The sequence below is a fragment of the Oryza glaberrima genome, chromosome 12 (genome assembly GCF_000147395.1).
Source record: "Oryza glaberrima chromosome 12, OglaRS2, whole genome shotgun sequence".
NCBI classification, from domain to species: domain Eukaryota; kingdom Viridiplantae; phylum Streptophyta; class Magnoliopsida; order Poales; family Poaceae; genus Oryza; species Oryza glaberrima.
The window spans coordinates 1,523,891-2,079,240 of NC_068337.1; the positions used below are offsets into that span (position 1 = coordinate 1,523,891).

Consider the following 555,350-nt stretch of genomic DNA (forward strand, 5'->3'; position numbering starts at 1 on the left):
GATATTGAAGAACACCAAAAGAAATGGCATGAGGTGCTTTCGGAAGCATTATGGGCTCATAGAATATCTAAACATGGTGCTGCTAAAGTCACTCCTTTTGAGTTGGTTTATGCAGTTGAGGTAAATCTTGGCTCTCTTCGGTATATCAAGCAAGACGACTTGTCGGTTGAAGATTACAAGACCTTGGTGGGAGGTAATTTTGAAAACGTCATCAATAAGTGTTTGAAAGATTGGGTAATAGTTTGGAAAAGATGGAGACACTTCAAGAACAACATTTTTAGAGAGCAATCAATGAGAAATACTTGAAGAAATACTTCCCTAGCGTTTGGCAAGATGCTTAGGAAGTACTGTGGCCGGTAATTGGATTATCGCCCTAAGACAACATGTTCTATGCTTTTAGATTCACGATGTTCATAAAAAAGGCAGGGGGCATGTGTTTACACCCAAATTTGGCACCTAGGATCAAAATAGGAAAAATTGTCAAAGTTTGGGGCTCTGCCGGTTTCCTCTAGAGAGGGCCTGGTCAGACCGCCACCAGAGGGCCGTTCAGACCGGCGGCATGTGGCCGGACTGGCAGAGTCTGAATCAGACTTCGTTTTCGTCGGGTCTCAGGTTTCCTTGCTCGGGAAGGCATGTTTCGGGTTTCCATTGGTTTCTAGCCTTAGTTGGACGTGGAGGAGGGCCTGTAGAGGGCAAGACCAACCTCTATTTAAGGGACAAGGCCGGTTCACTTGTAACCCCCGAACACACAATATACTTGAATCACGTTTTCTTTTATCTCTACTTTTAGCCATGTTTTTTACTTTACCCTAGTTTCAGTCTATCTTTGTCGATTTGCGTCGTAAATCGTCCGCCGCCACTGCGAGAGTGCGACACCTCTTTGTAGCCAAGGAGGAAGTGGTGTGACAACAGGCATGTCACTGGCAAGATCCACCACTGTTTATTCGCCGAGATCCTTATTGTCTCACTCTCTCGTTTTCTCTATCGGTCTCTCTCGAGTCACTCTCCAAGCCAGCACTGTTGCTCGCGCGGATCCGGTGCCGGTGCCCCTATTGCGCGGATTCGCCGTCGGGGGCGACAGGAGGGGCGGATCCGGTTGAAGGTGCACTTAAACCCCCTAGTGGGTTTTGGTGATTAATGACAAGGTGGTTAAAGGGGACTAACGTGTTTATCAAGTTTATTCACAGGAGTTTAGTTCCAAAGCAAGTTGTGATGGCTAAGAATGCAAGGAGACCCCCCAATTTGAATGTTCCTAAGTGCGAAAAACATCGAAGGTGATTAGACTAGGTTTTTCTCTTTCGAAATTTAGTTTAGGAAAAACCGTACTATTAAGAGGGGTTTCAAGTGTGGTTCCAGGGTATACAAAGTGCTCTTAGTCATATCCATGAGTCTAAAGGATTTTGGAATCATTTTTGGAAATGATTTTCCCCGGGATAGAGAGGCCTACCCGGAGGTTCTGGCCAGAACCTCCGGACACCAAAGTTTATTTTCTCCCCGGGACAGAGAGGCCTACCCAGAGGTTCTGGCCGGAACCTCCGGACACCAAAGTTTATTTTCTCCCCGGGACAGAGAGGCCTACCCGGAGGTTCTGGCCAGAACCTCCGGACACCAAAGTTTATTTTCTCCCCGGGACAGAGAGAGCTACCCGGAGGTTCTGGCCAGAACTTCCAGGCACCGAAGTTTAGCTAGATTTTTCCTAAGTGCTGCCAGGAAGTTCCTAGCACTTTTGCCCGGAACCTCCTGGCAGGTTTCAGTTCAAACTTGTGAGTAACGGCTAGATGACGTCACCTAGCCGTTATATATATGGATTTCGTCCCCAGGTCACCCTTTGGCCATTCCACTTCAGTTCTTTCATGTTCTAGGGTTTTCTAGCCACTCCCAAGCTTCCTTTGCTTCCTCCACTCAAATCTAGAGCCTATCTTGTGAGATTGAGAGATTAGATTAGAGTGTAGGAGTGTTTTTGGAGATGGCTTGAAGATTAGGTTTGATTGAGCACTTTGGATACCTTGTGGGCTGTCACTTGGACTTATTACTCTTGGAGATCTTCTCCTAGACGGTTAAGTGTCGCCCATGAGCTTCCAAAGGTATTGTGGATGTCCCGGGAAAGTTTGTGAAGGTTTTCCTCACCTCCGCAAGGAAACGAGTTAAGTGAGTAAAGATTCTTGTGCTGAGTATTCAGAGGTTGTCCTAGGTAGAGCAACTTGCACTTGTGGTCTTTTCTAGAAGGAATTGTGAGTTGGATCTTGGTGGTCACTCAATTCTAGAAAACGACCTAGAAGTGTTGAGTTGAAGGCTGTGGACTTCTTCTGGGATCTTTGCATAAGTGAGGCAAGGGGTTAATCGAGACCTGGCTCTTTGGAGCACCTCAACGGAGAGTAGGATCCATGTGATCCGAACTTCGGGAAAAAATCGCCTTTGTCTCTCTTGTGCATGATCTGAGTATGAATCTGCTAGTATCTTGTGATTTACATCTTGTGCAACTCTATGCCTGATTGTCTCTAGCTAGGACCTGTTTTGCTTCCCCAAATTTCGATTTTCTCTGTTGCTCGGAAGTTCCTGGTTCAAGAACTCCGGAAGTTCCGGGCTGCTCATAACTGCCAGGAAGTTCCGGTGTTCTTCACGAGGAGGTTTCAGGCCCTGTTAATTTAACCACTGCGATTGTTGAGAAAATTCCAGGAAAGCCTATTCACCCCCCCTCTAAGCTACATCTCTGCGCGTTCAATTGGTATCAGAGCGAGGTGCTCTTGATTCAAGCTTCACCTCTTTGAGCGATCCACGATGTCGGACTTAGGGGGAAAGGACGGGGAAATTGGAAATGAAGATGGAGCGAGCAGCAAGGGAACTCCATCACCCAAGGGAGCCACTATACCTTTTGGTTACAGCAAACTTACCATTCCCTCTCACAACTTCGTCTCCGTACCTTCCGGGCGTGCTCCTCAATTTGATGGGACACATTACGCCGCTTGGAAGCACAAGATGAAGTTGCATCTAATCTCTTTGCATCCAAGTATTTGGAAAGTGGTGTGTACAAGTATTGACGTACCTCATGAGGACATGGAGCTCACTTCGGAGCAAGAACAACTCATCCACCGCAATGCTCAAGCTTCCAATGCAATTCTCTCCGCCTTGAGTCCGGAGGAGTTCAACAAGGTTGATGGACTAGAGGAGGCCAAGGAGATATGTGATACTTTGCAATTGGCTCATGAGGGATCTCCCGCCGTTCGTGAGGCCAAGATTGAATTATTGGAAGGAAGGCTAGGAAGATTTGTGATGGATGACAAGGAAACACCACAAGAGATGTATGATAGGATGATGATCCTTGTCAACAAGATTAAAGGACTTGGGAGTGAGGACATGACAAATTACTTTGTTGTCAAGAGACTTCTCCGTGCTTTTGGTCCAAGAAATCCCACTCTTGTATCAATGACACGGGAAAGGAAAGACTTCAAGAGGCTCACCCCAAGTGACATTCTTGGAAGAATTGTGTCTCATGAGATGCAAGAAGAGGAAGCTCGTGAAGTGAGACAAATGGTGAAGAATGCCACTATGATCAAAAATCAAGAAGTTGCTTTGAAGGCAAAACAAGAAGAAGAGTCAAGTGGTGAAGAAAGTGAAGATGAAGAAATGGCTTTTCTTGTCAAGAGATTCAAGCACTTTCTTCGCAAGAGTGGCTATGGCAAAGGGAGGAAGGATGATGACAAGGGAAAGAGGCAATCAAAGAGAGCGTGCTTCAATTGTGGCGAATTTGGCCATTTCATTGCCGATTGTCCCAAGTCAAATGAAGCTAAGGCTAAGGGAGGCAAGAAGAAGCCGGAGCGTGCTCATGTGGTGGAGGCACACATGGCGGAAGTGTGGTACTCCGGAGATGAAGAAGATCCCGAAGTCAAGCCCAAGCCCAAGTCAAAAGACAAGGTTGAAGGAGAAGGTGGTGTTGCTACCGTCGCCTTCAAGTCATCTTCTTCAAGCAAGGAGCGTCTCTTCAACAACTTGAGTGATGACGACGATGACTCCTACCACTACTCTTGCTTCATGGCCCAAGGCCGTAAGGTGATGACTCAAAAGCCCTCTCACACTTCTCTTGATAGTGACTCTAGTGATGAAGAAAGTGATAATGAATTAGATGATGTGCTTAAGAGCTTTAGCAAACCCGCTATGCAACACTTGGCTAAGTTGATGAGAGCTTTGGATAGTAAAGAACAATCTCTCGAAAGGCAAGAAGAATTGCTTATTCTTGAGAAGAAAAGAAACCTTGCCTTAGAGGAGAGCTTAGCTAAAGAATGTGCTAAAAATGAACAACTAGCTAATGAGCTTAATTTGGCTAATGGTTCTTTAGCTAGCCTTAGAGATGTCAATGAAACTCTTCAAGAGAAATTTGCTAGTTTAGACAAAAGTCATAAAGATCTTGAAGTTCAATTTGACACTCCTTGGAATAGCACCTCTCAACCAAATGTGGTTTCTAATTCTTCTAACCCTTCTACTAGCAATGGTTGTGTTAGGTGTTACAATATTGATTTGAACTCTTATGCTACTAATATTGATGCTATGCAAGCTCTTAAGAAAGAGAATGAAAGGTTGGGCACACTAGTGAAATATGGGTGCATGAAGACATACCATTCAAAAGATGCCCTTTACAAGACCATCACCGCTCATCCTAACAAGGATGGACACGGGCTCGGGTTTTCGGGTGGAAGTCCTGTGTCTAAGCGTGTGATGGTAAATGGGAAAGAATGCTTGATGTTTGTGAGAGAAGGTAAAGCTCCACAAGCAAGTGAGGTGACTAGTCTTGTGAGCAACCAGGGACCTGGAACATCTGGACAAACCGGCCAAAACCTCCGGGTGGGAGTCTCTGTCTCTCAAAAATTCCCACCAGGAAGTTCCGGCCGGTTTGCCAGGAAGTTCCGGGCCAATGGCCGTGCACAAGACATGGCCGGAAGTTCCGGGCATAATGCCAGGAGGTTCCGGCTAGATGGTCTTTACTATGATTCATATGTAATTTCCAAAAATTCAGAGGGCAAAGTGGTTGCTTATTTTAATGGGAATTACAATGATGAGTATCGCACTTGTGTGTGGGTGCCAAAGGCTTTGGTAACTAACATCAAGGGACCCAAACTTAGACAAGTTTGGGTTCCTAAATCCCAAGCATGATTTCTTTTGTAGGCATACTCCTCCGGTGCTTCAAGTTGGGTTGTGGACAGTGGTTGCACCAATCATATGACTGGAGAGAGGAGTATGTTTACAAGTCTTGATGAGGAGAACGGAACTCGTGAGAATATTGTGTTTGGAGATGATGGTAAAGGAAAAGTAATGGGTCTAGGTAAAATTGCCATCTCCAATAATCAATCTCTCTCTAATGTTCTTCTTATCAATTCATTAAGCTACAATTTATTATCCGTTTCTCAATTATGTAAGTTGGGTTACAATTGCTTGTTTACCGATGAGGATGTGACCGTCTTTAGAAGGGATGACTCCTCCGTAGCATTCAAAGGCAAGTTAAAGGGTGATCTCTATCTTGTCGATTTCGATGTGGATAGAGTGAATCCGGAAGCTTGTTTGATTGCTAAATCCTCCATGGGTTGGCTATGGCACCGTAGACTAGCCCATGTTGGAATGCGGAATTTGGCAACTCTTCTAAAGGTGGAACACATCCTCGGGCTCACTAATGTCACATTTGAGACAGATCATGTGTGTAGTGCTTGCCAAGCCGGGAAACAAGTTGGGAATCCACATCCTATCAAGAACATCATGACTACAACACGCCCTCTTGAGCTTCTACACATGGATTTATTTGGGCCCGTGGCTTACATAAGTATTAGAGGTAACAAGTATGATTTTGTTATTGTTGATGATTTTTTCCGCTTCACTTGGGTGTATTTTCTCCATGACAAGAGTGAGGCTCAAGATGTCTTCAAGCGCTTCGCCAAGCAAGCCCAAAACCTCTATGATCTCACCATCAAGAGGGTGCGAAGCGACAATGGAGGAGAATTCAAGAATACTCAAGTGGAGGAATTCCTTGATGAAGTGGGAATCAAGCACGAGTTCTCCGCTCCCTATGATCCCCCTCAAAATGGCATTGTTGAGAGGAAGAACAGAACTCTTATTGAAACCGCAAGATCAATGCTTGATGAGTACAAGACTTCGGATATCTTTTGGGTGGAGGCCGTGAGTACCGCATGTCATGCCATCAACCGCTTGTACCTCCACAAGATCTTAAAAAAAACTTCATATGAGCTCTTGAGTGGTAAGAAACCTAATGTTTCATATTTTCGTGTCTTTGGGAGCAAATGCTTTATTTTAAGTAAGAGGCCTCGCTCATCTAAGTTCTCACCTAAGGTGGATGAGGGATTCTTACTTGGCTATGAATCAAATGCACATGCCTATCGTGTCTTCAACAAAACCTCCGGTATTGTTGAAGTCACTAGGGATGTGACATTTGATGAGTCTAATGGCTCCCAAGGAGAGCAAGTTGTTGTACATGTTGTAGGTGATGTAGATCCAAGTCAAGCTATAGGTACTAAGGCTATTGGAGACATACGACCAGTCGAGACACAGGATGACCAAGAAGATAGGGATCAACCTACGTCATCGACATCCAATAGCCCTACATCGAGTCAAGTTACAGTTGACCCGGAAGTTCCGGGACCAGATGGTCGGAACCTCCGGACCTCTCCAGGCCAGGAAGTTCCGGGTCCATCTGCTAGGAAGTTCCGGGCAGAGGACAGTCAAGGCGTGCCTACGGCACAAGTGGATGGGATTGATGCCAAGGGCACTGTAGAGCATCCTGATCAGGCTCAGGTCCCCTCGGTGCACCACCCAAGAATATATCACACTGTCCAAAGAGATCATCCCGTCGACAACATACTTGGTGACATAAGAAAGGGGGTAACTACTCGTTCTCGTGTCGCTAGCTTTTGTCAACACTATTCGTTTGTCTCTTCTTTGGAACCAACTAGGGTTGAAGATGCATTTGGTGATCCGGATTGGGTGATGGCTATGCAAGAGGAATTAAATAACTTTACTCGCAATCAAGTATGGACGTTGGTGGAGAGACCCAACCAAAATGTCATCGGCACCAAGTGGATCTTCCGCAACAAGCAAGATGAACATGGAGTGGTTATAAGGAACAAAGCTCGGTTAGTTGCGCAAGGGTTCACCCAAGTCGAGGGTCTCGATTTTGGTGAAACCTTCGCACCCGTTGCTCGCCTTGAGTCAATTCGAATCCTTTTAGCCTATGCCGCTCACCATAATTTCAGGTTATTCCAAATGGATGTCAAGAGTGCCTTTCTCAATGGACCTATCTCGGAGTTGGTCTTTGTCGAGCAACCACCGGGGTTCGAGGATCCAAAGTTGCCAAACCATGTGTACAAGCTCCACAAGGCGCTCTACAGGCTCAAACAAGCCCCTAGGGCTTGGTATGAATGTCTCCGAGATTTTCTTTTGAAAAATGGTTTTGAAATTGGAAAGGCGGATACTACTCTCTTCACTAAAAAATTTAAGAGTGATTTATTCATATGCCAAATTTATGTCGATGACATAATATTTGGTTCTACTAATGCCTCTTTTTGTAAAGAATTTAGTAGTATCATAACTAAAAGGTTCGAGATGTCTATGATGGGTGAGTTGACCTTCTTCCTTGGGCTACAAGTGAAGCAAGCACAAGAGGGCACTTTCATCTCTCAAATCAAGTATGTGAAGGACATTCTCAAGAAGTTTGGGATGGAAGACGCCAAACCCATCAAGACGCCCATGCCTACTAATGGCCACCTAGACCTCGACGATAATGGTAAATGTGTGGACCAAAAGGTATATCGCTCCATGATAGCATCCTTGCTTTACTTATGTGCATCTCGTCCCGATATCATGCTTAGTGTATGCATGTGTGCTCGCTTTCAAGTGGAGCCTAAAGAGTGCCATTTGATTGCCGTCAAGAGAATTCTAAGATATTTAGTCCATACTCCTAATCTTGGCTCGTGGTATCCTAAGGGTTGTGACTTTGAGCTTTTGAGCTATTCCGATTCGGATTACGCCGGGTGTAAGGTTGATAGAAAAAGCACAACCGGGACTTGCCAATTTCTTGGGCGGTCCCTTGTTTCTTGGTCCTCCAAGAAGCAAAATTCCATTGCTTTATCCACTGCCGAAGCCGAATATGTCGCCGCCGGTTCTTGTTGTGCCCAACTCCTTTGGATGAAACAAACCCTAAAAGACTTTGGCTACAACTTCACCAAGATCCTACTCCTATGTGACAATGAGAGTGCCATTAAAATAGCCAATAATCCCGTTCAACATTCTCGAACCAAACACATAGATATTCGCCACCACTTTTTGAGAGATCATGAGACCAAAGGAGACATATGCCTTACCCATGTGAGAACCGAGACCCAATTAGCCGACATTTTCACCAAGCCTTTAGATGAGAAAAGATTTTGCAAGCTTAGGAGTGAGCTCAATATCTTAGATTCTCGCAACATTAGGTGATGGGTGATTGGCTAATTTATAGTCAAACATATGTCACTAAAATGTAAATTAAAAAAAATGAGCTTTTGTGTCTTGAGATCACTTCTTGTGTAGAAGATGGTCTTGATACCAGGAATAAAGCTCAAACATTCCCCTTTTATCCAAAAACCCTTTTGTGAAAATTTTTGCAAAATCCTTTGTGTGCCTTTTATTGCGAAAATTTGGTTTTTGTTTCCTTCTTGTGATGTATTGTGACCATAGTTATGTAATGTTATTTGTTGGCTGGTCATATACATCATAAGTCTCTTCATGTCCATAGTTCCTAATTTCCCTTCGTTGAATTCTCATCACCTCCTTGTTTTTGGGCCTGACTGCCCTTTATCTGTCAGGCCGGAAGTTCCGGGCCTCCCTGTCCGGAACCTCCAGGTGTTGGGGAGTATTTTCTCTCAGGGGGAGTTAGAAACCCTAGTCTCTCTCCTCATTTCTACTCCCACCTTGACGCCAGCCCTAGCCGCCGCTACAGTGCCCCTAGTGGCGATTTCCTTTTCCACCCGTGAAAATTTGATTCTTCTTCGTGGAATCAACCACATTGGTGGCTAGGAAGATCTTCCCGCGATAGTTCTGCAATTTCCTCTCTCAAGGTAGCACTTTTTGATTCCCTCTCTCGGTTCATTGTGTTTTTATCCCGATCTCTAAATCTGTGAACCTAGGGAGAAAACCACTTGGATAGTCTTGTTTCTGCTACCTTGTAGATCACCGATCTATAGGATTTGTTCACATGCACTGGCTATTTTTGAGACCACTGTTCTTCATTTTTGCCGGCCGGAAGTTCTGGTGTTCTTGCACCTGGAACCTCCGGGCGCTGTCCAGCCAGCCTGCCATTCTTGATTCTGTCAAATTTTGCCTAACTACTGCACTCCAATTTGTTGATTCCTGTTGCAGTAAGCACTATGCCTCGTGAGAAAAGGCAGAAAGCCTCTCAGGATGTGTCCGGTGATAAGAGTCCTCCTATTCGTTTTCCTCGTGGTCGTTTGGGAAAAGAGAAAGTGGTTGAAGGTGGCAGTGGCAGTGGCACTCGTACCTCTCCCAGGTTTACCAGGCAATCCAGCAATCGCCCAGTTCAGATTCGTGATGTTGACAGTGGTCAAGGTAGTGATGCTCCTTCTTCAAGAGGTTGTGGAAGAGGTGGTGGTCGCACTTCTGGGGCTGGAAGGGCCTCTCATGATTTCCCTGTTGGATCTCGTGAGAATCCCGTTCGGCTCTACAAGACTATTGGTTTTGACACCACTCCTATGCATCACATTGGAAGACCCAAGTCCAACTACCTTCATCAGCTTGCCAAGTGCAGAAGGGACCGTTTGATTGATCCAGAGACACAGCCTGAGGAGTCACAAGATTCACGTTTCAGAACTTTAACTCAGTTGGATTGGTACAACTCAGTGATTATGGCTAGAGACAATCCAGTGGTTGAGATGAAGTGGATTGATTGGACTTACATGAGGAAGAAGAACAATGAAGTGTTCAACCAAGCAATGCAAGTTTGCCACAACAAGAATCTTGGAGATATTCTTGCCTTGGAGTATGATTGGAATGAGGAGGTCATTGCACAGTTCTATGCGACAGCATTCTTTGGTACTACTAGGAAGGGAACTCCTTATGTAAATTGGATGACTGCGGGTGTTAGGCACAAGATTTCCATAGCACAGTTTACTGAGATATTGGGCTTAGAGGATGAGGATCTCAATAGGCCTAATATTCATAGTGAAGCATCCCTCCCCATGATCAAGACTAAGTTCATGTATACTAGGGATGCTCCTAGGACTTGTATGGGAACTACTCATGGTTTGCATCCAAACTACAAGGTGTTGTACTCCGTTTTTCATTGGTCTTTGCTTCCAAAGGGTGGAGATGCCACTGCTTTGCCTTCCAAACATGCTCATCTTCTCAGTCGCATGCACTACAATCAGCCACCTTTCAGTGTGATGAAGTTGATTTGGTATGAGATTGCCAACAGCATTCTTGAGCCTAAGCGAGGTTGCATCTATGCTCCATTCATTATGAAGATGATTGAGACAGTCACCGGGGTGTTCTACATCAAAGAAGGGCACCACAATCCTTTTTGTCCTCGTGTTCCACCTTCCTCTTCTCCAGTGGCACCTAGATCCATCCCTTCTACCTCAGCTGGTCCTTCTAGTGCTCCACCGCCATCATCGAGTTCTTCTCCCATCAAGAAGGCTCTTCAGGCAATCTTCTGTATGTGTGCTAAGACTGCAAAGAAAGTGAAGAAGATAGAAAGGCATCAGAAGGAAGATAAAAGAGAGGCTGGGAAAGAAGTGTCAGATGATTTTGAAGATGAGGTCTATGTGGATCCTTTTGAGGCTTATGAGGCAGCCCGCAATGTTGCCGGTGAAGGTCCATCCACCTACTTCAATGAAGAGTCTTCCCAATCTGATGATGATGAGGATGAGGATGACGCCGAGGCTACTGATGAGGATGCTCCCACTGATGTTGACACCGCTACTCAGTCCGATGAGTCTCATCTCTCCGGCGATACCGAGATTGTTCCCTCCGATGGAGATGGAGATGTGTGATCCTCTTTTTCTCTTCATGGTTTCTTCCTTTTTGGTGCCTTGATGCCAAAGGGGGAGAAATTGTGAATTGAAGGGGGTCATTTAAATCATTTTGCTGCCTTGACTGTTGTCTGGTCATTTGGCCGGAAGTTCCGGGTCCTGTGATCCAGAGGTTCCGGCCAGGCAGATTCCCTCCCTATTATCTCTCTCTCTATGGACATGTAATCGTATTTTATATTGGTTGGATGTAATGACTGTTAGATGCTTTATTATCCTTTTGGTCAGTAAGTTAAACCATATGGATGTTGCATTTTGATGTGATGATGTGTTCTTTTCATCTTTTTGAGTGATTGCCATGTCATCTAGTCTTTCTATTTGCATCACTCTTTATTTAAGCTCTCACATCTGCATCTTATTTGATTGAGGATAGTGTGAAGTTAGTTACCTTTAAGCTTTCCTTCGCTTTTATGCATATTGTATTCATCTCATTTCCTTATATGCATATCTTTAGGGGGAGCTTCACACTTCTCTCATTATTCCAATTTTAAATTCTATTATCTTTTTGTGAGCTTTAACCATGTTGTCATCAATCACCAAAAAGAGAGAGATTGAAGGTGCACTTAAACCCCCTAGTGGGTTTTGGTGATTAATGACAAGGTGGTTAAAGGGGACTAACGTGTTTATCAAGTTTATTCACAGGAGTTTAGTCCCAAAGCAAGTTGTGATGGCTAAGAATGCAAGGAAACCCCCCAATTTGAATGTTCCTAAGTGCGAAAAATATCGAAGGTGATTAGACTAGGTTTTTCTCTTTCGAAATTGAGTTTAGGAAAAACCGTACTATTAAGAGGGGTTTCAAGTGTGGTTCCAGGGTATACAAAGTGCTCTTAGTCATATCCATGAGTCTAAAGGTTTTTGGAATCATTTTTGGAAATGATTTTCCCCGGGACAGAGAGGCCTACCCGGAGGTTCTGGCCGGAACCTCCGGACACCAAAGTTTATTTTCTCCCCGGGACAGAGAGGCCTACCCGGAGGTTCTGGCCGGAACTTCCGGGCACCGAACTTTAGCTAGATTTTTCCTAAGTGCTGCCCGGAAGTTCCTGGCACTTTTGCCCGGAAGTTCCTGGCACTTTTGCCCGGAACCTCCTGGCAGGTTTCCAGTTCAAACTTGTGAGTAACGGCTAGATGACGTCACCTAGCCGTTATATATATGGATTTCGTCCCCAGGTCACCCTTTGGCCATTCCACTTCAGTTCTTTCATGTTCTAGGGTTTTCTAGCCACTCCCAAGCTTCCTTTGCTTCCTCCACTCAAATCTAGAGCCTATCTTGTGAGATTGAGAGATTAGATTAGAGTGTAGGAGTGTTTTTGGAGATGGCTTGAAGATTAGGTTTGATTGAGCACTTTGGATACCTTGTGGGCTGTCACTTGGACTTATTACTCTTGGAGATCTTCTCCTAGACAGTTAGGTGTCGCCCGTGAGCTTCCAAATGTATTGTGGATGTTCCGGGAAAGTTTGTGAAGGTTTTCCTCATCTCCGCAAGGAAACGAGGTAAGTGAGTAAAGATTCTTGTGCTGAGTATTCAGAGGTTGTCCTAGGTAGAGCAACTTGCACTTGTGGTCTTTTCTAGAAGGAATTGTGAGTTGGATCTTGGTGGTCACTCAATTCTAGAAAACGACCTAGAAGTGTTGAGTTGAAGGCTGTGGACTTCTTCTGGGATCTTTGCATAAGTGAGGCAAGGGGTTAATCGAGACCTGGCTCTTTGGAGCACCTCAACGGAGAGTAGGATCCATGTGATCCGAACTTCGGGAAAAAATCGCCTTTGTCTCTCTTGTGCATGATCTGAGTATGAATCTGCTGGTATCTTGTGATTTACATCTTGTGCAACTCTGTGCCTGATCGTCTCTAGCTAGGACCTGTTTTGCTTCCCCAAATTTCGATTTTCTCTGTTGCTCGGAAGTTCTTGGCTCAAGAACTCCGGAAGTTCCGGGCTGCTCATCACTGCCAGGAAGTTCTGGTGTTCTTCACCAGGAGGTTCCGGGCCCTGTTAATTTAACCACTGCGATTGTTGAGAAAATTCCAGGAAAGCCTATTCACCCCCCCCTCTAGGCTACATCTCTGCGCGTTCACCGGTGACCTCTTCCCCTCCCGCACGGATCCCGTCGTCTCTCCGCTCCCCTCGCGCACGGATCTGCCGCCGGCGCCTGATCCCGTTGTCCGCCCCCCTCTCGCGCGGATCCGCCGTCGGCGGCGACAGGAGTGGAGGATCCAGCGGCGGGCGACCTTTTCCCCTCCCGCACGGATCCCTCGTCTCTCTGCCCCCCGCTTGCGCGGATCCGCCGCCGGCAACGACAAGATGGGTGGACCTGGCAGCCTCCCCTATGGCGACGACGGCGATGGTTGCACGTGGGCTGACCTAGGTTCCCACATCTATGGCGGTGGCGGCGAAGTTGTTGACGACGGCATCACGTGTGACTTTCTGCTCAAGCTGCTCCGGGCGGGGAGCATGGTGGGCGCCGACGCGGCTCTGCTACACGAGCTGGAGTCCAGGGCTGCCGTGGTATCCTAACTCAAAGTTTCCTTCTTTTTTAGAAAACAATCTGGGTATTTGATGCAAGTACAGTATGATCTAATTTGGTCAGCATTGTTATATAATGAGCTATTCTTTGTAATGAGTTACAAAGTTATAGATATAATTTCTTTGTTAAAACCATAGTATATTTTCATCACATCAGATAAATCAGTGGGCTTTTCCATTGCATGCAGGAACTAATGCCGGCTTCTTTTTCATCACATCTGGTACCGTACATAAACATTTGAATCCTTTTTTTCGTTTATAGGCTTCACGATGCTTTTTAAGTATTTCTTGTTTCTTTTTGTCAGGTATCTCTTTGTCGTCTTCATGCACTAGGATCCAAGAACAGGGATGATGATCCAGATGGCGTAGCATCAACATCTAGCTTGGAAGATGAAGCTGTACATAATCATTATCAAACAACAAAAGCAGGATGTATCTTCTTGAAAACAACGGTGAGAAGCAAAACAAAAATTGAATAATATTTTTTATTTTTGATCCCTCATAGAGATGATTTTTGCCATGTTTACCCCACTTTATTTGCTGACACTATTAATATCCTTCTGGTAATGGTTAGATTTCCTGTTATTCATTCAATGTTATAAAATTGGTGACACAAGTACAAATGCTAGACCCATCACCTAAAAGTCTTTAGGTGAAATTAAATTGCAAAATTTAGTACCATAGCTTTTCAGGTGATATACCAATATGACCTGTTCAATTGCAGATTAGAGAGGATGTTAGAACTGCTTGTGTCTATGTTGAATCATTGACAAATGAGTTAGTTTTCACTACAAAGGATGTAACGCAACTGTTGGTGAAGGTACATGCACCTCAATATTGTCGTCTGAAGATTCACTGATATGTTTCTCATATGTTTGTGCTGTTAACCCATGCATTTGGTGATCGCCTAAAAGAAGCAGGAGGAAATATAAACCACTTACTTTCACAACTTGGGTATGGTTCTGTTTATACATAACACTAAAGATAAATGTTTATTTAACACATAATATGACCATCTTTGTCCTGATATAGTCTTTATTAATTATCTCATAGACTGTTATGCTTAAGATCAGTATTTAAGTAATGGGTTGTAGTTTGTCATGCATGCATTGCCTATATGGCTGATTTCTTTTCGTGCTCTGTTTTCCAACGTGGTACAAATCGTGCTGGAGCCATTCAAGTGAATGATCTAGTTATCCAGTCAAGTACTATTAAGCATCTATCTCTATCCAGTACGTATATTCACTTATCATGTCTGGAACCGTTCCACTGCGATATGGTATTCACAATCCTTTATACTCTTAAAGATATCCCTTCATCATCCAGATCTGATGTGTGTGTTGCCAGGTTTTCAAGGAGACAAGAGATGAGATTTGTTGACTTTGATGGGTTGGACTTATGGAATCGAGATGGTTGCCAAAAAATATTCAGGTAAATTTTTTTTGTTCAAAATAAGTTTGGTTGCATGGCTAAATTGGAACCTACCGTATTTGCTATGCCCCATTTAATGCTTTGGAATTTTTAAGAGCTCTATACTCTTGTCTGCTGGTTCTGCATGGACCATAGGTGTTTATTTTTTCTATTGTTGCATTAAGCAGTACTTTTGCGCACTGAGTTCAGAGAAAGATAGGGGAAATAGAAATAATAAACTCTGAAATTGGTTTCCTTTAAAGTAGAATATTTAGTCAATATTAATGTTTTGATTTTTCAAACCATGTTGGCATATGAATGTGATGAATAACCACCTACAGTAGTATATGCAGAACAAGCTACTGTAACTCAAGACATTAAGGGTATTAAGTATTGCCAATGGTTGATTAAGACCATTAGATTGGTTGATTAAGACCATTAGATTGAATATATTTATGTATCTACCAGGGATATTGTGTGTAGTTTATGCATGCTTTCAGTTTTTAAATCAGTGGTTGATTAAGACTGTTAGATTGGATATATTCCTGTCCCTATCATATTATTATGTTATGATTTTTTAAAAAAAATATTCAGGGAATTACTGCCAATATCATCTTGTTAATATAATGATTTAATAATTATGCAAAATAAATAAGTTGTATTTCTTCTCCTGGTACATGCATTTAATACCACAGAGTTTATACTATTTATTGCATATCCTGATTATAATTGCTCCTAAAGTTACGAAAAAAACAAATCTAATTATTAAGGGTTAAAGAATCACCTTCCGTCGTCATAAATGCAACAAACACAGATGTATCACGTCCAACAGGAAATTGCTTGTTTTTTAAAAAAAAGAAGTTTGGGCGCATATGAGTAGCATTGAGAAGATTGCTCAATATCCACACCAAATATTGGGTGTATATATGAGCTCTTCTTGTGTGTTTTCAGTTTCTTTATATAGGTTGAGAAAATGTTTGTATCCTACTTGGCCATGTAATTCTTATTGTTAGATTCTGTATGTATGTAATTCTTGTGTTGTAATTGTTTAGCCATGTAATTGTATAAGAATCTATTTGGAATTCAATCATTAAAAAAAAAAACAGTGGTGGGAAAAAACCGGGCCCACCAAAAAAAATTGAGACCCAAAACCGTGCCAAAAACGCACGCGAAAAAAACCAGTTGGACGGAAAAACCGGACAAAAACCACGTGTAAAAAAAGAATCGGACGAAAAAAACCGATCAGAAAAACCGCGCGTTGAGGAAAAAAACCACGTGCGGTAAAAAAAAACGACGGACGAAAAAAAAGCTACCGGAAGCTTGATGTATATAGATATAGATTTTTAAAATACCAACTTGATGGTGTTCTTTTGGGATACGGCATCCTCGTCGGTCATCTCTATCCCGTTACACGGTTCCACCATAGGATGGATAGGGATGGCTTCATCGTAGAAAAACAATTGATTCCCCGCACACCCCGACCACAAGTCCACGCCTCAACGAAGAAAATCTCAGATCCCTGTTCTCCCCTCCCCCTCGATTAGCCGAAGAAAATCCTCGCACAAGGAAGTCTCATGGATTCAGATCCAGCCATGGTGCTGCTTAATCGCTCCGTGCTCTTGGTCAACGAGGTAACAGATGTAATGAAGGAAAAAGGCTGGTCTCTTGAGCTCGACGAGAAGGCAATTTCAGACGCATGCGACGGTATCACGGATTGGCAGGAGAAAGAGAAGGCAAGGCAAAAGGCCATACGAGCAGAGATCAAGAGGTTTCGAGCCAACCAAGATGCGGCGGAGGCCATTTTGCGCAAGCGCAAGGCCTCCATGCCCCCCAGCACGGTGACCAAGTTTTGTACTGACACCGACCTCCGTAAGGTTTTGGATGGCATCGAACTAGATCCTCAAGTCCATGATATACCAGGTTTGTCCTTCTTTCGCCTCCGGCTGTCGTCTGCACGACATCCTCCTGATTTGCAGGGCACCTCCGTCGCCGGTGCGGACCACAACATCCTCGTCTTCTATGTCGGCCCCTACCGGCCCGGTTTCCCTGCACCGGGATTTTACCTGGTTTACGACGCATGGGCCAACTCACTGTCCGCCATCCACCAGTTGCCATATTTAGGCGGCGGCAGTATTGGCTCTGAGGTTGCCGTGCTGCGCCATGCTCCGCCCAGCGACTATATCCTCGCCGAGCTCCTCCTCACTGGCGAACTCCCCAAGGCAAGTCTCTGGACGTGGTGTTCGTCTGGTCCGTCCGCTCGCCAATGGATCCACAAGCCAGTCATCCTCCCTCCTGAAGTGTGCACGCCCACCTACATCTTTCATGCCGATACCACTTTCTCTCTTGGGAAGTTTGCGCTCTGTTGGGTAGACCTCCTCGTTGGCATCTTGATGACCTGCGATACCCTTGCCCCAGAACCTGTTTTCCAGTTCATCCCGTTGCCGGAGGGGTGCTATATGGAGCCGCCCGACCCTCAAGATGGACGCCAGGTACCACAGGAATACCGGTCTATGTGTTGCGGCAATGACGGTATCATCAGATTCATCTCCATCGACGGCTATCATCAAGACCTCTCTATCAACGATATGAAGAATATGTTCCTCAGGACATGGTCTCTTACTCTTAGCCCCAAGGAGTGGAAGCAAGAAGCGGCACTATGCATTGGAGACCTCTGGTGTGACACAACCCACCAGAAGCTGCCAGCACTAATGCCGACCTGGCCTGTCCATAGCATTCTTCATGCTGATGTTGTCTTCTTGTACTTGTCCGGCCCTAATACTGGGAATAATACTGGGGAGACAGAGCGGTACATGGTCAGCATCAACGTGCAGCACAGGGAGGCTATTTCAATCTCCAAGTTATCTCCTGATGATAGTTCCCCTCCTCCACGCTACTTTCCCAGCAGCTTCAATTCGTACATAAACAAGGTAACTAGCTCATTTTGCAAGCAAGCAGCAGGAAATATAGGTAGAAATAGTTCAAAAAGTAAGCATAAAAATGTAGAGGCTAACAGAGGGTGTTACGTACAAGGAAATCCCATATACCGAGTACTTTATTTTATTAGGGCATGAGGTCATTCACTACTACACGAGCACATCAGCGCCCCCATCATCAATGCCGGTTTGACAAAATGTTAAACTGGCACTGATGATGATTTTCCCGCCCTAACCCTCGACCAAATTATCACAAAAAAGTACATGGAATTAGGAGTGTGTGGTTCATGGATTGCAATTTCGGAATACTTCGACCAAATTATCACAAGAAAGTACAGATTTACGGTGTATCACAAAACTACAGATTTAGTACCAAATCTATCTATCTATCTATCTATCTATCTATCTATCTATTATATTATTAAAACAACCTTGAAAGAAGGCACCACGTTCGCCGTGGAGGCTAGAAATTCTCACATTAATCGGAGGAAACGAAAAATATCTACATCGTTAGATCACAGTAAGACTATTATAACGACGGAGATCGATCATATATAAATAGATATTAGAGTTGTGAAGATAATACATCTGGTCCAAACATAAATATTTGATTCAGATATGCAACGGGATCAAATTTCTATTTGAAAGGGATTAGGAGTGTTGTGTAAAGGTCTCGGGCAGCTTGATGTATCGGAATAGAAAAAGGAAAAAGAGAGCGCCATCTAGCGTTTCATACAGGACAATAATTTAGAAAAAAAATAGCCTTATACAACTGCACACATTGGTGCATGCACTTCGGCAGCGATGCGCACATACGAGATGGCAGGTTATTGCAAAGTTAACAGTCCAAAAGTACGAGTTATCTGACAAATCAATTTCTTAGGACTACATATTTCTAGCATATTATATTATAGAGATAGCTCAAAAGTCAACTATTACCTTCACGATCAATCAAGGATTAGAAAATCTTATAGTAATTATAAAAAATAATTTTAACCGTTAGATCATAGCGAGTTTAAATTATAACAGATCGATGGGAGTTATATAGAAAATATAAATTGTATCAGTAGAGAAAAACAAAAGTTAAATATAATAAGATATTTCACATAGAACAAAACCGAGTATGACTAAGGACATGGACATGACAGTAGGTAGCGAAATCCTATATGGACACGGATCGAATTGGTGAGCATGCAGAACATGTTTTGCAGTCCTTTACAGTTTCAGGGTAGCATGTAGCTTTAAAACAGAAAAGCGTAGAATCCTACATGGATTAAAATATATAGCAGCGAAGCCCCTCAGACGGCTAAGCGAGCGAAAAAATTACATCAACGCAGCCTCACACAACCAAACCCATGCACAAATCAATATGACACAACTTACTCGAGCATTAAGGCTATTAAGCAGCTGTGAAACCTTGGCTTGATGCGTAGGTCTGGGATGCCGTTGATCTGAGATTAAATACGGGAGCGATTAGGCTAAGCACGTACTTGCACATGCATTGCTCTCTGTGTTTAATCATGGTAACAAGCAGGAAAAGAAAAGGCTACCATAAAAGAGGAAGAAATGAATGTCCATATACATCTATGGTTCACTCTTTTATTTTTTTTAAAAAAAAAGAATCTCAACATAAGCATAATTTGTCCCCTGCTTCTGGAAGGGTTGTCCCTTCGTACTAATTAATCTTTGTGAACGCAAATACAACTGTAGATCAACTAAGGTCTACACGATGAAGTAATATGCGTAGATATGTGTACTATATTTGCATTTAAATGCGACACACTACTCATCAGTGTTCATGGTATTATTATACGCAGATTTAAATTTTTAATAAAAATAAAATCAATTTTAAAATTAAAAAAAGAAAATTAAAAATTCAAGTAGAAATACAATTAGAAATAATTGAAAATAGAAATAAAAACAAGAAATATTGAAAGAAAACTACAATCTATGAAAGATAAAATGAATTTTATTGTATTATTAAGAGGACAATTCGAGGGTCAGCAAAGGAGATGGGCAATGGCGGCTAGCGAGACTTTTACAAACTTTTTAAAAAATAACGAATGATCAGGTTAAAATTTTAAAATCCTAATAATAACAAAGAAGATGGGCAAAGGGCTAGCCGTAAAAGTGGCGGTTGACGGGATATCTAACAACTATAAAACAACTCCAACGATAACTAGGTTTGATTTTTAAAATCCAAAAATAATAAAGAAGATAGGTGGCAGGTATGACATAAAGGAGTAGGGTAGTAGTGGTTGACAGGATTGTAGAAACTAAAAAAAAAAGAGATAATCCATTATATGCCACTGACTTTATCACATGTCTACGATTTGCCACTGACTTTATCACGTTCTACAATATGCCATCGACTTTTGCTTAACTTCTACGATTTACCATCGCCGCCCGGTTAGTCTCCGTTAGTACTGTACAAATTTGTCAAAATGACCAAAATACCCCTGGGACAAAAACTTTCAAAATTTGGATAAAAATTCTGAAATGTCAGATTTTAAGTTTTTGGCCAAATTTTGGATGTTTACAAGCTTATGTTCATAATATGATATTTTGATAATTTTATCCAAATTTTGGAAATCTTTGTTCTAGGGGTATTTTGGTCATTTGGACAAAAATGTACCGTGCTAACGGAGGCTAACTGGACGGCGATGGTAAATCGTAGAAGTTAAGCAAAGGTCGATGGCATATTGTAGAATGTGACAAAGTCAGTGGTAAATCGTAGACGTGTGACAAATTCAGTGGCATATAATGGATTCTGTCAAAAAAAAAAATCTCAACGATGATCGGGCTTGATGCTTACAATCCCAATGATAATAAAATTAGGTGGGATAACAGGTGGACCGTAAAAGAGTTGGGTGACGTTGTTTGACGGGACTCCAACAAACTATAAAATGAAAATTTGTCGAGACAACAAACTCTAAAAACTATAAGATTTGATTTTTAACAGTCCAAAGGAGGACGAATAGAAACCGTAGTGGGTGGGCAAGAAAATAAGAGGATGAAAAGGAGTAAGGGCTGATAGATGATGTGACTTTTACAGAAACTGTAAAAATTAGAAACCTTATAATAATAAGGTTTATTTTTTAAAAATTACTAAGATAATAAGATAACTATTTAATAAATTTTAAAAAAAACCATGTGTAAAGAATTTTAGATAATTTTAAACGGGTGCTAACCGTGCAATTACGCGGGCCACCCTGCTAGTTTATCACAAAACTACAGATTTAAGGCTAAGTATCATAAAAATGCACATTTAAATTGAAGTTATCCGCAAGGGAGAAAGGCGGCGACAATGTCACCGTTAGGACGAACGAGAAAGCGGAGTACATCTCAGGGCTCTCAGAGGATTGCCTTGCTCTTGCAATCTCCTTGACGACTCCCATGGACGCGTGCCGCTGCTGTGCCGTCTCCAGGGCCTTCCAAAAAGCGGCTAATTCCGACTCTGTGTGGAGGCACTTCTTGCCGAAGGACTACCTCTCCATCCTGGCTCGTGCCGACGATCGTGTGCATTTCACTTCCGAGAAGAAGCTCCTCGTCAGCCTTGTCAAAGACCACGTCCTCCTCGACCAACACAGCAAGGTACGTAATAGGGAAAATATTTTTATCCCTTAAAAGGACATTCTTTGTTTTTTCCGTTTTACCTAAATAGCTATCAATTTTTCTTTAAAAAAAATTATATGATAGGTCAATATAAAATATGTCATTACACGGGCATGTAATTTCAAATTTAATATATATAATACAAACAAAAATAACAAATTTGATTGTGAATAATGTGTATTATTCGTAGTGAAATTTATTATTTCTCTTTCTATCTATATATGTTAAATTTGAATTGCATGTTTTTTTTATAACTTTTATGGTGATATGCACAAAAGAGGATATCCCTTAAGTTCTTGTTCGATTAACTCCTCCCGCAAAAGGATTAAGGAGGATTTGGAGAATAATTCCACGCCTATTGAGGTATGGGATTAATTCTCTCTAATCCCTCTCTCTTGAGATTAACCGAACAAAGTCTTAAGGGATGAAAACCCACTTCCCACGTACTCTCTCCGTCCCGAAAAAAATAAATCTAAGACTGGATATGATATATTATAGTACAATGAATCTGGACAGAGGTATGTCAAGATTCAAAGTACTACGATGTGTCACATCTAGTACTAGATTGGTTTTCTATGGGACGAAAGTAGCAGTAACATAAAGCTTTAGTATGAATTTCTTCAATATAGTATTACCAACTTTTGTTATCGTAATGTTAACTGAATGAAGGCGATTCATTATACATTGCACGCAGAGTCTTTGGTTGGAAAGAACAAGCCTAGCCAAGTGCTACTTGCTATCATCGAGATCATTAGCGATAGCATGGGAAGACCATCCCCTGAAATGGAGATGGATCTCCTTACCCGATTCCAGGTACGCGTTCCAACCTACTGTAGCAATGTACAAGATAAATTTAAGGTTAGCTCATTTGTTTGTTTCCCTTTTGCAAAGATAGGTATATATATAGGTAACATATCCCATGCACACAAACCTTCACGTGTACATATCGTGCATACCAACTAACAAATATTACTAAAAATTCTAGAAAAAATTGTACATATTGAAATACTTTCAATAGTATTATACATATATGTAAAGTATCATCTTGAAATTCATTTTACATATAGAGAAAAAAAAGACAATAATGATATAAACTCATAGTTTTAAAACTGTCAGAGTTTTTATTTTCTAGGCTAAAGTAATACTATTGAAAGTATATAGACATTTTTTTCTAGATTTTTAGGCTGCGTTCGAGCGTAGGAGAAAGAGAGAAAGATTGTTTCGTTTTCCACGCGCACGCTTCCCAAACTACTAAACGGTGTGTTTTTTGCAAAAAAATTTCTATAGGAAAGTTGTTTTAAAAAATCATATTAATCCATTTTTAAAGTTTAAAATAGTTAATACTTAATTAATCATGTACTAATGGCTCACCTCGTTTTGCGTATCCTCCCAATCTCCCCAATCTCCTTATCCTCAAACACACCCTTAGTGACGTTTGTTAGATGGTATGCACAGAGTGTGCAGATGAAACTTGTGTGCATGTGCATGGGATATATTCCCTCATACGCAATGCACATCTTTTAGAAATGTTTGTTGAAGAAGTACGTAGTCTGGACGAATATACAAAAGCATTAAGAAATAAACTACAAAGAAATTATCCATCAGATAATCTTTAAATTCAATATAAAAATAACTAGTATTCGGTTTGATTTGATTTTCTTTTTATCAATTTAAGCAGAAACCAAAGTTTTCTCCCTGTTTCAGGTTTGAAGAAGTAGCTGAGCTTCTAAAGGTCTGCTGGCTCGATTTATGTGGCAGAGTCAACTGCAGAGAGCTCTCACCCAACACAGAATATGCAGCCTACCTCGTCTTCAAATTGACAGATGATTCGTACGGCCTTGATTGCCAGACACAAGAGGCAGACATCACCATGGACGATCAAGTAGTGTCTGCCAAGCGGACCATCTCTTTCTACCCACGCCCACGCCCATCCACACGAGAGACACTTTCTAACATGTGTAGAATCGAAGAAGCAGGACAAGCAGAGGAGCCGAGCTACCCAAGAGAACGGGGTGATGGCTGGCTGGAGGTACAACTAGGGCACTTCTACAACGACCTAGAAGACACTGGAGTGGTTGTTATCCGCCTCAAGGAGCATATCCAGCTCAACTGGAAGAGAGGACTTATCTTGGAAGGTATGGAAATTAGACGCAACATATAAGTCCTTAAGGAAGATACAGAAAAATGGAGCAAGTATGTTAGAAGACAAAATTAAATAATGCAGCGTTGAATATGCACAAAGAGCAGTCATGATTCAACCAGTGTTCAAAAATCCTGGCTGTAAGCAATTGGTTACCGCTCCAAAGCCGATGAACCAGTATTGGTATACTGAACAGAACAATTTAAATTCAACTTTGGAAGTATGCCAACTTCTTATCTTTCGTGGTTATTTATTGTTATATTTCTAAAGGAAAATGAAATACTCGCATTCAGTTCTATAATTATATCAATCTCCTTTCAAAAATATGTATAATTATATCCATTGCCACACTTGTGGTGAAACTATTGATATGTTGTATGTATACTTCTGTGATGCATGTCCTTATGGACTATTGCATTATAATCATTATGATCTATTTGTGATGAATTCAATAATGATCTTGAAATTATTTTCCCTTCTCATGCCAAATTTCTGGCAGGTTACTGTGATTTCGAAATTCAAAATTTTGGACCGACATTTTGTCTGATGAAAACCAGTTATCTGTTTTCAGGGGTACCAGTATTTAAAAGAGAGTTCTTTTTCACTAAGTTTTCACTTAATCCCTTCTATATCCCTGACTTATGTTTCGTCCCTTGTGTGCCTTTAAGTGTTCATTTCAATACCCTATGTTTATGGGTATGTCTTGGTAATTGCACTTCATTTAGTGAAATTATCATATCAGTGAAAACATGCCTATAATTGGTTAAAGCAAGTATGCATTTTGTATATCTACAAGGTATAAAATCATTTCGTACCACTTCCATCAGAAGAGCCATGATGAATGTCCACAACCACAAGCATCCATTGACCAAGAGGTGACACTAGATTTCACAGATGCAACATTGCCAGGAGCCCAGGATGACGCTGACCACCCCTCAAAAGTAAAAGATTAACCCAGTGTAACAGCAGATTATGCCACCAGATATTATTATTACATGAAAAGAACACGCAGACATCTTAAGTTGGCAGTAGTACTTGCAGCCAACTACAATTATTATTACATGAAAAGAACACGCAGACATCTTAAGTTGGCAGTAGTACTTGCAGCCAACTACAATCATCTTTTCACTATTTGGCCTCCATTCAACAGCTTTAACATCATTTTGTTGGTCACTTGTTAGAAGGTAGAATTCTTTAATATTTGTTCAGAGCATAGACATGATTATTTGTTGGCTTCAGCTGAGTTGAAAAACATAGTTCACTTCAGTTCATTAAATAAAAGGAGAAATGTTTATATAGCCATGTTCTTCAAAAACCAGGCATCATATCTATCTTATTAATATAACAATAAAAACATTCACCAGATCTCACCTGGCTCCTCAAAGTCATGAACTGTAACTTGGTTCTTTCCCGATACAAACAACAAGCAATGCTTGTGTGTATTCCAACTTACTTACTTAGGTATCAATTTCTTGTAGGCTTGTAGCAGATTTGGCTGCTAAAACAGAAGAGTATGATGAGGCAAAGATCAGTTAGATGATTATTCGCTGCATGCTGATGTTAGTTGCCTTGCATTTCAAATATGTGTACCTCTCTGCTCTACCAAGGTGGCACCTTGTTGTGTTGAACTTTGTATCTCTCTCCTTCTATAAATGAAATGGCCACCGGCGGATGTAGAGGGTGGTCCGGGTGGTCCCCGGACCACCAAAAAAAGGGCGATGGATCCCTATTAAAAAAAAAGAAAATAGCGATAATTAAAAAAAAGGAAAAGAGCGATGAAGATTATCTCCTGATCCTAGCGCTCGAAGCCCACAGAAGGACCCACACGCGTTGATACTCGATATATCATCCTCGCCCTAGCGCCGTGCCCCCATCACGCCGCCGCCGACCCACGCCCACGCCCACGCCACGCCATGCCACCCCCCCCCCCCCCCCCCCCCCGACTTGGCCTCCACCACGCCGCTGTGCAGCCTGTGCTGTGTGCCAGTGCCGCCACCGCGAGAGCCAACAAGGAGAAGCCATCGTCGAGCCGATCAACAGAGTAAAACTAAAAAACGGAGTCATGGACTCACAAGACCTGCCTCCTTGCTGCAGTGTGGCACCGCCGACACCCAGCTGCCCGCGCCAACTATGTTAGGTTTTCTACTTGTGTATCTTTTTAAATTTTTAGTTTTAAAATTTTGAACTCTTGTATGTTGTGATATTAAATTGTAGTACTATATTATAGATTGTTGATTGCTGAAGCATGAAGAAAGAGATATTGTATCTCTTTTTCGAAAACACGCAACAAAGAATACTGGTAATCTTCTTTAAACTTTCATTTCCGTACAAGCTTCTTTAAATCAAAATTTTACTTAATTACTAGTTTTATATGCTTTTAGATGCTTTATTAATATATCATGGTAAACTTTTGGTGATTTGACCTAATCTATGACCTATACTTGCATTATATATATTACTCCATCCGTCCCAAAATATAGCAACCTAGGAGGGGATGTGACCCCTCCTAGGTTGCTATATTTTGGGACAGAGGGAGTAGTTTCGTTAGATTTACTGCATTTAGAAAAAAAATTTAGGTCGGACCACCCATATTATGAATCCTAGATCCGCCACCGGAAATGGCAGAGCTCCTGCCCGTTCCCTCGAAAAAAAAACAGAAGAGTATGGTTGTTACAAAATCTATCCAGAGTGCCTTACACACAAAATAAACTTGCGGGTACATTTTGGGTGAACTACGAGAATGGAGCAATATATGACAGAAAACCAGTAAAATCATAAATGCAAGCAAATTGATTCACTAAGATATGATGATGAACCAACTCACATCGCTGGAAGGGAAGAGCATTTGTTTGAAGGACTGGGCTAAACTTGTCCTGGGACAATCTCAGCTTCATTGACGGCAGGAGGCTCGTGATTGGCAACAAGAGCATCCAGCTGGAAAGGAATCGGGCTGAAGACCATTCCCTAGAGTGAAAATCCCAAATTAAAGCTTAAGCGTGGACAACGGGTCAGAAGCCTAAAAATTAGTTTTCTAAAAAAAAATAAAGATGAAATTATGCGAGGAGGGGGAGGATGGGGAAGATGGGACTGACGAGGACATCGCCGTAGGCCTCCTTGGCTCGATCATCCGACAGCGCATCCGCCACAACTGCAACTCACAGATTTGGAGCGGCGGAATAAGCAACCCACCACAAACAGCCCATTCGGAGAATCAGAGGAAAGCAGAAAGGGGAGCGGAGGGTGGTTACCATACCGAGATCGCGGTTGATCTCGCAGACGGTGACGCCGCCGAGCGGAGGGAAGCTCGGCATGGTCGCGCCGCGCGCGGGCGGAGACCGTACCGGCGATTTTGTTCGCTCGCCTGCTTGCTGGTTTGGGGCCTCGTGGGGGAGCTTGGCGTCCCAACTCCCAATCCAGATTGGGACTACAGCTCTCGAGTGCAAGGCCACGGGGGCGGCGGCGGCGGCGGCGGCGGCGGGGGGCGGCGGCTAGAGGGGAGGAGAGGAAGAAGACGAGGCAGCCAGCCTTGTGTTGATTTTCCTTGAACCCTAGCCGTCCTCACCGCACGGGGACGAGAAGGAACGGACGGTGTAGATGATCCTATCCCTAATCCAACGGCGACAGATAGAGGCAGCAGGTGCTCCGAGCCCCCAAATCCCTGGAAATTTCATTATTTGCCATCCAATTCGTAACCTTTTTAATTTCGTGCCACTCCGTCTCCAATCCGTCCGTCCGCCCCAACACCAGCGACCCCATCACCTTGTCGCGCTCGGCGCCGGCGACGGCGACGCCGCCTCCGCGTCTTCCCGGGCGACCTCCTTGACAGCGCCGCCCTCCACACTGTCGCCTGTGTCCATCCAAGTCCAAGAGGCTTCCTCTTCCTCTTCTTCCTTCGCCGGCTCGCCGTCGACCTTCATCGCCCTCGCACTCGTCCGCATCCACCCATCATCCGACCCACACCGTCCCATCTCCTCGGTGACATCTCCGTTTGAACGTCCCTGGCGTCCATCCGCCATTCCAGCCTGTGCCTGGATCCTGGAGCACTCACTTTGTCCAGCTGAGCATATCCTGTTCGATGAAATGCCTAGCAAGCAAGGTTTATCTCCTCCTGTATTGGTTGTACGCCTGTATTTCGCTGCCTGTTACCACTCTTTTGTGCGCAAGTGCATCTGATGACCTTGTTGGATCAGCTGTAGCAAAATTGCATGCTGAAGAACTTCAAGCTTGTTTTGGACGTGCATGACAAGTTTCTTTTCTTTCTTTTTAATTTCAGCAGGGGAAAGGCTGCACGTCTCTCCGTTTTGTCTCAAGGAAGTGTCATGAAGTCAGGTTGAACAATGAGGTTGGCACTTTACCCCCAAGTTTACATGCACCCTTTTGAAAGGAACGAATGTTTCAAGGTCTAAAAGATGGCTGGTTTGATGGTAGAAAAAGACCCTGTCACCGGGGATAGTGAACCCGCTGTTTGTTCAGAGTTGAAGAAGCTTCTCATGATGTCAACAGATGAAACTCTGAGTATGCATGCATTTTGGCTCGCAAGGGAATTGCTGCTCGACAACTACAGTTGCTCTTTAGTACCAAACCGTTGGTCACCAGGGATGGAAATCTAGCAGCAGACCATGTCGAAGAATGGAAGGGAAGGAGTATACACATTAAGTGGCTGGCTGCATCTGAAACAAAATGTAATTTTCCAATGAACTTACCTACTGGCTTTAAGGTTTTGGAAAGGTTTTAGGAGAAAAGTTTAAGAGCTGGCAGAGCTTCCCTTTACCAGATCTATGAGTAGGATGATTTACATCCAATGCGCAATGTTGAGCAGCTTGAGAAATGTGCTGGTATTCTTCATGAAAATTTGTGCTTGATAACGGAAAATATGAAACCATTTGAAAGGTTGTCACACTTCGGAATACCTTCTGCTTTGGAAGTAAACCTGCAAGAATTTGTTCTTAAGCACCCCACATTTTCTACATCTCAACAGGAGGCAGACATACAGTCCTGCTTAGGGGGAGTCACAGTATGATGTCTGCTTGAGCCCCCTGTCTACAACCTAAGAAGGAAAATGCCAGGTCTTATTTTGTCAGGATGCCATTGAAGAAATGCAAGTGCTAGCTTGCTGTGGAGCACAACGAGGGAAGAGTGAAAATTTAGGAATCGCAGACGCCATGCTCGCACAATGAATTCAGTGTTGGAAGTTGTAGGTGGCTTTTACCAAAAGAATCTGCCTAATGATGAGGAGAACTGTTTACCGATCTCTGCTTTGACTGAAAATTAAAAATCAAATAATGCACTGACACGGGAGGCGCACACACAATAACAGAAACACATATATGGCATTGATGCCCTTTCAGATGTGGCAAGGGGATCATATATATGAAAATCGAAATCAAGTTCCAACTTTTGTTTGTTTGTCTATACCTTCTTTAGTTACATAGGCATGCTTATATACATATCATTTCTACGAGGATATACTCAACCTGCTCAAGGAAACATATGGCTCAGGTAAAAGAATTCATTGACTGGATTACTGAATACCAAAAGCCATTCTCTTCTATTTTTGTATCGGAGATTTTTCAGGAGTTCATATATACAGTACAAAAGTCTATAAGTTTTGGACCGTGGTTCCGTTAACTCGGATGTATGGAACATGAGCAACATATGGCCAATCGGCACCATCTTTAGATACCCGAGTACTCAAACACGAAGTACAGTTGTTTATATTGAACTCTTGGAAAGTCAGGGGCAGAGCATTGTCTGGTATGGACTGCAAGCCATGCAAGCCATGAAGCTCTAGTATCTTAATGGAGAGCATGGTAACCAAGAATGAAGGGAGACGTTGCAATGCATGAAAACCTTGAATGCAGAGGTGCTCTAGCGAGTTTTGTTGCTGAAACCACAGTTCTTGCTTGACCGAGAAATTAGTGCCATTCGATTCATTGCAGATTGTCAGATTGCGCAGTGATGGGAGCTTTCCCACGGTCCTGAAGTAATCACCATACATCAAGCTATCATCGGCTCTGAGGTGGGTTAAAAGGCTAGCTTCCTGCTGCTGCTTCTCATCATGTGCCACACAACAATCTTGACCAAAGCCCACTGAGACAGAGGTGGTGATGGCACTTAGGAGTTGAGGACGACCCTCCACCCGTGCGCTTCTCAGTTTGCCAAAGTATTGGAATCCATCAGCCAAACGTAGCCCTTCACTTTTGATAAGCTTAATATTTTCTAGGGACTTGAACTGTTGCGCGGACATTACAACGTTGTGGTTGCAGTACTCGACTGCCAAGGTTATTAGGGATGACAAGACTTGAGAACATGCTGGTAATGCCAGGATCCAGCTTCCAGGCTTGGAGATCTTCAGCTCTTTCAATGCAGATAAGCATGGAAGATGCGGGAAACGTCTCAGTGATGGACAGTATGCAAGATGGAGCTTCCTGAGGTGTCCAAGGAAAAGCGACGACCCATAAGCATGAGCTGCTGCATCTGGTTCTGTCCACTCCTCCCATTTCTCCATTGAATGAAGCTTGAACTCCTCAAGAGATGGGAAACCACCGAATGATGTGCCGTTGACATGCTTCACTGAGGGAAGCTTTCTTAGGGTGAGGAGCTTTAGCAAAGGCAGATGGCCCAATGGTGGAATGGTAGACAAGAAGTGGTAGCTTTCAAGATTTACCTGTAAGAGATTAACCAAGTTATCTGGACACACCCAATCAGGAAAATCTTGTTCCTGGAAGAATTTGATGGTGAGTTCCTGTATGTTTGTGTGTGGTTGCAGTCCTTCAAGTGCAAACTTGGGCACTCTTTTCCCTTCGATCACCAAGGCACCCACATGTTTCTTGTCCATCAATCTAGCTTCCATCGCTTCATCCTTACTTCTGATATTCTCGATACCACGGATGCACAGCCTCCCCGTGAACTCCCTCATGTTCTTTAACTCTCTTATCATGAATCCTTGTCCCCTTCGTGCAATGAAGCTCTCCAACTCTTGAAGTTCAGTTTGCTGTCCAATACTTTGAATCTTGGACAATGCTGAACCATCTACATACAGATGCCGTAGGTTGGTCAGCTTGGTGATACTTTGTGGCACACGATCAGCATCATATCCACGAAGATGCAGGACTTGGAGGTTGGTGGGGAGATCCTTCAACTTTGTGATCTTTGTAAATGAAAGATCAAGGAATCGCAGTTTTCTCAGGGGCCTAGCATCTTTGGGCCATACCTTCCCTGGTGCTTTAACGTATGATAAGTGATGCAGATCTACCTATCAAAAGTACATTGTTCTTTACTTGCAGATCAGAACATAAGGTGAACTCGTTTCTCTCTAAGTCTATGCGTGAAATATATGAGAATTTGATGCTTGCGAATTCGTGGTGAAAGGTGTGTTGCACGGGCAGCGTGTTGTTCATCCAGTTCGTGAGGTTTCACGGGTGTATCCGGATCCTACGTCGAGAAGGTCGGGCTTTCCCCGTATCAATAAGTCTAGCACACGGATACTTGGTGACTTCTCCAACATCCCATCAAGAAGGTTAAAAAATGCATCACTCTCACAACGGCCAAATATTAGGAGAGTACGCAGATTTCTGTACTTGTGCAGCTCCTGGCATTGTTCCAGGCTATTAACCTGCAGGGCCAGGTGGCGAATATTTCCTGGTGCTAAGGACGATACTCCTGTTGATCTTTCACCATGGAAGAAGCACTGGTGTAGAGAAACTGAATTGCTAAACCACGGACCAAATCAGGCATGACATACTTGTTACTAACAAATGTGGGTTGGAAGAAGGACCTTTCCACGAGCTCATCAAATAACTGCCTCCCAACATCATCTGGCCTCATAACGTCAGCAATCTCATTCCACTGGATAAAATCGTGCGCAAGCCACATCTGGACCACCCTGTCCTTGTCAAACAGGTAATTCCTGGGAAATATTGAACAATAGGCTAAGCACTGTCTTTGTTTTGGTGACAGATGCTGATAACTGACCCTGAGGTATGGCAGAATACCCTGGAGAGCTTCTTCCAAGTTCCACCAATCACTCTCGGCAACCCTTCTCCAATTATCCCAGGAGAACCTACATCTCAGCAGGTTTCCTATTACTTTTGCTGCTAATGGTAATCCATCTAGCTTCTTTGCAATCCCTTGGGCGATCAATAGCATGTTTCGGTTGTCATCTTGTTGGGGAACCTCCACACCACCAAATGTGTGGTACTGAAAGAGAGGCCAGAAGCTCTCCCACGGCAATGCTTTTAAATTTATGGGATAAATCGTGGCGGCAAATTGTGCAACCCTTTAGCTCTGAGTTGTGACAAGGAGGACACTCCCATGCTGACGTGCCTCATCGGATAATGCTGTGAGCAGCACGCTCCATTCCTGGCACATCTCTTCCCACATGTTGTCTAGCACCAAAAAGAATTTACATCCTCCACTGATCTTGATACGGAGCTTGGTGATGGTAGCTTCCATGCTTTCATCGCCATTGAAAATAGCGCCACCGTGTCCTTGGAACGAATGCAGGATTTCTTGCAAAGTTCTTTTGATGGTGAAATCCTCAGAAACATAGACCCAAGCTCTATGCTCAAAGTGTTGCTTCACTCTGGCATGATTGTAGATGACCTGGGCAAGTGTTGTCTTCCCCACGCCACTCATACCGACTATTGGGAGAACAAGAATGTTGTGCCTGGCTGCTCTTACTTTACCAGTTCCAATGCTGGATTCTGGATGATCATGCTACGGTGATCCAATAATCACATTCAGGATGAACTCCTTGACCTCATCCCGGCCAAACACAGGGACATCTACCGGGAGATGAGAGCTGGCCTCTGCTGCCTTGTGCAGCTGGTTTGTTTTGGAATCATCCATCTTGATGAGCTCAATGAAAGTGGCTGAGGTTGCGCAGAGCTGTGTAAGGGTCTTGACGACATGTTCCAACCTTGTCAGGCTTTCATCAGGAATGACCAAATTCTTGAGAGATCTAAGGGATGACATCATGACAGTATGAGGTCGCTGGCCTTGCGCTTGCGGGTGATGTTTGAGCCGTCAACCTTGCGCTTCCTGAGCTGCCTCATGCAGGCGCATCAGCCAGTGGAGAAGGTTGGTGTTGGTGATGAGCGGCGGGTCCAGGATTTTCAACTTGGGTATTCGAAATTAGAAGAGATAGAAAAAATTGTTCAACCCAGAGTCTAATAATTGTATAATATATAACGGTATAAACATGATTTTATAAAGTCATAGATGGATGGATAAAATTGATCATAAATTGAATGTGTTAAGCATATTAGAGTATAATACTAAACTATTAATTGCGAAAACATATCAAATTTATAGAGTATACAAAATGGCAAAATGATAAGAAATCTTACAATTTAGAGAAGAACTTTCCATTTCTTGATATTTTGAAAATGATTGATGGTATCTTTATCCTGAACTTGCAAGAAGAAATCCCTTTTAATGAATGTAACCAATCCTTTTTCTCATGTTTCAAACCTACAAAACAACAGTATACTCTATTCAACCATAAATCATTCGTAGATTCAAATTTTAAATAAAAAATGTTCAACCATGAACAATATCCAACAGGCTAGATTCAACTATGAATTAAATCCTAATCTCCTGTATGGTTGTTTTCCTAATCCAAATTGTTCCTACTTCCTAAACTCTAGCCATCTAGGCGAGGATTGAAGGGAAGAGTTAGTGAGTTACCTTAGTGAGTGGAGTACTTGAGTGGAGGGAGGCAGGGGGCGGTCAGCTGCTCAGCGCACTGTGCACAGCCACAGCGCCCTGTGGCAATGCGGCCAGTGGCCTGCCACCTGCGGTGGAGCCTGCCAGGCGGCACGCGGCGGCGTCCCGGCGGGCCGGCGAGTGGCGGCTGGAGCTTGGAGAGGGCGAGACGCAGGGGATGCCGGATGCACCGTGCGCGGCGGCTCCGTGGCTGGAGCCTGGAGGGTGGAGACGCGGCGGTGGCGACGTGGGGGATGTGCCAGGCGGGTAGCTAGCGATGGGGCGCAGCGCACAGGGCGACCGGCGCCGTGTGGAGATTATGGATACCCCATATCTGCATGACAGTTATACTTTAGTCGGATATATGGTACCAAATATAGATAGAATATCTTTATGAGGACTCGGGTTGGTTTTTAACTTGTATGTCAAGGAAATACCCGGGATCCTAGTCGGTTACGATTGTATTTTATCTATAATCCCATATTCCGTTAGGATATGGACTGTATTTTGTAAAGCGGATTCCTTCCCCTATATAAGGAGGGTCCGTGTGCCTCTTGGGGAGCGATTTTTTTTTCCAGTTTATACAATCAATAACACACTCGGCGGAATCATCCCCGGACAGGAGTAGGGTATTACTTCTTGAATAAGAAGGCCTGAACTTGTATAAAATTTCTTGTCTCCAAACCCATCCACTTTCCTAACTTGATAGCCACCCCCTTTATTATTGCCGAAATCTTGTTTCGACAGTTGGCGCGCCAGGTAGGGGTAGCGTCAAGTTCTCGCCGACTAAGTGCGATGGGTTTCGTTTCTGGCATCGACGACTTCGCTTTCCCTCCCGGGCAGGCGTTCCGGTTCGGCAGCCTCAACTTCATCACCAACGACTTCGGCAAGATCTCTCTCCTTGACTCGGATTCGAACCAGTCGGGGAGAGGCTAGGTCCTCGTGCCGTTCGGTATTCCGAACTCGGCCGAGGCCTACCCCAAGATCATCTCTCCCGAGTCGGCTTCAAACCACTCGGACGAGATCCAATCTGCTCCTCCGCGACCAGATCAAGACGATGGGTCCTATCCCTCAATCCTGATGAAACTTCCTGATGATTTGGCCGCTGTCTTCACAGTCAAGACATCTCCCACTCGAAGATCTAGGCGAACTCCGGCTTCGGCCCCGATCCGATCTAGATCCAGGGAGGTTGGCGTTATACTCCAACCTCTCAGGACAGTCTCGACGGAAGAGTTGGATGGCTACCTCAGCTCCCCCGGTGTCAGTTCTCGACCAACCGAGATTCTCGACTACGACGATTTCGGCTACCATTACGACCACGGCGACCTCGACAACTTTGACGACAGCTATAAGGATAACTACACGCCCCTCTTCTTCGGCGTATTCATGGCTGACAACGAAACAGAGGAACAGCATTAAGCCTGAGAAGCGGACCAAGATCGCGCACGGCAAGAAGCTGAACGTCGCCGACTGGAGGAAGAGCGACAGCGACAGGAGCGAGAACGACTACAGCGTGAGCAATAAGATCGCGAACGGATTGCAAAGGAGGCTGAAGATCGACGACAACGCGCCTTGGAATCTGGGCGCTGAGCGAGAGAGCTCATTGGGCAACAAGACGTCGATGGGACAGCGGTCTTTCGCACCCCCCAGCAGAACGCGGTTGTAGCAATCACTCTCCTCGACACCCTCCTCAAGGAAGATGCGCTCAACCAAGCTGATCATGTAGTCAACATCTTGAACCAGACGAAGACTATGATCGCTGCCTCGGTTCCAGCCAACTCCGCAAGCACCCGCACCCCGACTGGTAGCCGAGTCCCTCATCTTCGATCTCAAGGCTATCACCAGCCAAGCCTCAGCATTGGCGGCGCTGAATCTAGTCGCAGGAGTAGGGGACATGACGAACGGTCTGTTCGTTCGCCTCCCGAGCGATATAGGGAGCGCCGAGTTGAACGACCACACTCCCCACATCGAAGGCGCCCCATCGATCTTCGCGACACCATCAACCAGCGCCGCGCAGCAAGAGGCCATCATTCACCGGATCGCTACGACGACGACGTGGACGGAGTTGCTGTCTTCACAAGCGATCTGCGTCGAGTGGATTGGCCAGCCGGCTTTAAGCCGATTGGAATCGAGAAGTATGACGGCACCACCAACCCTGAGTCTTGGCTCACCGTCTATGGTCTCGCAATCCGCACAGCAGGAGGAGACAGCAAAGCCATGGCGAACTATCTACCTGTGGCCCTAGCGGATTCTGCCCGGTCATGGCTTCACGGGCTACCCCGCGGCACGATCGGATCATGGGCAGAGCTACGCGACCACTTCATCGCCAACTTCCAGGGCACCTTTGAATGCCCCAGCACACAGCTTGATCTCTACAACGTTGTTCAAAAGCCTGGAGAGTCCCTTCGAGATTACATCCGACGCTTCTCCGAGCAACGCAACAAGATCTCTGACATCACCGACGACGTCATCATCGCTGCCTTTACTAAAGGCATCCGCCACGACGACCTGGTCGGCAAGTTCGGACGTAAACCTCCCAGGACGGTTAAGCAGATGTTCGAAAAAGCCAACGAGTATGCCAAAGCCGAAGATGCTATTACCGCGTCCAAGCAGTTGGGCACCACTTGGAAGCCAAAGGACACGCCGACTGCAGGAGGGAGTGGAAGTAACAACCACAAAGATCGCAAGCGTAAGCCCGAAGAACTTGTGGCAACAACCTCTCCATCTTCCCGACAACGTTCCCGCGTCAACACCTTCGACAAGATAATGAACTCCCAATGTCCGCATCATCCCAACTCCAACCACGTGGCCAAAGATTGCTTCGTCTACAAACAGTTCGCGGAGCAATACGTTAAGAACGCACGTAAACCCTCAGATGGAGATCAAGGCACATCAAAGAAGAAAGATGATGAAGACGATGCCCCGACTGGTTTTCAAGATCATCGCAAAGAACTTAATCACATCTTCGGCGGACCCCTGGCTTATGAATCTAAGAGAAAACAGAAGCTAACAGAGCGGGAGATCAATGCGGTTCAGCCTAACACGCCCCAATATCTTCGGTGGTCAGAGATAGCGATTAAGTTCGACCGCTCGGACCATCCCGACCGAGTGGTCCACCCGGGGCGGTACCCCCTGGTACTAGACCCAGTGGTTCGCAATGTCAAGCTCCGACGGACTCTTATTGATGGTGGCAGCGCACTCAACATCCTTTTCGCTAAGACCCTGGATGATATGTAGATTCCTCGCACGGAATTAAAGCCGAGCAATGCACCCTTCCACGGCGTTATCCCAGGATTGTCAGCTACACCACTCGGCCAAATCACTCTTCCAGTTACCTTCGGCACTCGGGAGAATTTTCGCACAGAAAATGTTTGTTTCGAAGTCGCTGATTTCGAGACAGCATATCATGCTATACTCGGACGATCGGCTTTAGCTAAATTTATGGCCGTCCCACACTACACCTACATGATGATGAAGATGCCTGGTCCTCAAGGGGTCATATCACTACGGAGCGACATCAAGCAAGCCGTCACATGTGACAAAGAAAGTTGCGAGATGGCCCAAACCCATGAGAACACTCTCGCTCGCGAAGAGATCTGACTGGCTGCGATCACAGCAAGCGAGGGAGAAGTGCTTGCAACCAAGCTGACGAAGACCGAAGAAAGTGATGCCAAGACGAAAAAGATTCCCTTAGATTTCTCCGATCCTGATAAGACTGCTGTAATAGGCGCTGAGTTAGATTGTAAATAGGAAAGCGCGCTCATCACCTTTCTTCAGAACAATAAAGATATTTTTGCGTGGAAACCATCCGATATGCCTGGTATCCCCAGAGAGGTGATTGAGCACTTTTTACATGTTAAGGAAGACGCCAAACCCATCAAGCAACGACACCGCCGTTTTGCACAGGACAGGAAGGATGCGATCAAAGAGGAATTAACCAAGCTGTTAGCAGCAGGCTTCATTAAGGAAGTCCTTCATCCCGACTGGCTGGCTAACCCAGTCCTGGTTCAGAAAAAGACGGGGTAATGACGCATGTGTGTCGATTATACCGACCTCAACAAATCTTGTCCCAAAGACCCTTTTGGGTTACCTCGCATTGACCAGGTGGTTGACTCAACGGCCGGTTGCGAGTTACTCAGCTTCTTGGACTGCTACTCGGGATATCATCAGATTCGACTAAAAGAATCCGACTGCTTGAAGACCTCGTTTATTACGCCCTTTGGGGCCTACTGCTACATCACCATGCCCTTTGGATTGAAGAACGCAGGAGCAACCTATCAACGCATGATTCAAAGATGTTTTTCAACTCAGATCGGTCGCAATGTTGAAGCTTATGTCGATGATGTAGTCGTCAAGACCAAGCAGAAGGATGACCTGATCGCGGATTTGGAAGAAACTTTTGCAAGCATTCGTGCTTTTAGGATGAAACTAAACCCTGAAAAGTGCATCTTCGGAGTACCGTCAGGGAAGTTGCTCGGATTTATGGTATCTCAAAGAGGCATACAGGCCAACCCGGAGAAAATCAACGCCATCCTCAACATGAAACCGCCAAGCTCCCAAAAAGACGTCCAAAAGTTGACTGGTTGCATGGCGGCGCTTAGCCGGTTCGTCTCACGACTCGGTGAGCGGGGGATGCCCTTCTTCAAGCTGCTGAAGAAGACTGACAATTTCCAGTGGGGACCCGAAGCACAAAAAGCCTTTGAAGACTTCAAGAAACTTCTCCCTATTCCACCAGTTTTGGTCTCGCCACATCCACAAGAGCCGCTATTGTTATATGTGTCGGCGACCTCCCAGGTTGTGAGCACGGTCCTGGTTGTCGAGCGTGAAGAGGAAGGCCATATTCAAAAAGTCCAACGACCAATTTATTTCGTTAGCGAGGTTTTGGCCGAATCCAAGACAAGATATCCTCAGGTTCAAAAGTTTTTATATGGTGTTTTAATTACCGTCAGGAAATTATCTCACTACTTTCAAAGTCACTCGGTCACGGTGGTCACATCGTTTCCACTCGGGGATATACTTCATAACCGCGAAGCAAACGGACGGATCACGAAGTGGGCCTTAGAATTGATGTCTTTGGATATATCGTTCAAGCCACGAACTTCGATCAAGTCACAAGCTTTAGCCGATTTCCTTGCCGAGTGGACCGAGTGCCAAGAAGATATGCCAGAGGAAAAGATGGAATATTGGATTATGCATTTTGATGGGTCGAAGAGGCTTACGGGCACTGGAGCTGGGGTTGTTTTAATTTCCCCAACTGGAGAAAGATTGAGCTACGTATTGTGGATACATTTTTCTGCGTCCCATAACGTGGCGGAATATGAGGCGCTGCTCCATGGATTAAGGATTGCCATCTCTCTAGGCATTCGCCGATTAACCGTCCGTGGAGACTCTCAGTTGGTTGTTAATCAAGTCATGAAAGAGTGGTCATGTCTAGATGATAATATGACTGCTTATCGACAAGAGGTACGCAAGTTGGAAGATAAATTCGACGGACTCAAGCTCACCCATGTCCTCGGACATAACAATGAGGCAGCCGACAGACTGGCCAATTTTGGTTCAAAACGGGAAGTAGCTCCTTCTGATGTGTTCGTCGAACATCTTTACGAACCAACCGTACCCAGAAAAGAGACAATTGAAGCCATGGATACTCAAGGCGTAAGCGTGATCGAAGCCGACTGGAGAGAACCGTTCATAAAATTTTTGAGCAAACAAGAACTCCATCAAGACAAAAATGAAGCCGAGCGGATTTCCAGGCGTAGCAGACTCTACATTATTCATGAAACTGAGCTGTACAAGAAAAGTCCATTAGGAATATTGCAGCGCTGCGTGTCTTTGGAAGAAGGGAAACAATTGTTAAGGGATATACATTCTGGTATTTGTGGTAATCATGCCGCTGCACGGACCATTGTCGGCAAAGCTTACCGGCAAGGTTTTTTCTGGCCTACAGCTGTGTCTGATGCTGACAAGATTGTGCGGACATGCGAAGGTTGTCAATTTTTTGCCAGACAAAATCATCTGCCAGCACAAGAGTTGCAAACCATCCCGTTGTCCTAGCCGTTTGCGGTCTGGGGGCTTGACATGGTCGGCCCGTTTAAAAGGGCAATCGGCGGTTACACGCATCTCTTTGTGGCTATCGACAAATTCTCCAAGTGGATTGAGGCTAAGCCGGTCATCACGATCACAGCAGACAAAGCCAGAGATTTTTTCATCAACATTGTACGTCGGTTTGGGGTACCTAATCGGATCATCACTGATAATGGCACTCAATTCACTGGTGGAGCATTTAAAGACTTTTGTGAAGACTTCGGTATAAAAATTTGCTATGCCTCCGTGGCGCACCCCATGAGTAACGGACAAGTCGAGCGCGCCAATGGCATGGTACTTCAAGGGATAAAAGCACGAGTTTTCGACCGACTACGTCCCTATGCTGGCAAGTGGGTCGATCAGCTGCCGTCCGTACTTTGGTCTTTACGCACTACTCCCAGTCGGGCTACCGGCCAGTCGCCGTTCTTTTTGGTTTATGGTGCAGAAGCAATGTTGCCCAGTGAAGTGGAATTTGCATCACTACGATTTCGGAACTTCAACGAGGAGCGTTATGAAGAGGGCCGAGTAGACGACATCAATCGACTAGAAGAAGCCCGTGAAGCAGCTGTAATTCAGTCGACTCGATATTTGCAAGGGTTGCGCCGTTATCATAATCGGAATGTTCGATCGCGGGCCTTTTTAGTTAGCGACCTGGTTCTGAGGAAAATTCAAACAACATAGGATCGGTATAAATTATCTCCCTTATGGGAAGGACCGTTCATAATTGCTGAAGTCACTTGGCCAGGTTCTTATCGGCTCAAGCGCGAAGACGGTACTCTCATCAACAATTCTTGGAATATTGAACACCTTCGTCGATTTTACGCTTAGGCATTTCGTTTGTATCTTTCCTCTTTGACTGCTAACTTCAAGTTTTTCCTTGAAGTTTTCAGTCAGGGGGCTACTATGATAATAATGGAGTGTGATTTTTATCAATTCAATTTGCTTACTTGATTTATCATTGCCCTGTTTGGTCTTTCGACTTAGCCAATGAGGACTGAAGGTTTGTAATAGCTTTTGCGGGTTTTAGGCTCAATAAGGCTTGACAAAGGCTTTTAAGAAATCAGAAGCTAAGTATGGAACACTAAGCATAGCATAAATTTTCATCAGTATTGTACAAATTGAGCCTCCACCGTCATTGATCATCAAAATCATTGTTATATCAATCAGTATCAGTTTTTTCATCATCAGACTTATCAGACCGAGTCGGCCGAAGGTCGACATCTTGGAATCTCTCAACTACATCAGCAGCAATCTTGTCAGCGGCTTTCTGCGCATCACTGATGAGGTCAAGAGCAGCTTCTTCGCTCGTCCCGTCTACAAAGCCATCAATGGCATCCATATCAACCCTTGGATAAAGGGATTTGGTCATCGCCAACGCAAGACTTGCTCCCATACTTCCAGCTTCTTTGATGTTCTTGAAATAAGTATCTGGAGCGACTCTCAGCTTGTCGAAGATTTCGGCAGCATTAAGAGTACTCGAACCGGCGTTATTGAAGAACATGGCCTGGATGAGTAGAGTAGCTGCATTAGCGACTTTATCCCTGGCTCCTTCAAGCTTGTTGATCTTGTCAACCAAGACATCAAACTGTGCTTGAGACTTGATTTTGCGGTCTGCGTCAACAGATTCACATTAATGAATCAACATGTAGAAGATAATGGCTTTTGAGGTATTGATTATTGGTACCTTCAACCTTCTTTAAAGCCGAATCCCTCTGTCTTGCCAGCTTTGCCTTGTCATTTTCCAGAGTTTGGATCTGCTTCTCTAGTTGAGATATCTTGGCAGCTTGCACTACATTAACTTCGGTTAATCAAGATTACATAGATAACGACACAAATCAGTTGGGCAGAGTTTGCGCGAACCTTTTAATGAGCCACTCAGTTCGAAATTGGACTCTTGGAGCTCAGCAATCCGATCCCTCAGATCGTGTTCATTCTTCTTGGCAAGTTCTCTAGCCTCGTGCAGTTGACTTCTGGTGGCTTCGAGGGTTCCAAGATGAGGAACTAGTTTCTCTAGGGTTGCGGTTTTCGCCTCGTTCCTAAGATGAATCCTCTACAGAGCAGTTTAATCAGCTCTCGAGCCAGACGGCAAACAAGATGGCTGAGGTCAGGCGTCAAGGAACTTACATTTACAATACGAGTCGCTTGGTTGAGTGCCTTTTTCAGTAGGCATACCTCTTCGTCTTCTTTTTGCCGGTTTATTACAATTCCTTGAGGTTGCAAGTTGTCATCCCACCACTTGACCAGAATGGGAGGGCACGAATCTTTGGCTGCTTGTATACGGGGAATTTCTTCTTCATCACTGATCATTGGTCCTAATGTATTCACTGACAAAGGTTAGACAATTGATCAGAGTCATTTGGGTCAACATGGTTTCAGACAAAGTGCTTACCCGTGATGATTTCTGGATGAGGACGAGTGGATTCAGATGCTTTTGAAGGAGATCCAAACCTTCGGTCGTGACTAGCATCTTGACCGCGAGGGCTGTCTGCTTGAGCTCCAATTTCTGGAATCTCTTGGCTTGGCCCTGCGGCCGACTGGTTTCCAGTCGGGAGTTGATCACTGGATTCTACATTATCGGTTGCCGGCTGATTGTCACTCGGATGATCCTCAGCAGTTGGCCCGGTTTCTTTGGAAGAACTTGTGTCCATGTTAGTCGGGTCAGAGCTTTTCCCAGACGGGTCTATATCAGATGGTTTCCTGCAAATTTGATTATCAGTATTATTGCCGCAATGGGTGTGCATCAATACAAGAGAGATTGTTATATGAGTTGCACCTAGAAGACTTCCTGATCTTTGGCATAGGGCGACTGGATGTTTTCTTCCTTGGAGTAGCCTGTCTTAGTAGCTTCTTAGTTGTCTCTCGGTCTTCAGGCCTCCTGGTGGTATCATCGGCTTCGTCGTCACTTAGAACCAGCTTCCTCTTTCGAGAATCTGACTGGCCGACTGGATCAGAAGCACTTGGTTGAGTTTCAGACTGAATCCTTGGTCCTCCGCTCCCTTGCCTAGTCTGGTGACGGGGAGATCGGCGTTGAGCGATTGGGGGATCCGACTTCATCAAAGCAAATTCCTGGGTGTAAAATCCTTCATTGTTAACTGATTCAACAAGAAAGTAAGATCATACTTTGAGAAAGGTTGAAGTGTATGAATACGTACCGGTGGAGGAGGGTTGAATGCATTGAATGGTACGACTAGCAGCAAGTGAGAGTAGCTGACAACGATGGCGTTTGAGAAGATCTTATACATCCTTTCCTTCATGACCTTGAAGTCAAGAGAATCTGGATCTTCACGGTTTGGGTCATGCTTGCCGTCAAATTCGAAGGCTGTGCGAATCTCTCTTTGATTGGGGCTAACCGACACTTGATAACGTGCCGGGTGATCTGTTCTCCTTGAAGGCCCTGTTCTTTCAGCTTTATCATCCTCTCCATCAGTTCTACTGCTTGTGCAGCTTCGTCTCCCATTGGCAGTGAGTTCCAAGTATCCCGATAAACTGGAGGAAGACAGGAGTACTCGGGAAGAACAGGCTCGGGGTTTTGAACATAAAACCAATTTGCGTGCCAGCCTTTATTTGACGTCTTGAAGGGCATGGAGAAGTATTTTTGGCCTAGTGTTCCCCTGAGTTGGAAACCAGCACCCCCAACGACGCATGGTTTGCTCTTATTTGGCTGGGGCTTGAGGAAGAAGATGCGGCGGAACAAGGCGAAATGAGGCCTAATGCCCAGAAAAGCTTCGCAGGCATGAATAAAATTGGCGATATGCACTATGGAGTTTGGATTCAGATGATGCAAGCTAATCCCGTAGAAGTTCAGAATTCCCCTGAAAAATCTTGAGGTTGGAAGAGAAAATCCGCCGTAGAAGAAATGAGCAAATACCACGATTTCGTGTGTATCGGGGGTCGGGAATGCCTCACCAAATGCCGGTCGCCACCCAATGATCTCTTTCGCCGGAAGGACGCCGTGCGCCACCATCTCTTTCAGATTGTCTTCCGTCACATCGGAGGGTGCCCACTGACTCTCGAAGCTTTCTCTTTCTTCCGCCATGAATGTGAACTAGATGGTTTGTTTTGGTTCGAGATATGGCTGGAAAGGGATGGGGAATCGGAGCGGTGGATGCAGGGAGAAATTTCGTGAAGTTTTTGAGGATGGATTGGAGCGGATTGGTGAACCCTAGTTTGGCCGGCGCAGTTTTGCACTGTAGCAGGAAATGGGGAAAATGGCGAGAGTCTCGGCGGGGAAGACGAAGAGACGTTTTTCACTTCGGTATTATTAGGGTATCGGGAGTACTAATGGGCCTGGGCCTGTACAGTACTTCAGCCCAATACTATAATTAGCGTGGCCTGTTGTGACCCTTGGGGACTTAGGCACCTTTTGCTTTGGCAATTTGTGTTCACAATGGTGTGGCCCAATGCTGTTTAAATCCTTTTTAACGCGATTCAATAATTCTTTGGAATTATTATGATGCACATAAAAAGGTACCCGACAGAAAGGTGTTATACCGTTTTTGTAAGCTTTATTAGGCTGCAAAAGCTGTTTGGGTTGATTTGAGATGACTGGTTTATTAATAGTCATTCTTTTAGCATGTTATATGATTATTTTGGTTATGGTAAGGGTCACAGCCTAGGCTATTTGACTCATTGATTACCATGATTTTCTATCATGTTTGGTGGATCATTTTATGAGATTTTTACTCGAATTCCTATCAAACATGCCTATTTTTGGACCTTTGAGTGTTTATCACTCGGCCCTTTTCATATTTTTTATCCTTAATATATTCAAGTGAGAAGCAGTCGGCTGGGTATTTTATTGAGTACCATGCATGCTTCGATATAAAATCACTCGGTTCTTGACTATATGTTTAGTTTTTCAACTAATCACATAGTCGGGGGCTATACCATGAACAATATCCAACAGGCTAGATTCAACTATGAATTAAATCCTAATCTCCTGTATGGTTGTTTTCCTAATCCAAATTGTTCCTACTTCCTAACCATCTAGCCATCTAGGCGAGGATTGAAGGGAAGAGTTAGTGAGTTACCTTAGTGAGTGGAGTACTTGAGTGGAGGGAGGCAGGGGGCGGTCAGCTGCTCAGCGCACTGTGCACAGCCACAGCGCCTGTGGCAATGCGGCCAGCGGCCTGCCACCTGCGGTGGAGCCTGCCAGGCGGCACGCGGCGGCGTCCCGGCGGGCCGGCGAGTGGCGGCTGGAGCTTGGAGAGGGCGAGACGCGGGGGATGCCGGATGCACCGTGCGCGGCGGCTCCGTGGCTGGAGCCTGGAGGGTGGAGACGTGGCGATGGCGACGTGGGGGATGCGCCAGGCGGGTAGCTGGCAATGGGGCGCAGCGCACAGGGCGACCGGCGCCGGCGCCGGCGCGTCGCCGCGTCGGTCTCGGCTGTCCTGGTGGCTGGATCGGGAGTCCGGAGACGGGGAGAGTTGGGATGAGTGGTGAGGAGACAGGGTTAGAAAGTGTTTGGGCTTTTTTTTTTTTTTTGGTTATTGGGCCAATGGGCGTGAAATAGTGGAAGAGATGATGGGAGGGATATGAATCGTTTTTAGCTTAGGCTTCTTTTGAATGGTAGGTCTTTTTTTTCTTTTTCATATATACATATGGAATATATACTTCATATATATATTTTTTTTCAAAATTCTTGGGTATTCATTTGAATACCCATGAATCATTGTAGGTCCGCCCCTTCATGAGCCGGCTGTCTGCCGCCTCGGATAGCCTTCACCATGGTGAGCTTGGCCTCTAGTTCGGCAAGCAACTCCTTGGCACACTCCGGCAAATTGTAGTTGCTCTCAAGGCATCATTGCCACTGCCATCTTTCTCTCTCGAGGCAAATTGTGTTTAGTTTTAAAGTTTTTTTCCAAACTTCCAACTTTCTATCACATCAAACCTTTCATACACACACAACTTTCCAATCACATCGTCTCTAATTTCAACCAAATTCCAAACTTTGGGTCAATCTAAACACAACCCTAATTAAAAGATACGAAAGATTTTCATAGCTTTTTTTCGTCTGTCATTGACTCTCAGTCAGCCCCGCTTTCTTTTTCTCTCCCTTCCAGCCTTCCGGACCTCCATTTATCTCTCACATGTTTCACCTTTTTCTTTTAGGAGGATTTTGTATCTATCTATCAATCAATCAATTATATTATTAAAACAGCTTTGAAAGAAGATACCACGTTCACTGTGGAGCCTATAAATTACCACATTAATCGAAGAAAAAGAAAAAATATTGACCGTTAGATCATAGTAGATCCATATTTTATTGGTCTTAGATTGATACAAAATAACTTTGTATTTATGGAAACAGGAGAAACAATAGATATAGGCTCCTGCATATAGAGTCATACAAGGATAGAGTCTGACCATATCGATTAGATCGAACCCGCACATATAGATGTCCGAGTAGAAGTCATACACGGAAAAAAAAAAAGGCATATGCATCTCCTGCACATGCAAATATATTCTGAGCTTTTTTCTTCCTTAGCACTTTATGTTCTTCAGTTCTTCCTTGAAACATGTCTCTACTGGTTCAGCGGATCTAGAAGATTAATTCGTTGATGTTATAATGTATCTACTGGTGTCATAGTATGCTAATTATGCTTAAACCATGGTGTTATAATAAATGGATAAATAGTTTAACTATATGTTTTATCGAAAGTTGTTGGTGTCGCCTAACACCGGCCGTTACACTGTAGATCCGCCCCTGGATGAGCTCAATGAAAGTGGCTGAGGTTGCGCAGAGCTATGTGAGGGTCTTGACGACATGTTCCAACCTTTTCAGGCTTTCATCAGCAATGACCAGATTCTTGAGAGATCGGGATGACAGTATGAGGTCACTGGCCTTGCGCTTGCGGGCGATGTTTGAGCCGTCGACCTCGAATTCGTCGAGGACATCTTTGGCTTCCTGAGCCGCCGCATGTAGGCGCATCAGCCAGTGGAGAAGGTTGGTGTTGGTGATGAGCCGGCTGTCTGCTGCCTCGGATATGGCCTTCACCATGGTGGGCTTGGCCTTTAGTTCAGGAAGCAACTCCTTGGCATTGCTCTGGCAAATTGTAGTTGCTCTCGAGGCATCATTGCCACCGCCATCTTTCTCTCTCTACAAATCTATACCTAACTAAAAGATACGAAAGATTTTCATAGCTTTTTTCGCACTCTGAGTCAGCCCTGCTTCCTTTTTCTCTCCCTTCCAGTCTTCCAGACCTCCATTTCTCTCCCACCTGTTTCACCTTTTTCTTTTAGGAGGATTTTGTATTTTCTTTAATAAGTCCGATCCACTGCAAGCTACGTGCGCCTCCAGCTGCCGGTCAAATCCTAGCACCGTTGCCACGTCGATTTGCCTCATGCGTTTCCTCCTCCAATTGATTGCAAAAATCGATTCCCCACTCCCCCCTCATTATTTCCCCACGATTTTCCCTATTAATTCAGCTTTAATTCATCAGATTTAATCTGCGTTTAACGGTCACCAATGATGTAGCCGACAAGCTTCCCCGGGTCATTTTTATCCCCAATTTTGCAGATTCGCTTCAATTATTGAGAAACAGAAAGAACTCCCTCATTATTTCCCCAATGATTTTCCTTATAAATCTGGCTTTAATTCACCAGATTTAATCTTCGTTTAACGGTCACCAATAATGCGGCCGACAAGCTTCCCCGGGTCATTTTTATCCCCCAGTTTTATGGATTCGCTTCGATTACGGGGAAACAGAAACAGAAGATTGAGTGGATTAAAAATCCACAACCAAATTTGGGAGATCGAGAAAGATTCGGCCAGATTTGATGCAAAGGATAGGCTACAGCATCATAGTAGCACATGACTGTCGTCCGGAGGTTGAAGACGCTAATGAAACGTGTGGGTCTAGCTTGGTAGCAAGAGGAGACATCGGCTATGCTAGCTGGGTCTGCAGCTCCACTTGTGTATAGTGATCTTAATGTTTCAATATATTGCTTAGCTCCTAATAGTTGTTGTATATTAAAAAACGCTTACCTGTTGCCAGGGGCGGACTGGTGTCAGACGACACCAACGACTTTCGGCAAAACCTATAGCATAACTGCTTATCTATGTTATAACAATATGATCTAAACATAATTAGCATACTATGACACCGATAGAAACGTTATGACACCAATAAATCGATTTTATGTATCCACCACTGCCTGTTGCAACGCACAGTATTTTTCTAGTATATGAAATATAGCACAGGCGAGTGGCCTTGACGATGGCGGCCGGGGCTTGTGTCGATCTGTTGGAGGAATTGTCTGGTTGGGGAAGAACCACCTGTATCACTGGCCTAAATTCTGTATTCTACTACTTACCTATTGTCTGATGAAACTGTTGGCTGAATGGCTCCGGACCCACGAGTCCATCCACCTGCCACGAGAGGGCTAGATGGTTGCAGCTCTTTTCCTCCTCGTCAACGCGTCGAGCACAAGCGCGTGGCAGCCGTGGCCTGATGGCGCGCCGTGGAATTTGGGTAGGAGTGGATATACAATTGTATATGTTGATGATGTAACGTACGGTTGATTAATAATAAATTAGGTGCGAAAAGATCAGTTGTTACTCATAACAACGAAATTTCCTTACTGATAAGACATGCGTTCACATACTAGATTGTACAAGTTCTATCGTGTACAGACATGCCTGATGCCTACCTATAGTCCAATATACAGTATACTAGATTGTGATATCTCCAACGACAGTTGTTGAAGCCGCTGGCCATGAAGCAATCACGAAGGGAGGAAGGGGACGACGATGTGAGCGTTGGTAAGGAGGAGGAAGAAGCAGGATACTGCAGCAGCAGCAGCATCTCACGCCTCCCAGAGGCATGCCTGGCTCATGCAATCTCCTTCACCACTCCCACGGACGCCTGCCGCTGCTCCGCCGTCTCCGCCGACTTCCAAGCAGCGGCGAGCTCCAACGCCGTGTGGGAGCGCTTCCTGCCGCCGGACTACCACTCCATCCTCGCTCGAGCCGACGATCCTGTGGATTTCACCACTTCCAACAAGGAGCTCTTCCTCAGCCTCGCCCAGGACCACGTCCTTCTCGACCAACGCAGCAAGGTACGTATAATACCTAGGATTTGAGATTAGGGGGTGTGGGGGTGGGGATAAGCCATAAGACTGAATTACCAATATCGATAGCAAAGGAGGTCAAGTAGTTACCGTCAATAACAATCAATGCGTATAAACTAATCCTTTAAAAAAACTTGAATCTTAATTAGCTCTTTAATAATATCATTGAAAGTTTGGAACTAGTTTTTATTGTTAAATCCTTTTAATGTAAACTATTGAATAATCTCACAAATAAGTATATTCTATTTTACTTTGAAAAAGATGAGAAATCACAAACTAATTTTGTAGATCATGTTTCTTGCTAATGTTTTTTTAGACTTGCTAACTAAACTGATAATAATTTCAAGCTACACAAATAAACTAGATAAATATATATCTTAGTTAACCTCAATATAGAGTAAAAATGGGTGGGGGTGGCGGTGGTGGTGTTTGGATAGGAGGTGTTGGCCCCCTCCGGCACCCCCCACAGCTGCACCACTGTTAATACTTCCCATTGTTTTGGACATGATTTAGTCAAACTTTTAAACCTTATAATTCTAGCTACTCTTTGAGGCAAATAAGTACATACCGTAATTATTTGTTTTTAAACTAACCATTTCAGAAATCATTTGATGGTCAAGTTCCAAAAATATGACCGAATCTTGGCCTTAAGTGTGCATTTGGTTCATGATCATGCATGGATAAGATATGGTCATCCATATTTTATTGGATATGACGATCTAATTTTTTTTGTTTAGTTTGTATGTATAGGATGATCAAATTTCTTGTTTAGTTGGAGGGATAGAGCATGGATGGGATAAGCCAAATTTAGTGGGACCCATTTGTCATATATATTTTTTTAATCAAAATATAATAATTCGAGATCTTGTTTTAAATATTTAATTGTAAGTAATATAATGGTGTAATCAAATTATAAATTAGATAAACGGTTTAGGAGAAAAAAAATCAAACCAAGCACAACTAATCAGAATATGACACGTCACCCATACGAAAGCATGGATGGCTTCATCCGGCCAAATAAGCCGTATACACTCATCTAGCATATTGAGGAAATATTCCCTTTTCTGGACCGCTCCATCCACATGCACCATAAAAAATCAAGTGGCTATCTCCCATCCAGTCTAATCCACCCAACCAAACACACCCTAAATGTCAAACGTTTGTAACCTAATGAAGTAGTATACAGTTAAGATGGTTAAAAAAGAACCATCACACCTCGCATTAGTCGGAGAGAAAAACAAAACACAATTGTATACAAAATATAAGTTATAGCCTTATAAGCATAGATTGATTGATAAATTTGTATACAAAATATGAGTACCTGAAACAAAAGCTAAGATTTATATATTAAATCTATTTTTACTTTTAAAATAGTTTATACAAATTACAACTATATGCACGGAAACATAAGATAAAGGTGTATATGAAATCTAATACTATTTTTAGTATCATATATAAATCATATATTTATAGAAACATAAGATATGAATTGTTTATCAAATTCTAATCCTACTTTTATCTAGCTCCGCACAAAAGTTTGCGACAAAAAAACATTCATTGGTTATATTATTAAGATAGCTTGAAAAAGAAAATCATTAGTTTCACTCGGAAGGCATAGAAACCATACCATATTAATTGAAAAAAGAAAATTATTTAAACCATTAGATTTTGATCTATTCAAATTATGATGGTGCAGAATTATCAATTGTGACATCCCAACCTAGGGCTTAATAGGATTAATAGAATACTCATATAAATAAGTTGCAACTTCTTTTCTGGAAGCCGATCTCCAAAGAACTCCAGGGTTAAACGTGCTTGGCCCGGAGCAATTTTGCCTAGGGCTTAATAGGATTAATAGAATACTCATATCAACAAGTTACAACTTCTTTTCCACACAGAGCAGTCTATGACCTATGAAAGCTGCCAGAACATCCTAGCCTAGGGCTTAATAGGATTAATAGAATACTCATATCAACAAGTTGCTTAATAGAATACTCATATCAACAAGTTGCAACTTCTTTTCCGGAAGCCGATCTCCAAAGAACTCTAGGGTTAAGCGTGCTTGGCCTGGAGCAATTTGGGATGGGTGACCTCCCGGGTGCGCACAAGTGAGGACATGTGAGGACATGAAAGCTGTCATATGTAGTGTGCATAAAAGACTTGTGTGTCTCTGTCCATATGTAGTGTGCATAAAAGACTTGTGTGTCTCTGTGAGGACAGTATATGACCTATGAAAGCTGCCATATGTAGCCTCCCGGGTGTGCACAAGTGAGGACATGTGACCTATGAAAGCTGCCATATGTAGTGTGCATAAAAGACTATGAAAGCTGCCATATGTAGTGTGCATAAAAGACTATGAAAGCTGTCATATGTAGTGTGCATAAAAGACTTGACCTATGAAAGCTGTCATACGTAGTGTGCGTTATGTAGTGTGCATAAAAGACTTGACCTATGAAAGCTGTCATATATAGTGTGCATAAAAGACTTGTGTCTCTCTGGGAATGTAGTCACTTAAAATAGGTCATAAGCCATATGTAGTCACTTAAAATAGGTCATAAAACGTTTCATAGTATATGACCTATGAAAGCTGCCATAGTGTGCATAAAAGACTTGTGTCTCTCTGGGAGGACATGAAAGCTGCCATATGTAGTCACTTAAAATAGGTCATAAAACGTTTCATAGTATATGACTTATGAAAGCTGCCATATGTAAGCGGTTGTATATGACCTATGAAAGCTGCCATATGTAAGCGGTCCTGGCCTGGGAAAGACTTGACCTATGAAAGCTGCCATATGTAGTGTGCATAAAAGACTTGTGTCTCTCTGGGAGGACATGAAAGCTACCATATGTAGTCACTTAAAATAGGTCATAAGCCATATGTAGTCACTTAAATAGGTCATAAAACGTTTCATAGTATATGACCTATGAAAGCTGCCATAGTGTGCATAAAAGACTTGTGTCTCTCTGGGAGGACATGAAAGCTGCCATATGTAGTCACTTAAAATAGGTCATAAAACGTTTCATAGTATATGACCTATGAAAGCTGCCATATGTAAGCGGTCCTGGCCTGGGAAAGACTTGACCTATGAAAGCTGCCATATGTAGTGTGCATAAAAGACTATGAAAGCTGTCATATGTAGTGTGCATAAAAGACTTGTGAAAGACTTGACCTATGAAAGCTGCCATATGTAGTGTGCATAAAAGACTATGAAAGCTGTCATATGTAGTGTGCATAAAAGACTTGTGTCTCTCTGTGTCTCTCTGGGAGGACATGAAAAGCTGCCATATGTAGTCACTTAAAATAGGTCATAAAACGTTTCATAGTATATGACCTATGAAAGCTGCCATATGTAAACGGTCCTGGCCTGGGAGAGGCGGGTCGTTACATCAATATAGTTGTTTTTAAAGAAAAAATAATTGTATTCACATAAATAAATGTCAGTAGTTGTATATTAGTTCCAATCCCACTTTTGTTGTATTGTATACAAATAATTGTACCTACGAAAGTAGAAACTAAGAGTTGTAAATCAAATTCAATTCTATATTCTTAAATCTACTATATACAAAATACAATTGTATTGAGGAGCTACGAGTTGTATATTAAATCAAAGTCTAATATTACAATCTAGCTCCACGCAATGTTGCCAGGGAAAATCCATTATTTTGTTCAATATTAGTGCTAACTTCTTGTTATCTTGATGCTAAGTAAATGAATGCGCGCGACTAATTTGCACATTTGCATCCAGAGTTTTTGGTTGGAAAGAACAAGCGGAGCTAAATGCTACTTGCTATCATCCAGATCATTAGAGATAGCATGGGGGGATGATGCCCGGTACTGGAGATGGATCTACTTACCCGATTCCAGGTTTGCATCCCAAACGTGGAGGATAAATCTGAAGCACTTATTTTGCAAACATAATCACATATACATGACACTTCTTTTAGAAATACAAAATCATTAAGAAATAAACTATAATAAACATTCTCAATCAGATAGTGTTTAAATTCAATATACATACTATTCTTTGATTTGCTTTGATTTTTTTTCTCGATAATTAAACAAAAACCAAAGTTTCTCCTTGTTTCAGGTTTGAAAGAGTAGCTGCGCTTGTATTTGTCTGCTGGTTCCATTTGCGTGGCCGCATCAACTGCAGAGAGCTCTCACCCAACACACGATACATAGTCTATCTCATCTTCAAATTGGCAGATAAATCATACGGGCTTGACTGCCGGACACAAGAGGCATATATCACCATGGACGATCAAGTAGTGTCTGCCAAGCGCACCGTCTCTCTGCACCCACGCACGCAAGAGACACCTCTTGACATGGGTAGAAGCGAAGAAGTAGGACGAGCAGAGGAGACAGTGAGCTATCCGAGAGAACGGGGTGACGGCTGGATGGAGGTACAACTGGGGCACTTCTACAACCACCAAGGAGATGGAATGGTTGTTATCAACCTGCAAGAGATCGTCCAGCTCAACTCGAAGAAAGGACTTATCCTCGAGGGTATGGAAATTAGACACAGCATTGGTCCTTAAGGAAGAACTGAAAAATGGAGCAAGTATGTTAATTAGAAGACAAAATTAAATAATGCAGTGTTGAATATGCACAAAGAGGAGTCATGATACAGCCAGCATTCAAAAATCCCGGCGGTAAGTGATCAGTTGCCGCTCCTAAGCCAATGAACCAGTACCAATAAATTGATTGGAACAATTTAAATTCAACTTTGGAAGTATGCCAACTTCATCTTCTCTTTCAAGTTTATTTGTTGTTACATTTCTGAAGGAAAAAGAAATACTCACATCCAGTTCTAGAATTAAATCAATTGCCACATTTGTGATGGAACTATTGTATGTTATATACTTTTTTTGTGAAGCATGTCCCTATGGATTATATCCCTACAATCAGTATGATCTATTTGTGATGTATTAATGTATTTTATATGTCAGATCTTTTTTTTTTCTTTTCTCATGTTAAAAATTTCTGACCGATTACTGGTAACTAATTTTGGAATGCAAAATTCTGGGGTCTACATTTTATCTGGTGAAAATACCACTTATCTGTTTCCAGGGACACCGATATTTAAAAGAGAATGTTCTTTATGTTTCACTAAGTTTTCACTTAATCCCTTCTATGCCATAAGTTAATGTTTGGTCACTTATATGCCTTTGAGTGTTCATTTCGATACCGTGCATGCACTCAGTATGACATAAATTATGTTTCATCCATTATATGACTTTGAGTGTTCATTTCAATACCCTGCACGCCTTCAGTAATTTTACCTCCTTTAGTGAAATCATATGGATGAAAAATATATCTGTACTTTTTTCGACGATGATATCTATAATTTGTTGAAGCGAGTATACAATATTTTGTAAGCCATAGGATCCTTTCCTACTAGGCTACTACCTTCAGCAGAAGAACAATAGAGAATGTCCACAAGCATCCCTTGGCCACTAGAACCTCTAGGAAAGGTACCAGATTTCACAAATGCAACATTGTCATGATATGACGCTGACCAGAGGCATATTCCTCCCTTATATTAAAAATAAATAAATAAACTCAATCTAACAGTATACTATGCCACCTGATATTATGACATAAACAGAATATGGAGATATATTAATTATTCGCAATTGAGTCACTAAGATATGATAAAGAACCAACTCACATCGCAAGAAGGGAATAGCATTTGTTTGAAGGACTCAGCTACGGTGGAAGCTAAACTTGTTCTGGGGACAATCTCAGCAGCTTCAGTGACAGCAGGAGGCTCGTGGGTGGCAACAATCGCATCCGGCTGGAAAGGAATCGGGCTGAAGACCATTCCCTGGAGAAGAAATCCCAAATTAAAGTTTCAATTAGAGGCCTAATAAAATTAGTGTTGTGAAAAAGAAGAAAGACGAAACTATGCGAGGCGGAGGAGGAAGGGGGGAAGATGGGAGTGTACTGACGAGGACATCCCCGTAGGCATCCTTGGCTCCATCGTCGGACAGCGCATCCGCCGCAACTGCAACGCACAGACTTGGAATGAGCAGCCCAGCTAGCAAGCGAAGCGGATTGGAGACAGCAGAGAGAGGGGGAGCAGGGAGTGGATAGCACACCTAGGTCGCGGTTGATCTCGCAGATGGTGACGGTGCCGGGCGGAGGGAAGCTCGGCATCGTCGTTGTCTTGCGTCGGCGAGCGGCGGCCGGTGCTCCGCGTCGCAGGACGGGTTAAACCCTTGACTCCCCCAGAGACCTGAGTACCCGTAGGCTACAGCCCAAGGCGATTTGGGCCGGAAGCCCACAAACATACTGGGCCGATATTGTATGTGATGGAATTGGAGTTCCGGGCCAAAATTATATGGGAAGCGTCGATGGCCTCAGGACGGGAGTGCTGGCACCTGGTTGAGGCCCACGATATCACAAACGCATCATCAGGCGTGCTGCAAAAAGTAGGAAAAAGTTCGTTTTTACTCGCTCAATTATTGGGCAAATCTGATTTGATTTGTATCACATAACCGTAAAACCCGATATATTGGCGATCCCTTCCACTATTAAGGTCCTCTTTATTTAAACTTATAAGCCAACTTATAAGCCAAAAAGTCTAAGCCTAAACAAACAAGCAGCTTTTTCGTTTGGCTTTTTTAAAGCTATAAGCCACTCTTACACTATTAAGCCAAAAAAGTTAGGTTGGAGAAGCTTTTTTTGGCTTATATAAAATAGATGTATGACTCCACCACTAAACTTAGGACATTAAATTCACTGGCTTATAAATCATATAAGCCAATAAGCTGACTTAAAAGTCTAAGCTAATAAGCCTAAGCCTAAACAAAGATGACCAATATTCGAATCAGGGAGCTTAGATTAGCTAGGAATTCAAGATTAGTACTGCAAATTTCGAAATTTTTAGGCAAAAAAGTTTTTCGATATTTGAATTTTTTTTTTACCAAAATTGAATAGATTTTGTTAAACTTCACAAGAAAAATGATTTTATTTGGGAGTGATAGTTTCCTTGGGGGATGGTGTTGCAGAATTCCTAAATTTTTTAGAATCAAAAATGCAGACCATGATATAGGGGTACCTATTGATACTGTAATATTGTATGAGACATGTCGGGTTTTTCCCGTATGTTGAGCCGCTTCTATTTTTCATTCCTGGATCCGCCCCTGGAAAAACTTAAAGCTTTATAATAGATATAATAAAGTATTGATAAGCCATCTTCAAATAAAGAAAAAAGTTATTTTATGCTGAAATGTTCGAGCGAGAAGCATTTTTGGTTATATGCAAACTCGTAGCAGTCCAATCCAAACCAAACCGTGGTCTGATTTGCAAATGTTTTGGGCGTTAGATCGAAGATGGACGGTCAGCTTGAGGCTCAGGATGAAGATGGATATTTGCAGAATAGCCCTTTTCATTCTTGCAATTATTTTTACTTCAGTCCCTTTACTCTGTCCTTTACTCCTTCCTGAAGAAGGCGGAGAAGCTCCGGCGAACTCCGGCAACTGCAGAGGAGAATCTCCGGCAAGGGGACGCCTACCTATTCCTCCTCCTCCTCCTCCTCCTCTACAGTTCCAGTTTGATCGACACGGCCAAGAAGGCGAGGCCGGCGACCCGCAGTCTCCGCGTCCGATTGCCTCCTCTCGCGGCGGATCCGTGGACAGATCGATGGTGGCCACGTCGGCGGCCGTCTACCGGCGGGTGCTCAAGGCGGTGCAGAAGCACGTCGGCGGGGGCGACTCCAAGAAGCACTTCCGCGAGTTCGTCGCCTCCGAGTTCCGCCGCCCCACTGGCACGGACGCCGACGCCAGAGCGCGGCTGCGGCTCGCCGGGGATTACGCCTACCTCCTCGCCAGCGTCCACCACCACAAGGTTGGAGCCTTTTCTAGATGCGTATAATCTTCTCCTGTTTTGCGCATTGTTTTAGCAGATAATGTGTTCGATGAAATGGCTAGAAGGCTTCTTTCCCCTTTCTATTTTTTTTTGACTGAAACTCCCCTTTCTATTGGGTTCCTTGCTATTTTTTTCCCCAAATCATGCTCTGATTAACGTGATGAATTGAACTTCCTTCGGTGTGTTTTAGTATACAAACTCGCAGTTGCTTCATTGCTAATTCCCACTTCCCAGTACATCACACCTAGTTTAGATTGGTTGTTCATGCACTGTATACCATGTTAACTCTGTAAATCATGTTTGATTGCCCAGGACCTGCTATTCTCGTATAATATAGCTGTGGACCGATCAGAGGAGATGAAGAAGATATTGAACAAATCTGCTGCCAGTGTAGGCCTTCAGCTTCCAGATGTCTATCAGGCGTGAGGAATTTCATTTTTGCAGAAATGTGCAATCTTTGGTACTGCCTTTTAGCGACCAGTAATTTGCTTTCAAATTCCAGATTTCAGTTAGTCTGGAAAGTTTAGCTTGTAAGCTGTAAGAAGCTGTATTTTTTTTTACCAAATAATGAGCAATGGAATCATTACTTAACAATTTACATTATCTTGGTCCTGCTTTATGGATTATTTTGTGAATGTCAAGCCCCTTCTGTGACTTGCTCCACATCTGCATCGTTAGCTTCACCTTTGTAGTACCATAAAGGCAGTAGAGCAATCTGAACTGTTGCATCATTAAGGTAGTAATCAATCAACAGAACTCTTTTCTTTTTATGTCCACATTACGGCCCACATGCTACAGAAATTAGAAACATATAGTGCAGGAAAGCGTGAACAGTGCAACATGGGCTTCTAGACGTAAACTAATACATTCTAAAAATTTTGGCTGAGGCATACAGTCATTCATTTTCTGTTTTTATTTATCATGTGTAATGCTAAGAATAATGTCAACTCATAATGGCCATGTATATGAACAGATTATCAATTTAGATGAGTAATACAGAGCTATAGTTCACATCCCCCAAATTTTGGGTAGAACTTCTATCTGAACTGTTACTTTTTCCAGCATTGTCCTCATTGCTTTCATCCTCAGATGCTGCTGCATTAGCTTCTATTGATGTTTGTTCTGAACTTGTGTTTGAACTAATAATTTCCTTACCACCATCTTCACTTATTTCGTCCTTATATTCTACAGTAGCTATTTCAGATGTTCGAGCACCTTCATTTGCTTGTTGTGCCCAAGTTGAAGCAAAAGGCACTAGTCTATCATCTTCATTCCTGTTCTTGTCATCTGGATTATCTTCAAAGGAACCATAGTCTATGTTCTGAAGCACTGTTGGGATCTGAATACCCCCAACAAGTATATCCTTGTTTCCCATCTCTAAATCAATCTTTTCCCTTGGATCAGTCAAATCCAGCGCAATATATGGAGTATAAAATCCAGCTTCCAGTGCGCCCTCACCTACCCATGAACGGAAATTGTTCTGGGGTGGAGGGATCTTGGTGAAGAACACATCTACAAAGTTTGCTGCAATGCTCTTTTGGTAGGGGTTGTCCTTCTTGTTGTAGTGGTATCTGAAGTTTTCATATGTTGTCTGCAGAATTTGCAGTTGGATCTAGTTAGACATTCAGTACACAACTAAACACCGTGTATGGAGCTGCTAGTTGAAGTTATCAGAACTATCTCAAACTCTTAATACTGTCTACTCATTAAAATGCATTTACTGAATTACAGTATAAGAGAACCAGTAACTATAGCAAAGTCTCTAGAATAGCTAAAGAAGAAAGTAGGTTTACCTGATTAGTACTGATCAGATAAAGATGAAATACTGTGAGACCACCAACAAACCATACAACGATAAAAGTATATATGATTAGCACAAATGAGTATACTTCCTTTCGCAAAGCCTTCCAGATGGATCCGCCATTGTATCCCCTTTCATAGTAGACATTCACCCATGAAAAGATGAAAACAAATATGCACAGGAAAGTCGATGTCGCTACAAACAGAAAGAAGTAGCGGTAGTTCCTCTGCAAGAAAAAATAGAAAATGGCATGATTTTGATAAGCAAGTGGAAACCATCCGAGAGTGCAATGATTGATCACGCACTTAAGAATACTTTAACATCATTTCTGTATAAGAGATTTGTGAGTTGCTGAAATATAGAGTTCAGATGATCATTAGTGCTTGGTTAACCTGCTCTTTCACATAAGTTATTCCTTGACCTTAGGTTCACTGCATTAATTGCGAGAAATTCTTTTCGAAATATGTGCTTTAGTCCTAAAAAATGTATGTTAGGTACAGTTTAGGTCTTGCTCTGAAAATTTCGTTGTTCTGTTCCCATAGGTGCCTAACCTTATCTGCACGTCTAGTCAAACAGTGGAACTAGTTAAAACTCATTCTTGATGATTTTGTAATTAAAAAATAGCTTACATTGAGCCTGGTGTAATTCAACTTAGATGATTGAGGAGTCCTTTTAGCTAAAAAGTAAAGTTATAACTCACAAATTCAAGTCTAAATGTCTTGTTAAGCTCTGTAGCTTTATGAATAACTTATAAATAGTCAAATGCTGAAGATGACTGGAAGGAATTTGGCTGGACATTAACCATTGGAGAGGGAAGAACTCTTTTGGCATATTTACCAGCATCTTATGGAAACTTGAAAGTAAGTTCATTCATTCCATAGAGCTTTTTTTAAGAGAAATTCATTGCATAGTGGTTATACTCTACCATATTTCTAAAAACACTATGGAAACAAATAGTACTGGAACTGCACATTGAATTAGGCTGATGACTATACTGATTACTGCATCATTGATTGTTTACTTACAAGTCCAATGCATTGGCCGACCCATGGACAGTGGTGATCAAACTTTTCAACACAGTTGTTGCAGATGGAGCAATGTGAGGATCGTGGTGGGCGGTACCTTAGGCAGGTCTCGCAAAACTTCACCTTCACCGTGAAGCCATTGACTGTAACATCCTTTGACCTACGGAACCTCATCCGCGGAGTTCTCCCTGAGCTCCACTCCATCGATGGTGTGGTTGAGCCAAGAAATTCATCGACTTCAGGTGGTGCTCTTGTGTTCCTTGGCACTATCCCTGGGTCCCTGGCTGATGTCATGAAGAGGAAGAAAAGGTCCTGCAATTTGAAGGTGAAATTCACATGACTGTACAGTGCTAGACATGTTGTATAGTGGAAATTAGACTTGTGGAATCTTGAACCCCTGATTGACTGATTTCAGTTTCAGATATTGAAGCTGAAATCACTGTGACTACCATGCGGATTAATTGTTTGGTATATGTCACTAGAGAACGGATTGGCAATCAAAATTATATGTGAAGAAGCAACTTATAAATGATTTGGGGATTCACTAACCGCTGCTGTTGTGATGATGACTATCAGCTGTGCAGCTCGATGCATCCGTTGTTGAGAGCGGTGGATTGTGGACTCCATCTGATAGCTGAAGACGATGGCCGGGCCAAGGATGAGAAACATGGAAAGCAGCAGGGAGGCTGCATCCGGGCCAATAATAAGGCGTCCACCACACAGGAATATCTGCAAAATGAAGGAAAATCAGTCTACCTCGCTGCTATGAAGTTGAAGAAGCTGAAGCCAGATCGCTGGAGCAAGAAAGAAAGAAAGAAAGAGCAGGTACGTTGTTTCCCTTCCAGACTTGGTAGAGCCTCTTGGGCTTGGCGTGCAGCTGCTGTGGGTCATTAGCCTCGAACTCCTGTGATGACGCCATGATCATGATTCATGGCAGCATGGCCTCCTCGCTGCTGCTGGTTGCATTGAGGGTGTTATGTGCCTGTGCTTAGCTTTGATCGACGAGGTCCCAGCTTTCGTTTTGATGTCATGCATAGTTGTTGCCGTTGTAGTACTTGTCTTGTACTCTTGTGTTGTTGGAGATGGAGGACATTAGGCCAAGTTAGGAGCAACTAACATAGAAAAATGTTGAGAAACAGGTGTGGACAAAGCTGAGGACTGGCCGGCGCCCCCAATATATCTGCTGTACTTTATGTATATCCATCCGTGATCCCCGCTGGAAATACTCCATCCGTTCCATTTTAAGAGCAACCATAAGTTTCCATGCTTAATTTTAATCGTCCGTCTTATTTAATTTGTTTTTTTATAATTAGTATTTTTGTTGTTATGAGATTATAAAACATGAATAGTACTTTATGCGTGACTTGTGTTTTTTTTATTTTTTTCATTGTTTTTAAATAAGACAGATGATCAAAGTTGGACACAGAAAATCATGGTTGCATTTAAATTGGGACGAAGAGGAGTATATGCTTCCCTGTATTATTCTTGACTGTACTATGCTCTGCTCTGTGATCCCCTGCAGGGCAGAACTCCATGTAAGTGTATGATAAAAGATGCAGTGCTGTCAAGGAGCTGAAAGATCAATGAATTTATTTACAAAGATATGTTACAAGCAGAAGCTATGGTATTGGAGCTCTTAATTGGCGATTTGCTTTGTACAAGTCAGATTATATCAGAAACCGAATCTAAGCAACTAACTGTTCCAAGCTCTTAAGGATGACAAATTTATGAGATGACGGTTCAAATGCTGTTGTTATCCGTGAAGCTAGGGACTTTGTTTCCGTTTTGATGTAGTAAAGAGATGTACGTTCTGTCCTAGAGCTTGTAACAATATTGCCCATGAAATGGTGACGTTTGGCCCTGCGTTGGGTCCCTCTGGACTGGTGGTATGGTTCCCTCTGTTTATCTGTACTCTAGTGAACAGTTCTTTGGAGTAATGGAAGCTTCTTTTCGGGAGGCTGGAAACTGAAGCAACATCAATCCAGTGATAATTATCGTATTATTCATTTGGGTGTGTGTTTTTAAAACTCGGGTAGTGCCCATTAGAGAAAGAAATAGTAGACCAGTTATACACTTGATTAATCACGTGGTATCGCATGAGAACGTAGTTTAGTCATTACTATATACTTGACATAAGCAAAATAGACAAGTATCAAATTTCAGAAACATGGGGGTTACTTGTTTGTTTCTTGGAAACTGGTAGGCAGATGGTTGGAGATTTTTAGGGAGAATGAGTCAAGCAAGAAAAGAAAGAGGAGCTACGTCCACGCTGCCCTTTGCTGACCAGTCCCAGACCTTGCTACTCTGACTTGGGTTACTCCATGCATCCATTCCATCTAATCTACAACTTTAATCACTCCAACTAGCAATAAACACAATCTCTCAGTGTCAAATTAACACGACTGAAAATCCTAACACGTATGCATATTTCTCTTCAAAAAATATCTGATCCATACTATGGCTTAAAACACGCACTCAGTTGTCATCTACTGCAACTACGAGTAAAAATCGACGTCCAAATTAATCAGAAACGCGACGCGTGGCACAAGCATGACAAATCTACACATGTATTAGCATTTTTTTTAACACGTACTACACATGTATTAACATTGACGTGATGACAAGTGACAGCCGCCCGTAATGAGTACTCACTCACTCCCTTCCATTTTAAGGAGGTCCGTGTCTAACTTTAACTGTTTGTCTTATTTAAAATATTTTTTTAAAACAGTTAAAAACATAAGTTTCGCATAAAGTACTATTTATGTGTTATCATCTTATAATAATAAAAATACTAATTATAAATAAAATCAAATAAGATATATGATCAAAGTTAGGCATGGAAATTTATTGTATTTAAAATGGAACTCGAGGGAATAAGGAGCACCTAGATTTCCATTTTTCCTTTCGAAGAGCTGTGCGCTACAGTAGCCGTCCGATCCAAATCGTGCGGTTACTGGGTCACAGGCTACACGTCAGCCTGTCTTGCTGTACTCGATCAGTATAAAATTTGGGCTTTGACTCCGCCTACCCAAATACGCGGCCTTCTCCTATCAAAAAAAAAAAAAAAAAACGCGGCCTTTTTCTCCTCTTCTTCCTCCGCCTCGGCCGGCGACTCCTCGCCGCCGTCGTAACCGCGTCCTCCCTCTCTCTCTCTCTCCCGAACCCGGAAACTTCTGGAAGCTTCTAGAAGCCCAGCCCAGCGCGGCGCGGCGCACGATGTGCGGGATCTTCGCGTACCTCAACTACAATGTGTCGCGGGAGCGCCGCTACATCCTCGAGGTCCTCTTCAATGGCCTCCGCCGCCTCGAGTACCGCGGCTACGACTCCTCCGGCATCGCCGTCGACGCCGACGTTCCCTCCTGCGCTTCTTCTTCTTCTACGGCGGTGCCGGCCTATGCCGGGGCGTCCCCGCTGGTGTTCCGCCAGGAGGGCAAGATCGAGAACCTCGTACGATCCGTCTACTCCGGTCAGTGCCTTTTCCCTCCTGATTATGCTGAAAAATGGGTTGAATTTTGGGTTCTTGGGATGGATTTTTGCACGATTTTCATGTGCTATGTGGTCTGACTTGGCTGTATCACTTGGTAAAAGCTTTGGATTTTGATTGGGATCCATATCACATTTTGGGGAATATCATTATGTCGTTTAGCGATTTTGGGTTTAGTTATCCTTGCGAGGGAAATTCTTCTGTTCGCACTTTGCATTTTTGGGATTGGCATAGCATAGCTCCCAAAATTCTGGATCTCCTCAGAAAAGGTAGAATTTGACCCATTCGGATCAACTCTAAATCTTCTTGGGTTTATGGCATTTTCGGTGATTTATTCAATTTACCACTTGGAGAGCTGATTTCCTTTCTCTCCGGATTTCCTGACGATTTATACCGTATACAATTAGTCTCGGCTACAATTTTGGTGCTCTCTTGTACTCTATCTTTTGTCATGTTGGATGTTTGTGTATTTTTCAGAGGTTGATGAGAAGGATGTGAACCTGGACGCCGCCTTCAATGTGCATGCTGGAATTGCCCACACCAGGTGGGCCACGCATGGTGTGCCTGCCCCAAGGAACAGCCACCCCCAATCTTCTGGTGCCGGCGATGAGTTCTTGGTCGTCCACAATGGCATCATCACAAACTACGAGGTTCTTGTTTACCTTGCTCTTCTGAAGTTCTGATATTGTACTAGAATTCTTGTATAGTATTTCTCTCATCATCTTTACAGCTGGGGAATCCACATGCATTATTGCAACCATGGTGGATTTATGCTATTGGCCAACATGTTATCTTCCAAGCCCTGCACATGGGCTGTCTCCAATCTCCATAGACGCCTCACTATTGTTGTTAAATAATCTGCCGTTTAGTTGAAAGCTCATATGCTTTTACTGGAATAAAATAACTGCTGTAGATTAACTAGCAACTAGAATATCAGTGAGTTCTATCTCATTTTGCTAGATTATTGTCGTTGTAATGCAGAGTATTATCTTATAGAAGTGGCAAATGACAATATACGGAATTCACAATAAGTTTATTAGACATTTATGAATCAGCCAACCATCTCAAACTTGGTTTCATGATCATGTGTAACCTCATGATACCATCTCAAATTAATGTAGCAAGAGATGATAATGATGTAAACAGATAAATTTCCATCATAACTTGGTATTTCTGATGTATCTGCTCAGGTTCTGAAAGAGACACTAATCCGGCACGGGTTCACCTTTGAGTCTGATACTGACACAGAAGTCATCCCTAAGTTGGCAAAGTTTGTTTTTGATAAGGCGCATGATGAAGAAGGTATTTATATTCTTGACAACAGACAAGATGTACTCCCTGATCTTTAGCTAAACCTTTCATTCTCAAGTTATAATTATATTATCATTTCTTTGGAGCAAGAATTATACTACTATGATCTATGTTGGAAACTAGATTTGCCACCTAAGAACTAGATGAGGCAATAAATATACCTTATTATGCTTTTCGCGCTCAGAAATTTTTATTTAGGCAATACATTACTCTTAACAAGGCAGGAGAATTCTTACAAAATTCAAAAGGAAAAGAAATCGGTAACTAGATTCTATATGTTGGTCTTACTGTACTAGTTCTAGTTAAGGCAACTTTTTATTATTTTCTCAGGTGATGTGACATTTAGCCAAGTTGTTATGGAAGTCATGAGGCAGCTTGAAGGAGCCTACGCACTTATCTTTAAAAGCCCACACTACCCCAATGAATTGATTGCATGCAAACGGGGCAGCACACTGATACTCGGTGTCAATGTAAGTGCATCCTGGTTTGTCTTAAACTATCAGCTAGGTTCTAATCAAGCATAGTAAAACAGTGATTTTTATTTTGTGTAAGAATTATGTGTTATGCTCTTGAGCTACATCTTTTGCTGTTCAAGTTGACTTTATTATGTAGTACTAGACCTAACATCAAAAGTTAACTTTAACTCTGTTGTCTCTTCACCGTTCTTATCTCCATTTGCTTCAAACATGTATTAGGTAAAAGTGTCAAACTAGAAAACATGAAGTGCATTTTCTCACAAATGTTGGCTTGTCAAAAGGTGCTAAGAACTACCATTTTTTTCTTCCCATAGAGTGGAACCTGCGATAAAATCCACACTTAATAGAGTAACTACGAACTACTTGCTCTGGTTAACTGCCACATGTTTTGTTCTATAAAAATGCAAACGTGAGAAACTGTGCAGTAGATTGCTTGCAGATTAAATAATTTTCTTGTATGGTGATGTTGGTTTGGTTAGAAGTTATCTTTTGTGTAATCATTTTTTTACACATATTTATAGATACTATAAATATTCTGCTTCCTTTTGACTTGGAAACATTTTTTTTATATTTGTAACTGTTGTCTCTATTTTCAGGAATTAAGTGGCCAAAATAGTGGGAAACCATTTCATGATGTCAAAGCTCTGACAACAAACGGGAAGCCCAAAGAATTATTCTTCTCTAGTGATTTATTTGCTATTGTGGAGCATACCAAGAATTATTTGGCTATCGAAGATGATGAAATTGTTCATATTAAGGTACTCTTCAGCTTTCTCTGTTGATTCACCTGCCTTATCTGTTCTATTTTGCCTTTACTTTCTTTTTTAGAAAGAAAGATCATTTTTAATGGGGGGCAATCTATCTTTTCTAGACCTAAAGTTATCTATTTCCTATATACCATTTTTTCTGCCAATTTGACAATTGTACTTTTATTGTGTCACTGGTTTTTTATTGACTGAAATAATATGTGAACACGCTAGTGCAACAGTTCTTTTGTTTCTTTGACATCATTAGCCTTACATTTGATGCCTTGTCCAAGCTTTAACAATTTGGCCATTGCAGGATGGCAGTGTGTCTATCCTTAAGTTTGACCATGAGAAAGAGAAGCCAGCTTCTGTGCAACGAGCATTGTCTGTCCTTGAGATGGAAGTTGAGCAGATAAAGAAAGGAAGTTATGACCACTTCATGCAAAAGGAAATCCATGAACAGCCACATTCATTAACAACAACCATGAGGGGTAGAGTGAAGGATAGTGGTGTTCTTTTAGGAGGATTAAAGGAAAAGGAGTACCTCAAAACTATTAGGCGCAGTAGAAGGTTAGTTTTCATTGGCTGTGGTACAAGTTACAATGCTGCCTTGGCTGCAAGACCTTTTGTGGAGGAATTAACTGGTATGCCAACTTATTGTCCTGACTCCTTATGTAGAAATTTTAGATGTCAACATCAGTGACAATATGTATTAGCTACCTGTTTCTTGACCCAGATACTTCTTCCTTGCATTATTTGGACAATAGGTATTCCTGTGACTATGGAGGTTGCAAGTGACTTGCTGGACAGACAAGGTCCCATCTACAGGGAAGACACTGCAGTTTTCGTTAGCCAGTCAGGGGAGACAGCAGATACCCTCCTTGCTCTTGATTATGCACTAGAAAATGGAGCACTTTGTGTTGGCATAACAAATACCGTAGGAAGCACACTATCAAGAAGAACACATTGTGGAGTTCATATCAATGCTGGTTGTGAGATAGGTGTTGCTAGTACCAAGGTTAATTTCTGTCTATTCTCATGCTTCAACCTTTTTTTGGTCGTCTTGATTCCTAACAATATCTCATATCTTGCAGGCATATACAAGTCAAATAGTAGTCATGGTGATGGTGGCCTTGGCTGTTGGATCTGATCAAATATCCACCCAAGTTAGACGTCAAGCTATCATCGGTGGTCTTTCCAATCTTCCAAGTATGTCGTGTTAGATCAACAAATGCATTATTTAGTCTAGGAAATTGTTTCTTTTGAACAACGTTTTCCAAATTTGTCTATTTTACTACACAGGCAATGTCAGCGAGGTTTTAAAACTTGATACCGAGATGAAGGAACTTGCCTCTTCCTTGATCGATTCAGAGTCTCTCCTTGTGTTTGGCAGAGGTTATAACTATGCCACTGCCTTAGAGGGTGCTCTTAAAGTTAAGGAGGTTGCTCTGATGCACAGCGAAGGCATGCTTGCTGGTGAAATGAAGCATGGACCACTTGCACTAGTGGATGAAAACCTTCCGATCATCGTCATTGCTACACGTGATGCGTGCTTCAGGTAAGCGCTTTGGACAGACTGCAGAGCACGTTCATTTTCTTTTCATTTTTCAAGGAGTTCCTCTAAACATCTTCACCTCTTGCAGCAAGCAACAGTCAGTGATTCAGCAGCTCCTTTCTCGCAAGGGGCGTCTGATAGTGATGTGCTCAAAGGGAGACGCATCTGCAGTTTGCCCTAGTGGATCTTGCAGGGTTATTGAAGTTCCAGAGGTCGCTGACTGTCTCCAGCCAGTGATTAACATAATTCCGTTACAGGTTTGCACATTGTTTGAATTGTTTAATTTCATCAAATTCCAGAACTTCTACTTATGCTTTATCATTTGTGAAACAATTTCATTTACTGAGTGTATTGTTATTTGTTCCTTCAGCTGCTCGCATACCATCTGACAGTTCTTCGAGGATTTGATGTTGATCAACCAAGGAATCTGGCAAAGAGTGTGACTACCCAATGAGTAGGGGGTTCTATCAGAAGTTGTATCAGATCCAATAGAGATCAGACGTTGTATCAAATCCATCCTATAGAGAATAGGTTGTGTAGCTATTGTTTGAATGTTATTACTCATAGCCATTTCGCAGTTATGTAATTATTTTTAGATAACTGAGATTCTTGAGGTGGCTAGCATTACAATATTGTTGATGAACTCCATCAATTTTTCATGTGTGTTTGTCCTGACTGATGATGCATTGACTCGCTGAAAATCTGTGAGGTGTCCCAATCCTGAAACTACATGGAACTTCTCCATTGGCTGATTGATGGCTGATTAATGCTTGTCTGCAAAGCACCTCAGCCTTATCATACATGAGAATATAGATATTTTGTTTACAAAGTCAACGGTACAGATCATCAAACCAAGTGTTGATTAAGAAATCATCCAGCATCAACTGACAATCAAAATCTTTCCTGTCTGCTCAGCTCATCCTGCATTTGACACTGCACAGCTGCTGGTGCTGGTATGTTACAAACATTGCTTCTATTAGGTGGTGTTTGGATACAAAGATTTTAACTTTAGTCTCTGTATTTAGACACTAATTTAGAATATTAAATATAGACTACTTATAAAACTAATTATATAAATAAAAGCTAATTTACGAGACAAATTTTTTAAACCTAATTAATCCATAATTAGATAATATTTATTTTAGCATTACATAGACTAATCATGGATTAATTAGGCTCAATAGATTCGTCTCGCGAATTAGTCCAAGATCATGGATGGGTTTTATTAATAGTCTACGTTTAATATTTATAATTAGTGTCCAAACATCCGATGTGATAGAGACTTAAAAGTTTTAGTCCCATCTAAACAGGGTCTTAACCAATCGTAGTCCGGGGGTAGTCCCAATTAGTGATGTGAACAGAATTAAAAAGCTACTACTATCTTCTCACCCAGCTTTCTTTAAGCTGAAGCTTAGAGTTTCAGAGTTAGCATATTGGATAGATCATAGGAATCGGGAAAACCGTATCCCAGATGCACACACAATCCATGGGCCGCAACGTGCATGTACTGATGTACACCTCGTTATGTTTATGCATATTCATATTAATTAACAACCAACTTTTGGAACAGAGTTAGTGCGAGCTTCATCCCCTGCTTCACCAAAAAGAAGGGGATACAGTAGAACATCTGTCGCAAACTCAGAAGGAAAACAATGATCATGCCATTGCCATATAAAATGCATCCAACCAGGCGCAACTGCTGTTAAAGTGCAGGCATCTCATAATACACCACTTCTTTTAAAAATGCAATTCGGGTTCTTATAAAGTCACCACACCAACGGGTTGTGGCACGGTAGCAACATGATGCATACTAAAACACACACACACAAACCTAAAGGCGAGGGATACAGTTTAAGCATGCAAGGCGAAAGCTAAACTGGAACACAGCTGCTCAAGGCCAGGGCAAAGTAGATGACTGGATCAAATAATTCATTGCCTGACTCGCGATTTCGCCCTGCTGGCCTCCTCTGGGGTTGATGGGAACAGCTCCACGTACCTTGTCCCAATGGTCATCTTGTCCTTGCACATGGCTGTCTTCGCAACCTCTGCTGTCGGGAACTCCACATAGGCTTCTCCAGTGGCCTTACCATCTGGACGGTACACGATGTGCACATTTTCGTCCGTCAGCTCGTACTCCACAAAGAACTTGATGATTTCTTCAGTGGTAGCAGAGTAGGGCAGGCCACGGAGCTTGAGCACCTCAGTATACTCCATGCTGCTCTTGTCTTCAGCTGGTTTCTTGGGCCGTGGAGGAGGTGGGGAGTGACGGTACTCCGAGTCGAAGAAGCCGCCCTGGTTCACTTCAGCAGCTATTGCACTGTAGTACTCTTGCTTCTTGCATCTGAACACCTCAACATACCTCCTGCCCATGTTCTGCCGGTTGCGGTGCAGTGCAAACTCTGCTTGCATGGCTGATGGGAATACGACAAAAGCCTCGCCGGTGAAGCGGCCATTCTTGTGAACCAAGAGGCAGTCCACTATGTCCAGCCCAACAAAGAACTTGCAGATGTCAAGATCGTCGCAGTCAAAGGGGAGCCCTCGTAGACGGACCCCTGGAAAGTTCTGGATGGCACTGTTAGCCCCTGCACCAGGTAAGTTGGTGCCGTAGGGCTGGTAGAAGGCACTGGTGCCACCAGCAGCGCTGCTGCCCATGGCTCCGAAATAGGGAGGGGCTGGTTCCATCATCCTGGCCCTCTTTGAGACATCCAAGGGACTGCCTGCGGTCACTGCGAAGTATGGATTGGATTCGATCATTCGTGGCCTCTTTGATCCCTCGTACCCATCCGAAACCCCCCCGCCTCCCATCATTGCCCTTCAGATAATCCAGAGTCCCAAAAAGAGAAAAGAAAAAAAAAGGAGACGATCCCCCCATCTCTCAATCCCCATTTCATATAAAATAACCCAAACATAAAGATAACTGCACAGATAAGAAATACTAGTAATCTAAACATGACTTAAGGCTTAAAAAGGTGAATGGAGTCAAAATGCGAACGCATTAGTGGACATAAACAAAAACTAATTAAATGTTGACAGCATATGAATAGAAGAAATACTCAAACTACTGGATGACACATATCAGTAGAAAAGAATCTTACAAACCACAGTTGGGATGCTGGTGCAGTTGATGAAACATCAATTTGGATGTATTACTGCCTCCGATTTATTTATTTATTTATTGGGGGGAGAGAGGTTTGGTCTTGTAAGGGGGAAGCTGTACATGTATCCTAAATCCTAGGCAGATGATATCATATCATATCATGGTAGCAAAGCAAAGTGACCTACTTAGAAATTATCCCTAAAAGAATCGAGAAATTGATGAGATCGCGTAAGCAAGCAAGTATTGTAGGAAAAAAAGAAAGCAATGGATGAATCGGCGGGATGGAATTGCGGAGATTAATCAGGAATAAGAGAGAAGAGGAGGGGCTTGGCTTACCCGCGGTGACCGTACATGGCGAAGCCCGGCGGGGGAGGGGGTGGGGTGGCGGCTGATGACGGGGAGGGGAGGAAACCCTAGAGCGAGAGGGCGGGGAGGGGGGGAGTCAAGTCGCCGCCTCTGCGCCTGAGGTTGCGTTGCGATGCGCGGAGGCGGAGGCGGGGAAGGCGGCGCGGGGCGGTGGCGGTCGGCAAAGGAGGCGGCGAACGGCGGGAGAGGGAGGCGGAGGCGTCGGGGACGGCGACGCGACGGCGGCGGCGGCGTGATGGGGAGAGGGAGAGCGCGGGGGAGGAGGGGACTGGCGGCGGTGGCTAGGGTTGCCGACTTGCGGGGTGGGTTGTTAGGGCGCGTCGTTTTGCGAAAAAACCCCTTGATTTTTAAATTTTATAGCGCGGTCCTAATCCAGGCGCGACACGACTATTCCTATACGGCTATACGCATAGGAGGAGGAAGAGCCCATGACCGAACTGCATTGCTTACTGTTGGGCCTGGAATTAGGCCCATTACCTGAGACCGATGCCGATACGATTGAGCCTGGAATTGGGTCTGGACTTCGCACAACAATAAGTAGAACAAGTACAGGTACAGGTGCAGGTGCAGATCTAGGTGGAGAAATTTAGTGCCGGTTCACTTTGATGCGAAAAAAAAACCTTACCAAATTTTGGTAATGCCAAAATTTTGGTATAGTTGACTTGCCAAAATTTTGGTAGGATTTCTTATATAGTTACCAAAATTTGACAGCAAACTAAATGTAGCCACTTTTTTGATAACTTTACCAAAATTTGGTAAGGTTGAAAATGGCTTCAAAGTGAACAAGCCCTTAACAATATGCTACTTAGTAGATGTGGCTTTAACAGAAGACCGCTTTCTAGGATGTTCTTATAAAAATGCCACTCAATAGAGACTGTTTCTTAATAAAATGCTACTTTGGGCTATTTTGAGACATTTTTTATTTGCTTATATTTTTAATTTTTTCTCACACTACGCTCGCGAAATGACCGAAATACCCTTAGGATCGTTTAGATCTGGAGAATGCGTCTCTTCTCTTTCTCACGACTTCTTCTTGGCACGCTAGGGGCCGACGCCGCCACCGCCGCCCTGTCGGCGCGCGCTCGCCCAGCTGCCGCTGCCGTCGCTGTCGCTCGACCGCGCGCAGTTGAGAGGAGCTAGGGGCCGACGCCGCCCCGTCTGCGCGCCCCCGGCCGGCCGCGCTACCGTCGCGGCGTCGCCCGTCCACGCGCGGCCGATTTCCTCTCGGTCGCGCTAGGGGCCGACGCCGCCACCGCCGCCCCGCCGCCCCACCGCAGCGCCAACGCTGAGAAGGAGTCGTTATCGCCGCAGGGAAGGACACATGGGTATTTTTGTCATTCCGCACATCTTTTGCGATTAAAAGCCTCAAAATAGCCTAAAGTGGCATTTTATTAAGAACGAGTCTTTATTGAGTGGCATTTTTATAAGAACATCCTAAATAGTGACATTCGGTTAGAGTACCTCTATTGAGTGACATATTGTAAATTTCTCCAGACGCAGCTGAGTTCAGCTCTGCTCACTATTTTATCTCCTTAAAATATGTTCTTATAGTCTGTTATTGTAGCTGCTGTGATGATGCATTTACTCGCTGAAAATCTGTGAGGTGTCCCAATCCTGAAACTACATGGAACTTCTCCATTGGCTTGATTGATGGCTGATTAATGCTTGTCCGCAAAGCACCTCAGCCTTATCATACAGTAGAATATAGATCATTTGTTTACAAAGTCAACGGTACAGATCATCAAACCAAGTGTTGACTAAAAAATCATCCAACATTAACTGACAGTCAAAACCTTTCCTGTCTGCTCAGCTCATCCTGCATTTGATACTGCACAGCTGCTGGTATGATACAAACATTGCTTCTATAATTCTAATTCTAGGGACAATTTCGTTTTTGCCCCCACTTTCATCTCCAATATTGATTTTGCCTCTACTTTTTAGGGTTTTTGTTTTTTCTCCTAACTTTTTTTTTTTGAACCGGAAGAGACCTTTACTGCTTTGGATGGAAGTTAGTGGGACCGGCTATATGGCAGTAAAATAATTTTTTTTCGAATTTGTGTTCTACTTTTTTACCCCTGGCACTAGTCTAACAGAGAACCGATTCTTTCCCCCAATCTCGCTACTTCTCTCTCGAGTCTACAGGCGGCGGCGGCGTCGGCTAGAGCACAGCTCCTCCCACCGGCGAGCAGGAGAGGGGTCGGCGGCGGCGAGAGGGCTAGGCTGGGGGGAGAGGGCTAGGCGGCGGCGGCGGTGGCTGATAGGGTGGTTGGAGGAGCGAGGCGATCCCGTCCACCTCGCCGCGCCATCCCTCGCTGCCGCCAAGCAGATCCATGCGCGGGCGCTCCGGGCCGGTGTGCCCACCTCCCACCCGCTCCTCGCCAAGCACCTCCTCTTCCACCTCGCCGTCCTCCGCGCGCCGCCGCTCCGCTACGCCGTGGCGGTACTCTCCCGCCTCCTCCCGCACGGGCCACTAGACCCGTTCCCCCTCAACACCGTGCACCGCATCGCTGCGGGCTCGTTCCGCCCGTGCGTCGCGCTCGAGCTCCACCGCCGCCGCCTCGCGCCGCCCGACACGCACACCTACCCGTCGCTGCTCCAGGCTTGCGCGCGCCTCCTCGCGCTCCGCGAAGGGGAGTGCCTCCATACCGAGGCCGCCAAGAACGGGTTCGTCCAAAACTCGCCCGTTCATCACTACGGCGCGTGTGGCCTGTTCGAGAGCGTGCACAAGGTGTTCGATGAAATGCCGGTGCATGGGCAGAACCTCGTCTCGTGGAATTCGATGCTCAACAGCTTTGCGGCCAACGGGCGCCCTAACGAGGTTCTCACTGTCTTCCGGGAGATGCTGGGCGTCAACTTTGCGCCAGATGGATTCACCATAGTCAGTGTTCTAACCGCTTGTGCAGAGATTGGGGCGCTTGCTCTTGGGAGGAGGGTTCATGTGTATGCGGAAAAGGTTGTGTTGGTGGACAATTCGCATGTGAGCAATGCCCTGATTAATCTGTATGCCAAGTGTGGTATTGTCAACGATGCAAGGCTGATATGACTTCATATGATTGTGTAAAATGTTGTTGAAATTTTGTCAAAATTTTTGCTCAATTTCTGTCAAAATGCTGCCGAAATTTTGTCAAAATTCCATCAAATTCAAATTATGTCCCAATTGTAATGTCAAAATCTGTCCAAATCAATCATTTAATTTTAAACATATTCACAAAAATAATTTTCCAAAGCCATGCATAATAGGGGCAAAAACACAATTAATGAATAGATATGGGAGAGGGTATAAATGTCATATTTAACACCGTTAACTCCTCCATCCAAAGCAGGGGCAAAAGTATTTTTCGGTTCAAAAAGTGGGGGCAAAAACAAAAACCCTAAAAAGTAGGGGCAAATTAATATTAGAGATGAAAGTGGGGGAAAAATGAAATTGCCCCATAATTCTATTAATCAATCGTAGTCCCAATTACTGCTGTGAACAGAACTACTATCTTCTCACCCAGCTTTCTTTAAGCAGAAGTTTAGAATTTCAGAGTTCAGATGCACACAAACTCCATTGGACGCAACGTGCATGTACACCTCGTTATGCATATACAATACTCAGATCTAAGTCAAATCGCTTTCACTAACACTAGTCTATTACCATATTACTATCTTAATTAGTGGTAGTCACTGGTGCCCAGGCGATGGAACGCACAAAACTCTTGACTTGTGTGACAAAAAAATTAACCGTAATCACTATACAGTCCAAATCAACATCCTAATCTCAGTCCTGTCAGAATCAACATCCTGATTGATGTGCCATGATGAACTCTCGCCTTGCAACCTTCGCGTTGCTTGTGATCATCACGCTAAGCTCTTCGCCGCGTCCATGTCCACGGCGCGTCGACGCGGCGCGTGAATGGCTCGCCCGGGGCGCCTCGATCGCCGTCGAGGACCACGCCACCGACGTCCTGCGCTCGCCGGACGGCACGTTCGCCGCCGGCTTCTACGACGCGTCTCCCACCATCTTCACCTTCTCCGTCTGGTTCGCGCGCGCCGCCGACCGCGCCGTCGTCTGGACCGCGGCTCGGGCGCGCCCCGTGCACAGCAAGGGCGCGCGCGTCACGCTCGACGCGCGCCGCGGCGCGCTCGTCCTCACCGACTACGGCGGCGAGGTGGTCTGGAACTCCTCCACCCCCGCCGCCGGTGGCAGCGGCGGCGCCCGCGTCCGGCTCCACGACACCGGCAACCTGGTGGTCGAGGACGCCGGCGGCAAGACGCTGTGGCAGAGCTTCGACTTCCCCACCGACACGCTGCTCCCGGCGACGCGGCTGGTGTCGCGCGACCGGCTGCTCTCCGCCGGCTACTACAGCCTCGGGTTCAGCGACTACGCCATGCTCTCCCTCTTCTACGACAACGGCAACTTCTCCAGCATCTACTGGCCCAACCCTTACTTCAGCTACTGGCAGAACAACCGCAAGATCTACAACTTCTCCCGCGAGGCCGCCATGGACGCGCTCGGGCAGTTCCTCTCCAGCGACGGCACCACCTTCGAGGCCGCCGACCTCGGCGCCGCCGGCGTCAGGAGGCGGCTGACGCTGGACACGGACGGCAACCTCAGGGCGTACAGCCTGGACGACGCGACGGGAACGTGGTCGGTGTCGTGGATGGCGTTCGGCAACCCGTGCAACATCCACGGCGTGTGCGGCGCCAACGCCGTGTGCCTCTACTCGCCGGCGCCGGTGTGCGTCTGCGCGCCGGGGCACGAGCGCGTCGACGCGAGCGACTGGAGCAGGGGGTGCAGGCCGACGTTCCGGCTCGAGTGCGGCCGGCCGGCGAAGCTGGTGGCGCTGCCGCACAGCGACTTCTGGGGCTACGACCTCAACGACGGCGAGGTCATGCCGCTCGGCGACTGCGCCAACAAGTGCCTCGACAACTGCGCGTGCGTGGTGTTCCAGTACAAGGAGCACATGGAGTGCTACCTCAAGAGCGTCCTCTTCAACGGCAAGACGTTCCCCGGCTTGCCGGGAACGGTGTACATCAAGGTCCCCGCCGACTTCGACGTGCCGGAGTTTCATGTCCACCAATGGCAGCGCGGCGGCGACGGCGGCGGCGGTGGCCTCGCCATCCAAGAAGACATCGCCGGCTGCGCCGCCGCCGCCACCGGCGACAGCAACAGAAAGGTTCTCCTCAACGTCTCCTCTTCACTGTCATCTCACGACGCCGGTAAGCCGGTGTGGCCATACCTGTACGGATTCTTGTCAGCGTTGCTCGTCGTCGAGGCCATCGTCATCGGGTTCGGCTGCTGGCTCTTCTCAAGCAAAGGATTGTTCCGGCATTCACGGGTGTACGCTATTGATCAAGAAGGCTACAAGCTGATCACGAGCCATTTCCAGAGGTACACCTACGCTGACATCAAGAAAGCCACGGCGAACTTCACCGGCGTGATCGGCCGCGGCGGCTCCGGCGTGGTGTACAAGGGCGTGCCTGACGACGAGAGAGTGGTGGCCGTGAAGGTGCTCAAGAACGTGAGCCGGCAGAGTGAGGAGGAGTTCCAAGCAGAGCTGAGTGTGATTGGAAGGATCTATCACATGAACCTTGTCAGAATGTGGGGTTGCTGCTCTCAAGCCAAGCACAGGATTCTTGTCTCTGAATACATAGAGAATGGATCACTTGCACAAAGATTGTTTGATCATGGATTTGATGATGATGTGCTTGATTGGAATCAAAGGTTCAGGATTGCTCTGGGTGTGGCTAAAGGGTTGGCTTACCTTCACAGTGAGTGCTCAGAATGGATTGTTCATTGTGACATGAAGCCTGAGAACATTTTGTTGGATAAGGATTTGGAGCCCAAGATTACAGATTTTGGGTTGTCTAAGTTGTTAAACAGAGATGGTTCAGATGCAATTTTGACAAGGATTAGAGGGACAAGAGGGTACATGGCTCCAGAGTGGGTTACTAATTTACCATTTACAAAGAAGGTTGATGTGTATAGTTACGGAGTGATACTCCTTGAGCTAGTGAAGGGGATTAGGATTTCGGAATGGGTGATCCATGGGATCAAGGTATGTGAGATGGATATTAGGATGGTTGTTAGGGCGACACGTCAGAAGATGGAGTCCAATGAAAAGAGATCTATTGAGGATCTTGTGGACTATCGATTGAATGGTGATTTCAACCATGTACAAGTGAAGCTGATGCTTGAGATTGCCATTTCATGCTTGGAGGAAGATAGGAGCAAGCGGCCAAACATGAACTCAGTTGTGCAATCACTCATCTCGGTTGAAGGTTAAAGCTATGTCAGTATGTGTCATCTAGTGCATTGTTAATATGTATTTGTTGATTAATTGTTATGTGATAAGTAGTTTTAACCTTAGATCCTTGCAAGAGTACGTATTAGAGATTGATATTGGCTATTTGTATTCTATGACAAGTTTAGTTTCCGTAAACTAATTCTTATTTTTAGATGAAGATATTTCATTAACTTTGATTTATTTAATTTAAGGGATTTGCTAAGTATTTGATTAAAAAATTGCAAAAAAATCATTTTCACCTTACTATTTATCCTAGCTTGTCGAGGAGCATGTGGTAGGGTAGGGTAAGGGTGGAGATGGGGGTGTGTTGTGGTGGGATTTTCTTTGGGCTTAAGAGATGTCTATTACCTAGCTACACAACATAGTGAGGAAGGGATGGCATGACGCCACCAAAGATATGGGCAAGGCAAGTGGTAGGGCGATAAACTTGATGTTTGGGCAGTGTCAAATTCGACAGTAGTGTGATTAGAGAATGAGATGAAAGATCAGAGAGAAAGGGGGGGGGGGGGGAGAAGAGCTTGACAAAGGGAGAGAACGGATGTGGCGCGGAGACTAGATGAGATCGATTAGACAATAGCTGCTAAATAAGAAAAACAATGATGAGTGGTGTAGAGAGATAAAGAGTGATAATGGTCAATGATAGTTCCGAACGGGAGGGTGTAGAGTTTTGAGGATTCGAACTAATGAAATATATTTATGTAATCACATAACCTTTTCTTTTCTAAATGATTCATGAAATCCAACAATCTCTTTGTCTGGGATGCATCTATTATTTAATTCAGACATGAGTGTGATCCAATCCACGTAGCCAAACATTTGAGTGTATAGATCCACTAGCAATTATTTATTATTACTATATTTTCTTTATTTCCTCTATCCCATAATATAAGGCGCGGTCAAAATTGACACGGTGTTCAAAACTAATCTTTAATTTATAATTTCTCATATACTATAAAGTTTCTAGCAACAAAATTATAACCATATGAAAGTATATTTAAATGCCAATCCAACGATATAATTTTTAACAAATAAAATTCGTTTCATATTATATTAAATGTTGGTCAAATGTATATTTTAAAGGTTGAATCTTGGAATACGTGTGCGCCTTATATTATGGAGGGAGTATTATGTTTTTAGTGGCCTAACATTAAGGCTTAGTTTGAAACAAATTATCGAGAGTATTGTACTACGGATTATCTACTTGATTGGAGGAAAATATTAAATATATTGATAAATAAGCTTTTTTTAGAAAGAACTTAAAAACAAATTGATCTGAGCAATACAAGAAAATATATTTTTTAAAATGTGAAGCAAATAATCTGAAAAGCATACGTACGCGTGTTGGATCGATCGGCCGCGGAGACGCATCCGATCGAGCGCGAACGTGAATAGCAGTGCCTAGCTACTCCGATTCGTATAATTAATGCCTAGTCCGTTTCCAAGCCGGCCGGTGCGCGCTCGTGATCAGAATATATACTCAACTACAACTTGCCCCGCGCGCGCATATATACGTGCAGGGTGCATGAGATAAAAGTTCGTCAGCTGCAGGACATCGATCGATCGGCCGATCTATTTATGTTCAATGAATCATCATCAATCATCAGGAGATAAAAGGTAACGATGATGATCTTTCAAAATTTTACTTCTTCATTCATTTAATTTAACTACTTCCTCCGTTTCATGATCTAAGTCATTTTAGCATTTCCCACATTCATATTGATGTTAATGAATCTAGATAGATATGTATATCTAGATTCATTACCATCAATATGAATATGAAAAATGCTAGAATGACTTACATTGTGAAATGGAGGGAGTAGCAAAATGCCCGTGCGTTGCACCGGGTAATGATACGGTGACTGAAATTTGATTTGAACTATTAATATGAAGAAAATGAATTATAATTTAATGAAATATAAAATTTTCTACAATATTAATTACACTCTTTTAAATTATAGCAAAAGTGGTCTTGCGTTGCCAGAAAAGAAAAAAAACAGATAAAATTGAATTAAAACATATTAAATTCTAATTAAATTCTAATATTTGGGTATTTTTTAAGTAGGTAGGTATATAATTAAATTAATTTATAAGTAAAGTAAGTGTAAGAAATAAAATGTTATGGTTGGATTTAACTTTTATTAAATTTTCTATATTAATTACACTCATTGAAATTTTCTTGGAATTTACATAGCTTAATTGCTAATTTTGATAATACAAATATCATTTTAGCATTTATTGAAATAAAAATCATTTTTTCTCTATGGGCCTTTTTCAGCCCGCAAGAGAGCAAAGTCTACTTGATACCCCATACCCCCATACTCCTCCTCTCTCGCTTAGTGGACCGCCGGCCCACGTGCGGCCCAAGTGGTGTGGCCCAAACCCTCGATCGATCTCAGCTGTTCGTTTTGATGGACGCCTCAGATCAGTTTAAAATTGATGAAAACCTAACCCTAACCCTAACCCTCCCCCTCACCCTCCCGCCCCAGCCGAGCCGAGCCGGCCGCCTCCTCCTTCCCCGCCCCCAACGCCGCCTCCTCCTCCCCCTCTCCCTCTCCCCACCGGCGCCTCTCCCCCTCCCCCCAGCCGGCTGACTCCCCCGCCACCGGCGCCGTCCCTCCCTTCTCGCTGGCACGGTGCGGCGACGGCGGGGTGCGGCGGGGTGTGGCGGCGGCGCCGCCTTCCCCCACAGCGAGCGGCGGCGGCAGCGGCGGCGGCGCGCACTCCCCCCAGCGAGCAGCGCCGCCCTCCCCACAGCGCGACGCCCCACCCCCACTCTCTCCACTTCTCCCCCTTTCTCTCTGTGTGGCGGCGGCGGGAGGGCTAGCGATGCCCTTCCCTCCGCTAGATCGAGGGGAGGGGAGGTGCGGCGGCCCGGACAGCGTGGAGGCGGGTGTCGGCGACTGCCGTTTTTTTTTGCAATTTTTTTCCATGGCTATTGCTAACCGAATCGGATTGTGTATGGAAGATAAACGGACGAAAATTAGATGTGACCACCGGAAAAATACGAATATTTATATTAGTTATAGATTTAACCTAGCCGTGTGTATGCATGCTTGCTCCATTAGAAAATTTGTCGATCTATTGTGGCTTTTGTAATTATGAGTTTACACGTGGCATTAACGTGGAGAGGCCGAGAGGGAGGAGGAAGAGGGGTGCTAATGGGTGGGTGACCGCTCGGGCGATCACCCCCCCCACCCAACCCCTACATGCTACTCTTTCCCAGTAGCAAAACCGGGAGGGGGGGGGGTTGAGAACCTATGGGGTCCACATGAACCCACCATTTTTTAATTCATTATTTTGGTGTAACTAATATGTGGGGTCACAGTTTTTAATATTTTTCAAATTAAATTGTCACGTCAATGCCATGTTAGCTAAAATCGCCGTTCAAACCGCCATGTGACCTATATTGCATCGGTTTTAACAGTTGAGGAACCCGTTGTATCGTTTTCTGGATAAAGGACGAAAATCAGATTCGCTGACAACTTAAGGACCTCAGATGAACTTATTGGCCCAAAACAGTGGAAACTGGGCCGAATCCCAAAGGCCCATGCGCCATGATAACACTACATAGCTAGGAGAAAATTGGCATAATACCATCGTCAAAATAGGGTTTCACCCAAATATCACTTATAGTTGGGATTCGCCGAAATACCATTCTCAATTGAGGGGTTTTGCCGAAACACCATTTTCTTCCAATTCTCTTTTTACTCTTATATTTACTGACCAAAATACCCCTAGTTGAATTAATTCAAGTAAAGCAAATATGTAGATTACAGAGTACATATCGCACAAATATATTGACATGCAATATATATGTTTTTTTTTCTTTAAACCAAATTACAGAGTATAAGACACTATCTTCACAGCATAAATAAAAAATAATTACGTATTTTTTATGAGAGTTTCAGTTGAGAGTGTTTTTTTTTATGTTGTGGAGATAATACGCCGCATACTATGTAATATGGTGTAGAGAAAAAAAATAACATGTAAAACTATTTTGGTATATTTACTTTATAATCTACGTATTTTTTTATATACTTAAATTGATTCAACTAGGAGTATTTTAGTCAATAATAATAAGACGAAAGAGAGAATTAGAAGAAAATGGCATATGAGTGAAGCCTCTCATCAATTGATAATGATATTTTCGGCGAATCCAGCTGCCTAACGATGGTAAAATATCAAATTTCGCAATGTGCCTTCCCTTCCCCTTCGTCTTCCTCGAACGAAAAGGGACCTACTTCACCTAGCTAGGGCTCGCTCCTTCCTCCTCCTACCTAGCTCTAGCTGCGGCCTGCGGCTTCGCCTCCACCCATCCATCCACAGATCCACTCCGCCATGGATCCCGCCGACGATGACGAGGAGACGCCGACGAGCCGGAGCAGCTCTTCTCTGCCAGACGACCCACGGCTGCGGGAGGCAATTGGGGAAGAAACCAGGCACTTACGTCTGCGCTTGCCGTTGTTTGCTTGCTTGCTCAGTTGCTCTCGTGCAATAGGATGCATTCTTGATGACTTATATATATATGTTCATCTTGTGTTCTTCAGGCTAGCGGAGCAAATGCCTACGGCTGATGCTGAAACAGTGACCTCCGAATCAACTGCAGTAATCCAGCAGGATTCCACCATGTATGTTCATCTTATCTCTTCCTTCAGTTTTCTTCTGCTAAGTAGATGTTCCCATGCTGTTTATGGTTTACTTATCCTGTTTGTTAATCTGCAAATCATGATTCTTTATGCTTTGGGTATTGCCAATTCATAAGCTTATCCTTGATATTATATTGCTGTTTTGTTACTATATGCTTAACGCATTTCACTTCTATCAATTGGTCTATTTATATCAGGGCACTGTTTTTTGCTTTTGGCAAAAATTGCATGCTTGACATGAGATGAAAAATGGTTTCTATTCTTTATGTGTGTGAAAATATGATCACCTGCTGAAAACCTTATAAGGGTTATCTTCTAACCATGCCATATTAAAACTATGCGTTCCTTTTGATTTATTTAGATCCATGCATTGTAGTTTCTCAAAGCAAGATTAATTAGCAACATGCTAACGTTAATGCAATGCTATATTTATTTAGGGTCAACGTGGATGCTGCTGGCTTGCATGAACAAGACGAATTACCGCATTGGATGTCACAATTGTGAGTATTTGTTTTTGCGTTCATGTATTTCTTCATATTTTGACTCGTGCACCATGCATTAATCTTCATATGAAGATAATTGGCATTAATTTAATGCATGCCATGTTTAGTCTAAGAAAATAGTGCATGTTGTTAATAAAATGTCATATAACCGCAAGATTTTGTTGTCATTACAATCATCTCTAAATTAATAGGGACAATTTTTTTTAATATGATTACTAATTGGATTGTAATGTGTTGTTTAGGTTTGAGAAATTGGATTTGGAGGTGGATGAGGATGTGGTGGATGAGGACATTTGTTCTATTGGGAATATGACTCATGAAGAGGAAGAAGCAGATCTGGAGAGGGGTATTCATTCTATTTTGAAGAATCATCCTATCATGAAGAAATTAAATAAAGGAATACATCCAGTTGTTCTTGCCCTTCATGTACTACTGGAGGAGGAGGAGGAGGAGGAGGAGGAGGTTGTCCAGGAAGAGGACATGGCTAAGGGTTTAGCTGAGCTAGATGAATATTTATCACGTCACACATACCATACCATAGAGGAAGGTATGGCTGGAATTGCAAGTGGGTTCCAAAACCCACCACCATGTCCTCATTTTCACAATCATACATGTGAGAAAGTTCTGCAGCAAGCTTCTATATGCCAGAGAGAAGACCCTCGGTAACAGCGGCGGAGCCAGCGCCCGGCTAGCATGGGCAGCTGCCTGGGCTCCGCCGCCGCCCGGCTAGCATGGGCAGCTGCCCGAGCTCCGCCGCATGAATCAACAGTGAAGGAGCACTTGTTACTTGTTACCATCACTTCGTCTCATTCAGTGCACCATACTGCAGTGACTAGTACTTAGTTACAGGGTTCAGGCGTACATGCAGTTGAGTAGTAGTAGCTAATTACTTTCTTAATTAATTTACTAGTTGATCATCTGTTTTTTCAATTTTAAGATAATACAAGACTATATAATATATATTAAATGGTTTATGTACTTATATAGATTTAAGTACACCTTCTACCCATCGCTAGGCTTGCCCGGGCTTAGAAAAATTCGTAGATCCGCCACTGCTCGGTAACATTCTAACCTTTTCTTGATGTGACCCCTCGGTGACATCAAGAAAGCCACGGCGAGCTTCACCGGCGTGATCGGCCGCGGCGGCTCTGGCGTGGTGTACAAGGGCGTGCTCGACGACGAGAGGGCGGTGGCCGTGAAGGTGCTCAAGAACGTGAGCCGGTAGAGTGAGGAGGAGTTCCAAGCGGAGCTGAGTGTGATTGGAAGGATCTATCACATGAACCTTGTCAGAATGTGGGGTTGCTGCTCTCAAGGCAAGCACAGGATTCTTGTCTCTGAATACATAGAGAATGGATCACTTGCACATAAGTTGTTTGGTAGGGATGGATTTGATGATGATGTGCTTGATTGGAATCAACGGTTCAGGATTGCTCTGTGTGTGGCTTAAGGGCTGGCTTACCTTCACAGTGAGTGTTCAGAATGGATTGTTCCTTGTGACTTGAAGCCTGAGAACATTTTGTTGGATAAGGATTTGGAGCCTAAGATTACGGATTTTGGTTTGTCTAAGTTGTTAAAGAGAGATGGTTCAGATACAATTTTGACACGGATCAGAGGGACAAGAGGGTACATGGCTCCAGAGTGCGTTACTAACCTACCGGTTATAGAGAAGGTTGATGTGTATAGTTATGGAGTAATACTCCTTGAGCTAGTGAAGGAGATTTGGATTTCGGAATGGGTGATCCATGGGATCAAGGTATGTGAGATGGATATTAGGATAGTTGTTAGGGTGACACGTGAGAAGATGGAGTCCAATGAAGAAAAATCTATCGAGGATCTTGTGGACTACCGATTGAACGGTGATTTCAACCATGTACAAGTGAAGCTGATGCTTGAGATTGCTCTTTCATGCTTGGAGGAAGATAGGAGCAAGCGGCCAAACATGAACTCAGTTGTGCAAGCACTCATTTCATTTGAAGGTTAAAGCTATGTCAGTCATGTATTTGTTGATTAATTGTTATGTGATATGTAGTTTTAACCTTAGATCTCTTGCAAGGAATATCAGGGGTTGATATTAGCTATTTGTATTCTATGGCAACTTTAGTTTCCATAAAATAATTTGTAATTTTGGATAAAGATATTGTTGTCAAAAGACAATTGCGTCATATCGAAAGACGTGGTTCACTCAGTGAGTTGATGGAATAGTAAGAGCAATATTATAGTCTTAGTACATGCTCATACCTTTTAGGGTTTAGTTAGTATATGAGAATTTACATGGATACCTTTATGATATGGACATTAGTGTGGGTACACAGTCTCTTTTGTATTCATGGGCCCTCAAGCGATCTCCTTGGGCCGGCCCATTAATGACGAAAGGCCCCCATGGGCCGCAAGGTCTCCCAAACCCTTGGTCGAAGGCCCCTTCTATTCAGACGAAGGCTTCTTGCTTCGCCCAAAAAGCTTATAACGTAGAATGGAGGGGTAGTAAACTACTCCCTCCGTTTCACAATGTAAGACTTTCTAACATTGTCCACATACATATAAATGTTAATGAACCTAAACACATACATATGTCTAGATTCTTTAACATATAAATGAATATGGGTAATGTTTACACCCAAATTTGGCACCTATAGACGAAATAGAGGAAAATTGCCAAAGTTTGAAAAGTGCCGAGTTTCCTTCACAGGGCCGGTCAGACCGCAGGTATGTGGGCGGTCAGACCGGCAGGGTCCGAGTCCGAGTCTGTTTTCGTCGGGTCTCGGGTTTCCTTGCTCGGGAAGGCATGTTTCGTGTTAACCCATCTTGATTTGGCCCTTTGGCTAGATCGAGGTGGTTGGTGACTCCATATCACCGCAAGGCGTTTAGGTGTTGCGATCGTGCTTGTCGACTTGTCAAAAAAGTTGCTAACACGATTTTTGGCGACTCCACTGGGGAATGATCTAATCAGCCATATCACGGCCGAATTTCATTTAATCTAGTAATTTCTGTTTCGTCAAATCTAGAGTTTCGGCTAAACAGCCGAAATCAATCTATCCATGTACTATCACTGCACATATCTATCGATCATTGTGTTGATTGATTCAGATCGGCGGCATTGTTCTTGTGCTGTCGATCTGGCTGCCTATCTTGCCGGTCTAACCGATATTATCAATTCGGTCAGACCGGAGAAGAGGAGCAGCAGCTGCCGACGCAAATGCGGGAACCAGGAAGACAATAGGAGCAGTATCAGTCTCGCTTTCTTATTGTGCATATTAACCGAGTAAAAAAAAAGGCAAAACAAAACGAGATCAGGCTATTGATCAAAGCCAATCTATTACTGTGTACGTACATAAAAAAAAAATACAAAACCGATTCATACTGTATCGGTTGTTCTGCGAGACATCGAAATTTCCAGATTTTTGCTCACTGCACACACATGAAAAATATCAATATTTCGGCTACGAGCTATATGGCTGAAATTAATCAAGGAATTTCTTCATCAACTATGACGAGTGGGAACGGGTTCAACAATATTACTACACAATACATTAGGACCGATCAAGGCGTCATGAGAGAAGACGTCCCGCTACCTCAAGTTGTAATTTCACCAAAGGTAACCTTCGATTCGCCCAACCCGTCCTTTGCTGTTCAAAACGTTAATAATCATTGTGTAGATGCATATGCTACTTTTAGTTTTGCACCTATACAATATGCTTATAATGCTAGGGGGGTCAATGGGTGATTATACAGCCGATTACATAGGAATCAGCTATATGCAAAACCGAGCTGACGGTATGACCAGTCGTGACACCGGTCTAACCGCATCCTTTGCCGGTCAGACCGTGCCCACCATGGCCGGTCAGACCGTGTACTACACCGGTCAGACCGTGCCTACTATAGCCGGTCAGACCATACCCTATCCTGGCCAGATCGCGCCTCCTGTGGCCGGTCTGACCGCACCACTGACCACCGGTCAGACCGGGCCATGGGCCGGTCGGACCGGTTCCCTGGGAGTTTCTCCAGGTTTTCATACCACGACTAGCAGTACTGATTTTAATTATTATTCATCACCTGTTAATACTGTTAGTCATGCTTTTCCACATATCTCTAATGCCTACAATGATATTAATAGGGGATATCCTCCCGATACTAGGTATGGCCAATATAACAATATTGTGCCGCAACAACCACCTTTTAGGCCACCAAGTCCACCACCAGATCCACCAAAGCCTGAAACTGTGGAGGATTGGTTTAGAAATACTATCAGGGAGAATTTCGCAAAGCTAAGGAATCATGCTAGGGAGTACCAAAAGCCGTATCTTGATTTTTATGATATTATCCCATATCCTCGTGGTTATAAAATTCCTGAATTTACTAAGTTTAGTGGTGACGAAAGTAGGACCACATGGGAGCATGTAGATCAATTTTTAGCGCAATGTGGTGAAGCTAATTGGGATACATGTAAATTGCGCTTGTTTTCTTTATCTTTGTCCGGTATTGCTTTTGCATGGTTTACTTCTTTATCGGCAAATTCTATTTCTTCCTGGGCTCAATTAGAACAAAAATTTCATGATTATTTCCACACTAGAGACACTGAGCTTAGGTTGTCTGATTTAACATCGGTTAGGCACAAATACAATGAATCTGTTGCTGATTATATTGAAAGGTTTAGAGATGTTAAAAACCGATGTTTCAATTTGAAAATAACTGATAAAGATTTGGCTGACATCGCATATGATAGATTGCTTGATTCTATTAAATAGAAATTGAATGGCCATATATTTCTTGATATTGATCATGTGTTGCATGAAGCTCTGGCTCAGGAAAGCCGAGTGGATGACAATAGCTTACAAGCTAGTTTAGATGAAAATGCAATATCATGTATAGCCGAACCAAGCGATGGTTCGGATTGTGTTAATAATTTGTGCAATGATGCCATAGCGATTATAGCCGAACCAAGTGTTGGTTCGGATTGTGTTACTAGTTTAGACAACGATGGAATAGCCAAACAAGTAATGGTTCGGATTGTGTTGCTAGCTTAGAGAATAGCATCATTGAAAATATAGCCGAACTAAGTGACGGTTCAGGTTATATCACAAGTGAAAGTGAAATAGCATTATCACCTAAGACCGAATCACAAATCGGTCATGTGGATGTTGGAAAAGATAATGATAATGTCTTGCGGGATAGTGGTGAAATAGAATCCAAAGTAGCTATGCATACATATCAAAGGCTGTATCCTGAACATGTAGATTCGGTCCCGAACCCGCAAGGATTTGAAGTGCCCAACTTCACGAAATTCACAGGTGAGGATGCTAGAACAACAATGGAGCATATCGGTCAATTTATTGAACAATGTGGTAAGGCCGGTAGTGATGATTTGCTTAAGTTAAAGTTGTTTCCTCTTTCTTTGTCAAACTTTGCATGTACATGATATAGTTTACTTGCTCCCAATTCAATTTCTACATGGTCACAAATGGAGCATGAGTTTCATGATTATTTTAAAGATGCAAGCTTGATGGAGCAAAGACCGATTGATACTTCATCGGTCACGTGTGAAACTATTTTGGTTACACCTATGCCTAAGACCGGAATTGTTAGTAATTCTCTCCCTATTAGTCCTATTGATGTTGACAAAAAGAAAGGGAAAAGTGTTATTATTGGGGATCCTTCGCCCAAGAATAGGATCAATAATGCAAAGGCCGGAGATCATAAAGTTGCAAAGGATGAGTTATCTAGTATCCAAAGGACCAAAAAGCCGAAGCTCACTTTTGAGATGCTTATGGCTAAATACAAGAAAGGATTAGCCGGTCAACGATTTGATAACCAAACTAGTGATTCGAAAAGACCAAGATCATCTCGTAGGAAGAGATTTGGTCAAACATCAAAGCAATCGGAGCCATCAACCATACCAACTCCATATAAACCTCCGGTTGTGATGCCATGGTATCCATATCCAATGTCACTATATGGTTATCCTTTTATGTATTACATGCCTTGGATGCATCAACCACCTATGCCGTATTACCAAGAGTGGAAGGAATCACCTAGGTCAGTGCCAAATCATTCATCCAACTCAAGACAAGACCGTTTCCCCAAAAGAATCGGTCCGGTGGATCAAAGGTGAAAAAGGTGAAGAAGGTGTGGGTGAGGAAAGAAGCCAAAGCTCCGAAGGTCGTTGCTATCAATGAGGAATCTCAAGATGTTCATGTACCTACTGGAGATGCAGTGAAAACTATACAAACGGAGAAGACTAAAGCCAATCCCGTTGTTGTCGACATCAGCGGTCTGACCGAGCCAGCTGGCCGGTCTAACCGCCAGTCTACGGCCAGTCTGACCGACCTTACTGGCCGGTCTGACCGACGGCTTGTGACCGGTCGGACCGGGCCCAGAGGCCGGTCTGACCGGGGGGGGGGGGGGTATTGGAGAAGAGTGTGAAAATTGAGAGCAACATAGGAGCTTCCACTTCGACTAAAAATATGAAGAATCATTGCTTAGCTCCTGGAAAACAACCACAGCCGAAGTGGATACCTTCTGGCTTATCTCGCTCTCAAAAGAGGAGGCTACAGCGTCTTCGAGCCATAGGTCAAAAAGAAAAAGAGGCCGAAGATGTGGAGAACAAGACATGCAATAATTTGGAGCCTCGAAAAGCACCTAGGCAAATGTGGAGATCCAAAGAGGTAAAAGTTAAGAGACCGGTGATTTCCCGTAGTAGAGATGAATCCAATTTGATAAGAGAAGAATCATCGGTCATTAGAGATAAGTCTCCTTCACATGATGCTATCGATGCTGGTGCGGTGTTCATCTTGCCTTTGAAATCGTGCAATCAAGAAAGCCGATTTTGCTCGGGGGACAAGACATCAATATGCTTATGAGGGAACCAAGAGAAGATGAACAGCGATGGATACGGCATCACATCTTTTAGCCGCTATTTGTTGGATGCTAAGGCAAGGTATGGGTTTATTGTGTTCATCATCATATTATATGCCTATGCCATGTTAGAACATTGCTTGCTATCTAGCACATGTGTGTTTTTACTTATCAAATTCATATTATACATACATGTTGCAAATGCCAGTTCTAGGTAGTAGAATTGGTAGGTTGGCATATAATTTGTTTGAAATATGATTTGGCTAATGACTCTGATATTTATTTAAAGCCAAATTATATGTGTTTTTATGGATCACCAGATAATATATAGATTTCATATTTATTGCACCATGAAAGTTTTGCTTACTAGTAATTCGACTAATGTCAATGGTCAATGTGATGATTTGCTCTAGAGTGGTTTTCTTTAGGAACATTGGCATTGTTAATATTTTACATACATGCTCAAGCCGATTACTTACATTTGTAGTTTATTAGAATCTATGCATGTGACACATATGACTTTGGTGATTCATTATTGATCATACTTCAATTGGCTAAGTGTTTTGATGCCATGATGATTATTGTTTCAAAAGCCATTTGAATTAGTATTCATCTAGACATATTAGTTGGATATTATAATTTTTCATATGTCTAGAGAGGAGGGATTTTGGTCCAATAGTTCGATACACCAAGCATCTGGTTATAATATGAAGAAAGGAGTATTTTTGATATTAGAAAAGCCGGTGCTTGATTTTTAAGTCTTTGGATGAAATTGGCAAAATCACAGACTAGGGGCGGTCTGACTGGCATTGCACGGCCAGTCTGACCGGCGGTACCGGCGGTCTAACCGGTGGTACCGGCGGTCTGACCGGCTCTGCATGGCCGGTCTGATCAGGCAGACAGGGCGGTCTGACCGGCATTGCGTGGCCGGTCTGACCGATCCCAGACAGGAGGCTGGGGGGCACGTTACAGTTGATTAAAAGGCCGAATTAATTGTGAATTCGGACATTTGTGCCCATGAGTTAGAAATAGCTTGGAGAATTCCTTTGATAGAATATTTGAAAGATCCTAGTCTTGGGATTGATCGGAAGATTCGGCGGCAAACGTTCAAATATTATATCGCCGAGATATAGATGGAGTGCTATTGATGTGTTTAGACAATGATCAATCTAAAGTTGCTAGGGGAGATGTGCATGAAGGGATTTGTGGAATTCATCAATCGGCCCATAAGATGAATTGGTTGCTTAGAAGAGTGGAATTCTATTGGCCGAAAGTAATTGATGATTATTTCAAGTGCTACAGAGGGAGTGAAGCTTGTCAACGGATCGGCAATGTTCATTTAGCGCATGTCGCTATATTGAATCCTATTATCAAACCATGGCCGTTCCGAGGTAGGGCTTTGGATTTCATTGGTCAGATTTATCCTTCGTTATCAAAAGGGCATTGGTTCGTGCTAGTTGCAATGGATTTCACTAAGTGGGCTGAAGCCGTACCGCTCGAGAATATTACTTATACGAAGTTGAGGTAAATCTTGGCTCTCTTCGGTATTTCAAGCAAGATGACTTGTCGGTCGAAGATTACAAGACCTTGATGGAAAGCAATTTTGAAGACGTCATCGACAAGCGTTTGAAGACTTTGAAGGAGATGAAGACACTTCAAGACGGTGTTTTCAGAGAGCAATTAATGGGAAATACTTGAAGAAATACTTCCCGAGCATTTGGCAAGATGCTTAGGAAGTACTATGGCCGGTAATTGGATTATCGCCCTAAGACAACATGTTCTATGCTTTTAGATTCACGATGTTCATCAAAAATGCAGGGGGGCATGTGTTTACACCCAAATTTGGCCCCTATAGATGAAATAGAGGAAAATTTAAAGTTTGGAAAGTGCCGGGTTTCCTTCACAGGGCCGGTCAGACCGCAAGTATATGGGCAGTCTGACCAGCTAGTAGGGCCAGTCTGACCGCAGGTATGTGGGCGGTCAGACCGATAGGGTCCGAGTCCGAGTCTGTTTTCGTCGGGTCTCGGGTTTCCTTGCTCGGGAAGGCATGTTTCGTGTTTCCTTTATTTTCTATCCCTAGTTGGACGTGGAGAAGGGCCTGTAGAGGGCAAGACCAATCCCTATTTAAGGGACAAGACCGGTTCATCGTAAAACACCCGAATACAATCTACTTGAATCGTTCTTTTACTATGTTTTTTATTTTACCCTAATTTTAGTCCATCTTTGTCGGTTTGCGCCGTAAACCGTCCGCCGCCGCTGCGAGAGTGCGACACCTCTTTGTAGGTTTGTCCTGAAAACCTTCCGTTTTGCCCACGAGACGGGTAGTTATCCTCATATCGATCTAAATCGGCATAAAGGCTGATTTTGATCTCTAAATCGACTCCGCTAGCCGGTTTAGCTTTTCTTTTTGTAAAACCCATAGCTCCGCTAGTCGGTTTAGCTTTTCTTTTTGCAAAACCCATCTTGATTTGGCCATTTGGTTAGATCGAGGTGGTTGGCGACTCCATATCACCGCAAGGCGTTTAGGTGTTGCGATCGTGCTTGTCGACTTGTTAGAAAAGTTGCCAACAGGTAATGCTAGAAAGTCTTACATTGTAAAACGGAAGAATTACAAAATTCCAATACCAGTCGCGATTGCCTCCTAATACCATTTGCAGGATCTGGTCCCCATTGTCTCAGGAAAAACATGTTGTCGTCGTCTGTCAGGGCGAGTCAAACTTATTAGGCGCCTTGGTCACGGTTCCTGCAATTTGCCTGTCGGATAAAACATTTGTTAATTACTAGTATACTTGTCTAATTACCTCAACACATCAACAGTGAGTAGATTAGATCAAAGCTAATCACTTCCTCGCCACCTACCAATTACCATTACCGGCACGACTTGACAGCCATGAGCACTAGTTGTAGCAGTAGCGGTGCCCTTCGCGCCGCCGCCACCAAAGCGCTGCTACTCGTCGTCTTCGTCTCGCTGTCGCGTCCATTTCCGTGCACGGCGCGCGACAGTCTCCTCCGGGGCGCCTCCATCGCCGTCGAGGACCACGCCACCGACGTCCTGCTCTCCCCGGACGGCACCTTCGCCTGCGGCTTCTACGGCGTCTCGCCCACCGTCTTCACCTTCTCCGTCTGGTTCGCGCGCGCCGCCGACCGCGCCGTCGTCTGGTCCGCCAACCGCGCCCGCCCCGTCCACAGCAAGCGCTCCCGTCTCAAACTCAGCGGCCGCCGCGGCGCGCTCGTCCTCACCGACTACGACGGCGAGGTGGTCTGGAACTCCACCGTCAGCGCCAGCGCCACCGCTGCGCGCGCGCGGCTGCACGATTCCGGCAACCTCGCCATCGAGGACGGGAGCGGGAACGTCCTATGGCAGAGCTTCGACCACCCCACCGACACACTACTGCCCACGCAGCGCATCGCCGCCGGCGAGGCGATGGTCTCGGCAGACAAGCTCCTAGCCGCCGGCTTCTACAGCTTCCGCTTCAGCGACTACGCCATGCTGTCGCTGGTGTACGACAACCATGAGATGTCCAGCATCTACTGGCCCAACCCCTACTACAGCTACTGGCAGAACAGTCGCAAGATCTACAACTTCACCCGGGAAGCTTTCTTCGACGCCTCCGGCCATTTCTCGTCCAGCGACAACGCCACCTTCGGCGCCGCCGATCTGGGCAAGAATGTCGCCGTTAGGAGGAGGCTGACGCTGGACACGGACGGCAACCTCAGGCTGTACAGCCTTGACGAGGTCGCCGGGACATGGTTGGTGTCGTGGATGGCGTTCAGCAACCCGTGCATCATCCACGGCGTGTGCGGCGCCAACGCCGTCTGCCTCTACTCGCCGGCGCCGGTGTGCGTCTGCGCGCCGGGGTACGCGCGCGCCGACCCGAGCGACTGGAGCAGAGGCTGCCGGCCAACGTTCAACTCCGGTGACGGCGGCGGCCGGCCGCGGGCGATGAAGCTGGTGGCGCTGCCGCACACCGACTTCTGGGGCTTCGACATCAACAGCAGCGAGAACCTGTCGCTGGACGAGTGCTCGACACGGTGCATGAGCGAGCCGTCGTGCGTGGTTTTCCAGTACAAGCAGGGCAAAGGTGAGTGCTACCCAAAAAGCCTCATGTTCAATGGCAGAACGTTCCCCGGCCTGCCTGGGACGGCCTATCTCAAGGTCCCGGCTGATCTCGACATGCCAGAAATTCACATCCACCAATGGCAAAAGGACGGCGATCGCCACGCCATTGCCATTCAGGAAGACATTGTCGGATGCGGTGGCATGAGCTCACCGGAGTTCTTGCTCAATGTCTCGAATGCGTCATCGAGCAAAAGTAATCAGCGCAAGTCGATATGGTTCTACTTCTACGGATTTCTGACTGCATTTTTTGTCATTGAGGTGTTTGTGATAGCATTCGGTTGCTGGCTCTTTTCCAACAAGGGAGTTTTTAGGCGATGTCAGGTTTCAGCACTAGATGAAGGGTACAAGATGGTTACCAACCATTTTCGCGCATATAGTTACGTAGAGCTACGGAATGGAACTAGAAATTTTCAGAGTGAGATCGGCCGTGGTGGGTCAGGTGTTGTGTACAAAGGAATTCTAGATGATGAGAGGACGGTGGCCGTCAAGGTGCTACAAGATGTGAAGCAGAGTGAGGATGTGTTCCAGGCTGAGTTGAGTGTTATTGGTAGAATTTATCATATGAATCTTGTTAGAATGTGGGGTTTTTGCTCAGAAGGAATACATAGGATTTTAGTCTATGAGTACATTGAGAATGGATCATTGGCCAAAGTACTATTTCAAGGGAGGGATTCTGGTATGTTTCTTGGATGGAAGCAAAGGTTCAACATTGCTCTAGGTGTTGCCAAGGGGCTGGCATATCTTCACAATGAGTGCCTTGAGTGGATCATCCATTGCGACATGAAGCCGGAGAACATACTATTGGATGAAGATATGGAGCCTAAGATCACTGACTTTGGCTTGTCCAAGTTGTTGAATAGAGATGGATCTGGTTCTGACATGTCACGGATTCGGGGGACAAGAGGATATATGGCTCCTGAGTGGGTTTCTAGCCTTCCAATCATAGAGAAAGTTGATGTGTATAGTTATGGAGTGGTGCTTCTTGAATTGGTGAAAGGGATGAGGATTTCAGACTGGGTGTTGGATGGGAAAGAGGGACTAGAAGCCGATGTGAGAAGTGTGGTTAAGATGGTTGTCAGCAAACTTGAGAGCAACATGGAATCCTGGGTTGCGGATTTGATGGATGATCGGTTGCATGGTGAATTTAATCATTTGCAGGCTAGGCTACTAATGCAATTGGCCGTTTCATGCTTGGAAGAAGATAAAAACAAAAGGCCAACCATGAAGTACATAGTACAAATGCTCATTTCTGCTGAAGATGAAGCTCATGCCTTCACCTAATTCCGATGGTTCTAACACAAGTATTTGAGATTTAATATGAAGTTCACTCTTTATCTATTTCACCCTTTCTATAAAAACTATGCAAATTCAAGAGCACTGTACTTTGTTAGTTGGAAGATTGTAAGAGAGTGCAGGTTCTTAAGGACAACTTGATAAACATCAGTATAGTACTGAAATTATGCTAGCAAATGATTAAAACTAAAAAAAAAAAATGCAACTGAGTATTTCTAAGTAAGATGAATATCTAAGCCAACTTTTCACAAATTATTTTCCCATCATAAATAGAGAAGGGCTTACGGATTGATATCCTTATTTTCATATCATGCAACAATCTATACTTCTATAGCATTTCTTTTGGATCTCCCTCTAGCCACAACCACAAGATAATAACCACTTTCAATATTGTAAATTGCTTGGGCATAATAAAATCACCATTCAACCTGTTGTCCAGACAGTAGTCAAGACAACTTACTTTAGATCATTCTATTTTTTTTAACAGAGACTTCACAACATCACTAGGGTTGAGTTCGGTTAAGTTCTAAACTCAACTTTCTCGTTTTCCACATATATGCTTTTTAAACTTCTAAATGGTGTATTCTTTTAAAAAAAATATATATGAAAGTTGCTTTAAAAAACATATTAATTTTTTTAAAAAAATAGTTAATACTTAATTAATCATGCGCTAATAAGTCGCTTCATTTTTCATGCGCGAGGGATGAGTTCCCAACATCAAGAACTCAGTCTAGGGCTATGCTATCCCCCCACTTTCCCAACTTCTACACTCTCGTTTTTCACGCGCGCACTTCCCAAATTGCTAGATGATGTGTTTTATTAAAAAAATCTATAGAAATGCTCCCTCCGTACTCGTAAAGGAAGTCGTTTAGGACAATGTTTAAGTCAAACCTTGGGAATATAAATCATGAATAACTTTCAAGTTGTTGAGTTTGAAAATGTAAAAATTATATGAATAGATTTGTCTTGAAAAATACTTTCATAAAAGTATACATATATCACTTTTCAATAAATATTTGTATAGAAACAAGAAGACAAAGTTATGTTTTGGAGACCGTGTCGCTATCCTAAAGGACTTCCTTTACGAGTACGGAGGGAGTATTGTTTAAAAAAAATCATACATCCATTTTTAGTTTTAATTAGCTAGTACTTAATTAATCACAAATAATCTGTAGCTTAGTTCAGTGTGTCAGGTGGACATCGTTAGCCCTACATGCTACTTACCAGCATCATGCGTTCTAATGGTCTATTGGTAGTTATAAACTTATAATAAAGAGTAAATTTTACGGAACTACATATACTTTGATTAATTTATCAGAAAACTATATATTTAAGATAATATATCACAAAACTACAAGTTTAAGGTTAAGTATTGCAAAACTACATATTTAATAATAAAATTATCACAAAACCACATGTTTACGTCAATTTAATTATAAAACTTGGACGTTGATAACTCAAACATAACATTAGTGCTAAGGATTTGAACCCCATATGTGTAGTTTTGTGATAATTTTATTATTAAATCTATAGTTTTGCGATACTTAGTCTTAAACCTTTAGTTTTGTGATAAATTTAGTATTAAATATATAGTTTTATGATATATCACCTTAAATATGTAGTTTTGCGATAATTTGATGAAAATATATATAGTTTTGTGAAATTTACTCTATAATAAATGAGAATAAATTATTGTGTAGTAGCAGATCAATAAATGAGAATAATCCATCTAGCATATCATATTTTTATTAAATGAGAACATATCCAAGCAATCCATCAGTAGTTTTAATAAATGAAGATATCTTCCAGTTCTTAAAAAAGAATAAATAAATGCACATATCCGAGGAAAATAAATATATCTTAAGATATGTTGGAGATATTATAAGTTCAAGCATTAGCCATTAGATATCATTTATAGTAGATATTCAAAAACAAGTGAATAGTATGAAGAGACCCCACAGGACTTCGCATGACCACTATATATTTGTGCTGCATATGCTGCACACATATTGATCAACAAACACAAAAATTTTAGCATCCACTACAAGAAGATGATTAGTGCTAAAGTTGTAGGAGTGTTTTGCGTTCTTGCCTTTGTAGCCATCTCTTCTTCTCCGAGCCATTTACAAGCTGAAGGCTGTGAGAACGAGAAAAATATTGTGATGAATAAGGATGGATGCTATCACAATATTGAAAGACATTTGGGTGACCAATTCCCAAAAAGACACTCACATTGCTGCCAAACAGTGGAGAGCGCAGATGTCAATTGCATCTGTCGCACATTTACAGCAGCGGACAAGGCTAAAATTGCTTTGTCAAAGTGGGTTAATGTTGCAAAAGTATGTGACAATCCGTTACACGCAGGAACTAACTGCGCAGGTTAGTTATTAATTCATACTAACTTAGCTAATTACATATAGTTATATCTGTTTTAATTTAACCTTTTGATAAAGTTCTCCCTGTTCTGCAATGAATAAAATACTTATGTTTCCTTTTGTTATTTTTGCAGGTTACCGTGTTCCGTAGAGTCCGTACACATAGTTAAGCCGTTACCCTGGTCAATGGAGAAATAAACAATTAGAAATTTGGTAGCTGCATAATGTATCTTGTAAATTTTGTTGGTGCAAGTAATAAAGGAGAGATGGTAGCTTTTATTTCTTTCTGTTCACATTCTCTCTTAACATTTATTTTATGATGAAACATTTGAGAGAATATTGCACGTACAACTAAACTAAAAATAATTGCAACAGAATAAAGATTACCCTTTTGTTTTTAAATTTGCAAATGTCCCTCCATAACATTGTAGACATGTATAAATCATAAAGTAACATGCAATCTATGGACGACAGGTGGTCCTAAGGATGTCTTCAAAACATCAACGCAATTTCCATTTAGTGTGATCTTTTATTTGTCATAGTTTTACTAGGAATGCAAGTCTGAAGTTAATTTTAATAGGTGATTGTGTTCATCCTTGGTAGGGATGAAGTCAGCGCATGAAGAAGCTCATCTTGGTGCAGAAACTCAGCATATAGGAACAGAATCTAGGTGCTGGGTGCTGTCCAATGCCAGAATAGTACCTAGCGCCTTAATGAACAGTGGTTGCAGATCCCATCCGCTTATTTTGATCAAACCTGATTGACTCTCTTTTTTCTAATAAAAGCCTGATTCATCTTCATTAGATATGATCGAACCTAGGCTATAATGTACAATTAGATCCAGACCCTTCGTTCTATGAGATATTGTCCCATAGAAGAAATATCTTATGAATATATCCTAGTTCACTGTGTTTTCCTTAAGTTCATTTGCACCGAATCCATCACAATTGTTGATATACTTTTTAGGTCAGTATTCCTTTTGTTTGCATGTCCTTATTTTTTTATTGAGCGTGCTGTATGCGTTCTTTCTCTTCGTTTTGGATTGATTGCTGGTCCTTAATTGGTTTAAGAAATTGGACATATTTTGTCTCCTTTGTTGGGGCTTATTGCCACTGAAAGTTCAGCCTGTCAAATTTTTCTCCAGCACATTGCAATTCTAAGAAGCATGGGCTGTAGCAGTCTGACAATAGGCATTCCTAGTTAGACTTAAGGCTGTGTTCTTCCCCTAGTTTTCCCAACTTACCTCTCTCGTTTTCCGCACGTACGTTTTTCAAACTGCTAAACAGTGTGTTTTTACAAAAAATTTCTATACGAAAGTTGTTTTAAAAAAATCATATCAATCAATTTTTCAAAAAAATAATTAATACTTAATTAATCATCTAGTAATGCATGCTTCGTTTTGCATGTCGGGGAACCCTCCTCCCGAACGCAGCCTAAGACTTGTGGAAAATCTACCTAGGACAGATCAATGATACCAACAACACCCGCACAGCTAGCAGATAATGATACCAACAACACCCGTACAACTAGCAGATAATGATACTTCATTGTGGCTTCTCTGTAGTTGAAATCAGATGATCTGACTTAGTTTGCGGTGCAGCCTTGAGGAGCGAGGATCAGGTAAGAATGGTCATCCTCGAACTGTGATGTTGATATTTAAGTCGTTTTCGCTGTCTAGGCACTGATTTTTTTAATAAAAAAAATAAAACTATTAACAAAAATAGAGCCTCAGGTATGGAGATACTTGTGGGAGCATACACAAATACACCTTTTCTATTGTTCATATGATGAAGACATACTTTACAATTGTTTGCTAGTTTGATGTTGTAATAACCTATGGGCATGATAGCCGCTGGTAATAGAAGTTGTTACAAGATTTTAGTACAAACTGCCATGAGTTAAATATGATGCTAGGATGAGCATGGCTTGACCAGTGACTACTTCATCTATCATAAAATATGAATACTTCTAGAGGCTTTTCACAGAAATTAAGGAGCGAGGTGGAGCTAAATGAGGGATGATTCTGATTGTTTGATATATGGAAGTGGTGGAAAAAATTAACAAGAGACAATCATTGATGGGTCAAGATGAGATAGTAGATGGAGAACTTGTTATATACTAAAAATTTACAACGGAGGAAGAACTAGTTTGTTACATGTGTTGCGATGTAGAGTATCTTGTATGATAGCTAATGTTAGAATTGGTATTAGTCAGATACTCACAGTGTAGTTGATGTAACCTTTGGTAGTACTTCTTAGCAGATTTGGACATTTTTCTAAGTTATCTTGCAGAAAAGAGCTTCTAGTTAGACTTAGCTATAAAAAAATGACATTTACCTTGAATATATGGTCAAAATAAGAAACACATATTTACGTTGAATATATGGTCAAAATAAGAAACAACAGATCCCCTATAGTCAGTGTACAACAGTAACAACAGCTAACATGTAGCAGTAATTGTAGGTAATTCCTGTTGCAAAACAAGCATCCACATAAAGGGGAAACACTTTTAAACTCTCGAGATGATATCTTCTCGTTACTTAAATAATACACAAATAGTATACTCTACATTATCAAAACCTTTCAGATTCTTCTTACAACCATTTGCATTGATTTTTTTACTTCCCCTCTAAAAATTATAATCCATTCCCCATGAGAAGCACGTTGAATGAATTATCTAGCAAAGCCAGCGTAGACATAGATGGGCTAAGCATGACGTAGACGGTGGGAGTAACATGTCTTTTTTTTTTTTTTACATCGGAGTACATGTCCTTTGTGGTGGTAGGTGTCATTTTGCTCTGTAACCTCTATAAATATCTGTTTTCACCCTCCTCCTTAATAAATTTCGACCGGCTTTTGCTCTATAACCTCTATAAATTACTCTGTCGGAGAATAATCTCCTCCATCGGGGAACCGTGAGGCCCCCCTTGTGAGTTCGGCCGGGGGCAGCGGGTGAGATTCGAGGGCTTGGTGAGCGAAGCTGTGTGATCTTGAGGGGGTTCAATCCCCCAAAGATGATGAGACAAAAGGGGTTTATCCAGGTTCGGGCCGCTGAGAAGCGTAATACCCTACTCCTGTGTTTGGGATTCTGGTTGAGTGCTACAAGGGTTCCTAAACTCCGGAGAGCACTCTCGCTCTTCTTCTCCTAGAGTTCAGGCCTACTGAGTGTCGTCCCTTTTCTCGGTGGGCAAGGTCCTCCTTTTATAGTTCAAGGGGATACCACATAGGCCCAACAACCTAACTTCCTCGAGAAGTATTACCATCTTTGTATTAAATGCATGTCTTGTTCCTTAACTTGGAAGCCGCATACACGTCGCCTCGGTCGTGGGGCCTACCACACCATGCCGCTTGACTTGGAAGCCGCATTAAATGCGGCGTGGCGCGACCACTCGGGTCGCCATAAATGCGGGTAGGTGGACACCTGTAGGCGGACATCTAACCCACCGTACGTGGTGACCTAGAGAGGGGGTCGGGGGAGCCCGACCCCTAGTCACAGGAGGGGGCGGTCACCGCCTGACCTCGGGCCCGTTCCCCCCTCGGGGGAGGGCCACATGGCGTTGGGGGGCAGCCTCCTCCAACTAGTCTTTGGGAAGGAGTGGCCACCACCCCACCTCGGGCCTCACTCCCCTCAGGGAAGGGCCACGTGGAATTGGGGGGCAGTCTCCTCTGACTAGTCTTTGGGAAGGAGTGGCCGCCACCCCACCTCGGACCTCACTCCCCTCGGGGGAGGGCCACGTGAAATTGGGGGGCAGCCTCCTCCGACTAGTCTTTGGGAGGGAGTGTTCGCCGCCCCACCTCGGGCCTTACTCCCCTCGGGGGAGGGCCACGTGGCATTGGGGGGCAGCCTCCTCCCTCTAAACACGATACCCCCAGGCCCATATCACCGACATACTCCATATGTTTTATTATAAATTGTTTGACTTTTTTCTTAGTCAAACTTTTTTAAGTTTGATCAAGTTTATAGAAAAATATGCTAACATTTTCAATACAAAACAAACATATTATTAAAATATATTCAATTAAATTTAATGAAGCTAATTTAGTGTCGTAGATATTGCTATTTTTTTATATGAACATGATAAAACCTAAAAAGATTTAACTAAGAAAAAAAATTAAATAACTTATAATATGTAATTATAATATGAAACGGAGGGAGCATCTAGCAAAGAAAACGTTCGGCTTTGCTCGAAACGATTGGCCAATCGGTATGTCCTTCTCATCCATGAATAAAACATCGTCATGACTCATGACGATTCTTCAGCATGACTTATCTCTTCATTCGGCCGCTTGCTGGAATGGTCTCAAACAAATATAAAGATGCAGTCGCTGTTGATAAAGAGTTAACGATGCAACATCACTCTCATATAACTGTAATATACTGTATTACACTACTTTGTTTAATTTAATTAACTCAACACCTCAACAGTGAGCAGAAGCAAATCATCGCCACGGCCATGAGCAAAAATTGTAGCCGCGCCACCGCCACCGTGCCGCTGCTCGTCGTCGTCGTCATCTTCCTCTCACCGTCGCGTCCATTCCCGTGCGAGGCGCGCCGCGACAGCCTCCCCCGGGGCGCCTCCATCGCCGTCGAGGACCACGCCACCGACGTCCTGCTCTCCCCGGACGGTACGTTCGCCGCCGGCCTCTACGGGGTCTCTCCCACCGTCTTCACCTTCTCCGTCTGGTTCGCGCGCGCCGCGGGCCGCACCGTCGTCTGGTCAGCCAACCGCGGCCGCCCCGTCCACGGCGCGCGCTCCCGCCTCGCGCTCGACGGCCGCCGCGGCGCGCTCGTCCTCACCGACTACGACGGCGAGGTGGTATGGAACTCAACCGTCCCCAACGCCACCGCCGCTCGCGCGCGGCTGCACGACTCCGGCAACCTCGCCATCGAGGACTCGAGCGGGAACATCCTATGGCAGAGCTTCGATCACCCCACCGACACCCTGCTTCCCACCCAGCGCATCGTCGCCGCCGGCGAGGCGATGGTCTCGGCAGGCAAGCTCCTCGCCGCCGGCTTCTACAGCTTCCGCTTCGGCGACTACGCCATGCTCTCGCTGGTGTACGACAACCACAAGATGCCCAGCAGCATCTACTGGCCCAACCCGTACTACAGCTACTGGCAGAACAACCGCAACATCTACTACAACTTCACCCGGGAAGCTTTCTTCGACGCCTCCGGCCATTTCTTGTCCAGCGACAATGCGACCTTCGACGCCGCCGATCTCGGCGAGGACGCCGGCGTAAGGAGGAGGCTGACGCTGGACACGGACGGCAACCTCAGGCTGTACAGCCTGGATGAGACGGCCGGGACATGGTCGGTGTCGTGGATGGCGTTCGTCAACCCGTGCGTCATCCACGGCGTGTGCGGCGCCAACGCCGTGTGCCTCTACTCGCCGGCGCCGGTGTGCGTCTGCGTGCCGGGGTACGCGCGCGCCGACCCGAGCGACTGGACAAGAGGCTGCCAGCCGACGTTCAACTACACCAACGGCGGCGGCCGGCCGCCGGCGATGAAGCTGGTGGCGCTGCCGCACACCGACTTCTGGGGCTTCGACATCAACAGCAGCGCGCACCTGTCGCTGCACGAGTGCACGGCGCGGTGCATGAGCGAGCCGTCGTGCGTGGTGTTCGAGTACAAGCAGGGCACAGGAGAGTGCTACACCAAGGGCCTCATGTTCAATGGCAGAACACACCCTGCCCATCTTGGCACGGCCTATCTCAAGGTCCCAGCTGATCTCGACATGCCAGAGTTGCACGTCCACCAATGGCAGACGAATGGCCTTGCCATTGAGGAAGACATTGCTGGATGTAGTGGCTCAAGCTCATCAGAGTTCTTGCTCGATGTTTCCGATATGTCGTCGAGCTCGAGCAATAATCAGGGCAAGTCAATATGGTTCTACTTCTATGGATTCCTGTCTGCAATTTTTGTCATTGAGGTGTTTCTGATCGCGATGGGTTGCTGGATCTTTTCCAACAAGGGAGTTTTCAGACCAAGCCAGGTTTCGGTACTAGAAGAAGGGTACAGGATTGTTACTAGCCATTTTCGCGCATATAGGTACTCGGAGTTGGAGAGGAGAACTAAAAAGTTCAACAACAAGATCGGTCATGGTGGATCAGGTATAGTATACAAGGGGAGTTTAGACGATGAGAGGGTAGTGGCCGTCAAGGTGCTACAAGATGTGAGCCAGAGTGAGGATGTTTTCCAAGCCGAGTTGAGTGTGATTGGTAGGATTTATCATATGAATCTTGTGAGAATGTGGGGATTTTGCTCGGAAGGAACACATAGGATTTTAGTCTATGAGTACATTGAGAATGGATCATTGGCCAAAGTACTATTTGATAGGAGAGATTCCAGCAAGTTTCTTGGATGGAAGCAAAGGTTCAACATTGCTCTAGGTGTGGCCAAGGGGTTGGCATATCTTCACAATGAATGCCTAGAGTGGATCATCCATTGTGACATGAAGCCCGAGAACATATTGTTGGATGAAGATATGGAGCCTAAAATCACTGACTTTGGCTTGTCCAAGTTGTTGAACAGAGATGGGTCTGGTTCTGAAATGTCACGGATTCGGGGGACGAGAGGATATATGGCTCCCGAGTGGGTTTCTAGCCTTCCCATCACCGAGAAGGTTGATGTGTATAGTTATGGAGTTGTTCTTCTTGAGCTGGTGAAAGGGAGGAGGATTACAGAATGGGTAGTGGATGGGAAAGATGGAGTAGAAACTGATGTGAGAAGCGTGGTTAAGATGGTTGTTGACAAACTGGACAGCAAGAATGAATCATGGATTATGGACTTAATTGATGATCAATTTGGTGGTGAATTTAATCATTTGCAGGCTCAGCTAGTCATAAAATTGGCCATTTCATGCCTGGAAGAAGATAGAAACAGGAGGCCAAGCATGAAGTACATAGTGCAAATGCTCATTTCTGCTGAAGATGAAGCTCATGCCTTTACCTAATCCTGAGGGTTCCGAAATAAGTATGTGAAACTTAATACGAGGTTCACTCCTCATCTGTTCCACCCTTTGTATATAAGATAATATGACTGGGTACCAAACTTTGTTAGTTGGAAGATTGTAAGAAACTGCAGGTTCTCATAGACAACTTGATAAACACCCCAGACCTCTCATCAGTGCCGGTTCAGAAGGGCTATAACTCTCGGTTTTGACGGTTTTGGAACTGGCACTAATGGCCCTCAAGCACCATCAGTCCCTGTTAGGGCAGAGAACCGCCACTGATACTCATTTTTTGTGCAAAAACAAATACAATCAATTACTTACTTAATCCACAGACACATTGATCTAGAACACAGCTTTCTTGCATACACACATTTGTATACAACAATCCAGAATCACTGGATACAGAGATTGTTGCATTTCTTGCATTCATTCCTCATCTATTGCAAACAGTGGAGAAAGCAGGAAGATGCCAAGTGCATCTATAATACAGTTATGTAATACAGCAAAAATTTTGATGAACAAAAGTTTGTTTTATTCTGCACCGATCTCATTAAAATCGCCGATCAACTTCAGTTCAGCATTCCTGTTTTTTTTTCCTGGCACTAGTAAGCATGTTGTATCCGCTCTTTTTCTTCCTTTAGGATTAATTGTGGTTCTCTCATCTTAATTGGATTGGAAAATCAGACGCCATTGCTTCCTTTCTTGAGACTCATTGTTGCTGATGCAACTCATTCCCTCTTCTTTCAGATGAATATAGACTAGTACTGCTTTATTTCAGGTTCTCCAGTGAATCGTGCATGAAAATCTGATAGATTATTGGTCTTAGTCTAAAATTTACATTCAAATTGTGTGACAGCTGAGTACTCTGCAGTTTCTGACTTCTTTAAAGTTGCCCTGATGAAGAGTACTTGCAGTTGTACTTTGCTACGAGAATGAACTGGTCAAGGAAAACTCTCAATCTTATAGTTAGTAGGAAAGGTTATTGTTGAAAAAAGACCATTATATTTCCTCAGATTTTTCACATATTTCTTGTGTTACTGAAGGTTCAACGTGTCAGATTTTTCTCCAGCACATTGCAATTCTAAGAAGCATGGGTTGTATACAACAGTATGAAGATAGGCATTCCAAGGTAGACTTTACCTTACCCCTGATCGAGCTCAACTAAAAGTCCTTTTGGAAAGTGATTTATCTAGGACAGATCAATGAAAACAACAAGACCAGATAAAAACCTAGCAATCATGGTGGGGACATATACAGCTAGCAGATGATGGTTCTACTCTGCACTTGCACAATCAAATGAAGTAATTAATAAGGAACTGACCTTTATTTTGCTGTGCAGCCTTGAGGAGCAGGATCAGGTAGAATGGTCGTCGTTGAGCTGTTATTTTGATGTTTAAGTCGTTTTTGCTTTCTAGGCACTGATTTTTTTAAAAAATAAAATTTATTAACAACAAAATAGAGCATACAAGTATAGAACAACAAAATAGATTAGGTATGGACATATAAATTCAGCATACACCTTACTGTTTACAACTTTACATGATGAAGAATAGTTAGAAGTTTTTGCCCAAATTGCCATCATTTACACCTTTTTTTGAAGCAATGGGAATCCTCCAATTCATAATTGTGTTGATTAAATAGCCTATGGCATGATAGCTGCTGTCAATAGAAGCTGATTATACAAACTGCTATCTTACTGACCAGGATATATCTTTTTGATACCTGGATGTTGCGATCAATGTTCCATACAACATGAAATGATATCTGAGTGACTTGAGCATTGACAATGAATATCTTTTTTAGTAATATAGAACTGGCCAAATTATTATTTGCTGAAAGAAAAAAAGAAAAAATGCATGGGATTTTTTTTTTGCCGGTTCGGTAGCCCCGGAACTGAGAGAGAGAGAGAGAGAGAGAGAGAGAGAGAGAGAGAGAGAGAGAGAGAGAGAGAGGGCGGGGTGGGGGGTGGGGGGGGGGGGGGACAAACAGAGAGAAAAAGAGGTGCGCATGCCTACTCCTAACAAAACTGGAAAATTCCCCGGCTCTCCAAACTAAGACCTTTTTGATGGGATTTTCAGAGTAAGCATTTGAGAACTTAGATTCTCTGCCGGGTACATGTGAGTACCTTTTGCAATACATGTTTGGTAATTATCACAGTATTTGGGACTTTCTTCCACACAAAATTGTATATGTGATTAAAATAGATAATGTTATGGGATATGCATATCAAGGAAAATAGACTAACATGATCCAACTAAATTTACTGAGCAGAAATTTGATCAAAGGTCAATTCAGAAAACTGCAACCCCAAAATGTGCATTACTTTGCCAATATAAAAAAAACTAGAAAAATATACCACCACCATTCCATTAGACCATTACTAAATAACATGAAAAATTTACAAGATATAAGTAAGACACACAATTATATAGAACTTTATATACATTACGGTGATCCTAGGAAATGAAGACTTCTAGAATTAGTATAGTCCTAGCAATAACATACCACTAAGGGACTCCATATTATAAATATTCTCCCTTGGTACATTATTATTTTATTAACTTCTAGCTAAATCAACTGAAAGGAGGCTCTCGACTATTGATTCCATTGTTGGCCTTTTCTTCCTATCTTCTTCCAAGCAGGACACAGCCAACTTTACCAAAGTTTTTGCTTGCAAGTAGTTGAATTCATCACCCACTCTGAAATCTACGAACTCTGCTAACCACAATGATTTCTCATTGTCCAATCTATAACAAATCATCTTAATAAACTTCTTGAGCATCTCATGCACCTTCGTCTTATCCTCTCCTATGATCAGATCAAAGACTCGTTTTCCTGACACTAGCTCAAGAAGAACGACTCCATAACTATATACATCAACCTTTGCTGTTATTGGTAAACCAGATATCCATTCTGGAGCAATGTAACCTATGGTCCCTCGTGCTCGTGAAACATTCTGCTTAGAGCCAGATCTACTAAGCAGCTTTGCCAACCCAAAGTCAGCGATCTTAGGTTCTAAGTTCTCATCCAGCAAAATGTTCTCTGGCTTTAGGTTGCAGTGAATGACCCACTCTAGGCACTCATGGTGAAGATAAGCCAGTCCCTTTGCAACGCCTAAAGCAATATTAAACCTTTGCTTCCAATCTAACAAGATTTTACTGTTGAACAGTACATTAGCCAATGATCCATTCTCAACATACTCTAAGACCAGCAACCTATGGAATCTTTCTGAGCAAAAACCATAAATTCTTACTAGGTTCATATGGTTGATTCTTGAAATAACATGCAACTCATCCTGAAACTCCTCCCTATTTCGCGTGACATTTTCCAACTTTTTTATGACCACTGCTCGATCGTCATCCAATATTCCCTTATAGACGACTCCTGAACCTCCCCATCCAAGCTCATGTTTAAACCTTTCAGTTGCCTTAACCAGCTCTCTATAACTATACATTCGAAAATGACTAGTCATCACCCTGTAGCCTTCCTCGGCTGCCCATACTTCAGATGACCGCATCTCCTTCCTCAAGACAAGGAACCATGCAAATGCGAAGAAGAAAACCTCAACAATGAAAAACACACCGATAAACCCATAGAAGTAGAACCATTTTGGTTCCTCCCCACCAATCTTATTCATGTTACGAACTGCCTCTGTGGTTATTGTGTTTACACGATCACAGTCAAGTCCACTTGGTGTATAATCATGTATACTAGACTGTGGAATGGGTTTTTTAGAAACATCCAAACTTGAAGGAAGTTTGATATACATCGTTCGCACAAAAGGTGTCGGGAAAGTCCTTCCATTAAAGAGAAAAGATTTTGGATAGCATGTACCATTTCCTTCTTGGTACTGAAATCCCTTACATGTGCAATCACTTATGCAAGTGTTCCAACACACCTCCCAGGGTACCTTTTCAATACGTTGTTGATCAGAACCCCAAAAATCAGTGTTCCGAAGTTGCAAAAATGTTACATTCTGTTTACCATCGCATGCAATTTCGACAATAGGCTTGCAACCTTGTGTCCAGTTACCCGGATTCCTCATCTTATAACCAGGTGGGCATGAACATCTTGGTGTAGGTGAATAGTGGCAGATTCCATATGGACCACACAAACCATGAGTCATGCATGTTTGAGGTTGAGCAATCCATGAAATTGTCCATGTTCCATCTGAGTTATTCAAGCTATAGAGTCTAAGATTACCATCATAATCCAAGGTAAGCCTCCTTTTAATCCCCAAACTTCTATCAGAGGCAATACGGGCTTGATGCTTAGCAAGATCACTCGAAAAAAATTCTCCATAATCATCAAGACTACCTATCCTTGTACTGTTATAAAGGTTCCTATTATTCTCATAGTATTGGTAATCAGGATCTGGCCAGTATACGCCGGAAACATTAGTGTCATCATATATAAGTGACAATATCGACTGATCGCTGAAACGGAAGGAATAGTGACCAGGAACCTGTAACCCAGTGGTAGAGACTTAACTTTGTTGTAGCGAGAATGCGTTGAGTAGGAAGCAAAGTGTCTGTCGGTGAATCGAAACTTTGCCAAACAATGTTTCCACTGGAATTCTTCAAGACAAGGTTACCAGTGTTCAGTAATTGAACATACCGAACATTAGGGAATTTACCGTCAGTTTGCCACACGACTGTGCCGTCATAGTCAGTGAGGACTATGTTTCCATCCTTGCGCAGAGTGATCTCCGATCTCCTTGAGTGCACGGGACGGCCACGGTTTGCGCTCCATACGATGGCCTTGTCAGCTGAATTGGAGTACCAAATTGAGAAGGTGAAGGCGCTAGTGATGTTGTAGGCTTTAGTGATGTTGTAGAAGCCACATGAGAATGTGCCATCAGATGACTGCAGGATGTTGGTTTCATACTCTTCAACAAATAGAGAGGATTTCAGTGGTAGAATATCATGAGTTGCAGCACTCCATGGTAGAGCAAGCAAAAAGAGGATGGCCAGAACAGCAAGGGAAGTAGTAAGAAATGGAGCATCCATTGTTGCAGTCTGAGCTTTAGAGTTTGGATGAGCATAGCCTGACTACTAGTTTGTTGCATGATAAAGAACTGGTCTTTAGTCATAATTTCACAGTGCAACTGGTGTGACATTTTGGAATACTTATCTGCCGATTTTGAATTTTTAAAAATTGTTATGCTGCAGAGGAGCACTTCTAATTGGACTTTTCTATGAGAAATGACATTTGCCTTGAATATATTGCCAAAACAAGTGTCCGTAGTATTTGCCCAAGAAAACATTCGGCAGTGCTTGAAACAATTGAAAATCGGTAGGTCCCTCATGCATGAAGATACAGCTGAATGACGTTTCTTCAGGATTACTCTTATCTCTTCATTTATCTTGCTGGAATGGTCAAGGAAATAGATGGATCAAAGTCAGGGAAGTCGCTGTTGAACAGGGACTTGAACTTGAGAGTTCTGAACTTCTGATGCCACATCACTGTCCAGAGAACTATCCCAATCATCTCTCATCTTGGGCTATGGTTCTGTGGATGCTTCAGGTCCAGGTCCAGGTCCGTCCATACAGGGACAAACAATACTATGATTATATTATAGCTTCGAACAAACACTGTAACTTAGTAAGTGTGATGCAAGTTATGGAAAGTAAGTCCAAAGTCCAGGTGACTCTTGGTAAGGATGCATGTAGAAATATGGATGCTAGAAAAGTGATTCACTTCTGAAGAATCATAGTATCATATTCCAAACAACTGCATTATAACTATTACTAAAATATTATTCATTGATCAACAAAACAAAACAATTATGCAAATTTATAGACAACATAGCTAAATAGAGATTTATGTATGGAAGAAATTGTTGCACTCCTTATCAACAGCACCTTTCATTCAGCAAGTTTTCAATTGATTTGAGGATGATGATAATTGGGTGCAATAGCTTCTGACCTCTGTTGGCTGCTGTCGTCTCTTCTATATTCCAGTTAGCTTGACAGGTCTTGCACTATGCACGGCTCCTGTTCTTAAAAAAATTCCACTTAAGAAATGATAAGTGTTTTTATTGTTGGGGGAAGCATTGCGACCTTGCGCCATTCACTCCTTGGTGGCTTCGGAGGAGATAGGGCCTCCGCCCAGAGGCCCGCCGCCAGCACCCTGCAGAGCCCGTCTCCGCAGGAAGGACCCGTTCCGATGGCCTAGGAAGCCGGCCAAGCCCGAAGAGGGCAGTTGGCTCCGGGAAGTTCGAAGCTAACCGGAAGGCCCGGGGGATCCCGGAGGCCAGCCATGGGCCACCGGAGGCCCCGGCGCCGGTTCGGGGGCCCCGGAGGCTCATGAACCAGCTCAAGGGCTCCAGAGCTCTTGACATGGCTCCGAGGCTGGAGCCTAGGGAAGACACCGGGGACGAGTATGGGGCGCCATAAAAGCGCACTACTCATCCTCCAACCACCACCGATGTCACGGCACGACTGGCGATGTGAAGGCCGATGCTAGTCTTTACCTGAAGCCCACTATTACCCGGGTAAAGGCTAGCATCATGATGGCGCCATACCGCCCCCCTTAATGGGCACTGTTGTCTCCCGGTCCGGCGAATGGACTCCCAGACCATTGGTGAGCCCACTTGTCAGCCACCTCAGGGTAGCTACAGAGATAGGGGTAGGGTTGTAATTTCCTTTGCATGTAATCTAGTATAAATATGTAAATGTTACCCTCTGAAGGGGGATCGAGAGCAATACACTAGTTGAACACTTGTGAGTTCTGTTCCAACATATATGATACACCAGTTCAAAGCATCAATAACTGCCCTTAAATCTTCATTGGATCTCTTCATGAAAATAAATCAGTGGAGTACCGTAAAAATAATAGTAGATCTGTCGAACAGGAACCAAGGTTGACAACTGATTCTGCTCAAGCGCATCTTCCTTTGTTAGCTGCTAAGCACCGTGATGCATCCATTCTTCCCAGGGTGCAGAGTAGGCCCTCAGGACAGCTGACTTTCTTAGCTTGCACATCAGTACATTCCTCAACCGATGATGCTCCACCACCGACGTCTCAAGTTATTATCAACATTGTACTCCCATAAGCCCATAAACAATGTCAGAGATTAAAATAGCTAATTCTTTGATAAATGTCACTTTGAGCTTCCGACAAGGCATCCGAAATCTGTCTGCCACATGTGATTCTATGACACATTACTGCTTTCTTGATTGTGCTCCTCAACTAACTGAATTGGACCATCCATTTCATCAATCCCATGGCATCCTGACAAAATAAGACCTAGCATTTTCCTTCTTACATTGTAGACAGGGTTAGGATCAACCAAGCATCCCTTACTGTAACTCTCTCTAAGGAGGACAGTTTGTGTGCTTCCTTTGGTTGAGATGTAGAAAATGCCAGGGTGCTTAAGAATAAGTTCCCTCAGGTTTACCTCCATATCAAAAGGTCTTCTGAAATGGGAGAACCTCTCAAGTGGTATCATCTTTTCCATTGTCAAGCTTAAAAGTTCGTGAAGAATGCCAACAATACGTTTCTTGAGCCACTCAACATTATGGATTGGATGCAATTCATTATTCTCATAAGCCTTGGTGTAGGGAAGCCTCTGCCAGTTCCCAAGCTTTTCCCTAAAACCTTTCTCAATCTTAAAGCCGGTTGGAAAGTTTATCGGAAAAGAATATTTTGTCTCAGATTCAACTAACTATTTTTCTGTATATTCCTTCACTCTCCATTCTTCAACATCGGCTACAGCTAAATTTTCATCCCTAGTGACCAATGTCAGAGTATCGGGGGAACGTAGAGAAAATTCTGACTGATGGTTTGGTAATATAGAGCACCTGTAGTCATCGGGCAACCCAAGTTCTCTTCTTATGAGCCACAGTGCATGCATATTCAGAGTTCCATCTGTCGACAGCATGAGGAGTTTCTTCAGCCGCTTAACAATAGCAGGCTCATTTTCCCTGATGACAGCATCTTCTTCTGCAATCAAATCAGCCATCTTTGGAGTGACCTTACAACATTGATTATTCTTTATTGGGTGCACATAAATGTCGAAGATGTGGGGATATTTCTTGAGGAAAGCCTCAATCTCAATCTTTAGCCCAACCTCATGTCTCCACCTGGAGAGGAGTTGGAGAGATGCGTAGCCATTCCTCTGCTGAGATATGAACTCATGCAAATCCAAAACTAGCCTCAGGTTCTTCAGTTGAATGATCAGCTTGTCCAGTTTATGATCCCTTATTCTGCCCTCCAGATGAGTTATTGCTGAATCAATTGGCTCATGCCTGTGTGCTACTTCCTCCGTTTTATATTATAAGACTTTCTAGCATTACCCACATTCATATATATGCTAACGAATCAGACATATATGTGTGTCTAGATTCATTAACATCTATATAAATGTGAGCAATGCTAGAAAGTCTTATAACCTGAAACGGAGGTAGTATAATTACAAGGACCATGCTGAAACACCTCATCCAATATGTGCCTCCTCAGGGGAAAGACACGCATATTCCTTTGACCAAACAGTACAGATGCCATTCAGTTGTATATTCAGATCCGGACCTTACACCATCAGCATGCAAAAATGGATATGTGAATCAATGTCGACTTGTCAATCTGCAAAAAACGAATTCGAAGGATTCTTATCTGTAATATCTGAAGGCGTGGATGAATGTTTCCTTTCCCCTTCCTGATCAGCTTGGCCTGGAGATAGCAGAGCGGTGGCAGCATGCTCGCACGTGTTTTCGGACGCGTTACAGGAGTGCTTTCGATTCCTTCTTCATGCTGGTTTGCTGGAAAATCTGGAAAGAAAGAAATGCTAGGATCTGAGGACAAATTGAGGGTGGTTGAGCAGCTGGTTGCAGACATCAAGGAAGAGACTATGATCTGGAGAGCGGCTGGAATCTTCAATTGTGAGGAGTAACAGAATGTTCTTTTTCTTCCTGTAAATAGCCTCTCTCCTTTTCTTTTTCTTCGGGAACCTTCCCCGACTCGACAGTCTAATGTCGTGTAAAATCTATTTTACTTCCTTTAATATCAATGAAATTTGGTCAGCGTCCTTCCGCCGACCCGTCAAAAAAAAGAATTCTTATCTGTAATATACCAAAAAGATGAACTAACTTTAACTTGTCATCTATAGAACTACAACCAAATATGGAAGACTAATTATTTTCTTTTATTATTGTTCCACAAGGTTGTGCAAAATAGCAAAGAAACGCAGGATGCCCATCAGTTTTGGAACAAGAAAGTGACAGAACCTGGAGTCCAAATATTGGGCTTTGGCGGGAGCCAAACGACTAGCAGAGATGTTGCCATAGTTCCGATCGTTTTTTTCTGTAAATCCCATTACTCCTTACTTGTAAATATTGTTCCCTTCTATATTCAATGAATAAGGCTTTTGCCTTTCGTTAAAAAAAAAAAAACAAAGAAAGTGACAGAACCTTAACCTTGGTAGGCATTTCATCGAACAGCTTGTGCTCGAGGTGGAGGAAGCAAACTATACCGAGTGTGAGGTCGTCGAATGCACATGCACAATAATGTCAGGTGATGCCGACGAGAGCAACGGCGACGAGAGGGATCGACGACTCCCCGCTTTCCCCTGGCTGGCGCTTCTGATTGGCTTCTAGCTAGAGTTGGGGGAACTTGAAAAGGAGAGCGTATTGGGGAGGTGCTCCTGTCTGCCGCTGATTCGCCTCGGCTCTGCCGTCGGCCAGCCCGCCATGGCGGGTTCGCCGGAGCTCGGTAACCCCGTCGTGGAGACGAGAATGGGAGGAAGCGATGTCGGCAGCAACCGCGCGAGTACAAAGAAGAGAATAAAAAGAGAGGCGACCCTCCAAAGATAACAATTGATGTTTATCATGTCTAAAAGGAAACATATCCTATGCACGCAGGCCCTCACGTGTACACCCGTGCACACCAACTAAAAAATATCATCAAAAAATCTAAAAAAAATCATACACATACTTTCAATTGTATTACACTTAGGGTTAAAATCTTAACGTCAAATTCATTATATTTTAGCCGTAAAAAAAAACAAAAAATCTGACAGTTTTAAGGTTGCAATTTTGTCAGAATTTTATCTTTTTTTTTATTCTCTATGTAGAATGAATTTGAAGATGCGACTTTGCACGTAGATGTAATACTATTGAAAGTACATGTATGAATTTTCCTAGAATTTTTTGTGATAATTTTTAGTTGATGTACACGGTGTGTACACATGAGGGCCTGTGTGTATAGGATACGCTCCCGTGTAAAAGACCCAGCCAAACCAAAACAACATAAAGCTAACTCCCTAGCTCGTCAACAACCAATTCCTCGTGTAGACTTGGAAACACCATGACTCCGCGCCAATGGGTCTTTTTGCCATGAGCATGCTAGGTTGGAGTTATAATGACCAAAAGACTGTGGAAGTCAAGACCACCCGCATCAAGCCATCATGAATCAAATATTAACTTGTTGCAACTTGGATCAGTGCCCACCAACGCTCTTTGGGGGAAGGAAGCCCTAGAGGAGGGAGAGCCACTGAAGGTTGCGGCTATCGCTGCCCGCACCGAGTCTTCTTCAATCAGGCTTTAACAATTTGCTTGCTAGTTTCACACCCTCCAACGTCCTTTAAGGGAAGGAAGTCTCAAAGGAGGAAGGGCCGTGCAACATTGCGATCGAGAACATCCCAAGGAATAAGGTGGAAACAAACATGGAGCTGGACAAAAAGGAAATGGCAGAGGAGGGAAATCCCACAGAAGGAAGAACATCAATAGTGACAACGTGAATGTGCAGAAGATCTGAAACCATCTTAGCTGCCAGAGAAGCATAAGCTCCAACGAGAAACACCTAAGCCAACGATAAGAGAACGTGCCAAATTGAGGATCAAAGAGAGAAGGGAAGAGGCACCAAACTCCTAATCGACAGATCAGGGCAAAGTTAGAGGGCAAGGGTAGCTCCAGCGGCTAGATTGGCTGCCTCCACAAGCATCAAGAGGGGAAGGAATGGGGAAGAGGGTGCAAACATCACCAGCTCCGACGACCTGGGGTGTTGGGGGAGGGGGGTTGGGGATGGACCTGGAGCACAAGGATGGAAGAAGAAGAGGGAACATGTCTTAACGATGCCTCCAAAAAGGGAAACGGCGCCGAAGTCGTCGCCATCGACAAGCCAGCACGAAGGCATGGCAAGGCTTTTGTTGACAGTTCCCTGAGCTCCTACACACCAAACCAAACCGCACACACGGCTGGCGTGCCGCATTGGCCCCAACTCACCGGCCGCACAACCGCCCACGCCGCCATCAGCAAGCACGCCGGCACCCGCCTGCCGCGCCACACAGCACGGTGGCCCGGCTCCTCGACCGGCGCCGCCACCAAACACGCCAGCGCAACACGGCCACCCTGACTCAGCACCCGACGCCGCCCATGCACGCCGGTGTTGCCCAGTCGGACGCCAGCCTCACCGCCAACAACGCCGCCCAAGCACCGTGCACACTGGCGCTCCACGGCTCCTCAGCCGCTGACACCCGCAACCCCTCGGCCAGCCGCGCCGTCGCCTGTGTCCCCCATGTGCCGTCACCCCCGCCAAATGCCGTCGACCTCATGCCAGCTGCCGCCGTCGCCCATGCCGGCACGAGCTCACCGCCCAGATCCGGTGGCGACGGGCCGGATCCGGCCTTGGGAGGGCCAGATCCGGCGGCGGATCCGCAGCCATGCGCCGCGCCGCCGCGAGGCCTTCCTGTGTGTTGTTCCGCCTCCTCGCGCCGGAGACGGACCGCCGCCGGGGATTTTGGCCCCGCCGCCGCCATCCCAGCGTCCACGCAGATTCCGGCGGCAGCGAGGTGGTGAGAGGAGGGTAGGGCGGTGGCGGCCGGGGGGCTAGGATTCGCCCCCGGTCGCCCGCGCCCATTCATGAATTATTCATTCATGTTAATTACATAATGATCGAAAGAGATGAGGTAGCTAATTAATTAATTAATTATTAACTAGCAATAATGCCCGTGCGTTGCAACGGGTGAAGGTAATTTTAATCATGCATACTGGTGGGAAAAAAGATAAAGAATTCATAATCATAATAATAATATTAATGAAATAAAATTGCAGTGACCTTTGGTCAAAAAGATAAAAATATATAATTAATTTTCCGTTAATTCCATTAGCTAAAAAAAAATATAATATGAAGTAGGAAAAGTTATTCTCAAATTTTAGCAATTTTCAAAAAAGCTTAAATAGAACAAACTAATTATGTAAATGAAAACAATTTTAATCACCTAAATAAAACAATTAGAACTATAATTGAAAATATGTTGCCAGCTCGTTTAAACATGAGCCTGCGGGTGCGTGTGGCATATATCTCTCACTCGTATGTCGTGGTAAATTTTTTACATAGAAAAAATGTCCGTGCGTTGCAATGGGTAAATTAAAATTATAACAAATATAAAAATATTATATGATTAAGGTTTAGTTTTACATGATATGAGCTCTTTAAGAAAATATATTCATAATGAAATAAAAAAAAGTTCTGCTGAAGGGACCTAAAGTGAACTTATTCCACACGGAGCGTACACGCGGTCCATGAGGCGGCCCAATAGTGTGGGCGGCATGGGAATAGAATCGGAGAGGAACAACTTAAGCGACCTAAAGTGAACTTATTCCGTGTGGGCGACCTGGGAATGGCGTTCGGCCTAACGCGGGAGAAGCTGAAGCCGTCCGATCTGATAGACGGTCATGATTGATACGATCTGATAGACGGTCCTGATAGACGGTCCTGATTGATCCCGACCTATATAAAAGTTCAACATCCGAAACCCTAACCCTAAAATCATTTCTCATCCCCCTCTCTCTCTCAAAACAACGTGGCGGCGCCCCGGCATACCGACATCCCTGTGACAGCGGTGGCTGTTCGGCAGCGATGGCGACACCCTCCCCTTCCACGCGTCGGTGTTTTCTTAGTATTCTTGAATCTGATCTTGTATTCTTGTAGTAGTGTTTTCTCTAGAATTTAGGTCCAAAATTTGATGCTGTCTCTCATTATTTTTTTCTTTCTTTTTTTTTTTGCCATCGGAGAGGGATTGAAGCGGGATCGATGGCACATGTGATGGAAATTTTTTTTTGACGAACGAAAACTATAACCCGGAAGCCATACAAATTTTTTAATTAGGTATATATAGAATTGGACTTTTTTTCATATTTTTTTGCCCTTTTTTCGTTACTACGGACGTCGGAAACGTCTTTAATTTTTTTTTCGCCTGATTTCTTTTTCACGCTTTTTTTCACGGACGGATGACGGAAACACATTTAGTTTTTTAAGTAAGTAGAGAAGAGATAGAGATAGAGATAGAGAAAGAGAAACGAAAAACATTTTTTTCCAACTTTTTTTTTTGGAATCGGACAGAAAAAATGTTTAGGCTTTTTTTTTGGACGGACGACGAGATTTTTTTTAATCGGACATAAATATTTTTTTAACTATTATTCTACTTTTTTATGGAAGACGGAAACCCTTTTGTCGCACTTTTTTTTTGGATCGGACAGAACAAAATTTTCGCACTTTTTTTCGCGCTTGATTTTTTTTCCATACAGAAATCTTTCTTTCCTATTTTTAGGGAATTTCCAAGGGAGTCAGACTTCTTTTTTTTTGTTTTTTTTTCTCGGCGTTTTTTTTTTTCACGGACGATGGAAGCGGGTTTTATTTTTTAAGTATTCTAGATCTAGATAGATAGATTCTAGATTCTAGATCTAGATTGCGATCACAGTCGTATCCACCAGGGCCACCAAAGGCGACATTGATGCCGGGACGATAGAGGTCGGGGCCATCGTCCTTGACGTACGTCGTAGCACTTGGGGTGGGTGACGATGGTGTTGACGGGGTCGTCGACCTGGTCGGCGCCGGTGTAGGCGATGGCGAGGTAGGCATGGATGCAGGCCACGTTCTGGAGGCCATCGGAGGGGTACATGCCGCTGCCCATCGGGGTGAGCGTGTGCCGCCCTCCCGGCCTCCTGTCCAGCACGTGCCCTCCCATCTCGTTGTGGAAGCTCTCGATGAAGGGTGCCGCGAACGCGCTCTCGTGGAAGTAGCCGATCGGCTCATCCATCAGCGACACCCACCACACCGCCGGCCCATCATCCTGCATCATATCCACTCTTATATATTTAATCAATCAACTAGCAAAATTCCCGTGCTTCGCTACGGGTATAATGACAGATTAAATGCTATAAATATACAGTTAACCTGTATATAATAATGTATATAATAATGTTTTAAGATAGATAAATTGTTCATTGGGTTAATGATAATCAGGACTGATAAGAAACATGATTGCATATTGATATACTCATATTATCATAACACACGCTCTCTGTCAACTCTTGCATGGCAAGCGTCTGATATAATTTCTAAAATCGAACACGAACTTACGTGGAGACGAATCGTTTTCACAGCTCATGCGTGGACGATAGATGGTGCGGACTCTAATATGTTGTGTTTTGCAGATGACGAAAAGAAAATTATGTTTAATTTTCAAATTAAAAAATGGTTCATTATAATATTTCAGAATCACTAAATATTTGTTGGAGAAAGAGGTGCAAAACTTTTGATTTTTCAGCCATCGGATGCACGACAAGCGCTTGATATAATTTCTAAAATTGAACACGGACTTGCGTGGAGACGAATAGTTTTCACGGCTCATGCGTGGATGATAGATGGTGCGGACTCTAATATGTCGTGTTTTGCAGATGACAAAAAGAAAAAAAATAATTATGTTTAATTTTCAAATTAAAAACTGGTTCATTATAAGATTTCAGAATCACTAAATATCTGTTGAAGAAAGAGGTACAAATAGATGGTGCGGACTCTAATACGTTGTGTTTTGAAGCTGACGAAAAGAAAAAAATAATTATGTTTAATTTTTAAATTAAAAACTGGTTTATTATAAGATTTCAGAATCACTAACGTGCTAGTGGCGGAGAGAAAAAAATTGCGCAGCAATCTAGCGAGAGGCAAAGTAATAATAGGATTTAAGATTTGGGAGGCAAAGTAGACTTATTCCGAGTAGGATTTAAGATAGATGGTGCGGACTCTAATACGTCGTGTTTTGAAGCTGATGAAAAGAAAAAAATAATTATGTTTAATTTTCAAATTAAAAACTGGTTTATTATAAGATTTCAGAATCACTAACGTGCTAGTGGCGGAGAGAAAAAAAATTGCGCAGCAATCTAGCGAGAGGCAAAGTAATAATAGGATTTAACATTTGGGAGGCAAAGTAAACTTATTCCGAGTAGGTGTAATAGGAAAGGGTGGTGGGATTTGATCCCTGGTGGGCAAGTCAAAGATGTTCTCCACTAACCAAGTAGGCAAGCTGCTGCTTGTGGCTGGTGGTTACATGAGAGGATACATATTGTATGTTAAGTGAGGTTTTGGATTAGATTGGAAAAGGTCCGACCCGACTGTTAAGCGAATTAAAAAGGATTTTGGCAACTTGATCGGGATGACGGACAAAAAAAACCTCCGGAAACCCTACGTATTTTTTAATTAGGTATATATAGATTTCTGATTACTAAAACAAAATTAATGGTCCTCCTAGCTATCCCTTTCCCAATATATAGCATAGATTACTCATGCTAGCTAGCTCTATGTCTTCCTACACAAGTATGTTAGTCATTTGTGATTTCTGTGGTTGATTTTATTGAATAAAATGTGTGGAGCATGTAATTTATTATTATGTTTGCTGGTTGAAAATTGAGATGTGATTTCTAACTTGTGATTTTTGGGATTATATATAGACTTACAGTAGTTTAATAAGATAATATCACATGTGTTTCATATGGAGATAAGCATCAAAGTATATAATTATTTAGGACATTATAATATGACATTTTCTTATAAAGAAAATTTTATTCAAAATGCATTACGGTATATTGTCAAATATCGTCGTAGCGTTAGCATGGATATATTAATTACTAGTATATAATTAATCAATCTCCTTTTATTACATATATGTATCCCGTTGCAATAAAGATATACGTGCTGCGTACCATTCTCTTCTTCATCCTTAAAAATATATAAGTATATTTCTAGATACTTAAAAAAAGTATTTCTAACTAGCTCTAGCAGCTGAGTGATGTTTATACACAATGCAACAAGAAAATATTATATACTTCCTATGTATTTTAACGTATGACGCCGTTGAATTTTTAAACAACGTTTAACCATTCGTCTAATTTAAAATTTTTGTACAAATATAAAGATATTTATGTCATACTTAAAAAACATTTGATGATAAATCAGGTTATAATAAAATAAATGCTAATTACATATTTTTTTAAAATAAAATGAATGATCAAACGATAATAAAAAGTTAATGATGTCATATATTAAAATTAAAATACGGAGATAGTATGTTTTAGGAACGCACCCTGTATATTCGACGTGGGTGAAGTAGGTGGTTCCACCAACCGTGGAAAACTTGTCGTATTTAGCACCAATGGCGTGCTTTTTGCTGGTCTGGACGAAAGAACACTCAAGGTTGAAGCACTTTAATTTCACGCCACCATCGTTCTGCATATATATATTCCATGCATTAATTACACCAGTGAGTAGCTATAGAGCACTGTAGACTGTGCTGTACATACCAGCTGACATCACCAACTTTAACTAGCATGCACCTAATTAATTTGTATCATCTTCTTAAAGAAAAAAAAATGAGTTTTAAGAAAATTAGCTAGCTGTTTTAAATCTAGCTAGTGCTCTATCTAACTATCTTACCACTATATATATGCAGGTAAGAGGAGTAGAGGACTCCTACTGATCCTGAAAGTTGATTATCCATCATGTGCAATATTGAATAAAAGAATTATGTGATCCTTCTATTAATACATCACAGGAAAGTAATAATAATAATAATAAATCTAATTATCGTACTAAGGATTAGGAGATTCATAGGGGCCTACATGTCAAGAAACAACTGAATATTTATTTTTGGTATTTAATTCAAACATTCAATTTTCTGTGGAATATATTCAAATTAAATAAAAGTGACCAAATAATTTTTGTACTTCTAATGAAAACAGTATGTATGCAATTCGTTATAAGGTAGGAGACACTTTAGGGCATGTAAATGATCTTTATTAGCGGTCTCTCTTCGTTGTCATGCAAGCATATTTGATGACGTGGAAGAGAGAGGAAGAAAGAAAGAGAAAGATGGTTGCTACGTATGACAATGGCATAGAGTCGACTCTTAGCATTTATTAGGAAATTTTTCGTTGCATTGAGTCTAATAAAGGAAAGATGACTAGTAAAAAAGTATTTTGGTACATTTATTAGAGACCATATTATCTTAACTATTGTAACATGATAGCCTCTAATTAACGTAGAGACCATACCGGTCTCTACCTTTGTACTTGCCCTTACAGTGGAGTATATGTAGAGCCGAGGAAGATCGTCACCAAAAAATTGAGGGTAAACCTGCACATATAAACAACAAATTAACGTAACATACGTTGGTATATACTTCCTCCGTTTCACAATGTAAGACTTTCTAGCATTACCCACATTCATTTAGATGTTAATAAATCTAGACATGCATATATATATATATATATATATATATATAGATTCATTAGCATCTATATGTATTTGGGCAATGCTAGAAAGTCTTATATTGTGAAACGGAGGAAGTACGTGACACATATGGTATACATACATATAAAAGTGATAACTGGCCGCACTGGTGGAGAAACCATCTTTCGTCGGTCGGCTTAATTCCACAATAATCCCGGTTGCAACAAAAACCGGGACTAAAGATGATCTTTAGTCCCGGTTAAAAAGGGTAACGGGCAAATTTGATCTTTAGTCCCGGTTGGTAACAGATCATCTTTTGTCCCGGTTCAAATGCTGTCAGGGCTTGTCAGGCCCCCCCGGGATCTTTAGTCTCAGTTGGTTACACCAACCGGGACTAAAGATCGTAACTTTAATCCCGGTTGGTGTTACCAACCGGGGCTAAAGATCCTGGCGATCTTTAGCCCCGGTTCGTAACACCAACCGGGACTAAAGTCCCACCCCTATATATATGTCTTCTTCCTCCTCCAGCCCGAGCAAGCTTCAAAATTTCTTCAAAAAAGAGGGGAGGTCATGCCAAAATTTCTAGTGAATTTATTTTGGTGATTATATACAAATCGTAGGTGCCTAAAAGGTTAGCAACTTCATCCTCCAATGTTTTTTTTGTCATATTACATTTGGAGCTATGTTTTGCACACTTTTTTGTCTCCAAAATTTTGTTGTAAGTTGATGAGAGAGAAAATTTGTGTGGGGGAAGAAAGAATATATAGAAATTTAGGTTATTTGCTAAAGAAGGTTTTATAAAATAGTTGAGAAGGAAAATATAGTGAAAGTTAATCTTGAATAATAGAAAACAAACTAAAATGAAAAATTAAAATAAGTACAACACATTAATATTAGTTTAAAACTTTATAAATAGTAAATAAGAATTATTTGGTGTAATATTTCATAATTTTTGTATGAATAATGATATGTCATTATTGTGTGACTATTGAAAGAGTTTGTAATTATTTTATAATTATTGTATGACTGTCATTATTGTACGAATAATTATTTGTGTACGATTTTTTTTCATGTGATGTAGATGGATCGGCAATGGATGTACGCTGACTGGCGGTCCAAAGAGTTTATTGACGGCGTGCATTATTTTTTGAGAGTGGCCGAAGCTAACAGGCAAAAGGGTTTTATTTGTTGTCCATGCAATAAGTGTAAGAATCAGAAGGAGTATTCTGCATCCAGGACTATTCATTTCCACTTGTTTGAGTCGGGGTTCATACCAAGTTATAATTGTTGGACATCCCACGGAGAGCAAGGTGTTGAAATGGAAGAAGATGAAGTGGAAGACGACAATATTCCGGACTTTGCTCAGTACGCTGGATTTGAAGGAAATCAAACGGGTGAGGAGGAAAGGGATGCTGATGGTAACGACGTTGCGGATGATCTTGGTTAGATGTTGTAGGACGCCAAGGAGGATTGCGAAAGTGAAAAGGGGGCCCATAAATTGGACAAGATGTTAGAGGACCACAGAACGTCGTTGTACCCAGGTTGCGAGCAGGGGCACAAAAAGTTGGATACCACTCTGGAGTTCTTGCAATGGAAGGCAAAAAATGGTGTTAGTGACAAGGCATTTGGCAATTTATTGAAACTCGTCAAGAACATTCTTCCGGAGGGAAACAAATTGCCCGAGACAACGTACGAGGCTAAGAAGATAGTCTGCCCTCTAGGACTGGAAGTTCAGAAGATTCACGCATGTCCGAATGATTGTATCCTATATCGCGGTAAGGAGTACGAGAACCTAGAAGCATGCCCTGTTTGCAAAGCACTACGATACAAGATTAGACGAGATGATCCAGGAGAAGTTGACGGGCAGCTAACGAAGAAGAGAATTCCTGCTAAGGTGATGTGGTATTTCCCTATAATACCACGGCTGAGGCGTTTGTTCAGGAACAAGGGGAATGCTAGAATGATGCGATGGCACGCTGAAGAGCATCAATAGGACGGGATGCTGAGACACCCCGCCGATGGTTCGCAGTGGCGAAACATCGACAGAAAATTTGAAGACTTTGGAAAGGACGCACGAAACATATGGTTTGGTTTAAGTACGGATGGCATGAATCCTTTTGGAGAGATGAGCAGCGGCCATAGCACTTGGCCCGTTACGATGTGTATCTACAACCTCCCTCCTTGGCTATGCATGAAGAGGAAGTACATAATGATGCTGATTATTATTCAAGGCCCCAAGCAACCTGGTAACGACATCGATGTGTACCTAAGACCACTGGTCGAAGATCTTAAACTGTTGTGGAAGAAGGAAGGTGTCCCCGTGTGGGACGAGGACAAACAGGAGGAGTTTAACCTACGAGCGCTGCTGTTCGTAACCATCAACGATTGGCCTACACTTAGCAACCTATCCGGGCAGTCCAACAAGGGGTACAAGGCTTGCACTCACTGTATGGATGAAACAGAAAGTACATATCTTAAGCACTGTAGGAAGGTTGTGTACATGGGCCATCGTCGATTCCTTGTAGCAAACCACCCGGTACGGAAGAAAGGCAAGCACTTTGAACATAAGGCGGACCACTGTACGAAGCCTAAACATCGCAGCGGGAAAACAGTGTTTGCTATGGTTAAAGATCTTAAAGTAGTGTTTGGAAAGGGGCCTGGCAGCCAGCCTATAGAGAGCGAAGATGGTCACACGGTGATGTGGAAAAAGAACTCTATATTTTGGGAGTTACCCTATTGGGAATTCTTGGACATCCGCCACGCAATCGACGTGATGCACCTCACTAAGAACCTTTGCGTAAACCTTCTTGGCTTCCTAGGTGTATATGGAAAGTCGAAAGATACACTGGAAGCACGTAATGATCTGAAGCATATGGAACAACGCGGTGATTTTCACCCGGAACCAAAGGAGAAAGGAGGCCATTACTTGAGTCCAGCCAGTTACACTCTTAGCAAGGCAGAGAAGGAAAGTATGTTTGAATGCTTGGAGAGCATCAAGGTACCGTCTGGATACTCCACGAATATAAAGCGAATAATAAGCATGAAGGAGAAGTTCACAAATCTAAAGTCTCATGACTGTCACGTGTTGATGACACAGCTGTTACCAGTTGTAATAAGGGGTATCCTCCCAGATAATGTCCGGGCAATAATAACAAAGTTATGTGCTTTCATGAACGCAATTTCGCAGAAGGTCATCGATCCTGATAGATTACAAGCCCTGCAGAATGATGTGGTGCAATGTCTTGTTAGCTTTGAGTTGATATTTCCACCTTCATTTTTCAATATAATGACGCATCTGCTTTGTCACCTTGTCAAAGAGATCGGTATTCTCGGTCCTGTGTACCTACACAACATATTTCCTTTCGAGAGGTACATGGGTGTTCTGAAGAAGTATGTTCATAACCGTGCTCGTCCAGAGGCAAGCATCGCCAAGGGGTATGGAATAGAGGAGGTCATTGAATTCTGCGTAGAATTTATCGTAGACATTCGCCCAATCGGGGTACCTGAATCACGCCATGAAGGGAGACTTCGGGGAATGGGGACTCTCGGAAGGAAAGCAATAATGACGGTAGACAACAATTTATTCCGTAAAGCCCATTTCACGGTTCTGCAACAATCTTCATTGGTGGCTCCCTACATCGAGGAGCACTTGGCTCTAGTTCGCGCCAGAAACATCGGTAAGTCCGATGCATGGATTACACGGCATCACATTGATACTTTCTCCACGTGGCTGCGACAACATCTCATGGGTAATGAGACGATTAACCAACAACTGGCCTTCCTGGCGAGGGGACCATCTGGCTCGATCGCGACATTCCAGGGATATGAGATCAATGGGTACACATTCTACACGAGGGCCCAAGACATGAAGAGCACGAACCAGAATAGTATTGTTCGTATCGATGCCATGGGACACGATGGTACAACTGGCACGTATTACGGTGCCATCGAGGACATATGGGAACTTGACTATGGACCTCTCAAGGTCCCTCTGTTCCGGTGCCAATGGGTTAGGTTGACTGGTGGAGGCGTAACGATTAATGACAATGGGATGACAATGGTTGACCTTAACAAGGTTGGATACTCGGACGAACCTTTTGTCCTTGCCAATGATGTAACGCAAGTTTTTTACATCAAGGACATGTCTAGCAAAGGAAAAAAGGGCAAAGGGCCTGACGAGCCGAAGCGCCACGTGGTTCTCCCAGGAAAAAGAAAAATCGTCGGAGTAGAGGACAAGACTGACGAGGATTACGATCAGTTTGATGGGCAACCCCCTTTCACGGTGACGATTGACCCTAGCATCCTCCTATCAAATGAAGACACTCCTTACTCACGTAGCGATCACAAGGAAGGAACAATAGTGAGGAGAAAGTACGTGCGGTCAACCGTCACCGCCGATGTATTGCCGTAATTATTGTGTACACGATGTAAACTATGTTGGATGTACTGAATATCCATACAAATCAATTGTTGTATGGCATATGTTAATTATGTATGATTATTAGAATTTTTGTCAAATTGAAATCATCCATATGCTAGTTATATATGATTATTAGATTTTTTATTAATTATGTATGATTATTAGAATTTTAATCAAATTGAAATCATCCATATGCTAGTTATATATGATTATTAGAATTTTTAAAAGTTTTAAATCATGCACGTGGTATTTACATATGTTAATTGGACTTTTCAACAATTTATTATCATGATATGCTAATTATATATGATTATTAGATTTTTTATTAATTATGTATGATTGTTAGAATTTTTGTCAAATTGAAATCATCCATATGCTAGTTATATATGATTATTAGAATTTTTAAAAGTTTTAAATCATGCATGTGGTATTTACATATGTTAAGTTAATTAGAATTTTCAACAATTTAATATCATGATATGCTAATTATATATGATTATTAGATTTTTTATTAAAATCATGCATGTGGTATTTACATATGTTAATTAGAATTTTCAACAATTTAATATCATGATATGCTAATTATATATGATTATTAGATTTTTTATTAAAATCATGCATGTAGTATTTACATATGTTAATTAGAATTTTCAACAATTTAATATCATGATATGCTAATTATATATGATTATTATATTTTTTATTAAAATCATGCATGTGGTATTTACATATGTTAATTAGAATTTTCAACAATTTAATATCATGATATGCTAATTATATATGATTATTATATTTTTTATTAAAATCATGCATGTGCTATTTACATATGTTAATTAGAATTTTTAACAATTTAATATCATGCATATGCTAATTATGTATGATTATTAGCATTTTTAACAATTTTAAATCATTCATGTGCTTAATATATATTATCCACTTATTCTACTACATACAACAATAATTTTTCGAAGGTTTTGTCATTAATTGTTCGACTTGAAATAATTGTAATGCATTATTTACTATTTTAGAAACACATATGCAATGAAATTCAAGACACAGCTGCTATTATCTTTAGTCCTGGTTCTTAACCCTAACCGGGTTTAAAAAGAATTTGGAAATAGCGAGAAAAGATCTTTAGTCCCGGTTGGTGAGAACATCCGGGAGTAAAAATATCTATACTCCCGGTTCGTAACAACAACCGGGACTAAAGATAAGTCTTTAGTCCCGGTTGTTGTTACGAACCGGGAGTATAGATATTTTTACTCCCGGATGTTCTCACCAACCGGGACTAAAGATCTGGGGGTATATATATTCCCGGTGTGCCCTCGTCTTCTCCACCAACACTAAGATGTTTTTCGATCTCGGCTTCTCCTTCGCCGCCACCGTGCCTAGGGCAACCCCGCGCCGAAGCCGCCGTCGTCTCTCGCCGTCGCTTGGCAGTCCTCGCCGCCTCCGCCGCTGTTGACAGAAAACACGAGGCCTGGGAGATCTGCTTAACTCCAGTGCAGGTCCAAAACTCGCCTTCGGATGTATGAGTGTGCCAGTTGATTTGATCCTGCAATCAACAAGAAACAAAGACAAAGAAACCGTGATTAAATCCATAAATGATAGCCGATCGGCTAAATGCCGATGATATCATTTATCTTTGATCATCGGCTAAATCCTTGATCATCGGCTAAATCATTGGCCTCAATATTCTGCTCTCGAGACACATGCTTCAAAGTTACTAGCCGAAACTCCTTCATCAGTTCTTGGCACTTCTCATTATAAACTATCAACGTATCATTCGTGCACTCATATTCTCCTGCCAACTGACTGATCACTAACAAAGAATCCCCCATGATTTCAATAGCATCGGCTTCAACCTCCTTGAGCAATTGCAACCCTTTAAGAAATTATAACTAAGCATGCTCCCCGAGGCGAAATTATAACTAAGCCGATACCACAACCATGAGTACAAACTGATCCATCAAAAAATAAAGTCCATGGCACAATCTCAACCGAGCCGATTGAATCATCACGATAATCAACTATGAAATCGGCTATAGCTTGCCCTTTGATTGCCTTCGGCGATTCATACCGAAGATCGAATTCAGCTAAGGAAAATATCCATTTTCCAACCCTTCCTTTCAAAATTGGAGCCGGCAACATGTATTTAACAACATCGGCCTTACATATGACAGTGCATTCATTGGACAACAGATAATGCCTTAACCTTGTACATGAAAAATATAGGCACAAACATAACTTTTCCACTGAAGAATATCTAGTCTCCGCATCCAAGAGCCTACGACTCAAATAAAACACAACTCTTTCTTTTCCTTCGAGCTCTTGAATCAAAACCGAGCCGATTGACTTCTCACCGACCGACAAATATAACCGAAAAGGTACCCCTTTCTGTGGAGAAATTAAAACTGGAGGAGAACTCAAATATTCCTTAATATTATCCAAAGCTTTTTGCTGCTCTGCCCCCCAAGTAAACTGCTGACTGGCCTTTAATCGCAATAATGGCGTAAAAGGCTCTAACCTTCCAGACAAATTAGAAATAAACCGTCTAACGAAATTAATCTTACCGATCATCTCCTACAATTCTATTTTATCCTCCGGAGGCTTAATCATCTTGATCGCATCAATACTTCTTTGGGTAATCTCAATCCCCCTCTCATGAACAAGAAATCCCAAGAACTGACCAGCCGACACACCAAAAACACATTTTGTCGGATTCATCTTCAAGCCATATTTCCTGGTTCTCTCAAAAACCTTCCTCAAATCGGCTATGTGGTCCTCTATCTCTTTAGACTTAACAACCACATCATCAATGTAGACCTCAACCAACCAGCCGATTAAATCATGGTATATATAATTCATAGTTCTTTGATACGTCGCTCCAGCACTTTTCAAGCCGAAAGTCATTACAACCCACTCAAACAAGCCGATTGCACCAGGACACCTAAAAGCCGTCTTATGAATGTCTTCTTCAGCCATAAAAATTTGATTATATCCAGCATTTCCATCCATAAAACTCAAAATCTTGTGCCCTGAGGCAGCATCAACCAGTTGATCGGCCACCGGCATTGGATATTCATCCTTTGGGGTAGCTTTATTCAAATTTCTAAAATCAATGCACACTCTAACCTTGCCGTTTTTCTTGATAACAGAAACTATACTAGCAATCCACTCAGCATATCGACAAGGACGAATAAAACCAGCATCATATAAACGTTGAATCTCAGCCTTAACAGGTTCAAGCATATCGGCTGTGCATCTTCTTGGCGGTTGTTGATTTGGTCTAACCCCGGGTTTGATAAGTAGCCGATGTTCAACAATCGATCGGCTGAGTCCTGGCATCTCATAATATTCCCAAGCAAAGCAATCTCTAAATTCCTTTAAGAGCTCTATTAACCTGGTCCTGAACTTTGCAGATAAATTCTTACTAATAAATGTCGGCCTTGGCCGATCGCCTGGACCTATATCAATTTCCTCCAGATCATCAGCCGACATAAAACCTTGACCTTGTTTGTCATCGAGATCATCAACTGTATCCTTGGTGTAGACGTTTGAACCCTCCACAACGCCCTCAAAATAATAGCTTGGGTTCTCCATCTTCAATTGGCTGTATATCAGAATCAGATACTTTTAAAAAATCTCCATCCCAAACTTTTCCAGATAAACAATCAAGGCCATCCATCTCCCAAAGAGCTAAATCGGCACTAGCAACATTGACTGACCTATCGGCTGGCACGATCTCTATCTTGTCGCCTTGCCACTGAATCAAGCATTGGTGCATGGTTGAAGGAATACAACAATTAGCATGAATCCAATCCCTTCCAAGCAACAAGCTATAAGAACCCTTCCCATCGATGACAAAAAATGTCGTAGGGATTGTTTTACTGCCGACTGTCAGCTCCACGTTCAGAACCCCTTTGGTCTCTGATGGATTGCCACCAAAGTCTTTAAGCACCATGTTTGTCTTAATGAGGTCTTCGGCGTTCCTACCCAATTTCCTGAATGTAGCATAAGGCATCAAGTTTACTGCAGCCCCACCATCGACCATCATCTTAGACATTGGCTTCCCATTGACATAGCCGTTTATATACAATGGTTTAAGATGCCGATTCTCTGTTCCCTCAGGCTTCTCGAACACTGCTTGCTCTGATGACAGAACCAACTTAGCCGATTCCTCTTCTACCTCGTCTACATCGGCTTGATCAATCCCGAATTCGACTGGCAATGTAAAGACCATGTTAATTGGTGCCGTTACAACACTCTTCCCTTTTGCCAACCTCTTTGCCTCATCGGCTGCAACATCATCGGCTACAGGAACCTGATTCTTAACACGCCATTCCTGTCTTGGCTTTGCTTTCCTCAGCCGATGATTAATTTCCTGTTCAACCTCTTGAAGGCGCTCCCTGTTCCTCAATCTTTGAACCCTTCTCTTCTGATTCTTTGTGAAAATACCAGAAGGACACCATTGATTTGTCCTGACTACGTCGTCCTCCTGGCCACGATCTTGATTCACTGGGCCCAATCTTTGATGAACAGACACTCTTTCCTGCCTTAGCACATTACTCCTACTATATGACCGACTTGAGCTCTCAATGATATCACTACACCCAGGGCAATTTTCGATAGACGGCAACCTCATCCCTTCATTCCAGCAGAACCTAAAGAACTCACAACCCCAATGAGGATCAAAACCATCATCGTGTTCTTCATAATTCTTCTCCTACTGCTTGTCATACTTGCTCTGATATTTGTTGATTATCTTAGCCGAATTCACTTGAAAACCCTTTGCACGGACCCTATCGGCTGATTGGCCAGCTGTATGTACCATATTAACAGGAAAAGGATTACTATCGACCTTCATTGGCCTCTTCGAATCATCAAACTTGATTTTTCCTCCCTCAATAGCCGTTTGGATCTGCTGCCTGAAGACCTTGCAGTCATTAGTTGTATGAGACCCAGAATTATGCCACTTACAATACCTCTTCTTACCCAACTCTTCAGCCGATGGAATTGTATGTCCGGCAGGAAGTTGAATCTGTTTTTCTCGAAGTAGCAAATCAAATATCTTATCAGCCTTGGTTATGTCAAAGTCATACCTCTCCTCTTTTCCTGAGTTCTTCACCCATTGGCACGGTATAACCTGTTTGCTCCTAACCCACTCGGCTGCAGCTATTTCGGAATCATCATCATCCTCATCCGACCCATACATATAAGGATAGACATGATTAATCTTCCTAGAGTTCTTCCTAGCTTCCGCAAACCTTTGTTCATGCAAAGCTACCTTCTGTGTAAGATGCGACAAGCTTTCGAAATCTTCATATGAGAATTTTTCCCTGATCGGAGCAATCATCCCTTGAAAAGCCAAATCGGCTAACTGGGCATCAGTCAAACTCAAGCTGTAACACTTATTCCTCATTTTCCTGAACCTTTGAATATACTCACGCACCGGCTCATCATGCTTTTGCTTGATTGATGTGAGATCAAATAGTTTCATCTCATTAATCCCACTATAGAAATAACTATGAAACTGCTTTTCTAAATCGGCCCAACTATTAATCGACCCATGCGGCAGAGAAGAAAACCAAGTAAAAGCCGACCCAGCCAATGACAACCGGAATAACCTAACCCTCAAAGCATCTACAGCCGATGCCTCACCACACTGAGCTAAAAATCGGCTAATGTGCTCATAAGTCGATGTAGTGTCTTGTCCTGAAAACTTTGAGAAATCTGGTACTTTGAACCAGTTAGGTAAAGGAACTCTTTCAAACCATTCAGGATAAGGTTGTCGGTACAAATTTCCAGTCTCTTTTGGTTTAAGCCCAAATTGCTCCCTCATTACATCAGCTATCACATCAGCCCATGGTCGCTGCTGAGGTGTTCCTTGAGGTTGTTGTGGTGTGGGCTCAAACTGGTTGTAAAATTGAGGTTCAACCGATCCTGCCTGTTGGTACTGAACTTGCGGTGATGGAGGTTGATATTGATAACTCAAATTGCCCACCTGGTAATTGTGAAGGTTCGGCTGAATACCACGCGCCAAATGCTCAGGAATAACTTGAGGTACTACTGAACCATCTGGTTGCACATGATGAACCAGGTGTTCCGGGACAACCTGATTTGTAGTGTATTGCATAGGCTGACCACCAGGCATTGCAAACCCAGCCGACGCGTTCATTGAGGCTTGCTGCTGAATCGGCTGAACGACCTGCTGTCTCAACGGTGTCTGCTGAATCGGCTGTAAAGCCGGTCGTCTTGGTGGCGTCTGTTGAACTGGTTGCACGACCTGCTGGATTGGGGATGTTTGTTGAATAGGCTGCACAACCTGTTGCCTGGGCGGCGTTTGCTGATTCGGCTGCTGCTGAGCCAAATTAATAGCATTCTGAGGAGGTAGAAACATAGATGCAACCTGGTCTTGTGTTAACTGAGTCACATTCGGTCCAGGATGCTGTGATTGCTCTCTTACCAATAATTGAGGATTGACTAATTGACCTGAGGCCGACGACGGCACTGCAGGTGCTCGAGCCGATGCTGGTACCGTCGGCTGAGCTGATGATGTAACAGGAGGAACTCCCTGAGTAAGTGGATGAACATCGGTAATCAAAGTCCAATAATTTGGAAAAGTACCCCCTTGCAAATAAACTAGGCCTGCAGCCTGATGTTCAGCTATTGAACCATCGGCTACCGATTTCATCATATTTGACAAGGTATTAGTTAATACTCCAGATTGATTGATCAAAGCATTATACACGGCATAGTCAACCCGATCTTGAAAGTTATTGAAAAAATCTTGGAATGCATTGTCATTCTGATTAAGATTTCCCCCTTGCGGTCCCTGAGTGCCGTCACCTTGAACTCCATGTACTTCACGAAAGTAGTCACCCTGGTTCTCCTGGGTCGACCCATCTGTAACACCTTTGTCACTTGGCTGGGCTGATCCGTTTGGAACTTGTTTCTTTTCTCCCTCTTTAAAAGAGACGATCCCAGGATCATCAGGAACCACCTTCACCTTGTACTTCTGAACAAATGTGCCCTTACGAGTCTGCATGAATGAACTTAAAAATTGATCTCGTGCTTGTTGCATCATTGCATCGAAGTCTTTCTTCTGTTCGGGAGTGAGCTTCTCTTGATCAATGGGCACAACGTTTCCTTCATGGACGTCAGTCAAACCGAGCTTCTGGATCGTTTCTTTAACATTACTCGGGCTGGCCGACGACGGCGACAATGGTGGTTTCTCAGCCATGAGGGAAGCTGCCTTCTGACTTCTAATCAGTCCCACCAGGCGTGCCAAAAGCGTGTTGACAGAAAACACGAGGCCTGGGAGATCTGCTTAACTCCAGTGTAGGTCCAAAACTCGCCTTCGGATGTATGAGCGTGCCAGTTGATTTGATCCTGCAATCAACAAGAAACAAAGACAAAGAAACCGTGATTAAATCCATAAATGATAGCCGATCGGCTAAATGCCGATGACATATCATTTATCTTTGAGCCGATGTCATATGTAAATCGATCGGCAAGTGTTAAGCAAACAAATCAGAATTAAATCTACTCGATCGGCTGTAGATATCAATAATATATAATCCTTATATCGATATATACTTGAATCAAGTGATTGGGATAGATCGGTAACCTTGTCGAGACAGTATAAATCACTTAGATCGAAATATATATTAATAATGAGATTATACATATATTCATAGCATAGCCGATCAGGTAGATCTAGCATGTATCGGCTAATACTCCGATACCACATCGTGTTAAGATATTAAAGCAAATAGAATATACCAAACAGAAGCCTAATATACTTAAATGCAACAAGATCTTAACATAAAGGGCAGATCTAACATGTCAATCGATCATATGGGATAAAAGCAATTAGATCAGATAAGATCGGCTGAAACTCCGATACTACCCTAATCGGCAACCAGTAGGCAGGCTAGAGATTGAAATTCCAAGCACGACTTAATAGATCAAACTCAACTGATACAGCATTAAGTATGAAAAGAAGAACAATATCTAGACAATCAAGCCGCTGGATGTTTCATAGAGTGGTGGATATCTCATATAATCTAAGCCAACGTCGTTATTTAACCTAATCGGCTGCCTTCTGGTAACAGATGTTAGCCGATTGTAGGTTAGATGACGATATTGTCAAGGATTATGCAAGATATATGATAACTTGACGGATTACATGAACAAGATTAGAGTATCATAAAGATGGAAGCACTAATCTCGAGAACACAAACCGTCATAACAAGTTTTACCTCTTGTTGAAGATCGAAACCGATGCAGCTCAACTCGAAAGCAAGAACTTGTCGAAATAAAACTAAAGCAAAAAGGGTGGCGATGCGCCGAAATTGTATTGAACGTGTGTTCTCAATTATATAGGGCTCGGGGACTATTTATACCCGAGAATTATAAAATATGTCCATATTGGACACGACTCTTATCCCTAACAAACTCTAAGATACCATAAGTCTTTGCGGCAGACTTTTGCCCACATTTATCTCTAAGTAATTTACATAAAATATCCTAATTAATAGATACAATTACCTTCCCAGGACTCTATCCATGCGTGGCAATCATCTTGAAGCACATCAATTTGAACCCGATGTCGTACACAAGTTGTATTATCGGAATCGGCTGTATCACTTAACCTAATCTGACTCAGACTTACCCGATCCCAATCATAGCCGATCCGGACTCTAGCCGATTCTTACTCTGTTTCCGCAACAACCCTTATCTTCGATTCCGCTTCGATCCCATCTTCATCTCCGATGCTGATATTACCAAATTTAGTCGTTAACAGCCGCAGACGCCGCCGCCGCATCTCTTGGGTGAGAGCCGCCGCTGCCTCTCTCTCTCTCGATCTCAATCTCGATCTCTCTCTCTCTCTCTCTCTCCAAACCGCCACCACCTAGCTCGTTGCCGACGCCACTGCCACACCGCGGTCAACCGCCACCGCCGACGACCGACTTCGACGCGGCCGCCACCGCCGACGACGCTGTCGCCACTGCCACTCCGCTGCCCCTGCCTCGAGCTCGCCACGCCGCCGCCCCCACCTCGAGCTCGCCACGCCGCCGGGCCGCTACGCCACGCCGCCACGACGCCACGCCGCCGAGCCCCCACGCCGCCGCCGCGGCATGCCGCCGCCACGCCCGCACGCTGCCGGGCCGGCCCACGGCGCCCCGACGCCGCTACCGCGCTGCCACGCCCCTGCCGCCCGCGCCCAACATTGCCGAACGTGAACGAACGTGATTGAAACGTGACCGAACGCGAACGAACGTGAACGAACGCGAACGAATGTGAACGATACATGGACGACCTTGAACGAACGCTTAACGAACGTGAATGAAACATTAACGAACGCGAACGAACGTGCACGAAACGCGAGTGGACGTGAACGAAACGTTAACGAACGCTTAACGAACGTGAATGAAACGTTGACGAACGCGAACGAACGTGAACGAAGCGTTGACGAACGTGAACGAACGTGCACGAAACGCGAGTGGATGTGAACGAAACGTTAACGAACGCGAGTGGATGTGAACGAAACGTTAACGAACGCTTACGAACGTGAATGCACTTGCACTAGAAGTGTGAGAACGAACGCGTTTAGACTAATACATTTTACTGGTAATACATATATGATTATATATGTAACTTGGCCCGTTTAAACTAATACATTTTCCTGGTAATGTTGTAGAGAAGACGTCGTCGTCATCCCTCAAGCCGAAGTGGTAGCTAGCCATCGAAGGAATTCGCGCAGGCAAGTGATGTAAAGAAGTGATTGTTAGAGATTTAATATAAGATTGTTAGACTTAGCATATATGATTATTACAATTTTAATATAAGATTTGTAGCGATTTAATATAAGTTTGTTAGACTTAGCATATTTGATTGTTAGAGATTTAATATAAGATTGGTAGACTTAGCATATATATATGATTATTACAATTTTAATATAAGATTAGCAGCGATTTAATATGAGATTAGTAGAGATTTAATATATGATTATTACAATTTTAATATGAGATTAGTAGAGATTTAATATAAGATTAGTAGCGATTTAATATAAGATTGTTAGACTTAGCATATATGATTATTACAATTTTAATATAAGATTATTAGAGATTTAATATAAGATTGTTAGAGTTTTAATATTACGGTTAGCAAATACATCCTATAGACCTAACAAATATTTTTTGTATGCACAGATGGCTAATCGCGATGAGGAACAGATACTATACGATACAATCGCAGAGGGAAGCAGCCAGTACTGGAACGAAGAAGAGGGGAACGAGGATCCAAACCAGTACTTGAACGAGGAGGGGAACGTGGAGAGGGATGCGGAGGGGAACGAGGAGGGGAACGATGAGGAGGAGGCTAGTGGAAGTCATCCCTCCTCCGGACAGAAGAGGGCACGCGGACAACGAGGTGCCGCGAAGAAGATAGAGGGTCGGCACATCATAACTGAGGTGAACGAAGACGGCCGACCTAGTGCCCCGGCAGAAGCAGCCAAGAATTTTGTACGCCACAGCGGTTGGGTTGTGAGGGACAACGTGCCTGTCAGCACGGTGTACTAGCGCAGAACAAGGGCACGCGGGGATAACGACAGCTTTGTCCCGGACTCAGAGAAAGAGATGCTGTGGACCACAATGCTCGAGACGTTCACGCTACCCGCGGGTACGGAGAACATAGTGAAACAGTGGACTCTGAAGAAAATGGCAGAATAGTTCCAGAGCTTCAAGGGAGATCTCTACAAGAAATACATCCTGAAGGGGCTGAAGGGGCAGACACCGAACTTCGACACATTCCCAAAGCTAAGGGATCACTGGGACGAGTTCGTTGCATATAAGACAAGTCAACAAGGGCAGGCGATGATGGAGAGAAACAAAGAAAATGCCACCAAGAAGAAGTACCATCACCACTTGGGGTCAGGCGGCTATAGCGTCGCAATGCTGAAGTGGGAGGAGATGGAGGCAAGTTTGATTGAGAGGGGTATCGAACCAGCCACCGCTAAATGGCCGGATCGATCGAAGTTCTGGTACTATGCTCACGGTGGAACGCTTAACCCAGTTGATGGCTCCCTTGTCTTCAGCGATCAGATACGCGAGGCTGCCAGTCGACTAACGGACGCAGTGGTAGCCTCTTCTCAGGGCACATTTCAACCCGACAGAGAGAAGGATGAGCTGTCACTCGCCCTACAGACTCCAGAGCATCCAGGACGAACACGAGGGAAAGGCATGATTCCCAGGAAGATTGGATTTAAGGAGGACATCCACACGTACAGGAGTCGGATGAGGAGCAAGAGAGATACCGAGGCGAAGATTGCAGATCTTGAGTACAGGGTATCGAGCTACGAGCTCAACATGCAAGAGGAGGTGGCAAGGAAGGTGGATGAACGTATGGCCGCACATCGGTCCCAGGATCCCTAGTCGTACATTAATCCTGCAATGGTTAGTCCATCAGGCAATCGTAGCAGCTACGCCTCAACGGGGTAGGTCGGATCATAGAGCATGGACGCCATGCAAACCCAGGACGAAACCACCTGCACCGTTGATGAGATCACGCAGTGGACACAATGTGAGCTGCATATTCCCTTCAAGAACTTATCAATCAAGGTATGCTCGTAGTTTGATGATTTTTGACTTGTACATTCCGCAAGTTGCTGCTTAGGTTGATTACTAATGGATAACCTCTCATCACGTGAAGGTGGCGTCGGGAATGGCCATCCCAACAGACCCTTCCGGGACTTACCACTGCAGGCCGATTCTAGCAGGATACTCTAGGGTCGAAGTTGAGCTGGTGGAAGCCGCGTACGAGGACCTCAAGTTGGACTACCCAGGAGGAGACAGTGAGACGCATCTACGAGACACAAGCCACGCCATTATACTATGGCGCAAGTGGTACATCATCCTCCCTGGGCGACAAGCGGCGTCTCGTGCACCATCTCCTCCGGCTCCGCCGTCTCCTCCGTCTCCTCCTGCACCATCTCCTCCGGCTCCTCCGCCACCTCCTCCTGCACCATCTCCTCCGGCTCCTCCACCTCCACCTCCACCGTGTCCGCCTGCACCTCCCAAGACAAGGTCTCGCCAAGCTCCACCTCCTGCCCGCACAAGGGCAACGAAGAAGGTGAAAGTTGACGCCACCAAAAACAAGGAGCCGTCGTACGATTGCAGTCAAGAGGAGCTTGATGCTTATGTGGCAGGAGAAGTGAAGAGGCAACTCAAGCCTCGGAGTCCTGAAAAGAAGATACCTATTGACCCGAGCGTGAAGAAGTTCTTCCAGGGAATGTCCACCGCAAACAAGGATGCCTTAAAGCTATCGGACTATGACCGAACACTTAGGAAAGCCTATTACAAGAAGTCCAAACCAGTTCCTCAGCTTGGAGAACAGCCAAACCAAGAGGTCAAGTCGTTGGTGACCGGCGAAGACTTTGGCATAACGGATTTTATTTCGGACACCGGTCTAACTTTGGATCAGTTGGTTGGAGCCGCACCAATCCCGAAGGCGGAAGTGGCATACAAGTTTGAACTCGGTAAACCGCTTGTCAGGCCTGAGCAGCTGCAGTCCCTACCGACACAAATGTACAAATTCCATGAACGGTACATGGAAATGAGCGCCAATGGTAGAGAGGTGTTCGGAGCGAGGATTAGAAACTCCAACTTCTTGCAAGGAGAAGATGTTCTATGGATCCATTTCAAGGATGTCTTCGATCTGTACCATCTGGACGCCCTCGACGTCTCTCTTCTGAGCACATGGATTTTGTAAGTATCTTTGAGTTTGATTTGTTTCGTTCAATAATTAGCTCCTGGCATATATGAAAACAATAATAATTTCCTTTCATCGTTGTAGAATGGAGATTCAAAGGGCCCGATGGCGGGGGGTTTACGATACTGGGTTCATCGACCCTCGGAAAATCAACACCGAAATGATCGACAAGTACGAGAAAGAAACAGAGGACAATCTCGTCCATCTCCTAACGCAGCAGCATTTCAAGACGTTCATACTACTGCCGTACAACACAGAGTGAGTTTTTATTGTCGTTCGGACAAATTTCATTCCCATCCATATAACATGTACATTCTGATATTTATCTCATCTCACGCATATTCCAGATTCCACTAGGTCCTGTTATTTTTCGACTTGGACGCATGCAGAGTCACTGTGTGCGACTCAATGAATAAAGAGGAGAAGGTTTTTGACCAGGTCTTCCAACTAATAGACAGGTAATATAATGTCATCTATTTCAAAGTGGCGGGACTCTGTTGCTATTATGTTGATCTCGAGTAATAATTAATTAATCATAGCTTGCAACTGCACATGTAGGGCTTGGGATCAGTTCCGTCAATTGGTCCGCGGGACTTGGAAAGAAAAACTTGGACGGAGGTTTCATTTTCCAGTGAGTACATGCATGATCCAAAATTATATTGAATTGAATCTCTAATTACAGTTAATATAAAGAGTATATTAAATCTCTCATTTTTTCTCATGTAGTGTGCAAAGCAGGACCAGGGAACTAACTTATGCGGCTACTACGTATGCGAGTATGCCCACTGCCTATCAAACCAAATATACGCCACACGAGAGCTCGATGTACGTATACATAAACCATTCAAAATTTCATTGCGTATCGATTTGTTAAGTTGTTTATTAATTTCATATATTGATATGTCATTATTTTTCGAATGATAGCGTATTCACATGAGGGAAAATCTCCCACACAAGGATTTTATCACGGCTGCTCAAGAACAACTGATGGGGTTCATCAACGAAGAAGTCCTTAATCCCGATGGGGAATTCTACTACGACGGATCGACAATTCATAACGTCGGTCCTTCCTCTTCTGACATAACGCCGGCGTCGAAGTCGTAGCTATAGCTAGCGAGCAAATGAATTGTACTATACATGCATGTATATATATTTATATATGTACGTACATTTACTTTAGTGTTAATATATATTTTGGTAACATATATGCACATAAAATATTAAGTGCTTTAAATTATAAATGTGTGTAATATATGTATTTATACATATACACATATGCGCGCGCGCGCGCGCGTGCGCACACACACACACACACACACACACACACACACACACACATATATATATATATATATATATATATATATATATATATATATATATATATATATATATATAATCAACCATGCAGCAAACAGGGCCATGCAAATAAAAAAAAAATTGGTACACCGATCTTTAGTCCCGGTTATTTCACCCGGGACTAAAGATCGCTATCTTTAGTCCCGGATTCGTAGTCCCGGTTGGACAACCGAGACTAAAGGGGGTTACGAACCGGGACTACAAACGGTTTCCCAGTGCCGGTAACATACACATACAAAAATAAATATATAGAAATGGTAACTGGCACGTACGGTGATTCCGAGAGCAATTTGGTTGTCGATGTTGGGTGGATCTTTGCCTGGGATTGGCATAAATTCCTTGACTGTTGGACTGGCGATGGCGAGGTAGCTCTTGGAGAATTCAGAGGGTCCCACCCCAACTTTCCATATAGGAAGCCACGCCGATGCTCCGTGATATGGCCCATTCACTCCATATGCCGCTGCAATCTGCGCACACATCATACTAATCCATCACCTTATATATGTTTAATTTGACGATTAAATTAATATAATCACTAGTACTATACTCCCTTCGTCCAAAAAAAAATCAACCTAGAAGAAGATTTGACATTTCCTAATACAATAAATCTGAGCTACCTTTATCCAAATTCATGATCCTATAAGGGTCGGATTGAGTTTTTTTTTTCTGACGGAGGGAGTATAGTAGTATTATTACTTACTTCTAGATTATAATTATTATTGCCAGCTTCATCATGAATACTGTTTGGAGGAGGTCGGCCATTGGAGTAGAAGAAATGGAGAGTTCGGTTTGCATCTGCCGTAGCAGTAGCAGTAGCAGGTGTCCTTCGGATTGGGATGCTTCCTTCAGGGCACCTACCGCTTCGATGCCATGCCTGCTCCGCGAATTTGAACGAGTTGTTTCTTCCCAACACCATCATCTTCTCAACTATCTTGGGACGATCCACGCTTGGTTTCAACTGAACAATATATATTCATCACATACATCAGTACTAGTAGCTCTTAGACTGCAATTAGTTCTTCGATCTTAATTCTCTCCTTAATTTACTACTCCCTCCGTATTTTAATGAATGACGTCGTTGACTTTTCGACCAACGTTTGACCATTCGTTTTATTCAAAATTTTTGTGCAAATATGAAAATATTTATGTCATGTTTAAAGAACATTTGATGATGAATCAAGTCACACTAAAATAAATGATAATTACATAAATTTTTTAAATAAGACGAATGATCAAACGTTGGAAAAAAGTCAACGGCGTCATACATTAAAATATGAATATGGAGGTAGTATTACTTTCTTTCTAACAATTGCATACATACATGTATAAATGGTCGCATTCCTTAAAAAACTATTATAATATTCTATATGTTTTATATTTAAAACATTTTGATTTTGATCTTTCCATCTCTCGTCTAAATTTGCTAACATCCATATATATTTGGGTACATATATGAAATATATACATGAATCTATTCAGAACCTAAATATTTTGTAGTTATAATTATAACGTGAAGAGAAAGTAGTAATCGACAATGAAAATGTTCAGACGTATGTACAGCACCAGGATTTTATGATCTTTGAGCAATGGATTCTTGAGGCTTGGTTGCTTGTATATGTCCACGCAGTCAATAATATCACCGCACTCGCTCTGTCAATTAGAAACCAAAGTGAGACTTAATTAGCACATGAAACTTTTTTGGGGGGTAAGGTCAATGATCACTGGAAAAATTACTACCTGGACCAAAATGACCTCAGTTGTTCAGCTATATATAAATTCATGAATTCAACCAGATCGAGTATATATCAAGATGAGGAATATTAGATTTGAGAATTCATCTTGTGATTAACAAATTAAACAGATTTATACTATGATATATAGTTAATGCATGGATATCTGCCAAGTAGTAACCTAACCAATCCTAAATAAAGAAGATTAACATAATGTAGAAATTCTTACCTCTATGGTCTTGATAATGTCATTGGGATCGATATGTACACCATGAACAGTAGTTGTCGTTGAAGCCAACAATATGCTTGCTGCAAAGAATGCAAGAAGAGACCTCATTCATTCTCTAGGAGTCGATCTTCAGGACAGTCGAGGATCATACCGTTGGCAAACAAGATAATATGAAGGCTTTATATAGAGGTGTTTGTGGTGCATCGATAAGATAATTATGTATTAATCCATTGCTATCATTTTTACATTACTACACGGAAATAAGGAAAGGAGGAATAATGCTTCCTTGTATTCTGTAAAATTCATGATTGATTAATTAAATACCATAAGTAGGTCTGCTGGTAAAATTCAAATTTCGAATGCAAGTGTACTAACCATATTTTGGTGGAGAAAGTCTATTTTTCTCCCTCAACTATAGGGCGGTTTTGGGTCGTGTCCATCAATCCTAAAATCAGGTATAAAGACCCCCTCAATCGTTAAAACCAGATCAATTTAACTCCCTAGGCGATGCTAATGGTGAGGTTTCCTCCTCTGTGGTGTTGAGTTTACGAGTCACTTTGGCCTAGTTTTTATATGACGTGGCACTTACCTACCATTCCAATAATAAAATAAAATAAAATGTTAAAAATAGGCAGGACCCAATGTAAGTCTCCTGGAAAAAAAATAGGATCCTCCCCTCTTATCTCCCTCCTACTCCTCTCTCTCACCCTGCGAGTACAGAGAGAGATTGCCACCGCCACTCCACTACAAGTGTACTCCTCCGTTGCAAAAAAAAACTAAACCTAGGAGGGGATGTGACATTTTCTAATACATCGAATCTGGACAAAGGGCTATCCAGATTCATTGTATTAGAAGATGTCACATGCTTGCCTAGGTTGTGTTTTTTGGGACGGAGGGAGTACACAAGAAGGGGAGTATAGGGGAGGGCCGCCATGGATCATCTCCGAGTGGTACATGGCCCCGCGTTTTATGCTACTGCTAGGAGCATGCCTCCTAGGGTGTAACCTCCGCCACCTGGAAGCCAACCCCAGCTCGCCAACCGTCACCAGAGGCATGCCACCGAATTATGCTGGCTGTTGGAACGGAGAGGGCCAAGGAGGGTTGGCTCACTTCGGAGGAAGAGTCACTCGAGTTCGACGTGGTGATGGCAAGCGTGGGGCTCGAGCTCGAGCGAGATGTTGCCAAGGACTTAAGGCTCGGGGAGCTGAGGCACCTTGCCATGATGTCGATGGTGCAACTTGACACAAGGAGTAGCGCGGGGACAGAGCAACTGCTTGGAGGTGGCCATCGAGTCAAGAGAGTATAGTATGGTGTCCAGTTCCCACTGGCACCACTATCACCCTCTCCTCAATCACATCCAAAGATGTCGTCGTTGTCCTGGTTAACCACCGTTTGAGCTCAACTACCAAACCGAACCCCATCACTTCCCTATCTTTGAGAAGATGCCACCACCACACAGGCTGCCTTCACAGTTTGGCGAGGGAACCGAGAGAAAAAAGAGTGGGAAGGGAGGAGAGATGTAGTCACTTACATGTGGACCCTATATTTATTTTGTTAATTTCTTTGATCAACAAAAAGCCACCATAGTTGAGGGAGTCATTTTGCATCAGCTTTAGGCCATCTTTGTTTAGGCTTAGACTTATTGGCTTAGACTTTTAAGTCAACTTATTGGCTTATATGATTTATAAGCCAGTGAATTTAATGTCCTAAGTTTAGTGGTGGATCATACATCTATCTTGTATAAGCCAAAAAAAAGCTTCTCCAACCTAGCTTTTGGCTTAATAGTGTAAGAGTGGCTTATAGCTTTAAAAAAGCCAAACGAAAAAGCTGCTTGTTTGTTTAGGCTTAGACTTTTTGGCTTATAAGTTGACTTATAAGTCTAAACAAAGAGGACCATACTCTCGAGCTACTAGCCCTACCTACCTTGCAAATGTATGAGCTAGTTCATCGACCTCGCGTCGTCATAGGGTCTCGCCACGAAGAAGAAGGACCCTCTAACCGGATGTAATCATACATGACGCCGAAGAAGGGGCTCAACGCCCTCGTCTGCGTGATGAACACCACATTCTCCTCCTCTCCCTCCACCAGCATGTACCCCTTGATCGCGAACTCCAAGCTCCACTGCACGCCGTGTGCCCCGTGCCGCGCTATCGCGTTCCCGTCGCCGAACGCCGCCGCCGTCGTCAACGCCTCGTCCGCCCGGCCGTTCACCACCACCTGCACCCTCGCCATCTGCGCCGCCGCCAGCTCGACGCGGAGCGTGTAGGTGGCGTCCGCCACGACGCGCTCCAGCCTGAACCGGATCTGCCTCGTCGTCGCCGCATACCCGTCGCCTTGCTTTCTGCACAACAAGGAAAGAAAACACAATTGGTTATCTTGATGATTCTTCAGAGGTTAATCGATCGAGAGGAAATTGATTGATTGATTGATTGTTTTGTTCGTTGTTGTTTAATTACCTTGTGACGTGTGCGAAGAACCAGTCCTTGGAGATGTCGCTCTCGCCGATCGTGAAGACGAGATCGCCGTCAGGGTATAGCTCAGCGTACCTCTCCCACAACCCGTACTGCCTGTACTTGTCTTTGGTGATGAAGATCTTGTTCAGGTATTTGGGGTTGGGATCAGGGATGAAGAACTCTGCTGCACTCCTGTCAGGAACACCCATCTCCCACAGTGTCGGGCCTGATCTTGGAGGCTCGAACACAAGATCACCGAGGTTGATGCCACGTCCTGCTTAAATTCAGACAAACAATGGTAGTTAAACAGAGTTGTTCTGATCCAGATTATCATGTTAAATACTCCCTCCGTTTCTAAATGTTTGACACCGTTGACTTTTTAGCATATATTTGACCATTCGTCTTATTAAAAAAATTTGTAAAATATGTAAAACTATATGTATACATGAAAGTATATTCAACAATGAATCAAATGATAGGAAAATAATTAATAATTACTTTTTTAATAAGACGAATGGTCAAACATGTTTAAAAAGTCAACGACGTCAAATATTTAGATCGGAGGGAGTAATAGCAAATGCCATCTGAATTAGTGCTAACTTAACCTGGTGTTACTGTTACTTGCGAGGTGTACATGTAGTCCCCAAGAAACCCAGGAACCCATGCGTAGAGGTTGTACACTCCTGCTCTCACATTACTGATGCTGAAGCTGCCGCAGGGCGTTGCCCTCGTCCAGAATTGGTAGTTTTTGCTCTCTGTCACCCAAGAACCGGGTTGTCCAGGAGTGGCCAAGCCAACAAAAGCCATCCCAGCTGCCATGTCCTTACTGCTCATGTACCTGAAACAAAATAATAATTAACATCAAAACAAACACATTATCAACGTTTCAGAGATGATGATCCATGAACAATCTTGACCCATGAAATGCAAGTCATCATGTACCTGTGTGGAGTTGAAACTATGAAAGTAATGAATCTTACCTGTCTCTGACAAATAGCCTCCCGGTGACTGATCCTCTCTGACTTGCCTTGTGGAAGTCAGGGGATACAGGGAAGCTGTATGGCCATTTCCTAGCTTCAGCTTCTGCCTGCAACTTGGCATCCACCCAAAGCGAATGCAGATCTCCTCTCCTCGGATTGGAGTTGAGGTAGATGAACACCGGGCCCATCACCTTCTTCCAGTACTCCCCCTCCTCAATCTTCAGAACAATGTCATTCCCGACGTAATGCGTGCCAAGAAACATCTGACACGAACCAAAATTTCAGTTTTCTCTCTGTACCAAGATTCCAAGTGCAGAGTTCGTTATTAGGAATAGTAATTGTTTTTTTTTTTTTGCGGGGAGGAATAGTAATTAGTTGTAGGGTGAACTAATTGATCTTACTGTCAGAGAGGTCGGGCCGACATGGGAGGTGAGCTCTCGCTTGAGAGGGCCGCCGCTCTTGAACTCGTTGCTGGGGGTGATCACCCAGAATCCCATGGGGTTAGGGTGATTGCTGCTAATCCATCCATGAACTCTGTTGTCCTTGTTGTCCAGCGAGTACTCGTACTTGTCATCCACCTAGTACATCACAAATTCAGAAAATCACCAGATGCATACATCAAACAGTCGATTAAAAGATGACAGCCTGATTAATTTGGCGTGCAAGATGTTTCAGAATTCGGTTAGTTAATTACCTCTCCTCTGAACTGTGGTTCCTTGGGATCAACGAGCAGGACAGCCTCCTTGTATGCCAATGGAGCACCGCGAGGTGCATCTCTGTCTGTCGCACTCGGCATAAACCTCTGTATATCGTCTGAGATCGCCATGTAGTTGAACCTGACAAAACGTTCATGAACACATGTTTTCAAGATTAGACTGCAGATCAAGCAAATATTGAATGTCTTCAGAGAACAATTTTTTGAGAAGGAATACTCACTTGTCCGTGTTCAGTTTGAAGGCGAGGCGAGCCTCTGAAATGTTGAGAGCAGGCCAGTCCCTGACATGCTCAAAGATGGCATAGCAGTAGAATCCTGAGCTACCTTTCAGCATCACAAGCCTGCACAAATTTTAGAGCAGCAATCGTAAAATGGCAGTGATATTTGTATACTACCACTATATGACAGGATAAATTATAGCCAAATTTATTAATATAGGTCCGAAAATTCTGAAGGAGTACCTCTTGTCGATGTTTAGCCTGACACTATTTGGACGTGATGGATTGTAGGTGCTCCTGAAGGAAAGCTCCACTTGATCTTCACTTGAGGATACTACCTTGAATTCAGTACTATCCAGCCTGTGAAAATTCAGTCATTTAGTTCATCCTTTTTGAGAGAAAAGCATAATTCGTTCAGCTGTAGCCCGTAATAAGGTGCAGTGCATACTATTTTACATTACTGTGAAATTATGTTTTCCAGAAAGAAAATCATTTGAGCTCTTGTACATATCCTCTGTTTATTAGGCAGTAATTTCTGACGGTGTTTAACACCGTTTGCTTATCAGAAAAGAACTGAAGTCACAGTTACAGGTTGCTCTTGGTACTATTGCTATTAGGAGGCATCTTTCGGTGCAGAGTGATGAACTGCAAAGGCTTGCTCATATTTTACTCACAACAAGAGCTTGTTTGTTATCTGGCCTGAAGGCAAGTTCTTCAATCCATATGAATATGGGTGGTTCAAAAGAAATAATATTGATTACAATTAACAGGCTGGTAGCTATATGTTCAAGTGGTGTTAAATCGAACTAGTACTGTTATATTGTGGTTATTGGGTAGGTTGATCTTGTTAATTATGTTATGAGCTGTAACAGATCAAGGCAATAAAACAAGAACACTATTAACTACAGCAAGCTAGGCAAGTACCTGCTCACCGGCTGGTAGTGACTTTCAGATTATGTACCTACTTCAGTTGCTCAGTTAGAAAGAGAGTATTAGTTTATCCAACTTTCTAACTGACATTTATTTTGCACATTCCAAGTAGAAAAGTGGTATAAATTAGAAATAAATTGAGATTGAACAGTAGTCAGATCATATATACAAATGTGGAATAAGAACACACGCAAAGATGATGATTTGGGATGACTCTAATTAAAGTAGCATATGGATGCATCCTTTTCAGTTTAGAACAAAAAATGAATTGAGGACCTTAAACACAGGAAAGATCAAAGCGCATGCATATATACCAAGCAAAGTATAGTTAGCAGGCGATATATAAATGACTTAATTTACAATAAAGTTAAGAAGTAATGACGTACATATCGATCATGCCTCTTGGATTATTGGATCCGGGGAAATTCCATACCACATCCCAGTACCTGCAGACAGACCAAGATCAAATTAATTATATATGGTTAGATGTAACTGGTATGTAACATAAAGATGGCTTTTCATCTATCAAGGGAATATCATCTTTTTTTTACATGTGTCATCTAAGATAATCACAAAAAAAAATTAAAAATATTGATAACATATATTAATATAAAATATATCATTTCACAAATATGTAAGGCTAAATTCAACTTTTACAAGTTGCAATAGAAACAACAAATTTAACTGAAAATAGTTATCGTACCATAATAATTATATTTGTTATTTTTTTTATAACATGTAGAAGTTGAATTTGAACTTTTTGAGAAAAAAAAATTAAAAAAGACAGGCAGGTATGTACTAAGTATGTTTTGAGAAATTGAAAGAACTGAGTAATTAGTTAAAGAGCAAGAAAACTATATATAGTAGTTACACCGATGGAGAGATGGATAGAGTGTAATATACCCTGCGGAGTTGGGTTGTCCATCGAAGCGGAGCAGGTTGCGTTCGCCGTTGTATCGGACGCCGGTGATGTGGCCCCCAGGGTTTGACAGCGACACCTGCACGATGCCATTGTCCACCATCACCTGCATGCATGCAGATGCAGTATATATCAGTCAGCTTAATTAAACAACGTACGCGTAATTCGGTCGAAACGCATGGATGATCTGATCGCTAGCTAATACTAACTGCAGATCGCTAATATAATTAAGCACATACGCGTATAGTTAATTACCTGGCGGTGGTCGAGGTGCAAGGTAACGCCGCCGCCGCCGGGGCGAGGTCCCTTCGCCGGCACGGCCGCGTGCTGCGGCGTTAGTGACGACGCCGACGACGCTGCGACGGCGACGGCGACGAGCAGGAGCAGCAACGGCAGCTTCGTGCAGGCCGCCGCCGCCGCCATCATGGACGATCGATATATGGAAGTAGAGCTAGCTAGTTGGACAAGTGACGACTAAAGCGCATGATCAATCGATCGATGGATATATGCGTGTGCAAAACGCGCTCTATCTATATATATATCTATCGATCGATCGGCTAACTTATATAGTAGTTCTTGCTTCCATTTATCGATCGATATTGAAGCATGGGCGGCTGGGATTTAGTATCAAGTGTTGGTTACGGCGCCGGAAAGACGAACTTTAAAAGAATGGGAAATAATGATGGATGATGAGTTTGGTTGTTCTAGCCGTGCAAGTGCGGTGCGTCGTCGTCACAATTCTTGCCTTTAGCTCGATCTCTTCGCAGTTTTGTTTGTTACACCAAGCCGTTATCTTGCTTTTGCTCTGCCTCTGATCATCGACGATGCAGACACTACTACGCAGTTGGATGCAGGTCTGGCCTCCTTAATTATACGTAGCAGCAGCTAACAAATATTTAATACAGAAGGAAATTGTAGGTCTGTGCAATTTGCCTTCGATTATATTAGTCGTCGTTGTCATCAAGTATACATGTAAGTACGTGCTTGACTCGATCGAATCAAATTAAACCACATTGTGTTTCAGCTTAAAATTGCTACGTACGGAGTAGTTGCAGTGGGATTAGGTACATATTTAGGTAAGGTTCGTACCGTACTCCACTCCACTAATCGTCCTGAAAATTTCTCCCAAAAAAAAGGACTGGTAATCGTCAGCATAAGCATGCAATGCATGCAGCCGGCCGCTAGCTACACGGGCTGGGCCTTAGTGGGCTAATGGGCCTAGCCCAAATCAAACAACGGAAGGACTACCGCTGCAAGCAGGCTTTGCCTTTACCGGCTTTAAACTAGTTAGGCAGTTTGGGCCGCCCCAAATAAAAAATACTGGCTAACTATCTTACCCTTATACGGAATTGCTAACCTTCTGTCGACAGAAAACACATCTCCAAATCTTACAGATTTTTCTCCAAATCTTACAGATTTTGGATCACCGGATAAGCTTTACGATTCATGCTCCAGGCATTCTCCTCCAACTTCAGCGACCTCCTCTTTTTTTCCGGCGCCGGCAACACCCTAGGCTCCGGCAGAGGACCCTACGGGTTAGGGTCCCGAGTTGAGGTGGTGGTAGGAGGGGTGGGAGAGGAAGGGGGAAGAGGGTGGAGTTCGCCAGCTTTAGAGGGATGGCCGTAGGAGGCAACAGTCCGGCGGTGGGCGGCGAGGCGGCAGCGGCGCCACTGAAGCCGCGGGGTCGGAAGCTGGCGGTGGGCTGGTGTAGGCGGTGGGGGCAAAGCGGAAAGGTAGATAGGAGGCGGTCAGTGGTGGCACCCCGCCTTCGGAGACGGGGAAGACGACAGTGCCGCCATCAGCTTGAGGAAAGAAGAGGAAAGGGAGGGGAAGGGGAGGGGGAAGGGGAGGGGAGGGGGCTGGCCGGGTGGCCTCGCCGGCGCCATTGACGCCCTTCAGCCAGTCGGCGAGACGGGCGGCGGCGCGGTGGGGCGCTGGCGGCGGTGGATCGAGCAGTGGCGAGATGGAACACGCGAGGGTAGCGGCGGTGGCGGAATGCGCGAAGAGGAGGGGAATGGGAGGAAAAAGTTAGGGTTAAAGCTATGCATGAATCCTAAAGCATATTCAACGGTCCAGAATTTGAAAGATGGGAGGTGGGATTTTCTGTTAACAGATCTATAGACAGTCCCATATTTATAACATCACAATTTCTGTCACATCTTCTTTAGAGAGAGAGAGAGAGAGTTGTTTTTACACTATAAATTATACATATACATTTACATTGTAATTGCATTGTAAAGTTTAAAAGTTGCCATATTATTATAATATTTATAGTACTCACTAGCATAACATAAGAGAATTAAGAGATAAAAACGATTATTTACCTACTTGGAAGAAGAAAAGATATACTCCAATGATAGGGAAATATATAATTATATATTTATATAAGACAGATGTAGTAATCATATATATACTCACTCCTTCCAAAAATCTGAGTCCTATTTATAGTCACTATGTGCTAAATTAAATTGTTGATCAGAAAACAAGAAGCCATTCTACTACTTATTGGTTGAATGTTCATTGGTTTTGCCATATGGTGAGTAAGTTAATTGTTTTTTGGTTTTGATAAAAAAAGAAATAGGTCTCAGTTTTTTTGGAAGGAGTGAGTAATAAAAATATTGATTGAATAACTGTAAAATTAAAGTACGGATCAGTAGCACTTTTTCTGTACATTGATGCAAATGCAGAGACGATCGACTACACCGAGCGATCGATGCACTGTGTTTTGTTTGCATCCATGGGACCATGGCTGATACATGGCGCCATGGCCCAGCTGCATGCTGCTAGCAGACTAGCAGTAGGATGCCCTTATATTGGAGTACTAGCTAGTAGCTAGTTCTATCATGGAGATGGGGGCAATGCAATGTTCACGTCTCCAATCCTGTCGATTAATGATTAATCGTTGCCTCCTGCAGGTTACTTACGACCTTGCATTGCATGCTCACGTTTATTACTATGCACATGCATAATCCATTATTCCCATCGGTCTCCCTACCTGTTCATTCACGTTTGTGGCTAGCTAGGCAGTATGATTTATATATGCTCAAATCTGTATCTACTATCTCTGTTTACCCTGCAAGCTAGTTTCAGTCAAAATCAAACGTATTACCTCCGTTCTAAATTAGATGTCGTTTTGATTTTTTTTCCTTAAAATGTTTGACCAATTTGACCATTCGATCATCCATGTTATGTAAAAAATTAGTGTAAATAAAAAAAATAAATCATACTTAAAATATTTTTAATAATGAAGCAAGTAAAAAATAAATAATAATATCATAATTTTTAAATAATTACAAACAGCGACTCAAAAGAGTAAGTACGACTTTTGCGGCATGATCTCTCTCTTTCCGGCCGGCCGGACAGATAGATTAATTAGAATAGATCAGCATGCGTATGCATGTACTTGCTGCAGGTCAATTTTCTGGTGTAGTACTGTAGAATGGATATCCGCATCTCTGTACTGCCCAGAAGGGAATTAAGCAAGACAGAGATCACCTAATAATAAGATATCCTAATATATATGTACTAATGGAAGTTGGGCTTATTAAAGACTAGCTAGGAGCGTATATATATATATATATATATATATATATATATATATTCTGTTTGTGCATGCAACTCGTGTGATTTTGAAAATTGATATACATGCATGTATGCTAATTTGTTTAGTAGGACGAAGACGTACTCGATTATGTTAAATGAAATTTTTTTAGCAAAAGGCATTTCCATTAAAGAAATGTAGCTCGATTATGACATGATCAACGACTAATGGTGATTGGTTAGCTGGCTGAACCCCAGCCGATCGGCTTTATCCAGAGCAGCTAAACTAGCTAGTAGCGTCGACGGCCATGCAGACACAATGCATCATTGTACTGTATAAAAAAAAAATCTCCATCCATTTTATATTACAAGACATTTCGTTCATATTTATTTGAATTTAATCAAATTTATAAAAAATAATACACTAATACGAAAACTATTTTTCGTGGCGGCCATTTTGGGTTTTCGCTGACGGAATTCCTAGCCGCCACAAAGCAAAGGCCAGTGAAAATCAAGATCTTCGCTAGCGGTTATCGATCGCCAGCAATAATTTATTTTTGTTAGCGGTCGTCTTAAGCTCGTCACCAGCAAAAATCTATTTTTGCTGGCGGTTAGCTTAACATTTTCGCTGACGGGTTTCACTGTGCCAGCTGCCAGTGAAAATGCTGGCCAATTTTTTTTAAAAAAAGCGACGGACGGAGCTCTATCCGCCTCCGTCAATGCTCCACCATTCAAAATTTTCACAGAAATTTAACCACGCATTCAAAAATCAATAGAAAATTACATCAACAATTTACATTAAAAAATTTCCATTCACCCAAGCATTCAAGCATCAGAAAAAAAAAATTGAAGTCGTTGCGGCGCTACCCCCGTCGGCGTCGGCGGCCGATCCGGCCTCCTAGGTCGTCGTCGGCGGCGGATCGGGCCTCCCCGACGTCGCGGCGACCGGATCCGGCCGTCCCCTAGCTGGCGGCAGCCCACGGCGGTGGTGGCGACGGCAGCTGGCGGTGGCGGAGGAGGGAGAGGGAGAAGGAGAGCCCGCCGCCGGACCCGTCGCCCACCACCGCAGCCGGCCCCCGTCCCTTCCCCGCCGCTATCGTTGCCCTTTGCCGCAGCCAGCCGCCGCCCCTTCCCCGCCGCTGTTGTTGCCCCGGATTTGGCAAGAGGGCGCAGTCGGCCGCTGCTGGGGAGAGGTGGGAGGGAGAAGGGGAGCTCGCTGCCGGACTCGTCGCCCGCCACCGCAGCCGGTCGCCATCCCTTCCCCGCCGCTGCCGCCACCCCCATATCTGGCGAGAGGGCGCAGCCGGCCGCTGCTAGGGAGAGGTGGGAGGGAGAAGGAGAGCTCTTCGCCGGACTCGTCGCCCGCCACCGCAGCCGGCCGACCCTTCCCCGCCGCTACCGTCGCCCTTTGCCGCAGCCAGCTGCCGCCCCTTCCCCGCCGCTGCCATCGCCCCCATATCTGGCGAGAGGGTGCAGCCGGCCGCAACCTTTCTCCGTTTGCCACAACCGGCCGCCGCTGGGGAGAGGTGGGAGGAAGAAGGCTAGGAGGGAGAAAGGAGGGAGTGGAGGAAGGAGGAAGGAGACGTGGGTGGTGGAGGAAGGAGGAAGGAGACATGGGTGGGTGGGGGAGCCGAGGAGACCGAGGAGACGTGGGTGGGTGGGTGATTTTTAATAGTGATGCGTTGGGCAGGCGGTGGATTTTTAGTAGCACTGAAACATATTTTTTTTGTAGCGGTGCTCTTCACGGTCCGCCACCTAAAATCGGATTTTCCGTGGCGGACACTTAAGAGGTCCACCACGAAAAATAGAGTTTCTTTTATGGCGAACCTCTTAGCGTGGCCGCCAATGAAAATTGGTTTTCGCTAGCGGTCCGTAACTCCCCCTCCCCTCGTTATATTTTTGCTGCTGGTTTTTGCGTATGGCCGCCAACGAAAATTATATGGTAACGCCATGAAAAATCGTTTTTCTAGTAGTGATAATAATATTTTTAACACAAAACAAATATACTATATACTTCCTCCGTTTCATATTATAAGATTTTCTAGCATTATTCACATTCATATATATGTTAATGAATCTAGACATATATATTAAGATCTATATTGATGTGGGTAATGCTAGAAAGTTTTATAATATGGAACTGATGGAGTATTTATTAAAGTGCTTTATAAATATGTGATATGAAACGGAAAGGGTGTATATATTAATTCGCTCAAGTCACATTCGTACCTTAGCGTACCGCCTACCGCGTACGTTTCCGCGCTGCTGGAAGATAGGGAGTGTAGTCTTGGACAATAATTGAGAAACTAACCGAGAACAGATTAGTAGCTAAGCTAGGATTAGAATTGATTTGCAAATCCCTTTATTAATAAACTGGGGCCTCCGACCACAATAATGCAAATGACAGATAGCCGGCCACATAATCGGATCACACCTAGCTTTGCATGATTGGATCGTACCTACGTACGTACATCGGTCAAAGATCTGATCGATCCACCGATCGATGGATACCCTATCCCCCACCCTCAATCGAAATTCGTACGTACAAACTAGCTCGCATCTCGCGACGTCGTGCATACCCTATCCAGATACGCATCGACTGATGTTGCAAATACTAAGCGCAAGGTCAATAAGAAGAAACTATAATCTTCGATATATGTCCATATCAGCTAAAATAAACTAGCTTATCATAAAAATATCATGTTTTCTGTCTTTTAATGCACGTACGATACCGTTGATTTTTGACACAAGTTAACAATTCGTCTTATTTTGTTTACGTAGTTATCGTTTATTGACTCCGGTGTTGGGCACAATTATAAATGTGTGACGAAGACGGAGAGGTCCTAAAAGTTGCATGCCGCAAGCTTGAGTCGACGGTTATGCAGTTTTTTGCCAATTATGAGTGGTGATTCACAAATAGACTTCAATAATGTATTCTCCTTATCAGTTATTGGTTCGTTTTTATCTTTCCACGATGTTTGCTTTCTTTTTTGAACTATACTCGATGTGGAGTGCTAGATTGTAATAATGAATTGTAGCTCTCTTAAGTAAAGACCGGGATGTTATATTTCATTATCAAAAAAAAGTTTTGTTGTGAGTTATTTTATCACTGAAAGTATTTTGAGTATAATTTATATCATGCATTTTGCACAAAATTTTTGAATAAAATGAATAGTCAAACGTGTATAAAAATTAACACTACCATCTATTAAAAAACAAAATGGAGGAAGCACTAACTAGCATCATCTAGCATCTCATCTCACTTGCACTTAGGCTCGTGGCCATTTCTTTAGGCTATGCCTAACACTCCAAGGTAGAGCATGGTTTCACCAATTCACATCGGTGCCGAGCTACTATGAGGGAGAGAGAGAGAGAGTAGAAAAAGAGTGTGGCTTGCAAAGGGGCTATGTAGCCTATAAGGACATGGTGATTTGAGAGAGAAAAGTAGTGGTCCCCAACCACTGCCATTGTTGCTCCATACACTACATCATCGGCTCGAATTAATATTGGCATTCAATGTGCGGTCGTCGGCCCACAATGTCTGGATTTGCACTCATCAACGACGAAGTAGAATAAGGGTTGCCTCGATCTGTGCTAGCTCTATCCATCACAGAGGTCGATACTGTCGCCCGATCTGCTAAGGTTGAGCAAGTCACCGCCATCGAGCTTCTCTCGTCCCACCGAGCTCCCCTCCCAATCCGAGGATGAGAGGATGCTAGTGGTGATCAGTGGGAGGAGAGGATGATGCTAGCATGGGGGAGGACGGTGTACATAGCAATGGTTGGGTGCCGACGCATAGAGGAGAGAGAGAGAGTGAGTGATGTAGATAGAAGAGGGGTGGGAGATAGATTTTATATACTTTTAAATTTTAGGAAGCCGTAAAAAATTGGACTTTCACAAAGGTAAGAAAATGAGGACTAAATAAAAAACTATCAGAGGTAAAATAAAAAAAATAGAAGTTACCTATAAGGCTACTTTGTATTGTGGAAAAAACCCAGACTTTAGCCTAGGTGACTTTTGGGATCACTCATTGAAGCTTTAGGTTGCATCGCTAATCGCAGCTTGTATGTTTTTCTTTTCGTTTGGAGCTCGTGTATTGCTGATGACTAAATAGGTAGCTGTGCTCCAACCAATTTTTTCCTATCTCCATCTCTACTGACGTTAACTTCGGCTTTTTCAAAATAGTCATTCATCATAGATGATTACAACCTCTAATAACATAATGCACATGTAGAAAAGATAAACAACTTTGTAAGTTCATTCTTTCATGATAAACTATCGATACCGGTCTTCTATAACTTCCTTAAATATGAAACATAGATTCTAACAGTGTAACGTAGTTGATTCTCACGAGGATCCAATATTTTATTTTCAGGAGAAAGTCTCTCTAATCCCCACCGAGAGGATGTTTGGTTGATGCTTAAGCTTGCCATAACTAAGGTTAGATAAGTTATGACATGGGATAAGAAGTGTGGTTAAAAAAATAATTGACCACAAGTGTGATATGGCTAACTCTAAATATGTGAGTATGACATAAGGATTCCGTGACTAACAAAGCGTGGCACAACATAGTTGGGATAATAAAAACGGGTGATTAATAAAGTATTCCCTCCGTCTAAAAAAATAAACCCTAGGTTTCCGTGTCCAACGTTTGACTGTCTGTCTTATATAAATTTTTTTTATAATTAGTATTTTTATTATTGTTAGATGATAAAACATGATCAATACTTTATGCATGATTTGTCTTTTTAATTTTTTTCATAATTTTTTCAAATAAGACGGACGGTCAAACGTTGGACACGGAAACCCAGGGTTTATTCATTTTTTTTTTATGGAAGGATTATAGTATAAGAACATCTATAATGTAGTGTAAAAATAATACAATATTTTATTTAACCATCTAGTAAAATTGTGAAACTAGTTCGTAATTAAAATGTGGTACGGTAAAGTGAATCAACCAACGAAACATCCCCTGACAGTGGTAGAGTAAAAGTGATCGAGTAGCGATCGAGATGAGGTCGAAAATGGCAGGCGTAGATCGAATCAAAAAGAAATTGAGGCGTGGTGAAACAACACGTGGAACTGGAACCTGCCATGTTTTGACATGCGGCGCCAATCTCCGTCGGAATCATCACTCCACGCTGCTGTCTCTACCTACTTTTCTCTCTCTCCTTCCTGTGTGGCAGTGGGTCCCATTTCTGACAGCCGTTCCATTTCATGGGCCCCACTGTCTGTCAGCTTGGAGCTTTGTCCATGTGAAGCACCCCGGACCCGGGTCATTCATTCCAACTCACTCTCGTCTCCTCTTCTTCTTCAACCTCTCCTTTCGTACATGCAGTTGCTGCCACCACTACTGCTCTTACTCGCCTCTTCCTGATCTCAGCAGCCATTTCCCTTTCCTGGGATCTCCTCCTCTTCTATTACTCTTCTTCCATCGCCATAAGAGCAGCCGCAGATCGATCGAATTGCATTGCAGTCTTTTCCAGATTTCAGCTTAATTGCCGGTGAGTCGTTCTGATGCCTCTTCTCTTCTTGATTTCTCCAACCTACTAAATTGCTTTCATCCCCTCTCTAGCTATCTCTGCAACTTTCTTTGCATTGTGTGCGTTGTTTCCTTTTCAATCTCTGTAGATGTTGTTTGGTGCTGTGTGCTGAGAGAATAAGGTTGCTGAATTTAGCTTGTCGTTTCTGTATCCATTGGAGATTTTCTCGGCTTTCTTGAAATTTTCTGTCCCCGTTTACTCCTGTGGGTTCATCACTGCTAACTACAAGCTGCTGGGATGTGATTATTTCTACCCTACCAGTAATCCTATGGAAACTGCTTCCAGGGTTACTTTGGTGGAGTACTTCAGTTCCTGACGACTGAGAATATCTGAATATGTGTTCATTCTCGAACCTTCTTCGTCTTGCTGCTCCTCGATCCATACATAAAAAAAGTTCCTGCCTTTCCTGTTTGAGAGTTCTACCCGCTTAATGATCTTGATTTGTGTTATTTCAAAAAGAAATATTCTTGATTTGTACTGTTTCTGGAAATATGCCCTGCCCTCTTAACCTTTGATGAATATTCAATAGCTTCTTTGCAGCTTCCTCGTGTCTCATTGACTAAATATGCTGTCCAGATCCAAATGATGCTCTCTTTCCTTTTTCTACTGCAAATTGATCGGTCAAGTTTTCGGAAAAATAAATTAATGGATTCACATGATCTTCTAACTTACTACCAATTAATTTAATTGACTAGTCCACAAATCTTATGGTATCTTACACACTATAAAATCTTGGAGAACTGATTGCTCAACAGCTTTGCATGTGTGTCTGTAGCAGAAGATACTATTATATGTTTTCAAAGACTAAAATTTGACTAGTGCATATATCATTTTGGGGAAGAAATAAGATGAGAAATACAGCATGTACATGTCATTGTGCTCCTGTACCTACAAGTTTGTCAACAGGCTTCCGATCTTTTTCAGCTAATAATGAATAGGCTCCGGATGAAATTTGTTCACACAATCGCACATACACAAAACATCTTTATCATGTATCATCTATTCATCTTTTTCCATGTATCAACAGTAACTGAGCAAACGTTTTCCACAGGACAGTGAAGTGAAAGCATCTTCAAGGGCGTGGAAGCTCTCTGAGATTCCAAAGGGTCACAAGGCAGGGGATGAGTACAACCAAAGTGAAGAGACGTGTGGGAAAGTATGAGCTAGGAAGAACAATCGGAGAGGGCACATTCGCGAAGGTCAAGTTCGCGAGGGATACCGAGACCGGTGATCCAGTAGCCATCAAGATCCTAGATAAGGAGAAAGTTCTCAAGCATAAGATGGTCGAACAGGTCACTGTCAAACACCAGCTAACGACCAAGTTCTGAATCTGAATTATTGTAGCACCTTTAATTGTTTGGTGATATTTCACATCTGGAATATTATGATCCTGTCCTTCAGATTTCCCTTTATTTAAGTGACTGTCCTTCCGATTCTTTTTGCCTGTTAATTACTTTCATGGGACAAAAAACATGGCACTTTGTTCAGGGTTTAGTAGCTTTTGATGGAAGTAATACCTTTTGCTGATGGGTAACTCTGTTTTTGGAATGCAGATTAAAAGGGAAATTTCGACAATGAAGTTGATTAAGCACCCAAATGTTGTCCGTATATATGAGGTAATTAAAAATATTCTCTTCCTTTTGTGTTGGTATCTCAGTTAATCCTATATTTGTTCAGCAGAAAATAGCTAGGAAGAGAGAAAGGTTTTTAAAGCATGTCTAGGGTCCATGCCAGAACATCAAAGTATCTATAATTTTGTTTACAGAAATTCCAGATGCAATTAGTCAGAATCTTTTTATTAGGGGACACTGCTAATCTTCAAATCAATGTTCTCTCTGATTTCAGGTGATGGGAAGCAAGACAAAGATCTACATTGTTTTAGAATATGTTACCGGTGGTGAGCTCTTTGATACAATTGTAAGTGATTCTGCTATGTTGTCCATTTCCAATTTAAATAGTTATATCTTCTTTTCAAAACACATATAAAAATACATTTTTAATTTGTACTGACATTTACTTGAATTCCCTTTTGTATTTAGGTTAACCATGGTCGTATGAGGGAAGATGAGGCAAGAAGGTACTTCCAACAATTAATTAATGCTGTTGATTATTGTCATAGCAGGGGTGTGTACCACAGGGACTTAAAAGTGAGTTCATCTCCCTTTCCTCTGCTGCCTCTTTTGTCAACAAGAAATATATTTCAGAATCTAAGCTTCCTTCCAAAAGAAACAATCTAAATTACAATACTTGCAGCCAGAAAATTTACTACTAGATTCATATGGGAATCTGAAGGTCTCTGATTTTGGGCTGAGTGCACTTTCTCAGCAAATTAAGGTAAAGGTTTATTGCTTTATACTGTATCATCTAAGTATGTACCAACAGGCTACAAATATTACAGTTCAGAAATTATTAGATAATCGTTATATGTCTCTTCAATTAATATTTCTTTTTTCTTTGTGGCCTTGTTCAGGATGATGGTTTGCTGCACACAACCTGCGGGACACCAAATTATGTTGCACCGGAGGTAATGTCAGAAAGAGAAATTATAGAATTTTAACCTACCATACTTGGAACTATTTTTCATCAGAAGCCATTAATAATTCACACATTTCATCCACCTTTGTGATAGGTCCTTGAAGATCAAGGATATGATGGAGCAATGGCAGATTTGTGGTCATGTGGAGTTATCCTGTTCGTTCTGCTAGCAGGGTATTTGCCTTTTGAGGACTCTAATCTTATGACGTTGTATAAGAAAGTGAGAATTGTACCACTTTTAGATCATTGTTGTTGTATTAATATTTCATGCTTATTTGATTCTTCTCTGCACTTCCTGGCAGATATCAAATGCAGAGTTTACGTTTCCACCTTGGACATCTTTTCCTGCCAAGAGGTTGTTAACAAGAATCCTTGATCCAAACCCAATGACGGTATGCTAGAACAACTGAATAACATAGTAGATAATTAGGTATAATGCATCACTGAAGGCACTGTAATGTGTCTTCTAATAACACAGTAGATCCTGTAATGCCCGTAGCATTCATCAACCAGATAATACTCAATTCTACAGGGGCTAGCACTCCTTTTAGAAAGCTCTTCTATGCTTAATAATAATCATTAAAACAGATAGTAATAACTAATAAAATAATATCATCTTTCTTCGTGACACAACATTGGATGATTTCTTAAGCTAACTACTTGAGCTACTGTTGTAGAGAGTAACAATTCCAGAAATATTAGAGGATGAGTGGTTCAAAAAGGGCTACAAACGCCCAGAGTTTGACGAAAAATATGACACAACATTGGATGATGTTGATGCTGTCTTCAATGACTCTGAAGTGAGTAAACTGCAATATGCACTTGAATTTCTGTTTCACATGACATGAAGATAAAAGCATGCCAGTTGCTAAATGGTTTGACCACTGTGATTTGACCTCCTCCAGGAGCACCATGTGACAGAAAAGAAAGAAGAACCAGAAGCTCTCAATGCATTTGAACTGATTTCAATGTCAGCAGGCCTCAATCTTGGGAATTTGTTTGATTCAGAGCAGGTACGTGATCTCCGTATTTAATCAATATTGACCAACAACCTTTTGAACCTATTCTCCCTGTATCATTTTTATGAACGAACCTGTAACTTAAAGTTAAGCGTCATTGTTTTTGGTTCAACTTATACCTCCCTAAATCAAGCTGGAAACATGTAAACTGGCTCACTGGCACTTTGTCAATTTACTCAATCATATGGTTGGAGAATGCTGCATGTCACAAGTCCCAGAATATATGTAGTAGTTCATTGTGTCAGAATGTCTTTTGATTTTTGCACCTCATAATTCTGCCATAACTTTGTTATAGTTTTGCAACTTATTCTGCTGTACTTTAATTTTGTTCACACTATTTCAGGAATTCAAAAGAGAAACAAGGTTCACATCAAAATGTCCACCAAAAGAAATTGTCCGCAAGATTGAGGAAGCCGCAAAACCTCTAGGATTTGATGTTCAGAAGAAAAATTACAAGGTATGCTCCCCTTGCCTAACAACTATCTGCATGAATATCCGTTTTAAAGTAATGGGTTCTAGGGACAATTTATAGCAAATTCAAATATATATTTTCTGCGTGCTGAATTTTTTTTTATTGATTGACCAGTTAAGGTTGGAAAAGGTAAAAGCAGGGAGAAAAGGAAATCTCAATGTTGCTACTGAGGTAATATGAAGAACTGCTATACTGCAATCTGGTTTGTGTAAGCTTCTTCAATCTAACATTTATTGTGCACTATTATTCAGATACTGCAGGTTGCACCCTCTCTTCATATGGTTGAAGTACGAAAAGCAAAAGGCGACACCCTCGAATTTCATAAGGTAGATCATGCCAATTAAAAGTTGATGCTCATGAATTATCATTGGAAAATTGAGTCAGTGCTTTGATGATTGGATCAACTACTCACAGAATTATGACTATGTTTTTTTTTTTCTTTTGCAACATTTGGTTGAATGGCTTGTACTGAATCACTTCAAACTTGTAATGTGTTGCAGTTCTACAAGAACCTCTCCAGAACCTTAAAGGATGTTGTTTGGAAATCAGATGATCTTCAAAATCAACTTTCCTAGAGTAACTTGGGAGAGGAGGAATGGGTGAACTATTTTAGCATCCCATTCTTTTGAATCAGCATTCCCATTTCTAGAGGCTGGAAAAGCAGAAAGCATGTTCATTGCATCTGTAATTAGATGTGAGTGGCCCTGTAAACTATGTTTGGTCTCCACTAGTGTTGTAAATGCTGCTCTTATTTGTCAGAGAACCCTTGTGATAGCTCAAGTGAAGCTGATCACTCAATGGGTTTTGTGTGTCAAGTTTTGTATGTAAATCAGAATCTTGTGAGGAACAAGTATATTAATTGGCCAGCATTATTCATTTTCATTTACACTGTGAAGTTGTTTGATTTTCTTGTTTGCATAGCCCCAGAACAAGTGTAACCAGAAATTGAGGTGACAAAAAAAAAAAAAACTCTGAACTATACAATCCTCATCAGAACAGTTGCAAACCTGAAACCTACATCTTTTTCAGAGGATGGTACATGAGGAATTCGGGCCGCAGCAGCCGGATTTCTTGTGGGAGTTACTTGACCGATGACCTCCACTTCCATGTCCCTCCATCATATTCTGCCTTCGCCTGCATATGATAGCACCAAAGTTGTTCAGATAAATATGATTATCTGATGACGAATGCACTACATTATGTACAGTTCAGCAGAAGCAACATTTGCAGATTAAATAGGAAGAAGAAATATAATGATAATCTAGAAAAGATTTGTAATTCCAGTGCTAGTAATAATCTACATGGAGAAAAGAAAAAGAAAAAGAAATCAAGAAAGCAGAAAAGAAATGAAATGGGAGGAAGGAAGAAGAGAGAGACTGACTTTGCCATCATGACCTTGAGGAACTCGTTGTAGTTGATCTGGCCGTCGCCGTCGGAGTCGGCCTCGTGGAGCATGTCGGCGAGCTCGTCGTCGGAGAGGGGGTCGCCGAGGTTGGCCATGACGTGGCGGAGCTCGTCGGGGGTGATGAAGCCGTTCTGGTCCTTGTCGAAGACGCGGAAGGCGTCGCGGATGTCGTCCTCGGCGCCGGTGTCGCGGAGCTTGCGGGCGAGGAGGCCCAGGAACTCCTCGAACTCGATGCTGCCGCTGCCGTCCGCGTCCACCTCCTCCACCATCTTCTTCAGCTCCGCCTCCGTCGGCGACTGCCCCAGCGACCCCATCACCGTCCCAAGCTCCTTGCTCGTGATCGTCCCTGCATTGCATTTTCTTCTGGATTCATTGATTGATCATCGTCCAAGAACACATACAATTGATTGATTGATTGACTGATTGGATTACCGTCTCCATCTTTGTCGAACAGGTTGAATGCCTCCCGGAACTCGGCGATCTGCTCCTTTGTCAGGTGGTCCATTAATTGCCTCCCCTCAAAGATTATTAGTAACACAAGAAGCAAATTCTCTGATTAATGACGATGGATTGATGGAGATGACGAGAGGATTAAGCTGCCGCTGATTGATTCCCCAACTTTCATTCTATCTAATATCTGCCTTGCTCTTGCTGTTGGCTATAAAAAGGAGGGCACTTGCTCGCGTATCGTATGCCAATATGGCATGGCTCACTTGCTCCAGGTTGAAGGCTTGCAGTGCAGTGATCGTGATCGATGGCTGCTGCAGCTGCTGCTATGCTCTTTTCTACTAGTTTCAGGGAGAATGATGACATTCTGATTCTGATTTTTTTTCACAAAACGAACCAACAGCATAAGCATCTTCGGAAAGGCAACATGGGCGGCTGCCAAATTTTCGGAAACGAATAAAGTTTGTCAAAGATATCAAATGGCCAACCAGAGCTTCACACACAACATATCCATCCTGATTCTAGTCAGCGAATTGCACGTTCTGATGCCATAACAGTAACAAATATTCAGATTACAGTGTCAGAAACTTTGCTGATTAATAGGAGAACATGATTACATTCTGCGAGCAATCGATAAAGGAACTTATAAAATAAACAACTTATATTGGCACCTTTGGTGTCATTAACACCACCAGGTACATGCCACTTGGTTTTCTAAGAACAAGATTTTACAGCAAGAATGATGCTTGGGCAACTTATTTTGCTGCAAGACCCAGATTTCTGGCCGATGGACCGAATATCCAACTTAATTATCAGGCAAAAATATACAAACGATCGAGGTGAATATTACCTAATGCAAACACAGAGATGCACAATTATTAATCTTATCTTGTAGAATATAACATGTCATTTCAGTTGATCGAGATACTTTTGATTATCCTCATTCGGGCGACATCAGTGCAAAACTGAGAACCTACCACTATGAATGACAACGAAACTAGGATACAAGCTATCAAAAACTGATACTTGTAGACATGCAGTATCATTACACTCATCCACTTCAAAAAAAAAAAAACCATGAAACCTTGATTCAGATAAACAACTGCTGTAGAAATCTATGCGTCAGCTTCTCGAATGGTTGTATCGATGTTGCTGGGCATCAACATATTGAATCCATCAGCTGCCGTAGATATGATCATACTAGGTATCTGTGGATGCCAGTGCAATTCTTTCAAGTCTTTCTGGCCCTGCACATAAAACAATCAACATCACATTTATGATTTCACTCAGTAACAGTGTCTGTACTTTTGAAATACATCTCGAGGTCCACAAACATGTATTTTAATTACACAAGGAATGGTGAACACAATGATATGAAAATGAGAGGAAGTAAACATAAAACAAGTGTGGTAACAGTACCTGATGAACAAAGAGAAGTTGTGGGGGTAAATCTTCAGGGGCATCAGCCTGTTCTCTCATCCTTGCCCTGAACTCTGCCTCCTCTTCAGCATCTTTTTCCAATGAAAGATCCCAAATTCTGTACACAAACAATTCAGGATTGAAAAATGCAAGTCAGAAAATAGTAAAGAAAGCATTCTTTTTGGGGCATTTCAGCACACTTTAAACATAAGGTATAAAACTTGGAGTGAGGAGACTTACGTCAGTTGATGGTCAGCTGATGATACAGCTAGTGTTGACGGTTCATGTGGGCTCCATTCCACAGATGTAATCGGGTGCTTGTGGTATTCAAAATGGGCGACCAAGGAGTCATCCTAGAAGTAGAAAATAAAACAAAAGATATGATTTTGATGTGAATACCGTCGTTCAACAGCAAGATGAGACTATATGAACAGAAGAAATTATTATAGTTGTAAAAGGTGTTCAAATAACAAAGAATTAACATTATCGTTTAACTATCTAGCTGCACTGATTTTTGCACAAGAGCGTGTATTCTACAGGAGTCTGCATATTAAATATAGACATCAGAAGCAACAAATTATCTACAATAGCGTCTCTGGCTTGACAAATCTAGTAGCAAGAAAATGCAAAATATCATTCATCCATGAAATGGTTCAATCATCTTGTATCAATATTACTATCAAAAGACCCAATACCCCACATTTTCCTTCCAAAATATTAAATGCATAGACAGAAATCCAAACTGAAAATAAACCATAAAAACAGCAATGGAGGGAATATGCCATTTCAGTGTGCTATTTGCAACTGACAAGCACAGAACAGTGTGGCTTAACAATATGAAGTACCTTGATTAATCTAAGATCACGAATTGAGAAACTTCCATCATCGCATCCTGAAGCTATCATACAGCTAGCGAGCCTGGTAATGGTAGTCAGTATATTCATGAAATATTAGAAGGATTTTTTATGAAGATAATCGAATTTTCAAGTGAACATATCATACCGGTTCCATGAGATGACATTCACGTCAGCATTGTGAGCCCTAACAGAAATACAAGGTTTCTTCCCTGTCCGTATATCCCAGATAGATATTGTTCTGTCAGCTGAACAAGAGGCAAATATGTCGGCTTCTGTGGGACTCCACTGCAAAAATATAGTCAAGATGTTTGAGATAATCAAACGTTCAGTGCTCTAGAGAGCACCAAGAAGTATATATGCTTTCAGTGGCATGCCTGCAAATCTTCAACACTTGCAGTGTGTCCTACAAATGGATTTGTATCGACATTCCAACTGTTTGAAGTTGGCTCCCAGAGGTGGATGCATTTATTGCAATCACCTGCATAGGCAAATCATTAAATTGATATACTCAATGCCCATGTACGAAATGAAAGCATATGGATGTTCTATTAACACAGGACAGGTCACGGTTTTCTAAGCAAAACAGCATAGGACGTGACAAACAAATATAGCATGGACAAGTTCACACACCAGAAACAAGTCTTCCAGTAACAAGCGGACTCCAATCAATTGCATAGCCTTCATCTTTATGGCCACCAAATATTTTCACAGGTACGTGATTATGGATTCTGTCGTCTTCGTTGTGTGCAACTGCTCCAGACTCTGCTAATGAATTAAGGAAGGAGCTGAAGTCCCACACCTACAAATGCAGCAACATAACAGACAGTTTGATTATGCACAAAGTAGCAGGTATGGTAGATTCTATTCCTGGGCATGTTTTCAGGGTGCAATATAATAGATAACAATATGTCATGTTCATCGAAAACAGGACATGGTACCAATGTACAGATTTAGTGGAACCACCACTAAACAACAGGGCTTTCATCCCTCGACTACCTCACAACTCCACTCTAAACGTTGATACAATTTACTTTCAGTGCCTCGGCTATCAAAAATCAAAACCTGTACAGAATAATCATAATATCTTATGCCTAGTTTTGTCTAACATGGCATGCTAATATCCGCTAACTTGATTCAGGGGTGTTCAGTGGTTATGTACAGAAGGTAGCAGCAGTGCAGTGGATGGGTGACTAGGAGGACGAACAATCCTTTTTTGGTCATCATTACATGAGCCCAGTGCCAAGCTGACTGCAAAGCTAGATCCTACTCAAAACCAGATAGATTGAACGCAGGGGTTTTTCTGATTTTGTATGACAATGGGAGCATGCCAATTAATGGTATCTGTATTAAGTTTAAGGGGAGTTCAGACCTCGCAAAGAACTCAGGGACCAAAAATAGACTTGTTTGATCAAAAAGAGTAAAAAAAAGGAGTATTGCAAGACAAAGTAAAATACCTGAACATGACCTGTGTCTCCCCATGTTGCACATACATGTGGTTCCTGATTCATAGAGCGAATACGATTTACACACCCCGCATGAGCCACCTTTTTTAACTGTACATGCATAAACAGACACAAAGCATGTTAGAGTAATGTAACAAATGAGCAAACTGGGATGCAAAACAAGTAAAATTCATAGCTAAATTCACAGCTGTGCACTTGGAGAAAGAACTTACATGTAAAATGGGCATTGTGTCTTCATTAGCTGCTTCATCTTCTTCATCACTACTACTTTCACTATCCATATCACTGTCTCCATCAATTGCTGATGCTGGTATAGGTTCCCGCTTCTTCCCATTTATGTTGCAAATCTTGAAAATGCCTATATAATTCCATGAAGCCCTCTCAGCCTGAAAACACAGGCACCACTCATAATTACACAAACTATGTTGACAAAAGATTGATTCCATCAATTCAGGAGCAGGCAAAACCACTGATTGAAAAGGAATGTTACTAGGAAAAAAAAAGTCAAATGCACCCATGAATCATGACAGAGCACAGTTGACTTGGAAACGAACTGGAATCCTAATTTTGTTGTTGACAGAATTCATTAATCAAAATAGGAAAATATATGTATATTCATCATGTAAATTTTGAAGGAAAGCATTATAGAGAGAATGCAACCTGAGTTCCAGCAACGCCATATAATGTATGTGGGAATTCCGATCGCACGAGCCCAAGTTGATCCCGCACAACATCGAAACTGCAACAGATAACAAATCGATGAGGATAAATAACCCATACAATGATGCGCATATTGGCCTCGGATAAGGAGCGCGCAATGGCTGCCATGGTGAACTTTTACCTCAAGCACGGCCAGCCAATGTTAAACCCTCTAAGATAATTGTAAGCCTGAGGATCGAACTGGAGCTCCTCCCCTTCTTCCAGTGTATCCACACCAGGTTGCCATACCTGAAAAGAAATACCAATCGGGTCAGTGTTTCATTCGAAGAGCAGTGACAGGAGCAATTTGCCTTAGCTTAGGAAATTAAAACTATAGGAGAAAAAAAAAACTAATCACACATCGAACCTTTTCCTCTCACTGCAACTACCAAAAAAAAAATAAAAGAAAAGAAAAATATGTGTGCATCTGCTTGTAATAATTGGCATGTATTTGCCCTCTCACCTTGGCTGGGCAAGAAGGCACCCTAGACGATGAAGCTTCGGCTTTCTTCAATCCACCCACCGATAAAGATTGAAGAAAGAGTAGAGGCAGAGTTAGGCTCGAATTAAACCATGATGAAAATAAAATAAAATAAAATAAAATATCGCGAGACAGTCAGCACCAATCGCTCACCTTGCTCGATGCCTTCTTCTTCTTGACTTTGATCTTGCGACCCATCGGAGGAAGAGAAGAGGAGCAGCTCGGGGAGAAGGAGAGAGGAGGAGGAGAAGAGAAGAGAGGGCGGAGGTTGGAACTTGGAAGTGGCGGCGCGCACGGGCAGGGGGGCGAGCCCTAATAGGCGCTATCTTAGCTGGGCCAAGGCCGAATACTTGGATAAAGAGTGGCCAACTGGGCCGTCATGAGTAGTAACATGGTGCTAGCTAGACTCTCCAGCCCAAACAAAATGGGCCGTCTTAATCCGCTCCCAATTGACACCTTGAATTGAATTTATTTTGTCAGGATTGCATTTAGGAAATAGCTCTAGGTACTTACACTTAACAATGGGTGAAAACATTGAGGCCATGTCATGGATGACGTGGATGCAAATCTTCTAAGATCGATACCATATAGATGCATATTTAACGAGATTCAACGCATATATCTTCAAGATATGCTATCTTTCACGCAAAAACAAATACTGCCGAATTTAATATTGTTGATAAATATATCATCAAGATAGCCATATCATATAGTAGTATTAAATGCTACACCAAAAAAGGAATCCAACATGAGTATTAATGCCTATTTAAAAAATGTTTAATAAATTTAGTATCTATGTAAGATAATTCCTCTGTGCTATAAAGCCTAGATGTACAAGGTACACTTTTACATCTACAAAGACAAGTTTGTATACAAAGAAGGCGAGAATATGAAGACAATCTTGAGCTACTTCGTTTTCTTTTTAGTCATACTACAAATTTCCCATCGTTTGGTAGCTGGTCAGAATTATGAATTTCAATCAGGTATTTTATATTCTTGTTTAGCAACAAAATTAGCATGTTAACATGTTGAGTCTAAATAGAATAGACAAAATGATATTCCCTCCGTCCCAAAATATAACAACTTTTAGCATTAAGAATTTATCTCAAAATATAACAACTTCTTCACCAATATTTCCTTCCCAACCAATTATAACATCTATCTTTAATTTTACCTACTTCTTATATTCTGGGATGGAGGGAGTAAGTATTTCTTATCTAACTCCACTTGGTATCTTCTTATATGATTTATTCGAGTGAACGGATACAAGTATTTTTCTTATTGCATGCATTTTGTCTAACCAAGTAAACTCTTGGTATATGTAACTCTATATCTCATTGGTGTGGTAAGTAGTAACCTCCCTCACTTAAACTCATGATTTCACAAAATATCTCGTATTTTTTTTAATAAAGGTGGTACCATTAAATTGAATTTGTATTTGGAATTTGTTCACACAATCATAGCTGCTTGTTACAAACTTACAAGAAATGATCACTTTCAAATATACTTAAATGTCTCCATGCCTTACAAAATTTGACAAATCAAAATTGAGAGGTATGTGTTAAAGAAACATTTAGGAACTATTTCTAATTTTAACATTGAGATATTTGATTTTTCTTAACTTTAACAGGGATAAATCATGGATTTGTGAACTCAAGAAAGAATCTTTACAAGCATGCTATACCAAGAACTTTGACGGAACTCGGTGAATTTGCATCAAGAGAAGATTCCACTACTGCGGACAACAATGTTGATCTAACCCCAAAGCATCAAAGCTTGACCGCAAGCAAAACGGGGGCAATCCATGTTAGGGCAAAGAATATCATTTGATCCCCTGCAACATCAATGGAATATATCTGATATTAGTACCTTCAAGGATGCAGTACATTTATTATACTTGCACTATAAAATGCATAGTTATCAACAGAAGTTGGTTTCTAACTTGTAAATCAATTATATACCTGGGAAGAAGGCTGCATTTTGGCGTTCTTGGGCCCAAGAGAACCTATACAATTCATAAATAAAACAAGCATAACACGCTTGCATGAAAATTCTATACCAATTTTAGTATAGAATAAATGTAAAATTATTCCTTTACTTGTGAATTTGATAGTCCACAAACTTTTCTAGTTCAACTCTGTTGTTGGACTTAGTAGTTATTATGTCTCTAATATGATAAGATTGGTATTTTTTTCATGATATTTTCATGCTAAAACCTTTTGCCTTTAAGAAAAATTGTGTACGTTATAGTGATACTCACAGAGCTCCTGCTCCTGCTGGAGCAATTGCCTTGAAGAATGACATTGCCGTCGTAGATATGCCATTTGCAGCACCTCTTTGACTTTGTGACTATTGTTTGGAATGAACTGAATTAGATAACATTGTTAATATTGAGAAAATAATTGGTAGGTGGACTTGATACTTACAACAGCATTATTTTGGAGTAGGGAAGTGCCCGTTATGATAGTTATCTGATTTGACAACATTGTAATGTTAATAAGAATGATAATTGACATAAAACTAGAAATGACTATTTGTTTTCCGTGATCAATTCTATAATAGCTTCTACATGACAATTTTTTAAAAGGATTATTATGCATGAAATTGATGCATATCATAAGTCATGTATAGATATATAACTAAATATTACATCACCTATAAAGATAAATCAAACGTAACGATTTTAAAAATAAGAATCAAAGTTATGTAATATACACATGTTATAAGGGTCAATTGAATTGCAGAGTATATATGAGCACCCTCCTAGTCAAGATATAATTAGTTGACTAGTCCTTATATGCACAATAAGATGAGTGATCAAACAATTGCCAATTTTAGAAGAAAAAAAATATATTCTTTGGCTTGTAATATAAAATGAAAATTATTTTCATAGTGTATATTATGCTATTATGTCTTATATGATAAGTACATCATATCTATTTTTTTCCTTGAATCATGTTGTTTGGAATGTGACAAAAAATATTTGAAACTTACTGATAAAACACCCTTTAAAATGGTTCCAAGGTAAAGAGCTATTCCAAGTCTAAGCCCTGACAAGTGTGTCATAAAGGGATAAGCAGCAAGAATTGGTATGGATAAAGCCTGTAATATACACACAATATTTGTATTAGATATTTGGCTTGGCTAAGAAACATGTATATGCGTTTTGAGCATATGGTTTAAATACTCACTAATGCAATACGAGATGAATTGATGGATCCAAGAAATTTATGGACCGATCTATAGATGAAAAACTGATACACAAGTAGACCAGCACCTAAAATAGCACATAGGATTAATATTTTTGGGGTTTGCATAATTATACTACTCAATAAATTTTGGTAAAATAAGTAATACATGAGTTAGGACATATGCCTTTCAATACAACAACCGTATCAATCATATACACTAGTTGAGATGAGCATTACACATTCCTTCTAGTACCATATTCCTTATTGGTAAATTGTTTCGTATTTATTTCGTACATTAATTCCAAAAGAGAAAACATTATAGAATTCTGAAAATTTTAGAGAATCTCATCTTGATATTGTGGAGTGTTGACTAGATGTTGAGGAAGAAACATATACATGTAGTATAACAATATATCTAGTGTGCGAACATCTGTATATACCGACTTTGAATGAATAGTTACCCCCAAATGAATAAAGTGCTACATAAGATTTATGAGATGTGGAAATGATGGTCATAATAAGTTTCTCCACAACAGTTAATGGAGTACCTGCAACTGCAAGAACTCGACCAACTTCTTTAGACAAAAAACTTAATCCACCATATCTTTTGTCACTTACAGCCCATAAGGAAAATATCTAGTATACATATAAAAAATCAATTAGTCCTTTATAGATATGAAAAACATATTTCTTTTATATATTAACCAATCTGCATATTCTAATGAATAGGGATACAGTTAAAATCATTACCTCACTATATGCTGTATCATGAAGGGTGAAAACACAGTATGCAATAATAGAGGATATCAATGGCCAGTTCTTGTAGAGGCTCTTCTGTTTATGTGAATCTTCTTCAAGTGTACTTCTTGAGTTGTCAATCATTTCAATTTCACCTTCAGTATTTTTATGCTTATGAAGTGTCTCCTGGTAATTAAGATTGTCAATTTGATTAATATTGTTCCTTGCGGTCATGTCTTAATAATTATAATCTCACTTAAAAGCTTCAAGTACACAAGTCACAGTTTTTGGGCAGTAGTCATGCAACAATTGAGTACAAGAATAAATACAAATTAGTTTGTTCATCATTAATCATATTCTCTTTTAGACATAATGGAAACCAAGAAAATATTTTTTAAATCAGTGGAAGTGTTTCATGTTCTTAAAAAATTGTATCATATGCTTATTTAAAACCTCCAAGTTGTCAACTATTGAATTTACACTCCATATGTTCATGCTTCAAATATAAGCTAGCCTTCTAACTAACTAACTAACTATGTGACCAATTGACATATATCATTCCTATTCATGGTTGGGTAAAGTTATGCATAGCATTGAAAGAGTTAACAGAGCTATATGGGAGCTAGCCTAAGAGGTGAGAAACTTCATAGTGATTTTAAGTACAGTCTTGTAAAACACATAAAAGTAGTATATACAGGAGTATCACTCACCGGTAGCCATATGCAGCTTATAAGAACAACAAGAGCAATGAGTGAGATACAAAGGCATGGCAAGAAGTATGGGAACCTATAAAAAATACACATATACTTTTTAATAAATGATAAAACTATTTATGAAATATATCTTGAGACAAACCATTTGTGTATACCTCCCAAATATTGACTTCTCAGAAAATATATTTGGATATTGCTTAGCAGGCTGAGAGAAATGAGAGGCAAAATAAGTTATAATACTGTTGTAATATTTTGTGAAAAAAATGGTTACAATTTATAACAAAACAAATACCTGTGCAAAGTAGCCTCCAATGGCTGGACCCACAACAAGCCCTATGCCCCAACCAGTGCTTACCTATATATAAGTAATGAAGTGGATTAGAGATACAATTGTCTGAATTTTGTACTTGTGATGAGACGAGTATAAATTTATTTACTATTGATAATCCTAGAGCCTGATGTTCAGGTCGACAAACTTCAATGGAATAAGCCTGCAATAATTCAAACAATAAGCATACATATATATTTGTTCACATGAATGACAGAATAAATTCATTTGATTTATGATTATGCTTTGTAGCATACCTTTATTGGGGCCAGCATGCCATTTAGAGCACCAAGTAGGAATCTTGTGGCAATTGCCATCCAATACTTTACACTTAATCCGAACAGAGTGTTGAATATGACCCTTAAAACAGAGGATCATATATTGAGCTTTTCAATTTTTCATGTAAAAGTGAACATTTTGAGACAATAAATACTCACACTGATAAAATAGAAAATTTAATGATAGGTTTCCTCCCTATACGATCTGCAACTTTTAGGAAAACTTTAGCTTGTGCTTTAGGCATGATGTCATTTTGGTCTTTCAGACTCTGTTTCTTGTAAGAATCTTTACATTTCTTTAACGGAAATGGAGGGCATCGCCCTTTGCTCAAAAAAAAAAAAAACGATCTGCAACTACACCCCAAAAGAGTGAGGCAAAACATCTACCGATCATATATGATGCACCTACAAAACATAAATGTTGTCACATTCTACTTCTGCATGAGCATATAATTTTTATGAAATAGGAAAGAGAAGGAACTTTGGAATTTAAAGTAGGCTAGACTGATTGAAAATCATAACTTTCATGATTCTTACCAAGAAATCCAGCGTATAATCCAATATCTTGTTCCTTTTTTGCCACATGCAGGTCTTCTATCTAGTGTGAAGAAAAGTAAATAATTGTAGGATTATAAAATGTGACTTAGTGAAGCATGGCATGCGTTTTTGCTCCTATAGAGAAGACGATATATGACATGGATTAGATCTTGTTGAGATTAACGTACCATGAAGTAGAGGAATGGGAACAACGAAGATATTGGTAAAGCTGAAAAGGAAAACAATACAACCAATCATCAGAAAATAAGATTATCAACATATGGATTGCAAGCTAGTTGTATCATCAAAACAAGTATACCATGCATGTATGGGCTCATAGTAAAAATTTCAAGACATCATAACCATGGCTAATTAATTAACAAGAACATACAAGAGGCAATGGTGGTGATCCCAACAAAGAAGAACTCCTTGTAGGGGATGCCTTGGCTGCTCTCCAGCTTCCGTTCCATGGCGCAGCCGGGGCAGCCATCGTAGAACACCGGCCTCATCACCGGCGATGGCGGTGCCTCCTCACTCATTGACTATTTGCAGTAGCTAGCTGACCTGAAAAGTCCAGCAGAATAGTTGTGATAGTCAGGTTAAGTATACAGCTATGCACTACACTCAATTTGGAGAAACTGTGTCATGAGAACACACAAAATTCAGATACCGATTGAAAGTAAAACGACAGCGGTCAGCTCGATCGATCGATGTTCAGAGACCGGATGGGTAGGCAAGATACACATCCAGTGACATTATATAGCCATGGATCCATGCAGTTGCTTCTTTGTGCATCCATGCTGTTGCTGGCTAGTCAGCACCATAGCAGCATGCATCAAGCTTGCCGGCCGCTTCAGTATGTACGCGTGTGAGATATTTTAGGCACCTCATACCACATGAGGCTGATATATGTTTCTTTTTTTGCAATCGGCGAATAATGAAGCCATGATTATTGATGAGTTAAATTCTAGCTAGATGGCAATGTACGTACATACATAATGACAACAAGCCAAGTATTCATAGTGATCAATTAAAGCCGTGAAATTAATTAACTCATCTTCTAGCACATTCAGTGATTCAGGCTTTCTTTGCATAAATCATAATCTGTCATTGTTCATCGGCGCTACAGCGGCAGAGACAGAGGGATTCAGGTAGCATGCATGCGCAAGAGCAAATTTGCAATCATGCAGGAGTTAATTAATGCAATTAAGAAACGAGAGCATCCTATCATTATCATATATTCGGGGAGAAGAAAATAATATGTCAGCGCTGATGCACGCATATATGCGACGGCTGTCTGTATTACTTGAAGTCAAATCAGAAGCTACGCATGCATCTGACCTCTCTCTGCATCGATCGATCAATACTAGGACTACACGCATGGCCATGACAGTTGCTAGCTGCACCAAGCTGTGCCTGCCTACCTGCTGATGATGGATACAGCACCATCGATGGATCATCATCAGCTTGCAATGTGCTTGAGTTCGGCAGCATGCATGAAGTGTGCCACCCAGTTCGGCCTCTCCTAGCCAGTAGCCATGTAAGCTACCTTTATTAATTAATCCCTTGAAACAATGGTGCATAATTTCATATCTTGATTGGTCGATAGGCGTATCGTATGGTTCTTCCAGATCAGTTAATTCTGAAACAAAGTATGCATTCTTTGGATCGATGAACACGCCACAAGCCAAAATAACCTGGCCGGCGGTGGCAGTTAGCTAGCTATATAGTACTATGATATGTTCCATTACTTCTACATACGATATCTTCATTAAAAAAAGGGAAAATTTGAACCATGCCACACAAAATTTGTAAAATTTGTGATATGCCACACTGACCCACATGTCATTGACTCATGTAGGTTCTACATGTCATTGAGATACGGGTGACATATCTCAAATTTTGTAAAATTAAGGTGGCATGGTTCCAACAAACCTTTAAAAAAAACTGTACATTTGATTCTTGATTTGAACCTTGTTTTGGGTCAATTGTTTAGTCTTTTTTTTTTGAGAAAATGGTCAATTATTTAGTTGACAAGTACGCTAACTTTTAGTGCTATAAAAAGAACAGGGATATCCATGTAAAAAGAAGAAGAAGACGACGACTAGGGTAGAGGCCGTGGCATTAAACAGGCAAAGATATGGGCGTAGACAGAGGGGTAAATGTGTTTTGGGCCAACTGTGTGCTGACCCGCTACAAGCCTACAATCCATGTCAGCAACGGCCACGCAATTGCAATCAGATTAAGATTATTAGAAGTAATTTGAAACAAAATTGATAGATTATTATAATCATATTATTCGAATTAGTATAATCTAGTAATCTCCTCCAAAAATATGTTCTTTTTTTATTTTTGGGTGGCTAAAAACCCACTGCCCCTACATACTTCAAAGAAATTACTCACTTCTATCATTTGTACCTCTTAGCTCTTCTCTCCCCCACTCCAGAACAGATCGAGAGTTAGAGAGACCTAGCGAATCATGGCGGCATGTGATGGCGGCACTCAGACGGGTGTCGCTGTTCAGGCGACCAAAACAGCTGAGGGCTTTATAGACTTTAATCTTTCAAACCTATTATTTTGTGTCTCCAATAATCTAGAGAGAAACAAATACTTCTTATGTTTCGTATTATATTAGCAGTCCCAATCCTCCACCTAGGATGGTTTTTATGGCATTAACTACATTGCTATGTAGGACTTTTAGCTTATGTGTCACTATATTAAATAAGAGAGAGTGGAGAGAGGAAGAAACTAGGTCTCATGCAAGATCCAGCTTCAACACGAGAACCTATGCACTAGACACTATCAAGTTTTACATTGGGAGAGAATAGTATCTTCATAATAGATGAAGAATAAATATGATTGGTAGAGAAGAGAGATGATGTATTAATGGCCTACTTTAAGAAATCATGGGTTGTGGAGTGTAGTTTATATTGTGATGTCTTATTGATATGGCACTATAAATACTGCTTATAGACACTATGGGTTGGGACTACCCTAAGTCGTTTTGACTTTTTTTCTAGTCAAACTTCTTTATGTTTGACTAAGTTTATAGATAAATATAGTAGTAATTTTAATACAAAACAAATATATTATGGAAATATATTCAATGAAACTAATTTAATGTTTAAAATGTTGCTAATTTTTTATAAACTTAATCAAACTTAACCAAAATTGACTAGAAAAAAATTAAAATGATTTATAATATAAAATGGAGGGAGTAGCTTATACTACTACTCCATAATGTAAAGCGGAAGTAGTAATGACTCAATAATCTAGATTACTAAAACAAACGGACCTAAATAGAGAAAACGGACAATATGCCACTCTCTAGCTTTGGTTCGGATGAAATGACACTCAATACAATGCACCGGATAAACTGCCACTCAATACGTTTACCAGATGAAATGCCACATTGGAGATTTTTATGCCCAAAATATCCCTAGAGAGAGGGGGAGAGGGGAGGGCTGGCCGAAGGGCGCCGGAGGCCTCGCCAGGCAACAGCGGCGGCTGGCGGGGATGACAGGGGAGGAGGACAGGGTGAACGAAGAGGCGACTATCTCTTCAAAATAAAAAAAAAAGAGGCAACTGCAGTGGAGCCTTAGACCGTCGTCCCCGTTGCCGCCCTCCTCCTCCCCCTGCCCCCCACCGCTGCCACCTCCTGGCGAACGTGCGGGTAGGCGTGCTCGCTACCCCGTCCTCCTTCCACACGTCATCGCCTCTCCTCCCTCCCCCGTCATCCATGCCGGCCACCGCTCGGCAAGGCCTATCCTCCTCCCCCGTCATCGCCGCCCCGTCCTCCTCTCCCCGTCGTCACCGCTGGCCGCCTCCGCCACCGCCCGGCGAGGCCTCCGGCGTCGTGCGGCCAGCACTCCCCTCTCCCTCTCTCTACGGATATTTTGGGCATAAAAATCTTCAAAGTGGCATTTCAATTTCCATCCGGTAGATAACATACTGAGTGGTATTTTATCCGGTGCATGGTATTAAGTGGCATTACATCCAGCGTATCGTCCGTTTTCTCGACCTACTAGTAAATATGACGGCGGTTGGCCGCTCGTCTTCCCCAAATGAAACGGGGCCGTGGCTGCCGTGCCGCGCCGGGAGACGACGGAGGTGGTGTACACATACATACGGCTCATCGAGCGAACGAGGGCAGCCGCTCGAGGAGGGCGGAGGCCAGTGGCTCCTCAGTGCTCCCCGCCCCTATTCGTGGTGCCCTTGGCGATGGCGGAGGTGGCGGCGTTACGGAGATAGAGATTGATCTCTGCTGAGAGATCCGATTAGCAGCTACTCCCCATCGCCTCTGCACCCGAATTCATCCTGCCCTCTGCCTGGTACGAGCTATTCATCCCATTTTCTGTGTCGCGAATAGCACTCAACTGATTTTTAGTCCTACATGTTTTCTTGTGCTTGATTTGATTGGATGGTTGGTAGTTTTGATTAATCAGTTCCAATGGCCAAACCTCACCTCACTAGTACTCCACAGCTAGAAGAACAGCTATTCAAATTCAACATTGCAATATACAAGGTTATCTTGCTCATAAGCCCAAAGCAGAACAAAAATGAAGAGCAACTCCAACAGAGACTCTGCACTGGAATGCTGCATGATCCTACCATTATGCTATAACCACATCTAAACCATCTTTTAGCACTAAGCCACACTTATTACTCACTATAACTGCATCTTTATGATCTTTGCCACACCAGCTAACAGTATCTGAATGTTCTATTTATATTGTTGAGGAACAACCAAGAAAGGTTTGAAGGTTAACATGAGCCCAATGACCTCGGTCAGATTCAGTAGAAGAAATACCATCTGGTCACCTGCACAACGTTGAATTTCCAATTTATGATCAAATAAACATTACAAAGCACCGATGTATACATACCTAATTTAAAGCACTGTAGTAAATGGTTGCCACACACAGTTGATGGTTTCTAAAAATGCATTGGAGTATTTACCAGGAAAAAATGCCGCATGTTGTCTCTTTTGTGCCCAAGAGAATCTGCAACCACAGGTTTTGAACAGTCAGTCCTTTTCTTCTTCAAACGAGTTTACAGTTTCATAACAACATGTTCATCTTCAGGCTTCAGGCAACAACTATTCACTAAATTGGGAAGGACGAACTAGCCACCAACATTTTTATGACCACAGTTTTTTCTCCTGCTCTATTCATTGAAATTGGCACAATCCAAGTGCCGGTTCGTTAAAAAAAAAATCCCTCTAATCTTTTGCAAATTGCACACTGACAATTATGTTGGCCATAAATCTATTGTTCAATCTTGGAAAGTGATACTGAGTCTATTGTTCAATCCAGGAGATGTAGACAGCAACATTTGTACTTACATGACACCTGCCCCAGCCGGAGCAACAGCCTTGAACAAGGACATGGCTGTTGTGGCTATTCCGTTTGCAGCACCCCGTTGCCCTTGTGGCTGTCAAAATGATGCAATTTTCAAAAATTAAATTTATTTTAAATTAGTGTATCAGAAAATTTTCTTTTCTTTTTTGAGGCTATCAGACAATAGTCAATTGAGATAAGTTCGACAAGTACCACTGCTTTGTTTTGCAGAAGAGAGGTGCCCGTAATTATAGTTATCTGATCAACATTACGAAATATCAGTATCTTGTTATCTTCAAATATGCTATGTGAATAATAAATAAATTAAATTATCTAGCAAGATTTTTTATATTTATTATAGAATGGCAACTAACTATTTGCAGTGAAGTGCTAACTAATTTTATATGGGTTAAATTTCAGAACTGTAAGCTCATGGATATTTTTCCTCAACCTCTCTTTTGAATTAAAAAAATGGCATTTATTTTCACATCCCAACCTTTTGGTCGTGTCACCCACAGTCTCTCTGAACAATTGTGCAATAGTACTTTTGCTATGAAAATTTTCATGGTGTTGTGGTATTAGTTTTCCATGCCTCCATGAGTGGCACAACCAAAATGTTCATTAAAAAAGTACCTAAGAATTTGTACTTAAATATTTTTTTAACTAAAAAAAACTAAGTTCATAAAGTACTTACAGCTAGAACACTTTTGATCATTGCTGCACTATAAAGGGCCACACCAAGTCTTATTCCTGATAAGTGTGTCATAAAGGGATAAGCAGCAATTATTGGTACAGATAGTGCCTGCAATGCTAAAGGTCAGCTGATAAAAGCAAAGTAGTAACCAATAATATTTTAAACTCTTTTCTTTTAAAACTCACAGTTACCAATAACAAGTAAACTGTAAAAAATATATAAGAAATACTGAAATTTAGTAACTCACCGCTGCAATGCGGGTTGAGTTGATAGGTCCAAGAATTTTATCAACCCAACCATAGATAAAAAGCTGATATACAAGAAGGCTGGCACCTACAATGTAACAAAGGAGATGTTTATCTTCCGAACCAATATGTTAGAGCTCAACATTAAATGCAAACACCCTGATCCTGTGATTAAAGAATTGAATATGCTTAAAATTTGTAGGAAAGAAATTGATTGAATTTGACTTACCTGCCACTGCAAGAACTTGCCCGACATCTTTAGATGAAAAGCTGAGTCCACCGTATTTTCTATCACTTACAGTCCACAGAGAAAATATCTGATGTTAAAAAAAATAATGTTTAGAAAATGACATTTCCAGATAGCATATTAGATTCTTGCACGACTACACACTTTTATTTATATATTATAAAATAGATCAATACTTTATAAACTAAAATCTAACTAATCTGCTAATACATAGGTATCTTAATATGGAACTTACAGAGATACATGATTAAACAGAAAAAAAGTTGGCATGGATAAATATGAAATGATTATTACAGCAAATGCATTTCAGCTTATTTTTAGAGCAAGAAACATGAATATCCATCCTTATTGAGAAAAGCATGACAACTATTTGATATAGAGAGTTTATATTTGGCGTGCATAATTATTTATATTCTTACATAGATATTGAGCAGTCAATATGTAATAATAATTTCTTATCACATTAGTAACTGTAACTAAGTACCTCACTATATGCTGTGTCATGAAGGGAGAACACACAATAAGTGATAATAGATGACATCAATGGCCAATTTCTGAATAAGCTTTTCTGATGTGATTCTGCACTTTCTTGAGTAGAAGCTTCAGCTGTCTCCACTCCCACTTCAAGGCCTTTATGCTTATGTAGGGTCTCCTGTTTAGTTGATCAAAGAAATATGCAGTCATAAAAAATGATAACAGAGATAAAGTCATGTGCAAGGTTTAAAAAGGGTTGGTAGACCAGGCACATGGATCATGCAGTTAGTTTGGATATATATCTTGGTTCTTTTTGTCATCCAACATGACAGACTTATGTAGAAACAGGTCATAACAAAATTCTTGCAGATACAAATATAATATATAATCTTAATAATACAACTTAACAAATAGTAGGTAATACATACCGGTAGCCATATACAGCTTAGGAGGACCAAGAGAGCAAAAAGTGATATACAAAGGCAGGGTAGAAGATATGGAAATCTGCATAATTTGCGATCACACATTTACAATTGCAAACTATCTCATTGAACATGAAGAACCGATTTTTAATAGAAAATACCTCCCAAATATTGACTTCTCGTGAAAAAGATGAGGATATTGTTTGACAGGCTGGTAGTAAGAAAGAAAAAGGTAAGTATAAATACTCATTTTGATCGATCGTTGACAAAGAAGGAAAAGATATCTATGAACCCGAATAATATAATGTAATATTACCTGTGCGAGGTATCCCCCAATTGCTGGGCCAACTACAAGACCTATCCCCCATGCTGTGCTCACCTAAAATTTTGATGACATGGATGAAACAGAGTTCTTACTTCGTAGATATAGATGCAAATTACTATTTATAGACTTGTAATTTACAATTGATAGGCCCAAAGCTTGATGTTCAGCTCGGCAAACTTCGATGGAGTACGCCTGCAGCCATAAGTAATATAAAACATAATTGAGTAAATGTTTGATGGAATAAGAATACCAGTCGATACTGACACCACATCCTTCATTTGTCCCCAACAAACTTCTTTCACATTTCAAAGTATCTTAATGTTTTTTGACGGGAAAACAGCAGGAGAGGCTCCTACTAAGTATCTTAATGTTTCCTAAAAAGGTACCTTTATTGGTGCAAGCAATCCATTCAGAGCACCAAGAAGAAATCTTGTGGTAACAGCCATCCAGTACTTCACACTTAATCCAAACAAAGTATTGAGCACAATGCTGGAAGTATAGATTCAAAGACAGGTTAAAAAATTGTTTAGCAGATGGAACAGACTACAAAGTAAATGCCATATGCCATGGATACATTCCTGTCAATATTTTAGGAAAGGTACCATAGTGCTTACACTGCAAAAATGGAAAAGATAATGACAGGCTTTCGGCCAATACGATCCGCCACCATACCCCACAAGATCGATGCGAAACCTCGGCCGATCATATATGATGCGCCTGCAGCAAAAATATATCAATGTAAATGTTACTGGATTTTTGACGTAGTTGTGAAAGAAGTGTTCATGAATTTTGTTACTCAATGACAGATTATTTTTCAGAAATGTTATACCAAGAAATCCAGCATAGAATCCAATATCTTCCTCTGTCCGAGCAACATGCAAGTCTCTTATCTGTTCGAGAGAAGGGAATGTATTGAGTACCTCTTGTAAAAATATATTTTTCATGAAATTAGATGGAATTCATGGAAACTGAACTTACCATGAAGTACAGGAAGGGGAACAAGGAAGAGATTGGCAGAGCTGAAAATTTAAGTGGGGTGACAAAGAAGGTTACTAATTATAAATCAGTAGAATAAGATAAGACCAAGAAGAGATTATGACAAACATCAAACTAAGTTGACTCTGCATGTCTATGTGTTTTCATACAGGAGGCGAGGGTGGTGATGCCGACGAAGAGGAACTCCTTGTAGGGAATGCCCTTGTGCTCCTCCTTCCTCTGTTCGATGGCGCAGCCGGGGCAGCCATCGTGGTACACCTTGGTCGCCGGCGGCTCAGACATCAACGGCGACGCTCTCAATGGAGTTGACAAGCACGTATGCAGAGTGTGATGATGAGCTAGCTAACTTAGCCAAGGCGAAGAGGAGTTGTCAGGAGAAGGCAACTGCAGCCAGCCAGGAGCGCTCATCAGGACGAGGTAAGAGGAGGAGGAGGAGGAAGAAGATGATGTGGTGGTGGAGATTGGCGAATGCAAACGGTGGCGAGAGAGACATCCAGGGGAGTGGGTCAAGGCGTATTAATGGATGGCTGCTACTGCTGGTGGTTTTGTCTCTTGGTACGCGTGCCACATCAGTACCAAGGGGGGGGGGGGGGTGCAGAGAAGAGAAACACAAGGACGATCTTGTTCGTTCGTGCGTGTGAACTGCGATGTGCAGTGCAGCTGCAGTGGCAAAGATGTATCTATCCGTGGTGGACAAAGGCCCTGTTCTGTTAGCACAAGATCGAGCCGGCTGCCGTGCAGGTGGCAGTGCAGATGGACGCGACGGTCTACCTGTTAATTGCTGATGATTGATTGTTTGCCGGCTTCTGCCGTGCAAGCGTCGTCCACTACGTGGCCAGTGAAGTGAAGGTACGTCAATGCGACTTATATGCTCATCCATGCAGCAATTATATGATTGAACAATCCATTTGTATGGGATTAATTAGCTGGATGATGTATTCCATGTCCATTTCGACGCATGCAGCATGTTATTATGTACTCCCTCCGGTTCACATTATAATACGTTCTAACATTGTCTATATTCATATAGATGTTAATGAATCTAGACATATATATATATATATATATATATATATATATATATATATATATATATATATATATATGTGTGTGTGTGTGTGTGTGTTTAGATTCATTAACGTATATATGAATGTGTACAAAACCAGAAAGTCTTATAATATGAAACGGAGGAAGTAACAAATATTTAACCTTTAAGACTAGGTTTAATCAAACTTCTAAAACTTTGGGCATAGTAGTTTTTTAAATGCTTAGTTTTTTTAAAAAAATAATTGGTACTAAATTCGTATGAAAAGCATTATCATAAAATTATAAACTTGAAACATTTATAAACTTACTTCAACATAAAATTGATTGTTAATGTTTTAAAAGTTTAACCTCTTGTTTTAAACGTGAAATATATGTGATCGGAGCGAGCAAATTTCCTAATATTTTTTCTATGACTTTTACGGCTAAAACTTTTTGTTGTTACTAATTACTATAGCTAGGGTCCCCAATTTTATTTTCGAAGCTTATAGTAAAATCTAGGCTTCAAAATTCTCTTCTTAGAGACTCATACGGTAAAATTCACTCGCTTGTTATATTTCTCTGGTGTACCTATCACAAACAGTTTGCTGACTCAGAATCCTAGGTACCACAGGCACAGATGATTGTAGTTCCAAACCATTTGAGATAGCGATTAATATCTTTTGCATATTTGTCAACATACGGTTAAAAACAGTATCAATGATCATAACACTTACCTCTATCTCTGTCTCTGTCTCTGTCTCTGTATCCTTTCCTCCCTCTTCTTGTCTCTGATGAAGAGAGTGTCTATCACGATCTTCATTATGATGTCTATCAGGATCTTCATTATGGTAGTAGCTGTGCTTATTCCTCCTTGATCTTATCCCTTTTTTGACTGACTTGATTATTACACCATTTGAAACTGGTCTAGTGATAATTTACCCAAGAACAACTATTACAAGGTCCATGTTATTTTCAACGGAATGGAGCTCTAAACCTCCTATATTTGTTCGTGAGTAAAATACATTGCCGGTCTGTAAATTTGGGGCGTGGCACCATATAGTTCCACGATCTTCTAAATCCGACATTTAGGTCTATAGTCTTGTTTTAATAAACCATCACAGGTCCAAAGCATATATGACTGGGTTGACCACTGATGTGGCGGCTATCCAGCGTGGCCGCAACTTTGCAGCTTACCTCCTCAGGCTCGGTCGACCCACTTCTCCCCCAAATAACCACTGAACCCCTCAGTCCAACCCATGCCCACCGCTCCCATCTCACTCAAAACCCCTCGTGTAGCGCCGCGATGACTCTGAGGGCGGCGCTCGCGATCGTCGGTACTCTGTGGTGGCTGGAGACGCGACCCTAATTAGCATGTGTTGCTGCAGTAAGTTCCACGATGTTCTTCTTGCGGCAGCAAGGGCACAAAATCAGCAGGAGATCATGCTTCTTACTCTGAGCACTTGAAGATGACGCATTGCTTCGAGTAGCCATGGCCTCCCCTATTGACGCACTTCATGAAGCTCCCCTAGCCCCCTCCTGTGCTGACACCACCCTACCCGCATCCCTCCTCGTCACTGCGCTAGCCCTATCACTATGTCGCTGCCGCTACGATACAACGCTCCCTAAATCAAAACAATACAAAACAAAGATATTTGGGGGAGAAGTGGGTTGACCGAGTGGGGAGAGGGCAAACTGCAAAGCTACGACCACACTAGACAGCCACATCGGTGGTCAACCTAGTCAGATGGGCTTTTAGACCTACGATGGTTCATTGAAATAGGATCATGGACCCACATGTCGGATTGACAATATCGTGGATCTAAGTGACACCAGTAGTGGATCTATAACCAGTAGCGGATCTAGAAAATATTTTAGAGCTCGAGTAAACTTCATTATAGCTAGTATTTACTACATATATTCTATTTCAAATTTTCTAATTACATGAAATTTTAGTGGATTTAATGCCGATGAGCCTGGGCGGCTGCCCATTGTCGCTGGGTGGTAGATCTGCCACTGAGTGACACCACGTCCCAAGGATTGGTGGTGTACTTTACACTTTGTTAGTCTACAATGCTGCCATATGTAATGTTTCCAGTGTAGAATATCAAGGAGACTGGAAACACTCACCAGGTAGAAAGCTAGCTAGGAGAGTTCTCCTTTTCTTTCTTTCCTTCCTTCTTTGTCAGTACTATCTAGCTTCCAGTGTTAGTCTAGCTAGGAGACAGAAAAATCAGTTTGCTCACTGTTTCACTGTGAAGTACAAATGATTACTTGTTAGAGTAGATACAATAGGAGCAGGTACAATAGCAGCCTATAATCCAGCTATAAACATATTTTAAGCAAATAAATGAGGAGAGAGAAGGGCAGCGGGCTATAGATTTGTAGCCAGCTGTAGCACGGACTCCAAGACGCAATGTGTGTATGACAGGTGGGACCAGATATTAATAGTGTAGTATGTAGCTATTGTATGAATGAGCTATTAGATTGGTTATAGATGAATTTGAGCTAGTAGTTGGCTATACTATTAAACTTGCTCTAATCCTATGTAAGCAGGCTGTAGCAATAAACAAGTTATATTTGTGTTGAGATGGAAGAGAGAGAAATGTGGGCACTTATTTTATCGCTAGTTCTAAGAGCAAGGCTAATAATACAACTCACTTATTGGCTGTAAGGTTCTTTGCAGCCTTTTCTCAGCCCACCCATATTATAGTTAGCTCTTTACAATTAATACAGAGCCTACTTGTCTCTCTCACAGAGTTTCTTGGTTCTTCTGCCAAGCCGACTGTAAGTTTACAGCCTGCTTCTCCTCTCTCTCCTCTCTTCTCTCCTCCACCTTAGTATTTAGTCGTCTTACAACCTCCTATTATACTTGCTCTAACACATGCTCCCATGCATACTGTGGAGTCCACTAATGCTCAGCCTATGAGTGACCAGTAAGCCTTCAGGGGTGTTTAGATTCAGGGGTATAAAGTTTTGGTGTGTCACGTCGGGTATTATATAGGGTATCGCATGGGGTGTTCAGGCACTAATAAAAAAACTAATTATAGAATCCGTCGGTAAACCACGAGACGAATTTATTAAGCCTAATTAATCCCTTATTAACAAATGTTTACTGTAGCACCACATTGTTAAATCATGGAGCAATTAGACTTAAAAGATTCGTCTCGCAAATTAGTCGCAATCTGTGTAATTAGTTATTTTTTAGCCTATATTTAATACTTCATGCAGATGTTCAAACGTTCGGTGTGATAGGGTGTAAATTTTTGCGTGGGATCTAAACACCCCGTCCTGCTAGTGTAAAAGTTGCCCATTCAATTAAAATATAATTTTGATAGTTGTGCAAAGATAGCAGGAGTACCGATAACAAATCTATTCTTCACTTACTTTTTTTTTTTTGGCTGACGTGGATTCTTTTGGAGCCAACAGTCAGCTCCACTATTAAACTTACTCTTAAGTTAGCCAGAGTGCAGTAGTTGCAGTCTGCATAAACCAATCATTCTCTTCTAATTTGGGCCATATTCAGGAATGAGGAATACATAGTACGCGACTGCGACAGTGTGTGCATGATCACTGGTCACCACTCACCAGTTCTCACCTTTACATCAAGGAGAGAGAAACTTAAAGTTCCTATCGATTTTGAGGGCCATGCGATTATGCGAAAAATGCAATCTGAAGATGGTGACCTTACACGAATATGCAATAATGCAAAGCAGTCTGAAGATGGTGACTGGCCTTTTACAGAGGTGCACAAGCCTGAAGACCAATCAAGCTCAATCATTCTCATCGTCAGCCCAGCCGCCTAGCTTTTTTATTTTGGCCCGAAAATTGGTTTAGCTTTCCTTCGGTTCCTTCAGGCTTCAGTCCGGACAACTAACCTGTCAGCCTAGTCATTCATCAAGTCATAATCCAGAAAAAAACAGTACAGATATCTGATGACAGTAGTACTACCTTAGATTTCTGTTTTGTCAGTATGTTGATCATTGTCTCGAGATGCAATTAGTACACCACGATGACAAATAATTGGGCAATATGAGTCCAACGAGCTTCACCAAATTAAGCAATCAAGAACATCACCTGCAGGTTTCTAGAACACCAAACTGGAACAAGCCCCCCTCCCTGAATCTCTGATTATATTAATCAGGATGCTGAAAACGCAGCGCATTTGAGGCTTGCATCAGCCACGCGTGCACTGGGCAGAGTCGTGCATTGCATGCTGCAGACTAGCTTGGCAACGCCGGCGGCGAGCCACGAGCAGCGGCGTGCGTCCCATCCCTCTCCCTCCCGGCGAGGATTTCTTGTCAGATTCTGACGCCCGAGGAGGTCAGGCCACGCGCCGGCGTGCCGCCTGACATCGACGAGTTCGTCAAGAGGGCATGGGACCGCGCGCCTCTCCCTCGCCGCCGTTCACGGCGGTTCATCGCCGGCGCATCCCCGCGGTGGCGGGAAGGAAAGCCTGAACTGGTAATAAACTTTCTCTGCGGCCCAAGGTTAGCGTGGGCCGAATCGGGAGCTAGGCCCACAAAACAAGCAACGCGATGCGGCCCAATCCAGTGAGTCTCGGATGTTTTTGCAAAAGAACCCCTGCTTTGGATCGCGATAGGGGTTATTTTCAATTTACCCCTTATTTATTTAGGATCGCTAGCTATCAACAGTAGCGATCCTGATTTTTTGCATTTTAGCCCCTGTTTTGAGTGGCTCATCGCGTTTCGCTCTCGCCTCCGGCGGCGCCCGCCGCCGGCATCGCCGTGGGAGCCCCGCCCAACCATGCTTCTCTTCTCCGCGGGAAGAGAAAGGCTCCTAGATCACTGCGAGAGCTGCCCCCAACCCAATCATCGCCGCTGGCCGCTGCAGCCGGAGAAGGGGGGGGGGGGGGGGGGGAGGACGGGAGATTTCCGGCGAGAAGCAAGCGCGCTACGTCTACGCGCGGTTAGTCCCGCCGTATCTCCTCCTTGAAGGTGAGCTCCGACGCCAAGGCAGCTAGCTGCTTTGCTGCTGGCTCCTGGGTCCAGGCTGCTGAAGCTGAACAGAACACCGTCATGGCCCCGGCAGCGGCGATGCAATCCGAAGATGATGATGACTGGCTTTTGAGTTTTGACAGAGGTGCGTAAGCATTATGATGCGTTAACCTCCCATTGTCTAATCAATCAGTCTCATCATTACCCGCCTGATTTCTTCTTGTCTTCAGTTCCTTCAGGCTAAACTTAACTGTCAACTACTAAGCTGTCAGCCTAGTCAAGTAGGAGTAGTGACCTCAAAAAGGGGAAATGTTGACATCTGAGAACATGAACTACCTTAAAATGTTGTTCTGTTTAAAAAGTAATCATTGTGACAAGATGCAACTAATACACCATGATGACAAAATTGGACATGTCATGCTGACTGCAGCCAGATTCATCATTCAAGGACTTCCATTTCTGTGAGCAGACAAGCATGCCACATACTTAAGCTATGCCTCATTACTCAGCCCATTAGCAAGTGTTAAGTATTATTACTGTTTCAAATTTATTATTGATAAGAAACAATTCCTCTGCACTTGGCTAACTACACTCATCTGATGCCGCAGGTAACACCATAAAAGGCTCAAAAGTAAATATGAGTCCAATGAGCTCCACAAAGTTCAGCATCAAGAACACCACTTGATCACCTACAGGTTTCAAGAAAGCCAAACTGGATCAGCTTTTCCTTTTTCTTTTTCCTGATTACATGTTCTTTTAGTACAATTAGTCCAGGCAAACCCCTTGTTAACGAAATAAGATAGGACAAGGGTATGTAATGTATGGTCGACTGAAATATATGGTAGTTTACTAGGCCAAACAAATTGAAAGACAAGGGAGGGAAGGGGTGTTCTTTCGGCCAACCTGGCTAATTAAAAGACGAGGCAAGATATAGGCGTATAGCGCAGTGCAGTTCAGATAAATAGCTCACCTGGAAAGAAGAGGGCATCCTGACGTTTTTGCGCCCACGAGAATCTGAATTGAAAATTGAGTATTGATCACTAAAATCTAAATCATTTATCTCAATCATTTAAGAAACATTATGTCTCGATCATTAATTGTATTTATGAGAAAAGTGTTAAGAGGTGGTACTCACAGAACACCTGCCCCTACTGGAGCAATCGCCTTGAAAAATGACATAGCTGTTGTTGATACACCATTTGCAGTGCCTCTATGTTCTTGAAGCTGATATTGAATTTCAAAGTCAATAAATAATTTAGCTTATTTATGTGAACACAGTATCAGAACACATGCATTCACTTGATTTTTATGCATACCACAGCATTGTTCTGTAAAAGGCAAATTCCTGTGCTTATAGTAATCTGCACACGTTGTACAAAACAAACATTAGAGATAAAGACTTGGATATTAGTGGAAGTATAATAAAGCCCCTATTTTAGTTGTTACTCTTAAATCCCTGAAAATAGTACTCTATGAAATAACCCAGGCTTGTCTTCCCCAAGTAGTTACAGTTGAATTTGTCATATTGTAGACTGAGTTAGATTTTCATAATCTGCATTCTGCAGTGCAACACATCTTCTTTTTTGTACATTATTACTTTTGAAATATTACTGCTGTACCTATTAGCTAACAAATGGTGTGGTTGGATACACGTGTAGATACTTAAAATTTGAAGGAAGAGCTTTGAAATTGCTTACTGCAAGAGCACTTTTCATCATTGCCGCTGAATAAAGAGCTAAGGAAAATTCCGCGCCAGATAGGTATGTCATAAAAGGATAAGTAGAAAGAATAAGTATAGATAGAGCCTGCAATTTCAGTTAAATATGAGTGATGACCATGAAATGATTATTTATATTTCTTTTGAAGTCGTGATAGGAGACTACTCACAGAAGCAATTCGTAATGAAATGATTGGTCCAAGAAACTTATGAACCCAGTGGTAAATAATAAGCTGATATGCTAGAAGACTAGCACCTGAAACGAAGAGACATGAAGTACAATTATTTAACAACAAATTTATGCAGCTATGTGAGAACATGAATCTTTAAAGTATGATGAATAGTTCAGAATATATATATAAATTATGTATGTTGGGGGAAAGATGGCAATATACCTGCAACAGCAAGAACCTGACCAATATCCTCACATGAAAAGCTAAGGCCACCATATTTTCTATCACTCACAGCCCACAAGGATAATATCTAGCATAAATATGCTAATGGTATTAATCTTTTTAGAACCCCTTAAGTTATGTGAATATCAAAGCTGTGTGTGAATAGTTTAGCAAGTATGTAGATAATAATTTTTGAAGCATGAGAAATAAACTGAGTGGCATCTAGATAGATTAACGTGACCTTCTGACTGGTAACAAGCAAAGGTGTAGAAAACATGGTTCTTTACCTCACTGTATGCTGTGTCATGAAGACCAAAAAAACAATATGAAATCATAGTAGACATCCATGGCCGATTCTGGAACAAGCTCTTCTTACGAGGTGAATCCCAATAAGCCTGCTGTAATGGCAATTCTTTGATTCTTTTGATGTCCTTATCAGGAGATTTATGTTTATGTATAGTCTCCTGCCAGATACAGTTTTCAAACAAAACCACATTAATAGTAACACTAGAAAAACAGTTCTAAAAAAATTAATCCAATATTTTTTTGTTTTGTGAAATTAACTAGACCATAGAAAAGGGCTAAGTAACGAGCATTTAGTGCTAGAATTCGCTTAAGAATTATTGGGGAAATGGCATCTAAGTGAAACTTTACGTACCGGAAGCCAAATACAACTTATCAGAACAATAGCAGCAAACAATGATACACCAAGGCAAGGTAAGAGATACGGGAATCTGCAAAATGTAATGAAATTAGATATGGGTATTTAGTAGTTACAACACTGACTGCAAGCAATCTGGGCTTATATCTTGCTCTTGTATCAGTGTATGACATACCTCCCAAAAACTGACTCCTTAGAAAATACATGTGGATATTTTTCAACAGGCTGAGAAGGAAGCAGAACGATGTAAGAAACCGAATATTAGCTTCTTTTCTTCTTTTTCCATTTTGAAATTAGTACCTGTGCAAGGTAGCCTCCAAGAGCTGGACCAACAACGAGACCCAAACCCCATGCTGTGTTAACCTATGATCAAAGTAAATCATAACAGCTTTATAGCAGTGCATATTGAAAGGATTGTGGAACACAATGGGGGCAAACAAGAGAATTGCTTGGCATTACAATGGAGAGTCCAAGAGCTTGATGTTCAGTTTGGCAAACTTCAATAGAATAAGCCTGTAATGTTTGATAAATACTATGTTAGGAAAGCTCCCTCCTAGGCACATGAATAATTTCATACAACTTCATGCTGAAATTGTCACTTGAAAGACTTTTAGTTACCTTTATTGGCGCAAGTAAACCATTTAGAGCACCTAGAACAAACCTTGTAGTAAGTGCCATCCAATACTTTGTACTTAGCCCAAATAATGTGTTAAATATGACCCTACAGTACACACATAGAAATCTAAGTACTACCCTAAAATGACTGATAGAAATGCTGTTGTAGCTGTACTGAATTGACTTACACAGACAATATTGAAAACACAATGACAGGTTTCCTTCCTATACGATCTGCCACAACTCCCCAAAATATCGCGGCAAAGGATCTACCAACCATGTACGAAGCACCTTCATTTCAAAACATCAATGGATAGGTGTACCGGCGTACACACGTTTAAATTACATTTCTCACTGGTCACCGTAGCCATTTTTATAAATATTTTGAATTGGTTTGGAAAAAAAATTACCAAGAAATCCAGCATAATACCCAATGTCCTCCTCTGTTTGTGCTACTTGCAGGTCCCTTACCTATGAAAACAGAGATGATTGAATAAGCCAGAGTATTCAATATGCGAAAAGGGGATCACTGAGATGCAACTTGAATGAACCAGTAGAGATCTTGATAAAGAGAACTACGGGGCAGGCACTCCCGTTATATATGCTACATAGATCTGAAGATGATGGTTTGACGTACAAACTGAAATCGTGTCAGAAATTCAAGGAAGGCTATGAGTTTTTCTTTTAGACAAAGGACCAATGAGTCCAGCTATACAAAGCAAAACGGTGAAGGCTACAGTTGGAATATCTCATGAGATCCAAGTTGCAACCAAGTGGTAAGGTATAATGGTTAGGGAGAAATGTGTGAACTGGGCCATGCATTCGAAATGATCCAGGGTTCAGAGATTAATTAGGAATGATGCAAAGCAGTGTCCTTCAAGTTGGGTAAACGTCTTTGTGCGACGCAGGTGATACTGTAGCTCAAGACGCATGATGAAATAATTAGATGGAGAAGTGAATACATACTTACCATGAAGTAGAGGAAGGGGAAGAGGCACGTGATTGGTAAAGCTGCAATATTTAAAGGACAGAGGAAGCAATAAATCAGAAACGAGATGTGCAGCTTGCAGCATGAAGGGAACAAACACAAGAATCCGGTTATTCACGACAAGAAAGCATGTGCTTGCTCCTGCTGCTGTTTGTGGTTAGTTACGCTATTGATCTCCAATATTAATATGATATGTATACTGATAGTACATAATTGCATAGGTGCATAGTGCTGGAACAGATCTCAGATAGACAGATACTACTTGCTATCCTGAACAAATTTTACATGCATGTTTGAGCTTCAATTCAAGCGGCTCCACAAGTACTCCTATATATATATAGGGTTAATTGGATCATGCCATTATATATTTACCTGTTTTGTGATATATCATTACTGTTTGTGAAATTGGAACCACGCCACTATAATTTAACATGTGTTTAAGATGTACCACTACATACCCTTTCAATGCAAATTCTAAATTTTTCGGACAAAATTTCTCTCGTCTTCTTCCTCCATCCTCTCCTTCGTTCTCCTCTCTCTCCTCTTACCTATATATATATATATATAGGGTTAATTGGGTCCATGTCATTATATATTTACTTGTTTTTGGCATATCTCAAAACAGGTAAATATGTGGTCTTATATACTATAGTTAGCCTAGGATGCATCAATATGGCAATATATTACTAGTATATATTTATTTGGCATGTAGATCAAGATTTGTCAAGAAGAGAGCAAGTTGGGGTTGTATTGGTGGGTGCTAGTTATGCTTTTCTTTTTGTCAAGTACCAGAAGGGCATCCTAGTTTACTTTTTATTTCCTTTTATTTAGGAGTAGGAGATCCAAGTTTGCAACTTGCAACCTGCCTTTTGTCCGTCTTGTAGTACCGTTTATTCATCATGATCGATGCCCCCTTCATCTCTCTAGTGGCTAAGGATGATCAAATGATGCCATAAATATTGGATGTTTAAGATAAGACTTGGTTAATTTTTTGATTTTTAACCATTAGATTTATGTTAGAATAAGTTTTAAATTTTTGATAGTTTTATGATTTTATAATAGTACCTTTCCAGATAAATTTACACACACTATTTTTTTTCTTTTAAATTAAGCATTTGAGAAACTATTGATGATCTGATCAAAATTTTAAAAGTTGATCACATCTTATCTTAAATTTAAGTGTTTATAACTGGAAAGAGTGCTATGTATCAATGTATGCATGTGTTCACGTTGATGAACATGCATGAACAGAAACATTAACAACGATGATAACTGTAATCAATATATAGCTACCATATGGTTGGTGCATTGCAGTGTTGCGCATGCAGCAGAAAAGAGGAGAGATTTAAGAGACGGATGAAGATGTAAGAACTACTAATAAGAAGTGCAAGGATAATGCAGCTGGTAAAATCATTTGCTTATACTTCCTCCTTTTCATAATATAAGTCATTCTAGTATTTCCCATATTCATATTGATTATAGATTTATATGTCTATATTCATTAGCATCAATATAAACGTAGAAAATACTATAATAACTTACATTGTGAAACGGAGGGAGTATATATATAAAAAAAATGCAGTAGCTGAAATGAACGGATTACATGAGGCAAGAGTGGTAACGGCGACGAAGAAGAGCTCCGTGTAGGGGATCCGCCCTCCGCGGCTCGCCTTCCTCCGCTCCTGCACGCACCCCGGGCACCTCTCCTCCGCCGTCGCCGTCGCCGCCGCCACCGGCAGCAGCAGCGGCGCCGCCTCCTCGCTGCCGCTGCCCATCGATCTCCTCCGGCTCCGGTCCCGTCGATCTTAGTTTATTTTCAGCTGCTAGCTCGTATCAGTCGTATGGTATTTATCCTTGGTTGATCGATCTGCTCTGCTGCTGCAAAACTGCCCACTCGAGCACAGTTACTGAACCTGAACCGATGGCTGCCTCCCTTTATATATTGGGTTCTGCAGCAAGCACATGCTGCTTTACCAGCCGTCCAATCTAAAAATCGATGCTCAGGATTGAACCCTGCAGCTTGATGCATGTGTCTGCATCTTACTGGGAAAATTTGTGCAATTTTTTTCAGAAAGACAACAAACTTCACCTAGAATGAAGAAAGCATATGCTAGCGTTTTTGTGCCCACGAGAACCTGCATTAACGAAACTTAAATGACAATTTTTGCAAGGGACTGAATGATCAGAGATGTATGGCTTATCACTACGCCCTTTGGTCGTCTGGTAGTATGGATTTTTCACCTTTCGATCTTTTTAGAAAAATCATTCTACAAATAGAATATATTTGTAATTTTTAAAAGATCTATTTGTAATAAAAAAGGACCTATTTGTAATAAAAAAATATTTATAAATAGATCCTTGGCACAAGTGTCATTGACACCGAGAACTTATTTGTAAATTTTTATTACAAATGGATCCTTTTTTATTTTTTTAACAAATAGGTTCTTGGCACAAACGATATTGGTACCGTCTCCCTCCACATTAGTGACTTTTCAACGGGTCATGTTGGACAGTTGGACTACGATGCAGATGACATTGGCACCGCAAAAATGATTCATTCTTAGAATAAGTTTTTTTAAGGATCTATTTGTATAATGTTTTTACAAAGGACCAAAAGGTGAAAAGTCCAGTCTGGTAGTTCCCTAAATCAAAATAGTTCTTGAGCTGAGCATCAACCTGATTCCAATTCAAATCGTCTGTAGCAACAATTGCACAAGAGGATGAACAGAAAGATAGTCATCGCACAAACACACCATGACACCAGAGGAATACGGGCACAACTGAATTGAATTGCATAATAAAGATAACATTGTTGGATACACGCTAAGGCCTAGATAGTTCTTGACTACCAGAAGCTTGAAATGCTAAAGATTATAGACAGACTTTGATGTTTAGAACTGAAACAAAACTTTCGACTTGGCAAAGATATGGCATCAGAGGCTTTAGTCGAAGAGGCTCATGCCCAGGTCACCGTCAGATTCTTCCTCGGGCTCTTCCTTCTTCTCTTCCTCCTTGGAAGCAGCTACAGCAGCAGCGCCACTGTCAGCAGCAGCAACAGGGGCAGCAACAGCAAACTTGCTGGGGTCCTGAGAAGAATAGGCAAGACAAATATGTAAGAAACTGTGGTGGTGAAATGCCCAAGTTCTCAAAAATCAGCATTAACTTAGCTTCCAGTAGTAATCAATATTTAACTGAGTCTTCATCGTGAATAAGAAAAGTAAACTGCAGTCTCAAGAAAGTGCTAAAAGCACTAAAGGCATATCAAACTAAGTGAAATAGCTATCATAGATAATTCAGTTTCTTACTAAAACATGAAATTCTCAATGATTGATTGATTGATTGATTGTTAAGACCAGAACAAATAAGTTTGTGCCAAGACATGGGCATGCTACAGCTTAGTACCGCAATCTAATTATCAGACTACCTCAGACAATTCTTACGCATTTAGACATCAAAAAGGGAAATTATGAAACAGAAACTAGGTTACCTTCAAATACTCCTTGATCTTGTCAGCATGTGGGTATGAGTATTCGGTCTCCACAGCAACAGCGAGCACATTCTTGTACCCATTGAGGAACATGTGTGGCGCAGCTGCGATAGTTGGGTATGAGATTGCCAGGGACACTGAGGCAACCATCGAAACACCAGATGCAAACTTCTCCATCAGGTCCTCTTCAGTGAGGTCGAGCACCTCAGGGCTGAAGACTGACCCACTGTCGTACACATTGGTGATCACCAGCCCATATGAGAAGGGGCGGATACCAAGCTTGGCAAGCAGGGCAGACTCAGAGGAGCCAACCTTGTCACCCTTCTTAATGAGCTCTACAGGGGTGATAATTTCCACAGTACCCTTGTTAATCTTGGTGGGGATGTTAAGCACCTGTAACAAGATAGAACAGTGAGAACTTGTATTTGACTCTGAGGATAAACAATATGTTAACACATCGACAAATGATCACCTGGAAGAAAGAAGTCTGGGAGGGATCGAGACCAGTGTTTCCAGGGGGAACAACCACATCAACAGGAGCAACCAGACCAACACGAGCAGGAGCTCCAACCTGTTTTATAACAAAAACAAGATCATGGTTATTCACTCATTGGATAGCATCACAAGTTCACGACATAATGACCTAGTTAGAATTCTTACAGAGATCAGTCAGTACAAACTACATTGTAGTAGAAAAAGATTGCAGTGAAAAGAAAAACATAAACCAGCTAGAGACTTGAGCTACTCACACCATAACAAGTCAACTTTTAACATCATGACCCAATAGCCAATACTAGCTAATATCAAACCCTATATCTATATGTATCGTTATATATGGCATCACATCATGATATAAACAATGGAATACTTGAGATATAAATAGCATTGGAAAAGTTACATAAGGTTGAAAATTGTACTTTCACATCTCACAGAACATCTAATAATACCACACACAGAGAATATATACAACACATATGGATAAAATGGCACAACATAGAGCTAAATTCAAAGTAACCCAGCATATCCTATTATTATTTTCATAACTCAGCATGATCACCTTAAGATAGCACACTAAATCCACCAATTTCACTTACAGAACAAATTATGCCCCTTCAACCCAATGCAGTTTATTGAACACTATTCTGTTATGTTTTCTATTCTTGCAGTTTATTGAACACTGTTCTGTTATGTTCTTGCAGTGTATGTATTGAACAGAGATCGATAGCCTTGCACTTGGCTATCGATTATACCTTGTACTTGGCGACCTCCTCGCGGACCTCCTTGAGGTCACCCTTGGTGAAGATGAGACCAACGTTACCCTACAAACAACAAGAAAAACAGGTCAGGAAAAACAGTGGACTCGAGGTTAGGTATGAACATGGAAGAAGAAGGTGAACTTACGACGAGGAGGGGCATGAGCTCGAGGAAGTCCTTGTTGCCGGTGTTGTCGGCGTGCACCTTGATGCAGCGGCGGATGAGGGTGTTCTTCCCCATGAGGACGATGGAGTCGCCCCTGAGCCCCTTGCGGATCTCCTGCAGCTGGTTGGATCCCACGTTGTCGGCGACGGCGATGAGCACCTTGGTGTACTCGTCCAGAAGCTGGCACAGCTTCTTGTCGTACGCCACCTTCTTCTCCGCCTTGGTCCGCTTGATCGCCATTGCTGCGACTGCGAGTGCGAGCTCACACGAAGAGGACTCGGGGTCGGGGAGGAGGAGAGCAAGGCGGCGGCGCGCGAGGTGTGGGTTTAGGTTAGAGACAGAGACAGAGACAGGGAGATGAAGAAGAAGATGTGAGGCTGACTTGCTGGGCCCGCTGGGATTGGAGTTTGGGTTTGGGCCGTCGTATTGGGCTACACGATCGAAATGCAAAGGAATACCAGAGGCATGGCCTACGAGCGATTGTATCTAAAAAAATTACCGCAATTTTTTTAAATAAAAAACTTTTAGATATAATTATAGTATAATTGAAGTGTAACTGCATTGTAATTGGTAAAATCTAAACCGAGAAGCCTCTCGGTTTAGTGTTAACCAGCGACGATCCAATTGTGAGAAGAATTACTGCTACAAGTGCTGATGTGCGCACTATTTTTCCTCTTAGACATGTGTGTCTTTTTCTTCCTTCTTATAAAGTTTTCTCTCAAATTACTTATCCGATTTTACAATCCAATTACAATATTGTGTTCGTTACAATTAAATCTTCACAACAAGATCTTACATGATTATATTACGATGAAAAAATATTTATATTTGTAAATTACTTTTATTATATACTAAGTTACTTTTATAATATATATAAGTTACTTTCATATTTGACTAAATTACTTCTGTACATTCATAATGCTCTAAGTTGATTATTATTATTATTATTATTATTATTTTTAGTTAATTCTATATTTTGTGGACTTTATAAATCTTCTCTACACTTTACTTGCGAATTCACTCTACATAGTTTCTTATTTAAGCTCACTCACAATATAATTATTTCTACTACATAGAGTTACTCCCCCTGTTTCATAATGTAAGTCATTTTAGTATTGCCCACATTTATATAGATGTTAATAAATCTAGATATAGTTCTAAATTAAAGTTACTTTCCTTTTGTTATAAGTTACTTCTATAATATATATAATATATGTAAATTACTTTTAAGCTTTACTGAATTTACTTTTATATGTCTAAGAAGTGACTTAGTGAAATCTAGAAGTAATTTAGACATATCATAAAAGTAATATGTGATTTTTTATCAAAATATAATCATGTGAGATCTTGTTGTAAAGATTTAATTGTTACGAACACAACGGTGTAATCGGATTATAAATCAGATGAGTAATTTAAGAGAAACTTCTCTAAGAAGAAAAAAAATACATAGATATTGAGTGTACTAGTAGCTTTTTTTTTTAAAAGAATGGTGTCTCTCTTTAGCACTATCCAGCTAGCACTTTCGGTGTAGTTGTGTCTATTGTAATTACATGTACCTGTACTATAACTACATTATAATTGCACTATAACTATGATATAACTTATATAAATCTTGCATTCAACTTTAGATTGGTTAGTATTAGGATGGTACGCGTGACATGTGTGAAAATTTCTTTCTAACATTTTTTTTTCCTTCATGCAAAGATCTCGAGATGATCCGATGATCACAAATCTAAAAGTTTTGGGGGCAAAAAACTTACGAAAGTTTTTTTTTTAGAAAATTCGTTTTTCTTTTGTGATTATTAAGAATGCATATAGTTTTTGCTATATAGAAGTTACTCCAAAATATAAAAAGATTATTTTTAAGTTTGTAATAATTAAAATTCAATTAATCATGCACTAACGGGTTTTCTCGTTTAGCATCATCTTCATCAGTTTTGAACTACCATAGAAGAGCAGCTCCAACCAAGTAGGGGATCCACCCTCCACGGCTCACGTGTGGATTTATTATAAATGATGAACTTCCAATTGAAAAAGGGACAAAATAATATTAGCAATGTACTGATCTCGATTCCAGCAATAATTTCATTCTCAAGCTGATGTCACTTACAGAGTTTTACTAGTTACAATGTACATAGTACTATATTCATTATACTGGTAGAATGCTACTCGGTATACATGCTGGCTGGCCATGAAAAACCTAGCCATCAGTGGCCACCATTTACCCCAACTATATATATTCCTTTCGCTGAAATGCTGCAATTGCATATCTGGCACCTACCCCTCCGTCCCAAAAATAATCAAACCCTAGCTTTGATTCTTTGGGACAGAGTAGTACTCTCGCTTCTATCTATTGCTCCTGGGGGATCCAGATGAGCATATGTTATACCTTTGCTTCACACAGCGGGCTGCAGGGCTCATGAAATTGCCAACATCTGAAGTTCTGAAGAATCTAGATCTGTAGTATACCTGAACAGTCTAATTTGTATCGTGCTGCTCTGGTACGGCCAGAAAGGGTTTGAAAGTGAGGATAAGTCCAAGCAACTCGAAGAGATTCAAAAGAAAGAACACCATCTGATCACCTGTATGAGTGGAAGAAATTAATTTAGACAAGGATAAATTCTTACAAGATCTGTACTATTCTGAAATTTAGAATATTACACATCATCCCGTTCAGATTTTGACAACAAAGGCATATGCCATGCAAAGTTTTCACAAGACAACAAAATTTACCTGGAAGGAAGGAAGCATGCTGGCGTTTTTGTGCCCACGAGAACCTGCATTAACGGAAATTTATTGAGATGGAGCCACAAAATTCCTAGTGCTATATTTTTTAAAATGTCTCGCAATTTTAAAATTTCTTGGAATGTATCATAGTTCAGAGGCTGATTTGATAGACCATCTCACTAAAATAACATGCGACTGTATTCAAAGTTGTCGTTCATGAATCATGACACTCCTGGACCATACTATAACAATAACAGTACAATGCATAAAACTCTTCTTTTTTTATGGAACATAATGCCTGGCGTTGGTTATAAAGTGCTTCAGAAAAGACCATGTGGATGCTTGACATGGTCCATTACATCCAGTAGCAAGGGAGCACTAGTAAATCCAACATACTTTAGGAGCTTCATAGCTTCAAACGCATTTCCTTTAAATATACTAGTCAAAAGTTTTAAAAATGAAAGTATACTCATAAAACATTTTACATGGTTACACTAAATAAAGTATACTCACACAATGCCCGCCCCTGCTGGAGCCACTGCCTTAAAAAAGGACATTCCTGTCATTGCCAAGCCATTAGCAGCCCCTCGTTGGTCTTGAGGCTGTAAGCAGTTTTACAATCATCAATCAGAAGCAATTTTGTATAAAATGTTGTCGAAATTAACCATTATCTTGGGTACATACCACAGCATTATTTTGTAGGATGAAACAGCCTGTAATGATGGTCACCTAACATAGTATAGCATAAATTAGAACAGAGTGTAACAAGAACCTATTTATACATTAACATTGATAAATTTTCATCAAAGTTGCAAATACATAAGATGAGAAAATAATTTTATATGTGCTGTCTTGTCTTGTATAATCAACTCCATTTTCACCACAAAAGGTCAGATTGGATAATAATAATAGATGTATATCGTATTTATCTTGTCCTATTGTCGTGTAAAAATTTCTGAGTTAATGTCTGTCACTTGGCAAACTGCAGTCCTTAAATATCAAAGCTACCTTTTTCTTGCACAAATCGGCCCTGAAAATCGCATACATAGATTCCTAAAATTTGACATGGAAATATACTCACACCAAGATTATTTTTTATAACTGACGCAATGTTCAGTATGATCGTTAATCCAGGTCCCGATAGGTATGTCATATATGGATATGCAAAGAGAATAGGTATGCACAGAATCTGCAAGATAAAGAACAGTAGGTAAGACATTCAGAAAAAAAGTGATACACTTCCCAACAATATAATGGAAACTCTTTACTCACAGCTGCAATTCGAGAAGCCTTAATATGCCCTATAACCTTATTGATACGAGGATAAATGAAGAGTTGATACACAAGAAGACTGACACCTGAAAAGAAATTGCCATTACAAATGACAGAAAGTTGAGCCACAAAAACATTACTAGATGAAGTATAGAACTTGGATGTTCTATCTGGCTTGCAAGCACTGGCTAATAACACTTTTCAGCAGACTACTCCCAATCCACAGAACTCAAGTTAAATTTTCCATAGTAATATATAAGCATTTTTTACACGGAAGAATGTGAAATTCAGTTAGAAACCTTAGAATCGTTCATACTCAGTTTCTGGTTGGTTTTTGTCTAAGCTCAAGCCTTTTCAGTTCTTGGCACTCTATTTTAATCAGCAAACAAGATTTGGTCGTCTAGGAAGAAAGTACAAGAAAATACATGCATCATTTTCTGCAGGATACTATCATCAATAGCACTGGTAAAAGCACAAGAAAATGCTACCTGTGATTGCAAGCACTTGACCCACATCTTCAGATGACAAACTCAGCCCACCGTACTTCCTGTCACTTTCTGCCCATAGAGAGAATATCTGAAGTTGATCCCAAATAGAATTAGTACTAAAAACACAGGCTACGGTTGGCTTATCTTCAGCCGGCCCAGCTAAAAGAAACACAGGCTAAAGTTTGTTTTAAACAAGTAATCCAAATTCCAAAATCTAGCAGATATCTGCATTAAGTGAATCTAAAAACAATAGAACTGTAGCAAGTCTTATAGAAAATGCCCAATCCTAATTCACCAGTGATTGATACAAGTTGAATATTTTTATGCTAAAGGCATTTTGAAGTACAAATTATCTTGCACAAGTCTTTAATATTGCATCATCTGTAACTAAATAATATATTAATCCCATGTAATCATCATACACTTTATTATTATCATTATAAGCTTGTATATTTTGGCATATATTTCGATATAAAATCATGCTGAACATCGCACGTTGTCTGCTGAAATGCATATTATTTCTAGTGATTAACTGAGTGTAAACCACATGAGCTAACAATTTATATGCAAAGCAGTAGCAAACCATCCATAGATAATAGCAAGAACAATATACCTCTGTATAAGCCATATCATGAAAGGAGAAGACACAATAGAGAATTATGGAGGACATCAAGGGCCAATTTCTCAATAAGCTCTTCTTGCAGTCCAAACTACCATTTTGGTCAGCCTTTTCTTTTGGATCAATCAAATGGCTCTCCAAAGCTTCAACAGTTTGGGATCTACTTGCATCAGCTTTATGCTTGTGTAATGTCTCCTAAAATACATTTCAAGTTACTTTACAACTATACAAAAAGAATTAATACAAGGTACCGAAGAATTATCCTTTCTCACTATGAGTCATGCTAAATATTGATACTTCTGCTAATGCACAAGTTTTTAAGAGAGGAAATATAAATTTGACTTCAAAAAGTAACAAAAGAGACTATTAATTCCTGATGAAGTGGAACAACCACATTAGGATAAAATGCAGATTATCTCCGTTATAATTACCAGTAACTGATTTTGGTTGCTAAGCATGCAGCAAAACTTTTGATTTCTTTTTTCAGATCCATGTCATAAGATCTTCCACAGTGCAAATATATCAAATACAACTAAATATATGACAAATTACACTGATTGCATATTTTGTGAAGCTAGCAATAATGGAATCTGACTTACTGGCATCCATATGCAGCCTATGAGAACAACAGCAGCAAAGACTGATATGCACAAGCAGGGTAAGAAATATGGGAACCTGAAAATTTTCCAACAAAAGTAAGTATTCTGTAGATGAATCATAAAAAACATTTTGTTGGGCGTTGGCACACAAGAAAGAATACCTTGCAAACAGTGAGTCAGGGGAAAAGACATTGGGAAATTTCTCTGCAGGCTGCCATAAAAGAAATCGTATTAAATGTAGCTACAATGTTAAAAAAAACTCCCTAACATTGTTCAATTCTCTGTGACATACCTGTGAAAGGTAGCCTCCAATAGCTGGACCAATGATAAGACCTATTCCCCATGCTGTGCTAACCTAATATTAAAAAAAAAATCAAAATCAACACAATTTAAACAGAAAAAAATTAATAACAGAACAGTATGGCATGTATTTTACAAGTGACAATGCAAGTGCTTCATGTTCAGGTCGGCAAACTTCAATTGCATAGGCCTGAAAGGACAAATATAAATTGATCAACAACAACATGACCAGGTACAAGCATTCGAGGAAAAAAAAAACATGACCAGGTACAAGTACAACAAAGGAAAGTTTCAACTTTATTGTACCTTTATTGGCCCAAGTAAACCATTTAAAGCACCAAGAAGGAATCTTGTAGCTATTGCCATCCAATAGGTGAAACTAAGCCCAAATAGCGTATTAAATATGACCCTGGTTGGTTATACCAAGAACTTAGTTAGACAAACACCAATAAAAAGAAAAGGAACTGCAATACCGGAGTAAACTAGGTTGTGCCAGATATCAACTATTATTTCATATAGAGGAGGAAAAATATCACTAACACCGCAAAAATGCCAAACACAACAACTGGTTTCCTCCCAATACGATCTGCTGCTATTCCCCAAACAGTTGAAGTCAAACATCGACCGAACATAAACGAAGCACCTATAAGGCAAGTAAATAAGGAATCAGTCAAGGTGAGAGCCAGAGTTAATCTTAAATTTGAACAAGCAATTCATGAGAAATTTACCCACAAAGCCGGCATAGAACCCAATACCTTCTGTCCTTTTTGCAACATGCAAGTCTCTTATCTGTGTAATAAGACACGTCTTGAAGACTTAATTGCTAGAGTAGAGATAGTCGTCAAAAAAGGAGATAAACTACCCACAAGAAAAAAAAAATCTAGTTTTAGTCATCAAAAGAAGACATGAAAATAGACATACCATGAAGTACAAGAAGGGGAACAATGATGATATTGGTAAAGCTGAAAAGGACAGGGACAGAATTAGAAATCTTGAGTATGCACTGAAAATTTATGTAAAAAAAAGAATAGATGGGATATGTGGTTACGATAAATACATTTAAAACTTTTGTAGATACAAATGGTGATAACAATATTTATTATATTATTACTTAGATGATGATATCAGGGGACTACTTGAGAACTTCTCTAAAAACAACTACATGATGCTGGTGAGAACAGGGATAATAAAAGAAGGTATTATGGCTAGATATAGAGCTAGTTGCACTTGAAATGAAGAAAATTTGAAGTGCTAGATGCTTCTCAGATTTTGACTGTTCCACTCACATTTTTTTAAGCAATACTCTCAAGGAAACAAGATAGCACTCAGTATCCTCAACATCAGATAGGAAACAGTGCTCAAGTAGACAAATTAATTTCATGTTCCACTATTGTAAAAGAGAAAGACTACTGTTCAATGCAACCATGATGAAGGAGCTCATGCAGAACACCAGAACAGCACATGGAACTTCACCCCTAAAAATATGCACAATTACATATGCTTATATAGGACACGTGGGAAACAAGTCATGCATCAGTTCCAAGTTTACAGTTTACATAAATGACCTTTATCACGATTTGGAGCGGTATAAAAAAATCTGTTAAAAAACATTACATCATTAAGGAAAATCAGTTAAAAGGCATTTTCGCATATCAATATTGCATTGCAGACTGAATGCTATGTATCTAACACGGAGTAGGACATTTCAGTGTATGCTTCTGCTGACTGTTGACATAGATGCCATGTAGTGTTGTGAAAATTTCAGCAACCGAGGTAGGTAAAAAAGATCACAAACACAACGAAGAACCTAAAGATCTACAAGGTCTGAATCAGCATCACCTACAGTCCCATCATTGGAGATCCTATCAATGAAGTTGCTATTGGTGCAATGAAAGATTACAGGAATTAATTATGTGCCCAATAAGGTTTGGATGACTGGCACTATGACATAACAGGAATTAATTGCGCATCTAATATTGTTCGCACAGTGATCTCCCTCAAACAATAAATTTTCTAGTTAACATAATAGACCCCCCAGCTAACCCACATCACATGAACCAGGACGTGGCATTACTAGTTTGCAACTGTAACACCATGGACAACGTAATGACCGGTGTAAACGGTCGTCGTGTGTAGTATGAGTCGGAGCATCACAGCACATTGTAATTAACGGTTGTAAGCAGCACTGAAAGCAAATATGGAGAAGTGCGTAGTAAAAACAGCAACAACATGTCAACATCCCCCTATTATAGATATCTTGTTGAGGCAATTGGCTTAACTAACTTGGTCCTGTTAATCTACTATTATAGAGAATCAGCGATTTCCCCACAGGAACAGGAATCATTGACATGACTGAACACCGACCAAACCCATATGAAACTGCACATGGACATTGCAGTAACATGTAGCATTTGCAAGAAAGAAGACATGTTCCTACAGGTACCAAGATCCCCAATGTTGACATGCTGTCATGTTCCTACGTGGTACCAAGATTCTCTTTGTTGGCGATATTCAGTCAGGATGCTACTCATTCGTACTACACTAGAAAAAGAAAAATCCTAGAAAACCATGAGTTAAAAAAAAAAAACAAGAACTTTCTGCATAATGAGGGTACGTTTGGATGTTCAGCTAGGTTGAGCTATAGCTGAAATGTGCAAACTAGCTCATTTCAGCTATGCTGCTCTTGCCCAAGCACCACATTTGGTTTCCTTGCTTTTACCCCACAATGAGAAACAGTTGCCAGATTTTTTTTTTCCCCTCACGCATGCGCTTGTTGCTGTTGAGAGAGAGAGAGAGAGCCAATTCGGCTGTCCTGCTGAGCAAGGTTTTTCTAGCCCATCAAGGCTAGCTTGCTCCTGAAAGCTAGGATATTTTACTTGTACCAAAAACCAAGACTGGTTAGAAAATCTTTAGCCAAGGATCCAAACACACCCTGAATGTCACAGGTTGCAAAAAGGGGGGGAATGTTCCATACATACCGGCGGTGAGGCAGATCATCCAGAGATAGAGGAATTCCTTGTAAGGCAATCCCCTGTAGACCTCCTTCTTGCGATCGTAGGCACAGCCGGGGCAACCTTGGTGGTAGTCCCCCTTAAGCAACGGCACCTCCTCTTCCATCCCCTCCTCTCCCGCCCGGCAAGGGCAATGCGACCCCCCCAGAACAAACAGGGAGGCTCACCCTCACCCTCGGCTATCAATCGGCAAAAGAGGAGAGGCCCGGCGGCGAGGGAGGGAGGGCCTGAGATTGAGAGGAGAGGAGGAGGCAAACAAGGAGAGGGAGTTCCGTTCTGGAATTCACCGCGCCAATGGCCAACCCAACAAGGAAAGCCAGCAACAAGAAGAGGAGGAAGAGGAAGCCAAAACGAAGCCGTGGTCGTCGCTAAAATTCCACGGCGCGCATTGCCACACACAAGAATATGTTTAGCTCCATGGAGGTGGGTGGAAGTGGAAGTCATTTATTAATACTAGTATTAGGATTACTAGCACATCAGCACAAGAGAACAACAGATTTGCAACTCATTTATTATGTTCCATCAGCACATCAGCATGAGAAGAAAACAAAAGATTTGCAACCTCACACTGGCTTGATGTGGAATTTGTGCATTTTTCATATTCCGAACTTCATACTCGTTCTGAAACTTTCTAAATATTCAAATTTAATATTTTTTTGGACTTGACATTTTTCGTGTTTCAATTTGTACTACTTATGCCTATATATGTACACTATACTCAAATCTGTGTATGTTCCTATTGTATGTTCGAATTTTGAACATATTTTTTAGACTTGAATTTTTTTCCTTCAACTTTTTCACGAACACATTCAGATCCTTACGTCTCCCAGACATGTACAAACAGTACCGTCACAATCATCTTCAAATATTTTCTGTGGATTTCAAGACTCAGAATATTCAGAGATCGAGCAATAGTAAATATTTGATGAAAGCGAACTTAACACATGCATGTACATATGGGTTCGTATATTGTACCACCTCCATATTTCAATGTATCACACCGTTATCGAACGTTTGACCATTCGTCTTATTTAAAAAAATACGTAATTATCATTTATTTTATTGTGACTTGATTCATCAACAATTGTTCTTTAAGCATGACATAAATATTTTCATATTTTCAAACAAAATTTGAATAAAACGAGTGATCAAACGTTGGTTAAAAAGTCAACGGCGTCATACGTTAAAATACGGAGGGAGTACGTGATACACGCCAAAGATCACATGAGCCACCAACAGTTGGACAAAGCGACAAAAACTCTATCCGACTTGGGTGGTTGGAGCTCCACGTCACATATAGCTCCATGCATATTTGGAATTAGCATGCAATGCTATAAACTCACAGTATACCACGAAAAGTGAAAATAATTATTTAAGGGCACAAACCAATAATTAGATGTTAAAAAGTGATAAAACAGATTATAGAAAGTATATCATGAAATTTCTATATAGGAGACTTTTGTAAAAGTCATGGTGTTTAACCAATTGGAAAGTGCGCCTTTACCATAGAACATGATTGAAATTATGGGTGAACAGGCTTCAGGGTGTGGGCAGTGAGAAATCACATATTAGTGGGTTTTTCTTAAAGAGATGGTGCTTATACACATGTAAGGACGTACGGAAAGAGTGCAAACGAACCGGTTCGTTTTTTAAGTAGTAGAGATATCATCTTACGGTAGACTTCACTTAAAACTTGATGGTCTACTTAAAAATTTTAACTCCACTAGATATGCTTTTGTTCCAATTCGATCATGAGACGGTTATATAAACTAGTATACAATTCCCTTAATATAGCAAGTTTATTAAACAACTCATTTTATTATTGCACACATGCAGCCAACGGCGGAGGCTCTTCCCGAACGGGTTGGGCGGCCGCCTGAACTCCACCGCTACCGTCTCTATTACCGTTAGCCATCGATGCATATAAAAATCAGCCGGTCAACTAAAAAACGTTACTAGTCACTTGGATTTCACAGTGGTGCTAGCTCCGTGCAGCCATACGTGATACGGCCCATAGGCCTAATAGTCCACTAGATATTACAAAGGCCTTAGTACCAAGCTACTTATACGAGTATAATACGAATTGAAATATCGTATGAGCCGCTATCTTGTTTTTCTTTCTTTAAAATATGGGAGACATTATGAAAAAACATACGGCCAGGTTAATAAAGTAAAAAACAAATTTACAGAAGGTAACGTGGATGAAGTGAAGTCTGAGTAAGCGCTAATCGTGCATGGAGCAATGGTTGGCTTGTGCTAATCAAGAAACGAGAATATAGGTAGTACAAAAGCAATGAATGAACCATTAAGCTCACGAATTTAATCTCAGCAGGTCAGGTAATGTGCGAGTGTGCGACCGTCTGCTACACTTGCACACGCACCCTGCCATTGGCGGTTTCAAGTTTCAACCTCTAGAAATCTAATCTATGGCCTGTAAAAAAAAGCTTAAAATTGTACCCTCCGTCCCAAAATATAAGCATTTTTAGCTATAAATCTGGACAACCAAAAGTTGTTATATTATGGGACGGAGTAGTAATAATCAGCTAATTTAGGCTGTGTTTAGTTCCCGTCCAAAATTTTTTTAAGTATACACTAATAACAAAATAAATTACAGATTCCGTCTGTAAACTGCGAGACGAATCTATTAAGCCTAATTAATATGTTATTAGCAAATGTTTACTATAGCATCACATTGTTAAATCATGGCGTAATTAGGCTCAAAATATTCGTCTCACAATTTACATGCAAACTGTACAATTGGTTTTTTTCTTCCATATTTAATGCTCCATGCATATGTTCAAACATTTGATTTGATAGAAAAGTTGGAAGTATGAAGGTAACTAAACACACAGCCTTGATAGTTATTTCTTAGAGCTAAAAAATTGGTTTTCTAGCTTTCTACTTCTATTTTATTTTGTGAATTCAACAACTATAACTTATTATATTATGAACGAAAAGTTAAACCGCTTGGAGAGCTTCTAATTATCATAAGAAGCTACAGCTATTCAGAAACTCCTCGAATAAGCCATTGCTAAAATTCAACGGTTGTATGAGGTGCACAAATCTTAAAACAAATCATAAATTTAGTAATTATTAATTTGATGATTTTGATTAATTGAAGGGACTGTATGTATATATATAGCACTCCAATGTGGCTGCATGATCAATGGAGAATATATATATATATATAGGAGAAACTAATTAAGCAGACTCATCATGATAAAACTCGCTAAAATATGGAGATCAAATGAGAAAGAGAGGAACGGAATCAGCTGCAGCTGCAGATCGATGAGAGCGCGATTGATGATGCATGTGGGTGTGGGTGGAAGAGAGAATAAATGAAGGGAGGCTATTACCTGTGCAGAGCGTGACAATCCAGACAAAGAGGAAGCTCCCGTAGGGGATGCCGTAGCTCGCGGCCTTCCGCCGGTCGACGACGCACCCGGGGCACCCCTCAATGCAGTACCCATCGTCCACGCCGGTGCCGGTGCTGCCCTTCTTCTCCAGCAGCGGCGCCGCCGCCTGCCGCCGGCGTCCATGATCACCCATCAATTCACCGATCTCGCTCGCCGAGATGTCGATCTCTCTGACTCGATAGACCTTGCTTCTGTCTGAATGGCTGTATTGTATTGAATAACTGATGGGTAGTTGTTGAGATCGATTAACTATTGCCTGCTGATCGATCGATCGATCGATCGATCGGGAATCAGCAATAAATAAAGAGAGTGAATGGGCACGTGAGGCTCGCAGCTAGCAGAGGGACTTGCTTGCAGTTGCAGAGCAGAAAACGCATGGAACAGAAAAGCCGGAGGGGAGAAGACAAGTCGAAACAGGCTTTCCGTTGTCCAAATAGTATATGATTATAAGATGGACTTTTGTTGTTGGAGGCTATGTTTCTTTACTTGTGTATGTCGGTGTATGTCATCTTAAAAAATTATTAATAAATTTAATAAAAAGATAATAAAATAAATTAAATATGTGGGGTGTCACTCGACAAATATGTAAATTCAATTTAATATATATAACTTAAAAAGTAAATTTAACTATGAATGACATGTTTTATTCTGAGTTAATTTATTATTTTCATTTCTAGTTAAATTTGAGCTTGTATTTTATTTATCAATATATTGTATTATTGATAGACTTTTTATTAATATTTTTATGATTTTTCAAATAGTATAAAAAATAAAGGAGTGTTTCCTCGAGGGACGAATAAACTTTCCCATGTTACATCATGTATAGCTGCACCAATCCAAGTTGGAATTGCCACCTGCTGCAGTTGCTGTCAATCTTCTTAAACAGTACCCGGTGTGCAGGTAGTATTTGGTGGCTTCTGTCGCGGATGCTATGTTTGGATGGGACTCCGAGGCGAAAGCCTTGCTCGGCTTGCCGATGCTAGCAACGGCGACACCCTTGGGTGCTGTTTACCTTCTTGAAGGCGTTGCTATTGGAGCCCTGGTTCAAACCCCACTTCAAGAGATTTCTCCGGATTAAAACCTTAGATTCGTTAGGATCGGACGATGTCGTCGTTCTGTCGGCGTATCCTTCTTGAAGGATTTATTTTAGGAGTTTTATCCCTTGTCGGACTGCTGTTCTTAGTTTTTAGGTTCAGTATATCAATGCCGGGGTTTTCGCCAGTTTTTCATAAATTAACCGTGCTGTTGTAAAATTTTTGGGTTCGGTTTTCCTTATAAACTGGATTGAATTGCAGGAACTCCCTGCCTGTCCCCTCGAAAAATAAGTCAGAGTACATGACAGTAATAACAATTATTTAGTTGAAGTTTTTTTTTTAAAAGGTAGTTGAAGTTTATTAATCCATCGTACATCCCACCGATAGATTACGTGGAAATTAAAAAAATTAATGGTAACACCATTGCTGCTGCAACCGTAAGATAACTAATTAATCGGCCAGGACCAACAGTTCATTAAATTTTAGGTTAGTTGTGTGCTGGTAACCAAAGTCAACCAGCTGCTGCTTGAATCCAGCAGTTCCTTAATTTCAGTATTACTATACATTTTAGCCCAGTACGGCTAGAAATAAGTTATCATCAAACAGTAAAACACTACTAATAGCTTATTATTAATGAGGATATCTAATCTAATTGAGCATCAGTAGCACCAACAATGTGCAATGGCATCGTCAGCTCCTACGTCAGTCAGTCAGGCTGGCCGGCCGCTAGGCCCGACAGGTTGTTGCTACTTCAATCAACTCACTCTCACATTGCCAATCAATTCACTATATATCACATTGCCTGAACCACGCGCACATGCTGACATGCATGCCAAACAAAAGATTACTGGAGTACAAAATGGCGCATGCATGCATGCATACAGGATTTTATTTATCAGTCTACATCGTCAGCTTGTCCGTACGAATTCAATAATTGCATATTGATTTTGTGTGGCAAATATGATTAACACCCGGCTTCTCCATCACTCATGATTAACTACTTAACAAATAGGTACACGTAGAGTGCAACCCTCGATCTTTGTGTAAACGAAACCAGTACTATACTCATTATTTTACCTTGGTCAAAAGTAATAATGTTTAATTAGTGGCTTAATTAGATGTTGTCTCGTTTTCGTCAGTTAGCAGTAGATCACTTTGTATGCTGATCAATTGAAGAATGTTCTCATGTATACTAACATTTCTTTAGCCATCTTTAGCAATCATGGTTTAGTGTAACATATAGAAATTTCAGCTACAATTAATCAATAGCCACCACTACTTAAAAAAGGATTTTTAGTGAAATTGGCCTTTTATTTTCCAAAGCGGGTATGACCCTCGGAGCCAAATATGATCTGCCTACAAAAATATAAAACGGGGTGGATTTTCGTCATCCGCCTGCGAAAATCCTCCAGGCGGAGGTCTGCCTGCGAAAAATAACTTTATTTTCGCAGGCGGACCTCTTAAGTGGTTCGCTTGGAAAAATTGATTTTCACAGGTGGAACCTTATATGGTCCGCCTACAAAAATCATACCTACACCAAAAAAATATCTTTAAGTCTTCCTTATCTTCTCCTCCACCCCTCCCCACCGGCTACCACTCATTTCCCTCTCAACTCTCTCTCTCTCACCGGCCCGTCACTCTCCTCCCCTCCCCTCCCTCCCTCCCTCCCTCCCAATCCAACCGGATGAGGGGAGCGACGGCTGCGGCGCGGGCGCGGTGGCGGCGACAGCGGCGGCTCCCCCTCTCTCCTTCCCCACTCCTAGATCTGGCCAGAGGAGGGGGTGCGACGGCGGCCGCATGGACGGGGCGACGACGGCAGCTCCCCTTCTCTCCCTCCTCTCCTAGATCTGGCCAGAGATTAAATTTGAAGAGTCTTTTTAGAATATAAAAAGTTAGATTTTCTAGCTTCTGACTTCTATTTTATTGCCTAAGATTATACAACTACAATTTATTAGAATATCAATGAAAAACTAAATTGTTTGGAGAGCTTCTGATTATGAGAGAAGCTATAGTTATTCAGAATCTCTCCAAAAAAGCCCTTAGTGTCATGCCCAAATTCAATAGTTGGTTGAGGTGCACGAATCTCAAAGCAATTCATAAAATTAGTAGTAATTGTTAATTTAAAGATTTTGATTAATTGAAGGGGCTGCATCAGTATGTATATACTTCTATATAGCACTCCAAGGTGGCATGATCAATGGAGAACATATATAGGAGAAATTAAACACAAACTCATGATATAACTCGATAAAAATGTGGACATCAATTAAGAGGAGGGGGAAGCGAATCAGGTGCAGATGCGCGCGATTGATGATGCATGTGGGTGAGTGGAAGAGAGAAGAATGAAGTGGTGGTTACCTGTGCAGAGCGTGATGATCCAGACAAAGAGGAAGCTCCTGTAGGGGATGCCGGAGCTCGCGGCCTTACGCCGGTCGACGCCGCACCCGGGCACCTCTCAGTGCAGTACCCATCGCCGACGCCGGTGCTGCCCTTCTTCTCCAGCAGCGGCGCCTCTACCTGCCGCCGACGTCCATGATCAGCTTCCTCCCCACTTTTCAATTCACCAATCTCGCTCGCTGAGATGTCGATCCCTCAGGCTGGCATTGTTGTAAATTTGATCATAATTCGGTATATTTTAATCTAAAATAACATGATAATAAACATAACATTCACAATAGTAATAATCTAGTGGTGTGACTAAATAGAAATATGGGCATGCTTTTCATAACATAAGCATAAGCATCATCAACATTCACCTAGGATTGCAATCCTAAGGATAGCATGATTAATATATAAGTAACATGAAGAACATCAATTAGAGATAGAACCATATACTCAGAAAACAGTGCAAGGAGGTTGAGGCATTTGTATTGCCTCCGTTAGTGTTGTCTCCTGGAGCATCGCCGTTCCCTCCAGCTCCTGGTGCGCCATTTCCAGTGGAAGCCATCGCGATGCAGAGGAAGAAGTCGAAGCAGAACAGGAGCAGTTGCACCGAGACGCTCCCCAAAAACTTGATTGCCTGCCTACCCGTGCAAGTACGCAAGCAGACGGAGTTCCAAAACAGGAGAATATCCGGAAAGAAAGTGCGAGAGAGGAAAAACATAAGTGCGAGCGTTGTGTCTGTTCATCCCGTTAGCAGAGGATTTGTAGCGCATGCGAGAGTTAAATTCGGAGAATTCAATCCGCATGATTAACCCGAGTTAATGCGATTAATCGTGGAGGATTTGTAGCGCATGCGAGAGTTACGTTTGGAGAATTCAATCCGCGCGATTAACCCCGTTAGCGGAGGATTTGTAGCGCATGCGAGAGTTACTTTCGGAGAATTCAATCCGCACAATTAACCCGAGTTAATGCGATTAATCGCGGAGGATTTGTAGCGCATGCGAGAGTTACATTCGGAGAATTCAATCCGCGTGATTAACCCGAGTTAATACACCAGAATTAATCATCTTCCGATACAGAACAAGAGAGAGAGCATCCACGCGATTAACCCGAGTTAACGCGATTAATCGCAAAGGATTTGTAGCGCATGCGAGAGTTACGTTCGGAGAATTCAATCCGTGCGATTAACCCGAGTTAATACACAGCTCTGTGCACGAGTGTGGCTATCCGTCCACCATCTCAACCGGTGAACAGAGATTCTCCACTAGCTCCATATTTAAATTGAGATCTCTTCACTTAAATTTTCAATATGGTATTATTACCCATAGCACTAAATTTCCAATATGGTATTATTGGGATTTAATTTGGCCTAGCCCATTAATCTAATAGACATCTAGCAAATCCCTTAATTTTTCGATAGAAAGTTTTAAATTTTACTTGAAAGTTTATTCCACATATAGATTTCTTTTCAATCTGTTAGTAAGCAAAATCTAAAAAAGAATATTTTCTTAATTATCGTTATTATTTTAAACTAACTTGGTTAGTTATGGGAGAAGAAAAAAAATGCATGCCACCACTCTGTTAGTTACGGGAGAGGAGAAAACGCAGGCCACCACTCGGTTAGTTACGAACAGGCATCTGCATGGCACGGTCAGCCACGGAGCGTCGATCCTCTCGAGCTGGCCGCCGCCGAATCCGCCAATGTACACTCGAAGTGGGTCTCCTATCTGTGGAGACTAAAAATAGCAGATTGTGTGGATCTGGCGTGTTGATCAGTTACCCAAAATCAAAGCTACAGTACCTACCGTGCTCTTGCGTTTACACTTGGCATACTGACTGCTTCTTCTTTTTTATATAAATATATAGAAATAGTGCCAGGTTGATGGAGAGAAACTAAACGGGCGCTCTCGTACACTGTAGACAACACACACTCTGCACACTGAAGACAACGCGCTCGCACAAACACCACGCACGCCTGCCATTGCTAGATCGACCGAGATGGCGAAAGCAAGTATGAAGCCTTATTTTGTCGCCATCGTCGTCCAACTGATCTACACTGGCATGTTTGTGATATCCAAGGCTGCTTTCAACCACGGGATGAACATCTACATCTTCGTCTTCTATCGCCAGGCAGTTGGCTCCCTCATCTTGCTCCCTGCAGCTCTTCTACAAAGGTATGTAACAACCCATCTCTCTCTCTTGCTTGATGCATCTGAAATCAAATCAAACAAGGTCGTGAAATTTAAAAAAAAAAAAGAAAACCTAGTATCGGATGGACACCGATGTCGCCGTAAAATCGGCCGGTGCCATTGATCCGTCCGGATCACCGCCGGTAGATCGCGCTCTCACCGAGGACCCGATTTACCAATAGGATGGTTTGAGAGAGAGGTATTTATGCGTCAGGAACGCCCCGGTATGCCGATTAATGTGGGATAGCTATGTCGTACTACGGATTTTTTTTTCTCGAATAGAAATCAAAACGGGTCCACATGTGAATCCAATAGCGCTCTTCATCGGGGCTGCCTTCTATGGACGGTAGTATATAACCATTTTAATTTATAGGATCATTGTTATGTACTCCCGGGAGTACATACTCTCTCCCCTTAGTGGATAACCATTAGCATCTAATTAAACTGGTGGGAAGAGAATGAAAATATTGTTTTTCTCTAATCGCTGCATGGTGCATGCATGCACAGGTACAGACCGCATTTGGTGCACAATTGAACGTAGGGAGTGTGCTGTTAGTTTAAATTTGAATAATGAACGTACCATCCTCTAAACAGATGGATCTTCTACCATTCAAACTGATTAAAAAAAGGGTTATAAATATTTTAGGTATATACCTTTTTTTTAAGTAGTAGCAGCATAAATTGTACTCGTTTTACTTAATTAGAGCAGCATATACTTTTTTCTTAATCAGTTATGCTGATTACTTCTCCGAAAGAGTATGTACTGAATTCTTCTCCTTTGAAGAGTTAGTACAGTATATACCTTTTCTTAAGTTAATAGTAGTATATACTATTTTGTAATGTAGTAGGTATATATATACTATTTTTAACTTAGTAGCAGTATATACTTTTTTTTAAATGTTAGTAGCATGCAGTATATACTGTTTATTTAGTTACTAGCAGTATATACTATTTTATAGAGTAGTAGTGGTACATACTGTTTAATTTTTAACTTAGTAGTAGTAGTAGTATATACTGAATTCTACCAGTAGCATTATATGTCATATTTTTACAATAGTAGTAGTGGTATGTACTGCTTTTAACTTTGTAGCATTATATACTAATTTTTAAGTTAATAGCAGTATATGCTTTTATAAAGTAGCAGTATATACTACACATTTTAGGTTAGTTGCGGTATGTACTTATTTTTATCTATTTTTAGTTAGTATAAATATAGTATATGCTATTTTTAAAGATATTAATTGGTATGGGGTTGCTTAGATATGAATCACAGAACACACTAGATCTCAGAAAAAATCATAATACATTAGGACATGAGTATCACCATGAGAAGTATCTGCCACTGAGATTCACAAACAAAATCACTAGAAAATATATATTTGATGCTGTAGCAGCAAACCAAATTCTGAATGGAGAGTATCAGTACATCTTTTCGCCGATCAAAACATGCAATACATTCAGCAGATAGCAGTGCCCGCCGCTGCCGCCGCTGGATTGAGAGCCACTACTAGAGAAACGATCTTTGATCGGTCCATCAAATTTTATAATAGTCTCGGTTCTCTTATAAATCGGGACTAAAGATTCAAAACTTTTTATCGGATTAAAGTTTATTTTTAGTCTCGATTAAAAAAAATAACAGAACTGCCGCCGGAGTCGACATGAACTGCCGCCGGCCGACAGCCGTCTGCATGCCCAATTATAGGGGGTTATCAGTCAAGTAACTAATTAAAGAATAAATTGAATTACCGTGAAAAAAGATACATCAGAATTCCCAAACCACCAAAATCACTGGACATCTATGCATCCAACATATGTGCTCTTCCCTTATAGATCCAACAGGAAAAAATAAGGATATGCTCGATCGGCAAGAGAAGGCAAAGAAAATAGGATAGAAAAGAAAACAGTGCATGCGAGGTGCAGAACACGCCAAGGTCTGGATGAATGATTTTGCACCGTTGCCGCTGATACTTCACGCTGCTGGCGTCGGCTTGCCGTCGCTCGCGAATGCCGAATTGGTTGGGGACTGGGGAGAGCGATCTGCCGTCTTCTGGGGTTTATTTGGGCCGTTTGCTGATCCGATTAATGAGGGAAAATTATGTATTATTTTTTAAAAAATAAAACACAAAACGGGTATAAAGTGTAGATCCGATAGTAATCTTGATCGGGACCTCTTGCTGATGGACGGTGGATGAAAGCTGGAGTACGTACTCCTGAGAGTATAGAATCATTTTCCTATATTGTTATATTGCTACTTCGCTTAGTTTGCTATATTGTTTGATTAGCTGAGAAATACAGGTCCGTTTGATTATATTTGTAGGAGAAGTGCACGACCTGCCATGACACTTGGGGTGCTCATAAAGCTCTTCTTCTGTGCCTTAATCGGGTATACGCTCATCTTTGCAAACTCTAATTTATTGGTACAAAACAAAACAAAACAAAACAATCGATTGTATACTCATGCCATGTCAAGAGTTTAATTAGTCCCTAGTTTACTTGTGGAAATTGCTTTTCAGGATTACGCTTGGGGTAAATCTGTACCATGTAAGTCTCAAGTTCACCTCTGCAACGGTGGCATCTGCAGTAGACAGCTCCCTCCCAGCCATCACCTTCTTCTTGGCGGTGCTTTTGAGGTTTATCATCATCGATATCACTAAAGCCTAACTTGAGAATGTACCATAAATAGATTCAAGTTAGTTGTGAAAATATTAATTATAAGATGTTTGACTTTTCTGAACACATAAATTTTGATATAGATATTTAGATATATACCATATCAACACACATAATAAAAGTAATGTATCTTGAAAAACCAAACCGCCTTATAATTTGAATGGATGGAGTAGTATATAATACCAAGATTGAAATGTTGCTTGCCAGGACAGGACGGAGTATGTGAAGCTGAGGAGCTCTTCAGGCATAGCCAAGGTCACAAGTGTAGCACTCTGCCTAGCTGGAGTCTTCACGATCGCCTTCTTCACCGGCCCATCCATAAGCCCTATCAACCATCACCGTGCCTTCGCCTCTGACACAAGCTCGAAAACAGTAGTTCCGAGGGGTGTGTGGATCAAATGGACATTCCTTATGGTGGTCGCCAACATGTGCTGGTCTTTGTGGATCATTTTTCAGGTTCGGATGCATGCATATTTAATTATTTACCAAAAAAAATTCTGAGCTGTTCTTGCATGCTTGTCTGCATCGATCCACAGCTGCAATTACTGACACATTAATCGGGGTCTCTACTCCTTGTCTATTGACTGTGTAGGCTACGGTGCAAAAGGAATATCCAGATAAAATGGTTGTGACTGTGACTCAGTGCCTGTTCAGCACGGTGCAGTCGTTTGTCGTCGCGGTGGTCGCAGAGCGCGACTTCTCCAGATGGAAGCTAAGATTCGACATTAGCTTGCTCGCCATCCTATACTCGGTAAGTTGTGCACATAAAATTTTCAATCATCCTCTTCCACTAGTGTATTCACTATTGGCATGGTCTTCGGCACACGCATCTGACTATTATCTGACTATTAGACGACTAGTGGTTTGCTTCAGGGTGTTATGGTGACGGGAGTGTCCTACTACCTGCAAACGTGGTGCCTAGAGATGAGAGGCCCCATGTTCTTCGCCTCCTGGACGCCACTCTGCTTCGTGTTCACAATATTTTGCTCATCCTTCTTTCTTGGAGAGATTGTTCACCTCGGCAGGTAAAATCATATATATATATACACACACACACACACACACACTCACTATCAACTGATCAAAGGTGCAATATTCTAAAAACACGCTGAAATAAACAAACTTTCCTTTTCTTCTCTTCCTTTATTGGCAGCATCTTGGGTGGAATTTTGCTGGTCGCAAGTCTTTACACCATGCTGTGGGGTAAGAGCAAAGAGGGTAATGAGACTGATGATGTCACTGATGACGATATTGAGAAATCTACACATATCTACCCCAGAGAGCAACAACATACTACAACAGATCAGGCCAAAGAATCGATGTTGACAAGCTCGGCAGCTTTGCACGTCCAAGAACTATAATTTTGTTTTTGGCATGGTAGCCCTTTTATTTAGTCACCTTAAATTAGGTGACAGTCAGCCTATTTGAATTTGGCTCATGTGTTACTGTGTTATGAGACCGTGGAATTTTAATTCCACCTTAATTAGTTGTTAAGGGCAGGTTACAGTAATCTATAAGAGTGAGTACAATAGCAGGCTACAAGTCAACTGTAAGCATATGTGGAGGAGAGAAGAGAAGAGAAAGAAGGAAAGCGGGCTACAGATTCGTAGCCAGCTGTAGCACAAACTCCAATACGTTATGTGTGTATGAGAGGTGGGACCATATATTAATGGTTTATGGATAACTATTGTATGAATGAGCTATTAGATTGGCTATAGATGATTTGCATTTAGTAGTTGGCTATGCAATTAAACTTGCTCAAAGGCTCCTATAGTTCACTTTGACTAAATATGGTCGGCAGTCCACTGAGGGGGATAACCACGATGGTAGATTAACTACGTGGAGGGACGTGCATGATCAGAACCAGATGATGAACACGAAGAGCAGGGACATGAAGCTTTAGACAGGTTCGGGCCATCAAGGCGACGTAATACCCTACGTCATGTGTTCTGGTGGATTGTATATTGATACAAGATGAGGTGTAGTTATCGGGTTTTGAGGGGTTAGCATGCCCTCCTTATATAGCCGGGAGATAGGGTTTACAAGTCGGTTAAGATCTAATCTAGTTGGTTTACAATTATAAGCATCAATCAAGGGATCTGATATCTAGCTTATCAGATCAGATCCCTATCTATCTGCTAATTGCCTTATGGTAGACTTGCGGTGCACGCCGAGCGCCTCCGAGCGCTGCCGTGCGCCACAGGTCTTCAGGTACTAGGTCAGGCCATTCCTGGTGGGCCGGCCCATGCGCCTTGTTGTGGGTACCGGGGGTTATACCCTCCACAGCTAGTCCCCAAGCGCCTTGTATCCATTGAGCAACACCGTCTTGAGCATTTCAGAGCAAGCTGACTTGTAGCAGACCAGCCTGACTGGTGATCCGACCAGTTCAACTGGTTATCGAACCAGTTAGCTGGGAATCCAAATAGTTAAACTGCCTGATAGATCTTCAATTGCATAATCAATGGCTTGCCATAAGAATGTAAGGAGCTCCAAGTAATTTTTTTAAATTCTCCATTCTTGGTCAAGTGTGCCCACTTTAGTGCCGAGTTTGACGCTAAATAATCATCAGGCTTGACTTAGTCAGTAATGGGGTTGAACCTTTGCTTGTTGGTATTTTTTAACGCAAACAGAAATAATCTGAAAGCGTAATGGAATTACCATCGTAGCACTTCACCAAGCTGTATTCAGAGTATCGTATTTTCCACAGGGAACGAAGGTATTCTTCTAGCTAATCCATCCAAGGATAACACAAGGGTAGAAAAGGTTAGGGCAAAGATGGATTCCTATGGTTTTAGAGGTCTAAGAACAGATAAACTTTACTTCAGGCACCGGCCAGCACCTAGTCCACTAGGTAGATGTCTGGCTTATAGCTCTACTTCCAACCCGTACGTGGGGGAGTGCTAGGGACGGATAGGGCTGTCACCACATGCCGCCTACCCCTCTACCGTGGGGAAGCGAAGAAAACGAAGGTAACCTCTAGCCTAGACACCATATCTATGCTATCGATTACTATTCCAACGTTGATCGTGGAGTCCGAGAAGATCATAGTCCTATGCTAGAACATCTGTTACAAGAACGAACGATGAACCTGCAAACAAACAAAAACATAGCTTAGCTAATCAAAATACACAATACCATAAGAACCACGAACACTTACTTAACAGGAGAACCCATGGAAGCACAAGTGCTCAGAGGTATAAGTTGTAGGGAGCCGACAGGCCCGGCACTCCTTTTACCCTTTCGTGTACATAGTAGACCGAGTAGAAGACTCATGCAGCTACAGTCGCTCTCTTCTTTGCATCTCACATCTCTCTTCTTCGCTACAGTCGCCCTTTGGAGTGTTGCTCAATATCTAGTAGCTCTTCTTCCTGGATGTTGATGATGATGAGGGATGTTCTACTCTTTTTTTATAGTCCAAATAGGTCGGTATATAGGAGAAATATACATGGAAAACCCATGTATGGAATGCACTGCCACACGAAGGAGGGCTGAGAAGGTAGGGCGCACCAGGGGTGCGGCTGCCCCTCTATGGGCTCCCCCTCACCACCATGTTCACGTGGCGGGCTGTTGCGTCAGCCAGGACCTCTCCTACGTCGGTGGTTGGCCCATGTTCGTAGGATACTTGGGCCTTCATCTTGTTCCTTTGCACGGATTCTACATTTATGCTTTTCAGAATGTGCCTTTCTTTATAATTCCACCATATTTATGTATAAGTCTTGCAAAGAATGGTGAATCACCAAAACTCGTGGAATTCGTTAGTTATTTATGTGTAAGTCTTGCAAAGTTTGGTGTTTGTTTATGCAGATTTTATGTGAGAGTTGGCAGTTGGAAATATGAGTTAAGGACCGCCAACAAGCTCCCCCACACTTTAGTCTTTTACTCATCCTCGAGAAAAGCTTTAAAGACCAAGATGGGTCATCTCCTTGATATGAAACATGCATACAAGTTATTCCAGGCTTCACATGAACCTGTGAACATTATCTTGGGTGATTGAATAATGGAAAAGCATGGATTCAAATTCCCTTTTGCATCAATCAGTTCAGAAACTTGGGTTTTTCCATTTGATTTTGAAAATGTAAACATAGCTTAGCTCCTCGAATGATTCTCTTTGATCACTCAAAGTTATGCCTAGTTCCTTACCAAGGCATATCATAGTGTTGCCTTCCTTCTTAGAGATTAAGGGGATTCTAACTCTAACCCTAAACCCTATATATATATCGGTGCTATGTTTCTTTACTTGTACATGTCGGTGTATGTCATCTTAAAATATCATTAATAAATTTAATAAAAATATAATAAGATTTATTAAATATGTGATATGTCACTCAACAAATATGTAAATTCAATTCGATATATATAGTTAAAAAATAAATTTCACTATGAATGACACGTTTTATTCGGAATCAATTTATTATTTCTATTTCTAGTTAAATTTGAGCTTGTATTTTATTTATTAATATATTGTATATTGATCTACATCTTGTTATTTTTTTTATGATTTGTAAACGATATATAAAAATAAAGGGTGTTCCCTCGAGACGAATAGACTTTTCCACCTTTTTTTTAGATAATGGAATATAATCCCGGCCTTTGCTCAAAGAGCTACAACCAATTATTACACCAATTCAACAAAAACTCACACTAGAATAAACAAAAGCATACACGAACTAATAAGAACTCACAGCATAAAAGATCACAAAAATTATTGAATTCTATTTGTGAATCTCCATCCAAAGTTAGCGAACAGCTGCATAACTATTGACTCAAGATTATGACATGCAGGTTTCACTGACTTGATTTCTTCATCATGTACTCATGTATATATCTGCACCATTCCAAGTCGGAATTGTCACCTGCCATTGTTGCCAATCTTCTTCAACGGTACTCTATGTACTACTCCAAACCGGAGAGTGTATATATATATATATATATATATATATATATATATATATATATATATATATATATATATATATATATATATATATATATATATATATATATATATATATATATATATATATATATATATATATATATAATAATATTTAAAAATATTTAGTTGAAGTTTATTTTTTAAAAAAGTAGAAGTAGTTGAAGATTATTCATCTATCGTACATCCCATTGACAGATTACGTACATACAAATTAAAAAAAAACTTAATGGAGGCACCATTGCTGCTGCAAGTGTAAGAGAGCTAATTAATCTGTCAGAACCCAGTAATTCCTTAAATTTTAGGCAAATTGTGTGCTGTTAACTAAAGTCAACCAGCTGCAGCCTAAACCCAGCAGTTCCATAAATTTCAACCGAAACTGTGTGTGTGTTTAGAGTACGTCTCAGCTAGGGATGAAAACGATCGGAAACGATCGAAAAACAGCCTCAACCATTTCCATAATCATATTTTTCTCAGAAACGAAATCAAAAATAGTAAAGTCGGAAACGAAAATGATATCGGAAATATTGGAAAGCCAGAAACAAAATAATACGGACGAAAACATGTCAGTACATATTGGAAACTGATAACAAATACGGAAACATTAAACTATAGAATACATATATTTAACTTTACATAAGTATATTGAGGTTAGGAATTTGATTGAAGAGTCAATCAATCTCTAAACTGTGGGTCAAGTACAGACATACCCTATAAATATCGATATATTTAGAAATACGGTAATTACCATATTATAGGAAATGGTAATTGCCACAAGAATATGGTAAATACGGAAACAATCGGTATAACAGCAAAACCATTTCCATTTCCATATTTTTTTACCATTTTCATATTTTTTTGGTTGATTACCATTTCCATATGGCTCGGCCACTAGAAAGTCGGAAACGAATGTCGGTCGGCCAGGAATTACCGTTACCGTTTTCACCCCTAGTCTCAGCCCACTACTGCTAGAAATAAGTGATCATCAAACAGTAAAACACTATATAGTACTATACTAGTAGCTTACTATTATTAATGAGGAAATCTAATCTAACTAAGGCTGTATTTAGATCCAGGGGTGAAAATTTTTGCCGTGTCACATCGGATATACGGATACACATTTGAAGTATTAAACATAGTCTAATAACAAAACAAATTATAGATTCCGCTTGTAAACTGCGAGACAAATTTATTAAGCTTAATTAATCCATTATTAGCAAATGTTTACTGTAGCACCACATTGTCAAATCATGGAGCAATTAGACTTAAAAGATTCGTCTCGCAATTTACACGCATTTGTATAATTAGTTTTTTTTGTCTATATTTAATACTTCATGTATATGTCCAAACATTCGATGTGGCAGGGTGAAAAGTTTTTGCATAGGAACTAAACAGGGCCTAACTAACAAACAGGTGCGTGCAGAGTGCAACCCTCGATCTTTGTGTAAGCGAAACCAGTACTATACTCATTATTTTACCTTGGTCAACAGTAATGATGTTTAATTAGTGGCTTAGATGTTGCCTCGTTTTCGTCAGTTAGCAATAGATCACTTTGTATACTGATCAATTTAAGAATGTTCTCATGTATACTAACATTTCTTTAGCCATCTTTAGCAATCATGGTTTAATGTAACATATACAAATTTCACATATTCGATTAAGCTACAATTAATCAAATGCCACTGCGATAAACAACAAGCATACATTATATACAGATACAAAGCATAATAAGGTCATAGCTTTATGATTTTATCTGGTAATATCGTTTAAAATGTGTCATGCCTATATTACTACCTAGAAATTAACATGGAAAAATATAAATCTATATAATATTATATGGTACCTTGCCATTTGTTTTTATCCACACTTGCAATTTACGTGATATTATGCTTCATCTTCGTGAAAAATCGAGTATTTAAATTTTACAAACCAAAGGAGAAAGGTCATTTAAATACATCTCACATGTAGTTGGATAAGTATTAGTATGTTATCTACAATTACATGATAGGATACATAAGTATTGCTCCTCAAATATGCATAAATCTTCATTAGCTACCATCCAAATACCCAAACAAGCACATGTGCAGTATAAACATGACATGCCACCCAACTTATCGATGATCTGAAAGCTTGATTACTTGGGGTTGAAGAGAATTGCTATGGCATGGTCAGAAATGGTTTGAAGGTCCAAATGAGTTCCAAAAATTCAATAATAATCAAAATGAAGAACACCATTTGGTCACCTGCGTACAAAAATGTAACAATGAGAACACATCGAAAAGATGGCAGACAACAATGATGCAAACAATAGAAAGATAAGAGTTATGGTTCCTTCACAATTAATCGTGTATTGGTATAAGCTATGAAGGAGCATCCAACACCCACTAATCACTACTTTTGATAAATCACTAACATTAAGGGATAGAAATAAATATCCAGATAAAATCAAAATACGAGGTAACTATCACAAAGCTCAAGACTTGGTGCATTTAACCAGCCACGTGGTCTATTAAAGCAATGATGATTTTTTGTTACTTATTCATAATAGTGATGTCGTAAATTTACCTAGAAAGAAAAACGCATGTTGGCGTTTTTGTGCCCATGAAAACCTACATTAACCAATCATAATTAATATGCCAACAAGACCCATGATACATATCAAGTCAACCATTGCATTTTTTATAAGCAGTAATCAGCTTAGTTACTAACCACTCAAGTCAAATATTTATTCATTTTAATTAAGTAATCCCTCTGTTTCAAATTACTTCTTATTCTAGGTTTGTTTTAATTTAAACATTTGTATATTTTGCCATCAACTTCTAGACATTCATGTAGTTTAATATCATAAGATTTATGTTTGTAGATTCGCCTTGATATATACTTTCATAATATATAATTCACATGGTGTTAACCTATACGATTTTCTAGAAATTAATTGTCAAGAATAGATACGTTTGTCTTAGGACAATACTAAAATGATAACTAATTTGAAATGAATGGAACAATAAAATTTATTATTATATTATAAACAAGCTAATTAAGTGTATTTTTTGGACCACTAAAATTCCACTCGTAAATTGATCTCAAGCAAAACCTGATTGGCTCACTTGGTCGTAACATGTTGATAGCCCTAATCCTAAAATAAATTGCTTAGATGTGTGGATGGTTTTGTTTTCTTTTAGCTTGATAACTATAGACTAATTCTAGATTTTTACCACAGAAATACTAGCAAATAATTTTTTTTACTTACAGAATGCCTGCTCGTGCTGGAGCAAATGCCTTGAAGAAGGACATTAAAGTGGTGCTAAGCCATTTGCCGTTGCTCTTTGATGCTGGGGCTATTTTCAATAGAGAAATAAGAATTAAAACAATAATTGTATGTAGAAAAGGTTAATAAAATTTAATTAGATAACAGGATACATACCACAGAGTTGTTTTGAAGAATGAAAGAGCATGTATTGATAGTAACCTAATAAATATGTAGGAGCAAATGACAAAGCATTAGTGGCTAAGACTTGTATGATATATGTTGTTGGTGCATATATTTGTTTTGCTTATAAGATATAAAAGCAATTAGTTACACTAATATTATGAGCTCAGTGGCGAAGCCAAAATTACACTTATATTTTGCAATTCTACATTTCACGCTTATAGTTTCCTATGTGTGATTGCTAGTGTAGCAACATTTTAGAAAAGACAAATTACCTAGTAACAGAATTCCTAATATTTCAGGAGCAAGAAATTTACTTGCGCAAAAAAAAATTCTTCAAATCTTCTAAATATTCAACTTGTTTGTTGAACCTAGAAAATTGGTTAGATGAAATTAATCTTGCTCAACCAAAAAGCAATCAAACAAATTAAAGTGTACCTTACCAAAGTTTAGTATGTTGCTTTTATGCAAGAGTAATTGTACAATGCATGAGGAAATAATGAGAGGTACCACCCTTTTATTATTGATTTGTGGCAACTTATTGTACTTTAGCATTAATGATGTATTCTAGTACTTACCTGTACTACCATGTACACCGGTAGTTTGCACTAAAAAGTGTGGTATATGCAAATAGAGAAAAGAAAATGGAAGTACAAAAACATCCATCAGTGTGGTTTGTTATGAGCATGGATGAATAAAACTTCAGGTTTTATGTTTACTCACCACAAAGTTATTTTTAAGCATCGATGCAATATTTACTACTATGGACAACCAAGGTCTTGAGAGATATGTCATAGGAGGATAACTACAAAGAAGTGCCATAGAAAGAATCTGCAACAAATAAGAGACAAACATTACTAAAATAAAATTAAAGATAAAACTTTCATTGAATAATCAAGGGAACTTGTACTTACTACTGCAACACGAGAAGTGTTGATTATTCCTAGAACTTTCACAATATGTGGGTAGATAAATGTCTGGTATATAAGTATGCTAGCACCTATGATATAAAAGAAGATATGAGAATATACCATTAAATATGGTTTCTACAACTTAAACAAAATAGGAAAAGTTGATATTGTATAAACAATTTGGCAAAATTTGCTATAAGGCACTCAAAATTTATAGTCTTTGTTGTAGGATACTCAAAGAAAATGTATTTCTTACAGCACATCGTGAAAACACAGTAATTAGCCGTTATACATACATTGAACACATTGTTTTTTTGTTATATTAGTCCAAATGGAGATAACTTTTTTAGAAAAGACAAGTTTGTCCATAGGGCATGCTTCTTTTTAACCCCATCAGGTCAATTTCGAACCAAACCTAGACTAGGGAGTGAGAATGAACTGCATCGAGGGAGTGAGAATGGATTGGATCTAGTTCTAACCAGTCTTACAAGCCGATCGATACAAGGGCAAATCTGTATTTTCCGTGTTGCTTCTCTCTCCATTTGCACCAAATATAATAAAATTGTGCATTAAGTGTCCAACAGCTAATTACCAAGTTTTTGCGATGTTATGTAGCCAATATTTATTTTTGGCCATGTTATACTAAGTTATCATTTATGCATTGTCACGCATCAGTAGAAAAACATCTTGCTCTTCATTTAAATATAAATACATATCAGTAAAGCTTTGTATAGTGTATTTAGCTACCCTGAATAGAATGCAAGAATATTGACCAATTTGATAACTTGACATGTACCTGTAATTGCAAGAACTTGACCAACATCCTCAGACGAGAAATTTAGTCCGCCAAATTGTTTGTCACTTTCAGACCATAGAGAAAATATCTAAAATTTGATTTCAATTATCATCAAAGGTTGAAAAAACAACTTTACTGAAAAAAAATTCAAAATAACGTGTGCACCATATTTTTCTATAGAAAGGATGCTATGAAATTAATCATCGTAAGAAGAGAACTCCCAAGACAAAGGAGAAAAAAATGCAAATAAAAAATATTCTATACAGTTATAATAAAACATATAGTAGTAGAGATATATTAACATATCTATGCTATCCTAATCTAATCATTCAATTTATATGTAATTTCCCTATGATTTCATTGGTGGAGAGGAACAAAATTGAAATCGAGTAATTCATTTGTCTATGTTCGTATTAATGACAAGATGTGGTGAAATTGTGACCATTGGTAATTTCTTAAATGGTTCATTATAAAAAAAACAAATATGGTATGTGTAGAGTTGCCTTTAAAAGCACTTCCAAAGTATTATAAACTTAATAGTTTTTATAAACTTGCTATAAAATAAAATCAATGCTGTAGTTTTAAAAGTTTGACTGAATGTTAAGCACCAATATAAATAGAAAATATTTAATGTTACTAAATAGTTCTTTGGGGGCACTCCCCTAGGACGAGAATGTTCAAGGGCCTCAAGGCGTATTGGTAGAACATATGTAGGTTCACAACTTGCAAGTAAAAGAAAGAAATTATAGCAATTATGCATGTAGGTTACCTCTGTTGATTAAATTTATATGTTATAATAAAACTTGTATGTGCTTCACTGTTTTCCATGAACTAATAAGTGTGTGTCCTTCAACTAAATGTTATTATCTCGTTATACACATGGCTGGGGATGAAGATGGGATGTGTCTCATCAACAATTTTTTTTACAATATCTACAAAATTAAATTATTACTTGTTCAACATATAATTCTATATAACACAAAAATGATTGTATAAATAATAAAAATGTTTTAGGATCTAGTTAATGCATGGTGAGAAATAGATATTTCAATTAAATATTTATGATATTTCAAACATTGTTTTATAATGATTAAATAATCATGTGGCCCTTTTGAAGTAAATTAAATCTCTCTTACATAAACATAGAAGCATTATTTATAGTGATAACACTATACCCTAGTTTTGTAATTGGGTGAAGTGTTTAATCGATATTTCCCAAAACAGGGCAACTTTTCCTCAATTATTCGCAAAATTTGTGTGGCATGGTTCAAATTGTCCCATTATTGGGTTCAAACATCTGTGGACTCATTTAGCTAGGAAATACTACACCATTAGTTTAGACATACTTGGTACATACCTCTGTGTAAGCCATGTCATCGAAGGAGACAATGCAGAAGAGAACAATAGATGACATTAATGGCCAATTCTTAAATAAGCTCTTATCTTTAGCTGGACCAGTGTGTTGCTTGACAAACTCTTCAGAGTCAACCAAATGTGTACTCAAAGATCCAATTTACAATCTCAGTTCTTTCTATTGAATGTTTATGTAGTGTTTCCTGAAATTTTATGAAACACATTATTTTGAAATGAAAACACATTATTTTCCTGAAAGTATTAGCAAAATATTAATTAACTTTTGTATTTTAGTAGGTAAGATAAATTTTAGCTAAGGGAAGCATAAAAACAAGAATTATGTGTGCCCAAATTAATATCAGTAAGAATAAAATTGGCTAGTTGTGCACATACCGGGAGCCAAATGCAACTTATGAGAATAACGAAGCAGAAGATCGATATACATAAACAAGGTAGAAAATATGGGAACCTGGAAAGATTTTCAAGAATCAGTCATTTAAGGAGTTATACCATCTAGAACAATTATATTTCCTATAACAAGGATACCTTCCAAATAATGAGTTTGCTAAAAATAGAATTGGATATTTTTCTGATGGCTATCAAATGAAACAAAAGCATCATAATAGCGTCAATGCATTGTTTAAGCATGCACCCAACTCATATGGTATTAAAATTTAGTAGGATACCTGTGCAAGATATCCACTGATAGCTGGCCCAACAACGAGACCTATTGCCCATGATGTGCTAACCTAATCATATAAAAAGAGTGTCATAATCCAAAGTGCAATATAACTATAGTAAAAAATATTATAGAACTTTGTAGTATACCAATGACAATCCAATGGATTGATGCTCTGGTCGACAAACTTCAACGGCATAAGCCTGTAAAGCCCGGTTGCAGTATGCTAGCTAGTTATAGTATTTCAATAGTGAATAGAAAATATCAATTTAGATAATTTAATCACCGTACTCTTATTGGTCCAAGTAAGCCATTCAATGAACCTAAAAGAAATCGTGTAGTTATCGCCATCCAAAAGTGTGTACTTAGTCCAAAGAGAGTATTGAATACAAATCTGATTTCACAACACAAGGTAAAGTAATCATAGGTGGATATAAAGAAGGTAATACAAGTCATTACTTACTTGGTTCAATCGGAACTGAACTAAAAAGTACTTAGGCTGAAAAAGTTCCAAAAATGATAACAGGCTTCCTCCCAATACGATCTGCTACCATCCCCCAAGCAGTGGAAGTTAAAGCTCTACCAAACATATATGACGCACCTAATAGGTTGAGAATTATAATATGCCATGTTTGCGATAGATAAATAGGTGTAAAAAAACATTTGTCACTACTAAGTAAAAGCATGACCTTTGGTATTACAGACATTATAATTGCTTACCTACAAAACCTGCATAGAATCCAATGTCCTCTACTCTTTTTGCAACATGCAAGTCTCTTATCTGTAGTGGACAAGAGAAATATACAATAAAAATAAATGTTATAATCTCTTACCTATTGTGAAGAAGAGAATTAAACTATGAGCTTACCTTTTATTCAAACAATGATTAGCCAAAACATATGAGTATGAGTATACATAGCAACATATATATGACTATACATAGCTTGAAGAATTAGGAATTAGGTGGTAACTTTACTGTTATTTCCGTTTCCAAGACTAAAAAACTAGTTAATATAAATGGAAACTAGAGAAATTTGAATTGCTACATGAATGATGAACAACATTTCACGGAACCAAATGATAAAATTATGCAAGGTACAAATTCCGCTAATGAGAAATAGAAACAGCTAATTTACACTGAAACTTATACAATGTAGAGTATACTTTTGGTGCTATTGTAAATTTTACAATCATAAATACATACCATGAAGTATAAGAAGGGAAATAACGATGATATTGGCAAACCTGAAATTCAATTATAAGGATGGAATTCAGTAAAAAAAAATATTGTAAGGATGAAAGGTTAAAAATCTACCATGAAAAGCTCACAGGCGCGCATCAATGGAACAAGCTAAGCCAATGACAAGATAAATAAAGATGCAAAAGAGATGCAAGAAACAACAATTTAGAATTTTGCTTCAATAGTTCGACCAACGATTACAAGCTTGAACTTTCCTTTTAGCCCCTTAATTTTAGACACTAATACTCTCTTTATTTTTTTAACTTTTAACGTGACATTTGACCATTTCTCTTATTAATAAAATTTATATGACTCATATTTTTTTCATATTTATACTAAATTCTTGAATAAGACGAATGATTAAACATTATGCCAAAAGTCAAATGAGTCATCTATATAAAAAGAAAAAATGGAGGTAGTACAAAATAATCCTCTATAAGATAAATTCAGGTGAACTAGAAATGACTGATAAAGCATTCACATCTTGCAATGCTGGTGGAAATGGAAAAAAAATAGATATGCAAACATAATAGGGTCCGTCTAATACTTAGCAACCATGGGTCCACGGTGTGCACGATTACGTTTACACACCTAAGATGGAATTGCTAAGGCGCGAGCGCGACGACTCAGATTTCTCGGTCATGTTTCCACGCTCGTAGGCTTCCACGTGCATCTTTTTCTCTCTTTTCTAGAATTCAGCCCAACAAAAGCAACATGGCCCGGTAAAGAAAATATATTTATATATAGACTTTACATATCTAAAATATATATACATATATAGAAAGAGAAATTTTTTATATAGAAATTTGTGCATGTAAATTTTTATAAACATAAATTTCAAATGAATTCAACGACATGTTAATCTGTCCCACAAAATAATATGCAATAAATTTTATACATAGAAACTTTATGTATAGAAACTTCATACGTATAAAGTTTGTATCATATATACAAATTAAAATGAATTCATAGAATAAAAAAAGAAAAATCATGCATGTGGGTTGTGAGGCCTAACTGGTTGGTCTCACCTAAAATTCAACTTGGTCAAATAAAATTAAATGGGAAAGAGTAAAGCCGAAAAGAAAAAGGACTAGCCAAAAATGGAAGAAGTGGCTATATTCATATTAGAGCCAAAGAGAATATGACGCTTCATCTTATAGATGGCCATATGGCCCGGGGCCCCAACGACCCGGCCGAAGACACGACCATTTGGCCGGGCCTAAGCACGGCATGGCCCCTAAGCACGGCATGGCCCGACAGTTGGGCTGTGCTTAGGCCAATGCCTTGGCACGGTGGGCCAGCCCGGCACGGCACGATCGAAGAAATATTATAGGGATCCAAAATAGACTTAATCAACCATATAAGGCAATGCCAAAAGAGAGGAGGAATACAAAATAGACTTATTTCTAGTCATATAAGACAGCCCAAAGAGTTGAGGGATGAAAAATAGACTTATTCTATGAAGAAGCACGATGGGTTATCGTGCCTTCCAGCCGGAACGGCATGACCCGAGTCTTATAGGGCCGTGCCTGGAATGTGTGTGCAGCCCGTGAGCTGGCACGACACAACCTGACATGTAGGTTGGGCCGTGCTTGCCTGACTGACCTCAGCCCAGGCACAGCCGTGCTTGGGCCATGCGGAGCCGGGCAATCCATTGGCCATCTATACTTCGTGTGGCATGGGATTGGTCAGAGTAAACTGATCGCGTGGGGGCGGGTGAACGCGAGCGCTCGTCCATTAGCTTTTTTGAACATAACATGAACTAGCATGGTGGCCCGCGTAAATTGCGCGGCTAGCATTCTTATATTTTCTCTCATATAATAGCATATTTCATATTTTATTATCAAATATATTAAAATGACAACATAATTTTAAATTTTGTACTAACTTGATCAAACTAACCAATGTGTAATATTCGTAATGTATTGTATATAAATGACAGTTATTAATTATTTTTAATAGCGAATTTTAGTTATTTCTAAATTGTATTTCTATATGGACTCTAGAATCCTCTTCCAACATTCTTTATTTTTTTAATCATGAATTTCTATTATTTATAATTTTATTCCTATATTTCTTATTCAAAATTCAAAATTTTAGTTATTTCTAAATTATATTCCTATACTCATCTTCCAATATTTCTTATTTTTAATTCCGAATTTCTTTTCTTTATAAATTGTATTTTTATATGGACTCTAGACTCTTTTTCTACTATTGCTTATTATTTTAATTCTAAATTTTTATTATTTCTAATTTTATTTCTTTATGGACTCATGTTTCAATATTATTTCTTTATGGACTATTGTTCCAATATTCTTTTTTTCATTATAATTTATTTATTTATTTGTAAAATGTGTTTCTACATGTGCTCTCTACTTTTAGTTTTATTATTTTTATTTCAAATTTTAGTTAATTATAAATTCCTATATGACTCTATACTCTTCTTCCAATATTCCTAATTTTAATTCCTAGTTTCCATTATGTCTAAATTGTATTTGGACTCTAAACTTATCTTTTAGTATTTATTTTTTCTAATTGCGAATTTAATTATTTTTAAATTGTATTTTTATATGGACTCTATATACTTCATTCCATATTCCTTATTTTTTAAAATTTTGAATTTTCGTTATTTCTAAATTGTATTTCTATATGGACTCTAACCTCTACTTTTAATTTTCTTATTTTTCTAATCCCAAATTTCCATTAGTTATATTGTATACCGGTATGGACTATAGTCTTATCTTCCTATATTCCTTATCTTTAATTTCGAATTTCAGCTAAATTGTATTTCTATATGGACTCTAACCTCTACTTTCAGTTTTGTTATTTTTCTAATTCCAAATTCCAGCTAAATTGTATTTCTATATGGACTCTAACCTCTACTTTTAGTTTTCTTATTTTTCTAGTTCCGGATTTCCATTAGTTCTATGGTATGCCAGTATGGACTCTAGTCTTTTCTTCCTGTATTCCTTATTTTTAATTCCGAATTTCAGCTATATTCTATAATTATGTCAATGATGATAGGGTAAATTGGAACCATGCCATTATAATTTTGCAAAGTTTGAGATATGCCATCGGTATCTCAATGACATGTAGGACCCACATGAGTCAATGACATGTGGGTCAGGATGACATATCTCAAATTTTGCAAAATTATAATGGCATGGTTCCAATTTTCCCATGATAATAATCGTATCGATCGTTGTTGCTAAGACATATTATAAGGAAAATTGAAACATCTGTAATATAATGACCCAATCTTGACTATGACAACCTTAACAATGCATGTTTTACCCAAACAAATTAGATTATTTATGTGGTCGTACACATATAATCTAAAATAATCTTTCAATCTCATTCTTGCAATAATAATAGGATCAATCAAATCCTGCATTGTCTTTGTATTGTCAAGTCTAAACAAATAGAGCCTCAGTGCACTCTTCTCTTAATAAAAATTAAAAATATGTTTATTTATTATTGTTATGTTTATATGATAAGCTATCAAGAATATTAGCTATACTTACCAGTAGTATGATAATTGCATACAGAGACATGTAGAGTCTCCAATAGAGGAGAATATAATCGTGGAACACAAACCAAGTTTGTAGATGATGGAAAAATCGAGAATCCTATCCGACCCAAAGCCTCGATCAATTTGATCTTGTTCCGAGAAAACCAAGCCTAAGCAAGACTTGTTTTAGATCCGCACGTCTGAACATTCGACGACGCTATGGAAAAACCAAAAGGACATGGTAGACGATGGACAATACAAACAATACGGATCTTATTTCATGAAATCAGATTTTTTTTATGAAATTAGACAGTTTTTTTTTCGCATTGCACAGTACTGAATCGGAATTATTTTATAAACGCGGGATATTTCTCGCGTTGGGTCAGACAGTTTTTTCGGGGTAGTATTTTTTTATATATGGCGGTTTTTTCTTGTGTAAATTCGGATGGTTTTTTTGATCTTTTTTAGCAATGTTTTTTCTGATGGTTTATTTCGGATCGGTTTTTTATCTAGTCGGGTGGTTTTTTCGAATCGGTTTCTTTTATAAACAGGATTTTTTATAATCTGTGTTTTTTCGGTTTTTTATCTAGTCGGGTGGTTTTTTCGAATCGATTTCTTTTATAAAGGGGATTTTTATAATATGTGTTTTTTCTCGATTTTGAGTAGGACATGTTTTTTTCCTTTATTTACGGGAGTAGGATGTCAGAAGTTATTTTTTCCTTTCTACGGGAGTCGGACTTTTTTTTTTCGTTTTCTTTACTGGCGATATTTTTTTCTTTTTTTTAAGGAATCGGATGTATTTTATGGGGGAGATTCTTTTTTTCTGTTATAATGAGTCGGACGTTGTTTTTACTACGAAATATTTTTTTTCCTATTTTTACTGACGAGAGAATCTTTTTTCTCGCATGTTGAGTCCGACTTTTTTTTTCTTTTTTATGATGATGGAAATATTTTGAACTTTTAAGTAGTAATATAGGTAGATTCCTATATAGACTCCGTTTTTTTTTCTCCAATTAATATGAGAATTTTTAGGCCATGAGAGCGAATATGGAGGTTTCTTTTTCTATTTCTTTAATAAGTTAATAGATAATAAGGAGACTGGAGAGGCAGTCAAGCAGAGCAGGAAGCGAAGCATGCATGAACACGTATAAATGAAGCAGTGATCGATATATAGGAGGCGCGTACGTACATGAGACGAGGATGATGATCCAGATGTGGAAGAAGCGCATGTAGGGGATGCCGGGGTTGAGCGCCTTGCTGCGCTCCACGGCGCAGGCGGGGCAGCCCTCATGGTATTGGTACGCCATCTCCAGCAATGGCGTCGCAGCGTCGCCTGCAGCCATCTCCGCTTCTTCCTCCTCTTGCTTTGCTGTTCCTGAGCTCCTGACTCCAGGGTGAGATGATGAGATGTCTCGGTTCACAACCAACCTGATTTATTATGTCGGTCGATAGCGAACTGACGTTGGCTCGATTCGCCATTAATTACTATTGCGATCTTTAGCCTGCGTGGCATTGCTGTTAATCTCACACTCGAGCTCAATTAATCTCCATCCCCACCGAGTCCGACGAAAAATCAATGTAGTGCACAACACTGAGCGTATCAATGGCGACTGTTTTTGAATGTGAGAGATTGACAGATGGTGATGGCTATGGTTATGTCTCTGTTGTTGTTTAATTTGCTGATGTCACTGCCATCGCACTACGGCAAAGATGCACAAATGCAATTTGGGCCTAGTTTAGCTTCAAAAGTTTACAGGCCTCGTGAGAAAGGCCCATCCTAACCTCCCCTCTCTGTTGTCGTCGTCCCTCTTCCTTTCCTTTCCTTTCCTTGCCGGCCGGCCAGGCCATGGTCTACGGCTTTCTCTGCCTTAACTCTTGAGTTGACCGTTGTCCTTTGATCGAGTTGTTGATGATGGAGGAAGGAGAGAAGCAGAGCAGCGGGGGGCGGTGGCGGTGTAGGTGGCTCGTCGACGTCGGCCGGTGGCGCCCCTCCCCCGCCGAGTTCCAAGCCGCCGCCGCCGTCCTCCCGCCGCACGACCGCCCCGTCATCCACAGGTTTTTCCAACCAACTCCTCTTTCCCCCCATTGATTCCACCCACTCACTACTGCAATTGAATTCAGCCTCTAGATTTTTCTCCTCGTCCTCACGACCTCACCGGTGCAGGTTCGTCAGAGAAGAAGACAGGAAACGAGCGCTCGTCAGCCGCCTGCTCCAGTACTCGCTCGTGCACCATGCCCTTGGAATGCCATTCCACCAAATTCGCATCAACCGCACGCTTGAAGGGAAGCCCTATCTGGTAGTAGTAGTAGTCTAGTAGATTTCTCATCAATTAATTCATCCCAAATCCATATCTTCAGTTTCACGTTTACATTCTGTCAGTTTCTGAAGCCCAAATTGGAATCGATCACGTCTTCTTGTTGCAGCAGAATAAAAATGTCAACCTTCCTGGCTTCAACTTCAACACGTCGCATCAGGGGGAGTACGTTGGCATAGCATCTGAGCCTCTCTGCCTCGTTGGCCTGGACATTGTGTGCATCTCCAAGCCCCAACGAGAAACTGCCCTGGAGTTCATCAACAATTTCACTTCCTATCTCACAGACATGAGTGGAACTGCATTGTTACTGCAGACAGTCATGATGGTATGCTAACTGAGTTCTACAGGTATGAATTTGTTCTTGTTCATTTTTTTCTTTTCAGAACAAGTGCAGGGTGCTGATCATGTTTACAAGCCAAAATTTGTGGAGTTAACAATTGTCTGTTTCTGTAGGTATTGGTGTCTTAAAGAAGCATTTGTCAAAGCTACAGGTGCTGGCGTTGGATTCGGGCTGCAACGTTTGGAATTCCACCATATGAATTGGACTAATATTTCTCTCTGTATTGATGGAGAAGAGGCTAGAAAATGGATGTTTTGGCTTTTCAAGATTGATGAAATGCATTTGGTATGTCTGAATTTTTCGCATCATCTACAGTGCCTAAACTTTGGCTCTTGTACTTCTAGTTTTGGTCTTGTGATAGGTTATTTGCTTACGGTTATCAACACCACTGCAGGCATCCATTGCGAAAGGGCATCCAGAGGATGCTATTGACAGCTTCAGGAGAACATTATCTGATGTGGTTATTCAGGAGGGAGAATTGCATACGGCAATAGAAATTCCAGAAGAAGCTTTCACTCTATTGACAGTGGAACACCTTATACAGTTACATGATTAAATGGTCTTCTTGAATTTTGCGGTGACATACTAATGCAGGACTAAAATCAACAAATTGTGAGTGTATCCTGAAAGTTAAAATACATACATAGCACACCAAAATTAGGAAAAGTATCCTTGTATTTGCTCTCGGTGCTTCTGCAGAAATGAGAGCTTAAGATGTTAGGGCCTGTTTTTTCTTTCATAACAGAGGAGACGCTTGATATTGTAAGCTTTGACTAGTTTGGTAGTGTTTGCAAAGGCGCATTTTTTTTAGGCAATTGTAAAGGCAGATTGTTGATTGGTCACTGGAAAAATCTAACCAGAAAAAACTATTAGCAGCTAATCGATTGATGATTGGTCACAGGAAAATCTAACCAGAAACAATTATTAGCAGCCAAGAATAGCCAGCGACCAAACCTACGAGACGCTGAAAATCCAAACCGAAACATCTACCGCTCACTTCTTCCCGCCATTTCCTCTCAACCCATCAAACTCACACATCCATTTCTTCCTTCTACCAAAAATTCTCTCTCCGAGCCGTGCCTCTCCGTCGCCGGAGCAGGCACGCGCGCATCCCCCGACGCCATGGGCCAGTGCTGCACGGGTGGCGGGAAGGCCGTCGCCGGCGACGAGGCAGAGCCAGGGACCTCCAAGGCGGCGCCGCCGAGCCGCGGCACCTCCTCCAAAAATGGGTCCGCCAAGCAGCAGCCGTGCTCGCCGGCGGCCAAGGCGGCTGCGACGGAGGCGGCGGCGGCGGCGTCGTCGTCCAAGAAGCCGGCAGGCCCCATCGGCGAGGTGCTGGAGCGGCCGATGGAGGAGGTTCGCACGACGTACTCCATCGGCAAGGAGCTCGGGCGCGGGCAGTTCGGCGTGACCCACCTGTGCACCCACAAGGCCACCGGCGAGAAGCTGGCGTGCAAGACGATCGCGAAGCGGAAGCTGGCGAACAAGGAGGACGTCGACGACGTCCGCCGCGAGGTGCAGATCATGCACCACCTCTCTGGCCAGCCCAACATCGTCGACCTCCGCGGCGCCTACGAGGACAAGCACAACGTCCACCTCGTGATGGAGCTCTGCGCCGGCGGCGAGCTCTTCGACCGCATCATCGCGCGTGGCCACTACACGGAGCGCGCCGCGGCGGCGCTCCTCCGCGCCATCGTCGGGATCGTGCACACCTGCCACTCCATGGGGGTGATCCACCGGGACCTCAAGCCGGAGAACTTCCTGCTGCTGAGCAAAGGGGACGACGCGCCGCTCAAGGCCACCGACTTCGGCCTCTCCGTCTTCTTCAAGGAAGGCGAGGTGTTCCGCGACATCGTCGGCAGCGCCTACTACATCGCGCCGGAGGTGCTCAAGAGGAAGTACGGCCCCGAGGCCGACATCTGGAGCATCGGCGTCATGCTCTACATCTTCCTCGCCGGCGTGCCGCCCTTCTGGGCCGAGTCGGAGAACGCCATCTTCACCGCCATCCTTCGCGGACAGATCGACCTCGCCAGTGAGCCATGGCCGAAGATCTCCTCTGGAGCCAAGGACCTCGTCAGGAAGATGCTCAACATCAACCCCAAGGAGAGGCTTACAGCATTCCAAGTGCTCAGTAAGTTTATTTGTTACAGATTAATTACTCAAATCTGCTCCTTTTTTTTTCATATAGGGGTACAGTTTGGATTAATTTTCCCTTTATTGGTGTCAGAATTAAATTTGGATTCATTTGGATCAATTTGGATTTGCAGATCACCCGTGGATCAAAGAAGATGGGGATGCTCCTGATGTACCACTTGACAATGTTGTTCTCAACAGGCTCAAGCAGTTCAGGGCCATGAACCAGTTCAAGAAAGCTGCACTGAGGGTAAATATTACTCTTAATCACATCATCAGGGTAGATATATGCATCTTAATTGTTGTTTTGAATCTTCTGTAGATTATAGCCGGATGCCTGTCAGAGGAGGAGATCAAGGGGCTGAAGGAGATGTTCAAGAACATCGACAAGGACAATAGTGGGACCATTACGCTTGAGGAGCTCAAAAATGGGTTAGCAAAGCAGGGCACCAAGTTTTCAGACAACGAAATTGAGCAACTGATGGAAGCAGTGAGTCCTCATAGTGAAGCTACAAACTTCAGTTCAGTTCGAGATGAAATGCTAAAACTGACAGGACTCCTGGAAATTCCTTTCAACTTTCAGGCTGATGCTGATGGCAATGGAATTATCGACTATGAGGAGTTCGTCACCGCGACAGTGCACATGAACAAAATGGATCGAGAAGAGCACCTTTACACGGCATTCCAGTACTTTGACAAGGATAATAGTGGGTTAGTTAAGGATAGCAAAAACTGATATAACTGAATTCTGAACTTCAGGGATTTGTACACATTTATCCCATCCCTCTTGCAGGTACATCACAAAGGAAGAGCTCGAGCAAGCCTTGAAGGAACAAGGGTTATACGACGCCAATGAGATCAAGGATGTCATCACAGATGCAGACTCTAATAATGTAAGGAAGAAATGCTCTTTAAATTGTGTTCATGCAAAACAGATGAAATCGATAAAGCTGAAAATATTTGTCCTATCAAGAGACGCTGAATGCATTTTGCACATGTAGGATGGGCGGATAGATTATTCAGAGTTTGTGGCCATGATGAGGAAAGGATCAGGCTGTGCAGAAGCAACAAACCCAAAGAAGAAGAGGCGAGATCTAGTTCTATAGCGAAACAGGGTAGTGTGTATAGTGGCTGGTTTGTGCACAATTTCAAACATGATGTGCATTTACCACGAGTGTAATGTATACAATGGAATTTTCTTTCCAATTGCATATTTGCATTTCAGGTTGGGCTCAGGTTCATGTTTGGTCTTGCACATTGTCCTGGCTAGTTGTTGGGAAGATGGATTTGTTCCTTCTTTCTGTTCAGTCATCTTGTACACTACATGATTGAATCCTACCTGATTAGAAAGCCCAAAAGATTACTGGTACATTCAACAAGAACAGAGAAAGCATTCCTCTACTGCTTGTTGACAGATAAACCGTTGAGGGAAGAACAGTAAAATGGTTGGAGGTTTTCAGAACTTTCAAACACGTAATGAAGCACTCTGCAGGATCAGTTGTTAAACATATGTTCCTTCCACCCCAGGAAATAACTAAGTTAATAGGATCCTGATCAGAATAAATGGCTTGAGCCAAACAGTGGTTTTCATTTACTATGTTATAGCCAGATGAGTATGAGAAGATAAGAGATACATAAAGGTAGTTTCAAGAAACAATATTCATCAGATCTAGTTTCCTCGGTAATTTTACAAGGATGTGATGATGCAGTTGAGTAGCATTATGAAAGCAAGACCCGGAGTGCGGAGATCTACTCATATCTGAAGAGCATCACAATATTACCTGCCTATAAAATTTTCTTCGCTCCATATCAATGAAGAATCCAGGGTTTCATCAAACTAACCAAGTAGTAAAACAACTGAAAATTTAAAATATACCATGTCAATTCAAAGTTAAACAAATGCATGCATAAATAAAGCATACCAAAAGCAAGTTCACTATCACTAGGATGAACAAAAATATATCTCAAGTTTTTTACCAGATAAATTGGGGATTCTCACCTTCCTTTCACATCCACCAAATTGTGAAGCTACTCCTAAAGTGGTTATAAAAATGAACACTTCCATCAAACAGATTTTTCTCAAGGAGTGTCACGCACATACCTAGGAATAAAATCATTTAGCAGTTTGTAGAGAACCATTGGCTTGTAGTGCTTTACGCTCCTTTTGACGACGTTCTCTCTAAATTGGTCACAAGATTACACATCAACAAAACTTCAAATTGTATGTAATATATCAAGATCATAGTATAAAAAGGAAAAACATCATAATAGCACAAAGATGCTCCTATAAGAGCACTCTTCAATTGTAAAAATTTCTGGCTAGCGAATATGGAATTTCTTCACCAAATTGTCTGTCGAAAGGAAGTGTTAGGGATAGTTCGTTCCCGAAATCATAAAATTGAAGAAAGTTGCAGCACAGACGCGAGGCATTTCCACAAACAGCTGGCGCGCATGCTCGAGACAAGAAACAATCAACAGATGCACGGATCGAACTGTGGGGAAAAGGCTTGGCCAGGGTGTAGTAGGGCGACAGGATCAAAGCGTAGCCTTGGGAGATCGGAATGGGGGGATAAGGTGGGTGAAGAAGAAAGAGGGAGGAGGCGTACCCTGCGTTCCCAGTAGGGGTGGAAGCAGACGAAGTCATAGACGGGGGTGATGGTGTTGAGGAGCACCAGGTTGACTCCCGTGAACAGCAGCAGCCCCGTCATCGGCCGCGCGTGGTGCGGCATCCTCCCCTCCTTTCCTCTCCGCTCCTCTCCTCCCTTCCTCGCCTTCTTTCCCGATTGGTCAAACAACTAAACGCAGAGGCTGGATGGGCGACCTCGCTGGCGCGCCGTCCACCTCCTGTGCTGCTGCTCCTTCGCCGGCGGGTGTCGCGAGTTCCGCCGCTGGCCGGCGCGCCGGCGTGTGACAGAGTGTGCGGCGTGGAAGGGGATTTCTCCTCCTGACTTGATGGTGTACATGGGCCTCAAGGAACATGCGGCCCAATTAAAGCCCACGTACGTGGCTGAGGCCGAATACAAGGCCCACAATTAGACGTCGAGCCCACACCCTTGGTGAGCAAGCCCATCTTAGAGCATTATTGGCTGGGCCGGAAGCAAAAACTCCGAACCCGCCACCTCAGCGGCATAAAACGGAACATGAGAAACACAGTATTGTTTTCAATGGATGCACTCATGTACAACAAAACTGCATTACGGATTTATATACGTACTACGATGCATTGCGTACTCGAAAAAAGAGAAGAAAAAAAATGAAATTCGTGCTGATAGCATTTCAGATCATCAGAACCAACAATTACAATTGATGGCATAGTCTAACAGCAAGTAGCAATACAAGTGGTGGTTTCTGAGACAATATTTCTTCATGGTATCTATCTAGTGCACAATGGATCTGAAAATCTTCGGTCGAGATCCTTCGAGTTCGTAAATCCTTCTGATAAAACGGTATTTACACCAGCTCACATGGTCCTGAAATAATCTACTAGCCTCTGACAACTATCTAAGTGGTACTAATATCAACTTTGCTCTTGGAAATTTGGAAGGCTGGGGTGATCCAACTGCCACAGTTGCACTGGATTCCTGACCAGTTGAAATATCCTAGCCGTGCTCCGCAGTGGATACACGATAGCTTCCCCTCCAAAGCACCATCTTCCACTGTTCCATCAATAACAAAAGCACCAATTAGAAATGATAAAACAAATAGAATTACATAACAGATTGGACGAACACTCAGCAGTAAACACAGATTTGCTATGAGCCACATCAATAGGAGATCAATCTGAGAAGTCATTTGTGACCGTAGGTAACTGCAAAGGGCTGAATTACGAGGGTGAATTACCTGGAGTCATCCACTTCAGAGGCTCAACAAACAACGATGAGCAATCTTGTTCTTTGCTATATGATCGCTCTCCTTTTCTCTTGTTTTGCCACTGAAAGCAAGATTCACCCTCACCAGGAGTGTGGCTCACAACATTGCCCTGCACAGCAATAATTCTCCTGCATTTTTTGCAGCGGTATGCTGTTTGTTGGGTTTGCTTGTTTGGTAAATCCTGAGTAGAAGAATTAGGCTGTCCAGAAAGACCAGGATCATCTTCAAATACATAGCTTCCTATTTTCTCTCCAATTTTGTAGGATTGGCCTGTGAGAAGTAAAAAAATTGACAAGTTTAGTGAAAAGTGGCAAAGTAAGAGACTATGCATAAGAGAAAGGACAAAGGTGAAACAGTAAAGTACCCAAATCTGTCCATTTGTCAAAGATTTTTCATAAGTAAGAAACAAAAGTAAGCAATATTGAGAAGTGTATGACTGCTTTATTTTCAACAGGACTGCATGAATAGCACTCTTAGTCATGGATAATTAAAAAAAAAGCAGGAAAACATCAAATATATCATGATTCACAGACATGCAATGTTGAAATTTACTAAAACAAAGAATTTACATCTCCATTTTTTAAATAAATGCTAACCAGTGGCCAGAATCTTCACAGTTTCCCTGACATAATAACCACACAACCTGTCCAACAGTAACAAAGAATCCAAGATGAATTATGACTAACCTAGCAATTTTAAACGGAAACGCTTGTATAGAGGACTTGAAGTATCAACTTTGAAGCCCATTTCTTCAAACAGTTTCAACTGCAATTTACAACACATTCAACAAATAAATAAAAGAAAGCTAAGAGCAATAGGGTGCAAACAGATCACAAAGGGTTACCTGCTCAAGAAAACCGTCATTTGGGCAGGCTGACTCATTGACTTCCTTAAGAGACTCTAGTGCTTCTGAAACAAGACAGTAAGCATGGCATGTCACCAGAGTGTATCAAAAAGACAGCTCAGGTATTCATCTGGAGTAATAACCAAAGCAACGACTGAAAAATCACCCATTTTGTTGAAATAATCGAACCTTCCAGAGATTTTTGTTCTGTTCTCATAAGATAAGCAACGATGATGGTAGCACTGCAACAAGATACAGATAAATTTACAAGTATTTAATTTTCTTACAAATGAACAACAGTGAACAGGAGATACATCGCTGTTAACCAATATATTTGTTATAACCAATGCATCAGGACAGGCAAAAATATCCAACTTGTCAAAACAGAGCATGATACAGGGATTCACATTCCATCATATGCTTATGATTAATTGATAAATTCTTGGAACAAAATTCACAATGTCCATTTGGCTAAAACGGAAGTATGCCTAACAGATATATGTAACATTCCAGAACTAAAAATATCTAATGAACTTCACTTTGATTAGCACACGACACTAAAGATTACAAAAAAGCACAGATTACTCGGAATATTAGTGTTGGTAAATATTAATCGTACCTCCTGGAGACCCCTGCAAAGCAATGGACAAGGACGTTCCCCTCCTTCCTGCCCTCATCGATGAAATCAAGACACGGCTCGAGGTGATCGAGCAGGTTCTCCTCCTCGGTGTCCCGCAGCGGCACGGCCATCCGCGTGACCCGCAGCCCGACCCCAGCGCGCTCCACCACTCGCATCAGCCGCCCGGGGGCCACGGCGGAGACCGGCGGCGCGCCCTCCTCCCCGGCGACAACGCGGCGGACCTCCTCGGTGGGGATGGAGAGGCCCGGGCGGCAGTCGGTGATGAAGGAGATGGAGGCGGAGCTGACGACGGAGAGGAGGTGGGTGAAGCCGCCGGCTTCCGCGGTGGTGGTGGTGAGCGCGGCGATGGCGTCGTTGATGTCGCCGAAGAAGAGGCGCTCGCGGACGAGGTGCGGCATGGCGACGGGAGGGGAGGGAGACCTGGGAAGGTGGAATCCGATGGCGCGAGGTGGGAGGAGGGTGGAGCAAACCCTAGCAGAGCAACGTCGTGGTACGCTGGCTGGTGGCGCCGCCTGAGTTTCAGTGCCGCAATGGAGAAGACGACAAGGGGTTTTTTCGTTTTTACAATTGTTAGCAACCCACTTCAACAATGCAATTTCAGTAGTAGTAGTAGTATCAAATCCAACACAAGGAGCTAGTGAATCTGTTACAATAGTGAAAGGTTTTAGGCTGGAAGATGGAGGAATACAAGGGCTAGAAAGGTCTAGTAACTTCTAGACAAGCAGAGGAAGAGGGAAGGTAGAGATCGACAAGGAGGCAAGCCCGCCTCCAGGTCGCCGCCGCCGCCGTTCGCCGCCTTGGCCAATTGATCGATCGATGTCCTCTCCTATAAGCTACTGCTGCTATGTATTGCTTCAGGTTGGGGCTTGCTTGGACTTCTTGGTGATGGGCTGACAGCCCATGTGTGGCCCACCCGAGACCCTGACAACAATCTTTTACAAAAATCAAATTCTACACAATCGAGAAAACAATCAAACCAACTACTCCCTCCTACGGGTGAAATGGGGTCGTTTTCATCGGATCGCATCCTTCCCATATCCTAACCCATATTTAATAATTGGAATCGGGTCAGACATAGATAGTATCGAATACATATACAAACATGGATAATATCGGTCATAAATACGGAACGAATAGGTATCAATTCAGACACCGTGTAATATCTGTATTATTTATTGGATAATCCGTATCCATCGGATACCACCCTCTCAAATCCGATCACGTATCAGCCAAAATGTACCCGAATTCGGCTTCGATATCTGTACAAACACCCGAGTACCCGGATTTTTGACCCGAAATTGCTCCAAAATAATACGGGCGGGCGACTGGACGGAAATATCCATCCCTTTTCACCCCTACTCCCTTTATCCAAGTTAGGACCAGATGGAACATTTCACGGTATAATGAATTTGAATAGGTCTAAAATATCTCATCCAATCATAGATTGCTATACTACGAGACTAAGGGAGTATATTAATGTAAAAAGAATACCCAGCTCTATATAAGAGATATAAAACAAATTCAAAATACATAGGTTGGGATCTAAACCGAAAAAATAATAAAAACTACTTGCTCTAAAAACCGTTGCAATTTCGTTGACAAATTGTATAAATTTTATCTATATTTTGAGTTTACCTTCTCTTAAACTTGACCAATTTATTCCACGATTTTGTAAATTAGGTCTGTGGATATGTCTAATAACCCTTAGTAACCGTGTACTATGCCAGATGATCTAAAAGAGTGTGATGAAGAGTAAAAAAAATCTTCTTCACAAGATCCATGCATTGGTACTAAAGAATTTTTACGGTCCTTATAAGTATATAAATTTTATACTAAATTTTTTTATATCATGATATGCTAATATACCAAATTTTATAATAATAAATATGTCTCGGCAAAAATGATAAAATTACCGTTGGTTATAAGCTTCAGAGACATCCAACCGTGTCAAGTCTGTCACAGGACGAGAAGAGTGGAGTATAATCGTCGGTTGCTGCTTCAACCTTCAAGTGCGCATGCCTAAAGCCAACACTTTTGTCTGACTCCCAACACAATCATTTTTCTGTCCTGCTGTTTCGAGCAAACAGGCCAGCCATTAGCCTTTTAATTTTGGGCCCAAACTTTTTGTTATACTTGGGAGTAGTACTAGAAAAGATGCGCAAAATGCTACGCATGTTTTTCTTCATTTGAAACTTGAAAAAAGTGGCAAAAAGATTCCATCTTTCCGCTTCTTTGGAACAAAGGAAAAGTAGATAAAAAGAAACATAGAGAAAATTTTAAAGGATTAGAGAATGTTTGGTTGTAAGCTACATTTTACCATAGTGTGCAAACCTAAGGTTAGACAAATTTAATCAATTTGGTAAGTGTTTGATTGTAACCACCGTTAATAAGATTCCCCTCTAACTACTCCCTCCGTTTCAGCTTATAATATGTTTTCAATTTGATCAAAGTCAAACTACTATAAGTTTGATAAATTCTTTAGAAAAAAATAGTAATATTTTTAAACAAGACAAATATATTATGAAATTTTATTTAATTATAGATTTAATGAAACTATGCTGGTGTTGTAAATATTATTTTTTTTCTACAGAATTAGTTAAACTTATAGTAGTTTGACTTTGACCAAAGTCAAAACGTTTTATAACCTGAAATAGAGGGAGTCGGTCTCATGTGTTAATAACTTAAAAAATGTGGCAAGATTCCCTTTGACTTATTTTATTCAGTCTAATACAATATAGTTCATAACTATAGTGTAAAACTAGTTCATAACTAATACAATATTTTATCCAGTCACCTAACAACATTGTGGAACTAGTCCATGGTAAGGAAAATAACAAAAATAATTCATAAGTATATGGGCTTCTCATATAGGATAAAATATATTATTTGTCTCTACTTTCTCTCCTCCTAATACTATTTGCTATTTATATACATTGTGAATGTTATAATAGTTAAAACCCACATATATAGGTCCCATTTATATGGACTATTTTTGCTATATACATTGTTGTTGCCCTTAGTAAGTTATGTCTAAGAATTTATTCACCTCACCTTAAACAAAGTGTAACAACTTTTGTTGGCAAGTGATGATAAAGCGTTCAACCCCTAAAATCCATTGAAAAATTTCCCCATATGATCTTTTGAAACATAGAAATGGCTTCCCCAAAATCCTTTAAAATTCCTATTGCTCATTTTGTAGGAATTTTGACAGAAAACTAACATGAGACTAGACCTCATGTTTTCTCATCCTTGTAACTTAAAGTTTCTTGATTTTCCTATGGTACTACAAAACAATACTTTTTACAGAATCCTATAAATTTATAAATTTATTTCCTATAATATTTGTTATAGCATGACATCCTATTCCTACGATTATTCCCGTGTTTTCAGAATCTTGTCTTCCAAAGGAGCCCTCAAACTCAGAAACATTTGAAAAGGAAAATCCGGAGCTAATCTCTCAAGAGATTAAAAATAAATTCCTTCAGAGTAGCTCCTTAAGTAAGCGCATTACCATCAGTTATTGAAATGCTAAATAAGCACTGTTCAATGTCTTACTACATTGTCAGTAATTTGAAACAGACCTTCTCAATGTCTTACAAATTGGATGCCTGTTATCACTAATGTGATGTCTATGTTCCTAATCTTCAATCAGAAACCGTGGCTGGCCGTCACTTGAACCCAAAAGTCCTCGGATAATTGTCCACCTAGCATCACTAAGCTGACCTATCATCCAAACAAAATCTGAGCAACTAAAACAGAACCATAAATCCTAATCAAACTGTCAGTAACATCAAGTTCTTGCACAGTTGAGTTGAGACTTGGAGAGCTCTTCAGAGCCCCAGCAGTATGTAGTAGACCAATGTGATGGGGAGAGCTATCAGCATCCCGAATATCACGCTGCAGAACAAGAGTTCATGGTCATGTCAGATACAATGATAGTGTTATAGAATCATGGTTAATGGTATTGTTATGGACTCTGCCTTTGTGGATGATAAATCATGAGTAAAAATGGCTTTCTTAGTCTAAAACAATATGATTAGGAATCATCAAAAGCTGCAAGATGCGCCCCTTTTCAGAAAATTCAGTGCATGGCGTTTGTGATACAATGGAAAAGGGAACCGGGAAACAGGGCGAGAGATTTCAGGGCATAAAAGAAAAGAAACCTAAAAATGGGGACATTTCTCCAATACTAAAAAAATGGTGGTAAAGAGATCATACGCTGTGCTCAGAATGTTAGGATGAACATTGTACTCCTTGGCAAACACGAAGGGCACGATTCCTTGAGGAAGAGCGGCCTGAGAGTTCAATGACAATTGTTGAGTTACGATAGATTCTTTTGCAGTTAAGGATGCATTTTGGTGCAGAAGCCTGAACTTGCAGCTAACCTGAACAATGGCAATGTGCAGAAGCACCCCGCGAAGTCCGACGGCGATGGAGGCCGCAGCCATGACGGCAGGACCAACGAGGAACCTGACGGCCATGGCATACGAAGCAAGGGAGTTCCCACAGGCAATGATCCGTGGCTGCAATGCCATGAACAATCCTGCAAACCAGAACATAGTTCAGTCATTGCAATCAGACATGGAACCATGTAAGATTACAGCAATGCAGCATGTATCAGAGATGCACAAACAAACCTAGGCTGAACATGGCCATTCCGAGCCCTGCATCTGAAAGGATCGAAATCGACCGGGCGATGATAGCCGGCATCTCAATTCCCCACCTGAATTACATCACATTGTTCACAAGATTAACAACACATGCAACAAACAGAGATGACTGATGATGAACATGGCAATGTGAAAAGTGTGAGTAAAATGTTTGCTTAATTGACCTGTAGGAGACGAGGGACCAGATGACACCGAGGAGGCTGGAGTAAGTGTTTGGGTTCCTGATCAGCTTCCTCCAGACCATGATCAGTATGAGCCTCGTCATCACGCTCGCCGGCGGCATCGCTGCCGCCCTCCCCTCGCCGTCGTCCTTTGGCCGGAGCTGCGCCGTCGAGTTGGACCCCAGCTTCGACAGTGTCGGCCCGTCCTTCTCATTCTTGTTCCCGAAGCTGTACTCATCATAGGCCTGAGCTCCTGTGCATCCATCAAAGAACATTTTCTTTTGTCAAATCAGTAGTTTACTGTTAAGATTTTGTCTTAACAGTACAATTCAACTCTACTTAACAGTCAATGTCACTGTTAAGATCAGAAAAGCTTACATGAATTAACAATTCAAGAAGGTAAGTTTGTGAAAAAGAATCACTTCAAGAATGTGGTATTAAATCAGTATACGCAGTTGAGTTCTCCAAACAATCAGCAGACCAGTGTGATCTGGACCGTTGATTATACTGATCGGATGGTCAAGAGCACAAGACAAGAGTGATTAATTGTGCAGAAGCAAACAACAGTGTATGTAATACACGCGGGCAAAACAAAAAGGGAAGTCAAAGTGCACGAAAAGATGATAAAAAAGGTGTCGTCACCTTTGGCGTCGCCGTGGTCGGCGCCACCACCGCCGAAGACGTGCACCGCGCCGGCAGCGGCGGCGGCGGCGGCGCGCTCCGACACCGGCGAGGCGCTTGAGCTCCACACGAACATGTGCAGGTCCTTCCTCTTCCCCACCACCGGCTGCGGCGAGTGGCCCCCGCCACCGGCGGCGCCCTTCTCCTCGTCGCCCTGCTTGCCGTTGCCGACGATGTTGAAGAACTCGGCGTGGTTGAAGCTGGAGCCCCGCGGCGTCGGGTTCCGCGACGACTGCAGCGAGTAAATCTCGACGCCGGAGAGGTTGGAGACGCGCGGCTGCATGGACTGCGAGTGTGACTGCGTCCCGTGCGAGCACGCCGCCTCGGAGCGCGAGCTCGTCGACTTGCGCACGGTGACCCGCATCCTGCCATCGTCCCCGACCTCCGCCTCCGCCTGCAGCTCCGCGGCTCCACCACCGCCGCCGGCGAGCGAGACGACGTCGGAATCCACCCGGAAGGAGACGATGGAGGCGGCGGTGTCCGGGAACTGCTCCATGACAAGAAGCCGCGCGCCACGGTACTCGAAGAGGAACAGCATGAGCGTGTACCAGATGATGCACTGGAGCACGACGATCTGCACCATGAGGCTGCCGGAGTCGGCGCCGGCGCCGGCGCCGGCGGCGGCGTACATCCCCTTGAGCAGCGGGATGCCCATGACGAGGGTGTTGGGGAGGGTGGAGAGGGAGAAGAGGGTGATGAGCCAGTCGAGGGACCCGCGCGCGGAGAGGCGGCACCAGAGCGCGAGGAGGGCGAGGACGATGAGCTTCTGGAGCGTGTCGGCGGCGAGGAAGCGGAGGTTCATGGCGAAGGGGTTGTTGGTGGAGATGAAATGGAAGGAGAGGAGCGGGACGGCGAAGAGCGCGACGAAGCGGTTGATGCCGGAGCACTGGTCCGGGGAGAAGATGCGCCACCACCGGACGGAGGCGTACGCCAGCGTCATCGCCACGTACAGCGGCACCACCGCCGTCAGGACGTGGTACAGGTCAACCACCGAGATCATGGCTACCAATGAAAGGCTTCTTATTGTTCTTGGTAGAGGCACACGAACTCCTTCAACAAGGAGGAGGAGAATAGGAGATGGAGGTGAGCTGCAATGGAGAAGCAAGAACAAGAGAGGTTGAAGAAAAAGATAGGGGGGGGGGGGGGGGGGGGGGGGATACAGATGAGGCAAGGTGGTCAGGGGAGGGGCAATGCAGGGGGTGCAGCTTTGGGCAAAAGCAGCAGCGGAGCTAGCATGGCGAGCTGCAAGGTCACTGGGCAACGCTAGCAGCAGCAGCAGCAGGTAGCATGGTGGTGGCTCGTCTGGGTTGGGAGTACATCCTCGGTCAAAAAAAATATATTATGCATACGATCTAACTGTTTGACTCATGTTATCACTAAATTTGATTAACGATTATAAACAACTATACAGACATATGAACATGTTATTTTTTAATTGATCTATAATTACATGTCTCTAATTGTACATAAGTTGTACTATAGGGTCATATACAAAACCGTACAATTATCACGACATCACGTGCTCTTCTTAGTTTTTGAAACCAATATATTTCGTGGTAACCGTTAAATGATACCTCATACTCCGTAGGTGGCAATGACCTCATCTCAAGGTTTAGGGCCTGTTTAGTTCATGAAAAGAAAATTTTTGAATGTCACACCGGACGTTTGACCGAATGTCGGAAGGGTTTTTGGACATGAATTAAAAAACTAATTTTATAACTCGCCTGGAAACCGCGAGACGAATCTTTTGAGCCTAATTAATCCGTCATTAGTACATGTGGGTTACTGTAGCACTTATGGCTAATCATGGACTAATTAGCCTCAAAAGATTCGTCTCGTGATTTCTTCTCCAACTGTGCAATTAGTTTTTTAATTTATCTGTATTTAATACTCCATACATATATCTAAAGATTTGATGTGATGTTTTTGGGAAAAAGTTTTTGGAATTAAGCAGGCCTTAGTAAACCTGGTATACGTATAGCGTGGCTTATGCTGGTTCAGGTTTACGGCCAGAATTTGATTTTTTTTTTTAACGAAGAGAGTACAGTAGTGAGCAATGCTGCAGCGAGTAAGAGCAGGTATAATAGCAGGCTATAAACCAGCTATAAACATATTTTACGAAGATAATAGAGAAGTGAGATGAGTAGCGGACTACAAATTTATAGCCAGCTGTAGCACGAATTTCAAGACGCAGTGTGTATGATAAATAGGACAAAGTATTAATAGTGTAGTATATAAGGGCAGTCACAACCCATAGTGTCCATAAACAGTGTCTAAGGTACCATGTCAATAAGACATCACAATAGAAACTACACTCTATAACCCATGGTTTTTTAAAGTGGACCATTAATATATGTTCTCGTGTTGAAGCTGTGTCCTGCATGAGACCCAGTTTCTTCCTCTCTTTACTCTCTCTCTTAATTAATATAGTGTCACATAAACTAAAAGTTCTACATATCAATGTAGTTAATGTCATAGACACTATCCTAGTTAGAGGGTTGGGACTGCTCTAACTATTGTATGAAGTAGCTATTAAGTTAACGGTGATTTGGAGTTAGTAGTTGGCTATACTATTAAACGAAAGAAAAGGAGTAGGAGTAGAGTAGTACGCTGAGTTACTGCGGCTGGTTGGCGTAATGGCGGACAAGAAAGACGGGGCCGACGGGAGCATGCCTATGCGTTGGGAGGCGCGACCGGCTCAGCAGCTGAGCCTGAGCTGAAGAAGAAATTGTCCCTAGCTGCTACTGTAGGAGTAGTAGCTGCGTGCGACTCATCATGTGTTGGGAGAATCCTATAAAGATCCAAAACTTTATGCAGTGTAGTGTTGGACTTTCTGGCTTGCTACCTCTGCCTGGGGCACATTTGCTGTTACACACTGTGCATTCGCACGTCCTTGCTGGTTCACGGTACACCACTGTGCATACTCCAGTGTATCGTTGTTACAAATGACATTTGCTAGAATGGCGACGGCCAGTCCAGTCTCCAGTAGTAGTACAGCACAACATTGCTCTACGGCCAACTCTGCATTCGCAGCAGCACATGTGCAGAGTTTGTGCTGCTGCTGTGGTGCATTGCAGCTCATTGCGTCACTCTCGTTCATCTACCTCTCCAGTCTTGCGAACCCGGAACGAACAGAAAACGTATACTACTCCCTCTACATGTACGTGTACTGTACTCCACTGGAAGATGATAACTTTGTAACGTGCATGAAGATGACGACGCATGGCAGAGTATCTACAACATGATTTTTGATTCCCAACTCTACGTCCTCATTCTCGGGTCCAAGCTTGACCTGCGTACAGGCATCTCTACCTGCTACTGTAGCTGATAGTACAATCCCCCATAACCCATGTTTATTTTGCTTTCTTGCCATACTATAGTCTATAGCTGCATCACCTTTATTAGATCAATCTAATCCCTCAATGTGGCAAAAAAAGCAAAGGATCAAAATGATACTAATACACCGCACGCAAATTTCAGACATCTGCAAACCAATGCCCTCACGTATCAAAAACAGAACATATGCCTCTGAATACATGCACTCCATTGATACTCTATAGTGTAAAAAATGATATTGTAAAATTGCAGTACTACACTACTACTACGACTAGTGTAACAAGAAACAAAAGATTTCTTTTACCCATCCCACATTCCAATACGTTCGCTCGCCTTTTCTTGTGGGACGGGAGATGGGTTACGTCAGGGTCTTTGACCTGGAACAGCTGTCTGTCTGTTGTGCCACCAGAGTACAGATCCTGTGATCAAACGCATTGGAGCCCAACCCTTCACACTACCTTTCCTAGCCTGCTCTCTGCCTCCATGTCTGTCAATGCTGCGTTGCCATTTGCACAATACTCATCATGAATGGATCCTTGGGTCAAGAGGTAATGCTGAACAGTAAAAATGGCTGACTACTTGTTCATAATGTAAGCGTTTCCCCAGTATTGAGTTAATCTTTCTGCATCTTGGCTGGCCTCTCCTTATGCGATCCTGTATGGTACAAAAGTATGAAAAACTAGCAGGCCTCAATCTATTCTCGTACCCAACTTTGCAATTGGAAATATTGCTAGCTATAATTGAATTTGTGTTGCTCAAACTACTTCCATGTTTGAATGAACAATGAAATGTTTTGAATGAGGAAGTAGGAGCATTATCCATGTCAGGTCAGAATATTTATACTAAAAGCTAGAAGGAATGTATCTTAAAAAACATAAGGACATTTACCTGCATATCTCCTTTTCTTGTTAGCTCTTCTTCTTTTGCGCTCAGCTTGTGTAAGTTCTGCTTCTTCTTTAACATCACCTTTTCCTTCAAAAATTTCTTCAGGAGCAAGCATTGCAGCATCTGAAACAGCTACAGGTGCAATCTGCAAAAAGAGAGAGAAATCATGACATGAAATGCTCAACCGTATAAACATCATGGAGAAATGAAGGATTTTATTTACCTCCTCCATTGCTAGAGCTGGTACATTTGCTTGTATAGACATATCTTCAATGACCTGAAAAGTGAATATTTACCTTGTTAGTTAACTTCGCTGAAAGAAATTACAAATGTAAGTAAAATATCTTGTCACTATTCCATACCGGCTTTGGAGCAAAGTGGAAATGAGATAGTGCATCCAACTTCAAGCATATTCTCTTAAATAAGGTATTTGCCTAAGTGGAAACAAAAGTTAGGTCAATGCAGCAAGCCTCCAATATCATTACAGGGGAAAAAATATGCATAAAGCACCAATGAAATGGTGGGAACAAATTTATAAAGACCACCAAGTTGATAATGGTACCTCAAAAAATTACAGTTTTAAAAATCACCGAGTATGACGGTATGACCCATTTGCATGCTTATTGCTACATAGTTAGTACTAAGTTAACAACAATGTGATCACAAGTAATCACTTCTCTATTTTTCAAAAGAAATCGATGTCTGCTTCTACCATAAAAAAAACAAACTTTAATCAATTGCATGCTCATGAGGTACAGCATTATCAATTCCTTTCAAAAGATCTTTCTCAAAGACATTGCAAGTACCTTTGCCACCATCACCACACACAGAAGAAAATATTGAATAAAGTAGCAACACTAGCAATCAAGACAAGCATTGATACAAGATTTCTTTTTTTTTTTACATGTGAGTGTGTGTGTGTGTGTGGTGGGGGGAGGTCATAATAGAATGACATGTATTCAATGAGAAGAACTCAAGATTTCCTCTTTGACATGTAGGATTTCTTCTTTTTGCAGCTTGCTTTTAACTAAAAACAAATGACATGCAATCACACAGCAATTAAACAAAAGAAAAAAAAAGTCCTTAACAATAGAAACAGTACAGCCTTAGTCCCATGAAAGCCAATAGTCATTATAATAGAAAGCGATTAAACTCACCTCGTTCTTAAGTTCATCTGAAATAGAAAGTGGTGCAGGTGCAAGGCCAGCCTTTTGCGCATAATCGTCCTGTACAAACACAAACACCAGCCCTCAATAAATCATCATTAAACTGATCTTAAGTAGCAACTTCTTTGAATATAAAAAATAAAAGCTGTATTCTGATAGTGCAAACCTCATATAGTTCAGCAAGACCCTTCTTGCTCTTACTTTCGTCCTGTTGAAATAATATTGATAACGGTAAGACAACAATTACATGATTAGTTATTGTTATCATCAATGAGTTATGTTCTTGGACAAGACTAAAAGTATACCAGATCCTTTTGTTCCTTTGGGGATTTAAATTGCAAGGGAGAAGGCTTTTCAACATCGTCAAAATGACCCTACATGGAATCAACAAGTAAAGCTCCCTCAGTATAAGTAGCACAAGGCCACAAATACAAAAATATATGTCCAGAATAAATTTATTCTCCAGCACTGTAACAAAGTTAACCAAGTTGCAAAACTGCCCATTATGCCATGTCCAAAAAGGAACAACACACATACCTCTATTATTCTTTTCTTTATCATCTCTTCAAGAGAAGCAGTGACTTCCTCAGTGATTACTGGGGCAGGTCTTACATTGTGCTCAAAATCAAGGTCCACTTCTAGAGCACTGTTTTTGGGTCTGCTGGAAGCATTAACCTACAAGAAAATTTCAAGTGGTTTCTTTACCATGAACTGATGATTTAATACCAGAACAGTTTCAAAGTTAAAAATCTGTTTTGTTCTAGAAACTAATGAATGGATAAACATATTATATATTACCTCTCCCTGCATGGTCCACGTACTAGGTTCAAGATTAGCTTTCTCCATTTCCTCTATTTTAGCATGCATCTTCAGGCGCGCCTTCTCGTGAGTTGACAAACCCTGTTCATCCTGCAGAATTGGAAGAATATGCTGATAATATACATGTGCCTAACTTGTTTATATTGAAGTGAGTAAGTCTAGTACTTGACTAACATTTCCATCATCATTTTTGTCATCAACTTCTGGTTCATCTGGTTCATCCTTGAATTGAACTTTCTTGGAGCCACCTTTCTTCCTTACTTTTTGGTCATCAGCTTCCTCAAAAAAATCCTTATACCTGGAAAAATCATCTTTGCTGGTCAAAGCATAATACTATAAATGAACAAATATTAAATACAACCGAAGTCTGGGCATAACGATTAAGCTTTGCTGAGTCAATACAACATATGGAAACTTCTGTAAAGGCTCCACTGGACAAATACAAGGCAGGAAAGAATGATGTAATGCATTTATGTGCATGGTGAGATCTTGGAATTGTCTAATCAGATCTCTTATCCTTCCAGGGACATTTGCAGTGGCTAAGAAGTAGACAGAACTTACAGCTCAGTTTTGCCTAGGTTATATGCTAAAAAGCTGTGTTTTTTAGGGTGATATTGTGTCTCAACCTTTTTGTACATGACATATAAACTTGTAGGTATCCTTTGCTATTATCCTATGAGTTATGCGAATGTGGCAGTTTTTTTCACAGCACTCTATTCCCACATTGCCACACATGTGGTTATACCTATATTTTAGTGTTCAACAAACTTCTTCTTTGCCTTATGCTTAATCTAATTGTTTTTTCATAAATCCATTTTCTTGTGCTATCATCATTTTTTTAACAATTTACATGAAAATGTAATATGTTTGTCTTACATACTTAATGTTTTCTAATTTAATTGAGTCCATTCCATGCCATTATTTGGAGCCAATTGTTTTCCTACTCCATTTGCCTTTGTATGCCCTTCTCTGAGCTAAACAGGTCATATTGTATGACAGTTAACTTAAACAGATCAAATTATGTGTCGAGCATGAAAATGATAAAATAGGAAAAGGTTGTGAAGAATTATTCAAGTGATTCTACAATTCAAATTTATAAATGACTACCATTTCCATTTCTACGAATATCATACCGATCTTCACAAAAGCAATTCAAATGTAGTTAAAACCATCTGATATCCCAGTATATAATCACTTAAAGATAAAAAACACTGTGCGGAAACCCGAACTGTTTCGCATTCTGTGATTCTATCAATCATGATATGAGCATTTTCAGAAAATAGCATAAAGGCTTACATTATATCTCCAACTGCACCCTCTTCTTCTTCTTCTTCATCGTCAAAGTCTTCCAACTATATTAATAAAAAACGATACTTAAGAATCACATTTAGCAAGCATACATCTTGCATTAAACCATACCCAATGCTAGCTCCCAATATAAGCCTATTAGCTCAAGCGGGAAACTGTTTTAAAACTTAATCCATATGCTCAATTTCCTGAGGTAATACAGATACTATCTTTTGCGACTACAGAAATTCCGGTGTCTACTCCTGAGATACTTCTAGATCAGTGGTTCTATATATCAATCTTCTTTATGAGAGCTAATACTGGTCTCTAAGAATTTAACAAGGGATGTGATTACGAAATGCTTACGTCCAAGTGTTCATCGTCATCTTCTTCATCCTCATTGTCCTCATCCTCATCAAGGTCCTCCTCTTCCTCCTCATCACTATCTTCTTCCATCCAGTTCTTTGTTTTCTTCTTCTTCTTCCCTTGCTTGGCACCACCACCATATTCCGCCTCCTCCCCCTTTACCATGAACTTATCGAGATCCTTTATCTTGAAGAACTCGTCCTCCACTTGATTCCCTGCTTTATCCTCCAATTCTTCTTTGTCTTCTTCCTCTTCCTCTTCCTCCTCCTCTGACTCCTCTTCATCATCTACATCGTCCAACTCCTCCAATTCTTCGTCACCTTCACCATCCTCCTCGTCCTCCTCCTCTGACTTCTCTTCGGCATCAGCGGAGTTCGATTCCGTACGAGGCGGCGGCTGAGACGGGGGTTGCTTCTCGAGGCGGCGGAGCTGGCGGCGCAGGTGGGGGATGAGGGGGCGGGAGAGCAGCTCAATCTGGGACCAAATCTGCTCGGCGTCGAAGGCGGGGCCTGCGAGGAGGTTGGAGAGCGGGGGCGGCTGCGCGGGGGAGAAGGGGACGAGCGAGGCGTAGAGGTGCTTGGAGGCCTCACGGGCGGCGGCGGCGAGGTCGGCGGAGGGGGAGAGGTAGAGGGCCGGGTCGGCGTCGCGCAGCCGCCGCAGCGCCGCCTCGCCCTTCTCCGCGTCGAGCGGCTCGTCCAAATACATCGCCATTACTGGGTGGGAATCGTCCGTCGGAGCCGGAGCGTGTGAGGAGAGGGGAGACCGGAGGCGGAGGCGGAGGCGCGGAGAAGAGGAAGGGGGCTTAAGCTAGGGTTTAACGGGAGGAGACATGACATTTTCCCTTTTATTTTCTCAAGCGCAGAAAATTGAAAATATAGGTCCTGGAATTTAACCGTTCAGAATCTCAAGGTATCAACATTTTTGGACGGAGGAAGTATAAGTTTAGAGGAAAAAAGTTTGTATTGAAACCAGAAACAAGTATGATAATTTCTTTATGGTGTTATTTCTTTTTTTTTTCCCTTCTACTACTATGTAATTAGATTAGCTCAAAAGTTTGGCATCCATCCAATTTCATTTATATCAACTTATGCACATCAAATTAGAGGACAAGCTTACTAACTCATTTAATTTGTGTAGATATTTCTGGCATGATGTAATTATTCTTGGATAGTCGAGGACGATGAGATGTGGGACAGTGGGAGTATGCAAACAGCGGTGGAGAGCTCAAAGGTGGATGCCGCGTCAAAAGCAAGGGACGGAGCTCACCGAAGGATGCAATGCAAAGTCAGGGGGGCGTGCAGGAAAGATTACCTACCAAACTCTAGGCAACTAGAGCCATAGGGAGGATGCCATGCAAAGCTGTGCTCTAGCTTTGTTTATGCGGAGGTGCCCTTCGGGCCTCTAGCAACATGGAAGTTAGACTGGACTAGCAACAACAAGAGCACTACCACCTTATAGGTGGCTACAAGGTCATTTTGGTATTTTTGCCTTATCCTCCACGTCGGACATGGACGAAACTGCAAAAATGATGCCACAAGGATGAGGAAATTAAAGTGTCGAGAGCTCTGTCAAGCACCCAAGTGGTGATTTTGTCAATAAGGTGTGCACAATCTTGGCATCGTCGCAAACTCGTAATTGCCGATACTAGTGTTAGTGAGATGCTCTTGGCTCCACCATGAGCCAATCTCTAGCCCTGTAACCACCATTGCTTAGCACATCACCAAGACCATGGTAAAATCTTATAGGCATGCCTACTCTATTGTCTTTTAGCTGTTGAACTTCTTTCCAATTGACAGCTCCGAAAAAACCTCCTGGTCCGCCTCATCTGAGACAACGTAAGCGCTGGCGAGAACTAAGTGATAATCCCCACCGCTTGCATAGTCAGTCTAACAAAAAGTCAGCTGGTCGATGCGTGCAAGCCATTGAGTTGCGGCTAGCACCGTTGGCCGCTGCGACGAGAGGAGCGGAGGGCCACAGCCCACAAGGACACAAGGAAGGGCTGGAGCGAGGGGGCACCGCCGAGGATTGCAGGGGATGCAGTGAGACCACCTGGGATTGGCGTGCGGCGGCAGCAGGAGAACGCGTTTACTCGTCAAGTATCTGGGGAAATCAGGGAAGAAAACATGTTGCTTTGAGATTCGTATTATACAGCTGTCACGCAAAGAAGTCCTGTGTAATTTTCTTCCCTGGTAGTGTCCTCTTATCTTCTCCCTGGCGACAATGCTCGAATCGCTGAAAAATCTTTCTCTACAGCAATTGCAATTTGCACAATGAGATTTATTGCTTGAGCTCTTTCAAATCATGTAGATAACTAATTGCTCCTCCAACGCATGAATGTGTGATCCATATTATTTTTTTAATTTTGATTTAGCTGACTGGTCATGCATGAAGGCCCCTTTAATCTAGTGAAAACAACCTTGAGAGGGTAAATCAGCCAGACAGTTTTAATAGTTGATGGGTATTGAGTATCCTGGTTTTAAAGTTGAGGGGCGTTATTTAGAATAATAGTTGAGGTGTGTAAAGTGGGAGCGTATCCTATGCACACATGCCCTCGCGTGTACACACCATGTACACCAACTAAAAATTATCACAAAAAATTCTAGGAAAATTCATACATGTACTTTCAATAGTATTACATCTACGTGCAAAGTCGCATCTTCAAATTCATTCTACATAGTGAATAACAAAAAAGATAAAATTCTGACAAAATTGCAACCTTAAAACTGTCAGATTTTTTGTTTTTTTCGTTACGGCTAAAATATAATGAATTTGACGTTAAGATTTTAACCCTAGGTGTAATACAATTAAAAGTATGTGTATGATTTTTTCTAGATTTTTTGGTGATATTTTTTAGTTGGTGTGCACGTGTGTACACGTGAGGGTTTGTGTGCATATGATATGTTGCCGTGTAAAGTAGGCTTATCCCTTTCGGCCTCAATTTGATTTTTTTCCTTTTTTTATATATACGTTGATATTATTTGTCCTTTTTTTATATTTGTTGCAAAACACGTATGTATAATTTATCTAGTGCTATAATGACGATTGCTATTTCAACCATAAATTGAATTGAATAGGACGGATGATGGTTACTCTTATAAAACACGAGGAGGAAATACATCAACAAAATCATGGCCACCACTCCTTCCAATCCGATTTTTCTTCTGGAACTCAGCTGACCACGTCTGCACTAACAGAGATCATTAAATACAAATTTGCGAATCGGGTCTCGTTGCTGTCATGAGACAAGACCACAAATCCAGATCGTATCAGCTGATTGATTCATTCTGATCTGAACATATAGACAACCATGAATATTTTTCATAATCACCATCATCATTATTCTTCGCTACAAATCTACTACTACTACATATGAAGACCATGGGTTCATGACCATGCAAAGGTAATGCACAATTATCCAAAAACCGAATCCGATAAGGAGTCCGGGGTTTTTAGGTGGTCGGCTGGCCGCTCACCGAACTAGAAAACGGGAACGAGACCTACCACCAACGCCACTGCGTCCGCACAGCCCGCCAGACTCAACTCCCTGGACCGGGTCCCGTGAGCCAACTCCCACTGACACCTGGGGCCCAGGGCGCTGCACCACGGATCTCACCGTGAACCGGGTCCACGCGCGACCTCGCCGACCAGTTCCTTTCCCTTGGCGGAGACGCGGAGGCGCAAGCCGCGGCCTCCATTTTCGGCGCTCTGCTCTCTCCTTTGCGTCGGATTCAAGTAAGGCTTGTTGAGTTCGGTGCCCCATATCCCTCAATCTCGGGTGCGATTCGATCGGGTTTGCTTCGAATTCGTCGTTCGATTGAGGTATGTGATTTCTTGTTTCTTCTTGGTTCTTTCCCCTTTCTGTTCCCTGTTCTTCGTAGCAAGTATGTTGCCGATTGGCCTGCTTGATTTGGTTTCATGGAGAGGTTGCAGCGTGGGTTTGTAGTATCTTGGTTTGCTTTGAGTATTTACAAGGAAAAAAATTGAATTAATACAGAGCAGTTGGCGCTGTTCCATTTTTGCTGCTAGTTACTGGGCATCATCATATATTAGTTCATCAAGCATGGCATTTCATGATTGAATGGTTAAAGAGACCTGCTTGATGGATAATTAATTAGGGTGAGTATCTCATGTGCAATTCAATATCTAAAGAAGAAGTCGGGCCAAGTTCGAGTTCCGGTGTGCAAGCAAGCATTACACACTGCACATTGACCATGCCGGGAGAATGGACATGGTTTGCGAGTCCCATTGGATTGGATTTCAAACGTTCCTTTCCATGCGGACTAGTGCACCATTTCTGACTATGTTCCTCAACTCCCCCACCCCGGGCGTGTCCTTTATATATTAACATATCAAGATTCATCTCAACATAGTTGTTAAAATTGTAACGCCTCCTGCTTCACAGAATGTCAAGCCTCGAGGAGCCACTTGGTCTTGGGGACCTGCCAAAGTTGAGTATTAACAGACTTGAAAGGTTCTCTCCAAGTGCCTGCAGAGCAAGTGTTGATGACAGCAACACCAACAAGTAAGTTCTAGTGTTCTACTGTTGCAAACTTTACCGTGCTACATTTCTTCCTTTCCTAGTTGTTGCTTTGTCGGTATTTTTACTTTGACGCGGAATGTTTTTCCAGTATTTCCAGAGGTTTAAGCAAATCATGTACATTTCCACCTTTGCAACACTTCTATTTTTCTTCAGGAACTTGTTAGTTTACTTTAGTGACAGTAGAATTTTATTACTGAAGTATGCCCTGAAACTCGTATGATATGACCATGTGAACTTACTTTCAGTTACAAGCATCGCAATGGTGGCAACAATCAGACGATCTTTCACAGCAGTGCTCATTCATGGCATATGCAAGGCCAATATACTGATTCATCCTGCAATGGGGTGGATATGGAGTTCAGAGCTCTTCCACGGAAGGTAGTTTGATCATGTGTAACTGAAATGGCTCATGGGTGATTGGGTGTATTCAATTTCATTTCCTTGTTATAGGTTTCATCAGACCGCCTCAAATAGAAGGAATGAACTCACATGTAGCATTATGACTGTGGCAATGCAACATGTCAGTCTTCTCTATTTACCTTTATAACTAAATAAGTGAAAATGGCCGCTGATGAAGTATAGTGATCGTAATGTATTACCACAAGTTACTCCTTTTCTCAATTGATGATTAACTGGTTTTCAGGTTTTATGGGACCTTCCAAGGTTTGTGAAGATAGTTGAAGTTGGACCACGGGACGGTCTGCAAAATGAGAAGAATACTGTACCCACATCTGTAAAGATTGAACTGATACACAAATTGGTGGCTTCTGGTCTATCAGTAGTTGAAGCCACAAGTTTTGTGTCCCCAAAATGGGTGCCACAGGTAATTACTTAGATTAGGTGAAGACGTGTACTAGTATCATACATTAATTTAAATCACAGACATTTGAGAGATTGTCACGATAGCTCTTGATTTGTTTTTTGTCAGTATTTACTCAGATTAGGTGAAGAAACGAACCGCCTTTTCTAAGAATTTAGCATGTCATGCTGCATGAGAAACTCATGCATATCTGATAGCACTTAATTTCTCATCAGAAGTTGTTACTGATAATTCCATCTAACTTCTTTCACTATCAATTTTTTGTATGACATTAGTTTGTAAAACTTGTACCGCAAAATTTATTACATAACAAAAAATGTTAAAATTGGGACATTAGCTTGTAAAACTTGTATTGCAAAATTCATTGCAGAACAAAAACACGATAAAATTGGTAGCAGTTCAAGTTCAAATAGCTAACCTTTATCACTCAATTTGGAGTTGCAGCTAGCAGATGCAAAGGATGTGGTTGAAGGGATTAAGCATGTGCCAGATGTGCGGTTTCCAGTGTTAACTCCTAACCTCAGAGTATGTCTGGTTCTATTCTATTATTGGGAGACTCTACAATATACTAGCACCATAGCACCAATAGACTATCTATACATATCGTTTTTTGGAGACTTTTGATCTATTGTGATGAATCAACCTTATCTCCACTTATCCAGGGATTTGAGGCTGCTGTTGCAGCTGGTGCAAAAGAAGTTGCAGTTTTCGCATCTGCCTCTGAATCCTTTTCTAAGTCAAACCTTAATTGTACCATCAAGGAAAGCCTTGTTCGGTACCATGATGTTGTAACTTCTGCCAAGAAACATGGAATACGAATCCGTGGGTAAGTCACATAAGCTTGATGATCTATCGAGCCTGAAAGTTAAAATGAACAGACAGCAATCTGATCTGAGAATTTGCAAAATTTGATTGTCATAGGTATGTTTCATGTGTGGTTGGTTGCCCTGTTGAAGGCACAATTCATCCATCAAAGGTAGCATATGTAGCTAAGGAGCTTTATGACATGGGTTGCTCGGAGATCTCACTCGGAGACACGATTGGTGTTGGTACACCAGGTATTGATTTTGTTGCCTTTACTGCTTTCAGCATGTCATTTCCTGGTTTATATATTTTTGCGCATTTAAAACTACTTTCAAAAGCGATGATACGTTTTTTTCGAAAGCATTGCAGTCCTAATCCATAAAACATGCCGACACATTACTTGCTAATCATGTGATTTCAATTGTTCGAACTTTTCTACATGATAGTATGAGCCACTTCTCATTGGGAATTTCCTGCTCCTTGTTATCTTATTTGTTTCAGGTAGCGTACTTGCTATGCTTGAAGCTGTAATGTCTTTTGTTCCAGTGGACAAGATCGCCGTCCATTTCCATGACACATACGGCCAAGCCCTTGCCAACATACTGGTCTCTCTCCAAGTAAGCAACCACACTTCACATCCTGCCAATGCCAATGAACAAACCATCTTACTGAAAAACAGACACAGAACAACCAGAAATGCTCTGTTGGCCTAACATTTCCTTTTGTATTACCAGCTGGGGATCAACATAGTGGACTCATCAGTGTCAGGACTGGGAGGCTGCCCATATGCAAAGGGCGCCACCGGCAATGTCGCGACGGAGGACGTTGTGTACATGCTCCATGGACTGGGGATAGAGACCAATGTTGACCTCAACAAGCTCATGGATGCTGGAGATTACATCTCCAAGCATCTGGGAAGGCAGTCAGGCTCCAAGACCACCACTGCTCTCCGCAAGCTAACCACTTAAGTCCCTGATGATCATAATAGGGATTCAGAAAAGAAGTCCGAAGATACATCGGTTGGCGTCAGTTTAATGTTTTTACACAAGTCATATGTGATTGTAACCTGTAAACCGTCTCAATTTAGTCCCAATATGGGTGAAAGTAAACAGAAACCATATATGTATACACACATTTGTGTTTAAGTTCTTGGATTGAATAATCAATGCCCTTCATACAAAAATCGTTCTTTAGGATGAGCATATGTTTCCTAGCATAAGTATCACTCTCGGGTATAATAAGGTCTTGGTTCCTTTTTTGACATCCCGGTCTAAGGCTTAATATGATTAATAGAATACTCATATCAACAAGTTATAACTTTTTTTCCGGAAGCCGATCTCCAAAAAACTACGAGTCTAAGGTTAAGCGTGCTTGGCCTGGAGCAATTTAGGGATGGGTGACCGATCGGGAAATTCTTCCCGAGTTTTCACGGGCGCGTGTGTCGCAGTTGCGCAAGCATGTGTGGGCATGTATTGGTCTGTGAGGGCAGTTTATGACCTATGAAAGCTGCCAGATGTAAGCGGGCCCGGCCTAGGAGAAGTTGAGACTTGAAAGAATCATGAAACCAATCTCTGGTAGCTCACCACTACATTCTGGGAGAAAAACATTAAATCGTAACAGCGGCAGGGCATGTTGCACAAGTGGGTTGCGGATGCAAAGCTTCAGAATTTCCTTCGGATGCAACCAGTAATGAAACGCTCATCCTATTACATGGTGATTCCAATTTGCGAGAATAACCCACCTTCCCTGGTGCTCGCGCCCTTTATACATGCGCAGCCTTGTTTTTGACATTTACTATGCCGATTTAACCTCGAGAGCTTCACTTAGTCCATCTCCATGGCTAATCCAGTGGGATCTTCGAAGTCTTTGAGAATATCCATGCATTGCTTCAAAAATGCCTTTGCTTGCTCGCTTTTTTCCGACTCACAAAGTTCAGCAAGTTCGCCTGAGAACTTGGGCCCTTTTCTGTCAACCAATGGAAAGTCTCTATACAATTTGCTCAACTCAAGGAGACACTCGGAAGCAGCGGTGTGAACCTGAGAAGAAGTTAGTCATGAGGGGGCAATTCAAACTCAGATTGCATATCCAGAAACTGCTGGTTTGTGCAATATACAGTAGTCTAATATACTCTAGCATAGTATGTAACAATTATATTTTACATAAATCTTGGATAGCTCGTCCTTTCAAGATATAAATTATATGTTACAGTCAGTGCAAGAAACCTTGTAACTGTTTGTTCTAAAATCAGTGAAGCCAAAAACAAGCATATGAACTGTTACATAAAGAAGCAAAGCAGTAATCTGTAAACCATGTGCACCAGGGTTCATCAAACCACCAGACTAGCCACCTTTTTTTTTTTCCTAAAGACAAGTTCTTATTTTTCCCTGAATATTTGATGAATAATTTTGTATCATCTCTAAATAATCTATAAAAAAACTGGTGCCAAATGGTGTTATGCAATCATCAAATTTAGTATAACACCCACAACAGCTCCGTCCAGTGCAATTTCAGTTCACATGCTCCCATTGCCATAAAACATACAAGTAGTAAACTACAATATGTTTATTCATTAGAAGGAAGACAACAAATTATCTTATGGTGAAACTTTAAAAGTGCTATATGAGATTGTAATAAATATGAGCAAACACAATATAATATGAATTGGTGAGGGCTAGATATACTGATGATTACCTGAGCAATCTTAACTAAGCGTATGACATCCACAACTTTTGGTGCTGTTGAATGAAATAACTGAACGGTCAAATTAAAAGAAATTTGTCAGGAAAATGAAGAAACCAAATACTGAACTAAAGAGTACAGTTGTGTAGGACTAAACAACTATGTGATGTACCTCCTCAACCAAGTAAGTTGTTTCCTCAGGCCAAGTGTTATTACCATCTGAATTCTGGAATTTATAGCACAACTCTTTGATACACAAGAACGATGACAACTTAACTGCACATAGAAATCCATAAAAAAAGCATCAATGATAGTGGTGATGTATCAAATAAGTGAGATTCAAAAACAGTTGCATAGAATTATAATAGATCTTGCATACAAGATACATACTCTGCCAACTCTCCTCGGGGGATAGAGAATTTAAAATAATTTCCAGGATATTCTTCCTTTGGTTGATAATATCTTGCAGGAAAGCAACAGTGATTGAAGATGCTACACAGTTGAGCACCTTATCAAGAGAAACAGAAACACCTTCAGTTTCATCTTGCTCTGCAGAAGACAGTAATACATAAAAAATAAAGGAGGATAAGTGGCTTTTGAAGTCATGCACGTATGCTGCATTAAGGGCAACAATGTATAGTTCTAAAGTTGTCTTGTTAAGCCGATCCCATCAAGGTTTTCAAACATTGTGTTGTGATGGCAACTATCAGTACTATATCATATTTATGTGATAAAGAATGAGATAATAAAATAGAAGTTCTAGTATTCATTTACAAGATGTTTCATCCAGCATTGACATTAGTTGAATGCAGTGAGGGGCTGGAATTAATGACTGACCAGCACTAGAGGATGCAGTGAGTGAAGATGAGTTCCTTGTTTTACAAATGACAGATCGATTAGAAACCTCATACAGCATAGGAAAAACAATATTGAAGAATCCTGGATCTTTGAATGCTGTAATCACCTGAAAAGTGGTAAAGAAAGAAAAAGAAAACTAAGTAAATTCTAATATATAGAAAATGTCAAAACGCCATCCCAACACAACACCTAAACCCGATGAATGTCTTTTGTGAAAATATAACACTGACAATCTAGATTGCTCCCCATAATATTTTGAGAAGAGAGCTGTTTGCAATATTTCCGGAAAGATCTTCAAACTAAATACCCACTCCCTCCGTTTCATATTATAAGTTTTGACTTTTTTCCTATTCAAACTTTATTAAGTTTGCCCAAATTTATAGAAAAATTTAGCAACATCTAAAACACCAAATCAGTTTCATTAAATCTAACATTGAATATATTTTGGTCATATGTTTGTTTTGTGGTGAAAATGCTAATATTGTTTTTCTATAAACTTGGTCTAACTTAAATAAATTTGACTAGGAAAAAAGTCAAAACGACTTATAATATGAAACGGAGGGAGTATTAAGCATGAAAGTAATTTTCTCATCAATTTTGTTGCATCTAAGATCATAAACCTTTTGAGCACTAGGTTAAGAACACAGCTATCTAACAGCTAAAAATCCTTTTATCAAAGAAAAGTCTGGTCCACAAACAGTAAAATGCTTTAGAATATCCACTAGCCACAAATTTCAGTTTCACATAGAGATCAGGGTAGAGAAGAGAGATACTTACTTGCTGCAAACACGAGAAAGCTGCTTCACGGTACAATTTTGACTTCCTACTGCATGCAGCACAAACAGCATTTAGAATAACACTAGGCATGCCAGAGTCTTCTGCACTCATAGCAGTATGGCAGCTCGAACAAAGTGCAGCGAGTGTATCCAGAATAGCATCTTTTCCCTGTGGTAATTCATGGCGAAAAAAATGAATTATGAACCTAGTCATGGATAATGTTTCTTGAAAATCTCTAAGCATTCCATCCTATTTTATTCCATGAATAAAAGGAAAGATTCACTGATATGCCACAGATAGAAAAATCATAGTACTACTTACCTCCCAAAATCGACCAGGTAGTTCTTTCAAAAGTGATTCAAGAATATTATTGTGGTGCACGGACAGGGATTCTCCTAGAGCATCACATAGTTTTTTTATAGCCCTGGCTGACTGCAAGTAGCACACAGTATCGTAAGTGTATTCCAAGCTATGATACTTTTATGTGTATAGACAGTAAAATAATGAAATAGAGGCTTCACCTTTCTCTTCCCAGCCCATGACGACGAGGACATGGAATCACACAAAAGAGAGATAATTTCTGGTAAGTATAACTGTAGGGTTACTCTTTCGCTACTAGGAATATCCTCCCAAAGTTCTCCATACAAAGCACCGATGTCTTTGTCATCATCAAATCTGAAAATAAGTTTTGTTATTGCAGAGTACAGTTCAAAGAACATGTGCATTTCAAGTTTCTGTGATAGACTGATAGTGAACTTCAAAACACATTAATATCTGTAATAACATTAGCAATGGTAGAGAAGATAAAAGGCTAAGATAAGACTACATGCGTTCACATACCTTGAAGCAAAAATTACCGGGAGAACAACTGCATTGTATCCACTAAGAATATCTGCTGCATTGCTTAAATAAGATTTAATAAGAATTGCAGCAGACAACTGAGCATTTTTTTCACCTAAATGCAGAGAAGTGGTATCTTCAATAAGTTTCTGAGCCTGAGAAGGGCTGGCATATTTTAAGACTGCAGCACAAGATGATGCAAAGGCCCTTTTAGCTGCAGAACTCTTTTCCTCCAGAACAGCACTATACAGTAACCTCAGCAATGTTGCCGCATATGGCTTGATTTCAACCATGACCTTCTGTACTAACAAGGTGATGAAGCTAGCAACACCAACCCTGAAATAAGACAAACATAAAATGAATGACAACAAGATTGAAGTACATGAAAAGCAACAATTTATTATTTCAATTATACTACAAGGTTCATAGTAGCATCAAAACTAACCTTGTATTAAGACCAACAGCAGATTTAACCATTTGAGCCAGACGAGGAACTAAAAGATCCAGTGATTCTTTGTCAACAACTTTTAAACAGATATCAAGGGTTTCCCACATCGGAGAATCTTTAGCCACAGCTATACGCAAACTCTCAAGCTTTTCAGTTTGGATGCCAGCATTTCCTGCATGCATCTTTGGTCCAAATTCAGAAATGAGTGAAGTATAGAAACTGTTAATTGTCTTGGAAAATCACTACCCATCCGTGCTTAACAAAAACCAAGAAAAGTAGCATACCTCAACATAGTTCAATCTTTGATCCTCCAGACTTGATAAGCATTCGAGCATACAGCTGACAAGTTCTGACAGATGTGGCTTAAGTGCAGGGCCAGCCCCCTGTGAACATCGGGCAGTTAGTTCGTGTAATTCAATTCATGACAGCAGCATACATAAAGAAAATTACAGTGGAGCAAAAAATTGCCACTAAAATGTTAATGCAGATAACTTTTTTTGAATTTGACAATGAGTATACCTTAGCAAGCTTCATAACCAAACTTATAGATGCCTTTTGAACACTTGAAACTTTACTGAGTATGCCTTCAGAAAGCAAGTATGGCAGTACAATGTTCATTGTTTCATTTGCATCAGATGAAGTAGTAAGTGACACATCACAGAGCCTAACTGTCAACAAGCTTACAGCTCGGCACAAACTGTCACCAGCATTTCGCACAGTTTCCTTAATATCATCCATTGCTCGGAAGGTGGTAATCCATATTTTTCTCAAATGCTTAGAAACCTTAACAAAGGGAAAGATAAGCAATATTTTATTCTCAAAATAAATCCAAAACCAGTTATTCATAGCTTATGCAAAACAAAATAGTTACATAAAATTTTTTTTAAAAAAAATCAAAATTAGCAAAACAAATTAACTACCTGACCATATCTTCGACCTTGAATAATGTCTGCAAGTGCAAGACATGAAGCTTCACGTGAACGCCAAAGCCTCGATCCAGATTGAACCAATAAATCTTCTACTATTAGATCATAATGTTCATCTATTGTTTTTTTTGGATCTGCAACAATTAATTTCCATATGTGTGCCATAGAATCCTAGAATGAAATACAAAGTGTCAGTTAGCTAGGAAGAACCATTTTTGAAATAGTTAAGTGATCAAAATCAGATAATCTGAGCTGTCTGATGCACTGTAGTACTTCCTGACTGCCTTGGATTCTATATGAACAAGAAGACCGCATTATACTTTTATATCTATACACTATTGGAAAAAACAAACCAATAATTCTCTAGGTAAGATTACAAACATGCATACGACCTCAGCTGTGGAGTTGCTGAAATTTTGCAGGCCATAGCTAACAAGATTCATACTCACTTTGGTGCAATGAAGGATCATAAGGTTATAGCATACAAACACTTTAAGAACTTAAACCAAACACAAAAATCAGAAAACAAAACACGGCATATGTGATAATGGAAGTGTATAGTTCAATACCTGGATGTTCTTATCAGGATCATATTGGTAACGGACAAGCCTGGGAATTAAGGTATGCAGATGAGGCTGAAGTGCCTCACCAGCTTGCTTGGCTATCTTGGAAAACCCAAAAGCAGCACCCCTCTTGGAATTGATAGCAGCCTGATAGTTAGCTAGATCCATAAACTTGTATATTAAGTCAGGTTGGCCCATCTCGTTGGCAAGGCTACAAAGTTCCTTGTATGTGCTAAGCTTTCCTCCAGTAGGATTATTGCCAATAGTTCCTTCTTGAAAAACCTCTGAATCCTCCATCAGCTAATGCAGACAGAGAAAACATTAATCATTTTACAGTTTTTTTTTTGGGTACGGGTTCGGGGGTATTCCAGGTTCTCTCAAAATGGAAACTGGAAACATAGTGTGCACCTTGATGGCCCTTTTCTTTTTTGCTGCGCCAGACAGTGTATTCACGAGAGCATGAACCAGCTGCTCCTTCATAGATGCATCACCAAGCTCATATACAATACTCATGCCTTGGGATGCCAGATCTTGTGTAAGATCATTCTGATCACCAAGAAGGTGGGTAAGGGCTTCCTATAAAAGGAATGAACTTCAAAAGGTAAGCAGAAACCTAGAGCAAACTGTTATACGCTGGAATGAACATAATGATACAAGATAGAAGACATTTAGAAGAGAAACATATAATGACAGCAAAAGACAAAGTTTGAATATGAGAATAGCTCAACATTAAAGGACACTCTTTCACCCCAAGACAGGGACTCCACTAACTGAAAACACTACACTACATCAGTATATGCATGCACAATTTGTAGAATCAAATACTCAAAGTTTCTGGTTTTCTTCAACTGAAATGCGTAAACACCATTGAGGATAAAACCTAAAAAGAAGTGCACTTGGACATGGATCAAGTCTAAACATAGGTGATTGTATCAGTACTGAAATTAATATTTTTCAGTGACAGCTTGACAGCTGAAACCTCTGAGGAACTCTGAATTATACTATAAGCAAGCACATGTTTTAGATGAAAGGTACACAATTATTAACAGTTGTTGGCTTCTGTGCCCTGTCCAGCATACTGGCATTGTTTTAATTTTAGGACAGATTAATAATTCACACAACCTATGGTGTATCAATTCTAATGTAAACTTTGGAGTGCACCACTCTTGTTTGTCCTAAGATATAGTACTTCTACAATGATAAATACATGTTATTATTGATTGGCAGACCTGAATTTGTGGAAGTAGTTCAAGGATCTTTGGATGCTGACCACAGTACATTGTAAGTGAGACCAACCAGACAGTACCTGCGCACCTTTCCTCTTTTCTACTGCTATAAATTAGTGTATCAAATAACCGTTTTATAATTTCTTCTCGAGCCATTGCGTGTGCTTCTTCACAATCACTTCCTTTATTAGAGTTACTCGAGACAAGTAGGGGTGCATCACCAGTAAGATAGTTTGTGGCCTGGGAAAGGGAGACAAAGTTCATTTCTAGTATTACATCTGTGGTCACAGGAACTTCCCCCCATATAAAAGATAGGGCCTCCCCGGCTGCAAAAAGAACATCTTCCACCTGAATAATGATATTTAGGAATAGAATATTGTCAAATATAGAATATTTTCAACCACAAATTTTGAATTTATCAAAAGAACTACCTTAGAGCGTGAAAGACTAAAAATTAAGTCCAATGCATTATTCAGGTGTGCAAATGACAACTCGTTCCAAGATAGGTGTCCCAGCGATATCAAAATCTTTTGTTTAGCTTTAGTATCATTTTCTGAAAGCAGCTTAGCCAGCTTCTCATTCAGGATTGTTAAAAGTGCAGCTGCAAGTCAAACGAAATTAGCTTAAACAAATACATAGTAGAGGAAGCTGGTGAGTAGCACAGTTCACGTCTATCAGAAGTGCGAGGAAACACATTTTACCTTGAGAGGAATTTCGATTAATAGAAGGCAATAAACAACGGAGACCAATATGACCAAGAGCTTCCATCGCAGTGGATGCCAATGCTGAACCCTCAGACTCGACAACTTTTACAAGAACATCAATTGATTTCTGCACTATTTCTTCAGTTATCTGTATATATTCATAAAAAATAACAGCACAGTAGCCCTCAGTTGCATTCATTACATATATTTTTACAGTGCAAAGGATTATCGAAGACTGATGAAAAAGCACCATTCTTGCCACCATCTAAACACGAGGAAGGACACAACAAAATAGGTAATGCGTTGGTTTACTGAGCTATGGACTTATTTTGCCAGCATGGTAGATCGCCTTTGTCAGTTCATCTCTAGTTAGGAATGCAAGCCAAACTTAACCCAGTGGATTAGAATTCTTAACTGCCTAGCTACAGACTCCTTTGTGCCTTCTTCCCTGGGGCACCCCAGCCACTTTGGCACATTAACCGCCCAAGAAACCAGCACAGGAATACCCTAAAATTAACTAAAGATTTATATTAGGAAAAAAACAGAGAGAGAATAAAAATAAAAATCAACATAGTTTCTTGTGTTGTCCTATAGTTTTGTGAACAACTGAACATTGTATGGCATAGGTAAATTATAATGTAATTCATCCCTTTCTTTCTTCGAATCCCCAATCTCAAAACACATTTAACTTATGGAAAGAGAAGTACTACTCTCATTCTTTCCCTGCCTGCAATTCTGTCCCTCACATGACACTCCAAACAAGAACCGTCTTACACTAGTCCATTTCGTTATCATATTCTTAGTACTAGAGAATAACAAAAAGGATTCTCATGGATGGTATTACTAATGGGATGTCCATCAAGTCGTTCTGATATAACACCATTAAATTATATTCAAGATAGGTTTAACGGTGTCAAGTGAACAGCGAATGCACTAAACTTTCATGTAAAGCACATGTAGCAAAGAAATGACATAAACAAACTGCAAAAAAAATAGTATCATGAAAGAAGCATAAACTTACATAAGATTCTTTTAAACAACCAGCAGTTATATACCCAATTGCACATAACAATCCATGGTAATTTTCAAATCTGGTGCAATTCATCAAATATCCACGTGAATTAGAAGTAGCATAACAGTACAGAGAAAATGGATTTGTGTTTTAAATTTCTCTTCCATACCTTGATGGGCGATTTTGATCAAATGTTGAAGTGAGCTCAGAGAGAAGATCCAGTGCAGCAGTGCTTGAAAGGGCTGAAGAAGTAATACCAAGCAGACGTGAAGTTGCTTCACGAGCATTAGCATCAACATGGCCCAGTAAAGTTCTTAGCCAAAGTAAACGGTTCACATAGCGCGATGACACCAACTAAAATTAAAAAAGGAAAAGTTTAAACATGTGAAGAAAGCATAGTTTGCTTTAACAAATAATATAGGACAGAAACCTTTGGTTGACGAGAGGAAATATCGACCAATGACTTCAAGGCCAATGCATGAAGTTCACTAGATCCTTCATATGACATGGCATGTTCTAAAATGATACACAATTTTGATACTGGACAATTAGATAGATCTTCTTGAAGAAAATCCGAGCCATCACTTTTCTGAAAGCACTTCATTAGAAACTTTATCATTGCAAGAAATGTTTTTGTTGGGAAAAGCAATTTTCCGTTCCTCTGCTCATCACAGTGTAGCAACTGAGGCTGTTGGCTGTATACATAATTTACCATGTCTGCAATATCAGGATAGTTGGAAACAGTTGCTATTGCAGATGACTCCCTTTCATCATTTAACAGATTCAGACCAGTTAAAGCCATTTCCCTGATGAGAAACATAATCATATAATTATATTTTTTAAAAAAAAATAAATAGAAACCAAAGGAAACAAGATGTCAACAACTCGGCAAGATCTTTTCTAACAAACCTTATGTCCAGTTTTACATCTGAAGCACCAAGCATGCAAATGTATCGGCTTGGGCAGTGCTTCATATCGTATAGTGTTGTTGCCCATCTTACAGCAGAAAATCGGACCTCACTTTGCTCCTTGAAGAAAATATAGGATAAAAAATGTAAAATCACAAAAGTATGCAAAATCTAAATGACTAAAAGTACTTGCATTCCTCGAACAGTAGGGTTCAACTTTCAACTATCACAAAAGTAAGAAGATATAGTTGTATTCCAATAGAACTTCTCATCAGGCCAATCAACAACATATAAACAATAAAATATTCCATCTTTTCAAACTATTGCTTTCACGTATATCTAGATGAGTCTGAGAAAAATAATAGAAGTAACACCCACAAATTCAACTGTAGATAGGAAAATTTTGATGCAGCTGTGGGCTCTTGAGTATTTAAGAATCTACAATGACAAGAATGGGAACTTACCATTTGAGAATTTTCCAAGAGAAGTGCCTCAAGATCCTTCAATATTACAACCGAAGCACCCTGGTAAGAAAAAAGGAAATCACAAATATATTTCCAGAAAAAGTGGAGTAACATAACAGCATATGAATGACACTGACTGAAGACATGATGCAGTAACAGGACAAAGCAATAAATATTACAAGTCACAAGTATGTAAAACCCAAAAATGTCAACACTCAACAGAACATTTGCCTTCTTGTATCTTCCCTCTGTGCCGAATACATTCTCTAGTGGCTGCATTTATAGATCAGACAGCAAGAATCCCGAACAATTTAAGAAGAATACCTCAACTAATGATTATCTCCTGATTAAACTTATCTCTTAACCAAACCCAAGGACTTATCTGTCGATCTCTGTTGCAAGCTGAACTGGTAATCTCCTCCAATCCTCCCTCAATTGCTAGACAATCATGGCATGTACCTACTTACCACTACCCCATACCATGCAAAGCCCACCCTCCCTCCCTCAGTTCATGGAACTTGTGAGCACTATATTTCTACTTCTTGCCAAGGCTCTTCCTCAGCACGTATCTGTTACACTCCAGGCGGTACTAACTTTGATGTCAGGAAATGAGTTAGATACACGCTGTTATAATTAGAACGAAGAACACATTCAACGAATAACTATTTCAAGTCACATGTTAAGATTTTCTTTCCGTAAAATAATAGCAAGAATACAAAATTGCAATTTACAAGGCATCTTTTAGCATCTAGCCAAGCCAGAACTTGGAGGTCCATATGCGTGTGTGCGTGAATGGATGGGGGTGGGTTAGTCAGTCTATGTTGGCTGTGAAAGGTGTGAGTGTGACAATGCAGCATACAAAACTTGGTGTATGAAGGCAATTCCAGGTTAACCCAACTGCAGCAAACGAGATCAAAAGCTTCAAAGAATTGCAATGTATGTGGTTTAATCCAGCAAAGTGGATAGATTGTACCATGTTTGGACCATGGGGCGTCACGATCCGTTCATGTGCTTCATCAACAAAACTAATAAGTTTGTTCCGCATCAAGTCATTAGTCAACTACAGCGTAAAAATATCTGACCATTCAAAATAATGAGAAATGTCAAGGACAGAAGTACAGCACCCTAGGGAAATCACTACACCCTAGAAACACATTTCACAACCATCTTTTGCCAACATTTTAACAGGTCAGGACAGCAGTACAGCACCATTTTGGGGGAAATTAGCATATCCTACAAGTAAGTACCTTATATGCTGTAGCAAGGGCAGTAGCTGCCTCCTGAATTGTCAAACGAAGAGATTGCTCCTCTAATCTTAAAGCAGTAAAGAGTCGTATAGCCATGTCAGTTTTGTTGCTGCAATGTTCATAAAAAGTAGAAAAAATCAGTCTCCATAACAGAAATGAATCATGAGGCAAGAAAGCAGAAGAGTAAGAAAAGGGCATACCTGAATAAATTAGGCATGCGAGTGGCAAGCAAACCAATTGCCTGGTATGCAAATATTTTAATATCCCTACTGGAAGAATCTGGACATAAAGGAAATCAATAAATCATTCACTGTTTCTCAACTTATTTGACATGGCAAAATAGGAAGTCAAAGAAGTGTTAAAACCCAAGTAATTCAAAGAAAAGGAATGTGAAGATAAATCACATGCATGCCTAAACAAGTAGAGTCGATGACAAGTGCAAAACCTGCTTCAGTAGTGGAAGAACCATCAAGTGAACGTAATATTCCACTGAGAATGACTGGACCAATTAACTTTAGCTGGTCATTTGCTGCCTAAATCAATAAGGAAACAATGATAATTGATAAAAGTTTGAGACCATGAAACAAGGTTGACAGAAAGGAACAGAACTGCTCCAAGTGAAAAAACTAAAATTGGAAGAGCACAAGTAAAGAATGCTAGAAGCTAATCAATGTTGGTGAACTGAAAACAAACAAAGTGCACCTACATGTTTGAAAACCCAGACAGTGAACTCCATCCCTAACTGCTTCAGCCTTGAAGTAGTCCCGTTTCCTTCAGGCATAGAAACACAGCAGAAACAAATATGAGTTTAGTAACGATACATGGCATGCTGAAGTTGAGTTATTGCCTTGCTGAAACGTCAATTGAGTAGTTTTAGCAATGAATTGAATGCAACATAACAAGAAATATCATAGAATGTGTTCCATATCATAGAAATAGACACTTAAAAAGCAAATGGAGTGCTCATCTTGCATTTCCCTCTTTAAAGGAAGTCATGCATATATGTGTTATGGGCTGCGCAATTGATTTGGGGATAAGGATTATTAGTTTCTATGTTAGATATTTCATGGAAGTAGATGGCTATATCCAAGGTATGATTTTATTTAGTTTCTATCATTTGGGCTCTAGCACCTCTATATAAGGATGTCACTGTTAGCAAGAAAAAATATCAATCCATTTTCCTCAATGTTCTGCATCCCAGTCTATGCCTACTTCTCATCCCAGGGAGCCGCTGTTGCTATCCTCCTAATGGTGTTGATCCTCCATGAACCCTAGCCCATATCTTTCAACTCTTTCACTTGTTCCAGATATAAATTTCTAGGCCCACCTTTATCTTTTATCATTCTATTGTAATGTATGCTGTACATTATTGTTAATTTGATATTAATAGTTTTTCAGAAGATCATCCTCTGCTGCTCCTACCATTCCATAAAACTCTAAAAGATGCTTAAAAGAAAGATTATTGTACAAAATGACAAACATACCAAATCAGTTTCTATGTACTACTTAAAGAGGCGGTTTGGTGATGTAAATAATCAAAACTAGTAAAAGAGTGCATTTGTTAATACACAGCTTATTAAAATTTCATTTTATTGGTCATGACAACAAATAAGAAAACTAAAATAAATACACAAAGTAAAAATATATATAAACAGAATACCATAGATGCAGCCAAAGATGCACTGAAGTGTGTACGGGAATGCGTTTGCTGCAGCAATCGATCGGCAGAAAACACCCATAAGGCGGACTTGAAGTGAACTATGTGCTGGGGCGACTTTCAGCTCTGCAGCTATATTTTCTGCACTTGCAGTACCTGAGGCAAAAGAGAACAGTATCTATCATATACCATGAGAAACCACAAATATTCAGATTTGCACTGATAAAAACAAGAAAGAGATTTTTACAGAACAAAATAAAGAGAAGCATTGTGTACATGTTGGTACAGGAGAGTGCAATGTTCAAATGCTGGCCTGCTAACATACACAAACCTTTACAAAATGTAAGGCTTACTTTGGATGGGAACAAGGATTAAGAAGGGTATGAAAACAAGAGAAGGAGAGGACATGACCTTGTTATCTCAGTTAAAAATACGGAAGAGAACAGTTAGTGAGAACATTAGTTATAATTACAAGGTGAGAGAAGATGGTGTAAAAAGGATCAGTAAATTCTCATGAGTGATATATTTTAAATGAAACTTGTTGGAGGGGTACCCCCAATGACCTACTGCTTCGGGACTAGGCTAGAGGAAATATGTTCATGGAATAGACACGTGCTGTACCAAAAGGACCTTGCTAGAGTTATGAAGATGAGGGGCAACAAAGGTATCCGCACCCATCTTTTGACCATGCAACAATAAAGCTCGAGAAAACTATAAAGCCTTCTATATATATTTTGAAGTGGAGGCAAAGTTATACTAGATAATTTTAATTTTAGCTTTGCCCTTTATGTAAGGAACTGGATTTCAACAATGCATTTTAGTCACCTCAAGGACAGAATAACATATGCCACCCAACAAAAATGACAATACATAAGAACAAAGTGACAGTATTATATTGAAATATAAATTTGCTTGAGTTAGCATGCTACAAAATCCTTAATCCATACCATTGAACAGTGTGAACAGTTTCTTCATAAGGTTGGAATCTTCTAGGTTCACAGCTGAAGCTTTGCGCTTTAATAACTCCTCTCCTCTCTTAGTAACTGACTCTTGACTTCATTGAAACAATGATCGGCATGATTAATGATCCGTACAAACATTTCAGTGGATTGTAAACATAATTCCAAAAAAGTACCTATCCGAAGCAGCAGCTAAATAAAGAGGGTAAACAATCTCTGGTGCCAACTGCATAGCTTCAATGACGTTCAAGATTCCTAGCTGAAGATATCACAAGTGAAATTCAACTGTAAGAAGGTGCAGTTACTATACTCAAGGACTTAAAATGTGCGAATGTATATGCTGACATGATTGCATACACAGGCATAGCATGAATAAATGATACATGCATTTCTGTATTACCTTTCTTGATGTAAGTGTGTCACCTTTTAGTGGCTGCTTTCCAGTAACACGATCTGATTGAGCAACCGAAAGTCCTGCCGGGCATCCAACACTGAAGAATACTAGCAGTCAACTCTCCATAAATCAAAAAAAGTTTCATACTTGTACCTAATTTAGCAAGGAAACCTACCCTTGAGGTGGTGTTTGATACAGTACTGTGTGAAAACAGAAGTCAGCGAAGACTAGATCATCATTAGATCCACTTATGGATTGATATTTTGAAGCAACATTGTCACCCACCTTATGTGTGTTACATTCACCAATAGCCTGACAACAAGATTTAAAAAAACAGAGAAAAACTAGCAAGCTTTTTAGGATGCAGATACACCAAAGGAAGAAAAGAAAACTATGAGTAACTTATCAAAAATCATTATAGACTTGACTAAATTCAATGCCATGGCCTGATGATAGAAAAAAGCTGATAATGATCAATTTAGTATGTGCATCAACTTTATGATTTTGACTGGAAGGGTGAGATTTGGTTGTTGCCAGTCCATGTGTAACCTAGTAAACTACATAATTTTGCCGGATCCTTTCCTTGAATTCTTCAATGGAAACCATTTAAACCAATGTACATATTTTTGCTGATCATGTGTAATCGTGTAAACTCTGTGGTGGACAACAGTCTTAATTAAATTGTGACAAACCTTCACCACAAGTCTCAAGATGATTCCCTGATGCTGCTCTGTAACATTTGATATGTTGATTAAAAGATCAGGTGCTATGCTTCCCTTGTCCTGTTACAGAATGTTAACTTCATGTTGTTGGCTTTGCAGAAAAGGTAAAACAGCCTAGAGAAAATGAGAAACAAACGAAGCAGAATAGGATACCTCACTTAGCAGACGTTCAAATGCCATCTCAATATAAACAATGCAAAAATTCCGGACTATTGTGGAGGAAGTAGATTCAGTATAAATCCTCCATAAATCCAGCATGGGCAGTGAAATCTCAGGCCTGTGCTTCACCCGTTTGTTAATGTGGCTGAGAATTTCCATAACCTAATGGAGTCCAAAAATGGTATTATTTTCCATTACATGCCATTGTCTAATTGACATGGAAATTATGCTATAGAATCATGCAAAGAACTGAAGGAGAACAGGACTGGCACTCTGCTACTCTGAACTGGTTCAGGTTACAGTAACAAATGCAAGTAATTCTTGCAACATAAAGCACAATAGTCTCTCTAATTACGTCGTTTAGAAGATTATGTTACATGAACAAATCACTAAAACAGTATAATAGGCACTGTTGCTCGAATTTCATCAAATTGAAGCAGGAACATTGTAAACATCACCAACCAAGAGACCAACTAAACCAACCGAAGCAGAATAATGACACCTACACATATGTCTCACATACAAACTTCAATCGATTCAGGACCTGAGGAACGGTATACTTACGAGCTTGCGGACGGATGCGGCGGGGGAGGCGAGCGAGGTGATGGCGTAGGGGAGGACGCGGGCGAGCAGCGGCGCGAGCCGCGCGTCTTCGGCGAGGGCCAGCCGCGTCAGCATCCGGTCCAGCGCCTCCTCCCTCTCCGCGTCGGTCTGCGCCGCCGCCGCCGCGGCGGCCGCCGGCGACGATGTCTCCGCCATCTCTCTCCCGGCGATGTTGGACTCAGCTGCTCAGTCGCCCGTGTTTCCTTCCACCGCAAGAAGGTTAGAAGAAGAAAGATGGTCGAGTCGGGTTCGAGTCCAAACCGCTCAAAACGAGAGGGGGATCGTGTCGGGCTCGGGTCCGACCCACACGAGTCGGTACACTCGAGAACGAAACGAAACGAAACCCAACCCAACCAACTCGGCGCGGTCGCTGCTTTCTTCTTCGTCCTCAAGCCTTGCGCCCTGCGCTGCAGCGGCTAAAACCTCCCTGATCGCGGCGAAAACCCGCGAAACCCCAACCGCCGCTCGCCATCGCCGCCGTCGCCGCCATGGCCTCCATGGAGCCCTTGAACCGGTGCGGATCCTCCCGCTGTGCTCCCCTCCGTGTATCCATGATGCATTGATGATAGCTGGCATCTGCGGGAGGTGTAATTTTACTGGTTTTGGTTTGGGGATTTTTGGCTGGCATTGCAGGATGGTGAGGATGGTGGCGCGCGCATTCTACGACGACGTCTCGCTGGCCAGAGACCCCAAGTCCGCTCGCGGCGACAACTGTGGGCTTGCCGTCGTCGTCCTCGACACCCTCACCAGGTGAGACCAAACCTAAATCCTCAACCAAAGCCCTGACCTCGGTGCTGTCACTGATCAATGATCAATGTGCCCTGCTGCATGTGTTTCTGTACATGTTTCATGACCTGTTCTGTTGTGTTGGTTTCACTCACCTGATTGATTGATGATGCTAGTTTCTACTCGCTAGTGCCAATGAGGAAACCTCCATGTTGAATACTGCTCCCTCTTGGCCTCTTGCGATTTTAGGCAAGGAGAATTTACAGTGACCGAGATAATTAATGCAGACCTTTTGTGCCTGTGCATTTCAAATTTATGGCATGGTCCAGGATTTATTTTTCAAGGTTAAATTGATTATTTCGTTTCTTGCTGGTTGGCTACAACGTCCCGTAAGTGCTCAAACAAGCATTTGAAGATTCTTTTCAGAGTGAGTGATGAGCAATTTTGTTATGATCCCTGAGGGACTGTTTTGGAGTAACTGCTACTCATGGTTTGTCGTTTATCAAATCTATGGCAAATAATGGTTAATCAACACTATCACCAACTGGATCAAGTTTGTACACAACATTATGAAACAAATATATTGAGTACTCCTTTATGATTTCTTATGACTCATTATCCATGTGGAACTGCTGAGAGAACATTTTGCCTCCTCATATTGTAGTGTTACTTGGTACTCGTTGATGTCCCACATTTTATTTTTATAATGCTGCTTGCTCAGTTTTGAATGTGCAGTTTTGACTACTAGGGCCTTGCCTCTGTATTCTTTTTTTCTCCTCCTTTAATCCTATCTTTTGCACCCCGGAGTGTACATCTGTCAAGTCTATTGAGTTTTTCCTAGCGTGCATATGCTCGGGCTTGTGTGAGAAGGCGGCTTCCACTCCTCACTCTCTCTTACTATAACTCTTCTTCCTTTATTTAATGCATGAGGCAGAGCCCTTGCCCTTTCGTAAATAAGAAAACTTTGATTTCTAGAGATGGAAATCAGCAATTGGAGAAGCTGCTTCAATTGTCCAATTATGATCACAAAGAATTTAGTCTTCTTAGTAAATCTATTATCTTGCCCCCCCCTCTCTCTCTCTCTCTCTCTGAAACATTCTTAGTGGGTCCGAGAGGAAGATTTGGCTAAAGCATTAAAGATTTCCTCTAAGCAACTGCGCCGCATTCTCCAGTTTTTTGAAGAAGAGAAGCTAGTGGAAGATGTCATCGGAAGGAGGTTAGAATTTCTGAGAGAGAGTTGTTCTCATTTTTGTATAGCACTTTTTTTTTTAATTTTAGCATGGAATCGCCATCTACTCCACTTAAAACAGAAGTTGTTAATTAGGTTATTAGTAGTTTCTGAAAGCAAGACCTGATAGGAGAGTGAGAATCAACGATTGTCACCTCGGCACTGTACTACTGTAGGATATGCCACCCACTCCCAATGAGTAGTGAATCACCACTGTTAAAGAGCGCATCTCTAGCATTTGTCACGTTGGGGTCTTTTTGCAAAATGTTTACATTTCTATTTTCTCTCTGCCCGTTTTGCCCTCAGCCATTTTCCACTTATCCTAAAAAGTAAAAAAAATGCTGACCACTTTCCAACTGAGTCAAGATGTCAAGATATTCTACAATTTATCCACATTTATATGCAGTGGCGTTATTATTTTATTTCTTTAGACTATAGAATGAGTGCCTGAAATATGTTTTTGAGCACCTACTTCACATAAGCTTGTACATGGTTAATGGAAATACATGGGAAATGAATTAGTTGCATAACTATATCGGCGCATTAATGACTTGTATAATCTTACATGGACAAAGCAGAAAAGTTCAGCAGAACTTAGGTAAGACTTCAATAAATGAAACTTTATGTCATGTATATTTCATCTGTGTTTTGATACTGCTGAGGCATAAACATGTGTGTGCTACGCTCTCTTGTATAGCCCATATTAAACAGTTTCCTGGAATATGCATATTTCATTAAATCTGACTATCTATTTGTGCCCGTGGAATTTTTGTTGTTTTTTGTGATGGTTGTTGTATAGGTCTCTTTAGACACCATTTGCGCCACACACTCATGTATAGCCATTTTCTTACATATATGAAGGCGGCTCTGTTTTCCTATGTACTAAAGAATTAGCCTTCTATTTACACTGTTTTGCTTGGTACACTGGATCACTTCGAGTGTGCAGTACTGCTAAATAAGGAGTAACTTTAGGTTCACTTTATGAACGTAAGCATCCAAAGAGCTTAAGACAATCAACATTCACAGGATCATTAGTGACAGCACGAGGTGACCTGAACATTGCTTGAACTCTTTTGTTTTCTGGGTGGTGTGGTTGGAGGTGCAATCAATATGAACGTCCAGTCATTAGTCATCTTTGTTTGTTAATTTGATTGTCAGTTTTTTTTTTTTGCCCCTTCTCACCTTGTGTTGTGTTATGTCATAGCAGTCACCAAAAGGAGTAAACATATCTAACAATGTCTCTGGCACCGCTGGTGATGTGCATCCTTTTACTAAAGGAGGAGAGAAAGCAAAGATGCACACACATTCCTACTGTTGTTTGGACTATGCTCAGGTTACTCATCGATTGAACATTTAATTTTCAATGCAATTGCTTCTCTCCTCTTATTCTCTTCTTAATGAAATGACACGCAATTCTCTTGCTTGTTTGAGGAAAAGAATTACTTCTCTAATGAAAGAGAAACTTGCTCGGCGAAAAAATGAAAGAGAAACTTGTTAGCTGAAATTTTTCGCATACACAAGATATTTGGCCGCTCACATTTATCCACAAAGCACATGAGTGGGACATATAGCGCTATATCTATTTCTTATGTTTTTACGTGTGGCAGAGCTCAGTGAGATTTGATATAGACTCTGTGCATGGAAACTTATTTTAACATTGTAAAACTGCATGGGCCAAAAATCACACAAGCGGACCTTCTCATATAATCTTCAATTGAACATTGCAGTTTTTCTGCATGCATGGTGGTTGTTTTGATTAAATTGGTCTCTCTTCCATAGGTTGGCAAATCTAAGTCACTTGGCTTTATTAGAATTATTAGGACAGAATCCTACTGAAAATTTGTTGAACAGAAAGTGAGACAAATCTCTCTCACCACAGCGTTAGCGATAACATTACCCATCTTTAGTCATAGAATAAAATCTGCTTGTACCTTACCCATCCCATGATCCAAAAATGTCTTTTGATCTGGTCATAATCTGATATAGATTTTAATGTGCATATTTTTCTGAAATACAGGTATATGATGTTGTAAGATATAGGATACACCGCATGAGGAAAAAAATTGAAAGATGAGTTAGATGACAGAGATACAGTTCAGCATTATGTATGTCCTAACTGTAAAAGAAGGTACTAAGTATACTTCTGATTTTTCTGGTTATATAGTACCACTAAAAAAAATGAAGCTTACATTATTGTCTCTGTTGAACTGTAGGTATTCAGCATTTGATGCACTGCAACTTGTAAGCGATATGGATGACTATTTTCACTGTGAGCATTGCAAAGAACAACTTCTTCCAGAAAGTGAAAAGCTTACTTTGGATGAAGTTGTGTGTGGTGGTGACAATGCAATAAAGCATAAGCACGATAAACTAAAGGATATGCAGCAAAGAATGGAGGTTATTACTTTTTATTCAGTTAGAAATTTGTTTCCAAATTTGGGAGCATAGATCAAACATAAATGATGTTAGAATTGTTCAGTTTTTAGTACAGCTTACATACTATAACTATTGGAAAACAATTAAATTTGTTTCGCCTTTGTCAGAAAGACTAAATTAGTGTATCTGCATTTTGGCCAATAATCAGATTGTTATCCAGTAAATTGTGCATAAACTTTCTATAATTTTTTACATTGCACTTAGATAATATATAATTTAACATCTATTTAACCATTATTGCATTTGTGATAATAGCACGATAACAATATAGCATTTCATTGTTGTGAGAAGGACTTTCTTTGACATGAACCATATATATATAGTTTCAATATCTATAGCAGAGATGGAAATATTTCTATAGATTGGTTATGTCATCTATGAAGCATCACTTCGCTGATCACTTGTATATGTTTATGATTCAGCTAATGCATTTATCTCGTATATAAAATAAATATAACGGTGTATGTTCTCCCATATTGGCTAAGCGTGCCCCTCAAGATGCTGACTGCAAGGTAGTTTTTAGCTTAAACATGGATGGCAAAGTGCATGTTCTGGAATCTTGATGATAGTGTGGATTGTGATGCTTTCGTTTTGTAGATTTCTGCTCTAACATTGAACATACATGAATGCAGGAGCAATTGAAGCCATTAATAGCAGTACTTGACAGGGTAAAGGATCTTCCTTTTCCATCTTTTATGAGTTTGCAAGACTGGGAAAGAGCAACTATGGAGGCATCTGCAAATGGTGCAGTTGGTTCATCTCAGAATTCAGAAGGGCGATACAGCAGTAAACCAATGCCCTTCCTTGGGGAAACAGAGGTAAGCCTGGTATATGCATTGAGTTGTATACGTTAGTAGTTAAAGGTGCAAATTTAGATAAATGTGAAGCCAATAAAGGCAACATTGATGAGGCATATAACATGACCATGGTGTTATGCTGGGAATACTGTTAGAACTTCTATACTTCCTGAAACATCTCATGCCTTTCTAGATTGGAATCAAATGGTTTGATTATTAGGATTTGCCCCTGTAAGTACTAATTACTTCATTTAAACTAGATATTGCACTGCTTGATTAATCCAATTCTCCTTTCCAGGTTGAAGTTAATTTCTTAGGAAGTACTGGTGCACAGGAAGGTGTTGAATCTGGTATGGAAAGTATAAAGCCACAGCCCTCATGGATGAATCGTAAGAGTATAGTCCTCACAGGGGAACATAAAGGAGAAATCAGCAACACTGCAGATCTGGATCAAAGTTCAGAAGCCAAGAGTGACAAGAAACAGCTCTCAGAGGAAGATGAGATGAAGAGCATACAGGTGAGCTGATAAAATTTGCATTTCAATATCAATTATAAGTTTCACAATCAAGAACTAGCTAGTTGAGTGAATGTTAAATATAAATTCACCTTTTATTTAATGGTATAGGAGGCATACGCAAAAGCTTATTATGAGGCTATCCAGAAAAGGCAGGAAAGGCAGGAAGATGAGGACAAAAGGATGATACAAGAAGAAAGCCTTACATGTATTTCTGACCAGCCATTTGCTTCTGATGCACAGTTTGAGAGGCGGTTGGGTGCCAAATCAAAACGTGATGATGGTGGTGACTCTGGTGATGATGGCATTGAAATGAAAGTGGAGCAACCAACAGGTATTTCTTGATCAAAACTTGTGTTCCTATATATAATTTCACATAGGAGCCAAAAAATTTTCTGTAAAATATTGTTTTTTTCTTGAATACGCATGAGAGTTGCGTGTCATTTCATTAGTAAGGGAGAAAAATAGGAACGGGGAAGGGAGCAGCACCCACCATCACCCGAACCACCAACTGGCGTTAGCCTTCACATGAAAAAACACACACAACAAAAAAAAACAACCTTCTGTAAAATATTAATCATTAACCATTCTAGCTGTAGTCTAGCTTTTTATTGACCCTTCTAGTAATATAATTACATACCCCTTAACTTCGTTTTATAAAAAGGTAATTGTTTATTATCATTGTTTGAAATGTATATGATATTACCACCATTTTTTAGTTTCTTATACTTGTTGTTGAGTTAGATAATGATATGGCCTGGTTTATGTGATTGCGATGATAGTTCTCAAAAATGTTAGTCATATAATATTTTGAACGGAAAGCTCACTGGTGCAGTGTTTTTTTAACATGTCAACCTTCACCTTATCTTTTAATGTGTTGGCTTTGTATCTAATGTGTTTGTAGGGAATATAGGAGAGGTATATAAGTTGGCTGATCTGGATGTGGAGACCCAAGAATCAATTGATGATGATGATGATGATGATGATCTTGTTTGGGTAGAGGGCTGAAGACTTGCTACTTCCTTAATGTAGAATGTGCTAAGGTTCAAGTTTGAAACACTAGGACAGTAGGACTGATGGCTCCAAGTTTGATACATCATCACCAATTGAGTGGGAAGTGCAAAATGTGTGGAAGGTTTAGCATAGTATTCCTGCACTGCGCATGAAACTAGTTTGACTAGAATCAAGTGAAGATGCATTCTGCCATACTACATTTTCCATTTCAAGCTTTTGGAGATTTTTGAGAAACAAAAGCATTTTGAGATGTATATCCTGCTAAAGTAGTAAAATACTACAGTTGCTGATGATCAATATTGAATGATAGACTGTACTAAACTTTGCTTGTGCATAGCAATAGTAAAGTGAACACCAGAAATTGATGATGGCGATGATGTGGTATATTGTGATGACTAGTTTTAAAACTGGTACATGGTGATTGACAAAACTGCAGTTTCAGATATATGTGGTCCTTTGACTTGATAGCCTGTTTAATTACTTACTGTCGCCCTTTAGACGCTGCGCATGCGTACGTACATTTCATGGAACTTAATTGTATAGCATATTTGTGTACATTAAACCAGAAGGCAGGAGACAATCATAACTTGAATCTTCATTGATCCATGCATAACGCGTTCTTGTTCAATGCTTCAATCCATGAATACATTTTTACATTGTTGGGAAGACAAATGCTGTTGAAAACAAAGCAATCAAAAAGCTGCTGCCCACTGCAAAAGATTGATTTGTTGGTGAGCTGAGAGCCTGAGACCCCCCAAAAAAAATCATCATTTGAGCAGTGGTTCATCAGCCGTTGGCCGTGGCTTGCAGGTAGGCATTGACTTGCTACTTTTTCAATTTTTGTTAGCATTTTTTTTAAACTGCTAAATAGTATATTTTATGCAAATTTTCTCTCTATATAAACTGTTTTTAAAAAATAAACAAATTCATTTTAAAATTTTAATAATTAATACTTATTTTTTTTAGAAACACAGTACAAATGCAGACGCTCACAATGCGCGCACACTCACCAATTGAATATACACATCCTATCCCTATAACCACCTTCAGAAGACTAGGCCGATATATTTTGAGATTTATGAAGTCACCACGAGCGTCTCGTTGTCGACAGTTAAATCATCTAACACTAAAAATACTTAATTAATTGTATGTTAATCATGTTTTTCGTTTTTATGTGTGTGGGTAATAAACTGTTTTCAACCTCTATTTAGAGCATGATCATCCTGCTGCTGATTGGGCATCAGAGCCCGCGAAACATGCAGCGGTCGTCGTCTAGTACTAGTGTTGACAAAATAAAAAAAACAGTGTTAGCAATACCCATCATTGACAAAAATAAGAAGTGAGCTGAAATAAACTTGGCATTGTACACACTCCACTACACTACAAATTATACACATTGAAGAGAAAAATAAACACTAAACACATCGACATGGCAATGTGCTTCTTTTCTTCTCAATGCTGAGGATTAATTTATCAGTCAATTTTAACATAAATATCATCGTTGTCATCATATTACGGCTTGGGCAGAACATGGCGGTAAATTGGGCAGAGGCTGCTATCCTTGAGCCTACGGAAGATGCAGCGCTCATGGAAGCTGTGGAAGCAGGGCGTCGTCCTCAGCAAGTCTCTCTCCTTGAAGTCCCTCAGGCACACGGCGCACGTCTCCTCCCTCGCGTCGGCCGCCCTCGTCGGGACCAGGCTCAGGAGGAGATCGAGCGACACCGTGCCTACTCGTCGAGCGCGCTTGCACGGCGGCGGCGGCGGCTGATCGGCGTCGCTCGCCGGCCCTGATCGGCGCGGCCGTATGCGTGTCGGCCAACGAGGCCGATCTGGTCGTCCCACACAGTACACCTGGTTGAAGGGAGCCACCCAGAATAGCTGGCCGTGATGCAACTTTAGGCGGAAGCCTGGTGGTGGCAAGCCGCTGATTCTTCTCTCGGTTAAGTTAGGAAGAGATGGTCCCAGTGCCATCGCCTCCGTGGACGATGCCGGTGAATCCATCAATTAATCTTGTTACTAGCTGTGAGTTGGGAAAGATAGATAGATCATAGATGCTTGTACAATTTATAGACGACGGGTGTGAGTGAAGCACAACTAGAATGTCGATCGTGATGGATTAGGATTCGGATTCAATGATGCTGATTACTTCTAAGATAACCTTTTCTTTATTTACGCACGCACACATTCGTTAATTGCAGCAGTATACTTGAGTAGTATACAGGAGTAGTAATCAGATAGGTTGTTATTATTACATGCGTGATTAGGCAGCTACATCTTGGTTAGTGTTTCACTAATCCATGGTGTAAGCGATGCTGGTGAGCTCATTCGCGTGCTTCTCCCACAGCGCCACGAACACCTCCACCCCACCACTTTTCCTCAGGCTCGGCATCACCACCACCACCCCGTCCTCTGGCACCTTCGCCGGCAGGATCCCGGCGAGCCGCCCGCCGAGCCCCATGTCCAGCCGGTGCAGCTCCAGGTGCAGCCAGCTGTCCGAGTCCACGTCCGGCGACAGCACGCCGGGCTCGTCCACGTTCGCCTGCTGAAGCGGCTCCTCCTCGTCCCTGCCGCCGTCGACGTGGAGCGCCCCGAAGTCGATGAACGACTGGAAATAGCGCCGGTCGACGGCGCGGATCCCCGCGCGGATCAGCGCCGCCGCGTCCGCGAGAGTACCGGTGGTCAGCTCCCTCGCTGTCGCGCCGGAGCTCGCGTTGATGATGAGGTTGCCGAAGAAGCCGTTTGGCACGGTTCCTGTCCCGAGCCGGGCGCGGCCGTTCACGGAGACGTTCACCGACGTGCGCGCGCCGGCGTCGAGCCCGCGCACGGCGGTGATCTTCTTCCAGACGTGCGCCGACACGGTCTCGAACGTGGTGTACTTGCCCTGCGCGCGCCGCTTGAGCTCGGCGACGAACTCGCTCGGGTAGTGCAGCAGCACGTTGGCGACCTCGGAAGGGTCGATGCGGACGGCGCCGGTGTCGGCGCCTTGTCCTTGCCTGCTCGTGACGCCGTCGTGCGGCAAGAACTCCTTGCCGCGGTGCTCGAACTCGCACCGCGGCGGCCGGCGCGGCGAGAGCGCGCCGGGGCCGTACGGTACAGGTCGGTCAAGCAGCGGAGCTCCGTTGCGACGGACGGCGTCGGTCCAGGCGTGAAAGAAGGTGCTCATGGAGAACCCGTCGGCGGCCTGGTGGTGAGCCGACGAGGCGACCACGAGGCCGCCGCACGCGAAGCGGTTGATCTGCACCAGCAGCACATGCGGCGTCGGCGCGTCCGTGTTGACCGGCGGGTGGAGGCGCGCGAGCTCCGGCGACGGCGCGAGCGGGAGGTGGTCAGCGAGGTCGGACGACACCTCGGCCTCCACGACGAGTGCGCCGGCGCCACCTCTGCCCGTGACGAAGAACGGGCGGCGACGGGCGCCGCGGCGGTCGAGGCGCGCGGTGAGGAGCGGGAAGTGCGGGAGCGTGGCGGAGAGAGCGTCGAGGAGGGCGCGGGTGGTCGGGTTGGGCGGCGAGAAGGCGAAGAGGACGGTGACGTGGTACGTCGGCGCGACGAGTTCGAACACGGTGAGCGGCGTCTCCTCCGTCTCGCGCGGCGGCGGCGGCACGACCAAACTCCTCTTCACCTGCACCTCCATTCTATCACTCTGGTTAGATAGATAGATGATGCTTTTGTGTGATGGATAGATGGTGGCAGTGGTAGCACGGCAGCCGCCACTTGCGTATATGTATGTCAGTATGTCACTAGCTCAGCTGTGTTGCTATTAACATTTGAAGTGTGCGTACGCGTGCCAATCTGTTGAGGCATGCAATGCTTGATTTGTTGAGCTGCCAGAAATTCAACCGTGCATACGTGCGAGGGGTCTCAGTTGTACGGGAGACAAAAATACCTACTACGAGTACTAGGAACCGGACGTATATACGTTCAGATGAAGCAGGTATACGTAGACAGTGGTCGAGATTGCGTGGCACGCGCCGCGCTGTGCTGCGCGCGGGAATGGATTACTCCGACTCCGATCGATTCCGAGTCCTAATCAATCTCGTTGTGCCTCACATCGTCCACTATAATAAAATCTGGTACTCATCCAGTTGTTGCAACAACGCAAAAGCTGGTCTGACTGCTGCAGGCGATGGATCCGCCGGCTCGCAGATTGATGGATTCTCGGGCGGCGGCGCAGTTGGCGGCGCCACTTTCTGATCCATACGCGGCAGAAACATTCGAAGACCTACTCCGAGAATTGGGGGTCGACCCTAGTATCCACACTGTAGTCCGTAGCGCCGGGAGATGGATGGATCCGGCAGCGGCGGCAGCGCGAGTTCCGATGAGATTCCACCGCACGCTCCAACGCCTAGGAATCGACCCCAACAGCGATGCCCGGAGCATCCGCGACATGCTACAAGAGTTCCGTCGAGGGGTGTACCAGGGAGAGGTGTACTGGGCTGGCCGAGTGATCAGGCCTCGTCCTTCGCCCATGCTAGGACGACGTCGCCGCGCCGCCGACGGGGATGCCCCGATGCAAGATGTCGCGAGATGTCCTCCTGGGCCTCGCGCTGACGAAGGCGTGCGACGCGAGGCAGGAGGAGTGCGCCGTGTGCCTCAGGGACTTCGAGGAGAAAGACATGCTGAGGACGATGCCGTGTAACCACTCCTTCCACGAGATCTGCCTCTTCCGTTGGCTCAGCGAAAGCTGTCTCTGTCCTCTCTGCCGCTACGCGCTGCCCAAGCAGCAGCAGGTTCAAAGCTGCTGATGATGCTATTTATGTTTCGGTTCACCAACAGATCCGTTTGTAACTTGTAAGCATATTGCCATCGATATAGAAGTAGAATCATGTTCTCATCGATGTATAGCAGGGCAGTTCATCATCAGAAGGTTCCTAATTAAAACATTTCTTATCCTCCACTGGATTTAACTAGTATTGCCTGCAACGCAAGGCCCTGTCTTGGCTAACAAGCCGAAACAACTTGCCACTCATGTGCCTATCCCTATCATGGTCAGGCACACGGTTCTTCACAATATACGTATAATTTAAGAATTGCATTGATCTTCAAAGTAATTAATTAGTGGATTGATAGAAGTTTAATCGACTTGACATTGCAATTATAAATTGCTTTGGAGATCCAGTGTCCCAGTATATAATGCCAGGTGAACACTCCTCTTCCATCAACCAGCTTGCTACCAAGTCGATCAATGGCAATGGACTCTTACTACTGTTCCATGCTCTTCTTCCTCCCTCCGATACTCTACGTCTCCTACCACCTCACAAGAATCCTCGCCGACAAGAAGAAGCCCACCACCCATGGCCTCAAGGCGCACCCGCTGCTCGGCCACCTCCCGGCGTTCGTCAACAACAGCCACCGCTTCCTCGACTGGACGATGGAGCTCATCGTCGGCAGCCCGGAGATGAGGATGGGCTTCTGGATCCCCGGGATGCGCACCGGCATCATCACCGGCAACCCGGCCGACGTCGAGCACATCCTGCGCACCAACTTCGCCAACTATCCCAAGGGGGAGCACGCCATTGGCATGCTCGAGGACTTCCTCGGACATGGCCTCTTCAACTCCGACGGCGAGCAGTGGCTCTGGCAGCGCAAGAACGCCAGCTACGAGTTCAGCAAGCGCTCCCTGCGCAGGTTCGTCGTCGACGTCGTGCAGGCCGAGGTCGCCGACCGCTTCCTCCCGCTGCTCCGCCGCGCCGCCGGTGATGGTCGTGGTGGTGATATCGTCGTCCTCGACTTGCAGGAAGTGCTCCAGCGATTCGGGTTTGATACCATCTGTATGGTGGCGTTCGGGCACGACCCGCGCTGCCTCGCCGACGGCGGTGTCATGGAGGATGCCAGGTCGGAGTTCATGCACACCTTCGGCGAGGCGCAGGACCTCGTCGTCGGCCGCTTCTTTGATCCCATCGAGGTCTCCTGGAAGATCAAGAAGTGGCTCAACGTCGGCACCGAGCACCGCCTGAGGAAGGCCATCGCCGACGTCCATGCCTTCGCCATGGACATTGTCCGCACACGGCGCCAGAGCGCGTCCGTGCAAGACAGAGACGACGTCTTGTCGAGGTTCGTGGCGAGCGACGAGCACAGCGACGAGGTCCTCCGCGACATCGTCCTCAGCTTCCTCATCGCCGGCCGCGAGACGACGGCGTCGGGGCTGAGCTGGTTCTTCTGGCTCTTGTCGTCCCGGCCCGACGTCGCGGCGCGCATCGCCGACGAGGTCCGCGCGGTGAGGGAGGCGACCGGCACGCGCCCCGGCGAGCCGTTTGGGTTCGACGCGCTCCGGGAGATGCACTACCTCCACGCCGCGCTCACGGAGTCGATGCGGCTGTACCCGCCGGCGCCGATCGACTCGCAGTCGTGCGCGGCGGACGACACGCTCCCCGACGGCACGCTCCTCCGCGCCGGCTGGTCGGTGACGTACAGCGCGTACGCCATGGGGCGTCTCGCCGCCATCTGGGGCGAGGACTGCTTGGAGTACAGGCCGGAGAGGTGGCTCGGCGACGACGGCGCGTTCCAGCCGGCGAGCCCGTTCCGGTTCACGGTGTTCCATGCGGGGCCGAGGATGTGCCTCGGGAAGGAGATGGCGTACGTGCAGATGAAGTCCATAGTTGCAAACGTGCTTGAGGAGTTCGAGGTCGACGTCGTCAAGGAGATCGCCGGCGGCGGCGTGCCGGAGCACGTGCTCTCGGTGACGCTGAGGATGAAGGGTGGACTACCTGTGAAGATTAGGAGAAAGACTGAAGCTTACTAGAGAAGGCCACAAGGGTACTTTGCCGCTGAATGGTACTATAATTAGTTAAGCTTCAAGTTTTGCTCTTTTCGTTTTGAGCTTATGGGTTAAGAATAACGTTTGTGATTTGGTTGTTTTTGGCCGTTTTCCATTTCCTACTGGACTACAGCGGCAGAAAAATGATTTTCCCTGGGTTGAATTGATGCCAATTAATCAATAAAAGGATGGCGTATCACTGTATTGTACAAATTTAACAAGTTGAAGTCAGCCATGTAAGACACAAATAGACCTGTTTAAGCAACTATATGACCAACTTTCAGGTGTTGTTCTTACTGCCAAATGAATACTGTAAGTACATTACTGATGAACTAATGATAAATTTGAGCAGATTTCTGCGGAAAACTAATGATACATTTGAGCAGATTTGTGCAGAAAACTAATGATACATTTGAGCAGATTTGTGCAGAAAATACACAAAATACTGAGACATGGGACTCCTATAGTGGATAGTGATGATGCAGCACCCAAAATGTCGGTCATGGCCATAAAAAAAACTTTGTAATGGCATTGTTCTAGATGAGCAAGACGGCAAGATTTCCAGATTTGTCATGATACCAACGAGTGTTTGTACATGTAAAATTACGTGTAAGCTATACAATGTCCTGCACTCCTACACCTAAAGCTAAAAGAAACTACCTGCATACTTACTGAGTGATGGTCTGACGGAGGGTGTTGTGATCTGCAAGTCTGCAACCGTCGCCTATACCGAATGATAGAAGGACAACAAAATTCTAAATCGCGTACCCATAAAAAACCAATCTAGTACTGGACGTTGACACATCCTAATACTACGTATCTGGATAGCGATATGTCTAGATTCGTAATACTATGATGTGTCAACATCAAGTATTAGGTTGGTTTTTTATGGGACGGAGGAAGTATGATCTAGCTGCAGTTGCTACGACGGTCCTGCGCTTAAGCGACATTGCAGTCTGATTTACACCTGCGCATCCTGCCAAATAATCTTGCTTGCAGTGTCACAATAGCATCAACTGTAGTTGAGTGGCCATTGGAGACACTAACCATGGAAAAGTCATAGGGTTAAATAAATTCACCTGAAAAGCAGCAAGAAGTTATTTATTTTTCAGTAAAAATCTCATAAGCATTGCTTCTGCTTGACAGGCAACTAAAGTGCAAGCACGAAAGCTCTATACCAGTACGAATTCGAAGTTTCATAAGTCTTACATTTATTGATATGTTACTGAAGAATTGAACAGAGTAAAATGAAAAAAAAAAATCAATGTCGACTGATGACTTCAGTTACAGGTTAATGATTACTGCAACATAAAAACATACTATAATTTAGTTACTAACGACCTTGAGAACAACAGCAAATATTAATTCAGACACAGCATCAACATGGACAAGAAACTAATGCAACATTTTCCTTTCACATGTAATTCCAAACGAATGATGCCAATGAATTGTGAATGAGAAGATAACTATGTTTACAGAAACAGGACACCAGTAGTATGTTTTTTTTGTTTCCTCTAGCAAGTCTAGAATTGAGTAAACAATTTAAAGAAGGGGAACTAGCACATGGAATTTTAGAAGTTCTAATGTTCAATTTTACTGTAGTTGAGTTGTCAGAAAAACTTTTGAGTCTTCAACCATCAAAGATTCAAGCATAATCTAAAATCACATATGACCAGTCATAGCAAGATTAATACCTTTGGGTGGAGATCTCTGCGGGAGATTTGGTCATATTAATACCACTCCTCCAGTTAGATGGTACTATGAACGTTCCTGATCTTTCAACCTCCAGTTGCTGAAGTAAAAAAATCAAATAAGCCGTAACAACAACCTTGTTGCAGTAACTTTGTACCCTACACTCTCCTTTCTTTCATAATGAATTTGGCTGGTGATTTTTCTGGCCAAACAAAAGAATAAATGATCTCCCTCATTTACAAGAGCCAGGTAGACGGGCATCAAGAATTAGCAAATTTCTGCTCCACACGCTGCAAGGATTTACACTCTGCAAGATATTGCTGTAAAACCCTGGAGACTTCACAGCAAACTGACTCAGTTGCATATTGGTCAAACAAAAACTTGTATCTAAATATTATCTCGAACTCCTCTTGCTGAAATTCATTAGGAAGGATGGTCCTCCAATTCACTGATTTTCCAACAGAACAAAAGCCATAAAGAAGTGAAAGGAAGGTGATAGGATTCGGCACATAGCCCTTTTTAGCCATCCTATTTTTAAAATCCAATGCTTCCCTGAGCATATTATGTCTACACAGGCTGAAGATGATGGCATTGTATGCTGAATTCCTTGGATCCCCTATGTCAAAAACCAATTTCTTGAATACGACTAAAAGGGCATCCTTGCCATGCACCTCACTAGTGTTACAGCAGATAGAGTTGATGACACAAGGAGTACAACTAGTGAGCCCATTGACTAGATAATGTAAGGTAACATCATTAGGAGAACAATGGTTAAGCAACATGGTTTCAAAGTACAAACCAGCTCTGAGTACTTTGTCTTTTTTAAACAGACTACCAATTAGGATGGTATAAGTTACCACATTAGGAGATAGAGCTTCAGCCTGCATATTTGCAAACAAGCCTTCTGCAAAGTCTGTATCACCTGTCTTACAGTATCCATTTATTAATGAAGAGTATGTAACAACATTTGGCTTGCATTTCCGCTTGATCATATCACATAACCACCTTAGAGCTCCATTAAGGTTACCTTGTTTAGCATAGCCACTAATAACTGTAGTATATGTAAACTCGTCCGGTATGCACCCAACCTTTCTCATGTTGCTCATGCATAGAATTGCCTCGCTCATCATTCCAAACTGACAATAACCTTTTATCATGGCATTGCAGCTAACAATGTCAGGGCAGATACCCTTGTGTTCCATGAATTCGAATATTTTCCTTGCATCACCAAGATTCTCACTCCTAATGAATCCATCAATTAATGTGGCGTAAACAAACTCATCAGGTTGGACATTTTTCTCAAGCATCTCTTCAAGAATGTTCTTAGCTGCAGGAAGCATGCGTTTCTTGCACAAACCACTAATCAATACATTGTATATGTTAACATCCGGGAATACCTGTCTTTCTGTCATCTTCTCACGAACAATCAAAGCCTCACTGACTTTGCCAGCAACTACAAGACCATGAATTAGTGCTCCAAATGTGACAACATCAGGAGTATGCCCTCTGCCCATCATTTCCACAAGCAAATCTGATGCAACCATCAACTCCCCTCTCATGCAGAACCCATGAATCAATGGAGTGTAGCTAAGCTGATTTGGGTTCAACTCCCTCCTGATGGCCTCCCTCAAAAAATGCTCAGCCTTTCGAACATGCCCTTCGTGGCACAGCCCAGTTATCAAAGTATTAAATGTGATGATATCTGGGTCACATCCACTTGCAAACATCTGCTTCAAGATCACCATAGCCTGTGTTGCAGACCGGCATTTGCACAAAGCATCTATGACACTGTTATAAATCTGGACATTGGGGGAAAATCCCCTTTTCCTCATCTCCAAAAATAAACTCCCAATCTTCTCTAGATCACCCTTCTTTCCAAGCCAATTTATAAGAGAACCATATGTCACAAGGGTTGGCAAGAATCCCTTTGTCTCCATTTCCCCCAACAGCAACAATCCTCTACCCATATCTCCACGCCGGCAATACCCATCGATCAAGACATTATAGAACACTACATGTGGAATGCACCCAGCTCCCCACCTTGCTTCAATCAATTTCAACCCCTCTTCCACTCGCCTTTCCAGGCACAGTCCCCGGACAAGCACACAAGTACTGTAGTTATCCGCACCACTATCCTTGCCAAGCATTTCATCATACAGCTTACGGGCGTCATCCCAGCGCCGCTGCTCCACTAGGAGCTTGAGCAGGCGGTTGCAATGGGTCACCTCCGGGAGCGAGCCGTACTGCTCCCTTACGCGCTCGCACATCTTGGTGGCCTTTCCAAGCATGCCAGCGTCGGCGTAGGCGGCGACGAGCGCGCCGAGGCAGGCGCGCGTGGGCGCGGCGCCCGCGAGAGACATAGACTGGAGCGTGTCGTCCACGGCGTCGAAGCGGCGGGAGCGGGCGAGGAGGCGGAGCAGCGCGGAGTGGGCCAGAGGAGTAGGGTCCTGGAGGGCGACATGGTGGTCGGGGGACTGTGACCAGGAGAGGAGAGCGACGGCGAGGTCGGGGTCGGGCAGGGAGGAGACGGCGGCGGCGAGGTGGGCGTCGGAGAGCGGGGAGGGGAGCAGCGCCGCGAGGGACCGTGCCCAGGTGGGGTTCGTGGAGCGGGTGGCGAGGACGCCGGCGAGGGAAGCAGCGACGGCGGGGGAGATTAGTGGGTTTGGGTTGTGGCTGCGACGGAGGCGGCGGCGCGGGAGCGGGGTGATGCGGGGCAGGAGCCTGAACATGAAACGCAGACGACGCGGCGGCGGCGGCGGTGACGGCGGCTGCGGCGGCGGCGACGGCGACGGCGTCGGCGGCGGCTGCGGCTGCGGCGGCGGGGTGAGGAAACGCGGAGGCGAGAAGCAGCAACCGATGGGCCGGCCTTAAAACAGCAGGGACGCACCTGACCTGACGATCTAAACGCAATCTTAACCGTTCAATTGCGATGCTACAGTACCGAGAAGATCATCCAACGGCAGAGAGCCGGTCCTCAGTCTAAGGGAGGACATCCGAATTAGCCTTTTTTTTCCCTTCAGATTTGCATCTTTCCCCCCCTTTTTGCGATTGTTTTGCAGATTGATATACAGCTAACACGACGAAACAACGAGTAGTTTATGATCAATTCATCATGATTATCACATCGAAGAAAATAGCAATCAGAAAAACAAAAAATGTTTCAGACTTCTAGTCATGGGTGATCGAATCACTGAATACACTGACAAGATGAGTCGCTGAATGTGTTAGGCAGAGGCTCCATCGCCGCCAAATGCGTTCTCCAGAAAGCCATTTTCACTGAGATGGCCGACGTCTCCACACCTCTCAAGGATCCACCGGCCGGTGACGCCGGAAATGCGGAAAATGTTCAGTGAAGTATTGGGAATTTTCCTGCGAATCGAGCTGTTGGGTGGATCAGTGTGCCGGCAGAGTTCTAGTATGGCAGCACCATGGCCGACAACAATCACCCGCTCCCCTGTCAATGCAACATTAGCAAAACATCTTCAAGGTTCCAGGATAGCAGCTTGTAAAGATAAGGTGTACAATGGCATACACAAATGAAATGGAGTAAAAGTTCGATTTTTTTATGACAGTTTGATACTTACCGATATGATTCTGAGCAACTTTGTTCAGGTAGGAGATGCACCGCTCACTTAACTGGTTAAGACTTTCTCCACCGTCCTAAACATCATTTGAAACAATGATAAACTTTTCAAAAGTTATATAGTACTAGTGCTACAAAATGGTATACACTCACTCCACTTCTGATTTAACAGACATAGACAAAGTTACATTTCTCGGGTTATAAGTGTTCCAAAGAAAAAATACGGTTTGGAACTTACCGGCAATTCGTGGTTTCTGTCATCAAAGTCCAAACCATTTTTTACTTCAAAATTAGCAAAGCCTTTGAAAACGCCTAGGCTTTTATTCATAGCATCATCCCACGTCAAACCTTGCAGATATCCCATGTGCCTTTCTCTTAGTGCTTCAGTCAACACTACCTGGAACAAATTATTGGTGTTACTCATGGAGGAGAAAGCAGGAAAAGGTAGGCTAGAAAAACTCACGTTTGATACATCACAGGCTTTTGCTATGATTTCTGCAGTCTCAGCAGCACGCTTCAAATCAGACGAGTATATAGCAGCTGGCCTAGCTTCTCTTGCCAGACGACGAGCCACCTTACACGTTCGCATCAGATCGATTCATTCAGACAGAAAATGTCAAATTAAACTACCAATGCTGGTAATACCATAAATCCACATATTGGCGGTTCTGCTTCGAAATTTTGAGCAAGTTTGTTGATAAAAAAAACAGTAAATTTTGAGCTAGTGTGTATCGTACCACAACAGCCTGCTGTTTTCCAATCTCGTTCAGCTCTGGATCCATTTGCCCCTATTGCAGAAGTTCAGTGTTCTATCAGGAGTATGTATTTTCATTTTTCCAACGCAACGAATCGTCATCGTCAGAAGGATAAAGCAACAGATGCTTGGTGTTGGCTACCGACCTGAACGATGCGGGAGGAGTTCCACGACGTCTCGCCGTGCCGGACAACCACCAGCTCCACGAACCGATCGACCTCCTTCGCCATGGTGACAGCTGACACCTGATGGCCGCAGGCGAGAGGGAACAGAGGATACCTGACAGCCGCCGTCGCCGGCGAGATGGGGCGGAGGGTGGCTGCTAGCCTCAGCCACCGGGGACCAGGTGCTGCGGCCTGAATGCTTGGACGAACAGTGCCTCGCATATGTCCTGCCGGACCACACGTAACATCAGCTATTGGGTCATTTCAGTATTTGTAACCACTATCCAAGGATGGCGACGCAGTACGAATAAACAAAATCTAATGAGTGAAAAGCAAGAGACCACGTTTTCCTCGTGCACAAACCCGGTAAAATCTACTGCTGAACACAACCGTACAAGGAAAGAAAAGTGGTACTCGTTCCGTTCTATTTTAAGTATAGTTGTGAGTTTTTATGTCCAATATTGGTCGTCAATCCTATTTAAATTTTTTCTTATTAGATGATAAAATATAAATAATACTTTATGTGTGACTTATTTTAAAAAAATATATAAATTTTTAAATAAGTCGTAGGGTCAAAGATTGAAAAAAAATCAGAAAAATGAGAGAGGGAGTAAGTGGTAACACGCTACCGATAGAAGTTTTTTCGAAACGACCGGCACAAGCGTTCATCTTTCAACAACAGGTGTTCAAGTAAGAAACACAGCGCTAAGATATATAGTTCTCCTGTTAATTCAGCTGCAAGAATCACCAATTCACCATCCCCTAAAAAGATTCACCGTTTCTCCTTATCTTCACAGGTAAGCCACCCTTCATCCTCAGCGATATAGAGAACACATGCTCCGGAACGCCCCCGCCGGCGACCTCCTTGACGACGTCGACCACCAACTCCTCGATCACGTTAGCAACTATGGACTTCATCTGCACGTACGCCATCTCCTTCCCGAGGCACATCCTCGGCCCCGCGTGGAACACCGTGAACCGGAACGGGCTCGCCGGCTGGAACGCGCCGTCGTCACCGAGCCATCGCTCCGGCCTGTACTCCATGCAGTCCTCGCCCCATATGGCGGCGAGCCTCCCCATGGCGTACGCGCTGTAGTTCACGAACCAGCCGGCGCGAACGAACGTGCCGTCGGGGAGTGTGTCGTCCGCCGCGCACGACTGCGGGTCGGTCGGCACCGGCGGGTACAGCCGCATCGACTCCGTGAGCGCGGCGTGGAGGTAGTGCATCTCCCGGAGCGCGTCGAACCCGAATGGCTCGCCGGGGCGCGTGCCGGTCGCCTTCCTCACAGCGCGGACCTCGTCGGCGATCCGCGCCACGACGTCGGGCCGGGATGACAACAGCCAGAAGAACCACGTCAGCCCCGACGACGTCGTCTCACGGCCGGCGACGAGGAAGCTGAGGACGATGTCGCGGAGGACCTCGTCGCTGTGCTCGTCGCTCGCCACGAACCTTGACAAGACGTCGTCTCTGTCTTTCACGGACGCGCTCTGGCGCCGGGCGCGGACAATGTCCATGGCGAAGGCATGGACGTCGGCGATGGCTTTCTTCAGGCGGCGCTCGGTGCCGATGTTGAGCCACTTCTTGATCTTCCAGGAGACCTCGATGGGGTCCATGAAGCGGCCGATGACGAGGTCCAGCGCCTCGCCGAAGTTGTGCATGAACTCCGACTTGGCCTCCTCCAGGACCCCGCCGTCGGCGAGGCAGCGCGGGTCATGCCCGAACGCCACCATACAGATGGTGTCGAACCCGAATCGCTGGAGCACGTCCTGCAAGTCGAGGACGACGGCATCACCACCGACACCATCACCGGCAGCGCGGCGGAGCAGCGGGAGCAGGCGGTTGGCGACCTCGGCCTGCACGACGTCGACGACGAACTTGCGCAGGGAGCGCTTGCTGAACTCGTAGCTGGCGTTCTTGCGCTGCCAGAGCCACTGCTCGCCGTCGGAGTTGAAGAGGCCATGGCCGAGGAAATCCTCGAGCATGCCAATGGCGTGCTGGCCCTTGGGATAGTTTGCGAAGTTGGTGCGCAGGATGTGCTCGACGTCGGCCGGGTTGCCGGTGACGATGCCGCTCCGCATCCCGGGGATCCACAATCCAATCCTCATCTCCGGGCTGCCAGCGATGAGCTCCGTCGACCAATCAAGGAAGCGGTGGCTGTTCTTGACGAAGGCCGGGAGGTGGCCGAGCAGCGGGTGTGCCTTGAGGCCATGGGTGGTGGGCTTCTTCTCGGCTAGGGTTCTTGTGAGGTGGTAGGACATGTACAGTATCAGAGGCAGGATGAGGAGCATGGAATAGGCGTAGAACTCCATTTCAACTGACTGAATTAATTGCTACTTTCGCTGTTGGTTGACATATATGGACATGCATTTGCTACTGCTTTTATATGTTGAGCTATCTGCCTATCTGCGCTTCAGAGTTCAGAGATGTTGAGCTGTTTAATTGAAAGTCCTACTCTGAGATGAATGCTAAAATATTGTGAACTGTACTAAAGAGTGTGTAAGGCCATGGATTGGCACATGTATGCCAAATTGTTTGTTCTTGTTGCCCAAGATAGGGACTTGCGTTGCAGACTTCAGAAGACCAACTCGAAGATCAATTATTTAATCCAATGGAGGTTAATTGAGAAATGTTTGAGTAGGAAGCTTCGGACGATATGGACATGTATCTATAGAGCGGGGAGCGGGAGAGACCTTGGTCAATGGTCTATAGCAACTCTATTGATTTCATTTTCTGCTAGTACAGTAGTACTGTGCTGCCGTACCGACAAATTTGTATTTGTACTGCAAAAGAGAAAGATAATCGGATGGTTTGATCATGTCTGAATTCACGAAATGGGCCAAGAATAGTAGACCAGACGGTTGCTTGGTCGTAGAGTGGAGCTGAGGGGGTGCCTAACAACCCGGTTCAAAATATTTTTTATCTATACTTTATATATTTCCATCCTATTTGCACACTCAGTCCAAACTTAAATACTTGCATCAGCCTTAACTCGATCCAAATTAAAGTAAAACAAAGGAGTGATACCCTTTTATTTTGTACTAACTCCGCCCCTTCATTTCGTACTAACTCCGTTAGTGGCGGAGCTTAGTGAAGGTTATCCTGGGTGGTGAACCCCAGCTCATTAAGCAGCTAATTCTGTTTAGGCGCACACATGCAGGAGAATGTTTTTTGAAACTCATGCCGATATGCGGCTGTGACATCACATATTCAGGGTATTAAGACATCCAAATTAGCAATAAAAGCATTTGGTACTTCGGCCCTTATCAGTATTCTTTCTCATGTCTGCATTCCTGCTGTTTTTTACTTCAGCCCCTATCAATTTTCTCTCTCTTACTTCTCTGGTAAATAAATATCCCATGTTCTGTTCTAATTAAGCTTGAAATTTTTTCAAGGACTTTTAGTTTTATGAATGATCCCACAATCGGAGTTAATGCTTCGGTCCTTGCCTGGGTTGGATTCTGAACGTGATTATTTTTTTTCACTAACTGAGGTGCTTGACTAATCCCCAGATCAAAGCCACCAGCAAATCGAATAATCATATACAAGGGACCGTGTTTCTATTGTCATACTTTGGAAACCAAAAGTTTGGTTGATTATCATCTAGCAGAGCAGGTTATAGTCACACGAATGCGTGACTATTTAACTAGTACTAAATATGAAAAGTCCAGTAGCTAGTTTCAATCAAGCAATTGCAATTTGTGAATTCGTGAGTTATGCGATGTGACTCAGTTAGCACGAAAGTTCTACAATTGTCAAATTGAGAGAAAAGAGAGACAAACAGATAACAGTTCATGCCCGGATTCATGAAATGGCCCAAGAAGCCGGTTGGTTGGTTGGTTGGAGGCACTACGTAGAGGCCTCATCGCCACCAAATGCATTCTACGGGAAGTCGTCTTCGTTGAGATGGGCGACATCTCCAAACCTCTCGAGAATCCAATGGCCGGTGGAGCCAGAAATGTTGAAGACGCAGATCGAAGTGTTTGGGATTCTCCTGCGAACTGAGCTGGTTGGATCGGCGTGTCTGCAGAGTTCCTCGATGCTCGCTCCATGGGAGACCACAATCACTCGCTCCCCTGCCAATGCAGCATACATAATAACTTCATTTTCTGTGTATTATGAGCAACTGCTTGAATGACTCGGCATAAGAATGTGCAGGTGCATTCTGAATTTTCTTTGCACCGCTAGCTTTCACTTTACTAATAGCATGCTTACCAGATTTGAAATAGCTAACTCAACAAGCAAATTTCACTATTCTGTCAACCATACAAAAACTTCAGAGTGAGAATATTACAATACTGCCTACCCTTGTGCTTCCCAGCTATTGTGTTCAAGTACGAAACACACCGCTCAGATAGTTGGTCAAGGCTCTCCCCGCCACCCTGTCAAAACAGAAAATTGTTCGAAACACATCTACTAATGTTAGGCCAATCATTATCAAGCCTAAGAAGTTGGTGAGAAAATTAAGGATGAAAGTTACAGGGATTTCTTGGCTTCTGTCTTCAGATGAGAAAGCCTTGTAAGCGTCAGGCTTGCTTCTGACGGCATCATCAAACTTCAAACCATGGAGATCTCCCATGTGCCTTTCTCTCAGTGCAGGACTCAACACCAGCTGAAAGCAAATCAAATGAGAAACATAGCAAGTTTACCACTGGAAAATGGAAGCTTCAGCATATAATGCATGTACTTACGTTGGACACATTGCAAGCTGTAGCTATAGTTTGAGCCGTTTCGGCAGCACGCTTCAGATCAGAGGAGTACACGGCAACTGGCTTAGCTTCTTTAGCCAACCGACGAGCAACCTTAGACGTTAGCACCAATTCCAAGTTCAGGTTTTTCGATAATGGAATTCCAAAGTTCAGACAAAACCCCAAATTACAATCCTGTTTCATTATTTGAAATGTATTGGTAAAGCTCACCATAACAGCTTGCTGTCTGCCAGCCTCATTCAACTCTATATCCATTTGTCCCTGTTAAAATTGTTCTGATGATCTGTCAACTCGAGAAAATTGATGGAATGACGACGAGGGGACTGAAGAGCTATTGACTGAAGAAGGCCATCAACCAAGTATAATTCTCAAGAAAAATTGAAAAGGACAAGTTATTGGTGACAGGAACAAAGGGAAGACAAGACCGCCGACCTGAATGATGCACAAGGCGTTCGCCGATGTCTCCCCATGGCGCACCACCACAACCTCGGCGAAGTCCTCGCCATGCGACGACACAGGAGGAGGAATCGTCCGCTCGCTCATTGAGTCATTGTGGTTGGTACTGGCATCTGCAATCTGCCAGGCTGCTACGGACTACAGAGAGGAGAATATATGTATCTGAAGGAGGCTGCAGCTAGTTGAGTTTGCAGGTGATTTGCAGCTTCCCGGAAACCACACACGTGATGCTTTCTTTTTTTGAACGAATCATGTGATGCTTTCTGATGCCACTTGGTCTTACATTCTTCTATTCTTTGCACTCGTGTTAACCATAATCGTTGTCCTTTTTTCCTTGGCACAATTGACTGCCAATCTGGTCTGACTTTGGTGATTTGCATCCATCAACTTTGATGATGGCCATTACCCACCAGCTTAGGACAATGCACTTTACCCTTTACTGGTGCGCTCTATGTCCCTTCCCTTTCCATAAACCATAAAGCACTAACTTGTCTTAAGAAAATAAAGAAGAAGATTTACATGTTCAACTTTAGGGCATGAAAAAACGATGGAGTGCTGATCGCTGAATGGCACACATTGGAACTTTGGAAGCTACTATGTGCGCTAGATGGTGAATCGTTTGTACTGTACGTGGTCAGGTTGATCTGCCTGTAAAGTCTTGTGTATTCCTCTTCACGTGTTGGTCAAGCCAAACATTTCAGAATGGGCAACTAAATTATGATCAGATAAACTAGTCTAACCAATTCAAAACTATTTTTAGATAAAACTAGAAAGGAAGCCCGCACAAATGCGCGGGTGTCTTATTTACTGTTTCATGAACACAACGCTAAAAAAACATATTTGTTATAAGATTTCATTATTACCTTATAATAAAAAAGTATCTACGTTGTCAAATAGACTCTAGATATGTTAGATGATAATAATTTCTCCCAGATTATAATAAAAATGACGTTCACCCGGTTATGTATAAATTCCCATATTATCACGACTACTTATTATCATTGTTTTAAAACCTGGGCCTATTTAATGGATGAAATTGCATATGTCCTATCACCAAAATTAAGCCTAATACATTATTAATATACTAAAAGGTTTACCATTAATCTGAGTGTTCAGGTCTCACTTATTTCCAAATCCATGTATATTTATTGTAAGAATACCACTTCTACTGGTTAATGGAACAACACCGTTAAAATTTGACGTAAATACCCCTCTAACGGATGAAGCTTGCCGTAGCCGCCAAGCTTTCTTTCTCACACATCCATGTAGCCATGTCACTTAAACCTGGCGTTGAGGGCAATTTAACGCCCAAATCACTATCGGCATGCTCGTAGAGGATTACAATGGTAAGTAGAAAGTTGAGCACTATTACCAACAGTAGCCTCCAATAGGGCCACCTCAACTCAACCAAATGTATGCCTTTGCTAACGCTTACAACAACGTAGAAAGTTTTCTCATCCATGTTTGATGTCCTTCAACGAAGGACAAGAGAGATGATGGAGATGATAAAAATAGTTTTTCTCACAGAAATAGTTTTATTTACGTTTTGAGTAGATTTGTGGTATAAAGTAGACATGATTTATTTATAGTGTTAATCAGTACTATTTAATATTTTTTATAGATACAATATTATGTTTTGAAGATAAGCATGATTGATCATTCGACTGTGCTTAAAAAATTATATATAAAGAGACCTATCACGATGATAATCTATAGAGCATCCTATCATTATTATTTATATTTTGACCTAGATCTTTTTTTTTGGCAAAATTTGCTTTTAACACATGTTGTTCGTAATTATATGAAAAACTTTTACTAATTCCAAGAATATATTTATTTTCTCAAACTTATTTACATAATTAATTTGTTCAAGTGCACTTATAGTCAAGTTAGCGGGGGATATGGCATACATCTAGAAATTATGCCCAACATATTAGAATTCATCAACAATAATAAAATATATCATGAGTAGTTTAATGGGCATGTTATTGGACTGTTCATTTATAGCTAAAACTATTATGCATAAAAAAATCATACATATACCATCATAATCCTTGTTATGGATTAAGGTGCTTGTGTTATGGAAAGATCATTGACTCAAAATATTTTTTATAGTATTTTTCACATTACCTTGTAGTAAAGAAAGAATTTTTCCATGCGATAGAAAACTTGGGAGCAAAGAAGGAATTGGGTAAAACTTTAGGGACACATAGAAAATTTTCTCTAAAATATGTTGTGATATTATCTAAAAAAATATCATGAAATTAATTATTTTATGTCGGTCTTATGTGTCGTGATGTATTTAACATTATAATATCATTACTATAAGTCCACAGTAGTTCATTTAATTAGAGGAATACAATATGATCACAAATTGAATATCTGATTTAAAAAATAATTTTAAACATGGGTGTATGTTTAGAAGTAATATGTTTTATTTTTATATTATAGAAAATTATATAGACCGTCCTTTTTTCCCGATGGCACTAACGCACGTATACATGTTTTATTTGGGCTTTAACTTTTTCTACTCGTACGTACTACGTATGGTTTTTTGGGTTTTTTGGCTGGTGAACAGTTCGCCAGCTTTAATTATTTTTTATCGTACGTAAATACGTAGTTAAAATTTCCCAGTGAAATAGTTACGTATTTTGTTTGTATACACGCGAGATTTGGTGGAAGGGATTAATTTTGTTCAATAGATCTAATCTAACGGTGTATACTAATGGACCTACCAATTTAAATGAAAATTGATGGTGAGATGCTTTGCTTTTCTATAAATTATTAGAAAGTGTCACGTGGCGGTCTCCTAACATTTTGTAGGAGTCCACGTGACCGTTTGAGAGCGTTTGTAGGAAGTTTAATGGACTTTTAGTGAAGTACACTGTTATTCCTACAGGCCAAAGCTGACCTAACCAATTCAAAACGCTCAAATTTTAAACCAAACCTTCGAATTTCAAAGAAAAGCAACGGCTCCACCACCGTCGGCGTTGCTGCGCCCCGCACAAGGTGGGGGCACGAGCCCAGCCGCCCAACGACTTCCCCTCCACTCCACTCCACCTCCCACGATTCCCCACGTCCAATCACAACCCACCTCGCTCCCCGAGCAGCAGCTGAGCTCCCAATCCGGCAATCCGCCATGCCCGCCGCCGAGAGCTGCCACTCCCGCAGCCTCTCGTGGCTCGTCAAGTCCTGCATCCCCGCCGACCCCGCCCGCCACATCGCCGTCCCCGTTCTTTGCCCCACCCCGCAACCGCCGCCTCCCTCGTCGCCGCCGGCATCCCCAATCTCCGCCCTCCCCGACGACCTCCTCCTCGAGTGCCTCGCCCGCGTCCCCCGCGCCTCCATCCCTCCGCTCCCCGCCGTCTCCCGCCGCTTCGCCACGCTCCTCGCCTCCGACGCCTTCCTCCACCTCCGCCGCGCCCACGCCCACCTCCGCCCCTCCCTCCTCGCCCTCTCCGTCTCCGACAACGGCTGCATCGCGCAGGCGCTGCTCCGGTTTGAATCCTCCGTGCCCGTGCTCGAGGTCGCCGCGCTGCCGTTGCCCCCGACCCTGCTGCATTGCGGCGGCTCCGTGTTCGCGCACGCCCGCGCGGTCGTGCTGGGTCGGGATGTCTTCCTCATCGGCCGCGGGGCGACGCTGCGCGTCGACGCGCTCACCGGCGCGGCCCGCGCGTGCGCGCCCACGCTCTTCCCGCGGAAGAAGTTCGCCGCTGCCGCCGTGGGCGACCGGATCTACGTCGCCGGCGGGTCCGCGCGCACCGCGGTGGTCGAGGAGTACGACCCGGAGGCTGACGCGTGGCGCGTGGTCGGCGAGGCGCCGCGGCGGAGGTACGGGTGCGCCGGCGCGAGCGCGGGAGGCGTGTTCTACGTCGCCGGGGGCGTCGCGGTGTCCGGCGAGGGCGCGCGGGCGCTCGAGGCGCACGTATGCGCCGGGTCGGTGGACGCGCTGCACGTCGCGTCCGGCGCCTGGGCGCGCCCCCGTGCGCTCCCCGGCGGCGGCTGCGTCGTGGGGGCGTGCGGCGTCGGTGACCACCTGTACATGGTGGCGAGCCACGCGGTGGAGCTCTCCTTCTGGAGGTGGTGCGGCGCCACCGGCCGTGGCGGTGACGGCAGAGGCTGGGGCGGGTGGGTGGCGCTTGAGGCGCCGCCGATGCCGAGGGGGTCGGTGGGGCTCGGCATGGCGGTGCGCGTGGCGATGGCCGGCCTAGGAACCAACAGGGTGGCGGCCGTGGTGAGCGCTGCGGCCGTGAGGGGTCACAATGCCGGCGGCGGCGCGTTGGAAGGGATGGTGCTGGTGTACGACATCGCCGGCGGCAAGTGGAGCCGCGCGCCGGACCTGCCGCCAGGGTTCCGCCGCGCCGCGTGCGCCGGCGTCGAGTGCTGAGAATGTTGGTAGATGTGGTCCCCGCAGTTCAGTGAGATTCGCGCTATTTGGTGGGTGGATAGGATAGATTGATGCTAATGTCAAGTAACATGGCGCCATCGTGGGATTGTTTGTTGAACAGCAACTTGATCGGATGCTATTACAATTTTTTTCTCCAGTTGTTATTTAGCATTGGCACATAACTTGGATTCAAACTGGAGTACAGTTCTTATTCATTTTCTGCAAATTATGGGACGCAAATATTATACGAGTGACTATTCGACTGATAGCGATTTGTGATCCGTTTCCTGGAGCATTTTTTAGGCAGAAAACAGCACGCGGAGGGCCGTGGGGCTTGTGGTCAGATTCATGGTCCCATAGAAGAACTGATTCGAGTTGGTTGTCTACTTCTCTGTGGCTTCCTGTGATGCCAACAACCTACTGTCTCGACTGTCGTCCCGTCTCGAGTGATTACTTGTGCTTACATTCATTTACGATTGTACTCCATTTACATTGTTCAAGCTTGCAAAATGCAATGTGGTCCTCTTCCTGCTTCATAAATCACGATGAACGCGAACCACGTGATTGCACGGTGAGCATTTGCGCAAGAATATATCAACTGTTGCTGTAACCCTATAAGCCCTGTAATTTAGTAATCTATGTGGCTGTGTGATCCGAGTAATTCCTGGTTCACCTTCAGTACTTCACTCTCACTGCCACTGCACGTACGCACTCTCGCCATCCAAATTCAGAATCGATTCGGATCAGCTTCTACCAACTCCGCCTTAAATTTTGTCACGCCATTTCAACTCATACGCCGCTCGCATCGCAGCTCGTTCGTGCCACTGTCCAGCCGCAAGCCCCACTTCCCTGCAGCTGCTGTCTCCATCTCTTCCATTTTATTTGCTCACACTGAAATGCACGCGCGACTGCTGCTACGAATGCACGCGCCCATCTCCTTCGCGCCCGCATCTTCGCCCGACGCCGCCTCCTTCGCGCCCGCCGCAGCGGACGTCGGCGGCGCCGTGTGCCTCGGCTACGGCATCGCCATCGCCGTCGGCGTCCTCGTCTTCATCTCCACCGTCATGCTCGCCTCCTACATCTGCGTCCGCGCCAAGGCCGGCGCAGCTGCCGTGCTCCTCGCCGACGACGACGACGACGGCGGCGCCCCGGCAGCGTCCGCCGTCGTGGTGCTAGGCCTCGACGGCCCCGCCATCGACGCGCTCTACCCCAAGTTCCTACACGTCGGCGTCGGTGACGACGACAACGCGTGCGCGGGGGCGCAGTGCGCCATCTGCCTCGGGGAGTTCGTGGCCGGCGACGCGCTCCGGCGAGGGCCCGGGTGCGGGCACCGGTTCCACGCGGAGTGCGTGGAGCGGTGGCTGCGGGTGAGCGCCACCTGCCCGGTGTGCCGCGACTCGCCGCTGCCGTCGCCGATGGCCACGCCGCTCGCGGAGGCCATGCCCCTCGCTGCGCACGCTCGATGACACAGCCACACAGGTTCACATGTCACATATGTTACTGTGCTCTGTAGACAATTTTTGCTCTCTCGAATTTTCTTTGCTTCATTCGAAGCGTGAATGCGTGATTGATGTACTCCATACATTTCAATACTCGCATAGTACTACTCCAGAGTCCATATACTAGGATATAGCTTTTCTGACACTGGAAGCTTTGGGAAATGGATTAGGGTAAGTGATTAGTGATAGATGGAGTATTATATTTTTCATAGCACAGATCATCAGGACGATGTCTGCGGAACAAGCAAAGCTAGCGTGGGGTCGTTTTCATCAGGCAACGGACAATACAATACGTGCATCTTATTATGTGTGCACGTTAACTGGAGAGTGGATTCTAATCACTCGAGGATATTCCTTATGTATATTTTTTTTTCGAAATTTGATATAAATAGTTGTACGATGATATCTATCGATACATCAAAAATTAAATTCAAATTCAATCTACATATCAAGGAAAAAAATGCATGTGAATAGTATGCTACTATTCATAAGTTGAATTTGTTTTTTTTATATCTTGACGTGTGAGATGAATTCAGTCTTGAGATTTTGTGGAGTTGTATAGATATGTTGTATGAGTAGCATCAAATTTTTTCAGATTTTTTCATAACATGATTTTTAAGAAAATGAGGAAATATTCTCTCAACAAATCAAAATAGTTTTCCGTTAAGTCTCGCTCGTCCTAGCTGCAACGCATGTGGTCATGTGGAGTTATCATCACGCAACCCTGCACATTATCACAAGGTTGGCTCGACCGATTCATGGGCCTGTGCATGGGCCTGGCCAAGACATGATATTTTGGAAAAAGTACACCGAAGGTCCTCAACTTGTCATTGAGTTACAAAATCGTCTCCCAAACACAAAACCAAATATCCGACGTCCCTTAACTAATCAAAACTAGTCACAATAGGTTCTTCGGTGGTTTTAGCTCTGGTTTTGTTCTACGTGACGGCTAAGTCGGCGTGGGCCCCACATGTCAGTGTGTCCACGTCATCACTCACTCTTTTTCCCATCTCTCCTGATCCTCTCTTCTCCCTTACTCGGTTACTCTCTCTCTCTCTCTCATTCTTCTTTGGGTAGGCCGGCCCACGGGCACAAGGTGGGAGAGAGGGAGGGCGGCCGGCGGTGGCCGGCGATGGCCGACGCGGGAGAAGGCGAGACGATGGCTCCTCCTACCGCCGGAGAAGGCGAGAGGGAGGGTGGCCGGTGGCGGCCGATGCTAGGGCGGCTGCGGCCGGCGATGGCCGACGCGCAAGAAGGGGAGACGACGGCTCCTCCTACCGCCACAATGACGCCGTCCATTCCTCCCTCCTCGCCGAGGCCTTCGCCTCCGATTTCCTCCGCTCCCTCCTCCGCCGCATCCTCTCGTCCGCCTCCTCACCTTCCTCCCTCCGTCCACCTTCCCGCGCCAGCCCTCCCCCGTGTAGACTGGCTTCCCGACCTCCTTTGCTGACCTCGTCGTCAAGAACCATGATCGCCTCCTCCTCAACAAGCCCAGGCGCCGTCGCCCGATGACGGCCACCGCCCCGCCATCTCCCACCACTGCGCTCGTTGGCGTTGGGTCCTCCTCCTGCCTCCTCCCACGGTGGAGACCGGCAGACGTCGCTGAGCTGCCAGATTTGCATGGCCGCATCTTCGTCTCGACGATCCAGGAGGTGGAGTTGGAGGCGGCGGCGACGCCCAGGTTGAGGTACGCCGATTCCGTCTCCTCCCTTTGGACCGACGGTGACCTCCTCCACCTTGCCCTCCCAGCCGCGAGCGGGACGGCCGCTGAGGGGAGTGGGGAGTCCAGCGGTGAGCGCGCACGGGGAGGGAGGAGGTGGGGAGGCCTCTTTCTCCACGCGGCCACCGCCCGTCGGCCCTATGACCCTACCGCCCGCGCTCCTCCGTCGTCGCCCTAACCGGCCTCCTCCCTAACCGGCCTGCTCCCGCGTCGCCTGTTGCTAGCCGTCGGTCCTTCTCCTCTCCCTCCTCGTCCCGGCGACCTCCTCACGACCCGCCGGCCAGCCTGCTAGAGGAGAAAAGTGAGATATAGAGAGAGAGAGGAGGAAGGGAAAGGAGGGGAAGGAGAGAGAGGATGATATGTGGCATCCTGATAGGTGGGGCCCACATGGGTCCCATGGTGATTCAGCCACCACGTCGTATAAAAACAGGGTCAAAACCACTGAAGGACCTAAAATGAACGGATTTAAAAGTTGAGGGATGTCATATATCTGGTTTTGTGGTTGGGAGATGATTTTTGTAACTCGATGATAAGTTGAGGGGACCTCCGGTGTACTTTTTCCTTACTAGAAATGCTTACAGCATATACACTAGCAGACTATAAATCAACTATAAACAGATTTCGAGAAGATAAAATAGACAGTTATAGTAGCGGGCTGCAGATTTATAGACAGTTATAGTACGGACTCCAAGATGCATGCGTGTATGACAGGTGAGACTAGATATTAATTATGTAGTATATGTTTACAAATAACTAATATATGAATTGGCTATTAAGTTGACTATAAATGATTTAGAGCCAGCCGTTGGCTATATTATTAAACTGTTCTTAGGCCTTATCCGACTAATTAATGAATTAATTAGGTGCTTAAGGTCAACTTTCGGATCAAGCGTGTAGTGCAGTGTCGTTAGTTTAAGATTTGTTCGAAATAGGACCAGACCACGTTATTATCTCTGCCAATGGCGAGCTGGCGTGCGGAAGTAAACTCCAAAATTTAAGAGAAGTGGCTTTGAAAAATACAAAATTTCTAAGATAAATGTAACTATATATTATATCTATTTTGGGTCGGAGAAAATAAGAAGTTATATATAGACATGTCTTTTGTGTTATTGGTCAAACCGGTAGAAGATATCTCTAATTAAATCTGTAGAGCTGAGCTAGAAACATGCAACGCACGTGCACTTGTACTTTTGTAGTTAAAGAGAATAATATATATAGGAAAAAGTACGAATTACCCCCTCGAACTATCACGGTCATCCGAATTACCCCCGAACCATAAAACGGGACATTCTTCACCCTCAACTATGAATATCTGATGAATTACCCCCCTCGACTCAATCCACGGTGGTTTTGGTCTACGTGGAGTACACGTGGCAGTCCAGTCAACATTCTATTTTTAAAAAATTATGGGACCCACCTGTCATACACAACTCTCTCTTCTCTCTCACACACACTCTCTCTCACTCTTCCTCTCTCTCCCTCTCTCTCTCACGGGGTCAGCGGCAGTGGGCGGCGCCGTGGGACAACCGGACGAGGAGGCGGCGGTGGCGGGGGACGCGGAGGCAGTGGCGGCGGGTGACGTGGGATGACCGGACGAGGAGGCGACAACGTTGCGGGACGGACGGACGGACGGAAGCCACGACGAGGAGGCGGCGGCCGCCGTGGAGCGCGTCCCACAGGTTGCCGAAGCCCCACCCACCGCCGACATGGTCCCCCCACCAACCGCCTCACCGCCGCTGCCGCCTCGCTTCCTCCGCCGCCGCGCTCGCCTCCTCTGCCGTCAACCGCGCTCACCTCCTCTGCCGTCGTCCCCCTGCCAACCGCCTCGCTGCCGTTGCCGCTGCCGCCTCGCTTCCTCCGCCACCGCGCTCGCCTCCTCTGCCGCCGCGCTCGCCTCCTCCTCCGCCGCCGTCTCGCCTCGCCTCGAGCAGCGCGAGCTCCCGCCACCGCTCGCCTCATCCGCCGCCGCCTCACCTTGCCTCCTCCGCTGCCTTCTTGTCTCGCGCCCTCGTCCTCCCCACGCACACGCCACTGAGAGGGAGGGGGGAAGCCGCGCCGAGCTCCTCATCCCCCGCCACCGCCACCTCCACGTCACGCGCCGCCGCTCCATGTCCCCCGCCGCCGCCGCCGACGACGACGAGAGGGAGGGGGAAGCGGCGCCGAGCTCCTCATCCCCCACCACCGCTGCCTCCACGTCACGCGCCGCGGCCACCGCCGCTCCGTGTCCCCCGCCGCCGCTGACCCCGTGAGAGAGAGAGGAAGAGTGAGAGTGAGAGAGAAGTGAGAGAGAGTGTGTGTGAGAGAGAAGAGAGAGTTGTGTATGACAGGTGGGTCTCACAATTTTTTTTAAATAGAATACTGACTGAACTGTCACGTGTAGACCAAAACCACCGCGGATTGGGTCGAGGGGGATAATTCGTCCGGTATTCATAGTTGGGGGTGAAGAATGTCCGGTTTTGTGGTTCGGGGGGGTAATTCGGATAGCTGCGATTGTTCGGGGGTAATTCGTACTTTTTTTTCCTTCTAGTAAAGTATGTTAGAAAAATCATTCTTTGATTATATCCCATTATTTAATTAGTTCCGTTAGAAAATTCATTCTTTGATTCTATCCCATTATTTAATTAGTTCCTGGACTTTGTGTATTACTAGTACTTCTCCAGCACGTTAGCCGATATTAATCATATCCCTGTTCCAACAACCTAGCTCGCTGACCTTTAAATAGGCGGTTGAGGTCTTCTTTTTTTTTAAAAAAAAATAATGAAACAGATCAATGGGTCTATTTAGAGTTCTGAAAAGCAACTGTTTGGTAGCTAGCTTCTAAAAATATGAAAAATCCGTGTTTCCCAACTTTTATTTTCTAGTTTATTTTTTAAATTTTACAACTACATCTTCTTAAAATATAAATAAAACACTGGGTCGTTTGAGAGACCTTATAATTCTGAGAGAAGCTGCATCAGCTATAACCTCTCCAAACAAGCCCAATATATATAATCCGGCTTTCGAGAGAAAGCCAAGATAGCAAGAGAGTCCACGGCTGAAATAGCGAAATGCCCTCTACAACCACGGCGCCGGAGACCGATCCTAGCAAGACCGTCGTCGAGGAGATCACCGGCTGGCTCCGCCTCTACTCCGACGGCACAGTCGAGCGGCTGACACCACCGGGCGCGGAGCCCTTCACCGTCATCTTCCCGCCCTACACCGAGCCGCGCAATGGCGTCACCGTGCACGACGTCACCACGGCCAGGGGTGTAGACGCCCGCCTCTACCTCCCGGCCGAGCCGGCAACCGCGCACCGGCCACGGCGGCGTCCTCTCCTCCTTCACTTCCATGGCGGTGGTTTCTGTCTCTCCAGTCCATCGTGGGCTCTTTACCACAACTTCTACGCCTCTCTTACCACGAAGCTCGACGTCGCCGGCATCGTCTCCGTCTTCCTCCCACTTGCGCCCGAGCACCGCCTCCCTGCCGCCATTGACGCTGGCCATGCCGCGCTTCTCTGGCTGCGGGACGTCGCTTGCGGCGAGGACGAGAACAACAACGGCGCCGCCCACCACCTTGATCCGGCGGTGGAACGCCTACGTGACGAGGCCGACTTCGCGCGCGTGTTCTTCATCGGCGACAGCTCCGGCGGTAACCTCGTGCACCTCGTCGCGGCACACGCGGCGGCGAAGGATGACGGCGCGCGGGCTGATCTCCACCCGGTGAGGCTCGCCGGCGGGGTACTTCTCAATCCGGGGTTCGCACGGGAGGAGAAGAGCCGATCGGAGCTGGAGAACCCGCCGAGCTTGTTCCTGACGGAGGAGATGGTGGACAAGCTCCTGGCGCTCGGGGTGCCATTGGGGATGAACAAGGACAGCCCGTACACCTCGCCGTCGCTGGCGGCGGAGGCCGTGGCGCGCTTGCATATGCCACCGATGCTGCTGATGGTGGCGGAGAAGGACTTGCTCCATGATCCGCAGGTGGAGTACGGCGAGGCCATGGCGCGCGTTGGGAAGACGGTGGAGACGGTGGTGAGCCGGGGCGCGGTGGCGCACGTTTTCTACCTCAACTTCTTCGCGGTGGAGTCCGACCCCCTCACGGCGGAGCGGACAAGGGAGCTCATCGACACCATTAAGACATTTATCGACAGATACTGATTCTCCCTAATAGCAATTTGCAATGAAGATCATGCATGTATTGCATGCATGCATGTCCTGTGAGATAATTCGTATGTGCAGGTGCATCTATCTTTTAGCCATGCACTGGTCCATCTCCATCCGTGCATGGGTGTATGTTGTGTTCAGTTTCTGCATGTTTGTTACACCTAGTTTGATCGGTTTGGTGAATGTTTTCTAGTTGGGTTCAAACTTCCCTGTTAAATTTCCTGCGTGAATAAAATAAAGCATACTCAGTATGCATGAGCATATTGGCATCCAATTACATGCAGCGTTTTTCCCGATTACACCGAAGACTGCACATATACCACCATATTCACAAGTGTGGCCCTCAACTTACATTCAAATTAGAGAATGAGACCAATGCCATATCCTTGGCCCCATAAATTCCTATTGACAACACACTGGGACAGTCGGGTGTGTAATATTCGTGGACACTAGGATTAGATGCACATTTTATTCGACTGGTAAATCACATATTTCACCGCAAGAATACGATTTCTTAACAATATAGTTTTTTTTCTACTAATAAAGAAATCATTCTTATCGTTCTTAATAGTTCAAAAGATATCTTATCATTCTTTTGGAAGCCATTAAGGCCCCATTTGAATCAAAGGAAAAACCATAGGAATTCTAGAGGATTTTATCCTATGAGAAATAATTCTATAGAGTCTGTTTCCTATCAATTCCTTTGAAACAAAGGATTGTTTCCTATCAATTCCTTTGAAATTCCTATGGAATGAACCTTAGTAAAGCAATTTTGGAGGAAAATAAGTATGAGGTCTCACCTCATATTTTCCTCTTCATGTGTCTAAGGTTCCCGCGTTTTTCCTGTGTGCTAATCAAACGACAGTTTGAAGACTTTCCTGTGTTTCAAAATCCCATAGGAATCTAATAAGTGTGGCATTCAATTCCTACGTTTTTCCTATTCCTCTGTTTTCTCAATCCTGCGATTCAAAGGGGCCCATATATGGTTTCAATAGTAACATATTGATATTACTGACACACAGAAATATTTTTTTTCATATACTATGATGGTTTTTAAACCCTTGTATGATAACCCTTTGTATAGTTACATGTTAGTGTGCACCGAACTACACGTACTAGTTGTGTGTTTACATGAAAAAAACTTCGGCGGGGTGGAAATAAAGAAACCCTAAGATATCTTATAGTATTTGTTGGTTGCTTGATATTTTCAAACGTTATATATCACTTTTGAATGATCCATATACTACTCTAAGGTTCGAATATATAGCCAGGAAGTAATCATAACCCAACAAGTCTCTCTAGTTCTAAAAATAAATACAAGTGTCTCTCAGGCCTACCTCACAAGCATCCACCACCTCATCGCCCTATAATGGCCTCTCAAAAAATATGACACTAGATAACTCTCCTATAGAGAAATACTTTTATCTCTTAAGGAAATATCCTTTCATTTTTACATGACATCTAAACAGTTAAAAAAAAATAATAAGATAATTAAATTATTCATATGCGATATATATCATTTCATAAACATGCATGATTATTCATTTGACCTATAAAATCTGAAAAAGAAAGAACAAATATGACATGAATCAACGAGGGGAAATCGCACATCAAAGTATGAAAAAAAGAATGAAGTGCATGGCCGGTCCCTAAACTTGTGTGGGTGGGTCATTTAGGTTATTAGGTTCCTGAACTTGTCATAGGTGTAATATAGGTCCAAACAAGTTCTAACCCACTCCATACATTGACATGGCATTGCTATGGTGGCACCTACGTGTCAATTAATGGAATCCACATATCAAGCATATATAAAAAAATTAAAAACCATATTTTCTCCTCTTAAGTAGATAAAAAAAGATAAAAAAAAATCTAAGGTAGAGAGGATAGAATATGTTTTTATTTTTTTTCCTATATGACTGACACATAGGTCCGACTAACACGTAGGCACTACCGTGACATTGCCACATCAGCGCATGGAACAAGTTAAAGCTTGTTTGGAAATATATATATAACACCTAAGATAAGTTTAGAATCAAAAATACATCTTAAGAGACCTAGATGACACACCCGTATGACCGCATAAGTTTTAGAAACCGCTCGAGCAGTTCTCTCTATGAAAAATTATCTCCTCCTCTCACACCGTGCCATATCCCGAACATCCCTCGATCGAATGACAGCTAACTCACTGAAAAACTGCGGCATTGGCGATGTGGTTTCGCTGCTTGGTCATCACTGCTCCGTCGTCGGCTCGCCGGGAAAGGACTCCGTGTTAGTGATATTTGAAGGGCAATTTGATCTATCCAACGGCTATTGTTAGTCAACTGCATGGGATTTAGGGAATTGCAGTTGACTGACTTTAGCAAATACGAACTGAAACTCCAACGAAGAAGCAAATTAACTTAATTAATAAGTTGAGCAGCCTCTAGGCCTGTAGTTGGTTTTGGACATGAACGTTCCCACCACATTACTATATATCAACAACCTATAAGTTATTGGAGCAAAATAGTAATCCTCCATTCCAGAGAGATTTGATAGGACACACCATTTTATCGGAAGTGTTAGGTGCGAAGGAGACCACCATTTTCTGTCGATCGAGCTTTATTAAAGGTAGACCAAGACGAAACGACTCACCAAGACTAAGTGAAAGACTCAAATTAACATACTACAACAAATTAAAGACGACTTGAGCCAATCAACGATGGCGTCAAGCCAGCGCGTCCACACGACGTACGTATGCGCGCAGAGTTTGCAAGGCCAGGTCATCCATGCTCGCCGTGAATCCGTGCTGCGTCTATAAAACACAAACGCAGCATAGCCTGTTCATTTCACATTTTCACTGCTACGTACTCGATCATCTGGCCAGCTGCTGCCATGGCAACATTGCCGCAAATGGCCGCGACCAAGGAGCGTCAAGAGGCGGCTAACCCGACCACGACGACCAGGACGCTGGTCGAGTCCGTCACCAACTGGATCCGCGTCTACTCCGACGGCTCCGTCGACCGCCTCGGCCCGCCGGAAGCCGCCGCGTTCATGGTCCTCGTCCCGCCGTACGACGACCCACGCGACGGGGTCACCGTCCACGACGTCGCCACGGACCATGGCGTCGACGTCCGCCTGTACCTGACGACGACGACGCCGGCCGGGCGCCGCCCTGTTCTCGTCCATTTCCACGGCGGCGGCTTCTGCTTGTCCCACGCCGCGTGGTCGCTCTACCACCGCTTCTACGCCCGCCTCGCCGTGGAGCTCGACGTCGCGGGCATCGTCTCCGTCGTCCTCCCGCTCGCGCCGGAGCACCGCCTCCCCGCCGCCATCGACGCCGGACACGCCGCGCTGCTCTGGCTCCGTGACGTCGCGTGCGGCACCAGCGACACCATCGCGCACCATGCGGTCGAACGCCTTCGCGACGCCGCCGACTTCTCCCGCGTGTTCCTCATCGGCGACAGCGCGGGCGGCGTCCTCGTGCACAACGTGGCGGCACGCGCCGGCGAGGCTGGGGCCGAGCCTCTCGACCCGATACGCCTCGCCGGCGGTGTCCTCCTCCACCCGGGCTTCATCTTGCCGGAGAAGAGCCCGTCGGAGCTGGAGAACCCTCCCACGCCGTTCATGACGCAGGAGACGGTGGACAAGTTCGTCATGCTCGCGTTGCCGGTGGGAACCACCAGCAGGGACCACCCGTACACGTCTCCGGCGGCGGCGGTGACGGCGGCGGAGGGAGCCCAGCTGCCGCCGATGCTGGTGATGGTCGCGGAGGAGGACATGCTCCGCGACGCGCAGGTGGAGTACGGCGAGGCCATGGCGCGCGCGGGCAAGGCAGTGGAAACGGTGGTCAGCCACGGCCGCGGGATCGGCCACGTGTTCTACCTCAACTGGTTCGCCGTGGAGTCCCACCCCGTCGCGGCGGCGCGGGCGCGGGAGCTCGTCGACGCCGTCAAGAGCTTCGTCGATAGCCACTGAATCGATTCCAAGTTTGAATCGGTATCTGCTTCTACGTCTGAATTTGTGTCGAAATCCTGTATCCATCTCACCGTCACGTAGTACATGTCTACATCGCAATGTCTCTGTAGTTAAACAAGTTTCCCGCGCAATGCATACGTGTCTTCGTTTCTCCGATCCGCTTACGAAATTTCGATTTGATGGAGAAACACGTCGAGAAGATGCTCAGTTTAGGCTTTCGTTTCAACCCGTCTGCAGAGGATCTCATCACCTTCTACCTGCCACGGCTGATCGCCGGCAAGCCAACGAAAGACACCGAGAAATTCGTCTGCCGCGCTGATGTTTACGGCAGCGAGCCCAGTGACCTCGCCGGAAAGTTCGCGCCGGTGCCCAGGTGCGAGAAAGGCGGCAGGTTCTTCTTCACTAGCTGCAAGCGGCACAAGGGGAGTAGCACCAAGAAAGAGCGAACGGCGGGGGCTGGCACCTGGGTGAGGCAGAACAGCAAGGAGGTGAAGAACAAGGCGGGGGTCAAGGTCGGCGAGACGCAGAACTTCCGTTTCAAGAAGGACGGGAGCTACACCGACTGGCTGATGGAGGAGCACCACTGCTGCCGGCAGCAGGCCGTCGCCGGCGACGAGGAGCCGGTCATCTGCCGGATGTACGTGTCCCCGCGGGCGCCTCCGGATTCCGCGGCGCGCCAGGAATCCGCTGCTTTCGTGCAGCAGCAGCCGGCGCCGCAGGTTTCCGAGCCGCCGTGCGACAAGAAGAAGAGAGATGATGTGGCAGAAGAAGCCCCTGCCGCGGCTTAGGCGTCATCAGAACAGAATATATGATTTGAACTTTTTTTACCAACTGTATGTGCATTTCCAGTGGGATAAAGATTCTAACCAAAGCAGAGACTAAAAACATGTGGGTAATGTTTTTTCAATGACCATAACAAAATTATTTCGAGAGCAATACAGGTGCAAAGTTCAAGAAAGACTTCCTGCTATCTGAACTGGGGTGTTGCCACACATACAATGAACTCTGCAACCCAGACAGCACTAACCTATAGATCAGGCATCCCAATTCCAGCCTTGGCATCATAGGTTTTCTCCAGCACATGTTCAATTGGTGTATCCTTTGGGCCAGCTGCATGAATGAAACAAAATGGCCAAATTTAGTTTCCTCACAAAAAAAAAAAGAAAATATATACATCATATGCCGAGTAATATATTGACACTTTGACAGGAAATAGAACGCATTTGCTTGCATGTCAATTACATATTAGTCATTCGATAATAGATAGCCAAAATACAAAGGCATGTAACAAACATATTTAGTATTTTGACTCCAGGTATGTAAAGGTCATGGATAGATCAGAGTCATGATTTTTCTTTTTCAGTTTGTATTATTAGTTAACTGCTATTATCGTTCCAATGCAGAACAATTACAAAACAAACAATAGTACCACAAGCCAAACAGCAAACACCATAAGAAACATCTACTGTAGTAAACTAGTAATTATGCATGATGTTACAGTACCAAAGATTATTATAAGCACTTGATGCTTTCCTTTATTAGTATTTATTATTATTGTGATCTCAGTTGAACATCAAACTGGTACAGCTTAATTTCTGATCCAGGAAAAGAACAGCATAGACACCACAAAAGTATATATGCACTTGACAAGGGAACCATGCAATGAACAGAGACATACGTGATGTAGGTCTTGGCTTTCTTCGCTCCTTCAAAATTTCTGGCCTGGGTATCACAGCACCAGATGCATTCATTCCTCTAGCAAACCTGACTTTAGTTCCATCTTCCAAATACTTGTATCCAATCTTACATGGTTTCCTGTTGCCAGCGTTGTGTGGATAAATTTACCTTTTACCAGTAAACTGCAGTAGAAATGGAAGAAAAAATATTCTATCTAGATGACAAGATGGATGGTTAAGTATCATACCCAGTGACTGGATCAAGTACTTGAACATTTGAAACATGAAGTGGAGCTTCAATTGAGAAAATCCCACCTGTATGTCCTTCTCCTTGCTTAATATGTTTCTTAACCTGAAATGATATTAAGGCACAATTATTATTATCCAAACTCTTATGTAGAAGAGAAAACACTCACATACATAAGAACAAGAAACTGTTGTCTGTCGTTAGCTGTTACTTCCTCCGTTTCACAATATAAGTCATTCTAGCATTTTCCACATTCATCTATCTAGATTCATTAACATCAATATGAATGTGGGAAATACTAAATGCTAAAATGACTTACATTGTGAAACAGAGGGAGTACTGATTACAGCTGCCCAGTAGTCAAAAAGAAAAATGTGACACGTAACAACAAACATGTGAAGATTTTAGAAGGACAAGGTTTTTACAGTTTCACCATTCTTCTATTGCACCCATTAAAATCAATTCCTCAAGATCCATCTGGATACTGGACGAAACTAATTCAGTATTTACTCCTCTTTGTTATGGCATACAAATGATACAAACACACATGATATGATCCAAAATAGATACAGCATGTACCATTATGCAGTACATAGAACACAAGGATCCAGCAGGCATCTACAATTTCTGATCATTCTATGCATAAAGGCAGATGCTAAATTATTTGACCACTGCTTTTGTTGGATCACGCATAGCTAATTGTTGAGCTTATCATAAACACCACTCTCTATATACGATGATATGCACAGGTATCCAAATCCTCTTGATAAAAACTTTCTTCATATTATGCTATCCTTGTGCCATGATGGATATATAGTCCGCGGAATAATATTACGTTATGAGTATTTACAGGTTCAAATTCGTATGAACAACACTCCAATGGAAACAATGGTCGAGCTTACATCTGTTACAGCAAGTCATAAGCTATGTTTGTGACAGCAGTCAAAAACTATGTTTGCAGCTCCTACGACTAATCTGAACTCAGGACTTGGGAGTTTAAAAAAAAAACGAGTGCACCATGGAGATCAGGTCACATACTGCCATCTGACAGATACAGCGTTGTAAGCTCTTTTATCTCATTATTAAATGAAGCTTTTGTGCCTCTATTCTAAACTTTCAATAGTTGGGCTTAAAACCTTTTCAAAAAAAAAAAGGAAAAAATGCAGTAGTTTGCATCAGGCTAAATAATAAACGGTAATTTTCTGAACCAGTTAAACCGATGACACAAAACCTTGAAATCTTTCAACCAATCAGCACAAAATCTATGCAGTATTTGACAATTTCTGGAGGAGGGTGCATCAGTATAGCAATAACTTACCAAATTCTTTCCCTCGACGATGACACGGTTCTGCGACCGAATGACCCGCTTGATGAGCCCGCTCTCCCCCTTGTCCTTGCCTCTTATGATCATCACCTGGAAATAAACAGCGCCGAAATTGGAGATTTTGCTAGAAAGAGGAGAGGGGCGAAGAAGAATGCGAGGACGGGGAAAGATAATTACGTTGTCACCGCGGAGGATCTTCCAGTGTCTGATGAGCTTCTCCGCAGCCTTCCACCCCATCTCTCTCGACTAGATCCCTCCTCTCTTCCCAGCCAGCGGCTCGCTCCTGGGCTCCCCCTCCCTCCCAGTAAGCTTCAAACCTTGGTTGCGGCGGAGATGGGGGTGGCGGCGGCGGCGAGGGAGCCGGCGCTAGCGGCGAATGTGATGCTGGACAGATCAGAGTGGGCCGAGAAGAATGATTCGGGCATTTAATTGGGCCGTTTCCTTCAAAAGGTTTCGGATTGGAATAAGTTCGGGAGTGACTCCCTTAACTAGTGACCGTATCTAATTCGTATCCCTGATCCACAGTACGAATATCTCGACCCCCAACTATTAAAACCGGTGTAATTTAACTTTGACGGTTTTGCTGACATGGCGGTGTTGACCCAGTCTTCATCCAACATTTATGTGGTATTAGAATTAAAAAATATATGTAGTACCCATTTGTCACCCACACAAAAATAATTGTGGGACCCACTTATTATACGGGCCCACATGTCATCCCCTCTCTCTCCTTCCCTTCTCCCTCCTCCCCCCTCTCTCTCTTATCTCTCTTTCTCCCTCCCCCCTCCCATGGGGCCTTTCTCTTCACCTGGGTGGAGCGGCGGTGGGAGCGGCGGCGGCGGGGTGGGGAGCAACGGCGCCCTGACGGAGCTGCGTTGCACATGTAGCCGAGGAGGAAAAGGTGGTGGTGCAGCGGCGCGAGGGCGGATGGGGAGCACATGGCCGGCCTGCACGCCATGGCGGCGGCAGGGACGGGCGCCAATCCAGCTGTAGAAGAAGAGCGGTGGGGGTGTGGCTCCACCCGATGTGGACGCGGTCAACATGGCAAGGGAGGCGGGTGGTGACACCAAGGAAGACATCTGTGCGCACCACCGGATGCCTCCGTCTTCGCTACCCACCACGCCAATGTCTCCGCCGTCTCCGCTTGCCACTGTCGCCGCCCTTCCTCTGGCCCCAACACGCTGCTCCCACCTAGCAAGCGGCAACCACCCGCCTCTCCCCACCTCCGCCGCCGCTGCCAACCACCGGACGCCACCGCCGTCCCCACTGTCATATATAATCAGATAAAGAGAGAAGGGAGAGAGAGAGGAAGAAGGGGAGGAGAGGGCCCCACATGTCATCCTTTGTGTGAATGATAAATTGGTCCTACACATACTTTTTTTAATTCTAATTCTACTTAAGCGCTACATCAACGCCACGTGTAACGAAGACCCGGTCAATATTGCCACATCGATGTCACATCAACAAAACCACCCTCCAAAACCACTAAGGGAGTTAAATTGCACCAGTTTTAATAGTTTGGGGTCAAGATATCCGTATTGTGGTTAGAATTAGATGCGGCCACTGGTTAAAGTAGTCAACGTAAACTTATTCCTTTCGGATTTGTTTCGTTTCGCACCAAAAACCTATGGGCTTATGGTGGGTTTTGTGAAATCCTCTCCGGCCTATATATAGTCATCTATCTCTCCTCTCTCGATTTGGAAAAAGAAAAAAACAGTTTCTGGTAGGCATTCTCGAACGAGATATGAGTAATGAAATCGAAGAGGCGTGTTGAGTGAGCTCAAATCATCGGAGTTCCCATTCAATTGCCTTTTGTTTGTCAACTGTGCAGGTTGATGCTGGCATGCTGTTAGCCAGCTTAGCACACGTTCTTGTCAAATACTCGAGTGACAAGAGGTGTTATGCAGTTGATTCTGTTTCTGATTAATCTTAAATTGTTAATCCTCGGATCCAACGCACAAGCAGTTGACCAGTTGAGCAAAGTAGCAACTGAGTAGTGTGTATCAACGACCCTTCTCTTCGCAGCAACCAGCAATACCATTACCAGTACAGTTCAGCAACTAATCGTGAGCTGATTAGCTGAAGCACATAACACGTAAAGCGTCCATGACGATAGAGAAACGCACGTCACCGCAACAACCGCCAACTTTATTACCCACCAACTGCTCGACGCATTTCCTCTACGCGCGCGCCCACCACCGCCGGCGTCACACCTCGCCAGCCGCATCAAAGCTACCGCTCCTACCTCGCCCAAATGGGCGGCACCGGCGACGATGGCGCCAAGGCCCCTGCGGCCGCCGCGGCCATGGACTTCGTGTCGTCGTCGTCGTCTTCTCCGGCGCCAGCGCCGTCGGTGCTCAAGTCGGTGCTACTGTCCTATGCGTACGTGAGCGTGTGGATCACACTCAGCTTCTCGGTGATCGTGTACAACAAGTACATCCTTGATCCCAAGATGTACAACTGGCCATTCCCCATCTCCCTCACCATGATCCACATGGCGTTCTGCGCCTCCCTCGCCGTGGTGCTCGTCCGCGTCCTCCGCGTCGTCGCCGTGCCGGCGTCACCGCCCATGACGCCCAGCCTCTACGCCTCCTCCGTCGTGCCGATCGGCGCGCTCTACGCGCTGTCGCTCTGGTTCTCCAACTCCGCGTACATCTACCTCTCCGTCTCCTTCATCCAGATGCTCAAGGCGCTCATGCCCGTCGCCGTCTACTCCCTCGCCGTCGCCTTCCGCACCGACTCCTTCCGCCGTGCCTCCATGCTCAACATGCTCGGCATCTCCGCGGGCGTCGCCGTGGCCGCCTACGGCGAGGCGCGGTTCGACGCGTTCGGCGTCATGCTGCAGCTCGCCGCCGTCGCCGCCGAGGCCACGCGGCTCGTGCTCATCCAGATACTGCTCACCTCCAAGGGCATGTCGCTGAACCCCATCACCTCGCTCTACTACATCGCGCCGTGCTGCCTCGTGTTCTTGACGCTGCCGTGGTACTTCGTCGAGCTGCCGCGGCTGCGCGCCGCCGCGGGCGCCGCCGTCCGGCCCGACGTGTTCGTGTTCGGGACGAACTCGCTGTGCGCGTTCGCGCTCAACCTGGCGGTGTTCCTGCTGGTGGGGAAGACGTCGGCGCTGACCATGAACGTGGCCGGCGTCGTCAAGGACTGGCTGCTCATCGCCTTCTCCTGGACAGTGATCAAGGACACCGTCACGCCGGTCAACCTCGTCGGCTATGGCATTGCCTTCCTCGGCGTCGCCTACTACAACCATGCCAAGCTGCAGGGGCTCAAGGCCAGGGAGGCAGAGAGGAGGGCCGCGTCAATGGCGACGGCGAAGGACGGCGACGCAGAAGCCGGTGCGCGGCTGCTGCCGGAGAAAGATGCCGGTGAGCAGAAGAACTGATCAAAGTCGAACACCAAGCATAGTACATTAATGAAGGTTGATAGATCAACGGCATTTTTTTCATCTTTAGATTGCCTGAAGCTGCTTAGTATTATGTTTGTAAACATTCATTATTACAGAGGATACAAATAATCAGTGATTCGAAATATGCATGCTTAAATTGCAGCATTCATTTTTTTTTCTCATTTTAAAGATTCAGTCATCGTGTTAAAACTCCTTGCTCCCTGGGCACTAGTGTTCATCTAACATCACTGTCACATGGTTGTTAATCGTAGCATACTAGCATTCTGTTTGTTGATTGTGCTATATATGAATGATTTGGTGCACGATGCAGTAATGCAGAGCTCCAAACCTGATAATCCACTGGCTACCAAATAATACCTTCAGTTTTACTCAAAGTGCAACAAGAAAGGACCAAAAGACAAACAAATGCAGCAAGGAAATGACGCAAAGTGTCATTACAGTGAAGATAGTATATTGAGTGACTAGTAGGTCTGGGTAGTAGAAGAGAAAGGGATTTGCTAGCTTCCTACTTGTACTTAGGGCAAGTTTTATAATAGGGATAGTTGTCGCATCTAATTTTATCCATGTAAGATAAGAGATGATATATATAATACACCATATCTACACCACCTCTATTATTATAACCCAAATAATTTTATTTTATTTGTTTGTCCAATCCCCTCTTTCTTTTATCTTCTTTTTCTTGGGGTTTGTGTGGAGGTTGCCCCTTGCATGATAGGTGGCTCACCTTCTCTTTCCTCAATTATTACTTCCACCTCATCATCCAATCATACATGATATTTTTAGAGGCAACACATTAAGCATCACAGTACTTGCCCTTACTGCTGCCTACGATATAGGAGTATCCTCCTAAACCCTATAAACTCTAATACTAAGGGCTTCTTTAAAACACAGGATTAAAAAAAGATACATTTAAAAAAAACAAAGGATTTTGATAGAAATGCAAATACCAAATAGAGAATTATAAAACACAGGAAAAAAACACGAATGATCGTTTGATTAGGCTATAAGAATCAGGATAAGAGATAGACTTCAAAGAAATTTTCAAAGAGGTTAGAGCTCTTGTTAACTTTCCTCTAAAAAATTTAAAGAAAATGAGAGAAAAATTCACAAAACTACAAATATTATGACTAAAGCACTAAAAATTTAATTAGTGTATCACAAAACAGCAGATTTAACACTAAATTTATCACAAAAATATACGTTTAAGATGAAGTGTCACAAAACTACATATTTAGTAACAAAATTATCACAAAACTATGGGTTTAGAACCATTTTAGTCACAAAATTACAACACTTATTGCTCCAACATAACAATGGTGTTAGGGATTTAAATTCTAAAATATGTACTTTTGTGATGAATTCAATATTAAATATGTTGTTTTATTTTTTAAACACATTAAATCTGTAGTTCTATGAGAAATTTGGTGCCAAATTTGTTGTTTTGTGATAGTTTGGTCAACATACATGTAGTTTGTGAAATTTACACAAAATGATATGATTCAATCCTTGTTTCAAATGCTTTTATAGGAATTTTTTCAATATGATTAAAATCTTTCAAATTTGAAATCAAAGGGGGGGGGGGGGTAAGTAGTACTATCTTTAGGTTCATTAAAAGCTAGCAACAAGAATACCGAAGCCATCATTTCGCTTATTTGCGAAATAAGAGAAACGACATATTTGCAAACAAAAAGTAATTTGTGAATAAAACTTTTATATATGTGTTCTTAAAGATCTAAAAGCAAAGGCTAAAAAATAAACTTTGATGAAAAAAACCTCAAAATTAGCTCCAAATTTACGGTTGAAAATTCAAAATTTGGCTGATAAGTATAAGTATAAACGAAAAGCAGCTCCAAATTTAAGGTTGAAAATTCAATTTTTGACTGATAAGTATAAGTATAAGAGAAAAGATGAGGCCCTACATGAAGTCCTGTCCAATCATATATGCATCATTGACTCTCTCTCTCTCCTTTCAATTGTATTAATCGAGTAATATTTCGCTGAGTCTGATTAACCTAGGCCGCGTTTAGTTCGTGTGCCAATTTTTTTTAAGTATACGGACATACATTTAAAGTATTAAACGTAGAATAATAACAAAACAAATTACAGATTCCGCCTGTAAACTGCGAGACGAATTTATTAAGCCTAATTAATCCTTCATTAGCAAATGTTTACTGTAGTATCACATTGTCAAATTATTGTATAATTAGGCTCAAAAGATTCGTGTCGCAATTTACATACAAACTGTACAATTGGTTTTTTATCCATATTTAATGATTCATACATGTGTCTAAATATTTGTTGTGACGGAATTTTTGGAAGTTTGAAAGAAACAAAACACTGCCGTGCATTTCGCCGCACATTGGAGGCCCATCAAGATTTTATATGGCCGCCATGGTCCAAGGTCTCAGGGACATTTCCTGTATTGGGCTGAGCCGGACTCTTCGTCACGGATGAATTTGTAATCAGTGAAAAAATCGAGGGGCTGGATGCAAATCTCCATTCCCATCGTATTCCTCTTCTTCCAGCTCGAGACTAGGGCTCGCAGGTGGCTTATTCCCCCTAATTTGCTCGGGACCAGACCACACCTCCCCAAGGTGAGAACCAAATCTCTGATTCCAATCTTGTTACGTTCTTGGTTGTTCTTTGCCTTGCGATTTGGGAGCGGCAGCAGCAGTAAGGCGCTCGTCAAGATCTCTTCTTTTCAATTGTTGGGGTCGCGCTAGTTCGTCGAAATTTATCCTTTCCGATTGCTGGATTGCGTCATTTCGTTAATATTTCTCCTTCCCAATACCTATCTTGTGCTATTTGGAAACGAGAGCACTAATCTACTTCTTCGATCTAATATGTTTGTACAGGCCCTTGTATATAAACGAACAAACTTTACTCATATTCAGTCCATTAATTTTAGGTCCTAATAGTTGTTTTTTAACTTATGCGAAAATTGCAATGTGCTGAACAGTGCAGGTGATATCTCTTTCTTAACGAAAAATAGAGTCAGCATGTAATTATCTATATGGTACTTAAGATCCTAAAAATTAAGCAAGGGCTAGGTTGATTGCTTGCTGTATGAAAATTGTTCCAGTTAGCATTTTGCTCCATTCTTTGTTATTAGTCAGACTCTCAACTGCTGTCATGTTATTTACTCAGGAATTAGATTTTTACTTCAGATATCATATTATGCAAATTGTATTCTATTTCTCATCGTGCTTTTATCTCTGTGCCTTTTTCTTTTCTTTTCCTTTCCCTTCCATTTCACGGAATATATTGGCATCATCAGCTTGTTGATTATTCTTCGCATTGCATCATCTTTGCTTCCCCTCTTTTGCATGCTCTTGCTGTCCATGCTGATTGGGGATTGTATCTTGAGAACCTCCCCGTGTAATCCTTTGTAACCATACCACTGTTTCCTCATTTGTTCCTTATACATTTTCTTTCTATCCAGTTGGATACCCATGGCTGCATCCTGTTTGACATTATTGCATAACAAGTACTCTTGTTTATTTGGTTGTTTTTCTTCCTATCCTTGTATCATCACTTTGCTCTCCCAATATTGTTGGCTCCTTTGCTCTTTCCAAAGTTGCCTTGGAACTTTGAGCTTTTCAAGATGCCAAGGAGGACAGATAATGCTGCTTCTGCCAATTCAGTTGAACCAGAAAAATCAGAAGAATGTTTGGAGTTTGATGATGATGATGAGGAGGAGGTAGAAGAGGAGGAAATTGAATATGAAGAAATTGAGGAGGAGATAGAAGAGGAGGAGGTAGAGGAGGATGAAGATGTCGTGGAGGAAGTTGAGGAGGTAGATGAGGAGGAAGATGAGGAGGAAGAAGAGGAATCTGATGAAACTGAAGGTGTAAGTAAAACTAAAGGTGTTCACCAGAAGGATGTTACTGAAAAGGGAAAGCATGCTGAGCTTCTTGCTCTTCCTCCCCATGGTTCTGAAGTATATGTTGGAGGCATCTCCAGTGATGTATCTTCTGAAGATCTGAAGAGACTATGTGAACCAGTTGGAGAAGTTGTGGAAGTAAGTACTGCTTACATTGTTCATTTTATGTTTCCATGTGGCCTGTTTTGTTCTGAATTACATATTCTCCCGTTTTATGCAGGTGAGAATGATGAGAGGAAAGGACGATAGCAGGGGATATGCTTTTGTTAATTTTAGAACAAAAGGTTTGGCATTAAAGGCTGTCAAAGAATTGAACAATGCAAAACTGAAGGTTTGTTTTCTGTTGAACTTGAGAAATGTCTATACTGTCACTCCATCAGTGCCATTGATTTTTAACCTAAGATTGGTAATTGATCAAGCAAGTTCTGGACATTTTTACTACACCTTTTGCAGTTTCCAAATGTGAACTGGTAGAGAATAAAATAGTGATTTCACTCGAATATTATCATGCAATAAGCTTTCCTTTTTTTTAATTTTTTTTCAGTCTTATTGCACTTATATCTGCAGTTGACTTCTGTTGATTTTGACATAGCACAGTAATTTCACACATCAGCTGTGCTCCCTGTTTCCCTGGATATGTAGGAAGAAAGAGGGAGGGGCACACACATATCTACTATACATGATCTCTAGTAATATCATGGTTTTGTAACGTGTAATATTTGGTTAAAAACTACTGATTATGCCATTAACAGGAAACACTTGTTCATGATTGGGAGTAGTGGTAGCTTATGTTCTCTTACCAATAATTTTGGAAAACATAGCTTTGCTGCCTTGATCACACACATGTGCAGAATATCTCCTGGTTCCCTGTTATAGCTGACAACTTATCTATCTTGATCTTTTATACCTACTGAATTTTTTCATTATGCTTCTCGTTACAGGGAAAGCGGATAAGGGTTTCTTCCTCGCAGGCTAAGAACAAGCTTTTTATTGGAAATGTACCCCATAGTTGGACAGATGATGATTTCAGAAAGGTTGTGGAGGAAGTTGGTCCAGGAGTATTAAAAGCTGATCTCATGAAGGTATGGATCTGGGTAGTTCAACAACTTTGTTATGCACCCTCGATCTTGTTTCTCCTAAAAATTTCTTTGTACTTGTAGGTCTCAAGTGCAAATCGCAATCGGGGTTATGGTTTTGTTGAATACTACAACCATGCATGTGCAGAGTATGCAAGGCAGGAGATGTCTTCCCCAACATTCAAACTAGATTCAAATGCTCCTACAGTCAGCTGGGCAGATCCTAAGAATAACGACTCGGCCTCTACTTCTCAGGTTTGTTCAAGCATAACATGAACAATTTTACTTTGTTTGTGTATAATTCTTATACCATGATGTTTTATTTGAACTTGATTATTTTGCGTGTGTTTTCAGGTTAAATCTGTATATGTGAAAAATCTGCCCAAGAATGTTACTCAAGCACAGCTGAAAAGGCTGTTTGAGCACCATGGTGAAATTGAAAAGGTTGTTCTTCCTCCTTCAAGAGGAGGTCATGATAATAGGTATGGTTTTGTTCACTTTAAGGACAGATCCATGGCCATGAGGGCTCTGCAGAACACAGAGAGATATGAGCTTGATGGTGAGCTTTCCTCTTGCGCTGTAATGTCCCACTATGCTTGCGTATTCCCCCAAAAAATGTCCCACTATGCTTAGTCTGGTTTGTCTGGTGCATTCAAGGTCTCACATATTTCTCTTAACAGGTCAGGTCCTGGATTGCTCACTTGCGAAACCTCCTGCTGCTGATAAGAAGGATGATAGAGTACCACTACCTAGTTCAAATGGAGCTCCATTGCTCCCGAGTTATCCTCCACTTGGATATGGTATCATGTCAGTACCAGGTGCCTATGGTGCTGCTCCTGCTAGTACTGCACAGGTACACGAGTACATCATCATCATAGACCCCTTTGCCCAATCAATGAGTAAATACATGTAGTAAAGGATGATTGATGCCCTTCTAACCATTGTATGCTCTGCATTTTGCAGCCTATGCTGTATGCTCCAAGAGCTCCTCCAGGTGCAGCAATGGTTCCAATGATGTTACCGGATGGTCGTCTCGTATATGTTGTGTAAGCGCTACCAACCATCTTTTCTTCAGAAAAGCTAATAACATGTTATCACCTATCAGCATGAGATGAGATGAAATGACTTCTGTTCAGTTACATGTCATTTTGGCATTTCCATTGCTGATGATATCTTCATTGCTTCTTTGCAGACAACAGCCTGGTGGACAGTTGCCGCTGGCTTCGCCGCCGCCGCAGCAAGCTGGACATCGTAGCGGCAGTGGAGGACGTCATGGCGGCAGTGGCGGCCGCTATGGCGGTGGTGGTGGCAGCTCCGGCAGTAGCAGGCCAGGTGCAAAGCGGCAGAGAGGAGACGACAACAGCAGTAGCCGCCACAAAGGCCGGCGCCGCCCGTACTGATCTGATCAGCATAGCTGTAGCTACCACTTAGAAGATGTAGTGTCGTTGCAGAAAATTACCAGAAAATCTGGTAGAAATAATTTATACTGTTTGTACTCGTCGATTTATTAGAGGAATGCGTTTCTGAAACAAGACTGTACATGCGTATTTTACCTGTATCGCAGAGTGCTGAATCTGATGGTGCACTGGTACAGTATAAGCCAGTTTCAGGTCTCTTTGCAAGCTTGTTTTACATTATCTTTCGCTTTTGCAGTACAGTCAATTCACCCCTGTAAGCCACATGGACTATGAGATTTCTGGGCCAGAATCTGAGGTAGACAGTGAGGTGTGGCTTGGCTGGGTGGCGCAGCGACGTGTGTGCTCAAGACTGGAGACACGGTTGCTGCTGCCCGAGCTGAACACGTCGTGTTGACTCTCTCGAGAGGCGGACGGGTACGTGCCGCCCCTCCATCCATTCTAACCTTCTAATCTAAAAGCATCCACGGGCTCTCTGGTGCGCTGCTTCTCGACTAGACGCCTCCTCCGGGGAACCTCGTACAGGGCGGCGCCGGGCCAAAGCTCCATATTCCGGTCGACGGCGAGTCCACGAAGCATCGGACGCCGGCGACGACACTGCAATCCCGCGGTCCTGGCAGCAGGTGAAAGGTGCGTGCTTTCTCCGCCTGAGAATGATTGGTTAATTCCCTTTGCAATTAACTTGCAAATTCTTTTTCTAATTTGTGCATCAAAATTTCCGGCCATATGGTGATTGTACATGTTGTATTGGACTTCTAGGCGCCGGATTGGCCAACTTCTAAATTTATGATGCTTTCGCGCATGACAAAAATGACAGATCATATTTATCCATTTACTTCATTCTAATGAAATAACTCCTAGTTAATTATCTTTAGGTTGCTCATAGAGTCATAGTTACTCAGGGTTGGGCTATCCGGCTATGCTGTACCGTTCTATATTCATTGATATTTTGCCTGCCCAATATTGTACGCGAAGTGCTACAGTTAACATGATCATCAATGATGCTAGGTGTCTGATTTCCCTGAAACATGTTAGGTTCATGATGCTGATCTTTATTTATATACGAACTGTTATGTATGCTCTATCTGGTCAAGTCATGCTTGATAGTTGATACATCCTTTTGTTCTGAAGAATTCTAGTACAAATTTAGGTTTTTGAACAACAGGGCAATGTCAAAGGTTGCAATTGTTAGGTTAGCTTCAAATATACATTTGCAGCATAAACTGCCATGTCTCTGTCCAGTAGTTATGCCAATGTTTAACCTAGATTATTTCATTTACTTGAGGAAACATTTTTTTTGAATTTAGTTTCTCTACTCTCTGAACAATCCAACCTGGTATTGTTATCTTATTCTGTGAATTTTCTGAACTTTATACAGGGCCTATTTGGTGTAAGAATTTATATATCTGCCCACTCATTTAGTCATCTGCATCTTCTAAGTTGGGTGAAAAAATATGGATGACGGGGAGATAGAGCTTTCCAGCCAAATGATGTTTCCAAATCCAGAGATTCCAACCAGCCTTGATGACTTCCTGCCAAGCATCAGGACAACATGCACACACACTCATACTTGCAACCCGCCTGGTCCATCGGCAACAGAGCACACCCATACATGCTACCACACTCACACCCGTGTCTTCAGCTCAGATGATGATAGTTGTGGAGGTGACAAAGCCAAGCCAAAGAAGAGCGGCAAGCCATTGGGCAACCGCGAGGCTGTCCGCAAATACCGGCAGAAGAAGAAGGCTCATACAGCACACTTGGAAGAGGAAGTGAAGAGGCTCCGTGTCATTAACCAGCAGCTGGTGAAGAGGCTGCAAGGGCAGGCTGCACTTGAGGTGGAGGTGGTACGGTTGAGGTCGTTACTGGTGGATGTGCGATCGAGGATCAATGGTGCATTGGGTAGTTGCCCGATCCAAGCACAATGTGGAGTTGATAATGTTTTGGGTTGTGATGGAATGGCTCAGTGCTTTGCTGGAAAGCCGGAGTTGGGTGTGAGACAGAGTTGTGCACCTTCTACAGTGAATTGCCATATCAGCTCGGATTCAGGGCAGAACCTGGTGGTGCCCCATGCTTTAAGCCCTAGCGATGTTATTGGAAGCTTCATGGTCTCATCTACCTCAAAGGATGAGTAGATATTGTAGGTATTATTTTGTTGAGTAAATTGCATATTGGTCCATGTTTTTTAATCATGGTTTCACATTGGACCACCATTAACTGAATGCTTTCACTTTACACCAGATTTTATTACCAAAATGTATCACTTTGGACCAGTGGCCCACTTGCCAGTGTGGCTGAGGGGAAAAAAAAAGGAAACTTCTCAGTTGGGAAGGAACCAGCGAGTCCGCTGACTCATCTCCTACCACACCGTCGATCTCTTTCCAACTTCACCCAACCATCTCATGGCGGTGTGGGCAGAGATCACACTAAAGCCTTGGGGGCAACATGGGGAGCTTGGGACTGGAAAGACTCGTGTGGAGGTCGATGTTAGGCGACGTGAGCAAAGAGGAGCTCGTGTACGTCCAGGTACAGCAGAAGTCGAGTCACGGAGGCGACGGCGGTGGAGAGGAGCTTGAGCTCCGGGATGGCGCGCGGGCATCGGAGTAGCCGTGGAGATCGAGGTTGAGCCGGGACGGCAGAGAGGAGCTTGAGCCCAAGTACGACGTGCTAGTGCTACTGAATATCGAGGTCAAGCGAGGTGCGACGACGGCGGAGAGGAGCTCTAGCTCGGGGACGACATGCGGGCGTAAGTGAAGAACGAAGTCAAGCTAGCGAGGGCCGACGGCGGCGGAGAAGAGCTCGAGCTTGAGGACGGCACGCTGGGGCGACGGAGCCGCGTAGGTCAAGCTAGGGTGGTGGATAGGAGCTCGAGCTCAAGGACAGTGTGTGGGTGCTGCTGCCTGCTGGTGCCTAGAGGTCGACGTCGAGCGGGGGGAGACACGGCAGAGGTCAAGGCCGGGGGTGGCGCGCTGGCATGGGACTATGGGAGAGTTCGAGGTCAAGACGGGGCATCGATGTCGAGACCACCATACTAGAAAAAGAAAAAATAGAGTCCATGTAGGAATACAATTTAAAAATAGCTGAAATTCAAAATTAAAAATAAGGATTATTGAAAGAGTAGACTAGAGTCCATAAAAGTATACAATTTAGAATTAATTAAAATTCGGAATTAAAAAATAGGAAAACTAAAAGTAGAAGTTAGAGTCCATATAGAAATACAGTTTAGAAATAACTAAAATTCAAAATTTTTTAAAAAAGCAAGATTGCGAGAAGAGTTAGAGTCCATATATGAATACAATTTATAAATAACTGAAATTCGAAATAAAAAATAAGAAATATTAGAAAAAAAATGTATAGAGTCTACATAGGAATAAAATTTATAAATAACTTTAAAAAACAAAATATTTAAAAATAAATTTAGAGTCCATATAGAAATACAATTAGAAAAGTAGAAATATTGGAAGAGGAGTCTACGGTCCACACACAGGAATTTAGAACTAACTGAAAGTTAGAAATAAAAATAAGAAAATTAAAAGTAGAGTTTAGAGTCCATATAGAAATACAATTTAGAATTACAAAAAAAATCAAAATTAAAAATAAACAAGTTTGGGAGAAGAGTCTAGCATCCATATAGGAATACAATTTATAAATAACTAAATTTCGAAATTAACAAATAAGGATTATTGGAAAAAAAAAGACTAGCGTCCATATAGGAATACAATTTATAAATAACTAAAATTACAAAATAAGGAATATTGGAAAAAGAAGTCTAGAGTCAATATAGGAATACAATTTACCAATAATTGAAATTCAAAATTAAAAATAAGAAATATTGAAAGAAGAGTTTAGAGTTCATATAAAAATATAATTTATAAATAGCTAAAATTCAGAGTTAAGAAAAATGAATATTGGTAGAGTAGTCTAGAATTCATATAGGAATAGAATTTATGAACAAAGGAAATTCGAAACTTAAAAAATAAGGAATATTAAAAGATGATTCTTGAGTCCATATAGAAATATAATTTATAAATAACTATCACGTATATACAATACAATAAAAATATCACACATTTGTTAGTTCAACCAAGAATTTAAAATTATGTTGTCATTTTAATATATTTTAATAATAAAATATGAAAATATTTAAGCTAATATATGAGAAAAAAATTTAACGATACTAGCCGCGCAATCTGCGCGGGCCACCATTCTAGTTTTTTTTTTTTTTGACAACATAGGTACACAAGCAACTCGAACTTCATTTCAGACGTACACAGAAAACAGGTACACCGTACACGAACACCTTTACTCATAGGCGTGCAAGACCAAGTACTCCATTCACATCGCATACACATAAAAACTCATAAATCTGACGCAAACAAGAACATCATAAAAATAAATATAAAATATAAGATACTAAAATAACCAGAGCAAAGGAGATCACTAAGATGATTCACTCATAGTTATACGAAAAGAAAGAAGCAACAGAGAGCTCAACCACAATGTTTCAGTTCCAGACAAACGCTGCGACGGCGAGCACAGCGGCAGCAACAGCAAGTGAGCAGCTCCCACCGGCGGCCATGGGGCCCGTCGCCGCCGCGCCGTTGTTGGACGATCCGCTGTACTGGGCGGTGGCATCCTCAAAACAGCTGACGATGCATACGACGAACAGCACGAGCGCAATGACCGGCTTGGGAGAAGAACGCTCCATCTTGTTCTGCTTTTGCTTGCCTGTTCAGAGTTCAGATCTCAGAGCTGAGACGATACACTTGAGCATTTCGCTCAAATTGACAGGATTTATATAGAATTGCCTCAAAGTTGACATGGTAAACATAGTACACAGATGCACAATACAAGTTTGTCCATTTCTCTCGATCGTGTTCTGCTCGCCAGGATGAGTTGGGTTTGATCTGGACGGCTGGTTTGTTGCTGCATATTCGTCTGAAAAATTCAACAAGCAGATGAGGTGCTGGCTTTGTTTCTGATGCTAGAGTTCCTTCCTTTTTGTCACTTGTAAGTTGTAACTTTCACTATCCATACAACAAACGTAACAAAATTTCCTTTTCAGAGAACAAAACTGATGATCTAATTGACAACGTCAGTTCTTATGTGTGTTGGTCGCATCGCATTTATCAATGAGCTTAGATGATGCCTATGTTCAGCTGATGCCTGATGCCATCAGCCACAGCCATGTCGATACGCTGGCTGATTAGCTGATCGATGACTCCAATGTAAGCATGGAAACCACCTAGTACATCATATGGCACTCCGGTGATGAGAGGAGTTCGTGTTTTCTTGGGGCGCTGCGTTGCTGGAGTTCATGGGGCCAGCCGCGCCGCCGTCCGAAGCCGCCGCGGCGGCCGACGATGTGGTGCTCCCGTACATCTCGCGTATTCTCATGGAGGAGGACATCGACGACGACATGTTCTTCTGCCTGTACCCCGACCACCCCGCTCTCCTCGAGGCGCAGCAGCCGTTCGCCCAGATCCTCTCCTCCTCCTCCGGCATCGCCGGTGAGGTGAACAGTGCACCCATGGAGGATTCTGCTGCCTTGATGATGCAGGGGAGCGGCAATGGTAGGGGACGGAAGGGTAGTAAGCATGGCGGGGACGAGCTGGAGGCCGAGGTGGGCAGGGCGAGCAAACTGATGGCCACGCCGGAGGAGGAGGAGGACGACGACGATGGCGTCGGCGAGATGTTGGAGAAGATGATGCTCAACGGGGACGAGGAGGTGAACGCGCCACGCGTCCCCGCGGAGAAAAACGGCGGGAAGGCGGCGCGGCGGAAGAGGAGGCAGGGCAAGGGGGAGGTGGTGGACCTGCGCGAGCTGCTCATGTCGTGCGCGCAGGCGGTGGCATCGGGCAACCGCCGGAGCGCCGGCGAACTCCTGGAGCAGATCAAGCGGCACTCGTCGCCGACAGGGGACGCCACCGAGCGGCTGGCGCATTACTTCGCCGACGGCCTGGAGGCGCGGCTGGCCGGCGCGGCGAGCCTGGAGCACCGGCTGCTCGCGTCCGCGGAGGAGCGCGCGTCGGCCATGGAGTTGCTGGAAGCGTACCAGGTGTTCATGGCGGCGTGCTGCTTCAAGTGGGTGGCGTTCACGTTCGCCAACATGGCCATCCTCCGCGCGGCGGAAGGGAGGAGCAAGGTGCACATCGTGGACTACGGCGGTCAGTACCACGGCCTCCAGTGGCCATCCTTGCTGCAGCGGCTGGCGGAGAGGGAAGGCGGGCCACCGGAGGTGAGGATGACGCTCGTCGGCCACCCGCAGCCAGGTTTCCGGCCAGCCCGACGGCTCGAGAGGACGGGGCGCCGGCTCAGCAACTGCGCGCGCGCGTTCGGGCTCCCATTCAAGTTCCGCGCCGTGGCGGCGGCGAGGTGGGAGACGGTCACCTCCGAGGACGTCGTCGGCGTCGACCCCGACGAGGCGGCGGTCGTCGTGAACGACGTGCTCAGCCTGGGCACCCTGATGGACGAGAGCGGCGTGTTCGACGACCCGAGCCCTCGGGACACGGTCCTCGGCAGCATCCGCGACATGCGCCCGGCGGTGTTCGTCCAGGCCGTGGTGAACGGCGCCCACGGCGCGCCCTTCTTCCCGACGAGGTTCCGGGAGGCGCTCTTCTTCTTCTCGGCGCTGTTCGACATGCTGGACGCGACGACGCCGGAGGAGGGGAGCCACCTGCGGGTGGTGCTGGAGAGGGACGTGCTGAGGCGGGCGGCGGTGGGGGTGATCGCCGGGGAAGGGGCGGAGCGGGTGGAGCGGCCGGAGACGTACAGGCGGTGGCAGGCGAGGAATCGGCGCGCGGGGCTGAGACAGGTGGCGGTGGAGGCCGACGTGGTGGAGGCGGTGAGGCGCAGGGTGAGGAGGCGGCATCACGAGGAATTCGTGATCGAGGAGGATGCAGGGTGGTTGCTGCAGGGGTGGAAGGGGCGCATCCTGTACGCTCACTCGGCGTGGGTCGTGGCAGAGGATGGTGCGCACTAGCAACTAGCCGCCATGACGATGTTCGTGTGTTCTGGGAATGCTTGTTTGCTGTTGGATCAGTGGAGTTTATGGTCTTTGGATTGTTTCATATCCCTGCAGCAACTAGCGTTGGAGAGCTCACAGTAGTAACAACAAGCTTAGTGGCAATAATCCTTTCAGCTGCTTCAGCACAAGACGAGCTTCCATTGTCCACCAATGAATGACTAATGTAATATACCAGGAAAACCATAACGGCATAACCACTAGCTTCCTTTCAGCACAAGACGAGCTTCCATTGCCATTTGTCCACCGATGAACGACCAACCAATGTAATAATACCAGGAAAACCACAGACCAGACCACATAACCACAGATTAGAGTTCAGTCCTTGAAGATTGCTGAAGTTCGATGCTGATCCCACGGGATCTTTCAACTGTTGGCGTTACAGCCTTTCTTTCTTTGGTGCTTAGCTTGGGCAACGTACAGGTACAGGCACCGCCCATATTTCTGCAGTTCTGCTCTTTCTGAAGCTTATTGGGCGAAAGATATTGCCGTGTCAACATTAGTGACCACTGACCAGCCAACACAACATAAGATACTTCTCACCGAGATCACCCCGACACACACACACACAACTCAAAAACTTGAAGAAATCGGTGCCCCCTCCACTTTTATCCGGGCTTGGGACCGGCACTGGCAGTGTTAGGCACCCCCCTACCCCCAAACATAACACCCCAACACGTCAAGTGAAAAAAAAATTGGAGCACCTCTGACAGTTAAACAGTATGAAGTTAGTGAGTATAAAGAGTAGATCGAGTTAGCTACCCATAGCCCATCATAGCATCTACCAACATCAAGGAGAGCAAAAACGTCGAATAAAGCAACTATCGTCATAATCAAATACTAGTAATTCACCACAAGCAACCTAGGCAGAAGGAGCTATATATAACCATACCGACGAAAATAAACAAATGCAAATGCAGTTTGCATTAGACTAACAATGCAAATGCGCATAGAAAAACAGACTAACTACCACCACTAGGTTCCGGTAATTATACTAGTATATGCTAGTTTGCCAAACAGGTAGATAACATGAACTAAGTTCAACATCTAAGGATAACTGGAACGCTACGCTAATAAATTTAGCTAAAACCAAATTTTTCGAATGAAATCGTCTTATCATTGATTAACCGATTTTCTGTGCTAAATTTTTAGCATCCGACAAGTGGAAGTCCATACTCAATATTGCCTTCAAAGGATATACATGAAATACAAAGTCAGCACAAGTGCATTTTCAGAACTTAGGACATTCAACATGGTTAATACTCCCGACACATAATTTAGGATATTCAACATGGTTAAATACCACAACACATATCTCAATTATTAGTGTACTATGCAAAGAAAAAAATTAGATTAAGCATGGCGACGTTACGGAGTAAAAATTATGTTCGGATTATATATTCCCTAAATAAATGTTAGCTCATGTAAACAAACTGACAGAAGGTATATGCCAATCAATACACACACAAAAGGGAAGATATTATAAGAACAAGTTATCATTTTAATAATATTTAATTTAATTACATATTCATCATCCTGTTAAAGATCATATCAAACCACGTTTGAATGGATAAGTCGAAAATATTTTAAATAATATAGATTCAAAACTATGTGCACTATATTAAATTTAATTCCATATCCATCACCCTATTAAGTAACTTACTAAATCAGAACTGTAGTGCATCAAAGGAAATAGCTGAAGAAAACACGACATAAATCAGAAGAAACTTGGCAAATGATCAAGTCATAATAAAATTACATTAATGTAAGCATTTTAAGTGTATCACATTGCAAAAAACATTTTGAAGACATCTTCTGATATGTACTTTATGCACAGTAATAGGAGGTAAATCAACGCATAACCACACAGAATGGGCAATGACACACGAAATATGATTAAACAAACATGAGCTGGTAAAAGAAAACTAAATACATAGTTACTAGCTCAGCAATTTCCATAAAAAAAACATACAAACACTATATCTATTTGACCTCAATCTCATGAATTACTAGATCTTCACAAGTATTCGCATAGTAACACAACATATATTGACATCAAATAAATAAACATCAGAAAGAAACCATAGAACATAGATATGATACTTTCTAGCCTTTGGAACAGAATGCAGATGGAAAACTAATCAGCAAGAATGAAATGTTAATCACGCGAACAAAATTTAGTAAAAAAACAATTTTTGGGAATGAAATCATCTTATCGTCATGCAAATGATCATTTTTACTAAATTCCAAACATCTGACAACTAGAAGTCCATACTGTAACATGAAAAAGACAATATTTGGCAGAAAGCTCATGTAAAATATATTCTCACACAACTGAAATCATCTGGTGCCAGTGGATTTAGAATTTAGGACATTTAACATGATTAATACTTGTACATTCCAACACATACAACTCTAAATTAGCACCTTATTATGCAAAGCAACTAAATTTGGATTGAGCGTGTATAGCAATCACTATTAACAACATTAAAAATGTTAGGATTAGATTTTCCTAAAATAACTGTTACTAGGTCATGTTTACAAACTGACGGAGCATATATAGCAACATTATTAACACAGTAAAGAAAATGTTAGGATTAGATTTTCCCTAAATAAATCTTACTAGGTCATGCACACAAACTGATAGAACGTACTTACGTACATGCCGACACACACATAAGGGTAAGGCATTAAGAGAACAAGTTATCAATTTTTAATAATATTCAATTTAATTGCATGTTCTAAATCCTGTTAAAGATCATATCAATTCAGGAGTCAGGTGGTGGAAAGGATAGGTTTAATAAGTAGCTATATAGATTCAGGAGTCAGGACTATGTGCATTATATTTAATTAAATCCATCATCTTGTTAAAGTAACTACGAAGACTATCAGAACAGTACTGCATCAAAGCTTGGTTAGGGATCAAGTCATTATCAAAATGATATTAATGTAAGCATTTTAGGTGTATATCACACTTAAAACCATTTTAAAGTCATTTTCTGATATGTACTTTTTGCACTTTCAATATGTCGTACGTCACTGCACTCTAATAGGAAGTAAATCAAAGAATAACCAAAAAGCATTGGCACATGCAATATAATTAAACAAAATTCTTGCAGGAGCTAAAGTAAAAGAAAACTCTAATTAAACCAAATTAGCCGCCTTATTTATAAAAACGCGAAAGGTGTGAAGGCATCAAAGCTTTTAATAGCAATACAAATGGCAGCTACTAGCTTAGTAATGCCTAGAAAGAACACACACAAACAGTATTTATTTGAACTTGTATCTCATGCATTACTAGACATAGACACAAGTAATGGCACAGTAATTGCATTGACGTCAAACAAGCAACCATAGAACATTGATACGATATTTCTAATATTTGGTTATGCAGATGGAAAACAAACAATCTGGGAATTAATAATTAGCAAGAAAAAAAAATGAAATGTTAAGGCGCTAGCTGGATATAGGATATATTTAGCACAAAGAAAGCATCAAGTTTTAGACCATAAAATAAAACTATTTGCCTAGAATAAATTAATGCTACAAAAACTAAAGCACCTATACATTTAGCCAAAAAGAGATTACTAAAACCACCAGATAATGTATGAAGAGATTTAAGGTTGGTTCAAATTAAAAAGACAAACTGAAACCATGCACACAGAGTTGATGCACAAATAAAACAACTGGTGGACAATCAAGGTTCTCAAAACCACTATACTAGTCTAATTAGACAAATAAAATGGAGAACTTGTATGCAGTTTCAATCACAGATTTATTGACAAGAGAAATAACCAGTTAGTGAATTCTCTAGCTTGTATGCAATTTCAATCACACAAGAAAAATGATGCAACAAAACAAGTCTTAAGGACAAAATTGAAACTAAGGAAGAATGCTAGCCATCTAGCAAGAACATGCAAGGGCCACCGTAGAATGAAATGGAAGTTCCACACATGCAGGTATATAAAAAAAATGAAATGGAAGTTCCACACGTGCAGGTATATAAAAAAAGGAAGAAGGGATTCTACACAAAACAAGAAAATGAAATGGAAGTTCCACACATGCAGGTATATATAAAAAAAAAGGAAGAAGGGATTCTACACAAAACAAGGTCCCAGTTGAGCTAAGTTTATCTTCACAACGTATAATAAAATTGATAACTATATAAAGCATTACACTGGACAAAAATACTAATAAGCATGCACATTTAAGTGAATTAATACATGCAAAAGGATGCTATATATTAGTTGTTCTGTTAGTATGGCACTACCTCACAAGGCAAAAAATTCTCATTGGCAAGCAACAATGTGCTCTTGTTTAAGGTCCTTTCTTGGCAAATCTTAATTGGGGATACTATGTTGAATGAGATATAATAATTATAAAGAAAGAAATATACCAGACAAACTGTAAGAAGAAACAAGTTAGTGATAATGTGTTGTTGTGATTAGCAACTAAGTTCAAGGGATTCACCTCAATTCAAAAGCCCTGGACATAAGATATATAATTTAGGACAATTCCTATCAAGCATAATATTTAAAAAACATCCACATTTCCATCTTTTATGAGCCTAAGCAAAAATTGCCTTGACACTGTAAACTTCAGTTATCTACCAAGTTAGTATAGAAGATGAATAACTTTCAAAACTGTGGAAGCTGCAAGACGATCCAAAATATTCCTGGAAATATCCTAGTTCCTGAATGAAGTGCTACAATGCTACATTCAACACTCACAAAATGAAAGCAAGAGAGAACAATGCCACAAGAGCCATAGAGTTTCATTCTATACAGACTAAATCAGTATATGGACAAAATTACCATGTTACAACTCAGGATTATCAAAACAAATTACCATGTTACAACTATTATACAGACTAAATCAGTATATGGACGTCTATATCATTTGATAATTACAATTTCCAACATCAGAGGGAAGCTTAATGAACACACAAATTACAAGATGACACCAAACCAACATACAAGAGGGCCAATCATATGTTGAAATGAACCCATAGCCTAGCTAGTTATGGAACAGTACAAGCCCATATGTAAAGGATACTATTGGAGATGCAAACTGGACCAAGTAGAAATCAAATACTGCTACTGAGAACTCCTCCATGGTTCATAAAGCAATTGTTTCTACTCAGAAGAAACTTCAACCAATGGCTTTATAATGTTGAGGTCCATAAATGTTCTTGAAATAAATCTTCAAATTAATTTCACCCAAAGTAGTCAAAAGATTTCAGAATCACCTTCACAACCTTGTAATATTGTTCGAAAGAAGTAACTGCCAAATGAATCATCTACCACAGAAACTTTAGGATGTGTCTTCTTAGTTACTACATAACCACCCTCACAGCAAGTTAATAACTGACTGATATAGCTTTTCCGGAAGTAAACAAGTTAACATCAAATTCTCGGAGAACTATGGCCATGTCTATGTTCTGACAAGACAACCATAAAAGCGCAGCAGGATGGACTTAAATAACCAGAGTTTTCCAAGCAGACAAATGGCCTCCAAATAATATCAATCTCACTTGTTATTTTGACCCAAAAGCGTAGCAGCAGTCTTGAATGGAATGGAGAAAACATCTTATACACCAAAGACTATTCCTAACAATGACCAATCCCATACAACAAGCTTCAATTTCTCTGGTTTATAAATGTTCGTATTACAAATAAAATGTTCTTGGACAGTTGCTTGTAATGGAAGCAAACCAACTGCACAATATTGACATATTGAAATTTCAATAAATTGCAATTAACCATAGCCCTAAACCAAAGCATCAAGATTCCTAAAACTAACACCAGTAAACAGGGAAATCACGAGATCTGTACCTCAAACTGAGCAGGTCAAGCAGCAAGTAATCTGTAGTTCCTGTACTAGGATAAATTAATCCACAGGGAAGGCAGTCAAAAAGAGCTCCTTAAATCCTCGCGAGAAATCCTGATGTTAAACTTTAACTAAGAACTGACACAGAAGAATCATTCCAACGCCCTAGTTTACCTCAAACTCGAGCACATAGTGACGATTTTTATCAAAGCCAAAAAGCAATACATGGTCCGGTTAAGATGACACCCAACCATATTCAAGATAATCTGAAGAGTATGTCTTGCCGAAATTGAACAAGTTAAAGCCGGTGATTTGAAAGCTCTGAACAGACCTTAAATTTTCTGATATGACTTGACCTTATCATAAAAATTACTAGATCCGAAGGAAAAACTGCATAGCTGCAAGCAGACGAACGGTCTCAAACAAAACCAAGCATCACGAACTTGAAAGGAACCGAAAAATAATCTGAGGCAAGTGAGCAATCCTAACCATGACCAATTCAGAGCGAAAACTTCAGTTCATCTAGCCTTTGATCAAGCCCAAAATATCCATGACAAATCCATCGCACCAAACATGAATTGACACAAACCAACCGATCGCGCATATTATACCCAACACAGCAAACCACAATTAGCCATAAACCAATCGAAAGAGATACTGTGTTCAGAAAACTAACACAACAGCAGAAGCAAATCGCCGAAACTAGACCCCCCCCAAACCGAACGGATCAAGCACCAGAAAAGGACGAGCAAGCGGGCAATCTATCCGGCTAGTTGGTGCACCTGATCATCAATCAACAAACGGCAGCGAACGAGGTGAGATCGAAACCGATTGATCCCTTACCTACCGACTTACCAGCCCACCCGCGGCGGAGGGGAAAAGGGGAAGAATGACCGCGCGAGAAGAGGAAGGAAGCCATGGGACCATCCTCAACGAAGAAAAAGCAGCGAGGATCGGGCTGCATTTATAGAGGAGCGGAGAGGAGAACCACCGAGGAGGAAACCGAGTCGGTGGGCTGGAGCCGGGTTGCGAGCGGAATCGGTGGTCGCCGCCTATTCTTGTCGCGGTCGGAGTCGGAGACGAGACTAGGCGATGTTATCTGGCGCTTTTTCCGGTGTCATGGTGGGGACGTTCTTATCGCTTTTTCTTTTTTTTTTTAGAGGACGTTCTTATCGCTAGCCGAAGCAGACACGCTTCACCGTCCTAATCGGCTAATCCTCGATGATTCGTCGTTAGCAGCAACCAGTTGTGCAGCTGTGATTTTACGTCATGTTCCATCTTCCATGCTTCCATGGAGCACAGTAAAAATAAATTATTTGTCATTTTTGTTTTTCAACCGAAACAAACCGTGTTCACACTTGATCAACCATCGATATTTGGATGGTTGCTGGTTCACGAAGGGCCTGTTTGGCAAGAGAACGGAAGAGGAATGGGAGTTTTAAGAGTGAGTTAATGGTGGGATTGGTCATGGGAGTTACATTTTTAGTCCTCATTCCTTGTTTGGTTTCACATCCAATTCCCTTCAAGTCTCACGAATTAACAGGTCTCCCCCAGGTAAGAGATTGGTGGGAATTCGACCTTTTAATTCCCCATCCCAAACCCCCTCAAATTCCCAAGTCTTCCAACCAAACTACAGACTTAAATTCTCAGATATCATAAGCTCTCATTCCCCAAACTACAGACTTAAACTCTCAGATATCATAAGCTCCCATTCCCCATCACCAACTCCCTCCAACCAAACAGGCCGGAAGGTTCTAAGTTCCAACCATAGCTGGAAATTTAAAACAATCAGATTCGACCAAACTATGGTGATTTCGTGGTCAATTCCACGGAACTAAATTAAGCACGACAACTGCATTCCACAAAGCTAGCTGATCTATGCATTTCCACAACAAAAAGTGTGCGTATTTGACGGGGAACATTTCAATGGTCTTCAGTGCTGGAAATATTTTTGTCAATGACTGCTGAACATGTCTTCCAAAGTTTTCAGCCAGTTCATATATTGCCACCGCTCCTTCTCAACCAAATGGTGGTGAAGTGAGCTTGCCAGTTTGGAATTAACGCCTCTTGCCACCAGATATCCTTTCAATGCAACCTGTAACCGAGGATCCAAATCTCTGCAAAAACAATGGGGAACACTGTCATTGATTGCAAATAGGTACAAGGAAACCAACCTTGTAATGATCTTAATCGAAACAACAGGAATAGAGATCCCTCTAACCTCTTATGTTGCCAAAAAAAAAAGGGAAACAAAGGCTATTTGATGTTTAAGGGAACAGAAATAGGCCCCTTCAGTGGAGCAATGTGATACAGTCAACTTTCAATTTCATAAGTACCATTTCATGAATGAGCAGTAAAAAGAACTATAGAAACATTATAGCTCAACAAACATAAAACATATTTGCCATTGAACCAGATAGTAAGGATACAAGTAATGGCTAAGGTTACTTTAACTGCTGGTGACAATGAAATCCTACCACCAAGCCTCATTACCTAGAAATTATAGACCATTGAGTCCCTAAACAATCACATCACGATGCTAATCTATTTGAGATGACATGTCCTGAGGTCATTTTGATAACAAAAAAAATACAAATGTAGTGATGAGCCATCTAAGCATAGTCTAGTCCCAAGTTAACACATGTAGCATGTACCAAGTGGCTGATGAGATGCTTACAGCCCACTGATTCTATAAATTTGTACTGACTCGCTTAAATCCAGTCAAAACAATAAAATCCAAAAAAAAATTGAGATGAGGAATTGATTAAATAGAATAAAAAGGTCCAATATTCCTCCTTGTTTATTTTAGAATATCTATTTTAATCCGAAACCAAGGATCGATTTTCAGACTTTTATAGTTATATGCTGCTTAGTTGGTTCTTACTACACTTGTACCTCCAAAAAGATCAGCATCGCCCTTATGCTACAAAACACTTTCAACCAACAAGCTTTTCTTGTTCATTTTGCACTTTAAATTAATAAATGGAGGCGAACATGTGAAGGTTCCAAATTTTAGCATGAGCATACTCACAGTATGGCCAAGTAATCAATATGTTTGAACAAATTCATGTGAATCCAGCCACATTCATGTTGAACATATTAGGACATGGCGTGGCAAGCCAATATAAAAAAAATCTCTAACAGAAGACGTCGTATAAATTTACTCTATAAAAAAATTAACTGAGAATTGCAGGTGCAAGCAAGAGTAATGGAGAACAGGAATTCGTGAGACCTCTCCACCAAGTTTACCAAAGTTCCTTTTAAAAACCATCCATCAAGATAGAACGTAAGAAAAATTCTACATTGAATTTTGACAATAGGGTATAACTAGATATTCTAGCAAATGAAGACCCTGCGGCTTAACATGGAGTTAATAACAAGGACAGATACTTGGTTCACTGTCATGACAAGATTGTAGGAAAATAATACATAGTAATAGATTTTTAGTCTACCAAGATACTATGTTGTAAGACAATGTAATCAACAATCAGCGCGTTAGAACAGTAAACCACAAAAAAATATACGCATGTTCCTCTACTTTTGTAGGAAGAAAAGATAGGTGGTACTGAATTTCCTGGAAGGCATAGGCTCTCCTGAAATTGATCATGTGCTAATTTTTTTTCTACCGGTCACTAGAATTACAGAGCTCCACCAAAATGCCATGAAAGTGCTTGTTCTTCCAGATTTCTTGGAGGAACTCCAAGTTTATGAGCCCACTGCGCGCATCACAATATCCACAAACATTGTGTTTGATTCATTGCTTCAACTTGCCACACCGCACTTTAGGCTGCCACACCTCCTTAGCCTTGGCAATGTTAGTTAAGAACCAAACAGCCCCTAAAATCACATGAATGAAGAAACATCACCTGAACTCAGGCCCTTCATACTTGTCTTCCCCAGCGTCGCCAGCAAACGGGTGATAACAAGCAGCAGTAACATCATAGTCAGCAGAGCTGCCATCACCTTCATCTGCAAACGCGCGGCAGTCGAACCGCATCACCGGCTTCAAATCAGGCTTACTGACGAACACCTTCATGAGCGCGTCCCTGGGCAGGGGCTCCTCCCCTTCGAACCGCAGCGGCTCGAGCACCGCCGACACGAGGACCTCCTCGGAAGCATCCCGGCGGCGCAGGAGCACTTCCTGCCCGCGCGGCGGGTCCGACACGGTGGCGAAGTCGGGAATGTCCTGCGAGAACCAGGGGGAAGTGAGTGGCGCTGGATTGGGGGCGGGAGGATGCGGTGGTGGGTACCTGGGATTGGAGCGACGGGGGAGAGGAGGGGGTGGAGGAGGAGAGCTCATGCGCGATCTCGGCGCGGACGGCGGCCAGGACGCCGCCGTCGTTGGCGCCGCCGCGGCGGAGGGCGGACGCGGCCAGGCGGCGCAGCAACATCACGCCGGAATCATTAGCGAGCTGTCGGTCGGTCCGCGAACCAAATACAGTGGAAGGCCCATAAATTAAATGGGCCAATCCTGCAAGGCCCAATCCGTTAAGAGTCCATGAAAACTGAAAAGGGCCTGGTACGTCAACGACCCAGCTATGAAAACATTTGCCTCAAAATGTCGTCGGCTATGAAAACATTTTAGTTTCACTTTACCCCCAAAATATCGTGGGAAATCACGTTCACAATTTCGCCTCGGTTCTTCTCCTTCACAAGTTTAACGGCGAAATGAAGAGTGACTTCTGCGGACAGCAAAAGTAAGTATAAGAGAGAGAAAAATAGTGACTTTGTGCTGTGCTTAACCAACACTTTTTTTTTTTGAACATTCAATATATTAAACATTAAAAGCACAAAACGTGCACTGGAGATACATGATTGTCTTTCCAAAGAGCAGCTTGTAAGAGTTGCTTTGTAGTACAAGTATTGTTATTACAAGTATGACTAATATTTTGACAATTTAGCACTTTAGATTCAGAAGATGTTCTAGCTTTTTTAGATAGGTAGTCTGTCATTTTGTTTATGTCTCTGGGAATCCATTTGATGTTGGAGGGGCCATCACCTGCAAAATTTTTTAAAAGTGCAAGAAGAGGCAAAGGCTCCAGTGGCAATTCTGATTGATGTAATCAGTATTTTGAAGTAACAGTGTTAGCTCTTGATTGTCTGAAAGAAAAAGAGGATTTGCAATTTTAAGGAAATCACAGATGAAGAGAGCAAGTTTGAAGGCTGCAAGTTCTGCTTGCATTGGTGATTTGTAGAGACTTGATTTCCCCTGCACAAAGATAGCTTGATGATTAATTGGATTATGAAGAAAGAGGCCAAAACCTGTTAGATTGTCCTTCCAAGAAGCATCAAATAAGCATCTGTTTCCTGGTAAAAAATTTAGCCAAACAGTAGGATTTTCATTTATGATAGGAGTGTCATTATTATCATCATCATTTGATAAAGCAGTAATGTAGTTCTTAGACATGGCATTGGAGGCATTACAAATTTGTAAAGGTTCCTAATCTTTTTTCTGAAGAAGTGATCATTTCTAGCTTTCCAAATATACCAAAGAAGAATAGAGATAATTTGAAAGTTATTATCAAAACTATTAGAAGCAAGGAGATAGGCAATGATTTCAGAAACATTATGCCTAGAGTCAATGATAGAATGTAGAATGATTGAAACAGAGCTTAGAAATTTTCCAAGTGAGTCTAGCAAAGGTGCAGTGGAAAAAGAGATGAGTATCAGTTTCTGGGCTGTTGCAGCGAGAGCAAGAATCTGAAATGTTTGAAACTTTAGAGTGAAGGTTAGCAGCAGTTGGAAGAGCATGTCTTAGGGCAGTAGCAGTGCGGTAGCGCACTTGAGGAGCCCAAGACCTCCAGCTAGACTAGAAACCGGTTAGAGAACCACACCTCACAATGCATGTGTCTTAGACAGTATCTATGTTAGTGGGTCCCACCCATATTAGTGGCCCCACCCATCCCTCTTTTCACTTCCATCTCTCCCTCCCATGCATACAAGCATGTGAGGGGACCACTCACAGTTTTCCTTTTGGCATGAGGAAACCGCACCCTAGCTAGGGGATGCAATCCTTAGCAAAGATATGGGTCCCGCCGCCTTTTTTCATCCACGTCAGATTTTGGACTAGCTGTCAAACGAGGTAACCCTCCAGCTAGGAGTACTGTGAAGAGCCTTATAAGTCTCCAAATGAAAGTTTTGACCTTAGGAGGAATGCATTTTGTAGACCAAGTTTTTAGAAGGATATTGCGATGTACAAAGTTAAAGTTGGAAGAATTTAAGTGAGAATTGCTAGAAACCTGTTTGTAGTCACTTTTGGAAGTGCAAATTCCTGTGGTTGTTGGAGTCCAGCAAAGTCTGTCTTCATTATCTTGTGGGATAATCTATACCTATGTTATAATTTGTGCCATTTCCTGATCAAAAATTTGATTCAGCTTGTTTAGGTCCCAATCTTTTCTGTCATTCCAAAGACGAGGCTTACTGACGAACACCAAGCTAACCAACAGTAGCTTAAAGCATTGTGACAGTGTGAGTGGTACCCGTCAAATGTCATCCATGTCGCTTCACTTTGCAACTACTCCTGCGGCGATATATATGGTGCTTTCTCAGCATTATCGCTCAGTACCTAAACATTCATTCATCATCGGGCGAACACAGCAAAGCGCCGAGTTACTGTGCTCTTCCATCAGAGGACGGAAACAGCAAGGCAAGCAAAATCAGTTGTGTGCCCTTAGCCGTCAGAGTCCACCGGATTCGTCGGATCCATCCATCCATAAATTCGAGTTAACGGAAAGTCCTAGCCATCGCCTAGTCAATATCTTTTTTTTTTTAATGGAATCGCCTGGTCAATATCAATCTCTCGTCAAAAACAAACGAATTTGAATCTAATTCAGTACAATTCACACAGGAAAGAAAGATTCAATTAGAAAATGGCGATCCGATCGCCTGCCATTTTCCATATTCTTTATCCCAAACATACAGGGCATATGCAGTTGTCTTCTTTTATTAGACCAACAAGTTGTAAGCTTTGGAGAAACAAATAACTCCTTTCCCTCTCTCCCCTTCCTCTCCGGCCGGGCAGAGCAGAGTAGTAGTGGAAAGTGGAGTGGTAGACTGCGCTGCGTGTGCGTGCTCACCGGCCGCGGCCGGAGATGGAGAAGCTGGACAGGTACCTGCAGGAGAACTTCGATGTGCCGGCCAAGAACCCGTCCGAGGAGGCGCAGCGGCGATGGCGGCAAGCCGTCGGCACCATCGTCAAGAATCGCCGCCGCCGCTTCCGCTGGGTGCCCGACCTCGAGCGCCGCTCCTTGGACAAGGCCAAGGTCCGCTCCACCCAGGTACTAACTAACCACGAACTAGCCGCTCTAATCCATTCCCCTCACATCGTTCTCCATTTCAAGATATCACGGTTTTTCTGTTTGATCCCCTCTCTCTTTCTACCGCATCTCATCGTGCTCGTGGGTCGATTTGCCTAGCAAGAACAACATTTAGCTAACAAAAAAGAACTGCTTTTGGTTTGTGTGTTCATTGTTCAGTATTCAGTAACCGTTGTATGTCCTGTCTTTTGCCATCAGATCGTGACACATAATACAGTTCTCCTCTTGTTTAGATCGCTCTACATGTTTCGTCCCGTTCATTTGCTCATCGGTGCCAAACAATTAAGACAAAAAATCAGGTTATTTATGCTATTGCTCCATCGTACTGGGCACAGACGCACAGTAGGTCCGTATCATGTTGACATGTATAAAAGACCAATTACTTTCAAGGAAACTTCCGCGAAGCAACCTTACAAAAAAGTACGAAATAAATGGTGTTAGAAAAGGACAAATATATCACCCTATCACATCGATTCTGTTATGTAGGAGTATGTATAGTTATCTCCACCTGTCAGTCTTTGCAAATATGAGATCATTGTTTAAAGTCCCTAATTTGGAGTACTATTGATTTCAACTTTTCTTGTCTTCATGGGAAAAGAATAAAGAACTCTATGTTTGTTTGGCTGGGAGAATCCAATTATGGCCTTGTTTGGATCCTCTGGGCTATTAAATAGCCCTCCAGAATCTTGCTATTTAGAACTATTAAACGTAGATTACCGACAAAACCGATTCCATAACCCCTAGGCTATTTTGCGAGACGAATCTAATGATGTATATTAATCCATAATTAGCGACTGATTACTGTAGCATCACTATAGCAAATCATGGATTAATATACCTCGTTAGATTCGTCTCGCAAAATAGCCTAGGGGTTATGGAATGGGTTTTGTCAGTAATCTACGTTTAATACTCTTAAATAGCAAGATTCCGGAGGGCCTATGTCTTCAGAGTTGATACTCTTAATTCAGGGATTAATTCTACATTACTATGTGCTGTATATTTTAGTGTTGTATACGCTATGTGCTCTAGGTTTGGTGGATAGGGTGGGCAGATTCCTATTTCTGACTTCTGAGCCACCCTATCAGATACTCCCTCGGTCCCATTTTGAGTGTAACCATTAGTTTCTGTGCCCAACTTTGATCGTCCGTTTTATTTGAAATTTTTTATAATTAGTATTTTTGTTGTTATGAGATGATAAAACATGAATAGTATTTTATGCGTGACTTATGTTTTTAAATTTTTTTTTAAAATTTTTTCAAATAAGACGGACGATCAAAGTTGAGCACGGAAAAGCATGGTTGCACTTAAAATGGGACAGAGGGAGTATTATTTTTATCACACAAATTCACAAAAGTCCCCCTATTTTACGGTTTATTCATATGAACCATCTAACTCCAGAAAAGTAGTGATGGTATTTATATATTAAAATAAAATGACCCAGTATGATGCAGGTATAGTGGCAATGTGACTTCACATGTAATAGGAGAAAAAGAAACTGCAATAAAGTAGCCGACTATCATGTTTGCAACACAAGCATAAAACCATATTTCTTGTAAGAACAATCAAATGTGGAGATCTTGCACTACTATATTTTGAATATTGTGCACGACTGAAGTTATTTATATTGTTGCCATCCGAAGTGTTGGATTAATTAAATTCATTTTCATGGACTAAACAACAGTATTGCTATTCCTTATCAGTTACCTTTTTGTAATTTTGTTTCTGTTAATGGAAACAAGAGAAGGCTGGCTCTCTTTCTCAAAAAGGAAAAAAAATCTCTACCAGTTTCCACATTATACAGTATGTGATTTTATCACACAGCTACAGGAAAATAATTATAACATATATATAACCAGTAAAAGCGTTTCCATTTTTTGTGTTTGTTGTCCCAGGAAAAGATTCGGGTTGCCCTCTATGTGCAACAGGCTGCACTCATTTTTAGTGATGGTATGGGATACCTTTTTTACGTTATTGTTCATGTTGTTGCATTATCAACTCTCTGTAACTTGATTTAATCTTAATGTTTTAAACAAAAGGTGCCAAAAAGAAAGAATACAAACTAACAGGGGATATTATTAAAGCTGGATATGCCATCAATCCAGATGAGCTAGCATTGATCACAAGCAAGCATGATTCAAAAGCTTTAAAGATGCATGGTGGGGTAGATGGGATATCTATAAAAGTTCGTTCATCATTTGATCATGGCATATATGCTAGTGAGTTAGATACAAGACAAAACATATATGGCGTCAACCGTTATGCAGAAAAGCCTTCAAGAAGTTTCTGGATGTTTGTTTGGGATGCATTGCAGGACATGACCCTTATAATTCTTATGGTATGTGCATTGCTATCTGTTGCAGTTGGTTTGGCAACAGAAGGTTGGCCAAAGGGCATGTATGATGGCTTGGGTATAATACTCAGCATTTTCTTAGTTGTTATGGTTACTGCTGTTAGTGATTATAAGCAGTCACTTCAGTTTAAGGAGCTAGACAATGAAAAGAAAAAGATATTTATCCATGTAACCAGAGATGGGCGTCGACAAAAGATCTCTATATATGACTTGGTAGTTGGTGATATAGTTCATCTGTCAATTGGAGATCAAGTACCTGCTGATGGACTGTATATACATGGGTACTCCCTTTTGATTGATGAGTCCAGCTTATCTGGTGAGAGTGACCCAGTGTATGTTTCTCAAGACAAACCATTCATCTTGGCAGGAACTAAAGTGCAAGATGGATCTGCTAAGATGATAGTAACTGCTGTCGGTATGCGCACTGAATGGGGAAAATTGATGAGCACATTGAGTGAGGGAGGAGAGGATGAGACACCACTGCAGGTTAAGCTAAATGGAGTTGCGACCATTATAGGAAAGATTGGACTGGTATTTGCCATATTAACATTTTTAGTTCTGCTGGTTAGATTTCTCATTGACAAAGGCATGACGGTTGGTTTGCTCAAATGGTATTCTACTGATGCATTGACTATAGTAAACTACTTTGCAACAGCAGTAACCATTATAGTTGTTGCTGTACCTGAAGGATTGCCCTTGGCTGTTACTTTGAGTCTTGCATTTGCAATGAAAAAGTTAATGAATGATAAAGCACTTGTTAGACATCTTTCAGCGTGTGAAACAATGGGATCTGCTGGTACCATCTGCACGGACAAAACAGGAACTTTGACTACTAACCATATGGTTGTTGACAAAATATGGATATCTGAGGTTTCAAAGTCAGTTACCAGTAACACCATTTCAGGAGAACTTAATTCTGTGGTTTCTTCTAGCACATTGAGTCTGCTTTTGCAGGGAATTTTTGAGAATACTAGCGCTGAGGTGGTCAAGGAAAAGGATGGCAAGCAAACTGTCTTAGGAACTCCAACAGAAAGAGCAATATTAGAATTTGGCTTGGGCTTGAAAGGAGATCATGATGCTGAGTATAGGGCCTGCACCAAGGTTAAGGTTGAGCCTTTCAATTCAGTCAAGAAGAAGATGGCAGTGCTGATTTCATTACCCAATGGCACGTCCAGATGGTTTTGCAAAGGTGCATCAGAAATTATTTTGCAGATGTGCGACATGATGGTTGATGGCGATGGAAATGCTATTCCCTTATCGGAAGCTCAGAGAAAGAACATCTTAGATACTATCAACTCATTTGCTTCAGACGCTTTAAGGACGTTGTGCCTGGCATATAAGGAAGTGGATGATGATATTGATGACAATGCAGATAGTCCAACAAGTGGTTTTACTCTAATAGCCATTTTCGGTATCAAGGATCCTGTGCGCCCTGGAGTTAAGGATGCTGTTAAGACCTGTATGTCTGCTGGTATCACAGTAAGAATGGTAACTGGTGATAATATAAATACAGCTAAAGCTATAGCTAAAGAGTGTGGAATATTGACTGAAGATGGTGTAGCAATAGAAGGACCAGAATTCCATAGCAAGAGCCCAGAAGAGATGAGGGACCTGATACCAAATATTCAGGTTCATAATGTTTTCCTCAGTCTATGCGTTTACTAAAATCTTGACCAAACTTTATATCTGGAAATATTTTGCAGGTCATGGCCCGTTCTTTACCATTGGATAAGCATACACTCGTGACAAACTTGCGAGGTATGTTTGATGAGGTGGTTTCTGTGACAGGTGATGGTACAAATGATGCTCCTGCATTACACGAAGCAGATATTGGGCTTGCTATGGGCATTGCAGGAACAGAGGTACTGTTTCCTATGCAGTTCAAAACTTATGAACGTAGCATCAATAGACATTAAAAAAGTCAGATATTTAGGACGAATATGTCAGTATTCACTCTTACTGAAATAAGTTGATCCTGATAATCCATTTTTCATCTTCTGAAATGGAGTAATTTTGTCTTGTATTTGTGCAGGTTGCCAAGGAGAGTGCAGATGTCATAGTACTTGACGATAATTTCACAACTATAATAAATGTTGCAAGATGGGGTCGTGCAGTTTATATTAACATCCAAAAGTTTGTGCAGTTTCAGTTGACTGTCAATATTGTTGCTTTAGTCATCAATTTTGTCTCAGCATGCATCATAGGTGAGGGCAACATTATAGTATTCATCTGATGCTATGTATTTCCATTAAGTGGTTCTCCATGATCTCCAAGACAGTACTAATGTTTTGCTCTTCCGTCACAGGGAGCGCTCCTCTCACTGCTGTGCAGCTGTTGTGGGTTAATATGATCATGGATACATTGGGAGCTTTAGCACTAGCAACAGAGCCTCCAAATGATGAAATGATGAAGAGGCCACCTGTCCGAAAAGGGGAAAGTTTCATTACCAAGGTCATGTGGAGAAATATCATGGGGCAAAGTTTATATCAGCTATTTGTACTTGGAGCTCTCATGTTTGGTGGGGAAAGGCTTCTGAACATCAAGGGTGCAGATTCCAAATCCATCATAAATACACTGATATTCAACTCCTTCGTGTTTTGTCAGGTTAGTGCATTATGGAACACTGTAACCGTGCTAGTATTTCCACAAACCACTCACATAAAATGATGTTTCTTTTTTGGCCTTAAGACCTATGGTGAAACTGAGGTCTGTCCGAAGTCTGCCACAATATGTGTTTGGTTGGTCACAGCTTATATTTCCAATATCATGCTTAAGAATCCTGAACTGATAGAGTTATCTTTTTTTAAAAAAAAAAAATCATGATTTGGCAAAGGGAATTTCTTGTTCTAATGATGATGTTCTGGCAAATGTTGTACCAGGTATTCAATGAAATAAACAGCAGAGAAATGCAGAAGATCAATGTTTTCCGTGGCATCATCAGCAATTGGATCTTCATTGCAGTCATAGCAGCAACCGTAGCATTTCAAGTGGTGATCATAGAGTTTCTTGGCACTTTCGCCAGTACTGTTCCGCTCAACTGGCAACATTGGCTGCTCAGCGTCGGCCTTGGCTCCATCAGTCTGATTGTTGGTGTCATCTTGAAGTGTATACCAGTTGGTTCAGGTGAAACCTCTGCAACTCCAAATGGATACAGGCCACTTGCCAATGGCCCTGATGACATATAGCTGAAGAGTAATCACTAACAAGGGAAAGTAGAATCCAGGGTGCAATACAGCATCCAGCTGCCCAGCTCAGTTCAGTTGTTTTGGAATACACTAACCAACCACTGATTTTGTTCAAATTTTGCCAAACTCCTGTCATGTAATTGTTACTACATCACACGTTACTGGTGTGCACCCTTACCACTCTGCTTTCAACTTCAGACTTCATTGTATCAGTGAATATTATCATTATGACGGTTGGTGGTTTGGATTCACTCTGAAATAATCTTTTGATGCCATATATGCCATTTGAAACAGATATATATTAGCACCCTTAAGGTCCTGAACAGGAGTTAAATTCATAAAACAGAGTAAATAAAGAACTAGAAGTATCATTCATGAACAGAACAGAACAATCTCCTAAGATCTGTCTACAAATCAGTAACTACATTGACAAAGAATCATCAGATATATGTTCAGTTCTTCCATCGTCTCAAAGAAAAAATAAATAAATGAATAATCATCGACTACTCTACCCCAGCGATTCAATTCATTCACATAGTATGTGGCCGTGGCTGTCTCCACCCTCGTTGGGATTGGGATTGGGATCACCGGCGCCGTCGAAGTCGACGAACAAATCGTTGAAGAAATCATTCATCTCCACCTCACCTCCTACTTGTGGTTCTTGTCTCACCTCCTCATTGAAGCCAACACCATAGCCGTTCATCGGTGAGAACAAGGTCATCTCCCCGTTGGTGTTCTGCATTGCCAATGGCATCTGTCCCTGCGTCCCGATGCCACCGTGGCCGTTGCCGCAGAGAACCAGCTCCCCGTCTGCGTTGATGCCGATGCCGTAGTCGCCGCCGTCGTAAGCATCTGGCTTGATGGCATCAACGTCGCCGTAGTAGTAGGCGGCGGCATTGGCCGTGTCGTCCGCCGTGTGTGTCGTCGTCGAGCAGCAGTAGTCCATCGAGGCGGTCGCTTGAGACGTCTCGCCGCCGCCGGAGTACGAGCATCCGACGTCGGGCTGTGGCGTCTCCGGCGCCGGCGCGTCGTAGCCGGTGGCTTCCGCCTCTCGGAGCCTCTTGGGCCCGGGAACCACGTTGGTTTCTTGGCGTTCCTCCTCGTCGGCCGTCGCCTGCTTGGCCCTCGGCGAGAGGTAGACCTTGCAGATGACCATGATGCCCTCGTCGGTGATCGCCGCCGGCAGGTTGCTGGCGATCTCCTCCATGAGCCAGTCCGTCTTCTTGTTCCCGGGGGCGCGGTACTCGAACGCCTGGCGGTCGCCGTAGCCCTCGATGACGCGGCGGCGCTGCGAGTTGTGCCACGTGCCGCCGCCCTCGACGCAGCGGTTGAGCCGGCCGGCGGTGCCGGCGCCGCCCCTGCCGCCCTTCCACTTGGCGACGGTGAGGAAGTACCACGACTTGCCGTCGTGGCCGTACGCCCTGTGCGCCTCCGTCAGCGTCGCCGGGTCGGAGCCGTAGACGTCGGCTTCCCGGACGATGTCCCGGAGCTCCTCGATCGGCCGGCCGGTGATCCAGTGGTTGAGGTAGTCGCGGATGAGCTGCTCCGGCTTCGGCACGAAGAAGTATCCCGAGGGCACCGTCACATCGGGGCCCTTCTGCTTCTTGTCATCTTCTTCCGCCATTGATGGTGATCCTCGTCGTGCGTTTCAAAACTAGGTTTTCGCACGCGCGCTCGATCGATCCGTGTCGCTGTGAAAGGAAAGCACAGGTTGGTGTTGAATTTATTTGGCATGATCTCGTTGGTTCGAGTTTGAATCGGTGAAGAATCTCGAGTCCGAGAAGGCAAGAACCCTTTCCCGTCTCCTCTCGCGTTCGCTAGGGGTGGAGCGGCATCTAGGGTTTGTGCGCCGGCCGCCGCCCTCCCCGCTCGGCGCCGGCGCCGCCCCTTCTCCTCCCCGCCCGACGCCGCCCCTTCTCCTCCCCGTCCGACGCCGGCGCCGCTCTGCTTGTCCCCGGCCGGCGCCGAGCGTGCTCCTCCCCGCCCGACACCGGCGCCGCTCCGCTCCTCCCCGACCGGCGCCGACTTGCTCCTCCCAGCCCGGAGCCCGACGCCGGCACCACTCATCCAGGTACATGTTTGTTGTGTTCGTTGGTTGCAGAAAAGAAATCAGATTAGGACCTTGAACACAGCAGCAAAAACCCAGCTAATGCTTTAGGGTGACACCTTGGTTGCTGTCAGTTGTTAGCATCATAATCTTTTTTTCTTGCAAGGTTTGGGGTTTGGTTGGTTGTCCCCATCAGAAAAATTTCCATACTGTCAGCCAATGGGCACCCAACACATTCCCCAAATGGAGTTGGTTTGTCTTCTTAAATGTAAAAGTGGGGTAATTATGTATTTATTCATGATCTACTAGTAATGCAAAATGGAATATAATTCTGTAGTTGTGTCCTTCAAAAGAAGCAATCTTGTAAAAAAGTTCTGTACATAATGGTTGACAGGTTAGAAATGGGGACCTCACTGACCATACTAGTATCAGTACACTGGTAATAGACAGTTTCTGCTTAATTAGATATGCAGATGCAGATGGATCAACAGAATGATACACTCATCTGCATTCAGCAAGACAATAATCAATTACATGATCTTGTTTATCAGGACAAGAATTTTGCACATCTTCAGTGTACAACATTATATTCAGTTAATGTACATATACTATTATTCTCATCATCGCATTTCATTTTAAATTCTAATTGACCGCCCTTGCCGCCCGACGCCGCCCCGGCTCCGACGACGGCGTCCGCAGCCCGCCCGACGATGGCTTGACAGGTGCTCCGACGACGGACGATGAGAGTGAAGATGCAGAGAATGATGATACCATGAATACTATTTGTACTAGGATAGCTGATGCATTGAGTAGTGCATGAGGAGCATAGTTATTTTGAGATATGGCATCATTGTATGAACCATTTATCTTTTACTCTGCTTATGTGGACCATATCACTTTGATAGATGAAAAACTAATATATTTTGATGAAAAACTTTGATGGATGAAAAAGTTATAATTTTTTTCTTTCCAATTAGCCTTTTAAATACGAAATATTGAACGGATTAGGTTTTTACGAGTAATTAGCATATAAACAGTCCCATAGGCCTTTAGGGGCATTACAGGTATTTCTTCTACAACCTACAGTTTTGCAACTGCTCTAACCAAACGAGTTTCTACTTTTCCCACAACTGATTTCCCACAGCTGCTTTTCCACAGCCCACAGCTCACAGTAGCTTTTCCAAAAGCCACAGCTCAACCAAACACACCCTAAGCTATGTTCTTCGTTCCATTTCGTTTAGTACCGCACTGCTTAGTGACATGGAGAATGGCGGGCACAAATACACTGTTGCATCCATGGATTCTCGCCGGGCCAGGTAGCGCTAGCGTCGTAACCCAAGTTTTCGGGGGCAAGGTGGTGTGTGGGTGTTAACGACCAAATTTGATAAGGCCATGGGCCGGATTCAAAACCAGAGTCAAAGCAAATTTGGAGGAATTCTGTTTAGGGAAATCTATACGGAGCTACCCTGGAGGTCGCCTTCACTCCTAGACCGAGTGACTGCTCCAGCACACCACCACCTTTTTTTTTTTTACAAATTTAGAAAATGCAGTTATTTGATCACATCTTCACATGTGGGTCTGTGCGTTGAAAGCACTTGGCTCTAGCCATCCGGTCATTTGCCACTTTGTTATACAGGAAATATACAACTTTTATATATCTATTGAACCGCGGTTCAACCGGCGGTTTTCTGGTCGGACCATCGGACCGGTGAACCGAGAGGTTGTTCGGTCCCTCTCCGGTCCGGTTTTTTACACTATGCCCCAAACCAACATATGCCGGGTAAAAATGAGCTCAAGATAGACTTGTCCTAACTAGCACTTTATTTGTCGGACCTTCTTCCCAAGAGAGTACCAATTCTTTGCGTGGCTACTCGGAAAAGATGAATTGAAATCAAGTGCAGTCCTAACTTTGCTGCAAGTAATTTCAACCATCCATTTTCTTTCAGCAAATAGTTGAGATCTGATACTACAGTCTACAATTCTATTATTGTTACAGTACCTCTATAGTTTTCTCCGCGTGTGAATAGTACTACATATAATTTGAACCCTTGGATTTACATCAAACAGTCCATCAGATCCAAATCCACAAAGGAAAGGCTACCAACAACGCAAAATCTATTCAAAAAGAACATTTGCCAACTCTCCAATATGTGAGATATGCAACCAAGACCTGGAAGACGCTACTCATTTTTGTTTCCGTTGCCCTGTTGCGATGGAATTCTGCACTGCAATTCAAGTTAACCCCAAAATCACCCGGACTGAAAGACTACACATCAGCTACAACTGATAATTCAAGCGATATCAAAGCACTTCGAAACTTTCATTTCACTCGGCTTCGTCCTCTCTCTGAGTCATTTCACAAATGCATTGAATTTGTCGGCTGATCGATATGTGATGTCTATCGGAAGAGTCATTACATCATTTTCGGAGCTATATATCCTCACATACATGAGCGTTGTAACTTGTAACATGCCCGATCAGGGAAGCACTTGTATCATTTCAAATCCAAACAATAAACTCAGTTAAAAACAAGTCGATGAACACACGTTACAGAACCGTTTCAACACAATGGGCATGGTCTCCTGAAAGGTCGACTGTGCAGCACACTGCCATTTTATGCAATGAGAAAAGGGAGTACAGTCAGCATGAAAGCCTCGTAAGTAAAAGTCGCAGAGCCCGAGAAGGCTGTGTCTTTTTCCTTGAACTTCTCAGTCAGACCCTGTAAAATTGTTACAAATGAATGTTAACAGAGTGAAAACAGAACATTGTGCTAGGACTTAAACAGCGCCTGTGATGGCATTAGTGTATTACCTTAACTGTGAGGCAGCATCTGCAAAGGCAAACAAAATAGTGTTAGGACTGTTATATAGGCCGAATTGGAATGATAGAAGATATCAAGATTTTAAACTATATCCAATATTTAACTTTGAGGTTAGGACTTGCTTGGCTGTGGCTTATAATAAGCCATGACACGTGACCAAAGCAACAAAAGACTTTTATATTTCTACACTTAAGTGGTTTAAAATCCAAGGCTGAAAAATAGAACGATGAAAAAACAACTAGATCAATTCAAAGTTTTGCATCAGAAAACAGAAGTAGAAAGACTAGTTGATGCATACATTATCTTTTTAGTTATTGCCTCAAAATGTGCAAGAAACAATTTAACAATTATATTTGATAGGAAATATCATCTTTAACCAGACATTTGATCCCAAAGACTACTTTTGTGTCAACAAATGTCCAAACAGAAAATGTTAAAAATAAGGCTGAAACGAATTTGAACCAATCCTATTATTAGCTGACCATATAAACATATGCTAACCAAGTTTTGGATTTTTTTTTAGATAATGATTGGATGATTGGATAAGCTAATAGCTTGAACAATTACTAAGAAAGCAATCTGCAAAACATAATTGGAGTCATCTTACTCAATGAAGTTATCATATTCAATGGCTTTGTTCTTGCCCCCAGTCTTGTCAAACTTTGACACAAGCAAGTCTAGCACAGTTGGAGAAACTGAATATCCCAGACTGAGAAGAGCATCACGCAATTCTGTTGCATCAATTTTACCACTTCGGTCACGATCAAACCTCTCGAAAATGGACTGCACAGTACAAGCAGAAAATGCACGTATTCAGTTTCAACAGTAACTTCATTAGTTCCACCGCACAGAAGAAAAGGAAAGCTGAAGCTGTAGCATCTCACCCTCCAATTCTGAAGACTGTAAAACACAGAGGTAAATTCCTTGGGACCTGAAAGGATCAAAGACACATATTCAATGTGGTTTACATAAAAACGAATAATATAAGAAATGCTTAAGTTCAAAGTACAGTATCTAGCAATCCGGTATTTGTTAAATCAGGTGCATTTCACAGGTTAGAACTAATAGTCCAAAATTCCATATACAAGCTCACTAGCTGATAGCCTGAAACATAGCACTGGTTTCAGAGTATACACTGCTCAAGCAAGTCAAAGCTCATGATTCAATCTCTAGTTCTCTACACAGAAAACAGATGCCAAAAGAATGGGACAAATGGCATTGATTAAAGTTGCAAATATCTAGTTTTCAGTTTAGCAGTAATCTGAAATTGTAAATAGAACTGACAAACAAAAGTTAGTATACAAGGTAACATGTATAAACTGCCAAAGTAGCATGCCCTTTTACTGGAGTAAACCCAAAATTCTTTCTACATCACAAGCCGGGAGAACTTACAAGTTCATTGTGCAAATAAACCAGTATATGTGTCTATGCTGTACCAAAGTAGACCACAACAAAATGAGCTAGGATTTTCCACAATTCTATTGAATCCTATCCCACAAAGAAATTGATGCAATTTAAGAAACATAATTAAAAGAACCCGCATCCCAACACCTAAAAGTAAACTCCAGCTGTTAACAAGTTGCCACTATATCGTTGCCCCCACCACGTTCCCCCGTCTTCCTCCCAAACGACAAGTCCTGGCCGTATGATGCAAACACTGACTACAGCCCTGGCTGGAAGACTCCATCTCCGCATCGCAAGCCAAAAGTCGCATACTGGCATCGCAAATACCGTGGGAAGCTTGATAATCCCGCGGAGAGCCACGTGCCAATCGCGTGCCACTCGTTTGACTACACATCGCCCAAAGCACAACCACCATTACGTATGCCGCTGACCAGGACAACGCGCACGATAGCAACCATGGCGCGATCAGACTAACGCACACCATCCCCAAGGCCAGAACTATTCAATTCGCGGGTGAGAGGATGAAACGATGAACTTACCAATCTTGCGGACGTTGGTGTTGGTGAAGAGGTACATGAGGAGGTGGACGGTGCGGAGGCTGAAGCTCTGGCTGTACCCGGACAGCGCGGACTGCAGCTCCTTGTCGTCGATCATCCCGCTGCCGTCGCGGTCCGCCGCCTGGAAGCACGCCACCACGTTGGGATCCGTCCCGGGCGGGAACGCCGACGGCACCAGTGACGCGAACGGGCTGCCGTACCCGCCGGGCGCCCCGTAGGGCGCCGACGAGGGCGGCGGGGCCCCGTATGGCGCGCCGTACGGCTGGCTGGAGGGCGGGGCGCCGTAGCCGCCTCCGCTGCCGTAGGGCTGGGTGGATGGCGGGGCGCCGTAGCCGCCTCCGCCGCCGTAGTAAGGGGCGGAAGAGGAGGAGGTCTTACCTTCCTTGGGAGGCTTCGCGCCGTACGGCGGGGCGGAGGGGGCGGGGGAGGAGCCGTACGGCGGTGGCGGGGCGCCGTAGCCGCCGGCGCCGCCGTAGGGGTAGCCGGAGCCGGGATTTGGCGGGTAGCCGGCCATTGGAGAGAGGGGGTTTAGGAGAGAGCGGAGGTTGCGATGCGCAGCTGCAGCTTGGGGAAATTTGGGGATTGTCAAAGTCAAGCTGTCTGCGTCCTCTGATATTTTGTGTGTTTCGAAATTCAAAATGGAAGAAAGCAGTGGAGTACGGTACGGGTTTATATATTGAAGAGGATGATGACGTGGGAAGTAGATGCGGTAGTTGCAGGCTTGAAGAGGTGAGGACACACGGTGTACGCGTGAGTTGTGAAACGTCGATCGATACCTTGTATTTGAGGACACCGGGACATATGTCACGTACCGTTGGGTCGAAGGTAGTAGAAGAAAGGGCGTAATGCGCGTGGGCAGCGACCGCACGGCCGCTCGGCCGCCGGCGAATTGAGTGTGTGGCTTACCGTTGCGCTGCATGTTTCATTGTTCGTTCTTCAACCAAAGGATAAGCACGAAGCATCGGGGACGCGTTTGGTCGACTGGCACACGGGAATACGGGATGATCCAATGAACGCATGCTTCATGCTTGGAAGTGGTCCATCCCTCAGTTAGACCGTCGGCCCAAAGAAATTCGAGGACATGCCACTTGATTTGTCTGCCTCTAAATTTTCGTCACCCAATCCACGTGCTTTTGAAATGTGAATATTTTGATTTCGTACTACTTTCGCCGGAGGAGGGCAAGAGGCGGCGGCGACAACAACGGCAATGTGCGGAGCTTGGGACCTGGGAGGGAGGGGGGGGGGGCGAGCCTGTAAGAGAGGTTGAGGTGATCGGCGAGCTTGTTCAAGCGCAAGCTCACTCGGCATCTATGCAAAGGAGGTGGCCAACGACCTTCATTAAAGGGTAGGCCTTGCCGCTGGCACACCAAGCTCGCCCTTGCCCCTAGCCCCCCTCCCTCCCCTTCTTCGGGCTTCGCGTGGGTCTCCAGCACCCACGCACGGACCTAGGACCATTGCTATCGTCAGTGTCCTCCACCGGCTTCTTCCCCGTTGCCAGATTCCACAGCCGCTGCCTAGGGACCTCCTCCACCTCGTCTTCCTTCGCTTCACCAAGCTTCGCACAATGAGGCGTTGCCGCCTTCGCTTCACTCGGTAGCTGACTGTCGCGTTATCGTTGACGTTGCCGTGAGGGATACTGTCACGCCCAGAAATTTAGCCCAAATTTCTAGACTATTTTGTGTATTAAATCTCTGTCCAGGCATCAGCCAGGGTACACAAAACGACAAATTAATATACAGATCCAAACGTAAATAAAGCGTAAATACTTACAGAAGAGGCACTTAGTCCTCGCACCGAAACAAAAGCAGGAGTAGCGGAAAAAAGACGATCCTAGCGGGGCTTCAGCTCCACTCCACAGGCAAAACTCAACTGGGGTCTGAGCCTTGGTCCTCTAACTCCATCTTCAGCTCAGAAGTAGTACACTTCTGAAAATGGGGAAACAATAGCAAGGCTGAGTACAACCACCGTACTCAGCAAGCCACACAAATGATGCAGATGTGCAAGGGGAATACAAGGACGGTTTGTGGCTATTTGCATAAAGGCAGTTGTAAAGCATTTTATTGAGCAAAACAGTAAAACTATTGAGTAATTAAAGTAATATTAAATCTCCATTGATCAACACTACACCACGTTGAACAGGCCCAACCAACCCACCTGAACTACAGTGCATTGAGTCGATTTATTAACTGTGAGACTAATCACGGTGAATCTGGTCGATCGCCCATAACCGCGAGCACGGCTATTCGAATAGTTTTACTCTGGCCAGAAGTGCACAACTGTACCCACAAGACACAATCCACCGGCATGTCACCGTGTCATCATGTGCCCATGATGAACACGTCACCACGTCGAGTGATTGTGACAAGACCATTCATATAACTCTCCCCTAACCATCCACACCACGTTAAGGTTTCACCCACACTCCTCGCAAGGCAGCGGGCAGTCCCCTCGTGCGCCGCAGTGAATCCGGCAGCTGGACAACCGGACACCCCGGCCGACCCAACTCCATCACGCCCACCCTTGCCACTGGTGCCTAGGAAAGGGTTGAGCTATACTTCAGATCAAGCAGTTACCCACTCCCGCTTGTTGTAAGCACTATAAGTCTTCCAGGGTTTCCCGTGAACCGGTCCTTAATTGCTATGGGTGCGACTCGCAAAACCATGCACCCACAGCCCACCATTCAGTCGCATTTTAGTTGGATAATTACGACCATGAAACATGGCCAGATGTCTTGAGCACGCAGCTCGTCATGATACTAAAAGGTCTAATACTGTAATTATCCCATCAACTGAGCTAGTGGTAATTAAGCATGGCTAAGCATATAGTTCTAGCTAGGTCAACATAAGTAATACCAGCTAGTCGGTTTATCACCCAAGGTCGACAAAGGACAGATATCAAGTAAACATGGCACAAGTGAGCAGATAGGTAATACCCGGATCCCATGTAATTAGCAAGACATGCATGTTTATTTGCAAACGGTAAAACATTTATAAATTGGGATCAACATGCTCAAGAGGAATGTGTGCCTTGCCTTGCTTCTTCAAAACAATCTTTCGAACTCTTTTCCTCGCGACCGCGATCTTCCGAAACGACGGATTCTACACGCTGGCACGCAAAACGAGGAAAAACACTAATAAAAACCAAGAAAACAGTACATGAAAAGTAAACAAACATGTAGAGCTCAATTTTAGATGAATTTTGCAAGTTGAATGGCCCAATTTGGAGTTCGAATGAATTAGATATGAATTTTAGAAGTTGTTGAGCCATTAAATGAATTTCTATAACTATATCCGAATTATTGCGCAATTATTAATTATTTCCCAGAGGAAAGGCCTGCTGCTGACGTCATCAAAGGGGCCGGCGCCGACAGGCGGGTCCCACGAGTCAGCGACACACAAGGGGTTGGCGCACAATGGTCACGGTCCACCGCGGCCGGGGCGGCACCGTGGACCAGGACCACCACGGGTCCACGGGCGGCGGCCCAGATCGGCAAAAAGGGAGGGAGCTGGCTCGCCGGCCAACCCAACAAGGCGGCGGCGGCACAAGGCTGGACAGGTGAGAGGCGGTGGCGCACGAGAGGGAGCGGTGGCGCGGTGCGGCAAGGGGAGGCGGCAGCCGGCTGCCCAGCATTGCCGGTAGCGACGCTGGCGCGGAGCGCAGCGGCGATGAACCGGCCGGACGGCCACCGGCGGCGGCAGCGCGTCACGAGCAGGCCCGGGAAGCGGTCGGTGAAAGGGAGGAAGAGGGCGAGGGAGGGGAGTGCTCACCGAGAGGCCAAACGGCGGAAGGAGGTGGCTGGCGGCGAGCAAGGTGACAGCGGGCGCCTTGGGATGACGGTGGGACGGCGCTCCGGCGATGGATTGGGGAAGAGGAGTGGTAGACGGGGTGCGGTGGGGCGTGGCAGCGCTATGGGTAGCGGCGGCATGGCCGGGCAAGACGACGCTCGCCGGCGGGAGGCGGCGGGAGGCGGAAGTGGCTCAGGTCGGCGGTGGAAGCAGCGCTACGGCGAGGCTTCAGGGAGGACGAATGGATGTCGGGGTGCAGCGCGGCGTGACGAAGCTAGTGGTGGCGGCGGCGCAGTGCGGCGACAGTGGGAAGCGGCGGCTGGAGGCACGGCGACGAGCGGCGGAGTGCGGGCTCGCGCGGGGAGCATGGGAGAGGGTGCGAGGAGCTCGGGGAGGAGGGGGAAACGGAAGAGGAGAGCACGAGGGTGCTTTATATAGGGCTCGGGGATGGAGATCGTGGCCAGGAGAGGTGGGATCGGCCGGCGATGTGGGGCGCCGACGTGGGGAGGTTGGCGGCAGTTCGGCGCTGATTTTGCGGGGCGGAGTGGGGGAAATAGGGGAGGAGGAGGTGGGGATCGAGTCCACGTGTTCGCGAGGTGAGGTGGAGCGCGGGAAGCGCGGCGTCGTGGGCTGAAACCGGCGGCCATGGCGGTTGCAGCCGGCCGGATGGAGGGAGGTTGGGGATGACAGGTGGGGCCCACCGGTCCCACCTGTCGGAGAGGGAAAGGGGAGGCCAGCTGGGGGAGGCGATGTGGACTTGAGAAGGAAAGGGGGCTGAGCGGGCCGAGAGAGAGAGAGGGAAGGGGAGGGCGGCCAGGCCCGGGAAGGAGGAGGGGGAGGACTTGGGCCGAGCCCGAAAGGGAAGAAGGGGAAATTATTTATTTTTCTTTTTATATAATTGGATAAATGATGTTTGTGACTTTAAAATTACTTCTTGAGCTTCGAAAATTCGCGGGAAAATCCGGAGAGTATATTAGGGCACAGAGAATATTACAAAATATTTCCGGCCAATGATTTTTAAAGGAAAATTTTAATTTCCCCTATAATTCACTTGATTAAATTGCTTTAACTTTTATTTAATTTCTAGAAAACGTATTATTTAATGATTTTTAACCCCAAACAAAAATCGGGGCGTTACAGATACCGCCCGCCGCCACCAAGGACCACCGCCTCCTACCCTCCTTCGACGAAAGTGGCACGAAATCAAAAGATTAGCACCTCCAGTGGCACTTTTGCAAGGGCACACAGATTAGGTGGCGAAAATTCAAAGGCATGCGAATCAGGTGGCATACCCTCAAATTTCTCCTCTGGCCACGGTCCCTATATACATATGGCCTTGGTATGTTCAGTGGCGGAGCCATCGGTCTTGCAATATGGCAATACCTAAATACTTGACCTTTAGTTCATTTCCTATCCCTAATCTAGAGATTGTAGTTAGACTGAGTACTCAGTTTGTGATTTTCCATCTTTTCAAAATAAAATAGAAGATGGTTATTTGTGATATCATTGGTAGTTTACCTTGAGAGGATTTAGCAATAAGGACTAGTTTTAAACTGCCAATGATATTATTAAAAAGCTAAAATTTAGTTCTTTTGAAGAGGACTAGTTTACACATTGATTGTTATCGACCGTGAATATTTTATCTCCTTTCCTATCGACACTGGTTAGGTCTTACACACCCAACCTGAAATCCTGCTTTGTCATTGGGTACGTTGTGTCATCTCACCTCCGGATAGTTCATACTGAGGCCCAAGATTTCTGGGTATGTTTGGATTGATGCCCTACCAAAATTTTGGTAGTGCCAAATCTTGGGCAAGTTTTGGTACTACGAAAATTTTGGTAGGTTAGAGTTGAAAATGTTTATTTGGATTGAAGCCAAAATTTGCCCATAAGAGATAAGTTCATAGGCAAAGCCAAATTTATAGCATAGGTAGAGTTTTAGTAGAGGTGTTTAGTTTGTAACCCTACTAAAATTTTGGTAGGGCAAATTTTGGTAGGGTAACAACCCAAATTGGCCCAGAGTTAATTCAGCCCATCGTAAGCGATCTGCAGGGAGGGAGGAAACAGCGGTTAGATGGATGGATAATCCGATAGGCGACCGAACCAACGGCCCACCGGCTTCCACGTACCCAACCAAACAAGCACCGCCTTGCGCCAGCCATCCCTGAGAGCACAGAGCACTCTAACACCACTCGGCTATCTTCGCCGGAGGCCCGGAGCGGAGCGAGCCAAAGAGCGAATGGCCACCGTGGTGAGGGCATGCATGCCGCTGCCACCTGCCGCCGTCGCCTCCTCATCCGCCGCTCCCTCCACGGACGCGCAGGCGCAGAGGAGTCCCTCCTCCTCCAGCGCGCGCGTGCTCGTGCTCGGCGGCACCGGCCGCGTCGGCGGGTCCACCGCCACCGCGCTCTCCAAGCTCCGCCCCGACCTCAACATCCTCATCGCCGGCAGGAACCGGTTGGTGCCCCCTATATGCTATGCCTCCTCCGCACCGCACTAGTCTGTTACATACTTTCCTCGCCTGTTTTCATCTGCAGAATGAATTTGCTTCACTTGTGTTGCAATTTCTTACGTTTGAACGAATGCAAACCTCATCTAGCCATTTCGTAGTTCACTTCAATAGTGGGAACAGTTTCTTTCTTCTGTCAATAGCATCTTGGCTGGATGCCTGCAATCTTGTGCAGTTCCATCTGTACAATGAGACGATTATAGTAGTATGACCATTTGTCGAGTATCTTTTTTTTTTTTTTTGGCCAGAGAGAAAGGTGAATCTTTGGCATCTAAACTCGGGGAGGAATCGGAGTTTGTCCAAGTAGATATTCGCGACAGGAACATGTTGGAGGAAGCGCTACAGGGTTAGTAATGGAGCTACCTGCTTATGTTGTACTTTTAAGTTGAAACACCGTATGATTTCAAAAAATTGTTGCAAATATTTTGAAAAGTCATCCACAAATTTCTTCTGATGTTTGACCATTCTAGTTTTTCTTTTTTTTTCCCAGATGTGGATTTAGTTGTTCATGCTGCTGGACCTTTCCAAAGGGAGAATGAGTGCACTGTCCTACAGGCAGCAATAGCGACCAAGGTTAGAAATGTGCAACGCCTGATCATCAAATGCATAAGTTTAATAACACGTTGAAATCAGTGACATCCTTAACCTTTTTTTTTTTTTACAGACGGCATATATTGATGTTTGTGATGATACAGACTATTCGTGGAGAGCAAAGGGTTTCCATGAACAAGCAAAAGATTGCGGTATCCCAGCTATTACAACTGCCGGCATCTATCCTGGAGTGAGCAATGGTCTTACTTCGCATTTCTATCAAACATATCAGTTTACTTTGAAATTTTTCAAGTTACACTGTCCAGATATCATCATGTGCTCTTTCACAATGTCCATCAGTACTCATGGATAGTATCCATTGCTCTTTGAGGCAGTTTACATATGTGTAAAATCACCAACTTGATTAATGCCATGTATTAGTACATAATAGAGAGTTAGAGACATGATCTAGCAGTAAACTATGAAGACAATGTTTTGATCTAGCTAGGTAAGCTTCATATCTTAATTTTTTGAGTGCTTAGAAATACACTGTTTTCTTCTTTTGGAACAGTGATGGCTGCTGAGCTTGTTCATGCTGCTAGAAGTGAAAATGCTGGTGAACCTGAAAGATTAAGGTTAGGAGTTATTTATTTCCTGTAAAAATTAAAGGTCAAACTAGTCATGAAGTATGGAAAGCGTTGTCGTATTCATCAGAATCTATGCTAGTATGTTGCTAAATCCTTTTTCTAGATTCTTTTATTATACTGCAGGCACTGGTGGTGCTGGGCCAACAATATTAACAACTAGTTTTCTGCTTCTTGCGGAGGATGTAATCGCATATAACAAAGGTACTTTTCGATAATTTATTAGTGCACTTATAGGATTTCTCTATGAGGAAAATCTAAGTTTTGTTCTCATTACAAATTCAGGAGAAGAAATAAAGTTGAAGCCCTACAGTGGAGCTCTCAGCATTGATTTTGGCAAAGGGGTTAGGAAGAAAGATGTTTACTTACTGTAGGCACTGAACATTAATTACTTTTTGAGATCTTACCACAATAAGGAAAAACCACTTTGGTTAGAATTCAAAATGGAAGCTAATAAATTTTATATTATGCCACTAATCCAGGAATTTGCCTGAGGTGAAGAGTGCTTATAAGGTTTTAGGTGTGCCTACTGTTAGTGCTCGCTTCGGTACTGCTCCTTTTTTCTGGAATTGGGGAATGCAGGCCTTCGCAAACTTTTTACCTGTTGTATGTCTTACTTCTCAAATTATGCACTATCAATTTACTTCTTTCAGACACAACCGGTGCTATTAGTATTCTAGTACTAGTAAACTCTACTAAAAAAAATAGAAGTTTTAACTTTTAAGCAACCAATTGCTTACATTTTATTTTATTATTTAATTATGTAGTTGGTGAAATCAACTAATACTATTATTACTGTTAAACCAACATGGTTTGCTTGTTTTCTGCTGAAATCTTAAAAATGGGATAATATTAAACTGGTGATTTGGTGCTAATGCGGATTACACCTGACTGCAACTTGTCCGTGTTCAGGAATTCTTGAGGGATAAAAATAAGGTTCTAAAATTGGTTGGATTTGTTGATCCTTTTGTCCGAGCTATCGATGGTATTGCTGGAGAGCGTGTTTCCATGAGAGTAAGTACCTAAAGCTGTGTTCTGGAGGTGAGGTTGGGAACTCACTTCATGCACATGCAAAATTAATTATTTACTTTTTTTTTGAAAAAATGTATTAATATGATTTTTTAAAGCAACTTTTGTATAGAAATTTTTTGCCTGTGTGTTTTAGAAGTACTAGTTCCTTCCAAGGCTCCAAGCTATTTCCAGAGTTAACTGCATACTCTTTCAAGCTGTGGCCAGAATAGGTATTTGAATGCCAGTTTTAAAATATTTGTTCAGCCAATTTTTCTTCAGTTTTTTAAAATAATTTACTTTCTAAACTTTGATTTGATCAATTATAAGATTGATTTTATCACTTCTTCAAAAAGGGAGCGAAGTATGGACCATGTAACTCTCAATAGCCATCGATTTCCACAAAATATTGGTACACTGAGACTATTGTTTTTACTAGTTACTGGCCAAGATTTGTTTCCTTGGTCCAGGTTAGCAGCCTAGAAGCATACTACTTCTAGTATTTCCTCAAGCCATACCTGGAGTAAGAGTAAATTAATTATACTCAAACTTTGTCCAAAGTTTTATATGTAGCTACTGATCACTACCTTTTGATCAAATTTATTTCATTTATATGCAGGTAGACTTAGATTGTTCAAATGGAAAGAATACTATTGGATTATTTTCTCATAGAAAGCTATCTGTGTAAGTACGCACTTCTGCACAAGCAGTTGAGCATTCTCAAGGTCCATTACCTAATTGATATTTACCATATTAGTCATCAAATATCAAGACTTTTTTTAAAAAATAACTATCACATTTTTTGCCCTAGATCGCAGGAAGCTTCACATAAGTGCTCTCTAAATGAGACCCCAGTTTCAAAAACTTACATGCTATGTATAAGAGTTTCCTTTTATTCAAAAAGGGATTCCTGAGAAAACCATGTAAATCTGTCCTCATTTAAAAAGCTAACAGGGTATCTACTTCCCAGAGTGATTATTCCTTAGCATTTGAATGATGCAGCATTTTTGTAATGCTAACACCCTAAATCCTAGGAATTCATACTCAAAACTTGGAGCGATCTTACTACATGGTTGTTTTGAGAAGTTCCGATTTACTTTGCAGTTTTAAATTTTAAGAACAGACAAAATCATTTGGTACAACTATCTGCATTGCATCTTAGCATTAATTTTTATTGGATTTTCAGATCGGTGGGCTATGCAACAGCAGCATTTGTTTTAGCAGTTCTTGAGGGCAGCACACAGCCTGGCGTATGGTTTCCAGAGGAGGTTAGCGGTGCACTAATGGGAGGACAAAATAACACACTAGTCGACACAATATACTCCCTCTGTCCCTAAATATAAGGGATTTTGGTTGGATGTGACTTATTCTAGTATAACGAATCTGAACATACTAGAATATGTCACATCCAACCAAAATCCCTTATATTTAGGGACGGTGGGTGTCATAGGTAGTGGGCCGAGGGGTCGAGGCCCTAGGGATAAGGATAGAGTTGGTTGGATAGGATTAGACTGGGTCCTCCCTCCATCTATATAAGGATGGTTTGTATCATCATTCTAATTAAGCAATGAATCAAGATTAGTCTCTCCCAACCTAAGTCCCCCTCTCATCCCTAGCAGCCGTCGCCGCCCGGCTATCCTCTCGGCGGTGTTTACCCCCTATGAATCCTAACCCATAACAGTGGGAGTATTGTTTTAATTTTCTAAAATCACCACTTTTATTCATAATGCAGCCAGAGGGAGTAGCAATTGAATCAAGGAAGGTGCTTCTTGAGCGGGCGTCTCAAGGAACAACGATCTTCGTGATGAACAAGTGATGTCCTCTCTGCTCAATTTCAACACCCATTAGTAAGCTAATAATCAATAATGAGTATGCTAGCTGACACAATACCGTAAATTTTGATTGACAGGCCTTCCTGGATGATAGAGACTGATCCAAAGGAAGTTGGCCTGGGAATATATGTGTAGGGGAATAGTATGTTTCCCTCACTATATGTCTATATTGAAGTTTACAGCTCCTAATTATAATTTTGACGGTGAAATCTTAGCACTTACTACAAAGTTCTTGGGTATGAGTAAGAGCAAGAGCGACAAATAGGACAGGGCAATGAACAAGTAAATTCTTATCCATTTTCAACAAGGCACCTCTGTCTCTTTGTTAATCGCACTGTTCTGAATGTGGCTGTAAATAATAGAATGAATTTGTAATGCTCTAAGAGTATGGGGTGGATGAATGAAATGAATTGGAGCACAATACAACCAAACGAGGGTTACAGTTTTGATGAAGTATCCTAGTGCCTGTTATTGTCTTAGCAGAAATGTATGGTGAGTTTATGAGGTCTCTAAAGAATTCGTTACATTCCAAGAGCATTAATGCATCCACCGAAATGAATTTTCCGTAGCAATTTTGGTCATCGTGTTTAGCATCGACTTGTGCAGCCTGTGAATTGAAGTAGAAGGGCATATATATATATATATATATATATATATATATATATATATATATATATATATTTCTCTCTGTTCTGCTCTTGCCTCTGTCTACAAAATTCCACGTATTCTTTAAAAGCAACGGAAGCTAAATAACATTTGTGGGTGGGTGTGGGGGGTAAAACTTATCTCGTTCTATACAGATTGCTGAGACTAAGATATCATATATACCTATGTAAGCTACGAAGAGCTGATGATAGTTCGTTAGCATTTTATCATTACCTACTTTACATTTCAACTCTGACATAATTCGCATGTTCAACAATGGCGATCCTCGTACTGCAGCTCTTGTTCGACTATGATATGCATTCTACATCACCATTGATGTTGCAGGAAACAGCCTGTCCAGTAGGGTATAAACCCCTCCACCCAGTAGAAATGCACCACTACCAAGCAAATGGCAAATGTTAGCGCAAGGCGTTAATCCAAAAAAAATAAAGTATAAAAGGCAGATTTTTTAAAGAAGGAATGGCTTATATTTTTTTAGAGATCCTTCCTTTTTTTAAAAAAGAAAGAACACGAATGTTTCTGAGGAATTGGAACTGTGCAAAGCACATGACAGAATTGTGGCAAGAAGTTTAGAACAATATCTTACAAAAGAATATTAAATGGATGATAAGGTAAATTTGATGTGCTATATTCTCTGAAAGAAGCATGCCCAACAAATGTGATTTCAAGCTCTTTGAACCAAGACAGTGAAATTGTAGCGAATGCTATCAATTAACAAATATGGATTTTCAGTGTTTCCTTTGTAAAAGGTAGTAAAAAAATTATTACTATTCATACAGATAATTAATTGCAACGTGCAGGTCTTTTGCAATCAAATTACAAACCAGGAACCTCTCAAGATCCAGAAAGAGCTAAGGCACATACCTGATTGGGTTTATCCATGCAGAATACCTCCTGAAGGAAAGCAAACTCTACAGAAAGCAAATAATTTATCAGGCACTAAACTTAAAATGAACAGGTGTTGTTGTTCTAGGATTTGTGCTGTTAAACTGTTAGTCAAGTCTAAGTGAGATTTAAAGTTCCATATTTGATGGAACTATCTTATCTATACTTAACCAGATGTGTATATCAGAAGGCATTTATACCTGCAGTGCTCCAGCAAAAGAAGCTGCAATGAGAAGAGGTGCAACATAGCCAGTTGTATAAGTCAATAACAAACTTCCCCCAACAATCGGATCCTGACAGAAAATGTATTGTAATCAGCATGTCAGAGAATTAATAAATTAGGCGAACATAAACTTCTTGCCAACAATTATGACAGATTGCTAAGTCAAGTGTAACATATATTAGAAACAAAGAAATCAAAATTACTGCATATCGTACGGTATGTGATTTACTAACTTTAGTAATTAAAGACACTATGGTAAAATTTATGACAGTTTTACTGTTTTGAAATTTAAGAAAAAGTAATAAAATATTAATGTAACTTATGAATGTTCCTGTTATGCATACTCTTGAAGTGGCAACATATCCCAGAAGGGTAGCAAGAACAGGTGTACTGCAAGGTGATGCTGCTAATGCAAACGTAAGTCCGGCAAGGTATGCTTGTACACCTATAGGGAAACAGCAAGATATCATTTACCGTAACTGAAATAAACATAATGAGGCATATGGTACTTTGATACAAAATAGAAAATTATGTCAAAGCATTACTGGAAGGGAGGTTAGCTGCAGCAGCTCGAGGGTCATAATCGCTGAAAAATGAGGGAAGTTGTAGCTCAATTACCTGTAAGTACAAGATAACCAGCATAGAGAACAGTTTAAGGCAGTGAGCTAATATCTACTATAACAGGAGTGATACACATTTCATTGAAATAAATTACCATCGCGGCAAAGGATTTACAATTATTTATAAAAGGAAAACCATCAAATCAACTGATACTTGATTTGAATTGTGGCAACAAGTTAGCTTGAAAAATTAATTGGCATGCTCCGCTTTATGAGTTTTCACATTGGATCATGAATTTACCTCAAGAAGGTTCAATCCCATGATAACTGCTAACCCTGAAGCAGCCACTGGAAGTCCTTGTCCTACCTGTCCATAGGCCTTTCCAGCAAAAGAAGCAGCAACACCAAGGATGGCTAAGGTTGTTGCCAGTCCTAATGAAAAAGCAACTGAATTTCCAACAACCTAATAGATAGAATGGAAACATATCAATTTACATCAAGAATAACATGGATGAAGTTTTTTTCTTCTACATGGTGAATGGATGTTATGGCATACGAGGTTTTGGGTATACATGCTCTATTTAAATTCTATAAGTTATTTTATAAATAATAGAATATACCTCAGATCGATCTTTGCCCGAGCCAAAAGCACCTGAAAGATTTTAAAGAATATGTCATCAGATCAGTGCCATCAATTGTAACTGATCCTGGGCAACAAAAAAAAAGCATCTCAAAAGGCAATCGCTATACTTGCCTATATATCCTAGAGTCAATGGTAGAACACTGAGTGTACAAGGAGACAAACTAGTTACAAGTCCAGCACCGAAAATTACAGCCAAGCTGGACAATAGAGAAACATGTCAGAAAAAAATATGGACATGAAACATAAAATATAATCTGAGAAAGTAAGTAAACAGATTCTGTCCATAGGCAATTGACCGCAGGGGAAAAAAATGCTTACCTAGTGAAACTAAGAGCAGAGAGCTGATCCTGAACAGCCTCGTTGGCTTGCTGACCCGCTGAATAAAGCAAATTTCCAAACCAATCTCCAATGCTAAGGTCAGCCAAAGCAAGTCCAGATGACCCTAGCTGATCATAATAAAATTTTATGCACGCATTAGCTATATGCCATCACAATGTAATAAAAAGGAATATATGATATTCTCTTTCCTATGACAGATAACTACACTGTTGACTACAATTCATTATTGTTTCTACGCAGTAGTACAATTTGACATGTTAAAATCACAACTTGATACAGGCATCACGAACTCTTTTGTGATCAGCAAGAAGGGGACAGAAAATTCGAAGGCACATAGTGCTCCCTCACCAGAGAATCACCAATTTCTGTAGCATTTGCAGCGCCAGCAGCAACCAGACTCCCCACTGCGACCAAGAAACACCACTCACTAACGTCAGAGACATTTCATCAAACAGATTGCCAGCGATAGAACACATGAAGGGAGCAGTCAACAGCTAACACTCTACCCGCCACGGTCGCCAGCAGCATGGGGCGCTGGCGGACGAGAGAGCACCTCGCCGCGGCCTCCAATCTCGCTCCACGAATCGCTGCCTTGGAAACCGAGCTCCCGCGCTCGCGGGGCACACCCACGAGCACACCCGTACCAGGGGACGAGGAGGTGGAGGGCTTGGAAGCAGCGGCCTGCGCCGGGCGGCAGGGGCGGCAGGTGGAGGTGGTGCTACTAACGGGGCGCGCGGCCATGGCGACGCAGAGCACGGAGGAGTGGATGGAGCGAAGGATACCGGAGAAGAGGGAGAAGAGACGCTTCTGCTTGGGTCAAAGGGAGAAGAAGGCCACACGCCCGCGGGGAGACGTGTAGCCTTCGATGGGCCGGGGCCCACGAGTCAGTGTGAAGCTATAGCAGCTTCCTCTTTGGGCTTCATTTAAACCTATAGCTTTCTCCGGCAAGCCGTCGCCTCAGCTCATCTCCCTGTTTGCGAAATTGCGGCGGCGGCGCCCAATCTCGCGGTGCAGGGGCGGCGCCTAGTTCTTCCATGGCGAGATAGCATTCCGGTTTGCCGGAGGAGATTGCCGTCGAGAGCGAGAGAGAGCATCGGCGAATCATTTTGAAGTTGGGTGTTCCTCCTCTTCCTCCCGGCGATGGGGAACTGGAATCACCATCGGCGGCCATGGCACAGGAGGAGCCGCCACGAACGCCCTCCGCCTCCGCCTTCACCTCCTCCGCATCCCGGTATGGATGACTGATTTGCTTGTTCTGTTCCCTTTGTTTCTATGGATTGGATTGCGTTTTTGTATGATTCGATTTAAGTTCAGGTGGTGATTTGTTAGGCAAGAATAGGGTTAGAAATTTTTAAATCTGGGTATCTAGTCAGTAGGTCTGGTAATGTCGGTTAATGCTTTTTCTGTGGATTGGAATTTTAGGAATCGACATGAATATCATTCTACTTCTTGCCATCCTAAGAATGCACAACCGTCATAGATAGTGGACTGTCTGCTTAGAACCAGAGTTGCTACTGCAACTTTCTTTACCAATAATCTTATTGTTTGTCTAATTGTCTTAATATTTCAAAATGTGGTGCTTAAATGTCAGAAAGTTCTAGTTTTATTCGACTACCAAGTATCAATTTGTCGTTTGAGCTGTAATGGTATTGCAGTTTGCCATCTACTAATGTGCAAACTTTGTATATACGAGTTGGTCATTTGATCCAACCACACAGTAAGCACAGCGTGTCATCTGTTCCGACAAGAATATGTAACGGAAATAGTGGTGATGCATTTCTAGATTAGGATATTCTCCGCTTCCCGCCAAAGTAATATACAACGGCCTAATGGAAATAGTAATAATTTAGGATGGTCTTTTCTTCCCACCAAAATTTAAAACACCGCCTCTCCTTATCCACTAGAAGAAATTTTTTTTTGAACGAATCACTAGAAGAAATATAAATGTTGAAACATAACCATGGTGCACCACTTCTGTACTTGAATCTTGCTAGACACCAACCTGCCACCTAGCACGGTTGCCATTCAGGCCAACTATTGCTAACTAGGAACTAGACACCACCATGTTACCCCGTCACTCGCCTAGCATCATTTTGAACACTACTAAATTGCCCTAGCTCATTTCGTTATTACATGGGGGGTTCCAACTCACCTGGACCTTAATGTGGCATGACTAGGAGCCTAGCCTAGGAATTTTTTTTAGAGCAAGGGCCATTCCCAGTTCCCACATTTCCATTAACAGAAATGTAGCTACAGATTTCAGGAAAACATAAAAGGAAACCACCAACTATCCTGATAGAGTTTTCATTGGTCAATTTGGGTTGGGTGTCAACACACAACCTCCTAATTGCCAGCAGCCAGCACAAAGTAAAGACACAGGGAGCCACTCTAGGGACTCAGCCAAACAGAACCCAGCAGCCCAACCTGATCAAAAGCCCACCCTACTGAGAGACTTCCAGTTTTTTGTCAACAGTGAGAAGAACCGGGTCAGTGCTTCAGGTGAAATCAAACTCCAGAGTGAAGCCTTCTAGCTGGTAGCCGCTTCATCCCCACCCTCCACCCGAACCTTGTGTTGAAGATGTCATTTACAAATTGCTTTAGGAGCTGGACCCCCCACAGCAGCCCTCTTCGCTCTTCCTCCTGCATCTGCAAACCAGCTCAACATGTAATCCAATGACAAGCATAATAAATCAAATCTGTGGGATCTCCAGGAAGTTGTTTCTTAAAACAAGCAGAATTTCTTGTTTTCCAAATGACCCATAAAATAGCAGCCACACCAACCCAAATGGGATGTTTCATGTTTTTCTGAAAGCTCTCCATCCAACTACCAAAAAGATGATTTATTTCTCTAAAAGGTTTCAAGTTGCTACAAACAACATTCCAGATCACTTTTGTAATTCGGCATTCGATAAAAAGGTGTTGCATTGATTCTGCTGTATCACAGAATTGACAAAATTTATCCCCCTTCTGCCAACCTCTTATAATTAAATTATCTTTTGTTAGTATACTGTTTCTCAAAAGAAGCCGCAGGAACACTTTGATTTTTCAAGGGGATCTTGAATTTCCATATTTCCTATGTGAAAAATAAATGCGTATTTTCATATCTTTGTAAAAAGATTTAACAGTGAATTACTCTATCTGCTTTTGACCCATCAAGAGTAAGCTGATCTGAGTAAGCTTACCCTAGGAGATGGAAGGCAGAGTTATGTTATTATGATCATACAAGTTATTTCTCTAAAATTAGGATAATTCTAGAAGCTTCAAAAGAGCGTTGCTTTGCATTAGCCATATCACAGTCATCTGGTTGAGGTTGTACTTAATGGAGAAAGGAAACAAAGCGCTGTACTTACTGCACATTTCTTTAGAAAAATGAGGAGCCACAAAATGTTAAGTTGGCTATTGATAACTTCTTATGTGGGCGTAACATTTTTTTCCTCAAGCGGCAGTATGCTTAATCTATGATATACTTGAGGAAACATTGTTAGTACTTGCTATTAAAATAAACTATTAGGTAACTGACATAGCCATGAAAGGTGCAGTTGTGTGGCGACAAAGGAGCATCCATTAGAAGGAATGCTAGTATTTTAGGATTGAACCCTTTTATCTAGTACTTTGAATAATTCTTCTGTTTAGTCTGTTATGAAAGTAACTGTTGGGTGTCTTTTTTTTCCATACTTTTAGAAGAGATGCTGCTATTTCAGGCGATTTCTAAATCTGTACAGTGGTGTTCAGATGGTGATTTGTTAGGGAAGACTCGGGTTGGAAAATTTTCGATCTAGATATCTAGGTCTATTACTTTCTTGTTGGCTGACGATTTTCCTGTGGATTGGAGGTCTCGGAATGGGCATGAATATCATTTTGCTTCCTGCCACCCTAACAATGACACAACTGTTGTAGATGGTGGACTGTCCTGTACTGTGTGATGCGGTCAATTTAAGCTTAGAACCAGAGTTGCTACTGCGACTTCCTCTACAATTAGGCTTATTATTGTTGGTCTAATTTGTCTTACTATTTGAAAAGGTACCCAAATGTCAGAAAATGCTAGTTTTATTTGACTACCAAGTATCAGTTCATAGTTTGAACTGTAATGGTATTGCAATAAGCAAACTAATCCCTCTGTTTTTTTATTTGACTTTGGTTAATTCAACGTCAAATAAAAAAAATAGAGGGAGCACTTGTGTGCACATATCTTCAGAAAAAATGAGGGGACACAAAATGTTAAATTGGCTATTGATAACTTCTTACGTGGCCATTACATTTTTTCCTCAAGCAGCCAGATCCTAAATCCATGATATGCGTAAGGAGACGTTATTAATTGCTATTAAAAATAAACTATTAGATAACTGACATAGTCATGAGAGGCGCAGTTGTGTGGCCACAAAGGAGCATCCCTTAGAAGGAATGCTAGTGTTTTAGTACTGAACCCATTTATCCAGTAGCCTGAATGGTTCTTCTGTTTAGCCTGTTAGGAAGTAACCGTTGGGTGCTTTGGTGTCTTTGTTTCCCATACTTTTAGAAGGGATGCTAATATTTTGGATTTGACCCGTCCAAAATCTGCAGGCGATTTCTAATCTGTACAGTAGTCTTAAGCAATCTAACCAGAATTTTTTTGTATATGTTATTTGTTTGTATAAACATTTTAGAATTCATCATCTCCTTGCATTTTTATGCTGCTACAATGAATCTGATATTGCTTTTGTATTTACAGGACACAATTGCCACCCAGTCCCATTATGGGAAAGGGAATTTTGCATTTATGTTGGCGGCATTTCTTGGCACAGGTTCTGTGACAACAAGAGATATGTCTGCATGTATAAGAACATTGAGCAATGGGATGACTCAGAAGCCTTTGATAATTTTAAGAATGCAAAGGCTAGATTCTGGGCTAATTACCATGGCCAACCTTCAGACATATCTTTGCCAGACCCTGATATGTATATTGACAAGATTGACCACAATAGCAAGATCGACCCTGAGTTGATAGCTGACCTGAATATGGTACGCTTACCATTCGAGAGGGATGATGAGTTACTCCCAGCTGATGGATTGGGCAGCACTGATACAGATAACAAGTGCCAGCAGAAGCAGAACCAATCTGGAAACTGGGACATCTATGTAGAAAAGCCCACTGAAGTTAACAAGTGGGAGCAAGATTCAAGATCCAACATGGACTGGGGAACAAAGCATGAATCTTGGAATGAATGGAGTAAAAATTGCTCTGGTTGGGGTAGTGCCTTGGCGGATTCTAGTGCCTTGGCGGATTCTAGTTGGGGCAATTGGAATAATAGTAACAATCATCATTCATCAAATAACAGGGATAGCTTCAATGGGGTCAACAGGAATAGATACCAGGACCCAAACAGCATATCTGGAAGGAAAAGGAATAGTGGTGGGCACATTCAGCAAAGAAACAGTAGACAGAGAAACCAGACTGAGGGCTACCAAGGAAGTACTCCTAGATGGTGAGACCATATAAGACAAGAGAATGGTCTCCATTTGATAATAGTGTAAAGGGGGTAAGTGACCACTCAATAGAATGTGGCCTCTTAGTAGTGCGAAAGATTGGATCAGAATGAACTTTTGTCTGGAGACTAGAGCAGTTAGCAATAGTTGGCAGTTAGAACAAATGATCTATGTAAAGAGATGCTCGAGTTTTTTCCTTCTCTAGAAAGAAAGTTTCTTCATGTCGCTTGAGACATGATGTTTTTGGGTAATGGAAGCAGAATGCTGCCATTTCGTTGTAAAGGTGATCGCCATAAGTTAGTTGTTTTTTTTCTCTTTCTTTCAAGCTCCATGAATATGTAGTTTGTTCAAGTGAAACATAGAATTCATGTACTGGTAGCATGTTAGTACTAACATATACTGATATATTGATAATTCATGTCTACTGCTAATAAAGATACTCATAAGTCATAACCAGATGAAAGAGTCTGGTACAGTATGTGTTACTAACATAAATTTTGCAACTACCAAACATAAATTTGTGTGCAAGTGTACTCAACCATAAGGGCATTCTCAACCCAAGACACTAGACATAATTTCCATAAACTCCACATCATCAAGAAACTAGTACTAGACACTACTCTTCCAATGCAAACACTACTACATACTTAAATTTAATGCTACTTATCTTACATGATATCTTGGACGTTGTGTAGAAACCATATCTCATGCAATATATGGTTTTCTTCTCTTTTCTCATTTATTCATTTGCCATTTCATTTTTTATCTTAGGTGGCAGCTTATTTAATGCTATGGACATCATCCTAGTCATTGGATTGGAAATGCCCTAAGTCTTCTTTCATCTGATTAATTTGTTAACCATAAGCATACTCGCAACTGTCAAGGGTTAATACTAGATTCATCACAAAGTGTTTTTCACACTTTCCTTAAATAAAAGTGTTTTTCACACACATACACACAAACTTCCACACACAAATTCGCTTGCAAAAAAAAAATAGGATCTTTTTTTAATGTTCGATGCTGAAACAGGGGCTTTAACAAAAATAATACTTAAAACCATTTTATATTATACAAGTCGCTTTGACTTTTCACTTAGTCAAACTTCTAAAAGTTTGATCATGTTTATAAAAAAATCTAGCAACATTTCTAACACAAAACAAATAAAATATATTTAATATCATATTTAAAGAAACTAATTTGGTATTATAGATATTGCTATGTTTTTATATAAATTTAGTTTTATACTAGGAAAAGTATCAAAAAGATTTATAATATTAAATGGAGTTAGGAGTGTTGTGTTACCTTAGGGTGAAAACAAACCGCAAGGGGTGTTATGCAAAAACTAGGATCACCTTCATGACAAAAATAGCCCGAAACAAGGGCCTTTTTGTAAACATTACTGCCAGTCCGTCAGCGCGCGGAACACAACGATCTCTGCCGTTGGATCGATCATCAACGCTCCATCGGAGCAACGCCGCCCCGTCAACAAATGCGGCGCCTCCCCCCTCCCCCCTCCCGACGTTTCCCGTTTCCCTTCCTTCGCGCGGCGCTGCTCCGGTAGGGTTTTTAGCCGGCGATCTCTCCCCTCTCGCGCGCTCGGCGACTGAGAATGGTCGAGGTGGAGGAAGTCAGCAACAAGATGCAGGCGCAGATGCGCCTCCACCCCGCGGCGGCGGCGGAGGAGGAGGACCCCGACCTCCCGCTCCCTGCCCTCTTCGACAAGGCGTCCCACCTCCACTCCCTCGCCTCCAGCTCCTCCCTCGATCAGGTTTTCCCTCGATTCACCCCCCCTTCTCCTCATCCCCATCAACCCTCTCATGGCGGTTTCATGCGAGCGCTTACTGTGGCTGCTTGGTTTGGTTTGGGATATTTTCAGGAAGGGATCCGCAAGGGGGTCGACCTGCTGCGGCGGTGCGACGAGATGGTCAGTAAGCTCGGCCTCTTCTCCTCCAACGAGACCAAGGATGACGTCTCCACTGCCAACCTCAAATACCTACTCGTATGCTTGTTTCCCCCACTACATCTGCGTTTAGTTCCGTTTCTCTTATCATATCATGTTTGTGCATCTGCGACATGTGGTTATATCTGTGATTTCGATTGATTTTCTTCAGGTGCCGTACTACCTTGGGGAAATGACTGAAAGGGTAGCGCAGGAAGATCGGATCCCAGTCCTTAAGGCGTCGCAGGATCATTTGAAGGTTATATCAGTTTGTCCTGTCACATTTAGTTGATTTGGTGCATATTTGTCATGTCTTTCTTATGCCCTTTTCAATTGGGAGCACTCTGTCATCACAACACTCATGTTTTAATCACTATGGTTACGCAGGAATTCATTTCTATCTGTGAAGCACTGGAGCTTATATCAGAGGATGAGCTTGAATTATCTAGGCAGAAGCAACCTGATACCATGGCAAATCGAAGAGCACAGAAGGTGAGCCTTGGCAAAATATTTTTTCTCGAATATGTTAAAGCCTTAAAGGGGTCATCAATCATTCTGCAATTTACAAACACAATAAGCTGGGATCCAAATCTCTTATTGAGACTGCAAAATCTGGGACTCATAATCTGCTTGACCTTTTCCAAAGTCGTTTAATTTCCACTCTAATTTTCTTGTTTGACCAAACCTAGGTTGCACGGTTCAAGCGCCAAAAGGCTGCAGAAACAAAGCTCCTAGAAATCAAGGAGAGGAAAGAAAGGCGTAGGCGGTCATTGAGAGCAGCTGCTTTATCAGCTCCTATTGAAGCTGGGGAGGAAGATGCTTTTGAGGATGATGGAGAGGAAGAAAGAGAGGTTAGCAGTTAGCACCAGACATTTAGAACCCATTTACGTAGCAAATCTGATCTTGTTTACCAAATGGAAACATCATGATATATTCTTAAATTACCACATAGCATATTTGAAAATACTCCAAACTAAAATTAGCTACAATGTACTAGAAGTGGAAGAAAAATATTTACTTTTCCAGAAAAGAAAAGGAAAGGAAAGGCTTTGTTCTGTTCAATAGAAGATGGAATTTGACAAATTTGATGATTCAAGATAGGTTTTAAAAAATCTCATAGGGAACTGATCGCATTTCCTGAATTAGCCCATTTTTGTGCACATGAAACACACAACAGATTTGTTCTGTAGTGCCAGATTGTCACCACCAATCTTTTTTCCTGTAACAATATGATGCTTAATGTCTTTCCTATGCTTTTTATATACAATCTCTTACTTTTGTGGGCAATCAACCTTTTGGGATCTGTCGATGTGTGCTTCCAAAGTTTGGGCTCCATGCCTGTCATAACTTACTTTGATGTACAAATGACAAACGGTTATGCTGTGGTTTTGATTCTTTTTTTTGGTTCTATGTTGCAGGCATGGTTAGCTACTATCTCATTGGCTCTATGCAAGGTTTGTGTTTTGTGGGCAAGAATGATTCTCTTATACTGCTTGGAATGTTTATTTGCATTCTTTTAAGCTACTGTGCTCGCTTTGTTATCCTGATCATCAGACATACTCATTTCTACTTCATTTTATAGGCTTTTGACCTTCTTGACATGTTAAAGAAGGAAGAAGAAATGCTTCTGGCAGTAAAAGAAAGGCAAGCGAAGGTAAAACAAATGAATAAACTTTGCCAATGTCTTGTCAATAGTATCTTTGGTTGATCCTTTCCAGTATCATATTGACCTTTTAACTTTTCTTCTGTAACCGTTCTGTACATTTCGGATTGGTTGTGTTTTTACTTATACAATTATTGAACTTCGCTTTGGATAAGCCTTGAGCTTATGTTGTAGTAGGGCTTACCTTCACCAAGTAGATAGCTGGATAGTTGTATACAGTAATTCCGTTTGAAAAAAAATATACACCGGATTCTGAGTTTGGACATACAATTAAATTAATTGTCATAATATGATAATAACTTGCCATTGCAAGTATTTCATCACACTTCTCTCTCTGTGTGTGTGTGTGTGTGTGTGCAGAGTGCTGAGTGTTTTGTTGTTACTACATGCAAGTAATATTAGATATTTGATTTTGTTTTCATGATCCTTTTGTAGCACTCGATGGTAGATATTCTACCGTAAGAAAAAAAAAAGAAGATTTTTTTTATCTTTGCTCCCATTGTGTTGCATATCTGTTTCAATAAACTCTTAATTGCCTGCTTATGATGTTTTAGGATGGTAATGCATTTGCTCGTGAAATGCTTGATGAACGTACAAAAAAGGCTGAAGCATGGCACCATAATGCTGCCAACCGTGCACCATATTCCAAGCCAGCTGATCCAATCACTTGTGCAACATTTGCTCAAGATGTCATTGAAGGTAGAGCAAGTGTTTCACAAGCACATGAGCACAAACACCAGCCGCTGATATTTGGCCCTGCAAGTCTTGTTGGTGGAGGACTAACCAGTGAAAGAGACAGAATGGCAGCACAAGTTTTTCAGCCAAGTTACAGGTATGCTTTAAAATACTGCTACGTACCTGGCTGAAAACTGCACTGCTTCTTTTAATATTTGTGGAGGGGGCATTATTTGTGGCACCTTTTAATGCATCATATTAGTCATACTTTGATATATTTGTAGGAACTTTGACCTCCTATTCCGTTGAGCATTACTCGATGAGCAAATTATTTCTTGGTAAATTTGTAAAGTGGTTCTTTACATTGTATTTGCTTCACCACATTAGTATGTGACCGTGTTTATTCAATCGTAGGTGTTTCCTTGTTCTATTGTTGTATGTTCTGCCATAACTCCGTGACAAATTTGTGGTTTACATTGTTGATATCATTCTTTTTTTTTTTCATGCTGGAAAGGCACCATGTTAAATTTGCTACTCAGTGCAATACTAGATTCACTGACAATAAACTGTTGTCTTGTACTCTGTTGTGACTACGAACGCTTGGTGCAATCGTATAGATGTTGAGATAGTGATTTGTAGGTGTGACCTTATGTTTAGTCATAATCCATGAAAAATTCCAAGAAATGGTACTATTCTGCAATTGCTCATAAAAAACATTAGATTTCCCCTGCAGCAATTAAGTGTTGAGCTGTAGATCATCTCTATTAAAGTGATATTGCATTGTTCAGTAAAAGTTAGTGAAAATATGCATATGAGATTATCCTTTGATCCAATTATTCTGTTTCCATTTTTCCTGTATTTGGACTATTAGGTTGCCAACGATGAGCATAGAAGAAGCTGGCTTACGTGAGATGAAAATGATGGAGAAATGGCAAGAAAGAACTGCTAAGATGATTCAAGAATCAAACTCCGCATGGCACAAGGATGGCAGTCGGTCAGCCCAAGAGGATGAGGACGCTGAAGAGGAGAAAGCAAGAGCATGGGATGACTGGAAGGACGATAACCCTCGTGGTGCAGGCAACAAGAAGCTCACTCCCTGTGGCTAGATTATATGCTATGGCAATTCTATTGAACTTAGATCTGAAACTGTAGCTCTTGTAAAAATATGTGGTTTTTACTTTCCTTACTGCGGCATTTGTTGACTGTTGAGTAATAATGTGTTCCATATGCCTATTGTAATGGTGCATGGTTTTCTTCTGCCAATATATATTGTAATGCCAAAAAAAAGCTGGTTTGAGAAGCAAGCTTACCTGCTCGGTACAAAGATCTTATCTGCTCGGTACAAGGATGTTACACTCGTCAGCCATGAGCCCAAAGGGTAGATCACCCTATTGGGCATGTTTGGCTTAGAGCAAGTTTAATAGTATAGTCAACTACTAGCTCTAAAATATCTACAGTCAATTCGTACAATAGTTACTTAAAAATATATACTACATCATTAATATCTGGTCTCATATCTCATATACACACATCGTCTTGGTGTTTATGCTACAGTTGACTACACAGTTTATACTACAGTTGGCTACAAATGTGTAGCTCGCTTTTTCTCTCTCATATCTTATCTTCTTTATATGTGTTTGTAGCTGACTTATAGTCTGTTATTGTACTTGTTCTTAGCTCCATGGAAGATATTTTTCTCGAGATTAAGGTGTCCCATTGCCCCATATTTGGTAATATTCATCGATGATTAAAACGTTTCGAAATGCTTGCGGAACTTAAAGTAGTCTTACACTTTGGTGGGTTTGCAGGGGGGCACGAAGAAGACAATTATGTGACACAAAAGCCAAACAAATGACAAACCCAACTTACTGCTAATCGACCTGTTATTACTCGAAGCAGCTTGCAATAATTTGATTCATAGAATTACAGTACACATATCCTTCACATATTTCATGAATACTACACATGTCCAGCTGTTCGCTTCAAACATGAATACATGATAGTTACTTCTATTCTCCTTTTTCTCGTAAAAGCTGTGGATGAAACAACAAGCCAGTCCCTTCAAACTTGATCTCGGTGATCTCATCAATTTTCATTGCCATCTCCGGTGTGAGATAGTTCCTCCAATCTCCGACTACTCCACGCCGGAAGAATATGTTGTTCGGTACGTCTTTTTCGATAAAGTCAGTTGTCCCCGACAGATTCACCTCTAACCTCGACAAGCTCTCCATGGCACAGATCTCCACAATCTTCATATCCACTCCAGCCTCTTGCTCCTCAACCGTGAACGGGTGCCCAACGAACTCGGCCAAACGTCTCAATAGGCCAAGCGTGTCAACTGCAAGCTCCTCGTAGGTCAAGAAGAACACCTGGCTTGGCATCTCGACGTGCCATTGCCAGTAGCCGAGGACGTGCTCCCAAAACGGCCCGAAATGTGAGATGCCATCGCAGAATTGCCGGACAGCCACATCAATGTTCCATGACACGAATCTATTCCAGAAGTGCCAGAGAGAGACAAAACAATCCTTGGGATCCCGGCACAGGTACACCACCTTGCTGCCGGAGGCGGCAATGGAGTCCGGCAGCGATTGGGCTGGGATGTGCGTCGTCAAGAGCCTTGGTTCCTGGAGCGAGCTCAGATCGGGGATGCGGTCGTTGACGAACAACTGGGACTCCAGAAAAGGGACGCTAGCTCGTGGGCGTCGTGGTGGAGAGCAGAGTACATAAGCGCCTTGAGCCATGTGGTGCCGGACTTGTGGAAGGTGGCGATGAAGACGTCCGTGGTGCGCGCCATGAGATGCCTCTTGATGGCCATGGCGCTCACAACCCCCCGCCTGGACATGTACCATCCGTCAGGGTGGCGGCAGTATGGTTGGCCGATGCCGCTGACTGCCGCCGGGAAGGTCTCCACGACTTGCCGGAGTTGGTCATAGATTTCCTTGTGAGACGTTGTTCCGTCGGCCGCTTCGGCAGTTGAGGAGGAAGCCATGAAGAGTGTAGTCCTACGAAAACAATAATGAGTCTTAGTCCCGTGAACCTGACAATATATGATTGAGATGTAACTTGCAAACATGCATCTAAGAGAAGAGACAAATCCCAGCAGAGTTCTCAAGCTAGCTGGCACTGATAATCCACCATTATTTGATTGTTAGAGTCTGTACATCCGTACTTATGTGACCTATTTTTCATTCCTTAATTCCCTCCTCTCAAATTATGGTGTTAGGTTGAGAAATTTCATGAACATGGGGGTTAAACTTTACCTTGCAAAAAAATGTTGTTTTTTCTGAGGGACAAATTTATCATGATGTCTAGTAGTAAGATCAGCTTTAATTAACTATGCGCACCGAAACAAGGGTTTGGTAGTGATGTAATTGTGAATTACAGTCTTTCTTTTCAGAGATGAAATCATGCAAACTACTTTCTAGACTAGAAGGTAATGGACAATCATCTCAATAAAGTATATATACGACATACTCCTAGTTGCTAAGTGTAAGATCAGTTCAGCTAACTATAGATGTGACTCGAAAAAATAATTTGGAGGAAAACAAATGGAAGAGCAGATTAGCAGGTCCGTAGCATATCATCCTTATAGCCTTGGACAGTTGGACTAGAATCGCAGTTTCTCTTTGCTCGTGCCTCCCTATGCCAATTGAGGTAGCTCGTTTTACTGCTCTAAAATAAATTGTTTTGGACATTGAATGGTCCTTCGGTTCAAGTAATAATCAATGGTTTAATGTTTTTTGCTTTTTTCCCTCAGTATTTTTATTTTTATTTCTAATTTATTAGAGTGTCACTTGGTGGTATAGAAATGTTTCGGAGGATGTTTAATAATCTTTAGCATATCAAGAAACAGTGTGGATCATTTGAACGTTATTAGTGAATTTTGATGAATGATCTGAAAACTGCATGACGATAGTTACGTACACCAAACTAATCCACAAAGCCAAACAACCTAACAACCCAACTCACGGCTAACCGGCAACATTTTATTATATTACTTGCAATGATTTGATTTACAAATTTCCAGTACATATATGTATTTCTTCACTCGTGAATACGCAAGAGATTGTATCTCTATTAAACACCGAAAACGGCACACAAACTATTTTTTGAAAGAAAAAACATATACTCCTAGTTTGTTTTAATTTATTCTCTTTTTACTTGTAAAAACTGCGGATGTAACAACAAGCCAGATCCTTTAAACTTGCTCTTTGTAATCTCATCAATCCTCCTTGCCATCTCTGGCGTCAGGTGGTTTCTCCAATCTCCGACCACGCCACGCCGGAAGAACGTGTTGTTTGGGACAGTGCTATCGGCTATGGTGATCGTTCCCGACCGATTCACCTCTAATCCGGACATGTTCTCCAATGCGCAGGCCTCCACGATATTCCTATCCACCCCGTGCTTCTGCTCCTCCGTCGTGAATGGACATCCGACAAACTCGGCAAGGCGTCTCAACTGGCCGAGTGTGTCGGCGGCGAGCTCCTCGTAGGTCAAGAAGAGTACCTGGTTCGGCTTCTCGACGTGCCACCTCCAGTAGCCGAGGATATGCTCCCAGAACGGCCCAAACTGCGAGACGCCATCGCAGAATTGCCGGTGCGCCTCGTCGATGTCCCACGGCATGAACCTGTTCCAAAAGTGCCAGAGCGAGACGAAGCAGTCCTTGGGGTCCCGACAAAGGTACACCACCTTACAACCGGATGTAGCGACGGAGTCTGGCAGTGACTGGGACGGGATGTGCGTCATAAACAACCGCGGCGAAGGTAAGGAGCTCAGGTCAGGGATCCGGTCATTGACGAACACCTGGGACTCGAGGAAAGGGACGAGCTGGTGCGGGCTGTGCGCCACCAGCTCGTCAGTTCCGCGGTGGAGAGTCGAGTACAGAAGCGCCTTGAGCCAAGTGGTGCCGGACTTGGGGAAGGTGGTGAGGAAGATGTCGGTGGCGCGCGCCGTCAGGTGCTCCTTGATCACCATGGAGCTCACAACCCCATTCGTGAACGTGTACCACCCGTCCGGGTGGCGGCTGCACGGGAGGCCGATGAGGCTGGGAGCTGACGGAAAGGTCTCTGCGACTCGTCGGAGTTGGTCGTATATCTCCTTATGAGCTGTTGCTTCGTCGGCCGACTCGGGTGCAGAAGAGAGCCGGAAGGAGGGCGCCATGAAGAATGAATCCAGCAGAACACCAGTTAATGAGCAATGTATTTTTTCTTTGATCCAATCATACTCTCTGGGAGTATGAAGTGCAAATATATAGTACTATCTCGGAGAGGAGAGTAGTCCGGAAGTAATAATAAAGTATTCAAGTTGACATTAATTAGTATTAACTTGTTATTATGTCTAGGTGTTAGCATCTTTTTTAGATCATCGAAGATTTCGTTGAACAATAGCATCTCTAGTTATGTAGATTAATTTTATCTCTTTTTCTTTCTTTAATGCACGTGATGCTCAACTTGAGCTTGAAAAAAGTTGTTAATGCTTCGGAGGGTTAAATTTACCGTGACATATGGATTTAGCTCTTAGCGGAGGGCATTATCTTATCCATTGTATAGTTTTTTCTTTAGAAAGTTCCGGGGGGGGGGGGGGGGGGGGGGAGTTTCCCCACCTGAATTTTATAAAAGGAATGAAGACTTGCAGTTACATCTTAGATTACAGAGTTTCGAAAAGCAGACGATAGTGTTTCCTTCCACGAGGAAACAATGCCCCTATCATCCAAATTGAAACGCTCTGCCCAAAGAGTTGCATCATCTATACATTTAGTTACTAGTCTACGCAAGGATGTTTGCAGTCCCCTGAAAACAACATCATGCCTGTGGTTCCACAGGCCCCAAAAGCAGAGAAAGAAGAAGACTCTGAAGTGCTTGATGGGAATGCCATCTAGGCGGCCTAAACTTGCGAGATTGGCTGAGCTTGTCAGTCCTGGGACAATCTAAATGGTCGACCAGAACGCCTGAGCAAAAGAGCAATCAACACAGAAATGAAAAGCAGTTTCTTCTAAAACACCACAAAGATCGCAGTTCACGGACGAAACAATTTTCTTTTTGTACAGGTTCTGCTTTGTGGGGAGGCGTTCTTTGGATAATAACCAAATGAAGAACTGAATCTTCGGAGGAGATTTACTTTTCCAAATTATTTTCTAATTTTGGTCGTCTTGGCGGTCTTCATGCAAGTACTCGTAGATTTGCTTGGACTTCAAGATGGTGGCGTGTGGAGCATTGAGGGCTCCCCTTTCGTCCAGTTGATCAACTAGTACGAAATCACTCAAAGCGAGAAGGAGATGTTGTAGCTGAGAAGGAGATCTTGTCCATTGTATAGTGATAGCAGATGGTGGTATTATCTTGCTCATTGTATTATGATTGATGACAATCGTGAGAACGATGTATATCAAAACACATTTAATGTTATATTTAATAAAACTAATTTAGTGTTATTGCTAATTATTTTTATAGATAGATTTGATAAAATGTCAAAACGATTGATAAGATGAAACGAATGGAGTAGTTGCTAAGTTAGTGAAACCTATATAATCTTGGACATAGTAAACTATGACAAAATATGACTGGCAACCTAACGCGTCGTATTTTACTATGACATTGATGAGTGGATTAGCTCTTAGCAAGATGCATTATCTTGCCCATTTTATAGTATATATACACTACACTGATCAGAAGATATCATTAGGATCTTACGATGATAATTATTGATCGAACATGATAAGACAAGCGTTATCAATTATCAACCTAAAGCACCAAAGTGTACTGATCATTTATAGTTTAGCAGTAAGCTTGTAGACTTCTAGTTTGGTTAGTTACACCCACTGATATGACAGCGATATAATAACTAGGAATTGCATAGTGTTGTATTTCAGATATACATCATGCAAAACTAGTACTCCATAAGATATGCGAAAGTGGTTGCAAAGCGTAACAGTAGGTCAGATCGATCCATTATTAAATACACAGAAAGAAATATCTAGTATACTTTATAAACCAAACTTGAAGAATAGCCGGGTGTATCTGCACGCTTCTAAACATGACATCCATCAGCAAAATTGCAAAGGACGGCTGCAAATTAAAGGTGAGATCACCAGGCTACATTCATTAATTACCTATCAGTCCAGCACGACATTTTAGAGCATCATATCGATCCTATCTTGCTATAAAATTATAACCCACTAATCTTAAAGATCAATATATAAACATGTCACATCATTATCCACTAGCAATAATTACATATAAAACTTATGCAAGCATGCAACATCATCTATAATTCATTGAATTTTACAAATCATCATCCAATCATCTTCCTTCACATTATTTTTAACAATATGCATATATGTATCCATCATTTTTATAATACTTAATATATATTCATCCATATAATCAAGTGCGGGATATCATATTTCATCTATAATTTCATACATAGTCTACTAAATGTATCTCTGAACATAGTTTGACAAACCAGTTTTATTTATTGTTAATAACTAATATAATTTTTACTTTTAGCTTGATTATTAAAGAATATTTAAAGTTACATAGAAATTTCCACAGCAAAGCGCGGGGAATCACCTAGTATCTTTAAGGCATACACCCTTCGTTCAAAAAGAATCATTTCTATGGATGAATCTAAATAAATGCATATCCAGATTCCTAATAAGAAGTACCGCTGAACACCACCAAACACGACTTTGCAAACACATAGAAACAATGGAGTATGTGGACCTTGCCGGCACAATGAGCAACGCATCATCTGAGAGAGAACCGCCGCAACGGGTCACCAGATTCTCGGTGTAGATGACCCAAGGTTCGTCGTCGTGCATTGCGTCAAGCAGATCTAGGGCCGAAGGGCGTGTTCTAAAAAAAAAAAGAAAGGCAATGGCTCAAGAACTTCACTGCAAATATGCGGATCTTACACTTTGGAACCAAAATGGGATAGCGGCAAACGTGTGTTGGACCATTATAAGTTGGGCCGGAACGGTACTGGGACCTCGGTGAGGGCCCTTTTTGTTCCTCAATGTGACTGAAGCCAACATGAGACCCATGATAGGTTGATCGGCTTCCGATCGGCTCCTTTTTTTTAAAGGAACACAACAGGGGAGGCACCCGTTGTTTGGGAAAACTTTATTAATAAAGTAAAAGGGGTCTGAAAAGAAAATTGCAACAAACTAATCCAGCTCATGACTACATTTTTGTCTCTCTTATTCAATCCAAACAACAAAAGGAGGAGATTACCCTGAAGGAGCTGCCTCCAAGAAGTTGTGCCGGAATGGGTTTACCACTTACATGCAGGCTGGGCCGGAACCATCGGTACGCCAGAACGACTATACACGTAGGTGAATCCAAATCGCAAGACATAACCGACGTTTCATTTTTTGTATTTTCTAGTTAATCTATGCTTTTCTAGTTAATGAGGCAGAGGATGTAGTCGTTGATGAACAGCTGCGACTCGAGTTGTGAGCTGGTGGCGCACAGTCCTTCCACCAGCTCGATCGTGAGTGCCACAGTGGAGAGCGGAGTTCAGAAGCACCTTGAGCCAATGAGCCATGTGCTGCCGAGTGAAGAAGCTAGCGCCCTGATCCAATGAACCATGTGGTGCCGGACTTAGAGAAGGTAGCGATGAAGACGTTGGTGGCACGCGCAGTCAGATGCCTCTTGTTGAGCATGGCGCTCACAACTCCCTGCCTGGACATTTACCAGCCATCGGGACGGCGGCAGCATCAGTATATGGTGGCCGATGTCTCTGACTTGCCTTGTGAGTCGTTGATCCGTCGGCCACTTGGGCCGTTGAGGAATGAGGAGGCGACCATGAAGAGTATTCTATGCAGAATGCAATGGATTTTCAGTCCAGTGAGCGATGAGCCTGATAGTATATGAGCATTAGAGCATATGAGTGTAAGTTGCAAGCATCTAAGAGAGGAGACAAATCCCAGCAGAGTTTTTAAGCTAGCTGACACTGATAAATCACCATTAATTGATTGTTAGGTTGTTAGCGTCTGTACATCTGTACATATTGTGACCTCCCTCCATCCAAGAAAAACTCAATCCTGAATATGAACCTGAACACATTAGATTTTTTTCTTTGGATGGAGAGAGTATTTTTCATTCCTTATTCTCTCCTCTAAAATTATGGTGTTAGGTTGAGAAATTTCATGCACATGGAATTAAACTTTACCTTGGAAAAAAAAATGTTGTTTCTAAGGGTCAAATTTTATCATGGTGCCAATAGGTGGATTCAGCACTATCGTAGGATCCCATTTTGGTGACAACAGAGAGTTTAGAATATCGAGATGATATCATTAGGCTTTTGCTCCAAATTTACTGATAAGAATGTTGTTGTTAACGCAAATCACTCAACTTAACTTCAGATAAAAACACAAATCACCCAACTGTAATAATATTTACTACTCCCTCTGATTTTTAACGTTTGACGCTCTTATCCAACAATCTTAAAGTTCTGTAAATTTTGCTGGACCATATCTGCAAGTTGTACGAAGAAGATAATCGTGACACAAAACCAATCCACAAAGCCAAACAACCAAAACAAACACAACTTACTACTAATAGTAGGAGAGTATTATTCGAGGCAGCTTTCAATAATTTCATTTATAGACATACAGTACACACGATGTTTTCACTTTTTGTTTTCATAAATAGGCAAGAGGTTTGCATGTTTTTTATTAAGCAGAGAAATAAGTACAATAATGAGAAGATGTTCCTCCACTTCACACGTGATCATACTCCTATAGTTCGTTTAATTCTCTTTTTACTTGTAAAAACGGTGGATGCAACAGCAAGCCAGATCCTTTAAACTTGACCTCTGTAATCTCATCAATCCTCCTCGCCATCTCCGGCGTCAGGTGATTCCTCCAATCTCCAACCACGCCACGCCGGAAGAATATGTTGTTTGGCACGTCTTTCTCGGTGAAGTTGGTCATCCCCGATCGATTCACCTCTAACCCCGATAAACTTTCCATGGCACAAATCTCCACGATCTTTCTGTCCACTCCGGCATCCTGCTCCTCCGTTGTGAATGGGCGCCCGACGAACTCGGCGAGACGTCTCAGATGGCCGAGAGTGTCAGCGGCGAGCTCCTCGTAGGTCAAGAAGAGTACCTCGCTTGGCCTCTCGACGTGCCAATTCCAGTAGCTGAGGACGTGCTCCCAGTAAAGCCCAAACAACGAGACACCATTACAGAATTGCCAATGTGCGTCATCAATGTTCCATGGCATGAACCTGTTCCAAAAGTGCCAGAGCGAGACGAAGCAATCTTTGGGATCCCGGCACAGGTACACCACCTTGCAGCCTGAGGCTGCGACGGAGTCTGGCAACAATTGAGACGGGATATGCGTCATCAACAGCCGTGGCTCCGGCAGGGAGCTCAAGTCAGGTATCCGATCTTTGACGAACACCTGAGACTCGAGGAAAGAGATGAGCTGGTGGGGGCTATGCGCCAGGAGCTCGTCGGCCCTGCGGTGGAGAGCCGAGTACAGAAGCGCTTTGATCCAAGTGGTGCCGGACTTGGGGAAGGTGACGAGGAAGATGTCGGTGGCGCGTGCCGTCAGGTGGCTCTTGACGACCATGGCACTCACGACCCCCGCCGTGGTCATGTACCAGCCGTCGGGGTGGCGGCTGTATGGGACGTCGATGCCGCTCGGCGCCGTCGGAAAGGTCTCCGCGACTTGCCGGAGTTGATCGTAGATTTTCTTGTGGGCTTTTGCTTCGTCCGCCGCTTCGGTTACAGAGGAGAGCGGGAAGAAGGAAGCCATGAAGAGTCCACACTAAACAGCAATGAACAAAATTATGTGATCTTGTGACTCTGCAGTGTGTAGAGTAGTGCAAATTAATATACATATAGGTGAAGAGACAAATTTTACGCGTTCGCGAAAAAAGAAGAGACATAGATCGGGAAGTCATGATCAGTGTTCAAAAACTGATAATGACATTCTAACTTCCTGGCATTAATTGAGTTGTTCTCACACCTCTCTCTCTCTATATATGACCTTTTTTTAGTGCACATCGTGCTCAGCGTTAGCTTGCACAAAAGTATTCATGCTTACCATGACGTCGTCACACGTAGTATACTGATCAGAAGATAACATTATGGAGTACTCTTACTCCGAAAAATATGGATCAAGCATGATAATAGTGTACGTTACTGTCAACTTGTTTATTAGTAATATCGGCTTCTAGTTTGATATACTACACATACCGACACATGGGATTTGGCACTGATATAATTATTGCAAATTGCATTCCAAAAATGCATCGTGCCATCGTGCAACCTACTTGCATAAAAAACTCAATTGTTGATTTGGATCTGGATGTAGTGTATGTCCAGATTTAAATTCAAGATTAAAATTTTTATGGGACAAAGAGAGTGTAGGATCATAAAAGGCCTTTTCCACCTCAAAAGGTAGCCATTGAGATGAGAGGCTCCCCCACTTATATCTTAGATGTTTTGCCCTTCCACAATCAACGTGGGACTATTCAACAGGGAGTACTAGTAAACATCTATTAATTTATTAAAGAAATAGAAAAAGAAGCCTCCACGTTCGCTCTCATGGGAGGAATCTTCCCATCGTGCGCCCGATGCCCGGAAAAAATCAGTCGGTCAAATGTTTCTTTTAACTAACGAGTAAAACATGTTATATATGGTGAAAAAAAAGCAACTAAAACATTTAAAAATTTTACGAAACATGGTGAAGATACACGTTGAAACATATCGCTATTGCATATAATTAAAACAGCTAATGTTAATGGATTGAAACATATGTTTTTCTTTAATCAAAATATAATCATGCGATATCTTGATGTAAAGATTTAATTGCAACAAATATACGGTGTGATCGGATCGTAGATTGGATAAGTAGTTTAGGAGAAAAATTGTTTTGAAACTCGCTAAAATGCATGCATGCATGAGGTGGAGAGAGAGGAGTGAGAGTAGTGGCAGCAGGTAGTTTCAGGAATTTTGTGAAACATACTAACGACACCTATTGAAACATTTCACTATCACGTATGAAACAATGAGTGTTAATGGATTGAAACATATATTTTTTTTGCCATAATATAATCTTGTGATATCTTATTGTAAAGATTTAATTACAAAGAATATAAGGTGTGATCAGATCATAGATTGGATAATTAGTTGAGAAAATTCGTTTTAAAGCTCACTAAAAAGCATGCATGCATGAATGAGGTGGAGAGAGAGGAGAGGGAGAAGTGGTAGATAGTTTCAGGAATTTTGTAGAACACACTGAAGACACATATTGAAACATATCACTATTACGTCTGAAACAAAGAGTGTTAACGGATTGAAACATATATTTTCCTTTTTTCATATTATAATCATGTGATATATCTATTATATTATTAAAACAGCCTTGGAAGAAGACACCACGTTCGCTGTGGGGGCTAGAAATTTCCACATTAATCGGAGAAAAAGAAAAGAAGAGTCTAACTAGGAATACAATTTAAAAAAAGTGAAATTCGAAATTATAAATAAGCACTATTGAAAGAAAAGTCCTCATAGGAACACAATGCGAGATTAATTAATATTCAGCATAAAAAATAAAATAAAATCCGAAATTAGCAAAATAAAAAAAGAAAAAGAAGAGTTCGAGTAGAAATACAATTTTAAAATAACTAAAATTCGGAATTAAAATTAAGCAAATTTGAAAGGAGAGTCCATATAAAAACCCAATACGAGATTATTAAAATTCGGAATAAAAATAAAATAAATTAGAAATTAGAAAAAGAAAAGAAAATAAGAGCTCAAGTAGTAATACAATTTAAAATTAACTAAAATGCGGAATTAAATATAAGCAATATTAAAATAAGAGTATATATAAGAACCCAATAGTAGATGAATTAAAATTCGGAATAAAAAATAAAATAAAATCCGAAATTAGACAAATTAAAAATAGAGTTCAAGTAGGAATATAATTTTGAAATGACTTAAACTGAAAATAGAAAATAAAAATATTAAAAGAACACATTACGATATTAGTTAAAGTTTGAAAAACAAACAAATTCTAAAATTAGAAAAAGAAAAAATATTTCAACTAGAAATACAATTTATAAATAACTAAAATTGGTGATAAAAAAATAAAGACTATCGAAAGAAAAAAGATCATCTAAAACACATCACGAGATTAATTAAGTAACATGCCTATAAAAGAGTAGAGTTGTGACGGTTGATGGGACATCTAAAAACTATTAATAAAACACCAAATAGAATCCTAATGACGATTAAAAGGAAGGACGACAGGAAGGTCGTGAAGTAATCGGTCAAGGCGGTTGGTGGGACTTCTAGAAAGTAAAAAAATAAATCCAATGATAATCATATTTGATTTTGAAAATTTCGACGATAATAAAAATGAGAGGCAGTGAGCGGGTCGTATAAGATTACAATGGCAGAGCCGCCGATGGCTAGTGGGACTTCTAGAAAGTAAAAAAAATAAATTCCAACGATAGTTATGTTCAATTTTTAGAATCCGAATGACAATAAAGAGTAGGCGGTGGATGAATCGTAGAGGAGTACAGTAGTAGAGTTTGACGGGATTTCTAAAAATTATATAAAAAAAAGAAACCCAACGAAACAATAAACTCTGAAATCTATAAGGTCCAATTTTTAAAGGTTCGTGCTTCTAAAGTAAAAAAGTAAACCCCAATGATAATCTTGTTTGATTTAAAAATCTCAATAACAATAAAAAGGGCAGCAGCGGGTGAACCGTAGAAGAGTACAGTGACAAAGTCGCTGACGTTTTGGCGGAACTTCTAGAAAGTAAAAAATAAACCTAAACAATAATTATATTCGATTTTTAAAATACCAATGACAATAAAAAGAAAAGGCAGTGGATGGTTGATAATGGCAGCGTTTGATGAGACTTCTATAAATTATAAAAGCGAAACCCAACAGTAATTTGAGGAGCTTGCAATAATTTCATTTATAGACATACAGTACATTCTATGTTTTCACTTTTTATTTTCATAAATAGACACGAGGTTTGCTTTTTTTTTTCATTAAGCAAAGAAATAAGTACAATAGTGAGATGTTCCTCCACTTCACTTGTCAATAGTTCATTTTATTCTCTTTTTGCTTGTAAAAATTGTGGATGCAACAGCAAGCCGGATCCTTTAAACTTGATCTCCGTAATCTCATCAATCCTCCTCGCCATCTCCGGTGTCAGGTGATTCCTCCAATCACCGACCACGCCACGCCGGAAGAATATGTTGTTCGCGTAGGTTTTATCAACCATGTCAGTTGTCCCCGACTGGTTCACTTCCAACCTCGACAAGATCTCCATGGCGCAGGCCTCCATGATCTTCCTGTCCACTCCGAGCTCCTGCTCCTCCACCGTGAATGGGCATCCGCCGAACTCGGCTAGGTGTCTCAGTTGGCCGAGTGTATCGGTAGTGAGCTCCTCATAGGTCAAGAAGAGTACCTGGCTTGGTCTCTTGGTGTGCCACCTCCAATAGCCAAGGACATGCTCCCAGTATGGGCCAAACAGTGAGACACCATCGCAGAAGTGTCGGTGTGCCTAGTTGATGTCCCACGGCCTGAACCTGTTCAAGAAATGCCAGAGCGAGATGAAGCAGTCCTTGGGATCCCGGACAACACCTATCATTTACATACGATTTAAATAGTTATAAAAAAATTAAAAAAAAATTTAGTAACATCAATTGTGATGATATAAGTCTACACACAAACATGTAGGACTAAATTTGATTTACAACTAGAGAAACAAAAATAATAAAATCAGACAGTGAATAGTACCCGTACAGTGCAGATAAAATTTATTATTTTTGTTTCTTCATATATCGATCGAATTTAGACTTGCATGTTTGTATAGTGTCTTATATTATCATAGTCTATCTTACCAAATTTTATAATTTTTTTATATAAATGTTTAAATTACATACATACACCTAGGTGCCAGGTGCCATCGCACCTAGGTGTAGAAAATACTTTCCGTTGGGATCCCGGCATAGATACACCACTTTGCAGCCGGAGTTGGCAACAGAGTCCGGCAACGACTGGGACGGGATGTGCGAGTCCGGCAACGACTGGGACGGGATGTGCGTCATCAAGAGCCGCAGCGCCGGGAGGGAGCTCAGGTCAGGGATCCGGTCTTTGATGAACACCTGGGTCTCAAGGAAAGGAACGAGCTGGTGGGGACTGTGCGCCGCTAGATCGTTGGCCCCGCGGTGGAGAGCCGAGTGCAAGAGCGCCTTGAGCCAGGTGGTGCCGGACTTAGGGAAGGTGACCATGAAGATGTCGGTGGTGCGCGCCGTAAGGTGACTCTTGATGACCATGGCACTCACAACCCTCTCCGGGAACGTGTACCATCCGTCGGGGTGGCGACTGTACGTGAAGCTGTTGCTGCTGTTGGGTGCCGTCGGGAAGGTCTCCACGGTTTGTCGGAGTTGGTCATAGATTTCCTTGTGTGCGGTTGCTTCATCAGCTGATTGGGGTGCAAAGGAGAGCGGGAAGGAGGGCGCCATGAAAAGTGAATGCAGAACACCAAGGACTAATGGTTGTTGGTGTTGTGATGCTGTGATTCTGTGAATATGTGGGAGCGTAAAGTGCAAATATATAGGCGAGGAGAGACAGATTCGGAAGTCAATAGAACATGAATAGTGTTCAAACTGGCAGTGACATTTTGACATTAACTATCTTGTTAGCATCTCTTAAGTGTTTTCATATGAGTCTCCCTTTCTTTTGTCAATGCACGTGATGATCAACTTGAGCTTACAAGAATTTATTAATTCTTCTGAGGATCAAATTGTATCATGTCATCAATCAGTGAGTTTAGCTCTTAATAGGGGGTATTACCGCCCCTTTTCTTAGCGAGGATGACACATGTGAGAACGTACTATACTGATTAGAAGATACCTTTAGAATCTTGTCCTGAGAAATATGGATCAAAAATGATAAAGACAGCGTGTTATATATTGTCAACATAAAACACCAAACTGGGTGATTGTTAGTTTAGCAGTAATATCAGTTTCTAGTTTGATTACATAGACCGATTCATGGATTTGAGAGTGAGAAAATAACTGCAGATTGCATAGTGTTGCATTCAAGAGATGCATGGTTGCTAAGCGCAAGAATAGCTTATAATAACTGATTTTGCACAGAAAAAGATCTGGTATACTCTGTAACAAAACTTGAGCGATTTTGGGGCAGAGATTGAGACCTCAGTGCTGGAAAGGAGCTCCGGCCTACGTACGGCCTGTACAAATTGGCCCAGACGGGACTGCGGCCTCGGTGCTGCCCATAAGGATTGGCCCAGACTCCAGAACAGGGTTACGGCACTGGAAATAAGTCTATTTATATCCCTCAACTCATTTACGTGGTTGAATCGCATTCCTCAACCACAACACCGAGTATAACCCGTCCACCAAATCCCAAAACCATTGCAAATTGACTCCTAAGATGGTTTCGAAGGCAGTTTTGTCCCACATGGCATATTTGACCCCGTTGACTTGCTGAGTCAGCTTGTGAAACCCACATGTCAGAGACAAGAATAAAAATGAAAATGGTGGGGCCCACTGTTGCCCACCGCCGTCGCAAGCGTTCCCCACACATTGCCTTCGCCGCCTCTACCACATCGCATTCGCCGCATTTCCCCCTCCAATCCCGCAATACGCCACCGCCGTCGCTGGTCGATGCCCCCTCCTCCCCCGTCGCTGCCGTAGCAGCAATCGAGGATGACGTCGGCGGTAGCAGTAGGCAGTGCCAATCCTCCACCCCACGTGCCAAAACCCTAGTAGCACCCTACGCGGCGGCCACCTCCTCCTCCCGCTCATGCCAGCCGTCACCGACGTCTCTTGCTGCGGCTTCGTGGAATCAGTTCGTTCACTGCCGTAGCACACGTCGATGCCACCAATGCCGTGGGCCACCGTCGGCCATCCATATGTGTTGCTGTGCAGACGGAGGTGCAGGAGGAAGAGGGCGACGGGAGCATGATCCGGTCCAACTCCCCCATCTCCCGTTACATCGTCCTCTCCTTCCTCAACTCCGGTCACTACTCACTAGTCACTACTCCATCCTCTTTTCTTCTCGACGGCTGGCAGCAGGGTGGGGTGGTGACCAACGAGCTGGTCGGCTAGAGGAGCGAGAGAAGGGCCTAGAGAAGAAAAGGAGGAGGCGAGGCCAAGCCCCAGGATAAGGTTGCCCATGGTGGCGACGGGGGCGGCTGCTGCGGCGGGAGGGAAGGGGAAAGGGGAGGGGGGAATGCGGCGACGGCAATGCCGGAGAGGCAGGGAAGGCGATGTGCGCAACGGCGGTGGGCATTGACAGTGGACCCTACTGTTTTCACTTTTATCCTTGTCTATGACATGTGGGTCCCACAAGCTGACTCAGCAAGTCAACGGGTCAAAGATATCACGTAGGACAAAACTGCCTCCGAAACCATGTGGGGAGTTAATTTGCAGTGGTTTTGGGAGTTGGAGGATAAGTTATACCCGGTTTTGCGGTTAAGGGATACGATTTTCAACCAGGGACATGACTTAAGGGAGGTATAATAGACTTATTTCAAACGGACTACGTGCGGCCCATATATGTTGGTCGGGAACGTGATTATAGACTACGTGAGGCCCATATAATCTGGGCCGGAACAGAAAGCTAGCCCAGATATGACGGTGAGCGAGCGGCGAGAGCGAGAAGACGCCGCCGCTGTGAACGAGAGAGGATGAGGTTGGCGCGCGGTACGCACTTCGCCATGGAGGAGCATGAGTTTCCAAACCACCTCTCATCATCTCATGCCAACACGTCAGTCAGTCATCAGACTGAGCGATTTTTTTTTGGCAGCCGTACGTCGATCGAGCGATGCATGCGAAGTTTCTTGGTGCCTTCCCGATCAACCAAATCCATCTCGTTCACGTATGCATTCCGGTCGTCGGCACGTTAAGTTTGATAATAATGTTCACATTGTACATACGACTTACCCAATCACGTACCTTAGTTAATTACGCCCTCCGTCCCAAAATAAATACAGTTTTACACTATTCACGTTCGACGTTTGACCGTTCGTCTTATTTGAAAATTTTTATGATTAGTATTTTTATTGCTATTAGATGATAAAACATGAATAGTACTTTATGTGTGACTAAATATTTTTAAACAAATTTTCAAATAAGACGGATGGTCAAACGTTGGGCACGGATATCTATGGCTGCACTTATTTTGGTACGGAGGTAGTAACACGTATTGTACGTGTGGTGTGTGCCCCCGTGGTAATGTTGATGTTGATTGCTGTTGCTGCCGACATGCCATGCATGCGTACGTGTTGAAGTCGTGAACACAGCCGAAAATCCAAGCTGCGAGATCGACAAATTAAACTCTCTCAAGTTGCATGCAGATCAATTTGTTACTTACCTGTTGCAATCGAAAGTGTTTTTTTTCGAGAGTGAATATTTCCTCGTTTTATTTATATAATCTAAATAATTGTAAATAAAATTAAATGAATTGGCAAGATGTGTTATATCACTCCACAGGTTTAAACTTTTGACTTACACAAATTCAAAAAATAACAAATATGATATATTAGATTATACATACATGTATAAGTCGCGTTATAGTTGAATGATATATTATATATTAATCTATTTTACTATATATATTTTCAATATTTCTACTGATATTTTTAACGACAAGAAAAAACGATGGAACATTCCTCCATTCCTCCCATAGACAAAAGACACTCCCAGTGCAATCCTCTTCCTTATTTTAGATTGATCATCGTTCTATTGTATTTGTGACATTATATAAGATGTTATATGATATAATGATACAATTTCATTTTCATACATACTTCCTCTATCTCAAAATATTATAACTTCTAATCTAAAGTTTAATTTTTATCACAAATATAACAATCTAGTACGGTGTAAAAGAATATTTTTACTACTAAAACTACCCATTCTATTCCTTTTGTTTACTATAACCCTAACTAGTCTTGACTAGTAATATGCCCGTGCTAAACGCTATGGTGCAATTCAATTTATCTTTAAGAACTTTTAAGATTTCACGGTAGCAAAGAAATCTGTGGATTGCAACACAAATATATATTAATGAGCTCAAATATATTAGTATATATTATATCACACGGCACACACATGTACACATAGTTGAAATGATAATTTCCTAAAAACAAAATTCCACCATGTAATTTCTCTAGTCCCTCTAAAAATTCGGCCATTTACTCTAATCTCCTTACAACATAGACGCTAAAACGACAAGGCTAATAGTTAGGATTGACTTCTTAGTTCAATAACCATACAACGGACAATGTGACATCACACAAGCATATGTATGTACAATCATAATTTTACAATCTCAAACAATCATTCGTGTCTATATGCACGTTGATAATTCATTGAACATGATATGTCTACACAAATATGTTGCCGGATTCAACAAAATTCCTTGCACCAAAAGCTATACAGTACCCAAGCACACCATAATTGACAAAGGGACAGAGCCGTCAACTTGAACTACAGCAGTTAGGAAATTTCTCTGATCCAATGTATATAATATAAACCGGCACATTTACAAATCATCTTGGTAGGGTTACTATGCGAGCCGACCGGCTCGGTATCCAACCCTAGTTACCATTGTTAGCTTAAAATATTTTTTATCAAATAGATCTATCATCGATAGTTTTTTTTTCTAGCGAACTGAATGCGATTGATTCTCGTTGCAGTACCTCTCAAACAATTTTGTTTGACAATAATGGAGAGAAATTGGTGCAACTACAACTCCTTCAACTCCCTGCTATTGTATATGAAGGCCATCCAAGTTATGTTATCAGGCTTATCAGACTCCCGATGAATACAAAGAAGTTAAAATCACAGCGAATTTTCAGACACAAAACCACCTCAGAAACGACCATAAAATAATATGGTCAACAACAACCTTGCTCCAATTCAGAACTCGTCAAAATCAAAAGCCTTCAAATGATCTTCAACAATACATTTAATGAACACAAGGGATAAAATAACAGATATTAGTATAACTTGTGCCAATGGATAAAATCTGCGCATGATAAATAATGAGTGCCTACATATACAACAAACTAATGATGTCACTATAACAGTATCTGTTAGCATTTCCATCACAGCCCATTAATTCGCAAGAACTCTCCATGCTTTACACCAACACAAACATCACTAAATAAAGCTTTCGAAGAGAACAGGTGTGCGCTAACTGAACCCTAGCATCAAACACAAAACCCTAAAAGAAAAAAGGAAAAAGAATCACCCAGTTTGGCAACTTCATTGCTGCAGAGAAAATTATTATTTTCAGGTGCCGTTACTTGACACATTTGCTTCTTTTTCTTGCAGATCAACAATTAATTCAAAAGAGTCTTGTGTTTCGGCTGGGCATTTCGAGTCTTCTTTTAATCTCACGATGAAGTACAGTGAGTAAATTGATACACACTTTGTAAAGATCATTATCAGATTTGTGCAACCTATAATAAAAAAAAGCTTTATTTACCATTATGTTACTGCAATATCAAACTCTCAACCTCTTATGCCATACTGAATTGGCATCAATAAATTGACCCAGCAGTGGACATTCTCAAATTCTCACATTGACATTCAATTATCACATTCAATATTGATTCACAATCTGAATTCACGTCAATTTACAATCTCAATCTCAATCTTAGCTAACTATAGCTTTTCTTTTCTAGAGCACCATATTTCATCCACCTAATATAATACAGACCATATTTACAATTACAATTCACAATTATATCAATACAGGACAAAAATATATTGCACAATGAAGGGTAAGGGAGAAGATATCGAACCAAAGGCAAGACAATATGGCAGAGGAAGATATCACTATTATTATTCTGCTTATAATCACGCTTCTTTTGATTGATTGTTGATCAGTGACCAGTTGTGTTAAAAATCAACCTGGAATAGTTTGTCACCGTAGAAATGTACAATTATTATTTGTCTATCACAGTATAAATGTACAATTGTTGTCACACTGCCTTCAAAACAAATCAATCATTACACTACGGTAATATAATAATGGCAATGCCCACTTTTTAACCATGTGCTGCAATGGGAATGAAATATGTACCTTGCACGGGTGGCTGATGCAATTTCAATACATCGCGCGGGTATCCAGCATTTTAGCCTCCACTTGCATGCACGCTACGATCGCCTTCCCTCGCGCTATCCAGTAAACAACAATTTTTCCACCAAACATGTTTAAATTTATATGGGACAACATATCTGTAGCATGTAGCGTCCAAATTGATCAAACGCAGTGGTATAGCTATATTGGATCCTGGAACTGCAACGAAGAACAGAATTGCACTTACCATGGCTTAGGGCGCGTTCCTTGAAGAACAGAAAATTAAACTTACCATGGCTTTGCCCGCATTTGGATAGGGATTTTTTTCCAGCACTCAACACAAGATAAGCCATTAATATACAATTAATTAAGTATTAATTATTTGAAACTTGAAATAGTTTGTTTGATTATTCAAAAAATTTCTGTATGAGATATTTTTTTAAAAAATATATATTTTTTTAGTAGTTTAAAAAGCATGCTCACGATAAATGAGGGAGTTGCAAAAGCCAAATGCACTCCCCATCTCAGTCTTATTCCAAGAATCCTAGCTAGTATATAATGGTACATTAATTTCTAAATTCTAAAGTATTACCTAACCAGAGTTTTTTGAGAGAGATTATTTTGATGTAAACAAACATAACATCCTGTAAACCTGAATAATCAAGGCTCTACAAACTACAAATTGAAAAAGAAAAAGGAAAAAAAAGTTGAACCGAATCCTGAAATTAAAATCACCTGCCATCATATATTTCATTCAACACAGCTGAACTTTTACATTAATCACTTTCGACTATACGTATTTTCTCCATCCTTTCTATTTCTGCTGAAAATAAATGCCCCTTTCCTTTCTATTTGTGCTACCAGGCTGATAGATTCATAAATCTGGGAACTCACCTGCAGATGTGAAATGGCTTCCAGATGAGCAGTAAATCCAAGCCAACACTCAATACTTCAGCAGAAATACAACTTCATCTAGTAAAAATCTCACATTGTTTTTTTGTGTGAAGTAAAAATCTTGGGTCTGTTCATCAATATGCAGAAGTAAAATTCTTGCTCTGTAGTCAGTATAAAATTATATCTATCCTATAGTTGAACAAATGGTTTTACTCATTCATCATTCATCATATCACACATCCAACGGTGTAAAATCATCTGATGAATTTGGATCAACGTCCCAAATGCGCGTGTCCCACCCCTCCCTCCGCATCCTGTCCCGCACCTCCCTCTCTGCCGCAATCGTCGCGACTCCTCCCCATCGCGCGACCGTGCGCCTCTCTCGAACACCTCCCGCTCCGATCCGATCCAGACCGGATCGCTTCCCCTCTTTCCCTCCCTCCTCGATGGCGCCACCGTCGCCGAATCACCTTCGCCGCCCACGGCTGCCGTTGGAGCGAGCGCCGTCGTCATATCCTCCTCCACCGCCGCCAGCCTCGCGATCTCCTCCGCGGCCGCTGCCGACCGGCACCGCCGCCTGCATCGCCACCCCAAGTGACGCCACCATCAAGTCGTCGTTGATCACTCGTCATCCGGTCCCCGTCGCTCCTCCTCGCCTCCACGCCGCCAACCCCTGCCGACCGTCGCGCGTGCCGGCCCGCCTCACCCTTGTGTCGCCATCGGTTCCGCCGTTCGTGCCCACCGGTCTCCATCACGCCGCCATCAAGTCATCGTCGATCACTTGCCATCTCAGACTATCTTGCTTGTCTCTGCTAACATATAATTAATGAGGTAAGATGGTAAGATAGTCTGAGACGGCAAGTGATCGACGATGACTTGATGGCGGCGCGATGGAGACCGGCGGGCACGAACGGCGGAACCGATGGCGACGCAAGGGTGAGGCGGGGCGGCACAGCGCGACGGTCGGCAGGGGTTGGCGGCGTGGAGGCGAGGAGGTGCGACGGGGACCGGATGACGAGTGATCAACGACGACTTGATGGTGGCGTCACTTGGGGTGGCGATGCAGGCGGCGGTGCCGGTCAGCAGCGGCCGCGGAGGAGATCGCGAGGCTGGCGGCGGTGGAGGAGGATATGACGACGGCGCTCGCTCCAATGACAGCCGTGGGCGGCGAAGGTGATTCGGCGCCGGTGGCGCCATCGAGGAGGGAGGGAAAGAGGGGAAGCGATCCGGTCTGGATCGGATCGGAGTGGGAGGTGTTCGAGAGAGGCGCACGGTCGCGCGATGGGGAGGAGGCGCGACGATTGCGGCAGAGATGGAGGTGCGGGAGAGGATGCGGAGGGAGGGGTGGGACACGCGCATCTGGGACGTTGATCCAAATTCATCAGATGATTTTACACCGTTGGATGTGTGATATGATGAATGATGAATGAGTAAAACCATTTGTTCAACTATAGGATAGATCTATATATAACTCACTGGTGCTCAAGGTACAACTTATTACTATATTTTAGATTGGAGGCTAATTAGTATACATATATATGATGCTACGTCCAATGGCATTCCTACAAGAAGCTTCTCGTGGTAGTCCCAGTCTCCCTGAATATCGGGTAGCTTGTCTATTTTCTGTTGTTTTAGTCATATTAACCATTATATCACTCAATAATTAGACTATAAGTATATCGAGAACCTTACTAATTTTTCACGCTGTCACATCGAATTTTTAAACACATGTATGGAGTATTAAATATAGAAAAAAAACCAATTACACATTTCGTTAGGAAATTGTGAGACAAATCTTTTAAGCCTAATTGCGCCATGATTTGATAATGTGTTGCTACAGTAAATATTTGCTAATGACATATTAATCAGGCTTAATAAATTTGTCTCGCAGTTTCCTAGCGGAATTTGTACTTTGATTTTTGTTATTAGACTATATTTAATATTTTAAATATGTGTCCGTATATCCGATGTATATGTAGGGGCAAAACTTTTTTTTGCCAACTAAACAGTCCCTCGGTTGCATTCGACGGGAAATCTGAAGTACAGTTTCGAGTTGACTCACAACTCACAAGCTAGTGGACTACGCACCATGAAGGGGTACGGTAGTCATTGTGAACTTTGGTACGATATCTCGCTCGCATGCCGTATCGTTCTCAAAGGACGTACTGAAACCTTCAAAGCCCAGCCGAATAAACAGCAGAAATGGTAGGCCCGCGCGATTCGGTTTTCCCGCGCACGAAGCTTCGTGGAAGCTCACCTTGCCTTGCTCCCCTATAATTCCTCGTCTTCCCCCTCATCTTCCTCGCCCCTTCCTCAGCTCTCGATTTCTAAAGACATCGCCATGATGAAGCTTGCGCATTTGTTCGGCTCTTCTTCTTCGTCTTCCTCCTCCAAGAAGGAGAACAAGGTGAGCAGCAAGAAGAGGAGGAGCGGCGCCAAGAGCTGCTCCTTCGGCTCCACCACGTCCTCGTCGTCGTTGGCGGCGTCATCATCCGATGATTCCGCCGCCACCACGCCGAGATCCGTGTTGCCGACGTCGGCGGCGGCGTCCTCCTCCGGCACCAAGAAGCCGGCGGCGGCGGCCGTGACGCGGGAGGACCTGGAGGTGGCCCTGCGGAGGATCGTGTCGAGCAAGGAGGAGCTGGCCGCGATGCTCGCCGAGGCGGATTACGCCGGGGAGCTCGTGCTGGAGGAGATCGCGGCCGCAGCGGCGGACGAGGGCGAGCTGAAGGAGACGTTCGCGGTGTTCGACGCCGACGGGGATGGGAGGATCTCCGCCGAGGAGCTCCGCGCCGTGCTCGCCTCGCTCGGCGACGAGCTCTGCTCCGTCGACGACTGCCGCCGCATGATCGGCGGCGTGGACACCGACGGCGACGGGTTCGTCTGCTTCGACGAGTTCGCCCGCATGATGATGTGTGGCCGCGCGTGATTATATATAGGTTATTAGGTTTTGATCGATGTACGTGATGCATGTTAATCGATCGTCTCCTGTATCTACGTGTCGTTCGTTTGCTGTTCATCGTCTGCACTGATTTCTTTTGTTCTCTTTGTACGTAGTACGAGTTTCACAGAAGAAATGAACAGAACGGTCAGTTAGGTTGTTTGTTTGCAAGATCGGTAACTTTTTTTTTTTTTTGAGAGAATCCATTACATGCCACTGAGACTTTGTCACACGTCTATGATTTACCACTGACTTTGTCACGTTGTACTATATGCCATCAACTTTTGCTTAACTTCTACGATTTACCATCGCCGTCCGGTTAGCCTCCGTTAGTACTGTATAAATTTGTCGAAATTACCAAAATACCCCTGGGACAAAAACTTCCAAAATTTGGATAAAATAATCGAAATATCATATTATAAACATAAGATTGTAAACATCCAAAATTTGGCCAAAAACTTGAAACCTGATATTTCGATTATTTTATCCAAATTTAGGAAGTTTTTATCTTAGGGGTATTTTGATCATTTCGACAAATTTGTACAGTACTAACGGAGACTAACCGGACGGCGATGGTAAATCGTAGAAGTTAAGCAAAAGTCGATGGCATATTGTAAAACGTGACAAAGTCAGTGGTAAATCATAGACTTGTGATAAAGTCAGTGACATATAATGGATTCTCTCTTTTTTTTCCGTTACTAGCTGATTTAATTTGCCCGTGCATTGCAATAGAATCAAAGGACAGATTGAGGATTGGGAATTGAAAGCGAGTACACAAGTTTCACCGATGTTCAGAGGCACACACACGTCAATGATAGAGAGTGATGTAGCTTATTCACTGCTACCACCACTGTCAACATTTAAAGTTGTATAAATTAATTATACGTAAGATGCACACACATACCATCATATACACCAGTCATTGATCTTTTTTTAACTATTAGACTTACGGTAAACACAAGCACACATATCGATCACTACATACGCAACACCATACTTCCATACTTGATCATGATTCTACCATCATATCATAGGTGCCTCCTCATATATACAACTATTGTTATGGATGTTTGTACTTTATATATGTAAATAAATACTCCATCCGTTCCATCCACCCAAAATCTCTTATATTATAGGACAGAGGGAGTATAAGTCATCCTATAATTTACTCATTAAAACAAAATTTTCTATAGAAATTTCTTAAAAAAATTAAGTAAATATATTTTTAAGTTTATTCAATCTTAGCTAATCATACGTCAATTGAGTGTTTTCTCCAAGTAAAGCCAAGCAGCTAATTGCCTGCCCGATAGGCACGTTGGAACGGGACCTTAATTAATCTTCCCCGTGGAAAACAGTTTGCATGCGTTGTACATGTTGAGCGCGCGGGAGACCGGAGACATCAGTGCGTTGCAATTGCGGGGCAACTTACCAACGGTGCATGCAATTGCAGCGAGATGCAGTGCAACTTTCCGGTCAAAAGCAAGCTAGCCCTGCACTTTTTCAGTGACAAAGACAAGAGGTCAAGCACTCAAGCTGCAGGACAAAGTGATCTATACACTGAGTTTCACTGTTCACAAACCATCTTTTATGATCCAAAGTGATCTATACTGTGAAGCATCGATCACAGTAGTATTGTCACATTAATAGTGTTATTATACACTCATACTCAACATCGCAACCAGGTTGCAAATTCAACCGTGCATCATCTTGGATGACGATGATGATGCTGGCAAAAAGCAACAATCTCCCAGTGAAAACAACACGATTAAGCTGATCAATTCAGTTCTTTCCACTCCAATTATCCAATCCAAACAAACTGTCAATTTCACACAGAGAACACATGCGCGTGCACAGCTACGACCGAGTGTGGCCGCGTCGCGACGCCGCCGGGCGCCACGCCGTGACGGCGTAGAGCGGCCTCTTGTGCCAGCAGAAGAAGAAGCCATGGCCGCCGGCGTCGTGCCTCACCTCGTACGGCCCCGCCCACCCGCAGCTCTGCAGCAGCTTCCTCGCCTCCATGGCGCCGCTGTAGCTCAGCCCCACCGACTCCATCCCGGCCGCCTCCATCCGCGCCGCCCACTGCCGCGCCCGCTCGTGCCGCTCCGTCCGCTCCGCCCCCTCGCACGCCACCACGCCGCGGATCTCCTCCCCGAGCAGCACGCGCTCCACGCGCGCGCGCTCCGCCGCCGCCGCCGCGCTCCGCTGCAGGCAGTCGAACAGCGACGCGTAGTAGTTGAGCGCCTCGTCGAACCGCTCCTGGAACGCGCCGCCGTTGTGGTTCGCCTCCTGCTCCGTCATCACCATGATCTTCGGGGACAGCGACCTCACCGCCGACAGGAAGCTCCCCAGCTTCGGCGTCGACGTCATCGGGTGCGCCGCCGTTGCTGCTGCGGGGGAGTGGGGTGACAGCGACGACACCACGGACGCGTCGGGGCTCAGCTGCAGCCGCGTGTTCAGCTCCCGCTCCAGCAGCTCGCCGAAGCTTCTCGGGCTGGAGCGCGCGATGATCTGGACCGGGGTGAGGCAGCCGGCGGCGGCGTGCCTCCTCCCGTCGTCGACGGCGAGGAGGCGGTGAAGCTGCAGCACGACGCTGACGGCGAGCGCCTCGCCGGACCTGACGCCGAGGTCGTGGCGGAGCGCGTCGAAGTCCATCTCGTCGAGCTTCGCCTCCACGGCGTTGAACTGGAACGCGATGTCGAACGCCTCCGCCTCCTTGGACAGCACCGCGGCCATGTTCGCGAGGAACTCCTTGCTGTCGTGGACGGCGGTGATGCGGAGGTGCGGCGGGCCCTCCCGGCGGCCGCGGAACGCGTGGAACAGCGCGATCCACTGCACCGGGTTCGCCGCCGGGCCGGAGAAGTCGACGAGGTGGACGAACCTCTCCCCCTCCATTGCCTCAAGAATGGCATGGTTGGTGGTCAGGTACGCGAGCTTCAGGAACGGGAGCACGTCGAACATGTGGCGGCGCGCGACAGGGACGAGGTGGGTGTCGGCGGAGTTGGCCGACGACAGCAGCGCGCGCGAGAGGCCCGGGATGAGGTTGAGCAGCTTGCGCGCGAGCGCGTCGGCGAAGACGGCGGCGAGGCGCTGGAGCGCGTGCGGCGCGTCCAGGGACGCGAGCTGCGTGATGTGCTCGAGGCAGAGGTTGGCGCGGTCGAAGGAGCCGGCGGACACCTCGGCGGCGCACTGGTAAAGCAGGCCGATCAGCCGAACGCTCTGCTGGTCATGGCTCAGCTCCTGCACCCACGACCCGTTCGACGGCGACGGCGACGGCGAGTACACCGACGACGCCGGCGATGACGTCGCCGACGACAGCATGTCGTCCTGGAACATGCCCCTGTCCGTGCAGCACAGCCTCAACTGCTACCAGTTTTCAGAGCCGTGAAGCTTATCAAGCAATGGCATCATTGGCATGTCGCCATTGTTGGGTTTGAGACAAATGTTGCAAGGTCAGGTGTTCCTGTGCGACGAAGTTGTCATGGGACGACGAAGGGACAAAGAAGAAGTGGATGCTTCTTCGGATAGAACTAAGAGATGTCGTCTGTATCTTGGTGGAATAACTAAGGAGCTTGGAATTATTCCCTTGGAACTTATCTCCAGTATTTGGATCAGATGCTATCTGACAATTTTGAGATCAATTTCTTCTGCTCCCAGTCTATTGCAGTCACGCTTTTGTTTTTTTTTTTTCTATTTGTGCTCCATGACTAAGCGATGATCAATGAAACTAATACCTCCAAAATCTGCGTTCTTAGTCCAAACAAAACCTGGTTTTGTCTGAAGTTGCAAACGTCAAAGTGTAGGTGACTGCAAGGGGGCTTTCTTGGAGCAAACGTTCGCATTTGGACCCAAGCTGTTGTTGTTCTTTTACCTCCAAACCTAATTTTCTCGTCTATTTTTGCAGGAAAAGCTAGGAATATGAGATTAATTTGCATACATAACCTTAGGAGTTTCTCAGCCTCTTAATCAGGTGCATAAACTTTGGATATGAGATTACTCTGCCAAAACTAAGTACTAGCATTTTCTAAGAAACATAATCATTTTGCACACAGAGAAAACTACAAAATGATAGGCAGTCATTCAAGGATCGATGATGAATTAAGCATCTCTGCCAATCCCATTTAGTCGGTTCCAATTTTCAAAGAGAGAAAAAACAGAACTTTCAGTTCTTTACATACTTCACACCAAAAGATATTTCTATGTCCTATACCACCCTTCTTTTTACACCAAGTGAGCTTATATTAGCATAGCTTTAGTGCAGGAGTCAAATCTTGCTGCAAACACACAATATCAGCCTGTACCTTGAGCTGCCAGACATATGCTGAACAGAGCACCCAGAGTGGGAAATTTGGATGTAGTCTGCTGCTCTAGAATTGCCACGGACAGAGAGGCCTACTGGAATGGCCATATTATTTGGCGTTGAACTAACATATGCTCTCTGCTCCCAGAGGATGAACCTCTATTTTGCCTCCATACCGAGATAGAGTAGAGATTCGTAGAACCCCAGCTCAGTAGAAGGCAGCCCCTGTCTTCTTTGTTCTGGCAATTTTTCAATCCAAAGCTCAGCAGATTCTCTTTACCCTCCCTGATGGCACTGAAGCTAAGTTGCACATTGTGAAACCCAGATTCTTCCATGTGCATTGCCCACTGGTCCAGCCTCTCGTGCCGTTCGTGCCGATGGACTCCCTCGCATACCAGTATGTTTTTTATCTCTTCCCTCAGGATCATCCTTTCCACACGTAAGCGTTCATCAGTCCTCCCTGGGTTAGCTGCAGCCACTGCATGGAAGCAGTCAAAGAGGGCAGCATAGTAGTTGAGTACCTCATTGAACCGATCACGGAACAACAGGGCATTGTGGTCTGCATCTTGCTCCATGATCACCATGATATTCGGTTTGAGCGCTCGGATGGCAGACAGTAATCTTGCCAGCAATTTTGGTGTACGAGGGGATGGTGTCTGCAGATAGTTCAGTGTGGAGGCTGGACTGCACACAGAGCTGGCCATTTGCTTAGGCTGAGTGAAGTTGGCCATTTTCTGGAGCTGAGCAATGCTGGTGGAGCTCAAATTGTCGTCAACCAAGAGGAGGCGATGCATTTGTAGAGCGCAGCTGATTGCAACTGCCACACCAAATTTTATCTGGAAGGTGCTACGGAGATTGCTGAAATCCAAGGTCTCAAGTCTGCCTATCACAGAAATAAAACGGAAGGACACCTCAAGAGATTCAGCTTTCTTAGATAGCAATGACTGCATTTCGGCCAAGAAATCGTTGTCATCATGGAGAACAGTAAGGTATAATTCAGGTGCCCCGCCAGGCCGTCCATGGAAGTCATCGAGGAGCTTAAGCCACTGCCATGGATGAGCAGCTGAGCAGGACAAGTCAACAATGTGGACAACCTGCAACTCTACCTGCGTCAGAAGATTACAAGCAAGGGTACAAATAATCTCAAATTCTCAGTAATGCTCGCTAATGCTAACCAACAATTCTGCAGGTCCTAAGTTTGTTCTTAAAGAATGTTGTGTGCAAAAGTATATCAATTTTACCTACCATGTTAAACATTAATGACCTTTCAACATAAATTGCACCTTGTAAAGTTTTAAAGTTATAATGTGAAAGTTTTAAAATGGAACATAAATTGCTCTTTACTTTGATCTCCAAAATATTCTGCATGTTTTCAGGAAGAAATTTTAACAAATCTACACTACCCAGCATTATTAGAAAAGTAGAAAGGAACAGTATCAACTCTAGTTCTTGCATCAATACTGACAAACATTGATGTTCTGGGAAGTCAGCATGCTATAGAGTTTATATGCCTTGGAAAGGAGAATTATATTTCTTGTTATTCTAGCACCATGCTAAATTGATAATTAAATAAATAGCCGAAAAAAGAAGACTTCATCCAAATTAAGCAGGTGAAAAAAAAATACATGCTTCAATCACAAAGTAATGACAGATCCCAATGTATTGGGTGAACTGCATATCTATTGAAAACATTTTTTTTTCCTAAAAGCACATTCAAATCATACTATGACCTTTTCATCCTCCATTGCCTCCATAATGGCCCGGTTGATAGTGACAAAACCGGTGCTTAGGTAGGGGTTCAGCTTGAAGAAGTTGTGGCGGGCAGCCCGGAGGGTTGACTTCTCAAAGTAATCAGATGGATCGATAAGGGCACCATAAAGGCCCTGAATGGAGGAGAGAAGGCGGTGATCTAGGCTGTCAACAATGATCTTGGATAGGTGCTGCAATGGCCCGTCAGCTATGGTGAGCATTCTGATCTTCTTAAAGCTGAAGTCAGCCTTCTCAAAAGATCCCTCAGTTACATGGGAAGCACACTCATGCAAGAGAGGGACGAGCTGTGCTAAGTGATCCACCATACCCTGATCTTGCACCCATAGCCCATGCATCATTTTATTTTCTGCTCTCTAGGAAAGGATTGGCGTGGTCAAGTAGGAAGTATTGTTTGGCTGAGTTTGCTGGAGTAACTCCGATTTTATGCACAGCTACATATGTGATACGTAGGGAAAGCACTCTAACTCATGTCTTTAACTGATAGAACAAAATAAAGATTTTTGGTTTTATATAGAATTACATTAGGCAATTTGGAAGGATTCACGGTATAGGCAAAGTTTTACATGTTGGCATGTCCGCAACGAAAGGAATACTATAGGAATATTCAGTTTGTTCCGTTTGGATTTGTCCCTTTGGTTTCTTCATATCCACCAGGTAGCAACTGACAAACATTGGGGTCAATCTCGTTGGACTATGGAATACTACTATGCATGGAACTTTTGGCAAGCTTATCAGATTATGGTTCTTTAAAAAAATTAATATACAAAGAAGAGATGTGGATCATGTGGTACCTACTTAGAATGAGAAAATATATGCAGTACATACTGTTAAGTGATACTAATATCTTAGCAATTTTTATGCGGTTAGCATCCTTATTTGCTAAGTAACCTGTTATGGTTGGACACAAGTTCTAGCAAACCCAACTGCCCTGTTGGCCAGACCCTAAATATTTGTTGTGAACGATGATGGCTTTAACAAGGGAAGAATCACATTATATATTCTACATTTCAGCTGGGTTATATATTTTACATTTCAGGCAGATGCACATTTCATTGGTCTGTTTTTCTTGATTAGTATAACTGCATTGTGTTTCCTTTTCACTAGGGTTTAGCCGGTTAGCCGGTTTAGCATTTGATCAGAATCAAATTTTGTTAATTTGATAAAATTGGTAACGCTTAGTACCAACAGCTTAAGTGATTTCTTACTTGTTACATGGTACGAAGGCACAACCACAACCACAACATTAGCACAAAGGCACTTAGCACAGTAGCGACTAAATACTCACTTTCTTTTTCTAAATTGAAACTTACCCACAACATTTCGCATTGCAAATTTAAAGGTGCAATAAAGGAAAGGACAAATTGTTACCAGAACGTCCCTGATCCGGAGTCCGGGAGGGGAAATATGCCGGCGCCGCGGTGTCAGTGACGCGGAACCCAGAGTGCTGCTACTCCTGCACGGGTGATAGCCGCGACAGGGGAGCCGGGGTCCCGGCGCAAATACACCAAGGACTCCGCAGCCTCCCGCCTCGATCTGAAGTAGAGAAGCGAGGGCTGGCCGGTGGAGACTGGCGGACATCGCCGCCGCCGCCGCCGAACGGCCGACGCGACATGGCGGATCAGTGTGGGGACTGGGAAGAAGGAGAAGGTGGCCGAAGCCTTTGCGTATGGTTGATTGGGCCTTGGGGCTTGGAGCCCATAAGAAGTGGCCCGTCTTGACATTGTTAGATTTGGCCCAAAAATAACTGGAATTTCAAACAGATCAAAATGGCCACACTCTAATCTCAGAAAAAAAAGAGTTTGATCGTATTTTTAGATTTTTCATAGTTAATCATTTCTCCTCTCCACATAATTGCAAGTCAAGAACTCTGTGCCTCTTATACAGATTAATTAATCTCGCAAAAAATGAAAAAAAAAAGAAACAGGTTACAACTTGAAAACTAAATTACAAATGCATGCTCTTTCGTCTGGTTGGTCATCAAAGCTATGTACCGGAGTCATCGATCATCTGCCTCGGCACCGACATGTATGTACTCGCTTCTCTCTGAACCTGACCCAGCTCCTCCGCTCGCCGCCGGCCGCCATGCCGAGATCGAGTAGAGAGGCCTTGAGCTCCAGCACAGGAGGAGGCAGCCGCCGCATTCCCTGTTCTCGCAGCGTCTCAATCCGCATCGCCTCACCATGTCGTTCCCCTTCCTGATGGCGGCGTAGCTGAGCGGCACGCCGGTGAACCCGGCCATCTCCATGCGCGCTGCCCACTGCCGCAGCCGGTCGTGCCGCTCCCGCCGGTGCGCGCCATCCCGGAGTAGGACGCCCTTGATCTCCTCGCCCACCACGACGCGCTCCACCTGCGCGCGCTCGTCGGGCGACCACAGGTGCGACGCCGCCGAGGTGGTGGCGGCCGCGGCGTCGTCGAGGCTGTCGAACACGGCGGCGTAGTGGTGGAGCGCCTCGCAGAAGCGCTTCCGGAAGGAGACGCCGTTGTGGTCCGCGTCCTGCTCCGCCACCACCACGATCTTTGGTGACAGCGCGCGCACCGCCGACAGGAAGTTGGCTAGCGCCGCCGGCATCTGGAGGTGAGGGGTGGACGCCGGTGGCGAGACGAACGTCAGCGGCGTGGCAGGGCTTCGGTATGGGTCGTCGTCGTCGTCTTTGTACTGGACGCTTCCGCCGCCGCCTGTACTCGGCGGGCACGAGCTCACCGCCATCTGCTGGAGCTGCGCGATGCTCGCCATTTGGTTGAGATGGGCAGAGCGAGAGCTATACATCGCATCGTCATCAGCAGCAAGAAGACGATGAAGTTGCAGAGTGCAGCTGAAGACGAGCGCCTCGCCGGATTTTATCTCAAGGACATCTCGAAGGTTACTGAAATCCAGATCCTCGAGCTGGCCAACGACGCCATGGAACTGGAACTCCATGTCGAGCTCTTCGGCTTCGTCGGAGAGAACCTCTGCCATCTTGGCAAGCAACTCCCCGTCGTCGTGGACGACGGTGAGCCGAACGACGCGCGGCGGGCCTTCCGGGCGACGGCGAAGCTCGTGCAGGAGCTGGATCCACTGACATGGCTGGGTAAATGGACCTGACATTCCGACGACATGGACCAAGCTCTCGTTCTCCACCGCCTCGACGATGGCGCGGTTGCCGACGACGAACGCCACCTTGGGGAAGGGGCTGAGCTCAAAGAACCCGCGGCGCGCCGCCCTGACGGAACGCCGGTCGAGGTAGACGGAGGGGTCGATGAGCGCGTCGGTGATGGCCTGGACAGGGCGGAGGAGGCGCCGCGCGAGGCAATCCACCATTGCCTCGGCGAGGCGCTTCTGCGGCCCGTCGCCGGCGGCGGCGGCGGCGGCGGCGACGAGGCCCGTGGCGCGCGCGAGGCAACGCGTGGCCTTCTCCATGGGCCCAGTCTCTACGTGGGCCGCGCACTCCAACAGAGCTAGGCCCAGCTCCTCGGTTGGGCCACGGCCTTGCGTCCACGGCCCATATGGCGAGCAGAGCGACAGCTCCGGCGATGAGGAGTCCGTACCAGAGAACATGGCTAAAACGCTAACTAATTCCTCTGATAAAAATGCTAAGTAATTTAATGAGAACTTAGTTACCAGCAGCTAGTATAGTTGGATCAGGTGGTCTCAGTAGGAGCAGGGTTTCAATGTTGTGGCAGCTGTTGAATTTATAGAAGCAAAGATGCGTGCGTGTATGCTTGCCTCATTTCTTGTCATTGGATGATTAAGGTATTAGTTTGTTGCTTATAAATTATGACCTGGGTTTCAGGATTTTGGATGGACATTAGCCAAGTTGTAGCCTTGTAAGTTCATCATTTGTTTGCACTGAAGCATTTCTTGTTGGAATATACTTGTTTGTTACTCTGTTTCCAATGGATTTGGGTATCTCTTTGTCTTCTTGGTACCTGTCTAGCTCATCTACTAGGAAGAAACAGAACAGATTACTTTGTGGCCAATCTCCTTGGACTAAGGATCGAATGATATGTTTTGGAGATTTATCTAACTTTATACTAGTATGTCATTATCTAAAAAAATTTAACTATATATTTAAGCTTCTAAATGACAATATGACATAGTCCAAGACTGAACGCTGCTGGTACTGGCTGAGAGCCTGAGACAACCTAACCCAAACCCAAACGGACGGTCGGCCTGGCCCAAGAATTCTTTGTGTTCCGGCCCATCACGAATACAACCTTGTCTGCTCTGCAGCATCTACACTAGCATGCATGATATTATGATTGTATATCTTTCTGCAGATGCATTACTGGTGACTGATCATTGCTTCATTAGGCCTCGGCACTTCAAAACATGCTTAATTTTTGTCAGCTCTCCGATACATTACTACAGAGATCTCTACTGTTTCATATTGGCCGATTTGATAGGTAGGTTGTTGCAAATAATATGCATGAATAATGGACCGAGCTAGCTAGCAATAGCATTATTCAGATGAACAGCAGCAGTACTGAATTGAAGTAGTACTTTCACTAGCTAACTTTGTGCGTTCAACTAAATGAGATGTTACTTTCACTGGCCAGTAATTCATGCCGGCTCCCGGCTATAGTTGCACTAACAACTAGTAAGATTATTAATACATGCAAAAACGGCTAACGACATAATTAATAAATGTTGAGGCATGGCCGGCCAGCGCGTGGTGTTGTAGAATTGCAGGAGAAGCTACTTATCCATGACCATACATCCATATAGTCTCTATACTTTCCCAGTGTATTATACTGTACATTTTATTGCGTTGTCTGCACATGTGCTACTGTACAGTTGACATCAACCACTGTTGCTGGTCTCTCTGGCAAATAAGATGCTGAAGTAATTGAACTGAACCACCACTAATAAAAGTGTGTTGGTCTTCTGTACACTTCAACTGTGGTCAAAGTATTACCAGCATACATGCTGTTAGCTATCTTCAGGTTCAGATCGATATATAAAAATAAATAATTCTCATAGCTGCAGATTGCAGAGAGATAGCGAGCATGGAGGCATGGAGGAGCTGAGCAACTGCATGCCGGGATGCTTTGCATGGACGTATATACTTTTGCACAGACGACCGGACAAGCTTGTTAGTAGCTTGTATAGCAGCAGCTAGTAGTAGCAATTAATCAAAATACGGGACCTAACGATATGCGAATTGAAATGGAAGATCGATCTTCAGCAATCGATCACGCACAGATCGAATTCTTCGATCTTTTTCAGGCAGTGGTGTAGCCAGCTAGGTGGCACTGTGGTTCATGGACCACCTAAAAATTTAAAATTATAGTATATGTGCTAGTTAATATAATAAAAATTGTACAGTGAACCACTCTTTTAATTGATATATTATATATAGATGAACTACCTTTACTTTAAATCCTAGCTACGCCACTGTTTTCAGGCATGGGTGCTAATTAATTAGCCAGCCGTGTACGTGCATGTGAAATGTCCTGTCAGCGTGCACCAAATTGAAGATCAACTGAGAAAGTGAGAATCACCTACTATATGCAATGCAAGTATATATATCAGAGCTTCCACTGTTTGCTCAAAGCTAGAGATGGCAGGATTATAAAGCAGAAAAGAGGAAAAGAACGAGGAGAGAGATAGTAGATGATTGCTTCAAAATGTTGTCCTGTTTTCCTATATAGGAAATCAAATAAATATGCTGGCGAAACCATACACTATCAATTAATCTCCCAAACATGATTGTTCCCACATTTAATTATATATAGTTGGAGCGACACGATCGATCTGCACACCACGAATAATAATTATTTTCTTGAATAAATTAATGTTTAGAACGGAACTCTCTCCTTCATTTCCAAATGCACGTTTGAACATGGTTTATACTCTATCCGATTTTTAATATATGATGCTATTGATTTTTAGACATAGGTTTAACCATTCATTTTATTTTAAAATTTTGTGCAAACATAAAAAATATAAGTCATGCTCAAAGAAATTTTGATGATAAATCAAGTCCTAACAAATAAATGATATTTACATATATTTTCTTAATAAGACGAATGGTCAAAAATATCTCAAAAAGTTACTTAAGAATATTTTTAAATATTAAGTTGGATACATGAAAATGACAGTTCATATGAATAAATTTGTCGTAAAAAATATAAACATGATATAATAACTTTTGGGGTTTATAAAACATAATAATATTATATGTTTGTGATTTGTGCAGCGTTAATCAAAGGTGACAAGTAGGAGTACCTAATAAAAACGAACAGTGTTCAATAAAATCTGCGCGTCATATTTATTCGTGCAATAAATTGATGATAGTAACATTTTGATGGAATAAAGGAAAATGGCGCGCGACATTATTCCAGAGAACAAAAAATGGCGATGTTAATCATTTATATATGTTTTCTTTTGGTTTGGATAATCCTGGTTGTGTTCTTTTGGAGGGGTTGGGAACCCCTCCTCTCCGCACGAAAAACAGAACAATAGATTAGCACGTGATTAATTAAGTATTAGCTATAAAAAAATTTGAAAAATGGATTAATATGATTTTTTAAAGCAACTTTCCTATATAAACTTTTTGCGAAATACGTACCGTTTAGCAGTTTGAAAAGAGTGCACATGAAAAATGAGGGAGAAGAGTTGGGAACGGTGAGAAATGAACTCAACCTCGCAAGGGGGTGTTCCCAACACTTCCCTCTCGTTTTTCGCGCGCACGTTTTTCAAACTGCTAAACGGTGCGTTTTTTACAAAAAGTTTCTATACGAAAGTTGTTTAAAAAAATTCATATTGATCCATTTTTGAAAAAAAAAGCTAATACTTAATTAATCACGCGCTAATGGACTACTCCGTTTTCCGTGCGCACTATGCATGTTCCCATCCTTCCCTACCAAACACAGCCTCAACTGTTCACCAGCCCAACTGCTATATATATAACAACTGAAAGCTTTGTTTTAATTGGTATATTTTCACTTCTAAACTAAAAGTAAATAAATTTAAACTAAACTTAAATAATATGACAGATTAATTACAATTGGAATTACATATTTAAACCTTACAGCTCGGATCGAGTTTCAAACTTTGCTATCAAAATTGCTAGTCTTACCTAGAATGTATATATACTAACACTACTACAATACCGATTGTCCCGTGCGTGCGAGTCGATTTTCGCGTGCGGGTGGGCGCAGTGGCGGATCCATGCATATCCTGTGGGGTCGTCTGACCCCACAGGTTTTTGAAAAACCCCTTTAAAAACCTTGATTTTTATGTATAAATCCAGAAAACTTAGAAAAATGATCCCACTTAAATATAAACTAGTATTCATCGACCCCATAGGGTTAAATTCTTGGCTCCGCCACTAGGTGGGCTTCCCGTACGCACACAGTCGTCTGGGAAAATCGTGATTTTCGCGTGCGGATGGCACACCCACACGCGGAAACCGATTTTCGCATGCGGGCGCGGAAAAACAAAAAAATCAAAACAAATAAAAAAGAAAAAAAAACTAACCCTAATCCGCCGCCGCCGATGCCTAGCTGAGGCCCGCCGCCGTCGACCCCACGGTCGCCGGCTACGGATCCACCGCCCGCTCCTGTTGCCGGCGCCGGATCCGTAGTCGCACATTGACACACAATAGACCTCACATCAATTCCAAGAACACATATCACAAGAGCTATAAATGAACTCCAAGAACGCATCTCACAAATCACAAAGAGTCACAAACAAAGAGATCACAAATCACAAAGAGTCACAAACAAAGAAAGGAGGGGGAGAGATGGATCCGCCGGTCGCCGACACCGTCGCACCTCCTGTCGGCGGCTCCACCTCCACGCCGGCCGCTGACGACACCTCCCAACCGGTGCCGCACCTCACGCCGCCGCATGCTGTCGCTCTGCCGGATCTGCAAGGGGAGGGAGGGGAGGGGGGCGCGCCGCCGGATCCGCCGCCCCCATGCCTCCCCTCCGCCGGATCTGCAAGGCGAGGGAGGAGAGGGGGCGCGCGCCACCGCATCCACCGCCCCTATGCCTCCCCTCCGCTGGATCGGCAAGGGAAGGGAGGGGAGGGGGCGCCGTGGTCGCCCGCCGCCGCCACCACCTGCTCCCGTCGCCCGCCGCCGCCGCCTGCATGCTGTCGCCGCAGTCGAGGGAGAGGGAGGGAGGCACCGCGCGCCGGCTGCTGTCGCCACCGGCCAAGTGACGATAGCCCGACGGGAGTGGGAGGAGAGGAGAGAGGGAGGTGGGAGGAGTGGAGTGGGAGAGGGAGGTAGGAGAGAGGGAGGTAGGAGGAGAGGAGTGGGAGAGAGGGAGGTAGGGGCGGACTGAGAGCGACAGGCGCACGCGTGAGGATAAAATGGATGGGCTATTTTCGCGTACGGTTAGCTTAAGCCGCTCGCACAGGATAATGCGTTTTCCCGTGCGGGCGACAGCCCGGCACCGGTCCCCTATTTTTCCATGCGGTTCCACTTATGTACCGTATGGAAACAAAATGGGGCGGCGTCCAGGAAAATGAATCATGTAGTAGTGTAACCTAAATTGTGCTTTAAATTTGAAGGTTTGGAGGCACGGCAATGGGCAATGATATCTGATGAAAGTGTGCGGTGGTCGGATTAATGGGGAAAATGCTTTGAGGTAGCTGCAACCAAATTTAAATCTTAGAGTTTAAATTTAGAATTTATTTAGGGTTTTCTTTGTGGATTTCTATTTTCAGCCTTAACTTTCGGACCCTAAAAGTCTTACCTTATAATTAATTTCAGCCATATGTAATATATCAGCTTGAAGATCTTGTTTGATTCAACTACTGGCTACTAGGTTAACACATTTCTCATACCGCTAAATGGTGTATTTTTTTAAAAAGGTATCTATATAAAAGTTTCTTTAAAAACTAAATAAATCCATTTCTAACTCTTAATGTTAAAGTTATCATAATATTAGAATAATCTACAATATATCAACTAACCCTAAAAATAGCGCTTTCTAAACAGGTTGGCAATGGTGACATTGGTGCGAGGTCAATACGTACCCAATAATTTATGTGAAGAGCGACGGAAAATCAGTTAATTGAGAGATATTTCGCGCTTCATGAATTGACTGAAGTGGAACTAAACCCTGCTGGCATAATCAACTAGCCATCGGGAAAAAGGCTAACATCCACACGCAAATACTGTGGCTCGGGATGAAACACTGTGTGACATGCATGCATATATATCTGCCACACATACACATATACATATGCATACATTAGCTGGGATGTCACCGAATTTAAATATTCTAAAAAAATACTCCATTCATTTTTTTTAATATATGATCTTGCGTTTGATCATTTGTAAGTATTATTTATAAATTGCAATTATCGTTTATTTTCTTATAATTTATTTTATTATTAAAGTACTTTAAACATGCTTTATATTTTTCATATTTACGTAATTATTAAATGAGATAAATGATCAAATGTATTGTTTAAATCAATATATAGTATCATATATTAAAAAACTAAGGGATATAATAAGTAGGTCGGAATCATTTAACGTCTGAATCTCTATGAACCTAAAAACTAACCAATCACAAGCTCTGCCCATTCACTTCGTTCCTCGCTTTTTTACCACATAAAAATCTAATGTTCATTAAAGTTGCACACAATATATACAAAGGCTGTGTTTACATTCAAAGGTGAAAAGTTTTGACGTGTCACATCAGACATACAGACACACATTTGAAGTATTAAACGTAGACTGATAACAAAATAAATTATAGATTCCGCCTGTAAACTGCGAGACAAATTTATTAAGCCTAATTAATCTGTCATTAGCAAATATTTACTGTAGCACCATATTGTTAAATCATAACGCAATTAGGCTTAAAAGATTCGTCTTGCAATCTACACGTAATCTGTGTAATTAGTTTTTTTTTTCTATAAGGTGGTGAAAAGTGCAAACCACTCACTAGTGCCTATAGTGTCATTGGCAGATGGGGTCTACCCAGAGCAGTGCCCTTCCTGTCAGTGACGATCAAAACGCACAGTGAGCTGCAACAATGCACCGATCATCCATGGACCATTGATACTGTAGCCAGAACAGTATGGCCATCAGCTGTATGCGTCCCCACCCACAAACTTGCCACAAAAGAGACGACGGGTACGGTACCATTGCTCACTGTAGCTGTAGCACAAAGGGGATTGATAGCATCCGCATGCTCCCCTCTCCATTTCTCTCCTCACACACACCTCTCCTTCACCCTAACCTTTTCTTTTTCCTCTTGCAACAGTTGCTTCTACCTTGTGTTGCTCCCTCCCTTTCCCCTCCACCTCTCTTGCTTGGTTTGCTTCCTCAAAATCTCTATCCAAATCCCTCCTCCTCACCTTCCTGCGCCTGAAAAGTTGGGGCCAATCCGGCGCTTTTATCTGGTGGTGATAAGCTGCACATGAGATCATGAGCTCCGAGGACTCGCTCAAATCCTTGTCGCTTGACTACCTCAACCTGCTCATCAATGGCCAGGCCTTCAGCGACGTCGCCTTCAGCGTCGAGGGCCGCCTCGTGCACGCCCACCGCTGCGTGCTGGCGGCGCGGAGCTTGTTCTTCAGGAAGTTGTTCTGCGGGCTCGATCCGAATCACCAGCCGCCGCCGCCACCGCCGCCGTTAAACTGGCCGACGGCGGGGGGAGGCGGCGGCGGCTCTGGTGGTGGAGGGCGTGGCGGCGCCGGTGGTGGTGGAGGAGCGCCTGCCACGCCGGAGCTTGTCATCCCCGTCAGCTCGATCCGGTACGAGGTGCTCGTGCTCGTGCTGCAGTTCCTGTACAGCGGGCAGGCGTCGGTGGCGGCGCCCAAGAGCGGGCCGCTCCCGGGGTGCGGCGCCCGGGGTTGCTGGCACACGCGGTGCGGCGCCGCCGTCGACCTCGCCCTCGACACGCTCGCCGCCGCGCGCTCCTTCGGCGTCGAGCAGCTCGCCCTGCTGGTTCAGGTACTGCGAAAAATTCAGGAACACGACGTAGTATATACGCGTCATGCATCCTGCAGCTGCAAATAATTTGAAATTCCTCTTCCATATGCTTGCAATTCGATCTTGGGATCTGCTGCTAACACTGGATATTGATTAAGAGTACATGATGGTAGTTAGGCTGGCATGATTGGAGCATCTTTTTGGTGACATTAAGAAGGAGTCAGCAGAAGCAATGTTCAAGTCTGAGCTGATCCTGCTGCATGCTTGCCTAGATCCCTAGGTTGCATGCCCCCTTTGCCTTTTTTTTCCGATTACTGAGCGAGCTGAGCTGCACGATTCATGCACTACTGCTCTCAACTGTGGCATCTGATCCATGCGCAGTAGCTGCAGCAGAATCTAGTGCATGCCCTCACTTCATTCATCGCAATTTTTTAACATTTTTTCTTGTGTTCTTTTTTTTTTCGGGAGTGAGATAGATGGGGTATAGTGTACTGATAGGACTGAGTCGTCTCTAGTCTCGATTGCTTTTCTGCTGCTTCGCCCTTGCTGCTTCTGTCATCACTTGTCATGGAGCTTCTGACTCATCTTTACTAGGAAGGGTCTTTTCAAGCCCTTGTTGTGTCTGTCCCTTCCTTACATCACATCCATCCCCATGCTTGCTTTCCTGATTTCTTAATTCGCATCATTTCGGCATTTCCATTGCTAGGGTTTCTTGGAGATCCAACCCGGGGTGGCCACTTCGATCCTAACTAGCATCATTTCCAAAAATAATTCTTAATGTACAGCATGCATGCTGTGTTCTAAGCAAAAAGTACAGTTAAGCATCATCATACATGTTTGCATATCTCTCTGAACAGAACTGAAGAAAGTACTACATGCTAAGAACAACATTTCATGCTGCTAATTAGCTGCCGTGCATTTGGGGGTGATTAATTAAGCATCTTAATTGAACTAACGGCGAGTTGCACAATGCAATGTGTTGATGCAGAAGCAACTGGAGGGCATGGTGAAGGAGGCGTCGGTGGACGACGTGATGAAGGTGCTGATGGCGTCGCGCAAGTTCGAGATGCAGGAGCTGTGGGCGACTTGCTCCCACCTCGTCGCGCGCTCCGGCCTCTCCGCCGATCTCCTCGCCAAGCACCTCCCCATCGATGTGGTCGCCAAGATCGAGGAGATCCGCGCCAAGTCGCCGCTCGCCGCGGCGGCCGCGCCGCGCTCGCCGTTCCTGACGCACCACTACCTCCCCATGAACCCGGCGTCCTCCGCGGCGGACCGCGACAACAAGATCCGGCGCATGCGGCGCGCCCTCGACGCCGCCGACATCGAGCTCGTCAAGCTGATGGTCATGGGCGAGGGCCTGGACCTCGACGACGCGCTCGCCGTGCACTACGCCGTGCAGCACTGCAACCGCGACGTCGTCAAGGCGCTGCTCGAGCTCGGCGCCGCCGACGTCAACTCCCGCGCTGGCCCGACAGGCAAAACCGCCCTGCACCTGGCGGCGGAGATGGTCTCCCCGGACATGGTGTCCGTGCTGCTCGACCACCACGCCGACCCGAACTCCAGGACGCTCGACGGCGTCACGCCGCTCGACGTGCTCCGCAGCCTCACCTCCGAGTTCCTCTTCAAGGGCGCCGTGCCGGGGCTGACGCACATCGAGCCCAACAAGCTCAGGCTCTGCCTCGAGCTCGTGCAGTCGGCGGTGATGGTGACCACGCGCGACGACGGCGCGCCTGTCACCGGCGGCGAGGCCGGCGGAAGCGACGGCGGCAACTTCCCGCGGAGCGACGCCGACGACAGCTTGGTGAGCCTGACGATGAACTCGACGCTCATGTACCAGGGCCAGGAAATGGCGGCGGCCGTGGCCGCCGGCGAGGGGAGGAAAAGCAACAACGGCCGAGGGAGCCCGCCGCCCGCCATGTACTTCCCCAATGGCTTCGCATAAGTAATATTATTCCCTATCCTTCTCTTCTACTAGCCGTGTTGAGATTTGTGGGGTTATGCATGGTTGACAAGATGAGCAGCAAATGGTGTAGCTAGCTACTATATAGCTAGGATAAATGGGCAACAATTTAGTGGTATTTGATGTGGATTGTTCGATCTTTCGCATGATTGATTCGCTTGCGCGCGCAGCAAACTGTTGCATGCTAGCTAATTTGTTCAAAAAGTTTCAAACCATCAAGCAATGTTCATCTTGTAATATTGGAGCTGTAGTCTCCAATGTGATCGATCCACCAGGAGATGAGCATGCTCGATCCAGCTGCAGCTACTAGTGTTGATGGCCTGAAGAAGAGGATTTTAGCTGTTGGTGTTTTTACAATGTCTTTATGCAGTGCAGCTTTTGGTGACTGTAGTAGGCTTTGGACGATAGGAAAGCGGGGTGCAAGATCATGTGAAGGAATGGGGATCGAGTGGCGTTCGACAAGGCGAATCTAAAGTGTGCATGCAATTGAATGACACAGGGTTTGCACATGCATTTCTCCTGTGTGACGACATTTTCTCTGGGATATATATAAAAAATCGCCACAGTATATATCCTGGAGGATTGGACGGCCCAGATCGATCCTTTTGCATGGATGGGATGAAGTAATATCTACTGGTAAGGTCATTTTTCTCTGTGTCTCTTTAAGAATGGCTTTTTGATGGCATGCATGCTCTCGATCCTGTACTGATCTTGTACAATTAGTACCGGCAGTACGTGATTTTTGTCTAACATGAGGCGACAAATTACAAACCTCCTGTTAGAACACCATGAACTTTTGCATATCTATATGATCGACACTCTGTTAGTCAAAGCATGTGTATACATGTGTGTGTTTTCCATTTTTGTTAAAACTAGTATGGTGGCCCGCGCAAATTGCATGCGCGGCTAGTACCGTTATATGTTTTTTTCACATAGTAGCATATATATTTTCACATAATATAATTAAAATATATTAAAATAACAACATAATTTTAAATTTTGTACTAACTTAACCGCACCAACCAATGTAATATTCATATTGTATTATATATACGTGATAGTTATTAACTATTTTTAAATTTTAAATTTTTGTTATTTCTAAATTGGATTTCTATATGAACTCTAGACTACTCTTCTAATATTTATTTCTTTTCTAATTTCAATGTTCTGTTATTTATAAATTTTATTCTCATATGGGCTCTAAACCTTTCTTTCAATAAGTATTTCTTATTTTTAATTCTGAATTTCAATTATTTTTAAATCTTATTCCTATATGAACTCTAGACTCCTCTTCCAATATATTTTTTTAATTCGGAATTTTTGTTATTTGTAAATTGTAATTCTATAATGACTCTAAAATATTCTTTCAATATTTTTTAATTCCGAATATTAGTTATTTTTAAATTTTATTTCTTTATGGACTCTACTTTAGTTCCAAATTTTAATTAGTTCTACATTGTATACATGTATGGAGTCTAATCTTCTCTTTGAATATTTCTTTTTTTAATTAGGGATTTCAGATATTTTCAAATTATATTTTTATATTGACTCTTTTTTAAAGTAAATTCTATACAACTATGGTCTCAATATTAGATTTTCTAAAAAAAAATTAATTTCAGATTAGTCAAAATTGTACTTATACATAGTTTCTTCTTGCAATAGTTAGTTATATTTTGAATTTCAGGTATTTTAAATAGTTTTTTTTTACTTTTGGACTCTAAACGATACTAATGCATTGTGACCAGAGTCTGTTTTTACTTGTATAGTTGTATTTCCATTTCCACAATAAGTTTGTTTCTGATTGATGTTTGACACTTTGACAGTTTCCATGAATCCGTGTCCGATTGATTTACAATTTCTTTTCATATTTTCATCCGATTAACATATCCTTCTCCGCTTGTCTTTTTTATTTTTCTTATTTTCTTCGATTAACGTGGTAATTTCTAGATCTTGAGAGCGAACGTGATAGCTCCTTTTTCTATTACTTTATTAAGTTAATAGATGTATAAAGACGATATTCTAGCTCCTGCTAATTCATTGTGTCATTATTAATATTATTTCTTAATTAATTAAACCTTTAGAGTAGTCCTCAAAAAAGAAACTTGACGACCGTGGCCTAATATATATACTCCTATATATCCATGTAGGGACCGGTCACTGATTAGTGCATGGGCCCATTGTTTGATGAGACTCTAGGGTTAGCTAAATGTATACCTTCATATACTAGTATACAATATATATATATATATATATATATATATATATATATATATATATATATATATATATATATATATATATATATATATATATATATATATATTATAATAATAATAATAAAATTAGTACCATTTTAATTAATTTTCTATAATTAGGCATAGCAAGGATATTATTTGCATTACTAGTTTTATTTATTTCTCTCTTTACAGATCATCCGTAGTAAACCAAAAATGTACCGATACATTCATTACATTTGTATACATGCATGTGGTGGTATACATTTCAGATGGCTTTTCCCATCTGAAGAAATGAATATAAAAAAAAGGTACATTAAGTGAACTAATTCTATTAGGGAACTCACTCTATTTATATATACGACCCAAGTTAGCCACCAATTATTAAAGGAATATATTAATTTTGAACTTAGCATGTTTTTATAATTCAATTTACAGCACGGCACATATTTTCTCAAACCGAATTAGGTTCCTACTGTTGATTCATAAAGCGTGCATTTTTTTATTTAATTTTAGTAATTAAGTACGACATATGTATCCTCAAAGAATAATTTGTGCAACACATTGGGAGTACATTGTATAATCATCTTTTCTCTTATAATTAAGGATGCACATTCCAAAAGGTAAAAATTGAGGCGTAAGAAGGATGTTATTTTTTAGACAACGGATAGAAATTTGGCCTATCTATCCACAAGCGAATATAAATAGCCAAAGATTATAAAAATACTTATATTTTAGGTCTCATAATTGAGAAACAAGAAAATAAAACAAAAATACTAGAAGACTAAGCTTCAGTTTTCTTCTCCCTAACAAGCCTGCCACACCAAAAACCACACTGAGTCGATCTTATGTGCAGTCTGAACTCTTACACCCCTTATTTGTTTTACATCCACCTTTGACCAGCTCCTTTGCACCATATCCCTATCACTGGATGGATCCAATCGATCCAAATTTAGCAACTCCCAGCATCTAGTGCCTTCGAAGAGAAGAACCCCTCCAACGTAACCCACATTTGCCGCTACACAAACAGATACAAGCACGGACACCCCAGACTGAACAGCATTTGGGTCCTAGATCCAGCGTCGCACCCCTATCAATCCATCGCCAACAATGCCAGCTAGCCTTCCTTTGTCATGTTGATGCTGCTCCTTGCTATACCTGCCTAGCAAACAAAAAGTAAATTGGATATGGTAATTAGGTGGAATCAATTCACCTCAATCACCACCGACACCGCTAACAACCCACCGTCTTCCCTACAATCTAACCATTGTAAGTTGACAAGAAAAATAGGATATTTCATCTTATTGTGATCTAGACGCATATAGCGAATGAAATATTAAAACGATAGGGACTGGTGTTTCACTTGGTTCATTTTGGTACACCCACGTTATTCCTAAATTTATTTCTCTTTCTGTTTTTCAAAACAAAAAAGTCAAAATAATTGTGTACAATCAAAATATTCCTTAACTCATCTATTTTGGCCCCCCCTATTGATAGCGTAAAAAATAATAAAACTATACACAACAACAGTAATCGTCAAATTATTTAAGTAATACATATAGCTTCCACTATCGGAAATTATAAAATTCACAACTTTATTTGAATTTTCATGAATAGTGTAAAGGCACATTCCTATTTTCATTTTGTTGTTGCAACTTTTCTGTCTCAATCGTGTCGTATTTGAATGCTCGCTGCCTAATTCTGCTGAGATGACATGTACCCTGTACACAGTAAGTACTACTCATATTATGTTATCAAACAGTACATGTGTACCAATCACATGCACAAACCTAGTAGCTTTTATCTGTAATTTTCTTCACAAAAATATTCCTTCTCTAGTTTTAATTCTCATATATAAAAACTTAACTTGAAAAAAAATCAAGCTTCTCTGGCCTTCTCTTCATTTATGCATTGAAACTTTTAGAGGATCATGTATGTATATCTTTCCATGATCAGATACGATAGATGGGATATCAATCCCTCTGAAAAGCAGAAATTTCATGAATTATTTATTGTTTGAACTTTTATGGATCTAAAAACTACTTAAAAAATAAACCATATAGGCTATTATGTAAATAAACTTTTTGACCACGCCATTTGATGTAGTGGTATGGTAGGCCTTGTTTAGTTCCCACACAAAAATTTTACACCCTGTCACATCGAACGTTTGAACACCTGCATGAAGGATTAAATATAGGCTAAAAAATAACTAATTGCATAGATTGCGACTAATTTGCGAAACAAATCTTTTAAGCCTAATTGCTCCATGATTTGACAATGTGGTGCTACCGTAAACATTTGCTAATGACGGATTAATTAGGCTTAGTAAATTCGTCTTGCGGTTTGCTGACGGATTCTGTAATTATTTTTTTATTAGTGCCCGAATACCCCATGCGACACCCTATATAATATCCGATATGACACGGCAAAACTTTACACCCCTGGATCTATACACCCCCATACTCTACCACACCATGACACCATGAACAATGGTGTGGCTAGTATAGAGTAACACGCCTTGATTTTTTTTTATCAGCATGATAGTGTTGTTCTGTCACACTAATTAAAATAATATGGCAGAAAAGTTCAATTTCGGGGAGTTTAGCTTGAAATTTTTTTAGAAAAAATAAAAAAAAATCTAGTACAGGGATTTATTCTACTGCAAGTCTACATCCCAATGTTAGTTGTACTCAATATATAAATAAAGATAAACTACACTTTATATGCATGCAGTATCGTACTGCACACAATTCACTTTGTACATTGCTCATGTCACACTATCTCTTTTTTTAATGTACGACGTTGTTAACTTTTTATCAAAGTTTGGCTATTCGTTTTATTCAAAAATTTTATAAAAAAATAAAAATATTTAAATCATGCTTAAAGAATATTTTATGATAGATCAAGTCACAATAAAATAAATAAATTACATAATTTTTTTAATAAAATAAATGTTCAAACGTATCTAAAAACGAACGGCGTTATACATTAAAAAAGAAAAAAGAGAGGGAGTATATAGACGTGCATGTCGATTGAGCATATGGATGAATATATCCAGCTACCCCTTCTTTTTCTCTCCAATTATATCGATCCCTTCAATTGTTCCTGCAGATATGTGTGCATGAGGACAACTGCGCAGTAGATTCCTTGGAGAGAGCTCGGCATGCATGCATGATATCTTGTCTTTAATTTTTACTCCCTCCATCCCCCAATGTAAGTGATTTTGATATTTTATTTGCATTGTTTGATCATTTGTCTTATTAAAAAAATTATTATTATTATTTTGACTTACTTTATTATCAAAGTACTTTAAGCATAAGTTTTTATTTTTTATATTTGCACTAATTTTTTAATAAGATGATTGGTTAAACCGTGTAAATAAAATGTTAAAATCTCTTGTATTAGAGAGGAGGGGAGTATCTGTGACTCAACACAAGTAAAACTGTGCGCGCGGTTAATTAATTACTGTCCATCCATATGCATATGACCAGCAGCAGTAGAGATCATAGACATGACATGCATTACAGCTACTGCTATAGGTAACAGTTAACAATGGCTATTGGCTACGTATACGTACGTGCCGGCTGGTACGTACTTCTTCTCGCTCGTCGTCGCTGTATAGAATACTGTAGAGGAGAGGCCCACGGTACCATGCTCTCATCAGTCACTGCAACTGTTAAAAACATCTCGCAATAAAAGCGTGGTCTCCCATGGTGGGTTCCTCCCCAACTGTTCCTGGCTTGGATTTCCACTGTTTGCCTGCCCCTGTCCTCTTATGCATGCTCCCCTCTCATCATATTGCCAATTAATATTGATTATTAATCTCTCTCGTTCGTCGCATACACACAAACGCCAATTAACACCATGGATGAGAGCTAGCTGAGCTTAGCTGTTCGCTCTCTCATATGGCCCTACAGCGCCTTCATTTCATGCTGTATATACAGTTCTTGATTTGTCAAATTGATTAGCTAGTGTGGCCATGATCCATGAATCTTAATTATGTCGTGACAAATCCAATTATCTCCATCGATATCGATCCTTTCTTTGTCGTACTCTCTCTCGCTCGCTTCACCTGTTTTCTGCTAGTTTTGGTACCACTGCCTGGATCTATTGATCGTCTATCAACTGCTGCAATACGGCGATCGAGTTCATGTTTTGTTCATCGATTAGCAAGAGGTGGGGATTTAATTAGCGTCAGATCGAGCCCCGATAATTCCTTTTGTTTCCAGCTAATTGTCCGGGCACGCAAACATGTGGCACTGTTCTTCTTCCTCTTCTTTCTTTTGGTTGCCTGTTTGCTTATAGTAGTAGTACATGCTGTTTCCATGCTGAGAATCTTTACAGTGATCCAACGTCCCATCAATTGAATGGTGTTACCTAAGCTTAGCTCCATCCGGCCTGTCTGACGATGAGCTCCATATATATTTTATCTTGGAGAATGAATGAGATAAAAGGGTATGTTTGTGAGAGCTTAAGATTCTGAGAAACAGCAGGTTGGTAGCCAGCTTCTGAGAATCTGGAAAAACTGGGTTTCCGAGCTTCTAGCTTCTAGTTCATTTTCTGAATTCTACAATTACAGCTTCCCAGAATCTGGACCAAAAGCTATATTGATTGGGGGAGTTTCTGATTCTCGGAGAAGTTGCAGCGGCTGGAAGCTCTCCCAAACAGGCTTAAAGATGGTGATGAACAGTACCTCTAATGCTGATCCATCTCTTTTATTACTCATGTTCAGAGAGTTTGGGAAACAGGGAGGCATGGCATGAATAGATGCCCTTTTTTTTTGTTCAAGCAGGAAAAGGAATAATGTAGCTCAACACTTTGTGCCATGCTGGAATAGTGCTAGCTCTATCTCCAGCTGATCATTTGGTAGTAGTGTTTTAAAGCTTTTGACCTGACCTGACTGTGCCTGATGGTGGCGCCTAGCTATTAGAGAAGATCGAGAGAACAGGAAAGGGAAAAGAACAACAAACATGCGTGCGTGCATATCATATCGCCAAGTGTGTATACATATTTCCATGCCAATGGGAGAACACACACAAAGAAGGACCACCAAGCACGCTGCAGTGCGTCATATCATATCACTGCGATCTATCGAATTCTCCGTTTGGCATCATGCACATTCTCTGCTAGAAATTAATACTAGTAGTACATGCCTGCTCGATGGATCTAGCACCAAAAAATTTTGAGCTGAGGGTAAGACGTACTGTTTATGTGAGCTAGTAGTATATATATCTACACTTTCTATATAGTTGGTACCCACTAACAATTATTAGAAGTTAAAGCTCAACATGTAAGCATGCCACATCATCACTAACTAGCAATTACTAGCTCATTTAAAATCCCATGCAAGCATACCACATCTTCACTCACTGTCAATTATACTATTCTAGCCTATTTTAAATCCCATGCAAATATGACACATCATCTACAATATTATATTATAGAGACCAACAAGTATGTGTCAAATCATCTTCCTCATATTATTTTCTCAACTTTCATCATTTCGATAATATTTAACATATATTCATTCATGAATCCCGCAGAAAGCGCGGGGTATCACCTAGTTATTAATCATGTTTGCACTAATTAAAAATTATTTATGTATTAATTTAGCCCATATACTAACTAAAAATTGGAGGTTTAGACCATACTATTGATTTAGCGTATGCAAATTTTATAAAATAGATCTTTCATGTCTCATCAGAAATACTCCCTCTGTTGAAAAAGACAAGGCGTATTTCATTTCATTATGACAAGCACTAGTACAAATTGTGCAATCCCTGCCAGCATATTACTGTCGGTTCACTGTCAATCATATTACTGATGGTGTCAATCGATCACCTCTAATTGTAAATTGTGCAAATCAGGCCTTAAACTTCTTAATATAAAAACAATCAAATCTAAATAGATAGCCACATATAAAATTAAAATAAGATCAATATATTTTTCATAGCAAAGCACACTTTATGAAAATTATATTTTACCCGTATACGGGTATTCAGGTATTGATAAAGAAACAGAGGGTGTACTACCTTGGACCTAATGTATAGTTTTTCCATTTCACATGAAAAGAAAATCCCCAAGTACTCAAGCAGTAAAGAGTAGCACTCCAGTGTTTATGTAGGTCAATTAAAGGGATAAAGTATTTGTTTTAGGATCCAGCGCTAGGGTAGGGTGTCGCATGGAAACCCACTCTTCTTCGTTCACTTGACTGACGAGAAAACGCACGCGTTGATGTGGCCGGGCTACTGAAAAGCTGCTAAACTCGCATTGCTGCAAGATTAACGAACCAATAATATGCTGCAGCGGCCGCAGATAGCTGCAGGCAGGCCTTGCTGATGGCACGCACAGCAGAGGACAGGAGTCTGGACTCAGGAGGAGGAGGTGTCACGTCAAGACAGGAGGCCCATGACTTTTTCTCTGCACTTGATTGCTTTGCGTTTGCAGCTAGCTGCCTCCTTTCCTTTTTGTGTCGCACCTCTCACATTTGCACCGGTGCGTGGTCAGAGTCTCTCGATCGTCTGCACTGATGATCGATGTACTCCTACTACCTTTTCTTCTAGGCTTTCTTCAGCAAACAAGCTGCAAACAAGGCCTTGGGATGTTGACTGTTCAGCTAGCTGAGCATGAGCCGAGTAGCTAACCCCCGGCATGCATGACACAAATAGCCTTTGGTGCTGGTTTTCAGCGACTGGGTTTATAGCCTGAGACTCCGTGTCTCCCTCGCACGAAACGTGTTGCTTTGTTTCTTTCTCACTCGAAAGAAGCGCCGATCGAGCCCACACCACTCTGCCTAGCAAGCACGGCGAATTGGGCTTGCTGCAGGTAGCCAGATCTAACGGACGGCCTGGTTCCAGCCTTCGCAGCGCATGTGCTCCAGCGGTACGAGGCCCATAATAGGGGAAACCTGACGGCCTCTGCAACCGCGATATGCAGCCTAGCCCACGCACAGAAAACCGCAGGCCCCGAAGGAACAAGTTCACTTCGAGTCCCTCAATCGCAATACTAGATATCTTGAATCTCCAACTATTAAAACTGATACAAAATAACTCCAGCAAGTGGTTTTGAGGGTGGCTTTCGCTGACGTGGCTCGTAGACCTAGTCTAAGCACTTGAGTCAACATGTGAGGCCCACCTGTCATTCTCTCTCTTGTTCCCTTCTTCCTCCCCCTTCTCCCTCTTATCTATCTGAGTCTCTCACCTTCCCCTTCTTCTCGACAGCGGCAATGGCGACGGGAGGACGAGGGGAGCAGCAGCGGCTTGGCCTTGCGAAGGCTCGCAGCAGTGGGCCCTAGCGAGAGCGATGGCCTCGTCGACCGTGGCAGTCCCCGTGTTGCTGCTCATCCTCCTCGCCTTCGCGGTCACCGGGGTGGTCTCCGATGGTTTCGACCACCGCTACAAGGCCAACGAGCAGCGGCAGAGCTGCTCTCCCCTTCGTGTGCGGCAGCTGTGGCGGAGCTGAGCGACCGAGGCGATGGCGCCAAGGGACCAGTTCTGCGGAGATGGCAGTGAGGGTGGATCCGGAGGGTGACATCGAGGCACCACTCCTCTTCTCCGGCTCCTCGTTCTTCCAGGACCTGGCACACGAGGACGGCGAGGGCGATGAGGAGGCACGAGGGCAGCTGCGAAGATTCCTCCTCGCCGGCCGCTCCCAGTCCAACACCACCTCCCAGGCAGACCTCGTTGGCATCGACATGTGCCCCATCAAGAGCTCTCCCGCCGCTCGTGACCCAGGTGGCGGCGGCGGCCTCCTCAGCCATCATCGCCACTCAACCTCCTTGGTGAGAGATGGCTTCGCCTCGGTCCGCCCAGCTCCCGGCCCGTCGAAGCCGTGCGACAGCCCTCTCCTGGTTGAGCTCGTTGGTGTCGGCGTCTGTCGCGGCCACAAACAAAGAACGAAGAGGTGGAGAGAGAGACGAGGGAGAGGAAGGGAGGACGAAGAAGGGAAGGAGATGAATGATATGTGGGTCCTATAATATTTTTGTGTGAATGACAAATAGGTCCCACATATATTTTTTTCATTCTAATACCACATAAGCGCTACGTCAACGTCACGTCGGACGAAGACCGGATCAACACCACTACGTAGCGCGCCACGTCAGCGAAACGGCCATCCAAAACCGTCAAGAGAGTCGAATTGCACCAATTTTAATAATTTGGGGTCGAGATATTCAATATTGTTGTTCAGGGATGTAAATCAGATTCGACCAATAGTTAAGGGAGTCAGAGTAAACTTATTCCGTCCCCAAATGTGGATCGAGTGCTCCCGTCCCCGTCCTTGCTGGATCAGCCCGTGTGAATGTGCGATTTTAGACCGACCTGTCTCGCGCGAACACCAGGAGTTCGTGTGGTTTTAGAGCGCTTTTCGGGGACAAAATAGCGTGCGCGCCGCAACCAGATTGTCTCGGCTCAGGTGCTCAGCGGTGTTGGTCACCCGCCGTTTCAAATCCCAACTGCCTGCCAGAGTCATACACGTACCAAACACGAAGACGCCTCTCGCTTTGTTGTTTTGGTGGAATATTATTTGTCACAAGGCGCAAATGTGATAAGGCAATCGAGACCATATCTCTACTCTACATAAACAAATCCGGAGCCGTTCGCACGTTGCAATTTCATTAACCGCACGATATTCGCATAGGTCTTCGATCCTGCTTCTGATGAACGCGAGGCTCGTGGTGCTCGCGGCCGCTGTGGCGGCGGCGGCGGCGTTGTTGGTGTCCCTGGACCCCCGGAGCGACGACGTGCCAGTGCTGGAGATATGGGAGCGCGACGTCGAGCTTATCACCGTGGATGCCGGCGGCGCGGTCGGGCCGGAGAGCGTGTCGTTCGACGGCGACGGCGAGGGCCCGTACACGGGCGTGTCGGACGGGAGGGTGCTCAAGTGGCTTCCCCTGGAGCGCCGCTGGGTCGAACACTCGTCCGCCGTCATCGAGCCACATCTGTAAGCTTTAATCTTTATCTATCTGTCTCTGTTGAATGAATGTTGGTTGATCCTGCGATTCATCCATAGTACTGTTCCCTCGATCTGCATGCATTTACTTGCGTGTGATGCTACTCAGATGTAAGTACAGTTGCAACTCCTCTCAGCAATGATAATTCTTGGCATGTGTACTTAAGTCTATTATTCCCCTGTCCTACAGAAAGTAAATCAATTTATGTAGCAGAGCTGCCGCATCATTGATTTGCAATGGCTTTCGGCACACGTCCATTGCATATGATTCTTCTTCGATAAGATTGCACGATGCTGGTAGCTGAAATCTCATAGTAATAATCATATTCAGTATTCACCCAAAACAATACCACGATGCTCAACCCGCATCCACCCAAATACTACACTATCCATCTTCTCTGTCTTCATGCACGGTCACCGTCGCCTGTAGCTTTCTTTCCTTTTCCAACACACCTATGGCAGCTTGATTAGCTAACCAACCAAGCGCAAAGTATCTTGATACATCATACATGTACTGCAACTCTAACGACATGTTATCTTCATGGGCACATGGTAATCTTACATTTGCTTTGCCAATCTACTGAAAACTCGCTTAAGGCCTCATCTACCTTATGCTGTTTACTGTTAATGGATATTTTTTTTAATAATGGATTATATTAAACCCGGCCTCTACACCTTGCGAGGGTGTACACAGCCAATACTGTTAATGGATATAATTGGAAGCTCTTTTGGGACCATATGCCAACATATTGGGGCATCATTCCATAAGGTTCTGAACTCTGAACTACGTAGGGTAAGTACAAATGAGTTATGTTGCGATTGGTTCCTTTTTATGCATTTTTTTAGTTTTTTCAAAAAAGAATGTTGTTTTAGGTCATCAATGGTTGTCATTTGTACACGGTAGGATGGTTATGGGGCACCGAAATTAAAATACATTTTAAAATGCCAATCTTCTTTTTTCAAAATTCAGAGATAAATGTCCACTTTCCATACACTATCTGTTCTCTTAAAAGAACGTCTTATTCAATCGACGTACATTACAAAGTAGTAGTAGTCAGCACTATTTAACGCTGAATAGAGAAACATCTTTCAGGAATAGTTGATGTACCTAAGATTAGCCTGCTGCTTTTCATGTAAAATTGCAGAAAATGAGTAATAAGAAACTCTAAAAAATGTGAAACATATTTCAGGTAGTAGTTGCGAGTTGCAACCGTGAGACAGGAACACGCCTGTCAGCATGGACACTATTGGACCGTACACTGGTCTTGGATCTTTCTTTCTCTTTCACCATTAAAATTTTAATGGTTGTAGATACGGAGATGGCAATGCATTTACTATCCTACCATGATCAATAAATCAACACTTAGGAAGTTAGATCGGTCTGCAGGTAGCATAAAACCAACCCATACTCTGCCTAGTGGGGGAACACTCCCATTTGTGGGTAGCTCACCAAAAGCCTAGCTGCACCGTTGCAGAGCGCCATTTTCCTCTTTCTGCTTCCAAGCTACTCCCATTTGTGGAGTAGAATAGTAGATTAGTAGTATTACTTAGCTACGATGAACACCACGGCCAAGCTCTTGGCGCTCGCCGTCTTCGCGGCGGCGGCGATCCTGTCGCTGGACTCGCGGAGCGACGTGAGGCAGCTGGAGATAAGGGACGGCGACGTCGAGCTGATCCCTCTGCTCGACGGCGCCGCGGGGCCGGAGAGCATAGTGTTCGGCGACGCCGGCGAGGGGCCGTACACGAGCGTGTCTGACGGGAGGATCCTCAAGTGGCTGCCGCCGCCGGAGCGCGGGTGGGTGGAGCACTCCTGCTCCGTGCCGGAGCTGTAAGTCTTTTTTCACTTTGAGAAACTGTTCAGTATTCACCCGTGTTGCTAGCTGCCTAGTATTCTCTGTTGTTCTCATGATTTGGTTAGTAGTAGTTGGTTGGTTAGTTTACGATCTAGGTCCAGGGCCAAATACAGTTGCACTGTCCAAATCCCCAATTAATTGGTGATTAATTGTGAGCTTAATATGCCCAGTGAGTGACATCTGCACCTATGGAAAACGACTGAAAAGTTCATGGTATAATTCAGCTTCAGAGTTCAGATCATCAAATGTTTTCATTTTTCACATCACCAATAGTGTTATTGTCCAGTTCATATCATTTTTACTACTGCTTTTGACTATTATTTATGCTATGGTCCAAATAACATTTATAGTATGGCAGAGAGCAACAAATATGATTCCGTCCTGAATTGTGGGAACGACATTTATCGACTGACTGGTCGTTGACCTGAACTGCTGCAGGTTGGATAGCTGCAGAGGATCCAAGGACACGAAACGGGAGCAGGAGTGTGGGCGTCCACTGGGCCTCAAGTTCAATAGCAAGACCGGTGAGCTGTACGTCGCAGATGCGTACCTTGGGCTGAGAGTGGTCAGCCCGGGTGAGAACGTGTCTAGGCCGCTTGTTCCTAAGTGGACAGGAAGCCCATTCAGCTTCTCCAACGGCGTTGAGATTGACCATGAAACTGGAGTAATCTACTTCACCGAGACCAGTACAAGGTTTCAGAGAAGGTATGGACCAATAAAATAAATAAATTTATTATTGTCACTCATCAGTTTGTTATTTTTTTAATGAACAATTCATGTGATATATATAATTTTTAATTAAAATTATTTGCAGGGAGTTTCTAAACATAGTTATAACGGGTGACAACACTGGAAGATTGTTGAAATATGATCCAAAGGAAAACAAGGTTGAAGTCTTAGTTGATGGCCTACGTTTTCCTAATGGTTTGGCTATGAGCAAGGATGGTTCTTATTTGCTACTTGCGGAAACCACAACGGGTAAGATCCTAAGATATTGGATTAGAACACTAAAAGCATCAACTATTGAAGAAGTTGCGCAACTACCTGGGTTTCCAGACAACATCAAGATGAGTCCTAGAGGAGGGTTTTGGGTTGGTCTTCATGCCAAGAGAGGGAAGATCGCCGAGTGGTCAATTTCTTACCCTTGGCTAAGGAAAGTAATCTTGAAGCTACCAGCCCAACGCATTCAACGCATCACATCGTTCTTGACAGGATTTGGTCGTCAGGTGATAGCTTTGAGGTTGAGTGAGGATGGGAAGACCATAGAAGCAATGAGTGTTCATGGTGATGTTAGGAAGTTGTTCAAATCTATTAGCGAAGTTGAAGAAAAGGATGGGAACCTCTGGATAGGATCTGTTTTGTCACCTTTTCTTGGGCTTTATCGTATATAGGTAGTGAAGATATTAGTGTACAAGTGTGGTGTTATGATATGAAGCATATGTAGCAAAATAATAGATCTAGCATTTAGTGAGTGTTCAAAATAATGGTTGCCAATTTTTATTAAAAAAGCTAATGTCTATCATCACTACCAGCAACGAGACTTAAGATTACAATGGTATGAATAAAAAACCACATGAACAACTCTATATTTCTAATTAGAAAGCTATGTATTGTGCAATAATGTTAGGTTTTTTATGAGTTTTTTTCACCTATTCGATAAGATATTGAGTCTGGTTTGTATCGTAAAGTTTTGATTGCTCTTTTTTTTCTTTAACTAATCAAAATATGAATTATGATGTGGATTGTCTTGATTTCCTTTTGAATTTTTTATGCTACTTAAACTTAGCATAAGCACAATTTCCATTGCATGTAATTATTTTGTGAAGAACTCGAGCCTGACTGATTTTAAGAAGAAAAAAAAACTTTTGGCCCTCAACTCTTAAAACCGTCGAACAAAAGATAAAACCAAAATCAGATTAAAAGGACATATTTGAGAGATCAAAAGTGGATTTGTTTATTTGTATTGTATAAGATCACAATATGGACCAAAAGAAATACAGCAAAAGCCTCACACTATTGTGCTGTGAACAACATCCTTTCTCCCAAATTCTGCCTTTGATATGCGTATGTGACAAACAGCCTTACCTTGCCAAGCTAGGCTACTCCTGTCATCCACCTTCAGAGCTTCAAAAGAAGTTGGTTGGTTTGGTTGTTTACACAAGCTTGCCAATTGCTCATGTCATGTGGTCACTCCCCAAGTCACCAGCATCACCACTCTCGCATGCTCCATTTCTCCCCCAAGCCTTGTGTGCAAATCCGACTTGTCTTCTTCGCCGCAAAAAAACCACGCCGCCGCCACAGCATTCGTGCAACCCACGAAACCCCGTCCAGATAAGAGCTCCGTCTCTGACTCACACACACATCACCGAGAAGCAGAGGCAAGTACAAAGGCCTTATTTAGTTGCCAAAATAAGAATTTTTCACCCATCACATCGAATGTTTGATGTATGTATGGAGTATTAAATATGGATAAAAAACCAATTACACAGTTTGCGTGTAAATTACGAGACGAATCTTTTAAACCTAATTGCGTCATGATTTAACAATGTGATGTTATAGTAAACATTTGCTAATGACGGATTAATTAGTCTTAATAAATTCGTCTCGCAGTTTCCTGGTGGAATCTGTAACTTGTTTTTGTTATTATTGTACGTTTAATACTTCAAATATGTGTCTGTATATCAGATGTGACAACCAAACCTAATTTTTTTCCCCAACTAAGCCCTTGTTTAGTTCCAAACTTTTTTGTTCAAACTTCAACTTTTCCATCACATCAAAACTTTCCTACACACATAAACTTTCAACTTTTCTGTCGCATCATTCCAATTTCAACCAAACTTCCAATTTTTACGTCAGGCCAAAGATTGTGTATATTGCAACAGAAAGCAAAGTTATAAAGGAACAAAGGAAAAAGCCTCGCACTATTGTGCTGTAGACATCTGGCTTGTTTGGTTTGATACAACTTATTGTCCTACTAAAATTTTAGCAACTATACTAGTAACAAGTGTATGTTTGATTTGCTACTAAATATTGTCCACAGTGGTTCAAATTCAATACTATCCAATTTTGTAGCAAAACTTGCCAAGGTTTTGACACTATGGTAGGACAAAAATTGGTTCTAAACCAAATAGTCCCATCGTTCTTTTCCCCAAAATTCTGGATGGATATGTGTAGCCTCACAATCTTTGTGCTGTAGACATCGTTCTTTTCTCCTGGATTGCTATGGGTAACCTTTGTTACGCAGCATGATTATCTAGCAAACACCCTTTGCCGAACTCACGCCAATTGATCCTGTGGCCAATTCACGCCATCACCGCTAGCTCTCGCTTGTTCGCTTGTGCAGTTCAGCAGTTGTGCACTTGTGCTTGTTTGTCAGCAAGTCCAACTTGTCCGCGCCCGCCGTCACCGCATTCGTGCATCCCAGGAAAACCCGTTGTCTTGTCTACTCCAGACTCCAGATAAGAGCTCCACCTCTGACTCACACACACATCACCGAGAAGCAGAGGCAAGTGCATCTCCCTCTCCCACCATTTGATTCGATTCCCCTAAACCCCCGAGTCGTCGACGCCACAAACCCCGGCGACCACCATGGCCTCCTCCCTCCTCTCCTCCCCAAAACCCTCCTCCTTCTCCTCCGCAAACCCCACCTCCACTCCACGCCCACGCGCCCAAACCCTCTCCCCCTTCCGCGCCGCCGCCCCACGCTTCTCCTATGGCCTCGCCGCCGCAAACCCTAGCGCCTCCCGCCGCTGCTACCACCGCGCCTTCGCCCGCCCCGTCCGGGCGTCCATGGCGCAGCCGCGCCGCCCGGAGTACGTCCCCAACCGCATCGACGACCCGAACTACGTCCGCGTCTTCGACACCACCCTCCGCGACGGGGAGCAGTCCCCTGGGGCAACCATGACCAGCGCCGAGAAGCTCGTCGTCGCGCGCCAGCTCGCCCGCCTCGGCGTCGACATCATCGAGGCCGGGTTCCCGGCCTCCTCCCCCGACGACCTCGACGCCGTGCGCTCCATCGCCATCGAGGTCGGGAACACGCCCGTCGGGGAGGACGGCCACGTGCCTGTCATTTGTGGCCTCTCGAGATGCAATAAACGAGACATTGATGCTGCCTGGGAGGCCGTGCGGCACGCGCGGCGGCCGCGCATCCACACCTTTATTGCAACCAGCGAGATCCATATGCAGCACAAGCTAAGGAAGACGCCCGAGCAGGTGGTGGCCATTGCCAAGGAAATGGTGGCCTACGCCCGCAGCCTAGGCTGCCCTGATGTCGAGTTCAGCCCTGAAGACGCTGGCAGGTATCACTTCTAATTGTAAATTTGTTCAACCTTTAGGTCCAATTTTTAAAATTGTAAGCCTTAAAATGACCAAAAGTTTGATACCTGGAGTAGTAATTACAATGTTGGTTGGAACCGGCATCTGACCTATTGGTTGGAGTAATAATCTAGATGTCTGAAAGTATTGTGAATGAAAGAGGTCCATCCTACTTTTGGGAAGCTAGGTTGATTTTGAGGCAAAGCGATATATGCTTAGTATATCAAGCACTTACTTTACTTTGGTCTGGAGATCAAGTACTATGCATCATGTATACCCTACTTTGAACACATTCATCATTGACTCAGTGATGCTGGCATGTATCACTTCTAACTGCAAATTTGTTTGATTTTTAGGCCACTATTTTTAAACTGTAACCCTTAAAATGACCAAAAGTTTCATACCTGGAGTAGTAATTACAATGTGGTTCGGAACTGGCATCTGACTTATTAGCTAATAATCTAGATATTGGAAAGTACTGTGAATGAAAGAGGTCTATCCAACTTTTAATTGCAAATTCGTTTGATCATTAGGCTACTTTTAAAATAGTCAGCGTTGAAATGCCCAACAATTTCAGTAATTATAATGTGGGTTGGAATTGACACCATACCTAGTAATCTATATGCCTAAGTACTGTGCATGTAAGAGGTCCATCCAACTTTAGTGAAGTGGGGTTGATTTTGAGGCGTGCAGTGTATGCCTAGTTGCTTACTATCAAGTACTGAATATACTTTGGTCTGGAAAGGAAAGTACATATGTATATTGTATCTTGAATACCTTCATCCTTGTACTGCTGGTAGATGTCTGCCAGCTACTGAAATTTTGTGGTTGTGTTCATCTTTAAATCTACACACGAAGCTTATTGTTGCATATCATTTACTGTACATTCTTTGCTTTCAAACATGTTGGTGCAAAAGGAATGCCTAAATATTAGCTGATGCCAAGCTATTATCTGTGGTTTATTAGTCACAATCAATTAGCCTCCTTTTTTATGCGCAAAAGACTGGCATGATATGATTCACTCTGTCTTGCAGGTCAAACAGAGAGTTTCTATATCATATTCTAGAGGAAGTCATAAAAGCTGGAGCAACAACACTCAATATCCCAGACACTGTTGGATACACTCTTCCTTACGAATTTGGGAAGCTAATTGCTGATATAAAAGCAAACACTCCAGGAATTGAAAATGCTATTATTTCTACTCATTGCCAGAATGACCTTGGTCTAGCAACCGCCAATACATTAGCGGTACTACCTTTTCCTTATCTCTTTGATCCATTATCGTTGGTTTAATCATGTCACTAATGTGACTTAACTTTTAGGGCGCTCATGCAGGAGCACGGCAATTAGAGGTGACTATCAACGGTATTGGTGAAAGGGCTGGAAATGCTTCTTTGGAAGAGGTGAGCTCGTATACTATGTTTATGTTGTTTGTTGGTATTTTGCACATGTTCATCTAAATTGTTTGTAGAAGAATGAATGCAAGTAATATTGATTTCCTATATGTGCAACTTTTTTTTTTAAAAAAAAATCTTTTTCAGGTTGTGATGGCAATTAAATGTCGCCGAGAGCTCTTAGGAGGTCTGTATACTGGAATCAATACCCAACATATCACTATGTCAAGCAAAATGGTACAATTATGTTTGTTTTCTTGCTTTTTTTGTATCTTTTGTCTTTTTCAGGTGACTGAAAATTTCATGCACTTTTGCAAATGCTCTGCTTATTCTAGGTACAAGAGCACAGTGGACTTCATGTACAACCACATAAAGCTATTGTCGGTGCCAATGCCTTTGCACATGAAAGTGGAATTCATCAGGTAACTAAATTTGCATTCTTGTCCTAATATTGCCATCAAATTTCTTGACTGGGTTCTCCGTAGTGCTGAAGGTGGTACCTCAATGTCACATCTAGGTTCTTGTTTCTGTTTGTCATTTATCTATATTTTATAACTCTAAAAGTGTTTCTTGCGATCAATTTACATTTTAGGACTAAGGAATTGATCAGCATTACTGTTTATTTCCTATCTAAATTTTGGAAGTTTCAGAAATGTTTCTAGTTCTCAGTTTGCATATGTGCACTAGGAAAAAGTTTTGCTCACATTTTTACAGTATCACATACTGAGGGAAGTCAAATTATTTTTATGGATGCCTTTTTTTAATCTCAGCTCCGAGGAAATCATTTTCTCATATATGATAGATCAATCATGGTTTTATATGAACCTTGCCTTGCATATTCTCATATTAACTGTGTTGGTTCTAGAGTGAAGTGATCTTGATATTCACTTTTGTTATTCTGTTTTCAGGATGGGATGCTTAAATACAAAGGAACTTATGAAATAATTTCTCCTGATGATATTGGTCTAACACGTGCAAACGAGTTTGGTATTGTTCTTGGGAAGCTCAGGTATCATCCATACATATGTTCCCCCATAATTTGATTTCTTGCAAGTTGCAACATTCTCCCTGAGTGTTTCTCGAGGAGATATTTTTTCTACTTTATGCACTTTCTGCTAATTTGGTGCAAAATACACTTTCCAACTATCAAACACTTAAATGTCGAATGGCCATATCATATGGATACTCCATGTAAGGTCTAAATTCCTAGAGATATGTATGCAGATCATGTCACAGTACAATTTTTACTTGAGAAATTGTGTGATGCCATCCTTTGCTTAAAGTTAGTGAATTTGCTTTTCTTTTTAAATTTTTAGGTTAAACCTTGCTCACTTGACATTGAGGAAACCTCTACCTGGCCTGGTCATTTTTTTATCTATTTATCATATGTTTTTCTGTACTTCTCTAGAATAGAGATATTCTTTTTCATCTTTACTCTTGTATATTAGGTGAGGTTGAGGTAGCAATCCTGCTCAAATACTTACGATAGGCTTGCAATTATTACTTAAATCTGATTTGAGATTATCAAACTCAAGTTTATAATTATGATTTCTTGTCCTTTTTTTTTTCAGTGGAAGGCATGCTGTGAGATCTAAACTAGTGGAGGTATTGTAATTGTCTTTATTTTTCTAGTTAGAACTAAATGCCTTCTTTTCAGTTATCGTTGCTGAACAATACCTTGTCATCCAACACGTAGCTTGGATATGAAATAACTGACAAGGAATTTGAGGATTTCTTTAAACGCTACAAAGAGGTTGCAGAGAAGAAAAAGGTGACAGTTTCCTGAGTGCTCTGTTGCTCGATTGACATATTCAACCATTTTTTTTTCTGTAAAACACATCCATGATTCATTAACTTTGCTGATTGACATATTCAAGCATTTTGACTTCTAGCTTATGTGCTTTAAATCATTGTAGCGTGTAACTGATGAAGACATTGAGGCGCTGTTGTCTGATGAGATATTTCAGCCCAAGGTTTTTTGGTCCCTTGCTGATGTACAGGTATAATTTTGCCACAATTTACTATTTGGCTAATGGAGAAGTTGATATGTTAAAATTGATATGAAGCCTTTTTGCAGGCAACTTGTGGAACACTTGGTCTGTCTACAGCAACTGTCAAACTGATAGGTCCGGATGGAGAGGAGAAGATTGCATGTGCAGTTGGAACAGGTCCAGTTGATGCAGCTTACAAGGCTGTTGATGATATAATACAGGTGACAGTTGCAATATTCTTGATGGTTCTTGCACTAGTATGCCAGTTTAATGTGATGGAATATGGATGTGTTTTTTCAATATATAAGAATGAATATGGATGTTTTTTCAATGGGATGACAGTTGCAGCATGTTGCCTCCATGATAAATATACAAGAATCACAAGAATAGGAGATTCCATACTTAATAAGGATTAGTGTGTGATGTGTTACGACTTATGAGCATGCTTTCAACAAAATGAATGCACTATTTTGACGTTAACAAAATGAATGCACTATTCTTAGAAATTTTGAAACATCTAAGAATCATTTGCAATTCACAGATCCCAACTGTTCTTCGAGAATATAGCATGACATCGGTCACAGAAGGCATTGATGCAATTGCAACTACTAGAGTGGTTGTCACTGGAGATGTCAGCGACTCTAAACATGCTTTGACTGGTCGCTCCTTCAGCCGGGCATTCAGGTTATAGTCCTTCATACTACCTTTTTTTTTTTTCATTGGGCACCTTCCTTCTTTGTTGTTTCCAACATCTATAATTGTTATTATCAATTTAATTTTTCTCATGAACTAATAATTTCTTTGCCTATTGATCTCAGTGGGAGTGGTGCTTCACTGGATATTGTTGTTTCCAGTGTGCGAGCTTACCTGAGTGCCCTGAACAAGATGTCCAGTTTTGTTGGGGCTATCAAGGCTAGTAGTGAAGTATCTGAAAGCCAAAGAGTTCAAACCACAGAATGAGTCTTGACTTCCTTTTGGGTTTTCATATCCGATGGTTCTATGTTTCACATTCCCAGCAAGGAGTATGTGCTTGTTGAAACATGGTTTTTCCGTCCAGAAAAAAACATGGTTCCGTTTAGTGCATCTGGAGGATGTTCTGGGTTTCTTGGTGGAGCCTGACTTAAGGCTGAACATCCAGGAAGTTTTGGGATATGCAGTGTATAATTCATATTTGAAAACCGTATTTCCAATAAGACAATAATAAAATAATTGTTTGACATATGAGTATTGCAAAACTATTACTGTAAGAAATTAATCGTGAGACCAACCTACGGTTGTACAGTATCGAGAACTTCTGAATGAAGGTCAGCATTTCGAGTTGAACTAAAAGAGTGATCAGCAGCAGGGACGCAGCGCCAAGTGGCCAGAATAGAAGCCAGAAGGAAGAAATCCGAGGGGGTATCCCAACCGGAAGGTGCAAACGGCGATACCCACCAAGATAACATTTTTAGACAAAAGGCCCAGGGCCCGGCTTTTTATAGAAAGCCAAATACGGCCCACCAAGATAACATCCATCTTGAATCGGAATCGGATTAATCCTACTCCACTTCGCCACCCCCTCCTATAAATCGTTTCATGTCTACTACGGACGACTCATCGTCTCATCCTCCCCACGCGCTTGGTGATCAAGCAGAAAGACGGAGGACGCCGCTATGATTGGCCACGGGATTTCTCCACGGATGGCCGGTGATCAGTCCATCGTGATGTCCGAGCAACAGCGAGCTGAGTTTTGCCTGACGTTGATGGCCGTAATGTACGGCCACACCCGGCAGCCAGCCGACGCCGAGCTGCTGCGAAGGCTGCAACGCCGCCGTGCTGCTGCTGCCGATCAGCCGCCGCCCATCCGCGGCGCAAGCGTGGTCGAAAACACCGAGCCTGATGCCCTGTTCGCGTATACTCCACACGATGCTTTGTCACCGGAGTTCGACGACGACGACGGCGTTGCTGATTATTTTGCAGCCGATGATGACGAAGCTTACAGCAACGGTGGCTTCGGCGCGGTGCCGGCGTTGAGCGAGGCCATCGTTAGCCTGCCGGAGATGGCCATCCGCCGCCGCGGCGGCGGCGAGGCGAGGGAGAAGGAGTGCGGGGTGTGTCTAGAGGGGTTCGAGGAGGGTGACAAGCTCAGGAAGATGCCATGCGAGCACTACTTCCATGAGAGCTGCGTTTTCAAATGGCTTCAGGTCAGCCGCCTTTGTCCCTACTGTCGCTTCGCCATGCCTGCGGCTGAGGAGGAGGAACATAACAATGATGAAGAAGACGACGAAGCAATGATGTGCATCCGTTTCTTGTTCCCAGAGTAGATTAGTTTCATGTTCGATATTCAGCAAGGAAGCACTTTTTCCCGCTTTGTTATGTGTAACGATGAAACTAGGAGAAAGTTGACGGTGAGAGTGACCGAGACGAGGGAGGAGGAAGCATGCGCGGTTTGCCTAGAGGGATTTAAGGAGGGTGACAGAGTCAAGAAGATGCCTTGCTCTCATGACTTCCACGCGAATTGCATCTCTGACTGGCTTAGGGTGAGCCGCCTCTGCCCACACTGCCGTTTTGCTCTGCCTGCTGAGAAGGATTCTGAACAGAAAAACCCAGAAGAAGCGTGAGATAGTGATGAATATGGATTTATGGTTATTGGAGTTTGGTCCTGCACATTGAAATGACAAAAACACAATTGGTGTTAGGAGTTTAGAACGAAATTAGAAATTAATTTGATGCACATCTTTTTGTCCATGCAACTATGCAAGGCTATTTTTATTTTGAGTAAATTTAGGCAATACAGTGGCAATAAAGGAACACGGAGACTAAAAGTGCACCTCATGCGCTTCCTCGGTGAGATGGGCCGTGCCGGCCTGTCACGAACAGGCCGACTGTGCTTGGGCCTTCGTCCCCCACCCCTGCGTGCGTGCGCCACGACCGAGTTCGAACTTGACTCCGTCTCCGAACACGAACAGCATATCTCCCTGCAAAGCTCTTCAATAAATCTCTCTCTCTTTGTTTATTTTGAAAGAGAGATTCCAACAATAAATCTTGCAGTCTAGGTAGTATCACTGTATATCAATCTGTTCGTTCTGCCGGAATATGTCGGATGAAGAACCATGGTCGCGCGACGCCTCCGACGATGTCCCCGACACATCGCACATGTCGGACGAACAATTTCAACAGCTCATCGACCAGTACTGGGCAGAGCAAGGATTCAACATTTGGAGTTGGATTCGTGCTTCCAGGACGTCGTCAAGCTCCACGCCGGGGCCAACCAGGCGGACGGCGGCGTCATGGCTGGCCGTCACTTTCGACGGGGACGGCGTCGCGCGCTTCTCCGGCAACTCCGACCGTAGCGGCGGACTCGACGATCAGGCCACCGGCGGCTTCAGCACCGTGGACCTACTGGACGGTATCCTACAACCGGACGACGACGGCAATGGCGGTGGAGCTACGCCGGCGTCGAGCATGGCGATCGTGAGCCTGCCGGAGATTACCGTCGGCGACGAGAAAGGCGAGGCGAAGGACTGTTCGGTGTGCCTTCAGGGCTTCGAGGAGGGCGACAAGCTTAGGAAGATGCCGTGCGCTGATTCGCACTGCTTCCATGAGCAGTGCATATTCAGCTGGCTCCTGATTAACCGCCATTGCCCGCTCTGCCGCTTCCCGTTGCCTGCTGAGACGGAGGAGGAAGAAGAGGTGGTCCAGGCAGAGAACGACGACGACGACGACGATGGTGGAGAGACCATCCTATGTCTGCATCGATTGTTCGATGATGCGGCTGATTGAGTATACGAGTTGACCAGCATTGAGAGATACAATTTCAGTTTCTAATGTAAACTAGGAAGGTGGCTCGCGCGTATGCAAGGGCATTTATATTATTGAAAGGTAAGATTATTGTTTGTTCAGAAATTTTGTCTCATAAATTAAGTGCAAACTAAAGTTTGGATAATGTTATTTTATAATAATTTAAGGGTTCTATTTTTCTTAAGGTATCTTAACGAACCATTCACAAATTTTTGAGTAGGAGATTGATTAAATATTAACGACTTTTGAATCATGTTTTTTTCTCTCGAGTTAATAAGAAACTATTGCTAGTTAATTATCATACATTCCACCTATATATATATATCGTGTGTAGTATGGTTGCAAATGAAAAATACGAATGCAAGATAATCGTCTCACGAAGGTGCATGATGTAGTAATAAAGGGAGGGAAACATATGCATGGGAAAAAAAAGAAGAAAGGCAAAAATGAAAAAAAAAGGAGGGGAAGCGTACATACCCACACACATGTAGGTGCGTACCTATGCTGCGGGAGGAGAGGTGAGACCTCGTATTATTTAGTTTGTTCAAATATCAATTTAATCTAACGGTTTATAATATTGGACCTACCGATTTAAGTGATTTAAGTGAAAAATCAAGTAATAGATACTTTGATTTTTTTTCTTAGAATTTATAATATTTGCCCTAATTTATTAGAGCGACACATTGCAGCTTGAGAGCATTTTAAGGAATTTTAAATAACTTAACACATGTAGTTAGAATATTAACCGCGCAATATGTGTATGGGATATATGGTAAAATTTGTTCCAGCCTCGTCCATGTTTATATACATGTAGAGAGAAATTAATTTTGTGGCTATCAAGCCATTAGATGTCTAATTAATAGCAATTAATTATGACACCTATTTACAACTGTTCAGAGTAGCTCTTACATATTCTATTCATCTTACGACTTTAATGATCCGTTGATCACCAATTTACTGTTCACCATGACTCGCTTGAAAAAAAATATGTACTCCTTAAGGTTTAGGATAGCTGAAATGAATTGACTTCTAAAGAGTTAAAATGTTGTTTAAAGAAGACACCATTTAGAAACTTAGAAAGCGTGCAGACAAAAATCGAAAATATGGAATCCGGAAAAAAAAAAGAGAGGGCCTTAACTCCCTTTATCACCCTTGTCGTAGTAAGAGTTCTATTGATATTTGTCAATATTGCGCTTACATTTATAACATAATGACTCCTTTCACCTGTACGAATAAATAGTACAAAATCCAAATACGACATAACACAAATACAATATAATTATTATGTAATCAACTCTCGGAAACACAACCCATGGTGCTTAGTTATTCTCTCTCTGCATCACACCTTTAATTTTCTTTTCATGTTATTAACAAAATTAATCATCTCCATATATGATTTGATATGTGGCAAAGCGGTAGCGTTATAGTGGTTGTGATCATCTTAGATGTCTCACACACTATGCTTTGTCATGCGTGCAAAAGGCAAATGTGCAGACGCGCATTGTGTAGCGGACAAAAAGAAAATTTCGGACGCTTTATTTATTAGCAAACAACACATCCGATGATTATAATAATAGGTCCGCCGGTTATAGTGTAAGTGTAAATTAGTTAATATAGATTTTTAAATTGTTAATAATGGTGTAGACCTTAATTTGAAACAGTGCATTACTCGAGAATAATAGACCAGTGTAATAAAAAGTAGATCCGATAATTTATATAATGGGGCCATCAGTTTAAGTGCACGTATAAATTAGTTAATATAGATCCTAAATTGTTTATTTGATAGGTACACAATATAATTATGTAAAATTTATTTTAAAATAGTGCATTATTTGAAAATAATAGTACAAAGTAAATAGTACACCGGTTTAAGTTATATGATGATAGATTCTTTGTTTGTAAAATTATGATTATATTAAAAAATATATCCATTATATATATAAATGGAAAAAAGAAGGAAAAAAGGGGAAAAAAGGGAAGGAGGTGTACGTACCCTTACCTTGTACGTACGTATATACCAGCCAATGCCCTGGAGGATCGGTGTGAGACCCCACGGTATTTAGTTTGTTTTAAGATCGATTTCATATAACGGTGTATAATATTGGACCCACCACTTTAAGTGAAAATCAAGGGGTAGATGTTTTGCTTTTTTCTTAGAATTTCTAGGATTTTCTCTAATTTATTAGAGCGCCATGTGGCGGCTTGAGAGCGTTTGTAGGAAGTTTAATGGACTTTTAGTATATAATAGATAGATATGGATTTGAATTGTTGGCATTTTTCATTACACAATTATGCCATGTGAAAAGAGAAAATCATGATTTGTAAAGAGAATTTTATAGTACAGTATACTATAACTACCAGTATATACTTACAATATTAAAAAAAAGGGGTTAAGTCCATTTTACCCTCCAACTCTTCGTTTTGTCTAAAATACACCCAAAACTCTAAAATCGGATATTTCACACCCTCCAACTTTCAATACCGTTCACTTTACACCCTCAAGTGGTTTTTTAGTTGGTTTTCGCCTGGCATTGATGCGGAAGTCCATTCAACAAATAAAAATTTGGACCACATCTCAGTCCATAGCCACAGAGCCACTTATTCTTCTTCCCTCATCTCCTTTTCCCTTTCTCTCTCTATCCTTCTTCTTCCCAGAGCACGAGAGTAGCGGCGGTGGCATTCTTGAGCTCGTGGAGCAGGAGATCGGTGGCGGTAGAACAGGGGACTCGTTGCGGCGACGAGGCTCAAGCACATCCCTAGCCTTTCCTTCCGTGCCGACCACCGGCGAGCCTGAGCACAAGGTCCGCCTCTCCTGCCGCCTCCAGGAGCTCTATCTTCTCCATGAAATCTTGCTCGCCGGTGGAGCTAGAGCTGCTCGGGGATGTAGAGTTCAGCGGTGGCAATGGGGCTTGGGGATGAGGAACTGAAGTTCGATGAGGCGGCGGCGGCTGGTGGATGCGGATATGAGCTTGAGCTCGACCTCGTCCTCTACCAAGCGATGGCGGCGCTCCATAGGGAGGACTCCTCACCCCGCGTGTGGCTCCGGCGAGGTCTGCCTCTTGCGCGCAGGGCAGCAAGCTCCACCGTCATCGCCACTCTCCTCGCCGGTGACCACCTCTGCAACCCTGGCAGCCTCGCCGCCCTCGCAGCAGCTCCACGCCACTGCTGCCAACGGTTGTGAGGAAGAGAAGTACGAACAGGGTAGGAGAGATAGAGAATATGGGCTTGGCCCATATTACCTCGTGGACTGACGTGGCGAGGTTGATGTGGCATCTGACGTGTTAAAAACCACGGTAAAAACAATCTGGGGGTTAAGCGTCCGGTATTGAAAGTTTGAGGATGTATTATATCCGGTTTTGTAATTCGGGGCGTATTTTGGACAAGCATAAGAGTTCGAGGGTGTATAATGGACTTTTCCCTATAAAAAGGTATATTAGCAATATATCAGCTTTATAATGTAAAGATGAACTTGAAATGAAGTGCAGTTTATTACTCGTACAAATCTCACATGTTCCCCACTTCATGTACAGGATATGCACTTTCACCGACAGCTGATGAGCACTGACTCACTGGCAGCGAAGGCAGCAAGCTGACTCCAACTCGGAACCAACATTACCATCCTTGATTAGTGATTACTGATTTCAAGTCCGATTCGAACTAGCTCGAACACAGCGGCGTAGTCGCGTGCGTGGTATGCGAGCCTAGCTATAAATCTGCAGCACACGCGGTATATACCGATATACGCTTCCCTGCACATCAATCTTCAAATTCTCGATCGGCTAGCTGCTCATTGGTGCCGAGCGTCGCGCGCATTCTTGTCCTAGTCGCCGGAGCATGGCGACCACCGGACGATTGCTGCTGCCCCACGACATGTACAGGAGGCTGCAGGCTCCCACGGCAGCGGCCGCGGCCGCGGCCGCGCTCTTTATTTTGGCGCCCCACCTGCACTTCCAGAGGCCTAACGCTGCCGCTGCCGCACCGGAAGGGTACAGCAACGGTCGCTTCGGCTCCGTCCCGGCGTGCAGCGAGGCCATCGCCGCCTTGGAGGAGACGACGGCCGGCGAGGCGAAGGAGAAGGACTGCTCCGTGTGCCTGGAGGCCTTCGAGGAGGAGAGCGACAAGCCGATGAGGAAGATGCCGTGCTGCCATGCCTTCCATGAGAGCTGCATCTTCGGGTGGCTGCAGGTCAGCCGCCTCTGCCCGCTCTGCCGCTCCGCGCTGCCCACCCAGGCGCAGGCGGAGGCGGGACTGTGGCCATTGCCCACGCCTGGTTCTGGTTCTGGTTCGGGGACATGATCAGCACTCTAATTTGGCAATTTTGTCACCGTGCATCATCAAGCATGCACTGCACATGTATATGATGTCTTTAATTTGTAACCTGGCTCGATCAGTTTGTTTGTTTGTTTGTTTTTTTGGAAGAGAAGGCTCGATCAGTTTGTTGAGTCGGTCGCACTGAAAATTGTAACAGGCAAAAGCAGATTGATTATTTCTTTGTAGACACTATAACATATGCCATAGAGATGACCCTTAATTTTACTGAACTGTTCGCTGTTGCCGCTTTGCGATGCTTTGATCGGAGTAACGCCATTCCTATGGGGAGATGTACAGGTGGGCCAGCATTGGCATCGTTCGGGAGCCCGTTTAGGAGGCCCAATTCCGTCCGGGAAACCGGTCCAATTGCCGGGCGAACGAGTTGGACTTCCAAATGGGCTTATGGGCCTTGGCTTTGTTTGAGTCAAAGCTGGTTGATTAATCTTCGAAATCGCTAGAATTGTGTCAGATTTCTTCTCCATCACAGTCAGTGTTTTGAAGCGTCAGATTTCCTTGAGTCCCATGTAGGGGTGGGCAAAATAAGATTGAACCGAATCAAAAAAAGAGTGAGATCGAGAAATTCGGTTAATAGTTCAGTCTCAGCCATTGATAGACCAAAATTTATTCGGGCAATTCGGTCATTGGCCTCGGTTAACCGAATACCCATTATATATAAATGTAACGTATTATATGAATGAAACATATTCATTAACTTAAGCATACCCCCTATTTTCTTTAATGAGTAGATATTAATTGAATATCTTTTTCTAAAGATTTTTGCAAAGGTTTCATTTACGCCTAATCCATATCGAGTAGACCCTGTCGTTGTGAGAATTCTTAATTCTTTAACTGAGAAAACCGAATTTTGCCCCAATAGACCTAGGAGGCCTAATAAGCTCAATAAACTATTAAACCCTAAAGGTAGCCACAGAGCCACTCCCTCCCACCCAACCTCACGCAGCACGCCTCTCATTCCCATCCCATCCATCGCATCGCGCTCGGCCGCTCGGCGCTCGTGCACCGCCTCCGCCTTCCACCTCCATCACGCCGACACCATCTCCGCCGGTCCGTCCTCGACCTCCATCACGCCGGCGCCGCCTCCGCCGGTCCGCCCTCCACCCTCCAGCGAGCCCGCCTCTGCCTCAACGCCGCCTCCGTCTCCAGCCAGCCCGCCCTCCGTCAAAATTCTTCATTCCAAACTTATCTCCCGAAGATGTCAAAATTCGGTCAGACCGAGACTGTATTCATCGGTCCTGAGTTTTTTGGGAAGAAATGTAATCCAACTTTTTAAAGACCGAAATAATCGAAATGACCGAAGACCGAGACCGATTTTTTCGGTCAGACCGAACACCCACCCCTAGTCCCATGCTAGTGTGATCCTATCCGTGCATATTGTCGTGGCAACTTACAGATGTCAATTTTCATAATCGTGAGATGTTGCGGCTATCATACATGCTTAATTAAAACTTAACATGCTTCGTTAGTTCATTTATTCATGTATCTAATGTAGTAGATATTAGATCAATATATATAATTTATAGTGCAAGGTATAGAAGTTGCATTGCACTTACATGACATGCTGACTGTTTTTTTCAGAAAAAATATAGCGTTATAAATATAGATTAATCTTTTCTTTTTAGACATATAAGAAATTCTGCCACGGAGCTTTGGTGCTCATTGTGTCTTCTGCGAGTGATAAATCACATACTCCATATGCTGAAAAGGTGCGCCGCTTGTAACTATTCTGGAATAGTTAATTGCTGCGAATATGGTACAATATACTTATGTCACGTCGGTAAAGATGCATGCATGCTAATATTTTTAACAAAAAAAATTAAGTGGTCGGCGATTGCTCTTGCAATTTGCAGCAGTCGCAACTTGCAAACGACGAACATGCACGCATGCAATGTGATCAGTTCGTCTGTCGATGCTGTGTCGATGAGCAGTACGTACCCACGCACAGTGCACACTGCCACTCTCTTTGTGTGCAAGTGGCAGTGGCCTGCACTACACATAGTACAGCAGTGCGCATGTCTCGTTGCTTTTCACGGTGCTGCAGTTCTAATCTCCTTTTGGTAAGCAGCACGCACGAAATCGAGATACTCGCATGCTGTCACGTATGGTCGGCTTTTTTCAACATGGCCAACAGATAGAATTGGGGGCAATTTGGCAATCAGGTGACTCTATTAGGCCAGTCACAGTACGAGTACGTGTCACGTAATCTCTACGCCAACACGTCTGAAAAACGCATACGTGGCATCGCGAGTCGCCTCCCTGTTTAATCACGTAGCCCTCCAAGAGGAGACGCTCGCCCTGCTTGCTCCTGAGGCGGATCGCTGCAAGACACGGCTACGTGCTTTAGGGCATCAGCAATGTATTTTTACCGGTTGGGTATTAGTGTGGGCCCACATTACAGACGGCAGTAGTATAAGACATTCTCCACAATGTATATTTGTCCGAAACTGGCAATAAGGTGGAAACCACGGGTTAAAAAATCGCCTCTGACAGAAACCATACTACGCGCGCATTACATTCCTGGACTGATTTCTGTGTACATATTATTTTTTATTCCGTTGCTTCCGATAGTAGTGCTATTACCTGATTGTAACTACGCACCACTCTCCCAATGTTTAATACCAGATAGTGCTTACTACCTGGTTTTTTTTACAACAATGTAGGTGCCCTAACATTGGTGAGAGATACACGGGATATTTTAACTATGTTGGGATACGGTGTGCTAGAGACCGGCTGTTCAGTTATTATTAGAACTACTTTAACATGGATCCACTTGAAGCCATTCATGAGGGCACTTGCACTGTGGGGCTTGTGGCCTTTGGCCTGTAGTTTAGCACATGAAGGTCAATCAATGCGTGGCCTGCACTGTGACTGGCCTTACATTCTGTTTCCCATTCAGCAGAACGGCGTCCACGGTCGATTGCCATAAGCCATAAGCACTGTCACTGTAGGCACTGCAAGTTCTGAAGATCTAAACTGCAGGGCTTTGGCTACACGGGACTCCAAAGGGCGATCGATCCTATGCACGAACATGAGAACACACCATATTGCCATGCATGCTCGGGATGGCTTCAGGAAGCATCGTCGCCTCCCGGAAAGTGTAGATGCGCACGAGCAAGGAACATGGCCGCTTGCATGATTGCTCCGACAGGACAGTGCCCAAACTTTTGCAGCCCTTTCACGATCGCGACAGCCTAACAGAGCAGTAGTAGCAGATCCATCGCCTACAGAGAAAGGCAGATAGGCCCATATGCACTCGATCTCATCAGCTAGCGTTTCAAGATCGCAGTTGTCTGTCTACCAATCTCTCGATCGATGACGTTACTGCTGCACTGTACTGTCAGGCACGTAGTACGTACTCGCGTCGGCAGGGATGGAGGCAAGCGAGCGTGCGCAATCGGTCGCAAACAGCAGCTAGGGACAGGTCCATGATGTGATCCGTCGAGAGAGAAAGGGGAAGCAGCAGAGAGCACTGGAGCAGCGTCGGCTCTGCATGCAGTTGCTGTGTGTTTACTGAGATGGTTGAACGAGTGGTGGTGATTCTTCAGAGTTCAGGCTAGCTAGTGTGCAAGATGGAGGCAAATGTGTTTGTTGTTATTACTGGCTTACTGCATCTGAACTATGCACTGTATACTGTTTCGATTGCACACTCATATTAATGCATACAATCAATAGTTGCATTCAGTGAAGTCTGAGATCATGCATTCACTGCTTTCTTGGTAACCGGATGGTCAAGCAGTCAAGCTTTCCTGCCTGCAGGTCCCATTTCTGAACATCACTGTCTGCTATCTATGTACTGTAGACTGTAGAACTGAACTTGTCACAGAATCTTTCCAGTCTAGCAAAAAAAATCACTAACAGTTCAAGATTGATACCGAGTGATTTTGGGCTAACAATTTATGATAGTGGTATGACAAAGACTGCCACCCAAACACAGTGGAACGAGGAAACGGAATGTGGCCTTTCCCCGTTGCTCATAGAACAGCATCTTGCTGATGATACTGTAGGGGATAGCCATATAAACGACAAGATGATAGGACTAGCTAAGTACTACTAGTACACAACAAAATGAAGCTTGTAACCGGTATCTACAGCATTTTAGGTCATTTTACAAGCAGCACAACTCTGCTGCCTACTGTTTACATACCAGGTTACAGATCAACAAAAAAGAGGGAAATGCACTACCTATGCGAGAATATTTTTCTATAAATTTTTCTATGTTTAGTCTTTCTTCCAAGATAAGTGCAGCTGCAAAACAATCTAACGTCAGCAAATTGATTCTGAAAGCAGCCGAAGATTGATAGGGTATCCTTTGAGAGTTCGTGTGGTGGGGAAGAAGACAAGTCTATCTTCTTCGGTTTCTTCCCAGCTGCAAATTCATTGGTCAAGTTGTTATGGAATCAGACTGGTGCCCAATTTGGATAAAAAAAGTGGAAAATCCATTTGCAGATTATCTACACCTTTCTGGCTAGCAAGATAGCGATTGAATTGAGAGATTAAGGTGGCTTACCTAAAGCGCGTTACAAGATGATGGAGGAAGATAGAAACGACAACCCGGGCAAGCTCATAGCCAGGACACAACCGGGGTCCACCACCAAATGGAGTAAATATATTGGCCCCTACCGCATTCTGAAGTTTATTGTTGATCTGCACAGGAACAAATTTGTTGCAGATAGCTTCAGCGTGCATTTTACTTTTGTAGCACAGGACATAATAGAATAAGTAGACCCAAAAGCAATAACACAGAGCCCCTAGGAGTACCTGCCATCTCCAAGGGTTAAATGTCCGAGCATTCTCGTAGTGTTCATTATTAAGGTGCACAGCTCGGAATGAAGCAAAAATCTTGCATCCCTTTGGAATAGTGTAATCTAAGAAACAAAGAAAAATGCCATACATAATGAGCATTTCTGATGAAAACTGTATGGGGGACTTCCTTTAGATAATCGATAAAATATACGTGGACTTAGTTTATATTGAAATACCTTTATAATGAATATCAGTGTTTGCTCGCCTAAATACTCCACTAATAATGTTACCCACACGGAGTGTCTCATTTATCACCTGCAGAAATGTTAACCCTTCATTTAATCATGATGTGAGTATACCAACTGTACTGTCTCAATTCCTAGTCTCAAAGGTTCAGTTAAGCGATGCCTTTTACACTAGATGGATTCGTGCTGTTGGCATGATATATATCTAATTTTTTAAAAAAACAAGGGTTTTCCAACTTACACATTGAGTAAATGGCATGGACTTGTAATCGCTCCACTCTAGTGGTTGGTTTTTCCCTTTCATGTCCCTGATAGTGGAATGCTCTTCCTGTAAAATCAGCAAGATATCTGGAATAAGTTACACAAGTAGTGAAGTAAAAAAATACCACTTGGACCAATCTTGAGGACTCTCATAGCTTAACGTACTGGAAACAAAACTTGTACCAGGAAAAGTCATAAAGTTCAGATTTCTAAGATTCGGACCTATTGTGATATTATTGCTACGATTCTCTCACTTGGTTGTTAGACTGAGGAACCTAGCACTCATCAATGCAAGTAAATAAAATGAGGAAACCAGAGTATTGACTGAACTGAAGATTCATTCTTACACAGTTAAACTAAAAGAAGTCAAGACTCAAAAACATAAATGGTTCAAGTCAATAATAAACTAATACTCAGGATCAAGTATTCAAGTCAATAACAAACCAGGAACAAAGCTGTAGTGAACTTGACTAAAAACAACAGACCGGAAATAGAAAGTAGAAACTTCTCTTTTGGACAGAATTGGTGTGAAAGATAGTCTAACAACCATATTTTTAACAATTAACACTCAACTATAACAAATGAAATTCCTCCCTATTTCAGGCGTTATTTGACAATTGACAGCACCTGGTACCTACTACCGCACGTGTATACAAGAATTGACAATTGCCAAACAACTAATTTAAATAGTTTTGTACCTTGAGCTCAGCTAGCGCAGCAGGCGTCTCGGTGAGGAACTTGACCGCGAGCGTCATGAGCACGGACGTAGTCTCATACCCAGCCACCAGCAGAGAAAGGCAGAAATCCACCATCTCTTCCTCCGAGAAGCTGCCACCCTCCGCCTCAAGAAGCTCCTCCACCATGTCCTTCTTCTCCTTCTTCCCCTCATCATCCCCAATGGAGCCACCATTCTCCGCTTTCTCCTCCATCCTCTTCTTTATCACCTCCCGCAGTGCACCGGCCACCTTCTTCCTCGCCTGCAGGAATCAAATCGTGCAATGCCACATTTTTATGAGAGATATAGGAGTACATCAATAGCTTACGCCAATTTGTTGTTAGGCAAGATGCATAGGGAAAGAAAAAAAAAAAACGAATGGAGGCAAAAGGACGAGCACCTTGAGGGCCTGGCCGTAGGTGGTAAAAGGGAGGAGGTAGGCGAGAGGAAAGGGGATGGAGAAGAAGCCGTCGATGAGCTTGACGTACTCGCGGCGGAGGCTCTCGGTCCACGGTCCCGGCTCGATGCTGACGAGCTGCTTGACGGTGAGGTTGAAGGTGATCTTCTTGGCCTCGTCCATGAGGCGGACGGTGGCGGCGGGCTCCCACTGGCGCATGGTGGCGAGCACGAGGCGGTCGATGTGCGCGAGGAGGGGCGGCGACGCGGGGCGGCCGAGGCGGGTGAGGGTGAGGGAGTGGAGCCGCTTGTGCGCGGCGCCGCGGGTGAGGAGCAGGGAGCGCGCGCCGAGGAGCGTGGCGATGGAGGACGGGTAGCTGGAGTGGACGGCGCGGCCCTCGGCGGCGAGGAGGAGGCGGTTGAAGGCCGGGTCGGCGGAGAACACGGTTCGCTCGCCGAAGACGTGGGTGGTGAACACGCCGCCGTGGCGCGCCACGCGCTCGTCGATGAACGGCTCCGGGTTGGGCGTCTTGTACGCCGAGATGAGCCGCAGCGTCTCGCCAATCAGCGGCAGGCCCGTGCTCCCCGGCGGCATCCGCGCCCTCTTCCCCAGCCTCCCGGCGGCGGGGCCCCCGAGGAGGAGGAGCCATCTGAGCGCCATGGCAACCACGACGACGGCGGCGGCCGCGGCGAGGAGGAGCAGCGCGGCCGCGGCCATGGCGGCGTTGGCGGCGTGGCCGTGCGCGTCGTGGGCAAGGAGCGAGTGAGAATGAGTGAGATTGATGAGGCTCCAACAACCAGAGGATCTTCTCCAAAGGGTAGGATGTTTGTGGGGTATTTGTAGGTGGCTGATTAAATTATTGAGGAAAGAGTTTAATAAAAGGGATTAGTTTAGATTTTTTGGAATGGATTATTATTATAGTTAATTAGATGCATAAAATAATGTTGTTTGCTCCAAAAGGGGAATGTATGGGGCAGCATGCACATGATGGGAAAAATATGATGGGATGACTTTTGAGAAAAAGAACATCAGAACATGGGAGTTTCATATGCACCTCAAAAGGAATCATATACATGCATCATATCATAAAAAATATTAAGACCCCCTTTGAATCAAAGCAAAATCCATAGAAATTCTAGAGGATTTTATCCTATAGAAAATAATTCTATAGAGTCTTTTGAAACAAAGGATTGTTTCCTATCAATTCCTTTGAAATTTCTATGGAATGAACCTTACTAGAGCAATTTTGGAGGAAAATAAGCATGAGGTCTCACCTCATGTTTTCCTCTTTATGTGTCTAAGATTCCTGCGTTTTTCCTGTGTGCTAATCAAACGACAGTTTGAAGACTTTCCTGTGTTTCAAAATCCCATAGGAATCCAATAAGTATGGTATTCGATTCCTACGTTTTTCCTATTCCTTTGTTTTCTGAGTCCTGCGATTCAAAGGGGCCCTAAAATACGGCTTTGTAGCCTTTGAAGAGATTTAGAGGAGTTTTAGATCACTGAAAATTACTATCCTGATTTGTAGCTAAAATTTGAGAACCTATCCTGATTTGTAGCTAAAATTTAGGGGCGTTTTACAGTACCCCACCTCTACGTGTAGTAGTGTGGTAGGATCACATCTAACCGTTGATTTTCAGGGGTATTTTTGTCCTTTCCTTATTTTTATGGAAGGGTATTTTCACGTTCCAATCTCTGTCGCTAGACTGATTAAGGACCTGTTTGGGAGAGCTTAAAATTCTGAGAAGCAGCTGCTGAGAAGCTAGCTGGTGAGAATCTGGAAAAGCTGGGAAACCCAGCTTCTAGTTTATTTTTCAGATTCTACAACCGCTGATTTTCAGAAAAAACTGGACTGTTTAAGGGAGCTTTTGGCTACTGGAGATTCTAGGAGAAGATACACCTGCTAGAAGCTTTCCAAACAAGCACTAAGGCGCTTCGCTTCGTCGGTGCCCCTTCGCATCTGCTCCTTTCAGCCGCGTATATGATCAGGAGCGATGCATTTTTCTCTTTTTTATTTATGTTAATTTCATGAAAAAAAATCCATATATGGAATCATTCGGTCTTAGCGAAAACTAACAAGACAGTGATGTTAATCCAAACTAATCCTCACCGCACATTTATAATAGGTAATAACCGTCTAACAAATTGAATTGGACTCCGTGTATATAAGAATATAGCCGATCGGTTTATTTTAGACAAATAAAATATTAAGTCCGCAACCGTTCGTACTGGGTCGAATATTAAAAATCGTTGATTTTCGGTCGAGCGCGCATATATTATAGCGGAACAGTTATTTTTGGACAGATAAAAAATTAAATCTGGGTCAGTCCGGACCAGGTCAAATATTAAAAATCTTTGATTTTCGGTCAAGCACGCATATATTATAGCAGAATGGTTTTTTTGATGGATAAAAGTTTAAGTCCACGACCGTCCGGACCTGATCGAATATTAAAAAACATTGATTTTCGGTCGAGCGCGATTATAGCGAAACGGTTTTTTTTCGACATAAACAATTAAGTTCGGGTCAGTCCGGACCAGGTAGAATATTAAAATTCATTTATTTTCGATCGAGCGTGCATATATTATAGCAGAACGGTTTTTTTTAACAAATAAAAAATTAAGTTAGGGTCAGTTCGGACCAGGTCGAATATTAAACATCGTTGATTTTTTGGTCGAGCGCGCATATATTATAGCCGAACGTTTTTTTGGCAGATAAAAAGTTAAGTCCGCGACAGTCCGGACCGGGTCGAATGTTGAAAATCATTAATTTTTGGTCAAGCGCGCATATATTATAGTGGAATGGTTCTTTTTGACAGATAAAAGATTAAGTCCGCGACCATCCGGACCGGGTCGAATATTTGGTCGAGCGCACATATATAATAGCGGAACGGTTTTTTTGGACAGATAAAAAATTAAGTCCGCGACCGTCCGGACTGGGTCGAATATTAAAAATCGTTGATTTTTTATCGAGCGCGTATATATTATAGCGGAACAGTTATTTTTGGACAGATAAAAATTAAATCCGGGTCAGTCCAGACCGGGTCGAATATTAAAAATCGTTGATTTTCAGTCAAGTGCGCATATATTATAGCGGAATGGTTTTTTTTGACAGATAAAAGTTTAAGTCCGCGACCGTCCGGACCTGGTCGAATATTAAAAAACGTTGATTTTCGGTCGAGCGTGCATATATTACAGCGGAACGGTTTTTTTTCATAAAAAGTTAAGTTTGGGTCTGGACCGGGTCGAATATTAAAAATCGTTGATTTTCGGTCGAGCACGCATATATTATAGCGGAACAGTAATTTTTGGACAGATAAAAAATTAAATCCGGGTCATTCCGGACCGGGTCGAATATTAAAAATCGTTGTTTTTCGGTCGAGTGCGCATATATAGAAATGGTTTTCTTGGACGGATAAAAGTTTAAGTCCGCGATCATCCGAACCTGGTCGAATATTAAAAATCTTTGGTAAGAGCAACCACAGGAATTTTACGATAAGACTAACCACGTAGATTATAATCTAATTAAGCAATAGCATACTATTCACTACTCTCGAGTTCTCCCTAGACAGGAAAGCCTTATCCCCCTCATTCATCAGTTCATTCACTGCATCATCCTTTTCCCAATCTTCCAGAGACATGGTGTTAGGATCCACGAGAACAGGAACAAGAACACACACGCAACGATATGGGTTGGGCTTCATCGTTCTTGATGGTCTAACTTGCTCTTGAGTACTGGTCTGGATATCCTCCTCCTCATCTTGGTGCCTTATTCCTTCAGGGTCTTGATCATCAGCAGGTTCTTCCTCAGCTTCAGGTTCTCCTTCCTTCTCCTCCTCTTCAGCTGGAACAATCATGTCAGGTAGGCACCTGACAATCCCCTCCCCTTGAGTTTTGGCTTGTCCCCAAGCCAAAGCATCAGGAAAACGTGTCTTCAAATCCTCCAGATCTTCCCAAGTTGCTTGCTCTGGTACAGTATGAGACCAGTGAATTAGCACCTGAGTAATAACAGAATTACCTTTCTTGGTAAGTCTCTGATCAAGAATGGCAAGAGGAAACTGCCAGGAAGCCCCTTCAGAGGGCAGCTGAAGAGAAGCTTGTTGCATAAAGCCCTTGGCCGGTTTCAAAAGAGAAACATGGAACACAGGATGGACAGAACTAGTTTCAGGTAGCTGAAGCTTATATGCAACTGTGCCCAATTTGTCAATAATTTGGAAAGGACCATAATATTTGAAGGCCAATTTGTGATTAGCTCTTGGAGCTACTGAACTTTGAACATATGGCTGCAACTTCAGATATACCCAATCTCCAAGTGTGAATTGCCTAAAACTTCTTTTCTTGTCAGCAAAATGTTTCATCTGCTGCTGTGCCCTGTGGAGGTGTTGTTGCACTAATTGTTGCATGAACTTCCTGTCTCGTAGCCAAACAGACAGTTCTGGAATAGCACAGTCTCTACTGCTGATACCAAAATGATTTGGATGACCATATAGCACCTCAAAGGGAGTTGTGCCCAAAGAAGAATGGTAGGTACTGTTGTACCAATATTCAGCTAAATGAAGCCAGGAATACCATTTGGAAGGAGTAGAGTGAACAAAACATCTCAGATAGATTTCCACGCACTGGTTTACCCTTTCAGTCTGGCCATCTGACTGTGGTGATAAGCAGAACTGTAGTGTAATTTGGTACTAGCTCTTAGAAATAGTTTCTCCCACAGTTGACTAGTAAATATTTTGTCTCTATCAGAAACAATAGTTTGAGGCAACCCATGTAACTTATAGATGTGATACATGTAAGCTTGAGCTACATCAATTGCAGTAAAGGGATGTTTAAGGGCAACAAAGTGTGCATACTTGGAAAACCTGTCAACAACCACCAAAATGCAATTATAACATGCTGACTTAGGTAGTCCTTCAATGAAGTCCAAGGAGACTGCTTGTCAAGAACCCTCAGGTACAGGTAGAGGTTGCAGAAGGCCAGGGTACTTTAGTGTAACGACCCGATTTTCGTTCGGAGTTAAAAATCATTTAATAATGCATTCTCTAGAAATTAAATAAAAATTAAAGCAATTTAATCAAGTGAAATAATGGGAGAATTAAAATTTTCCCTTAAAAATCATTGGCCGAGAATATTTTGTAATATTCTTTGTGCCCTAAAATACTCTCCAGATTTTTCCGCGAATTTTCGGAGCTCAATAAATAATTATAACAATACAAAGTTCATATAATCAAATTAAATTAAAAAAAGAAAACAAAATAAAACCTTCCCTTCCTCCTTGGGCCATTTTCGGCCCATGTCCCTTTCCCCTCCCGCGGCCCGCGCCCCTCTCTCCCTCTCTCGGCCGGCCTTCCCTTCCTCTCTCGGGCCGTCGGCCCGTCTCCCTCAAGTCTGCTTTGTGTCCCCGTGCCGGTCTCCACCCTCCTCCCCTCGCTGACAGGTGGGACCGGTGGCCCCACCCGTCAGGCCCATCCCCTTCCTCCGGCTCCAACCGCCGCCATGGACGCCCGAGCCGCCCCACGACGCCGCCTCCTCCGCGCGTCTCCCCGCTCCCGCGCGCGTGTGGACGTGGTCCACCCCACATCCTCCCCTTCCTCCACGTTCTCCCCCATTTTCCCAAAGAATCGGCGCCGTTCGAGCCTCACTCGCCCACGTCGCCGGAGCTCCCTCCGCCGGCGGTTGCCGCCCACCTCGGCCACGATCTCCTCCTCAGGGGCCTATAAAAATGCATCCCGCACCTCCCTATCCCCTTTTCCCCAAACTCCCGAGCACGCCGCACCTTTTACCGCCCTCCCCACGCCGAACCGTGCGCCGCCGCCCGCCGGAGCTCTCCAGCCGCGCGCCGCCGCCGTTTCCGCCGCCCCGCGCTGCGCCGAGGCCACCTCCGGCCTCGCCGCTCCACGCCGCACTCCGGCCACCACCTCTCTTCCCCTAGCCATCGCCGAAACCCCACCGCCACCACACACCCGAGCCGTTGCCCTTTCCACCGCCTCCAGCCGCTCCCCTCCGGCGAGACAGGCCTCGCCCGGCCGTGCTGCCGCCACCCTCAGCACCGCTACGCCCCACCGCTCCTCGGCGTCCACTCTTCTTCGCCAAAAACCCGTCGGAGTTCCACTCCCCTCGCGCCCGGTGAGCTCCCCTAATTCCTTCGCCTTCGGTCGGTTTTTCCCATTGTCTCACGCCTTCTCCCATCCTCCTAACCCTACCACTGCATTCCCCATGTCCTCGCAGCCGCCGTCCGCCGGTTCCCGCTCGCGGAACGCCGTCGCCGTTGCCTTCTCAAGGAGCTGCCACCACCGTCCCGTCGCTTTCTCGCTGATTGCGCGAGCTCGGTGACCACTCCCCTCCATCTCCCTTTTTTCTCCCCTTCGCCGGCTGCCTCCCATGCCCGCTGTCGCGCCGCGTCGTGTCGCAGGTGTCGTCGCCGGTGGCCGCATCCGGCCCGTGCGTGCCATTGTCCTCCGGTCGCCCGCCTCGTTCCGCGTCGCCCGCTGCCGCCGGTGGCCGCATGCCGCCGCCGCACCTTGGCTCGGCCGGGCCGGCTTTGAGGCGCGCCTGTGCCTTGGCCGCGCCGCGCCGTCGCCCTCTCGCTTGCGCCGCCGCCCGCGTGCGCCGCCGCCACTCCCGTGCCGTCGTGTGCCATCGCTCGGCCGGGCCGGTCTCGGCCGCGCCCGTGCCCTCGCTGGCTGTCTCCCCCCTTAGCCGCCCGATCGGCTTGGCCGATCTAGCCCGTCCAACCCGTGGACCGGCGGTGGACCGCCCTTGTGGTCCCGGTCCACGGTGGACCGCTTCCTTGCCCGCTGACGTGTGGGGCCCGCTGGCCTCTTTGATGACGTCAGAGCTTAAACTTTTCCTTTGAGAAAATTATTAATAATTGCGCAATAAATCTAATTTAATTCTAGAAATTTATTTAAATGGCTCCAATCTTCTAAAATTCATATCTAATTCATTCGAACTCTAAATTGAGCCATTCAACTTGCAAAATTCATCTAATCGTTTTGCGTGCCAGCGTGTAGAATCCGTCGTTTCGGAAGATCGCGGTCGCAAGGATAAGAGTTCGGAAGATTGTTTGAAGAAGCAAGGCAAGTCACACATTCCCCTTGAGCATGTTGATCCCAATTTATAAATGTTTTATCGTTTGCAAATAAATACGCATGTTTTGCTAATTACATGGGATCAGGGTTTACCTATCTGCTCGCTTGTGTCATGTTTATTTGATATCTGTCCTTTGTCAACCTTGGGTGATAAATCGACTAGCTTGTGTTACTTTGATTACCTAGCTAGAACTATACGCTTAGCCATGCTTATTTACCACTAGCTCAGTTGATGGGATAATTGCAGTTTTAGACCTGTTAGTATCATGACGAGCTGCGTGCTCAAGACATCCGGCCATGTTCCATGGTCGTAAGTATCGAACTAAAACGCGACTGAATGGTGGGCTGTGGGTGCATGGTTTTGCTGGTCGCACCCATGGCAATTAAGGATCGGTTCGCGGGAAACCCTGGAAGACATACAGCACTTGCCACAAGCGGGAATGGGTAACTGCCTGACTTGAAATATAGCTTTTCTCTGGCTGACGCATCCAGGCAAGGGTGGGCGTGATGGAGGGGGTGGGCCCTGCGACGGCTTCTGTCGCTTTCGGATTCACCTAGGCACGAGAGGGGACTGCCCGCTGCCTGCTGGGGGCGGGGGTGAAACCTGAGGTGTGGTGTGCTTGGTCAGAGCGGGTTATATGAAGGGTCTTGTCACAATCACTCGACATGGTGACGTGTCCGGCCGGGCACGGTGACATGCTGGTGGATTGTGTCTTGTGGGTACAGTTGTGCACCTCTGGCTAGAGTAAAACTATTCGAATAGCCGTGCCCGCGGTTATGGGCGATCGACCAGATTCACCGTGATTAGTCTCACACTTAATAAATCGACCCAATGCACTGTAGTTCAGGTGGGTTGGTTGGGCCTGTTCAACGTGGTGTAGCGTTGATCAGTGGAGATTTAATATTACCTTAATTACTCAATTGTTTTACTATTTGCTCAATAAAATGTTTTACAACCGCCTTTATGCAAATAGCCACAAGCGATCCTTGTATCCCCTTGCATGTTTGTATCGTTGGTGTGGCTTGCTGAGTACGGTGGTTGTACTCAGCCTTGCTATTATTTTCCCCCTTTTCAGAAATGTAGTGCTTCTGAGCTGAAGACGAAGTTAGAAGACCAAGGTTCAGACCCCAGTTGAGTTTTTGCCTGTGGAGTGGAGCTGAAGCCCCGCTAGGATCGCCTTTTTCTGCTGCTGCTGCTTTCGTTTCGGTGTGAGGACTAAGTGCCTCTTCTGTAAGTATTTTACGCTTTATTTACGTTTGGATCTGTATATTTACTTGTCGTTTTGTGTACCCTGGCTGGTCCTGGACAGGGATTTAATACACAAAATAGTCTGGAAATTTGGGCTAAATTTCTGGGCGTGACATTTAGTCTGTCTGGTTTGGCCTGCAACAAACCTGACAACTTTGTACTGACTCCTTAATCATTTTCTTCATGTTAGGCCAAGCAAACAGATGTTTAATCTTTCTATATGTGACAGGGAAACCAGAATGTCCTCCAACTGGACTGGCATGTAATTCTTGAATAAGTTTAAACTGCAGCTCAAGATTGTTGCCCACCCAAATTCTATTCTTGTACCTAATGATTCCATTGTCAAGAGAATAATGAGTGTGTTTCTCAGGATGAATGGCCAGAGTAGATAGCAGTTTAGCTGCCTGTGTGTCCTCATATCCCTGGGTAACTTCCATAAGCCATTGGGGTACAATGGAAGAGATAGCCAAGATTTCTGAATCTGAATCCTAAAATTTCCTAGAAAGTGCATCTGCTGCAGCATTAGAACTCCCTTTCTTATAACAAATTTTATATTGCAATCCCAACAGTTTGGTAAAGGCCTTATGCTGCCATGGTGTATGCAGCCTCTGATCTGACAAGTGCATGAGACTGTGGTGTTCAGTCAAAATCATGAATTCACCATGTTGTAAATAAGATCTCCAGTGATCCACTGCCATTAAAATCGCCATACATTCCTTCTCATAGGTGGAAAGACCTCTGGTTCTTGGCCCCAATGCCTTGCTAACATAAGCAATAGGATGCTTATCCTGAGAAAGTACTGCTCCTATTCCACATTCACTAGCATCTGTCTCAACATTAAAAGTTTTCTGAAAATCAGGGAGGGCTAACACAGGAGCAGAGGCCAGAGCTTGCTTAAGGGTGTTAAATGCATTGTCGGTCTCAGTGGTCCAGACATAAGGAACTCCCTTTCTCAACAGTTGTGTGAGAGGTTTACTGATAATTCCAAAATTTTTAACAAATTTTCTATAGTAACCAGCTAAGCCCAAGAACCCTCTTAACTTTTTAGTGGAAACAGGAACAGCCCAATCCAACACATCCTGAATTTTACTAGGGTCTGTAGCAACTCCATTAACTCCAATAATGTGACCCAAATAGGACAGTTGTTGTTGGGCAAAGGAGCACTTACTAATTTTTACCCTCCAATGATGATCCCTGAGTAATTGCAACACCAGCTTGAGATGTTCCAGATGGCTAGTAAGAGTTGGACTGTAAATGAGTATATCATCGAAGAATACTAAGGCAAACTTCCTAAGAACAGATTTCAATGTGTCATTCATGGCCTTCAAGAAGGTTGCTGGTGCTCCAGTCAATCCAAAAGACATCACCTTATACTCATAATGCCCTGAATGTGTTTGGAATGCAGTTTTAGGTTCTTCCCCTTCAGCCATTCTAATCTGGTGGTATCCTGATCGGAGATCAAGTTTAGTGAACCATTTTGCACCAGTAAGCTCATCAAGTAATTCTTCTATAACTGGTACTGGATACTTAGTCTTGACAGTTATGTTGTTGAGTTGTCTGTAGTCAATCACCAACCTCCATGTACCATCTTTCTTCTTAACAAGTATAGCTGGTGATGAAAAGGGGCTTTGGCTATGTTGGATTACACCAGAACTCAACATCTCAGTAATTTGCTTCTCAATTTCGTCTTTAAGGGCTGGATTATGTCGGTAAGGCCTGAGGTTGATGGGTTTAGCACCAGGTATAAGATTGATTGTATGATCACAAGCTCTTCTAGGTGGTAACCCTTCAGGTTCTTGAAAAATGTCATGAAAGTCTTGAATAATTCCCTTGACAGTTTCAGGTACACTAGAGTTCTGTTCATGAGTAACAAACTGCAGCTGCACCAAATAGCTTAAGGATCCCTGTCTGTTCAACCCATACAACTGATGGTTGGTGATAGAAGAGCATTGTACAGATTTAGGTAATATTCCTTGGAGTCTGACAAGATTTCCCTGGTATAGAAATTCCATCCATTTGTTAGCCCAGTCTACCTGTATTGGACTAAAGATTTCTCTGATACCAGATTGTAAGGATCCACAAGAACAGGAACAAGAGCACACACGCAACGATATGGATTTGGCAACTAATTGGTAGTCTACTGCTCTAATCCGACAGGATTAAGCCTTCCGCCGCCTTCGCTGCCTAGTTGCCAGTTCATACCATTCATCTTGGGTTCCTTTGTTTTATACAAGTATCAGGTACATTACCCACTCTCTCTCTCTCTCGAATTCGCATCACACACGCAACAGCCAGCTGTACAGGGGCTGGCTGGTTTACACAGCCCATTCAGGCCCATGGTAACGGGGGTTGGGCTTCATCGTTCTTGATGGTCTAACTTGCTCTTGAGTACTGGTCTGGATATCCTCCTCCTCATCTTGGCGCCTTATTCCTTCAGGGTCTTGATCATCAGCAGATTCTTCCTCAGCTTCAGGTTCTCCTTCCTTCTCCTCCTCTTCAGCTGGAACAATCATGTCAGGTAGGTACCTGACACATGGGGAGCAGCAAACAAAATCAACATACAACAGGGATGGCGAGCTCGATGGTTGGCGGAGCAAGCTCGGGCGCATAGCCGAGCTGCGTACTGGGCAGAGCAAGCGAGGCGGCGGTTGGCCGACGAGCTCGCACGGCCGCGCGACAGGAGCGAGCTACCGCCGTGGCCATCACAGTCACAGGCTCGAGCAGCTGGCAACCTCGAGTTGCTTCTTCCCCTTGTTTTTTTTTCTAATTGGATTGCTTCCTATTCCTATCCTCCACCAGAGTTCTCAGTTGCTTTGCTTTTGTTCGTATAAGTTCTTGTTTACTGCTTGATTGCCTCAGCCTTACACGAAGGAAAAGAAAAATGAGGTCGGAGTGGATGTTATTTTTCCTGTGTTTTTCCTTTGTAATCAGCAGCAAAGATTTTCGTACAACTTGTTTGTGCCTTCCGAATGATAGGAAAGGAAAAAAAATCCCGGTGAACAGTATTCCTCCAAAAAAAACCCTTAATCCAAAGAGGCCCTAACTGGTAACTGTGTTACGAAACGATAGGCAAACAAACGATAAAAAACAATATATCAATCACATCATAGAAGATACGGGATTTAACGTAGAAAACCCTTCCAAAGCAGGAGAGAAAAAACCACGGGCTTCAGCCAGCAAAATATCTTTACTATATCGGGGTGAGGTTACAATGTAAAACGGCGGCTTACAACAGGTATATATATGAGGTGGAACCCTAAAAGGGATGACAATAAGTACCGTGGGGCTCCGCCCCCGCACCCCTAGGCGTCCCCAAGTGCACTACCCAATGGGCCAGCTTTAGCCTCCGCTTTGCCCTGGTAGAAGCTGGCCTTTATTAAGTACAAATAAATTTGGATCACAACTCAACATCTAGCAATATGAGGTGCTTGGCGTTGTTGATGGCGTTGAACACGTCCTCCCAGCCCACCCTTGCTGGTAGTGCGCGCCGCCGGCGAGCGGGGTCATCGGCCCGAACGTGTCCGGCACGTGCGCGTCCTGGTACCAGGTGACCCTGCACCCGGTGTGTTGCTTGAAGTAGGTGCACGGCACGTCGGCGTCGCCGACGCCAGTGCCAGCGCCCCACCACTTCCCGTCGCCGTCGACGGTGATGACCTCGCCGGACAGGAGGTCCGCGAAGGGGAGGTAGGCACGGCCGATAAGCGCGGCGCCGATGGGCACCGAGACCTTTACGGAGAAGACGACATTGTCGCCGAAGTAGGAGCAGTACAAGTGGAAGCGCTCGTCCCACCGCGGGTTCACAGGCTCATCGTCGATGACCCGCGTCCGGCCGAGCCATGCCTTGCCGAGGTCCACCATCGCATACAGTCGTGTCCCGCCCTGCCCAACCCCGATCGTCTTCTCCACCCCTTCCCACCACTGCAAACATAAACACAAACACCATGAGAATGCAGTTAAGAAGCAGAAAAACATTGGTGAGGTTTGATCGATCTAGCTCCATGGACACCATCACTGACCTTACAGATGCCCTCGAGGGTGTTGGCAACTTCAGTGGCATGGATGCGGGAGCAGGAGGTGGGCGTGGGCGGGAGGCGCCGGGAGCGGCGATGAGAGGAAGAAGAAGGCGGGGGCGAGCGGCGACGAGAGGAAGAAGAAGGCGGAGGCGTGCAGCACTAATGGGCCAACCCTATCAGGAATCCATGCGCAATTACAGAATTAACCCACCTAAAAACTGAATTTACAAGAATACCACATGATTTTTTTTCACAATTACCCTTCTAATACACTACTACACCTTTATATTAGGTTTAGCAGCAACGAATTTCCACCCTTAGATCTCATCTCTTCAACAGTCCATATTCATTTAGAGGTACACTAAAATAATCCAAAATATAATATATTTTGAAACGGGGGAGTATGGTTTAGGAGAGAGGGGGACTTCTCGATGAACTCAAAGTCCTCTTCAACGTTACTCCCTCCGTCCATAATATAAGGGATTTTGACTTTTTTGTTTACACTGTTTAACCATTCGTCTTATTCAAAAAATTTTGGAATTATTATTTATTTTATTTGTGACTTACTTTATTATCCAAAGTACTTTAAGTATAACTTTTTATTTTTTATATTTATACAAATTTTTTGAATAAGATGAGTGGTCAAACAGTGGAAATAAAAAGTTAAAATCCCTTATATTATGAGACGGAGGGAGTAGTAAACAATACTGAATATATAGCTAAAAGTTACTATATATTTTAGGATAAAGAAAGTATATATATTTGTAATTCAAATTAGACTACAAATGTATCTATATTTGAACTATAAATATGTATATTTTGAGATAAAGGGAGCTTGGGAGTTCTAAATAGAAAAGCGAGGCCACATTTGGAACGAATTTCATGAAAATTAAACTAAGCATTCCGAAAGAGCATGTGTGCGGTTAGAAATGTGATGTGACGACTGACGACTTCATCGTGCAAGGTGCAAGATAGCAATGTTATCAGTAGCGATATACTACTATAGTAATGATAGATCACACACACGCATGAATTGTCTGTTGCTGATGCCTGATGGTGTTATTTCGGTGGAGATACCATTTTGTATGCATGGTACTCGTATATAGTATGGCTGTTGCGGCCATCTGCCTCTCTACTGTATCTCAACAGTGAACTCGTGTGCTGCACCAACGCACGAGCAGCCAGTCCGTCCGGCTGTGGATCAAATCCGCACCGAGAGGCCGCGCGAGCATCAGCCCATCGGCCGGAACGGCCTTGTGGCGTACGTGTGGCCCATATAAGTTGGGTCGGAACGGGACTGTGGTGTACGTGAGGGCCATATAAGTTGGGCCGGAACGAGACTGTGATGTACGTGCGTGCAGCCCATATAAATTAGGCCGGATAGGGACTGTGGTGTAGGTGACGCCCATATAATTTGAGGAATAAGTTCACTTTGTGACCCTCAACTGTGATCGAAATCTAATGGAATAAGTTCATCTGAGGTCCCTTAACTTGTCAACGAATCCAATTTTTGTCCTTCAACCGGAAAACCAGATACAAGAGGTCCCTCAACTATCAAAACCGGTGCACTCAAGATCCCTAAGCGGTTTAGATGGCGGTTTTGGCTGACGTGGCGCCTACGTATTTAGTTTGACTCAGTCTTCATCTGATGTGGCACTTACGTGGCAATTCGATCCAAAAATAATAATAATACCCATGGGACCCACATGTCAATTTCACACACAAAATAATAAAAAATGGTGGGACCCACCCGGACCCCACATGTCATCCTCAATCCCCTCCTTTTCTCTCTATCCCCTCTCTCTCCCCCCTGCACTGATAGGTTGTTCCCAGCGGCGGTGGGGAGCAGCGGCACGGGAAGGGGTCGCTGCCTCACCGGAGTAGCGGCGACGGCGCCCGGCGAGGAGGGAGCCGCGGCAACGAGGAGGCACAGCGGCGGGGAGGTAACCATGCTGCATGGCGCAAGCACCGCTCTCCTCCTCCTCCTCAGCGGCCCCGGGGTCGGGATCTCCCGCGGGGCCCTCGCTGACGGTGGCTGCAGCCGAGAGATGGCGGCGGCGGCGGCGGATGGCTCCTCCGATGACTCAATGGAAGGACTCATCGCTTCCTCCGCCTCGGCGTCGAGGCCTCCTCCTCCTCCTCCGGCTCCTCGCTCGTGCTGGGTGCAGACGCCGGTGACGTGGCGGTCTGAGTCTTCATCTTCTTCTTCTTCCTCCACAGGGGCGGCGGCTGCCGGCTGCACCTCCTCCGCCTCGCCAACCGCCTTCCGCCATAGCCGCCACCTCCTCCACCGCCGAGGAACGCCGTGGCTCCCTCCTCGATCGCCGGCCACCTCCCGCCGCTCCTCCCTTTCTTGCCAGGCGCCGTCGGTCGTAGCCAACAGCTTCAGGGTGTCAACAAGAAGTAACAACAAGAAGAAGGCATACAGAACAAGCCGCGCACAATTTTCCTGGGTGACCCGGGAGCCGTTGTCGTTTGAGTGGTTCAAAGGAGTGATGAATGAGGTTGCTGAAATGGACAAGGATAGGCCAGCAGTATATTGATGGTGTTGGTGATCAATTCGTTATGCAATTTCGACCAGGGTGTGTCATAGAGCTGCACAAGGATGCGCCGCCGAACACCGCATCGTGCTTCGCCCATCCGTTGGTCTCCGACGAGAAGACGTCCAAGGTGATGCCGATTCCCGCCGCCGCCCCGCTGGCTTCGCGCGTCGCCGCTTCGGCCGCCGTCGCCCCACTCCGCCCGTCGCCCTGTAGGGAAGAAGAGAGAGAGGATAGTGGGAAGACAGAAGGAGATGATGGCATATGGGGCCCACGTAGGTCCCACCATTTTTTTATTATTTTGTGTGTGAAACTGACATGTGGGTCCTACGGGTTTTATTATTTTTTCAGATCGAATTGCCACGTAAGCGCCACGTCAATGCCACGTTAGATATAGACCGAGTCAAACTAGCCACGTAGGCGCCACATCAGCCAAAACCGCCATCTAAACCACCGAGGGACCTTCAGTGCACCGGTTTTGATAGTTGAGGGACCTCTTGTATATGGTTTTTCGGTTGAAGGACGAAAATCGGATTTGTTGACAAGTTAAGGGACCTCAGATGAACTTATTCCAAATCTAATCCATGACTCTAAACCACAAAACCGGATATCTCGACCCGCAAACTCCTAAATCGTGTGCAATTTGACTCCCTCGACGGTTTTGGAGGGCGATTTTGCTGAGGTGGCGCCACGTGGCACTTACATGGCGATATTTGACCAAATCTTTGTTCCACGTGGCGTTGACGTGGCACTTAGGTGTGGGGCTCACATGTCAGTCCTCTTCCTTCTTCCTCCTTCCTCTCTCTTTCTCTCCCCTTCTTCCCCTTCAGCCGGCGGCAAGCGGCAAGAACGAGCGCGCGTCGTCGGTGGATGGGCGCCGTGGAGCCGCTCGAGGGGCAGCCTGGTGGCATCCCGCCACATCAGCTCGGCGAGCTCGAGCTCCCGCAGCAGGCCGCCGACGAGCTCCACGTGCTGCCCCAGCCGCCGGCACGCGTCCCAGCGGTGCGCCGCCTGCACGACCATGGAGACCAGCCCCAGCGCGTCCACGCCGACCAGCTGCGCCACCCTCAACGCCTGCCTAAGCGCGCCCCACAGGCCGTTCGCCATGGCCAATCCCCGCTGGGAGCTGCTCAAGAAGGACAACACCTACGTCTACATGTGTGGTCTCAAGGGCATGGAGAAGGGCGTCGACGACATCATGATCGACCTCGCTGCAAAAGACGATACTACTACTTTTTTTTTGTTCTTCGCTAATAATCTCTATCTCTATTCGTTCGATTTCTAATTTCTTTCGTCCTTTCTTGCATTATATATTATATTGTGTTCAACCATGTAGGCATCGACTGGATGGACTACAAGAAGCAGCGCATCCGCTCGCCCAGTCGCCCACCGGGAAAGTTGCTTCGCCCATTGGCTCCTCCGGCCCGGACAGCTCGGCCGTCGCTGGAGCGGCGACAACGGCGAGCAGCGGAGACGCGGCCGTGGCAGGGAACGAAGACGGCGGCCGTCGTCACAGTCGCAGTTCCTAGTCGGACGCCGTCGCAGCTCCTAGCCAAACGCTGCCCGCCCTTGGAGCAGTAGAACCGGGACAATGGCCACCGCCGCCCATCGCCGAACGGCAGAGGAGGCGGCCTCCGCGCCACCGCGCTCCCACCAGCCACTCCGAGCCCCACAACAAGCACTCCTCCGGCCGCAAGCGTGTGCAGGAGGCTGCGCAGCCGCATCGCTGCAAGCCGCGTCGTCGGTGGAGGTGTCAGGGTGACGGCTGCTGCGACGCCTCGGAAGGAGGAGTACGGCGGCGGCGGCGGCTGCACGGCTTGCCGCTCTTGCCCTCGCTCGTCCTGTCGTCGCCGCTCGTTCTCGCCGTCCGCTGCCGGCCAAAGGGGAAGAAGGGGAGAGAAAGAGAGAGAAGGGAGAGAGGGAGGAGGAAGAAGGAAGAGGACTGACATGTGGGCCCCACATGTCAGTGGGCCCACATTTCTTTTGTGTGAATGACTAATGGGTCCCACACATATTTTTTAATTATAATGCCACCTAAGTGCCACGTCAACGCCACGTGGAACGAAGACTCGTTCAATATTGCCACGTAGGCGCCACGTCAGCAAAACCGCCCTCCAAAACTGCTGAGGGAGTTAAATTGCACCGGTTTTAGGAGATTGAGGGTCGAGATATTCGGTTTTATGGTTTAGGGTCATGGATTAGATTTCGATCAGTTGAGGGTCACGAAGTGAACTTATTCCATAATTTGAGCCTGAAATGGACTGGACTGTAGCTGAGGCCCATTTGTGTTGGCCCATAAGTGGTTCGGCCGCCGGTCGTAACGTTCGTCCGTGTACAGAGCCTCGCTTCGGTTACAAATTTTTCGTGCGGACGGAAACTATTCAGACTTTTCTGAGCATACGATCGATTCGCACGTTTCACATGACTGCATGAATCACTCTCCGTTACCGACTCCATTACAATCAGCAGCGATGTGATACAGTGATAGTACTGGATGCATTCTTGCTGTTTTCGTCGGTTGCTTGTACAGCTGTACTGAAGAGACGACGTTCATATCAAATGGTACGTGGAAATCTGAGAAGATACCCAAAGCCCAAATTAAATCCGCGTTTAATGATACGGAATCCTCCACGCTCTGTTCCGTTCGCTCCCAGGTGAAGTCCACACCACACGTACACGTACACGTACACGTACATGCAAATGCAACGCAAGCGCTCGTACGTACAAACTGGGATTGAACAAGTCAAGGGAAACGCGAGCGCTCTTGTCAGGAAAGCGAAAGGCGCGAGCGCAAGTGGGGGAGGAATCGGGAGCGTATCCGCGGCACAGGAAAACGCCACTTTCGTGGTGATCGGCAGCGGATACTCCGAGCAAAATCTCTCGTCTCCTCTCCTCGCGCTCGATCATGTCAAAACCATCGCTGCCCTGGAAAGCGACGCGGCGATCGAACGCGATATCATATCGAATCATCTCCACTTCTCGATCTTCTTCAGTTGGCCGTGCCAGGCGTCACCGGATCCGCGCCTTCAGATTTGGGTGACTCCGCGAACCACTTCGCGTTCCATGTGTGTGTGTTTTAAGTGTTTTGCCTGCCTTACTACTCGCTGAGTCGCTGATGATATGATAAGGAAAGTTGCTGGCTGCATCGCCAAGATTTGGCTGGGGAAAGTTGGTAGCAACCGAGAAATCGTCCGATCAGGAGGATTTCTTGGTTGGTGTGGCAACCCCATCCGATCCGAGGATTTGAAGCCTGATTATATTCTAATCTTGTACAGGCGATGCTTATCAGTTACTAGCTGATTATATTCTAATCTTGTACAGGCGATGCTTATCAGTTACTAGCAGTTTGTGTATGTGGCTATAGAATTCAGATATCTGCCAGCCTGGCCCTGAACATTACCAGCTAATCTTTGATTTGTTCTCTGATGCATGGATGATGGCTGTGTGTGCAGTATTACCATGCAAACATGCGACTTCACATAAGTTTGATGAAACGATGTGTGACAGACTGACAGTGTGAGTGTCAAGAAATGACTGTGATTGTAGCAATATATGTGTTGATGTACAGCAACAAATCTGATGCAGCAAACTGGCAGGTCACACATGGAGAAGAATTTTCTTTTGCTTTACCAAATCGCCTAAAACGATCCGTATCTTTCAGTCTTTCAGGTCATCCAACAAGAGGACAACACAATTAACTAAAAACTAAAGAAAAAAAGGATTTGAAAAAGGGGATAGGGAGCAAAAGAAAATGGTGGACCATCTTTCTTGCTCTAGAATACAAAAAGAGTACTACTGATGTTGCCGGGGGCCTATTCTTTGTGGAGTCAATTCCTGGCAAGATTTGCAGCAAATCTGCCCGGGATCTTGCTTTCCATGAGGCAGGATTTTCTTTAGTCATCACACCTGTTTTCCCCATCAGCTTTTCTTCTTTCTTCATATCTCCAAGAATCCTTTCACATGCTTATGTATATATATAAGCTCAACCACACCCAAACACCCTTGTAAAGCAAAGCCTTTCATGCCAAGCACACACCCCATCTGCATCTTCTCTTCTACCATTCTTGCTTTCTCCTTGTAGTCTCTTCCTTCTGTTCTTTCAGAGAAGAGAAAAACATCTGTGCTAGCTTTGCCTTCTTCCATGGCAGTGGCTATAGAAGCTCCGTTCCATGTCCTGGCTGTGGATGACAGCCTCCCTGACAGGAAGCTCATCGAGAGGCTACTCAAGACCTCTTCTTTCCAAGGTATTACAAGATTTTTCTTTTGTGCTTGCAGACTCTTTTCTTCTCTCAGTTGCTGTATGAATTGGCACCTGATGGTAGGTTTGGCTTTTGTTTGTGTAGTTACCACTGTTGATTCCGGGAGCAAGGCTCTGGAGTTCTTGGGGCTCCATGATCATGAGGACAGCCCTATTTCAGCTCAATCAGATCAGCAGGTAAGAAGATGATTGGTAACTTAGGTGCTAATAATCATGAAAAAAAAATGTGTTCCAGTTCTGAACAAGAGTTTCTGAATTGCTCTTTTATGGATAAACAGGAGGTTGCAGTGAACCTGATCATCACAGACTACTGCATGCCTGGCATGACAGGATATGATCTTCTCAAGAAGATCAAGGTAATTACCATCTCTGTTCTATTTGATTGTACCAACCATTTGATTTGATCTACTCAAGATGACAGTGACGTCAGTTCCTGAATACAGTTTTTTCCCCTTTGGTTTGTTCAATCAGGAATCGTCTTATTTAAGGGACATCCCAGTTGTGATCATGTCATCGGATAACATTCCTTCAAGGATCAATAGGTGAGCACTCTTATGGATCTACAATATTATTTCGACCATCTGTTACAATACAAGCATCTTACGCTATTTGGATGAACAGACCAAAGTCAGATGTGCAGATAATTTAGTAAAAACTTAAGCACAAAAAAGCAGAACATCTTTGTATGCATATAGAGAAAAAAGGTAGTGGAAACCTTATCATTTGTGAAAAATAATCAAATATAGAACCAAGCTGGTTTAAGGCTAAACTTGATATGGAGATCTCTCCGAATCCTTAATTGATTTGGAGTCACATGTAGTATAATTAAGGAACAAGCCCCACACAGCTCACGTCGTCTTAATATTCTATCTCGACAGTTTTGGTGTAAAATCAATAATGAAGATATGGAGCGATACGCAAATCAATCTTGTCGATCTTCCATGATGTGGTGTCTAATAAAATGGTCTTTAGTTGCAGACAACTAACTAGCACCACATGTCTTTGTCACAATATATTCTATTATATATGCACAACAAATGGAGCAACAAGAGGGCACTCTAAAAGTGAAGTAAAAAAAATATCCTCCAGATATCATAAGATATGAATAAAAAAAGAAATTTGTAATGGATAGTACATGGAAAATAATTCTGTGTTTAATTTCTGGATTGCATATCATGGTTTTTGATCTTAGAATAAACTCTGATACAGTTTTGATTTTGTTATCTGAATCAGATGCCTGGAGGAAGGAGCTGATGAATTTTTCCTCAAACCAGTTCGGCTCTCCGACATGAGCAAGCTGAAGCCCCACATACTGAAAAGCAGATGCAAGGAGCACTACCAGCAGGAACAACACCTGCAAAGCAACAGCGAAAGCAACAACAGCAGTAACCCCACAAGCGAGAACAGCAGCAGCAGCACTAGCAGCAACAGCCACAAGAGAAAGGCAGTCGATGAAGAAATTTTGCCCCACACAATAAGACCAAGGCATAGTTGATTTAGCATGACTGGTCATTTGACACTGATTTTTTTTTCTTGCTTCTGTCTGATCGGTTTTTGACATACTGATTTGTAAAAGGGATACTAACATCTAGTTTACAAAATAGAATGGAATCCGTTAACGGATACTGCTTGAATTCGAATGGGTGATTCTCAGTTCATCACATTGTGATTTTAAGCCAGTTAAGCCTTCAAATTCCCGCTGAGATTAAGGGCCACTGAAAACATCTTGTGCCATATTTGTCACTACCGAACAACTTTAATGGGCAAGTTTCCCAACTGCATTCAGGTAAAGTTCCCAACTTTAATGGGCAAGTTTCCCAACTACATTCAGGTAAATTTCCCAACTTTCATGGGCAACAGGGCAAGTTTCCCAACTACATTCAGGTAAATCACGCAAAGAGGAGTCACATAGATGATAGATCAACAACTAGTAGCTAATAACTTACTACAACCTTCATCCATAGGAACACATGGATCCCTCAGAAGACACATCGGTATGCCACACGCTTCCCAGTAAGTTCGCCGTCATATGTAACTTTAACCACGGTTCCCTTGTCAAAGCCATAGTAGCGAGCAACAGCATCAGTCTCTAGCATGCGTGGCAACTGAAAGATACAAGCACCATTTCAGCGAAGTGATGTAGAGGTATTTCAGGACAGTAATTTTAGTGTTAAGAATGCCATATATTAATGACCGAAGGGAGTAAAATGGTAGTGAAAACAAAAGTGATTTGGCTTTGAGGCGCAACAAGATTCCATCTATCAAAACAAAGAAAATTATCCATTTCTCATAATGAATATAAAGAGGATCACTGGTATGTTTACCACATAACAAGGATACTGCAATAACAAATATGATGCAGATCAACATGTGACTATGCAAATAATGTAGAGGATCACCATTTATCGTAAAATATGGCATATTTTGTATATGGTAAATTTAATACACTCAAGGGTACTTCTACTGTACTTGGATCTATTTGCCCTTTGGGCTTACCATACAACTTACTATTCACATTAGCAGCCATATTTTACAACAAATGTAGTTTCACAAAAGCATCACATTATTTGATTACTGACATAAAAAATTGGTAACAGATTCTAAAGCACGGTTAGCAAATTATAGACAAGCATACCTGTGAGTCTTCCACATTGTATTCCTTGAGAAGCTTGGCCTTTTGATCTGCACTCAACACTTCATGCTTGGGTTTCAGGACATGCTTAGTAATGTTTACCAGTAAATCTGTGGCCTACCATTGGAAAAACACCTCAATTTATGTGTAAACCAGAGTATATTAACAAATTATAAGACAGTAAACAAAACGTATGCATGATTAAAGTCACGAAATATTAATCCGAACATAGCATTATTGGTTTAAGAGCATAACTTGCAGAAGCATGTATATGGATTAGATATATATAGCATTATTGCCAGAACTTTCCATTGGAAAAAAGGCCATAAAAACTAAACAAAAACAAACCTGGAATATGTCCACTTTAAATTTAAAGATCTCCTTGATAGCCTCTCTAGCTCTAGATAATATTTTGCTCTGCAGTATCAAAACAAGCCTGGACAAGTTCTCTTCTTTTGTTTGGAGATATATCTCTCGGATAGTTGCGATTTTGACAGGCTCTGGTGGACAGAATACAAGTTGTACCTGAGTAGTGATTGAGTTAGAGTTTATTTTAACCCCCTTACCAAAAGGTAACAAAAATACACACTCCAAGAAATAGCATTATGCATGGAAAAAGATATAGATATAAGCACTCTAACAGCAGGCGTGGAAGTATACCGATTATGTAAGCATTAAGTTTCAACAGTTACATAATAAATTGAACCCATTTAAAGATGGCACTATGCATGGACGATAAAACCACAAGAATACTAATTTGCTAAACCATAATAAAAACCCCTACCAGATGCAGGGTTTATCCCCTTTTTTGCCTATTTGCAAACTAACAAGTAGGAGTATATGATATCACTGGAACACAAAAAGGAAAATGTGCCATCGTAAAATACTTTTATCATACGCATTAGCAAACTTTTTTTCCTGAAAAGTATATTTCGCATTCCACAAAATAATTTAAACAACCACTGGATAGTACTATAACACAAATGAAAACACAACTTCATTATTATGTTACTCCCAAACATTTTCTAGAAGAACCAACATCCCTGAAGCAATGTGCAGTGTGTATACCTAGTTGTCCTAATTTTTCAATCAGACACTTTTCCCGTTATGTGTATATCCCAGACGAACGCTAATGAGTAAAAAGAAATCATGACCACAACAATAATTTAATAACTCCATAGGTCGCAACTTAAACATGAGCAGATGAGCAGATGGAAGAAATGATATCGCAAGAAATGATTGGGCGAGATATACCTTCTTGGAGGGGTCGGAGACGAGGGTGGTGGTGAAGGCGAGGCGTTCGATCCCGGGCTTCTCGGCCCACCATGCGCGGAACTCAGGGAGGGTGCGGGCGATCTCGGCCTCCGGAACGCTGTACCCGCGGTCGCGGAGCATCTCCATCGCCGTGCGGCGCGCCAGGAACAGGCGGTGGCTCTCCACGCTGCCGCGGTCGATCATCGACGCTATGCATTCGGGGACCTCATGCACGTCGACGTCGTCGACTTCCATCTCCGCCGCCATGGCGACGGCGGGAGGGGGAACGTCGCGCGCAGCAGCGGGGACGACGGAAGCAGGAGGAGGGGGAACGTCGCGCGCGGCGGGGGCGGAGACAGCGGCGGGAGGGGAAACGTCGCGTGCGGCGGAGGGAGGGGAAACGTCGCGGGCGGCGGGAGGAGGAGGGGAAACGTCGCGCGCGGCGGAGACGGCGGCGGGAGGGGAAACGTCGCGGGCGGCGGTGGTGCTCTCGGCGGATTCTATTGTCGTGAAGGATTGATGGGAGGGGGAGGAGTGACTCATCTTTTACCCTCTTTTTTACCCTCTTTTTATATGGTGACCTAATATTTTTCTGTCTAGCTAAGTTTTTGAAAATATTCTGATGAGATGAAATAGGGTTTAGAACGTGTTTATATTGTAAAAATATATTTGTTTTATCGAAATGTCTAATATACCCCGTAGAATTTTGGAATGTCCGATTTGCCCCTAAACGTTAATAATGAACGAAATCCGCGCTGGACTCTTTAAACCGAACAAAATGGGGTTTTAGAATGTGTTTATAGGAGAAAAGTCTAAATTACCCCTCTAGTTTGCATTTGTCCGATTTGCCCTTGAAGTCTAATGACAGACAAGACACGTCCCAAACTATTCAAAACCGAAGAGAACACAAGGTTTAGAGTGTGTATACACTACTCCATGTTTACCTTTCTTGACGGTTAATCTTCACCTATCACAACTTTGGATGAGCTATTCGAAGAAAAAACTGTCACTTTGATCTATAAAAAGATAATTATGGTAGATTATCGAATAAGAGATTTCCTAGATAACGCTCAACCGATTTGTTTATACAACAATAATTTAACTCCCAACCTTTGGTTAGTACAAACATTCATACTTCAACTTTTCTTTCTCTTGGTGAGTTTACCGACTTCGGCAGCAACACTACAATGGCTAAGACAAAGGATAAAATTTCGGGCAAGTTCGGGGGCTTGTGGGAAGGTTAAAAGTGATGGAGTTCTTGATATAGGAAGAACGAGGTAGCAGTTGACTGGCAGTGGGTAATAGTGAAGACGATGCAACAATGCAACGAGGATGTGGTGCCACCACCGGAGTCATGAGTAGGAGGCATGGGGTAGGCGGGATATGTAGCCGAGAAATCAAGTGGCTTGGTGATGTGGAAGCATCTCACTAGACTTAAAAGATAATGTAGAGACATCTCACTAGATTTGAAGAAGATAGAAACTTGCTTCTAGAAGGGAGTGGATACATAGAGGAAGGCAGGGTTAATGAGGCGACAGAGAGCAGTCAATGAGGGCTCGTCGACGCTAGTGGTAGCACCATCAAGGCAAGGACAACAACATGTCTCGTAATTTTCAAACCAAACAAAAGGGTTTGTAGAGATATCTCACTAGATTTGAAGAAGATAGAAACTTGCTTTGAGAAAGGAGTGGAAATACAGAGGAAGGCAGGGTTAATGAGCGCGACAGAAAACGGTCAATGAGGGCTTGTCGACGCTGGTGGCAGCACCGTCGAGGCAAGGACAACATGTCTCGCAATTTTCAAACCAAACAAAAAGGCAAAAACCGTGTACCTTAAGGAACTAAAAGGCGCAAAGATATAAGATTATCTATTTGCATCAGAACTTATTAATCGAAATCTGGGCTTTTTTTAAAAAAACAAAATACTCATATAGACATTCCCCTCTAATTTGCACTTGCCTGATTTGTCCCTAAACTCTGATAACGGAGAAAAACACACCCCCAAACTTTTCAAACCGAACGAAATAAGGTTTTATAATTATTTTTACACTACTGCTGGTCCACTCCCTTTTTCCGCTGTTAATCACCACTTATCACAATTCTAGGCGAGCTAAAAGCAGGTACTAGTAGATTATCATCGAATAAAAACTATCATTTTGGTTTATAAAAGCTAATTAGACTGGCCAAATCTTTAATTTCTTGAAGCGCATCAAATTTTTAATTCACGCACTTTATTTCTGCTGCAAAAGTGCCATTTCTCTTGATAAAACAGACCATTTAGTCTCATAATAGGCATGGATGTTCCCAAGTATAAAAGCCTCCAGCAACAAACGCGTCAGTTCAGTACTAAGCACTGATCCAAGAGGAGGAGCACTAAAACCCTTCTCCAGCAACAGACCACGTTCTACAAAGAATTTAACTCTTCATATCCGGTTGAGTAACGAGAAACCACCAGAATTGTAGTTTTGGCTATTGATTTAAGTATCCCCGACATGTCTTCAAACATGTCAACAATCAGCACAACCTTACTTTGCATGTTGGACCTCTGTTACTGGGAAGAGCTTCTCTAACTTTGCATTGGAAAGAACCTTGTTAGGGTCAAGCTCCATGCGTGCTTTGTTATATGCATCTACTGGGAAACGTTTCCTCAACCTAGCCTGGAGTTCAGTGAGTTCATCCTTATCCTTCGGAACCTAAAGAAAAATGAAGAAATGTTGATCAGTACAGTATGTGATATTGCAAACAAAGCGGACTGGACAGTGGTATCATGCATCATACTATGCATACAATGCAAGGGAGGTCATTCTCTCGAAATTAACATGTCTGATGTTAATTTCAACCATTTCTGCAGCAATGGACTGTACTAACAAACAATAAATAAAAGTAGCTGCCCAGATCTTGCATCAAGCAGTGAAAGTTCGCACCTCAATTTTGGCCCAGTGTTCATATGCAGAATAACCATCCCACAGATTTGTTTGCGTCTTACTTCTGTAATTAAAAAATTCCTCTGTAATTTCCTTCCTTTGTCGAGCATCCGACGTTGGGAGGTACATTATTATCCCAACCTGCACATTGATCACAATAAATCGGGTCACTAACACTAATGTTACAGACTACAAAGTGAAACTGAATAATGTTTTGTGACATTTCTTGAAGAAGTACTACTACATCAGTGTCACATGAAAAGTATCGATAAGAAAATCTCGAAAAAAGAATCACAGAAATTGCACGGTTCTCCTGGAACCAGTTAAATATCTATATACAGTCAGTTGCCTACCATGTATTCATTAAATATTGCTCGATTGTGGTTCTCCTGGAACCAGTTAAATATCTATATACAGTCAGTTGCATACCATGTATTCATTAAATATTGCTCGATTATGGTTTACATCTTAGAAATTCTGGAGGGGACATAACAAATGCTGCAGAACATGTGAACAGATCATCTACATTGAAGTTGAAGAAAATATTTTTTGTACATGTAAACATAGTACCATTGAAGCAAGAGAGAGCATCCTCTAAACTACATCATATGCAGAAACTAGCCAAATTCCAAGTGCAATCAATGTGGTAATTTCAAGCCCATGAGAGCAAATGTCCAAGGTTCTTTTTCTATTGTTTAAACAGAGATTCCTGTTTAAACATGTAATAATATATTATAAGAAAGACTACCTATATCTATATGTAGACAGATTTGCTGTCAGAAATGCAAATGATAGCTATTGTAGATTTGTAGGCAGAGTAACTATCTGTCATCTTGTATATCAATTGCCCAGTCCAACTGTTTAACCAAATTATCCAATATTCATTACAACAGGAAACAAATTAGCAGTAAAATATATAAACAACCAGAGGTGGATGGTGGCAACAAGGAATCCTTGTTAAATATAATGAAAAAGGTAATGTGCAGAGCAAATTACCCATGAAAATATGTCATCTTCTTGAGAGCTTGATGCTGGGCTCATGGGACTTCTGCTGCAGGCAGTCCAACGCTGCTCAATAGGTGCCGGTGCGGGTATATCTTCCTTCTCAATCAACTGCAGCAGCTCCTCTATATAATCCAGATCCTTCATATTAGGCTTTGCTAGGGTCCCTGCAGGGAAGCAGGTTTCAGAAACCCACTGCTGCCCACCACAATCAAAGCCTAATATTTCATCACTCCAGCCCATGCGATAGCCCTCTGACTTCTTCCAATATTCAGCTTCTGCTTTGTTAATTCTGATCACATGATCTTTGTCTAGAGGATCCAGGGCAAGCAACCGATCCCTCAATTCAGTGAATGAAAGCTGATCTACTTCTGGGTCATTACTTTCTGCTTTAGTTCTGAAAAGCATCTACAAGATGGCATTAGCTAGAAACTAATGGAATGCTATTGCTGAGTAAAGCTAGAATGTTTAGTGCAAAAGAAAAAAAAAAGAACCTTCGAGTAGATCTGCATAGTGCATACAGCTACAGTTTGAATGCAGTGCATATTGTTTTGAGGTAGTACCTATATTTCTTCAATGACTCACGATAAAGATCACGAATATGTTGTATAGCCTCATCCTTTCCATATTTTGAGGTAAACTTTGGAGTTCTCCACCTTGAAGGAGAATTGCATTGGACAACAACAACTGTATCGGTGTATGGAATCCATAAGTACTTAATATGTTTATTTTCAGAGAGCCATTTCCTGAGAAAGGAGGGGAGTGAAAGAAAGTCAGTTTTCTCCAGTAAATGATGATAAAATTGATAAGCAAACCAATTCCAGACATCCATTTAATGATCAGAATGAGATAACATTACTTGTGATTTTTCTTGACTTCATCTGCACTGGAAACGAAAGTGTGTTCAATAAGTTGGTGTCTTTCCACACATTGAAGAGTAACTTCTGCTACGACTCCAAGGCCACCAAGTCCACAGCGAGCAAGATAGAATAAATCAGGATCCTTCTCCCTTGACAACTCTATTGTCCCCTTGGCAGGGGTAACCAATTTCATGCTAATAACTTGTTCGTCAATTGGTGGCAATCTTGCACCAGTGCCATGGGCACCAACCTGCAATCAATCATGGAAAAATGATCATCGGAGGTAAGCTGTACAGAAATGCATATGGCCTGAACTGCATGTTAAGTCCCATCTATTTATTCTAGTTTGAGTAATACTCCCTCCGGTTTGAATTTTTTTCCTAGTCAAACTTCTTTAGGTTTGACCAAATTTATAGAAAAATTTAGTAACATCTACTACACCAAACAAGTTTCATTAAATGTAACATTGGATATATTTTTGATAATATGTTTATTTTGTGTTGAAAATATTGCTATATTTTTCTATTAACTTGGTCGAACTTAAAAAAGTTTCGACTGCGAAAAAGTCAAAGCTACTTATAATATGAAACGGAGGTAGTATACTTCTTTATCCCTCCCTACCTAATCCACAAACACATCTTGGGATCTTCCCTAATAAGCTTAAGCCAACTTTCATAGAAGGAAACAACATACAGTAGATCTTATTTCCATCATTTCAACAGTAAACTCAAGTGAATGTTTATAAGGTAGCCACTGTCATCCCATACATGAGAATTAACAGATGGAAGAACTATAACTGCGAAAGTTTTCAATATATAGGAATGCAATGCCATGTTAAGAACGAACAGTGAAGGCATTTCTAGCTTCCACAAATTACTATCAAATGCAGAAAAAATTACAACAAGATTGTAGAGCAGAGATAACCGTGACATTTTTCCGATTTGTTACTTTTTGTTGGATGACTATCGTCTAATCAGAAAGCCTCTCTATCTCACCAATTTATTTGGGAAAGCTCTATTGATGTCAATTGAAACAAATTGTACTACATTTCATTGAACATATCCAACAAATTTGCCAATTATACTTTTATACTGACTGGTAAAATCATTAATTTCTTACTATCAAGTCTCCAATAAATCACTCTAGATAGCTACATATTCTTTTCATTCCAGCAGAAGCTACAGAACTGACCTGAATGATGCCGCCGACCTGCTGCTCCCGAATGGACGCGAAGTTCTGCAGCGTGAGGCCATGCTCCCGGAGCGCGTCGACAAGCTCGGCGACGCGTATCCCGGCCTGCACGGTGACGGTCTTCTTCTTGGCGTCGACGTCGAGCAACTTGTCCATGAGCGCGAGGTTGACCATGCCGGCGCGTGAGAGCGCGAGGCCATTGGGGGACAGGCCCGAGCCGAGGGGCCTGAGCTTGCGGCGCTCGCCGTGGGCGGCGGCGAGCGCGTCGTGGAGGGCGGGGAGGGAGTCGGGCTGGAGGAGGACGCGGGTGTGGACCTCGTGGGTGGCGCTCCAGTTGGAGACGGCGTGGAGGTCGTCGGGGAGCGGCGCGTACTTGAAGGGGACGGCCTTCTTGTGGAGCGCGTCGGGGGGAAGCGGGAAGGAGTAGTAGGTGGCGGCGCCGCAGCCGACGAGGAGGAGCGCGTAGCCGGCGTACTTGCGGAGGTCGGCGTCGGAGGCCGGGAGCGGGGACGAGGCCGAGAGCGCCCTCACGAGGTGGAGGTGGTGGTGGGAGGAGGAGGCGCGGCGGAGGAGGTCGGCGAGGAGGAGGCGCCGCATCGTCGCTCGTCGGCGGCAGAACAGGGACGAAATGCAGCCACCGCCGCACCAGATCGAAATGGGGTTTTTCTTTTCTTTTTTTTCCTTTTCCTTTTTTCTTTTCAATTTTTTGGCCCGCACTTGGAATAAAGCCCATATAATGGCTGCAAGTTAGTGGGCCGTAACTCGCATTCCGTGGGCCCAAGGGCTGCCCGACTCCGCTGCCAAATCAAAACCCTAGCTTAGCTTTCCCCTTTGCTCGAGGTAGACGACGATGGCGCCCAAGAGGAAGCCGGACGACGACGACGTGGGGGAATCAACCGACGAGTTCGCAAATCCATTCGACGACACGATGGGGTTCGCCAAGCCGGTTTACCTCGTGGCGATGCGCGACGACGACCAGGCGGCCGTCTACTCCATTCTGAAGATCGATGCCGCCGCCGTTGCCGGTAACGATGAGCCGCCGCGCGTCCGCGCCGTCGCCGTGCTGACGACCGGCACCGAGCCTGGCATGTCCTTCGTCACGGCGCGTTCGAGGCACGGGTCGTGGATTGTCGGCGTCGGCGGTGGGCTAAGAGCCGGCACCATCATCTTCGACCCGGGCACATCGAGGACGTTCCAGGGCTCGCGGCTCGGCTACCCCAAGCACAAGCCCGTCCTGATCTCCCATGGCAGCAAGGTGTACGCCATCTCAGGCACCCCCAGGGTGAAGCCCTCCATGGACTGCGAGCCATGGTTCGAATCTCTCAGCTTCAAAGATGGTGTCCCCTCCAAGGAGTGCGGCCGTTGGGTCTCATGGCAATATGGCATCACCTGCCGCCACCACCCTTCTTCCCGTGTTTCTTGGACCCCTATGAATTTCGCAATCCACCTGAAATTTCAGTCTCATCCTATGCTGTCGTTGGCTCTCACATTTTGATTTCCCCGCAACCAGAACTAGTGGTAGGTACTTAAGCTTTTCATGTGGTGAACAAAATTCGGGAGAAGATCCATGACAAGAACCTGCCTTTTGTTGGTCAGGCTGTGCCCCTTGGCGGCAGCCTCTTCGCCGCCTGCCCCATATCCAACACTGCCTCAACCTCAACATCTGCCTCTGTGTTCCACATGTCCATCAAAGTCTCCTCGTCCATTCCCTCATTATCAATCCAAGAGTTCAAGGTGATGACATCAGAGGACAAGATTACCTTCCCGCTCTTCTGCCACATGGGAATGGGCAGCTTCTGTTGCATCAGGTTGGCGCCATCTCGTAGCCGGCATAGACGAAAAACCAACTGTCGTCGCTGGCGTAGCCCAAAAACCAGCTGCTTGAAGGAGTTCCATGTTATCTCGACTTCCTTTCGGATCGAGAACATTGAGGCTATCATGACTCACTGTCAGTCCCAACGATCTAAGGCTAAGGATCAGCTACTTGCACTACAAGTGAAGGAACAGATGCATTTGTGCGAATCCAAGGAAATACATGGTTTGCTGGGTTCTGGCATGCCTGTGGTTGCTGCCCTCTCCATGTAAGCACATGAGGAGTCTCCCTCTTGTTCTTATCTATTATACTCCCATTTAGTTTGTGATTTTATTCAAGTACACATCCGAATTCGCTGAAACAAGACAGATATGAATGTGCTTTGACTCGGTCCAATTTGAATCCAATCAGGGTTTTTTTTTTTTTTTTTGAGAAAGAGGGCGAAGCCCTCTCATTTCATTAACGAAATGAAAAGATCCTTGAATCCAATCAGTTACTGGTGACAAATTTCACAACAATGTGTTACTACATCAGCAAACAATTTGCTACTAGTATAAAGGTTAAGGTATCTTCACTGAAGGCCGAACTACTGAAAGTAATCACCTCATTCCAGTTCTGCCGGCTTCTTCACGTTGGTTGGGCTGTCGGACAGAACTAGACTACCAAACTCTGTCCATTCTGATTAGTGATTAATTGTGCTTCTGAGCCCATCCCATAAATCCACAATTGTGAGTTCATATTTAATATGGAACTTTCGCATTAACACAATAACACAGATTATACAACAGATGCAATGAACTTTCTGCATGATTCGTCTCCACATCTACAGAAAAAAAAAAAACAAAGAGTAGAGAGAGACGCACGATGTAATCACGGTTGAATTGGCGCCAATAAGATTATACGAATACATTGGCGCCAATACGATTATACGAATGATAATAGCCATACGAATGCATTGGCGCCAATCCGATTATACGAATGACAGCCTAGTTTTAGACTATTTCAAACTGAATAGTTAACAAGCTGGCATGATAATTTCCTGCCAAAAGTTGTAATTTCCTGTAGCCCCTGTTAGATAGGAGTATATTTATTTATACGGAGTACTACGCAATCACCTTTTCTGTTAGTTGAATCATTGACTTGGGGAGTCAAGCATATATATGTTCGCTAGAAGCATATGATCCTCCACATAACAAAGTTGTTCCTGCCTCTGTTCTGACCAGTGAGTTTTCTTCTCAGGGACAAGCATCATGCACACAGCAGTTGCCGATCTGAACATTCTGAAACCAAAGCAAGAACAGAGCTCACACATCGTGATGTCGCTGATGTAAACTCACACATACCGATCATGTTACTTTTCCCTCCAACCACTCCTTATTCAAATTTCTTCTATTTTAACCACCAACTACCCTCCTACTCTCGACCACACCTCATTTAATGAGGTGAGGGGGTATCTATGTCATTTTCCTTTACCACTAAATTCCCCACTCATTCTAGGATTATAATCTTTTTGAGATAAAGGGAGTATAGGACTATTTATCATTTGTTAATAAGTCGGGCTATTTTTCATCTTTCTTATCATGTTTAGCACCAAAATTGATTAGAAGTAGCAACATAACCATCGATTATTAGCACATCCAATACTCGAAGCAATAAGTTTTAGGGCACCTAGATGGCAAGTTTCCTAGCCTCCAAAATAAAGAAAAGGCTTGATTGCAATGAAAAGAATAAAAGATGTTTCGATATCTTTTTAAGGTAATATTCCTGTGCAAGAAAAACATCCTATAAAATGTAGAAACTGTGAGCGATGAAACAGGCGTGCATTAAGGTAACATGGCATTTTATATTTGCAGCTAAAAGGGTTCTTAAGGAACATATTCTGAAATAAAGGTGCCAATGGGACTTACTTATATGGACAAAATAGCGAAAGCAAAGGGAGAGAACCCATGGGATGAACAGGAAATCTTGAAGGCATGTTTCCATTGGTTGCAGACTGTAACCTCTAGCTTCACAGCCAACAAAGTTTCCTCTAGAGCCTCCAATGGTGAAGTGTTCTCTGTTTGATAGGTTCTCAAGTCTACATGTGCCTTGGTTGGAAAAAAATCGAGGTTCTTGGAACGAATCACGCTGTTGCTGTCAAGCGAGAAACTTAAGGAACAGAAGAGTCCATCCTCCAAGGAAAAGAAGCATGACCCTGCATCAACTTCATGTTCCATGTATTTCACCGGGAGCACAACGATGGATAGGCAAGGATCATGGATCTTGTCAGAAGTTGTGACATTGATGCGATAAGCATTGATGGGCCCATTATCCTTTGATAAGCCAAGGAACACAGAGCCATGTGGGGTGGCGCATCCGGTGAAAGGTAGCCTCTTGTCGTCAACCTTGTGCCACTTGATTGAGTTGGTGTATGCATATGTGCCCCATGGATGATTGAATGATACCAATATGTAGACATCGACCACCACATACGACATGGCGATTACAACCGGCAGCAAGGTGTAATCTACCGGGCGAAGCTTCTAAGGGAAGCAAGGTGGATGCGGTAGCTTAGTCCAGGAGCATCCCTCCAGGTGGTAGCCGCAGCGGCCAGCAGCAGCAGCGACGACTTTGGATTGGGAGAGATCGAGTAGCTCAAACCATGGCGGGAAATCGGGGTCTGCGATCCAGGAGGGGGACTTGGACATGGCATAAACCTTGTCACCCACTGCCATCAGGGCAGGGCACCATTTTGCTGAGTTGGGAGCCGGGCCATGGATGACCCTCTCCGTCCTCGTGTCGAAGATGATGGTGTCGCCGGGATCGCCCCCGATGCCGACGATCCACGCGCGGTGGATCGACCGCATGGAGGTGAAGCTCTTACCGCCGGCAGCGGTGGGCAGGCGGGTGATCCGGCGTAGGCGCTTCCGCTTCGCCTGCGGTGGAGATTCAGTGGCGGTGGCAGTGGCGGTGACGCCTACATTGTATACGGAGTAGGGCTTGGAATACCTGGACCAATCCCAGTGGCACGCCACAAGGTAGACAGACCGACCACGTCCTTCATCCAACTCATCGCCGACGATCCCCGGCTGGTTGAGATCCTCTGTTGTTTCTTGCATCGGCTGATCGCAATCCGCTTGATCCTCGTCCGAATCACCGCCGACGATCCCCAGATGCCCTGACTCAAACTGATCAGCGTCTTCCGTTTCTTCCAGCTCTGGTTCTGTAATGGATAGCTTGGGCTTGTCACAGGAAGCCTTGCCCCTTGCTCCATGACGGTATCTCGTCTTCCGCTTTACGCTGTCCATCGCTGGTCTCTGCTGCCGCCAAGAGGCCGCAGGAGGAAGAGATGGTGGCGGCGGCTGCGGACCTGCGGCTGCTTAGGAGTTAGGATAGAGTAGGCCCACCAAACACCGAAAAGAAAAAAAGCCCAACCAAAACAAAAACGGTTGGCCTTGTCTGATTATACTTCTGTTTCTCAGCCATCTCACAATTGTGAGTTCATAATTTTTTTCATATTTTGACATTAATAACACAAGAATACACGGTCATAGTGGATATACACGGAACTTCTCTATATGCTTCCGTCTACATATAAAAGAAAAGAGCAAAGCGACTCTAATCACGGCTTAATTGGTAGCAATACAGATGGATATTAGCTCCTGAATATGCAATGATTCCTATGTTTGACTTCTTCAATGTTCGTATGGTTGAACACTGAAGAATTAACAAACTTGTATGATAACCAGAAGGTTATAGTTGTTAAGAAACCAGTTTATTTTGCTGATCAGCACATAAGCAGATAAACACAGAGCTGTGAAACACAGAAAATATGAGCGAGTGGAAGCTTTATTTCTTCTAGATTTAAGTACAAGCTACAAGAGGAGAAGCGGGAGACCAAAGATTGCTTATCCTCGCCTTGGACCTTTTGGGCCCTATTTATAGGTGGAGGAGGGTGGAGGCTTACGTCGTAAGCCTTGGACCTTTTGGGCCCTATTTATAGGCGGAGGAGGGTGGAGGCTTACGTCGTAAGCCTTGGACCTTCTGGCTTGCGTCGTAAGCCGGCTTATGCCGTAAGCTGGCTTGCGCCGTAATTGGCTTTCTCTGTAAGCTGGCTTCTGGCGTAAGCTTTCTTCTGTAGTAAGCTTCCCACTCATAATTTAATTTGTCTATAATAAGATAGGTTTCATAACAGTAGTGATAAATTTCTATAGAAAGTACGTACTCCCTCCATTCCAAAAAGGCACAACCACTATTAAACCAAAGACCAAAAAATAATTAATATCTCATCGTTGCCATGAAGCATCCCAATTAATACAATACATGCAATCAATAGAATTAAAAATCTTGTGAGTATATGATTTTTTTTGAACGACTCGCACGAGACGGTGCGAAGTTCTATTGATAGAGCAGGAAAAAATTACAAGATTAAAACCCTGGAGGGTCATAACCAGAAAAAAGGAAAAAATATACCACCACCCACACACCGATAGCGCCAACACACAAGACCGGGAGAAGGCTAACACCGGACCGGCCGCCGCTAAGTGTGACCGACCGCCGCTAGACCGACAAAGAAACACATATGAGATCGCCCAAAAGAACACCCTCACAACCAACGCAAAGCCAACTCCTAGAGCGTGCTTGCTCCAATCGATCGAGAGGCTTCGGCTAGGGGATGCCAAAACAACGTCTTCAAGAAGAGAAGCGACGGAAAACCGCCGCCGTCGTCCGTCGGGGCTCAAAGGAGCCAAGACTGGGCTTTCACCCGGCAACCACCCTTGAGGGATGAGACAACACGACAACGCCCTCAGGAGAGGGAATTAACCATCGTTGTTGGTCTGGCCAACGCCAGGCTGGGTTTTCACCCGCTGCTCACCACTCGCGAATCCACGGCTGACGCACCGATGCTCCACCACCACTCAACCTCTGCCAACATGTGGGACCATTGCATCGGCGCCCCCCGCCGGCCAGCCTTCGTGCGCCGAAGACCGCGCCACATCCACCGGCAAATCCTCCTCACACAGTGATGGTACATGGTGATGATGATTGGTAATGAATGTTTTTCTTCTATTCTACAGCACTAGGCACTTGGCCACCATAATCCACAGCCGACAGTCAGCCTTACCACCATGCGGGTATGAAGTAACTAGTTGAGATCGTGAGATCTAAGGAGTTGCTGGAGGTTGGAGGTCACGAATGAGAGACATCCAGACATCCAAGCGACTGAATTCAAGCTTGGGGAGGGCTGCTTTGACTTTCGATGGAGATCAATGATGGGGAAAGGCGGACCTTAGCAACGAGCTTGATGTGGTCGGTGAGGGCTGTGGTAAGGAGGGATCCAGAAAGCAGAAAGGGAAGATACTGCTTGATGATGCAGGTGTTGGGTTCTATAATATTTGTTTATTTATTTTGCTTGACTTTAATACTTTCTCCGTTTCACAATGTAAGTCATTCTAGCATCAATTTGAATATGGAAAATGCTAGAGTGACTTACATTGTGAAATGGAGAGAGTACCATGTAAGAAGAAACCATCGTCAAAACTGCTCACGGAAGCAAATTGAACCGGTATTTATAGTTGTGGGAGTTCTTGTACATGGTTTTGGGGTTGAGGAAATGAAATCAATCTCGGGCTATAGTTGAGGGAGGCAAGTCTGACTTTTCTCTTGCGTGTAATAGCAAGCACTTTGGAGATTGGACTCGGCTTTTCGCAAATAGGCCAAGGGAGAGAGAGGAGACGAGGTTGTATCATGCACAACCCACTTAGGCCCTGTTTAGTTGGGGAAAAGAAAATTTTTTGGTGTCATATTGGACGTTTGACCGGATGTCGGAAGGGGTTTTTGGACACGAATGAGAAAACTAATTTCATAACTCGTCTGGAAACCGCGAGACGAATCTTTTGAGCCTAATTAATCTGTCATTAACACATGCGGGTTACTGTAGCACTTATGGCTAATCATGGACTAATTATGCTCAAAAGATCCGTCTCGCGATTTTCTCCCTAACTGTGTAATTAGTTTTTGTTTTTATCTATATTTGATGCTCCATACATATGTCAAAGATTTGATGTGATATTTTGGGAAAAAAAATTTGTGAACTAAACTGGGCCTAAAGCGCAGCCCACCTACATTAGGCATCCGCCGCCGCCTTCACATAGACTTTTAGTAGTAGTACCATTTTCATCGAGCCTCACAATCACAAAGAAAGGGGAAAAAAATCCCACGGAGATTCGGAACCCTAAGGGTGTGTTTGGATAATGGGAAATGAGGGGTGGGATTGGGATTGGGAAATGAATGAAGGGTTAGGATTAAATGGATGAGGGAGAATGAATGGTTAAGATTTAAAGAGGGGTGGGAAATCATTTCCCTTAGACATTTGCCAAACACTGCCTAAGTCGCCGTCGCCGCCGCCGCCACCGCCAGTCCACCACCACCTCCTCCTCCTGCCTCTCGGCGGCAGGCCGGCAGCAGAGACCTTTGGGATGGGCAGCGAAAAGAGGAAGACGCGGGACCGTCATGGAGCAAGGGGCAAGGCTTGCTATGGCAAGCCCAAGCCATCCACTGCAGATCCGGAGCTGGAAGAAAGGGAAGACCCCGATCAGATTCAGTCGGGGCATCTGGGGATCGTCGGCGGTGATTCGGATGAAACAACAGAGAATCTCACCCATACAGGGATCGCCGGCGATCAGGGACGGGGTCGGTCCGCGTACCTTGTGGCGTGCCACTGGGATTGGTCCAGGTATTCCAAGCCCTACGCCGTTTACAATGTGGGCGTCACCGCCACTTCATCCCCACCGCAGCCGAAGAGGAAGCGCCTGCGCCGGATCACCCGCCTGCCCATCGCCGCCGGCGGTAAGAGCTTCACCTCCGTGCGGTCAATCCACCGCGCGTGGATCGTTGGCGTCGGGGGCGATCCCGGAGACACCGTCATCTTCGACACCAGGACGGAGAAGGTCATCCATGGGCCGGTTCTCAACTCCGCAAAATGGTGCCCTGCCCTGATGGCAGTGGGCGACAAGGTTTATGCCATGTCCAAGTCCCCCTCCTGGGTTGCAGACCCCGATTTCCCGCCCTAGTTCAAGGTACTCGATCTCTCCAAATCCAAAGTCGTCACTCTTGCTGATGGCCGCTCCCACCTGGAGGGATGCTCCTGGATTGAGCTGCCGCATCCACCTTGCTTCCCTTGGAAGCTTCGGCCGGTAGACTACACCTTGCTGCCGGTTGTAATTGCCGTGTCCTATGTGGTGGTCGACAGCTACATATTGGTATCATTCAATCAGCCATGGGGCACGTATGCATTTGACACCAACTCACTCAAGTGGCACAAAGTTGCTGACAAGAGGCTACCTTTCACTGGCTGTGCCTCCCCACACGGATCTGTATTCCTTGGCTTATCAAAGGACAATGGGCCCATCAAAGCTTATCGTATCAATGTCACAACTTCTGACAAGGACCATGATCCTTGCTTATCCATCACTGTGCTCCCGGTGAAATACATGGAACATGAAATTGATGCAGGGTCATGCTTCTTTTCCTTGGAGAACGGACTCTTCTGTTCTTTTTAAGTTTCTCGCTTGACAGCAGCAGCGTGATTCATCCCAAGAACCTCGAAATTTTTCCAACCAAGGCAAACGTAGACCTGAGAACCTATCAAACAGAGAACACTTCACAATTGGAGGCTACAGAGGAAACATTGCTAGCTGTGAAGCCAGAGGTTACAGTATGCAGCCAATGGGAACAGGCCTTCAAGATTTCCTCTTCATCCCATGGATTCTCTCCCTTTGCATTCTCTCTTTTGTCCATATAAGTAAGTGCCGTTGACACCTTTATTTCAGAATATGTTCCACCTTAATGTACACCTGTTCATCACTCACAGTTTCTAAATTTCATAGGATGTTTTTCTTGCACAGGAGTTTTGCATTAAAAAAGATATAGAAACATCTTTCATCCTTTTCATCGGAATCAAGCCTTTTCTTTATCTTGGAAGCTAGGCAACTTGCCATCTAGGTGCCCTAAAACTTACTGCCACGAGTATTGAGTGTGTTGATAATCGATGGTTGTGTTGCTACCTCTAATCAATATTGGTGCTAAGCATGATAAGAAAGATGAAAAATAGCCCAACTTATTAACAAATGACAAAGAGTCTTGTACTCACTCCATCCCGAAAAGATTGCAATCCTAGAATGAGTGGGGAATTTAGTGGTTAAGGGACATGACGTAGATGCCCCTCATTAAATGAGGGGCAGTTGGTGGTAAAATGGGAGAAATTTGAGCTAGGGATGGTTGGAGACTTGGAGGAAAAAGTAATAATATAGGATTGCAACTTTTGCGGGAAAATTTGAATGCTAGAATTACAATCTTTTATGGGGAGGAGCCGAGGAGGGAGTAGTTTTCTTTTCCCTCCTTACATTACACTTAAATATACATTAGAGAATGCTTGTTACTATACTGAAGTTTGAAATGTGCGGCTGGACTGTTTGGTAGGGTTGAATGCTTTTGCTTTAGACTACCATTGCTTTAATCCATACTCCTGTTTCCATGCATAAATTGTTTGACTTGTTAATAAGAAATTGAAAGGCATATCAAATGTTTCTGTTGCCATTCATTTAGACGCACATTGGAAAAGATACATTATGTATTGCTGAGAGTGATAGGTTTGTAGAAGAGTTCTAAAACACTTAATATTTGGACGAGAAAACCATCAGGTGGTTAATGCTTGCCACTTGATTTTCCAGATGTTCTTCTTTTCTAGTTTGATTGAGCAGAATGTCCATGAAGGAATTCAGCTATTGAACCTGCCAGCTTTAGAATTTTTTTTTCTTGTTTGACTGGTTGGCTGGACCTCCTCTAGTAACTGTAGATAATTTAGCTGTCAACTGTCACTGCGTGGTGAGAAAGAGTTCAATAGGGGATTAAGGCACATGCAATTTTGTGAACTAAATGTGATACCATCAACTTGTATTCCCTCCATTCTCAAATGCGTGTAGTCAAACTTTATAAACTGTGGCAAAAAAAAAATGCGCACAAAAATATTAAGATTTGTGATATGGGAAAGACATTAGTTGATTTGTCATGACCTATACTTCTAATGGCTATTTTTTCAATAAATTTCAACAAAATTGCTTGAAAAAAGTAATTGTCAAAGATAGGGTTGGACACTGGTGTCCAAAACATTGTGGTTTAAAATTGTCAAAGATAGGGTTGGACACTGTGATATACAAAACATTGTGGTTTGTAGTTGATTTGTCCAGAATGGAGGTTGCGGTTTGTAGTAAGATTAAGTAGTATACTGCGTTTCCCAGGCCATCAGCTTGGTTTCATTTAATTTTTGGATTTAATAGTCACTGTGTTAAGTACTCGTAGTTTAGCCGAAGTGTTAAGTGCCTAAATTGCAAACGAAGATCTGCCAATTCTCCTTTTGATTTCCTTTGTAGGATATTCAGATCAAATAGTCCAATCTCCCTTGCTCATCTAAGATATATTTAAGCATGACCAAAGCACTCTATGGCAGAAATGTATGTGCTTAACCAAACTAGGATTGGACTCATGCATTTGTACAACTGTTCAAGAGCATCTAGGCATCTACAAAAGAATGCAAAGCGAAAAAAATGGGGGAGAAAGAAGCAAACCCATTGGCAGATTACTTCCCCAATATCTCAATAGGAAGCATGAGGGCCTGGCTAAGTTCACAAGTAAAAGGGAAAGCACATTCTACTAGGAGATAGAGAACAAAGTTCAGTGAAACTTGAAGCTCCTTTTCCTTAGGTTTCTTGTATCAGCAGTTTCGCATCCTGAAATGAGCAGTATTTACACAATTCTTTGTGCAAGCATGCATTTGTTCCTCCCAGTTGACAATGTTTTTCTTTTCTCATGAGCTACAATCCTAAGTGTTTGCAGATGTTTGATTTGTTTCACAAGTTTGTAGTTAAATTGGTATATGGTAACAAGCATATTCTTTGTATTATGTGCTTGAACGTAATCACGAAGGCTTTAAAATTTTGACTCCTAAATCTGGAGCATGAAAAAAGAAAAGAAAAAAAAAATAATGTTTTCCCCATTGCAGCTTTTATTCTGAGACCTGGTATCCCATGTGCTCCCAGCTGGGACCTATGAGGTGGGATAGGTATATTAGAATAACTGTATGGCCTGTTGGATTTTGTTTTGGGAAGAGGAGTGTAACAACAGTGGCTATTAATTCAGAATTTATAACTGGAATTTTTTGTACTGCTTGAAACTAGAGCATATTTGGGTTTTAAGGTTGCCTGAACAGAGTCCCAGCTGTACTGAATGTTAATGTCGCATGCTGTACTGAGTACTGACTGTTTCCTTTTTGATCCAGGCATTATGTGAAAGGCATTGAGCACTGGTTGAGAATGGAGATGTGCAGGTCACATTTTCGTCGTTTTTTGGGACAGCTAGTGCTTGGAGGAAGGTCTTTGTTTTGCTTCTTGTTGACGCAGCTAGTGCTTATATATATATCTTCTGATCTTTATATGCTAAAACAGACACCGAGTACTCTTTGATCGCTTGGTTGGGTTATTTGTATTTAATGAGGTATTGTAACCACTCATCCAGTATTTTCTGAGTCCCGAGAACTGTGGGTGTTAAATGGAGTACCAGTGTAAAACAAATCATGAATTTAGCACTCAATGTATACCTTCCCGGCTTTACGATACAATGGTGGCTACAGCTATATTATTTATAGAATTATCTGTTGGTTCAGTGAGGGTGTTTTGATTATACTGTTTATCGTGCAAAATTTCTATTTAACAGTGTTACTGTCAGCTGCATGCCTATTACTACAATTTATTGTCTTTCAACTAGCCTTTGCTAGCCTGTTGTAGAACTGTGTTGCAACTTACAAGCTGCGATTTGCTTTGACATCTCATCGTGTATGGAAGTATTCCATTTTTTTCTTCTTTTTTTTCCTGTTACTGAATGGTTTATTTAGTACCATAATATACTTGCCGTGGCATTGCCACCTTTGGTTAATTTAAGAGAAGTATTGAAGCAATTAGAATTGATGATCGATAATGAAAACGCGCTAACAAATTGCTTGGAGATCCATGTGCAACCTACGAACATGTGCAGCAGAGGTCTTAGCATACCCTGTCTCTCTATTTCCTTTGCCGTAACAAACGATTTGATTTGAAATGTTCAGTTGAAACGCCAGCATACAAGAAGAAAGAACCCACAAGCAAATGCAGCCTTGAAGAGATGGTTAAAAGAAGAGACAGGGTATATGCTCAATGGCATGTCTGCTTTAGCGCGGTGATGAGTCTGCAAGGTTAGAAAGAACTCGCCAGTTCATGGTGAGTGATGCTCAACAGTAACATTTACACCGACTCATAGACAGACCCAAGGATTGCCCCCATCCTGAGGAGGATATAGACAGTGATGCTTAACACAAAAGTTGGCTCAGTTCCATACAACACCACTTATCTACCTGTCGGAATTACAGGTGCTTCCAAGATAATGCTTTTAGTAGCTCCGCTTGCTCCTATTGTCCCAATTGTTTCATCCCGCAGCTCAATATTTTGCGTGTCCCTGGGTCATCATAAAAGGGAACCAGTCAACATTCAATTTGCAACAGTTATTTCGCTCATTATGACAGCTGATAAGCAGGCGTTAAGCTAAGATAGCAAAACGTTGTGTTCATGGCTCCATGCACGCTCTTAATGAGTAAGGTCACGAAATTTGACACAACATCCAGTCTTAATGGTTATCCAAGACATTACAGAAGACCTAAAAGGACAAAATTTGACAGAGAACAGCATGAGCTAAACTTGGGAAAGGAAGCAAATACCAAAACCATCCACAGCAGTAGACTAGGAAACAAGGGTCATCCCAGTATTACTCCTACCAAATAATCAGAAAACCAGCAAAACAATGTGCATATACAGTTGATAGAAGCGCACGAATGGAGCTCTCTCAAAAACAGGTCTATTATACTACTCCATTAATATTTGCTGGTTAGTTGCTCCAACCCTATTTCTCAGTAAGTTAAGAAAGATGTCATCACATCCTATGACTATATCAATATATCGTAGTGCAAGTTTCACAAGTCAACCAGCACTGTATAAACAAAGCAAGCAACTGTAATCATGATTCAACCTTCAAGGGAAGAGTGGATCAATACCCTGGTAAAATGCCCATTAGTCCGTTTACTAGCTACTAACGTACTGGAATCATATCATTTAGGAGTAGTGAATTATGAAAGATGTCCCAATGCTACAACAAAATTAGTAAATTATATTCCAATCCACAACATCAAACCTACCGCATGTTTGGATCTCAGACATGAAGTTACTACATCAAATTTATATCTCGATCCCCATTTCAAGTATTGTTCTAATCTTTTATTTTTGACAGCAATAGAATTACCAAACAGTCATAACCCAAAAGAAATTACAAGGCGCTCACCTATTGAAATTTAAGCAACAGAGAATAGCGGCTTTGCAAGGGACTCTGGCCTTGGAGCTCAACTGATGATGCACACAATAGGCGTAGTTAGCCTAGATCTCATCAAAGCTTGTAGAGAAGAGACCAGGACATGATGGGCAAGGGAAGAAAGTGGTATACGGAGGCTCAAAGACTACCACAAGAGGATGAATTGTTTGGAGAGGGCAAGGCCATCGCCAATGAGGGCAGTTGTTTGAGATTAGTAGCCAGAGACTCACAGATGAAGGGATGGGCAACCATTCAGCCAAAATTAGCAGTAATTTTGTTACTATGTCAATGTTAATCCGTTATGACAATTTCCATTACATTGAGGATTTGAGATACATTTTAACTCATTCAATGCATATCTGTAATGCTGGCTGAGCTGGAGAAGTGGACTGCTTTGTGCTGGATTGGAATTGCTGCTGCTTGTGATGCTTGATGTGTTGCCTGCTGACTGATGCACCTTTTCCTGAGCCCCAACTTGAAGGTACTGGTAACATTTTTAATCTTGTCTACTCTAAAAGACTAAAAACTGCAACGTCCACCACTCCAAATGGCCTTCTTAATGTGCTCCAATTTGAATATTTCTTGTGTATTCTTTTTGGGGGAAATACTGCATTCTCTATGACATGGGTTTTGATGGTTCCCTGGACCTCTTGGTACCTAGGCGCTCGGAGACAGGGCTGCTGCCCAACTAGCGTCTAGTGCCTTCCTGAACCCTGATCAGTAGTGAGGGGAATCAAGTTCCCGTGATGGAAAGATCCAAACAACCATAGGCCAACAGTTTTTATTACGAACTCCACTATCCTAGAGCAGATTCTAGTATCCTAATGGTAGCTAAATATTAGTTACTATGACCTCATCATCCTGCTCACACTAAATATTGATAACTACGCATAATTGGGTGTGTAGGAGCAGCATAGTCCCCACAGTAAGAATGTTCCATTATGGAAGTAACTGAGATGCTAAGAACTATTTTATTACTAATACTAAGCCTAATAATGTTCCTAAAAAAAACAGGCAAGCTCACCTGGTTCTTACTCAGGGTTTTCCCCTTGCTTGAAGGCACTTCTGCATCCATCAATGTAAGGCATATTTTGAGAGGATGAAATCTTCTAAAGTAGATTTTGATCTTTGATTTCTCTTACGATTGATTTTGAAATATACCATCAATTGCTGCTGACTTAACATCATCTTAAAAGCAATTTGAATACCAATCTACTGATGCAGCTTTTGTACACATGTATATTTTGACAAATTAAGGAAAAAAAAAACTACAAAATTGGACCTTTTCAAACCAAAATAGACCTCACGTTGATTAACGGAAGGAGCACAGATTAAGGACCTCTTTGTTTAGGACTTTTAAGTCAGCTTATTGGCTTATATGATTTATAAGCCGGTGGATTTAATGTCCTAAGTTTAGTGGCGGAGTCATGCAGAACCTCTCATAAGCCAAAAAAACTTCTCCAACCTAGCTTTTGGCTTAATAGTGTTAGAGTGGCTTATGGCTTCAAAAAAGCCAAACGAATAAGTTGTTTGTTTGTTTAGGCTTAGACTTTTCGGCTTATAAGTTGGCTTATAAGCCTAAACAAAGAGGGCCGAAGGATATAATCACTAGCCCTTATCAAATAATAAACATTTGCTAGATTTTTCAACACGAAGTACAGAATAAAGGGGTTGCGTTGGCTCTCTCCAATTATTAATTACAATACATTACCAATTGTTGGAGAAACCATACAGTCTGTGGAAACTTAATATTGTGACTTTTGACAATGAGACTAAGTTTGCATAGAACCGCTGCCATATGAAAGGTTCAGTACCAAATGGCAGCAAATTAAACTACCCAAAGTTACCTAGTATACTTATTCCCAGATTAAATGTATTCAATGCTGCTAAAAATTTCAGATGCTACCTAATGGGTTCTATGGAATGTTTATAAATAAAACAAGAACACTAATATATGTCAGTTCATTTGCTGGTGCAAACATGTAGATTTAATCCAGTAGCAGCAACAGAAATTAAAATGGTAGCTATAGCCTAAAGAATAAAAGAGAGGGAGACTCCTCAGGTGCTTACATAGAGAGGGCGGCAATCACAGGCATGCCAGAGCCCAGCAAACCAAGTAAGCCGTTGGATTCACATTTATGCCTCTGTTCCTTCATTTGTACTGCAAGTAGCTGATCCTTAGCCTTGCCCCGCTGTGACTGACAGTGAGTCATGATAGCCTCAATGTTCTTGATCCGAAAGGCAGTCGAGAGAACCTTGACCTCCTTGTTCAAGTACTTGATTTTGTGGCTATGCCAGCGACGAGAGGGTGTCAACCTGATGCAACAGAAGCTGCCCTTTCCCATGGGGCAGAAGAGTGGCCAGGGAATCTTGTCCTCTGATGCCACCAACATGAACTCTTGGATTGATAATGAGGGAGTGCTCACAGTCACCGGAGCGACCGGAATGGACGAAGAGATCTTGATGGACATGTGGAACACAGAGGCAGCTGAGGTTGAGGCAGCAGATATGGGCCAGGCAGCGAAGAGGCTGCCGCCAAGGGGCACAGCCTGACCAAGAAAAGGCAGGTTCTTGTCGTGGACCTTCTCCCACACTTTGTTCACCACATGAAAAGCGTAAGTACCTACCGCTAGTTCTGGCTGCGGGGAAATCAAAATGTGAGAGTCCACGACAGCATAGGATGAGACTGAAATTTCAGGTGGATTGCGAAATTCATAGGGGTCCAAGAGACACGGGAAGAAGGGTGGTGGCGGCAGGTGATGCCAGGAGACCCAACGGCCGCACTCCTTGTAGGGGACACCCTCTTTGAAGCTGAGATATTCGAACCATGGCTCGCAATCCATGGAGGGCTTCACCCTGGGGGTGCCTGAGATGGCGTATACCTCGCTGCCATGGGAGATCAAGACGGGCTTGTGCTTGGGGTAGCCGAGCCGCGGGCCCTGGAACGTCTTCAATGTGCTCGGGTCGAAGATGATGGTGCCGGCTCTTAGCCCGCCGCCGACGCCGACAATCCACGACCCGTGCTTCGAATGCGCCGTGACGAAGGACATGCCACGCTCGGTGCCGGTCGTCAGCACGGCAACGGCGCGGACGCGCGGCGGCTCGTCGTTACCGGCGGCGGCATCGATCTTCAGGATGGAGTAGGCCGCCTGGTCGTCCTCGCGCACCGCCACAAGGTACACCGGCTTGGCGAACTCCATCGTGTCGTCCAACGGCTTTGCGAACTCGTCGGTTGATTCCCCCACGCCGTCGCCATCCGGCTTCCTCTTGGGCGCCATCGTCGTCTCCCTCGAGCAACGAGGAAAGCTAGGGTTTTGATTTGGCACAACCTCGACGCTGCAAGGATGCGGCGGAGTCCGGCAGCCAGTTTTGCCAGGCTAAAGCCCAGATAGGCAAATATAGCCCACGGAACGCTAGTCACCGCCCACTAACTTGCAGCCATTGGGCCTTTCCTAGTATGGGCTTTCTTCTAAGTTCGGGCCAAAAAATTGAAAAGAAAAATAAGAAAGTTCAATTGCGTCCCCACACAATAGCCCAAGATTGATTTCACTTCATCAACCGCAAAACCAGGTACAACAACTTCCTTAAGTCAACAAAAGAAATAAAAAAAAAATATTTGGGACCCACGAGTCATTCTCATCTATCTCCTTCCTATCTCTCAGTGACTCAGCACAGGCAGCATCAAGCAATCTTCATTTTCCACTTTCTAGCTTCCGCCTCCCCGCCACCACCCTAGGCGGCCACCTCAAGCTCGCTGCCAAGATCCGTCCTCACCGCATCGTTGAGCTCCGTCTAGAGTTAGAGTAGCCCTCTCCGAGCTTGAAGATGTCACTTGGACATCTCTCCTCCCTCACCTCCACGCTCCAGCAGCCTCTTAGATCTAGTAACCTCAACTAACTACTACATGCTCGCATAGTCGCATGGTGGCAAGGCCGGCGCCCAGCAGTGGTGGCCAAGTTCCTAGCGCTGCAGAATCTATACTACTTTAAATGATGTTAGCGGTGGTGTCCGAATCTACCTCAAACACCACAAGCTAATATTTTCGGCTATAAGGTCTCCACACGTGATTGTTCTTGGCATTGTTATCAGACCATATGCCCAATGGAAATAGATGAAGAGGATAAAAAGATGTGATCTTGCAACATATTTTAAAGGGGCATTTGCAAATTTGCCACCATTTTTTTCAATATTGCAAGGATACCACTCGAATGACAGTTCCAGTAGCATTTTTGCAATTTTCTAGTGGCAGTTTTACAATAACGATTCAAAATAGTGGTAAATTTGCAATTGCCCCTATTTTAAAATGGTTGCGTTTGGAGATGGCATTATATGCATAATCAACTAACTGTGCTATAAATTTGTATTTTTTTTCTTTTGCTTTTATCTCTTATAATATCCTTTGCGACGCATGGGCCTTTATATAGATAATAGAGGAAAAACATTCATTACCAATCATCAGCACCATGTATCATCACTTGGTCAGTATTTCAGTATCACCACTGTACCTCACCAATTGTTGCTAGTGCATCTCAAGTTCCAGCTTCAGAGATCAGTACATCATCTCTTATTTAAGATCTAGATTAATTAGGACAGCGTGCAAAGTAGATTGCATATACGTGGCACCATTTTGATAACTGAATGCGTGTGCCATTAGTTTTGTACTACCTCAATGAGCTTGTTCCTGGTTGCTCAGTTCGCCTCAAACTCGAGGTAGTGAGGTAGTGCCTCACCTGCAGCATGGGGACAAATCCTCTAGAAGGGAAGGTCGTGGAGCCCCCTGATATCAAATCTGTCAACTTGCCTAACTCCTCTTGATCTAGCCGAACAGGGAGGGCGGAGAGGGAGATGGTTTGGAGCGGAGACGGAGGCGGGAGGAGAGAAAATAGAGGAGACGACAACGAACAAGTCACTGCTGTGACAACAACGGATGGGCCCTCGCACCAAAGCCTTATGGGGTTGGCAACGGCATATGGGGACGCCGTGTGAGAGAGCGCCCCATCGAGGAGGGACGTGGGGATTTGTGTGCTGTTGATCGGAGCAGGGTTTATCAGCGCACACTGATGGCTGGTGCTCCGAGCATAGGGGGACGACATAAACGACGTTGCGTTGCTTAACATGGCAGGTGGAGAGGGAGGTGGGACCAACAAAATATTCCATATTAGACTAACCATGCTGACTCACTAAATGTTGACCAGGTCAACTAGTTGAGGGAGCTGATATACCTGGTTTTACGGTTGAGAGGCGTGGATCAAACTCGACCTATACATGAGAGAGGCAAAATGGAACTCACCTGTGTTCGGGAGGTAAGGTTGGGAACTCACCTTTTGCGCACGTAGAACGGAGCGATGCATTTTCTTATGATTAATTAAGTATTTATTATTTTCTTTGAAAAATATATTAATATAATTTTTAAAGCAACTTTCGTATATCTCTACTACTTAAAACTTAAAAAATAAGAGATGCTTCCATTGTCCGTAAAAAAACCAGACGAAAAAATAACCCAAATCTTTCCTATAAAAAACCGGACGAAAAAACCGGAAAAAGAAAAGAAAAACCAAACGTAAAAAACCGGGCAAAAAAAAGGAAAAGACCAAATGTGAAAAAGGGCGAAAAAAGGAAAAGAAAAACGAATCCGACTCCGTCAACGCGGTAAAAAAAATGCGAAAAACATAAAAAAAAGAAAAAAAACAAATTGTGCGATCAAAAAAGGGAGAAAAACAAACCGTGCGAAAAAAACGCCGGCTGTAAAAGAAACTAAAAAGACGGAAAAAAAAGTCCGATCTGATGCAACCGAAAAGAAAACAAACACCGTAAAAAAGCCGAAATAAACGGAAAAAAACAAAAAAATGCCAAAGAAAATTTAAAAAAAAGTCCGTTCTGGATGAAAAAAAAGAAACACCGTCCAAAAAAGCCAAAAGAAAAGGGAAAAAAAACCATCTGATCTCTACTTCTCTAGGTTTTAATCTACATATCTATATCTATATCTATATAGAGTAGCTCTATTATACACCCCTCCTTTAGAATAACTATTCTACACCCCCTCCTTCTCAGCCGAACTACCAAAACCTATCCCTCCTACCAAAGCCCATCCCTCCCTCCTGATCACGCCCGGCCCATCCCCATCCCGATCTCTCTCTTTTTTTTCTTCTTCTCTTTTCTAGAAAAAATTAAAAATAAATTGATGAATTCAAGATCTTCTCAGCCCAACTACCAAAGCCCATCCCTCCCTCCTGATCACGCCCGGCCCATCCCCATCCCGATCTCTCTCTCCTTTTTTTTCTTCTTCTCTTTTCTAGAAAAAAATTAAAAATAAATTGATGAATTCAAGATTACAATCCTTGATCTAATGGTTCATAACAAACTCTTCTAACCAATTTACCCTATGACACTTTGTAATTTGAGATCATTGTTTGTTTTCTATGTACATCTATTCAAATTTTGTGAACACAAATCCATTATGTTACTGTATAAATCATATTACTATGATTCGGTAGTAACATTATCACAGTAGTGCGGTAACATGATACGTTACTACGAAATTTATAGGTCGTTACTGTAAAATATATAGGTCGTTACTGCACTTTTGCAGTAACATCATGACGAAATTGCAGTAAAAGAGAACATACGTTAGTAACTATACTATTACAGTACCACTGCTAATGCATAGCTAAATTTTTAAATCTCAATATTGTGCAAAATACAAGTGCTAAAAAGGTGCATGTGCATGGTCACATGTGAACACAAGTGCTAAAAGTACTTCTCTTTCTATATACAAAGATACATAGTAACAAGCTTAGTAAAAGTAAACTTTTAGAATTCTAATCTTTAAACAATAATACAATTGCCTTGTTACTATACGATAATCGAGACAAGATGTTTAACGAAACTAGATCCATCATGACTATTTTATAACATTGTTACTGCGGAAAGTAGTCGTGTTACTACATATTGACTGTCGCGTTACTACGCATTTCCAGCGAGACGAGAACTAAAAAAAGTAAATCTCAACATTTGGAGAGCAATATCTCTCATGTTATATATTATTTTTCTAATCCGTTTGCACCATAATGTTCGTAAAAAAGTGCATAACAAAACTAGACCATCATGACTATTTTTTGATGTTGTTACTGTGAGAAAATTATTCTGTTACTGCACGATGACCGTTCTGTTACTACGGAATTCTTGTGAGACGAGGACAACAAAGTGGTGGCCGGGAGAGGGAGTCAATGGGCGGGTTTGACCGGCGGGAGGGAGCTTTGACCAGCCTTTGACTAAGGTGGGAGGGGGATTTGGGCCCTAGGAAGGGGGGAGGTGGGATTGGCCCATGGAAGGGGGTGTAGAATAGTTATTCTAGGGGAGGGGTGTAGAATAGATTCACTCTATATATATATATATATATATATATATATTCTACTTAAAAATAAGAGGTGCTTCCATCGTCCGTAAAAAAACCAGGCGAAAAAAACCGAGCCAAAAAAACCGGGCGAAAGAAAAAACGAATCCGACTCCATCAACGCAGTAAAAAAGGACAAAAAAAAATCTATCTGATTCCAAAGAAAAAGAAATTATATGTGACGCGGTAAAAAAAAATCAAATCCTATTATATTATCTCTATCTCTAACTCTACTTATACTTAAAAAAATATGAGGTGTTTCCGTTGTCCGTCCGAAAAATCGCCAAAAAAATCGGGCGAAAAAAATGGACGAAAAAAGGGCGAAAAAAAGCTAATCCTATTCCATGTAATAAAGAAAAGGGTGAAAAAATTAAAAAAAACAATCTGTCCGATTAAAAAAAGGAATAGGGAAAAAATCGGGTGAAAAAAAACCGTGCAAAAAACAACGACGATTTCGTGCAAAGAAAGGCGAAAAAAAATAAACCAATTTGTCCGATTCAAAAATAGGAATCAGTCAAAAAAAAACAGGGCGAAAATATCGGGTGAAAAAAATCGGGCAAAAAAACAAATCTGATTCCATAGACGCGGTAAAAAGAGGGTGAAAAAATAAAAAAAACGAATTATATCTGATTAAAAAAAGAATTGTATGTGACGCGGTAAAAAAGAAATCGAATCCTATTATATGTGACACGGTACTATATATATCTGTATCTTCTCTCTCTACTACTTTAAAAATTAGAACGTTTCCATCGTCCGTAATAACGGAAAAGGGGCGAAAAAAACATTAAGACATTAAAAAGAAAGTCCGATTCAATTTACTTCCGTCGTCCGTGAAAATCTTATCTTATCTTAAAGGTCCAGGCCGCTCGGCGCTCATCGCCGTTTGCGCACCCGCCTAGCCAGACTGCCGACGCCATGGCACGGCTTTACCCTGCCCTTAGGCGCGCCTCCCAGCTGGCGAAGCAGGGGCCGCTCGGCGGTCGTCACCGCACGCGCGCACTAGCTCACCGGACTGCCGTCATCGCCTTCAACGTCGTTCCGCTCGCTCATCGCCGAAGAGAAATAGGATCGGGAGAGGGATTTGGGAGCTAGGGTTTTAACCCTCTCTCCCGGTCGGCGCTTCATCCAGCACGGGGACGATCGGAGCTGTCAATTAGATCGGACGGCTCAGATTTGCCCAGCGTCAGGCCACCGCCGCTGATTATGCTGCGCCCAACGGGCCGTGGAAGTGCATCGGACCGTCCCCGCTTATGTGGGCCGCGCTCAGCTGCTCGGCTTGCGGGCCGTTGAATTGACTCAGCTAGCCGAAGACGGGCCAGCCCAAGTTTGGGCCAGTTGGGAAGACCTGGGCCGAAAGCAAATTTGATCAAACAATGTGGCTCAAAATTTTTAAATTAAAATCCATCGGATAAACTCCTAAGTAGGTTCAAAAAATAAATCTAAACCTAAAACCTAAATCCTATGCTAATTTATCAAATTAGACTTGGTTCTACCTATTTGTTAATATAGCAAATTAGACTTTATTTTTACCGATTTGAGGTTTTCAAGGTTTCACACTATAAAACAGTGTTTTTCCCGTTGCAACGCACGGACACTATTGCTAGTATATATATATTTTAAAAAAGAAAACACTGCTTAGCAATTTAAAAAGCGTGCGCGCGAAAAGACCAGTGAAGTGAGTTGGGGAAAGAAATCAGCCTATATATTCCTTACGCGCACCCATCTCCTAGACCCAGGCCCTCACCCATCTGGCCATCTCGATTCTCAATCCCCCGATCGACGCCGCTCACCCTCCAAATACTGCGAGTCTAAACCCAAAACCCTCACCCTCCCTCCCCCTCCCGTTCCGGTCATCGCCGGCCGTCCGACCATCACCCTCCGCCTCCGGAGTCCGGGAGTACCCCAGCGAGACACGCACAGGAGTCACCAGATATGAAAAATATGAGATTAGAAGAGGTTTCCTCATCATTTATTCTTAAGCCATTGGAGATACATCGCCCAAATGATGACTCCACAGTAGTTGAAGTTTTTATGGATGAGGATATGCTGATGCCTGAGGTATGGTCCTGTACCTTCCTGTTTTTCTCATTTTCCTAATTTATTAATGCTATCCTACTAATAAAATTTAGATTAAAGTTACTCCCTCCGTTCCAAAATATAGCTATTTCCATAGTTTTCACGGAGATCAAGGAGAAAGGTAAAACTAGATTACCCTTCATTAGTTGTCCTGGTTGGTGGGAGGCGGGTGGGGGTTGTGGAGATTAGGTGCATTTTGGACATTTCATCACTTCAAACAACCTTGGTACTTCAGAAGGAACTATATTTTAGGGCCCAAAATTGAATGCTTAGAGTAGATATATTTTGGAAAGAGGGGTATTGCTTTCCATAGTTAAAGACATCTGATAACTGTCTACTTTTTATTTGTAGATGAAAAGTTATTTGGAGTTGGTGCCATGTACTGTATACTGTGATGATTCATATGAGTTCATGGTTCCACATACCATGCAGCCTATTATTTCACATAGAGTGCTGCTTCCATTACCTGTTAAAAATCTGAAGTGGTTTGGATTTAACACTAGTTATCAAGAGTTCTTTGAACGCTATCATGCATATAGGACAACACATGTTCCTGGTACAGGTCCAAAACCTGTTCTTCCCACTGCAGCAGCAACTACCCTTGACCCTAGTGCACTCGCAACTGACCCTACTGCAGCAGCAACTACCCTTGTACCTAGTGCAGCAACAACTGACCCTACTGCAGCAACAACTACCCCTGACCCTAGTGCAGCAACAACTGATCCTACCGCAGCAGCAACTACCCCTGTTTACTATGATCAAATCACTGTTCCTATGAAAGTTTTCAGTAGAGGTCTTATTATGTGTGTTAGAGAAAACCACAAATATGGTTGCTTAAGTGATTTTGACGAGACAAATATTTTTCTGAGAAGAGGACATGTCGTCATACTTGGTGTGAAGCTAGTGCCATATTCAGAACATCAAGCTGTGCGGAATTTTCATACAGTTCGAAACATCATTTTGCAAGCAATTCAGGGGATGGTGATTCCTCCAGATGTGCAGTCTGTGTTAGACTTGTTATACAAGGACCCAATTAGTAGCTACATTATCATTGAAAACAATTTTGCTTGGATGGTCCCCTCACGGAGGGATAGCATGATTTCTGAGTTACATGAGAATTTTTCAGAACTTAAACCAGATGTGCAAGTTAGTATGACAAAGGCCTTACCTGAAATGGACAAATGGCTTGCAAAATTTGCAAGTAACCGTTTGTTATTTGCTGTTCAAACTGATGTACTGCCTAGAAAATCAGTTACAAGCCTAGAAGCAGCAGAGAAATACTTTGGAAAAAAGGCTGCGGAAACACAAAGGAGAGCTGCCAAGGAAAATGATCTAATCGATTTGCTGGATGAGCAAAATCCCACTACTGAGCTTCTGTTGTACACTGGTAGAAGATACTTTAAAGGTGTGCGAAACTCGTATATCCACTTATCAAGCACTTCTGTCAAGGTACATATCGCTATACTGAATTTTGTAGAGTTACTTGTGAACATGTCTTTTATTTAGTTATATAACCGTTGTCTCCTGTTTCTTTCAGAACAAAATGGGACCTCTCCCAATACAAACGGTCGATTTGGTGGTGTCCTCCCAATTTGCTGCTGTATGCTCAGCCATCCAAGTAAAAGTCCCAACCGCATTCAAGGGAATCAATGAAGAGTGAAAGATTTAAAGCATTCTTTAGTTCTCCTGAAACCATTGGATTCACAGCCTCTGATGAGAAGAAAATTGAGAATAGGTAATATATCTATCTGTGCACACACTATTTGCTATTCTTGAATTTGTAGTTAAACCTTATATTGGTTAATGAACATGTCTCAGGTGAAGAGATGAGTCATGTCTCAGGAGAAGAGATGAGTCAATATGTGTGGTCTGGATAGAAGTGGATTGACAGGAGATGCTAGTGCTATGCCATTGTTGTGTGGGTAAAGTATGATTTGCTGAGTATCTGAAAAGTAACAAACAAGCCCATTGACGATTTGTTTGAATCTAACTAGTGACTAAGAAAACACATCCAATATGTGGAGATTTCCATTTGAATGCAGACCTCTAGTATATGCAAACGATTAAGAGGTTTCTTTTGGGGTTGTATACGCAGAGGAAGGAAACGGCGAGAAAAATGTTAAACTGGGTTTAGTTGGGAGTAATGAGTAAGAATTGCAGTTGCAGATTTTGTAGGGATGAATATTTCCTATCACTGTATGTTTTACTACCTCCTGACTTATGCTTTTATCCATAACTTCCAGTTTTAGATGCTAAGATGCAAACCATCAAAACCACAAAAGGTTGCGGTATCTCCCATTTTCACAAGGTTACCATCTTGTCTTATTTCCTCGTCGTAAGATCGAGGCAACCAATCAACTCAAAAATCAGCGGAAGACCGGAAGGAAGAAGAGAACAGCGGAATACGGGAGGAGGAAGAATCAGAGGAAGACGAGAGGAAGAAGAAAACAGCGGAAGACGAGAGGAAGAAGAAGCAGGAGGCCAGCAACCTGGTTTTCTGCACCTGCGTATACGTGTGGTGGCAAGCAGCTAGACCCTAGACACTTTGAGCCCTCTCGCAGCAGAAACTCCATCGAGCGCCGAACTCGAGCTCGTCGGCCGGTCGCCGCCACTTGGGCTCACGCTGCTGAAAGATTGGCGGAAGGAATAAGTTCACTTTAGGTCCCTCTATTTGTCGGTCAGTCTGATTTTCATCCCTTGACCGCAAAACCGGGTATGACCCGTCCCCCAACTTACGAAAACCGGGCAAACGAGGTCCCTCGGCAGTATGGAGGGCGGTTTTGGCCGACGTGGCGCCTACGTGGCTCCTTTGACTAGGTCTTCGTCCCACGTGGCATTGACGTGGCGATTACGTGACATTGACGTGGCGCTTTCGTGGCAATTTTATCCGAAAAATAATAAAAACCGTGGGACACATGTCAGCTACAAAAAAAATAATTAAAAAAGGTGGGGCCCATTTGGTCCCACCTGTCAGCCTCCCTCCTCTCTCTCCCTATACTACAAGAAGGCGAGCGGCGGCGGCGCAGAGGGGGTGACGGGCGGCAGGCGGCGGGTGGAGCAGAGGGGCGGCAGGTGGTGGGCGGAGCGACAGCGGGGGGCGGGAGCGGCGGCGGGCAGTGGGCGGAGCGGAGGCGGGCGGCAAGCGGAGCAGAGGGCGGCGGGATCTGCGGCGGGCGGCGGGCGGAGCAGAGGGGCGGCGGACGACGAGCGGAGCGGTGGCAGGCATGCTCACCGGCCGAGGTCGCCGCCCGCCTCGCTCGCTCGTTCTTGACATGAACTCGAGGGGGATCGACGTCGAGGCAGCGGAAGAGGGGCGGAGCAAGCATCCGCGGGTAGTGGTCGGCGAGGATGGGCGGGTAGGATGGCGAGCTCAAGCTCGCCGGCTCCCCTCCCCTCTCCCTCTCCACTCTTGGATCTTCCTTTTCTTCCTCTCGGCTCTCCCTCGTCCTCACGGCGGAACGGCGGCGGTGGCAGGCCGCGAGCAGAGCAGAGGGCGGGCGGCGACCTCGCCAAGGACGCCACGCGCACCTCCGACGCGAGAGGAGCGGCGGCGTGCGCCGGCCGGCGGGAGGGAGGGAGAGGAGCGGCGGTGCATTTGGGTCGGCGACCGGCGGGAGGGCGAGAGAGGAACGGCGGCGCGCGGTTGCCGGCGGGAGAGGGTCGACGGTGAAAGCCGGTCAACGGGTGGGAGGGAGAAAAGCGGCGGCACGCGCCGCGCCGTCGGAGAGGGCGGCCGACAGTCAGCCTCTCCAGTCTCCACCCATGTCGCTCTGTCCACCGTCCTTGTAGGGGAGAGAGAGAAGGGGGGATAGAGAGGAGGGAGCTGACAGGTGGGACCAAATAGGCCCCACCTTTTTTAATTATTTTTTTAGCTGACATATGGGTCCCATAATTTTTATTATTTTTTCGGATAAAATTGCCACGAAAACGCCACGTCAATACCACGTAATCGCCACGTCAATGCCACGTGAGACGAAGACCTAGTCAAATGAGCTACGTAGGCGCCACGTCGGCCAAAACCGCCCTCCATAGTGCCGAGGGACCTCGTTTGCCTGGTTTTCGTAAGTTAGGGGACGGGTTATACCCGGTTTTACGGTTAAGGAACGAAAAATTAGACTGACCGACAAATAGAGGGACCTAAAGCGAACTTATTCCAGCCGCCCATTGCCAACTATATGCACTTTCTGGAGGCCCAATTTGCAGCCTCATCTACAGATGGGCCAAATTTAAACTGAACCATTTTGTAATTGGGCTGGTTAACTCGTTGTCCCTGTGGTAAAGCTGGTCCATTAAGGCTCACTACGATTCAGGCCGCCATTTACGTAAAGTTTTTTGGGCTTTTGTCATCAGCTCCAAGCACTGCTATTGCTCCTGCTAACCGGATGATGAACTTTATCAGTGCTGGAGTGCAGGCACAGACTGAGAGCTGTAGCAGGCAACAACAGGCTGCTGCTGCTAACAATGAGGTCATTGAGCTGCCTGATGAGAGCGACGAGGAGGAAGACGATGACCAAATTGCTGAGAAGAGTGTTCCCGCTGCGGTGTTTGGAGAGCTTGGCAAGAGAACTGCAGAGAACAGGGAGGAGGAAAGCTCTGGTGCCCATGTGAATGAGCAGCTTGGCGCCCTTGAGAGGATCAAGCGAAGGCGTCAATGATCTGCCACTGTCAAGATGCCCACAGAGCTGGTGCCCTTGTAACAACTTGTAAACATGATTTTGAGTGGTGTTTTTGCTCTTGTACAAGAATTTACGAGAGTTATTAATCCGTTATTGATCTGCGACCATTTTTTCGTGTACTAACTATTGGGTACATTCCCCGCTTTTTATTCTCTCTTCTAGGCTAGAAGGCAATCATGCATTATTCAATTCTTTTTCATTTTTGCGAGGAAACATTATTTGGTTTCGAGAGTGTACACTGCTACTGGAGTGTTGAAACCTGAAAAATGGAACTAGGAGACTTCATTTCTGTTACTGTCTCACGTGGTTTAGCCTTTCATTTACAAAGTTATTGGTTGAGCTACGGTTTTATAAACCGAGTAATATAATGATGGTGATATGTAAACAAAACTAGAAATTTCGTTAACTCGGATTATTCGAAGTGAACCAAAATAGTGTATTCCTTTGTTCACAAAATAACCATCACAAAACTGTCCGCAATTTTGAACATATATTTGCAATTTGAGCTCTGAAGGTAATGAATAGTGGAAAGAATGTAGTGAAGAAGGCCAGAATAGAGGAAAGCATGTACAATTTGATCACAAGGTCTCTCATTCGTCGATGGGCCGGAACACCTCGAGCGACTCGTGCGGCAGTTTGTCGCCAATGGTGCTCACCACCTTAGCCGCGCCGACGGCCACCGGAAACGTGAAGCTGCCGGAGCCGGGCTTCTTGCCGCGGTGAGCGCTTGCGGTGGCGGCGGCCGCAACGCCAATGGCACCACCCATCTGGAGCTTAGTAGTAGCCGCCGATGCGGCAGACTAGGCATGGCCGGAGAGCAGCCCGGAGCGGCTGGTCCAGCCCGCCTCCGACGAGCACGCCACGGTGCGCCCGTTCTGGCTAGCCGCGTCCAGCGGCCGGAAAGAGGCGAAGAAGAAGGCGGCGGCAACGAGGACGGCGGCGTTGCCTCCGCCGGCCGCCGAACCCCCCGCGCCACGTGGCTGCTTCGTCCCCACCCGTCGGCCGCCCTGCCGCTTGCCCTGAGAAGAGAGAGAGGATGGGAAATAAGAGAGAGATGATGACATGGCATCTTACATGTGGGGCCCATGCGCTGACTCAGCCGCCACGTCGGATAAAACCGGGGTCAAAACCACCGAAGGACCTCAAGCAAACGGTTTTCTTAGTTGAGGGACGTCCGGTATCTTTTACGGCTAGGGAACGATTTTGTAACTCGACGATAAGTTGAGGGACCTTCGGTGTACTTTTTCCTTGGGGGAAATCCGATCGGATCTGGTGGTCAGGGTCAATGAGCATCAACTTGGTTCTCTCAGTGCTGCCACCTTTTCCCTCTGCTAGATTGGCCTCCAACTGGTCCAAAACAAGCAGGCTAGAGCCAAACCTGGGCCGAGCGATAGAGAAAAGGAGACTAACTATCGCTGCCGTCGGATGAGCAAGGTCCCTCTGACGTAGAATCATCTACGTCAACGGATCTTGTTCCTCTGACTTAAGCTAAAATTACGTGGAGCTTCGCTGGTTCGTTCAATTCGCATCGGACGGAGCCGAGAGACCGTGTTGGCCAAACGGGCTTACTTACGTCTCTTTCTCAGCCACGGCACTCTCGTCTCTCGCCCATGGCCACCGCCTCTGCTCGCGACGCGACTGGATTGCTGCCGTTGGCGATCGAGGCGGGAGAGAAGCCGAGACCCGCCCATGGGGAGAGGCCGACTTGCGATCTCCCTTGAGCTCCTCTTGCCTAATACCCTCCCGTCTCAAAATACTAAGAGTTTTAGAGTTAAGATACGACTATTAAGATTGGTTGATAAGTTGAGTTATTTACTTTGTTTCAACAGTCCTGGTTGACTTCTGAAACTTGCACTATTATATAGTCATAGGATGTGATGACATCTTTCTTAACTTACTGAGAAATAGGGTTGGAGCAGCAAACCAGCAAACATTAATTGAGTAGAATAATATATCTGTTTTTGAGAGAACTGCATATGCATATTGGTTTGCGCTGGTTTTCTGATTATTTGGTAATACCGGATGATCCTTGTTTACTAGTCTACTGCTGTGGATGGTTTTGATATTTGCTTCCTTTGCCAAAGTTCAGCTTATGCTGTTTTCTGTCGAATTTTAGCCTTTTAGGTCTTCTGTAATGTCTTGGAGAACCATTAAGATTTTATGTTGTGTCAAATTTCATGACCTTAATTACTTTTAAGAGCGTGCAGCCGTGCATGGAGCCATGAACTGCAACGTTTCGATATCTTATCAGCTGTCATACGAGTGAAATAACTGTTGCAAATTAAATGTGTTGACTGGCTTCCCTTTTATGATGACCCAGGGACACGCAAAATATTGAGATGGGGGATAAAACAACTGGAACAAGAAGGGCAAGCGAAGCTACTAATAATAGCACTATCTTTTTTTTTTTAAACCCCAACAGAGTGTATTTGTATTAAAGAAGAGGGAAACACTTTACAATAGCCAAAAGGCTAGGAATTACAGTGGGAAAAAAAGGGGAGGGGACAGGGGGCTGCGTCTACTAGAGAAACACGTGGAAAGCAAGAGATTTGCTACAGATTGGTTGATGTGCTACCAAGGTCATCCGGCATTAAAGCTTGCATGCCCTTTGCCCCGCCGGTTCGCTAGAGCCATATTTCCTCAGTCATCCGATCGATAAAGTGGGTGTTGTATGGAGCTGAGCCAACTTTTGTGTTAAGCAGATGTAGATATACATCCTTGGGTCTGTCTATGAGTGAGTTTTTTTTTTTAACTAGGGCCTGTCAGCGAGGAGTGAGGGTCCTGCAGTACTGCTGGTGCAGTACTGCTCACTGACATGTGGGCCCGACAGACCCTCAGGCACACATGTCAGTGAGCAGTACTGTATCAACAGTACTGCAGAGGATCTGGATTGGTCAGCGAGTCAGTGTAAATGTTACTATTGAAGTGTTGAGCATCAGTCACCATGATAATGGATAGTGTAGTATCGCCGGTACTGCATTTCTTCTTCAATTTCAGTTTCTAGAATTATCTGTTGGTTCAGTGAGGGTGTTTTGATTATACTGTTTATCGTGCAATATCTATTTAACAGTGTTACTGTCAGCCGCATGCGTATTACTACAATTTATTGTCTCAAACTCTCAATTTTCAACCGGCCTTCGATAGCCTGTTATAGAACTGTGTTACAAGCTGCATTTTGCTTTGACATTTCATCGTTTATGGAAGGTTTCTATCTCTTCTTTTTTTTTCTCTGAGTTACTGAATGGTTTATTTAGTACCATTCACCTTTGGTTAATTTAGGAGAGCCTAGGGATGGTGCTACCAGTGTGGCAACTAAAATTGTTTTTTTTAACGGAAAAGGCAACTACAATTGTAGTATTGGAGCAATTAGGATTACCACAAATCATCATTAGACATCGATGGTCGATAATGAAAATGCGCTAAGCCGCTAACACATTGCTTGGAGATCCATGTGCAACCTGAGAACATGTGCAGAGGTCCCTGTCTCTGTTTCCTTTGCCATAACAAGTGCTCTACAATTTGGGCATGAAATTGTAGCGTATATTGTCGGGAGCAGACACTCAATGAAATCAGGCCAAAAAAAGAGAACAAAATAGATCATAGACATTTCAACAACGCCAGCATACAAGAAGAAAGAACCCAAAAACAATCATCAACAAATTGATTTTGTAGCACTGCTACAGGCAAGCCTTTAATTATGTCAAGAGAGAACGAGAATAAAAGGGAGATCAGATACACTCCGATGAAGTTCAGAAAAGATGGCTAAAAAGGAGATGATACGTCCACCTCGAATCGGTGTAGCCACCTTTGTATCCAGGTAAAGCCGGGAAGCATACATTGAGTGCTGAATTCATGGTTTGTTGAACACTGATATTTAACACCCACAGTTCTTGGGACTCAGAAAATATTGGATGGATGATACAATACCTCATTAAATGCAAATAACCCAACCAAGCGATGAAAGAGTACTCGGGTGTCTGGTTTAGTAATACGAACATATATAAGCACTAGCTGCGTCAACAAGAAGCAAAACAAAGACCTTCCTCGAAGCACATGCTGTCCCAAAAACCAACGAAAATGTTAATAAGGTCCTGTCTAGTTCCAGGGGTGAAAAGGTTTGACGTGTCACATCGGATATATGAACACACATTTGAAGTATTAAACATAGACTAATAACAAAACAAATTATAGATTCCGCCTATAAACTACGAGACGAATTTATTAAACCTAATTAATCCGTTATTAGCAAATATTTACTGTAGCACCACATTGTTAAATCATGGCACAATTAGGCTTAAAAGATTCGTCTCGCAATTTACACGCAATCTGTGTAATTAGTTTTTTTCTATATTTAATACTCTATGCATGTGTTCAAACATTCTATATGACATGGTGAAAAGATTTTCTTGGGAACTAAAAAGGGCCTAAGTCGGGCTATTTTTCATTTTTCATTTGTTAATAAGTCAGGTTGTTTTTCATCTTTCTTATCATGCTTAGCACTAACATTGATTAGAGGTAGCAACACAACCATCGATTATCAACACATCCAATACTCGTAGCAGTAAGTTTTAGGGCACCTAGATGGCCAGTAGCCTTCAAGATAAAGAAAGGCTTGATTGCAATGAAAAGGATAAAAAAATATTTCTATATCTTTTGTTCGGCAATATTACTGTGCAAGAAAAACATCCTATGAAATGTTGAAACTGTGAGCGACGAACAGATGTGCATTAAGGTACATGGCATTTATATTTGCAGCTAAAAGGATTCTTAAGGAACATATTCTGAAATAAAGGTGCCAATGGGACTTACTTATGTGGAATAATTTCCCACTTATATGGACAAAAGAGCGAATGCAAAGGGAGAGAACCCATGGTAAGAACAGGAAATCTTGAAGGCATGTTCCCATTGGCTGCAGATTGTAACCTCTGGCTTCATAGTTAGCAATGTTTCCTCTGGAGCCTCCAATGGTGAAGTGTTCTCTATTCGATAGGTTCTCAGGTGACAGGTCTACATGTGCCTTAGTTGGAAAAAAATCGAGGTTCTTGTAACGAATCACACTGCCGCTGTCTAGCGAGAAACTTAAAGAACAGAAGAGTCCATCCTCCAAGGAAAAGAAGCATGACCCTGCATCAACTTCATATTCCATGTATTTCACCGAGAGCACAGTGATGGATAAGCAAGGATCATGTTCCTTGTCAAAAGTTGTGACATTGATACGATAAGCATTGATAGGCCCATTGTCCTTTGATAAGCCAAGGAACACAGAGCCATGTGGAACGACGCATCCGGTGAAAGGTAGCCTCTTGTCGTCAACCTTGTGCCACTTGATTGAGTTGGTGTCAAATGCATATGTGCTCCATGGCTGATTGAATGATACCAATATGTAGGCATCGACCACCACATAGGACATGGCGATTACAACCGGCAACAATGTGTAATCTACCGGACGAAGATTCCAAGGAAAACAAGGTGGATGCGACAGCTTAATCCAAGAGCATCCCTCCATGTGGTAGCCGCGGCGGCCAGCAGCAGCGGCGACGACCTTATATTGGGAGAGATCAAGTAGCTCGAACCATGGTGGGAAATCGGGGTCTGCAATCCAGGAGGGGGACTTGGACATGGCATAAACCTTATCGCCCACTGCCATCAGGGCAGGGCACCATTTTACGGAGTTGAGAGCCGGACCATGGACGACCTTCTCCGTCCTCGTGTCGAAGATGATGGTCTTGCCGGGATCGCCCCCGACGCCAACGATCCACACGCGGTGGATCGACGACATGGAGGTGAAGCTCTTACCGCTGGCAGCGGTGGGCAGGCGGGTGATCTGGCGCAGGCGCTTCCGCTTCGCCTGCGGTGGAGATGAAGTGGCGGTGGCGGCGACACCCACATTGTATACGGAGTAGGGCTTGGGATACCTGGACCAATCCCAGTGGCACGCCACAAGGTAGATAGACCGACCACGTCCTTCATCCAACTCATCGCCGATGATCCCCGGCTGGTTGAGATCCTCTGTTGTTTCTTGCATCGGCTGATCGCAATCCGCTTGATCCTCGTCCGAATCACCGCCGACGATCCCCAGATGCCCCGACTCAAACTGATCAACGTCTTCCGTTTCTTCCAGCTCTGGTTCTGTAATGGATAGCTTGGGCTTGTCACAGGAAGCCTTGCCCCTTGCTCCATGACGGTATCTCGTCTTCCTCTTTACGCTGCCCATCGCTGGTCTCTGCTGCCGCCGAGAGGCCGCAGGAGGAAGAGATGGTGGCGGCGGCTGTGGGCCTGCGGCTGCTTAGGAGTTAGGGTAGAGTAGGCCCACCAAACACCGAAAAGAAAAAAAGCCCAGCCAAAACAAAAACCGAGAATGCTACCTAGCGATCGATCGCTGGGGATCGCTCGGGGCGATTAGATTTCTGATTCCCTCCCTCCACATGATTTCCTTTTTTGGCACCACATTGCTTTCCTATTTTAGTAAATTTATACACCTAAAGTTTGTACACCTCAAATTTACACATCTCCACAATTTTTTTAAAAAAAACAAAAAGTTAGAAAAATTTATGTATAGAAATACTATATATAAAAAATTTGAATTCAAATTTGAATCGGGTATGTAAACTTTTAACTTATAAACTTTGGGTCTATAAACTTTAGGTGTATAAACTTTAGATGTATAGAAATACTATATATAGAAAATATTTGAATTCAAATTCAAATTTGAATCGGATATAATTCAAATTCAAATTTGAAACGGGTCTATAAACTTTAGGTCTATAAACTTTAGGTGTATAAACTTTAGATGCATAAAAATACTATATATATATATATAATATTGAATTCAAATTCAAATTTGAATCGGATATAATTCAAATTAAAATTTGAAACGGGTATGTAAACTTTGGGTCTATAAACTTTAGGTGTATAAACTTTAGATGTATAGAAATACTATATATAAAAAATATTTGAATTCAAATTTAAATTTGAATCGGATATATAAACTTTTGACTTATAAACTTTTAGTCTCTAAACTTTATATGTGTAAACTTGAGGTGTATAAACTTTAGATGCATAAATTTATTAAAATAGGAAAGTAATACGGTGCCAAAAAAGAAAACCAGGTGGAGAGAGGGAGGGGGAGGTGGGGAGCGAATCTGATCGCTACCCCATCCCCACTGCGATTGATCTCCCATTAGGCGTACCCCACAAAAACGGCTGGCCTGGTCTGATTATACTTCTGTTTCTCAGCCATCTCACAACTGTGAGTTCATAATTTTTTCATATTTTGACATTAATAACACAAGAACACACGGTCATAGTGGATATACACGGAACTTCTCTATATACTTCCGTCTTCATAAAAGAAAAGAGCGAAGCGACTCTAATCACGGCTTAATTGGTAGCAATACGGATGGATGTAGCTCCTGAATATGCAATGATTCCTATGTTTGACTTCTTCAGTGTTCGTATGGTTTCACACTGAAGAATTAACAAACTTGTATGATAACCAGAAGGTTGTAGTGATAAATTTCTATAGAAAGTACGTACTCCCTCCATTCCAAAATATAAGGCACAACCACCATTAACTAAAAGATCAAGAAATAATTAATATCTCATCGTTGTCATAAATCATCCCAATTAATATAATACATGCAATCAATAGAATTAAAGATCTTGTGAGTATAGGATTTTTTTTAACGACTCACACAAGATGGTGCGAAGTTCTATTGATAGAGCAGGAAAAAATTACAAGATTAAAACCCTGGAGGGTCGTAACCAGAAAAAAAAGGAAAAAAATATACCACCACCCACACACCGATAGCACTAACACACAAGACCGGGAGAAGGCTAACACCGGACCGGCCGCCGCTAAGCGTGACCGACCGCCGCTAGACCGACAAAGGAACACATACGAGATCGCCCAAAAGAACACCCTCACAACTAATGCAAAGCCAACTCCTAGAGCGTGCTTGCTCCAATCGATCGAGAGGCTTCGGCTAGGGGATGCAAAAACGGCGTCTTCAAGAAGAGAAGCGACGGAAAACCGCCGCCGCCGTCCGTCGGGGCTCAAAGGAGCCAAGACTGGGCTTTCGCCAGGGTGGGATGAGACAACACAACACCCTCAGGAGTGGGAATTAACCATCATTGTCGGTCCGGCCAAGGCCGGACTATATTTTCACCCGCTGCTCACCACTTGTGAATCCACGGCTGACGTACCGATGCTCCACCACCACTCAACCTCTGCCAACATGTGGGACCACTGCATCGGCGCCCCCCGCCGGCCAGCCTTCGTGCGCCGAAGACCGCGCCACATCCACCGGCAAATCTCCTCGCACCGAGGTTGCCTCCTCCACCGCTGGCCGCGCCTCTCGCGCCATGCCGGCCTTCAACACCGGACGTGCCTCGCGCCAATCTGGCCTCCCTCCATCAGCCACGCCTCTCGCGCCAAGCCGGCCTCCATCTCTGCCGCCCGCGTCTCTCGCGTCGAGCCGGCCTCCGCTGCCATCGGCTGCGCCTCTCTGGGCCAAGCCGGTCTCCGACCCGTCCTCCAAACGCTGCCGCGCTGGCCAGATGCACCCGTCTGCCACACCCTCGACTAGTCGTCCGAGGCCGCCATTGCCTCCTTCCGCCGCCGCTACCGCCGTCCTTTCCAACCATCATCACCCGTTTGCAGTCATCAACACCACGTTCACACCCCCCTGGACTCCTCCTACTTCTCCGTCGCCCAACGCCTTCCCTGCCACCGCATCCGCCACCACCGCCGTCGCCGCAGCCAGACACCGCCGTCACCACCGCAAGCACTGCCTCGCCAGCCGCCACCACAGCAATCATCCGGCTGCCGCCAACGCACCGCCTCCGCAGTCACCATAGCAGTCGCCACCTCGCCACCAGCCAGCCGCCGCTGTTGGCAGCCGCAGTCACCACCGACCGCCGCCGCCAACTCCCACGCCGTCGCGTCGTCCACCGCCGCCACCTTCATTCCTCATCGCCGGCTGCCGATCCCCCAGACTCGGCCGGCCACGACATGGATCTAGGCACCGCCACCGTCGCTCCGAGCGGCGTCCCCAGCTGCCAACTCCCGCGCCGCCGTGTCGTCCATCGCCGCCACCTTCATTCCCCGCCACCGCCTGCCGCTCCCCCAGATCCGGCCGGTCACTGCACGGATCTGGGCACCGCCGCCACCGCTCCGAGCGGCGTCCCCAGCCACCGAGCGCGAAGTGAAGGTGAGACGAGGCCTCGCTGCCACCGTCCTTGCGAGCGCACGGCTTTGCCGGCGCCCACTCAGGCGGCGGCGAGGCGGGGAAGGAGGTGTTGAAGAGGAAGAAGGCGGCGGCGGCAGCGGAGTCGCCTCCCGAGTCGCCCGGGGAGGATGACGCGAGAGGAGAGAGAGTCGCAAAGACGTGTTGTTTTATGTTTGAAAAATCTAATATAGGATTTAAAATAATAATAATTTAAGGGAGAATGTGCTAATTAATTACATGCATGCACGCCTTATATTATGAAACCACTTTAAAAAGTAAAAAGTAAAAAAGTAGTTGTGTCCTATTTTTGAAAAGGAGAGAGTACTCGTACATATTCGAAGACGCGCATTTACACTACTACATATTCACTTTTGTGTATGTTGAAACTTGGACTTGAGGAGTCAAGCCACTGCTCTCTCTTGGCCAATTCGCTGAACTTTCATAGTTACTCCTGCCCCATTTTCATCTCTTTAAAACATAAATAGAGACGACCAGCCAGTTGACGCCTCACGCGTGCACTATAAATTCAAGAACCATGCAGAAACCAGTACTCTGTTCATGCAGTGTTACCTAAGCATTTGGTTTGCATTATCCTTCTATCTTATTTGTTGTTCTCATTCTTGTCACTGTGTTTCTGCGGAAATATGTTCACTAGAAGTCTGCTCGTCCATATGACGAAGGTGTTCCTACCTCTTTTCCAGCCTCTGAATTTTCTTCTCTGTGACAAGCACAACACACACAGCACATGCCCATCTGAACATTCTGAAACCAAAGCAAGAACAGAGCTCACGCATGGCGATGTCGATGTGGTAATAGCAGCGCTTGGGCTCCGTGTCAACAGGGAGGGCGACGAGTGTTCCTTGGTAGAGGATGAAGCTCTTGTACTATTGGAAGAGAAGCAAGCGAGCTGGGAAGAACTGGAGGAAGCTTTCAGCGTGTTCGACGGCGACGGTGATGGATTCATAAGTCCCCTGGAGCTGCAGAGTGTGATGAGAAGGTTGGGTTTGCAGCACGATGCTGGCCATGAGGAGTGTGAAAGAATGCTCAAGGTTTTCGACAGAGACGGCGATGGAATGATCAATTTTGACGAGTTTAAAGTCATGATGCAAGGAGTTATCTGAGTTTTGTTTTTTTTTCAGAGAAAAGGTTCATCGCCGGAGCTGCCTGAGTGACTGATAACTCGATCTGAAAACATATACATACGCCCCTATCGATCAGCTGAGGCTGATAGTTTTGTTTCTTGATTTGATCAAGTGATGGTAGCTGAGCTGAACCTTTTTTTTTTTTTTTTGAAACCGAGTTGTGTTACCGAAAACTTTGCCGATGTATGGCTGCATATCAATTTGAGGAGTTCCTGTCTATCATCGGTTCATTGCTTTGATACGCACCACAGTAATGGATCGGCATGCCGCTTTGTACTGACAGGATATATTTGGCAATCAGTACACTCAGGAGTAATGTCCATAGAATAATTTCCACTGGACCTTACATGGTGGTAAAGTTATATACTTTCAGAAATATATGAACGTGGCTATGGGCCAGAAGCTCCGTCCTGGTGGTGTCAGCCCATCATATTTTTTCAGGGAAAAACTGTAGGTGCGTCTCCTCCATTCCATCGTAATCCTTCACCGATCCGAATTTGCTTCGTATAGCCTATACACCTGTCTGCCTATAAATTCCACACGACGGCAACTCATCCCCAATTCCCCCATCTATTCTTCGCCACCGGCAACATCCATCGATCGATCTCCACCCCGACTCAGGTCGCCTCCACTTCCAGCAGAGAGAGCTCCGCGCTACGCATGGATCCCACGACCGGGACAGGTTCCGGGTGCGAGGTCACCAAGAAGATCCCTAGTTGGATGATGAGGAAGACGCTAATGCAATGTATGGAGGCCGGCCACTTTGGCAAGGACGCCATGGATATGGCGCGGCTGGAACATGCACTCCCCCGCGGCGATCTTCACCGGCCGAGAGTGGGCAGCAAGACGGCGGAGCGGAGCTGCTCGGTGTGCCTCAAGAATTTCGAGGAGGACGACTACATCTGGTCGATGCCCTGCTCCCACACTTTCCATCAGCTCTGCGTCTTGGGTGACCGCTCCTGCAGGGTCTGTCACCCGGCTGCTCCCCCATCCACGGAGGAGAAACCGGAGGCCCCTCGGACTATTCATTGATTGAATGAATTCGCCCGGAATCAGTGCTTGTTTAACTGATCAATGTCGTGGCCGTGCAACAAATCTGCATTTCTCTGAAAATTGCAAAAACCTGCTACTCTCTGAATAATCTGAAATTTTTGTCTCCAGTTTTCCTGGGAATCCCTTATGGAATATTTCTTTTTGTCTCAAGTTATCCTGTGAATCCCTTATGGAAATTTGTAACCGGACGTTTAAATTCACATAGTTATATATATTTACTTCTGCTTTCTTGATATTCAGTTCAATGTCTGTAATAGCTCTTTGGGTCTTAGTATATGTTAGCCTGGTTTTCTTGGGCCAGCCAATAAGAGAAACAAAAGGGATCAACAGATTTGAGAATTCGTAATTCAGTGCATATATAGTTCCTGAAAATAATTCAGGGAGGGTGTCCATAAAAATGTTACAAGGAAAAAGCTATGCCGGCGATGATTGTTATCATATTTTTAAAAAGAATAGCTATGCCTATTTTCATTGTATTACTGTTTTATATATGACAATGACAGTGTCCCAATATTTCCCAGAAATGCTCTAGTTTAACTAAACATCAGGTTTATACACTCAGTGCGACACACATGTTGATGTATGGTCCCTTGCCTGACGAACATCAGTGTTCTTGGACCATATGATGTCATTCTATATAGTTCCTACTGATCTAACAAATTGTTGTCCTGACACAAAGCTGCATGAAGCAAATGACAGATTTATATATAACCGGGACTAGCACAATGCCGATGCTAAAGCTAGAAGGCAAGCAGAGTTTCTGTGGTAATGGCAGCACTTGGGCTCCGTGTCAACGGGGAGGGCGACGAGCGTTCCTTGGTAGAGGATGAAGCTCTTGTACTATTGGAAGAGAAGCAAGCGAGCTGGGAAGAACTGGAGGAAGCTTTCAGCGTGTTCGACGGCGACGGCGATGGATTCATAAGTCCCCTGGAGCTGCAGAATGTGATGAGAAGATTGGGTTTGCAGCATGACGCTGGCCATGAGGGGTGTGAAAGAATGCTCAAGGTTTTTGACAGAGACGGCGATGGAATGATCAATTTTGACGAGTTTAAAGTCATGATGCAAGGAGTTGTCTGAGTTTTGTTTTTTTAGAGAAAAGGTTCATCGCCGGAGCTGCCTGAGTGACTGACTTACTCGATCTGAAAACATATACTCACTCCGTTTCAAAATGTTTGACACCGTTAACTTTTTAGTACATGTTTGACTGTTCGTCTTATTCAAAAAAATTTATGAAATATGTAAAATTATATGTGTACATGAAAGTATATTTAATAATGAATCAAATGATATGAAAAGAATAAATAATTACTTAAATTTTTTGAATAAGACGAATGGTCAAACGCGTATTAAAAAATCAACGGTGTCAAATATTTTGAAACTGAGGGAGTACATACGAACCTATCGATCACCTGAGGCTGTTACTTTTGTTTCTTGATTTGAACAAGTAATGGTAGCTGAGCTGAACCATTTTCCCTTGGTTGCCTATGCTGGTTTCTGTTGTGTTACCAAAAAACTTTGCCGATGTATGGCCACATATCAATTTGAGGAGTTCCTATCTATCATCGGTTCATTGCTTTGATACGCACTCTTTGTACTGACAGGATATATTTGGCAATCAGTAAACTCAGGAGTAATAAAATAATTTTCACTGGACCTTACATGTGGTGGTATACTTGCAGAAATATACAAATGGGCTGGCAACGGGCCGGAAGCTCCGACCTGGTGGTTTCAGCCCATCATTTTTTTTAGGAGAAAACTGTAGGTGCGTCTCTGTTCCACCGTAATCCTGTCCTTGACCTTCTCCGATCCGAATTTCCTTCCAGGATTCCGTGTATAGCGGGCTATATAGCCTACACCTGTGCGCCTATATATTCCACACGACGACGACGACGACTCATCCCCAATTCCCCCATCGATTCTTCGCCACCGGCAACGCATCCATCAATCGATCTCAGATCACCTCCTCTTACCAAGTAGAGAGTGCTCTGCGCAAAAACGCATGGATCCCACGGCCGGGACAGGTTCCTCCACCAAGAAGATCCCTAGTTGGATGGTAACGGAGCTGCCAATGCTATCGACGGAGGCCAACCGCTTGCCACAACTCCCTAGTTGGATGATAAGGAAGCCGCTAATGCTATGTATGGAGGCTGGCCGCTCTGGCAAGGCCGCCGCCGCCGCCGCCACCGCGGACGCCATGGAGCAGAGCTGCTCGGTGTGCCTCAAGAGTTTCGAGAAGGACGACTGCATCTGGTCGATGCCCTGCTCCCACACTTTCCATCAGCTCTGCATCTTGGGCGACCGCTCCTGCAGGGTCTGTCACCCAGCTGCTCCGCCGTCCACCGTCGAAAAGCCGGAAGCCCCTCGGACTATGCATTGATTGAATGAATTCGCGCGGAATCAGTGCTTGTTTAACTGATCAATGTCGTGGCCATGCAACAAATCTGCAATTCTCTGAAAATTGCAAGAAACCTGCAACTCTCTGAGAACTTCATTATCTGAATTTTTTTATTTCTAGTTTTCCTGCGAGTCCCTTATGGAATATTCCGTCTCCAGTTCTCCCATGAATCCCTTATGGAAATTTGTATCGAAATGTTGAAATTTACATAGTTATATATTTCTGCTTTCTTGATCTTCAATTCAAAGTCTGTAATAGCTCTTTGCATTATCCTTCTTTTTCTCTGTTGTTCTCATTCTTGTTTCTGCGCAAACATGTTCATAGTACAAGTCTGCTCCTCCTTATACGAAGGTGTTCCTACCTCTGTTACTATGTCTGAATTTTCTTCTTTTCTGAACATTCTGAAACCAAAGCAAGAGCAGAGCTCGTGTCAGCAATTTCCCAAGATCAAACTCACCAAAGCACTCACCCTCTGAAATCTCTGAATATTGTCGGACGTGTACAGTACACTGAAGAACTCAGAAAGCAGAGAAACAAGGGAGATGGATTTTGATACCTCTAAGGGGATTGTCCCCTCGTTGTTTACATGCCACTCTAATAGTTATGAAAAAAATTAAGAATATGTTTTAATATGTAATATATCATTCCACAAACATGCAAGTTCAAATTCAATACGATCTGAACCAGGTCATCGCAACTACAAAACAGGAAACATGTAAACCTTAAAAGAACTATTCTTTCGGCCGAATCCAAAGTGTTTCCAGCCGGCTAACTACATGCAAGCAAACAGATAAATCGATGCTCAAGATTACATGTTTATATTCCAACAGCTCATACATGGCGATGTCGTGATGTCGCTGTGGTAATGGCTGTCCTCGGGCTCCAGGACATGAACGCCAATGAGGAGTGCAAGGAGCTTTCTTTGGTAGAGGATGAAGCTTCTACTGCAAGAGAAGCAAGCGAGCTGGGAAGAACTAGAGGAAGCTTTTAGCGGGAAAGTATGTTCATCTTTCGAGGGGAATCCCAATGTTGGCACTGTAATACCCCGAAACAATAGCAATCCGATCATAAAACATGAATAATAACAGATGGTACATGAATGGAATGGTGTTTGATGGAGCATGAGTAAGCACAAGAGTTGTATGATTTGTTTCATCTCTGGCCGCGGCGTTATCCTCTTACAGCCTAGTAAGATTGGTCTTGGGTTGGCATCGGGAATCTGCAGAGCGGGCAACGATGGCTGAGGCGGAGCCAATCCAAGATGCAGGTCGCATGGAAGCAATGCGAGCAGGGCATCCTCGTCAGCTTCTCTCCCGCCTCGAAATCCTCCAGGCACACAGCGCACCCGCGTTCCCTGGCGTCGCTCGCCTGCGCTTCCTGCAGCTCGGCCATGGCCTTGCTCGACGCGGGGACAGCGCCGAACCCACCGTTCCTGTACGCATCCTCCACCTCCACTACTCCATCCATGGCAGTGGCAGTGCCACGGCGCTGACGCTGAAGAATATGATCGCGAACCTGATCAACAAGCTGCTGCAAGAAGTCGGCGTTCAGTTGTATGCGGCCCCGACGAATGTCAGACCTCAAGCCCTCGCGAATGATCTCATGAGCTTCTTCCTGCGTTAATAGCGTCCGACTACCTGGGCGGTACATCAAGTTGGTGCAGTGGATCCGGTTGCCAATCTTGAAAGTATAACGGGGGAAGCCTTCGAAGCTCAAGTTCTCGATGGGAGGGAAATCTCTTGGTAGTGCTCTTGCGACCGCGGAGGCATCCACCTCCATCGATCTGCGGCAGCAACACACGCCTCCCTGCCGCAGCCGGCGCTCACCCTTCAGAAGAGATCGACAACGACAATGGCGGAGGCGAGCAGATCAATCAATAGGCGGGGTGGGGGGAATGGATCAGGAGGTAAACGAGACCTCCAAGAGACGCACCTGCAAACTATATAGCCGAAGAATTCGATCTGACTCCGCATCTTAATCGAGAGTGAATCCGACTCGGATCCACCCCCAATCACACGGATTAGTGGAGTATAAACCGCCCCAGTGCACCTAATGGTGACGAACAGTAGACATGCGTTGGGCTTTAATTTCCGGGTGCGCAGTAAGTTAACATGGGCTGTTTCCGTTACCCAGTTCAGACAAGCTTGTGATAATGGGCTTCCAGAATGGGCTGGGGGACGGCGACTAAAACTCCGAACCCCTTCTGCGCTGTTCGATTAATCTCACACCTTTCATAGAAAATAAAAATTGTCCCTGGGTAAAATCTTGAACAATCTTGTTTCGAAAAGGAAAAAAGAAAAGAAAAAAACGCCCCAGGAAACTACACGCAAAACAATGGAGAAAGAAACTGGAATTAGGACCGTGATCAAAGGGGAGCATCGACGTAATCACACACTGCTTCAAAATTAACAAGTTCAACTTCCTCAAGAAGACGTCTTCCAAAAATTTGGAGAAGTTATTCCCAAAAAAAAAAAAAAATTTGGAGAAGTGCATTTGTACCAAACTGCATCATTGCTAAACTTGATTTTTACCCCCATAAATAGGAGCGGGGAATGCTAGGGGACGGAATACCGTCCCCCTAACGGGATAGCTCCTCTCCACACGCGATTCTTATCCATACACTCACTTGCCGTCGTCACCGTCCCCCGCTGCCGCCGCGTCCGTCCCCCATCGCCTCCTCCTCCTCCGCCGCCGTCGCGCCCGTCCGCCGCTGCCGCCGCGCCCGTCCCTCGCCGACGCTGTCGCTGTCCCCCGCCGCCGCCACCGCCGCGGTGGTGTCCGTCCCTGTCGACGCCGCAGTCGCCGCCGCCGCCGCGCCCATCCCCCACCGTCGTCGCGCCCATCCCCCGCTACCGCCGCCGTCGCCGCGCCCGTCATCTGCTGCCGCCGTCGCCGTCCTCGTCTACAAGGGACGGCTGCTGGGGGCGACCGCGCGTGTCGGCAGTGGCGAAGCCACCGTAGGGGCCAGGGAGGGCCAACACCCCCCTAACCCCTATGTGACCTCCCCTCCCCTCTCTTCTCCCAAGGATAATTAGCCTTTATAATCTAGCAATTAATTATATTATTAGTTGCGGATGAGACTAACTATATAGGACAACTGCCTAGCTATATATATAGGACTTATGAAATGACTTAGTTAACTGATTTATCATTTTAAAAATGATTGCAAGACTCTAATTAAAATCATGGAACAAACTGTTTAATCATCCATATATTAAAAATATTACTGAATTTTAAATTGGCAAATTATCATCTATGGGTTCTCATTCTCTCTTGTAGCTAATCGCTATAACATGTATGATGTCGAGTTAGCGATCATACATCAATGCTACAATATCACTGTTCACCGAACCTTAAGTGAGTTATCACGTCTCGTAGATGGCACCCCCCATCTTTAAATCCTGGCTTCGCCACTGCGTGTCGGGGTGCTCCTCTCCCAACGGGATGCCCAACTATATCTAGTAGGAATCACCTTATACCTGGTAGGTATCATCCGATACCTCGCAAGTATCATGTGATACATGGTAGAAATCGTCTGATACCTCGCGAGTATCATGTGATACGTGGTAGAAATCGTCTGATACATGACAGGTATCGCATGATACCTTGTGAGTATCACGCGATACGTGGTTGAAATCATTTGATACCTGACAGGTTTCACATGATACCTCGCGAGTATCACGCGATACGTGGTAGAAAATCGCATGATACCTGATAAGTATCACATGATATTTGCAGGTATCACCTGAAACGTGTGTAGAATCGTCTGATAACTGATAGGTATCACACCTTATACATATTCGGGATCATTCTGTTGTGTAGAATTGTCTGATACCTGATAGGTATCACACCTGATACCTGATAGGTATCACACCTGATACCTACTCGGGATCATCCCGTTCGAAAACGGGATACCGTTATATAGCAGCCCCCATAGGAGCAGTGCGCGGTCAATTGGCATTATTCAGTCGTAGCTTTACGACCTGTATCCATTGCTCTAGCTCAGAGTGCAGCTCCTCCAAAACATCGTTGTACGAGGACATCGCCGAGCGGCAGACGGGGCAGCTGTCTCTGATCACAAGCCAACCGAAGATGCAGCGCTGATGGAACGAGTGCGAGCACGCATCATCCTGAGCTCCTCGTCTTTCTCCCCGAAATCCTGCAGGCACACGGCGCACGCCTCCTCCCTCGTCTCCCCCAGCCTCGGCCGGTGCAGCGACTCCAGTCGATGGTCGTCGATGCCGGCTCGTGCCTGTAGCCGTCTTCGATCCATCTCTTCGCTTACGCTGGCCAAGTAATCCCGTAGCCATCTTCGCTGCCGCATCTCCCTGTGAGGAAGCTGATGATGATAGCGATCGTATTGCTGTGCCTGCACTGGTGGGCTGTGCAGTAGCGTGTATCTTCTTCCCCGCATCATGGTCTCCACGCGGATCCGATTAGCGTCCCGGAGAGGCGGCCGGTTAGAATCGACACGTCGTGTGCGCTCCATTGATTGGTTTGCACTTTGCAGCTTGGCTTAATTCCGTCCTAGCGATGGATACAAGATTTAACGATGAGTCGATTAGAGACAACGGGTAGATGAATCTCGATCTCCTACTGCTTTGTTATAGGCAGAATAAGGCAGTATAGTATACGGATTTGATTCGCCTTCAGACGTGATCGGCATGGTATGTCGAGGAGACGAACAAAAAGATTGATATGGAGGTAGACTGCACGTGTTGGGCTTTAATTTCCGGGCGTGCAGCCCATGACGGACGTTAATGTCGGCCTGTTTAGCCCAGTTCGTAGAAGCATGGTGCAGCCCGGCAGTGGGCTTCCAGAATGGGCTGGCTTCCTTTGATCTCCGAACCCCCCGGCCCTCTGTTTCAAGCTCCCGAGAAGCGGGAAAATGGCGATCGAGTTGATTGGGTATTTTGCAATGCCGTGCGTCACGTCGATGATTGGGTCAGGTAGATGCTGTTATTACTTGCTAACAGCTAAAACTCACGTGCTTAGAGGATGAGGATTATAATTTAATGCACACAAGTAATCTGAAAAAAGGCAATTGCGGATTTACAGTCAACAGATGTTGAATTAGAGGAAGCGTTCAGTGTATTCTATTTTGACGGTGATGGGTTCATATGTTCCTTAGAGTTGCAAAATGTGATGATAAGGATGCTAGGTATGAGGACTGTGAAAAGATGATTCATGTTTTTGACAAAGATGGTGATGGCAGGATTAGATTGGATGAGTTCAGAGCTGTGTGACTAAAACCTCTTTCTTGTTAAGTTTAACTGGTATAGAACTAGTATGATTCAGCTCAAGTTCATTGTTGGTTCATGTTAATGGGGATTCCTAAAAAGTGGAGCATTACTTTACTTGTCTTCCCATACTAGCAATGTATCTCAAATTCACAATTGAGCTTCATAAATGAAAGGCGAAATTTGGAAGCACCCATATATTAATAGTCTGACTTGAAACACTACTACAAATACATTATTGAAGTTTATGCAATGTAAATCTAGGATAGAACAATTAACATTAGTAGTTGAAAATATTTGTTTGTTACAGTAAATTCGTTTTCTAATTTTATATTCTCTAACCTCAGATAGAACAATTAACATTAGTAGTTGAAAATATTTGTTTGTTACAGTAAATTCGTTTTCTAATTTTATATTCTCTAACCTCATTAAGAAAGAAGACCCCATCCCCAAAAATAGGATAGGCACTAGCGGTCGGAGATCAAAACTCCGAACCCCCATTGCCTTCTTTGATTCATGTTTCAGTGGTATGTGCGAACTCTACCCTTTCTGAACATTATTGTTGTATGTTTAACCAGTCACATATGCTAAAAAATATGAAACATATGTTTATAACTAATATCTGCAAGATTATCTGAAATAAATACATAGAGATGAAACATTTGTACTTCAATCGAAGAACAGACTGGGTTGTCAGATTTACTGCTGGGAGTATGAACCAGGTATATGGAGCCCAACTAGTGAAGAGTAAAGAAGATGGATTCTAATCTCTCGGGTAGACATCTATCCGATTCTTGCATGTCAACTAAATGATTATGAAAAATTTTCAAAAAAAATTACAAGATATATTAATATGTAATATATCACTTCACAAACATGTAAGTTCAAATTCGACTTTTATAAGTTGTAACAAAAATAACAAATTAAACTCTAACTAGTATACGTATATTCATAGTCAAATTTGTTATTTTTGTTATAACTTGTAGAAGTCGAATTTGAACTTGCATGTTTGTAAAATGATATATTACATGTTAAACTATCATGTTAATTTTTTTGAAAATTTTTTATAACCATTGAGATGACATGAAAAAAACGGATGGACGTCCACCCGAGTGTTTAAAACAGTTTTCCCACAAACTACACACTAACATGAAAGCAGAAAAAAAAAAGGAACAGTTTTTTATCTGAACCAAGGAAAGAAATTTCTGTTGCACCATGACGTGGAAAGTAAGTGTGTGTTGTGTGAAGTGTGAACGAGTCAGTCAATGCAGTCAACACTAACAAACCCCACACTGTATCTACTAGTCTTCGTCGTCCTCGTCCTCGGGCTTTCCTAGTCCTTGCCGCGACGAAATCAGCACATGCCACTCACAGAATCGGTCTTGCAGTCCACTACTCTTCTGGGAATTTGGCGTGAAATCCACCGCGCGACGCGGACGCAATCCCAACAACTACAGAGAAATCGCAACGCGCAGCCGCGCAGCGCAGTCGCAATTTCTCAGTACATCACCACGCCATCTGGTAGTGAAGACACGGCGAGTGACTCGATCGACTGGACTGCGAAGAACGCTTGTGTGCAGCGACGCGCGAATTTCCGGGGATTTGTTGCTGCCACCTACCGGCCGGAGTCCATGGAGGCAGCACTACTAGTCCACTACTACCACCGTACTATCTACTACTATGAAGTATTATAAACGAGCGAGCAGTTTACTCTGCAGTCGCCGCCGTCCCCGATAGGGACAAAATGGCGGGGAATCCTGTCAGGTCTGGAAATTTGCATGAATTCTTCCCGACGCGACGCAGACGCGGCGAGAAATTTCCCAAACGCGGGAATGATCGCTAATAAATCAGCATAATTTGCTAGTGAAGTTCAAGAAAACAAGCACCTGACTAGCAAAGCAAATACTTCAGATTTATACGCGTATGAGGGTACTAATGGTTGACGGTGACGCCGGGCGGCGAGCTCCGGCGCCGGCCACCTCACCGGCAGCGGAGGAGGCGGAGTTCCTCTGGGAGCTCCGCAAGTACGTCCTGCTTCTGGCCACGCTCGCCGCCACGGTCACCTACACGGCGGGGCTGGACCCGCCGGGCGGGTTCTGGACGGACAACGTGGGCGAGCTCCTCGCCGGCGACCCGGTGCTCCAGAAGACCTACCCTCGCCGCTACAAGGCCTTCTTCTACTGCAACGCTACCGCGTTCGTCGCCTCCCTCGTCATCGTCAACCTCCTCCTCGTCCGCTTCCTGTGCCGCCGCCGGTGGTGGCTGCGCGCGCTCCAGGCCGCGATGATACTCGACATGTTCGGCCTCATGGGGGCCTACGCCGCCGGCAGCAGCAGGGAGGCGGCCATGTCCGCCTACATCCTCGTTCTCGTCATCTTGGTCTGCTCCTACGTCTCCGCCCATGTCCTGCTCTACGGGCTGACGACGGCGCAGGTGAGCGCGCCGGACGCGCCGGAGCGGGTGGAGCGCGCGCGCAAGTACCTGCTCATCTTCGCGACTCTGGCGGCGACCGTGGCGTACCAAGCCGGGCTGAGCACGCCGGGCGGATTCTGGCCAGGCAGCCTTGAGAACCAGCACCTCGCCGGCGACCCCATGCTCCGCGGCAACCACCCGTACCGATTCATGGTGTTCTTCTACTTCAACACCACGGCGTTCGTCGCGTCGCTGGTCACCATCATGCTGCTCATGAGCAGGACCGTGTCGCGCCACGGGTTCAGGTCGAGCGCACTCTGGGTGTGCGTGGGCGCGGCCATGGTCGGGCTCATGGGCGCCTTCGCCGCCGGCAGCTGCCGCAGCTTCAAGACGTCCATCTACGTCATCGCGTTGGTGGGCGCCGTCCTGCTCTACATTGCCATCCAGTTCATGGTGTTCATCAGCGAGCCCGTGAAGGATTGGCTCCACCGTGCTGGAGAGACGCTGCAAAAGTGCTTGAAATTGGATGAACTGGAGCAGCGAAATCAGCAGCAGATCACACTATCCAACCAAGGCAATGGCGACGCCTACCTTCTTCTCAAGAAATCTCGCATGTACTTGCTCCTGCTTGGGATTCTCGCGGCGAGCGTCACATACCAAGCAGGACTGAACCCGCCGGGAGGCTTCTGGCAAAGCGATGGCACCGACGGATACCGCCATTACCTCGCCGGCGATCCGGTTCTTCACATCACGTATCACCGGCGATACATGGTGTTCTTCTACTCCAACGCCACCGCCTTCATCGCGTCGCTGGTCATCCTCATCCTCCTCTTGAGCAACATGATCAGCACGCAGGGGATCAAGTACTGTGCGCTGCAGGTCGCCATGATTCTGAACTTGTTTGGCCTGATCGGAGCTTACGCCGCTGGGAGCTGCAGGCAGGCGTCCAAATCCGTGTACGTCTCGGTTCTTGTTTTGCCGGTGTTTCTCTATGTTGGTATCCATGTCTTGGTGTTCATGCTCGAAGTGTCTCCGACATGGGCGACATGGCGAGTAGAAGTGAGGGAGAAGCTGAAGCAATGTATGCCTGAATGGCTCAAGAATCTGCTTGAGTTGGAGAAGCATGTCGAGGAGGAAGAGGAAGAGTGGAAGCTGGAGAAGAGGCGAAAGCTCCTACTCCTCGTTGCGATTCTTGCAGCAAGCCTCACCTACGAAGCAGGCATGAACCCACCGGGTGGTTTATGGCAGGAGAAGAAGTCCGGCCATGTCGGTGACCCGGTGCTCAACAACGACAACTACCGGCACCGCTACCTGGCGTTCTTCTTCTGCAACACCACGGCGTTCGTCGCGTCCTTGGCCATCATCATGCTGCTGGTGAACCGGAAGCTCTCGGCGAGAGGAATCCGGTCGTACGCGCTGCGGGTGTGCGTGATCCTTGTCCTCGTCGGGCTCATGGGGGCCTTCGCCGCCGGCAGCTGCAGGAAGGTGAAGACGTCCATCTATGTCTTCGTCTTGGTCCTCGCCGTTCTGCTCTGCATCGCGTTCCAGGTCGCACTGGTCGTGTCGGGGTCGCTGCGACGTCTCGTCAACAGCCTCCTCTCCAAGCTAGGGGCGCCGCTTGAGGAGGACGCCGGTGAGCGGCTGCCGCACACGGCCGCCGACGGCGGCGACGGCGAGCCTCGCGATCTCTGGGACGAGAAGCTCCCCAAATACTTGCTGCTCCTCGCAGCGCTCGCGGCGGCCGTCACCTACCAAGCCGCGATGAGCCCGCCCGGTGGCCTCTGGGATGACGGCCAAACCGAGCACATCGTCGGTGACCCTGTTCTCCTGACCAACTATGCACGTCGCTACAAGGTCTTCTTCTACTGCAACGCGACGTCGTTCATGGCGTCGCTGGTGATAATGGTGTTGCTGCTGATCAAGAGGGTGAGCAACACCCAGCCGGCGCTCCTGGCGCTGCACGCCGCCATGATACTGGACCTGTTCGGCCTCATGGGCGCGTACGCCGCCGGGAGCTGCAGGAGGGTGACGACGTCGGCTTACATCTTGGCACTGCTCGTCGGGGTTTCGGCGTACATTGTTGTTCTTGTGGTGGTGTCCGTTGGTGTGGCGAGATGGATGAAGAAGGTGATGGACAAGGTGGGGGAGAAGCTCACACACTGCTTCTCCTTTGAAGATTTGTAGAGCCAAAGCCTGACTCCATGGCCCTGATGGATGGTGATCCTCTTTGTACAGTCACAACTCTGCCTGCAGAAGGAGGGTTTTTCCTAGGATTTGTACATAGTTCTATGTTGAATTTGATTTCCATATGTGTAGGAATTTCTAGTTTACTTGGTTTTTTTCATGTACATTGTAGTTTGTTTTTGAATTGTTGACAGCTTCTAGTTGCAATGCATGGAACCTTTTGTACTCATTGTACTAGCATAACTCGGATTAATTCTACTATACTACGTTTCATGTGGTTGGGAACTCTACCCTCCGGCACGAAAAACGGAACGGTCCATTAGCGCGTGATTAATTAAATATTTGCTATTTTTTAAAAAAATAGATCAATATGATTTTTTTAAGTAACTTTCATATATAAACTTTTTGTAAAAAACGCACCGTTTAGCAGTTTGAAAAGCGTGCGCGTGGAAAACGAGGGAGGGGGTTGGGAACAAGGTAGAATGAACACAGCCTAATAGAAGCACCGGATAGTTACTCTTTTTTTCTTTTTGAATAATATCTTGTAACATAACTAATAAACTCTAAGAAATTTCCCGTCAAAAAAAACTTCACTAAGAAATTTACAATTATCTTGTAAGTAGTTCCATTAAAAAGAAAAAAAAAACATTACCGACTACTGGACGGTTAAATTGATTAAGTATTGCTCATATAACAACTATTTTGCTACAAGAGGAAATAAGTAAAACAAAAATGAAAGAACTGTTACATGGTCAACAATTTCTGTCCTACATCCTTTTCATGTCAATTGACATGAGTACAAGTACACTACTTCTAATTAGTAATTACACATGAAAAGATTTGGGAAATGTACAAAATCTTTACACCCACCAGGGGCAGAAACCGTCAGACTAATTACGTATTGCCATCTACAACATAATGAATGAATGATCTTACCTACAAAATAGTCCTGGAATGGCCAAAAAAAACATCCATCGGCTGGTCGTTATGCTTTCTTGAGTTAAGAGTTAAGAGTGTTCCCTTTTGTTAATGACGTATTTACTGTACGTCTTCACTAAAAGCCCTGTAAATGAAGTCCCTGAACCTTTTGCAGTATTGCTTTGGATCAACAGCCGATATGGAGTTGGGATCATATTGCATGGATTTGTAGGCATGCTCAAGCTTCTTGCTGATATCATAGTCTTGTAGGATATCAATGATTCCAAAGAACAGGATAACGTCCTGGAATTCCCCTGTTGGTTCGCCAATGAGCTGGGATTCGCTTTCAGGATTCTTCACAACATTCTCCACCCTTGAGGGCATGCTAATCCCTAGCTTGACTGGTGCTTTTCTGCAAAATTATAAGTAGTGTGTTACTTCTTTGGAGTTGATATTTTTCTGTTTTAACTTTCAAAGTGCATATAATACAGACGTTGCTAATGCAGTATAAAGAAGGCTAGGTAGAACAGAGAAACTGCTGTTGTGAAAGCTTCTTTTGTGGTGTCCTGAAAGATGGAGCTTCTTCAGATGAAAGCAGTGGCACTTCTTTCTTTTTGAATGAACGAATTGTTGAAGAATAGCAGCTGATATATAGATGAAAAAGTTCACCACGTTCTAAAATCTTTAAGAAAACATTGTGTTTGCATTTTTGAAACATATATGATTGTATTTAACTGAAAATAGCCTATATAACCATGTTTTAGACGCAAATGCATCCTGAAAATACACTACCTTTTTTCCTCATCTTCAAGAGCAGTTTGAGTTGTCTCGTTGTCAGGACTGCTGCTGTCTGTAACCAAGAAAAAAGTATTTTCAGGCCCATGACTTAAAATGCATCTCCTAAAAAATTTATAAGTATTCGAAACAATCACTATAGTGTGAACATATCTTTGCATCGGTCTTTGAAGTGAACGCCAACCAGAAGACTGTAATCCATAATTCTCTCTTGCTCCAGAAACTCACAATCTTTGTCCACTTGCCTGGTATGAAAAAACAAACAAATGATTGCTTGCATATATTTTTAAAAATGTCTGCTGACACAGATTGGCTTTGGAACCTCAAATATACTTTCCTTGTACTTTTTGGACAAATGAATTTTGAGTACAAGTACTTCCCCCGTTTTATATTATAAGACTTTCTAGCATTGTCCATATTCATATAGATGTTAATAAATCTAGACATATATGTGTGTCTAGATTCATTAACATTTATATGAACTAGGAAGGTAGCCCGCGCAGTTGCGCGGGCATCTTATTTAAAATATCTTTTTTTTGTTGTTATTATGATTTTTTACATTATGACTTGGTCTCTCGGTGAAAGAATTTATGAATTTATGGTTGAAAAAAAATAGGTAAAAAAATAGTTGTCTCTTAGGTTGACTTGCCCGCCCTACTCTCTCTATCTCCCTTCCTTTCCAGTGGCTATGTCCTATCTACTCCCTCCGTCTCAAATATAATAACCGGATTCCTTTTCAGTGGCTATGTCCTATCTACTTCCTCCGTCTCAAATATAATAACCTACGATTGAATGAGATGTTTCCTATTACAATGTATCATGACAGGGAGTCTATCCAGATGCGTTGTACTATGAAACATCATATTCAATCCTAGATTCTTATATTTTGGGATGGAATGAGAAAGTATTTCCCTTAATTAATGGATTGGGTGTCAGCTATTGGGCTGGTGCCGTAGACCTCTTATTGCAAGGATGACTCGTCCAAATTGCCGCAGACCTCTTATTGCAGAGGACGGGAGGATGGAGCCACCAAAATTGTGTGTTGCAGACGGATTGAAAGGTGTTGCTGGTGAGGTGTACATATATGTATGCAAGGCGGTGTATATGTATGTAGTCTTGCCTTGTGTACACAATTATGGAACTAATCTTCGTTTATTCATGACAAATCCATGCGCTGCACGTGCCTAATCTTGCCATATGTGATTAGATTTTGCTTTGACATTAATTTCGAATCTCTTGCCTCCCATACACAATTATATATGGAACTAATCTTCGTTAGTTCATGTTATGGAAATAACCCATGCACTGCACGTGCGGGCCCTAGGGGTTCTCAACTCTCTTGTTGCGCCACGTGGCGACTTAAGAACGTTTTGAGGGAGCCACGTGGCAGCTTGAGAGCGTTTGTAGGAAGTTTAATGGACTTTTAGTATATAATAGATAGATGTGGGTAATGCTGAAAAGTCTTATAACCTGAAACGGAGGTAGTAGTAAATAGAGAAAGGGAAACACTCTAGATATGCAATTTGGGGAGAGCAAAAATACCTGCAGAAATCTTCATACCATGATCCCTCTAACCGGAAAATGAAATTTAGATCAAGGTCCTTCAAAGTGGTAGTCTCATCAATTTGATCGAGGGGTTTGTCCGTTGTGCGACCATGTGATGATCCTTTCAAATCAAAGCGTCTGTGGATTGAATAGTTGGAGCAGAAAAGATTCCCCATTATAACAAACCGAACCTGTACTTATCAACGGTAACAAAATCTGAGCATTTGTCAGGCATCAATTTTTCTTATGACAGTTTGATCAATTGATCATAGCATTTGCTAACCTTTTTCTGAATAGCTCCTGTAATTTTAACACAATGCAGGCCAAAAAATTTTGTTACTAGAGTATTATCAAAAGATCGAACATGTTTATAATAGGCTGGAAGCATCCTCAGAAGTACCTGATCATAAAAAAAAAACATAAATGCAACAGGAAATGTTGAATCTCTTCTAAATTAGCTAAACAAGGAAGAATGGAGCTTACTTTAACTTCTGCTTTCTTCATTGTTTTGATCATGTACTTGTCATCATTGGTGAAATAAAAGAAACTTCCACTTTTACCGGGAGATGAAAGCTCCAGCAGTGCATCATCCCCGCAAATGGAGAGCATGTAGTCTCCTGGGTCAACATCAAAGAGCTTGCGCAAAGTCCTGTGGTGAATTATACATGAACAAATCAACACAAGTTTTGAAGCTTCCAGCAACAGTTAAGAGAATGAAGTTACTCTCTGTAGGACAAAATAAAGAAGGAACATTTAATGACACATTTTTTTGAACGGTACATTTAATGACATATTGCATCCTGGATGTAGAGGCTGGGGATGTAATTTACCTTCCTTATCTAAAAAACTTATCAATTTTTTTTTGAACACTCAAAATCTTTGCACGTCAATATATTAGAAATCTATAAGAATGACCATATATTACAGTATCTC

The 555,350-nt window shown here is 43.1% G+C and overlaps 77 protein-coding genes, 1 long non-coding RNA gene and 13 pseudogenes across 114 annotated transcripts in view; 45 read left to right on the forward strand and 46 right to left on the reverse strand.

Moving 5' to 3' along the window:
- The first annotated feature begins 16,365 nt into the window (after positions 1-16,365).
- On the forward strand, positions 16,366-24,141 carry LOC127756811 (uncharacterized). The gene is made up of 4 exons (XM_052282188.1): positions 16,366-17,933; positions 21,219-21,533; positions 22,249-22,367; positions 23,259-24,141. The coding sequence occupies exons 1-4, from the start codon at positions 16,581-16,583 to the stop codon at positions 23,713-23,715; spliced, it is 2,244 nt and encodes a 747-aa protein (XP_052138148.1). The 5' UTR covers positions 16,366-16,580; the 3' UTR covers positions 23,716-24,141.
- A 511-nt stretch (positions 24,142-24,652) lies between these two features.
- On the reverse strand, positions 24,653-27,235 carry LOC127756816 (uncharacterized; annotated as a pseudogene).
- A 2,058-nt stretch (positions 27,236-29,293) lies between these two features.
- Positions 29,294-31,201, reverse strand: LOC127757333 (putative disease resistance protein At3g14460). Its single transcript, XM_052282843.1, has 2 exons — positions 31,133-31,201; positions 29,294-30,949 (listed from the first exon to the last, which is right to left on the reverse strand). Exons 1-2 carry the CDS (start codon positions 31,199-31,201, stop codon positions 29,294-29,296), a joined length of 1,725 nt encoding a protein of 574 aa, XP_052138803.1.
- Positions 31,107-32,893, reverse strand: LOC127756600 (putative disease resistance protein RGA3; annotated as a pseudogene).
- Positions 32,894-48,098: 15,205 nt separating this feature from the next.
- Positions 48,099-53,466, forward strand: LOC127756431 (F-box protein PP2-B10-like). Its single transcript, XM_052281763.1, has 3 exons — positions 48,099-48,546; positions 52,305-52,423; positions 52,647-53,466. The coding sequence occupies exons 1-3, from the start codon at positions 48,205-48,207 to the stop codon at positions 53,095-53,097; spliced, it is 912 nt and encodes a 303-aa protein (XP_052137723.1). The 5' UTR covers positions 48,099-48,204; the 3' UTR covers positions 53,098-53,466.
- Positions 52,958-54,777, reverse strand: LOC127756433 (aladin-like). The gene is made up of 4 exons (XM_052281764.1): positions 54,661-54,777; positions 54,511-54,566; positions 54,231-54,386; positions 52,958-53,104 (listed from the first exon to the last, which is right to left on the reverse strand). Exons 1-4 carry the CDS (start codon positions 54,716-54,718, stop codon positions 53,075-53,077), a joined length of 300 nt encoding a protein of 99 aa, XP_052137724.1. The 5' UTR covers positions 54,719-54,777; the 3' UTR covers positions 52,958-53,074.
- Positions 54,778-55,975: 1,198 nt separating this feature from the next.
- Positions 55,976-57,029, forward strand: LOC127758210 (uncharacterized). The gene is made up of 2 exons (XM_052283834.1): positions 55,976-56,410; positions 56,744-57,029. Exons 1-2 carry the CDS (start codon positions 56,207-56,209, stop codon positions 56,855-56,857), a joined length of 318 nt encoding a protein of 105 aa, XP_052139794.1. The 5' UTR covers positions 55,976-56,206; the 3' UTR covers positions 56,858-57,029.
- Positions 57,030-57,180: 151 nt separating this feature from the next.
- On the reverse strand, positions 57,181-60,369 carry LOC127758209 (probable protein S-acyltransferase 1). 2 transcript variants are annotated; one of them, XM_052283833.1, is made up of 5 exons: positions 60,014-60,369; positions 59,807-59,891; positions 59,258-59,569; positions 58,225-58,458; positions 57,181-58,022 (listed from the first exon to the last, which is right to left on the reverse strand). In XM_052283833.1, exons 2-5 carry the CDS (start codon positions 59,882-59,884, stop codon positions 57,414-57,416), a joined length of 1,233 nt encoding a protein of 410 aa, XP_052139793.1. In that variant the 5' UTR covers positions 59,885-59,891; positions 60,014-60,369; the 3' UTR covers positions 57,181-57,413. The 2 variants fall into 2 exon arrangements, with proteins under 2 accessions (XP_052139793.1, XP_052139792.1); XM_052283832.1 differs by having other exon boundaries at positions 59,807-59,986; positions 60,087-60,368.
- A 1,918-nt stretch (positions 60,370-62,287) lies between these two features.
- Positions 62,288-67,488, forward strand: LOC127757238 (glutamine--fructose-6-phosphate aminotransferase [isomerizing] 1-like). Its single transcript, XM_052282713.1, has 11 exons — positions 62,288-62,723; positions 63,219-63,391; positions 63,932-64,043; positions 64,383-64,522; positions 65,125-65,286; positions 65,591-65,918; positions 66,042-66,292; positions 66,369-66,483; positions 66,577-66,832; positions 66,918-67,086; positions 67,200-67,488. Exons 1-11 carry the CDS (start codon positions 62,474-62,476, stop codon positions 67,281-67,283), a joined length of 2,040 nt encoding a protein of 679 aa, XP_052138673.1. The 5' UTR covers positions 62,288-62,473; the 3' UTR covers positions 67,284-67,488.
- Positions 67,489-68,547: 1,059 nt separating this feature from the next.
- On the reverse strand, positions 68,548-70,583 carry LOC127757239 (uncharacterized). 2 transcript variants are annotated; one of them, XM_052282714.1, is made up of 2 exons: positions 70,263-70,583; positions 68,548-69,641 (listed from the first exon to the last, which is right to left on the reverse strand). In XM_052282714.1, exons 1-2 carry the CDS (start codon positions 70,277-70,279, stop codon positions 68,759-68,761), a joined length of 900 nt encoding a protein of 299 aa, XP_052138674.1. In that variant the 5' UTR covers positions 70,280-70,583; the 3' UTR covers positions 68,548-68,758. The 2 variants fall into 2 exon arrangements, with proteins under 2 accessions (XP_052138674.1, XP_052138675.1); XM_052282715.1 differs by having other exon boundaries at positions 68,548-69,555; positions 70,263-70,582.
- Positions 70,584-72,407: 1,824 nt separating this feature from the next.
- Positions 72,408-73,398, forward strand: LOC127757661 (pentatricopeptide repeat-containing protein At4g21065-like). Its single transcript, XM_052283227.1, has one exon. The coding sequence runs from the start codon at positions 73,033-73,035 to the stop codon at positions 73,333-73,335; it is 303 nt and encodes a 100-aa protein (XP_052139187.1). The 5' UTR covers positions 72,408-73,032; the 3' UTR covers positions 73,336-73,398.
- A 691-nt stretch (positions 73,399-74,089) lies between these two features.
- On the forward strand, positions 74,090-76,561 carry LOC127757334 (putative receptor protein kinase ZmPK1). Its single transcript, XM_052282845.1, has one exon. It carries the CDS (start codon positions 74,090-74,092, stop codon positions 76,559-76,561), a length of 2,472 nt encoding a protein of 823 aa, XP_052138805.1.
- A 4,359-nt stretch (positions 76,562-80,920) lies between these two features.
- Positions 80,921-83,712, forward strand: LOC127757336 (putative receptor protein kinase ZmPK1; annotated as a pseudogene).
- A 7,758-nt stretch (positions 83,713-91,470) lies between these two features.
- Positions 91,471-94,057, forward strand: LOC127758004 (putative receptor protein kinase ZmPK1). Its single transcript, XM_052283601.1, has one exon. The coding sequence runs from the start codon at positions 91,471-91,473 to the stop codon at positions 93,979-93,981; it is 2,511 nt and encodes an 836-aa protein (XP_052139561.1). The 3' UTR covers positions 93,982-94,057.
- Positions 94,058-100,812: 6,755 nt separating this feature from the next.
- Positions 100,813-103,914, forward strand: LOC127756936 (putative receptor protein kinase ZmPK1). Its single transcript, XM_052282321.1, has one exon. The coding sequence runs from the start codon at positions 100,822-100,824 to the stop codon at positions 103,321-103,323; it is 2,502 nt and encodes an 833-aa protein (XP_052138281.1). The 5' UTR covers positions 100,813-100,821; the 3' UTR covers positions 103,324-103,914.
- Positions 103,915-105,713: 1,799 nt separating this feature from the next.
- On the reverse strand, positions 105,714-108,374 carry LOC127757027 (putative receptor protein kinase ZmPK1). The gene is given in 2 exon segments (XM_052282438.1): positions 105,714-107,809; positions 107,811-108,374. Coding segments are annotated over 2 exon segments (2,451 nt in total). The 5' UTR covers positions 108,333-108,374; the 3' UTR covers positions 105,714-105,880.
- A 1,471-nt stretch (positions 108,375-109,845) lies between these two features.
- On the reverse strand, positions 109,846-113,093 carry LOC127757036 (protein ROOT PRIMORDIUM DEFECTIVE 1-like; annotated as a pseudogene).
- A 30,070-nt stretch (positions 113,094-143,163) lies between these two features.
- LOC127757028 (probable rhamnogalacturonate lyase B) lies at positions 143,164-147,057 on the reverse strand. Its single transcript, XM_052282439.1, has 9 exons — positions 147,020-147,057; positions 145,947-146,063; positions 145,707-145,826; positions 145,465-145,606; positions 145,172-145,348; positions 144,771-145,033; positions 144,396-144,628; positions 143,794-144,064; positions 143,164-143,678 (listed from the first exon to the last, which is right to left on the reverse strand). The coding sequence occupies exons 1-9, from the start codon at positions 147,028-147,030 to the stop codon at positions 143,282-143,284; spliced, it is 1,731 nt and encodes a 576-aa protein (XP_052138399.1). The 5' UTR covers positions 147,031-147,057; the 3' UTR covers positions 143,164-143,281.
- A 5,128-nt stretch (positions 147,058-152,185) lies between these two features.
- Positions 152,186-152,707, reverse strand: LOC127757035 (uncharacterized). Its single transcript, XM_052282451.1, has one exon. The coding sequence runs from the start codon at positions 152,705-152,707 to the stop codon at positions 152,186-152,188; it is 522 nt and encodes a 173-aa protein (XP_052138411.1).
- Positions 152,708-156,376: 3,669 nt separating this feature from the next.
- On the forward strand, positions 156,377-161,543 carry LOC127757032 (CBL-interacting protein kinase 32). Of its 2 annotated transcripts, none has more exons than XM_052282442.1 (15): positions 156,377-156,596; positions 157,687-157,927; positions 158,189-158,251; positions 158,481-158,552; positions 158,675-158,782; positions 158,889-158,969; positions 159,106-159,159; positions 159,265-159,390; positions 159,473-159,562; positions 159,848-159,970; positions 160,076-160,183; positions 160,533-160,646; positions 160,776-160,832; positions 160,913-160,987; positions 161,162-161,543. In XM_052282442.1, the coding sequence occupies exons 2-15, from the start codon at positions 157,757-157,759 to the stop codon at positions 161,234-161,236; spliced, it is 1,317 nt and encodes a 438-aa protein (XP_052138402.1). In that variant the 5' UTR covers positions 156,377-156,596; positions 157,687-157,756; the 3' UTR covers positions 161,237-161,543. The 2 variants fall into 2 exon arrangements, with proteins under 2 accessions (XP_052138402.1, XP_052138403.1); XM_052282443.1 differs by having other exon boundaries at positions 157,692-157,927.
- A 118-nt stretch (positions 161,544-161,661) lies between these two features.
- LOC127757034 (putative calmodulin-like protein 2) lies at positions 161,662-162,808 on the reverse strand. 3 transcript variants are annotated; one of them, XM_052282449.1, is made up of 3 exons: positions 162,499-162,808; positions 162,057-162,412; positions 161,662-161,795 (listed from the first exon to the last, which is right to left on the reverse strand). In XM_052282449.1, exons 1-3 carry the CDS (start codon positions 162,569-162,571, stop codon positions 161,742-161,744), a joined length of 483 nt encoding a protein of 160 aa, XP_052138409.1. In that variant the 5' UTR covers positions 162,572-162,808; the 3' UTR covers positions 161,662-161,741. The 3 variants fall into 3 exon arrangements, with proteins under 3 accessions (XP_052138409.1, XP_052138408.1, XP_052138410.1); XM_052282448.1 differs by having other exon boundaries at positions 162,043-162,412; XM_052282450.1 differs by having other exon boundaries at positions 162,043-162,429; positions 162,499-162,570.
- Positions 162,809-163,381: 573 nt separating this feature from the next.
- LOC127757031 (protein HEAT STRESS TOLERANT DWD 1-like) lies at positions 163,382-169,191 on the reverse strand. The gene is made up of 14 exons (XM_052282441.1): positions 169,117-169,191; positions 167,586-167,888; positions 167,415-167,459; positions 167,094-167,200; positions 166,913-166,991; positions 166,465-166,638; positions 166,244-166,342; positions 165,420-165,588; positions 165,164-165,267; positions 164,935-165,074; positions 164,778-164,850; positions 164,173-164,285; positions 163,933-164,050; positions 163,382-163,760 (listed from the first exon to the last, which is right to left on the reverse strand). The coding sequence occupies exons 2-14, from the start codon at positions 167,628-167,630 to the stop codon at positions 163,629-163,631; spliced, it is 1,398 nt and encodes a 465-aa protein (XP_052138401.1). The 5' UTR covers positions 167,631-167,888; positions 169,117-169,191; the 3' UTR covers positions 163,382-163,628.
- Positions 169,169-173,975, reverse strand: LOC127757033 (protein ZINC INDUCED FACILITATOR 1-like). 2 transcript variants are annotated; one of them, XM_052282447.1, is made up of 19 exons: positions 173,888-173,975; positions 173,609-173,781; positions 173,406-173,446; positions 173,218-173,278; positions 173,026-173,085; positions 172,840-172,885; positions 172,660-172,762; positions 172,512-172,565; positions 172,367-172,429; positions 172,230-172,279; positions 172,072-172,147; positions 171,374-171,547; positions 171,172-171,259; positions 170,624-170,709; positions 170,427-170,534; positions 169,859-169,903; positions 169,693-169,781; positions 169,394-169,437; positions 169,169-169,266 (listed from the first exon to the last, which is right to left on the reverse strand). In XM_052282447.1, exons 2-19 carry the CDS (start codon positions 173,754-173,756, stop codon positions 169,202-169,204), a joined length of 1,401 nt encoding a protein of 466 aa, XP_052138407.1. In that variant the 5' UTR covers positions 173,757-173,781; positions 173,888-173,975; the 3' UTR covers positions 169,169-169,201. The 2 variants fall into 2 exon arrangements, with proteins under 2 accessions (XP_052138407.1, XP_052138406.1); XM_052282446.1 differs by lacking the exons at positions 172,840-172,885; positions 173,026-173,085; positions 173,609-173,781; positions 173,888-173,975 and having other exon boundaries at positions 173,406-173,428.
- Positions 173,976-177,703: 3,728 nt separating this feature from the next.
- On the reverse strand, positions 177,704-182,466 carry LOC127757029 (protein ZINC INDUCED FACILITATOR-LIKE 1-like). 2 transcript variants are annotated; one of them, XM_052282440.1, is made up of 17 exons: positions 182,109-182,466; positions 181,942-181,982; positions 181,793-181,853; positions 181,578-181,680; positions 181,350-181,452; positions 181,102-181,155; positions 180,955-181,017; positions 180,800-180,849; positions 180,645-180,720; positions 180,227-180,394; positions 179,725-179,812; positions 179,498-179,583; positions 179,251-179,358; positions 178,770-178,814; positions 178,562-178,650; positions 178,177-178,220; positions 177,704-178,038 (listed from the first exon to the last, which is right to left on the reverse strand). In XM_052282440.1, the coding sequence occupies exons 1-17, from the start codon at positions 182,239-182,241 to the stop codon at positions 177,941-177,943; spliced, it is 1,410 nt and encodes a 469-aa protein (XP_052138400.1). In that variant the 5' UTR covers positions 182,242-182,466; the 3' UTR covers positions 177,704-177,940. The 2 variants fall into 2 exon arrangements, 1 of the variants encoding a protein (XP_052138400.1); XR_008013342.1 differs by lacking the exons at positions 177,704-178,038; positions 178,177-178,220 and having other exon boundaries at positions 178,614-178,650; positions 179,251-179,306.
- Positions 182,467-187,525: 5,059 nt separating this feature from the next.
- LOC127757576 (uncharacterized) lies at positions 187,526-192,778 on the forward strand. 4 transcript variants are annotated; one of them, XR_008013491.1, is made up of 5 exons: positions 187,527-188,085; positions 188,371-188,635; positions 189,599-189,700; positions 191,545-191,608; positions 191,791-192,777. It is a non-coding gene; the product is annotated as an uncharacterized LOC127757576 (long non-coding RNA). The 4 variants fall into 4 exon arrangements; XR_008013492.1 differs by lacking the exon at positions 191,545-191,608 and having other exon boundaries at positions 187,540-188,085; positions 188,371-188,462; positions 188,549-188,635; positions 191,791-192,775; XR_008013490.1 differs by lacking the exon at positions 191,545-191,608 and having other exon boundaries at positions 187,526-188,085; positions 188,171-188,635; positions 191,791-192,778.
- On the reverse strand, positions 188,519-194,188 carry LOC127757575 (protein ZINC INDUCED FACILITATOR-LIKE 1-like). Its single transcript, XM_052283117.1, has 17 exons — positions 193,920-194,188; positions 192,299-192,339; positions 191,739-191,799; positions 191,517-191,619; positions 191,332-191,434; positions 191,173-191,226; positions 191,014-191,076; positions 190,889-190,938; positions 190,711-190,786; positions 190,340-190,516; positions 190,053-190,140; positions 189,828-189,913; positions 189,638-189,745; positions 189,257-189,301; positions 189,076-189,164; positions 188,911-188,954; positions 188,519-188,629 (listed from the first exon to the last, which is right to left on the reverse strand). The coding sequence occupies exons 1-17, from the start codon at positions 194,089-194,091 to the stop codon at positions 188,523-188,525; spliced, it is 1,467 nt and encodes a 488-aa protein (XP_052139077.1). The 5' UTR covers positions 194,092-194,188; the 3' UTR covers positions 188,519-188,522.
- Positions 194,189-195,085: 897 nt separating this feature from the next.
- On the reverse strand, positions 195,086-197,539 carry LOC127756796 (60S acidic ribosomal protein P0-like). Its single transcript, XM_052282172.1, has 5 exons — positions 197,205-197,539; positions 197,054-197,122; positions 196,276-196,374; positions 195,804-196,196; positions 195,086-195,402 (listed from the first exon to the last, which is right to left on the reverse strand). The coding sequence occupies exons 1-5, from the start codon at positions 197,460-197,462 to the stop codon at positions 195,259-195,261; spliced, it is 963 nt and encodes a 320-aa protein (XP_052138132.1). The 5' UTR covers positions 197,463-197,539; the 3' UTR covers positions 195,086-195,258.
- Positions 197,540-199,272: 1,733 nt separating this feature from the next.
- LOC127756795 (protein ZINC INDUCED FACILITATOR-LIKE 1-like) lies at positions 199,273-210,051 on the reverse strand. 4 transcript variants are annotated; one of them, XM_052282169.1, is made up of 17 exons: positions 209,595-210,051; positions 204,149-204,189; positions 203,983-204,016; positions 203,768-203,870; positions 203,534-203,636; positions 203,364-203,417; positions 203,220-203,282; positions 203,089-203,138; positions 202,928-203,003; positions 202,323-202,523; positions 201,710-201,797; positions 201,222-201,307; positions 201,031-201,138; positions 200,634-200,678; positions 200,463-200,551; positions 199,956-199,999; positions 199,273-199,804 (listed from the first exon to the last, which is right to left on the reverse strand). In XM_052282169.1, the coding sequence occupies exons 1-17, from the start codon at positions 209,785-209,787 to the stop codon at positions 199,701-199,703; spliced, it is 1,482 nt and encodes a 493-aa protein (XP_052138129.1). In that variant the 5' UTR covers positions 209,788-210,051; the 3' UTR covers positions 199,273-199,700. The 4 variants fall into 4 exon arrangements, with proteins under 4 accessions (XP_052138129.1, XP_052138127.1, XP_052138131.1 ...); XM_052282167.1 differs by having other exon boundaries at positions 203,956-204,016; positions 209,595-210,050; XM_052282171.1 differs by lacking the exon at positions 209,595-210,051 and adding an exon at positions 206,206-206,649.
- A 4,931-nt stretch (positions 210,052-214,982) lies between these two features.
- Positions 214,983-219,602, forward strand: LOC127756797 (WAT1-related protein At5g64700-like). Its single transcript, XM_052282173.1, has 7 exons — positions 214,983-215,244; positions 217,577-217,642; positions 217,773-217,889; positions 218,142-218,385; positions 218,522-218,680; positions 218,803-218,954; positions 219,083-219,602. The coding sequence occupies exons 1-7, from the start codon at positions 215,069-215,071 to the stop codon at positions 219,288-219,290; spliced, it is 1,122 nt and encodes a 373-aa protein (XP_052138133.1). The 5' UTR covers positions 214,983-215,068; the 3' UTR covers positions 219,291-219,602.
- A 1,377-nt stretch (positions 219,603-220,979) lies between these two features.
- Positions 220,980-236,331, reverse strand: LOC127757337 (protein ZINC INDUCED FACILITATOR-LIKE 1-like; annotated as a pseudogene).
- A 326-nt stretch (positions 236,332-236,657) lies between these two features.
- Positions 236,658-238,424, forward strand: LOC127757126 (uncharacterized). The gene is given in 6 exon segments (XM_052282562.1): positions 236,658-236,837; positions 236,947-237,079; positions 237,207-237,378; positions 237,381-237,444; positions 237,551-237,722; positions 237,832-238,424. Coding segments are annotated over 6 exon segments (849 nt in total). The 5' UTR covers positions 236,658-236,691; the 3' UTR covers positions 237,994-238,424.
- A 33-nt stretch (positions 238,425-238,457) lies between these two features.
- On the forward strand, positions 238,458-241,208 carry LOC127757123 (calcium-dependent protein kinase 25). 2 transcript variants are annotated; one of them, XM_052282560.1, is made up of 6 exons: positions 238,458-239,568; positions 239,705-239,820; positions 239,893-240,060; positions 240,154-240,281; positions 240,364-240,463; positions 240,572-241,207. In XM_052282560.1, the coding sequence occupies exons 1-6, from the start codon at positions 238,560-238,562 to the stop codon at positions 240,674-240,676; spliced, it is 1,626 nt and encodes a 541-aa protein (XP_052138520.1). In that variant the 5' UTR covers positions 238,458-238,559; the 3' UTR covers positions 240,677-241,207. The 2 variants fall into 2 exon arrangements, with proteins under 2 accessions (XP_052138520.1, XP_052138519.1); XM_052282559.1 differs by having other exon boundaries at positions 239,893-240,281; positions 240,572-241,208.
- A 1,566-nt stretch (positions 241,209-242,774) lies between these two features.
- LOC127757125 (uncharacterized) lies at positions 242,775-245,548 on the reverse strand. The gene is made up of 6 exons (XM_052282561.1): positions 244,904-245,548; positions 244,474-244,526; positions 244,285-244,349; positions 244,127-244,205; positions 243,411-243,710; positions 242,775-243,226 (listed from the first exon to the last, which is right to left on the reverse strand). Exons 1-6 carry the CDS (start codon positions 245,320-245,322, stop codon positions 243,072-243,074), a joined length of 1,071 nt encoding a protein of 356 aa, XP_052138521.1. The 5' UTR covers positions 245,323-245,548; the 3' UTR covers positions 242,775-243,071.
- Positions 245,549-248,441: 2,893 nt separating this feature from the next.
- On the reverse strand, positions 248,442-251,553 carry LOC127756550 (probable auxin efflux carrier component 1d). Its single transcript, XM_052281899.1, has 6 exons — positions 250,398-251,553; positions 249,759-250,008; positions 249,562-249,647; positions 249,310-249,467; positions 249,143-249,219; positions 248,442-248,821 (listed from the first exon to the last, which is right to left on the reverse strand). Exons 1-6 carry the CDS (start codon positions 251,434-251,436, stop codon positions 248,755-248,757), a joined length of 1,677 nt encoding a protein of 558 aa, XP_052137859.1. The 5' UTR covers positions 251,437-251,553; the 3' UTR covers positions 248,442-248,754.
- A 2,325-nt stretch (positions 251,554-253,878) lies between these two features.
- LOC127757556 (M phase phosphoprotein 10-like) lies at positions 253,879-259,159 on the reverse strand. Its single transcript, XM_052283093.1, has 12 exons — positions 258,296-259,159; positions 257,939-257,994; positions 256,817-256,940; positions 256,622-256,732; positions 256,361-256,498; positions 256,129-256,197; positions 255,990-256,031; positions 255,815-255,883; positions 255,020-255,091; positions 254,881-254,934; positions 254,661-254,802; positions 253,879-254,426 (listed from the first exon to the last, which is right to left on the reverse strand). The coding sequence occupies exons 1-12, from the start codon at positions 259,004-259,006 to the stop codon at positions 254,386-254,388; spliced, it is 1,629 nt and encodes a 542-aa protein (XP_052139053.1). The 5' UTR covers positions 259,007-259,159; the 3' UTR covers positions 253,879-254,385.
- A 2,565-nt stretch (positions 259,160-261,724) lies between these two features.
- Positions 261,725-265,642, forward strand: LOC127757557 (hydroxymethylglutaryl-CoA lyase, mitochondrial-like). 2 transcript variants are annotated; one of them, XM_052283095.1, is made up of 10 exons: positions 261,725-262,114; positions 262,290-262,411; positions 262,698-262,817; positions 263,081-263,213; positions 263,479-263,658; positions 264,100-264,180; positions 264,318-264,481; positions 264,577-264,713; positions 264,961-265,076; positions 265,194-265,642. In XM_052283095.1, exons 3-10 carry the CDS (start codon positions 262,699-262,701, stop codon positions 265,425-265,427), a joined length of 1,164 nt encoding a protein of 387 aa, XP_052139055.1. In that variant the 5' UTR covers positions 261,725-262,114; positions 262,290-262,411; position 262,698; the 3' UTR covers positions 265,428-265,642. The 2 variants fall into 2 exon arrangements, with proteins under 2 accessions (XP_052139055.1, XP_052139054.1); XM_052283094.1 differs by lacking the exon at positions 262,290-262,411 and having other exon boundaries at positions 261,726-262,114.
- A 41-nt stretch (positions 265,643-265,683) lies between these two features.
- On the reverse strand, positions 265,684-281,817 carry LOC127757554 (uncharacterized). Its single transcript, XM_052283092.1, has 35 exons — positions 281,567-281,817; positions 280,997-281,164; positions 280,814-280,903; positions 280,297-280,433; positions 280,128-280,218; positions 279,904-279,986; positions 279,716-279,822; positions 278,772-278,924; positions 277,818-277,882; positions 277,557-277,644; positions 277,312-277,390; positions 277,112-277,220; positions 275,865-275,924; positions 275,402-275,520; positions 274,923-275,298; positions 274,662-274,846; positions 274,502-274,571; positions 273,478-273,628; positions 273,208-273,377; positions 272,780-273,124; positions 271,959-272,126; positions 271,557-271,850; positions 270,982-271,158; positions 270,581-270,844; positions 270,346-270,444; positions 270,059-270,243; positions 269,614-269,949; positions 269,295-269,448; positions 269,095-269,205; positions 268,774-268,941; positions 267,976-268,102; positions 267,529-267,687; positions 267,311-267,414; positions 267,151-267,210; positions 265,684-266,495 (listed from the first exon to the last, which is right to left on the reverse strand). Exons 1-35 carry the CDS (start codon positions 281,759-281,761, stop codon positions 266,283-266,285), a joined length of 5,460 nt encoding a protein of 1,819 aa, XP_052139052.1. The 5' UTR covers positions 281,762-281,817; the 3' UTR covers positions 265,684-266,282.
- A 276-nt stretch (positions 281,818-282,093) lies between these two features.
- Positions 282,094-290,088, forward strand: LOC127757338 (transcription initiation factor IIE subunit alpha-like; annotated as a pseudogene).
- Positions 290,089-290,295: 207 nt separating this feature from the next.
- LOC127757834 (tryptamine hydroxycinnamoyltransferase 1-like) lies at positions 290,296-292,127 on the reverse strand. Its single transcript, XM_052283418.1, has one exon. The coding sequence runs from the start codon at positions 291,949-291,951 to the stop codon at positions 290,611-290,613; it is 1,341 nt and encodes a 446-aa protein (XP_052139378.1). The 5' UTR covers positions 291,952-292,127; the 3' UTR covers positions 290,296-290,610.
- Positions 292,128-292,418: 291 nt separating this feature from the next.
- On the forward strand, positions 292,419-293,157 carry LOC127758231 (uncharacterized; annotated as a pseudogene).
- A 330-nt stretch (positions 293,158-293,487) lies between these two features.
- Positions 293,488-295,062, forward strand: LOC127757695 (cytochrome P450 CYP94D108-like). Its single transcript, XM_052283262.1, has one exon. It carries the CDS (start codon positions 293,503-293,505, stop codon positions 295,057-295,059), a length of 1,557 nt encoding a protein of 518 aa, XP_052139222.1. The 5' UTR covers positions 293,488-293,502; the 3' UTR covers positions 295,060-295,062.
- A 335-nt stretch (positions 295,063-295,397) lies between these two features.
- On the reverse strand, positions 295,398-299,575 carry LOC127757694 (pentatricopeptide repeat-containing protein At1g52620-like). The gene is made up of 2 exons (XM_052283261.1): positions 296,769-299,575; positions 295,398-296,153 (listed from the first exon to the last, which is right to left on the reverse strand). Exon 1 carries the CDS (start codon positions 299,493-299,495, stop codon positions 297,027-297,029), a length of 2,469 nt encoding a protein of 822 aa, XP_052139221.1. The 5' UTR covers positions 299,496-299,575; the 3' UTR covers positions 295,398-296,153; positions 296,769-297,026.
- A 273-nt stretch (positions 299,576-299,848) lies between these two features.
- Positions 299,849-301,507, reverse strand: LOC127757798 (phosphoglycerate mutase-like protein 4). Its single transcript, XM_052283385.1, has 6 exons — positions 301,250-301,507; positions 301,087-301,137; positions 300,813-300,923; positions 300,588-300,746; positions 300,351-300,426; positions 299,849-300,220 (listed from the first exon to the last, which is right to left on the reverse strand). Exons 1-6 carry the CDS (start codon positions 301,487-301,489, stop codon positions 299,991-299,993), a joined length of 867 nt encoding a protein of 288 aa, XP_052139345.1. The 5' UTR covers positions 301,490-301,507; the 3' UTR covers positions 299,849-299,990.
- Positions 301,508-301,979: 472 nt separating this feature from the next.
- On the reverse strand, positions 301,980-303,591 carry LOC127756843 (cytochrome P450 CYP94D108-like). Its single transcript, XM_052282231.1, has one exon. It carries the CDS (start codon positions 303,575-303,577, stop codon positions 302,030-302,032), a length of 1,548 nt encoding a protein of 515 aa, XP_052138191.1. The 5' UTR covers positions 303,578-303,591; the 3' UTR covers positions 301,980-302,029.
- Positions 303,592-304,905: 1,314 nt separating this feature from the next.
- LOC127756844 (phosphoglycerate mutase-like protein 4) lies at positions 304,906-306,659 on the reverse strand. Of its 3 annotated transcripts, none has more exons than XM_052282234.1 (6): positions 306,407-306,511; positions 306,185-306,257; positions 305,957-306,067; positions 305,746-305,877; positions 305,560-305,647; positions 304,906-305,341 (listed from the first exon to the last, which is right to left on the reverse strand). In XM_052282234.1, the coding sequence occupies exons 2-6, from the start codon at positions 306,227-306,229 to the stop codon at positions 305,148-305,150; spliced, it is 570 nt and encodes a 189-aa protein (XP_052138194.1). In that variant the 5' UTR covers positions 306,230-306,257; positions 306,407-306,511; the 3' UTR covers positions 304,906-305,147. The 3 variants fall into 3 exon arrangements, with proteins under 3 accessions (XP_052138194.1, XP_052138193.1, XP_052138192.1); XM_052282233.1 differs by having other exon boundaries at positions 304,910-305,341; positions 305,613-305,647; positions 306,185-306,235; positions 306,407-306,659; XM_052282232.1 differs by having other exon boundaries at positions 304,912-305,341; positions 306,185-306,235; positions 306,407-306,659.
- A 2,808-nt stretch (positions 306,660-309,467) lies between these two features.
- LOC127756780 (F-box/kelch-repeat protein At5g26960-like) lies at positions 309,468-312,654 on the forward strand. The gene is made up of 3 exons (XM_052282152.1): positions 309,468-310,795; positions 311,319-311,388; positions 311,549-312,654. Exons 1-3 carry the CDS (start codon positions 309,570-309,572, stop codon positions 312,281-312,283), a joined length of 2,031 nt encoding a protein of 676 aa, XP_052138112.1. The 5' UTR covers positions 309,468-309,569; the 3' UTR covers positions 312,284-312,654.
- A 4,375-nt stretch (positions 312,655-317,029) lies between these two features.
- LOC127756779 (probable carboxylesterase 15) lies at positions 317,030-318,480 on the forward strand. Its single transcript, XM_052282151.1, has one exon. It carries the CDS (start codon positions 317,084-317,086, stop codon positions 318,167-318,169), a length of 1,086 nt encoding a protein of 361 aa, XP_052138111.1. The 5' UTR covers positions 317,030-317,083; the 3' UTR covers positions 318,170-318,480.
- Positions 318,481-321,017: 2,537 nt separating this feature from the next.
- On the forward strand, positions 321,018-322,138 carry LOC127756682 (probable carboxylesterase 17). Its single transcript, XM_052282046.1, has one exon. The coding sequence runs from the start codon at positions 321,047-321,049 to the stop codon at positions 322,127-322,129; it is 1,083 nt and encodes a 360-aa protein (XP_052138006.1). The 5' UTR covers positions 321,018-321,046; the 3' UTR covers positions 322,130-322,138.
- A 144-nt stretch (positions 322,139-322,282) lies between these two features.
- Positions 322,283-323,037, forward strand: LOC127756683 (NAC domain-containing protein 90-like). Its single transcript, XM_052282047.1, has one exon. The coding sequence runs from the start codon at positions 322,309-322,311 to the stop codon at positions 322,915-322,917; it is 609 nt and encodes a 202-aa protein (XP_052138007.1). The 5' UTR covers positions 322,283-322,308; the 3' UTR covers positions 322,918-323,037.
- LOC127756684 (uncharacterized) lies at positions 323,021-325,791 on the reverse strand. 2 transcript variants are annotated; one of them, XM_052282049.1, is made up of 5 exons: positions 325,554-325,789; positions 325,371-325,466; positions 324,054-324,157; positions 323,808-323,944; positions 323,021-323,239 (listed from the first exon to the last, which is right to left on the reverse strand). In XM_052282049.1, the coding sequence occupies exons 1-5, from the start codon at positions 325,611-325,613 to the stop codon at positions 323,157-323,159; spliced, it is 480 nt and encodes a 159-aa protein (XP_052138009.1). In that variant the 5' UTR covers positions 325,614-325,789; the 3' UTR covers positions 323,021-323,156. The 2 variants fall into 2 exon arrangements, with proteins under 2 accessions (XP_052138009.1, XP_052138008.1); XM_052282048.1 differs by having other exon boundaries at positions 325,371-325,791.
- Positions 325,792-327,536: 1,745 nt separating this feature from the next.
- On the forward strand, positions 327,537-328,915 carry LOC127757739 (probable sugar phosphate/phosphate translocator At4g32390). Its single transcript, XM_052283305.1, has one exon. It carries the CDS (start codon positions 327,631-327,633, stop codon positions 328,765-328,767), a length of 1,137 nt encoding a protein of 378 aa, XP_052139265.1. The 5' UTR covers positions 327,537-327,630; the 3' UTR covers positions 328,768-328,915.
- A 2,354-nt stretch (positions 328,916-331,269) lies between these two features.
- LOC127757473 (heterogeneous nuclear ribonucleoprotein Q-like) lies at positions 331,270-335,367 on the forward strand. Of its 2 annotated transcripts, none has more exons than XM_052282983.1 (9): positions 331,270-331,388; positions 332,372-332,815; positions 332,898-333,008; positions 333,619-333,759; positions 333,838-334,008; positions 334,108-334,312; positions 334,434-334,606; positions 334,717-334,799; positions 334,946-335,367. In XM_052282983.1, the coding sequence occupies exons 1-9, from the start codon at positions 331,281-331,283 to the stop codon at positions 335,151-335,153; spliced, it is 1,644 nt and encodes a 547-aa protein (XP_052138943.1). In that variant the 5' UTR covers positions 331,270-331,280; the 3' UTR covers positions 335,154-335,367. The 2 variants fall into 2 exon arrangements, with proteins under 2 accessions (XP_052138943.1, XP_052138944.1); XM_052282984.1 differs by having other exon boundaries at positions 331,291-331,388; positions 332,072-332,815.
- A 120-nt stretch (positions 335,368-335,487) lies between these two features.
- On the forward strand, positions 335,488-338,739 carry LOC127757474 (basic leucine zipper 23-like). 3 transcript variants are annotated; one of them, XM_052282988.1, is made up of 3 exons: positions 335,488-335,798; positions 336,547-337,312; positions 337,410-338,739. In XM_052282988.1, exon 2 carries the CDS (start codon positions 336,623-336,625, stop codon positions 337,301-337,303), a length of 681 nt encoding a protein of 226 aa, XP_052138948.1. In that variant the 5' UTR covers positions 335,488-335,798; positions 336,547-336,622; the 3' UTR covers positions 337,304-337,312; positions 337,410-338,739. The 3 variants fall into 3 exon arrangements, with proteins under 3 accessions (XP_052138948.1, XP_052138946.1, XP_052138945.1); XM_052282986.1 differs by having other exon boundaries at positions 336,547-337,308; XM_052282985.1 differs by having other exon boundaries at positions 336,547-338,739.
- Positions 338,740-340,268: 1,529 nt separating this feature from the next.
- On the forward strand, positions 340,269-342,544 carry LOC127756207 (scarecrow-like protein 30). Its single transcript, XM_052281602.1, has one exon. The coding sequence runs from the start codon at positions 340,486-340,488 to the stop codon at positions 342,148-342,150; it is 1,665 nt and encodes a 554-aa protein (XP_052137562.1). The 5' UTR covers positions 340,269-340,485; the 3' UTR covers positions 342,151-342,544.
- A 4,401-nt stretch (positions 342,545-346,945) lies between these two features.
- LOC127756208 (mitochondrial acidic protein MAM33-like) lies at positions 346,946-352,412 on the reverse strand. Of its 6 annotated transcripts, XR_008013202.1 has the most exons (6): positions 352,272-352,412; positions 351,888-352,207; positions 348,511-350,138; positions 348,353-348,419; positions 348,027-348,135; positions 346,946-347,909 (listed from the first exon to the last, which is right to left on the reverse strand). XR_008013202.1 is itself a non-coding variant. In XM_052281603.1 (3 exons), the coding sequence occupies exons 1-3, from the start codon at positions 352,410-352,412 to the stop codon at positions 349,976-349,978; spliced, it is 624 nt and encodes a 207-aa protein (XP_052137563.1). In that variant the 3' UTR covers positions 346,946-349,975. The 6 variants fall into 6 exon arrangements, 1 of the variants encoding a protein (XP_052137563.1); XR_008013203.1 differs by lacking the exon at positions 348,353-348,419 and having other exon boundaries at positions 348,698-350,138; XR_008013200.1 differs by having other exon boundaries at positions 348,027-348,419.
- Positions 352,413-354,992: 2,580 nt separating this feature from the next.
- Positions 354,993-361,138, forward strand: LOC127757427 (probable calcium-transporting ATPase 9, plasma membrane-type). Its single transcript, XM_052282931.1, has 7 exons — positions 354,993-355,298; positions 357,230-357,284; positions 357,374-359,316; positions 359,391-359,549; positions 359,720-359,891; positions 359,993-360,291; positions 360,567-361,138. Exons 1-7 carry the CDS (start codon positions 355,113-355,115, stop codon positions 360,870-360,872), a joined length of 3,120 nt encoding a protein of 1,039 aa, XP_052138891.1. The 5' UTR covers positions 354,993-355,112; the 3' UTR covers positions 360,873-361,138.
- Positions 361,139-365,282: 4,144 nt separating this feature from the next.
- Positions 365,283-368,506, reverse strand: LOC127758035 (calcium-binding protein CBP). The gene is made up of 5 exons (XM_052283650.1): positions 367,684-368,506; positions 366,625-366,671; positions 366,348-366,523; positions 365,731-365,749; positions 365,283-365,638 (listed from the first exon to the last, which is right to left on the reverse strand). Exons 1-5 carry the CDS (start codon positions 368,213-368,215, stop codon positions 365,534-365,536), a joined length of 879 nt encoding a protein of 292 aa, XP_052139610.1. The 5' UTR covers positions 368,216-368,506; the 3' UTR covers positions 365,283-365,533.
- A 5,097-nt stretch (positions 368,507-373,603) lies between these two features.
- LOC127757153 (uncharacterized) lies at positions 373,604-378,463 on the forward strand. 7 transcript variants are annotated; one of them, XM_052282593.1, is made up of 13 exons: positions 373,617-373,943; positions 374,244-374,341; positions 374,486-374,568; positions 374,660-374,786; positions 375,098-375,161; positions 375,277-375,374; positions 375,456-375,540; positions 375,653-375,776; positions 376,083-376,184; positions 376,798-376,862; positions 377,365-377,446; positions 377,911-377,990; positions 378,088-378,463. In XM_052282593.1, the coding sequence occupies exons 1-13, from the start codon at positions 373,726-373,728 to the stop codon at positions 378,143-378,145; spliced, it is 1,284 nt and encodes a 427-aa protein (XP_052138553.1). In that variant the 5' UTR covers positions 373,617-373,725; the 3' UTR covers positions 378,146-378,463. The 7 variants fall into 7 exon arrangements, 3 of the variants coding, with proteins under 3 accessions (XP_052138555.1, XP_052138553.1, XP_052138554.1); XR_008013381.1 differs by lacking the exons at positions 377,911-377,990; positions 378,088-378,463 and adding an exon at positions 376,649-376,701 and having other exon boundaries at positions 373,604-373,943; positions 377,365-377,441; XR_008013379.1 differs by lacking the exon at positions 376,798-376,862 and having other exon boundaries at positions 373,605-373,943; positions 378,088-378,146.
- On the reverse strand, positions 374,895-382,180 carry LOC127757154 (cytochrome c-type biogenesis ccda-like chloroplastic protein 2). 2 transcript variants are annotated; one of them, XR_008013382.1, is made up of 12 exons: positions 381,833-382,180; positions 381,675-381,730; positions 381,306-381,433; positions 381,099-381,184; positions 380,965-380,996; positions 380,646-380,807; positions 380,330-380,402; positions 380,129-380,229; positions 379,762-379,854; positions 379,541-379,587; positions 378,890-379,053; positions 374,895-375,148 (listed from the first exon to the last, which is right to left on the reverse strand). XR_008013382.1 is itself a non-coding variant. In XM_052282596.1 (11 exons), the coding sequence occupies exons 1-11, from the start codon at positions 382,065-382,067 to the stop codon at positions 378,978-378,980; spliced, it is 1,089 nt and encodes a 362-aa protein (XP_052138556.1). In that variant the 5' UTR covers positions 382,068-382,180; the 3' UTR covers positions 378,716-378,977. The 2 variants fall into 2 exon arrangements, 1 of the variants encoding a protein (XP_052138556.1); XM_052282596.1 differs by lacking the exon at positions 374,895-375,148 and having other exon boundaries at positions 378,716-379,053.
- Positions 382,181-382,286: 106 nt separating this feature from the next.
- On the forward strand, positions 382,287-387,185 carry LOC127757155 (uncharacterized). Its single transcript, XM_052282597.1, has 2 exons — positions 382,287-382,557; positions 386,035-387,185. The coding sequence occupies exons 1-2, from the start codon at positions 382,467-382,469 to the stop codon at positions 386,790-386,792; spliced, it is 849 nt and encodes a 282-aa protein (XP_052138557.1). The 5' UTR covers positions 382,287-382,466; the 3' UTR covers positions 386,793-387,185.
- A 1,115-nt stretch (positions 387,186-388,300) lies between these two features.
- Positions 388,301-392,329, forward strand: LOC127757921 (PP2A regulatory subunit TAP46). Its single transcript, XM_052283512.1, has 9 exons — positions 388,301-388,557; positions 388,666-388,788; positions 388,901-388,987; positions 389,116-389,220; positions 389,418-389,579; positions 390,147-390,182; positions 390,311-390,382; positions 390,946-391,223; positions 391,938-392,329. Exons 1-9 carry the CDS (start codon positions 388,399-388,401, stop codon positions 392,170-392,172), a joined length of 1,257 nt encoding a protein of 418 aa, XP_052139472.1. The 5' UTR covers positions 388,301-388,398; the 3' UTR covers positions 392,173-392,329.
- A 75-nt stretch (positions 392,330-392,404) lies between these two features.
- LOC127757341 (cytosolic sulfotransferase 5-like) lies at positions 392,405-394,538 on the reverse strand (annotated as a pseudogene).
- Positions 394,539-395,046: 508 nt separating this feature from the next.
- LOC127757806 (cytosolic sulfotransferase 5-like) lies at positions 395,047-396,294 on the reverse strand. The gene has a single exon (XM_052283392.1). The coding sequence runs from the start codon at positions 396,224-396,226 to the stop codon at positions 395,213-395,215; it is 1,014 nt and encodes a 337-aa protein (XP_052139352.1). The 5' UTR covers positions 396,227-396,294; the 3' UTR covers positions 395,047-395,212.
- A 4,356-nt stretch (positions 396,295-400,650) lies between these two features.
- Positions 400,651-401,865, reverse strand: LOC127757860 (cytosolic sulfotransferase 5-like). Its single transcript, XM_052283442.1, has one exon. The coding sequence runs from the start codon at positions 401,826-401,828 to the stop codon at positions 400,803-400,805; it is 1,026 nt and encodes a 341-aa protein (XP_052139402.1). The 5' UTR covers positions 401,829-401,865; the 3' UTR covers positions 400,651-400,802.
- A 3,281-nt stretch (positions 401,866-405,146) lies between these two features.
- On the reverse strand, positions 405,147-406,566 carry LOC127758190 (cytosolic sulfotransferase 16-like; annotated as a pseudogene).
- Positions 406,567-415,349: 8,783 nt separating this feature from the next.
- Positions 415,350-416,168, forward strand: LOC127756691 (probable calcium-binding protein CML36). The gene has a single exon (XM_052282055.1). It carries the CDS (start codon positions 415,398-415,400, stop codon positions 415,983-415,985), a length of 588 nt encoding a protein of 195 aa, XP_052138015.1. The 5' UTR covers positions 415,350-415,397; the 3' UTR covers positions 415,986-416,168.
- Positions 416,169-417,664: 1,496 nt separating this feature from the next.
- On the reverse strand, positions 417,665-419,655 carry LOC127756690 (scarecrow-like protein 3). The gene has a single exon (XM_052282054.1). The coding sequence runs from the start codon at positions 419,328-419,330 to the stop codon at positions 417,852-417,854; it is 1,479 nt and encodes a 492-aa protein (XP_052138014.1). The 5' UTR covers positions 419,331-419,655; the 3' UTR covers positions 417,665-417,851.
- A 378-nt stretch (positions 419,656-420,033) lies between these two features.
- LOC127756519 (scarecrow-like protein 3) lies at positions 420,034-423,682 on the reverse strand. 3 transcript variants are annotated; one of them, XM_052281863.1, is made up of 2 exons: positions 422,025-423,424; positions 420,034-421,388 (listed from the first exon to the last, which is right to left on the reverse strand). In XM_052281863.1, the coding sequence occupies exons 1-2, from the start codon at positions 422,400-422,402 to the stop codon at positions 420,387-420,389; spliced, it is 1,380 nt and encodes a 459-aa protein (XP_052137823.1). In that variant the 5' UTR covers positions 422,403-423,424; the 3' UTR covers positions 420,034-420,386. The 3 variants fall into 3 exon arrangements, with proteins under 3 accessions (XP_052137823.1, XP_052137821.1, XP_052137822.1); XM_052281861.1 differs by lacking the exon at positions 422,025-423,424 and adding an exon at positions 423,433-423,682 and having other exon boundaries at positions 420,035-421,400; XM_052281862.1 differs by lacking the exon at positions 422,025-423,424 and adding an exon at positions 423,433-423,682 and having other exon boundaries at positions 420,036-421,388.
- Positions 423,683-424,060: 378 nt separating this feature from the next.
- LOC127757342 (scarecrow-like protein 3) lies at positions 424,061-425,599 on the reverse strand. Its single transcript, XM_052282849.1, has one exon. It carries the CDS (start codon positions 425,597-425,599, stop codon positions 424,061-424,063), a length of 1,539 nt encoding a protein of 512 aa, XP_052138809.1.
- A 6,598-nt stretch (positions 425,600-432,197) lies between these two features.
- Positions 432,198-435,130, forward strand: LOC127757978 (BTB/POZ domain and ankyrin repeat-containing protein NH5.2). The gene is made up of 2 exons (XM_052283576.1): positions 432,198-432,968; positions 433,936-435,130. The coding sequence occupies exons 1-2, from the start codon at positions 432,441-432,443 to the stop codon at positions 434,887-434,889; spliced, it is 1,482 nt and encodes a 493-aa protein (XP_052139536.1). The 5' UTR covers positions 432,198-432,440; the 3' UTR covers positions 434,890-435,130.
- Positions 435,131-445,649: 10,519 nt separating this feature from the next.
- LOC127756737 (protein STRICTOSIDINE SYNTHASE-LIKE 10-like) lies at positions 445,650-449,545 on the forward strand. Of its 2 annotated transcripts, none has more exons than XM_052282115.1 (3): positions 445,650-446,081; positions 448,382-448,648; positions 448,758-449,545. In XM_052282115.1, the coding sequence occupies exons 1-3, from the start codon at positions 445,798-445,800 to the stop codon at positions 449,332-449,334; spliced, it is 1,128 nt and encodes a 375-aa protein (XP_052138075.1). In that variant the 5' UTR covers positions 445,650-445,797; the 3' UTR covers positions 449,335-449,545. The 2 variants fall into 2 exon arrangements, with proteins under 2 accessions (XP_052138075.1, XP_052138076.1); XM_052282116.1 differs by lacking the exon at positions 445,650-446,081 and adding an exon at positions 446,089-447,918.
- Positions 449,546-451,407: 1,862 nt separating this feature from the next.
- On the forward strand, positions 451,408-456,861 carry LOC127757502 (2-isopropylmalate synthase A-like). Its single transcript, XM_052283017.1, has 12 exons — positions 451,408-452,241; positions 453,292-453,505; positions 453,580-453,660; positions 453,799-453,888; positions 453,987-454,073; positions 454,560-454,660; positions 455,223-455,256; positions 455,348-455,422; positions 455,568-455,651; positions 455,729-455,863; positions 456,184-456,326; positions 456,461-456,861. The coding sequence occupies exons 1-12, from the start codon at positions 451,532-451,534 to the stop codon at positions 456,600-456,602; spliced, it is 1,896 nt and encodes a 631-aa protein (XP_052138977.1). The 5' UTR covers positions 451,408-451,531; the 3' UTR covers positions 456,603-456,861.
- Positions 456,862-456,946: 85 nt separating this feature from the next.
- LOC127757503 (E3 ubiquitin-protein ligase Os04g0590900-like) lies at positions 456,947-458,275 on the forward strand. Its single transcript, XM_052283018.1, has 2 exons — positions 456,947-457,941; positions 458,017-458,275. Exons 1-2 carry the CDS (start codon positions 457,295-457,297, stop codon positions 458,240-458,242), a joined length of 873 nt encoding a protein of 290 aa, XP_052138978.1. The 5' UTR covers positions 456,947-457,294; the 3' UTR covers positions 458,243-458,275.
- A 442-nt stretch (positions 458,276-458,717) lies between these two features.
- On the forward strand, positions 458,718-459,417 carry LOC127758236 (E3 ubiquitin-protein ligase CIP8-like). The gene has a single exon (XM_052283863.1). The coding sequence runs from the start codon at positions 458,718-458,720 to the stop codon at positions 459,402-459,404; it is 687 nt and encodes a 228-aa protein (XP_052139823.1). The 3' UTR covers positions 459,405-459,417.
- A 2,907-nt stretch (positions 459,418-462,324) lies between these two features.
- Positions 462,325-463,718, forward strand: LOC127757343 (E3 ubiquitin-protein ligase ATL41-like). The gene is made up of 2 exons (XM_052282850.1): positions 462,325-462,596; positions 463,247-463,718. Exons 1-2 carry the CDS (start codon positions 462,325-462,327, stop codon positions 463,716-463,718), a joined length of 744 nt encoding a protein of 247 aa, XP_052138810.1.
- Positions 463,719-467,805: 4,087 nt separating this feature from the next.
- Positions 467,806-470,918, reverse strand: LOC127758233 (cytochrome P450 90A4). Its single transcript, XM_052283858.1, has 7 exons — positions 470,116-470,918; positions 469,699-469,977; positions 468,981-469,067; positions 468,731-468,809; positions 468,510-468,616; positions 468,259-468,395; positions 467,806-468,117 (listed from the first exon to the last, which is right to left on the reverse strand). The coding sequence occupies exons 1-7, from the start codon at positions 470,827-470,829 to the stop codon at positions 468,015-468,017; spliced, it is 1,506 nt and encodes a 501-aa protein (XP_052139818.1). The 5' UTR covers positions 470,830-470,918; the 3' UTR covers positions 467,806-468,014.
- An 18,007-nt stretch (positions 470,919-488,925) lies between these two features.
- Positions 488,926-490,897, forward strand: LOC127757547 (two-component response regulator ORR9-like). The gene is made up of 5 exons (XM_052283083.1): positions 488,926-489,243; positions 489,343-489,434; positions 489,536-489,613; positions 489,729-489,799; positions 490,491-490,897. Exons 1-5 carry the CDS (start codon positions 489,141-489,143, stop codon positions 490,750-490,752), a joined length of 606 nt encoding a protein of 201 aa, XP_052139043.1. The 5' UTR covers positions 488,926-489,140; the 3' UTR covers positions 490,753-490,897.
- Positions 490,898-491,009: 112 nt separating this feature from the next.
- LOC127757546 (DNA-directed RNA polymerase V subunit 5A-like) lies at positions 491,010-493,686 on the reverse strand. Its single transcript, XM_052283082.1, has 4 exons — positions 493,144-493,686; positions 492,238-492,414; positions 491,893-492,006; positions 491,010-491,362 (listed from the first exon to the last, which is right to left on the reverse strand). Exons 1-4 carry the CDS (start codon positions 493,684-493,686, stop codon positions 491,237-491,239), a joined length of 960 nt encoding a protein of 319 aa, XP_052139042.1. The 3' UTR covers positions 491,010-491,236.
- Positions 493,687-495,356: 1,670 nt separating this feature from the next.
- Positions 495,357-499,780, reverse strand: LOC127758059 (L-galactono-1,4-lactone dehydrogenase 2, mitochondrial-like). The gene is made up of 6 exons (XM_052283680.1): positions 499,120-499,780; positions 497,928-498,178; positions 497,632-497,814; positions 497,063-497,465; positions 496,067-496,207; positions 495,357-495,835 (listed from the first exon to the last, which is right to left on the reverse strand). Exons 1-6 carry the CDS (start codon positions 499,714-499,716, stop codon positions 495,668-495,670), a joined length of 1,743 nt encoding a protein of 580 aa, XP_052139640.1. The 5' UTR covers positions 499,717-499,780; the 3' UTR covers positions 495,357-495,667.
- A 153-nt stretch (positions 499,781-499,933) lies between these two features.
- On the forward strand, positions 499,934-501,316 carry LOC127758061 (uncharacterized; annotated as a pseudogene).
- Positions 501,317-502,839: 1,523 nt separating this feature from the next.
- LOC127756787 (uncharacterized) lies at positions 502,840-504,123 on the reverse strand (annotated as a pseudogene).
- Positions 504,124-507,390: 3,267 nt separating this feature from the next.
- On the forward strand, positions 507,391-508,715 carry LOC127757344 (uncharacterized; annotated as a pseudogene).
- A 3,335-nt stretch (positions 508,716-512,050) lies between these two features.
- LOC127756853 (uncharacterized) lies at positions 512,051-516,711 on the reverse strand. Its single transcript, XM_052282241.1, has 2 exons — positions 515,429-516,711; positions 512,051-512,455 (listed from the first exon to the last, which is right to left on the reverse strand). Exons 1-2 carry the CDS (start codon positions 516,634-516,636, stop codon positions 512,347-512,349), a joined length of 1,317 nt encoding a protein of 438 aa, XP_052138201.1. The 5' UTR covers positions 516,637-516,711; the 3' UTR covers positions 512,051-512,346.
- Positions 516,712-522,558: 5,847 nt separating this feature from the next.
- Positions 522,559-524,950, forward strand: LOC127758000 (uncharacterized). Its single transcript, XM_052283597.1, has 4 exons — positions 522,559-522,809; positions 523,179-524,276; positions 524,365-524,562; positions 524,646-524,950. Exons 1-3 carry the CDS (start codon positions 522,684-522,686, stop codon positions 524,485-524,487), a joined length of 1,347 nt encoding a protein of 448 aa, XP_052139557.1. The 5' UTR covers positions 522,559-522,683; the 3' UTR covers positions 524,488-524,562; positions 524,646-524,950.
- Positions 524,951-532,333: 7,383 nt separating this feature from the next.
- LOC127756785 (uncharacterized) lies at positions 532,334-533,528 on the reverse strand (annotated as a pseudogene).
- A 3,876-nt stretch (positions 533,529-537,404) lies between these two features.
- LOC127757345 (probable calcium-binding protein CML46) lies at positions 537,405-537,905 on the forward strand. Its single transcript, XM_052282851.1, has 2 exons — positions 537,405-537,782; positions 537,873-537,905. The coding sequence occupies exons 1-2, from the start codon at positions 537,405-537,407 to the stop codon at positions 537,903-537,905; spliced, it is 411 nt and encodes a 136-aa protein (XP_052138811.1).
- Positions 537,906-538,396: 491 nt separating this feature from the next.
- Positions 538,397-539,371, forward strand: LOC127757887 (uncharacterized). Its single transcript, XM_052283479.1, has one exon. It carries the CDS (start codon positions 538,536-538,538, stop codon positions 538,905-538,907), a length of 372 nt encoding a protein of 123 aa, XP_052139439.1. The 5' UTR covers positions 538,397-538,535; the 3' UTR covers positions 538,908-539,371.
- A 325-nt stretch (positions 539,372-539,696) lies between these two features.
- Positions 539,697-540,005, forward strand: LOC127757346 (calmodulin-like protein 2). The gene has a single exon (XM_052282852.1). It carries the CDS (start codon positions 539,697-539,699, stop codon positions 540,003-540,005), a length of 309 nt encoding a protein of 102 aa, XP_052138812.1.
- A 2,437-nt stretch (positions 540,006-542,442) lies between these two features.
- On the reverse strand, positions 542,443-543,112 carry LOC127756497 (uncharacterized). The gene has a single exon (XM_052281840.1). The coding sequence runs from the start codon at positions 543,100-543,102 to the stop codon at positions 542,509-542,511; it is 594 nt and encodes a 197-aa protein (XP_052137800.1). The 5' UTR covers positions 543,103-543,112; the 3' UTR covers positions 542,443-542,508.
- A 5,307-nt stretch (positions 543,113-548,419) lies between these two features.
- LOC127756932 (uncharacterized) lies at positions 548,420-551,388 on the forward strand. Its single transcript, XM_052282319.1, has one exon. It carries the CDS (start codon positions 548,487-548,489, stop codon positions 551,157-551,159), a length of 2,673 nt encoding a protein of 890 aa, XP_052138279.1. The 5' UTR covers positions 548,420-548,486; the 3' UTR covers positions 551,160-551,388.
- Positions 551,389-551,816: 428 nt separating this feature from the next.
- The window catches only part of LOC127756877 (phosphatidylinositol 4-phosphate 5-kinase 6-like), a 6,824-nt gene continuing 3,290 nt past the window's right edge, over positions 551,817-555,350 (reverse strand). Inside the window, exons 3-8 of the mRNA XM_052282259.1 lie at positions 554,901-555,066; positions 554,701-554,817; positions 554,415-554,608; positions 553,025-553,117; positions 552,870-552,926; positions 551,817-552,489 (exon numbers count right to left, since the gene is read on the reverse strand). Coding sequence (XP_052138219.1) covers positions 552,198-552,489; positions 552,870-552,926; positions 553,025-553,117; positions 554,415-554,608; positions 554,701-554,817; positions 554,901-555,066 — 919 coding nt within the window. The 3' untranslated portion in view covers positions 551,817-552,197. The remainder of the gene's footprint in view (positions 552,490-552,869; positions 552,927-553,024; positions 553,118-554,414; positions 554,609-554,700; positions 554,818-554,900; positions 555,067-555,350) is intronic.

Coding starts and splice junctions, on each gene's coding strand:
- LOC127756811 (XM_052282188.1), top strand. CDS start 16,581: ATGGATTCAGATCCAGCCATGGTGCTGCTTAATCGCTCCGTGCTCTTG. Junction 17,934..21,218: donor TCAATTCGTACATAAACAAG/GTAACTAGCTCA, acceptor TTTAAATTGAAG/TTATCCGCAAGGGAGAAAGG. Junction 22,368..23,258: donor ATCTCCTTACCCGATTCCAG/GTACGCGTTCCA, acceptor TCCCTGTTTCAG/GTTTGAAGAAGTAGCTGAGC.
- LOC127757333 (XM_052282843.1), bottom strand. CDS start 31,201: ATGTTGGAGAAGTCACCAAGTATCCGTGTGCTAGACTTATTGATACGG. Junction 30,950..31,132: donor GAAAGCCCGACCTTCTCGAC/GTAGGATCCGGA, acceptor TACTTTTGATAG/GTAGATCTGCATCACTTATC.
- LOC127756431 (XM_052281763.1), top strand. CDS start 48,205: ATGAAGCAATCACGAAGGGAGGAAGGGGACGACGATGTGAGCGTTGGT. Junction 48,547..52,304: donor TTCTCGACCAACGCAGCAAG/GTACGTATAATA, acceptor ATTTGCATCCAG/AGTTTTTGGTTGGAAAGAAC. Junction 52,424..52,646: donor ATCTACTTACCCGATTCCAG/GTTTGCATCCCA, acceptor TCCTTGTTTCAG/GTTTGAAAGAGTAGCTGCGC.
- LOC127756433 (XM_052281764.1), bottom strand. CDS start 54,718: ATGCCGAGCTTCCCTCCGCCCGGCACCGTCACCATCTGCGAGATCAAC. Junction 54,387..54,510: donor ATGCCTACGGGGATGTCCTC/GTCAGTACACTC, acceptor TTTCTTCTCCAG/GGAATGGTCTTCAGCCCGAT. Junction 53,105..54,230: donor TGCTATTCCCTTCTTGCGAT/GTGAGTTGGTTC, acceptor TCCATTTTTCAG/TTCTTCCTTAAGGACCAATG.
- LOC127758210 (XM_052283834.1), top strand. CDS start 56,207: ATGGTGGCCACGTCGGCGGCCGTCTACCGGCGGGTGCTCAAGGCGGTG. Junction 56,411..56,743: donor CCAGCGTCCACCACCACAAG/GTTGGAGCCTTT, acceptor TTGATTGCCCAG/GACCTGCTATTCTCGTATAA.
- LOC127758209 (XM_052283832.1), bottom strand. CDS start 60,182: ATGATCATGGCGTCATCACAGGAGTTCGAGGCTAATGACCCACAGCAG. Junction 59,987..60,086: donor AAGTCTGGAAGGGAAACAAC/GTACCTGCTCTT, acceptor TTCATTTTGCAG/ATATTCCTGTGTGGTGGACG. Junction 58,023..58,224: donor ATCTGATCAGTACTAATCAG/GTAAACCTACTT, acceptor CAAATTCTGCAG/ACAACATATGAAAACTTCAG.
- LOC127757238 (XM_052282713.1), top strand. CDS start 62,474: ATGTGCGGGATCTTCGCGTACCTCAACTACAATGTGTCGCGGGAGCGC. Junction 66,484..66,576: donor TGGTCTTTCCAATCTTCCAA/GTATGTCGTGTT, acceptor TTTACTACACAG/GCAATGTCAGCGAGGTTTTA. Junction 67,087..67,199: donor TTAACATAATTCCGTTACAG/GTTTGCACATTG, acceptor TTGTTCCTTCAG/CTGCTCGCATACCATCTGAC.
- LOC127757661 (XM_052283227.1), top strand. CDS start 73,033: ATGCCGGTGCATGGGCAGAACCTCGTCTCGTGGAATTCGATGCTCAAC.
- LOC127757334 (XM_052282845.1), top strand. CDS start 74,090: ATGATGAACTCTCGCCTTGCAACCTTCGCGTTGCTTGTGATCATCACG.
- LOC127758004 (XM_052283601.1), top strand. CDS start 91,471: ATGAGCACTAGTTGTAGCAGTAGCGGTGCCCTTCGCGCCGCCGCCACC.
- LOC127756936 (XM_052282321.1), top strand. CDS start 100,822: ATGAGCAAAAATTGTAGCCGCGCCACCGCCACCGTGCCGCTGCTCGTC.
- LOC127757028 (XM_052282439.1), bottom strand. Junction 145,827..145,946: donor AGGCTAAACATCGACAAGAG/GTACTCCTTCAG, acceptor AAATTTGTGCAG/GCTTGTGATGCTGAAAGGTA. Junction 145,607..145,706: donor TTCAAACTGAACACGGACAA/GTGAGTATTCCT, acceptor ACGTTTTGTCAG/GTTCAACTACATGGCGATCT.
- LOC127757035 (XM_052282451.1), bottom strand. CDS start 152,707: ATGTCTCCTTCCTCCTTCCTCCACCACCCACGTCTCCTTCCTCCTTCC.
- LOC127757032 (XM_052282442.1), top strand. CDS start 157,757: ATGAGTACAACCAAAGTGAAGAGACGTGTGGGAAAGTATGAGCTAGGA. Junction 159,160..159,264: donor CAAATTATGTTGCACCGGAG/GTAATGTCAGAA, acceptor CCTTTGTGATAG/GTCCTTGAAGATCAAGGATA. Junction 160,988..161,161: donor ACACCCTCGAATTTCATAAG/GTAGATCATGCC, acceptor AATGTGTTGCAG/TTCTACAAGAACCTCTCCAG.
- LOC127757034 (XM_052282448.1), bottom strand. CDS start 162,571: ATGGACCACCTGACAAAGGAGCAGATCGCCGAGTTCCGGGAGGCATTC. Junction 162,413..162,498: donor GTTCGACAAAGATGGAGACG/GTAATCCAATCA, acceptor AATGCAATGCAG/GGACGATCACGAGCAAGGAG. Junction 161,796..162,042: donor CTCAAGGTCATGATGGCAAA/GTCAGTCTCTCT, acceptor TATCATATGCAG/GCGAAGGCAGAATATGATGG.
- LOC127757031 (XM_052282441.1), bottom strand. CDS start 167,630: ATGGGTCGCAAGATCAAAGTCAAGAAGAAGAAGGCATCGAGCAAG. Junction 165,268..165,419: donor TACTGGAAGACTTGTTTCTG/GTGTGTGAACTT, acceptor TTGCCTATGCAG/GTGATTGCAATAAATGCATC. Junction 165,075..165,163: donor CAAGTGTTGAAGATTTGCAG/GCATGCCACTGA, acceptor ATATTTTTGCAG/TGGAGTCCCACAGAAGCCGA.
- LOC127757033 (XM_052282447.1), bottom strand. CDS start 173,756: ATGAGTGAGGAGGCACCGCCATCGCCGGTGATGAGGCCGGTGTTCTAC. Junction 173,447..173,608: donor GATCACCACCATTGCCTCTT/GTATGTTCTTGT, acceptor TTTCCTTTTCAG/CTTTACCAATATCTTCGTTG. Junction 170,710..171,171: donor TCGAGTTCTTGCAGTTGCAG/GTACTCCATTAA, acceptor GTGCTATTTTAG/GTGCTGGTCTACTTGTGTAT.
- LOC127757029 (XM_052282440.1), bottom strand. CDS start 182,241: ATGTCTGAGCCGCCGGCGACCAAGGTGTACCACGATGGCTGCCCCGGC. Junction 179,359..179,497: donor ACTCAACCCGCATTGCAGCG/GTGAGTTACTAA, acceptor TTAGCATTGCAG/GCACTATCTGTACCAATAAT. Junction 178,039..178,176: donor ACATGCGGCATTTTTTCCTG/GTAAATACTCCA, acceptor AACGTTGTGCAG/GTGACCAGATGGTATTTCTT.
- LOC127757575 (XM_052283117.1), bottom strand. CDS start 194,091: ATGGGCAGCGGCAGCGAGGAGGCGGCGCCGCTGCTGCTGCCGGTGGCG. Junction 191,620..191,738: donor GTATTATGCTGGATTTCTTG/GTAATTTTTTTT, acceptor TTTGAAATGAAG/GTGCTTCGTACATGGTTGGT. Junction 191,435..191,516: donor GTGTTTTCAATATTGTCTGT/GTAAGTCAATTC, acceptor TGTGTACTGTAG/GGTCATATTTAACACATTAT.
- LOC127756796 (XM_052282172.1), bottom strand. CDS start 197,462: ATGGCGATCAAGCGGACCAAGGCGGAGAAGAAGGTGGCGTACGACAAG. Junction 197,123..197,204: donor AGCTCATGCCCCTCCTCGTC/GTAAGTTCACCT, acceptor TGTTGTTTGTAG/GGTAACGTTGGTCTCATCTT. Junction 196,375..197,053: donor AGGAGGTCGCCAAGTACAAG/GTATAATCGATA, acceptor GTTATAAAACAG/GTTGGAGCTCCTGCTCGTGT.
- LOC127756795 (XM_052282167.1), bottom strand. CDS start 209,787: ATGGGTGATCATGGACGCCGGCGGCAGGCGGCGGCGCCGCTGCTGGAG. Junction 204,017..204,148: donor TCCCCTTCTTGTACTTCATG/GTATGTCTATTT, acceptor CTTATTACACAG/ATAAGAGACTTGCATGTTGC. Junction 200,552..200,633: donor TCCTACAAAATAATGCTGTG/GTATGTACCCAA, acceptor AACTGCTTACAG/CCTCAAGACCAACGAGGGGC.
- LOC127756797 (XM_052282173.1), top strand. CDS start 215,069: ATGGCGAAAGCAAGTATGAAGCCTTATTTTGTCGCCATCGTCGTCCAA. Junction 217,643..217,772: donor TTCTTCTGTGCCTTAATCGG/GTATACGCTCAT, acceptor ATTGCTTTTCAG/GATTACGCTTGGGGTAAATC. Junction 218,955..219,082: donor GAGATTGTTCACCTCGGCAG/GTAAAATCATAT, acceptor CTTTATTGGCAG/CATCTTGGGTGGAATTTTGC.
- LOC127757123 (XM_052282559.1), top strand. CDS start 238,560: ATGGGCCAGTGCTGCACGGGTGGCGGGAAGGCCGTCGCCGGCGACGAG. Junction 239,821..239,892: donor TCAAGAAAGCTGCACTGAGG/GTAAATATTACT, acceptor AATCTTCTGTAG/ATTATAGCCGGATGCCTGTC. Junction 240,282..240,363: donor TTTGACAAGGATAATAGTGG/GTTAGTTAAGGA, acceptor TCCCTCTTGCAG/GTACATCACAAAGGAAGAGC.
- LOC127757125 (XM_052282561.1), bottom strand. CDS start 245,322: ATGCCGCACCTCGTCCGCGAGCGCCTCTTCTTCGGCGACATCAACGAC. Junction 244,206..244,284: donor ATGACGGTTTTCTTGAGCAG/GTAACCCTTTGT, acceptor TGTAAATTGCAG/TTGAAACTGTTTGAAGAAAT. Junction 243,227..243,410: donor TCTGAAGTGGATGACTCCAG/GTAATTCACCCT, acceptor TTGATGGAACAG/TGGAAGATGGTGCTTTGGAG.
- LOC127756550 (XM_052281899.1), bottom strand. CDS start 251,436: ATGATCTCGGTGGTTGACCTGTACCACGTCCTGACGGCGGTGGTGCCG. Junction 250,009..250,397: donor CGACCACGGCGACGCCAAAG/GTGACGACACCT, acceptor ATGGATGCACAG/GAGCTCAGGCCTATGATGAG. Junction 249,468..249,561: donor AATGGCCATGTTCAGCCTAG/GTTTGTTTGTGC, acceptor TCTGGTTTGCAG/GATTGTTCATGGCATTGCAG.
- LOC127757556 (XM_052283093.1), bottom strand. CDS start 259,006: ATGGCGATGTATTTGGACGAGCCGCTCGACGCGGAGAAGGGCGAGGCG. Junction 256,032..256,128: donor CAAAGGAACAAAAGGATCTG/GTATACTTTTAG, acceptor TTATTTCAACAG/GACGAAAGTAAGAGCAAGAA. Junction 254,935..255,019: donor TCCACTTTGCTCCAAAGCCG/GTATGGAATAGT, acceptor TTCACTTTTCAG/GTCATTGAAGATATGTCTAT.
- LOC127757557 (XM_052283095.1), top strand. CDS start 262,699: ATGTCAAGCCTCGAGGAGCCACTTGGTCTTGGGGACCTGCCAAAGTTG. Junction 264,181..264,317: donor TGTTAACTCCTAACCTCAGA/GTATGTCTGGTT, acceptor CCACTTATCCAG/GGATTTGAGGCTGCTGTTGC. Junction 264,482..264,576: donor CATGGAATACGAATCCGTGG/GTAAGTCACATA, acceptor TGATTGTCATAG/GTATGTTTCATGTGTGGTTG.
- LOC127757554 (XM_052283092.1), bottom strand. CDS start 281,761: ATGGCGGAGACATCGTCGCCGGCGGCCGCCGCGGCGGCGGCGGCGCAG. Junction 280,434..280,813: donor TCTTGAGACTTGTGGTGAAG/GTTTGTCACAAT, acceptor TCTTGTTGTCAG/GCTATTGGTGAATGTAACAC. Junction 271,159..271,556: donor ATCCTGATAAGAACATCCAG/GTATTGAACTAT, acceptor ATTTCATTCTAG/GATTCTATGGCACACATATG.
- LOC127757834 (XM_052283418.1), bottom strand. CDS start 291,951: ATGGAGGTGCAGGTGAAGAGGAGTTTGGTCGTGCCGCCGCCGCCGCGC.
- LOC127757695 (XM_052283262.1), top strand. CDS start 293,503: ATGGCAATGGACTCTTACTACTGTTCCATGCTCTTCTTCCTCCCTCCG.
- LOC127757694 (XM_052283261.1), bottom strand. CDS start 299,495: ATGTTCAGGCTCCTGCCCCGCATCACCCCGCTCCCGCGCCGCCGCCTC.
- LOC127757798 (XM_052283385.1), bottom strand. CDS start 301,489: ATGCGAGGCACTGTTCGTCCAAGCATTCAGGCCGCAGCACCTGGTCCC. Junction 301,138..301,249: donor ACTCCTCCCGCATCGTTCAG/GTCGGTAGCCAA, acceptor CTTCTGCAATAG/GGGCAAATGGATCCAGAGCT. Junction 300,427..300,587: donor ACAGAAACCACGAATTGCCG/GTAAGTTCCAAA, acceptor AATGATGTTTAG/GACGGTGGAGAAAGTCTTAA.
- LOC127756843 (XM_052282231.1), bottom strand. CDS start 303,577: ATGGAGTTCTACGCCTATTCCATGCTCCTCATCCTGCCTCTGATACTG.
- LOC127756844 (XM_052282232.1), bottom strand. CDS start 306,517: ATGAGCGAGCGGACGATTCCTCCTCCTGTGTCGTCGCATGGCGAGGAC. Junction 305,878..305,956: donor CAGCTTGCAATGTGTCCAAC/GTAAGTACATGC, acceptor ATTTGCTTTCAG/CTGGTGTTGAGTCCTGCACT. Junction 305,342..305,559: donor GCACAAGGGTAGGCAGTATT/GTAATATTCTCA, acceptor CTGCATTGGCAG/GGGAGCGAGTGATTGTGGTC.
- LOC127756780 (XM_052282152.1), top strand. CDS start 309,570: ATGCCCGCCGCCGAGAGCTGCCACTCCCGCAGCCTCTCGTGGCTCGTC. Junction 310,796..311,318: donor CCAGGGTTCCGCCGCGCCGC/GTGCGCCGGCGT, acceptor ACATTGTTCAAG/CTTGCAAAATGCAATGTGGT. Junction 311,389..311,548: donor GCGAACCACGTGATTGCACG/GTGAGCATTTGC, acceptor ATCCAAATTCAG/AATCGATTCGGATCAGCTTC.
- LOC127756779 (XM_052282151.1), top strand. CDS start 317,084: ATGCCCTCTACAACCACGGCGCCGGAGACCGATCCTAGCAAGACCGTC.
- LOC127756682 (XM_052282046.1), top strand. CDS start 321,047: ATGGCAACATTGCCGCAAATGGCCGCGACCAAGGAGCGTCAAGAGGCG.
- LOC127756683 (XM_052282047.1), top strand. CDS start 322,309: ATGGAGAAACACGTCGAGAAGATGCTCAGTTTAGGCTTTCGTTTCAAC.
- LOC127756684 (XM_052282048.1), bottom strand. CDS start 325,613: ATGGGGTGGAAGGCTGCGGAGAAGCTCATCAGACACTGGAAGATCCTC. Junction 323,945..324,053: donor GTACTTGATCCAGTCACTGG/GTATGATACTTA, acceptor CGCTGGCAACAG/GAAACCATGTAAGATTGGAT. Junction 323,240..323,807: donor AAAGCCAAGACCTACATCAC/GTATGTCTCTGT, acceptor TCATTCATGCAG/CTGGCCCAAAGGATACACCA.
- LOC127757739 (XM_052283305.1), top strand. CDS start 327,631: ATGGGCGGCACCGGCGACGATGGCGCCAAGGCCCCTGCGGCCGCCGCG.
- LOC127757473 (XM_052282983.1), top strand. CDS start 331,281: ATGCAAATCTCCATTCCCATCGTATTCCTCTTCTTCCAGCTCGAGACT. Junction 334,313..334,433: donor AGAGAGATATGAGCTTGATG/GTGAGCTTTCCT, acceptor TTCTCTTAACAG/GTCAGGTCCTGGATTGCTCA. Junction 334,800..334,945: donor GGTCGTCTCGTATATGTTGT/GTAAGCGCTACC, acceptor GCTTCTTTGCAG/ACAACAGCCTGGTGGACAGT.
- LOC127757474 (XM_052282985.1), top strand. CDS start 336,623: ATGGATGACGGGGAGATAGAGCTTTCCAGCCAAATGATGTTTCCAAAT.
- LOC127756207 (XM_052281602.1), top strand. CDS start 340,486: ATGGGGCCAGCCGCGCCGCCGTCCGAAGCCGCCGCGGCGGCCGACGAT.
- LOC127756208 (XM_052281603.1), bottom strand. CDS start 352,412: ATGTTGCTGCGCCGCCTGGCCGCGTCCGCCCTCCGCCGCGGCGGCGCC. Junction 352,208..352,271: donor CCCCGTCGCTCCAATCCCAG/GTACCCACCACC, acceptor TGGTTCTCGCAG/GACATTCCCGACTTCGCCAC. Junction 350,139..351,887: donor TATGAAGGGCCTGAGTTCAG/GTGATGTTTCTT, acceptor TTGTTTTTGCAG/AGATTTGGATCCTCGGTTAC.
- LOC127757427 (XM_052282931.1), top strand. CDS start 355,113: ATGGAGAAGCTGGACAGGTACCTGCAGGAGAACTTCGATGTGCCGGCC. Junction 357,285..357,373: donor TGCACTCATTTTTAGTGATG/GTATGGGATACC, acceptor TTTAAACAAAAG/GTGCCAAAAAGAAAGAATAC. Junction 360,292..360,566: donor ACTCCTTCGTGTTTTGTCAG/GTTAGTGCATTA, acceptor ATGTTGTACCAG/GTATTCAATGAAATAAACAG.
- LOC127758035 (XM_052283650.1), bottom strand. CDS start 368,215: ATGGCCGGCTACCCGCCAAATCCCGGCTCCGGCTACCCCTACGGCGGC. Junction 366,672..367,683: donor CACCAACGTCCGCAAGATTG/GTAAGTTCATCG, acceptor TGATCCTTTCAG/GTCCCAAGGAATTTACCTCT. Junction 366,524..366,624: donor ACAGTCTTCAGAATTGGAGG/GTGAGATGCTAC, acceptor TGTACTGTGCAG/TCCATTTTCGAGAGGTTTGA.
- LOC127757153 (XM_052282593.1), top strand. CDS start 373,726: ATGGCCACCGTGGTGAGGGCATGCATGCCGCTGCCACCTGCCGCCGTC. Junction 375,541..375,652: donor AAGAAAGATGTTTACTTACT/GTAGGCACTGAA, acceptor CCACTAATCCAG/GAATTTGCCTGAGGTGAAGA. Junction 377,991..378,087: donor ACGATCTTCGTGATGAACAA/GTGATGTCCTCT, acceptor TTTGATTGACAG/GCCTTCCTGGATGATAGAGA.
- LOC127757154 (XM_052282596.1), bottom strand. CDS start 382,067: ATGGCCGCGCGCCCCGTTAGTAGCACCACCTCCACCTGCCGCCCCTGC. Junction 380,808..380,964: donor CGGGCAAAGATCGATCTGAG/GTATATTCTATT, acceptor TCTATCTATTAG/GTTGTTGGAAATTCAGTTGC. Junction 379,855..380,128: donor GATATGTTGCCACTTCAAGA/GTATGCATAACA, acceptor ATTTTCTGTCAG/GATCCGATTGTTGGGGGAAG.
- LOC127757155 (XM_052282597.1), top strand. CDS start 382,467: ATGGGGAACTGGAATCACCATCGGCGGCCATGGCACAGGAGGAGCCGC. Junction 382,558..386,034: donor TTCACCTCCTCCGCATCCCG/GTATGGATGACT, acceptor TTGTATTTACAG/GACACAATTGCCACCCAGTC.
- LOC127757921 (XM_052283512.1), top strand. CDS start 388,399: ATGGTCGAGGTGGAGGAAGTCAGCAACAAGATGCAGGCGCAGATGCGC. Junction 388,558..388,665: donor CCAGCTCCTCCCTCGATCAG/GTTTTCCCTCGA, acceptor GGATATTTTCAG/GAAGGGATCCGCAAGGGGGT. Junction 388,789..388,900: donor CCAACCTCAAATACCTACTC/GTATGCTTGTTT, acceptor GATTTTCTTCAG/GTGCCGTACTACCTTGGGGA.
- LOC127757806 (XM_052283392.1), bottom strand. CDS start 396,226: ATGGCGCCCTCCTTCCGGCTCTCTTCTGCACCCGAGTCGGCCGACGAA.
- LOC127757860 (XM_052283442.1), bottom strand. CDS start 401,828: ATGGCTTCCTTCTTCCCGCTCTCCTCTGTAACCGAAGCGGCGGACGAA.
- LOC127756691 (XM_052282055.1), top strand. CDS start 415,398: ATGATGAAGCTTGCGCATTTGTTCGGCTCTTCTTCTTCGTCTTCCTCC.
- LOC127756690 (XM_052282054.1), bottom strand. CDS start 419,330: ATGTTCCAGGACGACATGCTGTCGTCGGCGACGTCATCGCCGGCGTCG.
- LOC127756519 (XM_052281863.1), bottom strand. CDS start 422,402: ATGATGCATGGGCTATGGGTGCAAGATCAGGGTATGGTGGATCACTTA. Junction 421,389..422,024: donor AGGCAATGGAGGATGAAAAG/GTCATAGTATGA, acceptor GTAGAGTTGCAG/GTTGTCCACATTGTTGACTT.
- LOC127757342 (XM_052282849.1), bottom strand. CDS start 425,599: ATGTTCTCTGGTACGGACTCCTCATCGCCGGAGCTGTCGCTCTGCTCG.
- LOC127757978 (XM_052283576.1), top strand. CDS start 432,441: ATGAGCTCCGAGGACTCGCTCAAATCCTTGTCGCTTGACTACCTCAAC. Junction 432,969..433,935: donor AGCTCGCCCTGCTGGTTCAG/GTACTGCGAAAA, acceptor GTGTTGATGCAG/AAGCAACTGGAGGGCATGGT.
- LOC127756737 (XM_052282115.1), top strand. CDS start 445,798: ATGAACGCGAGGCTCGTGGTGCTCGCGGCCGCTGTGGCGGCGGCGGCG. Junction 446,082..448,381: donor GCCGTCATCGAGCCACATCT/GTAAGCTTTAAT, acceptor GAACTGCTGCAG/GTTGGATAGCTGCAGAGGAT. Junction 448,649..448,757: donor AGTACAAGGTTTCAGAGAAG/GTATGGACCAAT, acceptor AATTATTTGCAG/GGAGTTTCTAAACATAGTTA.
- LOC127757502 (XM_052283017.1), top strand. CDS start 451,532: ATGGCCTCCTCCCTCCTCTCCTCCCCAAAACCCTCCTCCTTCTCCTCC. Junction 453,889..453,986: donor TCACTATGTCAAGCAAAATG/GTACAATTATGT, acceptor TGCTTATTCTAG/GTACAAGAGCACAGTGGACT. Junction 455,864..456,183: donor CTGTTGATGATATAATACAG/GTGACAGTTGCA, acceptor TGCAATTCACAG/ATCCCAACTGTTCTTCGAGA.
- LOC127757503 (XM_052283018.1), top strand. CDS start 457,295: ATGATTGGCCACGGGATTTCTCCACGGATGGCCGGTGATCAGTCCATC. Junction 457,942..458,016: donor ATCCGTTTCTTGTTCCCAGA/GTAGATTAGTTT, acceptor CGATGAAACTAG/GAGAAAGTTGACGGTGAGAG.
- LOC127758236 (XM_052283863.1), top strand. CDS start 458,718: ATGTCGGATGAAGAACCATGGTCGCGCGACGCCTCCGACGATGTCCCC.
- LOC127757343 (XM_052282850.1), top strand. CDS start 462,325: ATGGGGCTTGGGGATGAGGAACTGAAGTTCGATGAGGCGGCGGCGGCT. Junction 462,597..463,246: donor CCACGCCACTGCTGCCAACG/GTTGTGAGGAAG, acceptor TTCTTGTCCTAG/TCGCCGGAGCATGGCGACCA.
- LOC127758233 (XM_052283858.1), bottom strand. CDS start 470,829: ATGGCCGCGGCCGCGCTGCTCCTCCTCGCCGCGGCCGCCGCCGTCGTC. Junction 469,068..469,698: donor CTGCGCTAGCTGAGCTCAAG/GTACAAAACTAT, acceptor CTGATTTTACAG/GAAGAGCATTCCACTATCAG. Junction 468,118..468,258: donor CATCTTGTAACGCGCTTTAG/GTAAGCCACCTT, acceptor ATGAATTTGCAG/CTGGGAAGAAACCGAAGAAG.
- LOC127757547 (XM_052283083.1), top strand. CDS start 489,141: ATGGCAGTGGCTATAGAAGCTCCGTTCCATGTCCTGGCTGTGGATGAC. Junction 489,614..489,728: donor ATCTTCTCAAGAAGATCAAG/GTAATTACCATC, acceptor TTGTTCAATCAG/GAATCGTCTTATTTAAGGGA. Junction 489,800..490,490: donor ATTCCTTCAAGGATCAATAG/GTGAGCACTCTT, acceptor TATCTGAATCAG/ATGCCTGGAGGAAGGAGCTG.
- LOC127757546 (XM_052283082.1), bottom strand. CDS start 493,686: ATGAGTCACTCCTCCCCCTCCCATCAATCCTTCACGACAATAGAATCC. Junction 492,415..493,143: donor TCTCCGACCCCTCCAAGAAG/GTATATCTCGCC, acceptor ATCACTACTCAG/GTACAACTTGTATTCTGTCC. Junction 491,363..491,892: donor ACAATGTGGAAGACTCACAG/GTATGCTTGTCT, acceptor TGTATCTTTCAG/TTGCCACGCATGCTAGAGAC.
- LOC127758059 (XM_052283680.1), bottom strand. CDS start 499,716: ATGCGGCGCCTCCTCCTCGCCGACCTCCTCCGCCGCGCCTCCTCCTCC. Junction 497,815..497,927: donor GAAGTCAAGAAAAATCACAA/GTAATGTTATCT, acceptor CTCCTTTCTCAG/GAAATGGCTCTCTGAAAATA. Junction 495,836..496,066: donor AACACTGGGCCAAAATTGAG/GTGCGAACTTTC, acceptor ATTTTTCTTTAG/GTTCCGAAGGATAAGGATGA.
- LOC127756853 (XM_052282241.1), bottom strand. CDS start 516,636: ATGGCGCCCAAGAGGAAGCCGGATGGCGACGGCGTGGGGGAATCAACC. Junction 512,456..515,428: donor GTGATTGCCGCCCTCTCTAT/GTAAGCACCTGA, acceptor ATGATGACCCAG/GGACACGCAAAATATTGAGC.
- LOC127758000 (XM_052283597.1), top strand. CDS start 522,684: ATGAAAAATATGAGATTAGAAGAGGTTTCCTCATCATTTATTCTTAAG. Junction 522,810..523,178: donor AGGATATGCTGATGCCTGAG/GTATGGTCCTGT, acceptor TTTTATTTGTAG/ATGAAAAGTTATTTGGAGTT. Junction 524,277..524,364: donor TATCAAGCACTTCTGTCAAG/GTACATATCGCT, acceptor TGTTTCTTTCAG/AACAAAATGGGACCTCTCCC.
- LOC127757345 (XM_052282851.1), top strand. CDS start 537,405: ATGACGAAGGTGTTCCTACCTCTTTTCCAGCCTCTGAATTTTCTTCTC. Junction 537,783..537,872: donor AGTGTGAAAGAATGCTCAAG/GTTTTCGACAGA, acceptor TTTTTTTTTCAG/AGAAAAGGTTCATCGCCGGA.
- LOC127757887 (XM_052283479.1), top strand. CDS start 538,536: ATGGATCCCACGACCGGGACAGGTTCCGGGTGCGAGGTCACCAAGAAG.
- LOC127757346 (XM_052282852.1), top strand. CDS start 539,697: ATGGCAGCACTTGGGCTCCGTGTCAACGGGGAGGGCGACGAGCGTTCC.
- LOC127756497 (XM_052281840.1), bottom strand. CDS start 543,102: ATGGAGGTGGATGCCTCCGCGGTCGCAAGAGCACTACCAAGAGATTTC.
- LOC127756932 (XM_052282319.1), top strand. CDS start 548,487: ATGAGGGTACTAATGGTTGACGGTGACGCCGGGCGGCGAGCTCCGGCG.